General features: G+C 53.1%; 3 protein-coding genes and 3 long non-coding RNA genes across 12 annotated transcripts; 1 reads left to right on the forward strand and 5 right to left on the reverse strand.

The window, feature by feature from the left end:
* Positions 1–148,425: 148,425 nt before the first annotated feature.
* Positions 148,426–169,942, reverse strand: LOC307196153. The gene is made up of 3 exons (XR_013831052.1): positions 169,714–169,942; positions 148,942–149,091; positions 148,426–148,508 (listed from the first exon to the last, which is right to left on the reverse strand). It is a non-coding gene; the product is annotated as an uncharacterized lncRNA (long non-coding RNA).
* Positions 169,943–175,213: 5,271 nt separating this feature from the next.
* On the reverse strand, positions 175,214–179,726 carry SOWAHC (sosondowah ankyrin repeat domain family member C; the record flags this gene model as incomplete). The annotated part of the gene is made up of 1 exon (XM_079941600.1): positions 175,214–179,726. One exon carries the CDS (start codon positions 179,724–179,726, stop codon positions 178,056–178,058), a length of 1,671 nt encoding a protein of 556 aa, XP_079797726.1. The 3' UTR covers positions 175,214–178,055.
* A 320-nt stretch (positions 179,727–180,046) lies between these two features.
* On the forward strand, positions 180,047–233,412 carry SEPTIN10 (septin 10). 3 transcript variants are annotated; one of them, XM_079940575.1, is made up of 11 exons: positions 180,047–180,130; positions 199,731–199,799; positions 203,859–203,979; positions 204,396–204,591; positions 211,580–211,766; positions 215,535–215,696; positions 217,302–217,398; positions 218,825–218,993; positions 225,102–225,234; positions 230,366–230,553; positions 232,396–233,412. In XM_079940575.1, the coding sequence occupies exons 1-11, from the start codon at positions 180,104–180,106 to the stop codon at positions 232,409–232,411; spliced, it is 1,365 nt and encodes a 454-aa protein (XP_079796701.1). In that variant the 5' UTR covers positions 180,047–180,103; the 3' UTR covers positions 232,412–233,412. The 3 variants fall into 3 exon arrangements, with proteins under 3 accessions (XP_079796701.1, XP_079796703.1, XP_079796702.1); XM_079940577.1 differs by lacking the exon at positions 232,396–233,412 and adding an exon at positions 231,016–232,376; XM_079940576.1 differs by lacking the exon at positions 199,731–199,799 and having other exon boundaries at positions 180,112–180,130.
* LOC307195939 lies at positions 225,246–245,415 on the reverse strand. Its single transcript, XR_013830996.1, has 3 exons — positions 244,780–245,415; positions 234,065–234,220; positions 225,246–229,805 (listed from the first exon to the last, which is right to left on the reverse strand). It is a non-coding gene; the product is annotated as an uncharacterized lncRNA (long non-coding RNA).
* A 3,118-nt stretch (positions 245,416–248,533) lies between these two features.
* SH3RF3 (SH3 domain containing ring finger 3) lies at positions 248,534–454,908 on the reverse strand. 5 transcript variants are annotated; one of them, XM_079941603.1, is made up of 10 exons: positions 453,339–454,905; positions 358,177–358,431; positions 337,418–337,513; positions 318,771–319,124; positions 307,765–307,838; positions 297,082–297,252; positions 295,406–295,659; positions 283,384–283,643; positions 255,089–255,420; positions 248,534–250,402 (listed from the first exon to the last, which is right to left on the reverse strand). In XM_079941603.1, the coding sequence occupies exons 1-10, from the start codon at positions 453,858–453,860 to the stop codon at positions 250,234–250,236; spliced, it is 2,487 nt and encodes an 828-aa protein (XP_079797729.1). In that variant the 5' UTR covers positions 453,861–454,905; the 3' UTR covers positions 248,534–250,233. The 5 variants fall into 5 exon arrangements, 3 of the variants coding, with proteins under 3 accessions (XP_079797729.1, XP_079797728.1, XP_079797730.1); XM_079941602.1 differs by lacking the exon at positions 248,534–250,402 and adding an exon at positions 252,159–252,548 and having other exon boundaries at positions 453,339–454,907; XR_013831165.1 differs by lacking the exon at positions 248,534–250,402 and adding an exon at positions 282,832–283,100 and having other exon boundaries at positions 255,307–255,420; positions 453,339–454,906.
* A 9,209-nt stretch (positions 454,909–464,117) lies between these two features.
* On the reverse strand, positions 464,118–487,033 carry LOC307196080. Its single transcript, XR_013831031.1, has 3 exons — positions 486,931–487,033; positions 464,322–464,469; positions 464,118–464,230 (listed from the first exon to the last, which is right to left on the reverse strand). It is a non-coding gene; the product is annotated as an uncharacterized lncRNA (long non-coding RNA).
* Positions 487,034–487,587: the final 554 nt, after the last annotated feature.

Genomic DNA, 487,587 nt, shown 5'->3' on the forward strand with positions numbered 1-487,587 from the left:
CTAAACCTTCCCCGAAGCCGGACCCTCACCCGTCCCCTAATCGTAACCCGTACGCTAACACTACCCCACGCTCTCACACGCACGCTCCCCCTAAAGCGTTGCCGTACCCTCACCTGGACCCTAAACCGTCCCCGTCCCCTAACCCTAACCCTAGCCCGAACCCTAATCCTAACCCTTCCACGAAGCCTGACCCTCACCTGTCCCCTAATCCTAACCCGTACGCTAACACTAACCCGCGCCCTCACACGCACGCTCCCCCTAAAGCGTTGCCGTACCCTCACCTGGACCCTAAACCGTCCACATCCCCTAACCCTAACCCTAGCCCGAACCCTAACCCTAACCCTTCCCCGAAGCCTGACCCTCACCCGTCCCATAATCCTAACCCGTACGCTAACACTAACCCGCGCCCTCACACGCACGCTCCCCCTAAAGCGTTGCCGTACCCTCACCTGGACCCTAAACCGTCCCCGTCACCTAACCCTAACCCTACCCCGAACCCTAAACCTAACCCTTCCCCGAAGCCTGACCCTCACCCGTCCCCTAATCCTAACCCGTACGTTAACACTAACCCGCGCCCTCACACGCACGCTCCCCCTAAAGCGTTGCCGTACCCTCACCTGGACCCTAAACCGTCCCCGTCCCCTAACCCTAACCCTAGCCCGAACCCTAACCCTAACCCTTCCCCGAAGCCTGACACTCACCCGTCCCCTAATCCTAACCCGTACGCTAACACTAACCCGCGCCCTCACACGCACGCTCCCCCTAAAGCGTTGCCGTACCCTCACCTGGACCCTAAACCGTCCCCGTCCCCTAAACCTAACCCTAGCCCGAACCCTAACCCTAACACTTCCCCGAAGCCTGACCCTCACCCGTCCCCTAATCCTAAACCGTATGCTAACACTAACCCGCGCCCTCACACGCACGCTCCACCTAAAGCGTTGCCGTACCCTCACCTGGACTCTAAACCGTCCCCGTCCCCTAACCCTAACCCTAGCCCGAACCCTAACCCTAACCCTTCCCCGAAGCCTGACACTCACCCGTCCCCTAATCCTAACACGTACGCTAACACTAACCCTCGCCCTCACACGCACGCTCCCCTTAAAGCGTTGTGGTACTCTTACCTGGACCCTAAACCGTCCCCATCCCCTAACCCTAACCCTAGCCCGAACCCTAACCCTAAACCTTCCCCAAAGCCTGACCCTCACCCGTCCCCTAATCCTAACCCGTACGCTAACACTAACCCGCGCCCTCACACGCACGCTCCCCCTAAAGGGTTGCCGTACCCTCACCTGGACCCTAAACCGTCCCCGTCACCTAACCCTAACCCTAACCCTAGCCCGAACCCTAACCCTAACCCTTCCCCGAAACCTGACCCTCACCAGTCCCCTAATCCTAACACGTACGCTAACACTATCCCTCGCCCTCACAGGCACGCTCCCCTTAAAGCGTTGCCGTACTCTTACCTGGACCCTAAACCGTCCCCATCCCCTAACACTAACCCTAGCCCGAACCCTAACCCTAACCCTTCCCCAAACCCTGACCCTCACCCGTCCCCTAATCCTAACCTGTACGCTAACACTACCCCGCGCCCTCACACGCACGCTCCCCCTAAAGCGTTGCCGTACCCTCACCTGGACCCTAAACCGTCCCCGTCCCCGTCCCCTAACCCTAACCCTAGCTCAAACCCTAACCCTAACCCTTCCCCGAAGCCTGACCCTCACCCGTCCCCTAATCCTAACCCGTACGCTAACACTAACCCGCGCGCTCACATGCACGCTCCCCCTAAAGCGTTGCCGTACCCTCACCTGGACCCTAAACCGTCCCCGTCCACTTACACTAACCCTAGCCCGAACCCAAACTCTAACTCTTCCCCGAAGCCTGACCCTCACCCGTCCCCTACTCCTAACCCGTACGCTAACACTACCCCACGCCCTCACACGCACGCTCCCCCTAAAGCGTTGCCGTACCCTCACCTGGACCCTAAACCGTCCCCGTCCCCTTACCCTAACCCTAGCCCGAACCCTAACCCTAACCCTTCCCCGAAGCATGACCCTCAACCGTCCCCTAATCCTAACCCGTACGCTAACACTAACCCACGCCCTCACACGCACGCTCCCCCTAAAGCGTTGCCGTACCCTCACCTGGACCCTAAACCGTCCCCGTCCCCTAACCCTAACCCTAGCCCGAACCCTAACCCTAACCCTTCCCCGAAGCCTGACCCTCACCCGTCCCCTAATCCTAACACGTACGCTAACACTAACCCGCGCCCTCACACGCACGCTCCCCCTAAAGCGTTGCCGTACCCTCACCTGGACCCGAAACCGTCCCCGTCCCCTAACCCTAACCCTAGCCCGAACCCTAACCCTAACCCTTCCCCGAAGCCTGACCCTCACCCGTCCCCTAATCCTAACCCGTACACTAACACTAACCCGCGCCCTCACACGCACGCTCCCCCTAAAGCGTTGCCGTACCCTCACCTGGACCCTAAACCGTCCCCGTCCCCTAACCCTAACCCTAGCCCGAACCCTAACCCTAACCCTTCCCCAAAGCCTGACCCTCACCCGTCCCCTAATCCTAACCCGTACGCTAACACTAACCCGCGCCCTCACACGCACGCTCCACCTAAAGCGTTGCCGTACCCTCACCTGGAACCTAAACCGTCCCCGTCCCCTAACCCTAACCCTAGCCCGAACCCTAACCCTAACTCTTCCCCGAAGCCTGACCCTCACCCGTCCCCTAATCCTAACCCGTACGCTAACACTAACCCGCGCCCTCACACGCACGCTCCCCCTAAAGCGTTGCCGTACCCTCACCTGGACCCTAAACCGTCCCCGTCCCCTAACCCTAACCCTAGCCCGAACCCTAACCCTAACCCTTCCCCGAAGCCTGACCCTCACCCGTCCCCTAATCCTAACCCGTACGCTAACACTAACCCGCGCCCTCACACGCACGCTCCACCTAAAGCGTTGCCGTAACCTTACCTGGACTCTAAACCGTCCCCGTCCCCTAACCCTAACCCTAGCCCGAACCCTAACCCTAACACTTCCCCGAAAGCTGACCCTCACCCGTCCCCTAATCCTAACATGTACGCTAACACTAACCCTCGCCCTCACACGCACGCTCCCCTTAAAGCGTTGCCGTACTCTTACCTGGACCCTAAACCGTCCCCATCCCCAACCCTAACCCTAGCCCGAACCCTAACCCTAACCCTTCCCCAAAGCCTGACCCTCACCCGTCCCCTAATCCTAACCCGTACGCTAACACTACCCCGCGCCCTCACACGCACGCTCCCCCTAAAGCGTTGCCGTACCCTCACCTGGACCCTAAACCGTCCCCGTCCCCTAACCCTAACCCTAACCCTAGCCCGAACCCTAACCCTAACGCTTCCCCGAAGCCTGACCCTCACCCGTCCCCTAATCCTAACACGTATGCTAACACTAACCCTCGCCCTCACACGCACGCTCCCCTTAAAGCGTTGCCGTACTCTTACCTGGACCCTAAACCGTCCCCATCCCCTAACACTAACCCTAGCCCGAACCCTAACCCTAACCCTTCCCCAAAGCCTGACCCTCACCCGTCCCCTAATCCTAAACCGTACGCTAACACTACCCCGCGCCCTCACACGCACGCTCCCCCTAAAGCGTTGCCATACCCTCACCTGGACCCTAAACCGTCCCCGTGCCCGTCCCCTAACACTAACCCTAGCCCAAACCCTAACCCTAACCCTTCCCCGAAGCGTGACCCTCACCCGTCCCCTAATCCTAACCCGTACGCTAACACTAACCCGCGCCCTCACACGCACGCTCCCCCTAAAGCGTTGCCGTACCCTCACCTGGACCCGAAACCGTCCCCGTCCCCTAACCCTAACCCTAGCCCGAACCCTAACCCTAACCCTTCCCCGAAGCCTGACCCTCACCCGTCCCCTAATCCTAACACGTACGCTAACACTAACCCGCGCCCTCACACGCACGCTCCCCCTAAAGCGTTGCCGTACCCTCACCTGGAACCTAAGCCGTCCCCGTCCCCTAACCCTAACCCTAGCCCGAACCCTAACCCTAACCCTTCCCCGAAGCCTGACCCTCACCCGTCGCCTAATCCTAACCCGAACGCTAACACTAACCCGCGCCCTCACACGCACGCTCCCCCTAAAGCGTTGCCGTACCCTCACCTGGACCCTAAACCGTCCCCGTCCCCTAACCCTAACCCTAGCCCGAACCCTAACCCTAACCTTTCCCCGAAGCCTGACCTTCACCCGTCCCCTAATCCTAACCCGTACGCTAACACTAACCCGCGCCCTCACACGCACGCTCCCCCTAAAGCGTTGCCGTACCCTCACCTGGACGCTAAACCGTCCCCGTCCCCTAACCCTAACCCTAGCCCGAACCCTAACCCTAACTCTTCCCCGAAGCCTGACCCTCACACGTCCCATAATCCTAAACCGTACGCTAACACTAACCCGCCCCCTCACACGCACGCTCCCCCTAAAGCGTTGCCGTACCCTCGCCTGGACCCTAAACCGTCCCCGTCCCCTAACCCTAACCCTAGCCCGAACCCTAACCCTTCCCCGAAGCCTGACCCTCACCCGTCCCCTAATCCTAACCCGTACGCTAACACCAACCCGCGCCTTCACACGCACGCACCCCCTAAAGCGCTGCCGTACCCTCATCTGGACCCTAAACCTTCCCCGTCCCCTAACCCTAACCCTAGCCCGAACCCTAACCCTAACCCTTCCCCGAAGCCTGACCCTCACCCGTCCCCTAATCCTAACCCGTACGCTAACACTAACCCGCGCCCTCACACGCACGCTCCCCCTAAAGCGTTGCCGTACCCTCACCTGGACCCTAAACCGTCCCCGTCCCTTAACCCTAAACCTAGCCCGAACCCGAACCCTAACCCTTGCCCGAAGCCTGACCCTCACCCGTCCCCTAATCCTAACCCGTACGCTAACACTAACCCGCGCCCTCACACGCACGCTCCCCCTAAAGCATTGCCGTACCCTCACCTGGACCCTAAACCGTCCCCGTCCCCTATCCCTAACCCTAGCCCGAACCCTAACCCTAACCCTTCCCCGAAGCCTGACCCTCACCCGTCCCCTAATCCTAACCCGTACGCTAACACTAACCCGCGCCCTCACACGCACGCTCCCCCTAAAGCATTGCCGAACCCTCACCTGGACCGTAAACCGTCCCCGTCCCCTAACCCTAACCCTAGCCCGAACCCTAACCCTAACCCTTCCCCGAAGCCTGACCCTCACCCGTCCCCTAATCCTAACCCGTACGCTAACACTAACCCGCGCCCTCACACGCACGCTCCCCCTAAAGCGTTGCCGTACCCTCACCTGGACCCTAAACCGTCCCCGTCCCCTAACCCTAACCCTAGCCCAAACCCTAACCCTAACCCTTCCCCGAAGCCTGACCCTCACCCGTCCCCTAATCCTAACCCGTACGCTAACACTAACCCGCGCCCTCACACGCACTCTCCCCCTAAAGCGTTGCCGTACCCTCACGTGGACCCTAAACCGTCCCCGTCCCCTAACCCTAACCCTAGCCCGAACCCTAACCCTAACCCTTCCCCGAAGCCTGACCCTCACCCGTCCCCTAATCCTAACCCGTATGCTAACACTAACCCACGCCCTCACACGCACGCTCCCCCTAAAGCGTTGCCCTACCCTCACCTGGACCCTAAACCGTCCCCGTCCCCTAACCCTAACCCTAGCCCGAACCCGAACCCTAACCCTTCCCCGAAGCCTGACCCTCACCCGTCCCCTAATCCTAACCCGTACGCTAACACTAACCTGCGCCCTCACACGCACGCTCCCCCTAAAGCGTTGCCGTACCCTCACCGGGACCCTAAACCGTCCCCGTCCCCTAACCCTAACCCTAGCCCGAACCCTAACCCTAACCCTTCCCCGAAGCCTGACCCTCACCCATCCCCTAATCCTAACCCGTACGCTAACACTAACCCGCGCCCTCACACGCACGCTCCCCCTAAAGCGTTGCCGTACCCTCACCTGGACCCTAAACCGTCCCCGTCCCCTAACCCTAACTCTAGCCCGAACCCTAACCCTAACCCTTCCCCGAAGCCTGACCCTCACCCGTCCGCTAATTCTAACCCGTACGCTAACACTAACCCGCGCCCTCACACGCACGCTCCCCCTAAAGCATTGCCGTACCCTCACCTGGACCCTAAACCGTCCCCGTCCCCTAACCCTAACCCGAGCCCGAACCCTAACCCTAACCCTTCCCCGAAGCCTGACCCTCACCCGTCCCCTAATCCTAACCCGTACGCTAACACTAACCCGCGCCCTCACACGCACGCTCCCCCTAAAGCATTGCCGTACCCTCACCTGGACCCTAAACCGTCCCCGTCACCTAACCCTAGCCTGAACCCTAACCCTAACCCTTCCCCGAAGCCTGACCCTCACCCGTCCCCTAATCCTAACCCGTACGCTAACACTAACCCGCGCCCTCACACGCACGCTCCCCCTAAAGCGTTGCCGTACCCTCACCTGGACCCTAAACCGTCCCCGTCCCCTAACCCTAACCCTAGCCCGAACCCTAACCCTAACCCTTCCCCGAAGCCTGACCCTCACCCGTCACCTAATCCTAACCCGTACGCTAACACTAACCCGCGCCCTCACACGCACGCTCCCCCTAAAGCGTTGCCGTACCCTCACCTGGACCCTAAACCGTCCCCGTCCCCTAACCCTAACCCTAGCCCGAACCCTAACCCTAACCCTTCCCCGAAGCCTGACCCTCACCCGTCCCCTAATCCTAACCCGTACGCTAACACTAACCCGCGCCCTCACACGCACGCTCCCCCTAAAGCGTTGCCGTACCCTCACCTGGACCCTAAACCGTCCCCGTCCCCTAACCCTAACCCTAGCCCGAACCCTAACCCTAACCCTTCCCCGAAGCCTGACCCTCACCCGTCCCCTAATCCTAACCCGTACGCTAACACTAACCCGCGCCCTCACACGCACGCTCCCCCTAAAGCGTTGCCGTACCCTCACCTGGACCCTAAACCGTCCCCGTCCCCTAACCCTAACCCTAGCCCGAACCCTAACCCTAACCCTTCCCCGCAGCCTGACCCTCACCCGTCCCCTAATCCTAACCCGTACGCTAACACTAAGCCGCGCCCTCACACGCACGCTCCCCCTAAAGCGTTGCCGTACCCTCACCTGGACCCTAAACCGTCCCCGTCCCCTAACCCTAACCCTAGCCCGAACCCTAACCCTAACCCTTCCCCGAAGCCTGACCCTCACCCGTCCCCTAATCCTAACCCGCACGCTAACACTAACCCGCGCCCTCACACGCACGCTCCCCCTAAAGCGTTGCCGTACCCTCACCTGGACCCTAAACCGTCCCCGTCCCCTAACCCTAACCCTAGCCCGAACCCTAACCCTAACCCTTCCCCGAAGCCTGACCCTCACCCGTCCCCTAATCCTAACCCGTACGCTAACACTACCCCGCGCCCTCACACACACGCTCCCCCTAAAGCGTTGCCGTACCCTCACCTGGACCCTAAACCGTCCCCGTCCCCTAACCCTAACCCTAGCCCGAACCCTAACCCTAACCCTTCCCCGAAGCCTGACCCTCACCCGTCCCCTAATCCTAACCCGTACGCTAACACTAACCCGCGCCCTCACACGCACGCTCCCCCTAAAGCGTTGCCGTACCCTCACCTGGACCCTAAACCGTCCCCGTCCCCTAACCCTAACCCTAGCCCGAACCCTAACCCTAACCCTTCCCCGAAGCCTGACACTCACCCGTCCCCTAATCCTAACCCGTACGCTAACACTAACCCGCGCCCTCACACCCACGCTCCCCCTAAACCGTTGCCGTAACCTCACCTGGACCCTAAACCGTCCCCGTCCCCTAACCCTAACCCTAGCCCGAACCCTAACCCTAACCCTTCCCCGAAGCCTGACCCTCACCCGTCCCCTAATCCTAACCCGTACGCTAACACTAACCCGCGCCCTCACACGCACGCTCACCCTAAAGAGTTGCCGTACCCTCACCTGGACCCTAAACTGTCCCCGTCCCCTAACCCTAACCCTAGCCCGAACCCTAACCCTAACCCTTCCCCGAAGCCTGACCCTCACCCGTCCCCTAATCCTAACCCGTAGGCTAACACTAACCCACGCCCTCACACGCACGCTCCCCCTAAAGCGTTGCCGTACCCTCACCTGGACCCTAAACCGTCCCTGTCCCCTAACCCTAACCCTAGCCCGAACCCTAACCCTAACCCTTCCCCGAAGCCTGACCCTCTCGCGTCCCCTAATCCTAACCCGTACGCTAACACTAACCCGCGCCCTCACACGCACGCTCCCCCTAAAGCGTTGCCATACCCTCACCTGCACCCTAAACCGTCCCGGTCCCCTAACCCTAACCCTAGCCCGAACCCTAACCCTAACCCTTCCCCGAAGCCTGACCCTCACCCGTCCCCTAATCCTAACCCGTACGCTAACACTAACCCGCGCCCTCACACGCACGCTCCCCCTAAAGCGTTGCCGTACCCTCACCTGGACCCTAAACCGTCCCCGTCCCCTAACCCTAACCCTAGCCCGAACCCTAACCCTAACCCTTCCCCGAAGCCTGACCCTCACCCGTCCCCTAATCCTAACCCGTACGCTAACACTAACCCGCGCCCTCACACGCACGCTCCCCCTAAAGCGTTGCCGTACCCTCACCTGGACCGTAAACCGTCCCCGTCCCCTAACCCTAACCCTAGCCCGAACCCTAACCCTAACCCTTCCCCGAAGCCTGACCCTCACCCGTCCCCTAATCCTAACCCGTACGCTAACACTAACCCGCAACCTCACACGCACGCTCCCCCTAAAGCGTTGCCGTACCCTCACCTGGACCCTAAACCGTCCCCGTCCCCTAACCCTAACCCTAGCCCAAACCCTAACCCTAACCCTTCCCCGAAGCCTGACCCTCACCCGTCCCCTAATCCTAACCCGTACGCTAACACTAACCCGCGCCCTCACACGCACTCTCCCCCTAAAGCGTTGCCGTACCCTCACCTGGACCCTAAACCGTCCCCGTCCCCTAACCCTAACCCTAGCCCGAACCCTAACCCTAACCCTTCCCCGAAGCCTGACCCTCACCCGTCCCCTAATCCTAACCCGTACGCTAACACTAACCCGCGCCCTCACACCCACGCTCGCCCTAAAGCGTTGCCGTACCCTCACCTGGACCCTAAACCGTCCCCGTCCCCTAACCCTAACCCTAGCCCGAACCCGAACCCTAACCCTTCCCCGAAGCCTGACCCTCACCCGTCCCCTAATCCTAACCCGTACGCTAACACTAACCTGCGCCCTCACACGCACGCTCCCCCTAAAGCGTTGCCGTACCCTCACCGGGACCCTAAACCGTCCCCGTCCCCTAACCCTAACCCTAGCCCGAACCCTAACCCTAACCCTTCCCCGAAGCCTGACCCTCACCCGTCCCCTAATCCTAACCCGTACGCTAACACTAACCCGCGCCCTCACACGCACGCTCCCCCTAAAGCGTTGCCGTACCCTCACCTGGACCCTAAACCGTCCCCGTCCCCTAACCCTAACTCTAGCCCAAACCCTAACCCTAACCCTTCCCCGAAGCCTGACCCTCACCCGTCCCCTAATCCTAACCCGTACGCTAACACTAACCCGCGCCCTCACACGCACGCTCCCCCTAAAGCATTGCCGTACCCTCACCTGGACCCTAAACCGTCCCCGTCCCCTAAACCTAACCCGAGCCCGAACCCTAACCCTAACCCTTCACCGAAGCCTGACCCTCACCCGTCCCCTAATCCTAACCCGTACGCTAACACTAACCCGCGCCCTCACACGCACGCTCCCCCTAAAGCGTTGCCGTACCCTCACCTGGACCCTAAACCGTCCCCGTCACCTAACCCTAGCCTGAACCCTAACCCTAACCCTTCCCCGAAGCCTGACCCTCACCCGTCCCCTAATCCTAACCCGTACGCTAACACTACCCCGCGCCCTCACACACACGCTCCCCCTAAAGCGTTGCCGTACCCTCACCTGGACCCTAAACCGTCCCCGTCCCCTAACCCTAACCCTAGCCCGAACCCTAACCCTAACCCTTCCCCGAAGCCTGACCCTCACCCGTCCCCTAATCCTAACCCGTACGCTAACACTAACCCGCGCCCTCACACGCACGCTCCCCCTAAAGCGTTGCCGTACCCTCACCTGGACCCTAAACCGTCCCCGTCCCCTAACCCTAACTCTAGCCCGAACCCTAACCCTAACCCTTCCCCGAAGCCTGACCCTCACCCGTCCCCTAATCCTAACCCGTACGCTAACACTAACCCGCGCCCTCACACGCACGCTCCCCCTAAAGCATTGCCGTACCCTCACCTGGACCCTAAACCGTCCCCGTCCCCTAACCCTAACCCGAGCCCGAACCCTAACCCTAACCCTTCCCCGAAGCCTGACCCTCACCCGTCCCCTAATCCTAACCCGTACGCTAACACTAACCCGCGGCCTCACACGCACGCTCCCTCTAAAGCGTTGCCGTACCCTCACCTGGACCCTAAACCGTCCCCGTCACCTAACCCTAGCCTGAACCCTAACCCTAACCCTTCCCCGAAGCCTGACCCTCACCCGTCCCTTAATCCTAACCCGTACGCTAACACTACCCCGCGCCCTCACACAAACGCTCCCCCTAAAGCGTTGCCGTACCCTCACCTGGACCCTAAACCGTCCCCGTCCCCTAACCCTAACCCTAGCCCGAACCCTAACCCTAACCCTTCCCCGAAGCCTGACCCTCACCCGTCCCCTAATCCTAACCCGTACGCTAACACTAACCCGCGCCCTCACACGCACGCTCCCCCTAAAGCGTTGCCGTACCCTCACCTGGACCCTAAACCGTCCCCGTCCCCTAACCCTAACCCTAGCCCGAACCCTAACCCTAACCCTTCCCCGAAGCCTGACACTCACCCGTCCCCTAATCCTAACCCGTACGCTAACACTAACCCGCGCCCTCACACCCACGCTCCCCCTAAACCGTTGCCGTAACCTCACCTGGACCCTAAACCGTCCCCGTCCCCGTCCCCTAACCCTAGCCCGAACCCTAACCCTAACCCTTCCCCGAAGCCTGACCCTCACCCGTCCCCTAATCCTAACCCGTACGCTAACACTAACCCGCGCCCTCACACGCACGCTCACCCTAAAGAGTTGCCGTACCCTCACCTGGACCCTAAACTGTCCCCGTCCCCTAACCCTAACCCTAGGCCGAACCCTAACCCTAACCCTTCCCCGAAGCCTGACCCTCACCCGTCCCCTAATCCTAACCCGTAGGCTAACACTAACCCACGCCCTCACACGCACGCTCCCCCTAAAGCGTTGCCGTACCCTCACCTGGACCCTAAACCGTCCCTGTCCCCTAACCCTAACCCTAGCCCGAACACTAACCCTAACCCTTCCCCGAAGCCTGACCCTCTCGCGTCCCCTAATCCTAACCCGTACGCTAACACTAACCCGCGCCCTCACACGCACGCTCCCCCTAAAGCGTTGCCATACCCTCACCTGCACCCTAAACCGTCCCGGTCCCCTAACCCTAACCCTAGCCCGAACCCTAACCCTAACCCTTCCCCGAAGCCTGACCCTCACCCGTCCCCTAATCCTAACCCGTACGCTAACACTAACCCGCGCCCTCACACGCACGCTCCCCCTAAAGCGTTGCCGTACCCTCACCTGGACCCTAAACCGTCCCCGTCCCCTAACCCTAACCCTAGCCCAAACCCTAAGCCTAACCCTTCCCCGAAGCCTGACCCTCACCCGTCCCCTAATCCTAACCCGTACGCTAACACTAACCCGCGCCCTCACACGCACGCTCCCCCTAAAGCATTGCCGAACCCTCACCTGGACCGTAAACCGTCCCCGTCCCCTAACCCTAACCCTAGCCCGAACCCTAACCCTAACCCTTCCCCGAAGCCTGACCCTCACCCGTCCCCTAATCCTAACCCGTACGCTAACACTAACCCGCAACCTCACACGCACGCTCCCCCTAAAGCGTTGCCGTACCCTCACCTGGACCCTAAACCGTCCCCGTCCCCTAACCCTAACCCTAGCCCAAACCCTAACCCTAACCCTTCCCCGAAGCCTGACCCTCACCCGTCCCCTAATCCTAACCCGTACGCTAACACTAACCCGCGCCCTCACACGCACTCTCCCCCTAAAGCGTTGCCGTACCCTCACCTGGACCCTAAACCGTCCCCGTCCCCTAACCCTAACCCTAGCCCGAACCCTAACCCTAACCCTTCCCCGAAGCCTGACCCTCACCCGTCCCCTAATCCTAACCCGTACGCTAACACTAACCCGCGCCCTCACACCCACGCTCGCCCTAAAGCGTTGCCGTACCCTCACCTGGACCCTAAACCGTCCCCGTCCCCTAACCCTAACCCTAGCCCGAACCCAAACCCTAACCCTTCCCCGAAGCCTGACCCTCACCCGTCCCCTAATCCTAACCCGTACGCTAACACTAACCTGCGCCCTCACACGCACGCTCCCCCTAAAGCGTTGCCGTACCCTCACCGGGACCCTAAACCGTCCCCGTCCCCTAACCCTAACCCTAGCCCGAACCCTAACCCTAACCCTTCCCCGAAGCCTGACCCTCACCCGTCCCCTAATCCTAACCCGTACGCTAACACTAACCCGCGCCCTCACACGCACGCTCCCCCTAAAGCGTTGCCGTACCCTCACCTGGACCCTAAACCGTCCCCGTCCCCTAACCCTAACTCTAGCCCGAACCCTAACCCTAACCCTTCCCCGAAGCCTGACCCTCACCCGTCCCCTAATCCTAACCCGTACGCTAACACTAACCCGCGCCCTCACACGCACGCTCCCCCTAAAGCATTGCCGTACCCTCACCTGGACCCTAAACCGTCCCCGTCCCCTAACCCTAACCCGAGCCCGAACCCTAACCCTAACCCTTCACCGAAGCCTGACCCTCACCCGTCCCCTAATCCTAACCCGTACGCTAACACTAACCCGCGCCCTCACACGCACGCTCCCCCTAAAGCGTTGCCGTACCCTCACCTGGACCCTAAACCGTCCCCGTCACCTAACCCTAGCCTGAACCCTAACCCTAACCCTTCCCCGAAGCCTGACCCTCACCCGTCCCCTAATCCTAACCCGTACGCTAACACTACCCCGCGCCCTCACACACACGCTCCCCCTAAAGCGTTGCCGTACCCTCACCTGGACCCTAAACCGTCCCCGTCCCCTAACCCTAACCCTAGCCCGAACCCTAACCCTAACCCTTCCCCGAAGCCTGACCCTCACCCGTCCCCTAATCCTAACCCGTACGCTAACACTAACCCGCGCCCTCACACACACGCTCCCCCTAAAGCGTTGCCGTACCCTCACCTGGACCCTAAACCGTCCCCGTCCCCTAACCCTAACTCTAGCCCGAACCCTAACCCTAACCCTTCCCCGAAGCCTGACCCTCACCCGTCCCCTAATCCTAACCCGTACGCTAACACTAACCCGCGCCCTCACACGCACGCTCCCCCTAAAGCATTGCCGTACCCTCACCTGGACCCTAAACCGTCCCCGTCCCCTAACCCTAACCCGAGCCCGAACCCTAACCCTAACCCTTCCCCGAAGCCTGACCCTCACCCGTCCCCTAATCCTAACCCGTACGCTAACACTAACCCGCGGCCTCACACGCACGCTCCCCCTAAAGCGTTGCCGTACCCTCACCTGGACCCTAAACCGTCCCCGTCACCTAACCCTAGCCTGAACCCTAACCCTAACCCTTCCCCGAAGCCTGACCCTCACCCGTCCCCTAATCCTAACCCGTACGCTAACACTACCCCGCACCCTCACACAAACGCTCCCCCTAAAGCGTTGCCGTACCCTCACCTGGACCCTAAACCGTCCCCGTCCCCTAACCCTAACCCTAGCCCGAACCCTAACCCTAACCCTTCCCCGAAGCCTGACCCTCACCCGTCCCCTAATCCTAACCCGTACGCTAACACTAACCCGCGCCCTCACACGCACGCTCCCCCTAAAGCGTTGCCGTACCCTCACCTGGACCCTAAACCGTCCCCGTCCCCTAACCCTAACCCTAGCCCGAACCCTAACCCTAACCCTTCCCCGAAGCCTGACACTCACCCGTCCCCTAATCCTAACCCGTACGCTAACACTAACCCGCGCCCTCACACCCACGCTCCCCCTAAACCGTTGCCGTAACCTCACCTGGACCCTAAACCGTCCCCGTCCCCGTCCCCTAACCCTAGCCCGAACCCTAACCCTAACCCTTCCCCGAAGCCTGACCCTCACCCGTCCCCTAATCCTAACCCGTACGCTAACACTAACCCGCGCCCTCACACGCACGCTCACCCTAAAGAGTTGCCGTACCCTCACCTGGACCCTAAACTGTCCCCGTCCCCTAACCCTAACCCTAGCCCGAACCCTAACCCTAACCCTTCCCCGAAGCCTGACCCTCACCCGTCCCCTAATCCTAACCCGTAGGCTAACACTAACCCACGCCCTCACACGCACGCTCCCCCTAAAGCGTTGCCGTACCCTCACCTGGACCCTAAACCGTCCCTGTCCCCTAACCCTAACCCTAGCCCGAACCCTAACCCTAACCCTTCCCCGAAGCCTGACCCTCTCGCGTCCCCTAATCCTAACCCGTACGCTAACACTAACCCGCGCCCTCACACGCACGCTCCCCCTAAAGCGTTGCCATACCCTCACCTGCACCCTAAACCGTCCCGGTCCCCTAACCCTAACCCTAGCCCGAACCCTAACCCTAACCCTTCCCCGAAGCCTGACCCTCACCCGTCCCCTAATCCTAACCCGTACGCTAACACTAACCCGCGCCCTCACACGCACGCTCCCCCTAAAGCGTTGCCGTACCCTCACCTGGACCCTAAACCGTCCCCGTCCCCTAACCCTAACCCTAGCCCGAACCCTAAGCCTAACCCTTCCCCGAAGCCTGACCCTCACCCGTCCCCTAATCCTAACCCGTACGCTAACACTAACCCGCGCCCTCACACGCACGCTCCCCCTAAAGCATTGCCGAACCCTCACCTGGACCGTAAACCGTCCCCGTCCCCTAACCCTAACCCTAGCCCGAACCCTAACCCTAACCCTTCCCCGAAGCCTGACCCTCACCCGTCCCCTAATCCTAACCCGTACGCTAACACTAACCCGCAACCTCACACGCACGCTCCCCCTAAAGCGTTGCCGTACCCTCACCTGGACCCTAAACCGTCCCCGTCCCCTAACCCTAACCCTAGCCCAAACCCTAACCCTAACCCTTCCCCGAAGCCTGACCCTCACCCGTCCCCTAATCCTAACCCGTACGCTAACACTAACCCGCGCCCTCACACGCACTCTCCCCCTAAAGCGTTGCCGTACCCTCACCTGGACCCTAAACCGTCCCCGTCCCCTAACCCTAACCCTAGCCCGAACCCTAACCCTAACCCTTCCCCGAAGCCTGACCCTCACCCGTCCCCTAATCCTAACCCGTACGCTAACACTAACCCGCGCCCTCACACCCACGCTCGCCCTAAAGCGTTGCCGTACCCTCACCTGGACCCTAAACCGTCCCCGTCCCCTAACCCTAACCCTAGCCCGAACCCGAACCCTAACCCTTCCCCGAAGCCTGACCCTCACCCGTCCCCTAATCCTAACCCGTACGCTAACACTAACCTGCGCCCTCACACGCACGCTCCCCCTAAAGCGTTGCCGTACCCTCACCGGGACCCTAAACCGTCCCCGTCCCCTAACCCTAACCCTAGCCCGAACCCTAACCCTAACCCTTCCCCGAAGCCTGACCCTCACCCGTCCCCTAATCCTAACCCGTACGCTAACACTAACCCGAGCCCTCACACGCACGCTCCCCCTAAAGCGTTGCCGTACCCTCACCTGGACCCTAAACCGTCCCCGTCCCCTAACCCTAACTCTAGCCCGAACCCTAACCCTAACCCTTCCCCGAAGCCTGACCCTCACCCGTCCCCTAATCCTAACCCGTACGCTAACACTAACCCGCGCCCTCACACGCACGCTCCCCCTAAAGCATTGCCGTACCCTCACCTGGACCCTAAACCGTCCCCGTCCCCTAACCCTAACCCGAGCCCGAACCCTAACCCTAACCCTTCCCCGAAGCCTGACCCTCACCCGTCCCCTAATCCTAACCCGTACGCTAACACTAACCCGCGCCCTCACACGCACGCTCCCCCTAAAGCGTTGCCGTACCCTCACCTGGACCCTAAACCGTCCCCGTCACCTAACCCTAGCCTGAACCCTAACCCTAACCCTTCCCCGAAGCCTGACCCTCACCCGTCCCCTAATCCTAACCCGTACGCTAACACTAACCCGTGCTCTCACACGCACGCTCCCCCTAAAGCGTTGCCGTACCCTCAACTGGACCCTAAACCGTCCCCGTCCCCTAACCCTAACCCTAGCCCGAACCCTAACCCTAACCCTTCCCCGAAGCCTGACCCTCACCCGTCACCTAATCCTAACCCGTACGCTAACACTAACCCGCGCCCTCACACGCACGCTCCCCCTAAAGCGTTGCCGTACCCTCACCTGGACCCTAAACCGTCCCCGTCCCCTAACCCTAACCCTAGCCCGAACCCTAACCCTAACCCTTCCCCGAAGCCTGACCCTCACCCGTCCCCTAATCCTAACCCGTACGCTAACACTAACCCGCGCCCTCACACGCACGCTCCCCCTAAAGCGTTGCCGTACCCTCACCTGGACCCTAAACCGTCCCCGTCCCCTAACCCTAACCCTAGCCCGAACCCTAACCCTAACCCTTCCCCGAAGCCTGGCCCTCACCCGTCCCCTAATCCTAACCCGTACGCTAACACTAACCCGTGCCCTCACACGCACGCTCCCCCTAAAGCGTTGCCGTACCCTCACCTGGACCCTAAACCGTCCCCGTCCCCTAACCCTAACCCTAGCCCGAACCCTAACCCTAACCCTTCCCCGAAGCCTGACCCTCACCCGTCCCCTAATCCTAACCCGTACGCTAACACTAACCCACGCCCTCACATGCATGCTCCACCTAAAGCGTTGCCGCACCCTCACCTGGACCCTAAACCGTCCCCGTCCCCTAATCCTAACCCTAGCCCGAACCCTAACCCTAACCCTTCCCCGAAGCCTGACCCTCACCCGTCCCCTAATCCTAACCCGTACGCTAACACTAACCCGCGCCCTCACACGCATGCTCCCCCTAAAGCGTTGCCGTACCCTCACCTGGACCCTAAACCGTCCCCGTCCCCTAACCCTAACCCTAGCCCGAACCCTAACCCTAACCCTTCCCCGAAGCCTGACCCTCACCCGTCCCCTAATCCTAACCCGTACGCTAACACTAACCCGCGCCCTCACACGCACGCTCCCCCTAAAGCGTTGCCGTACCCTCACCTGGACCCTAAACCGTCCCCGTCCCCTAACCCTAACCCTAGCCCGAACCCTAACCCTAACCCTTCCCCGAAGCCTGACCCTCACCCGTCCCCTAATCCTAACCCGTACGCTAACACTAACCCGCGCCCTCACACGCACGCTCCCCCTAAAGCGTTGCCGTACCCTCACCTGGACCCTAAACCGTCCCCGTCCCCTAACCCTAACCCTAGCCCGAACCCTAACCCTAACCCTTCCCCGAAGCCTGACCCTCACCCGTCCCCTAATCCTAACCCGTACGCTAACACTAACCCGCGCCCTCACACGCACGCTCCCCCTAAAGCGTTGCCGTACCCTCACCTGGACCCTAAACCGTCCCCGTCCCCAACCCTAGCCCGAACCCTAACCCTAACCCTTCCCCGAAGCCTGACCCTCACCCGTCCCCTAATCCTAACCCGTACGCTAACACTAACCCGCGCCCTCACACGCACGCTCCCCCTAAAGCGTTGCCGTACCCTCACCTGGACCCTAAACCGTCCCCGTCCCCTAACCCTAACCCTAGCCCGAACCCTAACCCTAACCCTTCCCCGAAGCCTGACCCTCACCCGTCCCCTAATCCTAACCCGTACGCTAACACTAACCCGCGCCCTCACACGCACGCTCCCCCTAAAGCGTTGCCGTACCCTCACCTGGACCCTAAACCGTCCCCATCCCCTAACCCTAACCCTAGCCCGAACCCTAACCCTAACCCTTCCCCGAAGTCTGACCTTCATCCGTCCCCTAATCCTAACCCGTACGCTAACACTAACCCGCGCCCTCACACGCACGCTCCCCATAAAGCGTTGCCGTACACTCACCTGGACCCTAAACCGTCCCCATCCCCTAACCCTAACCCTAGCCCGAACCCTAACCCTAACCCTTCCCCGAAGCCTGACCCTCACCCGTCCCCTAATCCTAACCCGCACGCTAACACTAACCCGCGCCCTCACACGCACGCTCCCCCTAAAGCGTTGCCGTACCCTCACCTGGACCCTAAATCGTCCCCGTCCCCTAACCCTAACCCTAGCCCGAACCCTAACCCTAACCCTTCCCCAAAGCCTGACCCTCACCCGTCCCCTAATCCTAACCCGTACGCTAACACTAACCCGTGCCCTCACACGCACGCTCCCCCTAAAGCGTTGCCGTACCCTCACCTGGACCCTAAACCGTCCCAGTCCCCTAACCCTAACCCTAGCCCGAACCCTAACCCTAACCCTTCCCCGAAGCCTGACCCTCACCCGTCCCCTAATCCTAACCCGCACGCTAACACTAACCCGCGCCCTCACACGCACGCTCCCCCTAAAGCGTTGCCGTACCCTCACCTGGACCCGAAACCGTCCCCGTCCCCTAACCCTAACCCTAGCCCGAACCCTAACCCTAACCCTTCCCCGTAGCCTGACCCTCACCCGTCCCCTAATCCTAACCCGTACGCTAACACTACCCCGCGCCCTCACATGCACGCTCCCCCTAAAGCGTTGCCGTACCCTCACCTGGACCCTAAACCGTCCCCGTCCCCTAACCCTAACCCTAGCCCGAACCCTAACCCTAACACTTCCCCGAAGCCTGACCCTCACCCGTCCCCTAATCCTAACCCGTACGCTAACACTAACCCACGCCCTCACATGCATGCTCCACCTAAAGCGTTGCCGTACCCTCACCTGGACCCTAAACCGTCCCCGTCCCCAACCCTAGCCCGAACCCTAACCCTAACCCTTCCCCGAAGCCTGACCCTCACCCGTCCCCTAATCCTAACCCGTACGCTAACACTAACCCGCGCCCTCACACGCACGCTCCCCCTAAAGCGTTGCCGTACCCTCACCTGGACCCGAAACCGTCCCCGTCCCCTAACCCTAACCCTAGCCCGAACCCTAACCCTAACCCTTCCCCGAAGCCTGACCCTCACCCGTCCCCTAATCCTAACCCGTACGCTAACACTAACCCGCGCCCTCACACGCACGCTCCCCCTAAAGCGTTGCCGTACCCTCACCTGGACCCTAAACCGTCCCCGTCCCCTAACCCTAACCCTAGCCCGAACCCTAACCCTAACCCTTCCCCGAAGCCTGACCCTCACCCGTCCCCTAATCCTAACCCGTACGCTAACACTAACCCGCACCCTCACACGCACGCTCCCCCTAAAGCGTTGCCGTACCCTCACCTGGACCCTAAACCGTCCCCGTCCCCAACCCTAGCCCGAACCCTAACCCTAACCCTTCCCCGAAGCCTGACCCTCACCCGTCCCCTAATCCTAACCCGTACGCTAACACTAACCCGCGCCCTCACACGCACGCTCCCCCTAAAGCGTTGCCGTACCCTCACCTGGACCCTAAACCGTCCCCGTCCCCAACCCTAGCCCGAACCCTAACCCTAACCCTTCCCCGAAGCCTGACCCTCACCCGTCCCCTAATCCTAACCCGTACGCTAACACTAACCCGCGCCCTCACACGCACGCTCCCCCTAAAGCGTTGCCGTACCCTCACCTGGACCCTAAACCGTCCCCGTCCCCTAACCCTAACCCTAGCCCGAACCCTAACCCTAACCCTTCCCCGAAGCCTGACCCTCACCCGTCCCCTAATCCTAACCCGTACGCTAACACTAACCCGCGCCCTCACACGCACGCTCCCCCTAAAGCGTTGCCGTACCCTCACCTGGACCCTAAACCGTCCCCGTCCCCTAACCCTAACCCTAGCCCGAACCCTAACCCTAACCCTTCCCCGAAGCCTGACCCTCACCCGTCCCCTAATCCTAACCCGTACGCTAACACTAACCCGCGCCCTCACACGCATGCTCCCCCTAAAACGTTACCGTACCCTCACCTGGACCCTAAACCGTCCCCGTCCCCTAACCCTAACTCTAGCCCGAACTCTCACCCTAACCCTTCCCCGAAGCCTGACCCTCACCCGTCCCCTAATCCTAACCCGTACGATAACACTAACCCGCGCCCTCACACGCATGCTCCCCCTAAAGCGTTGCCGTACCCTCACCTGGACCCTAAACCGTCCCCGTCCCCTAACCCTAACCCTAGCCCGAACCCTAACCCTAACCCTTCCCCGAAGCCTGACCCTCACCCGTCCCCTAATCCTAACCCGTACGCTAACACTAACCCGCGCCCTCACACGCACGCTCCCCCTAAAGCGTTGCCGTACCCTCACCTGGACCCTAAACCGTCCCCGTCCCCAACCCTAGCCCGAACCCTAACCCTAACCCTTCCCCGAAGCCTGACCCTCACCCGTCCCCTAATCCTAACCCGTACGCTAACACTAACCCGCGCCCTCACACGCACGCTCACCCTAAAGAGTTGCCGTACCCTCACCTGGACCCTAAACTGTCCCCGTCCCCTAACCCTAACCCTAGGCCGAACCCTAACCCTAACCCTTCCCCGAAGCCTGACCCTCACCCGTCCCCTAATCCTAACCCGTAGGCTAACACTAACCCACGCCCTCACACGCACGCTCCCCCTAAAGCGTTGCCGTACCCTCACCTGGACCCTAAACCGTCCCTGTCCCCTAACCCTAACCCTAGCCCGAACACTAACCCTAACCCTTCCCCGAAGCCTGACCCTCTCGCGTCCCCTAATCCTAACCCGTACGCTAACACTAACCCGCGCCCTCACACGCACGCTCCCCCTAAAGCGTTGCCATACCCTCACCTGCACCCTAAACCGTCCCGGTCCCCTAACCCTAACCCTAGCCCGAACCCTAACCCTAACCCTTCCCCGAAGCCTGACCCTCACCCGTCCCCTAATCCTAACCCGTACGCTAACACTAACCCGCGCCCTCACACGCACGCTCCCCCTAAAGCGTTGCCGTACCCTCACCTGGACCCTAAACCGTCCCCGTCCCCTAACCCTAACCCTAGCCCAAACCCTAAGCCTAACCCTTCCCCGAAGCCTGACCCTCACCCGTCCCCTAATCCTAACCCGTACGCTAACACTAACCCGCGCCCTCACACGCACGCTCCCCCTAAAGCATTGCCGAACCCTCACCTGGACCGTAAACCGTCCCCGTCCCCTAACCCTAACCCTAGCCCGAACCCTAACCCTAACCCTTCCCCGAAGCCTGACCCTCACCCGTCCCCTAATCCTAACCCGTACGCTAACACTAACCCGCAACCTCACACGCACGCTCCCCCTAAAGCGTTGCCGTACCCTCACCTGGACCCTAAACCGTCCCCGTCCCCTAACCCTAACCCTAGCCCAAACCCTAACCCTAACCCTTCCCCGAAGCCTGACCCTCACCCGTCCCCTAATCCTAACCCGTACGCTAACACTAACCCGCGCCCTCACACGCACTCTCCCCCTAAAGCGTTGCCGTACCCTCACCTGGACCCTAAACCGTCCCCGTCCCCTAACCCTAACCCTAGCCCGAACCCTAACCCTAACCCTTCCCCGAAGCCTGACCCTCACCCGTCCCCTAATCCTAACCCGTACGCTAACACTAACCCGCGCCCTCACACCCACGCTCGCCCTAAAGCGTTGCCGTACCCTCACCTGGACCCTAAACCGTCCCCGTCCCCTAACCCTAACCCTAGCCCGAACCCAAACCCTAACCCTTCCCCGAAGCCTGACCCTCACCCGTCCCCTAATCCTAACCCGTACGCTAACACTAACCTGCGCCCTCACACGCACGCTCCCCCTAAAGCGTTGCCGTACCCTCACCGGGACCCTAAACCGTCCCCGTCCCCTAACCCTAACCCTAGCCCGAACCCTAACCCTAACCCTTCCCCGAAGCCTGACCCTCACCCGTCCCCTAATCCTAACCCGTACGCTAACACTAACCCGCGCCCTCACACGCACGCTCCCCCTAAAGCGTTGCCGTACCCTCACCTGGACCCTAAACCGTCCCCGTCCCCTAACCCTAACTCTAGCCCGAACCCTAACCCTAACCCTTCCCCGAAGCCTGACCCTCACCCGTCCCCTAATCCTAACCCGTACGCTAACACTAACCCGCGCCCTCACACGCACGCTCCCCCTAAAGCATTGCCGTACCCTCACCTGGACCCTAAACCGTCCCCGTCCCCTAACCCTAACCCGAGCCCGAACCCTAACCCTAACCCTTCACCGAAGCCTGACCCTCACCCGTCCCCTAATCCTAACCCGTACGCTAACACTAACCCGCGCCCTCACACGCACGCTCCCCCTAAAGCGTTGCCGTACCCTCACCTGGACCCTAAACCGTCCCCGTCACCTAACCCTAGCCTGAACCCTAACCCTAACCCTTCCCCGAAGCCTGACCCTCACCCGTCCCCTAATCCTAACCCGTACGCTAACACTACCCCGCGCCCTCACACACACGCTCCCCCTAAAGCGTTGCCGTACCCTCACCTGGACCCTAAACCGTCCCCGTCCCCTAACCCTAACCCTAGCCCGAACCCTAACCCTAACCCTTCCCCGAAGCCTGACCCTCACCCGTCCCCTAATCCTAACCCGTACGCTAACACTAACCCGCGCCCTCACACGCACGCTCCCCCTAAAGCGTTGCCGTACCCTCACCTGGACCCTAAACCGTCCCCGTCCCCTAACCCTAACTCTAGCCCGAACCCTAACCCTAACCCTTCCCCGAAGCCTGACCCTCACCCGTCCCCTAATCCTAACCCGTACGCTAACACTAACCCGCGCCCTCACACGCACGCTCCCCCTAAAGCATTGCCGTACCCTCACCTGGACCCTAAACCGTCCCCGTCCCCTAACCCTAACCCGAGCCCGAACCCTAACCCTAACCCTTCCCCGAAGCCTGACCCTCACCCGTCCCCTAATCCTAACCCGTACGCTAACACTAACCCGCGGCCTCACACGCACGCTCCCCCTAAAGCGTTGCCGTACCCTCACCTGGACCCTAAACCGTCCCCGTCACCTAACCCTAGCCTGAACCCTAACCCTAACCCTTCCCCGAAGCCTGACCCTCACCCGTCCCCTAATCCTAACCCGTACGCTAACACTACCCCGCACCCTCACACAAACGCTCCCCCTAAAGCGTTGCCGTACCCTCACCTGGACCCTAAACCGTCCCCGTCCCCTAACCCTAACCCTAGCCCGAACCCTAACCCTAACCCTTCCCCGAAGCCTGACCCTCACCCGTCCCCTAATCCTAACCCGTACGCTAACACTAACCCGCGCCCTCACACGCACGCTCCCCCTAAAGCGTTGCCGTACCCTCACCTGGACCCTAAACCGTCCCCGTCCCCTAACCCTAACCCTAGCCCGAACCCTAACCCTAACCCTTCCCCGAAGCCTGACACTCACCCGTCCCCTAATCCTAACCCGTACGCTAACACTAACCCGCGCCCTCACACCCACGCTCCCCCTAAACCGTTGCCGTAACCTCACCTGGACCCTAAACCGTCCCCGTCCCCGTCCCCTAACCCTAGCCCGAACCCTAACCCTAACCCTTCCCCGAAGCCTGACCCTCACCCGTCCCCTAATCCTAACCCGTACGCTAACACTAACCCGCGCCCTCACACGCACGCTCACCCTAAAGAGTTGCCGTACCCTCACCTGGACCCTAAACTGTCCCCGTCCCCTAACCCTAACCCTAGCCCGAACCCTAACCCTAACCCTTCCCCGAAGCCTGACCCTCACCCGTCCCCTAATCCTAACCCGTAGGCTAACACTAACCCACGCCCTCACACGCACGCTCCCCCTAAAGCGTTGCCGTACCCTCACCTGGACCCTAAACCGTCCCTGTCCCCTAACCCTAACCCTAGCCCGAACCCTAACCCTAACCCTTCCCCGAAGCCTGACCCTCTCGCGTCCCCTAATCCTAACCCGTACGCTAACACTAACCCGCGCCCTCACACGCACGCTCCCCCTAAAGCGTTGCCATACCCTCACCTGCACCCTAAACCGTCCCGGTCCCCTAACCCTAACCCTAGCCCGAACCCTAACCCTAACCCTTCCCCGAAGCCTGACCCTCACCCGTCCCCTAATCCTAACCCGTACGCTAACACTAACCCGCGCCCTCACACGCACGCTCCCCCTAAAGCGTTGCCGTACCCTCACCTGGACCCTAAACCGTCCCCGTCCCCTAACCCTAACCCTAGCCCGAACCCTAAGCCTAACCCTTCCCCGAAGCCTGACCCTCACCCGTCCCCTAATCCTAACCCGTACGCTAACACTAACCCGCGCCCTCACACGCACGCTCCCCCTAAAGCATTGCCGAACCCTCACCTGGACCGTAAACCGTCCCCGTCCCCTAACCCTAACCCTAGCCCGAACCCTAACCCTAACCCTTCCCCGAAGCCTGACCCTCACCCGTCCCCTAATCCTAACCCGTACGCTAACACTAACCCGCAACCTCACACGCACGCTCCCCCTAAAGCGTTGCCGTACCCTCACCTGGACCCTAAACCGTCCCCGTCCCCTAACCCTAACCCTAGCCCAAACCCTAACCCTAACCCTTCCCCGAAGCCTGACCCTCACCCGTCCCCTAATCCTAACCCGTACGCTAACACTAACCCGCGCCCTCACACGCACTCTCCCCCTAAAGCGTTGCCGTACCCTCACCTGGACCCTAAACCGTCCCCGTCCCCTAACCCTAACCCTAGCCCGAACCCTAACCCTAACCCTTCCCCGAAGCCTGACCCTCACCCGTCCCCTAATCCTAACCCGTACGCTAACACTAACCCGCGCCCTCACACCCACGCTCGCCCTAAAGCGTTGCCGTACCCTCACCTGGACCCTAAACCGTCCCCGTCCCCTAACCCTAACCCTAGCCCGAACCCGAACCCTAACCCTTCCCCGAAGCCTGACCCTCACCCGTCCCCTAATCCTAACCCGTACGCTAACACTAACCTGCGCCCTCACACGCACGCTCCCCCTAAAGCGTTGCCGTACCCTCACCGGGACCCTAAACCGTCCCCGTCCCCTAACCCTAACCCTAGCCCGAACCCTAACCCTAACCCTTCCCCGAAGCCTGACCCTCACCCGTCCCCTAATCCTAACCCGTACGCTAACACTAACCCGAGCCCTCACACGCACGCTCCCCCTAAAGCGTTGCCGTACCCTCACCTGGACCCTAAACCGTCCCCGTCCCCTAACCCTAACTCTAGCCCGAACCCTAACCCTAACCCTTCCCCGAAGCCTGACCCTCACCCGTCCCCTAATCCTAACCCGTACGCTAACACTAACCCGCGCCCTCACACGCACGCTCCCCCTAAAGCATTGCCGTACCCTCACCTGGACCCTAAACCGTCCCCGTCCCCTAACCCTAACCCGAGCCCGAACCCTAACCCTAACCCTTCCCCGAAGCCTGACCCTCACCCGTCCCCTAATCCTAACCCGTACGCTAACACTAACCCGCGCCCTCACACGCACGCTCCCCCTAAAGCGTTGCCGTACCCTCACCTGGACCCTAAACCGTCCCCGTCACCTAACCCTAGCCTGAACCCTAACCCTAACCCTTCCCCGAAGCCTGACCCTCACCCGTCCCCTAATCCTAACCCGTACGCTAACACTAACCCGTGCTCTCACACGCACGCTCCCCCTAAAGCGTTGCCGTACCCTCAACTGGACCCTAAACCGTCCCCGTCCCCTAACCCTAACCCTAGCCCGAACCCTAACCCTAACCCTTCCCCGAAGCCTGACCCTCACCCGTCACCTAATCCTAACCCGTACGCTAACACTAACCCGCGCCCTCACACGCACGCTCCCCCTAAAGCGTTGCCGTACCCTCACCTGGACCCTAAACCGTCCCCGTCCCCTAACCCTAACCCTAGCCCGAACCCTAACCCTAACCCTTCCCCGAAGCCTGACCCTCACCCGTCCCCTAATCCTAACCCGTACGCTAACACTAACCCGCGCCCTCACACGCACGCTCCCCCTAAAGCGTTGCCGTACCCTCACCTGGACCCTAAACCGTCCCCGTCCCCTAACCCTAACCCTAGCCCGAACCCTAACCCTAACCCTTCCCCGAAGCCTGGCCCTCACCCGTCCCCTAATCCTAACCCGTACGCTAACACTAACCCGTGCCCTCACACGCACGCTCCCCCTAAAGCGTTGCCGTACCCTCACCTGGACCCTAAACCGTCCCCGTCCCCTAACCCTAACCCTAGCCCGAACCCTAACCCTAACCCTTCCCCGAAGCCTGACCCTCACCCGTCCCCTAATCCTAACCCGTACGCTAACACTAACCCACGCCCTCACATGCATGCTCCACCTAAAGCGTTGCCGCACCCTCACCTGGACCCTAAACCGTCCCCGTCCCCTAATCCTAACCCTAGCCCGAACCCTAACCCTAACCCTTCCCCGAAGCCTGACCCTCACCCGTCCCCTAATCCTAACCCGTACGCTAACACTAACCCGCGCCCTCACACGCATGCTCCCCCTAAAGCGTTGCCGTACCCTCACCTGGACCCTAAACCGTCCCCGTCCCCTAACCCTAACCCTAGCCCGAACCCTAACCCTAACCCTTCCCCGAAGCCTGACCCTCACCCGTCCCCTAATCCTAACCCGTACGCTAACACTAACCCGCGCCCTCACACGCACGCTCCCCCTAAAGCGTTGCCGTACCCTCACCTGGACCCTAAACCGTCCCCGTCCCCTAACCCTAACCCTAGCCCGAACCCTAACCCTAACCCTTCCCCGAAGCCTGACCCTCACCCGTCCCCTAATCCTAACCCGTACGCTAACACTAACCCGCGCCCTCACACGCACGCTCCCCCTAAAGCGTTGCCGTACCCTCACCTGGACCCTAAACCGTCCCCGTCCCCTAACCCTAACCCTAGCCCGAACCCTAACCCTAACCCTTCCCCGAAGCCTGACCCTCACCCGTCCCCTAATCCTAACCCGTACGCTAACACTAACCCGCGCCCTCACACGCACGCTCCCCCTAAAGCGTTGCCGTACCCTCACCTGGACCCTAAACCGTCCCCGTCCCCAACCCTAGCCCGAACCCTAACCCTAACCCTTCCCCGAAGCCTGACCCTCACCCGTCCCCTAATCCTAACCCGTACGCTAACACTAACCCGCGCCCTCACACGCACGCTCCCCCTAAAGCGTTGCCGTACCCTCACCTGGACCCTAAACCGTCCCCGTCCCCTAACCCTAACCCTAGCCCGAACCCTAACCCTAACCCTTCCCCGAAGCCTGACCCTCACCCGTCCCCTAATCCTAACCCGTACGCTAACACTAACCCGCGCCCTCACACGCACGCTCCCCCTAAAGCGTTGCCGTACCCTCACCTGGACCCTAAACCGTCCCCATCCCCTAACCCTAACCCTAGCCCGAACCCTAACCCTAACCCTTCCCCGAAGTCTGACCTTCATCCGTCCCCTAATCCTAACCCGTACGCTAACACTAACCCGCGCCCTCACACGCACGCTCCCCATAAAGCGTTGCCGTACACTCACCTGGACCCTAAACCGTCCCCATCCCCTAACCCTAACCCTAGCCCGAACCCTAACCCTAACCCTTCCCCGAAGCCTGACCCTCACCCGTCCCCTAATCCTAACCCGCACGCTAACACTAACCCGCGCCCTCACACGCACGCTCCCCCTAAAGCGTTGCCGTACCCTCACCTGGACCCTAAATCGTCCCCGTCCCCTAACCCTAACCCTAGCCCGAACCCTAACCCTAACCCTTCCCCAAAGCCTGACCCTCACCCGTCCCCTAATCCTAACCCGTACGCTAACACTAACCCGTGCCCTCACACGCACGCTCCCCCTAAAGCGTTGCCGTACCCTCACCTGGACCCTAAACCGTCCCAGTCCCCTAACCCTAACCCTAGCCCGAACCCTAACCCTAACCCTTCCCCGAAGCCTGACCCTCACCCGTCCCCTAATCCTAACCCGCACGCTAACACTAACCCGCGCCCTCACACGCACGCTCCCCCTAAAGCGTTGCCGTACCCTCACCTGGACCCGAAACCGTCCCCGTCCCCTAACCCTAACCCTAGCCCGAACCCTAACCCTAACCCTTCCCCGTAGCCTGACCCTCACCCGTCCCCTAATCCTAACCCGTACGCTAACACTACCCCGCGCCCTCACATGCACGCTCCCCCTAAAGCGTTGCCGTACCCTCACCTGGACCCTAAACCGTCCCCGTCCCCTAACCCTAACCCTAGCCCGAACCCTAACCCTAACACTTCCCCGAAGCCTGACCCTCACCCGTCCCCTAATCCTAACCCGTACGCTAACACTAACCCACGCCCTCACATGCATGCTCCACCTAAAGCGTTGCCGTACCCTCACCTGGACCCTAAACCGTCCCCGTCCCCAACCCTAGCCCGAACCCTAACCCTAACCCTTCCCCGAAGCCTGACCCTCACCCGTCCCCTAATCCTAACCCGTACGCTAACACTAACCCGCGCCCTCACACGCACGCTCCCCCTAAAGCGTTGCCGTACCCTCACCTGGACCCGAAACCGTCCCCGTCCCCTAACCCTAACCCTAGCCCGAACCCTAACCCTAACCCTTCCCCGAAGCCTGACCCTCACCCGTCCCCTAATCCTAACCCGTACGCTAACACTAACCCGCGCCCTCACACGCACGCTCCCCCTAAAGCGTTGCCGTACCCTCACCTGGACCCTAAACCGTCCCCGTCCCCTAACCCTAACCCTAGCCCGAACCCTAACCCTAACCCTTCCCCGAAGCCTGACCCTCACCCGTCCCCTAATCCTAACCCGTACGCTAACACTAACCCGCACCCTCACACGCACGCTCCCCCTAAAGCGTTGCCGTACCCTCACCTGGACCCTAAACCGTCCCCGTCCCCAACCCTAGCCCGAACCCTAACCCTAACCCTTCCCCGAAGCCTGACCCTCACCCGTCCCCTAATCCTAACCCGTACGCTAACACTAACCCGCGCCCTCACACGCACGCTCCCCCTAAAGCGTTGCCGTACCCTCACCTGGACCCTAAACCGTCCCCGTCCCCAACCCTAGCCCGAACCCTAAGCCTAACCCTTCCCCGAAGCCTGACCCTCACCCGTCCCCTAATCCTAACCCGTACGCTAACACTAACCCGCGCCCTCACACGCACGCTCCCCCTAAAGCGTTGCCGTACCCTCACCTGGACCCTAAACCGTCCCCGTCCCCTAACCCTAACCCTAGCCCGAACCCTAACCCTAACCCTTCCCCGAAGCCTGACCCTCACCCGTCCCCTAATCCTAACCCGTACGCTAACACTAACCCGCGCCCTCACACGCACGCTCCCCCTAAAGCGTTGCCGTACCCTCACCTGGACCCTAAACCGTCCCCGTCCCCTAACCCTAACCCTAGCCCGAACCCTAACCCTAACCCTTCCCCGAAGCCTGACCCTCACCCGTCCCCTAATCCTAACCCGTACGCTAACACTAACCCGCGCCCTCACACGCATGCTCCCCCTAAAACGTTACCGTACCCTCACCTGGACCCTAAACCGTCCCCGTCCCCTAACCCTAACTCTAGCCGAACTCTCACCCTAACCCTTCCCCGAAGCCTGACCCTCACCCGTCCCCTAATCCTAACCCGTACGATAACACTAACCCGCGCCCTCACACGCATGCTCCCCCTAAAGCGTTGCCGTACCCTCACCTGGACCCTAAACCGTCCCCGTCCCCTAACCCTAACCCTAGCCCGAACCCTAACCCTAACCCTTCCCCGAAGCCTGACCCTCACCCGTCCCCTAATCCTAACCCGTACGCTAACACTAACCCGCGCCCTCACACGCACGCTCCCCCTAAAGCGTTGCCGTACCCTCACCTGGACCCTAAACCGTCCCCGTCCCCAACCCTAGCCCGAACCCTAACCCTAACCCTTCCCCGAAGCCTGACCCTCACCCGTCCCCTAATCCTAACCCGTACGCTAACACTAACCCGCGCCCTCACACGCACGCTCACCCTAAAGAGTTGCCGTACCCTCACCTGGACCCTAAACTGTCCCCGTCCCCTAACCCTAACCCTAGGCCGAACCCTAACCCTAACCCTTCCCCGAAGCCTGACCCTCACCCGTCCCCTAATCCTAACCCGTAGGCTAACACTAACCCACGCCCTCACACGCACGCTCCCCCTAAAGCGTTGCCGTACCCTCACCTGGACCCTAAACCGTCCCTGTCCCCTAACCCTAACCCTAGCCCGAACACTAACCCTAACCCTTCCCCGAAGCCTGACCCTCTCGCGTCCCCTAATCCTAACCCGTACGCTAACACTAACCCGCGCCCTCACACGCACGCTCCCCCTAAAGCGTTGCCATACCCTCACCTGCACCCTAAACCGTCCCGGTCCCCTAACCCTAACCCTAGCCCGAACCCTAACCCTAACCCTTCCCCGAAGCCTGACCCTCACCCGTCCCCTAATCCTAACCCGTACGCTAACACTAACCCGCGCCCTCACACGCACGCTCCCCCTAAAGCGTTGCCGTACCCTCACCTGGACCCTAAACCGTCCCCGTCCCCTAACCCTAACCCTAGCCCGAACCCTAAGCCTAACCCTTCCCCGAAGCCTGACCCTCACCCGTCCCCTAATCCTAACCCGTACGCTAACACTAACCCGCGCCCTCACACGCACGCTCCCCCTAAAGCATTGCCGAACCCTCACCTGGACCGTAAACCGTCCCCGTCCCCTAACCCTAACCCTAGCCCGAACCCTAACCCTAACCCTTCCCCGAAGCCTGACCCTCACCCGTCCCCTAATCCTAACCCGTACGCTAACACTAACCCGCAACCTCACACGCACGCTCCCCCTAAAGCGTTGCCGTACCCTCACCTGGACCCTAAACCGTCCCCGTCCCCTAACCCTAACCCTAGCCCAAACCCTAACCCTAACCCTTCCCCGAAGCCTGACCCTCACCCGTCCCCTAATCCTAACCCGTACGCTAACACTAACCCGCGCCCTCACACGCACTCTCCCCCTAAAGCGTTGCCGTACCCTCACCTGGACCCTAAACCGTCCCCGTCCCCTAACCCTAACCCTAGCCCGAACCCTAACCCTAACCCTTCCCCGAAGCCTGACCCTCACCCGTCCCCTAATCCTAACCCGTACGCTAACACTAACCCGCGCCCTCACACCCACGCTCGCCCTAAAGCGTTGCCGTACCCTCACCTGGACCCTAAACCGTCCCCGTCCCCTAACCCTAACCCTAGCCCGAACCCAAACCCTAACCCTTCCCCGAAGCCTGACCCTCACCCGTCCCCTAATCCTAACCCGTACGCTAACACTAACCTGCGCCCTCACACGCACGCTCCCCCTAAAGCGTTGCCGTACCCTCACCGGGACCCTAAACCGTCCCCGTCCCCTAACCCTAACCCTAGCCCGAACCCTAACCCTAACCCTTCCCCGAAGCCTGACCCTCACCCGTCCCCTAATCCTAACCCGTACGCTAACACTAACCCGCGCCCTCACACGCACGCTCCCCCTAAAGCGTTGCCGTACCCTCACCTGGACCCTAAACCGTCCCCGTCCCCTAACCCTAACTCTAGCCCGAACCCTAACCCTAACCCTTCCCCGAAGCCTGACCCTCACCCGTCCCCTAATCCTAACCCGTACGCTAACACTAACCCGCGCCCTCACACGCACGCTCCCCCTAAAGCATTGCCGTACCCTCACCTGGACCCTAAACCGTCCCCGTCCCCTAACCCTAACCCGAGCCCGAACCCTAACCCTAACCCTTCACCGAAGCCTGACCCTCACCCGTCCCCTAATCCTAACCCGTACGCTAACACTAACCCGCGCCCTCACACGCACGCTCCCCCTAAAGCGTTGCCGTACCCTCACCTGGACCCTAAACCGTCCCCGTCACCTAACCCTAGCCTGAACCCTAACCCTAACCCTTCCCCGAAGCCTGACCCTCACCCGTCCCCTAATCCTAACCCGTACGCTAACACTACCCCGCGCCCTCACACACACGCTCCCCCTAAAGCGTTGCCGTACCCTCACCTGGACCCTAAACCGTCCCCGTCCCCTAACCCTAACCCTAGCCCGAACCCTAACCCTAACCCTTCCCCGAAGCCTGACCCTCACCCGTCCCCTAATCCTAACCCGTACGCTAACACTAACCCGCGCCCTCACACGCACGCTCCCCCTAAAGCGTTGCCGTACCCTCACCTGGACCCTAAACCGTCCCCGTCCCCTAACCCTAACTCTAGCCCGAACCCTAACCCTAACCCTTCCCCGAAGCCTGACCCTCACCCGTCCCCTAATCCTAAGCCGTACGCTAACACTAACCCGCGCCCTCACACGCACGCTCCCCCTAAAGCATTGCCGTACCCTCACCTGGACCCTAAACCGTCCCCGTCCCCTAACCCTAACCCGAGCCCGAACCCTAACCCTAACCCTTCCCCGAAGCCTGACCCTCACCCGTCCCCTAATCCTAACCCGTACGCTAACACTAACCCGCGGCCTCACACGCACGCTCCCCCTAAAGCGTTGCCGTACCCTCACCTGGACCCTAAACCGTCCCCGTCACCTAACCCTAGCCTGAACCCTAACCCTAACCCTTCCCCGAAGCCTGACCCTCACCCGTCCCCTAATCCTAACCCGTACGCTAACACTACCCCGCACCCTCACACAAACGCTCCCCCTAAAGCGTTGCCGTACCCTCACCTGGACCCTAAACCGTCCCCGTCCCCTAACCCTAACCCTAGCCCGAACCCTAACCCTAACCCTTCCCCGAAGCCTGACCCTCACCCGTCCCCTAATCCTAACCCGTACGCTAACACTAACCCGCGCCCTCACACGCACGCTCCCCCTAAAGCGTTGCCGTACCCTCACCTGGACCCTAAACCGTCCCCGTCCCCTAACCCTAACCCTAGCCCGAACCCTAACCCTAACCCTTCCCCGAAGCCTGACACTCACCCGTCCCCTAATCCTAACCCGTACGCTAACACTAACCCGCGCCCTCACACCCACGCTCCCCTTAAACCGTTGCCGTAACCTCACCTGGACCCTAAACCGTCCCCGTCCCCGTCCCCTAACCCTAGCCCGAACCCTAACCCTAACCCTTCCCCGAAGCCTGACCCTCACCCGTCCCCTAATCCTAACCCGTACGCTAACACTAACCCGCGCCCTCACACGCACGCTCACCCTAAAGAGTTGCCGTACCCTCACCTGGACCCTAAACTGTCCCCGTCCCCTAACCCTAACCCTAGCCCGAACCCTAACCCTAACCCTTCCCCGAAGCCTGACCCTCACCCGTCCCCTAATCCTAACCCGTAGGCTAACACTAACCCACGCCCTCACACGCACGCTCCCCCTAAAGCGTTGCCGTACCCTCACGTGGACCCTAAACCGTCCCTGTCCCCTAACCCTAACCCTAGCCCGAACCCTAACCCTAACCCTTCCCCGAAGCCTGACCCTCTCGCGTCCCCTAATCCTAACCCGTACGCTAACACTAACCCGCGCCCTCACACGCACGCTCCCCCTAAAGCGTTGCCATACCCTCACCTGCACCCTAAACCGTCCCGGTCCCCTAACCCTAACCCTAGCCCGAACCCTAACCCTAACCCTTCCCCGAAGCCTGACCCTCACCCGTCCCCTAATCCTAACCCGTACGCTAACACTAACCCGCGCCCTCACACGCACGCTCCCCCTAAAGCGTTGCCGTACCCTCACCTGGACCCTAAACCGTCCCCGTCCCCTAACCCTAACTCTAGCCCGAACCCTAACCCTAACCCTTCCCCGAAGCCTGACCCTCACCCGTCCCCTAATCCTAACCCGTACGCTAACACTAACCCGCGCCCTCACACGCACGCTCCCCCTAAAGCATTGCCGTACCCTCACCTGGACCCTAAACCGTCCCCGTCCCCTAACCCTAACCCGAGCCCGAACCCTAACCCTAACCCTTCACCGAAGCCTGACCCTCACCCGTCCCCTAATCCTAACCCGTACGCTAACACTAACCCGCGCCCTCACACGCACGCTCCCCCTAAAGCGTTGCCGTACCCTCACCTGGACCCTAAACCGTCCCCGTCACCTAACCCTAGCCTGAACCCTAACCCTAACCCTTCCCCGAAGCCTGACCCTCACCCGTCCCCTAATCCTAACCCGTACGCTAACACTACCCCGCGCCCTCACACACACGCTCCCCCTAAAGCGTTGCCGTACCCTCACCTGGACCCTAAACCGTCCCCGTCCCCTAACCCTAACCCTAGCCCGAACCCTAACCCTAACCCTTCCCCGAAGCCTGACCCTCACCCGTCCCCTAATCCTAACCCGTACGCTAACACTAACCCGCGCCCTCACACGCACGCTCCCCCTAAAGCGTTGCCGTACCCTCACCTGGACCCTAAACCGTCCCCGTCCCCTAACCCTAACTCTAGCCCGAACCCTAACCCTAACCCTTCCCCGAAGCCTGACCCTCACCCGTCCCCTAATCCTAAGCCGTACGCTAACACTAACCCGCGCCCTCACACGCACGCTCCCCCTAAAGCATTGCCGTACCCTCACCTGGACCCTAAACCGTCCCCGTCCCCTAACCCTAACCCGAGCCCGAACCCTAACCCTAACCCTTCCCCGAAGCCTGACCCTCACCCGTCCCCTAATCCTAACCCGTACGCTAACACTAACCCGCGGCCTCACACGCACGCTCCCCCTAAAGCGTTGCCGTACCCTCACCTGGACCCTAAACCGTCCCCGTCACCTAACCCTAGCCTGAACCCTAACCCTAACCCTTCCCCGAAGCCTGACCCTCACCCGTCCCCTAATCCTAACCCGTACGCTAACACTACCCCGCACCCTCACACAAACGCTCCCCCTAAAGCGTTGCCGTACCCTCACCTGGACCCTAAACCGTCCCCGTCCCCTAACCCTAACCCTAGCCCGAACCCTAACCCTAACCCTTCCCCGAAGCCTGACCCTCACCCGTCCCCTAATCCTAACCCGTACGCTAACACTAACCCGCGCCCTCACACGCACGCTCCCCCTAAAGCGTTGCCGTACCCTCACCTGGACCCTAAACCGTCCCCGTCCCCTAACCCTAACCCTAGCCCGAACCCTAACCCTAACCCTTCCCCGAAGCCTGACACTCACCCGTCCCCTAATCCTAACCCGTACGCTAACACTAACCCGCGCCCTCACACCCACGCTCCCCTTAAACCGTTGCCGTAACCTCACCTGGACCCTAAACCGTCCCCGTCCCCGTCCCCTAACCCTAGCCCGAACCCTAACCCTAACCCTTCCCCGAAGCCTGACCCTCACCCGTCCCCTAATCCTAACCCGTACGCTAACACTAACCCGCGCCCTCACACGCACGCTCACCCTAAAGAGTTGCCGTACCCTCACCTGGACCCTAAACTGTCCCCGTCCCCTAACCCTAACCCTAGCCCGAACCCTAACCCTAACCCTTCCCCGAAGCCTGACCCTCACCCGTCCCCTAATCCTAACCCGTAGGCTAACACTAACCCACGCCCTCACACGCACGCTCCCCCTAAAGCGTTGCCGTACCCTCACGTGGACCCTAAACCGTCCCTGTCCCCTAACCCTAACCCTAGCCCGAACCCTAACCCTAACCCTTCCCCGAAGCCTGACCCTCTCGCGTCCCCTAATCCTAACCCGTACGCTAACACTAACCCGCGCCCTCACACGCACGCTCCCCCTAAAGCGTTGCCATACCCTCACCTGCACCCTAAACCGTCCCGGTCCCCTAACCCTAACCCTAGCCCGAACCCTAACCCTAACCCTTCCCCGAAGCCTGACCCTCACCCGTCCCCTAATCCTAACCCGTACGCTAACACTAACCCGCGCCCTCACACGCACGCTCCCCCTAAAGCGTTGCCGTACCCTCACCTGGACCCTAAACCGTCCCCGTCCCCTAACCCTAACCCTAGCCCGAACCCTAAGCCTAACCCTTCCCCGAAGCCTGACCCTCACCCGTCCCCTAATCCTAACCCGTACGCTAACACTAACCCGCGCCCTCACACGCACGCTCCCCCTAAAGCATTGCCGAACCCTCACCTGGACCGTAAACCGTCCCCGTCCCCTAACCCTAACCCTAGCCCGAACCCTAACCCTAACCCTTCCCCGAAGCCTGACCCTCACCCGTCCCCTAATCCTAACCCGTACGCTAACACTAACCCGCAACCTCACACGCACGCTCCCCCTAAAGCGTTGCCGTACCCTCACCTGGACCCTAAACCGTCCCCGTCCCCTAACCCTAACCCTAGCCCAAACCCTAACCCTAACCCTTCCCCGAAGCCTGACCCTCACCCGTCCCCTAATCCTAACCCGTACGCTAACACTAACCCGCGCCCTCACACGCACTCTCCCCCTAAAGCGTTGCCGTACCCTCACCTGGACCCTAAACCGTCCCCGTCCCCTAACCCTAACCCTAGCCCGAACCCTAACCCTAACCCTTCCCCGAAGCCTGACCCTCACCCGTCCCCTAATCCTAACCCGTACGCTAACACTAACCCGCGCCCTCACACCCACGCTCGCCCTAAAGCGTTGCCGTACCCTCACCTGGACCCTAAACCGTCCCCGTCCCCTAACCCTAACCCTAGCCCGAACCCGAACCCTAACCCTTCCCCGAAGCCTGACCCTCACCCGTCCCCTAATCCTAACCCGTACGCTAACACTAACCTGCGCCCTCACACGCACGCTCCCCCTAAAGCGTTGCCGTACCCTCACCGGGACCCTAAACCGTCCCCGTCCCCTAACCCTAACCCTAGCCCGAACCCTAACCCTAACCCTTCCCCGAAGCCTGACCCTCACCCGTCCCCTAATCCTAACCCGTACGCTAACACTAACCCGAGCCCTCACACGCACGCTCCCCCTAAAGCGTTGCCGTACCCTCACCTGGACCCTAAACCGTCCCCGTCCCCTAACCCTAACTCTAGCCCGAACCCTAACCCTAACCCTTCCCCGAAGCCTGACCCTCACCCGTCCCCTAATCCTAACCCGTACGCTAACACTAACCCGCGCCCTCACACGCACGCTCCCCCTAAAGCATTGCCGTACCCTCACCTGGACCCTAAACCGTCCCCGTCCCCTAACCCTAACCCGAGCCCGAACCCTAACCCTAACCCTTCCCCGAAGCCTGACCCTCACCCGTCCCCTAATCCTAACCCGTACGCTAACACTAACCCGCGCCCTCACACGCACGCTCCCCCTAAAGCGTTGCCGTACCCTCACCTGGACCCTAAACCGTCCCCGTCACCTAACCCTAGCCTGAACCCTAACCCTAACCCTTCCCCGAAGCCTGACCCTCACCCGTCCCCTAATCCTAACCCGTACGCTAACACTAACCCGTGCTCTCACACGCACGCTCCCCCTAAAGCGTTGCCGTACCCTCAACTGGACCCTAAACCGTCCCCGTCCCCTAACCCTAACCCTAGCCCGAACCCTAACCCTAACCCTTCCCCGAAGCCTGACCCTCACCCGTCACCTAATCCTAACCCGTACGCTAACACTAACCCGCGCCCTCACACGCACGCTCCCCCTAAAGCGTTGCCGTACCCTCACCTGGACCCTAAACCGTCCCCGTCCCCTAACCCTAACCCTAGCCCGAACCCTAACCCTAACCCTTCCCCGAAGCCTGACCCTCACCCGTCCCCTAATCCTAACCCGTACGCTAACACTAACCCGCGCCCTCACACGCACGCTCCCCCTAAAGCGTTGCCGTACCCTCACCTGGACCCTAAACCGTCCCCGTCCCCTAACCCTAACCCTAGCCCGAACCCTAACCCTAACCCTTCCCCGAAGCCTGGCCCTCACCCGTCCCCTAATCCTAACCCGTACGCTAACACTAACCCGTGCCCTCACACGCACGCTCCCCCTAAAGCGTTGCCGTACCCTCACCTGGACCCTAAACCGTCCCCGTCCCCTAACCCTAACCCTAGCCCGAACCCTAACCCTAACCCTTCCCCGAAGCCTGACCCTCACCCGTCCCCTAATCCTAACCCGTACGCTAACACTAACCCACGCCCTCACATGCATGCTCCACCTAAAGCGTTGCCGCACCCTCACCTGGACCCTAAACCGTCCCCGTCCCCTAATCCTAACCCTAGCCCGAACCCTAACCCTAACCCTTCCCCGAAGCCTGACCCTCACCCGTCCCCTAATCCTAACCCGTACGCTAACACTAACCCGCGCCCTCACACGCATGCTCCCCCTAAAGCGTTGCCGTACCCTCACCTGGACCCTAAACCGTCCCCGTCCCCTAACCCTAACCCTAGCCCGAACCCTAACCCTAACCCTTCCCCGAAGCCTGACCCTCACCCGTCCCCTAATCCTAACCCGTACGCTAACACTAACCCGCGCCCTCACACGCACGCTCCCCCTAAAGCGTTGCCGTACCCTCACCTGGACCCTAAACCGTCCCCGTCCCCTAACCCTAACCCTAGCCCGAACCCTAACCCTAACCCTTCCCCGAAGCCTGACCCTCACCCGTCCCCTAATCCTAACCCGTACGCTAACACTAACCCGCGCCCTCACACGCACGCTCCCCCTAAAGCGTTGCCGTACCCTCACCTGGACCCTAAACCGTCCCCGTCCCCTAACCCTAACCCTAGCCCGAACCCTAACCCTAACCCTTCCCCGAAGCCTGACCCTCACCCGTCCCCTAATCCTAACCCGTACGCTAACACTAACCCGCGCCCTCACACGCACGCTCCCCCTAAAGCGTTGCCGTACCCTCACCTGGACCCTAAACCGTCCCCGTCCCCAACCCTAGCCCGAACCCTAACCCTAACCCTTCCCCGAAGCCTGACCCTCACCCGTCCCCTAATCCTAACCCGTACGCTAACACTAACCCGCGCCCTCACACGCACGCTCCCCCTAAAGCGTTGCCGTACCCTCACCTGGACCCTAAACCGTCCCCGTCCCCTAACCCTAACCCTAGCCCGAACCCTAACCCTAACCCTTCCCCGAAGCCTGACCCTCACCCGTCCCCTAATCCTAACCCGTACGCTAACACTAACCCGCGCCCTCACACGCACGCTCCCCCTAAAGCGTTGCCGTACCCTCACCTGGACCCTAAACCGTCCCCATCCCCTAACCCTAACCCTAGCCCGAACCCTAACCCTAACCCTTCCCCGAAGTCTGACCTTCATCCGTCCCCTAATCCTAACCCGTACGCTAACACTAACCCGCGCCCTCACACGCACGCTCCCCATAAAGCGTTGCCGTACACTCACCTGGACCCTAAACCGTCCCCATCCCCTAACCCTAACCCTAGCCCGAACCCTAACCCTAACCCTTCCCCGAAGCCTGACCCTCACCCGTCCCCTAATCCTAACCCGCACGCTAACACTAACCCGCGCCCTCACACGCACGCTCCCCCTAAAGCGTTGCCGTACCCTCACCTGGACCCTAAATCGTCCCCGTCCCCTAACCCTAACCCTAGCCCGAACCCTAACCCTAACCATTCCCCAAAGCCTGACCCTCACCCGTCCCCTAATCCTAACCCGTACGCTAACACTAACCCGTGCCCTCACACGCACGCTCCCCCTAAAGCGTTGCCGTACCCTCACCTGGACCCTAAACCGTCCCAGTCCCCTAACCCTAACCCTAGCCCGAACCCTAACCCTAACCCTTCCCCGAAGCCTGACCCTCACCCGTCCCCTAATCCTAACCCGCACGCTAACACTAACCCGCGCCCTCACACGCACGCTCCCCCTAAAGCGTTGCCGTACCCTCACCTGGACCCGAAACCGTCCCCGTCCCCTAACCCTAACCCTAGCCCGAACCCTAACCCTAACCCTTCCCCGTAGCCTGACCCTCACCCGTCCCCTAATCCTAACCCGTACGCTAACACTACCCCGCGCCCTCACATGCACGCTCCCCCTAAAGCGTTGCCGTACCCTCACCTGGACCCTAAACCGTCCCCGTCCCCTAACCCTAACCCTAGCCCGAACCCTAACCCTAACACTTCCCCGAAGCCTGACCCTCACCCGTCCCCTAATCCTAACCCGTACGCTAACACTAACCCACGCCCTCACATGCATGCTCCACCTAAAGCGTTGCCGTACCCTCACCTGGACCCTAAACCGTCCCCGTCCCCAACCCTAGCCCGAACCCTAACCCTAACCCTTCCCCGAAGCCTGACCCTCACCCGTCCCCTAATCCTAACCCGTACGCTAACACTAACCCGCGCCCTCACACGCACGCTCCCCCTAAAGCGTTGCCGTACCCTCACCTGGACCCGAAACCGTCCCCGTCCCCTAACCCTAACCCTAGCCCGAACCCTAACCCTAACCCTTCCCCGAAGCCTGACCCTCACCCGTCCCCTAATCCTAACCCGTACGCTAACACTAACCCGCGCCCTCACACGCACGCTCCCCCTAAAGCGTTGCCGTACCCTCACCTGGACCCTAAACCGTCCCCGTCCCCTAACCCTAACCCTAGCCCGAACCCTAACCCTAACCCTTCCCCGAAGCCTGACCCTCACCCGTCCCCTAATCCTAACCCGTACGCTAACACTAACCCGCACCCTCACACGCACGCTCCCCCTAAAGCGTTGCCGTACCCTCACCTGGACCCTAAACCGTCCCCGTCCCCAACCCTAGCCCGAACCCTAACCCTAACCCTTCCCCGAAGCCTGACCCTCACCCGTCCCCTAATCCTAACCCGTACGCTAACACTAACCCGCGCCCTCACACGCACGCTCCCCCTAAAGCGTTGCCGTACCCTCACCTGGACCCTAAACCGTCCCCGTCCCCAACCCTAGCCCGAACCCTAACCCTAACCCTTCCCCGAAGCCTGACCCTCACCCGTCCCCTAATCCTAACCCGTACGCTAACACTAACCCGCGCCCTCACACGCACGCTCCCCCTAAAGCGTTGCCGTACCCTCACCTGGACCCTAAACCGTCCCCGTCCCCTAACCCTAACCCTAGCCCGAACCCTAACCCTAACCCTTCCCCGAAGCCTGACCCTCACCCGTCCCCTAATCCTAACCCGTACGCTAACACTAACCCGCGCCCTCACACGCACGCTCCCCCTAAAGCGTTGCCGTACCCTCACCTGGACCCTAAACCGTCCCCGTCCCCTAACCCTAACCCTAGCCCGAACCCTAACCCTAACCCTTCCCCGAAGCCTGACCCTCACCCGTCCCCTAATCCTAACCCGTACGCTAACACTAACCCGCGCCCTCACACGCATGCTCCCCCTAAAACGTTACCGTACCCTCACCTGGACCCTAAACCGTCCCCGTCCCCTAACCCTAACTCTAGCCCGAACTCTCACCCTAACCCTTCCCCGAAGCCTGACCCTCACCCGTCCCCTAATCCTAACCCGTACGATAACACTAACCCGCGCCCTCACACGCATGCTCCCCCTAAAGCGTTGCCGTACCCTCACCTGGACCCTAAACCGTCCCCGTCCCCTAACCCTAACCCTAGCCCGAACCCTAACCCTAACCCTTCCCCGAAGCCTGACCCTCACCCGTCCCCTAATCCTAACCCGTACGCTAACACTAACCCGCGCCCTCACACGCACGCTCCCCCTAAAGCGTTGCCGTACCCTCACCTGGACCCTAAACCGTCCCCGTCCCCAACCCTAGCCCGAACCCTAACCCTAACCCTTCCCCGAAGCCTGACCCTCACCCGTCCCCTAATCCTAACCCGTACGCTAACACTAACCCGCGCCCTCACACGCACGCTCCCCCTAAAGCGTTGCCGTACCCTCACCTGGACCCTAAACCGTCCCCGTCCCCTAACCCTAACCCTAGCCCGAACCCTAACCCTAACCCTTCCCCGAAGCCTGACCCTCACCCGTCCCCTAATCCTAACCCGTACGCTAACACTAACCCGCGCCCTCACACGCACGCTACCCCTAAAGCGTTGCTGTACCCTCACCTGGACCCTAAACCGTCCCCGTCCCCTAACACTAACCCTAGCCCGAACCCTAACCCTAACCCATCCCCGAAGCCTGACCCTCACCCGTCCCCTAATCCTAACCCGTACGCTAACACTAACCTGCGCCCTCACACCCACGCTCCCCCTAAACCGTTGCCGTACCCTCATCTGGACCCTAAACCGTTCCCGTCCCCTAACCCTAACCCTAGCCCGAACCCTAACCCTTCCCCGAAGCCTGACCCTCACCCGTCCCCTAATCCTAACCCGTACGCTAACACTAACCCGCGCCCTCACACGCACGCTCCCCCTAAAGAGTTGCAGTACCCTCACCTGGACCCTAAACCGTCCCCGTCCCCTAACCCTAACCCTAGCCCGAACCCTAACCCTAACCCTTCCCCGAAGCCTGACCCTCACCCGTCCCCTAATCCTAACCCGTACGCTAACACTAACCCACGCCTTCACACGCACACTCCCCCTAAAGCGTTGCCGTACCCTCACCTGGACCCTAAACCGTCCCCATCCCCTAACCCTAACCCTAGCCCGAACCCTAACCCTAACACTTCCCCGAAGCCTGACCCTCTCCCGTCCCCTAATCCTAACCCGTACGCTAACACTAACCCGCGCCCTCACACGCACGCTCCCCCTAAAGCGTTGCCGTACCCTCACCTGGACCCTAAACCGTCCCCGTCCCCTAACCCTAACCCTAGCCCGAACCCTAACCCTAACCCTTCCCCGAAGCCTGACCCTCACCCGTCCCCTGATCCTAAACCGTACGCTAACACTAACCCGCGCCCTCACACGCATGCTCCCCCTAAAGCGTTGCCGTACCCTCACCTGGACCCTAAACCGTCCCCGTCCCCTAACCCTAACCCTAGCCCGAACCCTAACCCTAACCCTTCCCCGAAGCCTGACCCTCACCCGTCCCCTAATCCTAACCCGTACGCTAACACTAACCCGCGCCCTCACACGCACGCTCCGCCTAAAGCGTTGCCGTACCCTCACCTGGACCCTAAACCGTCCCCGTCCCCTAACCCTAACCCTAGCCCGAACCCTAACCCTAACCCTTCCCCGAAGCCTGACCCTCACCAGTCCCCTAATCCTAAGCCGTACGCTAACACTAACCCGCGCCCTCACACGCACGCTCCCCCTAAAGCGTTGCCGTACCCTCACCTGGACCCTAAACCGTCCCCGTCCCCTAACCCTAACCCTAGCCCGAACCCTAACCCTAACCCTTCCCCGAAGCCTGACCCTCACCCGTCCCCTAATCCTAAGCCGTACGCTAACACTAACCCGCGCCCTCACACGCACGCTCCCCCTAAAGCGTTGCCGTACCCTCACCTGGACCCTAAACCGTCCCCGTCCCCTAAACCTAACCCTAGCCCGAACCCTAACCCTAACCCTTCCCCGAAGCCTGACCCTCACCCGTCCCCTAATCCTAACCCGTACGCTAACACTAACCCGCGCCCTCACACGCACGCTCCCCCTAAAGCGTTGCTGTACCCTCACCTGGACCCTAAACCGTCCCCGTCCCCTAACCCTAACCCTAGCCCGAACCCTTACCCTAACCCTTCCCCGAAGGCTGACCCTCACCCGTCCCCTAATCCTAACCCGCACGCTAACACTAACCCGCGCCCTCACACGCACGCTCCCCCTAAAGCGTTGCCGTACCCTCACCTGGACCCGAAACCGTCCCCGTGCCCTAACCCTAACCCTAGCCCGAACCCTAACCCGAACCCTTCCCCGAAGCCTGACCCTCACCCGTCCCCTAATCCTAACCCGTACGCTAACACTAACCCGTGCCCTCACACGCACGCTCCCCCTAAAGCGTTGCCGTAACCTCACCTGGACCCTAAACCGTCCCCGTCCCCTAACCCTAACCCTAGCCCGAACCCTAACCCTAACCCTTCCCCGAAGCCTGACCCTCACCCGTCCCCTAATCCTAACCCGTATGCTAACACTAACCCGCGCCCTCACACACACGCTCCCCCTAAAGCGTTGCCGTACCCTCACCTGGACCCTAAACCATCCCTGTCCCGTAACCCTAACCCTAGCCCGAACCCTAATCCTAACCCTTCCCCGAAACCTGACCCTCACCCGTCCCCTAATCCTAACCCCTACGCTAACACTAAACCGCGCCCTCACACGCACGCTCCCCCTAAAGCGTTGCCGTACTCTCACCTGGACCCTAAACCGTCCCCGTCCCCTAACCTTAACCCTAGCCCGAACCCTAACCCTAACCCTTCCCCGAAGCCTGACCCTCACCCGTCCCCTAATCCTAACCCGTACGCTAAAACTAACCCGCGCCCTCACACGCACGCTCCCCCTAAAGCGTTGCCGTACCCTCACCTGGACCCTAAACCGTCCCCGTCCCCTTACCCTAACCCTAGCCCGAACCCTAAACCTAACCCTTCCCCGAAGCCTGACCCTCACCCGTCCTATAATCCTAACCCGTACGTTAACACTACCCCGCGCCCTCACACGCACGCTCCCCCTAAAGCGTTGCCGTACCCTCACCTGGACCCTAAACCGTCCCCGTCCCCTAACCCTAACCCTAGCCCGAACCCTAACCCTAACCCTTCCCCGAAGCCTGACCCTCACCCGTCCCCTAATCCTAACCCGTACGCTAACACTAATCCGCGCCCTCACACACACGCTCCCCCTAAAGCGTTGCCGTACCCTCACCTGGACCCTAAACCGTCCCCGTCCCCTAACCCTAACCCTAGCCCGAACCCTAACCCTAACCCTTCCCCGAAGCCTGACCCTCACCCGTCCCCTAATCCTAACCCGTACGCTAACACTAACCCGCGCCCTCACACGCACGCTCCCCCTAAAGCGTTGCTGTACCCTCACCTGGACCCTAAACCGTCCCCGTCCCCTAACCCTAACCCTAGCCCGAACCCTAACCCTAACCCTTCCCCGAATCCTGACCCTCACCCGTCCCCTAATCCTAACCCGCACGCTAACACTAACCCGCGCCCTCACACGCACGCTCCCCCTAAAGCGTTGCCGTACCCTCACCTGAACCCTAAACCGTCCCCGTCCCCTAACCCTAACCCTAGCCCGAACCCTAACCCTAACCCTTCCCCGAAGCCTGACCCTCACCCGTCCCCTAATCCTAACCCGTACGCTAACACTAACCCGTGCCCTCACACGCACGCTCCCCCTAAAGCGTTGCCGTAACCTCACCTGGACCCTAAACCGTCCCCGTCCCCTAACCCTAACCCTAGCCCGAACCCTAACCCTAACCCTTCCCCGAAGCCTGACCCTCAACCGTCCCCTACTCGTAACCCGTATGCTAACACTAACCCGCGCCCTCACAAGCACGCTCCCCCTAAAGCGTTGCCGTACCCTCACCTGGACCCTAAACCATCCCTGTCCCGTAACCCTAACCCTACCCCGAACCCTAATCCTAAACCTTCCCCGAAACCTGACCCTCACCCGTCCCCTAATCCTAACCCGTACGCTAACACTAAACCTCGCCCTCACACGCACGCTCCCCCTAAAGCGTTGCCGTACTCTCACCTGGACCCTAAACCGTCCCCGTCCCCTAACCTTAACCCTAGCCCGAACCCTAACCCTAACCCTTCCCCGAAGCCTGAACCTCACCCGTCCCCTAATCCTAACCCGTACGCTAAAACTAACCCGCGCCCTCACACGCACGCTCCCCCTAAAGTGTTGCCGTACCCTCACCTGGACCCTAAACCGTCCCCGTCCCCTTACCCTAACCCTAGCCCGAACCCTAAACCTAACCCTTCCCCGAAGCCTGACCCTCACCCGTCCTATAATCCTAACCCGTACGTTAACACTACCTCGCGCCCTCACACGCACGCTCCCCCTAAAGCGTTGCCGTACCCTCACCTGGACCCTAAACCGTCCCCGTCACCTAACTCTAAACCTAGCCCGAACCCTAACCCTAACCCTTCCCCGAAGCATGACACTCAACCGTCCCCTAATCCTAACCCGTACGCTAACACTAACCCGCACCCTCACACGCACGCTCCCCCTAAAGCGTTGCCGTACCCTCACCTGGACCCTAAACCGTCCCCGTCCCCTAACCCTAACCCTAGCCCGAACCCTAACCCTAACCCTTCCCCGAAGCCTGACCCTCACCCATCCCCTAATCCTAACCCGTACGCTAACACTAACCCGCGCCCTCACACGCACGCTCCCCCTAAAGTGTTGCCGTACCCTCACCTGCACCCTTAACCTTCCCCGTCCCCTAACCCTAACCCTAGCCCGTACCCTAACACTAACTCTTCCCCGAAGCCTGACCCTCACCCGTCCCCTAATCCTAACCCGTACGCTAACACTAACCCGCGCCCTCACATGCACGCTCTCCCTAAAGCGTTGCCGTACCATCACCTGGACCCTAAACCGTCCCCGTACCCTAACCCTAACCCTAGCCCGAACCCTAACCCTAACCCTTCCCCGAAGCCTGACCCTCACCCGTCCCGTAATCCTAACCCGTACGCTAACACTAACCCGCGCCCTCACACGCACGCTCCCCCTAAAGCGTTGCCGTACCCTCACCTGGACCCTAAACCGTCCCCGTCCCCTAACCCTAACCCTAGCCCGAACCCTAACCCTAACCCTTCGCAAAAGCCTGACCGTCACCCGTCCCCTAATCCTAACCCGTACGCTAACACTAACCCGCGCCCTCACACGCACGCTCCCCCTAAAGCGTTGCCGTACCCTCACCTGGACCCTAAACCGTCCCCGTCCCCTAACCCTAACCCTAGCCCGAACCCTAACCCTAACATTTCCACGAAGCCTGACCCTCACCCGTCCCCTAATCCTAACCCGTACGCTAACACTAACCCGCGCCCTCACATGCACGCTCCCCCTAAAGCGTTGCCGAACCCTCACCTGGACCCTAAACCGTCCCCGTCCCCTAACCCTAACCCTAGCCCGATCCCTACCCCTAACACTTCCCCGAAGCCTGACCCTCACCCGTCCCCTAATCCTAACCCGTACGCTAACACTAACCCGCGCCCTCACACGCACGCTCCCCCTAAAGCGTTGCCGTACCCTCACCTGGACCCTAAACCGTCCCCGTCCCCTTACCCTAACCCTAGCCCGAACCCTAACCCTAACCCTTCCCCGAAGTCTGACCCTCACCCGTCCCCTACTCCTAACCCGTTCGCTAACACTACCCCGCGCCCTCACACGCACGCTCCCCCTAAAGCGTTGCCATACCCTCACCTGGACCCTAAACCGTCCCCGACCCCTAACCCTAACCCTAGCCCGAACCCTAACCCTAACCCTTCCCCGAAGCATGACCCTCAACCGTCCCCTAATCCTAACCCATACGCTAACACTAACCCGCGCCCTCACACGCACGCTCCCCCTAAAGCATTGCCGTACCCTCACCTGGACCCTAAACCGTCCCCGTCCCCTAACCCTAACCCTAGCCCGAACCCTAACCCTAACCCTTCCCCGAAGCCTGACCCTCACCCGTCCCCTAATCCTAACCCGTACGCTAATACTAACCCGCGCCCTCACACGCACGCTCCACCTAAAGCGTTGCCGTACCCTCACATGGAACCTAAGCCGTCCCCGTCCCCTAACCCTAACCCTAGCCCGAACCCTAACCCTAACCCTTCCCCGAAGCCTGACCCTCACCCGTCCCCTAATCCTAACCCGTACGCTAACACTAACCCACGCCCTCACACGCACGCTCCCCCTAAAGCGTTGCCGTACCCTCACCTGGACCCTAAACCGTCCCCGTCATCTAACCCTAACCCTAGCCGGAACCCTAAACCTAACCCTTCCCCGAAGCATGACCCTCAACCGTCCCCTAATCCTAACACATACGCTAACACTAACCCGCGCCCTCACACGCACGCTCCCCCTAAAGCGTTGCCGTACCCTCACCTGGACCCTAAACCGTCCCCGTCCCCTAACCCTAACCCTAGCCCGAACCCTAACCCTAACCCTTCCCCGAAGCCTGACCCTCACCCGTCCCCTAATCCTAACCCGTACGCTAACACTAACCCGCGCCCTCACACGCACGCTCCCCCTAAAGCGTTGCCGTACCCTCACCTGGACCCTAAACCGTCCCCGTACCCTAACCCTAACCCTAGCCAGAACCCTAACCCTAACCCTTCCCCGAAGCCTGACCCTCACCCATTCACTAATCCTAACACGTACGCTAACACTAACCCGCACTCTCACATGCATGCTCCCCCTAAAGCGTTGCCGTACCCTCACCTGGACCCTAAACCGTCCCCATCCCCTAACCCTAACCCTAGCCCGAACCCTAACCCTAACCCTTCCCCGAAGCCTGACCCTCACCCGTCCCCTAATCCTAACCCGTACGCTAACACTAACCCGTGCCCTCACACGCACGCTCCCCCTAAAGCGTTGCCGTAACCTCACCTGGACCCTAAACCGTCCCCGTCCCCTAACCCTAACCCTAGCCCGAACCCTAACCCTAACCCTTCCCCGAAGCCTGACCCTCACCCGTCCCCTAATCCTAACCCGTATGCTAACACTAACCCGCGCCCTCACACACACGCTCCCCCTAAAGCGTTGCCGTACCCTCACCTGGACCCTAAACCATCCCTGTCCCGTAACCCTAACCCTAGCCCGAACCCTAATCCTAACCCTTCCCCGAAACCTGACCCTCACCCGTCCCCTAATCCTAACCCCTACGCTAACACTAAACCGCGCCCTCACACGCACGCTCCCCCTAAAGCGTTGCCGTACTCTCACCTGGACCCTAAACCGTCCCCGTCCCCTAACCTTAACCCTAGCCCGAACCCTAACCCTAACCCTTCCCCGAAGCCTGACCCTCACCCGTCCCCTAATCCTAACCCGTACGCTAAAACTAACCCGCGCCCTCACACGCACGCTCCCCCTAAAGCGTTGCCGTACCCTCACCTGGACCCTAAACCGTCCCCGTCCCCTTACCCTAACCCTAGCCCGAACCCTAAACCTAACCCTTCCCCGAAGCCTGACCCTCACCCGTCCTATAATCCTAACCCGTACGTTAACACTACCCCGCGCCCTCACACGCACGCTCCCCCTAAAGCGTTGCCGTACCCTCACCTGGACCCTAAACCGTCCCCGTCCCCTAACCCTAACCCTAGCCCGAACCCTAACCCTAACCCTTCCCCGAAGCCTGACCCTCACCCGTCCCCTAATCCTAACCCGTACGCTAACACTAATCCGCGCCCTCACACACACGCTCCCCCTAAAGCGTTGCCGTACCCTCACCTGGACCCTAAACCGTCCCCGTCCCCTAACCCTAACCCTAGCCCGAACCCTAACCCTAACCCTTCCCCGAAGCCTGACCCTCACCCGTCCCCTAATCCTAACCCGTACGCTAACACTAACCCGCGCCCTCACACGCACGCTCCCCCTAAAGCGTTGCTGTACCCTCACCTGGACCCTAAACCGTCCCCGTCCCCTAACCCTAACCCTAGCCCGAACCCTAACCCTAACCCTTCCCCGAATCCTGACCCTCACCCGTCCCCTAATCCTAACCCGCACGCTAACACTAACCCGCGCCCTCACACGCACGCTCCCCCTAAAGCGTTGCCGTACCCTCACCTGAACCCTAAACCGTCCCCGTCCCCTAACCCTAACCCTAGCCCGAACCCTAACCCTAACCCTTCCCCGAAGCCTGACCCTCACCCGTCCCCTAATCCTAACCCGTACGCTAACACTAACCCGTGCCCTCACACGCACGCTCCCCCTAAAGCGTTGCCGTAACCTCACCTGGACCCTAAACCGTCCCCGTCCCCTAACCCTAACCCTAGCCCGAACCCTAACCCTAACCCTTCCCCGAAGCCTGACCCTCAACCGTCCCCTACTCGTAACCCGTATGCTAACACTAACCCGCGCCCTCACAAGCACGCTCCCCCTAAAGCGTTGCCGTACCCTCACCTGGACCCTAAACCATCCCTGTCCCGTAACCCTAACCCTACCCCGAACCCTAATCCTAAACCTTCCCCGAAACCTGACCCTCACCCGTCCCCTAATCCTAACCCGTACGCTAACACTAAACCTCGCCCTCACACGCACGCTCCCCCTAAAGCGTTGCCGTACTCTCACCTGGACCCTAAACCGTCCCCGTCCCCTAACCTTAACCCTAGCCCGAACCCTAACCCTAACCCTTCCCCGAAGCCTGAACCTCACCCGTCCCCTAATCCTAACCCGTACGCTAAAACTAACCCGCGCCCTCACACGCACGCTCCCCCTAAAGTGTTGCCGTACCCTCACCTGGACCCTAAACCGTCCCCGTCCCCTTACCCTAACCCTAGCCCGAACCCTAAACCTAACCCTTCCCCGAAGCCTGACCCTCACCCGTCCTATAATCCTAACCCGTACGTTAACACTACCTCGCGCCCTCACACGCACGCTCCCCCTAAAGCGTTGCCGTACCCTCACCTGGACCCTAAACCGTCCCCGTCACCTAACTCTAAACCTAGCCCGAACCCTAACCCTAACCCTTCCCCGAAGCATGACACTCAACCGTCCCCTAATCCTAACCCGTACGCTAACACTAACCCGCACCCTCACACGCACGCTCCCCCTAAAGCGTTGCCGTACCCTCACCTGGACCCTAAACCGTCCCCGTCCCCTAACCCTAACCCTAGCCCGAACCCTAACCCTAACCCTTCCCCGAAGCCTGACCCTCACCCATCCCCTAATCCTAACCCGTACGCTAACACTAACCCGCGCCCTCACACGCACGCTCCCCCTAAAGTGTTGCCGTACCCTCACCTGCACCCTTAACCTTCCCCGTCCCCTAACCCTAACCCTAGCCCGTACCCTAACACTAACTCTTCCCCGAAGCCTGACCCTCACCCGTCCCCTAATCCTAACCCGTACGCTAACACTAACCCGCGCCCTCACATGCACGCTCTCCCTAAAGCGTTGCCGTACCATCACCTGGACCCTAAACCGTCCCCGTACCCTAACCCTAACCCTAGCCCGAACCCTAACCCTAACCCTTCCCCGAAGCCTGACCCTCACCCGTCCCGTAATCCTAACCCGTACGCTAACACTAACCCGCGCCCTCACACGCACGCTCCCCTAAAGCGTTGCCGTACCCTCACCTGGACCCTAAACCGTCCCCGTCCCCTAACCCTAACCCTAGCCCGAACCCTAACCCTAACCCTTCGCAAAAGCCTGACCGTCACCCGTCCCCTAATCCTAACCCGTACGCTAACACTAACCCGCGCCCTCACACGCACGCTCCCCCTAAAGCGTTGCCGTACCCTCACCTGGACCCTAAACCGTCCCCGTCCCCTAACCCTAACCCTAGCCCGAACCCTAACCCTAACATTTCCACGAAGCCTGACCCTCACCCGTCCCCTAATCCTAACCCGTACGCTAACACTAACCCGCGCCCTCACATGCACGCTCCCCCTAAAGCGTTGCCGAACCCTCACCTGGACCCTAAACCGTCCCCGTCCCCTAACCCTAACCCTAGCCCGATCCTACCCCTAACACTTCCCCGAAGCCTGACCCTCACCCGTCCCCTAATCCTAACCCGTACGCTAACACTAACCCGCGCCCTCACACGCACGCTCCCCCTTAAAGCGTTGCCGTACCCTCACCTGGACCCTAAACCGTCCCCGTCCCCTTACCCTAACCCTAGCCCGAACCCTAACCCTAACCCTTCCCCGAAGTCTGACCCTCACCCGTCCCCTACTCCTAACCCGTTCGCTAACACTACCCCGCGCCCTCACACGCACGCTCCCCCTAAAGCGTTGCCATACCCTCACCTGGACCCTAAACCGTCCCCGACCCCTAACCCTAACCCTAGCCCGAACCCTAACCCTAACCCTTCCCCGAAGCATGACCCTCAACCGTCCCCTAATCCTAACCCATACGCTAACACTAACCCGCGCCCTCACACGCACGCTCCCCCTAAAGCATTGCCGTACCCTCACCTGGACCCTAACCGTCCCCGTCCCCTAACCCTAACCCTAGCCCGAACCCTAACCCTAACCCTTCCCCGAAGCCTGACCCTCACCCGTCCCCTAATCCTAACCCGTACGCTAATACTAACCCGCGCCCTCACACGCACGCTCCACCTAAAGCGTTGCCGTACCCTCACATGGAACCTAAGCCGTCCCGTCCCCTAACCCTAACCCTAGCCCGAACCCTAACCCTAACCCTTCCCCGAAGCCTGACCCTCACCCGTCCCCTAATCCTAACCCGTACGCTAACACTAACCCACGCCCTCACACGCACGCTCCCCCTAAAGCGTTGCCGTACCCTCACCTGGACCCTAAACCGTCCCCGTCATCTAACCCTAACCCTAGCCCGAACCCTAAACCTAACCCTTCCCCGAAGCATGACCCTCAACCGTCCCCTAATCCTAACACATACGCTAACACTAACCCGCGCCCTCACACGCACGCTCCCCCTAAAGCGTTGCCGTACCCTCACCTGGACCCTAAACCGTCCCCGTCCCCTAACCCTAACCCTAGCCCGAACCCTAACCCTAACCCTTCCCCGAAGCCTGACCCTCACCCGTCCCTAATCCTAACCCGTACTCTAACACTAACCCGCGCCCTCACACGCACGCTCCCCTAAAGCGTTGCCGTACCCTCACCTGGACCCTAAACCGTCCCCGTACCCTAACCCTAACCCTAGCCAGAACCCTAACCCTAACCCTTCCCCGAAGGCCTGACCCTCACCCATTCACTAATCCTAACACGTACGCTAACACTAACCCGCACTCTCACATGCATGCTCCCCTAAAGCGTTGCCGTACCCTCACCTGGACCCTAAACCGTCCCCATCCCCTAACCCTAACCCTAGCCCGAACCCTAACCCTAACCCTTCCCCGAAGCCTGACCCTCACCCGTCCCCTAATCCTAACCCGTACGCTAACACTAACCCGTGCCCTCACACGCACGCTCCCCCTAAAGCGTTGCCGTAACCTCACCTGGACCCTAAACCGTCCCCGTCCCCTAACCCTAACCCTAGCCCGAACCCTAACCCTAACCCTTCCCCGAAGCCTGACCCTCACCCGTCCCCTAATCCTAACCCGTATGCTAACACTAACCCGCGCCCTCACACGCACGCTCCCCCTAAAGCGTTGCCGTACCCTCACCTGGACCCTAAACCATCCCTGTCCCGTAACCCTAACCCTAGCCCGAACCCTAATCCTAACACTTCCCCGAAACCTGACCCTCACCCGTCCCCTAATCCTAACCCCTACGCTAACACTAAACCGCGCCCTCACACGCACGCTCCCCCTAAAGCGTTGCCGTACTCTCACCTGGACCCTAAACCGTCCCCGTCCCCTAACCTTAACCCTAGCCCGAACCCTAACCCTAAACCTTCCCCGAAGCCTGACCCTCACCCGTCCCCTAATCCTAACCCGTACGCTAAAACTAACCCGCGCCCTCACACGCACGCTCCCCCTAAAGCGTTGCCGTACCCTCACCTGGACCCTAAACCGTCCCCGTCCCCTTACCCTAACCCTAGCCCGAACCCTAAACCTAACCCTTCCCCGAAGCCTGACCCTCACCCGTCCTATAATCCTAACCCGTACGTTAACACTACCCCGCGCCCTCACACGCACGCTCCCCCTAAAGCGTTGCCGTACCCTCACCTGGACCCTAAACCGTCCCCGTCCCCTAACCCTAACCCTAGCCCGAACCCTAACCCTAACCCTTCCCCGAAGCCTGACCCTCACCCGTCCCCTAATCCTAACCCGTACGCTAACACTAATCCGCGCCCTCACACACACGCTCCCCCTAAAGCGTTGCCGTACCCTCACCTGGACCCTAAACCGTCCCCGTCCCCTAACCCTAACCCTAGCCCGAACCCTAACCCTAACCCTTCCCCGAAGCCTGACCCTCACCCGTCCCCTAATCCTAACCCGTACGCTAACACTAACCCGCGCCCTCACACGCACGCTCCCCCTAAAGCGTTGCTGTACCCTCACCTGGACCCTAAACCGTCCCCGTCCCCTAACCCTAACCCTAGCCCGAACCCTAACCCTAACCCTTCCCCGAATCCTGACCCTCACCCGTCCCCTAATCCTAACCCGCACGCTAACACTAACCCGCGCCCTCACACGCACGCTCCCCCTAAAGCGTTGCCGTACCCTCACCTGAACCCTAAACCGTCCCCGTCCCCTAACCCTAACCCTAGCCCGAACCCTAACCCTAACCCTTCCCCGAAGCCTGACCCTCACCCGTCCCCTAATCCTAACCCGTACGCTAACACTAACCCGTGCCCTCACACGCACGCTCCCCCTAAAGCGTTGCCGTAACCTCACCTGGACCCTAAACCGTCCCCGTCCCCTAACCCTAACCCTAGCCCGAACCCTAACCCTAACCCTTCCCCGAAGCCTGACCCTCAACCGTCCCCTACTCGTAACCCGTATGCTAACACTAACCCGCGCCCTCACAAGCACGCTCCCCCTAAAGCGTTGCCGTACCCTCACCTGGACCCTAAACCATCCCTGTCCCGTAACCCTAACCCTACCCCGAACCCTAATCCTAAACCTTCCCCGAAACCTGACCCTCACCCGTCCCCTAATCCTAACCCGTACGCTAACACTAAACCTCGCCCTCACACGCACGCTCCCCCTAAAGCGTTGCCGTACTCTCACCTGGACCCTAAACCGTCCCCGTCCCCTAACCTTAACCCTAGCCCGAACCCTAACCCTAACCCTTCCCCGAAGCCTGAACCTCACCCGTCCCCTAATCCTAACCCGTACGCTAAAACTAACCCGCGCCCTCACACGCACGCTCCCCCTAAAGTGTTGCCGTACCCTCACCTGGACCCTAAACCGTCCCCGTCCCCTTACCCTAACCCTAGCCCGAACCCTAAACCTAACCCTTCCCCGAAGCCTGACCCTCACCCGTCCTATAATCCTAACCCGTACGTTAACACTACCTCGCGCCCTCACACGCACGCTCCCCCTAAAGCGTTGCCGTACCCTCACCTGGACCCTAAACCGTCCCCGTCACCTAACTCTAAACCTAGCCCGAACCCTAACCCTAACCCTTCCCCGAAGCATGACACTCAACCGTCCCCTAATCCTAACCCGTACGCTAACACTAACCCGCACCCTCACACGCACGCTCCCCCTAAAGCGTTGCCGTACCCTCACCTGGACCCTAAACCGTCCCCGTCCCCTAACCCTAACCCTAGCCCGAACCCTAACCCTAACCCTTCCCCGAAGCCTGACCCTCACCCATCCCCTAATCCTAACCCGTACGCTAACACTAACCCGCGCCCTCACACGCACGCTCCCCCTAAAGTGTTGCCGTACCCTCACCTGCACCCTTAACCTTCCCCGTCCCCTAACCCTAACCCTAGCCCGTACCCTAACACTAACTCTTCCCCGAAGCCTGACCCTCACCCGTCCCCTAATCCTAACCCGTACGCTAACACTAACCCGCGCCCTCACATGCACGCTCTCCCTAAAGCGTTGCCGTACCATCACCTGGACCCTAAACCGTCCCCGTACCCTAACCCTAACCCTAGCCCGAACCCTAACCCTAACCCTTCCCCGAAGCCTGACCCTCACCCGTCCCGTAATCCTAACCCGTACGCTAACACTAACCCGCGCCCTCACACGCACGCTCCCCCTAAAGCGTTGCCGTACCCTCACCTGGACCCTAAACCGTCCCCGTCCCCTAACCCTAACCCTAGCCCGAACCCTAACCCTAACCCTTCGCAAAAGCCTGACCGTCACCCGTCCCCTAATCCTAACCCGTACGCTAACACTAACCCGCGCCCTCACACGCACGCTCCCCCTAAAGCGTTGCCGTACCCTCACCTGGACCCTAAACCGTCCCCGTCCCCTAACCCTAACCCTAGCCCGAACCCTAACCCTAACATTTCCACGAAGCCTGACCCTCACCCGTCCCCTAATCCTAACCCGTACGCTAACACTAACCCGCGCCCTCACATGCACGCTCCCCCTAAAGCGTTGCCGAACCCTCACCTGGACCCTAAACCGTCCCCGTCCCCTAACCCTAACCCTAGCCCGATCCCTACCCCTAACACTTCCCCGAAGCCTGACCCTCACCCGTCCCCTAATCCTAACCCGTACGCTAACACTAACCCGCGCCCTCACACGCACGCTCCCCCTAAAGCGTTGCCGTACCCTCACCTGGACCCTAAACCGTCCCCGTCCCCTTACCCTAACCCTAGCCCGAACCCTAACCCTAACCCTTCCCCGAAGTCTGACCCTCACCCGTCCCCTACTCCTAACCCGTTCGCTAACACTACCCCGCGCCCTCACACGCACGCTCCCCCTAAAGCGTTGCCATACCCTCACCTGGACACTAAACCGTCCCCGACCCCTAACCCTAACCCTAGCCCGAACCCTAACCCTAACCCTTCCCCGAAGCATGACCCTCAACCGTCCCCTAATCCTAACCCATACGCTAACACTAACCCGCGCCCTCACACGCACGCTCCCCCTAAAGCATTGCCGTACCCTCACCTGGACCCTAAACCGTCCCCGTCCCCTAACCCTAACCCTAGCCCGAACCCTAACCCTAACCCTTCCCCGAAGCCTGACCCTCACCCGTCCCCTAATCCTAACCCGTACGCTAATACTAACCCGCGCCCTCACACGCACGCTCCACCTAAAGCGTTGCCGTACCCTCACATGGAACCTAAGCCGTCCCCGTCCCCTAACCCTAACCCTAGCCCGAACCCTAACCCTAACCCTTCCCCGAAGCCTGACCCTCACCCGTCCCCTAATCCTAACCCGTACGCTAACACTAACGCACGCCCTCACACGCACGCTCCCCCTAAAGCGTTGCCGTACCCTCACCTGGACCCTAAACCGTCCCCGTCATCTAACCCTAACCCTAGCCCGAACCCTAAACCTAACCCTTCCCCGAAGCATGACCCTCAACCGTCCCCTAATCCTAACACATACGCTAACACTAACCCGCGCCCTCACACGCACGCTCCCCCTAAAGCGTTGCCGTACCCTCACCTGGACCCTAAACCGTCCCCGTCCCCTAACCCTAACCCTAGCCCGAACCCTAACCCTAACCCTTCCCCGAAGCCTGACCCTCACCCGTCCCCTAATCCTAACCCGTACGCTAACACTAACCCGCGCCCTCACACGCACGCTCCCCCTAAAGCGTTGCCGTACCCTCACCTGGACCCTAAACCGTCCCCGTACCCTAACCCTAACCCTAGCCAGAACCCTAACCCTAACCCTTCCCCGAAGCCTGACCCTCACCCATTCACTAATCCTAACACGTACGCTAACACTAACCCGCACTCTCACATGCATGCTCCCCCTAAAGCGTTGCCGTACCCTCACCTGGACCCTAAACCGTCCCCATCCCCTAACCCTAACCCTAGCCCGAACCCTAACCCTAACCCTTCCCCGAAGCCTGACCCTCACCCGTCCCCTAATCCTAACCCGTACGCTAACACTAACCCGCGCCCTCACATGCACGCTCCCCCTAAAGCGTTGCCGTACCCTCACCTGGACCCTAAACCGTCCCCGTCCCCTAACCCTAACCCTAGCCCGAACCCTAACCCTAACCCTTCCCCGAAGCCTGACCCTCACCCGTCCCCTAATCCTAACCCGTACGCTAACACTAACCCGCGCCCTCACACGCACGCTGCCCCTAAAACGTTGCTGTACCCGCACCTGGACCCTAAACCGTCACTGTCCCGTAACCCTAACCCTAGCCCGAACCCTAGCCCTAACACTTCCCCGAAGCGTGACCCTCACCCGTCCCCTAATCCTAACCCGTAAGCTAACACTAACCCGCGCCCTCACAAGCACTCTCCCCTTAAAGCGTTGCCGTACCCTCACCTGGACCCTAAACCGTCCCCGTCCCCTAACCCTAACCCTAGGCCGAACCCTAATGCTAACCCTTCCCCGAAGCCTGACCCTCACCCGTCCCCTAATCCTAACCCGTACGCTAACACTAACCCACGCCCTCACACGCACGCTCCCCCTAAAGCGTTGCCGTACCCTCACCTGGACCCTAAACCGTCCACGACCCCTAACCCTAACCCTTGCCCGAACCCTAACCCTAACCCTTCCCCGAAGCCTGACGCTCACACATCCACTAATCCTAAACCGTACACTAACACTAACCCGCGCCCTCACACCCACGCTCCCCCTAAAGCGTTGCCGTACCCTCACCTGGACCCTAAACCGTCCCCGTCCCCTAACCTTAACCCTAGCCCGAACCCTAAACCTAACCCTTCCCCGAAGCCTGACCCTCACCCGTCCCCTAATCCTAACCCGTACGCTAACACTAACCCGCGCCCTCACACGCACGCTCCCCCTAAAGCGTTGCCGTACCCTCACCTGGACCCTAAACCGTCCCCGTCCACTAACCCTAACCCTATCCCGAACCCTAACCCTAACCCTTCCCCAAAGCCTGACCGTCACCCGTCCCCTAATCCTAACCCGTACGCTAACACTAACCCGCGCCCTCACACGCACGCTCCCCCTAAAGCGTTGCCGTACCCTCACCTGGACCCTAAACCGTCCCCGTCCCCTAACCCTAACCCTAGCCCGTACCCTAACCCTAACCCTTCCCCGAAGCCTGACCCTCACCCGTCCCCTAATCCTAACCCGTACGCTAACACTAACCCGCGCCCTCACACGCACGCTCCCCCTAAAGCGCTGCCGTACCCTCATCTGGACCCTAAACCTTCCCCGTCCCCTAACCCTAACCCTAGCCCGAACCCTAACCCTAACCCTTCCCCGAAGCCTGACCCTCACCCGTCCCCTAATCCTAACCCGTACGCTAACACTAACCCGCGCCCTCACACGCACGCTCCCCCTAAAGCATTGCCGTACCCTCACCTGGACCCTAAACCGTCCCCGTCCCCTATCCCTAACCCTAGCCCGAACCCTAACCCTAACCCTTCCCCGAAGCCTGACCCTCACCCGTCCCCTAATCCTAACCCGTACGCTAACACTAACCCGCGCCCTCACACGCACGCTCCCCCTAAAGCATTGCCGTACCCTCACCTGGACCCTAAACCGTCCCCGTCCCCTAACCCTAACCCTAGCCCGAACCCTAACCCTAACACTTCCCTGAAGCCTGACCCTCACCCGTCCCCTAATCCTAACCCGTACGCTAACACTAACCCGCGCCCTCACACGCACGCTCCACCTAAAGCGTTGCCGTACCCTCACCTGGACCCTAAACCGTCCCCGTCCCCTAACCCTAACCCTAGCCCGAACACTAACCCTAACACTTCCCCGAAGCCTGACCCTCACCCGTCCCCTAATCCTAACCCGTACGCTAACACTAACCCGCGCCCTCACACGCACTCTCCCCCTAAAGCGTTGCCGTACCCTCACCTGGACCCTAAACCGTCCCCGTCCCCTAACCCTAACCCTAGCCCGAACCCTAACCCTAACCCTTCCCCGAAGCCTGACCCTCACCCGTCCCCTAATCCTAACCCGTACGCTAACACTAACCCGCGCCCTCACACACACGCTCCCCCTAAAGCGTTGCCGTACCCTCACCGGGACCCTAAACCATCCCCGTCCCCTAACCCTAACCCTAGCCCGAACCCTAACCCTAACCCTTCCCCGAAGCCTGACCCTCACCCGTCCCCTAATCCTAACCCGTACGCTAACACTAACCCGCGCCCTCACACGCACGCTCCCCCTAAAGCGTTGCCGTACCCTCACCTGGACCCTAAACCGTCCCCGTCCCCTAACCCTAACTCGAGCCCGAACCCTAACCCTAACCCTTCCCCGAAGCCTGACCCTCACCCGTCCCCTAATCCTAACCCGTACGCTAACACTAACCCGCGCCCTCACACACACGCTCCCCCCAAAACATTGCCGTACCCTCACCTGGACCCTAAACCGTCCCCGTCCCCTAACCCTAACCCTAGCCCGAACCCTAACCCTAACCCTTCCCCGAAGCCTGACCCTCACCCGTCCCCTAATCCTAACCCGTACGCTAACACTAACCCGCGCCCTCACACGCACGCTCCCCCTAAAGCGTTGCCGTACCCTCACCTGGACCCTAAACCGTCCCCGTCCCCTAAACCTAGCCTGAACCCTAACCCTAACCCTTCACCGAAGCCTGACCCTCACCCGTCCCCTAATCCTAACCCGTACGCTAACACTAACCCGCGCCCTCACACGCACGCTCCCCCTAAAGCGTTGCCATACCCTCACCTGGACCCTAAACCGTCCCCGTCCCCTAACCCTAACCCTAGCCCGAACCCTAACCCTAACCCTTCCCCGAAGCCTGACCCTCACCCGTCACCTAATCCTAACCCGTACGCTAACACTAACCCGCGCCCTCACACGCACGCTCCCCCTAAAGCGTTGCCGTACCCTCACCTGGACCCTAAACCGTCCCCGTCCCCTAACCCTAACCCTAGCCCGAACCCTAACCCTAACCCTTCCCCGAAGCCTGACCCTCACCCGTCCCCTAATCCTAACCCGTACGCTAACACTAACCCGCGCCCTCACACGCACGCTCCCCCTAAAGCGTTGCCGTACCCTCACCTGGACCCTAAACCGTCCCCGTCCCCTAACCCTAACCCTAGCCCGAACCCTAACCCTAACCCTTCCCCGAAGCCTGACCCTCACCCGTCCCCTAATCCTAACCCGTACGCTAACACTAACCCGCGCCCTCACACACACGCTCCCCCTAAAGCGTTGCCGTACCCTCACCTGGACCCTAAACCGTCCCCGTCCCCTAACCCTAACCCTAGCCCGAACCCTAACCCTAACACTTCCCCGCAGCCTGACCCTCACCCGTCCCCTAATCCTAACCCGTACGCTAACACTAACCCGCGCCCTCACACGCACGCTCCCCCTAAAGCGTTGCCGTACCCTCACCTGGACCCTAAACCGTCCCCGTCCCCTAACCCTAACCCTAGCCCGAACCCTAACCCTAACCCTTCCCCGAAGCCTGACCCTCACCCGTCCCCTAATCCTAACCCGCACGCTAACACTACCCCGCGACCTCACACGCACGCTCCCCCTAAAGCGTTGCCGTACCCTCACCTGGACCCTAAACCGTCCCCGTCCCCTAACCCTAACCCTAGCCCGAACCCTAACCCTAACCCTTCCCCGAAGCCTGACCCTCACCCGTCCCCTAATCCTAACCCGTACGCTAACACTAACCCGCGCCCTCACACGCACGCTCCCCCTAAAGCGTTGCCGTACCCTCACCTGGACCCTAAACCGTCCCCGTCCCCTAACCCTAACCCTAGCCCGAACCCTAACCCTAACCCTTCCCCGAAGCCTGACCCTCACCCGTCCCCTAATCCTAACCCGTACGCTAACACTAACCCGCGCCCTCACACCCACGCTCCCCCTAAACCGTTGCCGTACCCTCACCTGGACCCTAAACCGTCCCCGTCCCCTAACCCTAACCCTAGCCCGAACCCTAACCCTAACCCTTCCCCGAAGCCTGACCCTCACCCGTCCCCTAATCCTAACCCGTACGCTAACACTAACCCGCGCCCTCACACGCACGCTCCCCCTAAAGAGTTGCCGTACCCTCACCTGGACCCTAAACCGTCCCCGTCCCCTAACCCTAACCCTAGCCCGAACCCTAACCCTAACCCTTCCCCGAAGCCTGACCCTCACCCGTCCCCTAATCCTAACCCGTAGGCTAACACTAACCCACGCCCTCACACGCACGCTCCCCCTAAAGCGTTGCCGTACCCTCACCTGGACCCTAAACCGTCCCCGTCCCCTAACCCTAACCCTAGCCCGAACCCTAACCCTAACCCTTCCCCGAAGCCTGACCCTCTCCCGTCCCCTAATCCTAACCCGTACGCTAACACTAACCCGCACCCTCACACGCACGCTCCCCCTAAAGCGTTGCCGTACCCTCACCTGGACCCTATACCGTCCCCGTCACCTAACCCTAACCCTAGCCCGAACCCTAACCCTAGCCCTTCCCCGAAGCCTGACCCTCACCCGTCCCCTAATCCTAACCCGTACGCTAACACTAACCCGCGCCCTCACACGCACGCTCCCCCTAAAGCGTTGCCGTACCCTCACCTGGACCCTAAACCGTCCCCGTCCCCTAACCCTAACCCTTGCCCGAACCCTAACCCTAACCCTTCCCCGAAGCCTGACCCTCACCCGTCCCCTAATCCTAACCCGTACGCTAACACTAACCCGCGCCCTCACACGCACGCTCCCCCTAAAGCGTTGCCGTACCCTCACCTGGACCCTAAACCGTCCCCGTCCCCTAACCCTAACCCTAGCCCGAACCCTAACCCTAACCCTTCCCCGAAGCCTGACCCTCACCCGTCCCCTAATCCTAACCCGTACGCTAACACTAACCCGCGCCCTCACACGCACGCTCCCCCTAAAGCGTTGCCGTACCCTCACCTGGACCCTAAACCGTCCCCGTCCCCTAACCCTAACCCTAGCCCGAACCCTAACCCTAACCCTTCCCCGAAGCCTGACCCTCACCCGTCCCCTAATCCTAACCCGTACGCTAACACTAACCCGCGCCCTCACACGCACGCTCCCCCTAAAGCGTTGCCGTACCCTCACCTGGACCCTAAACCGTCCCCGTCCCCTAATCCTAACCCTAGCCCGAACCCTAACCCTAACCCTTCCCCGAAGCCTGACCCTCACCCGTCCCCTAATCCTAACCCGTACGCTAACACTAACCCGCGCCCTCACACGCACGCTCCCCCTAAAGTGTTGCCGAACCCTCACCTGGACCCTAAACCGTCCCCGTCCCCTAACCCTAACCCTAGCCCGAACCCTAACCCTAACCCTTCCCCGAAGCCTGACCCTCACCCGTCCCCTAATCCTAACCCATACGCTAACACTAACCCGCGCCCTCACACGCACGCTCCCCCTAAAGCGTTGCTGTACCCTCACCTGGACCCTAAACCGTCCCCGTCCCCTAATCCTAACCCTAGCCCGAACCCTTACCCTAACCCTTCCCCGAAGCCTGACCCTCACCCGTCCCCTAATCCTAACCCGCACGCTAACACTAACCCGCGCCCTCACACGCACGCTCCCCCTAAAGCGTTGCCGTACCCTCACCTGGACCCTAAACCGTCCCCGTCCCCTAACCCTAACCCTAGCCCGAACCCTAACCCTAACCCTTCCCCGAAGCCTGACCCTCACCCGTCCCCTAATCCTAACCCGTACGCTAACACTAACCCGTGCCCTCACACGCACGCTCCCCCTAAAGCGTTGCCGTACCCTCACCTGGACCCTAAACCGTCCCAGTCCCCTAACCCTAACCCTAGCCCGAACCCTAACCCTAACCCTTCCCCGAAGCCTGACCCTCACCCGTCCCCTAATCCTAACCCGCACGCTAACACTAACCCGCGCCCTCACACGCACGCTCCCCCTAAAGCGTTGCCATACCCTCACCTGGACCCGAAACCGTCCCCGTCCCCTAACCCTAACCCTAGCCCGAACCCTAACCCTAACCCTTCCCCGAAGCCTGACCCTCACCCGTCCCCTAATCCTAACCCGTACGCTAACACTAACCCGCGCCCTCACACGCACACTCCCCCTAAAGCGTTGTCGTACCCTCACCTGGACCCTAAACCGTCCCCGTCCCCTAACCCTAACCCTAGCCCGAACCCTAACCCTAACCCTTCCCCGAAGCCTGACCCTCACCCGTCCCCTAATCCTAACCCGTACGCTAACACTAACCCGCGCCCTCACACGCACGCTCCCCCTAAAGCGTTGCCGTACCCTCACCTGGACCCTAAACCGTCCCCGTCCCCTAACCCTAACCCTAGCCCGAACCCTAACCCTAACCCTTCCCCGAAGCCTGACCCTCACCCGTCCCCTAATCCTAACCCGTACGCTAACACTAACCCGCGCCCTCACACGCACGCTCCCCCTAAAGCGTTGCCGTACCCTCACCTGGACCCTAAACCGTCCCCGTCCCCTAACCCTAACCCTAGCCCGAACCCTAAACCTAACCCTTCCCCGAAGCCTGACCCTCACCCGTCCCCTAATCCTAACCCGTACGCTAACACTAACCCGCGCCCTCACACGCACGCTCCCCCTAAAGCGTTGCCGTAACCTCACCTGGACCCTAAACCGTCCCCGTCCCCTAACCCTAACCCTAGCCCGAAACCTAACCCTAACCCTTCCCCGAAGCCTGACCCTCACCCGTCCCCTAATCCTAACCCGTACGCTAACACTAACCCGCGCCCTCACACGCATGCTCCCCCTAAAGCGTTGCCGTACCCTCACCTGGACCCTAAACCGACCCCGTCCCCTAACCCTAACTCTAGCCCGAACCCTCACCCTAACACTTCCCCGAAGCCTGACCCTCACCCGTCCCCTAATCCTAACCCGTACGATAACACTAACCCGCGCCCTCACACGCATGCTCCCCCTAAAGCGTTGCCGTACCCTCACCTGGACCCTAAACCGTCCCCGTCCCCTAACCCTAACCCTAGCCCGAACCCTAACCCTAACCCTTCCCCGAAGCCTGACCCTCACCCGTCCCCTAATCCTAACCCGTACGCTAACACTAACCCGCGCCCTCACACGCACGCTCCCCCTAAAGCGTTGCCGTACCCTCACCTGGACCCTAAACCGTCCCCGTCCCCAACCCTAGCCCGAACCCTAACCCTAACCCTTCCCCGAAGCCTGACCCTCACCCGTCCCCTAATCCTAACCCGTACGCTAACACTAACCCGCGCCCTCACACGCACGCTCCCCCTAAAGCGTTGCCGTACCCTCACCTGGACCCTAAACCGTCCCCGTCCCCTAACCCTAACCCTAGCCCGAACCCTAACCCTAACCCTTCCCCGAAGCCTGACCCTCACCCGTCCCCTAATCCTAACCCGCACGCTAACACTAACCCGCGCCCTCACACGCACGCTCCCCCTAAAGCGTTGCCGTACCCTCACCTGGACCCTAAACCGTCCCCGTCCCCTAACCCTAACCCTAGCCCGAACGCTAACCCTAACCCTTCCCCGAAGCCTGACCCTCACCCGTCCCCTAATCCTAACCCGTACGCTAACACTAACCCACGCCCTCACACGCACGCTCCCCCTAAAGCGTTGCCGTACCCTCACCTGGACCCTAAACCGTCCCCGTCCCCTAATCCTAACCCTAGCCCGAACCCTAACCCTAACCCTTCCCCGAAGCCTGACCCTCACCCGTCCCCTAATCCTAACCCGTACGCTAACACTAACCCGCGCCCTCACACGCACGCTCCCCCTAAAGCGTTGCCGAACCCTCACCTGGACCCGAAACCGTCCCCGTCCCCTAACCCTAACCCTAGCCCGAACCCTAACCCTAACCCTTCCCCGAAGCCTGACCCTCACCCGTCCCCTAATCATAACCCGTACGCTAACACTACCCCGCGCCCTCACACGCACGCTCCCCTTAAAGCGTTGCCGTACCCTCACCTGGACCCTAAACCGTCCCCGTCCCCTAACCCTAACCCTAGCCCGAACCCTAACCCTAACCCTTCCCCGAAGCCTGACCCTCACCCGTCCCCTAATCCTAACCCGTACGCTAACACTAACCCGCGCCCTCACACGCACGCTCCCCCTAAAGCGTTGCCGAACCCTCACCTGGACCCGAAACCGTCCCCGTCCCCTAACCCTAACCCTAGCCCGAACCCTAACCCTAACCCTTCCCCGAAGCCTGACCCTCACCCGTCCCCTAATCATAACCCGTACGCTAACACTACCCCGCGCCCTCACACGCACGCTCCCCCTAAAGCGTTGCCGTACCCTCACCTGGACCCTAAACCGTCCCCGTCCCCTAACCCTAACCCTAGCCCGAACCCTAACCCTAACCCTTCCCCGAAGCCTGACCCTCACCCGTCCCCTAATCCTAACCCGTACGCTAACACTAACCCGCGCCCTCACACGCACGCTCCCCCTAAAGCGTTGCCGTACCCTCACCTGGACCCTAAACCGTCCCCGTCCCCTAACCCTAACCCTAGCCCGAAACGTAACCCTAACCCTTCCCCGAAGCCTGACCCTCACCCGTCCCCTAATCCTAACCCGTACGCTAACACTAACCCGCGCCCTCACACGCACGCTCCCCCTAAAGCGTTGCCGTACCCTCACCTGGACCCTAAACCGTCCCCGTCCCCTAACCCTAACCCTAGCCCGAACCCTAACCCTAACCCTTCCCCGAAGCCTGACCCTCACCCGTCCCCTAATCCTAACCCGTACGCTAACACTAACCCGCGCCCTCACACGCACGCTCCCCCTAAAGCGTTGCTGTACCCTCACCTGGACCCGAAACCGTCCCCGTCCCCAACCCTGGCCCGAACCCTAACCCTAACCCTTCCCCGAAGCCTGACCCTCACCCGTCCCCTAATCCTAACCCGTACGCTAACACTAACCCGCGCCCTCACACGCACGCTCCCCCTAAAGCGTTGCCGTACCCTCACCTGGACCCTAAACCGTCCCCGTCCCCTAACCCTAACCCTAGCCCGAACCCTAACCCTAACCCTTCCCCGAAGCCTGACCCTCACCCGTCCCCTAATCCTAACCCGTACGCTAACACTAACCCACGCCCTCACACGCACGCTCCCCCTAAAGCGTTGCCGTACCCTCACCTGGACACTAAACCGTCCCCGTCCCCTAATCCTAACCCTAGCCCGAACCCTAACCCTAACCCTTCCCCGAAGCCTGACCCTCACCCGTCCCCTAATCCTAACCCATACGCTAACACTAACCCGCGCCCTCACACGCACGCTCCCCCTAAACCGTTGCCGTACCCTCACCTGGACCCTAAACCGTCCCCGTCCCCTAACCCTAACCCTAGCCCGAACCCTAACCCTAACCCTTCCCCGAAGCCTGACCCTCACCCGTCCCCTAATCCTAACCCGTACGCTAACACTAACCCACGCCCTCACACGCACGCTCCCCCTAAAGCGTTGCCGTACCCTCACCTGGACACTAAACCGTCCCCGTCCCCTAATCCTAACCCTAGCCCGAACCCTAACCCTAACCCTTCCCCGAAGCCTGACCCTCACCCGTCCCCTAATCCTAACCCGTACGCTAACACTAACCCGCGCCCTCACACCCACGCTCCCCCTAAACCGTTGCCGTACCCTCACCTGGACCCTAAACCGTCCCCGTCCCCTAACCCTAACCCTAGCCCAAACCCTAACCCTAACCCTTCCCCGAAGCCTGACCCTCACCCGTCCCCTAATCCTAACCCGTACGCTAACACTAACCCGCGCCCTCACACGCACGCTCCCCCTAAAGAGTTGCAGTACCCTCACCTGGACCCTAAACCGTCCCCGTCCCCTAACCCTAACCCTAGCCCGAACCCTAACCCTAACCCTTCCCCGAAGCCTGACCCTCACTCGTCCCCTAATCCTAACCCGTAGGCTAACACTAACCCACGCCCTCACACGCACGCTCCCCCTAAAGCGTTGCCGTACCCTCAGCTGGACCCTAAACCGTCCCCGTCCCCTAACCCTAACCCTAGCCCGAACCCTAACCCTAACACTTCCCCGAAGCCTGACCCTCTCCCGTCCCCTAATCCTAACCCGTACGCTAACACTAACCCGCGCCCTCACACGCACGCTCCCCCTAAAGCGTTGCCGTACCCTCACCTGGACCCTAAACCGTCCCCGTCCCCTAACCCTAACCCTAGCCCGAACCCTAACCCTAACCCTTCCCCGAAGCCTGACCCTCACCCGTCCCCTAATCCTAACCCGTACGCTAACACTAACCCGCGCCCTCACACGCACGCTCCCCCTAAAGCGTTGCCGTACCCTCACCTGGACCCTAAACCGTCCCCGTCCCTTAATCCTAACCCTAGCCCGAACCCTAACCCTAACCCTTCCCCGAAGCCTGACCCTCACCCGTCCCCTAATCCTAACCCGTACGCTAACACTAACCCGCGCCCTCACACGCACGCTCCCCCTAAAGCGTTGCCGTACCCTCACCTGGACCCTAAACCGTCCCCGTCCCCTAACCCTAACCCTAGCCCGAACCCTAACCCTAACCCTTCCCCGAAGCCTGACCCTCACCCGTCCCCTAATCCTAACCCGTACGCTAACACTAACCCGCGCCCTCACACCCACGCTCCCCCTAAAGCTTTGCCGTACCCTCACCTGGACCCTAAACCGTCCCCGTCCCCTAACCCTAACCCTAGCCCGAACCCTAACCCTAACCCTTCCCCGAAGCCTGACCCTCACCCGTCCCCTAATCCTAACCCGTACGCTAACACTAACCCGCGCCCTCACACCCACGCTCCCCCTAAAGCTTTGCCGTACCCTCACCTGGACCCTAAACCGTCCCCGTCCCCTAACCCTAACCCTAGCCCGAACCCTAACCCTAACCCTTCCCCGAAGCCTGACCCTCACCCATCCCCTAATCCTTACCCGTACGCTAACACTAAATCTTACCCTTACATGTACGCTATCCCTAAACTGTTGTCGTACCCTAACCTGTACCCTAAACCGTCCCCGTTCCCTAACTGTAACCCTAACCCGAAGCATTACCCTAACACTTACCCTAATCCTAAACGGTACACTAACACTGACCTGTACCCTAACACTTTCGCTCACCCTAAACCATTGTCGCATCCTAAACCATACCCGTTCCCTAATGCTAACCTTAACCCTACCCTAAACCCACTTATAGCACTATAGCTCAGGAAAATTAAAGTAACAAGAAACAACCACCGCAAAGTTTAGGGCTGCTCTGTTTACAAGAGCCTCAACTACGGTACAAATTAAATATCCTTGAAAGAGAGAAATGGATAAAGAAGTTTTCGTACTTACGTACAATGGAATATCACTCAACAATGAAATCAATGTCGTCAGGCCCGTACAAGCATAATGAATGGATTTAGGTACGATGATTCAAAGGAAATAAGTCACACAGAAAAAGAAACTTATCATAAGATATCACTTATAGAGGGAATGTAAACTTGGCTACACATGAACTGAATTACAAAACAGAACAGAGTCTCACATTTAGAAAACAAACTTATGCTTTCTTAAGGGGAATGGTGAGTTGGGGTGCTGCGTAAAACCAGAGATTGAAATGAGCACAGATACTATTCCATAAGCCAAATATATAATAGACAAGATATACTCCTTGCTCAACGAATTAGACTCAACACCACCTATTCACCGCAGAGGAATATATCTGACAATAAGAATATTAAAACCTATGTATCTATATGTCTCTGTAAGAGAATCAAGTGTGTGTAGAGCAGTATACACAGCCGTGAAAAATCAACTAAACCCCATTATTAAAATAAATTTCAAAAACAAAGACAGTGAAGGAGAGAAAGTTCTTAAATAATTCGTTCAGGGCTTGTGATGAAACTTGGAATTACCACATCTACACCCACAGCTGGGTGAGACATAAGGCAGGACATTTGGAGCTGAGAGGATTGGTGAGGTTCGGTGAGCAAATGCAGACCCTTTGAAGTAATACTGTATGCTACCCATTCCCTGGGTCCCAACTCTCCTGGTTTAAGGGATTCTTCCTACAGCTAAAACATGCATGGGAAACCCAGAGGATTGTACACCATGTGATCGGGCAACGTTTCTAAAACCCATCTCATTTTTTGTCCCCTGGTACACGGGTTCGCCATTCCAGACGCTTTACTAAACATCTCCCCACGTGGATAGTCAGTGCCTTAAAACTCCTGTTTGGCACAGTTAGCAATTTCTGCGGAGGTTGAACGGGAATAGGGAGAACCAATGAGAGACTAGCTGTAGGTGTTTGGACGGTCACATTTCACTCTAATTTCCCACCAGGAAGAGGAATTAACAAAAGGCTCAGCGTGCCGTGATGAAACAAGATTAGGGCCTGAAGCAATCCTGCAGTTCTGCGGCCAGCGCACAAGAAAGCGAGTTGAAGAAAGGACCTCAGGGGCACTGTAATTCATAAACCTGCAGAGTTATAAATGACAGCTATCGTCCAAAAATATATTGAGGTAAGGCTGCGAAGAGGACTTGAAAGCATGGCACAATTGCAGGAAATATATTTCAGGAGGTAGATGGAAACTGCATTTAAAGCATATGAAAAGCGGCAGAACTTTGACAATGATGCACTTGGCCAAAAAGGGCGTATGCGTTTTTTTCCTGAATACATGCAGGAAAAAACGCATATGCTCTTTTTGTCCAAATAAGCAAGCCTGCAATGGAGATCTGCACTACAATGAAGTCTCACTTCCCACCGGTCAAAAGGGCCATCTGAAAAAAGTGTAAAAACCAGAAAGGCAGGACAGGCCATGGAGAACTGGGAGCCTTGTTATGCTGATGGGCGGGATGTAAATTGCCAACAGCCACTCTGGAGAAGTGTATGGTGTTTCCTGAAACCTCTAAAAAACAAAGCTACAGAGCCTAGGTTGCTTCCACTTATGGTCCTATAGCTTAGGAAAATTAAAATCAACAAGACACAGCCACCCCAAAGTTTAGGGCTGCTGTGTTTACAAGAACCTCAACTATGGTACAATTTAAATATCCCAGAAAGAGGAAAAGGGATAAAGAAGTTGTGGTACTTATGTACAATGAAATATCACTCAGCAATGAAATCAATATCATCAGGCCCGTAGGAGCATAATGAGTGAATTTAGGTACGATGATTCTAAGGAAATAAGTCACACAGATAAAGAAACTTATCATAAGATATCACTTATAGAGGGAATGTAAACTTGGCTACACATGAACTGAATTACAAAACAGAACAGAGTCTCACATTTAGAAAACAAACATGTTTGCTTAAGGGGAAAGGTGAGTTGGGGTGCTGCATAAATCCAGAGATTGAAATGAGCACAGACACCGTTCCATAAGCCAAATATGGAATAGACAAGACCTACTCCTTGCTCAGCGAAGTGGACTCAACACCCCCTATTCACCGCAGAGGAATATATCTGACTAGTAAGAATCTTAAAATCTATGTATTTATATGTCTCCGTAAGAGAATCAAGTGTGTGTACAGACGCATAAACACAGCAGTGAAAATTAGCTCAACCCCATTATAAAAATAAACTTCAAAAACAAAACAGAAAGACAGTGAAAGAGAGAGAAATTCTTAAATAACTCGTTCAGGCTTGTGATGAAACCTGGATTTACCACATCTACACCCACAGCTGAGTGAGGCATAAGGCTGGACACTTGGGGCTGTGAGGATTGGTGAGGTTCGGTGAGCAAATGCAGACCCTTTGAAGTAGTACTGCGTGCTACCCATTCCATGGGTCCCAACCCTCCAGGTTTAAGGGATTCTTCCTACAGCTAAAACATGCGTGGGAAACCCAGAGGATGGTCCACAGTGTGATCGGGCAAGGTTTCTAAAACGCATCTCATTATTCGTCCTCTGGTACTCGGGTTCGCCATTCCAGACGCTTTACTAACAATCTCCCCACTTGGAGAGTCAGTGCTTGTAACCTCCTGTTTGGCACATCGTTTGGCAGCGATGCACTTGGCCAAAAAGGGCGTATACGTTTTTTCCTGAGTATATTCAGGATAAAATGCATACACACTTTTTGGCCCACCAAGCAAGCGGGAAATTCAAATCTGCACTACAAAGAAGTCTCATCCTAACACGTACACTATCCCTATCCCGCTACCATACCCTAACCTGTACCTGAGACCGTACCCGTTCCCTAACCCTAACCCTTACCCTAAGCTGTACACGAACACTAACCCGTACGCTAACATGTACCCTAACAGTAACACATAGCCATACACTAAACTTTATCCTAACCCTACCCCGTATCCTAACCCTTTCCCTAAACCGTACCATAACCCGTATCCTAATCCTAACCCATCCCCTAACACTAACCCATAACCTAACCCGTACCCTAATCCTAACCCATACACTAACACGTACCCTAACCTTAACCCGTTGTCATACCCTAACCTGCAACCTAATCTGTACCCATTCCCTAACCCTAACCCTTACACTATCCCGTACCATAATCCTAACCTGTACACTAACACTAAACCGTACCCTAACACTTACCCTACTCCTAACCCGTGGTCATACCCTAAACTGTACCCCAAACCATACCCGTCCCCTAACCCTAACTCTAAACCTTACCCTAAACCGTACCCTAATCCTAACCCGTACACTAACACTAAACTGTACCCTAACACGTACCCTAACCCTAACCCTTTGTTGTTCCCTATCCTGTACCCTAAACTCTACCCCTTCCTTAACACTAAACCTAACCCTAACCCGTACCTAACACTAACCCATACACTAAACCTAACCATAACCCTGAACATAAACCGTACCTGAATCCTAACCCATACCCTAACACTAACCCATACCTTAACCCGTACCCTAACACTAAACCATAGCCATACCCTAAACTGTACCCTAACACTAACCCGTACCATAACCATAACCCTAAACCATACTCTAAGCCATACAATAATCCTAACCCGTACCCTAACCCTAAATCTTACCCTAAACCCTAATCCTTACCCTTAGCTTAATTTTGTTTTTTTGTATTTAAAAAAATATTTTCTTGGGTTAAAACAAACTAGCAGAACAACAAAATAGAGGGCTTCGCTGGTGGTGCGGTGGTTAGAATCTGCCTGCTAATGCAGGGGACACAGGTTCGAGCCCTGGTCTGGGAGGATCCCACATGCCATGGAGCAACTAGGCCCATAAGCCACAACCAGTGAGCCCTCGCATCTGGAGCCTGTGCTCTGCAACAAGAGAGGCCGCAATAGTGAGAGGCCCGCGCACCGAGATCAAGAGTGGCCCCCCACTTGCCACAACTAGAGAAAGCCCTCACACGGAAACTCAGACCCAACACAACAAAAATAAATAAATAAATAATAAACTCCTACCCCCCCCAAAAAAAAAGAACAACAAAATAAAACAGAAAGTAACCTGAGTGTCCCTCAAAAAGCTAAGTCTGAAATAGTTGGTACTTCTGTTCTATGGACTGTTATGTAGCCTATAAAAAGTGTGAGAGCTAAATCTGTTTTTCTACAGTGAGAAGCATGATATTCCAGATGTATAGAACACCTGGATAAAATGAGAAATCTACACATTATGCTGGTCGTTTCAGTAAATGGGAAAGGATGGCAAGTGGTAAAATATTATCTTTTCCTTTAATTTTTTAAATTTCACTTGTTACAAAGAACTTCAATTATAATTGTACTTTAAAAAAGTAACAATGGAAATTTAAAAGAAAAAATATATATTGTGTGTTCAGTTACGTTTCATAGAATTATGAAATGTCCACCCTCTGGCCATTACCTGAAAAAACAGCTTTAAAACCTATGCTAATTGTCACTTCATATGAACAAGTCCTGCAGGGCTGTAAAGGAAACCTGCCTTCATCATGTCTTGCGGGAGGTAAAGGCCAAAGTATTTCAAAATGTGGCACATATTTCAAGAAAACCATTTGAAGAACTAAGCTGTAATAACCGTTTGAAAAATAAAAGGACATGCCTGAAAGCTCAATTTCAAAGGATTATGAGACACATGCAAATCCAACCACACAGAGGTATCAGCTCACACCATTCAGAATAACCATCAGGAAAGAAACTACAAACGATCAATGCTGAAGAGGTTGTGGAGAAATGCATACCCTTAATTTGAAGTGGGACGTAACCTGGTAAGAGTCACTAATGGGAACAGGGTGGAGGTGCCTTTAAAAGGTAAACATTGAGCTACTATATGATCCAGCAGGCCCACTCCTGGGCCTATAACATAAGAAGACATAATTGGAAAGACACAGGCAGGCTAATCTGCACTGCAGCAGTATTACAATAGCCAAGACATGGAAGCAACCAAAAGTCCATCAACAGATGAGTGGACAAAGAGGAACTGTTACATGTAGAGATGGAATATTAGCTCGGGAAAAAAATGAAACAATGCCATTTGCAGCACCATAGATGAGTCTAGAGGTAACCATGCAACTTGTAGTAAGTGAGAAAGCGAAAGACACCTAACGTATATCACTTATAGGTGTTACCTGAAAATTGATAACAATGAAGATATTTCCACAGAGAAAGGCAATCACAGATTCATTGAACAAACTTATGGTTCCCCAAATCGAAAGGTGTGAGGATTGGATACATTACGATATTGGGGTTAACATAGATATAGAAACACATGTGAAATATATAATCACCAAAGACCTATGGAATACCAAGAGAAGACCACTCAACATTGTGTCATAACCTACCTGGGAAAAGGTTCCGAAGAAGAATAGATATATGTATGTGTGTGAAAGAACCACATCTTGCACACCTAGAACAACAACAAAAAAAAAACATTGTAATCAAATTTGCTGCGATAAAAATTAAATTAAAAATATGAACAAGAAATAATGAGACATAAACTGAAAGGAATTTTTCCTGGCACATCCCATTCTAATTTTCAACCTAGAACAGGACTTCCATTAAGGCTCTGTTGCCCTGGTAACCAGATTTGGTAAAGGAGAAATGCTGCCGCCTTGTGGCTGTTTCACACAACAGCAGCTTTAAACCAAGAGGTAATGGTCACTTAATATTCAAAATATGTGCAGCACTTTAAAGGACACCGGGCCTCAAAAAATTTCCTGGGGTCGTAATCGACCAGAAAATTCAAAAGACGTCAACATTTCAAGAAAACAATGTCAAGAGGCATATTTTACGCACATTTTGTCTTTTTTTTCTCTTTAAAATAAAAGGGAATTGAAAAATGCGCAACATCAGCAATGAATAAAGCCATGCAAATCCAATTACAGAAATGTTCACCTCACAGCCGTCAGAATGTTCTTCAGCAAAAAGTCTACAAAGAATAAATGCTGAAGGGGTTTCAGAGAACTGTGTACCCTCCAGCTGCTGGGGGGATGTAAACTGGTAAGAGCCAGTAGTGAGAACATAATGGAGGTGCGTTTAAGGGTAAAAATTGAGCTGCCATGTGATCTGGTAGGTCCTTTGATGTGCCTATCACCTGAGCAGAGCAGAATGGAAAAGACACAGGCTGGCAATCCTGCACTGCACGAATATTTAACATAGCCAAGACTTGGAAGAAACCAAAATGTCCATCAACAGAAAAATGCACAAAGAGGAAGTGGTCCATGTAAACAATGGAATATAAGCCATGGAAAACAATGAAACAGTGCCGTTTGCACCACCATATAAGGACCTAGAGATAATCACTCAAATTAAAGAAAGAAAGTGAAAGACAGATATCCTATGACATCACTTCTAGGTGTTACCTAAAAGTTGATACTCACGAACTTATTTCCAAGAGAAGGAAAAGCATGGATTAAGAAAAAAAAATTATGTTTAACCAATGGAAAAGTGTAAGGAATGTGTGAATTAGGATATGAGGGTTAACAGACATGTACTAATACATATGAAATATATAATCACAAAATACCTATGGAATACCAAGAGAGGTCTAGGCAACACTCTGTAATAACCTACACGGTAAAGAATGCAAAGATAAATGACAGATACATTGATATAATGAACCAGATTCTGTACACCTAGGAGAAACAAAATATTTTTATCAAGTTTGCTCTGATAATTAATAAAAATTAAATTTATAAAACAAACAAGAAGTAAGGAGATATAAGCTCTTGGGGATGTGCTCTGGCACATTCCACTCTAATTTGCAGCCTACTAACACGATTTCCAGGAAGGCTCTGCTGCCCAAAAACCCAGAGTTGGAAATGTAGAAATTCTGCTGCCTTGTGGCCGTTTTCCGCAAGAGCGGCGTTAAGCCCACAGCTAATGTTCTCTTAACATTCACAAGGACTCAGGGCTGCAAAGGACACCTGCCCTAAACAACTGTGCTGAGGTAGGGAATGGACGATAAAATTCAAAACTGGCAAATTTTTCAAGACGATAGTATGAAGAGGTAAGTTTGACTCACTCTCTTGTTTAAAAAAAGGAAAATGGGTGAAAGCTCAACGTCAGGAATTATTAGACTCATGCAAATCTAATGTACAAAAAGGTTTCAACTCACACCAGTCGGCTGACCATCAGCAAAAGGTCTACAAACAATAAATTCTGAAGGGGTTTTAGAGAACTGTGTACCCTCTAGCTGCTGGTGAGATGTAACGTGGTAAGAGCCAATAATGAGAACAGAAAGGAGCTACGATTAAAAGTAAAAGTTGAGGTACCATTCGATGCAGCAGTCACACCACTGGGCCTCTCACCTGAGAAGACCAGAATCGAGAAGACGCGGGCTGCAAAAGCTGCACTGCAGCCTTATTCACAATAGCCAAGACAGTGAGGCCACCAAAATGTCCATCAACAGATGTATGGATGAAGAAGAAGTGGTCCACGTTCACAATAGAATATTAGCCATGGAAAACAATGAAACACTGCTATTTGAGGCGCCATAGATGAGCTTGGAGATAATCACAGAATATGAGGTAAGTCAGAAAGCAAAAGACCTATATCCTATGATATCACTTATAGGCGTTATCTAATAACTAACACAAATGAACATATTTCCACAGAGAAAGACACTCACAGACTTAGAAATTAAGTATGCTTATCTAAAAGGAAAGGTGGGCAGAATGGATAAATTAAGATTAACGTTACCATACGTATACAAATACATATAATAAACATATATCAAAAAGACGGACCATATAGCAAGGGAGGTCTACGGAACACTGTAATATTTTACATGGGAAGAGGATCTGAACATGAATAGACATATATATTGTACAAATGAACCAGATTGTGTACATCTGGACAAACAATATCTAATCATTACCCCGATTAAATAAATTTTAAAAACCAAGATGTAATGAGACATAAACTTATGGGCGTTCCTCCTGGCACATTCCATTCTAACTTAAAACCTAGGGCCACGACTTCCAGAAAGGCTCTGCTGCCCTAGTACCCAGATTTGGGAAAGGACAAATGCTGCCTCCTTGTGGCCGTTTCCCACAACAGCAGCTTTAAACCCAGTGCTAATGGTCACTAAATATTCACCAAACTTGCAGTTCTGTAATGACATCTGCCCTCCAAAAAAATCCTGGGGTCGAATATCCACCAAAAATTCAAGAGGACAACCTTCCAAGAAGACAGCTTCAAGAGATATATTGTACTCACACTTGATTTTTAACAGAAAGGAAAAAGGCGTGGAAAATGATGAATTTTAGGAATTTTTAAAGTCATGCCAACCCAAATTACAAAAACCTATCAGGTCACAGCAGTCAGATTGGCCATTAGCAAAAATGCTGCAAACTATAAATGCTGAAGGGATTGTGGAGAAGTTCGTACCCTCGGTTCTAAGGGAGACATGGTAAGAGCCACTAACGAAAACACAATGGAGGTGCTTTGAAAAGGTAAACATTGAGCTACTAGTCAATCAGTCACACCCACTGCTGGGCCTATCACCTGAGAAAATGAGAATCAAAAAGTCACAGGCTGGCAATCTTGCACTCCAGCAATATTTAATATAGCCAACACTTGGAAGCAACGAAAATGTCCCTCAACAGAGCAATGCACCAAGAAGTGGTCCATATACACAATGGAATATTACTCCGATAAAAATATAAATTAAATTTAAAAAACAAACAAAAGTAAGGAGACATCAGCCTTTGGGGGTTTATCCGGGCACATTCCACTCTAATTTATAACCGAGGAAGACCACTGGCCGGAAGCTCTGTTTCCCTAGTACCAGCATGGGGAACAAAGAAAGGCTGCCGCAATCTGGCCGTTACCTGCAAAAGCAGCTTTAAAGCCTGTGCTAATGGTCACTTCATGTGAACAAGTACTGCAGGGCTGTAAATGAAACCTGCCCTCAAAATGTTTTGAGGGAGGTAATGGCCAATAAATTTCAAAATGTAACACATACTTTAGAAAACACTTTGAAGAGCTAAGCTGTAATCACAGTTTGAAAAATAAAAAGGACATGCCTTAAAGCTCAATTTCAAAGGATTGTGAGTCATATGCAAATTCAACCACAAAGAGGTATCAGCTCACACCAGTCAGAATATCCATCAGCAAGAAAACTACAAACAATAAATGCTGAAGCCATAAAAAGAAACAAAATTGAGCTATTTGTAATGAGGTGGATAGACCTAGAGTCTGTCATACAGAGTGAAGTAAGTCAGAAAGAGAGAGACAAATACCGTATGCTAACACATATACATGGAATTTAACAAAAAAAAATATCATGAAGAACCTAGGGGTAAGACAGGAATAAAGACACAGACCTACTAGAGAATGGACTTGAGGATATGGGGAGGGGGAAGGGTAAGCTGGGACAAAGTGAGAGAGAGGCATGGACATATATACACTACCAAACATAAGGTAGATAGCTAGTGGGAAGCAGCAGCATAGCACAGGGAGATCAACTCGGTGCTTTGTGACCGCCTGGAGGGGTGGGATAGGGAGGGTGGGAGGGAGGGAGACGCAAGAGGGAAGTGATATGGGAACATATGTATATGTATAACTGATTCATTTTGTTGTAAAGCACAAGATAGCACACCATTGTAAAGCAATTATACTCCAATAAACATGTTAAAATAAATAAATAAATAAATGCTGAAGGTGTTGTGCAGAAATGCATACCCTCAACTTTAAGTGGGATGTAACCTGGAAAGAGCCACTAATGAGCACAGAATCATGGTGCATTTAAAAGGTAAACCCTGAGATACCATATGATACAGGAGGCCCACTCCTGGGCCTATAACATAAGAAGACAGAATTGTAAAGACACAGGCAGGCAAATGTGCAGTACAGCAGTTTTACAATAGCCAAGACATGGAGGCAACCAAAAAGTCCATCAAGAGGTGAGTAGACAAAGAAGAACTGGTACATGTACTGATGGAATATTAGCTAGGGAAAAAAATGAAACAATGCCATTTGCAGCACCGTAGATGATTCTAGAGGTAATCAGGCAAATTGTACTAAGTCAGACAGCAAAAGACACATATCCTATAATATCACTTATAGGTGTTAGCTAAAAATTGATACCAATGAAGATATTTCCACAGAGAAAGGTAATCACAGATTCATTAAACAAACTTATGGTTCACCAAGTGGAAAGGTGTGAGGACTGGATACATTAGGATATTGGGGTTAACATAGATATAGAAACACATGTGAAATATATAATCACCAAAGACCTACGGAATACCAAGAGAAGACTACTCAACATTGTGTCATAACCTACATGAGAAAACGGTCTGAAGAAGTATAGATACATGTATATGTGTAAAAGAACCACATCTTATACACCTAGAACAAAACATTTTAATCAAATTTGCTCTGATAAAAAATAAAAATTAAAAAAAGAACAAGAAAAAAAAGAGAAAAAAGGGAAAAAAAGAACAAGAAGTAATGAGACATACACTTAAGGGGCTTTTTGCTGGCACATTTCATTCTAGTTTACAACCAGAACACAACTTCCATTAAAGCTCTGTCATCACTAATAAAGCAGCTTTATAAGCAATGTTGAAGGTAGCTTAAAAGAATTCTCACTAATTATTGACGGTAAAAAGAAAACAAACAAAAGTAAAAATCTCACGGCAAAAAGTATACATAGAGTAAGGGTAGTAGATCAAACACTTATTAAACTTCTGTAAAGAATAAAAGACAACAGTAGTATTTTTTTAAAAAAGAGAGGGCCCAAATAAATCAGAAATGAAAGAGATGATGTTACAAGAGCCACCACAGAAATACAAAGTATCCTAAGATACACACAAGGTAACTCAGGGCTCAGACTGGACAGAGCCCAATCTCCATTCCCCTGTACATGACTTACAGGAGGCTCAGGAACTGAGGAGAGGGTCCCTGAGGAGAGGCACAAGATAGAAGATGTTAGGCATTAACATGACTGCATTCATCTTAAACGTGCCTGAACTACATTCACACGAGATGATTTTGTCCTTTATGTACATCAGCACCTCTAGTCGGAACTGCAGATCTTTGGCTTCACCACCTCTATGACAGCATTAGCTTCACCTGCTGTGGACCGTCTCCTATAGGATTTCTAGAACCACAAAGCATCGAAGCTTCACAGGACCCAGAGTCTGTGCGACTCCACTCCGAGTCTCAGAGTCTCAACTGCACTCAGAGACTCAGAGTCTCAACAGAGACTCCACTCTTGGAGGACACACACAAAGTAGTGTGTACATAAGGACCCAGGGGAAGGAGCAGTCACCCCGCAGGTGAATGATCATACCTAGCTGCTAGTTTTAGAGGGTCTCCTGCAGAGGCGGGGTGTGGCTGCGGCTCACCATGGGGACAACGACACTGGCAGCAGAAGTTCTGGGAAATACTCCTTGGCGTGAACTCTCCCAGAGTCCACGATTAGCCCCACCAAGAGCAAGCTAGGCTTCAGTGCTGGGTCACCTCAGTCCAAACAACCAACAGGGAGGGAGCCCAGCCCCATGCATCAGCAGACAAGCGGATTAAACTTTTTATTAAACTTTTATTTAATCCACAGACAAGCAGATTAAAGCTCTGCCCACCAGAGCAACACCCAGCTCTACCCACCACCAGTCCCTCCCATAAGGAAGCTTGCACAAGCCTCTCAGATAGACTCAATCACTGGAGAGCAGACAGCAGAAGCAAGAAGAACTACAATTCTGCAGCCTGTGGAAGGAAAACCACATTCACAGAAAGATAGAGAAAATGAAAAGGCAGAGGACTTTATACCAGATCAAGGAACAAGATAGATCCTCAGAAAAACAACGAAATGAGGTGGGGATAGGTAACCTTCCAGTAAAAGAATTCGGAATAATGATAGTGAAGATGATCCAAGACCTTAGAAAAATAATGGAGGCAAAGATCGAGAAGATGCAAGAAATGCTTAACAAAGACGTAGAAGAATTAAGGAACAAACACCTAGAAGAATTAAAGAACAAACAAACAGAGATGAACAGTACAATAACTGAAATGAAAAATACACTAGAAGGAATCAGTAGCAGAATAACTGTGGCAGAAGAACGGATAAGTGACCTGGAAGACAGAAAGGTGGAAATCACTGCCATGGAACAGAATAAAGAAAAAGAATGAAAATAAATGAAGACACCCTAAGAGACTTCTGGGACAACATTAAATGCAACAACATTCACATTATAGGGGTCCCAGATGGAGAAGAGAGAGAGAAAGGACTCGAGAAAATATTTGAAGAGATTATAGTTGAAAACTTCCCTAGCATGGGAAAAGAAATAGCCACCAAAGTCCACGAAGTGCAGAGAGTCCCAGGCAGGATAAACCAAAGGAGAAAAATGCCGAGACACACAGTAATCAAATTGAAAAAATTAAAGACAAAGAAAAATTATTGAAAGCAACAAGGGAAAAATGACAAATAACATACAATGGAACTCCCATAAGGTTAACAGTTGATTTCTCAGCAGAAAATCTACAAGCCAGAAGGGAGTGGCATGATAAATTTAACGTGATGAAAGGGAAGAACCTACCACCAAGAGTACTCCACCCAGCAAGTATCTCATTCAGATTTGATGGAGAAATCAAAAGCTTTACACACAAGCAAAAGCTAAGAGAATTCAGCACCACCAAACCAGCTCTACAACAAATGCTAAAGGAACTTCTCTAAGTGGGAAACACAAGAGAAGAAAAGGACCCACCAAGACAAACCCATAACAGTTAAGAAAATAATAATAGGAACATACATATCGATAATTACCTTAAACGTGAATGGATTAAATGCTCCAACCAAATGACACAGGCTCACTGAATGGATACAAAAACAAGACCCATATATATGCTGTCTACAAGAGACCCATTTCAGACCTAGGGACACATACAGACTGAAAGTGAGGGGATGGAAAAATATATTCCATGCAAATGAAAATCAAAAGAAAGCTGGAGTGGCAATACTCATATCAGATAAAATAGATTTTAAAATAAAGAATGTTACAAGAGACAAGGAAGGACACTACATAATGATCAAGGGATCAATCCAAGAAGATATAACAATTATAAATATATATGTACCCAACATAGGAACACCTCAATATATAAGGCAACTGCTAACAGCTATAAAAGAGGAAATCAACAGTAACACAATAATAGCAAGGGATTTTAACACCTCACTTACACCAATGGAGATCATCCAGACAGAAAATTAATAAGGAAACACAAGCTTTAAATGACACAATAGACCAGATAGATTTAATGGATATTTATAGGACATTCCATCCGAAAACAGCAGATTACACGTTCTTCTCAATGGCACAAGGAACATTCTCCGGGATAGATCACATCTTGGGTCACAAATAAAGCCTCAGTAAATTTAAGAAAACTGAAATCATATCAAGCAGCTGTTCCGACCACAATGCTATGAGATTAGAAATCAATTACAGGGAAAATAACGTAAAAAACACAAACACATGGAGGCTAAAAATACGTTTCTAAATAACCAAGAGATCACTAAAGGAATAAAAGAGGAAATCAAAAACTACCTAGAGACAAATGACATGATGATCCAAAACCTATGGGATGCAGCAAAAACAGTTCTAAGAGGGAAGTTTATAGCAATAAAAGCCTACCTCAAGAAACCAGAAAAATCTCAAATAAACAATCTAACCTTACACCTAAAGGAACTAGAGAACAAAGAACAAAACCCAAAGTTAATAGAAGGAAAGAAATCATAAAGGTCAGAGCAGAAATAAATAAAATAAAAACAATAGCAAAGATCAATAAAACTAAAAGCTGGTTCTTTGAGAAGATAAACAAAAATGATAAACCTTTAGCCAGACTCGAGTAAAAGAGGGAGAGGACTCAAATCAATAAAATTAGAAATGAAAAAGGAGAAGTTGTAACAGACACCACAGAAATACAAAGCATCCTAAGAGACCTCTACAAGCAACTCTATGCCAATAAAATGGACAACCTGGAAGGAATGGACAAATTCTTAGAAAGGTATAACCTTCCAAGACTGAACCAGGAAGAAATAGAAAATATGAACAGACCAATCACAAGTAATGAAATTGAAACTGTGATTAAAAATCTTCCAACAAACAAAAGTCCAGAACTAGATGGCATCAGAGGTGAATTCTATCAAACATTTAGACAAGAGCTAACACCCAATCTTCTCAAACTCTTCAGAAATTTTCAGGGAACACTCCCAATCTCATTATATGAGGCCACCATCAACCTGATACCAAAACCAGACAAAGATACTACAGAAAAAGAAAATTAGAGACCAATATCACTGATTAATATAGATGTAAAAATCCTCAACAAAATACTAGGAAACAGAATTGAACAACACATTAAAAGGATCATGGACCATGATCAGGTGGGGTTTATCCCAGGGATGCAAGAATTCTTCAATATACAGAAATCAATCAATGTGATACACCATATTAACAAATTGTAGAATAAAAATATGATCATCCCAATAGATGCAGGAAAAGCTTTTGACAAAATTCAACACCCATTTATGATTAAAAGTCTCCAAAGAGTGGGCATAGAGGGAATCTACCTCAACATAATAAAGGCAGTATATGACAAACCCACAGCAAACATCATTCTCAATAGTGAAAAACTAAAAGCATCTCCTCTAAGATCAGGAACAAGACAAGGATGTCCACTCTCACCACTATTACTCAACATAGTTTTGGAAGTCCTAGACACAGCAATCAGAGAAGAAAAAGAAATAAAAGGAATACAAATTGGAAAAGAAGAAGTAAAATTTCACTGTTTGCAAATGACACAATACTACACATACTGAATCCTAAAGATGCCACCAGAAAACTAATGTAACAAATGTAACATCGATAGCTACTGGGAAGCAGCCACATAGCACAGGGAGATCAGCTCGGTGCTTTGTGACCACCTAGAGGGGTGGGATATGGAGGGTGGGAGGGAGATGCAAGAGGGAGGGGATATGGTGATATATGTATATGTATAATTGATTCACTTTGTTATACAGCAGAAACTAACACTCCATTGTAAAGCAATTATACTCCAATAAAGGTGTAAAAGGAAAAAAAAAAAAGAAAGAAAGCCCAGAGATAAAGCTACACACCTATGGTCAACTAATCTATGACAAAGTAGGCAAGACAATACAATGGAGAAAAGACAGTGTCTTCAATCAGTGGTGCTGGGAAAAATGGACAGCTACATGTAAAAGAATGAAATTAGAACACCCCCTAACACCATACACAAAAATAAATTCAAAATGGATTAGAGACCTTAATGTAAGACCGGACAGTATAAAACTCTTAGAGGAAAACATAGGAAGAATACTCTAACATAAATCACAGCAAGATCTTTTTTGATCCACCTCCTAGAGTAATGCCATAAAAAAGAAAACTAAACAAATGGGACTTAATGAAACGTAAAAGCTTTTGCAAAGCAAAGGAAACTACAAACAAGACGAAAAGACAACCCTCAGAATGGGAGAAAATATTTGCAAACGAATCAATGGACAAAGGATTAATCTCCAATATATATAAACAGCTCATGCAGCTCAATATTAAAAAAACAAACAACCCAATACAAAAATGGGCAGAAGACCTAAATAGACATTTCTTCCAATAAGACATAGAGATGGCCAAGAAGCACATGAAAAGCTGCTCAACATCACTAATTATTAGAGAAATGCAAATCAAGACTACAATGATGTATCACCTCACACCAGTTAGAATGGTCATCATCAGAGAATCTACAAACAACAAATGCTGGAGAGGATGTGGAGAAAAGGAACCCTCTTCCACTATTGGTGGGAATGTAAATTGATACAGTCACTATGGAGAACAGTATGGAGGTTCCTTAAAAAACTAAAAATAGAATTACCATATGATCCAGCAATCCACTACTGGGCATATATCCAGAGAAAACCATAAATCAAAAAGACACATTCACCACAATGTTCATTGCAGCACTATTTAAAATAGCCAGGTAATGGAAGCAACCTAAATGCCCACAGACAGAAGAATGGATAAAGATGTGGTACATATATAAAATGGAATATTACTCAGCCATAAAAAGGAATGAAATTGGGTCATTTGTAGAGACATCAATGGATCTAGAGACTGTCATACAGAGTGAAGTCAGAAAGAGAAAAACAAATATTGTATATTAATGCATATATGTGGAACCTAGAAAAATGGTACAGATGAACCGGTTTGCAGAGCAGAAATAGAGACACAGGTGTAGAGAACAAATGTATGGACACCAAGAGGGGAAAGCCGTGGGGAGCTGGCAGTGGGAGGAGTTGGGAGATTGGGATTGACATGTATACATTTATATGTATAAAATAGATAACCAATAAGAACCTGCTGTATAAAAAATAAATAAAATAAAATTTAAAAATAAATAAAATTTTTTAAAAAACAGAAAAAAGTTATTCCCTTCACATACATGTATTTATATGAATGAATTATTTCCATGCTTATATCTATAAGAACAAAAAAGAGGAATAAAATCTACCTTGAACCAAAAAAGAAAAAAAAAAACAGAACCCACCAGTTACACAGATGAAAATCCTATCAGGGCACTTGCTCCAGTGGTAAACAATTCTGAAGTTGGTCAGAGGTGGGGAATCGTCTCGCATGCAGCCAGCAGCCCCCCACCCCGCAAGGAGCGTCCTCATTGCAAGCCTGGGGGACCGAGCCGAGGCGTCTGTGAGTAAACGTGAGCTGAGCCCCAGGCCAGCTGCTGCTGAACTGTTCCCATCCTTCCCAGGTAAAACACCTGAATATGTACAAGGACTTGAAAGCCTACAGGAAGGGCCGTGGAGCCACACCAGCGACAGCACACCAACCGACTTGGTGCCTGCAGGCCAGCCAGGATGGTCCTGGCCCCGGGCACTCTTCTGGAAGCTTTCCATTTCCCTGCCTGAGATACCCGTCCTGTCCAGGCCCGCACTGCTTTTTTCCTTCCTCACCTCTGCCCGGGGAGAAATTCCAGCGGCAGTTACGGGTGACACATCCTCTTCTTTAGCAGGTGGCAGCTTGGCAACTGCTGCAGAAAGTCCAGCAGAGCCCCACTCACACTGGGCCACCCACAAAGCCGTGGCCCCTCACTCCCACCCACCAGCCCAGCCCCGAGACTGCTGATGGGACAGAGAATATGGCGTCAGGCACAGTTGCAGGGGCTCTTGCTGCCTGGAGCGGTGTTTATATTGACCTCAACCCAGGCACACCTGGGGAGGGCTGGCCCGCACGGTCAAGCTGCCCAGGTCAGCCAATCCTCACCCCTCAGGGGCTCACAGTTGCAGCAAATGGACCTTGCTGAACCGGCCAGGTCCAAGGAACAGGTGTGGGCTCCTGAGAGTCAGGATAGACAAGGGGCTGCAGCTCTAGCTTGTTTTCTAATCATTTTATCTGGCCCATGAGTGGGAGACAACTTCAAGAAGACCCTCTCCTAATAAGAGGAACCCAGGAGTCAGGGAGAGGAGGGGTGGTGGGTGGAGACAGAGGCCTTGTGCCCCGGCTGCAGTGGAAGTCTCTGGAAGACCACGTGGAGGGAAGCCACACAGAGTGATGCCCAGGGTCACAGACCTGTCGCAGCTGCTGTTTGTTAGTTCAAGTCCTGCTCTGAGGTGCTCTGTGTCAGCTCTGAGCGACAGGTGAGCTGGGGGTGCTCTGCAATGAGGGCTATGTGCACGGTTCCTGTGTGCCCAGCCCTGCCGGGGTACCTGCCCAGGGGAGCTCTGTATCCTGGGAGGGGCCTGACCACGAGAGCTCCGTGGGCTGCTGGGGACCTGGTAAAGGATGTCAGGACAGTCAGTGAAGCCACCGAGGATATACCTCCAGCTGCTCCTAATTCCTACACCCTACTGGTCATTCTACCAACCACCAGGACATGGTATTCTGTATTAGGCTTAAATGATGCCTTCTTCTGTATTCCATTAGTCCCAGAGTCACAAGAAATTTTGGCTTGTGAGTGGCAGGACTCAACATACAACAAAAACAATACTGTTGGGCCATCCTGCCCCAAGGGTTCAAAAATTCCCACACCATCTTTGGGGAAACGTTAGCTAAACACCTAAAACTTCTACCTCTGCAAAAGGGAACCCTCCTTCAATATGCAGACGACATTCTGATCGCCAGCCCTACTAAGGAGGCCTCTGAACTACCTAGCCAATAAAGGATAGAAGGTGTCGAAGAAAAAGGCTCAAATCTCACAGACTAAGGTGACCTGCCTGGGCTTCATTCTCACAGAAGGTCGGAGAAGCCCATCCCAGGAAAGGGAAGAAGCCATTTGCAGTCTGACCCCTTCTAAAACTTGAAGACAGCTTAGGGGTTCCTGGGGAGGCCGGGGATTGCTGCATCTGGATCCCTAACTACAGTCTAATAGCTGGGTCTCTATATGAAACACTGAAAGGAAAAGATGATGATCCTTTCGAATAGAATCCAGAAGTGGCCTTTCAAGAATGCAAAGAGCAGTCAATTCAGACCCTTGCCCTGGAACTCCCTAATTTAGCTAAACCCTTTGAACTTTACATCCCCATAGAATGTGAATCGCCCTTGGAGTGTTAGTGCAAAAACTGGGACCACTTGAAATGGAACAACGCAAGAATGCCCTCCAGGTAGGATAAACTACGGTCACCAATGGCTTGGCCCGCCGCCCCATCCAGCCAGGATACTGGCAGTATCTAAAAACCTGGAAATCAGCAGCCCGCGAATCCAGCTCCCTCCTAAGGGAAAAGGACCCCACGTGGTGATCCTAACCACCAACCATGCCCTGAAGTTGCAGGGGTCGCTCCGTGGGCACACTGACCTCGCGTGAGGAGGCCCTCCAACTCCAACCTCCAGAGAGACAACCGGGGGCAACGGGCCCCCATGACGACTCGTGTGACCATCACTTGACCTGGAGTTTCTCTCAGAAAACAACAAGAGTGTGCCCCAAAAGAGCAGACTACTGCTTGCAGGACTTACGGCACCCAGAGGGGAGCTAATAAGCTTGGCGGGGGAACCATATATCACGCTGTCACCATAGGAAAGCCTACAGACACCGCGGTGACGGCGGCCAATGAGACCGGCTGGACTCCTGGCTACTTCAAAAGGCCGTTGACTCAGTGACCGTCATGATCCTGGATCACCACCGGCCCTGGAGTGTCTGGGAGTTGAGCGGGCAGGGCTCTGACACCTGGTGCTGTTTGTACGTTAATTCAGGGGCCTAATTGAAGAAAGCACAGACTACTGGTCAGAGCATCTAGGCTGGCAGAAACCGTCAGCCTAAGGCGGCCGAACAAATGTGGGGCGGGGTAAAACCGCCCCCCGCCCCAGCGTCTCTGCGCATCTCTTTCCTGGACACTTAAAGGTCATTAGAATCTATAACACTTCCAATGCCGGCGCTCAGGCGGACGAGCAGTGAGGCAGGAGGCCTGGGGACAATCAACCTCACCTGGAGGCTGCTGGGGAGAAGTTCTGCCCCTCCCCCCGCGTATGAGGACTCCCAACTCAGCACAAAGTAGTTACAGAAGAGGGGTCTGCACCCACAGCGCCCCAAGAATGAGGAATGGGACAAAAGGCAGAGGAGGGGTTTGTCACCGGCAAAGCCCATGAAAAATTCCTGGGAGATAAAAATAGAATCTGGGCAATAAAATAAAGTCTAACATTTTTTTCCTCTGTGCTTTGTCTAATTTCACGTGCTCCTAGGGTTCCGCATGCAGAGGTCCCACAGCCGGCACTTCAGACCCGATTTCCTAATGCAGAATGGCTGGGTCGACACTTCAGCTCCCGGGGCCCCATGCACACTCCGCGACATAGAGCTGCAGCCAACCCGGCCCTCGAGAGCTCCGCCCCCTCCCTCCCGCTGAGGCTGCCGGGGGGGGGGGGGGGGATCCCTACACAGCAGCCCCGCCCACAGCCCGCGGGGGAGCGCACGCTCTCATCTCTCCATTCTCTGGTCAAAATATAAAGTTTCCTTTGCTTCTGAACCAAACTCAGTCTCGATCTGTTGGCCCCAATGACACTGGGCAGGGGGACCCTTGTTGGGGCCCACTCTGGAGGATCAGTAACAGAAATTGAGACTATTGTAACCTCAATGAACAGATGTGTGAGCCAAACTGTAGTTAACATAGAACAGTGTATAAGGCTCGGGTAAAATAAGATGTTTCTAACACTTCCATTTGATATTTCCATCACTTTATTATAAGCAAGTTCAGTGAAAAGGTTTGTCTTATTTGTCAGGTCAATATTAGAGAAACGAAGTGATTTCTTTCCAAGGATGTACATCTAATAATCTTGGTTAAAGCTTCAATCTTGTTTTAAATGCTTTTCCATTGAAAATGATACCTCTCTTTCAGCTCCCCCATTTCTGAGAAGTATAAAATCTTATAATTTATTATTACCAAAGGGGAAAGGTGGGAGGAGAGATAAACTAACAGTTTGGGATTAACACATACACACTGCTATGTATAAAATAGATCATCGGGCTTCCCTGGTGGCACAGTGGTTGAGAGTCCGCCTGCCGATGCAGGGGACACGGGTTCGTGCCCCGGTCCAGGAAGATCCCACATGCCGCGGAGCGGCTGGGCCCGTGAGCCATGGCCGCTGAGCCTGCGCGTCCGGAGCCTGTGCTCCACAATGGGGGAGGCCACAACAGTGAGAGGCCCGCGTACAGCAAAAAAAAAAAAACAAAAAAAAAAACGGAGGTTAAAATAGATCATCAACAAGGAACTACTGTATAGCACAGGGAACTTACACTCAATATTTTGCAATAACCTATAAGGGGAAATAATCTGAAAAAGAATAGATATTTTTATCAACATCATCTATCGACGACAGATAAAATGTAACCTAAGGGAGGCCGAAGGTGAGTTCTTCTGACCCTGAAAACTTCAATCATCTAAAGTTCAGACTCTGCCTACTGCCCAAGGCCCTTAGTGAATACACGTGTAGCCGTAGCTTAAAAATTACCTAGTTTGGGGTTCGGGAAGACACTGATTTGGAAAAATCCCTGGTGTTCTCCTTACATGCACTGGACTCTTCCTACTGCTAAAACATGCCTGTCACACCCAGAGGATGGTACACCATCTGATCGGGAAGAGTTTGGAAAAGGCACCACATCTCCTCATCTCCTGGTGCTCGGGTTCACCCCTCCAGCGTCTTTACTAACAGTCTCCCCACTTGGAGATGTCAGCACTGTCAACATCCTGTTGCGTACAGTTTGGAATTTGTCCAGAGGATGAAGCGGAAGGATGAGGAACAATGAGAGACAAGTCCTAGGTGTTCGGACAGGCACATTTCACTCTAATTTCCAATCAGGAAGACGAACTGACCAAAGGCTAGGATTGCCCACGGAAACAGAATAGGGCTTGAGGAAATCCCGCTGTTTTGTGGCCAGTTCCCAAAAACACAAGTTGAAAAATGGAACTCAGGGGCACTAAAATTCACGAAACTGCAGAGTTGAAAATATCTATCGTCGAAAAATGTCTTGAGGTAAGTCACCTAAAAGGATTTGTAGGCAAGGGAGAATGGCAGGAAAGGGATTTGAAGAGGTAGACAGGACTCGCCATTAAGCACAAGAAAAGGGGCTGAACATCGCCAACGATGCAGTTGGCCACAAAGGGCGTATGCGTTTTTTCTGAATATATTCAAGAAAAGGGCATACACCCTTTTTAGCCAACCGAACAGGTGGGCACTGGAAATCAATACTACAAAAGGTATCACTTCGCATCAGTCAGAAGAGCCATCCTCATAAAGTGTAAACACCAGAAATGCAGGACAGGGCGAGGAGAAAAGGGAGCCCTGTGAGGCTAATAGTGGAAATGTAAATTGCCAACGGCCATTCTGGAGAAGTGTATTGTGTTTACTAAAGCATCTAAAAAATGAGCTACAGAGCATAGGGCACTTGCACTCATGGGCGTATATCTTGGGAAAAACAAAAATCGAGAGGACACAGGCACCCCAATGTTTACCGCCTCTCTGTTTAAAAGATCCTCGACTAGGATATAACTTAAATGTCTCTGGAGGGAAAAAATGGATAGAGATGTGGTACTTATGTAGAGTGGAATATTACTCAGCCTGGAAATCAATGAAATATGGCCAGTTGTAACGACTCCGGAGGAGTTACGTATGATCATTCTAAGTGACATAAGTCAAAAAGAAAAAGACATATCATAAGATATCACTTAAAGATGGAATCAAAAATGGCTACACATGAAATAAATTACAAAACAGAAACATAGTCAAATATGTAGAAAACACACATAAGGCTGCTAAAGGGGAAAGGTGGGGAGGGGTGAGGCATTATCCAGGAGGTTGAAATTAGCAAAGATACCGTTCCAAATACCAAATTGATAATCGACAAGGCCTACACGGTACCTCAAAGAACTGCACTCAGCACACTCAAGTCAGCGGAAAAGAATATATACGACTGGTAAGAATCTGAAAAACAATTTATTGATGTCTCTCTGTACGTGAATCAAGTGGATGTACAGCAGCAAGAAACAGCATTGAAAAGCAGCTGTAACCAATATAATAATAAATAAAAAAATAAAAGACAGTGAGACAGAGAAAAATTCTTACAACTTTTGCTCAGGGGCTGTGATGCAACATGGATTGAACACATCTAGACCCACAGCAGGATGAGACATAAGGCTGGAAATTGTTCACGTTAAGAGAATTAGTGAGGTTGGGCGAGGAAATGCAGACCCTTTAAAGTAATACTGCCTGGTACCCATTCCATGGGTCCCAAATCTGCAGGTTCAAGGGAATCTTCCTACAGCTAAAACATGCATGGGAAACCCAGAGGATGGTACACCGTGTGATCGCAAAAGGTTTCTAAAACGCACCTCATTTTTCCTCTCCTGGTGCTCGGGTTCGCCATTCCAGCCGCTTTACTAACAATCTCCCCACTTGGAGAATCAGCACCTTTAACCTCCTGTTTCGCACAGTTTGCAATTTGTCCGGAGGATGAACGGGAAGAGGGGGAACCAATGAGAGACTAGCTGTAGGTGTTTCGACAGGCACATTTCACTCTAATTTCCCATCAGGAAGAAGAATTAACCAAAGGCTCAGCCTGCCGCCCCGGAACCAGAATAGGGCCTGAAGCAGTCCTGCGGTTTTGGGCTCAGGGTACTAGTAACAGTGTTTGTTTACATAGGCTCTACGCCTTTCACATGGGAGATTTATTTCCTGCCTTTTGGGAGATAGAGAGGAGGGTCCCTCTTGCTCTCTGCATTTCTTAAGTAACTTTAATTCCAAACAATCTGTCCTACAGAGTGAAGTAAGTCAGAAAGAGAAAAACAAATGTCGGATATTAATGCATATATGTGGAATCTAGAAAAATGGTACAGATGAACCTATTTGCAGGGCAGGAATAGAAATGCAGATGTAAAGAGCAGACATGTGGACATGGCGGGGAAGGGGAAGGTGGGATGAATTGGGAGATTAGGTTTGACATAAATACACTACCATGTGTAAAACAGATAGCTAGTGGGAACCAGCTGCATAGCACAGGGAGCTTAGCTCAGTGCTCTGTGATGACCTAGAGGGGTGGGATGGTGGGGTGGGAGGGAGGTCCAAGAGGGAGGAGATATATGTATACCTATACCTGATTCACTTCATTGTACAGCAGAAACTGTAAAGCAGAAATGCTTTACAACATTGTAAAGCAATTATACTCCAGTAAAAAAACAATCACTATGCCATTGTGGCATATTTTGGAGTGGCACTCCCTGAGCGACAGCCATGCACATAGGTTGGAATACATGCATAAATTTCCTTGCACTGTCAGCTGAGCACATTTAGCTCCCAAATGTAAGTTCTTAACACCATCCTCTAATAAAAGGAATCAGAGCTCTTTGAAGAAATGGCTGATGCTAAGACTGAGATGGTAGATATACATGTCAAGATAATCTTGAATCTTTTATCAGAAAGTAAGGAAGTACCAAGAAAAAAAAAACCATAGATGGAGTGAGGAGTGATGTCAAAGGAGACAGGAGCCAATGAGAAGAGGTGTCAACAACCAAATACCCGTAGTGCTGAATTATAACCAAAACCTTAAAGTAACTATCCAGGTGTCCATGCTGGTAAAAATAAACGATGGCATAGGTTTTTTATAAATGGGATTGAACATAAATCTCCTATGCAAGCGAATTCCCAATAATTGGTAGAGACACTTGGCTGTCCACCAGGGAGTGGAGCTAAGCCCGCTCTCCTGAGGTGTGGGCTCCGCAGAGTGACTTCCTCCTGGAAGGTCACTGAAACAAAAGAAGTCTGAGAAACTGTCAGGGCCAAGAAGAGCCTCAGGGGTCATGATGAATAAATGTTATATAATACCCTGGATAGAACCCTGGAACAGAAAAGGGTAGAATGAAGGGAACCCGAATGAAATATGGACTTCAGTTAATAGTAAGGTATCGATATTTATTTATTCATTAATGTCACCATTGTGTAGAAAACTAGGGAGGAGAAGATAAAAGGCAAATAAGAGAAACTATTGCATCAAACTGGAAACCAAGAGGAAATGGGCGATTTCCTAGTGAAAACACACATTAACCAGATGGACCCTAAAATAAATACACACAAACCAATTAGCCATCCAGGGACCTCTCTCCTCTGCTGGTTCTCCTCTCATTACTCTGGGGTTTTCATTCCTGGGACAGGGAAAGAAGAGGGACAGAGCTGTTTGGAAGCTCCCCTAAGATCTGAGCCCACCCAGTATCTTCACCTCCCCAGCCAGGCCCCACCCAGTGAGGGGACCATATGGAGAAAGTCTCCAGAGTATTGATTCTGATGTGGCACCTAAGACTTTTTGATTCCAAGGAAATGGACACACTTACTGAAGCAAAATAATATTATATTTTTTAAATTTTAGAAACAAATTAATACTTGCAAGTGGCAAGTTTAAGAGTGAGTTTGGACCTGGCAGGTCGAGGGGCTCGTACCCTCTCAGTGTGACCTGATCCCTCTCCAACCCTATGTACTGCTAAGTGACTGTGGGGTCCCATGCACAGGCACAGTCTCTCTCACTGCATACGGGGCCTCCAGCAACTCTAGGCTGACACCAACTCAAATCCATTTTACCAGACAGGGTTTCTCCTTCTTTGGGTTCCATGAAAATCACAGCTTTAAATGCCTTTGGTCCAGCTTGGGTCACATTCTCATCCTGGAACCCAACACAGGAACCAGAGGATGGAACTCTGGATTGGCTAGATTTAGATCATCAACCCATCTTCAAGGTGGGTGAAATGTTGGGTCGGCCTTTTGGAGCTGTTTGGACAGAAGGCAGGTAAAAGGGTGTTCCCAAAGGAAAGTGGCAGTGCTGGGCTTGGCCATGAGAACAGATGCTGGGTGGAGGAAAGCAGCAGATTCCCTATCACTGACAGCCCACTGCACAGCTGTTGGATCTGAAGGCCAAGGAAGGAAGGAATCCACTTAGGGTCAGGGCTGCGGCCACCCATCCAGGGCCCTTGCTGTCCTCCCAGGATGACAAGAAGCTCTTCCATTTGCTGTAAAGCAAGGTTGCTGACGGTGGTAAACTCAAGGCTCCTGCTTTGGGAATCAGGTCCCTGAATCTCAGATACAGGCCCAGAATAGCCCGTGTGTCCTCAGAAGAAACAAAGACCTCATTCCTGCCCCTGGAGGGTGGGAGCCCGGGAATCACACCTGCCCCCTGGCCACATCAATCACCCATCTCCAAAGAACAAGTCTGCTCATTTTCCAGTCTCTTCTCTCTCCTTTACAAAGAGCAGAGACCAAATGCTAGGGTGGTAAGGAAACTCTTGCTCAGTGAAGCATGGGGAGGCTCAAGGATTACTTCATACCATGGAATGCAGAGTTGGCTGCCTTTCCAGAGATTCGGGGACCGGGCCCTGGACACACATGACTCTCCAAGACGATGTGTCCTCAGTGTGAAACTGTCAAGTGGGAGGCCCAGCTCCTCCCATATCTTTGATTCTTAATGAGTATGAATGTGAAAACCTTGTTACAACTGGAAGGCCAAAGGATTGCAGGATCACGGTCTGCAGTCTCGTTGCTGTGGCCAGGGTCACAGCAAGTGTTTAGAGGGTACTACGGCTCTTGACAGGCTAAGAGGCTGCGAGGGAGGAGGTCCTCTTCTCAACCGCAGGGATGTAGGGAATTGAAACATCCCAAGAGTGGCTGTTCAGTTGCCCAGCAGCACGGTCAGCTCAGTAGTTGGCCAAGGGGGCTTGACAGGGCCCAGGCTGGCCTGAGCTGGAGAACCACAGATGCCTTCCTGGATGGTTAGAGTCAAGGGCTGCCCTGACTGAGACGTGATTGTCTATTGATGTCCACCCAGATGGGACAAATGTTCCACCAGTGCCCAGTAGGGCCCCACCAGCCTTCAAGAAGGCAGCATCGGGGGACTGGTAGGTCACTCCACCCTGTCCTGTATAAATCCACACGTGTCCACTGAGTGTCCTACGTGTGAGGGCTATGCTGAAACATGGGCTGCCCAGAGAGAGTGGGGTCAGCTCCACCCTTCTCAGATGAGAGGGTGGAGTAAAATTCTGCCTGACCTCTGAGGCCTCACAACCCTTGACTAAGGTTGAGTTGGATTTGAAACAGTCAGTGACCAGAACAGACATTTCATTCTTCTACAGAGCCCGGGACTGAGAGACAGAAAAACAGACATCCAGCTGAACTCTCTGACTCATGTGTGACCCTGGGCAAATCATGTCCATCCAGGAGGCTTCAGGGAAAAGGAGAGGAAAGAGGAGGAAGTGACCAGTGATGCTTAAAGCTCACTCTAACCCTAACACTCAAAACCTAACACCCTAACCTAGAACCCTAATTCCCAACCTCTAACTCTATACCCTAACTACCCTATTCCCAGACCCTGAGACTCTCAACTCTGACCTGTAAAGTCTAAACCCTGACCCTTAGCCTCATTCTAACCCCGTCACCCTGACTCTACAGCTCTGACAGTAACCCTAAACCCTCACCCCAACCCCAGACCTAAACACTAGCCTCAGTCTAGCCCAGACCCATACCCTAGCTCATGCCCTAAGCCATACCATAACCCAAACTAATATCCTATCCCTAACCCTAACCCTTAACCCTTAACTCTAACCCTGCAAGAGAACTTGTAATGGAACCCAAACCCACACACTAAAGTCCAAACCTGAACCCTGAATCCAAACCTTGAACTCTGAAGCCCCTAACTTATAAACCTAACCCTGAACCACAAACCCCTATACCCAACAAGAGTCCTAAGCCTAATGCCCAAACCCTATTCTGAGCCCAAGCCCAAGCCCAAGCTCTGAGCTGAGCCCTGACCCTAGCCACTAGCCTTTAGCCCTTAGCCCTTAACCCCAAGCCCTTCCCCAATCCTGAGACCTGAAACTGAACCAGAACCAGAACATGGAAGCAAAACTAGAAATTAGAAACTAGAAACCAGAAACAGAATCTACGACCATAACCAGATACCAGAAAGTAGAAATCATAACCAAAACTATTAACAATAAATCCTGACCATAACCCTTAACACCAGCCTCAGCCCTAGCCCTAACCTCTAAGCCACTAACACCAACACCAATCTAATCAAATCACACAAATACATCTTAGAAAATGAAAACTACAGACCAGGAATCCCTTCTGAATATAGATGTAAGAATCCTCGACAAAATAATAGCAATATGAGGCCAACAGCACATCCAAAGGATTATGCACCATAAGCAAGGGTCTCTACACCAGAATTCCAGGTTGTTCAACATATCAAAGCCAAGCAATGTAATAGACCACAATAATCATGTGAAGTAAAAACACATGTCATATCAGTTGATGCAGAAAAAGCTGTAAACAAAATCCAATACTAATAGAAACACTGAAGAAAGTAAGAGTAAAAGGAAATTTGTTCAATATGATAAAGAACATTATACAAAACCCACAGCAAACGTCATGCTTGATGTTGAAGAACTAAAGGTTTACTCTTGAAATCAAGAATAAAGCCCTGATGCTGGCTTTCATCACTGTTACTCAATAAGGTACTGGCACCTCTATGCAGAGCAATGAGGAAAGATGGAAAACCAGCCTTCCTTGTTGTGGGTTCCACATCAGCAGATTCAGCCAACTCTGGATAGAAAACAAAACAAAACACAAGTCCAGAAAGTTCCATTAAAAAAACTTGAATTTGCCCCATGCCAGCAATTATTTCCATAGTATTTTTATTTCCTTCACAACTATTTACATGTCTTTTACATTGTAATACGTTTATTATACATAATCTAGAGATGATTTAAACAGTACAGGAAGATGTGCTTAGACTATATGCAAATACTACACCATTTTATATAAAGGACTTAAGCATCCACAGATTTTGGTGTCCACAGGGTGTTCTGGAACCAATCCTCCACAGATACCAAAGAATGATTGTATAAACTCTTAAAACAACCATGGGGATAAATAATCATGACCTTGGATTTAGCAATTTTCTTAGATCTGACCCCAAAACACAAGCAATAAAAAAAAAAATAGATAAATCGGATTTCCTCAAAATTACAAACAGTTGTGTTGGGCTTCCCTGGTGGTGCAGTGGTTGAGAATCTGCCTGCTAATGCAGGGGACACGGGTTCGAGTCCTGGTCTGGGAAGATCCCACATGCCTTGGAGCAACTAGGCCCATGTGCCACAACCACTGAGCCTGCGCGTCTGGAGCCTGTGCTCCTCAACAAGAGAGGCCGCGATAGTGAGAGGCCCGCACACTGCGATGAAGAGTGGCCCCTGCTTGCCACAACTAGAGAAAGTCCTCGCACAGAAATGAAGACCCAACACAGCCAAAAATAAATAAATAAACAAATGTGGGGTTTAAAAAAAAAAGAAAGAAAAAAGAATATTATAAAAACAGTTGTGCACCAAAGATGCTATCCAGAGAGTAAAAAGACAGCCCACAGAATGGAAGAAAATATTTCCACATCATATATCTGATGGGAGTCTTTCCCCATAATATATCAAGCACTTTTACAGTTCATCAACAAAAAGACAAACAGCCCAATTTTTAAAATGCAAAAAGGACTTGAATAGACACTTCTCCAGATAAAACAAACAGTCAACAACACATGAAAAGGTATCAAACATCATTAGTCATGAGGGAAATGCAAATTAATACCATAATGCCATACTCCTTCAAACACACTAGAATGCCTATAATAAAGAAAACTAGAAATAACAAATGTTGGCAACAATGTAGAGAAATTGGAACCCTTACACATTGCTTCTGGAAATGTAAAATGGTACAGCCTATGGGTACAATAGCTTGCGATTTCCTCAAAACAATAAAAATACAATTACCATATGGCTGAACAACTCCACTCTTAGATATATACCACAAAGAATTGAAAACATGTGTCCAAGCAAAAAATTGCACACTAATATTCATAGCAATACTGTTCACAATAGCCAAAAGCTAGAAACAATTCAAATATCCATCAGTGGGTGAAAAGATAAACCAAATGGGGTGTATCCAAAATCTGCCATGTCTTTCTGCCATACAAAATAATAAAGTAAAAAGCTGCGGCCACTGTGGAAAACAACAGGGCAGTTGCCCCTAAAGGGTCGCTCTGTGAGCTGTCTGTCTGCACAAGATTCTTGAGTTTGAATGGGTTGCACGGTGAGACTGGCCCTGGGAGAAAGGCTGAGTTTGGGATAAGCTGGGGGCGGTCCTCCCTGGCAGGAACCGGGGGGCTGGCTGGCTGGCAAAGAGACTCTCAGTTATGATGGTGGCCCATGTCTTCTGCGTCCGCGAGACTGGGGGATGCCAGTGGGTGCCCAGAACATGTTACTGTGGGGAACATATTTTATATACGAAGTAAAGTACATACTGAAAAAATGGAGAATAAAATAAAGGTGGTTGATAGTTGCGGGAGAAGCACTGGTAGTGAGATCCATCCAGGGTCTATAGCTCTAGCTTGTCAACACTGCTCTTATCTCTGGGACTAAGTGGACTAGAAAAGGTGCCTGCTGGGCAGTCATTCTGTGATGCGTCTTTGCTGAGGTCAGCTACTCTTACCAGTGTGTCCCTGCACAATCTTTTGCTTTTATGAGTCTGTGCTTTGGAAACAAGTTGCACGTTTCATGTTCCATAAGCCTCAGGGGTGGAATTTCTGGTATGACAGCTTGTAGCTGCTGAAGAAACATGTTTGCTTGTGCCTCTTTCAAAGGAAGCAGCAAAAGGAAAAAGCTGAAGTGAGGAAAAAGAAAAAGAAAGTTCCCATTTCCACAGCAGGACTTAAATATCCTTTCAAGTATCATCCAACATCCACTCAAAAGTCTTTGTGAAGAAGTACTAGTAATGAAATTAATTAATATTTCAGGCATTTATTCCCCCATTTTGTTTTAGGGCAGCCAGCATTTTGATCAGGTGGCAAATTCTGTGCAATGTCACTGCATCTGCATTAGCCCTCCTGGGCCAGTGTGTGTAACCTGACGGGTGTTTACCAAATGTGAGCGAGGTATCAGGGTCAGGGGAGGAGAGGAAAAGGCAGCACATCCCTGACCTGTCCTGGAACAGCCGCCTCTTTGGCGGCTGGTCTAGTGACAGTCAAGGGGAGGGAACACAGTCCACTGGCACAGGGTCCCAGACTAAGGAATCTCCCCAGTCATCTGGGCACAAGAGCAAAATCAGGCAACCTTGGTAAGAAGGTAACAGCTTTGGGGTTAGGTACACCGCTGAAAACTAGAGAGACTGGATTAGATGATGGATTACATCCCATCAGAACTCTATACCACGACCGCATCAGTTAGTGTCTGGATCCCTGGGATGCCAGATTCTCACAGAACTTGAGTTTAGTGGGGGAACTGCATCATCTCGCTACCTAGAGAGTGACTCTCAGCCCTCGTGGTGCTACAATCACCTGTGGGACTCAGATACCCAGGTCTTACCCCCCAGAGAGATTTGGCTTCCATTTGCTTGGAGCCCAGGCATCATCAGTTTTTAAAAGCTCCTCAGGGCTTCCCTGGTGGCGCAGTGGTTGGGAGTCCGCCTGCCGATGCAGGGGGCGCGGATTTGTGCCCCAGTCCGGGAGGGTCCCACGTGCCGGGAGCGGCTGGGCCCGTGAGCCATGGCCGCTGGGCCTGCGCGTCCGGAGCCTGTGCTCCGCAACGGGAGAGGTCGCAGCAGTGAGAGGTCCGCGTACAGCAAAAAAAAAAAAAAAAAAAAAAAGCTCCTCAAATGATGTGACCAACAAGGGCTTAATTTCCAAAATATACAAACAGCTCATACAACTCAACAACAACAACAAACAACCCAATCAAACATGGGCAGAAGACCTAAATAGACATTTCTCCAAAGAAGACATAGAGATGGGCAACAGGTACATGAAAAGATGCTCAACATTGCTAATTACTAGAGAAATGCAAATCCAAACTATAGTGAGCTACCACCTCACACCAGTCAGAATGGCCATCATCAAAAAATCTACAAACAGTAAATTCTGGAGAGGGTGTGGAGAAAAGGGAACTGTTGGTTGCACTGTTGGTGGGAATGTAAATTGATACAGTCACTATGGAGAACAGTATGGACGTTCCTTAAAAAACTAAAAATAGAGCTACCATATGACCCAGCAACCCCACTCCTGGGAACATATATGGAGAAAAACATGGTTCAAAAGGATACATGCACCCCGATGTTCATTGCAGCTCTATTTACAACAGCCAGGACATGGAAGCAACCTAAATGTCCATCGACAAAGAATGGATAAAGAAGATGTGGTGCAAATATACAATGGAATATTATTCAGCCATTAAAAAGAATGAAATAACGCCATTTGCAGCAACATGGATGGACCTGGAGATTCTCATACTAAGTGAAGTAAGTCAGACAGAGAAAGACAAATATCATACGCTATCATTTATATGTGGAATCTAAAAAAAATGATACAAATGAACTTATTTACAAAACAGAAACAGACTCAGACTGAGAGAAAGAATTTATGGTTACCAGGGGGAAGAGAGGAGAGGGATAGATTGGGAGTTTGGGATTGACTTATACACACTACTATACTTAAAACAGATAACAAACAAGGGCCTACTGTATGGCACAGGGAACTCTGCTCAATATTCTGTAATAACCTAAATGGGAAAAGAATTTGAAAAAGAATAGATACATGTATATGTAGAACTGAATCACTTTGCTGTACACCTGAAACTAACACAACACTGTTAATCAACTATGCTCTAATATATTATAAAATAAAAAATTTTTAAACAAAAATTTAAAAAATATTGTATGTAGATATTCCACCCTCAAGGAGGTGAAGCTTAACTCCCCACTCCTTAAGGATGGACTGCAGAGAGACTTCCTTCCAGTGAAGACAGTGTGGAAAGGGTAGGGGATGGGAGGGTAACTTCACGGTGGAGGAACCTGACAAACACTCTCTTTGGCCAGGTGGTTGAGGTCGATATCAACAGTGATAAGTCATGTTGATAGAATGTACACTTGATACGATATGATGTGATGAAAATGGCACTTTACCTCTGTGGTCTTCCTCCTCAAAACTCAAAATCCACCTTTAATAAAGAGAGAAACATCAGGACTTCCCTGGTGGCGCAGTGGTTAATAATCTGCCTGCCAATGCAGGGTTCGAGCCCTGGTCCAGGAAGATCCCACATGCCGCGGAGCAGCTAAGCCCGTGCACCACAACTACTGAGCCTGTGCTTTACAGCCTGTGAGCCACAACTACTGAGCCCACGAGCCACAACTACTGAGCCACGTGCCACAGCTACTGAAGCCCATGCGCCTAGAGCCCGTGCTCCACAACAAGAGAAGCGACCGCAATCAGAAGCCCGCGCACCACAACCAAGAGTAGCCCCAGCTCACCACAACTAGAGAAAGCCCGCACACAGCAACGAAGACCAAACACAGCCAAAAATAAATAAATAAAATAAATAAATTTATTTTTTAAAAAAGAGAGAAACATCAGATAAATCTCAACTGAGAAACAGTCTCCAAAATACCTGACCAGTATCCTCAAAAGTGTCACCAAGAAGAAGAAATGACTGAGAGAAATTGTCACAGCTCAGAGCAGACTTGGAGTCCTGCCAACTACACAGGAAATTAGGGAGAAAGTAGAGAAATCAAAAAAAAATTATGGACATAGTTAATAATAATATGTCAATATTAGTTCATAAATCATAACAAATGTTAATAGTGTAAGATGTTAATAATAGAGGAAACTGAGTGTGGGATGTATGGGAAATCTCTGTACAATCTTCCTAATTTAACTTTAAATCTAAACTGCTCTGAAAAAAAAAAAAGAAACTGTGTATTGATAAAGGCAAGTCTACCATGGGTTTAGAAAGGACAGTGGCCACCTGCATTCCGTCAAGTACATACCATAAACAAAACCAAACAAAGATTTATGTGAAGTTGTTTATAATGAGTTATTTATTAGTGTGGGAGCCAACTTAATCAGAAAATGGTCGAGTAGATTATGACATAATCACATGGCAGAATATTAGGCAGCATTGAGTTATGTTTTCTACAGATACTTAGTGGCAGAAAATGCTTACAATAAAGAGTCAGAATAAGAGATTGCAAAATTGTGTGTTACTCAATTTTATTTTTTTAATTATTTAAAAATAAAATGTAGACATTGCTCTAGAGAGGTTACCAAATTATGTACATGCAACTGAATTTTACTTAAAACGTGTATCTGTGATATATGTAAATATATAAAACAGTGGCTACCTTTCAGTGGAATGGTTATGGGTAGACATAGCTCTGGCTTTTTATTTTGAGATTTTTCAAATGAGGAAGAAATTTTAAAAGAACAGTATAATGAATACCTATATGGACTTTAACCAGATTCACCACAAGTTAACATTTTGCCATATTTGTGTGCACAGGTGTGTATGTGTGTGCACACATTTTTGTTCCATTATCACATCTAAGAATGTTTAAAATAACCCCATAATAATGGTTACCTATCCATATTCGAAATGCCCCCCCAAACCAACTGCAATTGGTTACTAGGTAATCTTTAATCTTTTTCAATCTAGAAACAATCACTCCACTTTTTCCCCATGACAGTGAAACATTGTCATGGAACAATGACATGACATTTGGAACATTCCAGCCCAGCTGTCTTATAGAATGTAGATTATGGGTGATTACTAACATATTGTTTTCTTTTCATCTCTTTTATAATTTTTTGCCATGAGCACTTTTTTTTCAGAAAATAACAAAAGGTTTAAAAAACTACCTTTTTTTTTGGAATTCGTTAGGTGACACTTAACAGGAGTTGGGTTTGTTACCAAACTTGGGTCTGTTCATCTGTGTGCAGGAAAGCCAGTCTACGGACACTGGGTCGTGATGAAGGAAAGTACAGAGTTTACTGCAGAAGCCAAGCAAGGAGAATGGGCAGGTAATGCTCAAAAGACCCGAACCCCCTGATGGCTTTCAGGGAAGGTTTTTTAAAGCCAGTGTGTGATCTCAGGGCATGTGATCAGCTCGTGCACAATTTTCTGATTGGTGGCTTGTGAGGTAACCAGGTGAGGTCACAGGGGTTAGCGTTAGCAATCCTTAAGCTCCAGCTGGTCTGGGGTCTCCGTGCTGGTGGGTTAACTTCCTCCACCTGGTAGGGGTTTTAGTATCGGCAAAACAGCTCAAGGACATTACTATCTACAGCCCCTGAGGAGGAACTAAAGGTCCTTGACTTTGTTTTATGGCTAAACTATTATTATTTTGTCTTGCTTGACTGCTTTCCTTTGTTTCTGTATTTTTTTTTTCACTTCTCTGGTTAAATTTGCTCTTTGAAACTTGGGGAAGGTCTAGATGGCTAAAGCTTTTCTATAAACAAGAGGCAGGTGACACTGGGGGAAGGCCCTGCAGGACCCCTACAGGGTCCTGCTTGGTTTTAGGTTGGGGAGGGACTGGTGGCAACGGTGGGCAAACAGCTAGGGGTCCACAGATTTCTCTCTGACAGTGAGAATGGATGGTCACAAATCTCCCAACCCAGCTTCAACGGTCCTGTGATCCTGCAGGAGGCTTGGCAAATGGCCTGGAGATCCTGCACGTGTTCTCAAGGTCAACGTGTGGGACCAAGGGTTTGTAATAAATTCTCTCTTCACCATCAGTGGACTTAAGCACGTCAGCAGTGACCACCTCCTCCAGACCCAGGGACGCAGTGAGAAATAAGTGTGGTGACTGTAAAATGTTCTTCTGAACTGGGGTCCTTCTTAGACTGAGAGGGCTGCTATTAATAACTGAGCCGAGAGGACAGTATAAACTGAGGGTGTCTGCAGGAATCAGAGGGGTTGAGGTCCTGCTTTGGAGACACAAAGAAGGGCTTCTCAGAACTGATGCCAAGGAGGTTTTTCTAAGCCCAGACCTAAGTGCCTTCACACAAGGGTGTTCACAGCACTGGTGCCTGGTATGAGATGCCCAGGGCTGTCCTGAGCTACTCTCGATGGGACACCCCAGCTCGGCTTTGCCCCTGCACAGAGATATGGAGAGCCTGGCTTGTCTGAGAGGCTCAAACCAAGAAGTTTTTGTTTGCTTTATTTACACGTGAACATTTAAATATTTTTTTGAACACTTCAAAACCATGAGACCAGAGAGCTTTGCATTTTAGGAGAAAAGGATGATTAAATGGGCAGGGCGGGGAGGGACTTCCCTGGTGGTGCAGTGGTTACGAATCCGCCTGCCAATCCAGGGGATGCGGGTTCGAGCCCTGGTCCGGGAAGATCCCACATGCTGCGGTGCAACTAAGCCCGTGCGCCACAACTACTGAGCCTGTGCTCTAGAGGCCGTGAGCCACAACTACTGAGCCTGTGTGCCACAACTACTGAAGCCCGCGTGCCTCGAGCCCATGCTCCACAACAAGAGAAGCCACTGCAATGAGAAGCCCGTGCACTGCAACAAAGGGTAGCTCCCGCTCGCCGCAACTAGAGAAAAGCTCCCGCGCAGCAACGAAGACCCAAAGCAGCCAGAAATAAAAAATAAATAATAAACATAAATATTTAAAAAAGAAAGAAAAGAAAAAGAAAGACCTGGTTCAGATAAACCTTTAAAAAAAATGGGCAGGGGGACATTCAAATTATTTAACAACCATCATGGCATGGGCGCTGACTGGATGGATACTGGCCAGATGTCCCCCCCTTAGTGGGTGGGCCGTGGGGAGAAGTGGTGTGGGGAGGGTGCTGGAGGGCTCAGGAGCTGCAGCAAGACACCTACCACTATGGATCGTGTCCACATTTCACAATCCACTTGGCCGAGTGGCTGAATGTCAGCCTGGCAAAGGGGCCTGTTCAGGGTAGGTTGCTTTCAAACAGACCCGTGATCTTAGCACTGCTTCTCCTAGGGTCTGTTCAGGAAAAATACTTGAAGGGGTAGCGCTGTGTCACAACTAAATGGGAGCAGACACAAGTCATGGAGGAGAGAAGGGCAGGGAGACCTACCTAGTGGAAGAAAAAGAACAAAGAAAAGAACCACTTGGGTTTTTCCATAAGCAGCTGTGCTACAGCCTCTCAGTGGCTTTAATATATGAACTTAAGTTTAAGTCAGCCCTCCAAACATGTCAACGGTGAGGAAAAACACCAATTTCCTGCACGGGGGTTACTAGGCAATAGATCTAAGGTTAGAAGTGTGCACAGAAATAGATTGCGGGCACTTCCCTGGCGGGCCAGTGGTTAAGACTTCGCCTTCCAATGCAGGGGGTGCGGGTTCGATCCCTGGTCAGGGAGCTAAGATCCCACATGCCTTGGGGCCAAAACACCAAAACATAAAATGGAAGCAATGTTGTAACGAATTCAATAAAGACTTTAAAAATGGTCCACCTAAAAAAAGAAAAGAAAAGAAAGAAAGAAATTGTGATTATGCCACCAAACATGTAGGAGGACCCTGAGGGCACTCTGCTGGGTCGGGGAGGCCACGGGCTCACGGGGCAAATCATGGGGGTCCCTGCCCTTCTTGCCTCACTGGCGATCGCGGGGAGGTGAGAACGGGGCGGGGGGGGGGAATCTTCCGGCACCTCCCTGTCCTTCACAGGCCACGTCCAGTCTGCGAACGACTCCAAATCTGTCTTGCACTGTATTCTCCAATACTCGGTGACAACCCTCTTCAGGTGGCCATGCGGCAGGCGTCCCTACCCCACTGGACGAGGTGGCCTCACTCTGCGCCCCAGTCCTCCCGGGCTCCCTCCGCCGCGGGGCCCCCTCTTGACATGCACCCCCATCCCAACCGCAGACTCCCAGGGGCAGGTCTTGACAGAGTGGGCCAAGAGCAGGTGGGGCAAATGGTGTAGAACAGGCCCGACGGGAGCCGAAGTCAGGGCCCAGGGCTGGTCAGGGCAGCGAGGGACTGCTTTGCGGAGGGCATCCTGGAAACGTGGGGCTGAGGAACCGGCAGTGAGCGGGACTCTGCAGGAAGACAAGACTAGGAAGGTGGAAGTTGGGGGCAGGGACGTGTGTCGAGGCAATGGCCTGAAACAAGGCCCAGGTGTGCTCCTGACCTGTCTGGGAGCGGTCGGTGGGGGGCACGGATGGATGCAGGTAGGCGCCTGGATGCCAAGGCCTTCACTCCCCACTTGGTGACTTGGAAGCGGTCGAGGAACTGCAAGTGTCTGCCTGAGAGGCCCACACATCCCCCCCCCACCTCATCTCCATCCACACCCTCACTCTGAGCCCTTCCCTGGTTCTGCCCTTCTCTTTCCTGCTTAAGCTAAAGCCGGCCTGGCCATGGCTCGGGAGCACCCCTTCCCGTCCCCCGGTCCAGCACAGACGGCCCTGCCACGGCCCTCAGAGAAGGCCCACCACGTCCAGTCACCCGGCACACACCCCCTCCCCTCCCCAGAGCTGTTTCGGAAAGTTCCCGTGGAGACAGCTGACTTCCTTGGCAAGCTACGAAACATCGAAGGTTACCCTAAAACCACCAACATTTGTTCCTGCCTTAGGCAGGGATGGTTTGATTCTCATAACAGAAAACTGTGCGTCACGGATATCTTTTGGGAGTTTTCGGCAATCTGGCTTCTGAACCCCTTTTTCTGTTTGGAGTATCCCCACCACGGGAGCCGAACAAAATCAGATACCACCTTCCCCCTTCCCTTGCCACCAGAGGACGGGCGGCTGAGCTGGGCCAGTCAGATGCTCCCAGCCCAGGTTCTGCATCAAGAGCCAGTGAGGCAAGGAACCAGGATGGGAGGATCCTCTCTGGCGATGGTGCTGACAAAGCAGCAACCCCAGTTCCTGTGGTGGAAGCAGCAGCTGGGGAGGCCCAGCGCCAGCTGCGGGTCACTGGGCCTTTGCTGCTTAAATCAGCCCGTCTGTTCCTGTTGCTCTCATCCAGGAGCATTCCCTGGAGCATATCACTGGACATGGGAGGAAACGCAGCCTGACGCGAAGGAGCTGGAAGGGTATCTGGGAGCCTCCAGGGCTGCGTGCCTCTGCAGGACTCACAGTCCCTGAATCTGCTTCTCTCTGCACATAGACTTTATTCCCTAAAAAATGAAGTTATCTAATTGTAACAACCACATTGGTTAAGCATAAAAAATCCCAGCCATTCAGAGATATATTGAGTCAAAAGTACAGTCCCCAGCATCCTTCCAGCTCCCTCTCCCCAGAGGTGGTGCTGTGAACAATTTGGGGGGAACTTCTAGCTCTTAGTCAGGTCTTTGGAGCAACACACACCTGTATGTGCACATGCCCATCAGGGCGGAGCTTAAGCTGGGCATCCTTCAGGGCAGTCCTGCCCTGCAGTGCCGGGCCAGTCCCTGCTGGGAGAGAAGATGGTGGACAGTGTTCCCTGTGCAGCACCTGTGTCTGTGACCACCTTAGTTACTGGGTGCTCCATCTTCATCACCCCAGGTGCTCCATCATAAAAACAGGATTATAGGCCACATCAGGTGGGAACACGTGCCACGGGGGAGAGCAGAGAAGGGCAGAGGGGGAGTAGCGGTGCTGGAGTGTCAGGGAGGGTGGGTGGTCAGGGCAAGCCTAGTGGAAGACAAGACGGGAACCAAGTCCTAAGGGAGGGAAGCGTCAGCCACGTGGTTTCTGAGCAAGGGCATTCCCAGCAGAGGAACAGCCAGTGCAAAAGCCCCGAGGCAAGGCTGGCGTCTCCAAGGACCAGCAGGGGCCAGTCTATGGAGTGGAAGCCACACTAGAGAAGCCAGAGGGACCTTCCTTCCAGGTAAGACTTGGGCTCCCCATCTGAGGGAATGGGCACCAATACCAGGCATGAGCAGGGGCAGCCTGGCCTAACCTATGTCTGCTGTTCTGAGAACAGACTCTGGGCAGGGACAGGAGGGGCAGCCAGGAGGCCAAAGCGCAGCCCAGGCGAGTGGTGGCAGCAGGTCCCCAGCGAGATGAGCTGGGATATCGGATACGTTCTGAGGAATAGTCTGATAGGCTGGGCGTGGGTCCGAGAAGCAGGCTCCTTGTTGGTGTGTGTATGCGAGCAGTTGGCATTCCCTTTATCCGAGAAGGGGCAGGTGGTCAAGTGGTTCTTTCACAGGGGACTGACAGGATTTCTGTTTTAGAAGTTTGAATTTGACGTGGCCATTAGGTAATTACTCCTAAAACCTTGGTCGGCAGAGCTGCAGGGCTGGTGGTTCTCTTTGCACAGTTCCTAGACCTCCTTGGGGACTGAGACTTCAATTCCTGCCCCCAAATTAAAATTTGGAAAAGCCTGCTGGTTTGGACCAGACTGGCACTGCCTACATCCCAGGGAAAGTCAGGCACAGAAACGTCCCACCCGGTGCCCTGAAGAGCCACCCTGATGAGGTCCGTGCTTCAGAGAATGATGGCCGAGCACAGATGTGAACTGCAGGGGCTGTCACTTCAGAGTCTGAGCCTGGAACGGGGACCTGGAACCACACCCTTGTTCCTGCACAGGTCTGAGCAGGAACAAGCTCCACAGTGACACCGGGGCAGCAGCTGTGGGTCAAACCCTGCTGTCTCGGTGTCTGTCTGGTTACTTTTCTTCCTTCTTATCTGTGGTCCTCACCGCATACACTCCACTTTGCTTTTATCTGCTAATCTGATTGGCAGAAAATGAATGTTGTTTCATTTTGCATTTTCGTAATTCCTAGAGGGGTTTGAGCATCTTATATGAGTAATGAATTATACCAAATTGTTGTTATTTCTTACCGATGTTTTGATGCCCGCTGTATTCTTTTCTCTCTGGAGGACAGTTCTCTGTGCTGTGTAATGCACGGCGTGCAAACGGGCACAACAGCTCAGTTCAATATGGATTGGGTGGCCTTTCTAAGCCCACTTCCAAACGTGTCAGAGAGGCCATCCAGCTCACCTGACAGATCTACTTTCTACCCTGGGGCCAATAACTGCTGGTGAGCAGGGTCAGTCCCTGTGACCCACTGCCCTCAGCTGAGGCAGGTTCCTGATAAAGAGGGATGGTGGGAGAAACGACTGGCAGCTCCATCACACAAGGATGTGCCCTCCGGATAATCCCAGTGATGCATGGTGCTCGCCAGTCCTTACCCCAGAGCGGCCAGTAGGGACTTCACTGCTGGTCCAGTGGTAAAAATCCACCTTCCAATGCAGGGGACGCGGGTTCAATCCCTGGTCGGGGAACTAAGATCCCACATGCCATGGGGCACAATGAGGGAGACTGCGTGCCACAAACTACAGAGCCCATGCGCTGGGGAGCCTGCGCGCCACAACTACAGAGAAGCCCGTGCACCGCAACGAAGATCCTGCATGCCACAACTAAGACCCGACACAGCCAAAAAAAAAATTTTTTTAAGAAAAAAAAAATATATATATATATACACACATATATATATATATATATATACATACACACACAAGTGGCCAGTTATGTGGCTTGGACTTAACCAACAGGTCATTGGGAACCTTCATGTGTTTTTGAGTGGGGGAAAGAATTTTCAAGGTGGGGTTTTAAGCATTTTACTCTGACAGTGTGTTAGATGGAGGGTGGAAGGTTCAGCTGGAAATACGCTCTAACAGCAAACCAGGAGGCAAAGGACAAGTGCCTTTTAGGAAGGAAAACAGACCCCCATCAGATACTGTAAGGCAGAGTCTGCACGAGTTGGACACATCTTGTTAGGTAACGGATGGGAATCAGAAGACACGGTGTTGTTTTATCCACGTTCACACCGAGGCTCAGGGTGCAACAAGAAACGCTAACACCCAAGCCCCAGCATCGCCCACCCTCACTGACTAGTCTCCACCCTGGGGACTCAGCAGGTCCATGTCCAGCCAACCACTCTGAACACCGGGTCCTAGCTAGTCGCTATTTGATTAATATGTAGCCACTTTCGCATCATTTTGGCTCTCTAGTTGTTATTTTTCCACAGCCCCAAAAGCCCTCTCTTCAGAATGACAGATCTTCTGCCCAATCCACTCCTAGCCCTGGCCCCAAACCTCGTCAATGTCGTTGCTGTTTTCTGGCTACAATGATTCTGCTGTTCTGTGGGAGCCTGGGGCGGGGGAGATTGGTAAACATGCTCCCAGGGGGGCAGTGGGCTCCTGAAAGAGCCACACTTCTGCTGTCACACCACAACAGGAGGAGGCACCTTGCCCAGGACGCAGCTATGATAAAAAGCGACTGATGCAGAAGCCAGAGTACGTAGGGCTGACTTAAGGAAAGGTCGAGGGAAACAAACTGGCCATGCACGTCAGCCTAGCACTTTCTGAAACCATGGAGTTGTAAAACCCTCTGAGATAGGATTGAGAGGAAGTCTCACAGGACATTCAGTGTCAGGGGAAGGGAAGGTCAAAGCAGGAGGGAGGGAAGCTCTGAAATGAACTGCCTCTTAGAGCTAAGATAGGGGCTCATCTTACTGCGCTGCTGGAGGTCTGTTATCTCTGTGTGGATGGGGAGAGTCAGGGTTGTGCCGAGGCGGTTTTTGTGCAACCAGGTGGCACGGGACACCTTGGCGTACTGCGTGCACCTTTGGCCAGGACACCAGGTGGGTCAGAGGCAGTTCGGCCCCTGGATACAGACGAGGCCCTGGACCGGCGCCCACTCCCAGCAGGCGCACAGGTGGAGACTGTTGCCTCTCTCACCTCTCCTTTCCTGTCTCCAGCTTTACCTCCGCCTACCCTGAGTTTTCAAAGCCTCCACGCTTGTCCCGAGTTGCACTCCTTTCAACCTCCCACCCAACGGGTATTTCTCCACAGCCTCGTCCGAGGCATCTGTCGTGGGGAAAGCAGCTGACGTCACGTCCAGTAGAGCGTGACCTCTGAGCAGTGGTCCTCCTTCTGGAAGGCACTGTGACAGATGCACAGAAGTCACCTCACAGGACCCTCAGATTAAGCCCTTTAGGTGATTATTTCCTTTACTCCATGGAAGCCACTCAAAGGTGTGACATGAAGTAGCACAGATCACAGCCTTTAGTAAAACAAAAGAATCAGAAGATGCTCAGGGAACAATTGGCCTTGTGACTTCCCAAATGGAGAAGGTCACGCATCTTGGTCAGCACGAGTCAAGCCTCAGAGTTAAGACACTTGTTCTGGCCCCAAAGGCAAACTCCCTGGGAGAGAATCATTTGTTTCACTAATTTGCTTCCAATGAGAAGCTGCAGGGACTTCCCTGGCAGTCCAGTGGTTAAGACTCCACGCTCCCAGTGCAGGGGGCCTGGATTTGATCCCTGGTCAGGGAACTAAGATCCCACATGCATGCCACAACTAAGCTCGCATGCTCTACAGTCTGCATGCCGCACCTAGAGAAATGCGCACGTCGCAACGAAGAGCCTATGTGGCCTAAATAAATAAATAAAAATACATTTTAAATGAGAAGCTGCATCAATGGCATGCGGAGTCCACGGGATCAGGCTGTATGTCCTGGCTGCAGAAGGTGACGGATTTTCCTGGTTTAGCTTCTTCCTGTAGAGCAGGCAGCCATGCTAACCCTGGACCTGGGCCCCTGAGAACTCACCTCCTGCATACGGCTTCCACAGCCTTCCCTCAGCCCCAAAGGCTGGGATCTAAGCCCATCCCCCTGGTTGGTTGCAAAGTTTCTGTTATACGTACACAAAACTCTTCAGCCCGGAGACTCTCCCTAGACTCCCAGTTTTCCTCCTGCGTCACCTTCTGATTTGTTCTCTGCCACTTCTGTAAAGGAGAGGAGTCCTCCAACATCTGCCCTCCAACTGCACCCACCCCCCTTTGGCTCTGATGGGCCTTTCTTTAACTTTCTACTTACTGTGTCCTTATTAGTCATGACTACATTTCAGTATAGAAGGGTTTTATTTTCATGGGATGTACAAACAACAGTTAATCCCTCCAACATCCCCTCTGGATTGTCAAGTACTCACACTAGGTTGCAAGTAAGATAATTATTGTTTTTACTTTGAACTTGAACTTATTACAAAATAGTCTGGACACTGAATGCTATTAAACTTTAAATGCACTTGATATTTTCTTTTGGTGAGAGCTTTGTAAAACAATATAATAGTAACAATTAAAAAAAGTATCCAGAACATCTACCTCCATCCATGAAAGAAATTCCTACTACAGGAATTATCTTCCTGCCATAAAAACTAGAAAACAAACAAAATAAATGAAAGGCTATTTTTAGAGACTGAACAACAGGTGATGCATGAAAGCAATCTCTGAGCAAAGATAAGCCCCACAATTTTCTCAGCTCATTTCCTGGAGGCTGTGTCCAGGCTGCAGCACAGAAAAGGGAACCTAAAGCAATCCCAGAGGACTCGCTGACTTGAAAGAAGAAGATTAGTTTGAGAAGGCCAAGGCAGCTGGACTCTGGGGCAGAGCACTAAAATGAAAGGACCTGCAAAGAAAGAGTGCTTCCGAGATCCGCAGGAGCCCCCTTGAGTCTTTGACTAACTAGTGCATGCATAGAATGAAATCCCATAAGGCATACAAAGAACCACCAGAAGGTAGTAGATGAACACAACTGCTAGAACTCACCCAGGCAGATAGAGACTTCATAGTACACAGGACACTGGGCCGAGTCCTCAGAAGAGTCACACCTTAGTAGTGCAGTTAAAGTAGAAAAGCTACCTCACACCCATGTAAACAAAGCTTTAAAACCAACCCATAAAATCATCTGCAGGAAATTTAACTTCTTGCCAAAACAAGATGCAACACTTTTTAAAGGAAAAAAACAAAATCCAGCATCCAACAATGTAAAATTGGCAATTAATACAAACGGGCAATTAATACAGGCAAATCTCAATCAACACACACAAACCCAGCACCGAAACAGATGGTAGAATTAGCACACAAGAATCTTAAAACAGCTAATATAATTATTGTAAATATTGTCAATGATCTAAAAGAAGACATTATGAGGAGAGAAATGAATGATATATTTAAAAGACATAATGGAATATTTAGAGATGGAAAAGAAAATGTCTAGAATGAATAAGTATATTTTGGGTGAGATTAACAGCAGATTAAACATAGCCAAAAATTTGGTAGAGACATAGCATAGATCCAAAGCAAAGCACAAAGAAAAAAATGACTGAAAGAGTCAAAGGACCATCAATGACCTAACATATGCACAATTGGAGTCCCAGAAGGAGAGAAGTTGGGGGAAGACTAAAAAATATTTGAAGAAATAATGGCCACATTTTTTTCAAATCTGATGGAAACCACAAATCTAGAGATGTGAACTTCAATGAAACCCAAGCAAAAGAAACATAAAGAAAATCCAGGTATGTAAGGTTCTTATACATAAAGCAATATAATATTTGAAGGTTGACTGTGATGAGTTAAAAATGTATATCATAAACTCTAAAACAACCATTATAAAAAAGGTATTGTAAGGTCGGATCTTAACAAACGGCACCACGAAACAGAGGAAAGCTTCAAGTGAGCTTTATTAGGGAGCGCTCCCGGGCGAGGTTCACTGGTCCGAGAGAAAGGGGGCCAGAGAAGTCGCGCCCGGGCAAGGGTTGGGCAAGATTTTATAGGGGAAGAAGGGAAAGGGGTGTGGTGAATCTGGGAGGGCGCAAGGTATTCCTTATTTGGTGGTCTTTTCGGGTATCCTGGGGGACCGTTATTCCCGCCCCTCGAAAGGCGGGAAGGCTGGGCTGGGTTCAAAGTCCCCAGGCCAGTTTCTGCAACTGGGTGGTCCGGAGAATTTCGTTCTGATGCAACCTGTGAATCTGATTGTGTTCCCCTGCCTCAGGCCAGTTGGCCTTACAGGTATAACTAATATACCAATAGTGTAGAAAAACCTTTAACCAGACAGATCAAGAAAACAAAATAAAGAACACACAAATTATCAGTATAGGGAATGATAGAGAAGTTATCCCCACAGATCTTATAGATATTACAAAAATGATAAAGCAATGTCATAAACACCTTTATGCCAATAAGCTCAACAAATTAGATGGCATTACATACTCCTTGAAAAACACAAACTACCAAAGCTCACTCAAGAAAAGGTAGATAAGCTGAATAGCTTTCTATCTAGTTTAAACACTGAATCTGCAGATAAAGACATTGCACCGAGAAAACTTCAGGCCCTAATGGCTTTATTGGTGAAATCTACCAAACATTTTAGGAGGAAATAATGCCAATACTCTGCAAATGCTTCCAGAAAATAGAGGAGCTAATCCTTTCCAAATAATTTTATGAGGTCAATGTTTTGATACCCAAACATTTGATACCAAAACCAAAGATCGTAAAACAAAATTTAAAAGTACAGACCAATAACCCTCATGAAAATATCTGTAAAAATGCTTAACAAAATATTAGAAAATCAAATCAAGCAACATATATAACATGACCAAGTGGCGTTTGTACCAGAAATACAAGGTTGGGCTAACATTCAAAAGTCAATTAATATAATTTACCATATTATCAAACTAAAAAAAGAAAAAAAAACATATATTTAGATGGAGAAAAATTCAAAACATTCAACACGCATTCATGAAAGAAACTCAGCAAATAAGCAGTTGAAGGGAACTTCTTCAACCTGTTAAAGGATATACAAAACAAAAACCTAGAGCTAACATCATATTTAATCATGAAATAATAAATGCTTTCCTCCTGAAATAAGGAGTATGGCAAGGTTGTCTGCTCCCAGTACTTCTCATTAATATTGTACTAAAGGTCCTAGCTAGTGCAATAGGGCAAAGAAAATAAACAACAGATATCCAGATCAGAAAGAAAGAAGTAAATTTGTTTCCATGTGGAAAATTTCAAAGAATCCAGAAAAAAGCTAGTAAAACTACTGAGTTTAGCAAAGTCACAGGATACAAGGTCATTATACAAAAATTATTTACATTTCTATAAACAAGCAGCAAACATTCAGAGGTTTAAGTTCAGGGGAAAAAATACATTTTATATTGGCATAGATAAATACAAAATGCTTATGAATAAAATAAACAAAAGAAGTACAAGTCTTGTATACTGAACACTACAAAATATCACTGAGGGAAAATTTTTAAAGATTTATATAAATGAAGAGGTATACCATATCCATGAATCACAAAACTCACTATTGTTAAGATGTAAATTCTCCCCTAACTGATCTATAGATTCAATATAATTCTAATCAAATCTCAGCAGGTTTTAATTTAATTCTAAAATTCATATGGACGTGCAAAAGACCTAGAATAGTCAAAACAAGTTTAAAAAAGAACATTAGAGAATATTTTACTACTCAGTCTTGAGACTACAAACTAAAGTAGCCTAGACTGGAAATGGCATAAAAATAGACATGTAGATAAATGGAACAGAATAAGAGTCCAGAAATGGGCTCACACATGTTTAATTAATCTTTGATGTAAGGTGACAAGGTGATACAATCGGCGAAAGATCATCTTTTCAACAGTCATGAAAAAATAAGATATCTATAAGGAAACAAAATGAACCTCAACCCTTCACACGTGTAAAAACTTAACTTGAAATCGATCATAGACCTAAATATAGGAGCTAAAAGTATACAATTGCTGAAGAAAATCCAAGAAAAAAAATCTTTATGACCATGAGATGGGAAAGGGTCTTTGCAGAGAGAATACACAAAGCAAGGATCACACTAAAAAATGGACAAATTGCACTTCATCAAAATTAAAACTTTTGGGGACTTCCCTGGTAGTGCAGGGGTTAAGAATCCACCTGCCAATGCAGGGGACACAGGTTCGAGCCCTGGTGCAGGAAGATCTCACATGCTGTGGAGCAACTAAGCCCGTGAGCCACAACTACTGAGCCCGTGCTCTAGAGCTCGTGAGCCACAACTACTAGGCTATAACTACTTGAAGCCTGCGCTCCTAGAGCCCGTGCTCCACATCAAAAGAAGCCACCGCAATGAGAAGCCTGCACACCACAACGAAGAGAAGCCCCCGCTCGCCGCAACTAGAGAAAGCCCACGTGTAGCAATGAAGACCCAATGCAGCCAAAAATAAATATTTTTTAGAAAGATAAATATGTAAGCCTGAGGAAACATTTGCAAAGCATATATCTGATAAAAGACTGGTATCCTGAATATATAAAGAACACTTACAACTCATTAATGAGAAGGCGAACAACTCAAAAAAAATGAAATATTTCCATAGACACTTTGCCAAAGAAGATGGAGAAGTGGCAAATAAGTACATTAAAAGACTTGCATTGGAAAAATGCAAATTAAAACCACAATAAACTACCACGTCACACCCACTGGAACGGTTAAAATTTCAAAGACAGACAATACCGAATGCTGGAAAAGATGGTAAGCAACCAGATCTCTCATACACTGTCGGAGACTAAACATGGTGCAGTGAGCCTAGAAAACACTCTGGCAGTTTCTCACAAAATTAAACATGTGTTTACCTACCGTGATTCTGGCAATCTGATGTTTATGTATTATATTTAACCAAGAGAAATTAAAACATATCATACCAGAAAAAATAACGTTTACAGACATGTTTATAGAAGCTCTATTCAAAATAGCTGAAAGCTGGAAACAATTCAAATGTTCATCAAGTGGTGAATGAATAGAGACTGAGGTACATTCATGCAAAGAAATACTGACTAGCAATAAAAGGCACAAAAAGGACAGATGCAACAACGCAGATAAATCTCAAAGGCATCAAGGTGAGTAAATGAAGCTGTAGTCAAAATGACCATATGCTGGGTAACCCCACATATGTGTGGTTCTGAAGGCTACAACGACAGCCAATCCATGGTTGCCAGGGGCTGTGGATGGGGGAGGGAATTGACAGAAAGGAGCAGGAAGGACCTTTCGGGGTTGATGCAAATATTCCATATTTTAATTATGGTTGTAGTTACACAATTGTATGTGTCTGTTAAAAGTCATCAAGTCATACACTTTAAATGGGTGACGTCGGTTGGATATAAATTATATAACAATAAAATTGATTAAATTTATTCACATCCTCACTATGCTATCACTGTAATACTTTTTTTTTTTTTTTTTTTTTGCGGTACGCGGGCCTCTCACTGTTGTGGCCTCTCCCGTTGCGGAGCACAGGCTCCGGGCGCGCAGGCTCAGCGGCCATGGCTCACGGGCCCAGCCGCTCCGCGGCATGTGGGATCCTCCCGGACCGGGGCACGGACCCGCGTCCCCTGCATCGGCAGGCGGACTCTCAACCACTGCGCCACCAGGGAAGCCCAATACTTTTCATTTTTGCAAATTATCTTCCAAACACAAAAGAATGGCTGAGTGGCACATGATATGGCAGTAGGTTTTAGGTTGGCAAGACCCATAATTTTTAAAAAATAAGTTAAAAGTAATAAATTAAAAAGAAGTTTGTTGTCTAGTTCTGGATATGGTGGAGTAGCTCCAGTCCTTCCAGGTCCTCTGTTTTGTAACTAAAAAACACTGGGCATGACACAACCAAAAAGCATAGGAGGACTCTGAACAGTGGAAAGTAGAGATGGCCTGCCTGGGGACCTCAGCACTTGAGGGGTGACATGCGGGGAAGTTCCCTGGGTTTCCTTATGTGTCCCGTACACACTGGACAAAAAGCTATAGAAGCCTCCAACCTAGAACTAACAACAGTCATCGAAAAAAGAAAACCTTCAGGCAAAGCCTGTTATCCCTAACCAAAGTCTGAGAAAAAGACAGCTTAACAACAGAAAAGAACTTCTGGCAATACCCACTGTACTCCAGCCAAAATTCAATGGAAAACGTCCCTGCCAACTGCAGCTTCAGCAAGACTGAGTAGGAAGCTGGTCTTTCACTCCCCACCGCCAACCCCCCACCTTTGGAAGCAGCAGCAATGCTCTGGTCTCCTTCAGGGTGGTGTCAGCAGTGCTGAGTGGGGCGCTAGGCTTCCATCTTCACCCAGCAGACACAGGTGGCATGCCTATCCCCTTCCAAGGTAGTGTCAGCAGGGCTGAGCGAAGACTTGATAGCTGAAGCGAAAACCACTGATCTCCGCTCCATCTCTCACCTGGAAGAGGCATATGTGGTTTCCCCGGGAGGGTGCAGGCAAGGCTGGTAATGGTGTAGGGACTGGGTGGTTTGAATAACTGAATAAGCTGCCCCTAGTTTTCTGGTTCCTGGCCTTGGGGTGAGCAGGGCAGGGGAGCAGTGGCCTGGACAGTGAGAGTCTATGCAGGAGGGGCTGGGAGTGGGCTCTGAATTGGGTGGTTCGCATATTTATTGTCTCTGGGGATTAGCTGACCTGAGAGGAGCAGTCCCTCCAGGGTCAGCAAGGCCCCAAGATGTCAAAGCATCAAAAACACAGAATAAGGAAGACACGGTTAATACCTGTGGTGCCTCCTTGAGCGGTGCCCTCCGCTGGCTTCCTGGCCTCCTTGCCTGCTGGCTGCACCTCAGCCGCCTGGCAAGCTTCTGCTTTGGGGCCAAGCCTCGGCAGGACAGCTCCTCCCCAGCTCCCTGCAGGGCTCTCTCGGGCCTCCTCGTGCTCTTTGCTCAGATGACACCTTCTCAGTGGGTCTGCTCCGCCCACCCAGTGCTTTAAACTTGCACCCCTGCCCTGGCTCCCAACCCCCTACCCTGCTCTGCTTTTCTCTTTTCTAGCACTTAACACCTTCTTATATGCCCCATGATTTACTTTCTTAAATGTTTACTGTGTTTCTGTCTTCTTGACTACCGTGGGAAGATCTGACATATCCCAAGTGCCCAGAGCAGTGAGTCGCACGCAGTTGGCCCAAACCTGGATGAACGACAGGAGTTAAAGGGCCTTGAAGGACAGACAGAGCCCCTGTGCTGCAGCTCCGGAGGCGAATTAACTCAGGCAGCCACTTCACAGCTTCCAAGAAACCCAGGTTCTGACTTAGGGAAGAAGAAAGGGCAAGGAGCCAGCACAGGGAGAGGGACCCCGTCCCTCCTGAGTTGTAGGCTTTTCTTCCACGTGGCCAGCAGCCTCCAGCTGAGCCAAAAGCAAGAGCAAAACTCAGGGACTTTCCCACAAGGAGAGCCATGAGGTGCTCGGCTTCTATTGTGTGTCTCTCGGTTCTGCTGTCACATTTGTTTTTTACTGACATGTAATTCACGTGCCATAAAGTTCACCCTTCTGAAGTGTGCGGTTCAGTGGCTCTTGGTCTATGCCCAGACTTGTGCACCCACCCCCAGGAAGACACTGCACACCCCTTCACTGGAACCCCCAGCCTCAGGCACCCAGGCTCTCTCTCCATCCCTGTGGATCTGCCTGTTCCGCATGCAAACAGAGGCGGGGCTGTACACCACCTGCCACTGTGCTGGCTTTTTTCTGTGGCCGTATTTGACCAGCACCTGATCCAGAAGAGAAAGGCCACTTTCCCCGGGCAGTAAGCCTTCAGGAGGTGGATTTGGGCTTGAGAGGCGGAAACTGAAAACCGATCACAAACTCTCCAGGACGCTTGAGGTTGGGGGTGGATTTGTAAGTAAGCAAGGGCTCCCGTGCCTGCAGCGCAGAAAGCCGAACGGTGCTGACAGGAGTTTGCAGCAAGGATTTACTAACAGGACACCAACCACAGGAGCGGGAGACAGGCCTCGCTTCCACTCCAGCCTGGTCTCTGAGTTGGGGGTGTTTTAAAGGGGAAGAACAAAGAGGCTGGGATGGCTCATCTTGTGACATTTCTGTGACATTACTTAATCATGGTTTCAGGGCTCAAGATGTCTACGGTGGCTCATGCCTCTGTTAGCTCATCTGGCCCTGGAGAAACAACCTGAGTGCGTATGTTAATGATGATATATCGACAGCAGCAGGTTTTTTTAAATTTATTTATTTGGCTGCGCCGGGTCTTAGTTGCGGCAATCGGGATCTTCATTGCAGCACGTGGGATCTTTAGTTGCGGCATGCAAACTCGTAGTTGTGGCATATGGGATCTAGTTCCCTGAGCAGGGGTCGAACCCGGGCCCCCTGCACTGGGAGTGCAGAGCCTTAGCCACTGGACCACCAGGGAAGTCCCAGCAGTTTTCATTAGTACGATTGTTAGGTACGATCTTATCAACGCCAGCAACCTTAGTCACCTGACCTTGGTTGATTAGTGTTCAGTGAGCACAGGATTGAGGTCAGAGGGGACAAGAAAGGGAATAAAGTTATGGACAGAGAGATTAATCATAAACGCAGTAGGGGAAACTCGGTTTTAGGGGGACTCAGTTCCAGAAATAAGGCTGTGTTCCCCAGGACACCCACCACCGCACAGTTTCACGGTACAGATTTTCCTTGGGGCTGCTCTGGCCCCATCTCCACCCGCCCCCTGACCCAGGGGCAGGGGCAGCGCAGGAAGAGCCACAGGCTGGGACCCGAGACCACTGAGGCAGCCACGAGTCCCACTTCCGGGGCTGGCAGAACTTGGAAAATGCTCCACAAGGATCGCTCCAGACCTGAACTGGTCCCAGTCTAAGGCTCAGTGGCCCTGCCAAGTGTTAGGTCAATTGAGCTTTCCTGCTTTGGTCCAGCTCAGAGCAGAGCCTGGAAACCGGCCCCGCCTGGCGCGGTCCCGCAGGAGCCGCTCAGCTAATTTATGCCCTCGGCAGTGACTGATCACAGGACCGCGCCCCCGGGTGGCTCTCCCCCAGGTTCCCGCGTTTAGGCTGAAAGCACCGTTGTCAGGTGTTGTCTCAGGGAAGTTTCTCTCCCAGTCATCGAGAGCTGGCTGCGGCTGGTTCTGCTGCTGGACAGTGGGTCTGTTTTTCTTTAAACACATCTGCTGGGCTTCTGGCAGAGCTGCTGTAACGCTTAGACCCCAGGCCTCTGCTCGGCAGGACACTGCTGGTGGCTCAGAACATTGTAAAACTTGCAGAACCGGATGCCGTCTGCCCTGGGGAGGGGCCCCGCTCTGGTGCAACCGTCAGGCAAAGAGCGAAGCGAAGGCTGAGCTGGGGAGGGACAGTCGCAAAAGCACTGGTGAGAACCCGCTGGTCGCTGCGTGGGCAGGAAGGAGGAAGGTGGGTGAAGGGAGGAAAGCCAGGCGGGGTGGCACAGCTCCCGCACGGCGCTCACGGCGCGGTCCCGGATGGGTGCCCTGCTGCTGGGGAGCCGCAGGCGGACGCCAGGCGGCCGGGCTTCGGAGGGGCTCAGTCGCCCGCTCGCTGCTTCACCCTTAGCTCATCGCCGGCCTCAAGTGCCGCTGAGGTTCTGTCACCTGCTCCAGGACCTCCCTCAGCTCCATTAGGGTCTTATCGTCGTCACATTTCTCTCCCTCATTAGCCTAATTAGTTCCCGGTCCTGGAGACCGGGAACCAGATGGCCTTTATGTTTACACCCCAATGCGTCCCCGATACAGATTAGGACACTTTATAAATGCTGGTTAAATTGAACGAAATTTTAGGTCAGGGAGAGAGGGTGAATTTTGGGAGTTCAGCTGTCACTTTTTCTTGGGAAAACATTTTATTGTTGTTCACAGACACTTGGCGGTGGGATAACTCTTATAAAAGAGCAGTTTTCATGAGTTAAGTGTAGACGGTCCAGCCCATATGGATCAGATTTCCCTGTAAGTACAAGAACAAACTTTTAGGAATGGAGCAGAGATGGGGGAGGGGGGAAAGAGAGGGCTTTCAGGAGACTGAAGAGGCAGTGCCGCCAGGTCCGGGGTGTGGCTGGATTTTGTCACTGCTAATGAAAAGCAGGTTTGAAAATACGCTACAGCTACTTAAAACTCTCTCCGCGAGTGATTTCCTGCTGACCCTTCCCCTCTTCCGGGCCTGCTGACCCGAGTGCTAGCACTGCAAGGTAAAGATGAACTGCTTACATTTACGTTCCAACCCGTAGTTTTGTCCTAAATGGATTTGAAAAGAAATGTTAGAGACACTTGGACAGAGACACCATTCTCCACAAGACGGAACCAGGGCTTCTTGGAGATGGGGCTGATGCCACGGATGGGTCAAGGAAACGACCAGATGACCCTAAATAGCATGTGCTGCTGAAAGGAAAGGTGAGGAGGGGTAGTCGACCTGAGGGAACCTCTGCAGGGCCAATGGAAGCAGCCAAGTAAGTAGTGATAATTCTGGACTGGGAGCCTGTAACATAAGCATTCTGGAGTCCAAACCAATGTAAACCAACAGCCAAGCAAGTAACTTAAGCGCATGTGCTGAGCCTAAAGGGGGCCGGGCACACAGGCTGCACGTCCTTGGACAGGAGGGGAGGCTGCTTCTACAGGGCAGCCGTTCTGGCCGGTGTGAGGTGATACCTCATTGTAGTTTCGATTTGCATTTCTCTAATGATTAATGATGTTGAGCGTTCTTTCATGTGTTTGTTGGCAGTCTGTGTATCTTCTTTGGAGAAATGTCATTTAGGTCTTCTGCCCATTTTTGGGTTGGGTTGTTTGTTTTTTTGTTATTGAGCTGCATGGGCTGCTTGTAAATTTTGGAGATTATTCCTTTGTCAGTTGCTTCATTTGCAAATATTTTCTCCCATTCTGAGGGTTGTCTTTTGGTCTTGTTTATGGTTTCCTCAAAAAATCTAGAAACAATAAATGCTGGAGAGCGTGTGGAGAAAAGGGAACACTCTTGCACTGTTGGTGGGAATGTAAATTGATACAGCCACTATAGAGAACAGTATGGAGGTTCCTTAAAAAACTAAAAGTAAGAGCTACCATACCACCCAGCAATCCCACTAGTGGGCATATACCCTGGGCATATCATATACCATAATTCAAAAAGAGTCATGTACCACAATGTTCATTGCAGCACTATTTACAATAGCCAGGAGATGGAAACAACCTAAGTGTCCATCATCGGATGAATGGATAAAGAAGATGTGGCACATATATGCAATGGAATATTACTCAGCCATAAAAAGAAATGAAATTGAGTTATTTGTAGTGAGGTGGATGGACCTAGAGTCTGTCATAAAGAGTGAAGTAAGTCAGAAAGAGAAAAACAAATACCGTATGCTAACACATATATATGGAATCTAAAAAAAGAGAAAAAAGAGAAGGTCAAAAGAACCTAGGGGCAAGACGGGAATAAAGATGCAGACCTACTAGAGAATGAACTTGAGGATATGGGGAGGGGGAAGGGTAAGCTGTGACAAAGTGAGAGAGTGGCATGGACATATATACACTACCAAACGTAAGGTAGATAGCTAGTGGGAAGCAGCCGCATAGCACAGGGAGATCAGCTCGGTGCTTTGTGACCGCCTGGAGGGGTGGGATAGGGAGGGTGGGAGGGAGGGAGATGCAAGAGGGAAGAGATATGGGAACATATGTATATGTATAACTGATTCACTTTGTTATAAAGCAGAAACTAACACACCATTGTAAAGCAATTATACTCCAATAAAGATGTTAAAACAAATAAAATAAAATAAATAAATAAAGAGTAGCCATCTGCTGCCAAACACTGAGGAGCCTGTGAGCAATTTTATTCACGCAGGCACAGCCCCGGTACAAGCTCTTTCCTGTTCAAACCAGCAGGTTTCAGGTTAGAAACGAAGCAGGCTTATCGGCATCACAATGGGTGTGTTTACATTTAAGCACCGAAACCGGTTTGCTTAATAAGATTTGCGCTTGATGCTGCGATTGCTCCTAAAAAGCCATTCTCCCTCCTCACAACCGTCCGGAGGTCACTGGTTCAGGGCCTTGACTTGCTCTAGCAAAAATCCAGGGCCCCTGGAACCCTTCTCACAGGCTGCCTCTAACACTGCAAAAGCCCTGAGACAGGCACCCAGTTACCACGGGACTGAGCAAAACGGGCGAAACCATCTAAAAACAAGTATTGAGATGTGAAGGCCAGAGGCTGGGAGACAAGGAAATCCCAAAATTCACAAAATTAACCATGAATCCCTCTAAAAAATTACTCTTCTGTGATATTTCTTCAGGAATTTTAAAACGCCAAATTCCCCCCACGGTTTAGGCCTCCCCGGCCCCAGACCTGATCTGCTCTACAGAGATCCCCCCCCCCCGCCCCCCGCCGCTGGCCAGCACCCGTCACCCCTCTCCCATCCTCCTCCCTCCTTCACCGTCCCTTCCTGGCCCTGGGAACCGTTTCCCCCTGTTCTGTGACCCTGAGGTGACCCTTCCCACAAACAGACCAGAACCCAGCGCCCAGGCGCCTAGCCTGACAGGACCCTGGGACCCATCGACGTGCGACTGCTGATCTCCGGGGTGGGGGAGGGGCGTCCCGCCAGCTGGCCAGCCTGTCGAGCCACAAGGGCTTTCAGGGGTCCCACCCCCACAGCCCGAGCAGAGCGCTATGGGGGCCTGGTAAGTCCAAAAACCCTGCCCGGCTTCTGAAAACTACACGTAACTTGGCGTGGCCTCTACAAAGGCAATGCAGCACTAACCGCCCAAATTCGAAAGAGACGCATCCTGAGGCCCAGGACTTCTCTTCAGTGATTACCCTTCACTGGTGCAGGTACAAAACTATGTCTTAAAAGCTATTCAGCGTGACGTCATCTGCCCTACAGGCTCACCAGGGGTCACCTGGTTGAATAGATCACGTGCCTCTGCACGTGCACCAGCGCACAGCTGTTAGAAAGAAAGCAGCAGGACTAGGTGCGCTGGTACAGAAAAGTCGCAGGGTGTCTGGAAAGTGACGAAAGCAACGTGCTGAGCGTCATGCCGTTAGCGAGAAAAATGTGTTCACAGAAGCCCATAAACACAGGATGTTTCTCGTAGGGTTCCCAAGAAGCCTAGTAGCGGTTGCCTGAGGGAACTAAATGGAAGGAAAAGCTGAGGAGAGAGGGAAACTTTCTTTTCTCTTTCTCCCCAAAACTGTAACTTTACAATTTTGTTCATGTACATACTTACCTATTCAAAAAATTAAAGTATTAAAAATATGTATAGTTTTGTCTCTAATAAAGTTGGGGGAAGGGAAAGGTTACTGAATTTAACCCCGTGGACCTGGCGCTTATCCCGAAGAGACACAGAGAAGAACATGACGTGGTCTCTACTCAGAGGGAAAGGGCCATTGTGGCCCCCAGCAGGGTCCCCCAGGGGTCAGGTCGTGGAAGGAGCCGGAGGGTCCTGGGGGTAGCCCGGCCAGCTCAGCTGGACGCCAGCCAGCTGAGTTCTGCCTCGCAAGCCGTAAATTTGCTCAATCTGCCAGCACTTTGGCAGGACGGTCACCGACTGCAGGGCTCGAGGCCAACAGCCTAACAGGACACAGAGGTGACCAGGTCAATGTTCTGGAAGCGATGTTGACTCTGCAGGTCAGGCTGACACAGAGGAGGGAGGGGCTGCCTGGCCTTGGGCCTGTGAGCTGGTTTCTGACCTTCCCTGGGGCCCTCCCGCATCCCGGCCACCCCACGCCCACCGCACCACCCGTGGCCCTGCCGGCTGTCCGCCCGCTGTCCTCCCCGGCCCCAGCTCACCCCCGCCCCTCCCCTGGCCCAGGCCCTGCACCTGTCACCCCCCCCAGTGGGGCCTGCTCAGCAAGGTGCTTCCCCCTCCAGGCCTCCCAGCTCAGGGGTTTTGTTCTGAGGGTCACACAGCTGGACCTCTAACCACTCCTGGTACCCTTCTCCATCTCAGTCCGCTTTCCCTAACGAGTTATGAGCTCTCTGAGGGCGGGGACGATGTTATTCCACGTTTTAGCAGCCTCCCACTCAGGACTTTTCCAACAATCAAATGACTTCATCTCCCCTTCCTGCTTATCACCATCCGAGTCAGCCTTGGCCATCCTCACCCAGGCCATCCCGTGGGCAACCCTTAAAGGGATACTTAAAGAGAAAGCACTGTTTGCTTCTTATTTAACTAGGAAAATAAAGGAAAGGGTGATCTGTCCTGGTCAAAATCCTTAGAGGCAGTCTGCCAAGGAAATGAGACAACCAGGTCCTCCCGATGACGACCCGCCTCTGACCTACAGGTCGACATCCCACTGGCAGCAACGGCCACCGTCTAGACTGACGGTGAAAATTCCACTCCCACCACACAGCGCCAGAGCTGTTTCTGGGGTGTTGGTTTTTCCTGTCCCCAAGGTCCCATTGTGTGTCCCCATCCCTGCCGTGTCTGCAGATGGCACATAGCCATCCCATGGTCTCAGAGTTAGGAGCGGAGCCCACCTCACTCCCGAGCTGGGGGAGACCTCAGTGCCCCTCCACGCACACACAACCCCACACCAGCCACCTGGGGTCAGGCTTGGTGTGGGCTCACACCACAGTCGGGCCTTCAATGCCCTCTGGTTTTCCTTCCTGAAAGCCTGTGCTTCCCAGTTCCAAATAAAGTGCAAACCCCATCTCGCCATCACCAGCACATGCACACACGCACACATACACACATATGCACGTGTATCACACATATGCACACGCGGAGCACACACACTGGCTCTTCCGGCTGATGAGGAAATGAGGTCATTTTTCTCCAGATCCTGGGTCCACACCTGCCCTAGGTGGCTCTGTGGCAGCTCCCTGTGGACTGCCCACCGCACGGGCATAAGCTGCTCCTGCTCGGCCCTGACAGCAGCCCAGGACAAGAGGCACAGGCCCACCTTCTGTTTCACCCCATCTTTGCTCAGCTTTTGGCTTGAAAGGTTCCGAGGCAGCTTCTGGATCCCCATTCGTATAAATTTCCTGACGTTCGCGTCGTGGTTCTCAGCCCCATCCCACCTTTCAAATTCCCAGTGCCTTTACTTCCCTCCAGACCAATTAAATCAGGATCTCTGGAAGTGGAACTCAGAAACCAGGGGGATTTTGTTTTGTTCTGTTTTCTTCACAGCTACCAAGTGGGTGTAATTTTCAGCCGCTGTAACTGAGAACCACTGCCTGGCAGTAATTAGCTGTGTCAGGTTAGGACGCTCTGGACTGCAAGAAACAGAAGATCCCAGGTCAACAGTTTAAACCCTAAGAAATGTCTTATGTCGTCTAACTACAAGTTCAAAGGTGGAGCAGTTCTGGGGCTGGTTTACCTCCCGGACGCGATGGCATCACCACCTCTGCGCTGGGAGGGTCCGTCTCACCTCATCAGCCTCTGCCCCGATTCCTGGCACTACATCCTCACATGGACAGGTCCATGGGGCTCGGCAGCAAGGGGACGGGGCAGGGGCACGCTGCCTGGGGTATGGAAGTCAACTCACCTCCCTTCTGGAAGTCAACTCTCTGGACTTGTCACGTGCCCTGGCTCTTTTCAGTGATGTCATTAGCTTATCTGAAACTCACTTATATTTTGATCACTCTGGCCTCAGGGAATTCGATCTGGTAACTCTGATTAAGAGCACGCTTCACTGAGCTCCTCCAAGACTGAATTCCAAACTGGGAGGAGATGACAAAATGGATTTAAAGACGCAGTTGGTGGGGGGACAGCTATAGCCCCTCGATTCCGACGGCCACGCTAAGCAGCACCATCCAGGCCCTCGCTGGGGACACACCTGCCGGTTACAAAGTGCGGTTGCCTGCTGGTCCCTTGAGCCCACCTGTGCCTGTCACCCTGCCATCCTGTGAGTCAGCGTACCTCAGCCTCAGCTGCACATCAGAATCATCTGTGGTTGAAAACACACTCATGTCCACCTCCAGAGATTCAGACTTAGCTGGCCTAGAATGCAGTTTGGACGGTGTTATGGGCTGAAGTGTGTCCCCTGAAAATTCATATGTCAAAGCTGACCCCCAGGACCCCAGGATGTGACTGTATTTGGAGATGGAGCCTTTAAAGAGGTGACCAAGTTAAGTGCGGTTTTTAGGGCAGAATGTAATCCGGTAAAACCGGGGTCCTCATACGAGGAGGAGATTAGGACACAGACTCACAGAGGGAGGACCATTTGAAGACGCAGGGAGAGGACGGCCATCTACAAACCGAGGAGAGGGGCCACAGAAGGAACCAACCCGGCCCACACCTTGATCTTGGACTTCCAGCCTCCAGAATCATGAGAAAATCAATTTCTGTTTTTAAGCCACCCAATCTGTGGTACTTTGTTACAGCCTCCCGAGCAGACTGATACAGATGTTAACATTTCTCACTCCCTAAGTGATTCTCACAGGCAGCTGGGTTGAGAGTCAAGTGTTCAAAATGGTGAAGCCTGGGCCCCACCCATGGGTTTACCTGATCAGGTGTGGTAACAGCTCATTAGTGGTTTTGAAGGTCCCCAGGTAACCCCACCCTGCAGGTGACCCCGGATTATTTGGATGCTCATCTGGGCACAAGTCACAGTGACACCAGCACCCAGGAAGGGGAGGGATGGGCCACATTCCCCAAATTCCCCCTGCCTTGGGATTCAGCACAGTTTACTGGGGTGAGTGGGGTTATTTACACTTTACTTCTTAGCTTGGGTTCCTTTCACTAGAATTGCTTTCCTCTTCCTACTAAGATGACATCAATCACCCTGAAAATTAGAATTTTGATTGGGGGAGGAAGAAGAGAGTGCAGAAGTATGAAATAAAAAGAAAAATCACACCTCTCTTCCACCCCAACAGCTCTCCCCAAAGATAATAATAGTTACCACTATCAATAATTAACAATGGGGCTTCCCTGGTGGTGCAGTGGTTGAGAGTCCGCCTGCCGATGCAGGGAACACGGATTCGTGCCCCGGTCCGGGAAGATCCCGCATGCCGCGGAGCGGGTGGGTCTGTGAGCCACGGCGCGGGTGGGCCTGTGAGCCACGGCCTCTGAGCCTGCGCGTCCGGAGCCTGTGCTCCGCAACGGGAGAGGCCACAACAGTGAGAGGCCCGCGTACCGCAAAAAAAAAAACAAAAATAATACTAATAATTAACAATGGTTACCAATATTAATAATTTCTTACATGTCCTTCCAGAAGACGTTTATGTATACACCATCATGACCAGCCTCTAAACTTTTACACAAATGGGATCAAACTATACATGCCCTATTACACTCTACAGACACGTGCGTATACACACATTTGTGGCTATTGTTTTTAACTTAATGGCACACTGCAGCTGAATTCTGCCCTTTGGCTTTTCCATATTCAAGTTTCTCCCACTCAAAATGGATCTTGCAGTCCCCTCACCCACCTCCACCCGCCGCCTCACTTCCCTCAGTTTCCACAGTTTTCACGTTTCTCTAAACCTTCCTTGACTTTCCCCGTGTCCGCTTTTGAGGCTCTTGGGATTAACTGCTTCTTCCCCAGCACTGTGACCAGAACGTTGTAATTATGGTGACTGTGGGATGAATTCCTCAAGGGCAGATGCAGAAAAGAAGAAAGGTGTCTTGGGGAGCTTTCTAGCTCATTCCTTTTAATACTTAAGTGGAATTTGATTTTGCAAAGAAACTACAGACTATTTAATCATTTGCACATTGACAGACACTGAGGTTTATCGTTTCTGCTTTTCTACTGTTGCACCTAGTGCTGCAGTAAACATCCTTAGGCAGGTATTTTGGGTTACGCCATATGGTGACTTCCTCCAAGAGACCTGGGTCAAAGGGTGCGTGTACTTTTACTTTTCATAGATGTTACCAAAATGCCCTCCAATAATGTGTTCCAAGTCACCCTCTCCTGGGGTGTGAGAGTACCTGTCCCTCCAATCACTACCAGCACTGCCGTCCTCACTTCTGGCATATGCTCGTCAGCCTGATGTGTGAAAAACAGTCCCACGGCTGTGATTTGTGTTTCCTTCATTACGATCCTGTAAGAGTCATGTTTTAATGCTGTGCCTTCATTCGCTGCCTGGGTGGGGCTGGCGGGAGGGAGGGTGAAGGAAGACCAGTTTCTGTAAAGGCAGGGATGAAACTGGGAAGACCCCCGCTGCCAGGAGGATGGCTCGCGTTTCCGAAAAGGTGGAAAGTCTTCCCAGGGATGGGCAGTCTCCTGCTGGGCGCCAAGTCCTCCCAGACATGCCTCTGTGCCAAACTGACGCCCACTGTGAGGTCTTCAGTGGGTTCCAGGGAGCCTCCTCAGTCCTCAGACTGCCCGGGGGAGGGGGCTGGCCGACGCCTCTTGCTTCCCTGACCAAGTGCTGCTGAGTTGTCAGGTCAGCCGCAGGAGCACACATGGATGAGACACAGTGGGAGCCGACGGGAGGGTGGCCAGCCCTGGGCAAGGCAGCCGGAGGTTTGAGAAGGAGCCGGGGGGAGAGGAGCCAGACCAGTGGGGCCTCACCTTCCACGGAGGGGCCGGAATTCAGGGATCAGAATCTCTGACGAAGTTCTAGAACCAGCACCCCCGCCCCACCACTGTGAGCCCGGGGCCAGCACACGGCAGGTACACAGTCAGTATTAGCCGAACACAGGACGGACGGGGCCGGGGCAGGGACCACGCACGGTGAAGAGCCCCACTTCTGAGAACCCTGGCCTCTCCCTGGTGGTGGCCAGGCTGGCAGCTGGTCCAAGGGCACGGGTCAAACTGCCTGGATTCCTCACTGCCGCGATTTGGACCAAGTTACAGCTATCTGCCCCGTTTCCCATCTGTAAAAGGCGGATAAGAATAAACCTGACATCATAGGTTAGGGGAAGCAGTAAATCCACTCACTATATAATGTGAAGTGCTTACGTAACAGTCAATCAATGTTCCCATCATACGAGCCTCTGACTGCCCCTCTGACCCCACCCAACCTGCCGGTTCCCTTCTGCAATGGCCCCAGCAAACATCCTCGGGGTCCTCAACCCTCTCCTGGATGGTGGTCAGATCTAGCGAATAACAATGCCGAGCATCCAGCTAAGTCTGAACTTCAGATAAACAGTCTAAGAACATCTCATTCCTACTTCACTAAAATATTATTCGTCGTTTATCTGAAACTCAAGCTTAACCGGGCAGCCTGTATTTTCATGTAGCAACTTCACTGCTGCACACATTGGCAGGACTCCCCTTCTCCTTTTCCCCTGCAGGAAATCGTAAAATCATTACAATATCTTGGACGATTTTCAAAACGTCATCTCACTATTTACAGTAATGTGTTTATTCTTTTCCAAAGAATGTCCTTTGCACCAGAGCACTGTTTCCTAAACTTGTCTGATTGGAAGAAGAGCCTGGGGTCCTGGATCCCGCCCCAGACCAACCGAATCAGAGTCTCCAGGAAACGGCCTTGGGAGGACGTTTTTGGCAAGCGCCTCGGTGATCCTCAGACCCAGGACAGGCAGGTCTGGGGAGCACTGGGAGAAAGGCCATCTCTGCTCAGAGAACAGAAGAGATCATCCCCCCAGGGATGTCTTGTCTCCACCGGGCTTGAGGTGGATGGAAGGAGGAAGGAGGAAGAGCTCCGTGAACCTCTGACGGCCAAACGAACGAAGACGCGTCCCTGGGAAGCAGACCACAGCCATGCAAGCCTCCCCAAGGACACGATGGAGAAGGGCGGGGCCCCCGAGGTCACTCTGGGGCGCCAGGGCCACGCAACCTGGCTGTGACTCTCCAGGTCAGCCTCTATGAGTTCGACAGTTTCTGGGTTTCATCTTTCAAAATCGTCACAGTGAACAGTCCTTGACTTCCCTTCCTCTTTAATGCCACTTGATTTTTCTCCATCTTTGACATTGATCCCTGCTTCCAGCCACACACTTCTTCACAGCCCTGCCTTTCTTTTCTGAGTAAACTTTTATAAGATGTAATACAGGGGCTTCCCTGGTGGCGCAGTGGTTAAGAATCCGCCTGCCAATGCAGGGGACGCGGGTTCGAGCCCTGGTCCAGGAAGATCCCACATGCCGTGGAGCAACTAAGCCCGTGCGCCACATCTACTGAGCCTGTGCTCTAGAGCCCGCAAACCACAACTACTGAGCCTGCATGCCACAACTACTGAAGCCCGCGTGCCTGGGGCCTATGCTCCGCAACAAGAGAAGCCACTGCAATGAGAAGCCCGTGCACCACAACGATGAGTAGCCCCCACTCGCTGCAACTAGAGAAAGCACAAGCTCAGCAACAAAGACCCAACGCAGCCAAAAATAAATAAAATAAATTTTTAAAAAATGTAATACAAATTGCGTAAAGTGCATAAGTAAGCACACAACTAAAGAAAGTTTTCACGAGGTACAGACACATGGACAAGCAGCACAGGATCAAACGCTCAAAAACTCGGAGACCCTCCTGTCTCTCCTTCCCTGTCTTCCGTGCCCCTCGAGGAGACCCCACCTGGCCTGTAACATCACAGGCTTGCCTGTCCCCCTCTCCCCCGTGTCATGCAAACGAGCTCCACGGGGTCCCTGCTGCGTGCATGTCCCAGCACTCGTGCCCGCTCCACCATCAACAGATGCCCCGGGTGCTCCTAGTGTGGTCATTACTAATGTTGCTCTTGCACTTGACTTGGGGTGAACGTATTGAAGGGTGAAGAACGTGCCACTCCGCTTATGTCGCGTTGACATAATGATGGTTTGGAGCTGAGGGCACTTGTGTCAAACGTATACATATACTCAAGACTTTTTAGAAGCTTGCTCTCTGGGTTTCTTCAACCTGAGGTTTATAGAATTAGGTCTGTAAAACTGTTTGGATGCCTTTCAAGGTTACAGTATTCTTCTGTCATAGTTGGCAAAAGTAAGATCCTAGTACTAATACTGTTAAAACTTGTTAATTTACTTTGTTCACAGAACACAGACCATCAGTGCAATGCAAGTAAAAGCATCAAGTAAAAAGCCAGTGAAGGGCTTCCCTGGTGGCGCAGTGGTTGAGAGTCCGCCTGCCGATGCAGGGGACACGGGTTCGTGCCCCTGTCCGGGAAGATCCCACATGCCGCGGAGCGGCTGGGCCCGTGAGCCATGGCCGCTGAGCCTGCGCGTCTGGAGCCTGTGCTCCGCGGCGGGAGAGGCCACAGCAGTGAGAGGCCGCGTACCACAAAAAAAAAAAAAAAAAAAAAAAAAAAAAAAAAGCCAGTGAAAAACAGAAAAAAGAAGAGAGCTGCTAATTAAAGTTCACATAGTTGCATATTTGTGTATATAACTATCAAAAAGGTATTTATTCAGTGCAACAACCTTGGGTATTATTTTATTCACAAATCCATTATAAAATCTAGTTCTTTATACAGTTTTTTACATTACACTTTAAAATAAACGTCTGGAGAACTCTTTAAAACAGGTTTTAAATAATTGTCACTTTGGTAGGTCAAGTGTAGTAAAAGTTGATGAATGAAAAACAACTTTCACAGCGTGTCTTTTAAAGGCCCGTGTCTTCTTAGATTATGCCCAAGTCAGACAATTGGCCCAGTTCCTTAGGGAAGTGAATGTTAGCACCTGTGTGTGACACAGGTCACCCAGCTCCAAATGCAGCTGCGGCTGTCTTCCCAGTCCTACGACGTCTCCCGGAGCCAAATTCAGACTGGTTTCATCTGCTCACAAGTTGGGAGTGGGGAGGAAGGGCTGTGGCTTGCCTCTTGCCCCCGGGGTCAAAGTTTCCAGGCTGACGTCTCCCACTGGCTGGAAACCTTCACAGGTGATTCTCAAACTGTGAACTTTGAAAACTGTAAAATCTGCCTTCACACTCCTGGGCTGTAGGACTTAGTGAAACCTGAATCTGTTTCACTAAGTCAGGATACAAGCAGGGTTAGTCTGATTGAGATGGTGTGGGACGGTTAGATTTGGAAATTTCTCTGGGAAAACCAAGTAACCAGAAGTTTGCTCCAATCAGCTGGTGGAGGCCACCTTTAGGGCCATGCCTCCTCATCTTGAGGTGGGTGGTACAAAGAGTGTAAGCTTTACTTTTTAAAGACAAACACATGCATACGGTTGTCACATGTACCCATGCGTAGATGTCCCACTTTGTGTGCGTAGATGTCTCACTTTGTGTGCGTAGATGTCCCACTTTGGAAGATATGCCACATACATCCGTACATACATACAGTCGATCCTGTTGTTCACAGATTCTGTATTTGTGAATTCACCTGCTCTCCAAAACCAATTTGTAACCCAAAATCAACGCTCACCATGCGTTCATGGGCATTTGTCCACACGCTCAGAGTGGAGAGAAATCTGTCACCTGTCTGCACGTTCCCAGCAGAGGTCAAACAAACAGGGCTCTGCTTTCTGTTTCATGTCACACTGTCAGCAAGTGCCCTTTCTGTGGCCTATTTAGTTTCCACATGTTTTTCACATTTCGTGCTGTTGGAAACGGCCCCAAGCATGCTGCTGGGGTGCTGTCTGGGGCTTCTAAGGGCGGGAAGGCTGGGATGCACTGCAGGGAGAAGATGCACGTGTGGGATGAGTCTCCTTCAGGCCCGAGTCACGGGGCTGTCACTGAGAGTTCAGTGCTAATGAATCAACAATTTATATTCAATAAGGTGTCTGTAAACAGAAGCACAGGGACTTCCCTGGTGGCGCCATGGTTAAGAATCCACCTGCCAATGCAGGGGACATGGGTTTGATCCCTGGTTCAGGAAGATCCCACATGCCACGGAGCAACTAAGCCCGTGCGCCACAGCTACTGATCCTGCACTCTAGAGCCCGCGAGCCACAACTACGGAAGGCCACGTGCCACAACTACTGAAGCCGACACACCTAGAGCCTGTGCTCCGCAACAAGAGAAGCCACCGCAAAGCCTGAGCACCACAACGAAGAGTGGCCCCCGCTCGCCGCGACTAGAGAAAGCCCGCGCGCAGCAATGAAGACCCAATGCAGCCAAAAATTAATTAATTAATTAATTTTTTAAAAAGTGTGAATTAAACTGAAGCACACAAAACAAGGTTATGTGTTGATTCGCTGATGAAAGTGCTGTGTCACGGAACCTGCCCTTGTACTTTCCTTGGGGCGACGAGCCAGTTTCCAGAACAGACCGGCCATGGAGGCTGTGCGGCCGACCAGACTGAGTGTGGGAGGACCTGTCTTTGTCACTCCCGGGTCAGCAAAGGGCGGGCCCTCAGCAGCTGCTGGCTGAGAGCTGAGTGGTGGAAGGTTCCAGGTTTATTCACAGGCTGTGCTCCTACTGTGCGCTGGATCCACCTTGGGGGGTCCCACTCTCGGTGGGTTGCAGCTCCAGAGCTACGGGGCAGCGGGGCTTTCCCTGCACCCACAAGCCCGCAGAGCCCCTTGGGCCCCACTCTGCAGCCTGAGTCCAGGCTCCCTTGGGAGCCCAAAGGAAAGAGGAAAAGGAAAAACCAAGTGTTTACTGTGTCTCCGGCACCAGGGAAATCTGGTCATTCCTTACTACTATTTGACTCATGTGCAACATTTTCGATGCAAATCTTCAAGGAATTTAAGTTCACAGGAAGGTTCTGGATGTTTTCTTCCTGGGCTGCGTAAGCCCATCCAGAAGGCATTTCTGTCCCGGTCCAGGCCAGACCACGTGAGCACTCGGTTCAACTCCAGGCCGGAAGCACACCCGCCACCACGGGTGGGATTTGTCCCTCAGGTAGCGGAAGATAGGCTGTGGGCCCCTGGATGGCCTCCCAGTATCCTCTGACACAGTTAACCCTCTGATGAAGTAGATTCTTGGGTGTGAGTATCTGAGGTCCTCAATACTTTTCACCCTCGGGGTCCTTTAAGAATTATGGATTTTGAGCGGAGACAAAAGGAAAGATCGTACCTATTTTTAAGTGAGACCAAAGAGCTAGTCTTGCCCTAAGAATCGTTTGGTCTGTACGTTCTGAGTGACAGGAGAGTGAGGAACTGTTGCTTGGCAGCGCTGCACACCCCCCCAGAGCCCCTCATCCCCAGCCGCGGTGCATCCCCTGAGGCTGTCCTCTGGTCAGCCGTTCTGTGTCTCTCAGCAGCTGGACTTACTGGGTGCTTACGAGTCCCCCTGCCAGGTTCTGGGGATGCATGGATCGAAAGAGGAGAGCCCAGCCTGGTTTTGGAGGGAGACACAGAAATGAAGGAGCAGCAGTTGCTCTGGTAAGGAAATAAAAGCTCCTTCATCTACACAGCTGACACCAGAGTTCTTCACTGGGAGGAAAGTGACTTTATCTGGGAAAATGACTTGATAAAACTTCTGGGTCAGGATTTGGCGCACAAGGGCATGGAGGCTGCCTGGGGAACAGTCCAGGGGTGGGAGGGAGTTCGTGGAAAAGAGGAGAAGAGACGGGAGGGAGGACAGGGATTCAGCTGAGGAAGTCCTGGCTGAGGCCCAGCTCAAGAGCCATGTGGATTTAAGTGCTTTGCTTTTAAAAGCACTTCCTGTGACCCATAAACCTTCAGGAAACTTTCTGCTGCTCCTGGCAGAATTCGGTTCGCTGTTACCATGGAGAGGACAGGCCTTGACTCTTACATGCTGACATCAGGGCAGAGGTGAAGGATGAGCCACATCTTGGAGAGAAAGAGCAGACCGCGGGGCCAAGGCTGGAAACTGGCTAGGCTTGACCTTGAGACGACCAATTCAGAGAAAGCTCGGGCGGGGCCCGGGTGCAGTCTGAAAGCTGGGTGACGGGACCTGAGTGCTGCATCCAGGTGTTGGGGTGGTGAGGGCCTGCCGTCCTGTGGGCCATCCTGCAGCGCAGGTGAGGGATGAGTCAGGGAAGGTGCCCAGAGGGGCTGCCGCCCAGGAGAGCTCCTGATGGAGGAGTGCGGGTGCCGATGAGAAGGGCGTGCGCAAAGGCCGTCTGCAAAACGGGGTGTTTGCCTCGGAAGACGGAGAATGTGCCGTAAAGGGATGGGGCCCCATTTAGTGAGGAGCAGAGCAGAGGTAGAGAAACTCAGAGCTGACTTCTTAGCTTCTGAAAGACAACTGGCCCCTCTGCTAGGATTCAGATCTCACAGAGAAGATGACAGAGACTGACGCCAAAGAAATGAGGCTGCGTCTCCGCAAGCGCGAGTCCCCAGATGCCCAGAGGGCAGCCTCCACTGTGGGCAGTGAGTCCAGGGCTCACAGGAGAATCAGCCGCCCTGCAAAGGCAGGATGAACACCGAGGGGCGTAAGGCGGTGTGCACGTGCTCGTGTTGGTAAAAGCTTGCCGGCTTCCTTATTTTAGGAGGAAAAATGCTTCCTTTTCTTTCCATAGGAAGGCTCACGACCTCTCCTTTAGCTGGAATTTCCTGAGCCTCTCATGTCACGTCAGTTCTCTGGCTTCTGCTCTGACAAAGGTAATTTCAGGGCTTAGGGCAAAACCGGTGCTTCCTCCCCAGCTGTGCTGAATAGGTAGAAAATTTGTCCTGTTGCGACGACGTTGCAGGGCCCGGACTCCGGGCCGGGTGTGTTGGATGTGCCTGCCCACACCCGCCTGCGGATCCCCTGCTTCGCTGTGAGAACCACAGCTAACCTGCGCTCAGCAGTTACTCACTGAATTGGGCAGGGAGGGCAGGGCAGAGCACGCCCAGTAAGGGGGTTTTGCTGGGGAAGGGCGTCCCGCAAAGGGCCTTGAGATGCTGAGGAAGAGCCTGCCCCGCTTTCACCCGAGCGCCCAGGGCCTCACGGGTGGGAGGAGGAAGGTGGAGGGGGGACAGGGCTGGAAGGGAGACGGAGCGCCATCCGGCGTGGTCCCTCCAGCCTGCCGGAGGTCCTCCAGAGCACTCCGCACAAGAAGCAGGACTCTGACGGTTGTTCCGTGGAGGAACCTCCTCGTTTGTAAATGTTTGTGGAAGGAGAAGCAGCCGTAATCTTCCTCCTCGGCCCCTGTGGTCCCCCTGCCCCGCCCAGACGCCTGCGTTCCCAAAGGAACAAAGCAGCCCGCTCCCAGTGACACGGAAGGGCTGCTGCCTGGAGCCTGACGGGTGCCCGAGGGCCAGCGATCCGCGGGACCGTTTTCCTACACAGCCTTCAAAGCCCTCGCAGAGGCGGGCAGGCTGAGCCCCACGCTGGTGGGCAGACGCTGCAGGACGTACTCGGGTCACGGCTTCGCCACCTCGTCCTTCGAGTTTGAAGGTAGCAGCCATTCTCCAGCATCAGAGGAAATCGGCACTTGAGGGCACTTAAAAATGTCCCTGAAAATGAAGTGTAAACAACCAAGAGCTGAATCAAAATAGAAAATTAAGGGAGGGAGGGGCCACGGTAAAAAGACTGGCAAAGAGGATGACTCCACGGAAACGAAGAGTGAAGACTGTTCCACGGTAGGAAGTGTGGTTTCAGAATAAAACGTAAACCTCGACAGCATAAACCTGGCAAACTCAGGAGGTTGGGAGAGAGGAGGAAAGGACATGCGAGAAGTTGATCTCCTTCTTCAAATCACGGCATTAGCAGATACTATCCAAAGTTATAACAAAGCTATTTTAAAATAAATGCTGGGACTTCCCCGTCAGTCCAGCGGTTAAGACTCCGAGCTTCCAGTGCAGGGGGCGGAGTCCCTGGTCGGGGACCTAGAATCCCTCATCCTCGTGGTGCAGCCAAAGCAAACAGACAGACAAAAGTAACCGTTGCCTATTAACACTTTCCGTAGCCCCTGTCTTAATTCTAGCAGCTTTATTTTAGAAACCAGGAAAGGTGAGGAAAGATCTAGCTGAAATTCAGCAATTCCTTCCATTTTACTTCCATTTTTTTTCTGTTAAATTCAAGTACAGTGACTCAATATTTAATGTTTAAAAGAGGATGTTTGGGGACTTCCCTGGCGGCCCAGTGGTTAAGACTCTGCGCTCCCAATGCAGAGGGCCCAGGTTCGATCCTGGGTCAGGGAACTAGATCCTGCATGCCGCAACTAAGACCTGGTGCAGCCTAATTAATTAATTAATTAAAATAGGATGGTTGCGCTTACCGTCGTGGAGCAGCATTAAGAGAGTGAAAGGTATCTCACCCAGAGCGTGAGGCAGTATCTGCAACATAATCCTAACACGTTAATGAGACACAGGCTGACAACCCAGCAGAAAAACTGGGCAGAAGACTCAGACAGGCGCTTCACAAAACAGACACACAAGCAGGCAATAAATGCACGGAGAGGCACTCAGCCTCATCAGCCTTCAGCAAAATGCAAATTAAAACCACACGAGCTACTGCCTTACTCCCAGAAGAGCTGAAATGAAGAAACGACACCAAGCCACGTCGAGGGCAAACAAGGCTGGGGGTCCTAGAGCCCTCGTGCACTGTCTGTAAAGGTTGAACGGATGCCACTGCCTTGGCAAAGTGGCCTTTCTGACTAAAGTGGAGCGTGCATGCTCCATGACCCAACAACTCCACTCCTGGGAATATCTAACACCAGTGTGCACACACGCGGGCCTCCCTGGCGGTCCAGCGGTTAAGAATCCGCCTTCCAATGCAGGGGAGGTGGGTTTGATCCCTGGTCGGGGAACTAAGATCCCACATGCTATGTATGCGGAAACTAAGCCTGCACGCCACAACTAGAGAAGCCCGCGAGCCACAACGAAGACCCCGTGGGTGACAACTAAGACCCGAAGCAGCCAAAAAATATATATATATATATATTTAAAAAGTGTGTACACACAGGCTGAAACACGGACAGGAATATCTAGAGCAGCATTATTTATAACAGTCCCAAACTGAAATACACAAGTGTCCACGGAAAACTGAATGATTTGTGGAATACAACGGAATACTAGACAGCCATGAAAACCAGCTACAGAGACATATATTGATGTTGATGAATTTCACAAGCATAATTTTTAAAAATTAATTAATTTATTTACTTTTGGCTCGTTGGGTCTTCATTGCTGCATACAGGCTTTCTCTAGCTGCGGCGAGCGGAGGCTACTCTTCGTTGTGGAGCACGGGCTCTAGGTGTGCAGGCTTCAGTAGTTGCGGCTCGTGGGCTCAGTAGTTGTGGCGCATGGGCTTAGTTGCTCCGCAGCATGTGGGATCTTCCCGGACCAGAGATCGAACCCACGTCCCCTGCATTGGCAGGCGGATTCTTAACCACTTCGCCACCAGGGAAGTCCCTCACAAGCATAATTTTGAGCCAAAGAAGCCAGAAACAAAGTAATGCCGAACAAATGATTACTTTTATAAAAAGTTAAAAAGAGGAACTTCCCTGGTGGTCCAGTGGTTAGGACTCTGCGCTTCCACTGCAGGGGGCACGGGTTCGATCCCTGGACAGGAAACTAAGATCCCGCATGCCGTGAGGTGTGGCCAAAAAAAAAAAAAAAAAGTTAAAGAGAAAAGGCAAAACTAAGCTATGATGTTAGAAGTCAGGACAGTGGTACTTAGAGGAAGAAGGAGAGAACAGCGATTAGGAGGACTCTTACGGGGGAAGCAGGAGTGGAGCTCTGTGAATGCTGATTCTATTTCTTGACCTAAGCAGAAGTTACACAGATGTATTCATTTTGTGATAATCTGTTGCATTTACAGTTTTGATTTTTTTCCCTTTTCTGTATGTATGCCATACTTAAAAACAAAGTTTTAAAATAAAATTAAAAATTACAAGTAGGATTGTGGTATCTCATTTTGGTATACTTCATTTTACCTACATTTAAGTATTTACTGAGAGATTTCTGTAAGAATATTCACTAAACATTCATAAAGGTGCTTTCTGGGTGGGGGATTCGGGGTGATTTTAAATTTTGCACTATTGCTTGAATTTCTAAACGCACACATCATTTCTACAGAAATATAACGACGGCATTTTGCTACAAGCAGAGATCTTGCCCAACAAGAAGGATGGGAAAAAACCAAGATGTTATCAGAAGAGGAATAAACGTAACAAGGCCTGCCCAGCACCAGGACAGGATGGTCAGCTCACAGGAAGTGCCCAAGCAGAAGAGAATGAAGGCTCGTCTTTGGGGACTTTTTCGCCTCGTGCTGCCCCCAGCTCTCAATGTGTCTGGGTCCATGACCGTGCTCAGGTCAGCTGCTGCCCAGTGACCCTGGGGAGGTAGCCCAATGTCACAGAGCCTTTCCCCCAAAGCCAAGTGGAAATGGCTCCTGGACAGCCATGTGGACTCCTCAGCGTCATCACAAAGGCTGTTCCCTTCATTCTGGGTGTTCCATCAACCGTTCGAACTTTTGTCTCAAGTGTTCTTGGCCTATATTTGTGGCTCATTTCACTTTTGTTGGTGTAGTTATGCGATTTCTGCAGACATTGTGAGCCACAATTCCATTTTTTTCCTCCCAAGAGAGACGTATTTCAGCACCGCCATTACCGATGTATTTCGTCAGTAGGTTATTTTAAATAACGTTGTCCTTTCAGTATTTACCAGTGAGGCACTTTGTCCATACGCAAGAGCGCCACTCAACACTGGCTCTAAACTAGAACGAAACTCCACAGGGAAAGGGATGCTTTTATCTGTCTTGTTGATTTATCCCCAACTCCCAGGACAAGAACTGGGGCACAGTAGATGCTGAATGAATGAATGAATGAAACACCACCCTGCCTTCAGGTTTCTCCACTATAGGAGGAGATAGACATGCACCTAAGTAAAGAGACACAAGGTAAGGGGTCTGTGCAAAGTGCTGTGAGATCCCAGAAAAGGGGAAAAAATAGGTCTCTGAGGATCAGGAAGGGTTTTGAGCTGGGCTCTCATGAATGAAGCGGATTTTGATAGAATGGGAAAGGTGGAAGCCATTTCAGGTAGAGGGAGGAGCCCAGACCAAGGGGGACAGTACAGGTTCAAGGGAAGGACGTGTTCCTGGTGCAGAAAGGACAGTGGGAGGAGGGGCCGCGGAGAGACGGTGAAGGATTTTGAACCAGGTTCTAAGAAATGTAGGGGGATTCCCTAGGTGGCAGGTGGGAACCACTGAAGGCCTTTGGCCAGAAGAGTGACGTGTTAATACCTGCATTGGAAACGGGCTCTGAGGCAGTCAGGACACTCGTTTGAAAAGAAGAGATTGGAGGCCGGGAGGCCATCGGGAGCTTCTGCAGTAGTTCATGGAGAAGGAGGCGCGCCTGAATCGGGCGGTGGCAGTGGGCGCGAAGGAGGGCAACTCTGAAACGTACAGGCCGGCAGAACAGACTGAACTCAAGACATTTGCTGCGGGAAACGCCTGCGAAAGGCAAAGGTGGGAGAGCCTTGGACAAAGCAGAGGTGATCCCGGTGCAGAGAGAAAAGGAAGACAGGTCTGAGAAGCTTCCGCGGGAGGATGGGGCATCCTCAAGCCAAAGGAGGGGCGGCCGGGCCACTCAGCCACAGGGGGGAAGTGTGGGCTCAGTTCAAACACAGAGACAGGCCCAGCAGGGGTCTTCAGCTGCCGGGGCCGCGGCCAGTCACGCTCCCGAGGAGAAGGTACGAGCTGTGGTTTTCATGGCCACCACTGCACCTGACTTTGTAGTGGGCGTCGGAGAGGAAGGAAGGTAGCAGAAGGGACACTACTGGGGACATTAGTGAGCTTGACCTTGGTCAGATTTAGCCCTCATCCTGGGGGGCATCCGAGGGATGAGAGAGGGAAAGCAGGGTGATGGCAGCTGCCCACGAACCCACATCCCCGCCGACCACGCCCCCGGGGGCTCACCACCCGCCTGCACGCCCAGCCCTCCCTGCAGTCAGGGCAGCCCCGCGACCAGGCACGAGGCAGGGGAACAGAAGCAGAAGTGGGTGCCACCTTCACTCCTTGTGCTCCCTCGTTCCCCTCCCCTCCGCCAGGGCACGGACAGCACAAGTGCCAAGCCGCATGCTGAAGGTGGCAGAGCCTCCTTCAACCCGGGTCCCTGGATGACCGCGGGGAACAAAGCCACTCTGCCTGCCCGGCATGACCAGGGCTGTTTACCTGCTGTGCTCAGGCCGTCCCCATTTTTTATAAATCTATGTATTTCAGCAGATAAGCCAGCCCTAAGTAGCCTAATGAACCCTACCTGGTGCACCGAGCTCCAAGGAAGAGGCCAAAGATGCAGCTGAAGGAACAGATGAGGGCATTCAGGTAGAGCCTGGAAGGAGAGGATGGACACGGTTTCCCGCCTTCTCTGCACCCAGGGCCGGTGGCTGGCAAGGAGTCGGGGAAGGAGAAGGAGGTCTTGGCCCAGATGTCGGGAGGCAGAGCTGCTAGCACTGCTGTTCTTTCAGAAGAGGAAATGGGTCTCTGAGAGCTTAACATCATTTGGGGCAGAACCAGAACAGGCACTCTGCTGCTCGGGCCCTCGACAGTCTGGCCAGCCGGACCCCACCCTTGGCCGCCTGGGTCTGGGGACAGCTTGCTCCCCACTGAGGCTCAGCCCTTTCTGCCTTTCATTTCCTGGGACCAGCCCTGACCCAAGACAAGAGCTGAGCCCCTGCTGCTCCCCCCGTGCCCCCACCTGGCACCCCAGTTCAGCCATCTGTCCACCTGCTTGTGCCTGAGACTCAGCCCCACCCTGGGCCCCCATTCTCATAACTGGGTACCAAGGACAGGCAGACCCATCATTCAGGTGCCCTGGCCCCTCTGCCCCCCTTGTGGTAGAGCTCCCACCATGCCAGGCCGCCTGCATCCCTCTCCCAGCCCCTCCCTCTGTCCAGCCAGCCGGCAGCAAGCCTCTGACCACACTCACAGCTGCCCAAGGATAAGTCGGAAGACACGACTCCGGTACTCGTCACCATTCACTTCTGAAATGGAGCCCAGGCCACTGCATGGCTGTTACACGAGCTTATTTGATTTTATCTAATTGCCTTCTTGGGATATCGCTGATGTCATCGCTCAATATATTTTTTAAAATTTATTTATTTTATTTATTTATTTTTGGCTTCGTTGGTTCTTTGTTGCTACGTGCGGGCTTTCTCTAGTTGCGGCGAGTGGGGGCTACTCATCGTTGCAGTGCGCGGGCTTCTCATTGCGGTGGCTTCTCTTGTTGCGGAGCACGGGCTCTAGGCGTGCGGGCTTCAGTATTTGTGGCACACAGGCTCAGTAGCTGTGGCTCACGGGCTTTAGAGCGCAGACTCAGTAGTTGTGGTGCATGGGCTTAGTTGCTCCACGGCACGTGGGCTCTTCCCGGACCATGGCTCGAACCCGTGTCCCCTGCATTGGCAGGCGGATTCTTAACCACTGTGCCACCAGGGAAGCCCCCATTGCTCAATATTTGAACGGCTTTAATATGATCCTTTCACTGTGACTCAACATTATTCTCAAAGAATCTTAGCACTAGATATCATGGTGTCTGTTTAAATAAGGAGAGAACAGTGCAATCCTGATTTATATTTGTTACAAATGAAATCATTTTATTCAGGAGAGAAAGTGCGAATCAGCTTATACAACATGAATTCTGATTTGTGCTAATTTCAAAGTTATGAATTTGGGTAAGACTTTACGTCAAGTGACTAATGACAAAGGGCTAATCATGCCTTTGGAGACCTCAGTCAACTTGGATTCCCTTCTGAGAGTGCATTCTTCCTCTTCTGTAATACAATGTCATTCTTAGTTATTAAAAGTCGCACACACCAGACATGAAGTTATAACCAATTTAAACATTTATTTCAAGTTGGACATCCCTCTGCACACATGTGTGATGTTCTTTCTATGGAAATATAGAGAAAGAACATAGGTGTGTCCCATTCCACTTAACAAACATCTGTCTGGCATTTGAGATGCAGGGGTGCCTGCATGTCCCCACAGGGCTGGCCATTAACCGTCACCGGGTAGGTGAGGTCTAGCTTTGGGCCATTCATGAGAGCAGGCTATCCAGAGGGTGTTTCTAATTTAGCTGAAATGACTTCTCTCAAATCACATCATGGATTTTCTTGGCCCCAATGTTGAAATAATTGGACCAAAGATCAACCTCAGCCTATGGTTAATTTTTACCATCTGCCTTTTTGTTTCTCCATCGGGGAACTTGATTCCTCCTATGAATCTTCCTACTTTTCTAAATTCTTTCCATTTTCTTAACAGAATCATACACCATGTTTTATCTTTTTCCATCCCCTTCAGACTTTATTCTTCATTCACTAAAATTTGAGCTGAAGAAAACCCAGAAGACTCGCATGACATTAATTAATGCCAGAGTGTAAATGAATTTTACAATTGCTAACTAATGATCACATGAGATACACTTCAGAAATGACTGTATATGTTAGGCACCTGAACAAATGAAGCCGGGCTTCCTTTGGGATTTTACTTTTAAGAAAAGGAATTGAAATTAAAGGAAATAAAGTGGCTCTAACGGACTGTGGACGCTTCACTCGTTCCACACCTGCTCCCCGAGAGGCTCTCTGCTGCGCTTGCTGGGGCAAAGGAAGGTTGGACGCGGCCCCGATAGGAAGGCGTGTGAATGCGTGTACAAGGTGGAGTAGGGTGGATCTATGGAGGCCAGTGACGCCATAGGACTTAGAAGGGCTGTGGGTATCACCTGAGCTACTTTGAAGAGTGGGCTGGCAAGTGGACATGGGTAGGGCTGGAAGGGCATTCCAAATGGAATTATTCACTTTACGGGTGAGGAAACCGAGGTGCAGGGAGGTTAAGCCACCCAAGGCCATGAACTTGAACCATGAGCTATCTGATTCTGAAAACAAGTCTTTTTCCACTCTAGATACACACAACAGTGTATTAGGGGTGTTCTTTTTTCCCTTTCTTAAAAACAATTTATTGATTTATTTATTTTTGGCTGCATTGGGTCTTCATTGCTGCACGTGGGCTTTCTCCAGTTGTGGCGAGCGGGGGCTACTCTTCGTTGCGGTGCACAGGCTTCTCATTGTGGTGGCTTCTCTTGTTGCGGAGCACAGGCCCCAGGCACGTGGGCTTCAGTAGTTGTGGCTCATGGGCTCTAGAGCGCAGGCTCAGTAGTTGTGGTGCACAGGCCTAGCTGCTCTGCAGCATGTGGGATCTTCCCAGACCAGTCGAACCCGTGTCCCCTGCACTGGCAGGCAGATTCCCAACCACTGCGCCACCAGAGGTGTTCTTTTTTCCCCAGGCCAAGACCATGCAAACAGTTCAGGTGAAAGGCAGGGTTTTGTTTTGTTGGCTTTGCTTCTGCTTGCTTGCTTTCGATTTAAATTAAGGCTATGGGGGTCCCTCAGGGAACCCATGCGCGCAGGGTGGGAGGTGGGGTGGGATGTTGGCACCGGTGAAGCCCCGTCTCCTGCCAGTCTCCCCAGCCTCCACCTCTCCTCTTCTCATCCTTCTCATCCTCTCCTTCTTCAGCACCCCAAACGTCCCTAGTAGCTGCAGGGCCGGCCTCATCCTAATTCTCAAACGAGAGCCTTGACTCTATCTGGGCAGAGCCCTTCACTGCCAGCCATTCATAAGCTGCTGCTCCGGTGTCCTCCCAGTTCCAGAGAACTGTGGCTGGAAGCAGTGGGAGTCAGGATGTACGGCTCCCGGCCACTCAGAGGAGTGCGGTGGTACAGAAATGACACAGCTCCAGGGTACAAACCAGAGCCTCCCAGAGAAGTCATACAGCTAGTTCATCATCAAGGACAAATGCTGCACCCCAACACCACGCCACAAACGTATCTGCTCGGGCTTACATGGGTTCCCGGGTGACCCCAGAAGCGGTCCAGGAATTCTGAGATTCAGGAATTCTGTGATTGCTTACCTATTTGAGCTTAAATGTCATCTGTGCTGACTCAAGGTAAAAGGCCAGGGGAAAGCAAGACTTTGGGACATGAAGTAGCTAATATACTTGATAGTTATGGTTGTAACGAGGGTGGTAGTAGTAATGGTGATAGCAATGATGGCTAGGGTAGTGGTGGTAGTAATGGTGGTGATGGTAGGAATGGTGGTTAGGGTAGGAATGGCAGTAGCAATGGTAGTTAGGGTAGTGATGGTGGTAGTAATGGTGGTGATGGTAGTAATGGTGGTTAGGGTAGTGGTGGTAGTAATGGTGGTAATGGTAGTAATGGTGGTTAGGGTAGTAATGGCAGTAGCAATGGTAGTTTGGGTAGTGATGGTGGTAGTAATGGTGGTGATGGTAGTAATGGAGGTAGTAATGGTGGTTAGGGTAGTAATGGCAGTAGCAATGATAGTTAGGGTAGTGATCGTGGTAGTAATGTTGATGATGGTAGCAATGATGGTTAGGGTAGAAGTGAAGAAGGACTGGTTTCTTCATGTTGCACTACAGGGCTCAGGAAGAGAAAAAAGCTAAGCTCAGGGCTTTAAACTCTTGGCTCAAGGCAAGGCCTGGTCAAAGGAACAGAACTCCCATGGAGGCCCTAACAGAATTTCTTATTTTTATGTCACAGGCTGAGGACTAGACCCAAAATCTAGTTGTGCAAGCTTCTGAATCACAAGAGAGTTCCACCTTCAGCCTTGTAAAGTCTCTCATGTTAAGGCTTGGAAATTGTTAGTATGGCACGTAGGACCTCGAGATTGAGATGAGGACATCTGGATGGGTTTGTAAGAGTCTGACAACCTCGTACCCCAGATCCACCGAGACTTCCTTACCAGTAGCAACATGCCTTCCACAGCACCTGAAGCCACTCACCTGAGGTAAGTGTCTTTTAAGGAAATGCCTATTCTCCTGAAGACTTACTTTCACCTCTGCTCATTACTTCCAAACCCATAGTTACAGTCGGACCCATGCATCCTAGGTCTGTTCCCAGATAACTTATAAACCAAAACAACTCAAGATTTTGCTAAGTTTATATCCACAGTCACCTGAGATGGAAAGAAATGTTGCACTGGATAATGCACTGGATAATGGGGACTATTATTCAAGACCCTGGACTTTGTGCGCTGGCTCTAACAATCTGGTTGATTGGTTGACTGAAATGTGGGCCCGACGGTAGTCTACATTTAACAAGAGAGGCCAGAACTTCCCTGGGATAATGTCAAGGAAGGAATCCAAAGATTTAGGAATATGAGAAAGTTGAAAAGAAATTATTTTGTGCAGCCCACCTCCTCACCACCTGACTGTCTCCCAGGAGGACCTGGAGACTCCCTTTATTAAGGCTCTGAGAGATGCTTTGGTGAGTAGAGGACCAGCAGCCTTGAAAAGCCCTGTGCGAATGACAGCGGGAACCTCTGCACTGAAATGGGCTTTCTGACCAGCAGGAATGGCGGGGTCCTGCAGCAATGGGTCCAGCAGACAAATGGGTGCAATTACTGTGATGTGCAAAAGGGGAGAAGACTGTCTGAACTACAGAGATCTGAAATGGAAGGGCACCCGACTAAGGTTACTTCATCCACACAAGCAGAAAAGTTCTAGGTCAGCAGAAGCATGACTGAGTGACCAGAAAAGGAAGTTATTTCTCTTTTGACTCCCAGACCTTTGTCAGCTCACAGGAGCCCCAAACCCTGAGGAAGAGGAGGCCAGGTCCTCTTAGGAAGGAATCTTCAGCACAGTCAGAAATATAATAATCTATGAGTCTTCCTCAGAGCCCTTCCCAAAGGGACCTGAGGTCAGTTACCAGGTGACTGTACATCTAGGAAAGGGAACAACCAGACTTTCGAGGGCTGAGTCAGCACTGAAATACGTCAACGTGAACCTCTGGAAAGCCAAAACACCCCTGTTTCTACCACCCAGCGCAAATCTATTTTATTCTACCAAGAACTGTAATCCATGTTTTTGAGAAACAGCTGGAGGTTTCCTCTTGGGCTTGTCTAGAGACTGAAAAGTTGACCAGGGGACACCAGATCAGCGGGCACTCAAGCTGCCATCATTACTGGGTGCTGTGTGAGCCACCAGGCCACACGGCTGTGCACGCACAGCAGGAATCGTCCAAGTGAAAATGACTTACTTCTTCTGATGCATGAGAGTCGCTTGGGCAGAGGAAGGTTTTGCCACAATGGTAAATAGAACATTTATCATGATGGTAAACAGAACATTCTTTGAATCCAAGAATAGTGGGGTTAGCAGAAGCAGCGCAGGCAGGGAAAGCAAGTCCACAGCCGGAACAGTTGTCTGTTGTAGTGACAAACTGCCGCCCTGTCCATGGAGGAAAGGGGTCCAATGCAACCAACCTACGACCACGTAGTTGGCCCGTCACCACCCCCTCTTGGAAGCAGCGCCCTTTCGGGGAAGAAGCTCTGCCACCAGCAGGCTGGGCGCTCAGCAACAGCAGTGGCCAGACCAGCCTTGGGGAGGGGTTGCCCATACGCACAGGCTTCACCCCTGTCGCTATGACCACTTTGCACGGGGGCCACCGAGCAAGTGGGGGCGTGGGGAGCAACATTCACACACTAACGTCGTCTTGTTCACCTGACTTCTGAAAGCCTCCTCTGTAGTGGATGCCATTGGAAGCTCTCACAGGGGTCACAGACATCATCGTGCTCTGCCCACTCCCCAGGCTCCCTGTCAGAGCCCCCAACCAACCAGCCAAGCCATGAGCCGCCATCTACGAACCAGTGCAGATCCTTACCTCCGGCTCTCTCTCCAGCTGGGCAAGGTGCCCACAGTTCCGTCCACTGGGAAGGTCTCTCTCCACGCTGTCCTCGAGGGAGGCCCTGGAGAGGGTCTGAGTGCAGCCACAGTCCCTTCCGTGCTGGTCCAGCAGGCTGCGCAGAAGCATCTGTAAACCAGACCCAAGCTTTTCTGTCCTCTCATATGGTCATAAGGAGCTTCCACGAGGGCTTGAGTTTGGGTGAGGGAGGGAGGGCAAGGCAGCAGGAGCTGTTATGGGACCCTAACCTCCTGGACCTGCCTGAGCCCGATCTTACAAATGGTTGGTTAAGGAACCAGCTGGGAAGCAAGGCTGGGTGCTGCCCCTGAATGCTTTGCACCAAGGAGGGTATATGTGCTGTTTCTTCCACAGCAGGGTTCACAGGTCCAGGGGTCAGGGTAGAGATGATAGGGACCCTCTCACCACCACCTGGTAAACCATTTCCAGCCTTGAAAACTGGATCCGCAGGCCTAGAGTTCTCGGTTGTCAAGGGGGGGAGTCTTCGTCCGAGGCTGCAACAAGGTGCCACTGACTCACGCTGAGGCCTGGCTACTTGGGGCTCCTCACGCCACTGACCCACCAGGCAGACAGAGGAGGGGACATGCTGAGCTGGCTTTCCCTGGGGATAGGCGGTTGGCCCTAGATCCTGGGGACAAGAGAGGACCAGCTGGGGCGTCCAGGGGTTTAGTGGGTCCTTCTTAATACTTCCACGTCCCAAAGTAAAATCTAAGGGAAAACTACAGGCAGGACCACAGACGCGTCGAACTATTCAGAAGCAAACGTTTGTCATCCCACCAGCTAGAGAATGTCAACCATACGATGGCAAAGGGAACTTGGAATGGGGGGTGAAGAACAAAAAAGTGACCATATCAACCCAGTGACGGTTACAGAAATGAGAACTGTAGTAGTTTTAAAGAGTAAAATATAATGAATAAATAAATATAAAACATAACACGTCAGTAAGTGTTAAAATTACCCATACACACGCACCTATATTTCCGCTTTATCTCTTGCTTATTATTTTAGACAAGGAAAATGGGTGGTACTTAACCCGTGCAGTTCATAGACCACATTTGAAGCCACATCTGGATCTGACAAAGGGGGCTGTGCATCACCAGAGATCCTGGACTTTGAAATAGATCCAGAGATTGCTGAGACTTTGTGTCTCTCCACTTGGCGGGAGAGGGTACATTAAGGAGAGCTATTCCTGGTGGTTGGACCCATGACGTCATCAAACAGGAGTCAAATACAGGCGGATACAAGAGAACTGATGCTGAGCCACAAATGAGTGCCAGCTGTTTGCCGTCTGCTTCCAGGTAGGACTGGACAGTGGGAGGTACTGGCGGGAGATTGGCAGGAGGAGGAGGGAGGCAGGGCCCCTCCCCTCCCCTCCCCTCCCCTCCCCCTCCCCTCCCCTCCCCTCCCTCTCCCCCCTCCCTTCCCCCTCCCCCCTGCTCCTCTGGCTGTGTCTCATGTGTGCTGCAGCTCTGGCTGGGCAGCTCCTCCCCCAGGGCCCCAGCCCCACCAGGCAGCCCCGGTGGCTCCAGCTCACACGGTGGTCCTTGCTCTTGGACACCTGGATTCACCCCCTGTCAGTGTCCTTTCTGCCTTTCCTGAAATGGCTAATGTCTGGGACAGCTTGCCTTCCACCGTGTTCTGCGGGCTTCCTCAGACATTGCTCCAAATTCCCCAGATCAAATTCCCACTGTCAATCTGTGCAGCTTAGGCCGTTTCCTGAGCCTGGCTGCTACCACGTGTGCCGTCACACCACTAGAATGTATAATGAATTTCCATCATCTCCCTGACTTTTGCTTCCCACAAAATCCAACCAAGCACAAATGTTTGTGAATCAACTGAAAAATCAAAGCCACACACAGCAGGGCCCTGCAAGGCACATCCAGAACCGGGACTGTTCTGGGAAGCTTCAGGGAAGCCTTGCCCTAAGAAAAGGACACAACTGTTTTGCAACAAACGGTTGCATGTCATGTCATCATATCAGTGTGACATGCTGTGAGGGCGGGGTCACAGCCCCCACGGGCTGTCCCGCGTCCCCAAGTTCACCTCTGCCCAAGTAAACACGCGAGGGGGGGAATTTCCATAAAGGAAATTTGTGTTCTGGAATTCAGCTCTTAGAAAATGGAGTGTAAAAAAACTTGGAATTTTAGAACAGATAAATGAGGAATTAGTCAGATGCTTTACCAAAAAAGAAAACAAATTATTTTAGGTAAGTATAAAATTCACAATACCTTTAAACACTGAGCCCCTGTGATGCATTTCAAGCACCGTTTTCAGGAACCTGGATCACTAGGACTCTTCTGCTGAGGCAAGGAGACAGGTAAATTACTCCTTTCCAAGCCGTGTCCAAGCTTTCTGTTCCCAGCTTGAAAGAAGCCTCCCTCCGCCGCCCCTTTCTTTTTGGCTGTGCCGCACTGCAGTTTGCAGATCTTATTGCCCCTACCAGGGCTGAAACCCAGGACCGAGGCAGTGAAAGTCCTAACCACTGGACCGCCAGGGAATTCCCATCCCCACCCCCCCTTTTTGAATGCTTAGGTAGTCAGGTGTTTATTTTCTAGTTCTCAACAAAAGCTGTAAGATTTTCAGTTTTTGGTAAGCACTGTCTTACCTTCTTGTTTATGGGGTGAAGGTAGCAGTTAACAAGCATGGTTCTAAGTGAAGCAGCAGAAGCCTATTGGCTCTAATTAGGGTAGAGGCAGGTCCGAGCCAAGGTGACCTGGCCAGGTTACTCTACTCTCAGGTCATCTGGGCGCTGGTTAGGAGTTAGGGGTGTCTACCCCACCACACACCTACTGAATCCGCATTCAACAAGGCTCCCAGGTGATGCACATTCGCGTGGAGCGTGGAGAAGCCCCGCGCTGTGGTGTAGGGGTTCCCACTAAAGTCATGAAACAGAACGGTTGTGCTTGGTGCACAGACTGGAGGTTTGAACCTGCTGGCTGTCCCTGGCAGGTCCCGCAGGGCTCCCCACATACCTGGGGCCTCTTCTGAGACTGGGGTCTCCTCTCCTCCCCAGCCCTGCCAGCACAAGGAGCATCTGTGGCCTCAGAAATGTGAGGTGACACCCATTGTCCTAACTGACTCACCAAATCTGCATCAAGGACTCTTTGACTCTATGTAATAGAAATCGGGACTTCCCTGGCAGTCCAGTGGTTAAGACTCTGTGCTTCCAGTGCAGGGGGCACGGGTTTGATCCCTGGTCGGGGCACTAAGATCCTGCATGCCACGTGGTATGGCCAAAAAAAAAGAAAAAAAAGAAATCCACTTACACCAGCTGAAGGGGGAAAAAAGGACTTGAGCATAAGGACAGGCGAGTAGATCACGCAACTCAAGGCAGCCTCGTGGGGGAATTTCCAGGACCTAGAACGTTGTTCCAAGTCTGCACATCCCGTGTCTTCTGTCTCTGTCTACATGATCAGCCCTAGCTGTCTCCTCACCTCCCCACCATACTCACCTAGAAGGTCTCCTTTCAGACAGAAACTTGGGGGGACCTGGATTTATTTTAATAAGGCACGGTCTCACTCACTAATGGCTTTACACAGAGAAGGAAATCTCTGGCTAAAAGGGTGAGTTTGAGGCATCACCCACTGACCTCGACTGATTGCCCACTCGGCCAATTCATAGACTACCCGCTGCTCTAGGAGAAGGAGCTGAAATTACCGACTAAACTGGTGAGAATTTGCAACGTGAACCCCACCTCCTTCCTCCAATCCGCCTCTAAAGTTCTTTACCTTGGAAGGCTGACCCTGCACTCCTGGCAGTCAAGGTTCAAGAGACAGAGGTCAGGGAATTAAATTCACAGCCCGTTCAGGCACGCACCAGGGAGAAGTTTGCCAACAGACTGAACAGTAACCTTGCTGCTGGCATCTGCAGACATTTGGGGTCCCACTGGCTTGTGAATGTGGCATTGTCCTTTGGGGCCACGGAGTCAGGAAACAAACAAAAGCCGCTCAGTTAGCACTGCACCGCTCTCCCTAGGGGTGGGTGGGGGCCAGCAGCAGCAAAGGACCAAGGGAAAGTTTCCCAAGTGGACAGCTCGATCAGCATGGTTCCTGTTGACTTCCTCTTCTGTTTGTTTTAAGTGACAGGCCTGGGGTTTGGCAGTACGGGGTCCTGTGATCTGAAAATCAAATACTGACAAGCAGCCGGGGAAGCAGACAGGAAACAAGGTCCAGGTTTAGATGACAGCATTGCTTTTTGGAAAGTGGAGTGCTGACCGCAAGCTTACATTCCACCCCAGGCTGCATCCAGACGGCACCGCAGTGACTTCCCAGCGAGAGTTCCCGAAGCCTGTGGGTGTAGAGACACCAGCCAACACAAGGCGCCTGCGGTCTGAATGTGTGCTTGAACGTGTTACTGCAGAAGCCTGATTTTCCTTTTTGCCTCAGATTTCTTAGTGTTCATCTCGGAGATTCTGGAAAATTCTAGCGCTACACAAACTACTTTTCTTTAACCATACTCTCTCCTAGTGAACTTATTCAATCCCCTAGTTTTAATGCTATCGTCTGGCTGATGAGTCCTAAGTGTGTCTCTCCCCTGAGCCCCAGGGCTGGATGTCTGCCTGGGGACCGAGATTTCTAATCCCATCTCAGACTCAGTGTGGCCACAACCAAACTTTGGAGCTCTGCCTACCTCTCCCATCTCCCAGTTTTCTTCAACAAGTTTATGGCCATCCTTCTGGCCGCTGCAGTCCAAAACTGAGGAATCATAATCAATTCCCCCCCGTCGACCGAAACAAATGCACAACCTAAAAGTTGTGAATTAAGTTTTATTTGGCCGACTTCTGAGAACTTAAGCCTGGGATGCAGAGGGCTCTGAGGGGCTTCTCTGTAAAGGCAAGGCAGTGGTGGCTAGGTTTTGGGTGGGGGAACGGAGCCAGGATATATAGGAGTTTTTGCAATAAAAACCAGGTCATCAGAACATCAAAAGATTACTGTTGATGAATTTAGAGCTTTTCTATGTATGGGAAGATGCAAGAGTCTGGGCTCATTGAAATCATTCCTTTGATGTGCACCTTAATGATCTAGGGCCAATATCCTGCTTTTCTCCATCCTGAATCTCCTCAGGGTGCACATCAAGGCGGCTGCAGTGGCTGGTGGCTTGATGGCCACAGCATCCTTTGTTTACTGATACGGCAGGTGACATTCTTCATCTTCACCCCTTTCCTAATACCACTAGAAAACAGCTCTCTACTCCTCCCAAATATACCCCGAATTGATCAATTCTCGCCATCTGGCTGGATAGAAGCAGGGTACAAGGCACCTCTGTCTCCACCTAGACCATATTGTGAAAACTTCCCTTCCTCTCCCTCTCTCACTTTTTTATTTTTACTGTTTTTTGCTTTAAAAAACGTTTTTGTTACAGAAAGTTTTAAACATATAAAAAGCAGAGAGAATAATATAATAAACCTCCTTAAACCTACCACCCAGCTTCAAAAAATCAACATCTTGCACATGTTATTTTTATACTTCTTCCCCACAAACACTGGTACTTTGTTTTGTTTCAGAATATTTTAAAGCAAATCTCTTATATCATGCCTTTCTTCCTATAAATACTGTAGTATGCCTCTGTAACTGATGAAAAGTTTTTAAGAAACATACCCACTATACTATTATCATATGTCACAAAATTAAGTTTTTTTCATATTGTACATATTGTCTTAAGAACCTATTCTTACAATTGCTCTGGTGGAATCAGGATTCAAACAAATTCCACATAGTATATTTGGCTAATCTGTCCCTTAAGTCTCTTTTGTAACCATCCTTCCCTTCCCTTTTTATGCCATTAATTTTGGGAGGACCTGGTCGCTTGTCCTCTGGAGTTTTCCACATTCTGGATTGACTGATGACATCCTCATGATGTCATTTAATTGTTTCACTGTCCCTGCCATTCCCTAACGGGCAGTTAGTGTTACAGGCTCGATGAGATCGGGTTCCATTTTTTGCAGCAGACTATGCGTAAGTGGTGCTGAAAGCCTCCTAGTGCCTCACCCAGGGGTACAGGGTCTACTGCCCCAGTTCTAGTGAAGCTATGGTTGACCTGTGGGTTCAAGTGTCTTACTTAATTTTAAATAGTCTAAAATTCAGAACTCCAAATCAAAATTAATGAAATGGTGCTCTAACTTTACAGATTCTATGGGAATTCTATTTGGGAATCAAAGCCCAGAGCCTACACAGTAGGTGGGATGGGTTGAAGATAAGGGATGGGGTTGAGACCTGGAGGTGAGGCGTCTGAAAACCGCAGGCCACTTGTCTCCCTGCTGGGATCACATACTGAGTGGACACGGTCCTGAGCGGCCAGGTCTGGCCCTCACCCCCCCTCCCCCCACGAAGCAGCCCCTGGCTCCGTGCTGGCCTCCTGGAGCAGGGCCTCTGCTCGAAAGGGGCTGCACCAGGCATCACACTGGCTTTTACTTTCTACTTTAAAGAGAAAATGCCGGCTGCTTCGCAAGGACCGAAAAATCCGGGTCTCACAAGAGTGGAGGCATCAAGAGGCATCCCTCGCATATTTTAGGAAAATGATGAAACGACCTTTTGAGTTCTGAGAGTTTAAGAAAAAGCTGTCAAGAGAGTGCTGGTCAGCGAGAAGTCGGGGATGGCGAGGTGGTAGCTCTGCGTTTAGGAGGGGCTGTGGCAGGGCCGGTGCTCTCAGCCTTCACGTCTTCCTGACCACCCACTGCAGGCTGCACCCCAAAGAAGACAGGTCGATGGGACTCCCCTAAGGACCCCTATTATGAGGGGTATCCTGTGTGCACTAAGAGGGAGGGGCAGGAAGGAAAGGAAGGAGATAGACTGCACTTCGAGGCTATCACCTCCCAAGAGCACGTAAGAGCTTACGCACAACTGGTCTAAAATCAAAGTACAGCCTGTGACTTGCATTCCGAGCTGTGCAGAGGGACATCTGAGTTAATCGCAGCGTGTGCTACCTTGTTAAGTTCCTGTAACAAGCCTATGAGATGGTAGGGATCACTCATCTTTACTTTGCTGATGAGAAAACTGAGGCTCAGAGAAGTAAATCATATTGATCTAAGTCTTACAGCTAGTAATATATTTGATTTCTAAAAATGAATTCTGGGACTTCCCTGGTGGCACTGTGGTTAAAAATTCACCTGCCAATGCAGGGGACACGGGTTCGAGCTCTGGTCCAGGAAGATCCCACATGCCACGGAGCAACTAAGCCCGTGTGCCACAACTACTGAGCCTGCGCTCTAGAGCCCGCAAGCCACAACTACTGAGCCCGTGTGCTGCAACTACTGAAGCCTGAGCACCTAGAGCCTGTGCTCCACAACAAGAGAAGCCACTGCAATGAGAAGCCCGTGCACCACAACAAAGACCCAACACAGCCAAAAATAAATAAATTAAAAAAAAAAAAGAATTCTGTAGCACTGTCCTCTGAAAGACCTAGAAACAATGATAAGCCCAATAGCAGTGAGCACCTTAGAGATCCTTACAGCATTTCTCAACAAAAAACTAGGCTGCCTTAGAGAACTGTCCAATTCCAGGTATGCAGAAGACAGTGTACCAAGGAACTTGGAAGATACTGTCATATTGGGAAAGAAAAGAGTTGTGTCAAAGGTGTTATCAGCCAATATGAGAGCCAATCAAAGGTTAGAAAAACCCTCTCGAGTTAGCTTATAATATGAAAACTAGAGCATAAAAAATAATTTCAGAAGGCAGAAGCCCAGTAAACGTGTTAAAGCTCAGAACTCGTCATGATGTCTTTGTACAGATCACTGGTCGTCTCTGGAAGATGCTAGGAAACCATTTTGTTGTTTGGAAAACCTGCAAATAAAGGGGAAACCCAGGCATGTACCCTTCTTTTCCTATATGAACTATACCTCAGGGTAACCAAATAATTGATGAGAAGAAGTTTCCTTTTATAGGAGTAGACCAGCTAACAATTGAAGAAGGAATGACACAATTAGAAGGTCAACATTTTGGCCCTCTAATGAAATAACGGATCCGGGCAGGCACTGATCTTCCACACCCGCTACATACAAACAACAGCTCTTGTGGGTCTGCTGTTAAAAGTGTTCTTGCCAAAATGGAGCCTGAGTGTGACTCAGCCTTAGATAGGACACCAATTTTCAGGAAATAAGGAGACAGAAGATCATGTTAAATGACACTATGGGGATGCAGTTTGCAAAATCTAGACTGTGGGAGCTCGACAGCAAAGATGGCCCAGTTTCTTCATCAAAAAAAAAAAAATGTTGATGGGTAACTGGGGGAACCTATCAGTTAAAAGAGATTTAAGAGACATAATGAGAATGACTGATTCAAATGCATGAACCTAATTTTTAAAACAACCAAATTATTTAGAAATATGAGAAAATTGGAGAAATTTGAGCACTCTGAGTATTTGATGACATTAAGGAATTCTTGCCAGTACTTTAGGCGTAACAGTATTGCGATTGTGTGTGTGCGCACATGCACACAAACGCGTTTTTTCAATCTTGAGTTTTAGTAAGAATTTAAAAATACAAACATTTCATAGAGGACCAGGAATTTCCAAATTACACATGCCCATGTCCTTCACATTCACACACCCTGGTGACGTGTAACCTGGCAGCACAGTAAGTTCTTTTATTTTTACTATCTGTAGAAAACTGGCAAATTTATATTACAAAATTACCAGATGCAATTTTAGACATTTCAACAATGCTTATGAACACTTTTTTTGATGTCCGGGTTTGCTTCACAATAACATGAGATGGGGAAAGTGGGTAGGTGAATAGATGAAAGACAGTTTCAACAAAACGTTGATAACTGTGGAACTTGGTTTGTGGGGACACTGGGGTTCACATACCTTCCCTTATTTTTAACATTTTCCAAAATGCAAAGTTAACAACATAAAAACCACCCAGAGGGCTTCTCTGGTGGCGCAGTGGTTGAGAGTCCGCCTGCCGATGCAGGGGACACGGGTTCGTGCCCCGGTCCGGTAAGACCCCACATGCCGCGCAGAGCAGCTGGGCCCGTGAGCCATGGCCGCTGAGCCTGCGCGTCCGGAGCCTGTGCTCCGCAATGGGAGAGGCCACAACAGTGAGAGGCCCGCGTACCGCAAAAAAAAAAAAAAGAAAAAAAGGAGATTCGGGCTTTGAAAACACAAGGAATCATATAATTTCTAAGTATTGCTGTGAACCCTCCATTATGCTTGATGCACCCTTTCAGAAAAAAATAGAGGGCAGGAAAAAAGAAAATTCCCAGCCCTTTAAGAGCAGGAAGTTCCTCATTGACACTATGGATAAAATGGACAACTGATGGGAACATGCTGTTAGCACAGGAAACTCACCTAATGCACTGTGGTAACCTAAATCGGAGGGAAGTCCAAAAGGGAGGGGATATCTGTATGTGTACGGCTGATTCATTTTGTTATGCAGTGGAGGCTAACACAACATTGTAAAGCAGTCATACTCCAATAAAAATTAATTTAAAAAAATAAATAGGGACTTCCCTGGTGGCGCAGTGGTTAAGAATCCACCTGCCAACGCAGGTGTCATGGGTTCGAGCCCTGGTCCGGGAAGATCCCACATGCCGCGGAGCAGCTAAGCCCATGCACCACAAGTACTGAGCCTGCGCTCTAGAGCCCATGAGCCACAACTACTGAGCCCACGTGCCTAGAGCCCGTGCTCTGCAACAAGAGAAGCCACCGCAACGAGAAGCCCATGCACCGCAACAAAGAGTAGCCCCTGCTCGCTGCAACTAGAGAAAAGCCCACACGCGGCAATGAAGACCCAACACAGCCAAAAATAAATAAGTAAATAAATTTATATTTTAAAAAAAAAGGCTCAGCCATCAGGCTGGATTTGGCACACACACCCAATAACAACAACAACAACAAAGAGCAGCAAGTTCCCTGGGTTCTCTTTCCCTCTTAACCTTGCACTGTTAGAAAATATAAATGACCTTTTGTAAAAGGCAGGTCAGAGCCTCTAGGTTACAACTGATTCCCTCGCAGAGTTTCCGAAGTAAGATCACTGTTTCACTGAAGGCTGCAGAAAACTCTGGAGAAATGTCTGGTTTTTCCTTCGAGCAGATTTGGCCTAATGCTTATATCCATCACTGAGTACAAATACTCTTTGAATTCAGAAGGTAGAGAACAAGTGCACTTGAAAAAAATCTGAATGAATCCCTACAAAGGGGGAGATGCTGCAGATGAAACCACTTTGACGTGAACGGTCGATGTGACGACAGAAGCATCCTAAGCACTGGGCAACAAGCTCCTCTTTCCAAGAATATTGGCGAGAAAACCCAGGGGTGCTGCGCTAGATTGCTCCGTGTCTGCTGGAAAGGGGTTTGGCCAGCAGCGTCATCTTCTGGGCCCAGGCTCCGTTTGGAACGTGACCGGAGCACCACTGGAGGTGGGAAAAAGTCCCCAGCCTCTATTTACAGCAAGAAACACCATCGCAGAGGGTTGGCAGAAGAAACAGGGAGTCTTACAAGAACATCATCTCAACAATGCAACACCCTAGGCATCTGAACTGTTTCTTAACAGTTTTAGTAGTTTTTAACCGTTTAGTGCTTTTTAGGAGAACCAGTCCTAGTAGCTGAGACCATGCCCTCATAAATGAGCCAGTAAAGGAATCTAACAGACAGCAATAGTGTATTATAACCATCAGTCTTGCCAAGAACTAAATGATTCTTAAGTTCAACTACTCCTAAAAAGCCCTGCCGTGGACCACAGTGAGTCATCAGCTCCACCCTGGCTGGAGTTTACCTGCTTTTGGGAAAGGGATCCTGAAATACTACTACTAAAAAGAAAAGATAATTATGCAATGTGATAGAGGTGCTAATTATCGCTACAATGTATAAATGTATCAAAGTAACATGTTGTACACCTTAAATTTATATGTTATATGTCAAATATATTTCAATTAAAAAAGAAAGTAAAAAATTTTAAAAAGAATCTAAATGAGAATTAAACAAAGGAAACCCTGTTGCTGAGATTCCATTAAAACATTTTTTTATTACTGTGCAAACCTACTATACAGTACATGGGGACTCAGGAATTGATCTGATTAACACATTTGTGAAAGCTAAGTCTAACTGGACTGATTTTTAAACGAGTCAACAGAAGAGGTTGCACAGAAGGCCCAGCCCTGTCACTGTTACCTTTGGCAGGTGGCTTAGCCCCACTCTAGAGGTGCCTTCAAAGCAGGTTCAGAAAAAACAATAACAAAACACTCAGTCCAAGCACACGACTTGCACACCTGGTGGGGAATTTGGAACTTGAGTTTGCATTTATGGGACATAAAAAGGGAAGTTCCAGGGACTATTAAATCTCATGTTTTCAGAGAGCAACCCAGTGTCTTCCCCTTTAAAGGGACTTAACCTGCTTCTAGTGAGTGCTACCAATACTTGAAATGCTTTATCTCAGTTTGAATAATAGTTGAATAATAGTTTTATTGAATAACAGTTTTATTCTGTTACCTTTTTTAAAAAACTGTAAGTTGCAATAAGAGCACAAAGAATTTCCATGCATCTTTTGTCCTGATTCTTCAAATGTTCACATTTTGCCACACCTGCCCTGACCTTCTCTGGCTCTTGCTTTTTTCCCTGAATCATATGAGAGTAAGTTGCAGACGTGATGTCCTTAAGTGCAGATAGTTAGTGTGTATTTCCCAGAAGCAAGGACAGTCTCTTACATAACCACAGAACAAAGACCAAAACCAGGAAACTATCATCACACAATACCATTATAATCTACAGGCCTTATTCAGACTTGGTCAATTTAGCTTAATAATGATACTGAGCAGGGCCCTGTGGGGCTCCTGGGCACAAAGCCTTTCTGTGTCCCCCATTTCTTTTCTTTTCTTTTTTTTTAAATAGTAGGTTTTTTGTTTTTGTTTTTGGCTGTGTTGGGTCTTCATTGCTGCGCGTGGGCTTTCTCTAGTTGTGGTGAGCGGGGGCCTCTCATTGCAGTGGCTTCTTGTTGCAGAGCACGGGCTCTAGGCACGCGGGCTTCATAGTTGCGGCACGTGGGCTCAGTAGTTGTGGCTCGAGGGCTCTAAAACGCAGGCTCAGTAGTTGTGGCACATGGGCTTAGTTGCTCCACGGCATGTGGGATCTTCCCGGACCAGGGCTCGAACCCGTGTCCCCTGCATTGGCAGGCGGATTCTTAACCACTGCGCCACCAGGGAAGGCCCCCCCCCCCATTTCTTTGATCACAGAAAACAGACTTCTTCCAGCCCCCGTGACCTTCCCTGAGTTCCAATGGGCAGATTCAAGCAGTTGTTAATTAGGGGAGGGAAGGGATGTGAGACCAGGGAGAAACAGTCAAGAGCAGCCTTGGGGCAGGGTCCTGTTTCCCCATCAACAGATAGACACAACAATATCTTTGAGCTATTTTGCAGATACTGAAACTCCCTCCAGGTGGGAGAAGTTAACTGTCTGCTGCCCACAAGCATGTAGACCCCAGACCAGTTGGAACCAGAAGGTTGATGATGCCAACTCCCGATTACCTCACCACCAGCCAATCAGAAGAGTGTCCACGAGCAGACCATGCCCTCTTTGAACAATTACTATAAAACTTCTATCTTCTCCAAGGAGGGGGACACATAGTTTTTCAAGGCAGGAGCCCGCTGTGTCCCCCTTTGCCTGGCAAAGTAATAAAGCTCTCCTTTTCTATTTCACCCAAAACTCTCTCCGAGATTTGATTCAGCACCGGTGCACGCTGAAACTGAGCTTTCGGCATCAAAAACGTCCTTTTAGCAAAAGAAAAGCCTGGCTCCTGTGCTGCACTTGCTGTCGTATTTCTTCAGTCTCCTTTAATCTGGAACAGCTCTCAGTCTTTGTCTTCCACAGGCTTCACAGTTTGGAAGACTACACTTCAGTACACTGTAGAAAGTCCCTCCATTTGGGCTGCTCGGCTGTTTCCTAATGACTCCGTTCAGGTCATGCACTTTTGGCAGAGACTTCATAGAAGCCGTGTGTTTTTCTAGTGCAACATATCAGGAGCTGACGTATAATCATTGTTAACAGGAAAACTGTATCTCGGTATGCCCTTCTCAGTGAAATAAGAAACCATAAGAATTCTAAACTATCATCGGATTCGTAATAACTGTAGTACGATTCTTTGATTATGTATCAATTTCCAGTCGTAGGGAGAGTAGAGACTGGGTCTCATCCACGTTTATGACTTAGCAGTAGTGAAGGGCATGACCTCCAGTTGGCACCCACCATGGGAATGAGAACCGCCCGTCTTTCGTTTTGGTTTCCACTGTCTCCCCCCATCTCCGTTTCTTCCTCAGCTCAGACAGGGTCAGAAAGTCCAGTCCAGGTGCAGCTGCCTCTCAGGATGTGCTGTGTGGCTCCACTGGTGAGCAGTGGCTAAAACGTCCTCACCCACCACTTGACAAGGTCGGATCACTGAAAAATAAACGATTAAAATTTGAGGGACTTCCCTGGTGGTCCAGTGGTTGAGACTTTGCCTTCCAGTGCAGGGGATGAGTGTTCGATCCCTGGTCTGGGAGCTGGAATCCCACATGCCTCGGGACCAAGAGATCAAGGCATAAAACAGAAGCAGTACTGTAATAAATTCAATAAAGACTTTAAAAATGGCCCACATCAAAAAAAAAATCTTTAAAATACGATATGCCAAATAGTTATCTCGCTTCTGCTAAACACTGAAGTTGTGTAAAGTGGACTAAAGAACTAGATCACAAACAGTCAAAAACTGTTCTTTTTGCAATTTCAGAAAAACTTAGGATAAAACATCATCAGTTTCAGGATTCTCCATAAACTGGTAATAACATTTAGGCTCTTGCCATAGCCCACGTGCAAGTGGGCGCTGGCACATGACAAAATAAGTAAACGTATCAGCAGTGCAATATTTAACGAGAAAGCGATGATCATGACTGTTTACCAGTGTGAAATAAAATTCATATTTTATGGCAAGACAAGAAAAATTTAAACATAAAAAATTCTTCTCTGCCCTTTGGCCTCCTCTCTCCCCTCACTGAGCATTATGTATCTGCATTAGGCATCCACCAAGGCTCCCCATCAGCTAGAAATACCTGCTCGACCATAAAGAGTAACATTCTCCCAGCATCAACAAGACAACTCCTTAGAAGATAACGCTCCTTCTGGATCTTGTAAGCGCTCACGCGGCCCACCAGGACTGTGCTTAGACCTGGATTATGTAAACTGTCAATGATATGTCACTGGAAGGGAATTCCCTGGAGATCCAGTGGTTAGGACTCTGCATTTTCACTGCAGGCGCCTGGGTTCGATCCCTGGTCGGGAAGATCCTGCAAGCCGCGCGGGTCAGCCAAGTGAAATAAAATAAAATTAAATAAATAAATAAATAAATAATGTCATTTGATGTACAGCCCACTTTCTCAAAAAACTTGACTGTGCCTTGACTTCTAATGGGTGGAAGAATTCTCAGAGCTTTCTGAGATGTTCTTCCCAGATTATAAAATAAATAAAATCTTCCATTTCTTTCCTAGATCGCCTGATTAATTTTTCATGGACACCAGGTTTTTACTTCTTCATGGATACTCATTTGTTGTTGTGACTTTATATTATTTGCAAATAACTAATATTATAGCCATCATCCCCCACCTTCTGGGGCTTACTGTGCTATCAAGACATCAGCTCTCAGCCTAGCTGTCCATTTTCCAGAGATGACCTGTCTTTTCTCTCCGATTTGTTTTAATGTCTTCTCTTTGTTTCATGTTCGTCAGTTTAAGTATGTCTCTAGGCCTGGGTTTTTGTGGTTTGTTGGACTTCCTGGTCAATGACTGGTGTTTTTCCATCAGCTGGGGAAAATTCCCAGCCATTGTTTCTTTAAATATTGCTTCTTCTTTCTCTCTATTCTCTCCTACTGAAATCCTAAATGCATGTATCTTTGATGTCATCCTATCCTTTCTGTGTCTTAACTTCTTTTTTACACTAGAATAAAATCTGTCTCTCTGAGCTATATTCTAGAAAAATTCTTCAAATGTGTCTTCCAGTTGATTGTTTTTCTCTCCTGGTGTAAGGCTGTCCCTTAAGTTTATTTTTTGTTTAAATGTCAATTATTATACATTTTATTTATGAACATTTTAATTCTTTTTCAAGTAATCTTATTCAACTTACAGTCTCTTGTTACTTGTTCACATTTTTGTGCTGACTATTGAGAAGGGACATGAGAAAATCCACGCCCTGAAAAAGCTTACCATGTAGTAGGAAAATAGGCAGGTAGAAAAACTAAATCACAGCATCACAGGGGAAACGCAACAGGGAACACGCAACATATAATATAGCCAGGTCATCAAAAGCTTCTCGGAAAAAGTGACAAACTGCAATCAAAACCACCAGTTAATCCATATTTCTACAATGGCGTTCATATGGTATCAGCTGCTGCACAAACTAGATTTTTAAGAGAATTAAATAGAATCAACTCTCAGCTATAGGAGAAGCACATGTCCGCTGACTCTGAAAATCAGCCAGTCGGTGGGAGTCTAGGAAGCTAGCTGTCTCTTAGGCTGAGTCCGACACCCATTTTCTGTGCTGTTAGGTATCATCCGTTTGCCCCCAGATTCATTCTCTAGCCAAGTTTCCTTTTTAGCCTTGTCTTCACCGCCACCCACCCCTGAGAATCGCTGCAGGAGGTAGAGGAGGGCCGGACAGCAGTGACATGTCCTTCTGGGGGGCAGGCCCGGCGGGGGTGGTGGTGGTGGCGCAGCTTCCCTGGGAGCCTCAGCCTTCCCTGCTGGTTCCCTTCCTCCTGTCTATTCTTTTAAAAATCATTACTTCATTTGAAAGTCTTTCCCAAAATTTTAGCTGAATGTGCCTTGTGACTGCTGCCAGGACCCGCCCCGAGCAGTTCTCCCAAACCGGTTTCCACCGAGCATTAGCACAATAAAAAGGAACGACAGTAAGTTTATGGCAACTTATTAAGATTTTGGAGCCGAAAGGAACTGGAATGGAAAGAAACCCAAAATGGTACCTGTGTACTTCACCTTGGACAGCACGTATTGAAGAGATAACGTGACACCTGTTTCCTCCCACCTGGCTGCTGCCCACACCCAGTTCCAGCCACAGGGGTCAGCGTGGGCCCCACGGTCAGGGCGGCCTGGCCTTTTAAAAAGGCTTTGCTGAAACCCTTCAGGGAGCTCGAGGCTTTTCAGGGCAAGAGCCACCTCGTCTCCTTGTATGGCCTTGCAATAAACCTTTCTCTGCTCCGAACTCTGACGTTTCAATTTGTCTGGCCTCAGTGTACATCGGGCACATGAACTTGCATTAACATCATATGTGGACAGCAAGAACTGGAAGAGATGGTACTGCAATCCGATGATGACCATGAGTCAACAGTTCACACAACCTTCAGAGAACCAGTGCTCTCAGGGTATTTTCAAAATATTTATTTCAAGTGTTTAATCTTGGAAACTTTCCATCCTTATACATCTTTAGCTGTTACCCCACAAGTCTTCCCTGATCCTCCAGATGGAAATGATCTCATCTTCTTGAGAAATAAAATATCGCCCGCCATATCAGTAAAGAAAGGATGTCACAGTCATCAGCAATTGCACCCCTCCAACCATGAGTTGGTGAGCCCTGAGGGGACTCAGGAAGGAAACAGAGAACACCTGCCATCTAGCAGCCATCAGACTGCAGCCACTCTGGTGAGCCTTGAGGAAGCTCGGGATGTGAAAACACAGGATACTGGCCCCAGATAGCTGAGGTGCATATCAAAGGAATGCTTTCAGTGAGCCCAGACTCTTGCAACTTCCCATACAGAGAAAAGCTCTAAATTCATTGAGATATCTGGTTTTCTTTAGTTAACAATAATCTTTTCACGTTCAGGCTACCTGCCCTTTGTTGCAAAACTTTTATATAACCTGGCTCTCCCCTCCCCTCCCTGGAGCAGTTCTCTCAGGGTTACTTGAGATGCTGCCTCCCAGGTCTGAGGTCCTAAGAATATCTGCAGAATTAAACAGAACTCTCAACTTTTAGGTTGTGTAATTTTTTCAGTCAACATTCTAAACCTCAGCGTCACCTTGTCTGTAGAAGCCACACAGATGTTTTTCTTACTCGTTCCTGCACTGCAGCTATTTGGGGGCATGTTCTGCTTCACTTCTGACTGGGTCTCTTAAGGGCAGAGCCTGGGACCTGGATCACTGTTTCCTCAATGGGGGAAGCACACTGCTGCTCTCCTTGTATGAGATCAGAGTGACTTTTAATGAATAAATATCAGCAAATATATATATACACATACACACTTATACAAATATTTTCATACTTAACACTCAAATTGGTACCAAGTGGGATTGAGATTTTAAAATAAATTATTTAGTAAATATTTATAAAGCTAATTTTTATGTTAAGGTAGAGATTTATCATTTTTCAAGCTTGTGGAAATAAGGCCCAGTAAAATAAAAATCAATATGATTTATTTTTCAAAAACTACTTTAGGGCAAGTAATGTTTGTATTTGCTTGTGGCTACTCAGTAGGATTTATAATTAGTAGGACACATAATTGCCAACTTGCTTGCCAAGAACATGAGATTCCTCTAAAGGGAAAGGAATAATGATCTCACTTAAATTTTTTACGGTTTAAAAATATATACTGTTTAAAAGTAGCCTGAATGTACCACCTGAGCTGGACCGCTGTGCAAAGGTAGCATGTCGTCATGTTGGCGAAACGTGTGAAACAGAGAAAGGTATAAAGCAAGCAGACAGACTTTGCTGTATGGCAGCTATTGGCACAACATTGTAAATCGACTATACTTCAATAAGGAAAAAAAAAGAAAATCTATTCCATGTAATTTAAAACAAAATAATTAGCACATTAAAAAAAACGCAGACAGCTTTGGGGAGAAAAGGATGAGTTTAGCAGAAATTATTAGAACACAAACGTGGACATAAGTGAGGGAAGCGTACACGTGTAAACTGATGTGGCCACATTCGGGAAAATAGGAAACACCCTTTTTTAATGGTTAGTGATTAGCTGCCTGTGACAGAAACCAGGAGACGGGACCCCTGCCGTCCCCCGGGCCTCGTGAGTGTTAGGGGGCGACCGCAGGCCGTGCTTTGAGGACCCTCCCAGAAAACCGCCAAACAGAGGGCCATGGGGCCGCCCCGTCTTCACCACCCGGAAGACGGAGAAGCAGGAAGTCAGGCCCCGCCGCCGCCGCACCAGGACCAGCGCTTCACATCACACAGCCGCCCGCGAACAGCAGCACAGCACGAGGCCCCAAACAAAAGCGCGCATCGACATCAACAGGAGAAGAGAGAAACTGTTACAGTCACGCAACTACACAGCAAGGAGAGTAAACAATTACCACCATAAGCGAGAACATGGACGAATCTTACAAATACTGTTGAGCAGAAAAGTCAGACACAAGGAGTACAAAACAGTCAAAATGAATCTTTGCCATCAGAGTCACAGGCCAGGAGAGGGTCGCCCTTGTAAGGAGGGCAGGGACTGGAAGGGGCGTGAGAGGGTTTTCTAGGGCTGGTATCGCCTTGTGTCTCATTCTGGGTGACCCGTTACACAGCTGCTGTGATGAGTTTATTGAAAAGTCATCAGTGTATACATAGAATTGAGTGCTTTCCGTATGCATTTTCTTCACTTCCATACAGAAGTCTGGGTTTTTGCCTCGGCTGTGGATCCAGGCCCGCACTGCCCCAGCCGCGTCCACACCAGGGATGGGTGCCTCCACACGGCTCTAGCATCCCAAGGCTAAGGACCACACCAAGACTCTGCTCCCAGAGGAACCCCACGGCCAGCCTGCCTGTGGGTGACACAGCACTGTAGCCCACACCTCACTTTGATCTCTCTAACCTGAGAGCAGCAGTTTGGAAGCCAGTCTAAGTAAAATTCCCAGATTTGCAGGTCTGACAGGCATAGCTATGAGTGGGAGAGACGTGAGGCTTGGACGGGGCTGCAATGGAGTTGTGTGACCGCCTGCAGACCAGCCCACTCCCCTTCTGCTCCCTGGTGCTCCTGCCGTGGCCTCTTCCGCGCAATCTCGCCGCGTCTCAGGGACAGTCATGCTTTATCACTTAGATTTTTATCGTGAATGAGTTCAGAGAAGCAGCACAGTGAGGGAGAACAGAAGTGCCGTGACACAGAAGACCAAAGAATGCCTGTCTTGTTCTTTTTTCCCTTGTGCAATATTCCAAACATATAGAAAAATATAGTAAATGTCTACCCATCACCCAGCTTTATCATATTTAAACATCTTGCTATGTTTGATTCAGATTTTTTTAAAGAAACAAAACTCCATAGATACAGTTAAGTTTCTCCACTTCGTTCTCCTTTTCCCCAGAGGTAAAGATCAGATTAAATGTGGTATACATTACCCTATGCCTTTTTATGATTTTAGAAAAGGAAGAAAACAGCCTGATTTGGTGAGAAAAGAGGGAAAAAGAACTCCTGCTTTAATTCCACTTGTTATGTGGTCAGTACTTTATTTAGTATTTTAAACCATCCTCACGATATATCATTTGAATCTCAAAACCACTAAGTGTGATGCGCTGTACATACAGCATTTATCACCTCCAATGTATAGATGAACTACTGAAACTCAAAATACATAGGTGCCTAGGTTTAAATGGCAAGTATGGCAGATCAATTTTCCAGTTATAAAGAAATAGTGGTCGCTTTCAAGGACAAAGTAATCTAGGTTTTTCATGAGTCAATTATATCTAAGTAAGTATTTTAAAATACTAAAAGCAATACTAACTGAGGGTGAGATCAACATGAATTGATGAAAAATCTGAATTATAAGATGTGACAAGTGCAATTCATTTCTATTTAGCAAACTCAAACTAGGCTGACAAATGTCTGCTTCAACATAGGTCCTGGGGTTAGCGAACACGTAGCGCGACCTGCAGCTAAGTTTCTGGGGCAGGAGAACAAGCATCCATATCACACGAGTTTCTAATTAAAATGACCTCAAGGTCTAGCCTGGCACTAGTGGCAGAATTAGCCTCGAATGAAAGGCACATGGTGGTGGTTTAAAGTCCCCCTCGCCCCCAGCAACATTTCGCTTAAATACTCCTCTATTCTGTTCACTTGCTCCACAGTTAGTTAAGGGATTAATTGCAACACAGCCCACACCTGAATAAACAGATACCTGTGTTCAAGCAAGAGACGGCAGGAAGTGCGTGGAACCCGCCGCAAGCAGAAGGGTCAGAGTCTATTATCCCCGCCAGGGAGGAAGGAGGAGCTGACCTCCAGGAACATAGGGGAGGTTCCCGCAAAACAGTTTTGTATGATGGGCTGAACCATGGCGTTGTTTTCATCTTAGCCTCAGACCACATCCAGGCCCCCATGGTCTCCTTTGAACACTTTGATGCAAACAGCTGCCACAGTAGGGGATGCAGAGCTTCCCTCCTGGAGCCTGCAGACTGACAGGGGATGCCGAGCCCTGATGGTGCACAGAAAGGCGACCATCATATTTCTGTAGACTTAAACGGGCACAAAGATGACGCAGGAGAAGATGGCCATCCGGTGCTCCCCACCGCAGGCTCTCCTGGGTCCTCTCTCCCTTCTTTCCTCTCCCCACCCCAACCTTACCAATCTTGCTGTGGAGTCTTTTCAGGACGCTAAATTTGTTTGAAGGTGGTTTTCCAGCTTTTTGATCAAGGAATGCACGGTTTTCTAGTGGCGATTAAGGTTTAACGTGTTACCTCTCCTGGAAAGAACTTTGCCAGGAACAGGCATTGGGCAAGGCCTTGGGGAAGATAACCAGGGTGGGATGGCTTTTAAACGGACAACATGGCCTCACACAGACCCCAGACTCACCTCCTAGCAGCTCTCCACCAGCGCCACTCAGCACAGGTCTGAGGAAAAGCAGCTCCAGATGCACCCTTCTTGGAGATCCGAAAGCTGTGGGCAAAGTATAGATGGCGGGAGGGCCAGGCGGCCAGAAGAGCCGTTCATTCCTCAGTCTTTAAACAGCTCCTGAGAGGAAGCACGTTCAGGGTGGCTGGGCGAGACGAAGACACCTGCTTTTGGGAACAGACAGGGTCCAGAAAACCAGGGCCCCGGGAGCGGGGGGCGCGCAGCGGCAAACTGTCAACTGGTCAGGGTTGGGGACGGAGGCAGGGAATGGGCAGCGGCAGGAAGCGACCCCGCTGCCTGCGCATCTCGGAGAAGGGTGCCGGGCCTGGAGAGGGCCTGCTGTGGGCAGCGAAGGGCTGGAAGTGAGACAGGAGACCGGAAGCCGGCGCGGGCGGCGGTGGCGGAAGCCCTGGGGCGGGCGTGCGCACGCCTCCCGCTGCAAGGGCGCCCCGGGGCGGGAAGCCCAATACCAGCTTTTTCTCACTTCTTCAATGTCTGCATTCCATATAACCCAGCAGAAACTGGGTAAATCATTTTAAATCAAGGAGAGAGGGCAGCCTGAATTAAAGAAAAGTCCAATACCCAGAAGTATAGAAGGAACCGTTAGCTGGAGTTACACGGAGATGCAAATGGCGGAGAAATGAGTAGCCTTTACTTTCCGCCCTTTCTTCTTCTAACTGTCCATGAGCATACACTTTTTAAAATATAAAAATAGTAAATAAATTAAAACAAGGCATTTTTATTCATTTGAAGTTCATGCGTAGTTAATTGGGTATCAAAGTTGTAGCGAGTAACATTTTTTAAGAGTAGTTTGCAAGCAATGAGCAAATATCCTTAAAGATTCTGTCCTTGGGACTTCCCTGGTGGCGCAGTGGTTAAGAATCCGCCTGCCAACGCAGGGGGCACCCGTTCGAGCCCTGGTCCGGGAAGATCCCACAGGCTGTGGAGCAACTAAGCCCATGTGCCACAACTACTGAGCCTGCGCTCTAGAGTCCTTGAGCCACAACTACTGAAGCCTGCACTCTAGAGCCCGTGCTCTGCAACATGAGAAGCCACCGCAATAAGAAGCCCGCGCACAGCCAGGAAGAGTAGCCCCAGCTCGCCGCCAGCGTGCAGCAACAAAGACCCAAGGCAGCCAAAAACCTAAATTAATTAATTAAATAAATCTATTTTAAAAAAGAGAGAAAATTAACTTCAAAAAAAAAAAGATTATGTTCTTAAAGACATTCAACCATCTTCAACCATCACCCTTTGTAGTAGAGCAAAGGCAAGCGTCTGCCTATTCCAAAATGAGATTTCAAAATTCGGAATTAGTGGGTTACAAATTTAGAAATTTATGGTAAGGAAAGTGGTTGCCGTGTTGGTGTTTCTCCTCCAGGTCTACCTATAATCCCAGGATTATGCAGAATGGGCCCTTCCACTAGAGCTCAAGTGCTCAGACAAGTCGGTGGAGGTTGGAGAGGAAAGAGAGAAACGTAACCACACACCGCACGTTTTAGCAACTCCACCACTGGGAGCTAAGGAGATGTTCTTTCCCACCACAGATGAATTTTACCCTAGGTGAGATGGAAAGGACCAAACACCCAAAAGTCCAGTTCTATTCTTTTCCTGTGCGGAAACAATATTAAATGTGCAAGTCCAATCTGTCTCGCCCATTCGTGCTTGTCTGCGGTTTGTCTGGTCTCTTCTTCCACAGGGACAGTGCGTTCTCTGCATCACAGGGTGGTAGCATTGCCTTCTGTGCTCCCAGAGAAGTGGCACAGCTCGTGGTCCCCGTGCGGCCTGGCACCCAGCTGCCTGAGTTCAAGGCCAGGCTCTGCTGCCAACTCGCTTTGTGAACTTGGGCAAACAGCCAGTTTCTGCCATGGACTCCTCATCACGAAACGTAGATGCTAGATTTGGGGCGGGGGGAGGTGGGAGAATTAAACAGCTTACTTTTCATAAAGTGCTTAAAACCTTGCCTGGCGTACACAGCCTGCCTCCTGGGAGAACTGACGGTGTTTACAGCCAAAGAACACCCTTGGCCAGCTTTCAATCCCCGCGGTGCTGACTCAGCCTGCAGCAGGGCATGAAACTGCTGACTGCAACTAAGTAACTGCCTGGTGAATGCAAGCTCGTCATGGACTGAAGGTTTGTGTTCCCCAGAATTCGTGCTGAGACCCAAACCCCAAGCTGATGGTGTGAGAAAGTGGGGCCTTTTGGAGGGCTTCATCTAATGACGGGATTAGTGCCCTTACCAGAGACCCTCTGACGCGACAGCGGGAGGACACAGGGAACAGCCGGCCATCTGTGAACCAGGAAGCGGGCCTTCACTGGACACCAAATTTGCCGGGGCCTTGATCTTGTGCCCCCGGCTTCCATGACTGTGAAAAACAAGCTCAACTGGTAACTGTTGTTTACAAGCCACCTAGTCTACGGGATTCTGTTTCAGCAGGCCGAACGGATGAAGACAAAACTTGAAGATCACATTCGTCAATATTGGAAACTTCTGGACAAATGTCAAGGATTCTCAATTATCTTTCTAGAGTATTTAGCTCAAAGTTTCTTAGAGACCCAGAAGAATATTCTAACAGGTGCTTCCAGGTTCTTTGATCAGAGCGGCGTAAAGTTTGGTTTACAAAAAAACAACAAACTTTTACGATCCTACTTTACTATTAAACTTCATTCTAAGTCAGCCAAATTTGGGCTGAAACTTTGGTCAGAGTGGAAGGCCTAGAGCAATGTTTCTCAATACTGCATCAGTCACAGGGGTGCTTTAAAACGATCTGTTTTAGCTTTTCAGGTCCTCATGCAACCCCTGCCCAAATATTTCCAAAGGCTGAGTGTTCTACCTTAAGCGACAGTCCACGGCATGTTCAAAATGATTATTAGAAAGTTCTCTCAGCTGAAATAAACTTCATCTCCCTATTCTCTTGCTTTTTATGGTTTCACAGAATAAGTAGTCATTTGTATGCATGATAATACTTAGAATATTTAAAGCCAGTTAAAGCAGATTCTCCTAGGGATTATGTACTTGAATAAACTTGTAAGGTAAAACTCCTTATAATCAAATTTACTGTTGAAAATCTCTTAAGTTGCTTACAAAGTAAAATCCTAATAAAGCCGATTTTACCTCCAGGATTGGAATAGGTTGTTCCTTGGGCTGGGCTGCAGATGCAGGGGTTGGCTGGCAGTAGAGCCACATTGTAGGAAAAATTCTTACCTTTATTCAGTTGGAATGAATGCATATTGTTGAAATTATCATTGTGATGCAACATTATGAAACATTTCCTTAGTGTTTTCCATTAAAACAAAACACTTATTGTGTACCTTCGACATGCCAGGCATTGTGCCGGTGGGGACACTTGTCATTCATTCCCCGATAAATATGGAAGAGCAGACACTTTATTAGCTGAATGGGGAAGTCACTTCCTGAGACAAAACTGACATTTGAAGAGAAGATTGAGGAGAAAAAAGTTTGGTAACATGAAAGCAGTATACTTCAGAAAAAAGAAATCTGATAGTGTTGCAAACAACTCTGCTGCTATATCTTGAAAAACAGGTTCAGGAAGGGTCACCTTCCAGCCCTCTAATAGTAACTATTTGACTCATCATTGAAGGGACACTGGTTTGCAGCAAATTCCCAAGTACTTTTAGGATTAATTTACAAGAAACTCTAAATAATACCATGTATTTAGCAAAACAAAAAATACTTTCACTAGGAAAAATTAAAGATATCTTCATGGGGGCTCCTCAATGAATCCTTCTAAGATAAGTACTTCTAAGGAAAGAAGTCATTCTAGAAATGGAAACTAGACTTATCTTGTTTTATAAGCTGTCCTAAATTAACAGCAACAACAAAAAGCCCCAGCAGCAATCATAGCAGGATCTTCCTAAGAGGGACCAATGGTGGACAGTTACAGCAAAGATTCACAAGTCCCTCTGCCACCTGCTGAACTTGGTTAAAACAAAGATCAAAGGCAATGAGGAAATAAATTCATTAATGTCCAATGTTTGATAGATATTAAAGGAAATGGAAAAAGGCATTCCCATCTTCCTCAAGCTCCAGGCTGGGAAGGGAGGGTTTATGGTAGCTGGTGTGTGCTTGAGCCATGGGTTTTTAAAATTATTTTAAATTAATTTTTATTGGAGTACAGTTGATTTAGAATGTTGTGTTAGTTTCTGCTTTACAGAAAAGTAAATCAGTTACACTCATATATACATCCATTCTTTTTTAGATTCTTTTCCCATATAGGTCATTACAGAGTACTGAATAGAGTTCCCTGTGCTATACAGTAGGTTCTTATTAGTTATCTATTTTATATATAGTAGTGTGTATATGTCAATCCCAATCTCCCAATTTATCCCCCTCCTTTCCCCTTTGGTAACCATGTTTGTTTCCTACATCTGTGACTCTATTTCTGTTTTGTAAATAAGTTCATTTGTACCCCTCTTTTTAGATTCCACATACAAGGGATATCATATATTTGTCTTTCTCTGTCTGACTTACTTCATTCGGTATGACAATCTCCAGGTCCATCTATGTTGCTGCAAGTGGCACTATTTCATTCTTTTTTACGGCTGAGTAATATTCCATTGTATATATGTACCACATCTTTAACCATTCCTCTGTTGATGGACATTTTGGTTGCCTCCATGTCCTGGCTATTGTAAATAGTGCTGCAATGAACATTGGGGTGTGTGTATTTTTTCAAATTACACTTTTCTCCAGATATACGCCCAGGAGTGGGATTGCTGGGTCATATGGTAATTCTATTTTTAGTTTTTTAAGGAACCTCCATACTGTTCTCCATAGTGGCTGCACCAATTTACCTTCCCACCAACAGTGTAAGAGGGTTCCCTTTGCTCCACACCCTCTCCAGGCATGTATTTGTTTGTAGATTTTTTGATGATGGCCATTCTTCCTGGTGTGAGGTGATATCTCATTGTAGTTTTGATTTGCATTTCTCTAATAATTCGTGATGTTGAGCATCTTTTCATATGCTTTTTGGCCAACTATATGTCTTCTTTGGAGAAATGTCTATTTAGATCTTCCACCTATTTTTTGATTTGTTTGCATGTTTTGGAGATTAATCCCTTGTCGATCCTTTCATTTGAATTTTTTTTTTTTTAAGGTAGTGGTAGAGGTACTACCCTCTCCCCAAGCTGATTCCTCCACTACTGGTGCCCAGCTGCAGCACCTTTGCCAAAATTTGGCAATTCAAAGTGCAGAAAAGATAATGTTGTGGAAAAGCATCAAGTCTTGAGATCTTACTGTCATTGACTTTGTGACCCTTAACAGCAACAACCTTCATTCCCTTATCTGTAAATTAAGGATATATGGCCAGTGATTTAAGGGATAGAAAAAGGATCAAATAGATGCAAACTCCAAAAAGCATTGTGTGAAATGTAAAACCCCAGACAGGTAAAAATATAAAGAACTATAGCGATTTAGACAATTCACAGGAAAAATCTAGTGTGAACGTTTTATTTTGACAAAACAAACTTTACAAATTTTACATTCTAAACTCCCAAAGTTTCACTTATTTGAAAAGTAAGAGACAAGGCATCCTGGACTCCAAGATTTCAGGCATGAATAGACTAGTGCCATATTTTCAAGTTTTATAAGCTAGCTGTACTTTATACACCATAAAAGTGAAGAGAGCTGTGACAAATTCACTAGTGTCCAGTGCACCTGTAAGAAACACACCGACACACCTGGAATTTCTAACCACAGTTTCACATCAACAACCTCTGAGTAACTGACGTGCATATTTCCATTAATGGTAGGCACAACTCCACAAACATCAAATTACACAAATCACTTGCTTTTTATAATCTCGATTTGGAAATTGAAAAAATAAGAGGAACAGAGTTAAGCAGCTGCAAATGCTGCACTTACTGCACACAAGTACATCATGACAAGGAATGCTAAAAGTTCCCCCAGGAATGATTTTTGAAATTTTAAAGTATATTTTATCTGAAAAGTTGAATTCTTTAATGTGAAAAGCAAGTTAAGTATTGACTCCATCCCTAAAGATCTAGCAAGTTACAGATTCTGTGCAATTAGGCACTAACATACACATTTGAGAGATTAACACTGTTCAGTGGAACATGGAGGTGGTTCCGCAGTGTTTTTATGGTTCACTTTGGCTTCACACGTCCTTGAAACCTTAGACTCAGTGAGAAGTTACAACTTATCCCACACTAGATACAGGCAATGTGGTTATGATCCGGAACAGATGACTGCTTTTCACCTTCAAGGAACCTAATTTTGATTTATACAAAATTAGATTTTCACCCACATGTATGGATAAAAGTGCTTCTCAAATGTACATATCCCACTTCCATAATCCTAAAACAAAAGTAAAGGCACACAAATGGACAATGGTTTATATATTTTATGTGAATGTTTTTCGTTAGTCTTTAAACAAAATCAATTGCTGTCTAGAGAGGTGTGACCAACTTGTTACAAATTTCTACAACTTTGGAAATTAAAGATCTAAGAACTCTCTAAACACTGCAGTTCTGTGCAATTCATGTATTGGTTCATTCACTCTGCAATCTGTTAACTCACTCTGTCATCACTATAGGCTGCAATACTTATATTGCAGCAACTATGAGACCAAAAAGGCCAAGGGAGAAGGACGTTTTGGAATTAGTCTCCCACAAGTCGTTTTGAATCTTGTTACAAGTGAATTTAATATGCCTGTGAGCTAAATTAACAATAATTATAAAGACATTCACCCTAACATATTTGAACGAAATATAATTAAGAACCACAGTTAAACGAGTCTTTAATTTTAATGACCGATATTTTTTCACTTATATGTGAAGGGATTCAATAACCAGCAGCATTTAAATATAGAAATAGTCCCATCTATTTTCTTTTCCCTTTTATAAAGTGCTATTTTTAACTGGGTAGATTTACTAGCCAGCTTTCCAATAACTTCATTCCATGTCTCTAATAGATTCAAGGAAACACTGGAAAACTGAAAAGATTGAGTATTTTAAACATTTGCAAAACACTGCTACAAAGTATTGAGACTATGAATGTATTTCATTAGTAAAATAAAAAGTGTACCTTGGGCTTCCCTGGTGGCGCAGTGGTTGAGAGTCCGCCTGCCGATGCAGGGGACACGGGTTCGTGCCCCAGTCCGGGAAGATCCCACATGCCGCGGAGCAGCTGGGCCCGTGAGCCGTGGCCGCTGAGCCTGCGCTCCGCAACGGGAGAGGCCACAGGAGCGAGAGGCCCGCGTTCCGCAAAAGAAAAAAAAAAAGTGTACCTTATGTGAGAATATTAAGTTGATTTAATAATTACTTCACAGAAGCATCAGTTCATTAACATTTATGTCAATTTTTGTTAATAATCTAAACCAGAAACAGTTTCTGTAGGCAATTCAACTCTAAGCACTGTCAAATAGGGTCAGGCCAAGTAGAACCAACGGTTAAATTACCCCCAGAATAAAAACTCAGACAAATTCAGACTTTTGGAAAAGCAAAACAAGTTAGTGAGAATCAGAACCAGAGGTAACATTTACTTAAAAGTACCATAGGTTGCTAAAAAGTGTTTTCTTTAAATAAAAATTTATGTAGTTATTAATAATGTACCTTAATACTAAGTGCAGTGGTATTAGAGATAATTAAGAGGAAACCACACAACAGATTAACTCAAAAGTGAATGTTGCCTATTTCTTTAGTTCAGTGACCAAAGCTGAAATTGCTTTTGAAAAGAGGTGAACACTACTTACAAGTAGGGTACCAAGAGATTTCCAATTGCATTCACATTATTCTCTAATTAGTATTTGTGCATTTCAACTCTGACCTGACCTTCAGTAGCATCTTAAAATCAAATGCAATTAGTAAAAACACAGGGTAGTATGTCGGTTTGTTCACACTTACAAACACTACCAGCTTCATTACAATTTGCATTTCCTGTTGCTCTTGGAAGAGTCGCCACTATTAAAAACAGATAGGAATGTGCAATGCTCCTTACTCTGCATGGTAGCCGGCAATGTTTCAATCAAAGGGACCCTCAGTCATCAACTCTGCACCTGATTTTGATACACTTTCAGTCCTTAGAAACAGGGACTCCAGCGCAGAAGGGTGGCAGGGGGAAAAGAGGCCTAGGTCAAGGTTTGAGGAATCGCTTGGAAATCCACTGCAGCCATACTGCTAAGGAGAATTCCTCCCCATCCTTTCCAACCCCCCGAAGTAAGAATGCAGCATTTAGCTTAAGTCTTTTCTGGTCTCACTTCCTTGTCTACACCTAGTACCCTATTCCTAAGACGACAAACAAGTCTTAGAACGTTCTAAAATCATTTTTACCCAAATACATTGGACTTGGGTCTCAGTTTGAATGAGGATGAGTGGCCTTTAAAAGACCGGTCTTCCTCTTCGTCCTCCCCCTCCTCCAGGGGCTGCTCCAGGTCTCTGAAAGAGGGCGTGGTGTGGATGATCTGGGTTCGGAAGCGGATTTTGTTGAGTCTGGGTTTCATCCGCCCACTAGAGCTGCCCGAGGCTTTGCGACCCGGCTCCTTCGCTTTGCCCGCAGCCAATCCCTCGGCCAGGTGATGGTGATGGTGGTGGTGGTCCCCGCCGTCCTCCAGAGCGTGCGAGAGTCTGCCGGAGATGAGGGTCGAGGGCAGCACCCTCGAGAGCCTCCAGCGCCCTCCCCCGCTGCCCGCCGTGCTCTCGGCTTCGTCCTCGTCCAGGGCGCCCACCAGGGTCCGGATCTCCTCGGCGGTGCTCGGGCTCAGGTACTGCGAAGGCTTCTTGCCGCTGTAGTCGCGCACGTCCACGTCCGCGTCGTAGGCCCCGACCAGCAGCTTCACCACCTCCACGTGCCCGTGCATGGCCGCCAGGTGCAGTGCGGTGTAGCCGCCGCTTGTGCGCGCGTTAATGTTCACCGGCAGCCGGTGCTGGCCCGCGAAGCGCACCAGCAGGGCCAGCAGCTCCTGCCGGCCGTGCTTGGCCGCCCAGTGCAGGCAGGTGAAGCCGGTGATGAAGTCGCGCTTGGCCAGCAGGCCGGGCTCGCAGGCCAGCAGCCCCTCTAGGCTGTCCCAGCGGCCGTCGGCGGCCGACAGCATCCACGCGTGCTCCAGCGGGTCCAGCGTCAGCGCGCCCGCGCCCTCCTCCTCTGCCGCCGCGCCGTCCGCGCCCCCGGGGCCGCGCCGCAGCTGCGGGGAGCTGCCCGCCGCCTCCCGGGGCGCGGGGCGGCCGGGCCGCGGCGCATCGCCAGGCACCTCGGGCCGCGCGCCCTCTTCCGTGGGGCCGCCGCGGGGCCGCCTCCCCGGGGGCGCGCTCGGGGCTTCGTCCGCGGGGTCGCAGGGGTCGGCGGGGTCTGCCGCCGAGTGCCCCGGCTCCCTGAGGCGGCCGCTGGCGCGCTGCTCGGGCGTCCCGCCCAGGGCGCCGCCGACGGGCTGCTCCAGCTCGGCCTGGTCCCGGGCCCCGCACTCCACTGGACCCTCCATCCGTGGCCGCGCACCTGGCCGGCTCCGCACCGACGCGGCCGGCCCCTCCTCAGGCCCCTCGGGCGCCGCAGCGGCCTGACTAGCCGCCACCGCCCCCCGGCCGCGCCCGCGGACACGCCCCCGCCGGACGGACACGCCCACTTCCGGCCTTCTCACTGGCCGCCTTATAGCTCCCGCGGGCCCCGCTCCTGTCCGACCCGCCCCCTTCCAGTCCCCGCGCAGGCCGCAATCAGTGCTCTCCCCGGAGAACACGCCCTGGCTCCACCCACTTCCGGCCCGTGAGCGGTCCGCAATGGCCGCTCCTGCCAGGGGACACGCCCAGACCCTGCCCACTTCCGGCGCCAGCTGCGGCCGCAATCTGTGCTTCAGCCCCGCCCCGGCGGTCGGAAAAGCAGTGTTCGCTTTTCCGCGCGTCTTTCTCCTAGCGTCCCGAGTGTGCTCCATTCCCTCCCCGGCACTAACTGGTGGTTCTCTAAAAGGTCCGGGCACTCCTGTGACAGGCCCGCTTCGCGCGCGCGGCATCTGGGCGCGGTGGAGACGCGCAGCCCGCCCCGCCACCCAGCTCACTGAGGCCGCTGGACCCTTCCTCTCATTTCCCCTCCCCTCCCTCTTGGACCCCTGCCCGCCGCGCCATCCGCCCGGACCCTACGTCACTGAGACCACGGGACCCCTCCCCTCAGCTCCCCTCCTTTCCCGACCGGACCCCGCCCCGCGCCATCCCGCCCGGCCGTCTACGTCACTGAGGGCGCCGGACCCCTCTCCGCCGCTCCTCCCTTTCTCCCTCCCGTCCGCCCCCTCCTGTCCCGTCCCGCCCCCAGCGCCCCTCAGCCGCCGGACGCGCCATTCGGCCGGCTGCAGCCGCATCGCTGGCCCTCCGCCCGCCCAGCCCCGCTCGTACCATGTCTTCCGAGGTGGCGCGGCACCTGGTGAGTCCCCCGCCCCCCCTCCCCGGGACCCCCGCCTTCCTGCCACGGCCCCTCCCGGCGGCCGAGGCTTCGCGGGGCTTCCCGTCTACCCTGAAGTTGAGTCTGAAGCGGGGGCGGTTTCTGTAACGGTCCCGAACGCGCGAGAGCGGGCCGGTGGCGGGCTGGCCCACTGACTCGGCCTCCCAGGCTTATAGAAGCCCCCCATTTTACCCAGTATCGACCTCCTTGGGATTGGAGCCTTTTTCTCCCGCCTTGGCGCCCTTTTCTGTTAAAATAACTGATGTGGCTGATTTGTTCGGTGTTCTCTACCTTTCAAGTCCCTTTTATGCACTGATCTTATTTCAGAGTAAGCCGTGGGATGGTCACAGTTGTGTCCTCGGCCATTCCAAGCTGTTCCTTGCCCTTTTCACTCTCATTCTCTTGTGAGTGCCGTGGAGTTTTCCAGACGCTATAAGTTGTGGAAGGACCACTTGCCTTTTGAAAATTTTGTTTTAATCTCTGATACTACAAATATCAGTGGTCGTAATCCTTGTAAACAAAAACTCTTCGGGGGGGCCACAACAGCGAGAGGCCCGCGTACCGCAAAAAAATAAAAAATAAATAAAAAATAAGGGAATCAAAAAAAAAACTCTTCGGGGGCCTGAGACCAAAAAGTTTGAAAAGTGCTGGTCTAAGCAGTCTCCCAGATTAAAAGTTTAGGTTGTGGGGACCTGAGAGGTTGGGTGATGTTCCCAAGTCACACAGCCCGTTTGTTTGATAGAGCCTGGAGGAGGGTTTTTGTCCTGATTCGGCCCAGGTCTCTTTCCTCTGTGTCCTGTCGTTAGGGAGGTCTCAGCTTTCCTGTCTGGACTGCCTTGTTACCGTTGCTGTGTTTGTGTGCACGTGTGGGTGAGGAAAATGTGTTTTAAACTCTTTGCTTCAGAGTGAAGTTCAGTCTTCAGAATTAAACTTGGGCTGGAGAGAGTTTAATCATTTAATTGATGGTGGATTTCTTGTCAGTTGCTGTGCTTATTTTGCAATAAGTTTACCTTTAATTAAACTTTTTGAGATAATTGTAAATTTTTGTGCAACTGTGAGAAGTAACAGAATTCCCCAGCACCTTTTACCCAGTCTTCCTTAATAATAACATGCTGCCAACCACAGTGAAGAGCACATCCAGGACACTGACTCTGCTGTGTGAGGACGGGGCTCTCCTTCGCCCCAGGGCCCGTCGCTGCCCTTTTGTAGCCACAGCCACTTCCTTTCCACTCCACCTCCTCCTTAGCCCCTAGCAACTACTGCAGTCTGTGATTTCTGTAAGTTTGTCATTTCGAGACTGATATATAATGGGATCGCCCAGTGTGTAACCTTTGGGGATTGGATATTTTTCACTCAGCAGCGTCCTCTGGAGGTTCATTCAGGTGTCGCAAGTATCATTAGTTTGTTCCTTTTAATTGCTGAGTAGTATTCCAGGGGGTGGATATACCACACTTTGAAGGACACCTAGGTTGTTTCCAGTGTTGGGCTGTTATGAATAAAGCTGCTTTAGTAATGTAGCATGAGGAAGGTGTAAGTCGTCAGTTCTCTGGGATTCACATGACAGTTGCATGTTTAGTTTCATAAGAAACTGCCGAACTCTTTCCCAGAGTTTCTGCACCGTTTTTCATTCCCGTCAGCAACGTATGCAAGACCAGTTTTTCCACATCCTCCCCAGCGCTTGGTGTTCCTGTTTTTTTATTTAGACCTTCCGATAGGTATGTAATGATATATTGGGGTTTTAACTTGCATTTTTCTAATGTGCTTGTTTGCCATCTGTATATTCTCCAGTGAAATGTCTCTTCATTTCTTTTGCACATTGTCTAATTGGATTTTTTTTTACTGCTGATTTTAGACCTTTTTAAAATGTATATTCTAGACACCAGTCCTTGCAAATGTTTTTCCTCATTCTTTGTGGGTTTTTTTCATCCTCTTAAAGAATTTTTTGCAGAGCAAACATTTTTAAAAGTTTTGATAACATCCATTTTATCAGTTTTTCGTTATACGGATTGTACCTTTGTGTCAAGTCTAAGAATCCATTGCCTAACTCAAAATACCAAAGGTTTTCTCTAATTTTTTTCCTAACAGTTCTATAGTTTGTTTTACATCTAAACCTATGACCCATTTTGAGTTAATTTTTGTATAAGATACAAGACTTAGGTCAAGGGTCATTTTTGGCTTATGGATGCTCCAGCATTTGTTGAAAAGGCTATCTGTCCTCTCTTGAATTGCTTTTGCACTTTCGTCAAAAATCAGTTGAGCGTGTTTGTGTGGATCTCTTTCTGGGGTCTCTGTTAGCATGCAGTCTTGATTCCTGTAGCTACATAAATAAGTCTTGAAATAGAGTCGACTGATGCTTCTCACTTTATTCTTATATTTCAAAAATTTTTTTGGCTATTCTGGTTTCTTTGCCTTTCATTATAAATTTTAGAATAGTCTTGTCTACCTACAAAGAATTTTGCTGGGATTTTGATAGATATTACATTAAGTCTACATATTAGTTTACGGAGAGGGATTTTTAAACTTACAGATTTCAATTCCTTACTAGTTATCTGGCTATTCACGTTATTTCACATTGGGTGAGTTGTGATGGTGTGTGGTTTTGTGATCCATTCCTTCCAAGTGGTCAAATTTCTGTGTATGGAGTTGTTCATAATATTATCTTATTATCCTTTTGATTTCTTCAGTCTGTAGTGACAGTCCCTGTTTCATTCCTGATATTGGTAATTTGCATCTTCTGCCTTTGTCAGTCTTGCTAGAAGTTTGTCAATTTCATTTATCTTTTCAAAGAACTATTTGTTTCATTGGTTTTTCTCTATTATTTTTATATTTTCAATAAACTGATTACTGATCTTATGTTTATTTCCTTTGCTTGCTTTTGGTTTATTTCGCTCTTCTTTTTCTAAGTTCTTGAGGGGAGACCTTAGATCACTGATTTGAGACTTTTCCTCCTTTCTAATATAGGCACATGGTGTTAATGAATTTCCCTCTCAGCAGGGCTTTAGCTGTGTTCCACAGATTTTAGTATGTTGTATTTTCATTTTCATTCTACCTTTAGTTTTTAAAGAGCTCTGTGTTAAATCTCACTTGAAACTCTTCAGATTTTCAGACCTTTTTTTTTCATAGAAGAGGACATTAAGACTCAAAGATATGTTGTACAACACAGGGGGTATAGCCAGTATTTTGTAATAACTGTAAATGGAAACTGACCTTCAAAGGTTGTATTAAAAAGACTCAGGGAGGTTTAGTGCATGCTCAAGGAATCACAGCTAGTGATGATGAGGTCTGCTTTGGGCCATATTGTGCCTGCCACTGTCTCCACATGTCCCCCATTAGTAATTGCATAAGTTTTATGATTCAAGAGATCTTGACTGTATAGTTATTTATTGCTGACTCTGATAGTGGATCTTGTGATGACGTTGACTACCTTTTCCTGTCTCTTGAGAAACACACTCATAATTTTCTGCTTCTTCAGACTATCCTTACCAAAGCTTTTAAATGGTGTCCAGATCTTTTCAATTTCAAACTGCCTCTGTCATTTCCTGTTTCAGATGCTATACTTTTGAACTCTTATGTTTCTTTTTCAGTTATCATTCAGTGAGGATAATTTTTTTATCTTAGAAGCTTCCCTCATTTGTTTTACTTTCTACCTTGAAGTTGTGACTTTTAATTCTTCTCTTTTATGTCCTGGAGTTAATTACCGTCTCAGTGTTTCTGATCTGGAGAGACATCCCTTCCCACTGGTCCAGCTCCTGTAATCATCATAAGATAGTGAAAGACCGAGTTCCTGGCCCATCTTCTCTGAAGCTTACCCAGAGCACTTTAACCTGTGGCAGTCTGTTGTACTGCTTGTTTGCCACTAGTCATGTGCTTCCTTGCAATACCTCCTAACTTATGTTTTGTATTGTTACTTAACTTTTCACATCAATTAAATTTTAGTGAACCTTGCATTTCCCCCCCACCCCCTAAATTAAATGATCTGTCTTCAGGAAAAGCAACCTGTAATATTCTTTGTATCCTCCGTAGCCATGATTATACGTCTTTGAGGACCGGTGTTGAATATTTTTTATATGGGAAGTATGTTCACCTTGAATCATTTTATTCTTGTTGAATGTTACACACATCAGTTATAAGTTCTTACGGGCAGCTAGGAGCTGTTAGTCTGCATTTATGTTCTAACGAGGCTCCACCTTCCTCCAAGCTTTTGAGGTTTTTCCATGCTGATTTTGATCCTAACACAGTTCCAGACTGTAACTGTTTGTGTTGGTTATTTATTTATTTATTTGGGTGTGTGGGAAAGGAGAAAGAGGGTGTTTTAAATTTTTGTAGTTTACTACAGAATAGACTTACTCTTCTCAAGAATATTTATTATCCCTTTATTTTTTATCTATCTATCTATCTATTTATTTATTTTTGGCTGTGTTGGGTCTTTGTTGCTGCATGCAGGCTTTCTCTAGTTGTGGCGAGCAGGGGCTACTCTTTGTTGCAGTGCACGGGCTTCTTGTTGAGGTGACTTCTCTTGCGGAGCACGGGCTGTAGGTGTACGGGCTCAGTAGTTGTGGCTTACAGGCTCTAGAGCACAGGCTCAGTAGTTCTGGCTCACGGGCTTAGTTGCTCTGTGGCATGTGGGATCTTCCTGGACCAGGACTCAAACCCGTGTCCGCTGCATTGACAAGTGGATTCTTAACCACTGTGCCACCAGGGAAGTCCCTGGCCCTTTATTTTTAACCATACTAAATTAATTTTCTCTGCTTAAGATTTTAAGTATTCCTAGTACAAAATACCTGATTCTCAAGGCTTTTTCAATGAGAATAATTTTTACACTTCCTTTTGATCATATCTGGGAGAAAGTCTGATTTAGATGATGCTTTATTTTAAAATTTTATTTAACACCTTTTACAATTTGTGTCTACCACTGATTTGAAGATCACGGAAATAAGCAGCTCACAGTCTCAATAACAAAACCACAAGATTAAAACTACCATTTTAAATACCTTCAAAACCAATCATGATTTAGTATGCTTAGAATTTTTTATTACTTTTAGTAAATACGCATATTCTGCTCGAGTGTTCTTCCTGTCTTTGAAATTTTGTATTTGGCAGTTACACTTATTTGAAATTAACTACTTTCTTTGTATTTCTCAAAAAGTCCGGAGATTTCTTCATTGAGGATCTAGCTGAAGCAGTTTAGATACAATAGAACTCAAGGTTCCTTACACTATGTGATTCGTTCCAGAACTAGTCATTGTAAAGGTGAACTTTTGTGTGCTAATCTTAAAGTTGTCCAGAATTGTGTTTTGATGGCCCCTTTTTCCTCATTTGTTTTGGTTAATTTAAATAATGCCACAGGGATGTACAAGCTCCCTTTTGGCTATCTGCAGGCTTTCCCTGTCAGAGGCAAATGAAGGTGTGTGGTTAGACTTTTACCAGCTTAGGGAAGCTCTGAGCCCTGGGTTTTCTGGAGCACTTCCAAGGACAGGATAATTTTAGACCATGTGTTTGGAGCATCTGTTTTGAGAAACATTGTGACCATATTCTCTCAGGAGCCATGATTGACTACATTCTAGAATTTTCAGATTTCTTTCAGTCTGCCTTTTCTGACACTAGAAAAATTTAAATTATGGAATAACTAAATTGTTGGGGCAAATTAAAAAAAATGAACCGGGTATTGAGACTACAAAAGGAAGGTAGAGTCAAACAGAGCATGTGAAAGATTTTTGAAATGCAGCCTTTGGGAGAAATGAAGTGGAGGAAAATGAACCTAGGTGTCAGAATTTCACTCCCATTTCTTTGTGTTATGAGGGAAGATGCTTGGAGATGCAAGTAAGTGGAAGTGGCAGCTGTGCCATAATGAACATGGAGGGCTGAGGCTGTGGAACCTCTGTTAGGGGAGAGGGATAAAGATACACCCTCTCAGCCGTGTTCCATTTAAGGCCATCCGGAATCTTTTCCTGTTGAAACAATCCTAAATACTCTGACATCTAGGCCTGAGACAACGGACAGATGGAAATGTAAGCATATGGCAGTTGAGCAGAGGTTGCATGGTAGTCATTTAGTTCACAAAGTATGTGTTTCAGAAATACTTATTAACAGAAGTAGAAATTATATAGGAGGAATAGGGTTGTTTTCTGGGATGTCAGACCTGAGTAAAACAACTGAAGCAAGTATTAAAATTATGACATATGCTGAAAAAATAAAATATGCATCGTGAGGCATAAGAAGGAGTTAAGGTTGGGGGAAAGGAGAAGAGGCAGTTTCTGTTTGAGACGTGTGTGCGGAGGGACCGGGAGGACGGGCTGGCCCTGCAGGTTCCTGCCAGGTGTGATGGGGTCCCCGGCCCCTCCAAGCCAGTTTCAGGCAGCCTGGCGTCACACAACCACAGGGCTTATCAAAGATGAGGTGCAAGAACTGTGGGACGTCTTCTCTGGTTTCCTTTCCCTTTCCTCTGAAGAACCGGATCAAGGTTATCCTGCCCTCTATTCGGACCATGTTTATGGAGACAGTGAGGAGTCCTTTTGTTCTCATTAGACAGTGTGATTGGTATGTGTAGGAAGAGGCCATAAGTAATGAAATGCTAGGTAGAGAGTATATTGATGGATACCATAAATGTTTTGTGAGTGGTCTGTACTCGTTTTTTCATGGACAAATGTAAGTTGTGCACAGTGATATTTTTGCTTAGTTGAGTGTATACTAACTGGACTGTTACTTTGCGTTATTAATTAAGCCAGGATTGCTTGAATGATTTTCAAACATTAAAAGATGTCTTTGTTATAAAGGAGCTTTGTTTTAAGATGAGTTATTAACTGGGACCGTCCTGTATGTGTAAGTGGGAAATTGTCCTCATTGGCAAATTGGTAGCTAGGATGCTCAGTCTTCAGGGCAGTGACTCAGGGCTTCAGAAACAAAGGCATTGAATTCTCCTCACCAAGTCTCCTCTTGTGAAAGTATAACTAGCTTAGGGAAGGTTAGTCAGAGGTCACTTTCCTAACCGCTGGTGAGATCTCGGGAACCGAGAAAGGAGTTTGATTAGCAGTGAAAACAGGTGGGCAGTTGATTTAGGACCAACCTGGGTGAAGAGACTGGAGCGCAGGGCAGCGTGGAGAGAGCTGCGGAGGAAGGTGGGAAATGCTGCATGCAAACGTGGCCTGTTTCAGTCTTTTGTCTAGAGCAGTAATTATCATTTTTCATTATTGCCCTTTCTGGAGAAAAATGAAATTTAAATCAAATTTAGTTAATTAATAACATTTAATTAGTCTTATTAAATTAATTGATCCAATTAATTAAGTTTTCCCTAATGAGAGGAATTCAGTACTAAAGAATAAATTTTTTCAGATAGGGTTGATTGAGCTGTGGAGGTCCACAAACCACTGATTTTTTTTTTTTTTTGGTCCCCCAAGAACCAATTTCTACCACCTTTGTGGTGAGGGGATACCCCCCATTGAGAATGCATGATCTAGAGTTAGTTTTTCTAGGAATAGGGCAACAGGTGTACTTTGTCTGCTGATGGATTTGAAAACTTAGTCTAAGACTGTAAACCGTCTGTACATTATGGGTTAAATAAGGCATTTGTGAACCTACTCAGGACCTTAACTGTAGTGTTGTTTCTATGGAAACTGTATTCTAGATCCAAAAAGCTTACTAAAATGAACTTTTGGAAAATACAACCTATATGTGAGATGGTGATTTGTACTGGTTTTAAATTTATATAAAGAGTGAGGCCTTTTTGCCAAAACTCAATATTGAGCTTAGTATTAAAGGAAGAGATGGCCATGGATCAGCAGAGAAGTAATATTTTAGGCAGGAAGAAGATTCTTCATCTCAGACTCAGCCTGTATACTCAATCTTAAAATATCACGAGATGCCTTTCAATTGTATTTGCCAATCATGAAAAAAATAGCTTTAAAATTTAATGTATATTTTTAAAAAACTAAAGGAAACTTTAACCATTATTTTCAACTTATTTAGATGAATCTTTACTTTTTTAGTGGTCTGGTAATCTCTAAAGATCTTTGCAAACACTAAAGTATTCAAGGTATATTTTTGTCTGGGACACCACTGGGGTAACTGAATGCTCCCCGTGCTAACATGCATTCACTGGGGCAAGTGCTTGACTTGCATTATCACATTTCTCCTCCCGACTCCATGAGCCGAGTACTGTTATCTCCGTTTTGGGGGTTGAGGGTTAACTCTCTCAAAATTTGTTAACAGACTGTCTCTTGTTTTTCTCCTGTTGTGCTGGTGCCTCTTTGGCCCGGGCCCTGGCACATGGCTTTGGCAGTTGCTTAGTGCTCCCGACCTTTGTATCTCTTGCCACCATAAGCAGTTAGCTCCAGCAGCCCTCTTTTTTAAATTTATTTTTATTATTTATTTATTTATTTTTGGTCGCATTGGGTCTTCGTTGCTGCGCGCGGGCTTTCTCTAGTTGCGGTGAGTGGGGGCTTCTCTTCGTTGCGATGCACGGGCTTCTTATTGCAGTGGCTTCTCTTGTTGCAGAGCACGGGCTCCAGGCGTGCAGGCTTCAGTAGTTGCGGCGTGCAGGCTTCGGTAGTTGCGGCATGCAGGCTCAGTAGTTGTGGCTTGCGGGCTCTAGAGCGCAGGCTCAGTAGTTGTGGCACACGGGCTTAGTTGCTCCGCGGCATGTGGGATCTTCCCGGACCAGGGCTCGAACCCGTGTCCTCTGCACTGGCAGGCGGATTCTTAACCACTGCACCACCAGGGAAATCCCAGCAGCCTTCTTAAGCCATACATTTACACTGATGTCATGTTAACCCTTCTCTCTTGTGACCTCGGTCATTGAGACAATTTCTAGGGGCTCTCTGTTTCGGGAAAAGATAGGCTGCTTGTCATATAGTAACAGAGATTCTGTTGTGTGGAAAAGAATTACAATTTACAGTTTCCACATGACTCTGAGAGCCAAAAGAACCTAATACTTAACTGTAATTTGAACAATTGGAGAGACTGTTTTATTCTCATTGCATATTTGCATATTTTGTTGAGTATTTTCTTTTTTATTGCTTCTCACAAATAATCATACATGTATCATCTAAATCATTTAGTTTGTCTGCAGATATTCTGTTTTTGTTAGCTACTGCTTTCCCATGTATTGATTACTTACTTAAAAATTTTTGTTATATCTTTAAGAATTAACTTTTTTATTAAGCTATAATTTATGCACAGTGAAATTTACTTTTTTAGTACAAAGTTTCATGAGTCCTGATGAATACATACAGTCATGTAACCACAACCACAATGAAAAATAGAGAACTGTTCCAGCATCCTCCACCCCACATTCCTTGGTGCTTCTTTGTAGCCCTCCTCCTAGTCTCTATCACTTTTCTGCCCCTATTTGGGCTCAGTAGTTGTGGTTTGCAGGCTCTAGAGCGCAGGCTCAGTAGTTGTGGCGCACAGGCTTAGTTGCTCCGCGGCATGTGGGATCTTCCTGGACCAGGGATTGAACCCGTGCCCCCTGCATTGGCAGGCGGATTCTTAACTACTGCACCACCAGGGAAGCCCGGTAAGTGTGTTTTAACCTTATAAACTGCCAAACTGTTTCTCAAAATGTTTGTGCCAAAATTTGCATTCCCACTAACAATGGTTCTGCATCCTTGCCAGATAGTTTTTTTTTAAGTCATTCTGATGGGTATGTAGTGATACCTTGTGTTTTAATTTACATTTGTCTAATGACTAATGATGTTGAGCCTCTTGTCATGTGCTTATTTGCCATCCCTATATCTTTGATGAAGCATCTGTTCCAATTTTTTCCTGTTTTTTTAAATTGAGTTATTGTCTTTTGAGTTGTACACGTTTTTAAAAATAGATATTTCTGACATAAGTTCTTCATGAGATAAATGATTTACAAATCTTTTATCCAAGTATGTGTCTTGTTTTTTCATTCTCTTAACAGTGTGTTTTGAAGAGCAGAAGTTTTTTAGTTTATTAGGTTCAGTTTATCATTCTTCTCTTGTGGATCATGCTTTGGGTACTGTAGCTAGGAAATCTTTGCCTTCCTCAGACGGAAGCTCCTTGACTGGAGAGGAGGAGCCTCTGTGGGGGACGTAGGGAGGAGGGGACCGGCAGCGGGGGGCTGTGTGTGGAAGCTTCCTGTGGTTCACAGACACCTGGCAGCACAGAGCCCCGAGGGGAGGTGGTCGCCACTCCCCATCATTCGCTCTCATCCTGGAAAGTTCCGGGCTTTGACTCTTACGGGCCTGGCATACTGTATGCTCACCGCCTCTGTTCAGCCATCTCTGAAACGCCTCCTGCCGCAGGGCCTGATGGATCTCCAGCGAGTGACCTGTGTGATCGCGGCCCATTTCAGCCTCCCGCCTCCTCTCCTTCAGTGTCCTGCTCTCCACCCTACTTTAGCCTCACCTTCTAGTGGGGAGCACCTTGACCTTGTCATCATCCATAAGGGCACCCCTGAGATCTCAGTCTGACCACACCTCCCCTCTTCCTGTTCACTCCACCAGCTGCTCCCGGTCCCACGGTTCTCTGATCCCGCCACCTTTCCCTTCCCCTCACATCCTCCATGCCCTCTTGTCCCTTCGTGGCACGTCTCAGCCGCCTCTCTCGCTTCATCGTTCTCCCCCGGCAAACCCACACCGCCTGCAGTCAAGCGGTGCCGGACTCCGCGCCTGCGTCCTCACAGCTGAATGCGATGGGGGAGCATCGTGCTGAGTTGTCTTCCTTCATGTCGTGACCACTCGGCTCAAGAGGCCTTGATGCTGCCGACAGACTGTACTGCATGTTCCTCATTCATTCACCGGCTCATCCTTCTAGGTCGAGGGTTGCCAAACATTTTCTTTAATGGGTCAAATAGTAAACATTTTTGGCTTTGCGAGCCATGTGGTCTCTGTGTACATTGTGTCCTGAAAGCAGCCGCACACGGTCGGTCAAGGAGTGGGGGTGGTACTCGTTCTCTTCCAAAGCTTTCTTCCAGGACTCCATACTTCTCCGGATTTCTTTCACCCTCTTTGACTGTTCCTTCTCAGTCAGTTGGACTGATTACTCCCAGTGCCCCAAACTTGAAGTGTCAGAGTCCCCCCAGGGCTCAGTTCTGGGAGCCCTCTCTTTTCTAAGCACCTTCACTCCCAGGGTGACTCACCTTGTCCCACAGCGCTGAGGACTTGCCATGTATAGATGACGTCACAGTTGTTACCTCCAGTCCGGGTATCTCTGCTCTGTCCACTTGAGCATCCTGCTGCCTACTCAGGACCTTCACTTGAGCGTCCAGCAGGCATCTCCAGTTCAAGGAGAGCCGCCTTCCCTAACCCCTCCTTCTGCGGTCTTCCCAGTTCCAGGAAGGGAAGCTCCCTCCTCCCCGGTGTTCAAGCCCAGAACTTTGGGACCGTTCTCCACATCGCTCCACATTCTACACTGAGCCTTCAGCAAGTTCCGTTGGCTCTGCTGTCGAGGTGGATCCAGAATGTGCCCACATCTCACCTCTTCCACCGCTAACAGACTGCCATGGGTTAATGCAGTAGCCGTGCACCTTGTCTCCTTGCTTCTGCCTTGCCATCCTTCAGTGTCCTCTCAACACAGTAGCTGTAATGAATCTTTTACTACAAAGATAACTCACGTCCCTTTATGCTAAAAGCCCTTCAAAGCCAAGTTCTTCAGTACGCCGTGGGAACCCTGTGAGGTCCGGCACCACTCTGCCTTTCTCTCCCTCTGCTGCTTCGCCTGCTTGCTGTTCCAGGAACCCAGGAGCGCACACAGCTGCCACATCTTTGCAGGGGTCCATTCCCTCTGCCAGGAATGCTCTTCCTCCTGGTGCCCCTTCACCGCTCTGCTCCCTGTGCTCCTTCCGGCCTTCGCTGAGCTGCCGTCTCCCCTGTAACCACCCTGCTCAGAGCGGTGCCCCTGAGCCATGCCTCCGCCTCATTTCCTACCCCCATCCCCCTCTGCTGCCTTATTGTTCTGTGCTGCACTTATTATTCTCTGTTATCACATCAGAGCATGTGTTTTACTTTGATTTTTGCCTTTCTTCCCCTAACTGGAATGGAAGCTCCATAATGACTTCATGTGTTTTCTTCTATTTTATTAAGTTATTCAGCCCCAGGGCCTCGGACAGTTCCTGGAATATAGGAGGCACTCAATTCATATCTGTTAAATAAATGCATTTTTATAGATATTTGAGGAAGACATATTCTTTTTTCTACATTAGTCGTTGTTAAATTCACATAAGTAATAATATATATATATTTTTTTGCGGTACGCGGGCCTCTCGCTGCTGTGGCTTCTCCCATTGCGGAGCACAGCCTCGGGATGCGCAGGCTCAGCGGTCATGGCTCACGGGCCCAGCCGCTCCGCGGCATGCGGGATCTTCCCGGACCGGGGCACGAACCCGTGTCCCCTACATCGGCAGGCGGACTCTCAACCACTGCGCCACCAGGGAAGCCCAAATGATAATATTAATGGATATCAAGAAGAAAAGGAAATATTCATTCTCTTCCCTTTAGAATCAGACTCTATACATGCTTGCTCATATGTATAATTTTTACTTGTAACCATGGTGTCAACAAAATCTTATATTCTTTTCTTGCCAGTTAATATCACATATAATTTCTCTTAATTTTCATAATTATTGCTTCTAATCTTTGTAAAAATATTCCCTGTAGCCAGTATTTCAGTATAGACTCAGTATATGCAACTTCATCCTTCCTTTTGAAGATTTATCTTTTTCTGACTTACAAAAATGGGATAATAACTTCTAAACTGTTACTAGTAATATAGTATTAACTAGTATAGTATTAACTATGTTCTGTGTGAAAAGTAAACCTGACTGGCCTAGTGAGTTGGGCTGGATTTTTAGTGCTCTTATCTATGTGGAAGAGTACAAGTCTTATGGAATCAGGGGACACTTTAAGGCAAATGGGAACTACCACTGTATTTGTTTTTAATAACCCTGTAAAAATTTCCCTAGATTTATTTTACACTTGACTAAAGATGCCAGTGATTAGGTGGAAGCTCCTTGAGGGATCCGGGGCCGTAGGAACCTTAAACTCAAATTTTCTTTCCTGCTAAGCACTGCGGCCTATCAGTTTACCTTTGTCTGAAAGGCGTGGAGGTGCTCCTGGCCTCACTGGGAGGCTGAGGGAATGTCCCACCCTGCTGCCTTCTGCTGTCCTCCTCGCACTTAAACTGAAGCCGCCTTAGGTTACACTGCACTTACTGCAGCTTCCAGCCACGCCAGGGGTGCGCTCATGCTTTTGCACACATTGACTCCTTTACGTCCTTTTCTCCTTCGCTAGGAAAATTCCTATTTCTCCCTCAAGGCTCAGCTCAAGCCTTTCTTGGCAGTGCCATCTCTAACAGTGCAGGCGTCATTTCACCACAAGCCACTCCTGTGCCCTGTCCATAGTTGTATGCATGTCTCCTACCTGTGCTGAAATTCAAACCGCAAAGATATGACTTATTCACCTTTGAGCCTCAATGCCTGGGGTCCTGAAAATGTAGGTCTTTTAGTAAATACTGTGTATATTTGTGGAATAAACGAAAAGCAATGTATATTGATATATTTCTCACTTATTTCTGAGTATTCTTTTCTTCCCCAAATGTTCCTTGTCAATTTTAAGTCCTTTAAACAAGTTTTTCTGCCTTCCCCTGTCCTAAGTAATTGACTTCTCAACTTTGATTGGCTTGTCACCTAGCCTGCCTGGGACATACTACCTCTCCCTGGAATGCAAACCATCTACTTTTCATTTAAATAAGCCTTTCCGTATCAACTAGGTGTGGTTGTGTTCTGTCTTTCCTTAATCCACTTTGTCTGTACTTGCAGTTTCCCATGACTCATCCTTCATTCTCCATCACATCACATACTTTTCCTCATTGCTTGCTCACAGGTCATACATTCTGAGTTGAAAGCGAACTTAGAAGATCAGAGCAGGAACTGGCGCCACAGTTTGCCCGGGTCAGCAGCTGAATCCTTCCCGGGCAGCCCAGCCCATCTTGTTAGACACCTTTTTTTTAGAGACCTTCAGAAGTTTCCCTTTGTTGTGTCAGGTCAGCCTCTCTAGTTCATTCGTGGGTCCTGCTTTTTCCCTTGGGAGATTCATCTCCATGAGACAGACTATAGATGTTTGAATATGCTTTGCTGTCCCCTGATGCTGCAACAGGCCAACAACACTGGGGAAAAGTACCTCACACAGAACTAGAAAGTAATGTTTAGAAGGCTTAAAAGCTTCTGTATAAGACCTGAAGCCATGAGAGAACTCGGAAAAAATTTAGATTCATGTTTTTAAAAAACTTGGAGTGTGGAAAGATTTTCTAAGCCTTACATTTAAGGAAGAACCCATAATAGAAAAGATTGCTCGATTGAGCTCTATGGAAACCAAGAAGATCAGTGACAAATCCAGAAAAGACATTTGTAATACACATGACAAGCATGGAGTTACATCCAACAGCTCTTGTTAATAAGAAACAAAAAAGGAATACCCTAATAGGCAAATGGGAAAACGCGAACTGGTGATGAATGAAAATATACTATGTACTTTTTAGGCCAGTAACCTGAAAAAAAAATGTTCAGAATACCAGAAATCAAATTAAGATTTCAGTTTTTGCCTAACAGATTGACACTTAAAAAATTGTTAACACCTGTATTGATGACTATATAATGAAATGATACTTTATTTTTATACTGATTTTGGAAATGTAAGTTTGGCAATATGTTTATACCTCTGACCAGTAATTACAGTCTAGGGATTTCTTGTGAGAAAACTTATCAGATAGATGTACACAGTGATCGATGGTTATACAGGTGTGTGTGGGGTCCTCAAGGAAGAGCCAGGAGTGTTAGAGATTGACTGGGGAGCGGTGGGGGGGGGGGGCATGGGGCGGGGGAGGGTAACGCCCTAGAGGAGAAAGGGGAGGAAGCAGAATCCACAGAGAGACCCTCAGAGGCCATGCGGATCCAGCAGAGTCTGGGCCAGCCCAGTGTCTGCCAGGGCAGCCTGCGTGGGGCAGAAGAGCCCAGGTCCTGACACCGCACTGCGCTCAGGCCTCGGCTAGGGCTGCCTGGGAAGGCGTGGTGTGGGTCCAGTCCTTCAGGCCCAGCTGCTGGAGGCCATCAGCTCATTGCATCCTGTGTAGCCAGAGGGCAGTTCTTGTTGGAGGGATATCTGTGGGGCACACCATTTGGCTGCCACGGAGGAGTGTTCATGGTAGTGTTATTAAAGTGACACAATTAGAAAGGGTGTTTTTTTTCCTGTAATAAACATAAAATACTCCTTTTCTAATTAAGTGGGGGAAAGTAATTTCAAAATAAGATTGCATTTGTATCTAAAGCAGCTACATACACATTACTGTAAGGGTTTCTTTTGAGTTTAAAATCCCTAACTCTTTTTCATATGAATTACTCTCAAGAATTTTCCCATCTTGATGATCTTCTGAGGCTGCATATGAGACTCTGTAGTTACCCTTTAACTTTTATGTTTATTGGAGATGGTGGTAAAATTGAAGTGATATTTTGATGGAACTTGGCCTACCCTAAGCTGCCCTCGACCAAGACTGTCTTGGAGGGACAGGAGGCCAGCATGTTGCTTCTCGTGACAGTGCCCAGTCTTATTGATTCAGTTGGATTGTTTCTTTTTTTCCCTGGTTGTAATTAGTATCCACTTCCAAAATCAACTTCTGTATAATTTGAATAAGGTAATTTTACTACTTGTTTTTAGGAAAATTTTAGATGAGTATATTAACTTTACTTTTAAAGTTTACTTAAGCTGAAGATTTAATAAAATGATTTTAAATAATGCATCTGTGGAATCTTTCAAAGTATTGTTTTAAGCCAAAGAACGCGGATCTCTTGAAACCCATAAAATAGGCCCAGATAACTATTTTGACCTCTCTGCTCTTCATTCTCTCTTATTTTTTTTTTTTTTTTTTGGCCAAAGAACTCCAAGCAGTACCAGAGGATAATTTGAAAACTGTGGTTCTATTTCTTGGATTAGCTTTACAAAGATAAAAACTGTGGAAAAGTGAAGTTAAAATGAAGCTATTGTAACCCAAGTCATAATTCTGTTCCTCCAAAGCTCATTGTTGTACCTAGAGAAGTGATGAGGCATTACAGAACTGTTTCCAGGAGAGTCAGAAGAGTCGTCAGGAAATCTAGGGTCCTGTTGTGAAAGAATCACCGAATTTTCCCCATAACTGACCGGCAGGAAAAAGGTCACTTACCACCTGTCTCCAAGGGACCCCAGGACAGACTGTGCGCAGCCTCTGTTGCATTGCCTCAAACTGATATTTTGAAGAAGGTGGAGAACCTGATCTTCCCCAAAATGTTCTGGCATTTTTTCTGTGATTCGTTATATACTACAACTTTAAAAAAATTTGTTAGACTTTGCCAGGAGTTAAAAGTACTGTATAAAGTTTTTCTTTCTGGGATGTAGGTGTAGAGATTTAAATACATGTGTGTTTGTGTATATATGACGTATGCTTGTATTTAAAATAAAAGCTACTGACTCTCATCAAAAATGTAGATGGTGATTTTGTTAGTTTCCCTGGTGCCTTGGAATGAGATTTGATTGCCTATTATGAGCTTGTGTTTTCTCTGAGATAAGTTCTTAAGATCAAGGGCCGTGTCTTTTCCTCCTGAGACCCAGTTCCCAGCATAGGATTTACTAAGAAGCTAGTCAGTAGTGGAGCAGACTGGAATTCCACTTCCAGATTTTTTTTTAATTTAGTGTTTGCCACTAGAGGGACTGGATCAACTCTTGTCCCTTTGTTATTTTACCTTCAATAATGTCTTGTTAATTTATTAAAAACTGTTTTCATTCTAAAATGTGTTTTGGAAATTTGACTAGTCAGGTAGTACCAGTGGAAAATACTAAAAATAACTATTTATAATACTTTTATGTGACTCATTTTTACTTCCCGATCAAAATATTTATCCACAGAGATTTTAAGTAAGCTTTTTGGCTGGTGTTCAGAAACACAGGAAATGAATAAACAAAAGTGGGTATTTGATATGAACTTACATAAATGACAGAAATGTAACCTTGGTTTTATTAGTCAAAGTTTAAAGTTTAATCATAAAGGAGTACAAACCCTATCTCATTTTTTCTAAGCAAATTTTACACATCAATGAAACTGCTTCCTAAGCAGCATTTCACAAAAATTTCGATATGCTCTCCATTATATTAAAACCCCAAAACTACTTTCTTAGTATAGTTTTATAAAGATTAATTTTCATTAGAGTTCTGTAGTTGATGAAGTTCAGTTAGACGTGGCGGCACCCGCTCCCATCCCGACGGCAGCGCATGGCCGCGTGAAGGCTCTGTTCGCTTTCCCTCTGGGCCTGCGCGGGGCCCTGAGCCGGAGCTTCGGGGGCGCCTGGGTCCCGACAGCAGGTCCCAGCCCAGGCGGACACTCCAGGCCTCAGCCCACAACTCGTCTGCCCCTGCTCGGCTTCTCGCTTCTTCGTAACTTCGCCAGAGATGATGAGCGTTGTGTTTCCAGCAAACTTTCCCTCACGGTTCACTTTATCCAGATAAGAAATCCGGCCTCCCTTCTGGGGCTCAGGGGTCTTCCCACCTTATGCCGCCTTGCCTGATGCTTGGCCGTCTCTTGGCCCAGCGCAGTGTCACTGTCTTTCCTCTTTTTGTGCGTAGCCGTGACCACTGCTCTCTTTTCCCTCTGCTCTCACTCTTCTGTGCTGGCTCAGAGTGGGGATGTGCTCTCTGGCTCGTGTGACACACTGTGACGGGCTGGGGGGAGTCAGGGAGCTGTGTGTACAGTTAAAACCACACTAGGCCAGTTCTGGTGGGCTCCGTATCATTACGTGCTTTTCACTTTTTAAATGGTAAAAACACAGCCAGTGCTTGTGTGTTCATCCCGAGCCTTGGCTGTGCTCTTATACGGGGCCTCTTCCCACTGGCCAGAGCCACCTGTCACCACAGTGAGCTCAGTTAGTTGGCTGCTCAGAGTTTGGACTTGCTACGTGTCCTGTTAAGTCCCAGGGTCAGTCTTCAAAAGCTTACATTACCCAGAAAGTACCAGAGGAAGGGGGTCGTTAACGTTGTGTAGAACGCAGTCCCGACGTGCCCCGTGTGTCTGTTGGTGTTACCTTCACAGCCCAGGGTGGGGGGGAAGGGGCGGTTTGAGGCGCCAGACATGCCCCTCCCTTGCTGCAGGGTCCAGTCCCCGTCCCACATGTGGGCAAAGCTGTTCACTGCAGTGTAGTTCACTGTATTTAAAGACAGTGCATCCGCATGTTGTGTAGTTTACGGAACAGAGCGCTGTCCTGTAGATGGAGTGAGGCAGCTCACATTCTGCGGAAACAGTCTGCACCAGAGAGGTTTTTTTTTTTAAGAGGGAGTGTTCATTATTTATTTATTAAACAGAGTCACAGATTTATTTATTTTTGGCTGCGTTGGGTCTTCATTGCTGTGCGCAGGCTTTCTCTAGTTGTGGGACGCGGGCTTCTCTTTGTGGTGGCTTCTCTTGTTGCGGAGCACGAGCTCTAGGCCCGTGGGCTCAGTAGTTGTGGCTCGCAGGCTATAGAGCGCAGGCTCAGTAGTTGTGGTGCACGGGCTTCTCATCGCAGTGGCTTTTCTTGTTGCGGATCACGGGCTCTAGGCGCGCGGGCTTCAGTAGTTGTGGCTCGTGGGCTTAGCTGCTCTGCGACATGTGGGATCTTCCTGGACCAGGGCTTGAACCCGTGTCCCCTGCATTGGCTGGCGGATTCTTAACCACTGCACCACCAGGGAAGTCCCCCCACCATAGATTAAATGGAAAGGAAACACCCGCTGCAGAGCATGGGTTATGTGCCATGTCTGTGAGCCAAAGAGACTGCACGTTCCCACCACACGCATCCTCTACCCCCAGGAGGTGGCCTCTGGGGAGAGCACTGCTGAGGTTGCAGGGAATCAGGGGAGGAAGGGAACGTACTTATTCTGCTCTGTGTTCTCATTGGCACCGTTTGCGTTTTTTCTTACTACATCCATGTTCCTGTTACTTTTTAAAAAGGCCACGTTTCCTCCTTGCCTCGCACTGCCCTCCAGAGTAGGGCGGCAGTGCCCTTGAGGCGGTTGCTCGGAAATTAAATTCCCACAGCTTCTCTGGTACTGTCTTCCCCACTCCCTGCATCCAAGTGACTGAGTACTTGGTCTACACTTGGTACAGTAGAACGAACACCAGCTTTGCAGTCAGAGTAGACCTGTGCCTACAGCTTACTGGCTTGTACGGTTTAGGGTGAGTTACTTAACCTTTCAGAATCCTAATCTTCTTGTGCAGGCTGTGGAGTGGTAATGTGTGTAGCTCAGATCTGTCCTGAGGATCAAATAAGAGCACGTACTCCGTGAGCTGGCATGGTGATGGGCATGTGGTAGGGGTTCTATACATGATAATTTTTACATTTTTGTGTGTGTGGGTGTAAGTGCAATAATGTGTATCATGTGTTGACTATCACATATTACTTACCTGTGCAGATATCCTTCCAGCAAGAAAACCACAGTTTTAAACATGAGTCACTTGTGTAGATTACAAGTCAAAGCTTGGTGATAATGACAATATTGGAATTCCTTTTTAATGTAAGTACATTACTTAGATATAGGGTTTTTTGGAGTAATATCTGTGTTTTCTTTTTCAGCTCTTTCAGTCTCACATGGCAACAAAAACAGCACATATGTCCACACAAGTATTTGACAATGAAGAGAAAGTGAGTATATCTTTTAAGTAGACCCACCTTGTACTCTGGATGCCTCTGTGGTTTCAGAATAACTACTGAGAGACCTGAAAGACTTTTGTTCTACTTACCTTGAATATGAATTAACTGTTATGTTGATCCAAGTTAAAAATCAGTGACGAACTGCATCACAGTCGACTGTCCACAGCGTCTCTACCCTGCCTGACGTTAAGCAGATGCAGGTTCCAGCTCTGCCACGGCAGGCAGGGGGAGCCTGACACTGCTGTAGCTGGCGTCCTCACAGACCTTGATGATGACAGGGTGGGACGCCACGGGACGGCCCTGTCAGAGCCTTCCTGAGTGCGAGGTCAGACCCCAGTGCTTCTGAGGGCTTTCTGAGTGCCTGCACAGGAGGGATGTGTTTGGGTAATTTGTATTAAAAGTTATATTTAGAAAGAGGGAGTAAATTTAATTTGGTGAACGAGGTGAGTTGTCGGTGTTTTAAAAGAGAAAACAGTAACTGTGAGCACGGGTCACGAGATCCCTTTCCTTTAGCTCCATGCTCCAGCAGCCTCTGCCTCCCCACACGTGCTGAGGTCCCCCCAGTTCTGACACTTGGTCATCTGGCCACCGAGCTGCCATCATTTTATCTCTGTTCTCTCATTGGTAGTTGTAGTCTGTTCCATCTTTATTTTAGCACCTCGCAGACTTTGAATTACTCTTAATCTGTCTTCTAGCACGTCGCTTTGCTGAAACTACTGTAATTGTTTAGTGACCGATGCACTGAGTGCTCACTGCTCAGTCCTCATTCTCTCCAGCCCCTCTTCTTCATTAAATGATGCTGACCACTCCCACATTTTTGAAAAGATTCTTTTATTTCCATGACATTAAAATCACATGCTTTAGAACCAGGAGGGATTCTATAGGCCATTTAGTTCAACTTTTGTGCTTCCAATAGAAACTCTAACAAATACTGTTCTAATCCTCTTGAACGCTCTCACGGCCAGCTGGGAAGCATAGTGTGTTTCTTCATTCTCTCTTCTTTTTAAATCACAGAGATAACAGGCTTACCTGGTAAAAGGGACTCGAAGGGCACAACTCGTTTGTGGACTAGTTTTCTGTTGCTCCGTAACAAATGGCACGGACTGAGCTGCTTAAAACAGCAGCTGTTGATTAGCGCCCAGCCTGCGGGTCGGGAGCGCCAGGCTGGCTCCCCTGGCTTCTCCACCCAGGCCTCACGTGCAGGAGGTCGGCTGCTGGTTCCCAGCTGGGACCGCACCCCACCCCACCCCCGACCCTTCCACGTTGTCGGCAGAGTTCCGTTCTTTGCTGGCCGGTTGCTGCCAGCTTCTGGAGATTGTTCTTAGGTCCTTGCGACCCATACAGCAAGGGGAACTGGAAAGGCAAGGCCCCTTCATGCTTCAAATTCCTTCCACTCGGAAGTCCTCTGTCCCTTTTAAGGGTCCACCCTGGATAATCTCCCTTTCTAAGGTTAACTGATTTGGGACCGTAATGACATCTGTCAAACCCCTTCACCGCAGCACCTAGATTAGCGTTTGAATAACCAGAAGGTGTGGGTACACCGGTGCCAGCAGTCTTGGGGTCCTCGTGGGAACTCTCTCACCATATACAGTGACAAGCTCGTCTTTCTCACCTACACCTCCAGGTCCACTCCCAACAGTCTGTCACTACTCTTTGAGACATCTTCATCCATGTTCATATATATATGAGAATATATGAAAAGATTTTTTCTTTCTGAAACTGAAATCACAGTGAATAAATCACTGTTTAGATACTTAGCATTTGAGATTTCTCCACGTGTGGAATGTGTCAGTCGTTCAGGATTCCATCGTGTGGATTCACTACAACTTGTTTATCCATTTGCCAGTTGTTGGGCCTTTGCTTGTTTCTTGCCACTTCTGACTGTTTGGAGGAAAGCTGCTACGACCATCTGTGCGTCAGTCCTTGTGTGGATGGGTGCTCTATCTTGGGTGCTGGCAAGCGGGGTCTTTTGGCTGTGTGGTTATGTGTACTTAACTTTATAAGAAACCACTGCCCGCCTTCCAGAGCGGCTGTGCCATTTTGCATGTGCAGCAGCGAACTTATCAGAGTTCCCATCTTTGTTCATCATCTCCAACGCTTGATGTTATCAGCCTTTTAAATTTTTGCCATTTTAGTGGCTGTTCAGGGGTATCTTATTGTAGTTGTGCTTCACATTTTCCTGATACCTGTTAATAATGTTGCGCACTCTTTCATGTGCTCATTGGCTGTTTTGTTATCTTTTTTGTGAAGTGTCTGTTCAAGTGTTTTACCCATTTTTTTTTAAGTGGGTTGTCTTGTTATTGAATCTTACAAAATTCTTTATGTATTCTGAATACAAGTGCTTTGTCATATATATACTATTTTCTCCCAGTCTGTGACTTGCATATTCCTTGATAACTCTAAGTTTTTAATTTTGATTAAGTAGACAAATAGATAAATAATAGATTGTCACAATACCACACTCCTTGGTGATTGTAGCCTCAGATTAGATACTGTAAGTCCTTCAGCTTGTTCTTTTGTACAGTCATTCTAGCTGTTCTAAGTCTTATGCCTTCCCATATGAATTTTACCATCAGCAGTTTGTTACTGTATCGACAGCATATATTTGGGTCTTGCTCTTTTATCCAGTCTGACAATTTCCTTTTAATTGAAAAGTTTAGACCTACACTGTCTAGTATGGTGGCACTAGCCACACGTGGCTATTTAAATTTAAATTAGTTAAAATGAAATAAGATTAAAAAGTTCCTTCCTCGGTTGCATGCGTCACGTGCAGGTGCTCAGTGACGGCATGTGGCTGGTGGCTCCAGTTGGCAGCTCAGCCTTGTCATGGAAGGTCCTGTTGGACAGCTGGCTTAGACCACTTCTGCTTAATTATAGACGCAGCTGGTTTAAGTCTACCCACTGGCCATGTGTGTTCTTTTTTTTTTACGTTTTTTTTTTGAATTTTATTTTATTTTTTTATACAGCAGGTTCTTATTAGTTTCCATTTAATACATATTAGTGTATACATGTCAATCCCAACCTCCCAGTTCATCCCACCACCACTTCCCCCCTTGGTGTCCATACATTTGTGGCCATGTGTTTTCCATTTGTCCCATTTGTTCTTTCATTTTTTTTTCTTTTCCTGCCTCCTTCTGGATTAATGGAGTATTTTTATGATTGCTTACTAGCTAACCCTCTTTGGTCTTTTATTTTTTTAAACAGTAATTGATGTGGGCTTTAACTTATCACTCACTGCCTTCAGTGTTGCAGTACTTCCTGTATAGTGTAGAAACCTTACGACAGTGTAACTACATTCCCCTTCCCATCTTTTGTGCTGTCACAGTCATGCATCCTGCTTCTCCATGTATCATAAATCCTGTAATACACTGTTGTTATTGCTTTAAGCAGTCAATCTATATTTTCAAGAAATTAAAACAAGCAAAAAATTCTCTTACGTTTACCCATATTTTTACCTTTCTGACAGTCTTCATCCTTTTTGTAGATCTGAGTTTCTGTCTGTTGTCATTTTCCTTTCTCTTGGAGAACTTTTAGCATTTCTTGTCGTGTAGCATTTCTGGCCGTGCCATTTCGTAAATGTCATTTGTACATTTAGCAAATGTAACTGTCTTCATTTGCCTTCACCTGTGAGGGGTGTTTTCATTGGATACAGAACTCCGGGCTGTCACTTCTTCTTTGGCGCTTTACTGGTGCTGTTCTGTCGTCTTTTGGTGCGCGTCTTATGTTTTACTTGTCTGTAATACGCCTTCCCACCCCTGGTTGCTTGTAAAGCTTTCTTCATCCAACAGTATTTTCCTGTTTTGGAAAATCAAATATTTTTATGTCATAAGTAGTGCTGGACTCTCATCATAGGAAGATAATAAGAAATATGTGTTTTGAGGGTCTGGACACAGGTTTCTCACAAATTTAACCAGTTGTATCTTGGGGGAGGTATAATGATCAAAAAGTCTTTAATTTTTTTCTGATAAATTATGTTTGTCTCTAATGTGCCTATATCCTGTTTTAGTAAGACTTTAAAAAACTGTTGCCGTTGTTTTTGTTTCCTTTCAGCAAAAAAAAGAAAATCCTCGTTCTTTAGCCATGTCTGGCCATGTTGGTTTTGAGAGTCTGCCTGATCAGCTGGTCAACAGATCAATTCAGCAAGGTTTCTGCTTTAATATTCTCTGCGTGGGTAAGTGCCAAGCCCCCCTAGATTCCTCCTTCCTGTTCCTGTGCTCACTTCCTTCTTGTCATGAGCAGCATAGTGCCCACATTAGCAACTTAAGATCATGATTACAGATTTTTTTCCAGTTATTTAAATTCTATCAGTTTTGGTTTTCTTAGCTCTACTGCTTTAAACTTTTTGTTTGTTCTTTAAACATTTCAGTGCTTTCTTCAGAGTTCTGAGTAACTTAGCACACGTGATTCATTTTTATGCTCTGCTGGTGACTCAGTGGACCAGCCTTAGCATGTATTTATTTCAGGGACAATCCAGCCTTTGAAGTATCTGAAATATTTGGGATCCGTGAAACCATTGTAAGAGTTTACTGTTCTGTTTTTCTTCATCCATCCTGTGCACCTGTGAAGATGTACCTGCATTTCTTTCAGGGGAGACTGGAATTGGAAAATCAACGCTGATTGACACACTATTTAATACGAATTTTGAAGACCATGAATCCTCACATTTTTACCCACATGTTAGGCTTAAAGCACAGACATATGAACTCCAGGAAAGTAACGTTCGATTGAAATTGACCATCGTGAATACAGTGGGATTTGGTGACCAAATAAACAAAGAAGAGAGGTACACGCTTTCCTCTTGTAATAAATAGGTTTTTCTTATTTCAGGATATCTGCCTTCTTGCCCTATGTGCTGTGATTTGATTTCCAACTGTGGAAACCCATGCCTTTCCTCCCAGACTTAAATTTTTTAAATAATTAAGCAATATTTTATTATTGTTAACAAATTGACATTTTTCTATCCAGTTGTCTAATTTCTTTAGAGTAATTTGAATCACATTTTTTAAGTGTGTGTTTCAGCAAAAATAGTTTTAGTTATTTCCTGATATGACAATTTGGTGTATATTAAGTGATTTTAACTAATCTTCAGGCAAGACTTGTCTTGTTGAGGAAAAAAAAAAACAACAAGGCATATATGGCAAATATATAATCGCCAAATCCATGGTGCATGAATTGTTTTGTGAAATTCTAACTAAATTAGCCAGGTACATTATTAAGCATTGCAGGAAAGGTTTGATAATGAAATTTTTATTTGTATTTTATATTAGGTCACTATTTTTGTCATTATTTCTACGGTATTATAATTATTCTTTTTCTTTAAATTTATTTATTTATGTATTTATTTTTATTATTTTGGGGTGGGGGTGCTGTGATGGGTCTTAGTTGAGGTACGCAGGCTCTTCGTTGTGGCGTGCGAGGTTTCTCTCTCTAGTTGTGGTGCGTGGGCTCCAGAGCACGTGAGCTCTGTAGTTTGCAGCACGCGGGTTCTCTCGTTGAGGTGCACGGGCTCAGTAGTTGTGGAGCGCGGGCTCAGTAGTGTGGTGCGCAGGCTTAGTTGCTCTGCGGCCTGTGGGATCTTAGTTCCCAACCAGGGATCGAACCCACCTCCCCTGCATTGGCAGGCGGACTTTACCATTGGACCAGCAGGGAAGCCCCTCCTGTGGTATTACAAAGATTGATTATAGATTCTATATGAAATTTAAACTATAAAAGGAGGAAATAGACTAGGGCAAAGCAATGACTTTTTGTTCTTTCTCCTTTTTGAAAGTTATACATTTTCATTATTAGAGGTAGTTTCCTAGGTCCTAAAAGTTTGCTTTAGAGGGAAAATATGTTGCATCATTGACTGTCTTTATGTGTTAGCCTGTTCAGAACACTTGTGTGTTCTGCTTTAGATTTCAGGAAACAGTTTTGTGGGCTTTCTGGAGGAAGCAGGTCGGTGGAGGAGGCAAAGGCCTTTTCTGTGTAGAAATCACTTACATTTATTCTTAGATATTTGGTAGTTTTGATGATCTTGTAAATGGCATCTCTTACAAATATTTCATTTTCTATTTGGTGTATGGAAATGTAATTGATCTTGCATATAGCCACTTCTGTGAATTCTCTGATTAATTCCAATAACTCGTCTCTAAATTTGTTTAGGTTTTCTATGTATGTAATAGTATAATCTGCAAATAATGGCATATTCCTCCTTTCTAATTCTTTTGTTTCTTCTTTTTAAATAAGTTTTATTGCTGTATAATTTTTTTTTAATTTATTTGTTTTTTATTTTTGGCTGCATTGGGTCTTCATTGCTGCGCATGGGCTTTCTCTAGTTGCAGCGAGCGCGGGCCACTCTTCGTTGCGGTGCGCGGGCTTCTCATTGCAGTAGCTTCTCTTGCCGCGGAGCACGGGCTCTAGAGTGCAGGCTCAGTAGTTGTGGCTCACGGGCTCCAGAGCGCAGGCTCAGTAGTTGTGGCGCACGGGCTTAGTTGCTCCGCAGCATGTGGGATCTTCCCAGATCAGGGATTGAACCCGTGTCCTCTGCATTGGCAGGCGGATTCTTAACCATTGCACCACCAAGGAAGCCCTACTGCTGTATAATTTACATAGAATAATACAATGCATTGTTTGCTTAAGTGTACAATTTAGTTACTTTTGACAAACGTGTAGTTCCTACCCACCACCACGACGGTTATAGGAAATGTCCACAGCCTTGAGGCCCCTCATGTGCCCTACAGCCCACTTCTTCCCCAGGGGCTCCCCCGGGGCGGTGCCTTCTCCTGGGGCGGGTGCTGTGGCTTCTCCCCGGCGCCCTCTGGTGAAGTCTCAGTACTTTGGCCTCCCTGAGCGCCTATCTCTCCTCCGTCCTCAGTGGGTCTGCCAGGCTTTGTGCCCTCTTTTGTGCTGGGCCCCAGAAACTTGTCTGCAGGCAGTGGGGCTGGGAGGCTGTAGACTCGCCTCATTCATCTCCCAGTGATCAGCATTTTTACTGCCTGTTGTCCTGTGTCTGAAACCCCCTTTCCATATATTTTGTCCGGGCTGGGGTGGGGGCGGGGGCGGGGTGTGGATCCAGTTGCTGCTCCTCCAGCATGGCTGAAGACAGTGGTCTTTATTTCCTTTCTCGCATTTTAATACCTGACTGCACTGGGACTGGCAGTACTCCACTAGAGTCAGTGGAGATAGTGGGCATCTTTGCCTTGCCCTGACTCCAAAGGGAAAGCTTCCTTTTTGCCCTGAATTGTGCTGCTTTCTTTTTTTCAGTTAGAATAAGGAAGTTACTTTATACTATTAGTAAGAGTTGTTTTTTTAAAATCATGAATACATATTATTATCAGGTATTTTTTGGATTCTGTGGAAAAGATTGTAATTTTTCTCCTTTAATCTTTAATAAGATGAATTACAGTAACTGACTTTTTATTGGTAAATTAACCTGGCAGTCTTGGATACCATTTGGTATTCTTTTTATATTGTGCTGTATCTGATTTTTTTTTTCCTTTTAGTATTTTTGCATGTTATGTCTATAAGTGAGGTTTTCAACCAGTATCTTATACTTTTTTTTTTTTTTTAAATAAATGTTATGTTAGCCTTCTAAAATGAGTTTGGGGAGTTTTTCACTCTGTTTTTTGGGAAAATGTGTGTAAGATTAGAGCTATTCTTCCCTGGAATGATTGGTGGAACTTGCCAGTAAAACCATCTGGGCCTGGAGTTTTCTGAGAAGATTTTGAGTTATTAATTTTCTTTAATGATTATAGGACAATTTGGAGTTGCTTTTTGACACAGTTTTGAAAAGTTACAATTTTCCAGGAGTCTGTTTCATCCAAATTCCCAAATATATTTACTTAAAGATGTTGATAATATTCTTCTAATATATTTTCATTGTCTTCATCATCCTTTCCTGGTACTGGTTATTTGTGCTTGTTTCTTTTCTCCTTGGTCAGCCTTGACAAAGTGTGGTAAGTTTACTTGGTCTTTTCAAATTTTGGCTTTGTCGATCCTATCAATTTTATACTTACTGTTTTTCCTATTTTATTAATTTCTGCTCTTATATCTGTAATTACTTTTCCTTGGATTTTGATCTAATTTTCTCTGATTTCTCACTGATTCTCAGCCTTATGTATTTAAGATTATAAATTACCCTCTAAGTATGGCTTTACCCACACTTACCCTCTAAGTGTGGCTGCACCCCACACATTTTGATATGTAGTATTGATATTTCCCATTTCCATTAACTTTTTCTTTTCTTTTATCCTGAAGAATAGACGCTTTTATCACTAGGTAGCGACCTCTTCCTCTTTGAGGCTTCTGTGTTGTCAGAGGTCACTTCCTTGCGGAGGCGTGCTCTTCTTTTCCTTCACTCCAGCCTTTGGGTACTCTTGTACTTTAGGTGTGCTTCTGATCAAGCATATGGTTTTCCTTTTTAAAATCCACTGTGACAATATTTATTTTTAATTGTGTGCTTAGTCCATTCACAGGTAATATATTTACTGATATTTTAGGTTTAAATTTACCATCTTATTTTGAGTTTTCTGTTTGTCGCGAGTTTCACATTTCTTTTTCCTTTCTTGCTTGATTTCTATTCTTGTAGCTGTTACCCTAGAAATTACAAACATAATCTCTAACCTAATCAAGGTTTGAGGTTAATTAATATTTGTACTTGTCCTCGATGATACAAATAGACAATAAAATGGAATTTTGAACAGTTAAACTGTTAACCGCCCCCCCACCCCTCCAACTTACCCTGTCATGTTTTCTCTCTCTTCTTCCTAACCACACAAGACAGTATTATTATCATTTTATATAGCCAGTATTTACTACCCTCTTAAACAAAATTTTCTGTTTTACTCTCATACTTGAAATTTTAGTTGGGTATACAATTCTGGGTGGGCATTTTTTTTCTTTCCTCCCACTGAAGATACCATTCCACTGTCTCCTGGCTTCTGTTTTTACTGCTGAGAAGGCAGCTGTGAGTCTGTCTTCCCCTTAAGAGTATCCTCCTTATTTTCCTCCAGTGCTTTTAAGATCTTTGTTTTTGTTGTTCTCCAGTTTTACCGTGATATATCTAGGTTTTATTTATTTATAATTTATCCTGATTGTGATTTGTTTGACTTCTTGAGTCTGAACAGTATCATCAGTTCCTTTAAACAATCTGAGACATCATCTCTTCAGATGCTGTTTCTGCCCCTTCTGAAACGGTGTTAAAATGTATGTTAGACCTTCTCGTTATGTCTTCTGTGTTTATTAATCTCTCTTCCATAGTTTTATCTTTTTTTTCTTCTCTCTATTGTTTTCTGGATAATTAGTTTGGATTTATCCTCCAGTGTACTGATTCTCTCTTTAGCTGTGTCCAATATGCTTTTAAACTAATCCATGAGTTTTTCATTCTGGTTATTATAGTTTTCAAATCTGTACATTCTGTGTGGTTCATATTCATATCTGTAGGATCACTTTTTGTTACTTTACTATTCCCAGCACGTATATTCAAGTTCACCTTTATTTCTATTTCTTTTGTCTCTATTTTGTAACTATATCTTATAATTCCAGTACATTGCAATTTTGCAGTTATTGTAGTGATGTTTGTTTTTTCCTTTGGTTCTTATTCATTGTGCCTTTTGTCCCCTATATGCTTGGTTGTTTGTTTTTTTATTGGCGTTCTCATGATCTTTGAAAAGTTATTTGCGGAGATACTCAGAACAGATTTGGATTTGCTTACATTAGGTCCCTCTGGGTGTTAATACTCAGGATCCTAGTTTCGTGGCTTGAGGTTCTCAGAATCAGAGGCCATGTGTGAACCCGGGCCGTGGATTCCTGCGAGGGCTGACCCCGTGGCCACAAGTTCTTGAGGCTGGTTCTCCCTCTCCGTTTATTTTCCCAACTTCATTTAGCGCCAGGGCAACCTTCCCTCACATCCTTGGGGAGGGGGGAGGAACTGCGGGTTTACTTCTAGCTCACTCCCGCACTGAAGGCGTAGATCTGAGGACCTCAGCCCAGTGTGGGGAGGCAGTCTCCTGTGTGGACCTGGACTTCGCTTTCTTCCTTCTTGTCCCGCAGATCCTTCGGGAGCAAAGCCGAAGAACCGCATTGACAAACTGGCCTCAGGATGAAACTAGCACTGATGCTTTTAGTGCAGGGGCTGGTACACCTTTTCTGTAAAGGCCAGAGAAGTAAATATCTCAAGCTTTGCAGAACCTACGGCCTCTGTCCAAACTACTCTGCTTGTAGTGAAAAAGCAGCCTCAGACTATGAATAACAAAGGAACGTGGCTGGATTTGGCCCATTTACCAAGCCCGCTCTGGTCCTCTGCTCACCTCCCTGTTTCTACTCTCTTCAGTTTTGAGGTGGTTACTTCCTTACCCTTTATGAGTACTTTGAAAAAGGAGGTGGTTTTTGTATTTTAAGCCAGTGCCTTTCATTTCATTGAAGACTGAACCTGCAAGGTACTGGAAACGGAAGCCTAGAGGAAAATACTGTGGAAGAATTTCTAATGTTATTATTATTTATTTAACAAAAAATGTTTATGGTTTTCATTTATGACAGGCATTATGCAAAGCATTCAGATAGAGGAGTGTTTATGGCTATTTATAATTGATCTATTTTAAGTCATTAATAGAAGCTTCTTTGGAAATTTTATGTTAAATATGTACTTACAGATTAATTTTTACTGTTTTATTATTTTGGGGATGGCATCACGTTGGGTCACATTTAGACCAGTTTCCCAAGGATGGTGTCCCCGATAGTACATCTGATGTGGTGAAGGTGTGATGTTGTGTTGTTGTGTGGAGAGCACAGAAGCGTACGGTCCCGTCTCTGTCCCCAGCTGCGTGCCCGTGTGCCTGGGGACAACAGGGGTTCTATGAGTTTGAAAGAAGAAGGTGATGATCCTCGAGGACTGGCAGGGCCAGGCGTTCCGCTGAATGCACATTTATTAGTACTGCAGTTGCACAGTTACTGACTGCTCTGTTTAGGGGCTACAGGTAAGTGTAAAGGTGTCCAGGGAATTTGATAGAGGATCCGTTTGCTGCTTTTTTCACTTGGAAGCCCAGATTTGCCTGATGAGAATAGTTACGCATAGAAAGTTGAGGTTCACAGGCGGTGATTTAGCGTACCAAAATGAAGTGGACCGTTCACAAACTATTGTCTGCAGTGCCTCGTGCTGTGAGCTGCACCCTGAAGGGTGAACAGCCTGGAACAGCTGTGGGGGCAGACGCACCAGGTGGGAGGAGGGTCCAGGCAAGGACTCACGTGTCGGCTGCGACGGGCTTTCCCTTGCTTGTAAGTAAGTAAGGTCATGCCTGCGTCACCAGTTAGGCGCTTCCACGTGGGTGTGCACTTCCTCCTTACTACGTTAATGCTTTCCACGCCTCACGATCCGATTTCAGCAGCAGGGAGTCATGGAATTTGACTTAAGTATCTTTTAAGTTGTTGATACTCGTGCCTTCTCTCAGCAGAATAACATGCCATGTTCAGTTTGGTTGCAATTAGATGCAGCCTGGCAAGTGTGGGAAGCCGTGCCAGAAGGGCTCCAGTGTGTGAATGAGTGTGAGAGGGAATTAGTGTACGATCAGTGTTGTTTCTATAAAATGGTTTAAAGCACAGGTTGTTCTGATGGTTTCAAAGTACTGCCTTTGTACCTGCACGTTTGCACATTGTTTTATTACTTAAGTTATCTGTTTAGCATAGATAGCAACTGTTCAGTGGTGAAAATACAGATCTCAAACTTTAGATTTATGCATATACCTTATTAAGGTATCATGAATATATTGTATTAAATATTTAAATAATTGTTTTTTCAGCTACCAACCAATTGTTGACTACATCGACGCTCAGTTTGAGGCCTATCTCCAAGAAGAGCTGAAAATCAAACGCTCCCTCTTTAACTACCACGACTCTCGCATCCACGTGTGCCTCTACTTCATCTCCCCGACAGGCCACTCTCTGAAGACACTGGATCTCTTGACCATGAAAAGCCTGGACAGCAAGGTGGGTTTGGAAAAGGACCAACCATCGTGCTTCAGTTCATTTTAATAGTTCCAAGTTCATTCACTTGGGAACTATTAAAGTATCTTTATGATATATACATATGTCATAACTCTTATTCTGTGCATTTTAAAATCATTTGATAATTTTCAATTTTAGGATATTTTCCAGAGAAATTCAGTTTGGGAGATGAGATGCAAAGAAAAAGCATTAACATAAAATTTTAGTCCTTTTTTAGTGATTAAATTGCATGCCAGAATATGGGTATTCATTTTCACCTAACTATAGAATTTATTTGACACTAACTTTACTGTATGACATGTTAAGTGAGAAGCAGCTCACTGATGAAGATCAAGGTCTAAAGTCTCACCACATATTACAGTAAATTACATTTTTATTCCAACCGTATCCAGAAAACCTATTTTTGAATTTCTGAGCCAATGAGCTATGTATAAGTTCAGGGAGCTGTAAAATATAGTATCTACAAAGTAAGTCACTTCAGAGTTTTTTTATTTCTTTAAAAGACAGTTAAAGACTACTGTCTTATACTAAAAAAGTCTCCAGGGTTCTCCTGTGACCTCTGATGGTGTGAGGGATGCAGCTCCGTTACCCGGCTGAGCATTTCGTGAGCTAGGACTGGGAAAGCAAGGGCATCTGGCCACTGCTGCTTTCTGTACGGAAGTCGGCGTGGAAGGCACGCAGGCCAGCGGGTGCAGCGTCGGTGCAGAGACGGGCTGGCTTCTGACCAGTGCCACAGTCCCCAGGCTGTGACGGGCCTGGAGGAAGCTGATGTGAGAGTCTGTTCACCTGATCGGATGTTCTGACCATTTAGCCGGTTGTTTTCATAGTTGAGTCTGATACAGGAAACCCATCTTATTCAAGGGACATAAACGCAAGAGCGCACAGCTCTGTCTCAGGCTGCGCTTGTCTGGTGGCGGCAGAGGTGCCTGCAGTACTCGCTCTGCCACCTAATCGCCCCTTGTTCCTGGCAGGTTTCTCCCCTCCGAGCGTCCGTCTCCCTGCCTCTCAAACCAGAACCAGGAGAGTATCTACCTCGAAGGCAGGTGTGAGGGTGGACTAAATCGACAGTGTGTCTTGTTCTTACTACAGGGCTCCACGGCTCCCTCCACGTGGAGAGTTACCTGCTGTGCGGGTGGTGCCACGTCCCCCTCCGCCAGGGCCACTGTCGTGGCTGGGCCAGCCCTCTTGGTTCTTAGGGTCCCAGGATGCACATCAGCAACAAGCCTCAGGGGACTCCGAGGAGCAAGGGTTGTCCCTACGGGTCCTGAGGGCACACAGCACACTCAAGGCCACACGGTGGGGTGGGAGTGGGGGGGAGGGAGGGAGGGGTCGTGAACCTGGGCTCAGCCTCTATCAGGGTCTGAGGGTGAGGCATCTGGGGTTTCACAGGTTCCCCCTTTGGTGGTGACTTTAAAGCACTAGCGTGCAAATTGGGGCTGGCAAGGGAGAGGCAGGTTGCTCCAGGCTCGGCCATCTAGGGTTTCTGAAAGGGGGTCCTCCAGGCAGGGCTGCCCGGTTCCTTACCTGATGGTAGCCAGTAGCTATGTCCGCAGCTGCCGTGGGTTTATTCGAATGGATGTCTTTGAAATAGATGCCTCAGCAAAGGTCAGTTTCAGGCGCATATGCTACAATCAAAAAGCTTAACGTCATGTATGTACACTGGCCTGCTTCTGCTATTAGTAGTGGAATCAATTAGAAGTTACTAACTTGGCATAATTTATTGAATATCTATGTATCAATATTATATGATACCAAAATCAAGAATTTGGCATCAAATTTTTATATACTTTGACTAACTTATCTTCAAAGCTGTTTACCCACAATTGCTGAAAAGTTTATTTCATGGATAGTTGGAAAAATCTTTACCTCCTTTGGAACGTATTTAAGACCAATAAATCCAAATGCACAGAGTAAATCAGTGTGAAATTGGAGAAGAAAATGCATCTAAGAGTAGAAAAGGATTACGATATTTAGTTGCCACTTGCATTCTGAAAATTACATTGATAGCTCACTCTCTGGGCACACATGACTACTTAGCCTGAAGTCTTTCACTAAAAACGAACTAATAACCCAAAAGACCTATAAACCCCTGAATTTGTGGAGATATCACTCTTCGGTGGGGACGTTAATCATACGGAACTAGCGTCGCAGGTCAGTTGGTCTTCAGGACCCCACATCTCTTCCTCTCAGGCCAGTGATAGGACTTTTAAATAATGCTGAGAAAGGGGGACTTCCCTGGTGGCACAGTGGTTAAGAATCCACCTGCCAGTGCAGGGGACACGGGTTAGATCCCTGATATGGGAAGATCCCACGTGCCACGGAGCAACGAAGCCCGTACGCCACAACTACGGAGCCTGCGTTCTAGAGCCCCGCGAGCCACAGCTGCTGAGCCCATGTGCCACAACTACTGAAGCCCATGCACCTAGAGCCTGTGCTCTGCAACAAGAGAAGCCACCGCAATGAGAAGCCCGTGCACTGCAACGAAGAGCAGCCCCCGCTCACCACAACTAGAGAAAGTCAGCGTGCAACAATGAAGACCCAACGCAGCCAAAAATAAAATAAAATTATTTTAAAAAAACAATGCTGAGAAAGTTATTCCTTTGAGTCGTGAACGTTTTTAGTTGGTATTCGTAAAATCTCCTTCTTTCAACATCTGGGTAAGAGTCTGACAATGGGGTGCAGGTCAGATGAAGTCATTGGGAAAAGGGACCTGCTTAAATGAGAGGCAGAAGGAGGCCCTTGGCCTGTTCCATAGGTCTGCTGAGATCAGTCACCCTGATTAATTAGTGCTTAGAGTATTAAGAAATAAAAAATTCTTAATAATTATGCAGTGGATTTCAGCTCACGGCTTACATTTTATTTATTTTGTGTATGATGGAATTGTCAGAGACTGAGAGAAGAAAATGTGAGATTTCTAAACCTGAATTCAGATGAAAGATGAACTTTATAAGAGCTGTGCTTTATTTATGTATGGATGGATGGATGGATGGATGGATGGGTGGATGGCTGCGTTGGGTCTTCGTTGCTGCGCATGGGCTTTCTCTAGTTGCGGTGAGCGGGGGCTACTCTTCGTTGCGGTGCGCGGGCTTCTCATTGCGGTGGCTTCTCTTTTTGTGGGGCATGGGCTCTAGGCCCGAGTTCTCCAGTAGTTGTGGCACGTGGGCTCAGTAATTGTGGCTTGAGGGCTCTATAGCGCAGGCTCAGTAGTTGTGGCGCACGGGCTTAGTTGCTCCGCGGCATGTGGGATCTTCCCGGACCAGGGCTTGAACCCGTGTCCTCTGCATTGGCAGGCGGATTCTTAACCACTGTTGTCACCAGGGAAGTGCCAGAGCTCTGCTTTTTAAAAGCAGTTATTGTAAGGCCAGCATTTGTAGGAGTGGTTGTATACGATTATCTGGTAAAAATGAAGCCAATGATTCTACGTCAGGAGTTGGCAAGCTTTTCCTGTGAAGGGCCAGGTAGTAAGTACTTCAGGCTTCGCAGGTCGTGGGCCTCTGATACAACTACTCACTTCTGCTATTATAGAATGAAAGTGGCCATAGGAAATATGTAATGTGTAATGAATGGGCCTAGCTGTGTTCCAGTAACTCTTTATTTATGTAAACAGGGAGTGAGTGGACTGTAGTTTGCCTGTCCTCTGATCTAGGTCAAGGAAATTTGTCAGGGACTGAGTGGTTTTGAATGCAAAAGCTTCAGGATTAAAAAATAAATCCTCAATCATGAGATTTTGTTTCTCTTTATTCTTAATAGGTGAACATTATACCAGTGATTGCCAAAGCAGATGCAATTTCTAAAACTGAATTACAGAAGTTTAAGATCAAGCTCATGAGTGAATTGGTCAGCAATGGTGTTCAGATATACCAGTTCCCAACAGATGATGAAACTATTGCTAAAGTCAATGCTTCAATGAATGTAAGCTCTTAACTGAATATTATTTCTGTTTTACATATGAAAAAAGTGATTTATAAGTAAGTAACGCTGCTACTAATGTATTTTCACTTCTGTCTTCCAAAACAAGGTGAATTTTGAAAGAGTCCAGTATAGGGAAATGTTTTATTTTCTAGAGTTGGAAAAGTATAATGAGAATATATTTTTGAGCATTTTTCTTTCCTCCCTACTTTCACCTAAATGAAGTGATACATCTGTGAGACCGGGCTTCATCTTTTGTGGAACCATATTTAATTGCCTTAGAAAGATTCCTTTCTGTCCTGTCTTTAAGAACATGAGAAGACATTACGGCCTCCCTCAGAATGCTTTAGGATCCTAAAATCTTTAAGGAGAGCTTTCTAATCTGGTACTGAAGCTCGTTCTCCCTTACAGGGTCACAGGTACATATGAAATATTCACATACTTTTTTAATATTTTAATACAGAATATATTTAGTATATTTTAATTATACATAACTTAATGTGACTGAGGATGACTAAGTTCTTTGTGTTACTTGAGGCTACCAGATTTCTTAAATACTTGGTTATATTTTGACGGATCATGGGTTTTGGAGTCAGACTTTACCATGTGTTCTTGTGGGAATTATTAACCTCCCTGAGACTGTTAACTTATCTATGAAATTGGGTTAATAATACCTGTCTTAAGGGTTGTTGTGAGGATACAGCTTTGTTCACTGCCTGACACAGTGACATTCGGTACCTGTTTGTTCCATTTCTCCCCTTTTTTCTGATTTTTTCATACTTTGTTCATATTAAGATACTTAAATATATAGAAAGCTGACTAGTGTAAAGGGAAGTGATATTAATTTCTGTGTGTTAAATTGTCTTTATATCTAATTTGTTTTTTGTGCCCACCTGGAATAAGTTTTCAGAGGGGTACAATTAAGAGACTAAATATTGTCAATTATTAAATATTAAACATGATACTGTTTACATTAGACTTTTCCCCTACATTAATCCTCAGCTTCAGACAGGACGGTCTACTCACTGCTATTAAATCCAGCTATTGTATCTTTGTTCAAAATCTTCTCCTTACTATGCTAGTTCTTCCTATTCTGCTTGATCCGTCTCCAGTTTGGGTTGTGTCTTCCTGCCCAAAGAGACCTCTCCCTCCTCTAAATTTCTATAACATTTGTATTTAGCATTAGTTTGGGACTTAAATATTATTTTATATTTGTGTTATATATGTAGATATACACTATATATATACACTTTGGTTATATGGGGGGTGTGTGTGTGTGATTTCCTCAACGTTATCTTTGTCTTTTAGGACCAAGATAATAATGAGGGAAATGATACCTGTGCTAGAATTCTGTTTTTGTATTCTTGCAGCAAAATAGGAATACGTGTGGGGCATGCTCAGTAAATAATTCTCTCTCTAGGGCCTGAAGATGACTCTGTAGAACAGTTGGCATACACGTGAACAGCTGTGAACACATATTCACAGGGCACATTTTAAAAGCTGAGGCACAGCAGATCATTTGGCTTTAACACATTTGTTATTTAGTAAATTTTCTCTTCTCTGTTTTTACTGGTATGAGATGTGATTGATGTCCTGGCTCCTTTCCAGGGACACTTGCCGTTTGCTGTGGTAGGAAGTATGGATGAGGTGAAAGTTGGAAATAAGATGGTCAAAGCTCGCCAGTACCCTTGGGGCATCGTACAAGGTAAAGGAGATAAACGAGGATATGTGCGCTGCCTGACAGCCTGAAAGTTGAATTTAATGTGTTCTAGGAGGTGATGCTGATTTGGGGTTATGATTGGCTGTCAGAAGGGTTGGCTCTGTTCTGTTTTAGCCATGTCTGCAGAGGCGCAAGGCACAGCCTCCCTACTTCCTGTCTTAGATCACGTTACCTGCCCAGGTGCACCAGGACGTTCAGAAGGTGGGAGTCACTGGTCGGGTACTTTGAACAAAATTTGAGCATAAATAGTATTGTTTAAACATAGTACGTAAACTAAGTACTAGATAATTCTGTGACACAATAAACCACTTTGTAAATTTATATATTTTTACTCATCAAAGTATTGCCAACTATTTCCCAAACAAACCAGTCAGCCAAGTAATAATTTTTAGCATTTGTCTAACTCTACAATGAGTAAGTAATTAGCACTTGACTGGCTCATTCATTCATGATGCCAACTAATGGGGAATGGATTACCCCTGCTGGTACTGGTTTCCCAGTGCTGCTTTGTGTGTGTGTGTGTGTGTGTGTGTGTGTGTGTGTGTGTGTGTGTGTGTGTGTGTGTGTGTGTGTGTGTGTGTGTGTGTGTGTGTGTGTGTGTGTGTGGTACGTGGGCCTCTCACTGTTGTGGCCTCTCCCATTGCGGAGCACAGGCTCCGGACGCACAGGTTCAGTGGCCATGGCTCACGGGCCCAGCTGCTCCGCGGCATGTGGGATCTTCCCGGACCAGGGCACGAACCTCTGTCCCCTGCATCGGCAGGCAGACTCTCAACCACTGCGCCACGAGGGAAGCCCCAGTGCTGCTTTTTTTAAGTTGACAAATTTTGTAATTAGTGGAAAATATTGACAAAACTTAACATTTTTAATGTATAGAAAATATAAAGGCAATAATTGTACTTAAGACTATTGATCACAGTAACACATGTGACGCAGAATCACAAATGTGGCATGGTGTGACAAGCATTTGATGTTTACAGCAGGCACAGGTGGTGTTCTCGAGTGTGCAGAATTTACCACCTTGAAGTTTTAGTGAAAAAATATTACATACTCTTTTCAGGCGGTATGTGAAACGTCCTAAGGATGGTTTATAAACTGTTAACAAAATACTAGTGAAATGATTGGAGCACATGGTACAGAATAGAATGTATTTCTTTCCTATTATTTCCTGTTTATCCTTGGCTACTAAATTTAAGCAAACCTCTGTTAATCAATATCGCCTATAATTCGGTGTGTGTAATACAAGAATTGCTTCCTTGGTTACTTGTATGAAACAACCATAGCTGTTAATCAGACTGATCATTTCGCTGTTTGGGTTATTTCAAATGTGTTTTCATTTACTCGTCCATTGAACAAATACTAATTATATGTCAGGATTAAACATCGGTGTTGCTGTTTTCTGTTTTCCGGCTAGTGGAAAATGAAAACCACTGCGACTTTGTCAAGCTCCGGGAGATGCTCATTTGTACGAACATGGAGGATCTGCGAGATGAGACGCACACGAGGCATTACGAGCTGTACCGGCGCCGCAAACTGGAGGAGATGGGCCTCACAGACACGGGCCCAGAGAACAAGCCGCTCAGGTGAGCAGCCAGGGAGGGAGGTGGGGTGGGCCTCTCCGTCTGCCCAGGATGACAGAGAGTCTCCCACATCGGGAGGTGGCGCCACCTGCTACGATTAATGACTCTGCTCTCCGTGCCGCCCTCGGAGGTCTTTGTCCTTACCCGACTCAGGGAGTTCGAGTAGAAGGGAGGACACAGGGCAGAAGCCCGGGATTTCAGCGTCCGCTGAAGTGAGTAACCAAAGGAAAAATCTCTCATTACTTGGTTTTATTTTTGTATTTATGTGAAGAAGGTAAAAGAGTATTGATTATTATTTTAAAAACCTGGACTATGAATCATATTAACTACAAAGCTGTTGTTTTTTTATCCTGATGAAAGTTTTGGAATGACTAAACTTAGGAAAATATCTTGTAAAGGAAGCACTAGTTACGGGCCAGCTCTGGTAAAGCGATGATTTTCTCTGCTGAAGAGAAAGCATCTAGCATTGGCTTCCCTTCGTGTTTCCCAGGAGGCTTCACTTCTCGCTCTTTCAAGTCTGTGGGTGGTGAGGGGTCCCCACGTGCCTGAAGGAGACGCGGATCCTGAGTGACAGCAGGCGGGGCGGCCTTGCGTGCTGGAGGAGAGGGATTCAGGTGCCTGGTGGCTCAGTCATCAGTCACCTGTGGAGGACTCAGAAATGCAGGTTCGCAGTTTCCGGGTATGGAGCCGAAGAATCACATTTAAATGAAAATTCCCACTCAGCCCTTCAGCAGACACTTCCTGCTGGTCACTGGCCAGGTGTGCACCGTGGGTGCAGAGAGGAAGATGCTCTTGCCCTGTGTGGTGATCAGGGTCTGGGGGAGTGAGGAGGCCCGGGCAGGAGGCTGCTGTGGGCATCCAAGTACGAGCAGACAGGGGCCTGTGCTGGCGTGGCAGTGGCGGAGGTGGTGAGAAGCATGGCTACCACATGGGACTGGAAGGTGACGTCAGCATGACTCTCTGATGGTCTGGATACGGATGTAAAGGAAAGAGGAAGCCAGGGTGGTAGCTGCAGTTACTGTTTTCCACCTGAGAACCTGGGTGAACGGTGGTGATGTTCATTGTTATGAGCAAGACAGGGGAAGGGGTAGACTTCCTGGTGGGTAACTGAGAAGTTTGGGACATGTTACATTTCAGTTGATTATTAAATCTTCAGGTGAAGACTTAGAGGAGGTTATTTCATAAACGAATCTGGAGCTCGGGGAGAAGTGAAGGCTGAGATGATACTTTGGAGTCAGCAGTGAATAATACTGCATCTAGTGTTCGCAGTGCTCTAGGCTAAGTGCTGGTGAGGTAATACTGAATGAGACTAGTCCTGGCTGTCATGGGGTTTATATTCTCACGGGGAGGGAGGCCAAAACCAAACAACTAATTGCACGATGAATTACGGTTGCGAAATGTGCACAAAAGGAGAGGTGGTGTATCATGGGGGGAGGGCATCTGGATTTAATCTGGAAAGTTAGGGAAGGCCTCCTTGAGGCACTTACTGTTCTGAGCTTTTACTACCTGGGGAAAACAGAGGAGACATATGCAGAGACCTGGAAGGCAGAGAGAGAAAGGCACCTTTAAGTCTCTGCAAGAAGGTCGGAGGAGCAGGGCAGCCTGGTGGGGATTTGGTCTTTGTCCTCGGGGAAAGACACAGAGTTTGAAGCAGTGATACCGATACGGTATTTGCACTTAAAAGATCACTCTTGGCTGCAGTGTGAGGGAGGGGTCGGAGGGTGTGCAGAGGTGCTGAGGAGCTAAGTACCAGCAGCAAGGACAGAACTGGGCGTGTCTGAGAGGCGCCTAGAAGATAACAGTGAAAGAACTTAGTGACTGTTCAGATGCAACGAGGTAAAGGAGCAGAAGATGCCAAAAGAAGACTTCTGCTGGCCTGGATCAGTTCGGCAGGCAGCTGTACCCCTCACAAGGTAGTGTCTCTGGAGGCGCACTGGCTGCTCTGTGGGGCAGGATGGAGGTCGTTAGCTCAGCTGGGACCTGGGGACTTAGAGTTTCCTCTGAAACATCCAAGTGACAGTGTCGCGTAGGCACTTTGGCTGTTTATCTGGAGCTCAGAGGAGAGACGAGAGGGCTGGGCCAAAGGGATGAACTTCAGAGTCACAGACGCTAGGAGGTGGTTAATTGAATACTGCGTATGGGTGAGATGCCTGGAGAGAGAAGTACATTTGGAAAGAAAGGTGCCTTGGAAACAGCCTTGAGTCCGTTGAATGTGTGTCAGCAGAAGAAGCAGACAGAAGCGGTTGAGAAGCCTAGGGTAGAGGAAGGAGGAAACCAGCAGGGTCGTGTCGCGGAAGCCAAGTGAAGAGGGTCTCAAGAAGGAAGGGAGAGGTGGCCGTGTTGAAAGTGAGAGGGTTTTGCTGTGGAAGTACAGCAGTGTGATACAGTCCAGTTGCTCCCTTGACCGCTCTTTGACAATAATGAGGAACACGCCATCTGAGTCAAAAAGGATGGCACAGGCCAGGGCGTGCAGATTTTTTTTTTTTTTTTTTGGCGGTACGCGGGCCTCTCACTGCTGTGGCCTCTCCTGCTGCGGAGCACAGGCTCTGGATGCACAGGCTCAGCGGCCATGGCTCACGGGCACAGCCGCTCCGCGGCATGTGGGATCTTCCCGGACTGGGGCACGAACCCGCGTCCCCTGCATTGGCAGGCGGACTCTCAACCACTGCGCCACCAGGGAAGCCCAGGGCTTGCAGATTTGAAGGGAGAAAACCAGTTTCATTCATGAACAAACCATTTCCAGCCTTCCTTCCAGGAAGGGGGATGTCCAGCAGGCCCAGCTTAGGACACGTGCCCGTGTTCTGGCTGGGTGGGTGTGAGCCTGACTGCCCGTCCCACCAGAATGCATCCCGCGGGAAGAAGTAGCTCTCCAAAGGTAACCAGAATAATAATACAACAGGAGAGAGAGATGGTGGGCGGGCACTCAGAACAGCCGTTTTTTAGCATTTCCTCAGTTTGGGGAGCGTCTGCCCACTGGACAGGTGAAGAATGGAAAACTGGGAAAGGAGGCTCTTCAGTGGAGGCCAGGTTACAGAGTGGGCAGGAGCAGTGGCTGCAGGTTGCTTGCAGAGGACAAGCAAGAAGGCCGGGGGCTCGAGCTCAGTGTGAGGGAGGCCCTGCCCACCTGCCTGGGAGCTGGTGGCCCCCTGCTCTGCCCAGGCCTGCAGTCCTGATGAGATGGGATTCCTTGGGTCAGGCGCAGCAGAATCTTCTCTCCTCTTGGTGCTTTCTCATTTGTGAATAAATTATTTGATAAAATTCCTGTAGTTCTTTATAGCCTGAGGTCTAGGAAGGTTTCACCAGTGTGGTTTTAAGAACTTGTATTCTGTTTTCTTAGGAATCTTCCCATTTAATTTGGGATGTGTACAACAACAGTCACTATAATTTGGTTGGCACGTAAAATCTGTCCCTCAGTATTGTATCTATCAGTAAGAACAGTTAGTTACATGAGCCTGTTAGGCTGCGCTCTGCTCTTTATGGCCCGGCCTTTCTCTCTGCAGCCCCGCAGTGTCTCCATCTCTGTTTCACTTGAACGGTTGTGCTGAGTCATGGTTTGTGTCCCCACATACCCACACCCATCTCATGCTTGTCATGAGGTCCAGGGGGTCGGCATTATGTGTACCCCTGTAGTCTTAATTAACTGATGTTTACTTATTTAAACTTCATGAAACATGCTTTTATCAACCTCAAATCCCCAAGTTATTTTAGATGAACAAAACCAGTCTCGTTTACCATCACTGAAGTGCTCTGGGCCCTCAGAGTCTGGAAGGGAGATTTGTGTGGTATTTTAGAGTTTCTTAAGTGTTTGGCATAATTTTTTGTGTCATAACCTTTGTGTCTTTCTGCACTTGGTCTGTGGTGGACGCTCATCAGGCCTGTGAGAGCTGCACCTGGAGCTCAGGGAGGTCCTGAGTGAGGGGGACGCAGCGGTTTTCCTGATGGGCACGAGCAATCAAGGATGCATTTTCTTCCTCTTTCATTTTCAGCTCTGCCTTCAATCAGTGACGTTTGCAACTAGGGTAGGATGCTGCATTAACTATCACGGCAGCAGGGGAGCTCTTTTTCATTCTCAGATCCATGGCAGTCAACAGTGGTTGCATTAGTTTCACAGCCACTCCTTGCAGGCCCTCTCAGAGTTTCATTACCACCTTTTGAAAGACAGTGCGGTCTCTTTCCTTGCAGTTGGCTCTGTGAGTTTACCTGTCACAGTGGGCGTGTGTGATGGATGCAGAACACGCGGGACCAGTGTTTCCTCTTTACCTCTTGCTGAGGCATCACTGTAGGCGGGATTTATGCTGGTTAGGGTTACAGGCTTTGGAGCACGTCTGATCAAGTTCCAGCCCCAGCTTTGTACTTGCTAACTCTGTCCCTCTGTGCAGGTGACTTTACCTCTCCGAGCATCGTCTTCTTACCTGAAGGACAGTGTTAGTGCTTTGTTCTTCATGGCGCTGCGGGAATTAGTGAGTCCAGACCAGTCCCTGCTGGTAGCAGCTATTCCGCAAGTGTTTGGTCTTTTCTCTTTGCCAGGTGGCTTGATTTTCCTCCTGAACAACTCAAGTGCTTGTGTAAGTAAATTAGTGAGAACTTTTTAAAACTTTGATTTGACATGATTTAGATACATTATTTAAACTAAGTTTGCCACTAAAGGCTATCAGTCCAGTGTAGGACCAGTGAAACGTGGGCGAAGGTGACCTGATCGATTTAGAGGCTTCTTTAAAATAAGACCAAAACAAACACAGAAAAACAAAAAACCTTATAGAAAGTAAAGTGCCTCGAGATTGGAGGCATTTACGTGGTTACCTAGGGCATTCCGTACATTTGTGAACTTTGCTCTTAAAGACAATGTGTAGGATTGTTCCTCCTTGGAGCACATGCTCTGAGTACCACACTCATGCTCAGCTGCAAGTGCTATGGTGTAACATTTCTTCCTTTGTTTTTCCTTAAATTTATACAGTTCTAGCCATGAAAGATTTCTCCAGTTATAAGATTAGTAAAATTCCTGAATTTCATCACATTTTAAATCTATCTAGCTATATTTTTATAAGTAATAGAAATTTCTAACTGTGACACAGCTGGAAAGTGAATCTGTGTTCCCTGTTAAACCTTGGGGATATTCTCCAAGTGAGCTGAAATGGAAGGGCCCTGCATTGCCGGATATAAGGTCTGTGGTTCTTCTGAAATGCCATGAGTAAGACAGGCAGGCACTGGCCGTGGAGTTCCAGGACAGTCCCTGCGCTGCTTGGTTAAACTGGCTCTACTTCCCTGCAGTTTCTATCATTAGGTGAACATCTGTGAAGAAACCGAAACATCTGGAGGGCTCTACTGGATAGCTGGGTTATGGAGATGCTGTTAGGAGAGAGAGGCAGGTGGGGTGTAAGTGCCAGGAAGAGGTATAAACAAAGAGCCATGGAAGTGCTTGGGAGGAACAGTGGATTCCAGCTGGGGAGACTGGAGAAGCGAGGGACAGGACTAGTGAGTAGAGGGAGGGCTGGGAAATGGGCAGTGGCTGGAGCATGAAACGTGTGGCACGTCTTAGGAACAAAGGTTAGGTTGGTACAGCTGAAACCTTAGGGGGATTGGGTCTGTTGGGCCAGATTGTGACGTTTCTTAAGTGCTGCTATCCTGTAGATAATATAACTAATGCAGAGGAAAAAGATAAGGAGATGTCTGTTTTTGGTGGGAAAATCTTAGGAGTGGCAGGAAGGACGAAAGGAAAGAAAGAGGAACTAAAAGCCTAGAGCTCAGCTGGGAGATTATTCCAGTAGCGAAGGCAGAAAAGCACAAAGATCAAGTTGGGCTGAACACGGTGTCTGCAGAAATCAAAACAAGACGGGACTGAAGTGATGTCGGGGTCTTAGGCTGAGCCCGCAGAGCCTGGTGATCGGACGTGGCAATGAGGGGAGGGGAGGAACCAACAGAGGTGGAAGGAGGAATCCATCTGGGGTGAGATGAGCACCTCTGGGAGCACCGGCAAAGCAGGGACCCGCAGACAGATCCGCGCTCCCTGGAGCCACGTGTGCTGTGATGGTCACGGGGCCTAACGCGGACCGAGTGTTCGCAAGTTTGTGATGTAATCTCGCTAATATGAGAGTACCATAAATAATTTTTCAGTCTTCAGGAGACCTACGAAGCCAAAAGACACGAATTTTATGGTGAACGTCAGAGGAAGGAGGAAGAAATGAAGCAGTTGTTTGTGCAGCGTGTGAAGGAGAAAGAAGCCGTATTGAAAGAAGCTGAGAGAGAGGCAAGTGCGCTGGTTTGTTGGGATGTGCACTTATTTGGGGTGTCCTGTTAACCTGGGGATAATTATCTCAAGAATTCCGAGATGGTTTTGAAAACTAGTTGTTCCTTAAAAAGCAGCTGTTGTATTTTAACACATACTCTTTGGATGCAGACTTCCAAAAAAAAGCATAGGCTGGAAACAAAAATTTTTGCCTTTTTGAACAAGGTATCTTCCATTAGAAGTGGTTTATCGAGGACTTGTAAAGAACTAGGTTACTAAGAAGCATTTTAAATACCTTAACCAGGAGCCAGAAGTGTTTTAGCTGTGGCTTGATGAAGCCTTTTCTGAGAGTTTTGAGTCCTTGGGATTGTTGTTTGAAGTAGGTGACTCTGAGAGCTGTTAACTAGCCTTTGAGTTTGAAGTCAGGCTTCCTGGAGGTGGGTGGTCTGGGCAGCCTGGGCGCAAAACCATCCGCAGTGAGTTTGGTTTGCTTCTGGTTCTCCAAGGATCAGTTTTAGTTTTACTTGAGTTAAGGTATTTTCTGTAGACTTTACTGTAATGGCTGCTTTTAAATAAATGGCCACATTTAAGATGAGGGTCAAAAAGGATGAGCTGCAAAAAGGAATCTCTAAGAGAAGACAGAAATGTTAATACAAATGAACTTGCGATGTAAGAGTTCCTGAAGAGTTATTTGTAAAGCAATTTAATGCTACAAATTTATTATTTTAAGTACCCTTATAGTACTTGCTATTTCAATAAACTCTGTAGTAAGTGGTTTTGTAAAATAATCTATCTTGTTTATAATTTGAATTTTGATCTTTATTTTGAAAAAGTTCAAACAATGGGAAAGTGAAAGTACGGGGTACCTGTGTCCCTCCCCACACCTAGATTTAGGATAGACATTTTGCTGTCTTTAGTGTGTGTGTTTCCCTGGTCGTCTGAAAGCTGGTAGTAGACATCACAACACTTTATCACAGGCACTTTCATGCATCTCTGAAGCTCAGGTGCATTTTCCTCCATAACCACAGTACCAGTACTACACCTAAGAACAGGAATAGCATGCCACAGACTCTCCTAATCCCCAGTGCACAATCAAATTTCCCCACTCGTCCCAAGATTGTCTTTTATTGTTGCTTTCTGTTCGGTGGTTTTTTGTTTTTGAACCAGAATTCAATCTTAGGTCTCATATTGCATTTGGGTGTTCTGTTTTGTTCAATCTCTTATTTGAAAACAGTTCCTAGTTTGGAGTTATTTTTATTTATTTAAAAATATTTATTTATTTATTTATTTGTTGGCTGTGTCAGGTCTTAGCTGTGGCACGCAGAATCTTTCGTTGTGGTGCATGCATGGGCTCCTCTCTAGTTGTGGCACACGAGCTCAGTAGTTGTGGCATGCAGGCTTAGTTGCCCCACGCCATGTGGGTTCTTAGTTCCCCGACCAGGGATAGAACCCGCGTTCCCTGCATTGGAAGGCAGATTTTTAACCACTGGACCACCAGGGAAGTCCCTGGAGTTATTTTTAAATACAAATATTGAGGAAGGAGTTGTGATGAGTAGGAAATAGGGTGCTGATTTTTCTTTTGATTAGTAGATGCTTCTCTTGTAAGAGTTCCTCTCTCATACATCATGGTTCTCAGTTTCTCCAGTGAGGAGAGAAGATGTAGAAGTGGTTTATAGTTGAATTTTAATTTTTCAAACCCCACATAAGAATATTTTGCTTAAATGCATATTGTTTAAAAGGAAATTGAAAATTCAGAGTGACCAAATGGTTGAAAGAAAAAGAGAAGTATTATTTGTCAGTAGGTGCTTCATAGATGTTTATTTTTGTGATTCAAGCGGTTTCGTGTTAAGAATATTATATTAAAACTAATGAAGTTAGTTTAAACCAAGTTGTCACAAGAGTTCTAAACTTTTAATTATATAGGTTTAGAAGCAGATTACTGGCCTGTTTCATTAATATTACAATAATATTAGTAAGTTCCCTCATGACCAGTTTCATCCTGCAAGGCTGGTACGTTAGAGTCAGGTCTGGTGCAGGGTATCTGGGGGTCATCTTCACTCGCATAACTCAAGAGCCATCAGTTAGGACTTCCCTGGTGGCGCAGTGGTTAAGAATCCACCTGCCAATGCAGAGGACACAGGTTCGAGCCCTGGTCCAGGAAGATCCCACATGCCACGGAGCAATTAAGCCCATGTGTCACAACTACTGAGCCTGCACTCTAGAACCCGCGAGCCACAATTACTGAGCCCGTGCTCTAGAGCCCACAAGCCACAACTACTGAAGCCCGCAGGCCTAGAGCCCGTGCTCCGCAACAAGAAAAGCCACCACAATGAGAAGCCTGTGCACCGCAATGAAGAGTAGCCCCCACTCACCGCAACTAGAGGAAGCCTGCACAAGGCCACAAAGACCCAACACAGCCAAAAATTTTAAAAAAAATTTAAAAAAGAGCCATCAGTTGAAGGACCAAGGAGGGCCATATAATCTACCGTCAGTGTAAGTGCAGTTTTAGAGGGAAAGGAGGCTTTTTAGTAGTTACACTGGACAATAGGTAGGTGTAAACCAGGTCTCTACTGGGCAAAGTGGGACATTCAAAGCTAGTTACATCAATAAGGTACTGGCAGGTAACCCAAAACGTTACTCAAGTCTGTATTAGATGGCCTTGTTATTAAAATATCCTTGGCAATTCACCTTTTGTATGAATTTGGCGGATTTTCATGTATAGTACAGAGTTAGCTGAAAATGCAGTGAGCGTCAGGTAACTAGAGTAGGCAGATGCACAGGACAGATATCATGTCAGGATACTGTTTGAATGGCATCTTTGTTAACATCATCCTGGATGCACAGCCCTTCCCCACCACAAGAAAAAGTGCACTTTATATTTATCCCTCAGGTGAAGTGCATGACCAACATTAAAATGTTACTACTTCTGAATTTTATATGCAAGTCTGTTTCTTGGTTAGTTGTTCACTTAGTATTTATGCCTCTCCTGTTTCTAAAAGTACTCTAGATAATTTTCAGTAAACAAGTACAGCTGCACTAGAACCTGGACGTGGGGAGTCCAGGATGAGCAGCGAGGTTTGCACTCAGTGCAGCTGAGCCGCAGCGCTGGGTGCTTGTCAGTGACACTTCCGGGGTCTCCAGCCAAGTACAGAGGTCAAAGACACTGACTAGTTTGGCAAGAGAGGAATGTTGTCTCTGGTATTCACTTTTTAAAATGGATACTTTAAAAAGGATCACTGAGCAACAGCATGTATAGTGTCCTTAGAAGCAGGTTTACAAGAGACAGCAGCGTACCACATTGGCCATAGAGGCTTCAGAGCATCCGTGAGTAGTTTAACAGCACGGAAGAACTTGAAAATGTGTCTGAGTTGAAGGCCTTGTAGTGAATATTGGAGCTGTGAGCGAGCGCTTCCTGCAGGTGGAGGAGACTGTCACTGACGAAAGCCATGAACTCCACAGAATGTGAATAAGTCACATGCCCCCTGACCCCTTTCTAAGACGTTTTTCTCTTCATAGTTTTCCTGGAATTTTTAGTCAACCTCATAAATGATATATGAAGTACTCCATAACCTTTCAGGATATTTAAGGATATAAAGTGTGCACCCTCCGTTTAAGTGTCTGTCAGAGATGTATCTCTGTTCACATAACGTAAATCTGCCCTGTGGCCTCTCTTTCCAGGCGTCACCCGCCAGCTGCCCCGCTCCTCTCCCAAATCCACGGGGTGCACGCATGCTCAGAGAGCTGCCAGTCTGTGTATTCATACCACCGATTTATGTTTCTTTTTATAAAGAACATGCTTCCTTCCTTTATAAGGAACCACTTACATAAGCAAATACTAAGGAACTGATCCCTCTGGAAATGACATCCTCAGGAATAAGAGAATCTTCGGGCCTTACTTCATCTGTTTCAACCCTATCCTGTAAACTCTGCCATCAGGGTTGCCGGTTCACTCGCCAGCCCGCTCCGTATCTGGAACATCTGATTTTTATTAGGAAGCAGCGTAGCTCTCTGCTCTCTCTGCCCTCAGCCTCTGATGAATTTCCTCAGTGATCATAAGCCATCTTTTCTGGAAACCAAGTCCTACTTTTTGTATAAATGTTAGGTTGCTGCCCAGAACTGAAAATACTAATTGAAAATTTATCTAACCAGACCAGAGAGCCAAAAACAAAGCTATTTTTTGATGTAGATTCTAGATGTTGTGCTTGTGTTCCTGGCACCACAGCTGATTCGTAAGGAACCTGCTGAAGTCTCTAGATCTTTTTTCAGATAAACAACAATCAAACCAGGGAATTCTCATGTTGTACTGTTATAAACTTTGGCAAAACTCATTTTAATGACTGCACCGAGTGTATTTAGCATAAGTGAATTTTAAAATGTTCTCTCTCTTAGAGACACAGGTATATTTTCCCAATTATGGTGTAAACCCAGCCAGTGCAGCTGACCCTTGAACCACCTGGGTTTGAGCTGCACGGGCCCATTTATACGTGGATGTTTCTCACTCACCGATTCCACAGGACTGCACCGGTGCATCTGTGCTTACGGAGCTGTGACACACGCGAATCTTCAACCAGCGGGGTTTGGCGTCTTCAACCCTGCAAGGTTCAAGGGTCAACTGTATTTTTATGTATAAAACTTTAATCTAAATTCAGGACTTTTTGATTTAGTTTAGATTTCAAGAAGGTGAATGACCGTGGGAAAAACATAACAGATTTTAAGGTTCTTGATTTAAATTGACACTTGCTTTCCAAACAGGTTCACCAGTATAGTCAACAGCTATTTCACTACCACGTAGTAAATTTATTTGGAAAATAAGGGCTTTTTTCCCTCTTTTTGATAACTTGCTTTTGTAATTTGTCCCTCACTTTTATTAAGAATGGATTTTTGAAACTTTATTTGAAGAGGCTTTGTGGGGAAAATGTAGAGCAAAAGAAAAACTCTAAGAGGTCAAACGTTTAAAAAACCGAGGTTTGTGCATGAGGCTGTTTTTATGTTTTGTTCATGCGTTTTTTGCAGGGCAGCTCATTCAGAGTTAAAGTTAGAGCAATTCCACATGTCACTGTGCAGGCCGCGTGAGCAGGGCTGCAGTGGGGAGGTGCCGGGGCATGGGCTGCCCCAGCACGTCCCTCAGCGGGAACCGTACTTCACTTCACAGCTCCAGGCCAAGTTTGAGCACCTGAAGAGAGTACACCAAGAGGAGAAGCTGAGGCTTGAGGAGAAGAGAAGACTTCTGGAAGAAGAAATAATCGCCTTCTCTAAGAAGAAAGCTACCTCCGAGATATACCAAAGCCAGCCCTTTATGACCCCGGGTGGTAACGTGCGGAAGGACAAGGACCGCAAGAAGTAAGCGCCCCCCACCCCGCGCCTGTCTCACTGCCCCGACCTTCAGGGCGCTTCACCCTGTCTCCTTACTCCCATCTGCTCCTGCAGCTAAAGCATCAGTTCCTTGAGAGCAGAGAGCTTGTCCCTCTTGCTGTGCTGATTCCCCAGCAGCTAGAAGGGCACCTGGCACGTCTTCCGTGCTCTGTGCATCCTTGAGTGAAAGTCTGAAGTGAATGAACGAACGAAATAGAAATCTACAACACGTAAGGGTCAGCGACCTTGGGACACTGGCTGCTCCAGGGCACGTCTAGTAACTGCTGACCACCCCTCTCCCCGTTAGTTATGTCACATTTCATGCCTGACAGAGGCTGTATATTGGGGGGAATCATAGACATAATAGTTGATTAAAAAAAGTAATTCTTAGGTTTACTTTTTTAAAACAAATTCTGATAATGATTTTATGAGAATTCTTATTTTAATAAGGGAACCAGGCTATCGATTGGAACTCCTGTGCTTTGATGTCAGAGCTTGTGAAATGAGTGGTGGACGTAAAGATGCAGAGGAAGGTAGAGAGGGCCCCCGTGCATCGGGGCGGCCTTGGTAGCAGGTGGGGGATGGTCCCAAGGCTTGTAGGTCTGGGGTATGTGTTAAAGACAACGTAACCAAAGTCTTAGAAAATAAGGGTTTTTTTCTTCCTTTTTTTCATTTATTTCTCCCGCTTAAATGTCCTCATCACTTTGCTTGTTTGCTCGCTCTGTTGAGCACCCAGCCCCCTCCACGTGGGGAGCTCAGGTTCTCCCGTGCCCCAAAGGGCAGCCCTCAGGTTTATGACCACATCATATTTCAGACTGGTATTTTCAGAATATTGTAAGTCACCACCTTCAAAAAGGTAGGAGAACATAACATCGCCCATGATGATAGCTTTCCATTTTTGAACTATGGAGAAGTAAATCCACACGGTTTTGGGTGCATTTAATTGGCCTCTGGATTTTATGGTTTTGGGGAAGAAGGAATTCTCATGTATGATCTTTTCACATAAGCTCTTCCAGGGAGTGGATCTCTGTTTTGTCCGTTGATGTATCCACCCCCAGAGCCTAGAAAAAATGAATACACTGAAATTCAAAAGGTTAACCACCCTCGTCATCTTTGTCGGGGGGACTGGTTCCAGGATGCCCCGAGGACACCAAAATCCACAGATGCTCAAGTCCCTCATATCCAATGGCACAATTTTCGCAAAGAACCTATGCACATTTTCCTGTACACTTTAAATCATCTACAGATTACTTACAACACCTAATACAACGTAAATAGAATGGAAATGCTAGGTATATAGTTGCCAGCAAGTGGCAAATTCAAGTTTTGTTTTTTGGAACTTTCTGTTATTTTTTCCCAAATATTGTATTTTCGATCCTCAGTCAGGTGAATCCTCAGATGTGGAACCCTCGGATCCATAGGACCGAAGTGTATAAACAGAATTTATAACTTGTTTTCGGTGTGCCTCGAATTAAAGCTGAGGGGTCTTTCACCTCATCATCTCAACTTAGTCCCGTGTTACTAGATTTGGACTCCCCTGACTTTATTCCATACGCGAAAAACCATTTACAATCACCTTGTGGAAGTAAGGTATGGGCTGTTGTTTGCAAAATCAGGGCCAAGCCCATAGTTTGAGAGCTCAGAAAAATTTCCCCTCAAGAAATTTTGGTGTTTGTTTTTTCTTTTCTTTTCCAGAGTCCCATGGCTAGATATCCTATCATATCCTCGATGTACATCTGCTCTTTCTGTAAAAGCTTTGTAAAACCAGTGATTTTTATTCCTATATGGTTTTCTGTTGTACCAATCAAAAGGGTTTTTTTCTCTTTCCAGCTCCAGTTTTATGTAAAACAAAGGTTCCTCATCACAGAAGATCATCACAAGCAAAGTTATTAAACTGTGAGAAATATGCTTTGATTTTCTTGCTGTTTTTATTTGCTGTATCACTTACGCTGTATCACTTACTCTATATCTGGCAAAAGGCCACAGTTGAAGTATGAGGTCAGTACATAAGCCAGACTGGATGACGTTACTCACGCACTGTTAGAAGTTTAAGTTGTTGGTTTGTGATGAACCGAGATCATTTCTCCTGCTGCCCAGTGCTTGCTGTCACTTTGCTGTGACAAGAGTGTCGGTGCCTTTGAAAGTACAGGACTCGTTTATATTGCGGCTCTGATTGCATACATATTCCAAGATGAACCTTTTGTGTAAACTTTTGGGAATATGTTTTAAAACGTATTATGTACCTGAAACTCTAAGCTCAATAGTTCTATAGAACTTTAAAATTTTTCATACAATTATCCAATTGGTAACATGATCGTAAGCTTTTGCATCAAATTACATAATATGTGCTTCAGTGTTGTGGTCCATGGGTTGTTGTGATGAAACAACATGTTTAAAGCAGAAACACTCAGGTAAATAAGCCCTCTTCTGGTGATAAGTACCTTTGGAACTGGGTGTAATATGTTGAAAGCAGAAACACTCAGGTAAATAAGCCCTCTTCTGGTGATAAGTACCTTTGGAACTGGGTGTCTTCACACTGTTTGCATGAGTCTGTATTACATACTTGTTGCAAACTGTCTTCCAGGGAAAATAAATAATAAAGTTGAATCATCTTATTAAAAATATTTCTTAAAAAAGTTACTATGAACATCTGAATATTAAAGATAAAAATTTAGATAATTCGTACTGTAAAGGATATTTGAATTCAGTGCCTCAGTATTTGCAGAATGATTTAATGGCTTCTAACTTTTTCTTAACAGTCATAAGTTTTCATTTTTTGTACTTGAATATTCTAAATGAAACTGATATTTACACCTGACAAATAAAATGTATCTACATCTTCACTAAACTGCATTTAAATGACTGTAACTCTTCTTTTTGCAAACCATGATCTTAAACATCTTACCAGAACTATTTAATTATATGTTTGAGAATAATATGTTTGAGAATTTAATTATATGTTTGAATTATTTTAAGACAGAGGTATATTAGCAGTATTTTTCAGATAACAGAATGTTTTACTTAGCCCATGTCAGATTCTGAGCAGTGTATTTTTTTCATGAATTTGCATTAAGTTGCAAATAAAACCTTTCATTTTGTAGCACAGCTTATCTGGACCAACACTTTAAATTCCATTTTTGCATTTCTGCAGTTTAGTAAAGTAAGTTACAAGCATCACAGAAAAAGCTCTGCACTTTCTTCTCAGGATCAGTAATGCCCAGCCTCTGGAAGGTGGGAGCGGGAGAGTCGGTGAGCCCCTGAGGGCAGGTAGCCTGGCTTCCCAAGCCCGGTCAGTGCTGCAGCGCTGAGCCTTAGCCCAGGAGCTTCGCGGCAAGCTCCGTGATGTGCTGCGAGTGGTGGTTGTTCGTAGCCTGTTACATCAAGCTGTGTATAAACAGCTATCCTGAACTTTCATAAAGTTACTTTTAAATGCCAGAGTGGTTGCTGGCATGTTAAAACAGTTATTCAATTCCTAGTTGAAAAGGTCACGGAAACCTACCTCAGACCCGGAGCTGAACAGAAGGGCCGTCACCTTGGGCTGCTAGTGACTCTGCTGTGAGGAAGACTTGCCACACGTGCACGCCCACAGTGTGAATCCTGAATTCACTTCGTGTATCTGGGATTCCACATAAGATTGTATTTTAGAAGAGTTGCACTGCAAAGAACAAAAATGTTTTTAAACAATTACAGTCCAGGCGGACCTCGGAGATTGTGCGGGCTCGGGTCCAGACCACCCAATGAAGCGAGTATCGAAATAAAGTCAGTCACGTGAATGTTGGCTTCCCCGTGCATATAAAGGTTATGTTTACACTGTGCTTTAGTCTGTCAGGTGTGCGACAGCTTATGTCTAAAGAACAGTGCACATACCTTAGTTAATAATTGCTAAAAAAAGGCTAACCATCCCAAGCCTTCAGCGAGCAGCAAGCCGTGGTAGTAACATTAAGATCACCGATCACAGATCACCGTAACGAATATAATGATGAGGCAGTTTGAAGTACTGTGAGAATTACCAAGACGTGACACAGACACGAAGTGAGCAAATGCTGTTGGAAAAATGGCGCCGATCAGCACAGGATATGCAAATACAGTGAGATCCGCCTGGATAACGCTCAGCTTCTCCTAATGAAGCTTATTAATTCTCCAAGGTCACAGAGTGAGGTATTAGCCACTGGCGCTTAAGTCAAATTTCCCGGGAACAAAATAAAGCTAGACATGTTGTATTTTTTTTCCATAAAGCATGTAAAATAAGAATTGCCTTTCACCGCCAACCATTAATCTTTGTACCGACGACTCTGGATTTGTAAGTTCTTTCGTACAGACGATGACTTCAGCTTCAAGCGCTACCAGGATGAGTACTATCTCCATTTTGAAGATGAACGCATTTTAGGCCCCGTTTTCCCGTTTGGCCGGGAAATGGGAGCACAAACTGATGAGGCCCCTGTGGAGCGGCCTGAGAAGGGCTCCTGCCCCTGGCCGTGGAGCGCAGGGACGCAAGGGGGTGGGTGTGACTGGGCCTTGAAGGACTGAAGCAGCTTCAGAAGCAGGAGGGGAGGAGGGCCACCCAGATACTTGGGACAGCAGGCTCCCGACGAAGCCTGTGCTCCCGGGGGGGGGAGAGGATCAGTGAACAGAGAGGACCGGGAAGACGAGGCAGGGAACAGACAAGGGGTTCATAAGCCTAGCCCAGCGAGCAGGCGGAAGTCTGACTCACAGGCCAGATGCTCACGGAGCAGAGGGAGAGGTGTGTTGCAGGGGAGAAGCCAGGCCAGGGGCAGGCGGACTTGGACTCAAGTCCAGGCCAGGAGTCCTCCTACTGCATGTGCAGGAGGATAACTAGGTCACATTTCAAAAATACTGACACACAAAGGAATACGTTGTGTAAAACCATGAAAATGTCCTGTCGAGCTAGAAATACAGAGGGAACAAAAATTCAAGACTGCAGGGACATGTTAAGTTGGGAGAGTGGGACGCATGCAGTGAGGAGGTTCTTGCATTAACTGGGAAGAGGATAAAAGTCCCGTCAGCCGGGTAACGTGAGACTCAGGAAGGACCACGTACGCGTGGGAACACATGTACCTTTCAAGCCAGCAGAAGGAAAACTGGTCTCATAAATGATAATCCAAAAGGAAGCAAGGACGTAAAGGAAATAAAACAGGTGTGACAGCTAAAAAGCATTTAGTAATATGGTAGATTTAGACCCAAATAAATCAGTAATCACATGCTCTAATTTTTCTAGATAGAAGTTTTTAAAAACCAGCTGTGTCACTTTACAAGAGTGAGCCAAAGCTTTCTGTCCTGATAGGAAAAGGTACATCGTGTACACTGAGCCAAAAGCTGACGTGTAGCTACGTTTTCGGCAAAAGGCAGCGTTAGGGAAGAAGACGGCCCTGCTGGGGGGCGGCCTGGCCTCCGAGGCAGGAGGGCATCTGGCGGCTGGCGCAGGTCCCCAGACCCACGGCGTGAGGGGGCTGCGTGGCCACCGACGTTCGTAAAGCACGTGCAAGTGGCCACGTCAGCAACCTCTTCCTCTCTGTACATTAAGCCTCAGTAAGCCGGTCTTTTTTCTTAAAGGCTGAAAGTTAAAAGGCAAGAGCGGGGAATGAAAAAAGAGTGTCACTACAGATCCTGGGCCATTAAAGTGTATTTGATAAATTAGAAAATACAGAAGTATCAACAGAAAATAATTTAGACAGTTAATTTACTGATATAAGAAATACAAAATTTCTTAATAAAAGACAATTTATAATTAAAATCCCTCTACAGTTTGGGCCACGAATCCTCTCAGGTGTCTCAAGAGGAAAGGCATTTGACCAGCTCTCCCGTGGTAGGTGGGACACTGCCGCCACCCCAGAGATGCCCACGCCCTCGGGCCAGGCGAGTGTGCTTCCTCACCTGGCAGCAGGCTGCAGAGGGCCTGAGACCGGGAGGTGGTCCTGGGTGGTCTCGGGGGGCCCGCTGGAGGGACGTGTGGCCGGCGAAGCAGGGTCGGAGGGGCAGCACTGCTGGTTGTGATGCGGAAGAGTCCCTAAGCCTTGGAACGTGGGCGCTTCCAGGGGCTGGAAACGGCAGACAGGGATTCTCCCCTGGAGGCTCCAGAGGCGCACAGCTGTGCCTGACACTTAGATTTTAGTCCGGTTCTGACTACCAACATCATAAGACAAATTTGTACTGTTTAAAGCCACTACATTAGTGGTAATTTGTTACAGCAGCAATAGGAAACAAATACATTCCCTAAAAATGGATAAAAGAAACATCCCAAATTCATTTTACAAGGCCAACATGGCTTTCATTTCAAAGCCTAATAAAGACATTCTGAGAAAGGACAATTATAGTCTGATCTCATACATAAACAAACATGCAAAAATTCTAAACAAATTACTAACAAACTGAATCCAGGGACATATCTTTTAAAAGGTAGCTCCTCATATCCAGGAAGGCAAAGACGTTTTAACATTAGAAAATTAACCAGTGTAACTCACAGCATGGATATTAAAAGAAAAATCATATGGTCATCCCTGTAGAATCATAAAATACTGTTAAAATTTAGCATCTTTGAGATGTAAAAAAACAAAAGACTCTTAGAATATCAAATAGAAGGAAACGTCCTTAACTTGATAAAGGGTATCTGCAAACAGTAACCAGCGCAGGCATCACACTTACGATGAAACACTGAAAGCACCTTTAAGGTTGGGGGCAAGGAACGCTGGCACAATCGTCCCCTTCCATTAGACATGTCACCGGAGCCGGCAGCCCCCTCAGGAGGCAAAAAATAAAGACAGGCTGGGCCTCAGTCCTCACAGGTGACACGGCTGTATATGCAGCGAGTCCACATGCAGCTGTGGCCAGAGCACTGGGATCAGGAGTCCACAGAGTCGTGGCACAACTGCCCACCGATGATGCAAGGGGGTTGGCTACCGGGCAGGCTCGAGTGTCGAGTGTCTCACTGAGCAAAAAGCAAAGAATCTCAGCTCCGGAAGGTGTGTCCTGGGCTCTGTCCCGCCCGCCCCCTCCGGCCTCAACCACTGCCCTTTTGTTAACTGGCTTGTGCTCAGGCTCTGCTGCCCCCAGGCCTGTCTAACTGTGCTTTGGGGTCAAGGTCAAGGTCCTCCACAAGGCCCACCCACTCTCAGGTGCCTGCACGTGGCCTGTGCCTCAGTGAGGGAGGCCCAAGCAGCCTTTGCTTAAATTCCTGCCTCTGTGGAAACCATCGCTTGTGTGGACAGAGCCACCGCAAGCCGTGGTCACCCATGAGGTCAAAGCCGCGTGGCCCCAAACCTCCAGTTCTCCTGCCCAGGCCCCCGGGAGGAGACAACCACACAAGTAAACCACCCCAGGGCACCGGCCCTGACACGGCGGCCTCAGGTCCCAACGGTGGTGGTTCCAGGTCAGGAGTGGTGACCCGGGAGCCCGGGGGGAGGCCGAGCGCCTGGTCCCTCAAAGCCTTGCCCTGGCTCACTTGGTCGGCACCGTCCTCGGTGCCCTTTCTCCACGTTCATGACGGCTGCCCCGAGGGTCAGCTTCCTCCCCCGAAGTTCTGGAGAAACAAAGTGAAAATGCAGCTGCTGGAGGATGAGTGTCCCTTTACTGCTGACAAAGGCTACTCAGTGTGGGACCCGAGGGGGCTGTGGGACGAAACCCAGTACTAGGGCACTGGCCCTGCTCAGGCAGAACTGCACCCAGACGGCCTGAAGGAAACAGAAACACCTGCTCCGTGACGGTCAAGGGCAGGGCCATGTCCAGCTGCTCCTCCTGGGGTCGCCCACTCCGGCGGCTTCTGAGGCTCCTGGGAGCCCTCCGACACCCCTCGGGCTCCCGTGTGAACTCTGGGGAGCAGGTAGGCGGTGCTGCTGCCCAAGCGGACCGGGAGGAGGGTGAGGCCCAGAGGAGAGCGGCCGGAGTCGGAGGCTGCCCTGCCTCCCGGTGAGGCCAGCCCGGCTGGGGGAGCCCTGGCGTCCGAGTCTTTCCAAGCAAGAGGGAAGCCGTTTGTCCACAACACTTGGCTATGAGCGCCTGGCAGGTCAGCACAGGCTGGTGCCCAGAAAGCGCATCTGCAGCTACTGGGGCGCTGACCTCCGGCATCAGGAAGCCGCTTGGCAGGCCCGGGCGAGACGACGTAAGGAGAAAGCGGCCAGCCTCCGCAGCAGTGCCTGGAGTGCTCGCCGGGGCCGCCGGATTCCTTATTTACCCTCTTTATTCCCCATTTCCCTGCCAAGTCGTTAATCTCAGGGTTTAAGGTGCTACTCCACGTGGGAAAAATACTAGCTTTAAAACGAGATGCTTATAGAAGGAAACATCTTGCAGACTCCAGAGAGTCTGAATGACGGTGTTACCCAGTCCAAGCTCGTCCTGCTCTCCACACGACAGGCCAATAAACTGAGAGGCGAGCTGCTGGGGCAAAGAATAGCGGCTTTATTCGGAAAGCCAGCAGAGCAAGGCGGCGGGCCCGTGGCCCAAAGAACCCTCTTGCTGAGTCAGAATTCAGGCTTTTATACTAAAAGGGGCGGGACTAAAGCCAAGCACTTCCTGGTTCCCGGCAGCCTCCGGAGGGGAGGTGTTAATTTCTCCCTCCTGCTGTCATTCACAGGTGGGCCTGCTCAGGAGGTTTCCTGGGAGCTAAACACAGGTATTTTAGCTGAATGCTCATTACCTGGGAGGCAGGGGTCCCAGAGATGGGCCGTTATGGAGAATTTAAGCTTATAGGCAGCATCCCTTTAGTGATTAACTGGTAACAGGATACAAAGGCTCTTCCCGATTACAAGAGAAACTAGGTTAACAATGAACAAACACATCTTATCAAGAACAATGCAAACCAAGAGACAATATCTTCTCGAATGCTGAATGAAAAAAAGTCAACCTAGAATTCCATGCCAGTGAAAATATCTTTCAAAAATATGGGCAAAATAAAGACATTAAGACAAACAACAGCTGAAAAACTCCACTGCTAGCACACTTCGATTACATAAAATGTTAAAGGAAGTGCTTCAGGCAGAAGAAAAATGAAACCTAAAGGAAATTCAAATCTACACAAAGTAACTGGAAAGAGTAAACACATAACATAAAAGACTGTTTTTCTCCAGTTTAAAAATTGCCTTGGGATTTCCCTGGTGGCACAGTAGTTAAGAATCCACCTGCCAATGCAGGGGACACGGGTTCGAGCCCTGGTCCTGGAAGATCCCGCCTGTCGCAGAGCAACTAAGCCCGCGTGCCACAACTACTGAGCCTGAGAGCCTAGAGCCTGAGCTCCACAACAAGAGAAGCCACTGCAATGAGAAGCACGTGCACCGCAACGAAGAGTAGCCCCCACTCGCCACAATTAGAGAAAGCCAGCACGCAGCAACGAAGACCCAATGCAGCCAATAATAAATAAATAAATTTATTTTTTAAAATTGCTTTAATATTATACTACTATATATAAAACAGATAACCTAAAAGGACCTACTGTATAGCACAGGGAACTATACTCAATATTTTGTAATATAAGGAGAAAGAATCTGAAAAAAATAGATATAATTGTATGTGTAACTGAATCACTTTACTGTACACTTGAAACTAACACAACACTGTAAATCAACTATACTCCAATAAAAAAATTTCTTTTAAATTGCTTTAAGATAATCAACTGTTTAAAGCAAAATCAAAATAAATTGTGGGCCTCTGTAACAGATGATAAGGAGCAGGGCCCTGTGGGCTCCTGGGCACAAAAGCCTGTCTGTGTCCCCCATCCATTTCTTGATTACAGGAAATGGGCTTCATTCAGCCTCCAGGACCTTCCCTTAGTTCCAACGAGCAGGTTCAAACAGTTGCTAATCAGGGAAGCCAGAGGATGCAGAGACCAGGGAGGAGCAGTCAGGAAGCAATAGCGCAGCCTTGGGGCAGGTCCTGGTTCCCCCTCGAGGGATGCACACAACAATATCTTTGAGCTGTTTTGCAGATACTGAAACCCCCTCCAGGTGGTAGAAGTTAACTGTCTGCTGCTCACAAGCACGGAGACCCCAGACCAGTTGGAACCCGAAGGTTGATGATGCCGACTCCCAATTACCTCACCGCCAACCAATCAGAAGAGTGTCCACGAGCTGATCACACCCTCTTTGAACCATTACTATGAAACTCCTCACTACCCTCTGGAAAGGGAGCACAGTTCTTGAGGCCCTGGCCAGCTGTGTTCCCTCTCTGCCTGGCAAAGAATAAAGCTATTCTTTCCCTTCCTCCAAAACTCTGTCTCTGTATTTTTGTTCAGCATTGGTGCACACAGAGCCAAGATTTTCGGCGCAAACATAGAAGTAAAATGTATGAAAACAGTGGCACAAAGGCTGAGGAGGGTAGAATCAGTGTATTCGAATGATAAGTGCTCACAAAATATGTGAAGAGGCATAATGTGTATCTTTAACATTGTGATAACTATCAATGACAACTAAATACACATACTTCAAACTCTAGATCAATCACAAAATTTTAAAACAAAGTATGCCTCGAGTCAAAAAAGGAAATAAAATGGAAACATAAAAAGTACTAAATTAATCCAAAGGAGTCAGGAAAAGAGGGGGAAAAAAGAAATAATGAAAGGATGAAATGACAAAAAAGAGCAAAATTGTAGACTGAAACCCAATCACATTATGTGAATGGTCAAAACACTCCATATTAACAGGCAGAGACTGGCAGGTTGGATTTTACAAGGAAGATACAGCTATCTGAAACACTACTTTAAAGATGAAGACAGACTAAAAGGATAGAAAAAACATATGAGAATAGGAATGAGACAAAAGCTAAAGTGGCAGCGTAACCAAGACAAAGTCAATTCAGAACAAGGAACTGCACCAGGGAGAAAAGGGGCCATTTCTAAACGATAAAGGGGCCAATTCACCACGAGAACCTATCCATCTTACATGTGTTTGCACCTAATAACCGAGTCAAAATACATGACGCAAAAAACCGGTGGAACTAAAGAGACTTGCAGATACCACAGACGTTAAAAGGACAAATCCACCGTTGTAAACGGAAACTTCAACTATGTTCTCTCTGTAACTGACAGAACAAGTCCAAAGAAGATCTATAAAGATATAGAAGGCTTAAGCAACACTATCAATCAATTTGATCTAATTGACACACAGAGATCACAGCCACCCACAGCAGCAGGACACACGTTCTTTTCAAGTGTACGCAGAACATTCACCAACACAGAACATATTCTGGACCATAAAACCAGCCTCAAGAAATTCAAGAGGGCTGCAATTGTATAAAGTATGTTCTCTGACCACAATGGAATTAAACTAGCAATCAACAATGGAAAGATACCTGGGAAATTCCTAAATACTCAGAAATTAAATAACACACTTCTTTTAAAAAAACCCTACAGGCTCTCCAAAAAAAGGCAAATTTACAAAATATTTTTAACTTAATGAACACAAAAACAGACAAAAAATTTTGTGTGATGCAGCTGAAACATGCGGTCGTGTTCTGTGTCGGGCCTTTAAAGAGGTAGGTAAGGCAAATGAGTTCACATGCGTGGGCTCGAATCCAACAGGACTGCTGTCCTTATAAGAGGAGGAGATCAGGACACAGATGCACAGCGGGAGCCACGTGAGGACCCAAGGAGAGAGGCCTCGGGAGGAGCCAGCCCTGCTGACACCTAGATCTCAGACTTCCAGCCTCCAGGGCTGTGGGAAATGAAACATGCTGTTTAAGCCCCCAGGCTGTGATGGCAGCCCACACTCACTAAAGGGCCCCTTCTTCCTGACAATCACTGTTCTGTGGCGCCTGTGTTCCAATGTCCTGTGTCTTGTCTGGTTTTCTAGTTGTGTCAGGCGGAAGGGTAAATCCAATGCTGTTTTTCCATTATGTCCATAGCAGAAGTCAGTTTTGGTCACTCAGCAATGTGCTCCATCCGTGATCCACAGAGAGACGGCCATTCTAGAACGGCAGGTTAGAAGGCAACCCAGTGGAGATGGTAAAAAGAAACACAGGTGTAAGAGGAAGAGTCTCCCAGTGACGGTGGCTTAAACAGACAAACGTTTACTTCTCTCTCCCGTGGGCAGGCCATCCACCACGGCTTGGCTGGTCAGAGCCCCCCCTCCTCCTTCTCTGTTGTCCTGTCTTCGTGGCCGGAGATGGCTTTGGCACATCCACGCCCCAGCTTTGGGAAAGCCGGGAAGAAAGGGGGTCCCCACTCGTGGCCTGGGCTGGCTGCAGGGAAGTTTGGGAAATGCATTTTGCGGGAGGACGGGGGAAGTGGCAGCTGTCAGTGCCCCCCATCCAGGGAGAGAAAGGCAGCCGACCCAGTGGGACGCAGGCGCGAACTCCCCTCCACCCAGGGACGGTGGCCACGCCTGTCTCCACCGCCTCGAGGCTGTGAAGTGGCTGCACAGGGAAGCCCCTGACAGTGGCCTCATGCCTGGCACCGAGAAAGAGGAGAAATGAGCAGCGCTAAGACACTGGGCCCAAAACCAAATGCTGAGGCGTCCCGGGAGCACGGCCTCTGCTGAGTATGACGGACAGGGCTGAGTGGGGTTGCCCAGCTGTTAAACCTAACTTTGCAATCTCAGTTCTGGATCACGTTTCCAAGTCTAACCATCCTGACGAGACCCTCCAGGAGGCCATTAGAACAGCAGGCCCCCGACCCCCGGCGGCTTGTCAGCTGCTACAGGAACAGAGCACAGAAGCTCCCACTTGCCTGGGAGACGCACAAAGGGCCGTGGACTGTGGGGGGGCGCCCACGCAGATGGGTTTCCCGGTCCCCGCCCCGTTTCAAGAAAGAGAGCCCTGCTTTCATCGGCTTTACGAGCTACTCTTCCACAGAAGATTTCATTTGAACAAAGAGTTCTAGCGTTTTAAAAATATAAAATCGAAAGCACTTTTTTTACAATTTTACTTGGCCAATGCAACTTGACCGTTTGTACTAATAGACAATAATTCCAAGGCCTGGAAAGTGACCTAGTCTATAATTGAGGAGAAGCTCGCCTGCCTTGCCAGTCCTGCCCCTTTGTCCTGGGAGTCCCCTGAGTCCCGATCCCTGGGGGCAGCTGTGTCACCACGAATCCTCCCCCAAGCGCCACAGCTGCGACAAGCGAGCGCCTCACAGGACCCTCCGCGCGCGCACCTCGGCAGTTTCGCATTTACTTATGTCACATCCTCCTTTCGAGGAACCCTGGTCGCGCTGGTCGGTCAAACACAATAAACCGCAGGTTTCTGTATATAAGGTTCTACGATTACTCGGGTCGTGCACGAATCTCTTCCCTTGAGGAAACTGTGACCTTGGTTCCGCTGTCTGTCATATCCACCTGCCCCACCAGGCTCTGGGTAATTGACAGATGTGATATTCACGCCCTGCCGCCTTTACCTAAATTACAGCGTGCTCTACTGGCAGAGCCCTGTGGTGTGCCACCAGAGACCTCCCTTCGGATTCACAGGGATCTGACTTGGCCCCACAGATGATTCCGAAGCCTTTGATTAAAATCTAGGTCCTTTGATGAGTTCACCGAAAAAACATGCCTCAGCGATGCGGCAGGCGAACAGCTGCGAAGTCATTCCCAGGATGACTCACGTTTATCAGGGCTCTGATGCATAGTTAAGAGGCGCATTAAAGCGCTGAGTCAGCGGCGCGCGTGGACGTGCCACGGTGCTAATAACTCGGCGGTGCTGCAGAGCCTGCCCCTCTCCCCGCTGTAAGTCAGCGCTCAGGCCACGGGGGCCGAGAAGGGAGAGCGCCCTGGACCCTCCGAGGGCCGCCGCGATACAGCCCGGAGGGTGGGAGGCCGCCGCGTCGGAAACGAGAGTCAGGACCGCAGCTTCCGACGCGAAGCCCGGGAGCACCGACGTCCCGGGACGCGCCCCAGCCGGCCCTCGAAGGCCCGGCCAGGCCTGGGGTGGGGACCGCGGCCGCGGGAGGCTCCGGGTTCTCCCTCCCTCTTCCAGCCCCGCCCCGCCCCGCCCCCAGCTCAGAGGCTGCTGCCCCGCGGCGCCCCCGGGTCCCTGTCAGCCGCGCCACAGGCGGCGGCTGCTCAGCTTCTGACTCACTCCAAACAGGTCATCCGACTTAGACGTGGGAAGCTACGTTTCAGTGAGGCAGCGCTGAGGGACCTCCAGAGACGCCCCGCCCACCGCCCAGGTTCCGCTCCCGCGCACACACGAAGCACATTCCGGTGCCCGTCCCCGTCACACACGCTCACTCCTCCACGTCCCCTTCTCACAAGAACACGCGCGCCGCCCCCGCATCCTCACCTGCTCCTTCATCCACCGGCGTGGAGCGCAGCACTCCCCCGTCTCCCGGGTCAGAGGGCGGAACCCGTGCGCCGACGTGCCGTGCGCCGACGTGCCGTGCGTGGGCCCGTGCGTGAACGTCCCTGTGCGTGGGCTCCGTGTGCCGACGTGCCGTGCGAGGGCCCCGCGTCCACGTGGCACCTCCTGGGGCGCAGGTGCGCCGGGTCCCCTTCCGGGGCATCGCCTGCGTCCCAGCGGCTTGGCGGGCAGAGCAGCGTCCCGTCTGCCGGTCCCGGTGTCGCGTGAACCCCGTTCCGCTGATTACGAAGGCGGCTGCACGTCTTCTCTTATGGGGCCGTCGTGTTTCTTTCTTGGAACCGTCAGGGGAAGAGCTGCTTATTTAGAGAAAAGGGCAGTTTGGTACCAAAAAGTTGAGGCCCTGAGGGTCCTGGAACGGGAGAGTCATTCCAGGAACAACAGAGCAGGGAGGACTGTTTCCCAGCCTAGCCCGAGGCAGAGGTTTCATCCAGGGGGTGGGGTCCCTGGGAAGGAACCTGGCCCCCCCTCAGGTTGGGCCCCGGGCGAGCGCGGGGGGGGCAGGTGGCAGAGCCCGTTGCCGTCCGCACACCCCTGCCCGCCCTCCGCGCCCCCCGGATGCTCCCCTCCAGGGGACCCGCACGCACGCCATTTCCTTGGCCTGTGTTCAGCCCCTGCCGCAGCCGTGCGCACCCCCTCCTCGCGGGGCGGGCGTCCTGCCCGGTGCTTGCTGAGCCGCCCCCTCGGTGGCCCCTCCGCCGCAGCGCGGTGCCGGCACTCACCTCCTCCGTGGGGGCCTCCCGGTCCGCCTGGAGCCTCTTCCTCAGCAGTTCCGGACGCTCCCCATCAGGAGGCCCCTCCCCCTTTGCCCCGCTGGCCCTCCTTCCGTCCCTGTTCAAACAGACCCACTAGCCCTCCCGAAACGGCCCAAGGCCCGGAGGGGTCCCGGGGGTCATTCAGGACCCGACCCGGGTCAGAGGAGCGTCAGCCTTTGGTCCCTTCAGCTTCAGAGCAGGCCCTGGGCACCTCCCCTGCGCGGCTCTCGGCGCTCCGGCCTCCCTGATGTCCTTGCAAGGCCCTGTGGGCACTCTGGGCCCACCCAGGGCACCAGGAGGGTCTCCCTAACTCAGGGTCGGCAGGTTAGCAACCTCAACCCCTCTTTGCCTCGTAACCTGACAGGTTTTCAGGTTTCGGGAGTGGGACACGGGCCGTGGTTCTCAATCTGCAGGGCGCTTGCACACAGCCCCTCCCTGCCGCCCTGCCAGTGCCCCCCCTGCTTTGCCGCCCTGTTATCTCTGCCCTGCCTGGTGCAGGGGCTCCTCACGGACCTCCTCTCCCCTTCCTTACCCAGAATCCCTTTTCTGAACCACACACCCTCCCCTACCCCTTCCAGGCTGAGTCCTGTGACTGGAGGTCTGGCTCCAGGCTTCCCAGGAGGACCGGTGGCTGTGGACGCAGAGCCTGAAAAGGCGCGTCTGTTACGGTCCCTGGAACAGCCCTCGCTCTGCTCTGGGCTTGCGGGGAGGGATGGGGCAGGGTGAGGCCGCGGGCGGGGCAGAGCACTGCCACTGCACACTCCACGGTGTCACCAATCTGTCCTTGCCAATGAAGGGCCGGCTGTGGAACGGCTCCCCTGGGGAAAGGAGACCCGAGTTTCCCCAGGGCCGACGTGTGCCACCTCGTGAGTGTCGGGGACAGAGAAATGACTCCAGCTGCCAAAAGCCGTGGGGCTGAGGTCTCAACAGAGTCCCAGTTCCCTGTGGACAGTGGGATTGTCTCTGCTTCACAGGTGAGTGTCCAGCTGCCCTGACCAGCCTGGACTCGGACGTGGCTCCAGGCCCAGGGGCAGGGGTGTGCCGTGTCCATCCCTGTGGTCAGACTTACCAGGCGGCCTGCGGGTCGTGACGGCACTGCCTCCTCCGGCCCTCAGGCCCGACGCACTGTTTCCACGGAGGGCCTGGCTCAGTGCCCGGCCTTGGGCACGGGTCTCGGGGGTGCACTGAGCGTGAGAACGGGCGCTTCACCTAACGCCCACCTGGCGGAGTGTCTCTGACCCAGCTTGCTGGGGAGTGCGTGAAGGCTTCAGCACTGCAGCACGGGCTGGCCTCCCCTCCCCACCCTGCAGGCGGTGTTACCAGTCTTCCGCTAGTTCACTCCGTCCGTTCACATAGAAGAGGGAAGTAGCTCCGGGCTAAGCTTCCCTCCAGCTCCAGTGACGTGATGGTCAAAGGCTCTGTGGGGGAGGCCCGGCCAGGAGGGCAGCGGGGTCGCCTCCAGGAAACACCCTGACAGGCCTTGGGTCATGTGTGGCCCTCTGCTGGGCCTCCCTCTGTCTGGCTACTGGAGACAGGCCCCCCCCGCCCCCCCCTTTGGAGATAGGCAGCCTCCTGACGCCCCTCCTGCGGGTGGGTTCCAGGCATCCTGCACCCCGTGTTCCAGAGGACAGGCACCCGAGGCCAGACACACAGGCCGGGTAGTGAGTGTGCTGGTCTGGGAGGCCGATTCCAGGCACTCTTGGCCAACAGGACTTGAATGACTACTGACGTGAAGGCTTCCCACAAGCAAGGCAGGGGCATCACCCACAGAAAGCCACTCTGCTTTTCCAGGCAAGCAGAAGCCTGCAGGGGCCCCAGAAGCCACCCAAGCCCCGCGGGCCTGCAGGGGCCCCAGAAGCCACCCAAGCCCCGCGGGCCTGCAGGGGCCCCAGAAGCCACCCAAGCCCCGCGGGCCTGCAGGGGCCCTAGAAGCCACCCAAGCCCCGCGGGCCAGGCTCAACTCTTCCTGCCCAGTGGCAGAATCCCAGCCTGGGCCGGGAGTGGCTGTCTGGTGCCCCCGGTCCCCTCAGCGGCCCGCCACCCTGACACAGACCCCGGGTGGCCCACTCGGAAGCTCCCGGGGGTGGCAGGGCTGTGCGCCCACAGGCTGGCAGAGGGGACGTGGGGGACGCCTGCCGACTCTGCTCCTGCCCGGCCCGGCCCCACCTGACTGCTCCCCCATCCAGACACCAGGCCTCTCCACGTTCAGTTTTATTGAAAGACTCGGAAACACAGGCATCATGGTTTGTCATCAGTCCGTCCCTCCAGAATCACACACTGACGTCTGTGCCTAACAGAAGCAAGGGGTGCATGTGTGTGACTGTGCAAAGTGCCAACAGTTTCCCACCGGAGCCCGGCATTCACTGTGAGGCTGCCATCTCCTGACTCTGTTCCCGTGGCCCTTTGATGGCCCGATGTCCCTGTCACCTCCGTGTCCTGATGTCAGTGCATGTGGCTGAGGACTCTACCCTGCTCCTCAGAGCATGTCGCCTTGGCCCCAAAGGCCACATCACGAGCACGGTGCGTGAGGTCTGGACCTGGGGAATCTGAGGGTATCAGGCAAAGGGTTGGTTCACCTTAGTGCCCAGGACGAGGGCATCCTTCCGGCAGGACGGCCCGGCAGAAGGGTCTGCTTCTTCTCCTGCTCTGTCTGTGGTTCACTGGTCACGAGGGCTGATTTTCTGACCAAGGGTTTGAAAACAGCCCAAAGCACAGGGGTGGTCGTGCGTGTCCATGCTCCCTGCAGCCTGGCCGGCGAGGAGGCCCTGACGCTGGTGGCCCCGGGGAGGCCCCAGCACCCAGCCCTGACTCTGCACAGGAGAGGCTGGCGACAACTTTGCTAAGACACCTGCAGGGGGGCGTGCCCCCTCCACCAGGCGCCAGCCTCTCAGCATCACGTGGGCGGTGCCGGGAGGGGTCTGTGGTGTTGCTTGGTAACTGCCCACGTTTAGAAAGAAGACTTTCCTATCATCTGTGGACGCAGTCGGCTCTGGTTTCACTGGAGAACACGTGTCTCACTCAGCATGTTAATCTGCGCATGTTTTTGGTGGTGACATACTGCAGACACGCACAGGATTTCTGTGCACGGAAAGCAACTAATCTGGCAACGGTGGCAAACGTGCACCTTCTGGCTGCACAGGGCTCCCTGCGTTTAAACCGGATTTTTTTTCCTTTGATTCAGAACAAATTTCTCAACTGTCAATCTGTCGTGTCCTGGAGAGAGGAAGAGCGCTCTTCTCTAGGAGCGACCCGCTGGCGTGGAGCCACCCGGCAGCAACAAGTGGCCAGGTCACACCCCAACACAGGAACTCTGAAGACCGCGTTCCTGCCACGGCCTCATGGCGGGCCGGGGAGTGGGCTTCTGGGTTTTGTTGCAGACATGCCAAAGGCTAGTGTGTTCAGCCTGATTTAACCCTGAGTGGCTTTGCAAAACGAGAGAGGGTTTAGGAACTGACAGGAACGTATTCCTAAGGTGTCTCTCTCACGGGCTCCTCCCGTCGGGGCTTGGGGGAAGGTGGACTCGTGGGTGCCCTTCGTGGACCCCCGACGGGGAAGGTCCCAGGATCAGAGCTGCCCCTCCCCGCCCAGCTCCCTGGACCTGCAAGTCTGCATGACGCCTCAAAGCCCTCGTTATCCTCGTGGCTCTGGTCTCGAGACCAAGGTGCGCACTGAGAGCAGAGCAGTTATTTATTTAAAGAAAAAAAGGAGAAACCGTCACAAGGCAGTCGGTCTGAACGGTGGTAAAAACCGCACGTTTGGACAGTGGAAGTGCCGGCTGTGGTGTCCCCTCTACAGCGCAGAAGGGAAGTCCTGCCTCCTGACCTGGGGTCCACCCTCCTGCTCCTTTACTGCCACCTCTTGTCAGAACATCTCCAGATGCGGCAGGGGCTCTGGAAGGGTGGAAAGACACGGGCTTTTCCTAACTCCCTCCAATGCCCAGGCCCCTCTGGCCCCACGAGCACCGAGGCTGTGAAGACCTGGCTCTCCAGGTTCACATGGTGCCTGTAAAAGTTCTGCCCCTTTGGTGTCGCCCCAGAGATTTTTTCTTTCAAGCTCAACCAAGTCCCGACTAGTTTTACAAAAAGGCAGCACCAGATGTATGAAAAATAGGCAGTGAACGACCTGTTAGACATTTATGAAGTCTAACAGCTTGGCAGTAAAAAGACGTAAGAAAGAAGAAGCACGAGGGAGAGGGGACAGTGGTGGCAAAGCACGAGGCACTGCTGCCACCTCGCCCCGCGGGAGCCACGTGCTGGCCTTGCCTGGACGGGGCAGTTGACGACCCCGGGCCAGGGCACCATGCTGAGGCTCCAGGTGGAGGTGCCTGAGGTATAGCCGGAGACGAGGGTCAGGACCCACGGGACACCCGGAGCCGCCCAAAGGACGCTCTCCAAAGCGCGGGGCCCTGCCCCCCGCTGGCCCCGCCAGCAGATGGCAGAGGAGCGCCCCGGCGGCGTCTGCTCCCTGTCAGAGGACACTGACGGGTGGAAGGCGTGACCTCCTCGCCCCTGGGTCCTGCGCGTGCGGGCGTCCCCGTCAGGTCCCCAGAAGGACCCAGGACCTCGGGCGGCCGCTCCCCTGGGGTCCCTGCACCTCCGTCCCTGGGGGGGCAGCAGTCACGGCCTCAGAAGCTCTCCACGAAGCTGCCGGGGAAGAGGCCGGTGCGGCCGTTCCTCTGCAGGGTCCCCTTGTACCAGCCATCCTCACGCTTCTTGTGCACGAAGACCACGTCCCCTTCCTTCAGCTCGATCTCTGCCTCGCTCTGGGGCGGGTATGACACCACCACGCGGTACCTGGGGAAACAGATACCAGGGGTGAGCCGCCCACCACCTCCCGGGCTCCGGGGCTCCGTCCCTGTTTTCAGACCAACGTGCCATAGATGCACCTGGAGACGTGAGTCTCCGCTGTGCCTCTGCCTGCCGGGCGCCTGAGCTCCGACCAGGAACAGACCCCTGGGCCTCGGCAGCTCCCTGGAGCTGAGACAAAGGCCTGCACCCCACACCTGCCCAGGAAGCCTCAGGGGAGAAGGCTCTGAGGACCAGCCTTGCTCTAAAACGCCCGAGGGCGAGGGCAGACGGCCATGCGCGTCCCTCCCTGCCACCCAGCCCGGCAGAGCTGCCGGCAGCCCCCTCCAGCCGGGGACCCCACAGGGCTCGTGCGTCCCGCTGTCCCCAAGCCCACCACCCTTACGGGGGGCAAGACTGGTCAGGTGAGCTGGGGGCTCCGTGCGCAGATCCTCACTGTGGGTGGTCTCGTGGCCGGCAGGGCCGCCTGTTCTTGCTGCCTGCGAACCCCAGCTCGTAGGCACCACGGACCCCGCGGGCTGGGTGCGGGGGGAGGGGAGGGCGGGGTCAGCAAAAGCCTCCCCATGGACCGGCCGGGCGCCAGGCACGCTCCTCTCCCTCCGCCTCCAGCCCACCATCCACACCGCCCTCCTCCACTGGAAGCACGTTGCTCGGACTAGAGGCAAGCTGGGAAGAGGCTCTGTGTTCCCGTCGCCCCCCCGCAAGCGCACCGGCCCCTCCCGGTCACGGACGCCGGGCCTGCCTGTCCCTGCCGTCTCCGGGCACCGCCCACCACTCCCTTCTCACCAGACCGACCTCAGCCCCACGCTGCGCCCCCGTGTCCTCGGGGCGTGTGGGTCGAAAGGTGGGGCTGCTGGGGGGGTCGCAGGAGCAGCGGCCAGGAGCTCGCACACAGCTGACCCTGTCCCCTGCTCCTGGGCCCAGTCTGGCCAGCACCCCTGCCGTGGGCACTGGCAGAGCAGGAGCGTCTGTGGGCCGGGGAGAGCAGTTCAGGGCGCCCTCAGTCCTCGGCTCCTCGCTCCCAGCCCCACCCTCAGGGCCCGGGTCCTCCTCCGAGTCCCGAAAGGCCCAGGCGGCCTCCCTGGGCCAGAGGTGCAGACTGTGCTCCCCCTTCCCTCTGGCCACCTCCCCATGCTCTCCGAACTGCAGTCTCTCCTGTCCCTCCTCCCTGGCAGCACCTGGCCTGACCCTGTCCCCTGGGGAAGACGCTCAGGTGCAGAAGACCCGGGCCGGCCCTGGGAGCTCGCGAGCCCAGCCCGCTCCAGGCGGTGGAAGCGGGGGGCAGAGAGGAAGCGGGTGGCAAGGCCGCCTGGCCTCCCCAGGTGCCTGCAGCGTGCAGGCCGGGACGGTGGCCACCGCGGTCCCTTTCAGGGAGTGGACGAGGCGAGGAGGGGACGACATCTCCTGCCCTCCCAGCCCCGCGTCCCTGCAGATACCTGGGACACAGCAACGCCCGTGAGATCAGCCAGCACACACAGACTGCAGCTCCCACACCCCGGCGCCCAGGCTGCAGGACTGCCAGGACCAGCACCGCCCCCCCTTCACCTCGGCTTCCTGCCCATCCCCCTCCTCCAAACACCACCCCCTTCCCTCAAGTCCCCAGGAGAGAACGCGTCGAGATCATTCCTCACGCTCCCAACCTAAGTTTTAGCTTTTGCCTCAACTGCCAGATGTGAAACAAGCAACTTTAAAAGTGTAATTTGCTAGAAAAAAATTAATCTGGTGCTTCTGAGCAATCCCGTGATTTAATGAGCCCGGATGGATGATGTGGGCTGAGCGTCTACAAGACCAGCATTCAGTTTTCTGCCCAGATCCTTCCAAGACGCTGAAAGAAACTGATGCTCAGCGGCCCCAAAGGGCCAAGCAAACAGTGACACGATCCTGGCGTCACACGTCAGAGACTGTCCTGAGCGGCTGCGTCAACCACAGCCATCTGCAGACATCAGACTCACGGACCAAAGGCGCAGAATTCGAAGGGAATCCGACCACTGCAGATGCAGTCGCTTTGCCTGTGGGGTTGGGCACATCCTCCGTGTCACCAGAGGGGCCCTTCAGAGCCCCCGTGTCGGTCCCCATGAGGGCGAGTGGTCCGGGGTCGGGGGCTGTGGGCATCACAGTGGTGTCCCTCCAGGACCTTGAAAATGATAAGAATACACCCTGGACACCAAACTCTAAGGTCTACACATGCCTTGGGTCCCTGTGGCGGCTCTGACGGATTCCCACGAACAGTGCCTGACAACGTACACGTCTCATCTGGGGGTTCCGGAAGTCCGATGTCCGACACAGCCTCACGGGGCGAAGTCGAGGGATAGAGGCTCCGGGGCAGGTTGTGTCCCCTCCCCTCCTCCAGCCCCCAGAGGCTGCGGCGTTCCGGTGGAGGCCTCTCCCTCCATCTCAAAGCCAGGACGGCGGGCCCAGCTCCTCATCCACCTGCGAGGACTCCTGAGGTCACACGGGCCGCCGCGGGGCCTGCACGACCTCTCCACTTTAGGGTCAGCTGCTCGGTCCACCTGCTACCTTACCCTTGGTTTGGGGATTAGGGCACAGACGTCTTTGGGAGCCTCCCATGACCCACAATGGATCAAAGCAAGAAACTCTTAAATCCCAACAGAGCCGAACAGCTGAGGCCGGCGAGAGGTGAGGACACACAGACGGGGCGTGTGAACAGGTGGGGAGGCCTGTCAGGCAGTGCGGAGGTGGGGGGACCACGGCCTCCCTGTCGTGTACGTCACGTCACACAGCGTCGTCTCCCATGTCATCTCACGCGTTGTTACGGTTGTTTTTGCCCTTGGCGTTCGCCACGCATTCATCCTTTTCCAGGTATTAATCTAGGTGTTTTGCGGCCATTATAGCCACCAGGCACTATCATCCCCGTGTTGTATGTAGGGGCCGGGACTCAAAAAGCAGACACTCGTCTGGGTGAAATGGCTGTTAAGTGGCAGGTGCTTCTCTTGCTGCAAGATTGTGATGCATGTTGGGGGCGTGGACTGAGCCCAGCCTGCCCTTCATGCACAGCCCCCCTTGGCGGGCCCCCAAACAGGGGCTGGGGTGTGAGTGAGGGTGCGCTCTCCATGCAGGACTCTGGTCACAGCTGCGAGGTCAGTGTGACCCACCGGCCCGAGTCCAGGTGTTTCGGGAGCTGCCCCGGCCTGAAGGTGACGTTGCCATTGTCACGTCCTCAGCTCCGACCTGCTGGGGGCCGGTACATGGGAGTCCTGAGGGCTGCACGGGGTGAGGGCCGCGCTAGGCAGTAGTGGTCACTAAGGAGCTGTGCAGGGTGCTGGGGGCAGGAGGGCGCCCAGGGCCCCGGGTACAATATCCCCAGTTAGGATAGTCAGCTAACAGGAGTAACTCCCTGAACTTCCCAGTTAATCCAGTCAGCTAACGGGAGCAACTCCCTGAACTTCCCAGTTAATCCAGTCAGCTAACAGGAGCAATTCCCTGAACTTCCCAGTTAATCCAGTCAGCTAACGGGAGCAATTCCCTGAACTTCCCAGTTAATCCAGTCAGCTAATGGGAGCAACTCCCTGAACTTCCCAGTTAATCCTAGACTCCCATGATTTCTTTACAACAGGGTCTTTAAGCCCTTTGTGGAGTCTAGAAGTTGAGGATCTGGGAAGGCAGAAACCCAGGGGAAACACGAGAGCAGCTTCGACATGTTTAGGGACCTGTCATTCCCCAGAGCCCCCAACTTTGGGACCCGGAGGAGGGGCCGGGACCCCCATTCAGAAATCACAGGCAGCTGGGTTGGTCCCGTGGCAGAAAGAAGGTTCTGACGTGGGAGAGCTGCCCGAAGGCGGAGGCTCCCTTGGGGAAGGAAGTGGAGGGAGAGAGGAGGGGGTGTGTGGTGTGCACTTGGTGTGTGTGTGTGTGTGTGTGTGTGGTGTACATGGTGGGTGTGTGGTGCGTGTCAGGCCAGACGGAAGGGCTGGCATCGGTCAGTGTGGCCGAGCGGGGGAAGGATCTGCCAGAAATGCCAGGACTGCGCGCTCAGGAGATGCTCCCCTTTTCACCGTTTAGGCAGCTCTCCCAGCAGGAGGGGCACTTAGAAAGGAAAGCGTTTCCTCCCCTGAGCGCCCTTCAGCCCTCTTTGAGGCTCTCTAAGGACCGATGACTCAAACGGGATGGCCCACAAGCAGGACACCAGCCTCTGGCCGCTTGCACCCGAGGCCTCGGGGGACTCAGTTTCCTGACCTGGAAAACTCTATGCTGAACTCTAAGAAATTGTTGTCTTTGGCAAAAAACACGAATACCGGCCATTTCACATGGTGTAACCCTGAAGGCAGTTTGGGGCCAGGTGTCAGAGTGGGCCGAGCCTGGAAGAGCTTCCCCAGGGCGGGGCTCGCTCAGGCCTACGGGGGGCTCAGCCCAGGGTCACTGCGGGTTCCTGCGGGGCAGGGGGTTGCAGGTCCCTCACTCGACTGCTCGCTCTTCGGGCTCAGGACACCATCAGTTCCACCAGATTTCCAGATGGATCCCTTGTAAACACAAACTCAGGACCCAGATGGACTCAGAACGTGAAACACGCTCCCGTTTTATCTGAGCTGATGGGATAGTGAGGGCCGCCTGGCAGGTTGAAACCCCAGAAACCTGCGTCATCCCTGTTCCCCAACGTGGCTCCAGACCTCACAGACCACCACACCCAGGCCCAGGAGGACGCAGGCCCACCCTTACCTCTCTCTGGGCAGCAGCTTGGGCTCGGGGCGGATGGCGGCCGCGGAGAGAGGGGCCTGCCGGGAGGGCGACGGGAAGCTCAGATCCAAGGAGCCCGCCTTCCTGTGCAGCGGCTCCAACCCCAAGGCCCCCTGCATCTCGCCCTCAACGGGGCAGGACCCGGCCCTGCCGTGGACGGACAGTGAGGACACTTCGGGCCCCACCGCGCCCTGGAGGGAGGCATCCGCCGCTGCCCGGGGGTCGTGGGTGGGCGAGGTGGACGGCGGGGAGCGCGACTTCCTCCTGGTGGACGCGCCGGCCAGCAGCTTCAGAAGCCCGGGCTTCTTGTCTTTCTAGAGAGACACACAGAATGGAGTCAAGTGGGTTAGTTCTCCCGGAGGCCCTCGTCGTCAGCGAGGGGGTAGGACCCTGTCAGGAAGCTCTAAACACGGTCCCGTAAAGATGCTCAGAGGAGGAGAACGGCGGAGACGGAAAGCCTTCCCAGCTCCTTCCTTCCCCAGACGTGGCACAGGTGCCAGCACAGACCCGGGCCCGGAGGTGCCGATCCGACAGCAGCCCCGCCATCGCGGGACCACGTTCCAGCCTGGAAACTTCACCTGGAGGTGGGGTGGGGGGCTGGTTATTCCACGACAGCCACCCCCCGCCCCGGGCTCACAGAACCCACGTGTACAGACACGGCCTCATCTGGAGGCCCTGGCAGCACCGCGTGGTCCGTGCCACACAGGGAGCCGAGGTGCGCGTGTGTGCGCACGTGTGAGTGAGCGGTGTGGAGGAGTGTGTGCACGCAGAGAAGCCTCCAGAGCAGCGTGCTCGTCCTGGAATCTAGACAGTGCCGTGGCCTCCTGGGATTTACTTTCTGACGCTGGTGTGGATGAGCCGGCGCGGGGTGTGGCGTGGCACAGGCAGTACACGGGGTCTGGCGCTGAGCTCCCGAGCCGGCGATGGCTGCCACAGAGTCTGCTCTGGGCACGGGGCCCGCCGGACCCTACGGTGGCTGGATGGGGACTCCTCTGCCCCCAAGCTGGGGACAGTTCGTGGTGCTGAAATCCCCTTAAAGTGCATTTAGTAGGGACGTGCATAACCTCAGGGTAAGTCAATAACACTTTAGTATGAACAAATCTGACATTTTTCTCTACTCCCAGCACTGGTACTGATAGGAAGGATGGAAGCTGATGTCCTGCATGCTGTCCACGGCTGGCACGGGCGAGCCCTGGCCTGGAGGGGAGCAGGTGTGCAGGGAACGTGTCACAGGGCAGCCCTCTTCCAACATTCAAGAGAGATCTGTGCGTGGGGCACACTTAGGAGAGCTTCGGTCATTTGGCCACCGGGGGGCGCCATGCAGATGGCTCAGAGGCGTCCCCGTCCTCCAAGTAGTGGGGCTCCTGTGGCCACCATGTGGAGGGAGCGGCTGCCAGGATGACAGTCGCCTAACCTGAGACCAGCAGGAGAGGCACTGGCTCCGGTGGGCCGGTGGTCCCTGGCCCTCAGGGCCTCTGGAAGGGGAGGCACGCCGCAGCCAGACACCCAAATGCTGCTGGGTCTCAGGCAAAAAAGCCACAGGGTCAAATGCGATCCTGAAGTCCAAAACTCTTACAAGTGATTTAACTGTGTGTGTGTATGCATGTGTGTGTGTGTACATATGTGTTCGTGTATGCGTGTGTGTATACGTATGCGTGTATGTGCAAGTGTGTGCGCATGGGTGTGTGTAGTGCGTGTGTGTATACATATGTGTGTGCATACATATGTGTGTGCAAGTACATGTACGTGTGCGCGTGTGTATACATGTGCGTGTATGTATATGTATGATGTGTGTGTATGTATGTGTGCACGTGTGTGTAAGTAAGCACACAGGTGAATAAAACTAAGAGCCACATGATGGGTCCCCAGGGCTGCCAGTGGCCCTGTGGTACCATCCACGACAGGGGGGGCCGTCACCCGACCCGCCTCGTCCCAGGGCTGCCACAGAACACCACGCGGGCAGGGGGCATGGCTCTGACGTCCCGGCGCCCCCGTGTCCAGCCCGGGCCGAGAACGCTGCGGGCACCGGATACGTGCCCCCGAGCGGACGCGATGGAGGTCATGGGCTGGCCGGCGGGGGGCCCTGCGGGTGTCCTTCCTCCTGACGAGCACGTGCCATCAGTGAGCGCCTGCCTCGCGGACCCACAGGAGCCCCGGGAAGGGAGGGCGCAGGAGGCCGGCGGCTGCGGGTCTGGAGCCGGGTGCCCACACGCGGGGGGATTTCCTGTCGGTCCCCGTGGTCAGTCACCACCGGCTGCCCTCCCACTGACCTCGGCGGACGCTGCCCGCCCCAGACGTCCGCGTCCACACACCCCGTGGAGCGGAGCGCGGGCTCGGGGGCCGGTCCAGCCCCTCCGGGCCGCCCTGGTCTGTGGGCGCAGCTGAGGACCCACCGATGGGCCCCTCGCGGGCGGCGCGAGAGGGAGGACGCGTGCTGGGGTGGATCGGGGCCAAAAGCTTATGCTAAAGGAGCACGGGTTTGCTGGGGTTTCCTGGGCCTTTGCAAACCCAGGCGCCGTGGGCAATCGCGCCCTGTTGCTTTTCGGGGCCACCGCTTTCCTCACAGCCCCCCTCCACTCCTGGCTTAAATTCCCCTCCGCTAAGCACGGGTCACTTTCCACCCCAGTGACCCTCTGAACGACCGAGGCTCAGTCATTTCAGCCTTGCTGGGGGACCCCAAACATCTGAACTGTGGGAACACAATGCCCCCTGTCCCCCCACCGGCTGCGGGGGGCGGAGGGCACATCTCCAGAGAAAGGGGCCCTCGCTCCCAGCTGGGCCAGCCCTTCCCCTGCGACGCCCCGGCTCCCTGTGCAGCTGACCGCCCCCACCCTGCCTGCCCCTCCCCTGACACAGCTCACCCCGGCGGGCTGTGCACTGGACGCCGGGAGCCCAGGGCAGCCCCGGTCCAGTCCCGGCTTTGCGTTTGGCTCACCGAGTGTTTAGGATCAGTGCAAGAGCTGGTTTAAACTATTACAGTCCTCACAAAATATGATTCTGTTGCTGTTTTTATGGTGTGTCTGGATATTTTTAAATGTTTGCAAAAAAACCAAGTTTGAACAATCTTTAGCTCCCGATACGTCTCTGCTTGTTCGCTGTTGGCAGGGCCACGCAGCTAACGGGATCTTGGCTCCCCGACCAGGGATTAAACCCGGGCCCGTTGGCAGGGAAGCGTGGGGTCCTAACCACTGGACTGCCAGGGAATTCCCTGCCAATACATTTTTCTTAAATGAGTAAAATCAACTTCACTTCCTGTTAACCCTTGCCTTGCCTTGGGAGAGCCCAGGGACCAGCACAGGGCTCTCGGCTCCAGCTGACACAAAGAACCAACCAGGGAGTTCGATAAAATGTAGATGCGGGGCTCTGCCCTCAAGGGTTCTGATTCAGCAGGTCTGAGATGGTTCTGATCCAGAACCAAGGAAGTGATCAATTAGAAGCTGATGGTCACCTGTGCAACCAGGTAAGTGATTCCAGAAGACGGCAGACAGCTAAGACACAAGGAGGGGCCCAGCGTCGTGGGAAGGTGATCAAAGAAGGAGACTGTGTCCCCTACCTACTAAGTGCCTCAGCCCAGGGCACAGGCATGGGCCTAAAGTCATGCTATGAAGTGCTGGGGTGCACGGGGGTGGAGATTCTGACCCGTGTGTCTGGCTGCCTAGCTGGCTCCCAGGCGAGGCTGCCCTCCCCAGTTGTACATTGGGTGGCAAGGGCCATCGTTTGAGCAGGAGCTCACCAGGCACAGCAGCCACGCCAGGCATAGGAATGGGTGGGAGCCAGGCCTGCAGGCATGAGAAGCTCCGGCTCTCACGCTACACACACACCTGGGTCTGCACTCTGCCTCCCATACAAACAATGTCATTACGTTAGAGAAGGGATTACAGGCGACGTTAGGGAAACAAGCACACCGGCACACACACACACACCCTGAAATAAAGTCACATCCTACTTTAAAAGAGTCATCTGGAAATCTAATATTAAAAAAAGAGATGTTCATTCATTATAGGAAAACTGTAAAACATTTTACAAATAATAAAATGATAGTGTCTGTCCCCAGAGGCCTTGTTTCATAAAATATTAATGCAAAAACTTGGCCAAAGGAAAAAAATTTAAAGCTTAAATTAAGAAGTGTTGCCAGTTAAAAGTCAATTAAAATTATGGAAAATTATCTCTGAAATTAAAGGAAGTCAAAGAGAATAGAATTTGATTTATAAAATGTGACATTTAATTTTTCAGGGAGTCAATTCATTTCATTAAAACGAAGTTAACCTGTAACATGGCCTATGAGTGCCATGTCCTCACCATCATCTCCTCATTATCCTATGGTGATTAGGTGGAGAAATTACAACTAACATCACAGAAATACAAAGGAGTAACAAATTGTTACTATGAACAATTATACGCCAACAAATTCGACAACCTAGAGGGAATGGAAACATACAATCTTCCGAGGCTGAATCATGAATAGAAAAATCTAAATAAACCAAATACCAGTAACAAAACTGAATCAGTAATCAAAAAACTTCCCCCAAACAAAGGTCCAGGTCTAGATGGCTTCACAGGTGAATTCTACCCAAGATTCAGAGAAGACTTATACCCATCCTTCTCAAATTATTCCAGAAAACTAAAGAGGAAGGAAACTCCCAAGCTCATTTTATGAGGCCAGCATTTCCCTGATACCAAAACCCGTCAAAGGCACCACACACACACACACAAAGAAAACTATAGGCCAATATCCTTGATGAATATAGATGCCCAAATCCTCAACAAAATACTAGCAAACTGAATCCAACAATACATTGTAAGGATCATACACCATGTCAAGTGGGATTCATTCCAGGGATGCTAGGATGGTTTAACATATGTATATCCAACAATGTGATACACCACATTAACAAAACAAAGGATAAAAATCATATGATCATCTCAATAAAAGCAGAAAAAGCATTTGACAAAATTCAACATACATTCATGATAAAAAGTCTCAACAAAGTAGATATAGAGGAACATAGCTCAACATAATTAAGGCCACATATGACAAACCCACAGCTAAATCATACTCAATGATGAAAAGCTGAAAGCTTTTCCTCCAAGATCAGGAACAAGACAAGGATGCCCACTATGTTCTTCAACATAGTACTGGAAGTTCTAACTACAGCAATTAGGTAAGAAAAGTAAATAAAAGGCATCTAAACTGGAAAGGAAGAGGTAAAACTGTCACTATTTGCAGATGACATGATACTATATATAGAAAATCCCAAAGACTCCTCCAAGAAACTCTTAGAACTAATAAGTGTATTCAGCAAAGTAGCAGGATACAAAATCAATATACAGAAATCTGTTGCTGATAATGAACTATCAGAGAGACAAACAGAGCAAACAATCCCAGGTATAATTGCATCAAAGGAATAAAATACCCAGGAACAGATTTAACCAAAGAGGTGAAAGACCTGTACTCTGAAAACCATAAGACACTGAGGAAAGTGACGGCAGATGATACAGATAAATGAAAGCTATACTACGTTCATGGAAGAACTAAGGTCATTAAAATGCCCATACTACCCAAATCAGTCTACAGATTAAATGCAATCCCTATCAAAATTCTTATGGCATTTTCCACAGAACTAGAACAAATCCTCAAATTCATAGGGAAACATAAAAGGCCCTGAATAGCCGAAACAATCTTGAGAAAGAAGAACAAAGCTGGAGGTATCACAGTCTCTGATTTCAGGCTATACTACAAAGCGACGGTAGTCAAAACAGTATGTTACTGGCACAAAAACAGCTCCGTAGATCAGTGGGGCAGACTAGAGAGCCCAGAAATAAACCCACACTTATATGGTCAATTAATCTATGACAAAGAAGGCAAGAATATACAGTGGGGAAAAGACAGCCTCTTCAATAAATGGTGCTGGGAAAACTGGACAGCTACATGAAAAAGAATGAAAGTGGACCACCTTCTTACATCATATACAAAAATAAACTCAAAATGGATTAAAGACTTAAATGTGGGACCTGAAACTATAAGACTCCTAAAAACAGAGGCGTATGCTCTTTGACATCAGTCGTAGCAAGATTGTTTTGGACCTGTCACATCAGGCAAGGGAAACAAAAGCAAAAATAAACAAACAGAACTGCATCAAACTAAAAAGCTTTTGCATAGCAAGGGAAACCACCAACAAAATGAAAAGGCAACCTACTGAATGAGAGAAGATATTTGCAAATCATACATTCAATAAGAGGTTGATATCCAAAATATAAAGAACTCATACAACTTAATATTAAAAAAAAACCCAAACAACCCAATAAAAAAATGGGCAAAGGACCTGAATAGACATTTTTTCGAAGAAGACATACAAATGGCCAACAGACATATGAAAAGATGCTCAACATCACTAATCATCAGGGAAATGCAAATCCAAACGAAAATGAGGTGTCATCTCACACCTGTCAGAACGGCTATTATCAAAAAGAAAAGAAATAACAAGTGTTGGTGAGGGTGTAGAGAAAAGGGAACCCTTGTGCGCTGTTTGTGGGAATATAAATTGGTGCAGCCACTGTGGAAACAGTATGGAGGCTCATCAAGTAATTAAAAATAGAACTACCATACGATCCAGCAATTCCACTCTGGGTACTTATCTGAAGAAAACAAAAACAGTAATTAGAAAAAATATATGTACCCCTTGTTCAATGCAGCACTATTTACAATAGTCAAGATATGGAAACAACCTAAGTGCCCACTGATAGATGAATGGATACAGAAGATGTGGCTCATCTATACAATGGACAACAAGGTATATATACACTCAGCCATAAAAAAATGAAATCTCGCCATTTTCGACAACACGGATGGACCTGGAGGGCATTATGCTAAGTGAAGTAAGTCAGACAGAGAAGGACAAATACTGTATGAGTCCATGTGTATGTGGAATCTAAAAGACAAGACCAATGAAGAAATAATCCAAAACAGAAACAGAGTCATAGATACACAGGACAAACTGTTGGTTGCCAGAGGGGAGGGGGTTGGGGGAGGAGAGAAATAGGTAAAGGGGATTAAGAGGTTCAAACCTCCAGCTATAAAATAAGTCACAGGTATGTGATGTACACATAGGAGACGTAGTCAATAGCACTGCAACAACTTTGTATGGTGACGGATGAAAACTGGTCTTCTCGGGGTGAACGTTTCATAATGTGTAAAAATATCAATTCACTATGTGGTATACCTAATATGATATAATATGGTATTTTAATTTTAACTTAGAAAAGTCTAAAGTCCAAAGTAAATATCATCTAAATCAGATGTGGGTGAGCTCGAGCTATGATTCATCCTGAGGCGATTTCCTCTCCAGCTGTGAGCCTGTGACAGCAAGCTAATTACATCCTTCCCAAATGCAAAGGTGAGGGAGGCAGAAAATAGACATGCCCACTCCCAAGGAGAAATGGGAAGACGAGGGAGTGACAGGCCCAAAACGTAGCCAGGCACACTCCACTAGGTCCCAAGCTGCAGAACAATCCTCCTTGGTCAACGCCTCTCCTCCAGGCCCACACCCCCGGCTTCGGTCGGAGGCCACCTCTGAATAGCCTCTGGGGACCTTCATCCCTTTCCCGGTAGAAGAGTGCGTGTTTGCAGCCCAACGGCCCCGTGGTCTGGTCCTGCAGAATCCAAGGGGCCCCACAGCCGTCCTCCCCGCCACCCTGCTTCCTCTGACCCCCGAAGTTCAGGCTGGCAGAGTCCTCGGTGCTTTAATCCCACCTCTGTTCCTGGCTCGGCTGCGACGGCTGGTTAAGTGCATGAGTTGCACCTGTGGTCTCTTTATCAAATGGTGTGGCCACATCCCTGGCATCTCTTCAGAGCACGCCTTCTCATTTTGTGCAATATGGTGAGGCTAAGGGTCTTCCAGATGTCCAAGCTCCGGTCCTTTTTGGTTAACAATCAACTCATGTCTTTCCTCTTGCGTTTAACTGCCAGCCAGCAGGAGGAACCACGCCTCTCCTTCAGTGCTGCTGAGAAATGTCCTCAGCTAAATATCCAACGTGGACCTTCTACAAGACACGAGGGCACGGCTAGGCTGCTTCCTTTGCCACTTTCTAGCCAGGGCTGCCTTCCTTGCCGTTAGCAGCAGCGCGCTACTCCTTCCACCTGGCCGTCCTTCAGCATTCACGCCCCTACCAGAGTCTGTTCACGATCCCTCGCGAAGGACCCTCGCCAGAACTGCCTTTAAGGCCAAACGTCAAGCCTCCCAGCCTCTCTCCGTCGCCTGTTCCAAAGCTGCTTCTGCATTTTCAGGCTTTGTAACAGAAGCCCCTGCCACACTCACGGAACCCAAATCTGTATCGGTTGCCTCAGGCGTCCATAACCAAGTACCACAGCCTGGGCGGCTTCATCCACAAGCTTGTCTTTTCTCGCCGTTCTGGAGGCTGGGGGTGCCAGTGCGGACGGGCCCTTGGTGAGGACCCTCCTGGCCTGCAGACGGTGCCGTCTGTCAGGTGGTCACATGCACTTTCCTCATGACCCATCTAACCCTAATTACCCCCCAAGGGCCCCCCCACACTGGGGCTTCAACTTATGAATTCTGGGGGGACACACACATCCAGTCTGAAAAGGCCACAGTTACCTCAACGAGAGAGAGGACATTCAAGTACAGAGAGACGACAGGGACGGACCCCGGTCTCTGATGCAGAATCCCAGACTCTCTCCGGCCACCTCACCGCCTGTTCCCGTGGCCGCTGGTGCGTGACGCGGAAGCTTTGCTCGTCCTTCACCCTCCAGGCCCTACTCTGCCCCGTGCCCCAGGGCCTTACTCAGTGTTTGCTGAGCCTACCCGGTCCCCAGCCAGCCACCGGAACACAATCACACGTCCAAGGCTGACCCGGCCCCAACTCGCCCTCAGCTCAGGCTGGAGCTCCTTGGACCAAGCCCCACCTTCTCTGCAGAACGCTCTCCTGCCAGCCCTGGGCTCCTGCACCTGCTGTCCACCAGATGCTGGCGGTAACCGCACACATCACCCTCTAACTTATGAGCAGCAGCACCCTGCGTACCCCCATCTGGCCCAGAGATCACCCCATGTTCAATGAGGGTCATGGTGTGGCCTGCACTCGTCACCAGCCCCCACGGCAGGAAGCCTGAGCAATGGACCCTGGGTGCCACCTCGAGATCTAGTTCAGCCGCTCTGGGGCGGCCAGGTCACCTCTCTTGTGACCCCTGGTCCATCAGAGGAGCAAGCGCTGGCATCCCCGACTCCTCAATGTCCCATGGGCCGTCCTGGCCTCCCGCGGGCAGGACTGAGCAGTTCGCACCCTGGGGCCCAGCCCAGCCCGGCCAGCACCCCGAGAGGGCCCTGAACGCGGGATCAGAGTCTGGTCCAGCCTCTGCCGTGTAGCCCCGTGATGCTGTCACTGCGCCCAGGGCAGGACCAGGTACCCTGGGTGGCGTCACAAAGGCCACCACAGGGCAGGCGCCATGGCCGGTGCTCAGCGAAGGTGGGAGGCCTGTGGCCGTGTACGTTCCACAGGGGCCAGAGCCCAGGCCAGGACCCCATGCTGAATGACAGAGGCCACACCGCCTGGCCCTTCTCCTGCCTCCCAGCCGGGTGCCCTTGAACGCGTGCTTGCGTTTCCTGGGCCTCAGTTTCCTCACCTGTGGAGTGGGGGTAACGACGGCACCTGCCCGAGAGAGCTGTCTGGGGACCGGATGAAATAAGACATGTGAGACGTTAGCCTGCTGTCACCAGCACGCTCTCCGTCACCATGGTTACCACACAGCCTTTTGGAGCCTTCTTTCTACAACAGCCAGTCTGCCCAGTGATACACGAGTCTCCGTCCACAGCTACATCTTACTGTTTGGGGAGGAAAGTACCGCTCCTCAGCCCAAGGAACCGCACCAGGACCTTTTCCTCCTAAAGCAGCGGTCCTCACACGTAGTGAGCTTGAAACCACATTTCCCACGTACTACGATGACACACGTGGTGGGACGGACCCTCCCCAGTGCTGTGCTGCAGGGGCCATCAGCAAACCCGGAGCAGGAAGGAGGATGGTCTGAACGTCTGTCCCTACCCAGATGTGTCACGTGCTGGGCCGTGAAGGGCCTCAGGGGTCTGAACCAAGGTGGCTTCTGGGCTCTGTGAAGCCCCTGGATTTGCCAGGCTGGGCATGAGTAGCTTCTCAAAGCAGGCCATGCCCCTCCCCGGTGTTAAGAGGCTGATGGCATAATTCAACTGAGAAAAAAGGAGGTGAAGGGCAGTGGGTGTGCAGGTCTGACCGGCGGAAGGCATGGACGGGGCCGCGGGCCACCTGCACCCAGGACGCTGCCGTGACATCAGCGGGAGCCGGAGGCCAAGGGGACAACAGAGACAACAGGGCGTACTCTGCTCTCAGTCTGAGAGCCCCAAACAGGAGGAAGCTGTGACAGACGAGAACTCAAGGAAAGAGGGAGGTCACATGTCACCCTGGGTGACGTGGCCAAGCGAAGCTTCCAGATGCGGCCACGGTGCTGTCTCTCCTCCCTCGACTGCCTCACGTGGCCCCTCTTGTAGGATCCGCGTCCCTGCCGTGCGCCAGGGCCTGCCATGGCTCCACCCGCACCCAGGGCTTGAAGACACCGCCAGCTCACCCTTGAGCAGAGACCACGGAGGGGACGCACGAGTGTCTGACCAACAGCCGACTGACGTGCCGGCCAGCAGCCAGTGAGTGGCCCGCAGGTGGCTCCGGCCCGGCCGGCACAGCGTCCAGGCCTCCCTCCGCTCAGTCGAAGCCCAGCCCCGGAGCAGAATCATGACAACCCGACGGGGGATGTTCTCCCACACTGAGGTGCAGGAAGTTGTTGCGGCCTCTACGTGAGTTAACTTGAATTTTGTGCTGACTAAACGGCCTGTGTGTGACCTGTCAAACACACACTGCACGCCGGCTTTAATTATGAAAGAAAAGGGTACCCTGACCAGAAGTAAAGAACGTCCATGTTATAATAAAGACTGGGGCTTCCCTGGTGGCACAGTGGTTAGGAATCCGCCTGCCAATGCAGGGGACACGGGTTCAAGCCCTGGTCCAGGAAGATCCCACGTGCCATGGAGCAACTAAGCCCGCGAGCCACAGCTACTGAGCCTGTGCTCTAGAGCCCGCGAGCCACAACTACTGAGCCTCTGCTCTAGAGCCCGCGAGCCACAACTACTGAGCCTGTGCTCTAGAGCCCGCGAGCCACAACTACTGAAGCCTGTGCTCTAGAGCCCGTGCTCCACAATGAGACGCCACCGCAATGAGAAGCCCACGCACCGCAACGAAGAGTAGCCCCCACTCGCCGCAAATAGCGAAAGCCCGCGTGCGGCAACAAAGACCCAACACAGCCAAAAATAAATAAATAAAGTTATAAAAAGAAAAAACAATAAAGATGAAATGCCTCCCTTCCCGGGACGCCAGTGCTGGTCCCCCATCCACGGTAAGCCTCCCTCCCCAGGGGCCAAGGCCACGCTGACTCGGTACGTGCTGGTCTGTTGTTTTTTTCAACCTTGAAGGAAAGCATCCCTGGCCTGATGTTCTTTGTTCTCACGAGACACAAAACTGTGCTGAAAACCCTGCTTCTCCAGGGCAGCTCCTCAGGTTACCTGAGAGGCTGTCTTCTGGGCTAGAGTCCTCAGTCTGGCTCAAGGAAAACTTTCCTATCCCTAGCAGAGACTGTTTATTATTTTCATCACCAAAAGTGAAAGTTGTTCTACACAACTGAGGCTGGGTGTGTGTTACATGGCAGACTTCACGAGATGCCTCCGAGATTCCCCGTCCCAGACCCAGCAGCAGGGTCGGGGTGCTGGCGGCCCTGCCCTCTGACGTGACCTTACCCGGGAGCTTCACAGGCACACGCACACGCCTCGAGCACAGGCACTGTAGTTAACAAGTGCGGGATGGAAAAATGAAAGCACCTCCCAACAGACTTCTTTGGAATAGTTTACAGAAGTACTGGAAACACGTACAAGTAACAGATGAGAAGAATTCCGTGCGGAAGGAAGCCCAGAACTGAACTTCAGCATATTTTTACTGGAAACACGAAGACCTCCAGACAACCTACAGCCAACCAAACCGCAGGGCCCTAAAATCCCAGGTCACACCCCGATGGGGCCTCGGAAACTGGAAGGCCCGCCTTGATTCGGAGGCAGGACGCATTGCCAGACGCCCGGGGACTCCAACCACGCAGGTCTGAGAGCATCAAAGGAGCGGAGCCGGAGCCGCAGGGACAAGTGCGATGCTGAACAAGACTGTCCGCGGCTGCTCTGGGCCACTCCTCGCGCCAGGCGGCTCATCTCCCCTGTGCCTCGGAGCCCCCGCGGCCCTCCCCTCGCTGTCAGGGATGGAGCACGCAGGGGTCTCTCCCTACGGGCCTCTCTCAGCCTTGTAACCGTCCCAGTAGCATCACTGGGGGTGGGCAGAGCAAGCAGGGCCCCTCGGGTGGAGAGGTGTCCTCTGCAGGCCCACCCGGAAGGAGGGTTCCATGGGGCTTGAATCCCATCGTTTCAGTCTCCACCTCCTGCGGGGAGAAGCCCTCAAGGAGGCGGAGGGCAGCCGCCCGCCCGCCACGTGTCCGGTTGGAAGGGGGCCCTCAGCAAGGCGGGCACATTGTGAGGCTGACCCACAGGGCCTCCTGATTCTTTCTGACAGGCAGAGGCTGACGTGCTCTTTGGTGGGAAGGCTGTGCCTTTGTGGAGGAGGAGGGAGCGACTTTCTCTCCTCTGGGTCAGGTCCCAGCAGCCACCACGTGATGTGGGCTTGTGCCCCCCGAGGCACCCCCTTGGGGAAGGATTTCCAGCCTCCCTCAGCCCTTGCACAGCAGAGCCAAGCTTCACACGAAAGGTCAGGGACTTGTGCATTGGGTCTCATTGTCTGAGCCGTTGGAAGAATCCCAGCACCTTGCTTCGGGTTACATTACAGCTGCCAGGGACTTGTCTGAATGTGAGCTCATTTGACCTGCACCCGAGTCCCCAGGGGCTCCAGGCCGGCAGCCTTGGTGTCCCCTGAGGATGTGGCACCTCGGATGCTGGCAGGCCTGGCGTGAGCGAGAGCTGGGCAGGCTTCTCTGCAGTGGGACCTTCTGGAGCCTTCTCTGTGCCAATAAGCTCATCTTTAAATTTAAATTTTATCTTGTAGGAACACGTAACGAGAAATGTCCTCTTTTAGCGAGTTTGTAAGTGACCACGCTGCCTGGTAGACACCGTAGGGGCGTTCACCGTAGGGACAGTCATCGGTGGATCTCTAGAAATAACCCACCTCGCTTCACTGAAGCTTTATCAATGACCTTAAGTTTCAGTAAAGCAAGCCAAGTTCTAATAAGCTGGGTTTTCCTGCAGCAGTTTTTTATTTTTTATTTATTTATTTGTTGGTGGGCCTGGGGCTCTTCTGAAAATGAAGGGAGGGTTCTGACGATTTGGAAAGGTAACATCCACCCAGCCCGGTGCAGGGAGGCCCTGAACACTGCTCACAGCTGCTCTGCACACCGCCGGCTCCCCGCGAGGGTGACCCTGCGGCCAAGAGACGCTCGTGACCACGGGTGGAGATATTTCTGGCTATTGCGGCGGGGGTGACGTGAAGCTGGCATCCTGCAGGTAGAAGCCGGGGCTGCTCCAGGCCCTCCAGTGCGGGACTGCGCGGGCGTCAGGCTCCCTCCCGACAGCGGCCGGGGGCAGATGCTGGCCGATGGCCTTCGGCACCCAGGCCCTCGCATCCCGTGCTCCCCCACCCTTGGTTCTGCGACCTGGGGGCTCAGGTGCTGAATCTGGAGGGTGGGGGCCGGTGGACCCTTGGCATGGGTTTCCTCGGGGGGTGAGGAGGTGAAGAGAGAATGATCCAGGAGCCCTTGCAGAGCCACAGAGAACACTGGAAGGTGCTAGTCTGCTTCTGGGACGCGGGAACGGGGCCAGCTGGGCCGGCTCTGGGAAGGCCGCGGAGCTCTCCGGAGTCGCCCCACCCCGAGCGCTAGGGTCCCCAGGTCTCCAGAGCCATCCACGGCCCTGTCTCCTGCGGCAGCAAAGAAGTATCTGCGGCACTTTGGACAAGGGACAGGGCCAGGCCCCGACGCTGTCCAGGGAGGGCCCCACATCTCCCCTGCCCCCAGCGGGCTGCCTGTGGTTCTGAAGCCGACGACACAGCCCAGTCCCGTTCTGACTGAAATCCCACCCCCAGGCCAGCACGGGCCTTGCTCGCAGTGCCACGTGTCCTGCTCTTGGTTGTGCCCATGTTTTCCATCAACAGGGTGCCACACCCATCGTGGAAACAGCCCCCACCCCGAGCTCTGCTAGGACCTCACCAGGCAGACACCCACGATCAGCTCGTACCCAAGCGACTCCCAGAAAACAGGGGCTTTCTTTCCTCGACCAGCCTGACACACAGCCATCAGACTCACACTTCAGCCCCGTCCTCCTGGCCCGAAAGGGCAGCCACAGACAGTGTGCCCGCACCCACTGCCCCGGGGAGTGGCCGGGGTCCTGTGCTGGTGGGCAAAAAGCACGGACTCTTGGCGGCCGCGGCCCCAGCACCTGCGTCTCTGAACACCCGCGGGATCTGAAAACTGCAGCCCCGCCGGCCCTGCCCTGTCCATCTCAAGTGGGAGCCACACCCCAAAACCAGGGTGATGAGTCCAAACAGAGGCATGGCAGGTTCCCCCGACACCATGGCCCAGTCCAGGACCGCACTTCCCGCATCTCTGTGGACCTTCTGACCCCGAGGGGGGCTGCTCTAGGGTGTGGGGATGTGATCCCCCAGGAGCAAGGGTGGCTGTGTGATGGGGTCGAGCCACACACGTCAGCGGTTAGGAGCGAGGGGACAGAAGGTGCACCCCAAATCGTGTCTCTGTGGCATGAGGATTAATTTATTATGATGATTATATATATAAATATGATTCACTTATGATTCTAAGGCCCAAAAGACTCAGGAAGAGCGTTCCCCTAACTGCCTGAAAGAATGTAGATGGAGGACCTGTTCCAGGAAGGGGGAGTCACCACAGGTAGCTGTAGTAGAAACTGCTGAAACTTCTGTGTCCACGGTTCCTGTCTGGCCCAGCAAACACGCATTCACCACACGTTTGCTTTTCCGTCTCCACGGGAATTGCCTCCCTCCCGCTCTGAGTCCCAAACTCCCATCCCTGACATACTCCTTCGTCTCGAGCTGAGGATGGGATTTAAGGTGAGGGCTTCCACCACTGGGGGAGTTCGTTTTCCTGGGTCTCTCCCATGCGCACGCTTTAAAATTTTTCTTATTTCCTCCTGTTGATCCGTCGCCTGTCAATTTAATTCTCAGATGTGCCAGAAGGACCTGAAGGGAGAGGACAACGTCTTCCCCCCGACAGGAGACACCCCAGGAAAGAGGCGTCGGGGGCTAAGGCGGTGGATGAGCCCCACCGAGAGGGGGGCCCAGGGCTCCCAGACAGGCGTGCTCAGGACTCTCGCAGGGGCAGCCGAGCCGGGGTGCCGGGGGTGGGGGGGCACACACCCCCTTCTCTTCACTGGCACCGCAGTCCCCTATCCCCGCCAGCCCTGTTTGCGCTTGTAGCCCCGACTGGGAGCCGTCTCCTCCCTGGACCTTGGTGAGCATTTCCGGGAGTTCATTTCTCCCTCGCCTGCTGTCCCCTCACACGTGTGCTGCTTTACCTGCCCCCACATGGAGCCCCCCCCCCCCCGCCTTGTATTCATGCTGGTGCAGGTGCCGGCACCTTGTAAGCGGCCTGCGCCCACCCGCAGCTGCCCCCACGGCCAGAGGGAGGGTCTGGCACAGGCAGGGCTCCGTCTCAACCCCAAGCCCCCAGAGGAGCCTGGCTGCAGAACGGCCGGACCGGACCTCTGGGTGGCGCTCATGTCTCCAGGCAAGAAGCCGGCCTCTGGACAACGCAAACTCCCCCAGGGCTGAGACACGGTTAACGGGCTTTGACTCAGTTAAATGAGGGAGGATTAAAGCGCTGAGCTTTCACTTCTTTACAGATTCTTCTGGACTCAGCCCCCGAGAAGCTGCGGCAGCAGGTCCTGTTCCTTTGCCATCTCATCCAATGCCATCATCTTTTCACTGAAGCAGGAAGGCCTGTTACCTCAGTAGAATTTAGAGCGTAACATTAATTTCTTTAAAATGGCTTCGGAGGAGGTCAGGCCAAAAGGCAGAGACGAGAAGCCAGAACAGCCCTCTGGCTCCAGGCTGTGTCCGGGCTGCTTTCGGCTTCGTCCTATAGGACAACCTTGCCTTGAATGTACATTTCCAACAGGCCTCTGCTTGTTTTCTGTAGAACAAATGTGGAGCTATCACAAATTATTAGATTAAATGCAATGCGTTCACATGAAATCTCTGTAAAATCTGGTATCCTTCGGAAAGGGTCTGGAACGGAACATGAAAGATAAACACGTCATTATCTACTCAGGTGTGCCAAGCTCATGTGCTTCTGAATAGTTTTTTAAACAAAACAGATGGGTAGAAATCACCTCATCCAACCAGAAAGGCAGCAGCAGGCCCGTCAGTTCCATACGGGAGGGGTTTTGTCAAGGGGATGCAGGATTTTGGAGGGTCACTTAGGAATCTACGCTATTATTTCCATTAGCCCCGACGGGCAGCCCTGCAAGCTCTCAGGGAGACTGGGATTTCCTTCCTGAACTGTGTGTGCTTCTTCAGACAGGCTGCTTCCAGGAAATGTGAGATGACACCCAGCCTGGGCACCGGCTCGGAGATGCAGGTTCAGAGGCCGCTGCCCGCTGCACGCAGCCCAGACCCGGCTTGGCAGCTCCGCCCTGAAAAGGGCCCTGCCTGGCTTCCATCCGGTCCTAAATTTCTCTAAGGAGCCGCCATCATGACCGCATGCCTGGTTGTCGTTATCACATTAAAACGATTGGGAAAGGATGGAGATTTGGAAGAAGCCGAGGTGTCAGAATCCAGGTGAACTCAGCTCAACCAGGGGCTCGAGGCGGCCCTTCCCTGGGCTGCCGATCTAACCAGGGAGGAAATGGCCCACCTGGGAGACAGGGTCACAGGACTGGAGAGTTGCGGCATCCACTTCACCCTTCTTGAGCAGTCCTAGCAACAGAGGGTGTGGGGAAAGTGTAACTAGAACTGCTCTAGTGCCAAAGGGTGGGGTGAGTTACCCATGGGTTATGGGTTAGTTTATCTTCTACGACTCGACTCTTGGGGCCGTTTCTACTGCCAGCTGCTGGTGGGCGAGTGACCCTGACGCCCAAGGAGACGGGAGGAACCCCCAAGTGAACCGGCAGGACGTGGGGGACTGAGGGGGGAGGAGAAGTGGAGGCCAGACAGGGTCGGCGCCCCTGAGGCCGGGGAGATCAGGAGACGTAGGCAGGAGGGGCCTCCGAGAGGAACAGGACAGGAGAGGAGGGCGATCGCCTGGCCCACTTGAGCCCAGGGAGCCTGCTGGGCTCCCAGGTGAGGTCTGCTGCCCTCTGAGACCAGGGGTGGGGGGCACGCCTGGGCCCCTTCTGTTCCTTGAGCCTAAGCCCCACCCCTGACACCCCCAGGAACTTTTCCAGCCCTGTGGGTCCTGAGTACTGGCCCCACCCACCACCCAAACCTCCTCCTTGCTTAGGCCCCGCCCTCCACAGCCAAGGCCTTCGCCCCCCTCCCCCTTTTTTTTTTCTTTTCCCTCCTCCTCTTTTTTACTATTGTGGTACTGTGGTACCTTCCGGTTGTTGATTCATCTATATTTTTATTTTTATATCCTTTCTAGCATATCTGTTAGTTTCCTAGTCTAATTTTATTTTTTACTTTGTTATTGTTCTTTTTTTCTTTTTTTTTTTTTTTTTGCCGCCCCAGGCAGCTTTTGGGATCTTGGTTCATGAGCTGAGGGTCAGGCGAAGCTCCTGCAGTGGGAGCTCCCAGTCCAAACCACTGGACTAACAGAGAACCTCAGGCCTCAGGGACTATTCATCAGAGTGAGGTCTCACAGAGGTCCTCATCTCAGCATCAAGACCCAGCTCTACCCAACAGCCTACAAACTCCAGTGTTGGAAGCCTCAGGCCAAACAACCAGGAAGGCAGGAACACAATCCCACTCATAAAAAAATAAAAAAGAGACAGCAAAAAACTATGTCACAGATGAAGGACCAAGGTAAAACCTACATGACCAATTAAATGAGGAGGAAATAGGCCACCTACCTGACAAAGAATTCAGAGTAATGATAGTAAAGATGATCCAGAATCCCGGAAATACAATGGAGGCATGGACTGAGAAAATACAAGAAATGTTTAACAAAGATCTAGAACTAAAGAATAAACAAACAGAGATGAACAACACAATAATTGAAGTGAAAAATACACTGGAAGGAATCAATAACAGAATAACTGAGGGAGAAGAACGAATAAGTGAGCTGGAAGAAAGAATGGTGGAAATAACTGCTGAGGAGCAGAATAAAGAAAAAAGAATGAAAAGAATTGAGGACAGTCTCAGAGACCTCTAGGACAACACTAAATGCACCAACACTTGAATTATAGGGGTCCCAGAAAAAGAAGGGAAAAAGAAAGGGTCTGAGAAAATATTTGAAGAGATTATAGCTGAAAACTTCCCTAACATGGGAAAGGAAATAGTCACCCAAGTCCAGGAAGCACAGAAAGTCCCATACAGGATAAACCCTTGGAAAAACACACCAAGACACATACTAATCAAACTAACAAAAATTAAATTCAAAGAAAAAATATTAAAAGCAGCAAGGGAAAAACAAAAAATAACATTCAAAGGAATCCCCATAAGGTTATCAGCTGATTTTTCAGCAGAAACTCTGCAGGCCAGAAGGGAGTGGCAGGATATACTCAAAGTGATGAAAGAGAAAAACCTACAACCAAGATTACTCCACCCAGCAAGGCTCTCATTAAGATTCGACAGAGAAATCAAAAGCTTTTCAGACAAGCAAAAGCTAAGAGAATTCAGCACCACCAAACCAGCTTTACAACAAATGCTAAAGAAACTTCTCTAAGTGGGAAACACAAGAGAAGAAAAAGACCCACAAAAACAAACCCAAAACAGTTAAGAAAATGGTAATAGGAACATACATATCAATAATAACCTTGAATGTAAATGAATTAAATGCCCAACCAAAAGACATAGACTGGCTGAATGGATACAAAAACAAGACCCATATATATGCTGTCTACAAGAGGCCCACCTCAGACCTAGGGACACATACAGACTGAAAGTGAAGGGATGGAAGAAGATATTCCATGCAAATGGAAATCAAAAGAAAGCTGGAGTGGCAGTACTTGTATCAGATAAAATAGACTTTAAAATAAAGACTGTTACAAGAGAGAAGGAGGGACACTACATAATGATCAAAGGATCAATCCAAGAGAAGGTATAACAATTATAAATGTTTATGCACCCAACATAGGAGCACCTCAATACATAAGGCAAATGCTAGCCACCATGAAAGGAGAAATCGACAGTAACACAATAGTAGTAGGGGACTTTAACACCCCACTTACACCAATGGACACATCATCCAAACAGAAAAGAAATAAGGAAACACAAGCTTTAAATGACACAATAGACCAGACAGATTTAATTGATATTAATAGAACATTCCACCCAAAAGTGGCAGGATACACATTCTTCTCAAGTGCACACGGAACATTCTCCAGGACAGATCACATCTTGGGTCACAAATCAAGCCTCGGAAAATTTAAGAAAATTGATATCGTATTAAGCATCTTTTCTGACAACAACGCTATGAGACTGGAAATCAATTACAGGAAAAAAACTATAAAAAACACAAATACATGGAGACTAACCAGTGCACTACTAAATAACCAAGAGATCACTGAAGAAATCAAAGAAGAAATTAAAAAATACATGGAAACAAGTGGCAACAAAAACACGATGATCCAAAACCTATGGGACGCAGCAAAAGCAGTTCTAAGAGGGAAGTTTAGAGCAATTCAACCTCACCTCAAGAAACAAGAAAAATCTCAAAGAAACAATCTAACTGTACACTTAAAACAACTAGAGAAAGAAGAACAAAGAAAACCCAAAGTCAGTAGAAGGAAAGAAATCATAAAGATCAGAGCAGAAATAAATGAAATAGAAATGAAGAAAACAATAGCAAAGATCAATAAAACTAAATGCTGGTTCTTTGAGAAGATAAACAAAATTGATAAACCCTTAGCCAGACTCATCAAGAAAAAAAGGGAGAGGATGCAAATCAATAAAATTCAAAATGAAAAAGGAGAAATCATAACTGACACCACAGAAATACAAAGGATTTGAGACTACTACAAGCAATGCTATGCCAATAAAATGGACAACCACAAAGAAATGGACAAATTCTTGGAAAGGTACAATTTTCCAAGACTGAACCAGGAAGAAATAAAAAATATAAACAGACCTGTCACAAGTAATGAAATTGAAACTGTAATTAAAAATCTTCCAACAAACAAAAGTCCAGGACCAGATGGCTTCACAGGTGAATTCTATCAAACAGTTAGAGAAGAGCTAACACCTATCCTTTTCAAACTCTTCCAAAAAATTGCAGAGGAAGGAACACTCCCAAACTCATTCTACGAGGCCACCCTCACCCTGATACCAAAACCAGAAAAAGATACCACAAAAAAGAAAATTATAGACCAATATCACTGATGAACATAGATGCAAAAATCCTGAACAAAATACTAGCAAACAGAATCCAACAGCACATTAAAAGGATCATACACCACGATCAAGTGGGGTTTAACCCAGGGATGCAAGGATTCTTCGATATATGCAAATCAATCAATGTGATACACCATGTTAACAAATTAAGGAATAAAAACCACATGATCGTCTCCATAGATGCAGAAAAAGCTTTGGACAAAATTCAACACCCATGTATGATAAAAACTCTCCAGAAAATGGGGATAGAGGGAACCTACCTCAACATAATAAAGGCCATATACGACAAACCCACAGCAAGCATCATACTCAATGGTGAAACACCGAAAGCATTTCCACTAAGATCAGGAACAAGACAAGGATGTCCACTCTTGCCACTCTTAAAGATTTGTGCTCAGAAAACTATGAAACACTGATGAAAGAAATCAAAGATGACATAAACAGATGGAGAGATATCCCATGTTCTTGGATTGGAAGAATCAACACTGTGAAAATGACTCTACCACCCAAAGCAACCTACAGATTCAATGCAATCCCTATCACACTACCACTGGCATTCTTCACAGAATTAGAACAAAAACTTTTACAATTCGTGTGGAAACACAAAAGACCCTGAATAGCCAAAGCAATCTTGAGATTGCTGACTCCATTTGCATGAGAGACTGGAAAAAAATCTCCCGTGTCTTTATGAGGACACAGTGATCACGGAAGGCGGCACCAGTGGTGGAATTCCGCACAAGAGAATCCAACCTGAGGTGGGATCACCCGTGGCCCCTCGGACACACTGGACATCCACCTTACACACCACCGGCGAGCTCTCGTGGCTGCCCTGGGTGTCCAGGTGTGAAATCCACCCCCATCCTGATTAGTTACAGTAACTTCTGCCCTCTGGGGAGAGCTACAGAACAGCTATTACAGGTGATTCACAAATTCTTTTCCATTTCTAGAGTTTATTGCTATTTTAAAAATGAATTTTGGTTTATTGTTTTGCAGCAGAAACCCAACTTCTGACTGGAATAGTTTTCTTGGGCACCATCCATCCTTCATGCTAAATGTCAGGTGTGAAACTGACAACTTAAAAAAACCCTTTCTACCCGTGTTTCTTGGTGGACAAATGAAATGGAGCGTCCGGCGAGGAGATGAACATGTACCATTTCACAAACAGAAAGCCAGCTAACCTGGCTTCATCTCGAGTAGCCTACGCGTCTTGATTTGGCGACATTAAGTGTCCTTTTTCTGAAACTGCAAAATCAAATCTCCTTTTAATTTTTCCTTAGAAGCCTTGGGGATACAAGTTTTACATCTGTATCTATCCCACTAGTCTATGGGATCTGGCCTTCAATGAACTGTCACATCCCTAAGAATGATCTCTAATAGTCTTGTCCAAATACCTGTGCGAAGTATGCATGAGATTAACTCACTTCCTGCCTCCAAACCCCGGGGTGGGAGACGCCATCGTGCCATCTTACTGATCGGGAAAGCGCGGCAGGGGGCGCTCGCCGAGTCCCCACGGCAGGCTGCCTCGTCCCAGCCTCACCTCCGTACTCACTCATCCATTTGCGCCTTCTTTCTCCAAATGCAGGTCTCACCTGTCCTGTAGTCGTTATGGCTCCTGCTTCCTCCCCCATCCCCCGCTGCACCCTGCACACCTGGGCACCCAGCAGGAGAAGCTGCCCATCAGGGCCCAGGAGAGGGTGTGGGCCCTCACTGGGCAACAGGGCCTGGCTTTACCCCCAGTGGTTACTAGCTGCCTGACCTTGGACCCTCATGTGCACATCTGTGCCCGGAAGGGCTCACCAGCACCGCACCAAGCTGAGACCCAGAAGTAGCTGGATTGAATCTCAGCCCAGGACAAAGGTCAAGGGGAGTAAAAGGAGAAGTGGGGGTGGCCAGGCCTTCCCGGGAGAGAGCAAAGGAGAAGGTCCCAGGCTGCCTCTGAGCTCTCTGCTGCCCCAGGAGGCCCCGTACCGTCCCACTCAGGGCCTGTGCCCTTGTCACAGGGAGGGACGCTCCAGTGGCATATCCCCTCCACAAAGAAGCTGCCTGTAAAACCTCTGATGTCGCTGTTTTGACAGCTGGGATTCGTGCTTTCAGGATGGGCTCATTTTCTGCCTGAAGATGACTCACCCACCACATGCCGGCTCTCCTCCTCCCACAGAGGGCAGTCCGGCCACAGGGAGTTGAGGGGAAGGCCTGAAGTCGCCGGGGCTCCAGCGGCCCAGGGCATTCAGCAAAGGGCCCTCCGCCCTGCCAGGGCGCCAACCCCAGCGCCGGTGCAGGCTGCCCAGCACGCGTGTCCCCAGGAGGGCGCAGGCTTCCATCGACCACAGCTGACCGGATGACCGCCAGACTTCTCAGCGACTCATTCATGAAGCGGACGGGGTTCCCAAAGCCCTTGAGAACGTGCCACCTGGGCCGTGGGCTCAGCGGAGCTTCACGCGTAATCTGATTCCACTGCAGCCACACCTGAGGTGCAGCACTGATCGCGGGGCTCCCCGTGTCTGGGCCTGCCCTCCCCCAGGAGATCAGCGCGAGGACGGGGCCTGCAGTGGACTCCAGTCCTGGTGCGGTCAGACCCAGCCCACTCCCCCCTGGGTTTAAGGTCTGCAGGACGCCTCCCCACCCCCGCTGGTGATCATGCGGGAAAGCACTGCCTGTCTCAAAGCTGGAAACACGCTGGCAGCGACCGATACGTGGTTACAGAGCGACGGCAGCCCCCTCCCAGTCCACACGATAGAAACAGCACGGGCAACGGCCTGCTTAGTGCGGTGAGGCTCGGCGGGGGAAACAAATTCACAAACCAGCGGTTCTTCGCTTTAGGAAAAGCTGCCTGGTTGTTCTCAAAGCTTCATCTTCAAGATTTCTTCAGATTGCACATTCCTGAGTTTCCACTAAACGTATCATTGTAACCCTCCTATGGTACATACACACACTTCTAATCGGGGGTGTGGTTACTAAGGGCCCTTCCCCCGCACACCCATTTCCACGAGGTCCCGACGGCAGGCAGGCCCGCCCGCTACCGTCCTGGCTGTCAGCCCAAACCCGTCCCCCAGAGACTCAGCCACAAAGGCCACACCTTGTGAGTGGGCTCGGCCGAGCGGTTCACTACTGCGGGCCCCCTACAGCTGCACTCGAGTCGTGCGGAACCGGAAGGCAGACACTCCAGCTCACAGCCCCCTTTCCTGGGCTGACCTCAGGGCCTTCTGCCAGCAGTTACCCTGGACTTGCCACCCCTCAGCTCCTGGACGAGCCAAAAACACCGGAGGTCACGGCCTCATGGGGATGGGGAGGCCACCAAAGTCAGCGCCCTGGATCCCAGACGGCACTGAGACTGGAGTTAGGCTGGCTCCACTGCCAGTGCTCTGGGACCCCAGGCAAGTGGCAGCACCTCTGAGCCTCAGGAGGACCACCCAAAATGAACATTTCAACGCAGACACCTTTAGAGGCTCTTTCCAGTTCCAATGTGCCACTACTTTGCGAAACGGAGACTCGCTCATCCATCAGCAGAAAGTTAACTTTCTCCTGGCCCGTAAAGTAAAGAATTTCCCACAAGTCACAGGAGTGAAACTCTCCTGGCAGCAGTTTTTCTGACACTTGTCAGTCAACAAATGTCACCAGGCCTTCTATGCACTCAGCACCCTCCAGGATCTGCCAGTCAGAGCCCTGAGACTATCTGAAATAAGTTTTAAATCAGGACTGAGCACAAAACAACAGATGCCCCCAAATACGCAGACCCCTCCTGTGTGCTGGACCTGCCGACCTCCTGCTGCGCCTCCTACTCTGTCTAAAAGCACGCTGGTCCAAACCCACTAAGCTGGTTTCATAACGCATGATGGGTGTTTCTAACTTGGGGCCACAAGGAAGACCCTCAGCACGCTGGTGCCACGGAGAGCACGGCCAGAGTCAGGCTCCAGCAGGAGGTCAGCGGGAAGGCGGGGACACAGGGGCGGAGGGTGCGGTGAGGGCCCCTGGTCAGGCCTGGCCCCACCATGCCCCCGCCGGGCAGCCGCGCTGACGTGAGCCGCCTGCCCCCCCCAGTGGCTCTGGGGCTCCCCAACTTCAGGCCACCTCCTCTGGCCTGTGCTCGGGCTACAGCTCCCAGGAGGCCTCCCAGTCCCAAGGCGCCCCTGCTCCCCGGTCTCAGGCCCGTCGACCAGTGCCCAGAGCTCTGCCTGGCCCGGCGCCTGCCGTGTGACAGACAAGCGAGTGGGGAGTGACGTCCAGCTGGCCGGTCAGGAGGGCTCTAGCACCAGATGCTCTCGGCTGCAGGGTGACCACGAGCTGCTTCCACCTTCCTGGGGGCCCAGGACTCCCCTTTCTGGTGAGTTTCCCTGGAGTCACCCCAAGGGATAAGGATCCCCGCCACCTGGTGCTAATGTGCTCATAAAACCTCAAAGACAGGAAACAGCCGCTGAGGGACATGAGAGGTGAAATCTGGTAGTTGTTTCAAGCACAAAATAGATTTTCTAAGTGCAAAAGCGTTAACTGAAATCCTACGGAGCACCTTCTTAAAAGGCTTCCAAGATTTGGTTCCTACTCTGAGATTTCTGGGTGCCACAAAGATGACCCCAAAAGCAGGATCCCTCCTTCAGAAGCACTAGATCCAAGTCCTTCAACGGGAAGATATGACTCCCACCCGCTGCACTTTGCCAAGATGAAACCTCCCTGTCTCCACTCCCGGGGCCTCCCCCACGCCCTGGGGCCTCTAATCTTTCCACCCCTGGGGGCTGGGGGATCCCGCACTGACGGCTGCCCCGAGGGTCTGCTTCAGACTGGCAGCTTCGAAGTACTTGTACTTCCAGGTCTCCTTGGAAGCACCGGCCCCTCCCATCCAGGGCCAACCCAGGCAGACCCATCCCCAAGCAGAACAGATGCCTGGTTGGGCCAAGGGACCCAGGTTCCGGGAGAGTCTGCAGTGCTGGATCAGAACCAGCCCCCCCAGGCCCCCCGCCCACCCCCGGCTCCACACTCCGCCCTGCATTCCCTCAACCCTGTGGGCTGCAGGGCCGTGGTCACGGGCTCACTGCAGCCCCCAGAGCTGCTCTGTGCCAGCGGCCCGGCTGCAGGGCAGGCCCTGCAGGGAGCGGGTGCGACCAGGCCGGGGAGCGGGGGCGGGCGTGCGGGAAGAGCGCTGGGAGAGCAGCTGGGGGGTGCACACGCTGGCTCAGGGCCCTCCTGCCGCACGTGAGTCTCTCTGACCCCCACCCCCCGAGGCTGAGCAGGGCCCACGTGCAGGGCCCGCCTGGAGCAGGGCTGACAGGCCCGACCCCCAGGGGCATAGCTAGCGATGCCCGCCTGCCAGGGACCCCCAGCAGCACCTCCACACGCAGGGCTGCCGCGCTCGGAGGGCCGGATAGGATTTCAGCGGAGCTCGGCACCGGAAACGCAGGCGCTGAGGTTCGGGTCTCTGTGGACGGTGCAGGTGGAGCTCACTGCCTTTTCCTGAGGAAAATTCAGTAACAGAAACAGCCTGGAGAATACTGCCAATTATCTTAAAAAGCCTTTTGCCGTAACTAAACACGTGTGCATCTACGATGGGCTCACCCAGGGACAGATGGGAAGCAGCCCGCTGCGCTCTCAGTGGGTGAAATCTGTGGCTCTGGTCTCAGGGGGCAGGGGCAGCCCAGGGCCCCGCGGGCAGGTCCCTGGCGCCCAGCTTGCCCCGGCTTCCCTCCAACGGCCGCCGCCAACCCTGCTGCCAGAAACGACAGCTGCGGCGCTTTGCACTTCACTCTAAATTGGGAAAAATTCACCTGGGGGTGCAGGAGGGAGAACACCCACAGGCGCCTTTTCACACCACTGCTTCTCGCTGTGTCTGACAGGTGAGAAAAGCAAGCCACACAGACGACGTGCTTGTCTCCCGGCTTTGACGCTGCCGGTCACGGCTGCACCTGCGGACACCTGCCCACTTCCTGCCACCAGATCCAAGTCACCTCTGCCGAGAGCGCGGCGGGAACCCCACACCCCCAGCTCGGCTGGCACGGGCTGCTGCATGGCCGACCCGGAGCCGCCTGAGCTGAGGTGACGCGGCTGTTCCTCGTTAGGCGGGAGCTGCTGGCAGAGCGCGGGCCTCGAGCGAAGCCAAGTGCCCCTAAGAGCGGAGCCAGCGACCACGGAGGAGGGCGGAGGGGTATCATTCCCCACGAGGCCCCCAAACACCCGACCCCGCTCAGGCAGCAGCCCCGTCTCTTTCACAAACTAGAAGGGGGGAACTTGCGGCCAAGAACCAGAACCGGTCACGGAGCTAGCACGGCTCTTCCCTTTCTGAGTCAGAGGTCCCAGGGAGCTTGTCTTCCAGGAAGGTCGTCCAAGGGAGAGGGTGGGACCACCCGCCCTCCTGGGGGGACCCGGCTATGTCTCCCGCCCAGGCAGCGAGGTGGAAAGAGTGGACCACGACGGGTGATCTTCAAGCAGACGTGGACGCAAAACACAGAGCAAGGAGTCCCTTCATGCCCAGCCACCTGCCCGTCTCAGGACGAGGCAGCCGTCAGGGCCGAGACGGAGGCCTCTCCCTCTCCGGGGAGCGTAGGGAGAGCATCCCTCTGGACCAGGGGACAGGCGGTGAGGAAGCCTGAGCCTTTCTGCGAGGTGCCTGGGCCCCGAGAGCACGGGGTGGTGAGGGGTGGATGTGCCTCTGGGGTCCCAGGCAGACAGCCTGAGCCATCTGGATTGGGTACCGTCCCCAAGGGAGAGGAGAGGCTGCCGGCTAGGTCGAGGGGCACACTCTAATCAAAGGCTGGCTTTACAGTGAAAGGTTTGAAAACATCCACAGACCGTGGCAAAGCCAAGAGAGAGAACAAGCCACTTGGAGAGCAAGGCCAATAAAGGGAGTGGCCCCTGCCGGAGACCCAGCCCCCCCCCAGCACAGCCCGGGCAGCGCGGAGGCCTGACCACCCGACACGTCTCATTGGCTTTGAATGTGAAAAAGGTGAAACAGCTCATCAACAACTTTTTTATGCAGATTACGTGTTGAAATGACAATGTTTCTGGATACTGGGTCTAATAGATTATATCAATAAAATGAATTTCATGTTTTATCTTATTTTTAAATTGTTTTAACTTTCAAAAATGTGACTTATTGGAAGATTATAAGTTACATATGTGGCTTGAATTATGGTGGCTTGGTGGCTCACCTGATGTCTAGCTGGTGGCAGCTGAGGCAAGCTGCCTGGACTCGGATTTCGTTCTGAAATCAGCCCCACTTCCTTCGCTGTTAAAGAAGAGCTGAAATGCCGTCCACACCCACTAGGAGGCTGGCCGCCTCCTCTGGCTGCTGCCCCGTGGCCGAGCGGGTTGTGCACTGCACGAGGACAGCACGTCGAGGGGGAAGGCCCTGCTCACGCAGCACGCGAGTAGATCCGTGGATTTGTTCTTAGAGATCCTGGCACTTGGCAGAAGGTGTCTAGGCCCAGCAAAGTGAGTAGTTTACAATGACTTTGCAACAGGAGGAACGAAGCATCTCGAGGGGGCGCTTTTTCTCATGTGTGAGAAAACTAGCTGGGCTCCGGTCATCCCTCCCCGAACTGCGGCCACTGGAGCGCCACCGCTTTGCTGGCTTGGCCTCCCTCTGTGTCACGCGCCTGGTGCCCGCACGCGAGCCTTAATTTACAAAACGGGATAGGCGTCTGGTGCCCAAGAGGGTCAACAACCAGCTGGGCCTGGGCCGCCCAGGGTGGGCCACTTACCCTTTCGCTTCTCCTCTCGTCGGGTCTACCTCCTGCACTGGTGGGGCTGGGTGCCGACCGGCCGCCGGCAGGGCCCGCTCCGGCCTCCCCGTGGAGGTGGACGGCGCTGACGTTAGGAGGAGTGACGGCCGAGGCTGCCGACGAGAGCGGGATGGCTGGCCGGGGGCTGTGCTGTGGGGACCCGATGGCGGGCAGGCTCTGGGCGCGCAGGGGCGACACTGCGGCGGTGGGCCGGCCCTGCACCTGGGCCGGGTGGGCAGCTGGGAGAGAGGAGCGGAGAGAGCAGGGGGAGGTGAGTCTGCAGCCGGCAGCGTGGGGGCCACGGCCCGCCCTCCCGCCCACACCTCTGCTGAGTCTCCAGCCCCAGCCACAGCCGCAGGCGGGGCAAGGAGGCCTCTGGGCAGCCGGCTGCCCCGCCTCACCAGGAGCCGGGAGGCGGCCTCTATGGCTGCCGCAGACGAGGCCCTTCCCAGTTTCTCCGGTCTTTGAACTGGTGTTCTATGCTGTAAGGAACCAGTACGCTCAGGAGGGTTTCAGAACCACCCTGTTCGGCCCTTCGTAGACCTGAAGCCCGTGCAGGAGCCCAGAAGAGGCCCAGGGAGGCCCTGGGCTGCTGGGCTCCGCTGCGCGTGAGAGGACCTCTGTGGACAGCGCCGCCCCGGTCGGCCTCCACCCGCAAGTGGAGCGGCCCAGCCCTCGGCCGCCGCGCCCGCTGCTCCAGCTGGCAGAGTGGGGGCGGTTGTGTGAGGATCCACGGACCGATGGCTCACCGTCGGTGATGGCTCCCCACTCCAGCGTAAGCTCCACGGGTGGGACTTTCGTGACTAATGCACTAACGTGTTCCAAACAACTGGAACAGTGCCTGGCATGTAGTACATGCTTAATAAAATTCGTTCGGAATGAACGAGTCTTTGAGAAAGGAGAACCCTGGCTAAAACATCTCTACAGATTTCCCAGAACTGAACGGCTGGAGAAGAAAACAATACTCCATGAGAGAGAGGCATGGCTCACAGCACAGACTGGTGGCAGGGTCGGAATCCACGGCCCTTTGGTACAATTCACCCTCAACTTCACCCGCCCAGCAGGACCCAGACACACGCGGCCGACCCGTCGCCCTGCTGGGCCTGCTGGTCAGCGACGTCAAAGCAGGCGTGGGCTGCTTGAGGACGAGCGTGGACACGCCGTTACTCCCAGTCTCTGCCCCTCCTCTCCTCTCTATCCCATTGTTTCAGTAGCTCTGGAGCCCCCAGATCCCGCTACCCCACACGGGTCCACTCTGCCTCCCAGGACCAAGGTCCAGTGGTGCTTTAAAGAGAGCAGGTGAATGAGTAAGTGACCTACCTTATCGTCCACTCTGTCCTTGCCTTACTCTCAGGCTATCACTTCCCACTTCATGGATGGAACGAACGCTGGAGATTCCCCCAGCGTCAGGGCAACCTCTGTCCAGACCCAGCCCCTCAGCCTCCAGGGTGCAGGGTCCCACGGGGCGACCCTTCACCCTCACTGACACCTCCCACACCCCGTCTCTCCTGTCCTCGACTCCGCCCCTCCTATAACTGACTAACCCCCTCCTGTCTACCGGCACCTCCTTTCCTGCTGCCTTGACGCCTAGGTGCTCGGAACAGTGTCCACATGGCCCTTCCTTCCTTGTCACTCAACTCTCTGACGGGCCTGTGTTTGGTGTCTGCTTGTCCTCTGAGGCTTCACAGTTACGGCAAGTTCAGGTTTGCATTTGTGGCTGTGATTCCGACTCACACGAGGGCCCATCTTCCGTCTGGGGGACCCCGCCGTGATCATCCTCGAGGATTCTCTCTCCCAGCCTCTGCTCTCTGCTTCTGAAAGTCGTGTTAGAAGTCGTCTGAAGCTCGGCGTCCACCCCGTGTATACTTTCTTCTTGCTTCGCCTCTGCTCCATCTCTGGACTAGCTCCTCTGTGGGGCTTCCGGTGTGGCCAAGTCCATCTCAGCTGTGTCCAGTCCAAAGCGTGTGTCCCCCACAGAGGTTTCGTATTTAAATATATGTTTCCTTTCCAAAGTTTCAAGTTGCTTCTGTCCTATCCAGTGGTTTCTGATTCACATCCATCTACCTGCTGTTTTAATTTTCTTCTTCATAATACTATTTTTTCTTCCTTTTGGTGGGATGGACATTATTCCTTCTTTTTCCTCTTGGAGGAGCTGAAATGTGCCGATTTCAAAGCCTTCTTAGGTTCTCCTGCCCGTTCTTCAGGCTGCTGGCCTCTGTGATGCAGGACTTTCCCACGAACTGAGTGCAGGCTCGCCCTGAGCGTTGAGTGTCTCGCTGCCCTGTTTCCTCTCCTTTATCCCCTCCTGCAGTTTTGTTGCTGCTTCTGCCTGGTCTCTGGGACCTCCCCTCAGAACCAGGTGTAATCGGGTGGCTTGAGTCTGGTCCTGCAGGAAAGGTGAAGATCTAGCCCTCAGGCCAGAGCCAGACTCCAACTCCAGGGGGGGCTCCATTCCCTCCCTCATCCCAGGCAGGGGCTCAGTACTGACCACTCCCAGGAGGGGGCTCAGCCCTTAGACCAGTGCACCTGGCCTGGATCCCTGATGCCCTCCAGAGGCTGCCTGTCCGTGTTCTCCTGCAGGAGGGGAAAGCTGGCCACCACCACCTGCTTCATCCCGGAACCCAGGAGGCCAGCGTATCAACTCTCTTGTGTTCCATTCGTTTACATCCAGAGTATCAAGAACCAACCAACCTCTCTGTGTTCAGAGCAGAGGGGGGTGGGATTTCCACATGAATCACTCTCCCAGGCTTCCAGGAGTCCTCCACTCACTTCTGTCTCCTGAAATACGGTTTCTCACCCCATCGTTCCATCAAATGTATCTGGACAAGATCACTTACGACTCCCCTGTCACCAAACTTAATGGACACTTTTCTGTTTTCAGAAAAAGTATCTATTAATCTAGCCATTTGTCTTCACACCAATATCACACTGATTACTGTGGCTTTTTAATATGTCTTGAAATCAGTGTTAAGCTTTCCAACTTTTTCTTTTCAAGGTTGTTTTGACTATTCTAGGTCCTCTGCATGCCTATATGAATCTGGGAACCAGATTGTCAATTTCTACCAAAAAGTTGGGTGAGATCTTGATTGGTATTCCATGGAAGCTATAGGTCAGTTTTTGGCGAATAAACACCTTAACAATACTGCTTTCTCACTCCTGAATAAAGTATACTTCTCTACTTACTGAAGACTTCTTTCTTTCTTTACTTTGCAATATTTTGGAGTGTTCATTGTGCTGGTCTTACTCATCTTTTGTCAGATTTATTCCTAAGTAATTTATATTTTTGATGCTATTAAAATTGGTATCATTTTTTAAATGTCAATTTCCAATTATTCATTGCTGGTGTAGAGAAACAAAACTGACTTTTGTATATTGATCTTGTATCCTGTAACCTTGCTGAAACTAATTCACTGTCTCTAAAAAAGTCTTTGTCTGTGTCTGAGTGTGTGTGACTGTGGATTCCTTAAGGTTCTCTATGTACAAGTTCACGTCATCTCAGACACAGATGGTCTTCCTCTTTCCTCTCCCATCTCCACACCTCTTCCTCTGCCTTGACTAACTGCTCTGGCTAGAACTTAACAGCACAATGTTGAATAGAACTGGTAAGAATGGACATCCCTAACTGGACCCTGATCCTGGGGAAAGCTTTCAGTTTTGGGGTTTTTCTTAATTAATTTTATGTATTTTTGGCTGTGTTTGGTCTTCGTTGCTGCACCTGGGCTTCCTCTAGTTGCGGCGAGCTGTGGCTTCTCTTGTTGCAGAGCACAGGCTCTAGGTGCGCGGGCTTCAGTAGTTGTGGCGCATGGGCTTAGTTGCTTTGCGGTGGCATGTGGGATCTTCCCAGACCCGGGCTCAAACCGGTGTCCCCTGCATTGGCAGGTGGATTCTTAATCTCTGTGCCACCAGGGAAGTCCCAGCTTTTAGTTTCTCACCATTAAGTCTGAGGTTAGCTGTGGGTTTTCACAGATACCCTTTATCAGGCTGAGAAGCTCACTTCTCTTTTCTCATTTTCTGAGAGTTTTAATGTGTAGACGTGGACAGCGCAGCAAAAAAACTTGAGTCATTTGACGCACGTCTTTGTTCTGAATCCTACTCTAATTTATGTTGGATTTTGTCAAAATTTTTTTCCACATCTACTGAAATGATCATGTTATGTTCATTTTTGAGTTTGTTAATACACTGAATTGTATTGACTGTCAAACATTAATCAAAGCTTAAGTTCCTGGGATAAACTCTACTTGATCAGGATGTATTATCCTTTTTACTTATCGCTGTATTTGACTTGCTAAAATTTTGCTGAGAATTTTTACACCTATGTTTTGAGTGATATTGGTCTGTAGTTTTACTTTTTAATGTCTTTGCCTGGTTTTGTTATGAGGGTAATGCTGGCTTCATAGAAAGAGTCAGGAAGCATTCTCTCTTCTTTTCAATTTTCTGGAAGAGTTTCCCTAGAATTGTTATAATTTCTTCCTTAACCAATAGGTATACTTCATCAATACAGCCACTTAGGCCTGCAGTTTTCTTTGTGAAAGGTTTTAAACTAATTCAATTTCTTTAATAAATAGAGGTCTATCCAGGTTTTTTAGTTCACCTTAAGTTATCAATTTGTGTCTTTTAAGAAATATATCCATTCTAATTTGTTAAGTTTATTGGCATAAAGTTTTTTAAAATAATAATCCCTTATCATTCTGTAGGATCTACAGTGATGTCAGTTTTATTATCCGTGGTATTGATAATTTGTGTATCTCTCTTTATTCTTTATCCAGCTGTCTAGAGGTTTATCAGTTCTTAATCAGTTTGGATCCTGACTCCGTCCATCACCTGTTAGTCAGGCAGCCTCAGGCAGGTCACTTCATACTTCTGAACCTATTTTCTCTTTTGTAAAACAAAGAAAATAGAATCTACCCTGATGGGTTGTTTTTAGTATTTAAGATTGTAGTCTGTGTGCGACGCACACATCTCACTTAGGGGCAACAGCTCAGTATTCACTAATTCAGTGCTCATGGAAACCTTATAGAACACCATAAAACCACAGAGACTGCGAGTAATGGGATCAACTGTGTGGCCTTCTAATTTTAACTGATTTATGGTTTTGTATTTAAAGTATTAAAATCTGTTTTCTGTTCACAGCATATGGTTGGGCCTTGTCTTTTTTTTTCGTAACAAGCTCTGAATTCTCCTTGAGGCTATTCAGATGATTCGTATTTAATGTGATTATTTACATGATTAGGTATAAACCTACATTTCACTACAGGTTTTCTATCTGACCCATGTACTTTGTTCCCGTTCCCCTCTTTTTACACCTTCTTTTGGATTAATGGAAGTTTCTGTGGTTCTATTTGATCGCCTCTGTTAGCCTGTTTGCTGAAACTCTTTGCTTTGACGTTTAGTGGTTGCCCGCGTCTCTAGTTTATGGTCACCTACCTACACGTCCTCACGCAGCACACGAGTAGACAAGACTCCCGACAGTGTGCATGGCGCTTCTGGGGCTCCCCTCCCACCCTCTGTGCATCTGCTACCACATACTTCACTTTTATATACATTTTTAATCCCAAACTGCACTATTTCTATTTTTGTTTAAAGTCAGTTTTATTTTAAAGATTTTTAAATAGTAAGGGAAAAATCGGATGCATTTATCCACGTAGTTACCGTTTCTACTGCTCCTCATTCCTTCGTATAGACCCATTGCCAACTGGTGTCACTTCCCTTCTTCCTAAAGAACGCTGTTCAACATTTTTCATAGTGTGGGTCCATTGGTGATGAAATCTTTTAGCTTTACTGTGTCTGAATGATTCTTTATTTTGCTTTCATTTATGAGAGATTTTGTTTGCTTTTTGGCTGCACTGGGTCTTCGTTACAGCACGCAGGCTTCTCTAGTTGTGGCACACAGGCTTAGCTGCCCCTCGGCGTGTGGGACCTTAGTTCCCCAACCAGGGATCGAACCCCTGTCCCCTGTATTGGAAGGCAGATTCTTAACCACTGGACCACCAGGGAAGTCCCGCTTTCATTTATGAAAGATACTTTTACTGCGTATAGGATCCTAACTTGACAGATTCATTTCTTTCATGATTTATTTAGTTTCCTACTGTCTTCTCACCTGCAGAATTCCTGACAAGAAATCCACCTTCATCCTTATTTTTTCCTACTTCACATGTATTTTTTTCTCTTGCTACCTTTAAGGTTTTCTTCATCACAGATTGTGAACGGTTTGATGATAATTTGCCTTGGTGTAGTTTTCTCCACGTTCCTTGTGCTTGGGATTCGCCAGCTGTCACTGATTTGTGAGTTTATAGTTTTCATCAAATTCAGAACAACTTTGGTCATTATTTCTTCAAATAATTTTTCTGTCCCACCCTTTTCTCCTTTAGTTTGGGGACTCCAGTTAGAAATATATTTGGCCACTTGAAGTTGCCCCATTGCTCACTGATGCTCTTTTAATTTAAAACAATTCTCTTTTATCTCTGTTTCATTTTTCATGGTTTCTATCACTATACCGTCAAGTTTTCACTAATATTTTCTTAGCAACGTCTAACCTGCTGTTAATGCCATCCAGGGTATTCTTGATCTCACACGTGTAGTTATTTCTTAAAGTTTGGTTTTGGTCTTTAAAGTATCTTCCATGTTTCTGCTTACCTTTCTGAGCATAGTGAATGCAATTATAACATCTGTGTTAATATCTTTGTCTGCTAATTCAAACGTCTGTGTCAGTTCTGAGTCAGCTTTCATTGACTGGTTGGTTGATCTCGTTGCGGTGGGGCATGTTTTCCTGCTCCTCCCCACGCCCAGTGCTTCTTTACTGCCATCAGACACAGGTGGGACGGGAGCGGTGCTGCCACTACCAGGCAAGATTCCTCTGCACGGACGGCCCGGTGCCCTGGGAGCCGGCTGGCGGGAACAGGCACCTTCCAGCTGCGTATCTGCAGACACTGAGAGTGAGGACCCTTCCTGTCACCGTGCTCCTGGCTCCGTGCGTTCCTCACACACACCTGCCTATTAGTTCTCAGCGTCCTGGTCCAGGGATGCTCTGTACCCGCTGGGCTTTTCTCTCTGTGCAGATCCCTCCCCACTGGGGCTCGGTCACCCAGACCCTCGTCTCCACACCACCCCTCCAGGGCACCTGCTGGGCACCTTCGCTCCCCTCGCCATGCCAACGCCTGGCCTTCTCTCCAGGCAGTGAGCTGGGATCCTCCTGTTTGTTCTCGTCTATCATGGATCACTGTCCTTAGTTTTCTAGTATCTAGTGTCTCACAAACCACTGTTGTATATATTTGTCTGTTTTTTCAGTTGTTTCTGATGGGAAGGTAAATCCTGACCTCATTACTTTATCTTAGCTGTGAGCAGAAGTCTAGCTTTATCCTTTGGATACAAAAATCTGATCACATCTATTATTTAAAACCCTTCAGGAGCCCTGCTGCCCTCAGGATAAAAGCTGAGGTTCCCTGACACAGGGGAAGAGAGCCGTCCAGCTCTGCTCCCTCCTGCACTGGGCCGCTCAGGTCCTCAGGCCCCGGCCCTTGGCTGGCTCCAGCCCCTCCCACGCTCCACCACTCACCCCTGCACGCTCAGCTCCACCGCTTTAAGACCTAAAGTAAACTTTGCCTCTGCAGAGAACCGTCACCGACACGCAGCTTCTCCTGCCTACCTCCGTCTCAGTCACATCAAATTAGGTCAAGTCACCCCACGTAGAAACCACGGTCTCTCTCCTCTCCCCGCTCCGCCTGCTCATCCCTCTGCTGGACTCCCTTTCTGCTTTGTCGGCCCACATACTTCCTCTCAGTCCTTTAAGAAGCAAGGCAGCATCACCTCTGGAAGACGGTTCACAGGCCCCTCTGCAGCTGCTCCCACTTCCTCCCTGGTCTGAGTGAGGTACCCTCCCACTCCATGCGCCTTAGTACCTGCCAGGCCTCCACCCCAGTGCTTTTCAAATTCCACTGTAAGCGTGTGTTTCCTCGTCCTCCTCTCTGAGTGGGGGCAGAAATGGGTTTCTGGTTCTTCTCTGTATGTCTGGGCCCCAGCAGAGGCCCCGGGTGCCCAGCTCTCCTCCAGTGCTTTTTGCTGATGAGTGAATGGCCGTACAGGGCTCTTACCCCCCGGTGCCATGGCCAGTGCAATCGGGCCTTTGTTCAACTGCCTGACTTTGGCTCGGGCTGAGAACACTGACGAGGGCCGCTCAGGTGCCTGGGCTGGGGTTTGCAGAAATGGGCAATCACTGCAGTGAGCAATCCACTGCCTGTGCTGTCAGCAGTGCGTTCTGCCCTCCAGATGCAGAGTGAAGTGCAGAGTGCCGTGGGAACTCCGTGGCATTTAATTACTGAAGTGACGGGGGGGCCTCCCGTAGCCTGGCTGTGGCAGCGCAAGCACGGGGACAAGCCCTGGGCTGGAACGCGCTGGGGAAGCCGCTAAACCATCCTGCACCTCGCTCTTCCCACACGTAAAATTAAACAGATGGAAGAGCACGCCTGTCACCCGTGGTGGTTACCATGGTGATCGAGGACAGACACGCAGTGTTGTTCTGCCCTGGCCGTGCCAATTTCTTTTATTCTGCTCTCATTCTGTTCCATAAATGAGACGGGCAGGTCACGTTCTGCTTTGAATTGGGGAGGGTGCTGTAACGGCGGGGCACGGAAAGGCCACTGCAGGGCACCTGGTGCAGAGCCAGGGCAGCCGTGCTGGAGGCCCGCCCCAGCCTCTCGGGGTCACCAGGCACAGGGAAATGCGTGAGGTGGGCTGGGTGAGTGGATGAGAGGCTCACAGGCAGAAGGGAGCTGGCTTGGGATGCGGGCTGCCCAGAACCTGCTCGGTGCTCCCAGGGCCTAGGAGACCAGCATCTCGGTGCACGTCTCACCAGCCATGGAGCAGCAGTCAGGGAGTTCCCGGGCTCACTTGATCATTAGGCGCTCAGTGGCTGCATCACAGCAAGAGGCTAAAATAAACACCATCAGCTGCTCTAAGCCAGGGCCAGCTGGAAGGTAGCGGCTGGGGCAAGAGGTCTGGCACAGATAATACTCCTGCAGAGACTCCTTTAGGACACAGACAGCTGGCTCTTCCCCAGGGCCCCGGAGGCCAGCTGCAAGAACAGACCTTACTTTTCATTAATTTAAGCAAAACCCACATATGAAGGACTATAGGCATTTACAGGGTCCCTGGGATGGCAGATCAGTCTTGGAGGCTCTACACCAGGGAAGTGCCAAGCCCACCCATGAGGCTTCCTTGTCACAGATCCCACTGCTGCTTGGGAACACCACCCAGCACGAGGCTGGACACCAGGCACCAGAAGTAGGCCCTGCACCTACGGACGACTGGGCACTGGGCACAGGAAGTCCACCCTGCACCCACGGACGACCAGGCCCTGGGCACAGGAAGTCCACCCTGCACCCACTATGACCGGGCACTGGGCACAGGAAGTCCACCCTGCACCCACGGACGACCAGGCACTGGGCACAGGAAGTCCACCCTGCACCCACTATGACCGGGCACTGGGCACAGGAAGTCCACCCTGTACCCACTACAACCGGGCACTGGGCACAGGAAGTCCACCCTGCACCCACGGACGACCAGGCACTGGGCACAGGAAGTCCACCCTGTACCCACGGATGACCAGGTACTGGGCACAGGAAGTCCACCCTGCACCCACGGACGACCAGGCACTGGGCACAGGAAGTCCACCCTGTACCCACGGACGACCAGGTACTGGGCACAGGAAGTCCACCCTGCACCCACGGACGACCAGGCACTGGGCACAGGAAGTCCACCCTGTACCCACGGATGACCAGGTACTGGGCACAGGAAGTCCACCCTGCACCCACTATGACCGGGCACTGGGCACAGGAAGTCCACCCTGCACCCACTATGACCGGGCACTGGGCACAGGAAGTCCACTCTGCACCCACTATGACCCGGCACTGGGCACAGGAAGTCCACCCTGGTCCCCTGAAAAGCTGGGTGTTTCACCACCACCTTCACCCCCAAAAGGGACCCAGAGGCCCCTCAAGTTTTGTCCTCTGAAAGGAAGCCACATTCAGGATGTCTGTCCAGAGTCCAGGCCGGTGGCAGCACCTCACCCGCCAGGCATGGACGAGCAGCACCGCCCCCACCGTGGCGAGGGGGGATTCACACACGGACGGGAGCCCCACATCTGGAGGCTGGTCCAGGTCAGCCAGGGCCACAGTGGACCAGCGCCCACGACACCCCTCAGAGCCACAGGCCAACCTTCCCCCGTAAGCCAGACCCCTCTGGGCGCCTCTAGGTCAGGGGACGGCACCGGCAAACTGCACTAGCAGCCCTGCCCCTCCCAGCTCTTCCACGTGGCCCCTGTGCCCCCTAATAGCTCATTATTTTGTCCCAGTTCTGCAACCCCAGCCCTGGGGCCAGACCACTGTCACCTCTCACCTGGACAGCAGCACCTCGCCAGTCCCCAAGCCAACTCTTCCTCCTCACTGTGCCCAGGGACGTCTGGTAAAGCGTCACCTCTTGTTCAGAAGCCCTGGGGGTTCCCGCGGCCTGGACTAGAGTTTGGCCCTGACCGCTGGTAATGAATCACATTCGCCTTGCTGACTCCGTGCCCTGCGCGCTCCAGGGCTGTCCTCTGACAGGACGGTACCAGCGGCTGCGCTGAGCACGCGCCACGCCCGCCGGGGGCACGTCCTCGCACACCATCCCGGTAGGAGGGGCCCCAGCGCAGGACCCCCGCTGCCCCCCAGCACTTCAACCCGCCCTGCTTGCTGCCCTCACTGCACCGCTCCATCTGGAGGACAAGGACACTCTTCTCGCACTTCTGTGCCTTTGTTCCCTCCCCCCTGTCTGGGTGCTACAGGCAGCTCTGCCTAGGACCGACCCCTCACCAGCCTCGTCACAGCGCCCGCACACCCCCCCCCCCCCCGCCACTGGCCCCGCCGCCCTAAGGGCCAGTCCCAGGGCTGAGAGCAGGGCTGGCTCTGAAACGCTGGGCTTCCCGCCAGCGCTCAGCAATGCGTCCCGACAATGGGGGGCAGGGGGCGCCCGGACACCCGCCCCCCTCGTGTCCCTTGGCCGCGACTGGGAGGGACTGTGGCCCCACTGTGCTGAGTGTCGTCTGGGCTTCTCACACCAAGGAGATGCTTTCTGGAGACTCCTAGCGGGCCGTCTCTGGCTGGCCAGAGTCTAGAAAACAGTGTACTTTACTGCTCTAAAGAATTTACATTTATTATCCTTTAAGCCTTACTTTGAAAAGAAGAGAGATGATTTCTGAGAATGAGGCTGGGGTGGGAAAAGGAATTCTGTGTCATTTAAGTGAAATTCAGCGGTACATTCTCCTGTCCTGGGTCCCTTGTCACTACATGGTGACAATGTTACTGGTTCTACGTGTCGGAAAGTTACTGGCCTGGCTCCCAGGAGCATCATGTGAGCCACGCTTAGCAGCTCCTCTTAGCTCACTGCCAAGCTTCCAAGCAAGACGTGCTAACCCCTCTTCATGCCTGCACCATCCACCCCACACTTTCCGTCATCTCACGCTACACTGGGAGCGACCTGGGTTCTCCTGAATTCTGGTCAGTCTGCCTATTGGTGAAGCCGCATGAAGGTGAACAGTCGATGACCATCACTCCCTCCAGCCTCAAAGCGTTTCAGGAAGGGACCCTGTGGATCTGTCTCATTACCAGCTCCGTCCTGGGGGTGCTGCCTAATCGGGAGACCCCCTTAGCACCTGGCATTTGGACGTAGGTGACCCACAGCGGCTGACGAAGGTGCCCAGAGGCGCCAAGGTAACCTCACTGGTCCACCCAGTCCTCTGGCTACATGAAGTGTATAAACACCTGTGAATTCTCTACTCCCTTCCAGCGGCCAGAACAGGCTAACATGATTAAGTCAACACATCCCCCAAGATTAGCAGAAGTTCATGATTACGACGGGCCCTTCCATGGACTGCTCGAGATCTGGGCCAAAAGGATGCTCATGACTTCTGACCCTGAGACCACCCTCCTCAAATTTTCCAGCAGAATGAGGCCCGTGGGAGCCTGCCACATACCGGGGGGGCCGGCGCTCCGGGCTTGGCTGGCCGCCGGCTGAACTGAGTGCCGCAGACAACTGCTCAGTGCGGGCGAGACTGCCTGGTGCTGGGCCGGAGCCTGGGCCATGGTGAGGGGGAGGGCCGGCCTCAGGGCCGTGGCCGGGCTACTCAGACTCCCACCGCCTGGGTGAAGCGTTGTGGCCATCCCCTTGGCCAGCGGAGACCCTCCGACCGCGTTATTCCGGGGTGGCCCAGCCCCGCCTACAGGAACCCTGAGGAAGTAAACAGAATGAAGTCAGGGGAGGGCACAGATGCAACCATGCCACACAGGCCACGTGGTCCGGGGACAAATCCTGAAGTACCACCAAGAGGACGCCTGCAGGCATGCGATGCCCAGAGCTCAGGCTGGCAGCAGAGCCCCCTGTACAATGGCATGGTCTCTCGATGCGAATATGTGAGAAACAGCAAGAGAACCCTAAGAAACAGAAATGATGCTAATCAGATATTTTGTTCCAGAGCCACTGCCTTGATTTAGTCTAACAAACAGCTGTGTGTCCCCAACACGTGCAGAAGGAATGGGCTTGGACGCATCTGGCAGGCGGCAGGCGGCAGGAAGCAGGACCCGTCTCCCTCTGGACACAGCTTCCTGGCTCTGGGGCCTCCAGGAAAGGGTGCAGACAAGCCCTGTGCTCCTGACGGACGCCGGGGAACTTGCGGTTTTGCCCATACTTTCCAGATGAAGCCAGTGTCGACAGCCCAGGAACACAAAGGAGCACAGGACCCCGAGACGGGCTCTGATGGTCTGTTCTGCACGTGCCGGCGCTGAGCCGTGCACCAGCTCTCAGCATGTGGGTCTGGGCTGGGAAGCTCCTGGGGTCCGGTTTCAGGGATCAAATGCCTTCCATTTGTCTAAGAGCTGGGAAAACGTCCCTTCTGTCCCCTCAGGATCTCAGTCGTGAAACCCCAGAGCCACACGTGGGGGAGGGCAGGCACTGCTGCCAGGGTCCGGGGCCATGTGGGAGGGCCCCGGGGAAGCAGAGCCTCTGCGGAGCAGCTGTGGGGAGAAGGGCCTCCTCGTCCAGGGCCATGGGGCCATGGGGCTCACAAATGGTGGGCCTTTCCAGGAGGGACCGTGGGTGGCGTGGCTCCCCTCCCCGCTGCTTCAAAGGTGCGAGTCGGTCCGTCGTCAGTGCAGGTTTGGGCATTGTTCAGTTGTCTTCCTGAAGTCTTGTTCCAAAGAGAGCAGAAGCCCGGGGGCGAGCCTCCAGTGGACCTGCGTGTCCTGGGCTGTGAACCAGGGCTGGGTAATCCAGGGTTCCACCCTGCAGTGGATGCTCCCCTCCATGGAAACATCTGACAACCCTGGGTCATCTCTAGCGAATTTTTTAACTTGCTTTTCCGAGGTTATAAAAACTACCAGTAAATTTGTAAAACACAGGAAGTCACAAGGAAGAAAAGAAATTATCACACATAAGGCTCCACTCAGTAATAATGGTTAACTTCTGGGAGTATGTAATCTTGCCTTCACGTGTGTGAATGGCATGTGCTTCTCGCACACACACCCGCTGTACTCACACGTGCACACACGCACACGCATTCACACATGCCCACGTGCCCACGAGGTCCCGCCCTGGAATGCCCGCCCCCGTGTGCAGCTGCCACGCGCGGCTCTGCTCCTCATGGGCACACCTCACCTGGAGACGGGCGTCACGTAGTTCCCCGGGAACACGCCCGAGAGCCCCGTCCGCAGCGCTGTGCCCTTGAACCAGCCATCCCGACACTTCTCCAGCACGCGGTACGTGTCGCCCTTGCGCAGCTCCAGCTCGTCGCTCTTCTGGGGCTTGTAGGCATAGAGCGCCAGGTACCTGCGGCAGGAGAGGCAGGCCGGTGAGGGGGCGCAGCTGGGATCAGCTACCAGGAGCGGCGGGCAGGGAAGGGACCGAGCTCCCCTGGTGACCCAGCAGCCATGGCCCCCATGCCCTGCGCTGAGCCGGCCGGCAGAGCGCACGGCGGCCCCACTACTCGCCCGAGGCCCTGGAGGACCTGCCAGACGAGATGGTGGCGCCAGCTCTCTGGGCCCCTGCTTCATGCTCTTCTCTCTGCTTCACGCCTGACACTCTGGGCAAGAGAAAGCCTTCGGGAAAACGGGGCTGAGCTACGCAGCCCCGGGCTGGGATTTCCTTGTTTCATCTTACCTGCTGCTTACTCATCCATCTAAGCTGGAAGAGACTCAGGGGCCCTTTTAAGGAAAAGGCAGCCCAGTTAGGGACTCCTCAGATCTGTGGCTAATTGAAATCCTGCTTTTCTTTTAAGCCTCTTGGAACAATGCAGTGGTGTGAACCCTGGCCCAGGGCTTGGAAGCTGCGCCCTCAGGCACCAGCTGTAAGTGCTCTGCTACCCTGGGGCTTTGTGGACCCGGTGAGTGTGACCTAACGGGAGAGTGGTCTCAGGCAGATACACTGCTCACGCGATCTGGGCAGGAAAAGTGGCGCGGCTTTCACTCCAACAGGGAACCAGATGCATTTAGAGACATTTGTTTTGGCCGCACCACGCAACGTGTGGGATCGTAGGTCCCCGACTAGAGATCGAACCCGCGCCCCCTGCAATAGAAGCACGGAGTCTTGACCACTGGACCGACAGGGAAGTCCCAAGCTGCATTTTTAAGAAGCGTCGTCTCCTGGGCTGCCTACCAGGATGTGCCTGGTGGGCACCCTGCCCCCCCTCCCCGGGCTGGCTCCTGAAGACAGGAGCTCACCGACCCCCAGAGCACCCTCCTGACCCTGGGGGCCCCTCTTACAAGGTGACGCAGAGATGGGACACAACTCACTGGGGTCAGGCGAGGAGAAGGGAGGCCTCCTGGCTCAGAGGGGCCTTGGGAGGAAGAGGCTAGAACAGGCGGAGACCCCGCAGAGCACAGACGTCCCAGCTGTAAAATTCAGTAAAATGAGATAAACTAAACAAAACCCACGCCACTTGGATGCCCCTGCCCTGCCAGGCGAAGGCCTGGCCTCACCACTACCCTGCTCCCCTGGAGTGAGAGGATGGACTGGGTCTTAGAGACAAATCTGACAAGAGGAAGGACTCGGGCCCTCGGGGAGGGTGAACGAGGCCCCATGGGGAGGACCTCCTTGTCTGGGGTGAAGATTCACGCCAGCCACGTGACACCAGGCGATCAACAAAGAGCTGGTGTCATCCTTCTACTTGCACGTGTGTGCTGCTCGCGGGCCTCTTGGAGGGCGAAGAGGAATCTCTATAAACCAATGTCCCACGAAAACTGCGTTCACACCCAGACTGCCTCACCGGGGGGCAGGATGGGGGAGAGGGTGGGGGGAAGGCCACTGGGCTGGTCCTGGGGGGCTACGAGCCAATAAGGATGAGGCCTGCTCTCAAGGAAACAGAGTGAAACACAGATCTCACTCGTCTGCCTCATTCTGCCCCTCGGTGGTGTGAGAACAGTCTTTCTGATTCTGCTGCCGGTGACCCACAGTGGCCAAGGGGACGCCAAGCTGGGGGACACGTGGGCAAGCGTCATGACTTGGGCAACCTCCCTCGAACCCCTGGTCTGTGGGCTGAAGTCCTGCTGACTGAGGCCCCTCTTCCCAGGCTCCTGTCCCACGGGACTGCAGTGCGGGCGACCTCGAGGAGGGTGTGTGTGGAGAGTGCAGGTTCCCTTCTCCCGTGAGGAGTCCTGGCAGCTTGTCCTTCTGGGGCAGATCTTTTGTCCTCAGCTGGGATCCTGGCAGGTGGCCACCTGCTGCCCTGCGGCCGTGTCCATCTGCTGCTGAGGGAACCCAGGGATCCACCCAGAAGAGGGTGCGTGTGCCTGTCCAGCTGAGGGGACCCAGCAAACTGAGGTGCTCCCGAACACACACGCACACTCCTGCCTCAGGACCTTTGCACCTGCCTCCTCCACCTGGGGGCCCCTCTCCCCTCTCATCTGCCCTCCCCCACAGCATGCTCCCCATGGGGTAGAGGCTTTCATGTCCTGTTCGTGCTCCACCCCAGGGTCTAGAACAGTGTCTGCACCAGGCAGGTGCGCAATCAACATCTATGGAAAGAATAAAATAGGGACTCTGGTTTTGAGACTAAGATCAAGACTGTTGAAGAAAAAGGGGTGCATGTGGTCGTGTGTCCGTGTGCATGTAACGCATCCGCATGTGCACGTGTGCGCATGTGTTCACGTATGTGTGCACGTGTTTCTGTGTATGTATGTACTTGTGTGTGTGTGTGTACGTGTGTGTGCACTGGGAACGGTTTCATCCAGCCCCGAGTTCTGCTGGACAAGCTGGGCTATGAGGATAAGTGGGGGAAGCGGGCTCTGAGTTTCCTCATTTGGGGTCCAAGCACACTGCTGGGACCAGAAGGAGGAGGGGTGCCCTGGGAGGTGCTCCCAGGAGGACAGAAGGAAAGGCAGAGGGGCTGCTCTCCAGAAAGGAAAGGGAAGAAGCGAACAGAAGCAGAGGATGGATGACACAGGTGTGGGTCCACAGGGAGCTAGGTCCAGAGGGAGGTGGGGGGCTGGAGGGACGAGGGGCCCACATGGGAGCTGAAAGGGCGTCTCTTAACAAGGATACCCACCGGCGTGCAGCCCCGGGGGGGTCAGGGTCCCTCCACCAGGGCCTGGCAGGTGGCCTTTTTCTTTGCCCCCACCCACCCTTCCAGCCCCTGGGACTGGGTGACTTCAGGGGCCACCTGCCGTGGAGCTGTGGACACGGGGGCTCCTGCAGGAGGGGGCGCCGTCCCTGCCGGGAGAGGACAGACCCCGGGTGGCGAGCGTGAGGCTCGGGGGTCTCAGCTGCCCAGGGCGGGCCCCCCACCCCCGGCGCAGCGTCCACCAGCACCCACCTCTACGGCGGAGTCAACTCAGGTTTTCAAAGCAAGTGAGTGTCAGAGACCTCGGCAAAGAGCCGACGAGCCGTGTGTGTGTCTGTGATCTGGGGAGCGGCCGTCAGATGACAGAGCAACGTTTCCGGGGACGAGTGATGGTCTCTCAGCATTCTGGGATCCCCGAGCCATTAGGGAACAAGGTCTGTGTTGACTTCTCAGCATCTTCCCATCACACAAGAATGAGCATTCTTCAGACCGTGGGCCTCAAGTCATCTGGATTAAGCCTTTAAATCAGAACAGGCTTCTTTCAAAATCCCACTGGTACTTTAGAGAAACACACCACGGTTCCTGACGAAGTCATAACGGCAGAAAACGGGCAACTGAGGCGAACCTGGCGGAAACCACCAGTCGACTCGACCGGCCTGGACCAACTGTGGGCCCCGCCGCGGCCGGAGCGCCAGCCTCCAGGACCACGGGCTCTGCTGAGGCGCGTCCTGAGCGAGTCTGCAGGCAGACTGGATCTATTTTGCATCCCGCCTCCTCACGTGGGATGCCCAGAGTCTAGCAGGGGGAAGCAGGTTTCCTTCCCAGTTTCAGCTGTTTGTTTCTTGGAGGCATACTGGTTCTGGTGCCCCTCGGGCACTAACCACGTCGGGGAGGGGGGCTTACTTCCAAGGATGCCTTCAGCCCCGGGGGAACGAGGCGCCCTCCTCCTCCAAGTCATCAGAGTCAGAACTCTGCCCTACCTTGTTGATGGGGAGCTGTTGACGGGCAGCTGCGCCCATGGGGCAGCGTGCAGAGCCCCACCCCACCTCGGGTGCCATGGGCCGAGGCAGGACGAGGGTGCAGCGCAGGAAGCTGGCATTAGTCATGGTCTCGCCCAAGCCCCACGTGAGCTCTGAGGCTGGGCTACCCACCCATTTCACAGCTGAGCACACTGAGGCTCAAAAAAGATGGAGAATCTGTGTTTACAAAGCAGCGAGCTGGAGGCAGGTGGTTCCGTGGCCGCAGGGACCTGGCGGGGGTGGGGGGCCCTGTGGGAGGCTGGGGAGAGGCCCGGGCAGGAGAGGCCGGGGAGCGGGGGCTCCACGTGAGGGGCCTGTGCTGAGTGGCACCAGGGCACTAATGCCCTTGCTGTCTTCATCTTTATTTTAAATTCGTTCTCTGAGGAGTAATCCCTCCTCTGGTCTCAATATTTCAAGTTCAGCCTCTCAGTGTGCATGGCTGGGGGGTGTTCACCTGGAACACCTCTGCCCCCCACCTCCCCACGGGCGTTCTCCTGCACTAGGGGCCTGCACACCTGCGTGCAGCTTGCGCTGGGGCGGCGCTGGCCAGGGAACGTGGCATCTGCTTCCCCTGCTGTGACTCAAGAAAACGCCCCGGAGGGACCAGCCGGCTCCCAGCCCGACGCCTGCAGCTCCGCGGTCCCTGCCGTGCGCCGGGTCACCCCGTCCAGGTCCGAGTGCGGCCACAGGGTAGGGTGCATCCTTTGCACCCCTTCCCACCGCACGCCTTCAGCCGCGCCCACCAGCACTGTGTGCTGCCGTCCTGGGAAAGCTGGAGGAGGATCCCTGATCCTCACGGAGCCTGGGGCCCCAGCCGGGCCTGGGTGAAATGCGGGGACCAGGCAGCAGCCGCATGGTTCCCGGCGCCCCACCCTCCCTTTCCACTCCTTCCAAAGGCCTTGAGCTCAGCACAGGCCTCCACGGAGGACGCAGGGGGTCCCACGTCACGTGCAGAGCAGGCCCGGGATTCGCCTCTGTGCGTTCACACACAAGGTTGGTACTGATTTCAGACAGGAGTGGGAGCGTCTGGATCCCAGCGCCTCTTCCCCACAGCCCGGTGGCCGGCAGGGGGCTCTCGGGCCCATCGAAGAGGCGACCCTTCCTCCAGGCAGACGCAGCCCTGTGTGAGGCGGGGGGAGTGTCAGGCCCCTTCCCGGCGCCCTCAGCCGGCAGTGGAGGCCGTGAGCACCGAGCTGGCACCGTGGGAAGAGCTGCCAGCTCACCGTATTACTTGCTCTTTCCTACGTAAGATCTTCACTTGCTGTTAATTGTCCACAGGCTCTAATCAAGCAGCGATGAAAGAACTTTAATGCCGTCATTAACTTCACACCCTTCCACCTCCATATGAGGCCTGCTCGTCTCTTCTGGAGTAAGGAAGGTTCTTTTCCATTCCTCCTGGGAAGAGTCTGCCCCTGCTCTTCTAGCTGCCAGGGCCGCATGGGCTCAGGTCAGCGCGACATGTGCCGCTCGCTGGCTCTCAGTCGGCAGGATCAGCTGAGGAGAGGGTTCAGCACAGGAAGTTCCCGAGCTTGCCTCTTCGCACGGACACAGCAAGTCCACAGCCACATGTGGGACCACCTCCTTGAAAAGGGACCTGAACACTGGCTGAACAGAGCCTCCACCACGAAGGGTAGAAGGACAGCGTGGAGACGGGCAGGGGAAGCAGAGAGACGGACTTGCCCAGGAAAACCCCTCCCCAGCTACCGCAATCCAGTCAGGAGGGACCACAGGGGACGGGTCTCTTCCCTGAGGAGTGAGGGATTCAAGCTCCACACGCAGCCCCCAACCCTAGATCCCGCTCAGAGAGACCAGCCCCCAAAACACCCGGCTTTGAAAACCAACAGAGAATACCCAGGAGGACTACAGAAGCACAGGGAGTGGAAAACCCGCTCTCAGTGGAGTTGAACGTGCAGACTCACTCGACCTAAAAACCAGTGCAAGAATACCAGACTGAACAGCTCACAGCCCACTTACTGACGCTGAAGCAGCTGCCAGAGAGGCGGGAACCAAGTGGGCTGCTCCCTGGGAACTGAGTCTCTGGCGGGAGCCGTATCCGTGATCTCAGGCTACCTTGCTAATGCCGGCTGGTGGGCGCAATTTTGGAATGCTCCATCTAACCTGTTAGTGTCAGTGGGCATGCCCTGATGAAGCGCCGCCCACCCTGCACTTTGGCTAGGCCTCACGGCCAGCTGAGCAATAGCCCTGCCCACCAGTTCCCAGCAGCTGCTGCAGCTGGGCCCACGGACGTTCGGAGGCCAGCCCCACCCACCAGCATGCCTCAGCAGTAGCTGCAGCACCCCCACAACGGGAGGCTGCACACAGCCCACACAGGGGACCCTCGAGTGCCTGACTCTGGTGGCCAGGCAGGATTGCACCTCTGGGCCCACACGACATCTCCTAATAAGGCCACCCCTTCAAGACTGGGAGCTGAAGGAGCTGATTTACCTAATACATAGAGGCAAACACAGAGAGAGTCAGGCAAAACGAGGAGGCAGAAGAATATGTTCCAATTGAAAAAACAAGATGAAACCTCAGAAAAAGAACTAAACAAAATGGAGATAAGCAATCTACCTGATACAGGGTTAAATGTAATGGTCAAAACGATGCTCACCAAACTCAGGAGGAGAATGGACTTAATGGACACATACAGAACATTCCATCCAAAAGCAGCAGAAAACACGCTCTTCTCAAGCATACATGGAACATTCTCCAGGATTAATCACACCAGTTTACAAAACAGGTCTCAATAAATTTAAGAAGGTAGAAATCATATCATGCATCTTCTCTGACCACAATCGTGTGAAACCAGAAATCAATCAAAAGAAAAATTGGGAAAAACATGGAAATTAAACATGAATGGACCATTGACAAAATCAAAGGAGAAATTTAAAAATACGTAGAAACAAATGAAAATACAACCACAATGATCCAAAATCTATGGATCACTGCAAAAGCAGTTCTAAGAGGGAAATTTACAGTGACATGAGCCTACCTCAGGAAGCAAGAAAAATCTCAAATAAATAATCCAACCTTATACTTAAAGGAACTAGAGAAAAGAAGAAAAAACAAAGTCCAATGTTAGTAGAAGAAAGGAAATAATAAACATCAGAGCAGAAATAGATGAAATAGAGACTAAAAAAAAACCAATAGAAATGATCAATGAAACTAAGAGCTGGTTCTTTGAAAAGATAAACAAAATTCTCAAACTTTTAACTAGGCTTATCAAGAAAAAATGAGAACTGGCCCAAACCAATAAAATCAGAAATGAAAAAAGAAGTTACAACTGACACCAAAGAAATAGAAAGGATCATAAGAGACTGCTGAGAACAATTATACGCCAACAACAACCTGGAAGAAATGGAAAAATTTCTAAAAACGTATAATCTTCCAAGACTGAATCATGAAGAAATAGAAAATCTGAATAGACTGATTACTAGTAAGGAGAATAAATTAGTAATCAAAATTCTCCCAAGAAACGAAAGTCCAGGACCAGAGGGCTTCACTGATGAATTCCACAAAATATTCAAAGAAGATTTAATACCTATCCTTTTCAAACTCTTCCAAAAAATTAAAGAGGAGGGTAAACAAACTCATTTTACAAGGTCAACATTACTCTGATAACGAATCCAGATAAGGACACCACAAAAATAGAAAATTACAGGCCAATATCCTTGACAAACATAGATGCAAAAATCTTCAACAAAATATTAGCAAATCGAATTCAAAAATATTGATACATTAAAAGGATCATACACTGTGACCAAGAGGATTTACTCCAAGGATGCAAGTATGGTTTAACATCTGCAAATCAACCAATGTGATACACCATATTAACAAACTGAAGAATAAAAACCACATGATCGTCTCAATAGATACTCAAAACACGTTTGACAAAATTCAACATCCCCTTATGATAAAAAACTATCAACAAAATGGATACAGAGGGAACATATCTCAACATAGTAAGAGCCATATATGATAAGCCCACGTCTAACATCATTCGCCACAGTGAAAAGCTGAAAGCAATTCCTCCAAGATCAGGAACAAGACAAGGATGTCCACTCTTGCCACTTTTATTCAACATAATACTGGAAGACACAGAGAACAGACGTGTGGACACAGGGAGGGGTGGTGGGATGAACTGGGAGATTGGGACTGACCTATGTGCACTGCCATGTGTAAAACAGAGAGCTGGTGGGAACCTGCTGCATAGCGCAGGGAGCTCAGCTTGGTGCTCTGTGGTGACCTAGATGGGTGGCATGGCGGGTGCGGGGGGGGGGGTGGTGGCAGGGAGGTCTAAGAGGGAGAGGATATATGTGTACATAAAGCTGAAATCACTTCATTGTATAGCAGAAACTAACACAACATTGTAAAGCAACTATACCCCAATTCTAAAAAATAAAATAATACTGGAAGTCCTAGTCACAGCAATCTGACAAGAAAAAGAAAAAGAATCTACATTGGAAAGGCAGAAGTAAAACTGCCACTGTTTGCAGATGACATGATATTATACATAGAAAATCCTGAGGATACCACCAAAAAACTGCTAGAACTCATCAGTGAATTTTATAAAGTTGCAGCATATGAAATTAATATACAGAAATCTAGCAACAAACTATCCAAAAGAAAAATGAAGAAAACAATCTCATTTACAACTGCATCAAAAAGAATAAAATATCTAGGAATAAATTTAACCAAGGAGGTGAAAACAGTGAAACCTATAAGACATTGATGAAAGAAACTGAAGAAAACACAAAAAATGGAAAGATATTCTGTGCTCATGGATTAGAAGAATTAGTATTGTTAAAATGTCCATACCCTCCAAGGCAATCTACAGAGTCAGTGCAATCCCTATCAAAATTTCAATGGCATTTTGCATAGAACTAGAACAAATAATTCTAAAATTTGCACGGAATCACAAAGGACATCGAATAGCCAAAGCAATCCTGAGAAAGAAGAACAAAGCTGGAGGTACGGTGTCTCTGACTTCAAACCATACGGCCACAGAACGCACGCGTTAACTTGCCGTAGTCCAGTACGCTCGTGCTGGCCACGGTCCCTGTATGACCACCATGACCGACAGATACATTCCTGCCAAAAGGCTTGTCACCCTTTGAAAGATGTATCTGACTCCCTTCTGTTACCCAAATGAAAATCTCCACCCAAACAGGGACGGCCATGCTCCGGAGGTGAGGCAGAGGGAGTCGGCAGGGGGCTGGGGACCACACTGACCCCCTCATGCCCCAGGGCAGAGCGGGGGCAGGGGGAGAAAGAAGTCCCTCCAAACTCTGCACCAAACTTAAAATCCCTCCGTGATGTGGAAGGTCTGCATGTGGCTGAGGCCTCCAGCATGTGCTGATGACTCTCAGGGAGTGATACTCCTGGAACTGGGTCTCCAAGGCAGAGTGGCGTCCTTGGGTGGCTGACCTGGTGTACAAGAGCAGGGGCTCTGGGCTGCTGCCAGGACCCTCGGCACCCAGGAGGGAGGATCCGGCTCTCTCCGAACAAGTAAGAGTTACTGAGAGCCTGCGTGCCGGGCACCTTGCTGGGGACGCCAAGATGAAACACCCGGGCCTCATGCTTCACGAGCTCTCCTGTCCCGCCTTGCACTTGGGGAACTACAGTAAGGCCTCACCGTCTCCCATGGACCAGGCCTGCTTCCTCAGGTAAAGAGTCCTGCACCCAGTTCTCATGAGCAAGACCCCTGCCCATCCCTCCCCGGGTGCCCCGGCCCCAGGTCTGAGTGAAGGCCGTTGGAACTCATCCAGAGAGCTAGCTGGAAGACGGTGCCTCTGTCCAGTGTTGGTGAGGCCTGAATTTCTGCCTCAAGACATCGAGACACCACTTACTAACCTACGTCCCCTCAGGAAGCTACGCAAAGATAGGTAGGTCCCAATGTCCTTGACTTAGCTGGTTTCGGCAATCACCCAGTCACAGCAGGATGTTCAGGGACTCCTGTCTGCCGCCAGGTAGAGGTAAGCGTCTGGCCTGGGCTCGAAGAAGGTGAACCTGTACCAGCGGATATAACCACCTTCTAGGAATCCTTCTGAAGACTGGCAAACTGCATTTTCAAAAGGCATCGTTCGCTTGAAATCCATTTTGTTCTGCCACTACACAGGTTCCAAGTGTCCCTCTGGCCATACTGGACCTTGGGAACCTCCTACCTTGCCACGTTGTTTCCAAATTCATATTCTCCACCTTAAACGGTCATTCAAGTAACTGAACTCATTGCCACACAACAGAGTAGCCAGCAATGTGATTCTTCAGAACACTCTTTAAATGGCGATTTTAAACGGCACGTCTTTTAGGAGCTGTCATTTAACAAGAGCAGATTCTCTAAACAGACAAGCATCTCACTTCCCAGCAACGGTTCATCTGGCTCGATTTGGGGATGACATGCAGCTGCTGTGCACTGGACGGCAGTGGGCACAGAGCTGCATCTGGGCAGCTGGTGATGTCGGCCGCCCTGGCTGCCCTCTGCCCCACGGGGCCCACCTCCTCAGGGGTCTCTGGGGCCCTTTCTTGGGTGGCCAGTGAAAGTGTCATCAAATATCTGGACACACCCCCCGCCCCCTGCTTGTACCGGATGCCGGGGGGACAGTGATGTTGAACCCACCAGCCTGCTGGCCAGGCGGCCCCGCCAGCAGTCCTGTGAGCTGCACAGAACCAAGCAGGTGACACGCTAGAAAACCCCACGTGGACACGCTAGCGGGGGTGGGGGAGGCGCTGAAGGCTGGGACCCCAAAAACATAAACGGCAGCTCACACGTTGAGGGGCAGCTGGACTTTGGGAGCTGTGCCCTGCTGTTCAGCCACTGGGGTGCATCCGGCCGAGGCGTCCTGGAAACAGACAAGAGGAGACAGTGAGTGGACACAGGCTCCAGGGGTACGGAGCATCCGCGGTGGAGTCTGGGCATCTGGCCCCCTCGGCTGCCTGACTCTGTGGCCTCCACGGCCCGGGTCCCGCTGCCCGGCTTTAGTAGCCGTCCTTCAGTCCAGAGGGGGCCTGGCAGCCAGCGACCCCCGTCCCTCCCGCAGCAGCTCAGGAAACCGCTCAGCCCGCGTCTGGCCCGGACGGTGAGGTGCCGTGTCCATCATGGAAAGAGGCGGTGGGGTGGCCGGCCTTCATTCTCAGGACTCGGATTCATTCCTCCTGTGTCTGGCCGAGAAAATCCCGACAAAACCTTTCATGCTCCAACATGTCAGCTTATTTAGAAACCGTGTCCCCGAAAGCTAAAGAAAATCGGTCCTTTGACAGTGGACGGGGGGCAGCTAGCGGGTGCCAGGATGTAGAGCGCTGCCTCTCCTGCCTGACCCGAGGCGCGCAAAGCGTCAAGGCTCTACCCTGCGGACGACGGAGGGATGGCCGCCTTGTGGGAGGTTCCTGCCAAGTGCCAGGTGCACGGTGAGCTGGGGGAGGGCCGAGCAGCGGGCTCCGGGCTGCAAGATGATGCTGGGCTATCCTTAGGGAACCCCGCAGATCCAGCCTGCCAGGGGCATCGTCCCCCGAGTCCCCTCACCACACACTGGCTCGTGCCGCCCCTGCCCTCCCCAGGTGGCATCCCATCTTTCTGCTCAGGGTACTGGGTGGCCTGGCGAGTTGAACTCTGGTCCCCAAAGTGCACGAGTCATGGCCCTCATGCCTGTGAAGGTGACCTTATTTGGAATCGGGGTCTTTGCAGGGGTAATATGAAGCAAGGATCCTGAGATGAGATCATCCCACGAGACAGAAAAGAACAGAGACACCAGAGGTGAGAAGGTGGTGAGCAGACATGAGGGCGACGCATCTGCAAGCCAAGGAGGTGGGGTGCTGGCGGCCAGCAGATGCTGGAGGGGCCTGGGTGGGGTCTCCAGCAGCCCCATGAGAAGCCGGTCCACCGACAGCTTGATTTTGGACCTCTGGCCTCCAGAGCGCTGAGCAGGCACTGCCTGCCGCTCTGAGCCACCTGGTTTGTTACAGCAGCTCCAGGAAACTAACCCAGATGGGGACACCCAGGGGTACCTCAAAGCTGAGGGAGCTGGGGTGTCCTCCCCTCCTGGAGGCCTCCCACAAGGGCAGGACAGGGACCCCGGAGGAACAGGGACCCAGCAGCCTTGGGCAGAGCCCTCAGGCCCCGGGCAGGTGGGGAAGGTGACCTGTCACCACGTGTGTGTCCTCAGGGCACAAAGAGCACTGAAGCACAAATCGCAGAGAAGCACCTGGAACAGGCCTGGGGTGGCAGGACAACCCACGCAGGACCGACCGCCTCAGGGCCCTCTTGCTGTGCGGGGAGCGTCATTCTTGCCCATCGCTGACCAGCTCCAACCTCGATTCTGGTCTCCGAGGCAGCCTCCCAACCCCGTCCCCCGGGGACCACAGCCCGTCAGCAGCCCCTCAGGCAGACGTCAGAACTGCTTCTCCTCGGCAGGACTCGGAGCTTCTGGTAGACTGAGAATGTGTGACACCCACACGGAACGCCCCCCCCCCCCCCCCAGGCCACTGACGTCCCGAGCGCCTTCCCGCGCACCGAGCTTCTGCACTTGCGGGAGGGACCCAGCTCCTCAGACCTGCCCCTGCGGCTGCCGTGTGGAAGCTGCGGAGCCAGGAAGGCGGGGACGTCCCTTTCTGCCCAGAGACTCCGGGTCTCCTGCTCGTTGGGCACGCCTGCCCCCAGGAAGGGACAGCCCCGCAGCCAGGGAGACAGCACCCAGGCCCACGGCTCCCCTCGAGCAAGTGAGGGGCCCTCCCTGCTCGCTGACAAGGAGCGGGCAGGCGGCATCCGCCGACCACCTGAGCCCAGGCCCGGCTGGGGGCGCAGACACGGCCTGCGATCTCGGGGGTTTCCTTGGGGTGGGGGGACAGGCGTCAGGCAGGTCGTTACAGACACGGGGTCCTGGCAAGAGCAGGGCCGCAGAGCACACGACGGAGGCCGAGGCTGGGTGTGGCCAGAGGGGCTCCCTGAGCACCCAGTGAAGGGAGAAGGAGGAGAAAGCAAGCTTTGCAGGTTGGAAGCAGAGGCTGGAGCACCAGGGGCAGGGGGAGCCCCGGGAGCCCCCCGATCCAGCTGTGGATCCTGGGCGGCACCTGGAGGCCAAAGACACACCTGGTAAGAAGGGCACCAGCCCACGTCTCTGCCGAGGACGTTCAGTCGTGGATCGGCGGTCAGGGTGATGAGAGGGACAGGGGGGTCTGGATGCGCAGGAGGCCGTGGGTAAGGAGGGTAAGAGCAGGGATAACAGCGGCCACCCCCACCCAGAGCTCACCAGGGACCAGGCTCTGCTCTGAGCACTTGGCCGGGAATAACGCATTTACTTCGCAGAAACGCCCGTAGGCAGGTGCTGCTGTCACCACTTCACAAAATGAGGGAACCCAGGCCCAAGGCAGGAGGTGCGCGGCTCACAGTCACCCAGCCGGCCAGTGCCCGGCAGCCCCTGCTGGGGGCTGTGTGCGTCCCCACCACCTCGTCCCCAGGGGAGGCACCAGCGAGTGACCGCGAGCCCAGGGCCCTAACCAGCACGGAGTCACCAGTTCACAGGCCTGCGGCCTCACAGCCAGCAGGGCAGGCGGTCAGTCCTCTCGCTTCTCTCTGACTCTGACGCAGGGGACCCAGGACCGTCTTCCGTCTCTAGTTCCCTGTCCCTTGCCAAGGAAGGCAACGTATTCGCAGGTTCCGGGGATTAGGACGTGCACACGGTGGGCGTTACTCCCCCTCTACCTACACGACTAGTGGGTTCCGGGGCTGAAGGGCGCGAAGAAAGAGGATAAGCGAGTTTCCGGCCTCCGCGACTGGCTAGACAGAGATGCCACGAGAAGGGACGGAGCACGAGACCTGGGGGAGGCCGACCAGGGGCTCAGGGGGGGCACGACCTGGACGTGTACGTTCGCGGGTCAGCACTGGGCTGATGTGCCCTCAGCTCTCAGCGTGCGACCCTGGACGGGTTATGCCATCGAGCCGTGGACTTCTGCCCCGACCACGGTCGAGCGACAGGCACTGGATTTACCCTCCACCCGAACACCTGAATACCAGACAAAACATGAATCCCTGGTTCCCGAGACTTTGGAAATCACGCAGTGAAGACACAGGCCCTGGAGGGATGAGGAGATGGGGCCACCGCGGCCCCCAGCTTCTAGGTTAGCTGGAATATTAGACACAGTAATTTAAAGCTCTGAGCAAGCCCTCAGGAAATGCTGGCATCATTCTTTCTGCAGCCACAGGGGGTGAAGATTCGGCTGCAAGAAAGGGCAGATAGAGGAGATGGCTGACCCGAGACTCCGTCTGCAGACCGACACAGCCCCACACGACCTGGGAGAAGGACCTGCACAGGTGGGTGTGGAGGGCCGGGGGAGCACAGCAAACGGGATGGCGTGAGGAAACTGGACACCTAGGTTTAGCCTGTTTCTGTAAAACGATGGGTGCATTTACATGGGGAAATTTACATACAAATGATAATGCTTTTACTTAGGGAGCTGGGATTTGAGTTCGTATTTTTAAAAATCTGTATGTTCAAATTTTCCATCGTTTTACTATCAGCAGTAGTTTTCCACTACATTTTCAAAGTAAGATACACAGAACGAACGACAGAGTTCGACTACCTGAGGTCTGTTTCAAGATCAAGCTATGGCTGAGGTGACCCCATGTTTACTGGATTCTACACAAGCCGCCTTTGTGGGGGGCCAGGAGGGGACAGGAGAGGACCGTGAGGGGACCCTGATCATGGGCCATTCTGCTGACCAGACGCGGCACTGCTGGCCACAGTGGGGCCGAAGGGCCTTAGCCGGGCGGCAGGGCCCACGCGACTGGCTTGGACGGAGCCAGACCCGTGACCCTGCTCTTGTCAAAGGGCCTCCTGTCCAAATAAGCTCTCCTGAAACAGCCAACCAGCCAAAGGCACCACGTGGGAAGCCCCATGACCCGGCTGGGGGCTGCTGAGTCCCACCGTGCCTGGAAGGTGGCCCGCCGGGGGTCTCTGCACCCTGCTGCCTGCCGGCCACTCGGGCCGTAGTTCAACAGGAGGCGACACGTGCAGAGGAGGCTGGTGCCTGCCTCCAGGGCAGAGGGAGAGGCTGGCCATGGCTGTGGGCCTCCAGACCCCCACCCGTCAACTCCGCGCGACACGTGTTGGGGGCGGCAGGCCTGTGGCGCTCCCCCAGCGCTGGGGCAACGAGGCTGCCCTACAGGAGCCTGGCCGTCACCTGAAACCCGACACACGAAGGCCACAGAGCAAGGAAGTGGGATCTCACGGCCAGACGCTCCCTTAGAGCTGGGTCGGGGGCATGGGAGGCCACACCTGTGACAAGCCTTTCTTCCCAAGGTCAAGGTCGAGATGGAGACCATCTAAAACTCCACCCACTGAGCCCGGGGCTCTGACTTTCCCCCCTGAGCAGTGCGGAGCCCAGATGAAGGCCCTTTGGGACGTTGTGCCCGGTGGTGGGAGCCCGGGCTGTGACTCCCCGGTGGGGCCAGCCATCCTCCTCCGGGTCCCGTCTTCATCTCTGTTCCTGTCGATGGAAGGTGGAGGGGTGTCCCCCGCCGGTAGCTGAGCTGTGAACAGCCGAGGACACAGACCCAGCAGAGCAGGACGCGGCTGCTGAGATGGCGGTCCCTCCAGGAGCCCGGGAGGCAGCTGTGTGCTGACCCTCAGGGGTACCGTGGCACGGGGGGGCCTCCTCTCAGGATTAAGGGCTCGCAAGCACCAGGCGTGGCAGGGGGCTCCAAGTTGTAGCAGTCCAGCCCTGGGAGGACGGCGCTGACCGGAGGCACGGCCACACCCTAACGCACGGCTCCTAGGACACACGGGGTGGGACGGGAAGTCTGTCTGAGGTCGTTCGCAGCGCCAGGTTGTCTCGTGCCCCACGCCCTCTGGCTGCAACGTGGAACAGGCTTCCCGCCAGGACTGGGGCCTGCTTCCTCCCGGCTGAGGGCCCCGAGGCTGATTCTGCTCTGATTTTTAATGGCTTACTTTTTAATGGCTCTGGGCCTTAAGGGATTAGTGAAGGCTTGGCAGGAGAGAGGGAATCGGGCAGGGAGGAAGGAAGGGAGGTGAGGGCTCCAGCTGCTTTTGGACAGAAATAACTGGGACCACAGCCTGGGGACAGACTCTTCCTGCACCCTGGCGACACCCCGCCCCTCCCCCCGGGCCTGGCGCAGCCCCATGCACGCGGGGCCCCGACGACGTGGGAAGGTGGTCCACGGTGATGAGGTGGAATTCCTTTCAGCTGACTCGCAATGGACGCGTGCTGGGGCTCAGCCCAGAAGTCGAGCACAGCCCAACCCGGGGGAGCCACCAACAGTGTGAGGATGCCAGTGGCTCAGTCCTTGGGGTCACTGAGCCCATGGAGTGGGCGACTCCAGTGATCCCTTAGGCCTCGTTCAGCAACAGCCCACAGGCATTGCACAGGAGTCTACGCTGAGCGCCCCCGGACCCTGATTCTAAACCGTCAGGCTGTTAGCAGATGCCAGAGGCTCCACTGCTGCCCTTGCGGGGCCCCTGAGCAGTAGCTGCGAACCAGGCCTTTTATTTCCCACTGGGATTAAAAAAAGGGAACAGGGTCTGCGGGTTGGCAAGCTGCACCCCAGCTCAAAGGGGCTCCAAGTCGCCTTCCTTGACACAGACCAAGACCCCAGGAAGAAACACCTCACTTTAACTTTTAACACGTGTCCAGAAGGCACTGTCATCACCCTAAGAAGGAGCCGCAAAACGGGCGTGTTTTATTCAGCACACGCTACCACTCCATAACACGGGGTGAAAATCAGGCTCTCAGGAACGTGCTTCCCAAAGAAAACTTCAGAGTAAAACGCTTACAGCCTGATTCTTCGCTTGGTTCCAAAAAGAACACCCAACAGCCTGCAGGGCCAGGGGTTTGGGCAGGGAGGACGGTGGGCGGGGCCTGGGCTGGCAGCTCGAGGTCGGAGGCCAAGGAACCTGGAGGAGACGGTCTGTCCTGGAGAGGGAGCCGGTCGCTCTGTGCCGACGGAACGTCCCCGGTTCTGTCCATCAGCCCCAGGAAGCTGGCTGGCCACCTGAGGCAGAGGCCACCAGGAGGCCAAGCTCACCTCAGGTGGCCCGACCGGCCCACAAACTACTGACTCAGCCCTGAGCTTCTGAGTCCAGGTCTGCTCAGCGGTCAACAGACTCCTCCGAGGTCACATCTGGCCGTGCTGTCCCTGCTTCTGTAAATAAGGTTTTCTTGGCACCCAGCTGCTCTTGCCCACGCGGCAGCAGTCCAGCACGCTGAGAAGTCGGCCGACCCACCTGAGGTGTCGTCTGCAGTGAGAGGACAAGCCTCCGGCCTCTGCCCTCGTCCCACGGGGCCAGCAGCGGGGACCAAACGGCCACAGCTGTGCCAAAAGCAAGACAGGCCTCCCCGGGTCATCACGAAGGGGAGCTGACCTGCTCAGTGCAGGGGTGAAAATCGCAAAGCGCTAACGTGTTGGGGGCTGGGGGAAGGCAGTTACAGGCTACTTCTCACCCATCGGGCATCGCGAGGTTCGACTCTGAACCAACAGGTGGAGCCTTTTTCCACTAAGAAGAGTCACAGGCGGGGGGCTTCCCAGGTGGCGCAGTGGTTGAGAGTCCGCCTGCCGATGCAGGGGATGCGGGTTCGTGCCCCGGTCCGGGAAGATCCCACATGCCACGGAGCGGCTGGGCCCGTGAGCCGGCCGCTGAGCCTGCGCGTCCGGAGCCTGTGCTCCGCAGCGGGAGAGGCCACAGCAGTGAGAGGCCTGCGTACCGCAGAAAAAAAAAAAAAAAGTCACAGGCGGTCTCCTCGCTCTGCTTCCCCACACACGAGTCGCCTGCTTGGTGGTCTTTGTTCACAGGAAGGTGCCAGTAGCTAGTGTAGACCACCCCCCACTTCCATGTGTGTCCACAGACGAAAGCATCGTCCCTGGCTTTGCACAAAATGCATGACGTTCACATCCCAATGACCCGTCTCCCGCCTTCAAACAGAAGGTGTCTCCTATGGAGAGGTGGGACTCCAGAGCCCGCAGCCCCATTCAGTGTGTCTGTCCTCCATCCACGTGTCCGCGAGCCCCCGTGTGGAGGGCCCCTGCGGGCACTGAGGGTCCGAGCACAGCTTCCGTCTCGGCCGAGCTCCCAGGCCTCAGGCTAGCGGTGGCCATGGTCGGGCCACGGCTACAGGGCCTGGGTGTGCAGCCGCGCCCATACCGTGGTCCACATGGTGGGCCTGGGAGGGGCAGGGCTGGGCGAGAGGAGCGGGGAGGTGGGGAGGGTCCTGAGCCATGAGCCTCTGCAGCAGGGCCTGAGGAGACATGGAGTCCCACAGGAGGCCTCGCCTCCTTCCAGAGCAGGCCCACCTCCCAGCGGCTGTGCCATTCCACGCACTCCCTGCCCCGAGCGGTGTCCTTGTCGCCTGGTGGGCCGGCTGGTCCCGGGGGCTGGGGTCCAACAAGGGTCCTCCTGCATCTGCCCGGGCTGCTCCTTTAGCCAAGAGCTCGCCAAACGAGAGGGAGGACGGAGGGACCGGCAGCTCACCAGGCCCAGGGGCCCGTCCCTCAGCCGCTGGCGATGGCCGGCGCCCAGCAGTCCCTGCCCTTAACGTCGCAGCAGAACAGACAAGGTCGGCAGCTGACGTGGTGGACGAGAAGCCCGGGCCAGGCGGCCAGTGTTCTCATTCCTGCAGCCAGCAAGTCGGGACAGCACTGCCCACGTCTGCAGGGAAAGCTCTTCTTGTGCAACGTTCTCAAGGATGAGACGGTTTAGTTGTCTCGTGCTTGCTTGGTACTTTTTTTTTTATTTTGCTCCGGACAAGGCACAGAATTACCTTTGTAACTTTCTGAAAATGCTCAACACAAGCCCAGGCTCCCCACGGGCAGTGCGCGCAGGAGCCTGGAGGTGGGCTGACAGCGGGAAGCCCGGCGCGTCGGTGCCCGCACTCCCCGCTTAGACCCTGTCCCGGGCCGACACAAGAAGAGGTGGCGAGAGGGGCTGCAGGCCACCCCACATGCAGGCGGATGCGTTGAAAGACGCCCGGAAGCTTCCGGGAGGGCTCTTCCAATTCACTCCTCAGACGCTAGAGAAATGCTCCCTTTTGATGTTCTCGCTGCTGAATTTCAAACACTCCCCTCCTCACTGATTTTAAAGCATATCTTTCTGATCTCAAGGGCTTCTGTTGGCTTATTTGAAGCTGGCCTGTAAGCCGTGGTCTCTCTGAAGCTGAGAAACACCGAGCCTGGTGAGAGCCTGCTGGGTGCAGGTCCCACCCACGGCCGTCCACAGACGGCGGGCACAGAGACGCCGGTTTCGGCTTCCGTGGGTCACCTCTGCTCTCCGAGGTTGCCGGCCTCTGCGTCGAGCAGTTAAAGCTTACAGACAACACGGAGCGTCCAGGGAAATGGTGCCGTGGGCTGGCCCAAACACCTGGGCTCCCCTGGGTGCCCTGGACCCCACTCCACCCCCATCCCCACTGAGCAGAGCCAGGCTGGAGGACTTGCTTTGGCCACTGAATGTCCCCACGCGGGAGCCTATAGGGGCCAGTGCACTGGCGGCCACATGCCACCCCTGCCACGGCGGTGGGTACACTGCCGCCCGGGACTGGGCCATCGTCCCGGCACAAGGCCGGGTGGTCAGAATTTTAGCGTCCCTGAGTCACGTGGTCTCTTCACAACCACCAGCCCCACTGTTGTGGCCTGAGAACAGCTGGGCAGACGACATGCAAGTCAGCATGTGTGGCTCTGCCCCAGCAAGGCTTCTATCTACCGAACAGGTGGCAGGTGGGCTTGGCCCACGCAGCTGCAGGTGTCGGGGTGAGGGCACAGCGCCCCCCGCCTGTGGCGGACGCGCGGTGTGCGCGGGAAGCAGGCCTGGAGGATTGGGGCTGCCCGTTCCAGGGCATAACCGGCCACACTGCCCGGCCCAGGAGCTCCTTGCACCCCCTGGGGCTTCCCAGGCAGCGAGGGTGGGGGGGCGACCTGGGTCACCTGATGACAGGTCGCTCTGAGCTGTGGGTCAATCACCTCCTTTGACCCCCGACCTCAGCAAGCAGACATCTGGACCCTGAGTGGTGGAGCTGGCCTAGACAGCCTCTTTCCCCGTCCCTCCTGCTAACCCTCCCTGCCCAGCAGCAAGGTGACCGCGGTGCTCCGCTGCTCATGAGGACCTCGGCCGAGCCTGGACTTTTCCGCACGGCAGGGAGGAATGATTCATCAGGGTCGAGTGTGAGCACGGCGGGCATCGGAGGCCCAGCCTGACCTCGCTCCCCTGGGAGCCCTGCTGCCTGTGGTGGACACGTGGCGTGCGGGAGCGAGCTGGCCGCCTCACAGCTGCGCCCTCTCGGCAGCCGGCGGTGTGGGCCCTGAGCCCGTGGGAGCCATCACGGGGGGGGCGTCAAGTGGCATCCCTGGAGCCACGGTGTTTCATGCTCAGACCATTCAGAATGCAGCATGGCTGACTCGGGTCCCATGGCCACCCGAGGAGAGACGGCCGGGTGGGGGTCAGGAGACAGGACACGGCACACAGGGTGGGCGACACCCCGTCCCTGCCCAGGACCTCCAAGTCCAGGGGTTGGGGAGAAGGCCATGAATACCAGCGACAAAAGCAACACAGTCCACGATGGATGCAGGGGAAAGCCCTGCAGGCCAAGGATTAGGTCAGCGGGTGCGAGAGGGCCGCAGGCCTTTCGTGTGCGTGGGCGCGTGTCTGTGCCGCAAGGGGGAGGGGGGGAGGGGCAGGAACAGCCGCGGGGGGAGGGGGAGCCAGGCCAGCACGGGCGCACAGGTGCAGGATCTCTGCGGACGCCACAGGGGAGACCGGTGGAGATGCTGGAAAGACGGCAGGGTGGTGGCCGAAGTCTGAAGGGCTCCTCAGGCCACGCTAAGGTGCTCAGAGCTCCTGGGAGGCAACGGGCACCTCCAGGAGCACCCAGGTGAAGGGCAGCGTTACCGCAGGGCGCGAGGGGCCGCCAGAGGCAGGCAGCTGGAGTCTGAGGATGCAGACCCAGAAGGTGGCGCCGGAGGTGGGGGCAGAGGGGGCGGGGCTGGCCTCTGGGTCCCACCCATGACCACCGACCTACGCTGGCGCCTACCGCTCGCAGCCCTGGTGGCTGGCCCTCAACTCACAGGCGCTCAGCACCACCCTTCCTGCCTCCCGACAGCTGAATTAAACGGGGCCACAGCCAGGTTGCAAACTGCTTCCCTTGAACTCTCACCCTTTCTGACGACGCTCACTAAAGTCCTGAGCCTGGTCACAACTTTCACTTCAAGTGTCACTGCGGGAAAATGGGTCCCAGGGCCCGGTCATCTCATTCGTGGCTCCCACACTTCGCCTCTTGACTGACCGGCCTGTCGTGCGGCAAGCAGGACCAGCGTGGACGCAGCAACAGCCTGGCTCCAGGGCTGCCTGGTCTGGCTGGCTGAGAGCAAGGTGACCCCTTTGCTTCCCTGGTGGACGGAACCAGTGCCCCGTCCCACAGAGGAGGGCTCTGTACACACATGGTCACGTCTGGTTCTGTCCACAGGGAGCACGTCAGCCCGTGTCACGAGATGCTGCAGACACAGCAGCACTAACCCAGACCTTCTCCCGAGTCAGGGGGCTGAGGCGGGCTGGGACGGGACCTCGAGAGGCCGCGTCACGGGCACTTGAGAAGCACCTCACATCCCCCTCGGCTGTCTGAATGCTGGTTGAGACCAAGACACACCTCCCACCAGGGCTTCGGGGGCCCTAGGGCGGGGACCCCAAAAGGCACTGTTGCCTGGTCTCCCTCACACCCACCCAGGGACCAGGGACGGGGAGCAAGCGGAGCCGAAGAGGAAGCCCCGGCCCCAGCGACGTTACCTGGGTGGGTGCACTGCGGGACAGGTGCGCCAGGTCCCCGATCCTGGCCGCGGCCCGTGGGTCGCTGGAGCTGATCAGCACGGGGGCGCTGATCTCCATGGAGCGCCTGTGGCTGGCGGCCTGTGTGGACCTGTGCGTCACGCTGAGCGCCGTGAAGGAGTGTCGCTTCTTGGCATTCTTCTTACTGTCCACACGCCGCTGGAAGGCGCTGACCGCCCCCGTGCTGCCTGAAGTGGGACCTGGGGCCGCGCTGGCCCCCGCACCGGGGTCAGAGGGCATGAAGGTGAGGCAGCCGGACGCTGAGGCCGGGCCCAGCCTGTCCATCTCCATCAGCTGCTTGGCGGCATCGTTGAGCTAAGGAAAGAGGGGAGAGGCAGACGTCAGTGGACAGCAGCCGCACCCCACGTCCAGCCTTTTGCTCGCGCCTCAAAGCCACCAGAGCGTTCAAGCTGCCAGACCCTTCCAACAGCACGTCCAGTACGAACGGTGCGGAGAAAACACAGCGAAGGCCAGGGTGGCACCTGGACATTCTACTGAAAAGGTGTGTTTCCAGGGGCTGCTCCCTTCTCCCCACTTTGGCCGAGTGGGGCTGCCTGGGAAACACCCAGAGGGGGTGCCTAGGGTGGGAGCAGCCCCCATGTGCTCCCCACCTCGTGTACCAGCAGGACGCAGCTTCCCCGGCACGTGGCCACCCTAGGCTGACCAGACTTCCGGTGGAGCGGCCTCAGGCTGCCGGCAGAGCCCTGCCTGCAAGGTTCGGGGAGGGGGCAGAACAAGGGCCCTCCTGGAACAAGACACACCCGTAGACCAGGTGGGGATGGTGGGGTCCAAGGAAAGCATGAGCAGGGACCAGGGCGCGAGCTCAGTGCTGGCGCTGGGTCACCGTCCCAGGTGCCAGTGTGAAGAAGGGTTTGAAGCCTTTGCGGGGCGGGGGCGGTGCTGGAAGGACACACTGGATCCTGACGGGAGCAGGAGAGAAAGTGTGTGCGCCAAGGGAGCCTTCAAGGGCATGAGGTCCCTGCAGGCAGGTGAAGGCCACATGGTGCTGGCTGTGGATCTGCAGGGCGCCTGGTGCAGGCACCGTGCCACGTCCTCCCATCAGCCTGGAGCCGTGGGCCAGGCCAGGAAGGGTCCCTCGGCCCTGCAGGTCCTCCCTTGTATACCGACCGGGGTTTGCGGCTGGCAGCATCTCGATGAGTTAAAACCAAGCAAAAGCAGCAGCGCTGGATTTGCGCAGCGAGAGGGAGGGATGCTGTGTCCAGAGGCCAAGCCGATCACAGGCGCTGGGTGCGCAGCCGCCTTCAGACGGCTCAGGCACAGGCTGTGAGCATTTCCACTACAAACTCCTGTCCTTCACAGGGGTTTGTAAAACTCACTCCAGGCCCCAAACCGCGTGATCTAAGTCCACGCTTAGCCCTGAGACGCTGCCTCCAATCAGGCTCAGCTGCCTCGCTCTGCTTTAAGGCTTTATTCGTTTGCCCCATCAGCAGTGCTGCTCGGAGAGCAAGCCGGTGCCCAACCCCCTCCCTCGCAGCCTTCGGGGGCCCTCTGACCCCCGAGGGCCGGCCTCCTCCACCCCGTGGTGTGCACCCACCTGCAGCGCCAACGGAAGAGCAGAAGCAGGAAGCGCCAGGCATGATGCCTTTGCTTATGGGCACCAGAACCCGGTCTAGACCTGCTTGCATGTGGCAGATTTCTGTACAGAAATAAGGGCACCGACGACGCCCCCGGGCTCAGATGATCCCATTCGTCCCCAAAGCAGCAGCCCAGGGTCCCCGGGGACCCTGCTGCGTCAGTATCAGAAACCGCAATTTCAGAATCAGGAAACCCAGGCACGGACCGGCAGTGTGTGCGCACGCCCAGACCTGGGCAGGCAGGTCACCAGACCACTGGTTCCGTCCAGAGGGCTCTAGACTGAACGGAACCTTTAAAACAGGAGGAAGACTGGGAAGCCAGGCACAGGGGAAGACATCAGGGATAAGAGCAATCGGTGGGACGCGCCCGGCGGTTTTCAAGGAAAACAACGGGGAACAGGTGCGCACGTCCACCGCTCCGCCCTGACCCGGGGGGAGGACTGTGGTCCCCACACGTCCGCACAGGAGCAGCGGGCCGTGACCGCGCCCTGGGGAGCGATGTGTGTCCTCCCTTCCCGGGACTCAGGGGTTGGAGGACAGGGCTCAGACGTAGGGACAGCACGTGTCTCTGAGGCCCGCCGCCCGTTCTGGTCAGATCCAGCTGCACTTCAGTGGGCGCTGCCACCCGGGAGCCTTTCAAGACGCTGATTCTGGCTCAGTGGGCCTGGGGTGGTGCCCATATCTCTGCATTTCTACAGCCCCCAGAGACCCTGCCGCTCGCAGGAGAGCCGGCTTCAGAGTGGAAGCCCCGCCCCGTGAAGCATCCACGTGACCTGGACGGCGGCTCTGCTGGTGCTTCCTTTAATCCACTTCTCCCACCGGGGGGCTGAGGACAGCACAGGTCGTTACGCTGGCAGGCGGCTGTGACTCCTCAGAGCTTCACAAACTCAGCAGCTGGCGAGGAAGGGTCTTCGCCTGCCCGCAGCTCCTGTGAGGAGACACCGCAGGAGCCCCCCTTCGCTGGCAGGGTGGGCAGGCGGCTGATGGGCATCTGGATCAGTGCTTCTTGGGCGTAAAACTCTGCTTTTCACCCACTAAACCGTCTGTGGGGTGGTGAGAATGCAGCCCCAGCTCCCCTCCCCCCCCAAAGGCTGCATCTGGGGCACAGCGGGAGCCCCCGGCACCAAGGCTCTCGACAGCTGGCCGGGCTGGTCGAGCGCAGGCGGCCGCTGATGACCACCACCAAGCACGGGGGACCGAGAGCCGCTGTCCCCCCAAAGGCTCGTGTGGCCCTTGCGCCAACTGAGCAGGTCCCAGGTGCAGGACCACGGCTCACGCCTCTCTTCTCCGTCTCGCTGGACACACCACGGCTCCCCTCACGCACGGCACGGGGGTGCTTATCCAGCCCTGCGGCATCTTCAGGGTAAAGACAACATATCCAGTGAGGTACACCTGTGCTTTTGGCAGCTGGAGGGGCTGGGTTCATTTTGGAGATTCAAATGTGTCTTTAAAAATCAGACCTTTTTTTGGCACGAAAATTAGGTCACGCAAATTCTCACACTGGGAGGCCAGCTACAGCTACCGAGGTTCGGGCGGGGAGGTTCTGTTCCCTCCCTTTTGTTACGAGTGTGTGCCGGTGACCTCGCGGGCCTGCTAGCAGCCCCAGCCTGTGTTTAGCGGGACGGCGAACGCGAGATGTCTGTTAACACCAGGTGCAAGGCTGTCCCCACCCACCGGAGGGTGTGTCCTACACCTGCTGTGGGACAGGCCCCCACGCGGGAGGAGGTTCCCATCCTGCAAGTTAACATTTCACACGGTGGGCAGCAAGGCCGGGGGCCCTGAGGGTGTGGCGGAATCACAGGACAACCGCCCCTGGCTGCCGCCCCACCACCAGCGCAGCCAGCTGCCTCCCCGCCAAGCCCCCGCCGCCCCCCACGTTCCCACTCGAGCCTGCTCTGTCCCCAGGTGCCTGAGGCGACGAACGAGCCTGCAGTTCTGCTGCCAAAGTGCACAGGCGAACTGAGGCCGCCCTCCGGCACCTGAGGTGAAACGAGAAACATCCATCCACCAAGGTCAACGCAGGCCAACACCGGAGCTGCACACAACTGCCTCGTCTTGCGAGAAAAGGCTGATTAGAGGCAAGGATTTGGGGAGAGATGATGTCTAAAAACGGAAGCCGGGAGGGCCAAATGGCATTCACTTCAGCCCCCATCACCCCGGGCTGGACAAAGCCCACCTCTGCCGGCCGCCAGGTGCTCCCCATGAGGGGGGCACCGCCGTCCACCAGCCCGCGTCCCAGCTGTCCTGCCAACGCGACCCTGCTCCGAGGCACCCCCTCCTCCTGGGCTCACCCCGCCTGCGGGAACACGGCCGCCCTCTTCGCCCTGAGCCCCTCCGCAGGGTGCGTCTGAAAGCCGAGGGCCCCGGACTGGATGTTCCAAGGTTCCTGAAGGACCTGTGGTAATTCCCCCTGAAGGTGAACTTAAAGGAGACAAAGGCTGTTTTCCAGCAAAAGAGGGGGGCACAGGGCACCACTGCCTGTGCACACTCTAGGGAACCGAGGGGGGCGAGGTCCCCAGGGGCGCGTGGCTGGGGGCTGCCTGGGCGCTTGCAGGGCACTTCTGACCAAGGTGACCAGTCCCACAGGGCCCTTTTGCCTTCAGGAGGCCACGGAAGTCCTTACTGAGGAAGGAGGGGCCTGCTGACACCTGGGGATGGGACAGGAGGCGGGAGCCCTGGGTGTCCAAGGAGGAATAGCAGGCAGAGGGGCTGGAGAGACACGTGGTTGGGAACGGGTGCCGGGGGTCAGTGGGGCCAGGGCCCGGCTCTCCTCTGTGTGGGCGGAGGGCTTGGAGGACTCCAGCGGGAGGACCCCCTGACTTCTGTCAATTTTCCAACGATGTCATTGGAAAATTCTCACAATTTAATGAAGAAAGCAACAGAAATACTGATGCAGCGACATCCCAAATTCGTTCACAATACATGTAAATTTACACACAGAAAAGAATACAGGAAACAACAGCACGCTCGCAACGTTTCTATTCATTCTCCTCCTACACGTGTTTTTTATTCATATTTACTGGTAGGATTATGGTGACTCTGATTTTCCTCTTCACACTTTTCTGAATTTCCCTGTTTTGAACAACAGCCAGGTGTATCAGGAAGTCATTAAAAACAAAACGTGCAGATTAGGCTGGGACAGCTTCCGACATAGGGTGAGACTTCCGGGGCCGCGGGAGCACCATGTTTTTTCCACTCCGTACAAAGCCTGAAGTGCCGTAAAAGACCTTGCTGCTCCCCAGGTTAGACGCAGTGGCTTTGGGAGCTGCGGTTTCACGGCGGATCTGACAAAGGTTTCCTCCCCGTCGGTGGCTTGGTTAGGAGCCCGGCTGGGGGGTCTCTACAGGGAGCACAGCGCTCATCCTTGGTACCACACTCCCACCCCACAGGGTGTCTGAGAGCTCAGAGGTGGACAAGACCTACCAGCCAAAGCGGGAGGAAGGCTGAGAGAGGTGGGCCCGGGCAGGGCCGGCAACCCTGTCCACCCCCCACCCTGAATGCTCGCCTGTGAATGCTCGGGGGTGGGGCAGGACGCCCCTGTGGGTCTGTCTTCTTAAGCAGGAGGAGCTCAGGCCTGGGGGGTCCCCTCCCTGCTCCCAGCTGGCTCAGGGCAGCAGTTCTAGACAAGGGGGCCAAGCCCTTGGGCGGGAGGCCCAGGTCTACGCTTGAGGGCGAGGCACTAGCGAGCTCCACTGCCTCCGGATCTGACCCATGTTCCTCCACTGAGATTTGTTGGTAATAAAGTTAGCACTTAAATTTCCATCTCTTAGACGTTCATCTTTCTCTCAGCTGGATCTGAGAACAGGGTGTGAAGACTTCTCTGGGGACTTCCCTGGTGGTCCAGTGGTTAGGGCTCTGCAGTTCCACTGCAGGGCCTGGGTCTGATCCCTGGTTGGGGAACTAAGATCCCACAGAAGAAGAAGACTTCTATAACTAAAACCTCAAGGGCAACTCAATAAACTCTCCCCCAAACTTACATGTTTAAGAACATATTAACATAGAAACAGTGTTGCAAATTTAGCAATAAGAAGTCCTAACAGGAACAGATTTCAAACACACATTCATCCCCCTTTAAATACAAAGGTTTACAGAAGCGTGCGTTAACCCCCGGGGATCATTTTTCTGTACCCGGTCTTGAGCCGAGCCTCAGCCATCAGCTCCCGAGTGGGGAGCTGGGCGTCACGGCCCAGCCTTCCGATCTGAATCTGCACCCTCTGCCCGGTGACTGCAGGTGGCCGGTGCAGCCCCCTGAGAGCCCAGGCTGGCTGCTCTGGCCTGGCCCACACGCACGCCGCCACCTTGGCCTTGGCCTCCAGCAGGACTTGAAGCCCGACTGTTACTGAGGAGGCCCCGCCCTGCACAGTTCACAGATCCTCGTTCTCCAAAGTACAGTGTTCCTTCCCTCGGAATGAAATGAGAAACTGTTCCAAATTGGTTTTTAAAGGATCGAAGATTTTCTTCCTTGTCCATACAACAGCCTCAAAGACAATACTCCCGCAGTAAGAATACAATTTTGCGAGGAGACTCGAGGGCCCCTAGTGCCGGACACGCCGTCACAGGAAACGAGGTCCCCACGCGGCCCTCACAGCACCAGTGCCGCTCCACGCCCAGCACCCAGGCCCGAGGAGGGGGAGGCCATCACCCCGCGGCACAGACCAGGAGGCGAGGCTGGCAGGAGCGCGGGGCTGGGCCCCTGGCCGACTCTTTGCCCCGCGCGGCCTGTGGGCTACAGGGAGGAGCCCGGATTTACTCTGAGAGCCAGGGGCCCCCCGGGGGCTGTAGGCAGGAGTGAGGCCCGAGTCACCTTCGTTCAGACTGTCTGGTCCACGTGTGACAACGGACCCTGGGGAGGTGAGACCGGTGGAGGGTAGGCTGGGAGATGGTGACAGATGACAGGGCTGCTCTCAGGGGCCCAAGACCCAGCACAGCTGGAAACTTTTCGTCTAGAAGGTTCTCTCTACATTTGTTTTATGCTATCAACCCCCAGGTAAAGGCAGGGTTAGAAATGAAGGACACGGCTGGGGGGTGGTCAGCAGACAGAGGCCCAAAGGCCGTTCCGTGAGCAGGGAGGGGATGCAGACTCACCCACTTGCGGTGTGTGCAGCAAACTCGAAGCCCCGAGAATGACCAGGCCGGCCTCCCGCGGACCCCACCCCCCACCCCCACTCGCCCGCTGCCCCTCAGCTCCAGGCAGCCCGGGCATCACTGGGCCCGCACCGCAGCTCCTGCCCCTCCCCTCCGGCCCCCGGGGGCTTCTCTGAGCAGGAGAGCTGTAGGGTCCCTGCCGCAGCCTCCCTGCCCCCTTCGAGCCCTGTTTGCACAGAGGATACGCTGCCCTCTAGACTTCATCTTCTCTTCTTCCTTCTCTCGTCCAGCGAGACTGTGGGTTTCAAGACGATTCTCCGCAGGGCCTGGCACACGGCGGCGCTCGATGGAAGAGTGACTGAAGGGCTGAGCGAGTGGAGGGGTGGACGGTGGCCCCCGCTGGCCTGCAAGGCACAGCTCAGACAGGCTGGAAACCTGCTCTTTCAGTCCAGGGCTCAGACGCGCCAATAGACACAGGAACGGCCCCCGAGGGAGACCGCGGAGTCCTCAACGGCTTCACACCATAACTCTTAACTGCTCTGGCTTTGAGGATTTGGAAGAAATAAACGCAACAGAGGACAGCTCTGAGTTCCTCTGAGGAGGCCGGGCAGAGGAGGTGAGGCCAGAGCTAGCCGCTCTTTCTCCCTTTGCAGTAACTGGCGGAGTCGAGGCAGCTGCAGAAGGTGGCGCCCCGAGCACACGCTGGTCTCAGAAGGGTCCGGGTCACCAGCGACTCGCAGCCTCCTTCCAAACAGAAGTGCTAATCAAAGGTAACGGGAGAGACACCACGACGGAGGCCCAGACAGTTAATCTGGGAAGTAATTCGTGGTCAAGTCTTAGAACTACTGGGGGAGCGGCGGCTGGCACTGCAGGGCCATCTCCCCACAAGTGCTCTCTGCTCTGGAGGGAAGGCACCCGGAGGCCCCATGACCCTTTCCAGCTGCGCCATCAGACTCGCTGCTCTGCACTGAACACAGGCCTGAACCTCGGCCAAGGCACACTCTGCGGTCCCTTAGTAACACCCAGAGCCGAATCTCTCCACGGCTAAGTGTGCTTCGTTCACCTTCACCACGGAGGCCCCCCCAGGGGGCAGGCGGAATCCTGCACACCAAGCCTCTCCCCCAACTTATTTCTCAGACACGGGTCCACCAGACCCACTGCGTCAGACTCGGGGCTGGGCCCGGAGCTTTCCAGGGGACTCTGATGCTCACTGAAGTTTCTGAGTAGCTGGCCTGGATGACTCGGTAGGGAAGGTAGGGATGTGGATTCCCAGGAGGGAAGCTGAGTGAAGGCACCTGTCGAAGCCACGGCCGAGGGCAGGGCGGGAGGGTGGGGAGGCCCAGGCAGCCTGCGGGGACACGGAGGCCTGAGGAACCTGTGTCCCCGAGCAGGATGAGGATGAGCGGACGGCGGGTGAGGACACAGAGATTCCGAGTCAAAAAGCGTCCAGTGGAGGGAGCTCAAGTTGGCTGAAAAAAATCCCATCCTGCACGTACTTGGTTTTCTGGGTTATTATTGCCCATGTGAGCGACACGTGATGGGAAGGAAAGCAGCAGCTGGAGCCTGGGCAGAAACGGTCAGACAGAGCACCGCTGGCCGCTGTTCCCCCGGCTGCGCGAACCGAGGCCCCAGGAGAGGCTTGGGCTCAGCGGGCAGCCAGGCCTGGCTCCTTCCAACATCGCCTGCACTTCAGCCGCAGGTTGAGACACTGTCATGCCTGCTTGTCTACTGAAGATGGAAGTCATCTCTGCTTTTTTCTGGGCCCACCTGCAGCTGGATTTCCAGGCTGTGGGCAGGGCTACCACACAGAAGCTCCCAGGGAGGCTGCAGGGGCCGGTTTCACAAGGCCTTGCTAAGTCCCACCATGTGCTTCCAAGAAGACAGGCTGAAGGTGTCCCAGCTGAGACCTCAGAAATGGCTGACGGCTTAGCCCTTACACTTTGACCACTTCTGTGAAACACTGGCCCACAACTCAACAACACTACACAAACCCACTAACTGCCTACTATGTGCAACCACTATGCCAGGACCCAGAAGGGAAAAGAATTGCTACTAGTCTGGCCTCAAAGTGGCTACTTATGTAGTTATGAAGACAGAGACGATGACAGGAAAACTGAGACGTTACATGTCACTCTGTGTACAGTACATTACAAGATGTTAACGTCACAAATTGTTCAAAAAACACTAAAGGGGACTTTCCTGGTGGCGCAGTGGTTGGGAGTTCGCCTGCCAATGCAGGGGATGCGGGTTCGTGCCCCGGTCCGGGAGGATCCCACATGCCGTGGAGCGGCTGGGCCCGTGAGCCATGGCCACTGGGCCTGCGCGTCCGGAGCAACGGGAGAGGCCACAACAGTGAGAGGCCCGCGTACCACACACACACACACAAAAACCACTAAAGGAGGGAGTGATCAGGGAGAGCTGGTCCCTATGCATCTACCTATCTCCGTGGAGGAAAGTCCCAATGATCACACCCCAGCACCCAGATCATGCCTTGGGGTGCAGACCCGGATCCCAGCGGGGCCACCCAAAGGACACTGAAGTCCTGCCCCCCAGGAGCCCCACGGCTCCTCCCCTCCGTCGCCTCCCGGGCTGAGCCTGCCCTCTGGTGACTGAGCGTCGTCTGTTGGGTGAAGCGCATTAAGTCTTCACAAAGGCACAGTCAGCACAAGGAAACAGAAACGCGGGCAGGACTCATATTCAGGTCCGGCGGGATGTCCCTGCCCCCAGATGCCCACTGACGTAGAAGCTCGTGAGAAATAGGTCGTGCAAACGGAAAAACAAAACGGAGCTTCAGGCAAGATCACATCTCCCCCACGTTCTGCAGCAGGAAGCCCTGAGTGGCGTCTCTCCTGTTTCCTTCCTGGGGTTTTGTCGGGTCACCTCTGATGTGGCAGAATCAGGGTGTCCTGAGAGTTACGATCTGGGTGAGGAAGCAGGGGTCACACCTGCTTGGAAGAAACGGAGGAGCCGCCAGCCCACGCCGCCCCCATTGGCCCACCCAGAGCACTGGTCGCAGGACAGTGTTTGGACCTGGTTGTAACCCGTCTCCACAGAGGATGAGGGCCTCAAAGACTTCCACCCAGTCCTCACGTCTGGGCCCTGGGCTGGGGAGACTCAGCATGGGAGAGCCATGGCTGACCTACTGCTTTCCCGTTCTGTCAGAAGTACCTCTTGCATCCTAATTTTATCCTTATTTGTCCCCCCCCCCCCGCAGTTTTACTGAGGTATAACTGACATATAACCTTGTATTAGTTTAAAGGGTACAACATAATGGTGTGTCACCGTTATTTCAAAATTCGAAACCACTGCAGGTTAACAAGAAGGAATAAGAAGGATCATTTTTACCCTCTCACCTGAAATGCTAAAACCAAATTTATGGAACAGTTTTCAGACACGGGACATCAGACAGCTCAGCAGTGAAGCAGCTCATAGACCACAGGACATGGAGTAGAGGACGCAGCTTCGCAGGTGGGGACGGGGATAATCAGCCCCACGTTAGAGGCGCCCTAGTCCTGCCCGTCAAAGGGTAAGACGGAGGCACGAAAGCATCACACTGTTTCTGTATAACTTACATCCCAGGACAAGGCTTGCAAATATTTGTAGGAATACAAAAACATCCAGCACTGGAAAAGCCAAAATTCACACCACTGGCATCCAGTTAAAGATACCAGGCAGGCAGAGAAGCAGGAAACCGCAGCCTCTACGTCAATGGTAGAGATACTCACAGAGGCGAAAGGTCGGCCAGTGGAGCAGAACCAGAAACAGCCCGGAACACAGAGCCCGCAGAGAAGCACGACGCAACATCCCGAGCACCCCGCGTCCGAGAGGCAGGGCAGCGTGCATGTCAGGAGACACAGCGGGGGCACCTTCCGGAGACGAGCCCCGGACACCCAGCCCAGCCGTCCGCGTCGCAGAGGCCCCGTCCACCTGTCCGTCTGCCGTGCGCTTCCCGCCTGCTGCTCCCGCCGAGGCCGTTTCCGCCTCCTTCCACATAGGTGGGGGTGGAGCAGCCTGCGCCAAACCAACCCTCCACGGGGAAGAACACGGAGGTTTCCACAGGTTCCGGGGCCAGGCCCGCCCAACCGCCGGCCACGAGAGAGGCCACGGGACGGGAGGGCTGTGGGAACGGCTGCAGCCACGTGAATCCACCTCGAGCTTCACAGCGAAATGACCACCCGCGGCTGCAAGTCGCTGGTTCTGAACCGTGTCCAGGTGAACTGGTATCGCCGCCTCGTCCGGCATGGGCCTGGGGGTCTGTGTGGCTGCCCAACGAGGGTCCCGTCTCCGTGCCTCCCTTGGAGAGCCTGCCCGGCGGCACACCCTCGCTAACTTCTAACAGCCTGACGGTCACACGACCATCCCTGTGTCGGCGCCAGGACCACTTCAGAGAAGTCGGCAGAGCTGGTTGTTTGTAGGCGGTACAGAATGATGGGAGGAAAGGAAAGGAAGAAAACGTAGCTAGAAGAGGGCCTTCATCCCAGAGAGCCCCTCTGCTCGGAGCTGCGGCCCCCGCTCGCGGGGCTGCTGAGAGCGTGCGGAACGGCCAGCCGGCCCCTCGGCTGCTCTGAGGGCCTCCCCCCTCCTCAGAGGCCTCGGTCCCCTGAGAACGCCAGTGGCCGCAAACCGTCACCCTCTGGGCGTGTGGCGCTGGACCTCCACTCGGGGCTGTGCCTGGCGCCTCACGGGGTCCTCCTGGTGTGCTTTTGGACGGGGCACCGTCCATGCGTGCAGAGGGAGAAACTCGGTGCTGACGCATCACACAGCTCAACGAAGCTCAGGCGGCCTGCAGGTCCAGTCAGGGCAGGAGCAGCATCTTTCCAATCCCCGGGCCCGCATCCCCCAGTGGGAGCAGGAAGTTAGAACCCCACTCCCCTCTCCCACCGCCCACGCTGGGCACGACACGTGGGGTTTCTCGTCCAGGAGCTGCGCCCCCTCAACCAGGGACACCCCTGCAGGTCTATCCACCCGCATCCCAACTAGAACGTAGGGTCTGTGGAGGCGCTGAAGCCGAGTCAGGGCTTGGGCCTCCCGCGTCCATCTGCTTCTCCCCTGAGCTTGGGCGTGGACCTTCCACTAGAAGCCACAGACCCTCCCCAGCCTCCTCCCTGGAAACGTTCTGCCTGCCCCCCGGCCTGAGCTGAAAAACCAAGACAACGGTGAAGAAATAACCAGCAGTTACTGGGGGTGTGGGGCGAACCCAATGCATGAGGGGCAGCTCCAGGCTCTGGGCCTTTGAAACAATACAGACAACTTCAGAGCTGCGTGTTCCCAGAGAAGGTGGCAGCTTCGATACCATATTTAGAGACGGAGGCTCAGAATAATACGCTCTCTTCGTAAATAAAGTCACAAGGAGACGGCGGTGCTACACGTGCAAGAAGGGCCAAGTTCAACATGGTAATTAGCTGAGGCTTCGACAACATCCGCCCTAATTTCCGCACTGAAGACAAGGCCTCTCAAACGGGAAGCAGCTGCCGTTAGCAACCGTACCATTTTGGGCATTACATCCATCCGGCTAAATCAGGTTTCAGTTTTTGCTTCCATCAACTCCCAGCATCTGTAAATAGCATCACTTCAGCAGTCTGCCCTCGCACGTCAACACCATTAGCCGAGGTCGTGGGACCCACCAACAGGCAGAGGCCTGGATCTGGTTCCCCAAGGTCAGAACTCTCTGGACGCGCACTGGCCCTGGGATGAGGCTGCCTCGCTTTCCGGGGCTCGCCCATCCTCCCCCATCTCTGAGTCCGGAAACCCGTGCCTGCAGGTGCGGCAGGGCTAGGAGGCCGGAAGGATGCTGACCCCTGACGTGTGGGGCAGTAGAAGGGGAGGGAGCGGGAGCCAGAGAACAAACCCTCCAGGTGAGTGCGTGGCTCCAGCCGTAGGACACAGGCTCTCAGAAGATGCCACGAGGATGCATCCACCAGCTAGTGGAGGGGTGGCGGGGGCTGGCTCTGGTGGCAGGAGGGAGACAGGATTCCCGTAGCACCACTCGGAGACACCCCGCCCCCACCCTCCAGCCCCTCCCACCGCTGGGCCGGGGCTCTGTCCCATCACTGCCTGCAGCCCCTCCTCTGGGCTCCTCCCAGCCACCACTGCGCCCGCTCCGGGCCACGGAGCCATGCCACAGAGCCATGCCGCGCACCAGGCCTCTGGCAGGTCCACGACTGGCCGACCCCGACCCCGCCCAGCGCCCGCTTCCTCCCTTGGCTCCTGCCCCTCGCACGCCTCAACACCGCCCCCCCGACGCCCCTCCCCGGTGAGTCCCCTGAGTCACCTCCTACGCAGTCTTGAACCCTGTGGTTCTCCACAAATAACCTTCTGCCAAGAGGCTGAGATGAGGACAGCTGGACACAGACCATCAACACCCTGTCCCCTGCACCTCCAGAATCCCCCTTGTCTCCTCTTCCCTCCAAGGGCGGGCCCTCCTCCAAGACCCTCCCCTCCCAGCCCAGCTCCTCCCTGAGGGCAGCTTAGGCTCAGCCCCTCCCTCCCTGGGCCTGGGCTATCGAGACAGAGCTCCAGCTGCACCCGCGGCCCGGTGTGGAGGTGGCAAGACCCACCCAGGTCCTCAGTGCCCAGGGATGCACAGGCCGCCCGCCTGATGGGCCTGGCCCATCAGAGCGGCCTCCACTGCGTTTCGGCCCTAGGTCTCCAGGGTCAGCCAGGGTCACCACGAGGCTCCTCACCCCTACTCAGAGCTTCCCCCCTCTCTGCACCTCTTTTTCCAGATGCTCCTGGCCCCAGACGCGGCTCCCTGGGGTCAGCTCTTCTCAGTAGGGGGCCGGGGTCCCCGGGGAAGCTGCCAGGACGCACTGGCCCTTGTGCTGAGGCCGGGGCAGCCCTGTCTCTCCAGGTGCCCATTACAGTAACTGGTCACAAGGACACGGGCAGCCGAGCCAGCTGGCCTCCAGGAGCCCAGAGCACAAAACGAGGAAACACACCGACATGTCCAAGTTCAATACAGGTGACACCGGACATACAAAGAGGGGGAGAATTCCCACCCAGAAGGCCCCAGCCGGCAGGAGAGCTGATGGCTTCGCAGGCTCAGCCTTCTGGGCCTCCCTCAACCAGCCATCACCCACCTGTCCTTGTGGGCAGGGGGCAGGCTCGCCCACCCAGTGACTCTCAAATGTGCACCCGCTCTGGGCGAGCCGGAATGGAGGCGTGCTCAGGCTCTGTGGACGGACTGGCAGACAAATCATGGTCCCTACACCTGGGGGCCCTGAGCGAGCATGGTAGGGACTGGAGGAAGCCCTTACCCCGAGGGGTCAACCCAGGGGTCTCCTCCAGAAGGCATGGGGGCTCCGGCCACAGTGAGGCTGGGAAGTGAAACAAAGTGTCCTCAGAAGGAGGGAGCCCCGGCCAAGCTCACCATGCGAGGTGGGGCCTCAGGGGAGTGAGCTGTGGAGGGCAGAGCCCAGGGGAGGCGCAGGGCGGGCGCCAGGAAAGTCTGATGAAGGAGATCTGGCGACCGCATCCTCCCTCTGCTTCCAGGCAGCCCGCCTGGGTTCACCCCACTGAAGGCCATGCGGTTTCCTCTTTAGACTGAGCTAGTCTGACAGCTCTCCTGCCTCAGTCTGTACCTCCAAGTCCCCAGAGCCCCGGCTCTGCACAATCCCTGCGTTCTGCAAATCCAAAAACTGGCCGCTAGCCACCTGTCGGGCTGCTGTCACTCTCACAGTCATTTTTTAAGCACCTGCCACGTGCAGTCACTTTGCCAAGCATGAGGGACATTAAGAACGAACACAGGGACCAGGGTCTGAGTGGGAGCCAGTGAAGAGGCTAAGAAAGGACAGGAAGGGGGCTCCGCATGGCTCATTAGGTGAGCAGGAATGCAGGGCTCCCGGCACAGAGACCCCGAGCCTGGAGGGGAGTGGGGAGGCCTGGGTAGCTGGGGTCTCGGTGCAGGGACAGGGACATGGGGGCTCGAGGCACTACACCCTCGAGGCAGCGGAGCCCGGGCTGAGGAAAGGAGGCGGCACAGGGAGGATGAGAGCAACAGAGCTTCCATTACAGTAAGGACACACGCGTGTCAGGGAGCGGGTGTCTGGGCAGGAATTATTCTAAAGAGACACCAGGACGGGGTCTGAGGACCCCCAACCTGCACCCATTCCTGCAGCTGTCCCGTCTACCCTTGGGAGGCAGATCCCACCCACATGCCAAAGGCTCCGGCCCAGTGTCCCCATCCTGCACCTGCGCCTCCGAGCTGGCTGACGCCCACTCAGACGTTTCCCAGGCAGCTGGGTGCTTCCTTTCCTCATCTGCCCTCTTTCGCACGGCGTCTTGGGTGCTTGGGGGACAGGTCATCCCCCCGTTCGGCTGACGAGTAGTGAAGCTCCACGCACGGGGCCCTGGGGGCTGGCGCCTGACCCCAGGCCCTCGAGGCTCAGAGCATGGAAGGGAGGCCCTGCCACGGGTGGGGTTTGTCCTCCGAGGACAGGAGTGACCTGGCCCACTCCGCTCTGTCCTGAGCGACACCCGACGAGCCGGCAGGTGTCCGTGGGCTATGCATTGGTCCCACCGTAGAGATGGCTGCTGGACAGTGCCTGTCCTTGGAACCAAGGGGGATGAAGGACAGGAGGTGGGTTCCAGGACGCAGGAGGAGGAGCTGGGAAGGCAACGAGGAAGGGTCTGGGCCAGGGTCGTGCCGACGGACGAGTGGCCCTCTCCCAGAACCAGCGGCCCAGGCCCCGCTGCGGATGCAGCCAGCAGCTGAGGGGAGAGTGGGTGAGAGGAGGGCCTCTACACTGCGTCGGACATACAGATGCTTCTGGAGACTGGATACCCCCTCAGAAAACAGCATGAGGCCAGGCCAGCTCCGAGAGGTTTAACCGCTTGTCCCCCAGCCCACTCAGCGAGCCCCAGGAAAGAGCCTGCCTGGGATGGGAGCGGGTGCCGCGTCCCCAGAGCAAAGGTCACTCCGGAAACGTCCTCCTTGGGCAGGTGTCACGACTGGACTGCACGCAGGCCCCAGCAGCCTCCCCCCACGACCTTCAAACCACAGCTGCAGGGCTGGAGAAGGCTCCCTGTAATTCAGTCCTGTGAGGGCGTGATTTAAGACAGGGCAACACCCAGGGGGATGACCGCCACCCCAAACTGCCGTTCGCCGACACAGACCCCGCTCCCTCCCGGCCCAGGCCCAAACCTGCAAAGACCCCAGATCCACCCTGTGGCCTCAGATGCCTGCTCATCACCCAGAGGAAGATGGTCTGAACTCTATCACCCGCGCGCGATGCCCTCGAGGCCGCGTGAGGGTAAGCGTCAGCTCAGCGCTTCAAAAGGGAGTGGGTACATAACAGCGAATCAGCCTCAGGAGACACCCGGCCAGGGCCTCCTTCTTCGGTGCCTGCTGAGGTCCTGGGGTCTGTGGCTATTGCCAGGGCCCCTGGGGCAATGGTGCCGGGCCCGGCGCTGTGCCCGGGGAGGTGCGGGACAGGAGCGAGGGCCCTGCTCTGCCTCGGCCCCTGGAGGAGAGCCCAGCCCCCGGCTCAGGGGACCTGGGGGGGCAGGAGGCTGTGATCAGAGCAGAGCAACTGGGAGGGCGGTGGGCACACAGGAGCCCCTACGCCCTTGCTCTGAAGGACCGTCTCCAGGGTCCAGCAGTCGAGCCCCAAGGGCACTGACTCCCAGTTGGCTGAGTGTCTGAGCCACGTGAGCCTCAGGAGGCCCTGCTGACTGGTTTCCAGCCCCGAGCCCACACTCTCGGCCTCTGGGATGATGCCCGAGTCCCTTCCAGAGCAGGGGTGCCAGTGCGCCGGGCTCGGCCTCCCGCAGGGGCACCATTACCTGCCTCAGGTTTCCTACAAAATTTTTTCTTAGTTTCTTAAACTGCATTTTAAAGAGAAGTGCAAAAATGTTAGCTACATCACTTCACAGCTGCACCACCCCACCAGCACCTCCCAGATCAAGCCTCGAAGCCTCTCCACAGCCAGGGCCTCCCTCTCGCTTCTCTGCTCGGTCTCCCCAGGGCACCCCCTTCCATCAGCCGCGGGTGAGGGGGGAGTTCTGCTGCTCCTGAACTTCCTAAAGGGGAAAGTCTTCAGTGCACTCTCTTTTCCACCTTGTTTCTTTAAAAATGTGTCCGTGAGCTGCATCCATGCTTTTAAACGCCCGTCCTTTCACCTTCTCTGGCCCCCCTTGGGAAGTCCCAGCTCCGTGACTCGGCTGAGCTGACTCCGTTTGGGGGCGTTGTCACAGGCCCCTGGGACCTTTCTGTGAGTGGCTCCGTGAGAGTCTGCCTTGGAAGAGGTTCCACTGGCCAAAGATGCCGGGGGGACAGACTCTCCACGTGTGGACAGCACTGTGGGGGTTTCACGCGTCGAGTTCTTGGGTCTGAGGCAGCAGATGCAGAGACCACCTCCCAGAGTTGGAGCAAAGGCACAAGTGAGGCCGGAGGTGCTGTGGGCTGTGGTCCTTGCCGGGGGTGGGGGGCAGAGAGCAGAGCGTGTGTGTGCACATGTGTGCATGAGTGTGCCCCTCGCAAGTGTACCAGTGTGTGTGCGGACTTACTGTTGGGGAGGGTCTGAGAGTCACCGGGGAGCTGCTGCTTCAGAGTACACATAAGAACCGCGGGTTCCGGACATGTAGGGGAAGGGGAGGAAAGGGCCGGAGATGAGGCTGGAAAAGCGGAGGCTAATCAGCGCAGAGAGCCTGGGCCACCCACCCCAGCCAGCGGCCTTCATCTGGCAGGTACCGGAATCCACTGGCCCACAGGGCTCAGCAGGGGCAAAGCTGGCCATGTCCCCTGCATCGTGTGTGGCCCGCCCTGGGCTGGGGGAGCACAGGCTCTGAGCGAGGACGCTGCGGGGAGGGAGTAGGGCCCAGCTGAGAGCCGTCGGCCTGGGATCGCACCCGGCTCTGGGCCCCTGCGGAGTCGGGGGCGGCCCTGCACACAAGGGGTGCGAGAGGCCAGACAGGACTCCTCAGGAGGGTTTGGGGCCCACGCCCCGTGAGCACTGGCTAGAACGACTCCTGGGGGTGAGGCAGTGCGCACAGGCGCAGCGCGGGGTTAGCCTGGGGACGTGCGCATGCGGACGTGTGCTGACAAACAGCAAACACACACACAGACCATAGCGAGCAGGGGCTGAAAGAGCAAAGGCTCTGAACGCTCCTCGCTTGGCCACCGCCCGTAACTTATTCACTGGAAACCCAGAGCATCTTGGTCACAGAAAAGAGGCAGGAAGCCAACCAGCCTCAAATGAGCCCGAGCACCTCCACTCCAGGGTTGGAGCTGATGAGCCGCCCCAAACCCCAAGTCCAGGGAGCCTCAATGTTCCCTTCAGTGGCTGGCAGTGTCCCTGGGGAAGCTGCTTCCTGTGGTGAGCTCTTCTCCCCGGGGTTCTGGGGGCAAGCCCAGCAGAACCTGGAGGGTCTCGGAGAAATGGGGCAGGCCCAGGTTTCCCGTGAGAAGTAGGGAGCCCTGCCTCATTGGCCATGTGGCAAGATGATGGGCTGGGACGGACCACCCCCAAGAGGCAGAGGCACTTCTCACAGCCTCAGGGTTCAATAAAACCCACAAGTTGTCCCCATCTGAACTCCGATTACTGTGGGGTAAACTTCTTCCCCTGAGGAGAGCTCATCTCTGGTCTGGTAAAGCAAACAACAAAGGGAAAGAGAGGGCGTGGGTCTGGGAGCCTGGCCTCACCTCCACGTGCAGGAGGGGTGGGTCTGGGAGCCTGGCCTCACCTCCACGTGCAGGAGGGGTGGGTCTGGGAGCCTGGCCTCACCTCCCTGTGCAGGAGGGGTGAGCGTGGGAGCGCAGCCTCACCTCCACATGCAGGAGGGGTGGATCTGGGAGCGGGGCCTCACCTCCCTGTGCAGGAGGGGTGAGTGTGGGAACGCGGCTTCACCTCCACGTGCAGGAGGGGTGGGTCTGGGAGCCTGGCCTCACCTCCCTGTGCAGGAGGAGTGAGTGTGGGAGCGCGGCCTCACCTCCACGTACAGCAGGGGGAAGATCCCGATCTTGTCTCCCAGCATTCCCTCCGCCCAGTTGTCGTCCACTCTTCTGATTACAGTCAGGACTTCATCCTGGAATCACCCCGTGTAGGCAAAGCACAGGGACACGCACAAAACGGATACAAAAACAGAACCAAGAGACCGGTTAGTGTCACTGCAGCTAAGGAAAGGCTCTACGCGATGACTCATTCTGAGATCGGCGTGAAAAGCGTCCCTCCCACATCTTCACCCAGGATCTCTCTTCCTCTCCCATATTGATTTTAGCAGCAAAGAGCCTCCAGTGGAAGTGTGTGGCAATTTACAATCTAGTGAGCACTTTAAAATTCATGTTCCTAATATGTGCTTATAAATAAAATGGTTTTCAACAAATATAAATTCAACTAAGTATAAAACTTTCTATGTTCCTGCCTCCACCAGAGCACAAAAGATGCCCCAATCCAACTCCATTTATTTAGAGTCGTGGAAGCTCTGAACCCTGTTAAATCCTTGTCGTGCCAGGCAGTAGCAAGGACAGAGGCAGAAGGTGGGCAGACGCGGGAGGAAGGAGGGGCGTGAACAGGGACACAGGCGTGCGGTGGGGGAGGACTCGCCCGGTGCCCCCGGAGGCGCCACGAGCCGCGGGGACAGATGACAAGGGCGGGGGACAGGACGAGGAGCGAGGGGACGACCGGGCGGCAGCAAGCGTCGGGGGGCGTGCTGGTGCCACACGGGGTGCAGTGGGACTGTCCACAGGCCGTCTGCCCAACCGCCGTCCACATCCAAACCGCCTGCCTTTGTCCCCCGGGGCCTGCGTGGACACCGGAGGCCTGCCTGGCACTCAGGAGCTGACAGCCAGAGCAGCCCTGTGGGCCCGGCTGGGTCTGAAAGCACCGCCTGCTTTACCAAGGGGCCTTCGACCCCTTCGTGTGAAGCAGTGATGTGGGGTGTGGGCCCCTGGGGTCAGAGGGACGCTCCATCTGGAGCGTCCTGATGGACTTCCTGACATCACCGGAGAAGCTGCTTCCCCGTGAACGGAGGGGCTGCACAGTTTGGGGAGTTTATCTGGGGCGAAGTGGGACGAGGTGATGGGTGCTGGACGTGCCTCCCAGAGGACATGGGGCAGGAAAGGCAAGACCAGGAGTCTGTACTGGCAGGTCCCCATGCTCCCTTCCAAACCTCCCCTCTCCTAGGGGTTTAGGGGACAGCGCAGGGGCAACCGCACCCCTCCTTCTCCAGGTCCTAACCCCAATTTCCCAGCTTAAACAAGTACCAAATAACAAGGGCTGTGTGACTTCAAAATATTTCTTTTCCCAATTGATACAGTCCAGAAAATGCAACAGACACTGAGGGAATCTCAGGCTTTCCCACGTTTCGGGGTGGCTGGTTCTCCATGGCCGGTGACACCGACAAGGGTTTCCTTGTAGTCAGTGCTCGGCCATCAAGGCGGCGGGCTTTCCTGATAAGCATTAGGGCCAAAGTGGCCGACTGGCTTGAGAAGGGATGAGCAGAGAGGGCACCTTGCTTATCTCACATAGAGTTCATGACCAGGAGGGCCCTGTACCCGTAATAAACTCCACTCAGACCCAGCCAAAGGGTGGCCCCCAAGACCTCGCCAACGGTGCAAAGGAAAAGGTAACCGAAGGCTTCCTACAAGCCAGAGCTTTTGCAAGAGCAAAATAAAAGAAGACATTTAATTTTGTAAAATTAAAAAGAAAAAATACCAGATTAATTTTGGTAAAAAATAAAATACCATAATATCTACACGGTTATTTGAGATTGGTCTAGATATTAGAGCCATAGAAATAAAAGGAAAAAAATAGTAAGTATAAATATTGGGAAGAAAAATCATATGATTTTCTACCTAGAAAAACAGAGTATTAGTTAAAAATTAGAATAAGAATTTGAGAAAGGCTGATAATTTTAAAATAAATACATGAAAATCATTGGGTTTCCCATCTACCAGCAATAACCAGTTAGAAAATGTGATTAAAATTGGCTAATCATTAAAAAAACAGAGTTAATTCTCTAATTCACTGTATACACCGAAATTAATTCCCTAAGTATTAAAGATTTAAATGTTAGAAAAAAACCTTGAATAACCTAGAAGAAAATGTGAATAGATGTTTAATCTTGAGGTGGGGAATGGTCTTAAGAAGTAAATAACAAAGATTTGGTTACAGAAAAATGAAATTCTCTACGTTAAGAACAGCAAGAAAACAAAAAGGGAAATAATCTAGAAAAATACTTGCAGGACAAACTGGAGACTAAGACCTAATATCCTTGCTACATAAGGACGTGAGAGACACAGCAGGAAAGAGAGACACATACTTTAAAAGAAAACCAGGCCAGGGGCAAAAATCAGGCAACTCACAAAAAAGGAAGAAAAGCAAACTGCTGTTAAATACATTTAAAAATGTGATACCTGACTAATATTCAAAAAAAGTACAATTTTAGACAGGAAAATTCCTTCTCCCTTCGTTGGTCTTTGGTGTCTTATCAGATTAGCAGGGATGAACACAAGCCCGCTCGGCGTGTTCAGCACGATGGCTACAAGCACTTTCTCATTTCTGGTGGGGATATACATTTATGGCGGTGGTGTGGCAAGTCCTATCAAACACAAGAAGCTGCATATCCACTAATCTGACAAAAACACTTCTAGAGACTCTTTCAAGAAGATCACAGACATGCAAGAAGATTCAGCTCCGAGTATGTTCATTACAGTGTTTCTTCAACTAGAGAAAAACTAGAGACAACTGCACAGCCAGAGAGGGTTGGTTAGATAAAGTATGGTACATCAACCAATACCATAACCAACTGCAGCCCACTCCAGCCAGCCTGTCCTCCCTAAGGAGGAGGGGAAAGTGGAGATGCACAGGTAGAGCTCACAGCCTGTAGGTACAACTCCTTACACGACGGGGCTCTAATAACAGGGTGAGAGGCTACAGAACATTTCCCCTCCACGTCACTAAAGGCCTATTTACAGCAGTACCTTTAACGTGGTACATTTTATGTCCAAATATCAAAAAGGAACAAAAATTACTAGACATCCTAAAAGGCAAAAAACAGTTTGAAGAGACAGAGCAAGCATCAGAACCAGACTCAGATATGGCAGGAATGTTGGAATTATCAAACAGGGAATTTAAAACAACTATGCTAAGGGCTCTAATACATTTAAGTAGACAGCACGCAAGAACAGGTAGGCAATGCAAACTGAGAGATGGTAAGTCCAAGAAAGAACCAAGAAGAAATGCTGGAGATCAAAACACTGTAACAGAGATAAAGAATTCCTTTTATAAGCTTATTAGTAGATTTAACAGCTGAAGAAAGAATCTCTGAGTTTAAGGATGTCTCAACAGAAACTTCCAAAACCGCAAAGCAAAGAGAACAAAGACTGAAAAAGAAAATAAACAAAAACCCAAAACAGAACAGAATATCCAAAAACTGCAGGATAACTACAAGAGGTGTAATATACACGTAACAGGAATATAGGAAGGAGAAGAAAGAAAAAAAGGAACAAAAGAAATATTTGACACAATAATGACTGAGAATTCTCTACCCTGAAAAATAACTCTTCAATAGTGAGAAAGAAATAAAGACTTTCTGAGACAAACAAAAATTGAGGGAATTTGTTGCCAGGAGACCTGCCTTGCAAGAAATGTTAAAAGAAGTTCTTTAGAGAGAAGAAAAGTTACATAGGTCAAAACCTTGACTCTACATAAACAAAGAACGTTGGAGAAGGAATAAGTAAAGAAAAAATTTAAAAAACAGTTTGTTCAAAATAATAATAGCAACAATGTATCTAATTACATATGCTTATGTACATACCATATATATGTATATCATATATACAAATATATACACTTATGTATGTTTATATATAAGTTAAATGAATAACAGCAATGACAAAAAGGACAGGAGGAAGGAATTAGGATTATTTTGTGATTATAAGGTAACTGCACTACCTGTGAAACAGTAGTTTTATCTGAATGTGGACCTGGATTAGTTGTAAATGCATATTGCAATCTCTAGGGCAACCACAAAAAAAATTTTTTTAAAGGTACAACTGATATGCTAAGACGGGAGAGAAAATGAAATCATTTAAATTACTTAGTTAAAACTGCAAAAGGCCAAAAAAGGATGGAAACCAAAAACAGGAACAAAAATCAAAGAAAACAAATGTGGTAAATATTAATTCAACAATATCAATAATCACTTTGAATAGCAATAGTCTAAATGTACAAATTGAAAGACAGAGATGGTCAGGGTGGATCAAAAAAACAAGACCCTACTGTATGTTATGTACCGGAAACCCATTTTAAATATAAAGAGATATATATAAGGAAAGATATACCACGCTAACACTAATCAAAAGAAAGCAGGAGTAGCTATACTAATTTCAGGAAAAGCAAACTTGAAAGCAAGGAAAGTTATCAGGGATAAAAAGGGGCATTACATAACGATAAAGGTGTCAATTCTCCAGGAAGACAACAATCCTTAACATGCATGCACCTAACAACAGAGTGTCAAAACACGTGAAGCAAAAACTGATAGCTACAAGGAGAAACAGGTGAATCCACTGTTACAGACGGGAGACTTCAATGCCCCACTATCAGAAATGAATGACCCAGCAGGCAGAAAATCAGTAAGGACCAAGCTGAACTCAACACCACCATCAATCAACTGGATATAATTGACATCTATAGACTACTTCATCCAGCAATGGCAAAATACACATTTTCTTTGAGGTCACATGAAACATTCACCAAGATAGACCACATTTCGGGCCATAAAACACACCTTAACAATGCTAAAAGAACAGAAACCATACAATGTCTGCTCTCAGACCACAATAGAATTAAACTAGAAATCAATATCAGAAAGATAATTGGAAAATTCCAAAATACTTGGAATTAACACAATTCTAATAACATTTGGTTCAAAGAAGAAACATCAAGAGAAATCTTAAAATGTTTTCAAACAAATGAAAATAAAAATACAATTTGTCAAAATGTATGGGCTGCAGTGAAAGCAGTGCTTAAAGGTAAATTTATAACACTGAATGCATATATCAGGAAAGAAGAAAGATCTAAAATCAATAAACCGAGCTTCCACCACAGGAAACTAAAAGAGAAGAGCAAGTTAAATCCAAAGTAGGCGGAAGAAAAGAAGAAATAAAAATTAGAGCAGAAATCAATGAAGTTGAAAACATGAAATCAACAGAAAATAATCAACAAAGAGCTGCTTATTTCAAAAGATCAATAAACTCAATTAGCTTCTAACCAGGATAACCAAAAAAAAAGAGACGCAACACAAATTACTAATATTAGTAATGAAAGAGGGGACATTACCACAGATCTCATGGGCATTAAAAGGATAACAAAGAAATATTATGAACAATTCTATGCCCACAAATTTAATAAACAAAATGGACCAATTTCTTTAAAGACGCAATCTGCCAAAACTCACACAAGAAACAGACAATCTGAGTAGGCCTATATCTGTTAAAGAAATTGAATCAATAATTAATAAACTTCCAAAACAGAAAGCACCAGACCCAGATGGGTTCTGAATTCTACCAACATTTAAGGAAGAAATTATGCCAAATTCTCTAACAATTTCTTTCAGAAGACAGAAGCAGGAGGGCTACTTTCTATCTCATTCTGTGAGGCCAGAATTATACTAATACAAACTAGACAAAGACACAGTAGGCAAAGAAAACTAAAATGTCTCCCATGAACATAGCTGCAAAAATCCTCAATAAAATATTAGCAAGTTGAATCCAACAAAGTATAAAAAGAACTATATAGCATGACCAACTAGGATTTATCCCAGATATGCAAGGCTGGTTTAACATTCAAAAATCAATTACTGTAATCCATCACCATCAACAGGCTAAAGAAGAAAAATCACATCCTCACATTAATAGATGCAGAAAAAGCATCTGACAAAATCAAACAATTCATGATTAAAAAAAAGAAAAACCTCTCAGTAAGCTAGAAACAGAGTGACGCTTCCTCCACTTGAAAAGAACGTTCACAAAACCCTTCAGCTAAACATCATACTTAATGGTGAGAAACGTGAAGCTTTTCCTAAGATCAGGAACAGGCAAGGATGTCCCCTCTAACCACAGCCTTTCAATATCATAGTCAAAATCCTAGCAAATGCAATTAAAACAACAAAGGGAAACAAAAGGTATACAGATTGGGAAGAAAGAAACAGAACTGTCTTTGTTTGCAGATTACATGATTGTCTATGTAGAAAATCTGAAAGAATCAACAAAAAACTACAACCAATGAGCAATTATAGCAAGGTTTCAGAATATAAGATTAATATATCAAAGTTAAATATTTTTCTAGTACTAGCAATGAACAAGTGGAATTTGACATTAAAAAATATAATATTGTTTACATTAGCATGTAAAAAAAATGAAACAGGTATACATCTAACAAAATAAGTACAAGAGCTACATGAGGAATATTACAAAACTCTGGTGAAGAACGTCAAAGACGAACCCAGTGGAGAGATGTCCTACGTACATGGGTAGCGAGACCCGATACTGTCACGATGTTCCTCTCAACTTCTGGATTCAATGCAATCCCGATAAAAATCTCAGCAAGCTTTTTTGTGGATGTTGACAAACTGATTCTAAACTTTATATGGAGACGCAAAAGACCCAGAATAGCCAACTCAACACTGACAGAAAAGAATAGAGACTGACGCTATCTGACTTCAAGACTTACTGTAAAGCTACAGTACTGAGGACAGTGTGGGATTGGTGATAGGATATAAAAACAGATCAATGGAACATAATAGAGAGCCCAGAAATAGACCCACATAAATGTAGTCAACTGATCTCTGACAAAGGAGGAAAAGCACTACAATGGAGCAAAGACAGTCTCGTCAACAAATGGTGCCAGAACAACTGGACACCCACCTGTAAAAAGAAATGAATCTAGACACACACCTTACACCCTTCACAAAAATTAAGTCAACATGAATCACAGATCTAAATGTAAAATGCAAATCTATACAACTCTTAGAAGATAGCACAGGAGAAAATCTAGATGACCTTGGGTTTGGTGATGACTTTTGGATACAACATCAAAGACTGGTCCATGAAAGAAAGAATTGATAAGCTGGACTTCATTAAAATTAAAAATTTCTGCTCTGTGAAAGACGCTGTCAAGAGAATAAAAGGACAAGCCACAGACTCGTGAAAATATCTGCAAAAGACACATCTGATAAAGGACTATTATTCAAAATATACAAAGACCTCATAAAACTCAACAATAAGAAAACAAACAATTCGATTTAAAAATGGGCCAAATACCTTAACATACACCTCACTAAAGAAGACATACAGATGGCAATAAGCACATGAAATGATGCTCCACATCGTATGTCATCAGGGAGATGCAAAGTAAAACAACAATGAGATAACACTACATTCTATTAGGACGGTCAAAACGCAGAACAATGACAACACCAAACGCTGGTGAGGATGTGAAGCAACAGGAACCCTCATCACCGCTGGTGGGAATGCAGAATAGCGCAGCCACTTTGGAAGACAGTTCGGTGGTTTCTTACAAAACTAAACACACTCTTACCATACAATCCAGCAATCACATTCCTTGGCATTTACCCGATGGAGTTAAAAACTTACATCCACACAAAAAACCTGCACATGGATGTTCATAGCAACTAAATTTGGAAGCAACAAGATGTCCTTTAGTAGGTTAACGGGTAGATAAACTGTGGTCTATCCAGACAATGGAATATTATTCAGTGCTAAAAAGAAACGAGCTATCAAGCCATGAAAAGCCAGGGAGGAACCTTAAATGCATATGACTAAGTGAAAGAAGCCAGTCTGAAAAGGCTACATAGATTGTGCGATTCCAACTATATGACATTCTGGAAAAGGCAAAACTGTGAAGACAGTAAAAGGAACAGTGGCTGCCAGGAGTTGGGGGGAGGGAGGGCGGAACAGGTGGAGCACAAAGGATTTTAGGGCGGTGAAACTGCTCTGTATACTACACACGTGCATACGTGTCATTACACATTTGCCCAAACCCATAGGATACGTAACCCCAAGGGTGAACAGTAATGTAAACTATGTGCTTTGGGGAATGCAAAGTGTCAATGTGGGTTCATCAGTTGTAACAAATGTCCCATCTGGGGTGGGGGGTGTGGATAACAGGGCGGCTGTGCATGTGCGGGGGGGCACGAGTATCGGGAAATCTTGTACCTTCTGTGCAGTTCAGGCATGAACCCCAAACTCTATTTAAAAAAAATAGCTAAAAGTACCCCAGACTGATGAATGTGAACAGACTATAGCACTCACAAAATATAGGTGCAGTTCACACACGTAACATCGAGAGGAAACAAAGTTGGACACGTGAGTAGGTTCTGCACCATCTGTTTATTGGAAGTTCAAGACAGACATGCTCATCTACGGTGTTAGAAGACACGGAGGGAAGCTGGGGTGCTGGCACCCCACCATTTCCCTCCTGGGTAGTGATTATAGGACATATTCTTTCCAACCACCAAGCTGCATAATTTTGATTAATACGCTTGTTGGTACATGACACTATACTTAGATAAAAAGCTTGTTTTAAGGTCACAGTATTTCCGGCGTGGACAAGCCACGGCACCCCTGAATCCTGCCTGTGGCCCTGATGCACCTCTAAAGGGACGTCACATCCTGAGGAAGCCGACACGAGGTGAGGAGTGTGAAGCACAGCAAACCAGAGGAGGGGGCACCAAGCCTGTGCGGAGGAGGCCAGGAGGGGCCGCGCCTTCACCCTGCACTGAGGATCCCAGCTCACCGCGGGCCACCAGGAGGTCCCGGTGACTGAGAAGCAGACATAGCGCCGAGTAAGGGACAGCTGCCCCCAAAGGAGCCCGCCTCTTAGGCCGGGGAGCTTGTCGTCACCCGAGGGCCACGAGGGGCTGAGCTAGGCCTCCCCCAGCTCAGCAGCACCCCCCGGGCATCACCTAGGTGTCCGGCACCAGGAGGAAAGCACCCCTCACCACGGGAAGCTCGGCACCCCCCCCGCAGGCAAGTGCAGCACGTGGCTCCCGAGCCCAGTCACGTCAAACTGCTCCGGCGAGGCCGCGACACGAGCAGACGCAAATCCAGGCCGGGACCCGAGGACGCGGCAGGACCAGACGCTCCTCTCCAGCTCACGCAGCTTGGGGGGAGGCCGGGCTGTGCAGCGGGCAGCCACGCCCAGAACACCAGCAAGTGACTAACTTCCCGAGGTCGCGGAGGACGGGTTCCCGCCCTCTGCTCTGCCGCTAACCCAGCTCTCACCAGGGACACAAGCTCGGGGGGCGGGGGGGGGGGGCAGCGCTGAGCGCCGGGCAGCACCGCAGAGCCGCCAGCACCAAATGCCGCAGCCCTGCAGTCAACGCCTTCTCCCGCCGTCCACGCGTGACCGGGAGAGCGATGCCTGGATCCCCGTCAGGCCTCGGACGTGCGGTCGTATTTCACAACCCCGGGGCCGGTGCTTTCACAAGGACAAGGACAGGGGAGGCACCTGCTCTGCGGCCTCTTGGGAATGCGGAGAAACACGCCCCCCCCAAACCCTAACTGCATGCGACAGGGCGGGCCCGAGCCGCACGGACGGACGAGCGGGGAGCTCTGCGCTGGGCCGTCGCCGTCCAGGTCCGCACACCCTTCCAGGCCGGGCCGCGGAGTTCGCGTTGCAGGATCTGCTGCCGTACCGTGCCGTCTCTGCCTCGTGCTCAACTCTCCTGTTTCAGGAGGGAAGCAGCCAGAGACGTGGAGCGTGACGGGGCCTGGCTGAGGGCCAGCGAGGCTGTGGACGGACAGTGGGCAGGCTGGCCTGTGCCCTGGGTCCCCAGCGCTGCCCGGCGCGGAGGAGCAAAGGGCCTCTTCCGGACACCACAACGCTCCGAGGGATGGCGGCGGGGCAGACAAGGTCCGGGCCCATCTGGCAGCATGAAGGATTTTCTGGACAAAAGCTGCTCCCATGACATCATTTCACTTTCAGACGCACGACAACTTCACCTACAGTCTCCTCTGCAGTCTCCCTCTCACAGGTGGGGGCCTTCCCTGTGCCGCCTCCCCATCCCCCCGTTTCCAAGCTCTGAGGGACACCAAAGGCCAGGGCCCAGCAGCAGAGCTCCCTTGGAAGTGGGTGGCCTTGGGGTGGTCCCGCGCGACCCTGAACACAGCGTGGTTATGGGAGGAGTGGACCGCCTTCCCTCCCAGGCTCAGTGGGCAACGCACTTGCAAAGGAGTCGGGCACCACCTAAAGGGGCCTTAACTGCATTTCTGATTAACTCACCGAACTCCCCGGTGTTCGTATGTGATTCCTACCGGGGGGGAAAGCCGAGCTGCAAACAGATGGGGCTGTTAGGAAGCCGAGGCCTGAGGCTTTCCCTCCCTGACCTGCCAGGGGGCTGGAGTCTTTTTCCCCCCAGAAGTCCGCAGAGCGTGGCTGGCGGAGTGCACGGTCCTCAACACCACGTCAAAGGTACATCTCACACTCCGAAGGCCTGGCCCAAAGTATCTGGAGAGTTCCCGCAGCAGCTCCGAGTGAAGCAGCCTCTGGGGCCTGACAGTTTCCTAAACGCGCCGTGGGGCAGATCACACGCACGGGACCTGGACACGGGCCGGCTGCCTGCCCTCCCGGGGGCCTCCCTGTGCCTCCGCTCCTCTTACTGCAACCAAGTGGTTTCCAAGAGGCACCGAGGGGCAGACACCAGGATGGCCCTTCTGAAACGTGGCCACGCGGCCTGTCCGCTCAGTGCGGACGCCCGCTCAGCCGGGCCACGGCCGCGGCCACCTCGCGCTGCCCCATCCCTGACAGTCCCTCACTGTCAGCCGCAGACAGAGCGCCGGTTACTCTGGTCCCAGAGAAAAGGGAAAATCCAAAGGAAAGAGCTCACAAACTCCCTGCACCTTCTGCTGCAGACACAGCACAAGACTCCCCCGATGGCTCCGGGGTCCCAGGGGAGGCTCTGAAGGGCCCGGCTGCTGGGCTGTGCCCTCTTTCCTGGCTTGTGCACCGCAGCTGAGCTCCAGACGCTGCTGGGGGCTGGGAGGGCTCCTCCAACCCCGCCTGCCGCCCAGAGAAGGGACAGTCTTCAGAGCCCAACCTGCTCTGAGCCTCTGGGGGGGTTGGTCCCCTTAGGAAAGCCGCCTCCATGGAGGAGCCCGCAGGCTGCTGCCCAGCTGTAGGGCGGGTCTGGGAGCCGCCCAGCCCGAGCAGAATGCAGCACTGCCTGCTCCCTCAGGCTCACCCGCTTTGGTCACTAGGTCCCCGAGTCTTCCAGCCCGGAGAGCATCCCAACTGCCCCTCAGGACAGAGGACATGCAGTGGGTCTGGGCTGCCCACGATGGGCACGGCGGCCTTGACAGAAGGGCTCAGGGGTTCCACACCGCTGGGCAAGCCTCTGCAAGACGCAGCCACTGGGACAATACAGGTACAGGCGACCCGTCCGCAGAGTCTCAGCGGGGGTGTGTGCAGGAGGCCCATCTCCCCCGCCACGAGCGTCCCAGGCCAACACAAAAAGTGACGCGCGTCTGACAGAGCAGGAAGCCAGCGAGGGTGGAAGCCAGAAATGGCTGAGTGCCTATTTTGAGGTTGGTTCCCTAAATGCCTTTGTTCATTGAATCCTATCAACTCCATTTTATCATCAAAAAAGAGACTCAGAGATGAAGTTGATGTCCCCAAATCACCGTATAAAAGTGAAAGTGTCACAATCTGAACCCGTCTCACTCTAGAGTCCAAACCTCAAATACATTTGATTTCTAACCACCTACGTCTGTCCTCCAATCAGAAGAACATAGTTTGGGATTAATGCTAGGTTCATTCACAAAGGAGAGAATCCCCACGTCAGGGACGGACGGTTAAACACTCAGCGGTGTTAAGAGGATCACGTGGAAGGGTCTTGTGGCGACACCAGCAGGAGGGAAGTCTGCCCAAGTCAGGACAGCTGGTGGTGTTTGAAAAGGGCTTTGCCAACTCAAAGCACCCCTCCGGCCGTGCAGGGCTGGGCGGGTGGGAGGGTGTGAGATGAGGACGAGCAGGGGGCTGTCGCGTGCCCACGAGGCCTGTGTCCTCTCCGAGGAGCCTGTGTAGTGATGGTGGGTCTCCAGTCTCTGCTGCAGGGCAGGCGCAGATGGCTCTGAGATGAGACACACGTGGGCTCCTAAGGCCACAGGGCTGAGGCCACACAGGTGATCCCAAGTGCAAGGTCCCTGCACCCAGCAGCCCCTGACCGCAGCCCCTCCCCGTCACGTGGAAGGCACGGCGCACGCGGGCCTCGGGGGACAGCTGGGAGCCACCGGCTGACAGAGCAGGGACGCTGCACTGTCCCCTTTGTCTTTTTATCCGCACATGCCCAGGTTTTTGGAGTGGGACTGCTAAGAAGTTATAAATTGTGCTTTTTATAGCTGCTTTACAAGAAGTAATTATTCATTCTCTTCTTCAATTAAACAAAGACTTTGGTTTTAGAATGACTTTAATTAATGCAATTTTAACAGGACTGTTCAAAAGCTGACAGCAAGGTAAAAATCTTGCTTTGATGCACATTCTTCAAGCCTTTTTAAACCTCATCAATCCCATCACAGTGAAGTTTTTTAAAGGTAAGTTAGCACCATCCGTGGACTTTAGACACCGCTGCTTCCCTTGCTGAGTCCAGAAGGGAACATATCCAAACAACAAAACATTCCCGGGAGGCAAAACCAAGCTGGCCCGGACCATGTGGTCACTTCAGGTGACGAAACAGAGGCTGTGAGAACCAGCATTCCAGGCAGGTGGAGGGAATCCCTCAGCTGCCGTGTGGGGATGCGGAGGCTGGAGGCGTCTCGAGGGGAGAGATGAGAAAGAAGAGGTGCTCGGGCGATGGGGCTGCGCCCTAACCTAAGGCGGGGGGGGCTGCGCCCTAACCTAAGGCGGGGGGGGGGGCTGCGCCCTAACCTAAGGCGGGGGGGCTGCACCCTAACCTAAGGCGGGGGGGGGCTGCACCCTAACCTAAGGCGCAGGGGCTGCGCCCTAACCTAAGGCGGGGGGGCTGCACCCTAACCTAAGGCGCGGGGGCTGCGCCCTAACCTAAGGCGGGGGGGCTGCACCCTAACCTAAGGCGGGGGGGGCTGCGCCCTAACCTAAGGCGGGGGGGGCTGCGCCCTAACCTAAGGCGGGGGGGCTGCACCCTAACCTAAGGCGGGGGGGCTGCACCCTAACCTAAGGCGGGGGGGCTGCGCCCTAAACTTAGGCGCGGGGGCTGCGCCCTAACCTAAGGCGCGGGGGCTGCGCCCTAACCTAAGGCGCGGGGGCTGCGCCCTAACCTAAGGCGGGGGGGCGCCCTAACCTAAGGCGGGGGGGCTGCACCCTAACCTAAGGCGGGGGGGCTGCGCCCTAACCTAAGGCGGGGGGGCTGCGCCCTAACCTAAGGCGGGGGGGCTGCACCCTAACCTAAGGCGGGGGGGCTGCGCCCTAACCTAAGGCGGGGGGGGCTGCACCCTAACCTAAGGCGGGGGGGCTGCACCCTAACCTAAGGCGGGGGGGCTGCGCCCTAACCTAAGGCGGGGGGGCTGCACCCTAACCTAAGGCGGGGGGGCTGCACCCTAACCTAAGGCGGGGGGGCTGCGCCCTAACCTAAGGCGGGGGGGCTGCGCCCTAAGGCGGGGGGGCTGCGCCCTAACCTAAGGCGGGGGGGCTGCACCCTAACCTAAGGCGGGGGGGCTGCGCCCTAACCTAAGGCGGGGGGGGCTGCACCCTAACCTAAGGCGGGGGGGCTGCGCCCTAACCTAAGGCGGGGGGGCTGCACCCTAACCTAAGGCGGGGGGGGCTGCACCCTAACCTAAGGCGGGGGGGCTGCGCCCTAACCTAAGGCGGGGGGGCTGCGCCCTAACCTAAGGCGGGGGGGCTGCACCCTAACCTAAGGCGGGGGGGCTGCGCCCTAAACTTAGGCGGGGGGGGCTGCACCCTAACCTAAGGCGGGGGGGCTGCACCCTAACCTAAGGCGGGGGGGCTGCACCCTAACCTAAGGCGCGGGGGCTGCGCCCTAACCTAAGGCGCGGGGGCTGCGCCCTAACCTAAGGCGGGGGGGCTGCACCCTAACCTAAGGCGGGGGGGCTGCGCCCTAACCTAAGGCGGGGGGGCTGCGCCCTAACCTAAGGCGGGGGGGCTGCGCCCTAACCTAAGGCGGGGGGGCTGCGCCCTAACCTAAGGCGGGGGGGCTGCGCCCTAAACTTAGGCGCGGGGGCTGCACCCTAACCTAAGGCGGGGGGGCTGCACCCTAACCTAAGGCGGGGGGGCTGCACCCTAACCTAAGGCGGGGGGGCTGCGCCCTAAACTTAGGCGCGGGGGCTGCACCCTAACCTAAGGCGGGGGGGCTGCACCCTAACCTAAGGCGCGGGGGCTGCGCCCTAACCTAAGGCGCGGGGGCTGCGCCCTAACCTAAGGCGGGGGGGCTGCGCCCTAACCTAAGGCGGAGGGGCTGCACCCTAACCTAAGGCGGGGGGGCTGCACCCTAACCTAAGGCGGGGGGGCTGCGCCCTAACCTAAGGCGGGGGGGCTGCGCCCTAACCTAAGGCGGGGGGGCTGCGCCCTAAACTTAGGCGCGGGGGCTGCACCCTAACCTAAGGCGGGGGGGCTGCACCCTAACCTAAGGCGGGGGGGCTGCACCCTAACCTAAGGCGGGGGGGCTGCGCCCTAAACTTAGGCGCGGGGGCTGCACCCTAACCTAAGGCGGGGGGGCTGCACCCTAACCTAAGGCGCGGGGGCTGCGCCCTAACCTAAGGCGCGGGGGCTGCGCCCTAACCTAAGGCGGGGGGGCTGCACCCTAACCTAAGGCGGGGGGGCTGCGCCCTAACCTAAGGCGGGGGGGCTGCGCCCTAACCTAAGGCGCGGGGGCTGCGCCCTAACCTAAGGCGGGGGGGCTGCACCCTAACCTAAGGCGGGGGGGCTGCACCCTAACCTAAGGCGCGGGGGCTGCGCCCTAACCTAAGGCGCGGGGGCTGCGCCCTAACCTAAGGCGGGGGGGCTGCGCCCTAACCTAAGGCGGAGGGGCTGCACCCTAACCTAAGGCGGGGGGGCTGCACCCTAACCTAAGGCGGGGGGGCTGCGCCCTAACCTAAGGCGGGGGGGCTGCGCCCTAACCTAAGGCGGGGGGGCTGCGCCCTAACCTAAGGCGGGGGGGCTGCGCCCTAAACTTAGGCGCGGGGGCTGCACCCTAACCTAAGGCGGGGGGGCTGCACCCTAACCTAAGGCGGGGGGGCTGCACCCTAACCTAAGGCGGGGGGGCTGCACCCTAACCTAAGGCGGGGGGGCTGCGCCCTAACCTAAGGCTGGGGGGCTGCACCCTAACCTAAGGCGGGGGGGCTGCGCCCTAACCTAAGGCGCGGGGGCTGCGCCCTAACCTAAGGCGCGGGGGCTGCGCCCTAACCTAAGGCGGGGGGGCTGCACCCTAACCTAAGGCGGGGGGGCTGCGCCCTAACCTAAGGCGGGGGGGCTGCGCCCTAACCTAAGGCGGGGGGGCTGCACCCTAACCTAAGGCGGGGGGGCTGCACCCTAACCTAAGGCGGGGGGGCTGCGCCCTAACCTAAGGCGGGGGGGCTGCACCCTAACCTAAGGCGCGGGGGCTGCGCCCTAACCTAAGGCGGGGGGGCTGCACCCTAACCTAAGGCGGGGGGGCTGCACCCTAACCTAAGGCGGGGGGGCTGCGCCCTAACCTAAGGCGGGGGGGCTGCGCCCTAACCTAAGGCGGGGGGGCTGCGCCCTAACCTAAGGCGGGGGGGCTGCACCCTAACCTAAGGCGCGGGGGCTGCGCCCTAACCTAAGGCGGGGGGGCTGCGCCCTAACCTAAGGCGGGGGGGCTGCGCCCTAACCTAAGGCGGGGGGGCTGCGCCCTAAACTTAGGCGCGGGGGCTGCACCCTAACCTAAGGCGGGGGGGCTGCACCCTAACCTAAGGCGGGGGGGCTGCACCCTAACCTAAGGCGGGGGGGCTGCACCCTAACCTAAGGCGGGGGGGCTGCACCCTAACCTAAGGCGGGGGGGCTGCGCCCTAACCTAAGGCGGGGGGGCTGCACCCTAACCTAAGGCGCGGGGGCTGCGCCCTAACCTAAGGCGCGGGGGCTGCGCCCTAACCTAAGGCGGGGGGCTGCACCCTAACCTAAGGCGGGGGGGCTGCGCCCTAACCTAAGGCGCGGGGGCTGCGCCCTAACCTAAGGCGGGGGGGCTGCGCCCTAACCTAAGGCGCGGGGGCTGCGCCCTAACCTAAGGCGGGGGGGCTGCGCCCTAAACTTAGGCGCGGGGGCTGCACCCTAACCTAAGGCGGGGGGGCTGCACCCTAACCTAAGGCGGGGGGGCTGCACCCTAACCTAAGGCGCGGGGGCTGCGCCCTAACCTAAGGCGGGGGGGCTGCACCCTAACCTAAGGCGGGGGGGGCTGCGCCCTAACCTAAGGCGCGGGGGCTGCGCCCTAACCTAAGGCGGGGGGGCTGCACCCTAACCTAAGGCGGGGGGGCGCCCTAACCTAAGGCGGGGGGCTGCACCCTAACCTAAGGCGGGGGGGCTGCGCCCTAACCTAAGGCGCGGGGGCTGCGCCCTAACCTAAGGCGGGGGGGGCTGCGCCCTAACCTAAGGCGGGGGGGCTGCACCCTAACCTAAGGCGGGGGGGGCTGCGCCCTAACCTAAGGCGCGGGGGCTGCGCCCTAACCTAAGGCGGGGGGGCTGCACCCTAACCTAAGGCGGGGGGGCGCCCTAACCTAAGGCGGGGGGCTGCACCCTAACCTAAGGCGGGGGGGCTGCACCCTAACCTAAGGCGGGGGGGCTGCGCCCTAAACTTAGGCGCGGGGGCTGCACCCTAACCTAAGGCGGGGGGGCTGCACCCTAACCTAAGGCGGGGGGGCTGCACCCTAACCTAAGGCGCGGGGGCTGCGCCCTAACCTAAGGCGGGGGGGCTGCGCCCTAACCTAAGGCGGGGGGGCTGCACCCTAACCTAAGGCGGGGGGGCTGCACCCTAACCTAAGGCGGGGGGCTGCACCCTAACCTAAGGCGGGGGGGCTGCGCCCTAACCTAAGGCGGGGGGGCTGCACCCTAACCTAAGGCGCGGGGGCTGCGCCCTAACCTAAGGCGCGGGGGCTGCGCCCTAACCTAAGGCGGGGGGCTGCACCCTAACCTAAGGCGGGGGGGCTGCGCCCTAACCTAAGGCGCGGGGGCTGCGCCCTAACCTAAGGCGGGGGGGCTGCGCCCTAAACTTAGGCGCGGGGGCTGCACCCTAACCTAAGGCGGGGGGGCTGCACCCTAACCTAAGGCGGGGGGGCTGCGCCCTAACCTAAGGCGGGGGGGCTGCACCCTAACCTAAGGCGCGGGGGCTGCGCCCTAACCTAAGGCGCGGGGGCTGCGCCCTAACCTAAGGCGGGGGGCTGCACCCTAACCTAAGGCGGGGGGGCTGCGCCCTAACCTAAGGCGCGGGGGCTGCGCCCTAACCTAAGGCGGGGGGGCTGCGCCCTAAACTTAGGCGCGGGGGCTGCACCCTAACCTAAGGCGGGGGGGCTGCACCCTAACCTAAGGCGGGGGGGCTGCACCCTAACCTAAGGCGCGGGGGCTGCGCCCTAACCTAAGGCGGGGGGGCTGCACCCTAACCTAAGGCGGGGGGGGCTGCGCCCTAACCTAAGGCGCGGGGGCTGCGCCCTAACCTAAGGCGGGGGGGCTGCACCCTAACCTAAGGCGGGGGCTGCGCCCTAACCTAAGGCGGGGGGCTGCACCCTAACCTAAGGCGGGGGGGCTGCGCCCTAACCTAAGGCGCGGGGGCTGCGCCCTAACCTAAGGCGCGGGGGCTGCGCCCTAACCTAAGGCGGGGGGGCTGCACCCTAACCTAAGGCGCGGGGGCTGCGCCCTAACCTAAGGCGGGGGGGCTGCACCCTAACCTAAGGCGGGGGGGGCTGCGCCCTAACCTAAGGCGCGGGGGCTGCGCCCTAACCTAAGGCGCAGGGGCTGCGCCCTAACCTAAGGCGGGGGGGCTGCACCCTAACCTAAGGCGGGGGGGCTGCACCCTAAACTAAGGCGCGGGGGCTGCGCCCTAACCTAAGGCGCGGGGGCTGCGCCCTAACCTAAGGCGGGGGGGCTGCACCCTAACCTAAGGCGGGGGGGGGGCGCCGGCGAAACGCTTGTGTGAACACAGTGGGGGGTCAAAGCACGGTCTTCACCGGAATCACACCCAGGGGCCTCCAGCCCTGCAGGTTAATCCACAGACAGAAAGCAAGCCCTGGTAGAGCAGCCCGAGGGATGCGTGGCCCAGCAGCTCCCACACCTCCGCTCCCCAAAATGGGCTCAAAGGTCAGGTCCCGGGGAGCCCTGAGGACCACCCACCTCGACAGTGCTGCCCGCACAGCCCAGGGCGCCGGGACCTGCCCACCCCCACCCCCGGCCCGGGACGCAAAGTGGCAGCAGCGCCCACCACAGGACGAGTCTCAGCGAGCCATCCGAGTTCTCACTTCTCCCACGAGGGTGGCTTTAACGTTTCTTTTGAAAACCAAACACTGACCACCTCCTGACCAGATATCCCGCACACCTCCTGGGTGACTCGCACAGCCCGTCACTCTCAGGAACTGTCCCCTGGACTTGCCATTCCTGCCTCTCCCACCCGAAGTCAGGCTCCCCGGATACAGCACAGCTCCCAGTGGGATGAGCAGGCAGGTGCCCCTCTGTCCCCGTCCAGTGGGCTCTGGTCTTCGCCCTGGAGTTGAGAGTCCCAGCAGGCGCTCGCACACGCAGCGGGAGGCCTTCACCAGGAGACGCCGGCTGCTCCGGCCCCGCATGTGTCCGCTGGGGGAGCCTCCCGCCACCAAGGCTGTGAGCAGGGCCCTGTGTCTCTCCCTGTCCCTGTCAGCCCCTAACGGGTCTGCCTCCTTACAAGGCCTCGATCGACCCCGAGGGGTGGCTGGGTCCCTGCTCTCGATCTTGAGTGACGGCACAGAGCACCAGGGCCCAGGGTCTCCCTCAGGGTGGGCTGGGCAGAGGGGCGAGCACGAGGGGCTCTGTCCGCCTGGCCTCACACTCTGCAGCCTGCGTTCCAGCCTCACTCAGGAGGAGAGGGAGCAAGGGAGGGGGAGGCCTGACCCTGCGTCCAGGGAACCTGCAGGGCCAGATGACAACTGGAATTAGCAGCAGAACGCCTTGATAGAAGGAAGAGGGAAGAGTTGAAACCCTGAATGAAAACAGATCATTCGTCGTCAGGCTGAACAACGGAACAAGACATAAACAGCAGCTGCGACAGCCTGCACAGAACAGGCCACTGTGCTCAAGATGGAGCGCACGGTGCTCACAGCCCTGCGAACAGCTCGGCACTGCAGCCAAGCTCTGCTCTGAGCAGAGGACAGAATCACAGTGAGCTGGACGTGCACTCCAAGGTCAGGATCTGAGCTGGAACCCAGTTCTGTGTTGACAACCGCGTGTGGAAAAAGACTGACAGAGACACAGGACACGAGGACGGAGGAGGGCCAGGCCCGTGCCAGCCTCGGGCGAGCGACGCAGCCTCTTAGCGCTGTGCTCTGCTAGGGAGCCGCCGACCAAAGCCACCGTGCCAGCCAGGCACAGTAATAACCACTTGCGTGAGTTCTCTCACAACAGGAGATCATGACGGGAACTCGGAACTAACACGCTACCACCGGCTGGAAGGATCTGGGAGGGATCGAAGGAGGGAGGCGCCGCAAGCCCAGAATAAGCTCTGCCAACCTCCCAGAAACCCTCACGCTGGAATCCATCTTGGCTGAGAGATGTGTGTGCCACCAGGAAGGGCCCTGACGCAGACCAAATACAGGCCGAGAAAGATGACCGGCCAAAGGCAACCCGGGAACAGACCCAATCACCAGGGAACCTGAGACCGCAAGCCACGTGGCGGGGCAGTCCTCCTGGGTCCCTCACCTGCTGCCCTCCTCCCGGGCGCTCCCCCCGCCGTGAAGTCTCCTGTTCCATCAGCACGTGCGTCTCCTCGGACAGTTCATTTCCGAGTGTTAGACAGGAGCCCACTCTTGGGCCCTGGAAGGGGTCCCCCTTCCTACAACAGCTTCAACATCGGGAAGACAGGCTCCCACCTCTCCCCCGGGACCCTGGCGGGCAGTCATGAATGTAATTAATCAATCGATGACGTAACTCGTTACTGCCATCGGGGAGAAGCAGGTGTTCCAGAGTTCCAGGCGCCCCTGCCCTCCCAGCCCTGGGGTGGGAGCAGGTGAGGAAGCCAGGAAGCAGGCACGTTCACGAGGCCTGAGGCCGCCACCTCTGTCCTCTCCACACTGCACCCCCGAGGCCGGCAGGCCAGACACCAGGCCCCTCCACATCTCACCCGCACCCCGGGACGAGCGCACGGGAAACACTACTGGTTTGTCACTAAGCGGGTCCCGTGGCCTCACTGGCCACCTCAAGTGGCCCAAGCACACGCATCCACCTCCTGTGCTCTCCAAGAGGGTGTGACGGGCTGGCCTCTGGGCCCGGCTCCCACTCCCAGGACCTGCAGGGGTCTCTGCCACAGTCTCCCCAGCAAGCCCCCTCCCAGGGCCCATGAGCCCTGGACACACAGTGACTCAGGTAACGAGGGTCCCGCTCCCGTTACCTGCAGACGCCTGTGGGGCTGGGTGCCCTCTCCTTCCACCCGGCAGACCCTCAGGAAGGAGAAACCACTGCTCTCCCCACGGGGAGGCACAGGGAGGGCCCTGCGCTACGCCCAGGCTCCCTGCAGGGGCTGCGGCGGAAGGGCGGCGCTGGAACCCACCTTACCTTGCCGAAGGTCAGACAGTCCTTGTCCTGGTCTCTGTCCTTCATCTCGAAATCATAGAGTGCTTTGCCCTGGGGCGGGGCCTGGGGCAGAGGCCGCACACCCTGGACGTGGCTGGCGGGCAGGAGGCCGTGGTACCAGCGCTCGTCCACCCGGTGCTGCAAGACCATGACGTCCCCCTCGCTGAGCCTGAGGTCCCCGGGCTCCTTCCCCTCGCAGCTGTGCAGGGCTTTGCTGGGGGACGGCTGGGGAAGGCTCTGGAAGCAGAACACAGCGGTTACTCAGCAGCTGCCCACCCGGCCCGTCTGGCACCTGGTCTGAGGGGCCCCCAAGTCTGAAAGCCCAGGTTGGGGAGATACCTCAAGGGAGCAGCCCCCCACCCCAGGAACACGGGGCCAGGCCCTGTGGGACAGGGGGTCTGCAGAGGGTCCCGCGACAGGCCGCGGGCCTCCACGCGGGCTGCCACGCTCCGCATTGGAAGGACGCTGAGGAGGGTGCTGGGAGACCTTCATTCGAGGCGCAGAGAGAGACAGGACCCCTCGCCGGAAGGAGACGGAATCCTGCCGCCCGGGCTCTGGCTCCAGAAAGTTTTACTCACTACTCCGTGCTGACCTGTCATACCCTGGGTGCTATTTCTATCCGCCAGAAATCCGACAACTACCATGCCAGTGTCCCTTCCCTGAACCTCCACGGCAACTCAGAACGTGCATCCAGGGGCTTTTCGAGCTGAGGAGACAGACTTGCAGGACCGTACTGCACCCTCCCACGTCACTGCCTCACAGCCAGGGGCCCAGGCTCGAGGTCCACAAGGGACCCCCAGGGCTGGGAGCTCTAACGAGGGGTTCCAGCCATCACGGACCCCTGCCCCCCACCCGCCACGGCTCCCAGCTTCCTGAGGCCACAGCAGCCTCGTCCACAAGTACAATTTCAAGAGCCTGAGACAAGGATCCTCTTCAGGTCATGGGATGCTCCCACCCTCCTGTCAAAGGTCAGCCAACCCACCCACCTGTCTGACCTGCCATCCGGCCACAAGCAGAGCCCTGGGCTCCCTGCTCTTCAGCAACAAGGGGTCCGGGTTTCTCTCCCCCTTCTCTGCAGCAGCCAAGTTCCGCTCAGCTGAGCAGCCTTGTCAAAGGTAAGCTGCCCGCCAGGAAAAGCACACGGAGCCTCACCTCGTCCCTGTGTCCCCACCCAATGGCTCCCCAACAGAGGCCATGTTTCCTCCCCAGGGCTGCCCGGCCAGGGATCCCTCTGGTGCTTAAATCCACCTACACAGAGGCACGAAGCCCGAAGCTGCTGCATACAAGAGGCTCTCCGAGGAGACACAACAGCACTCAGGCCGGCCTCTGCGCCCATGCCTCCGCAACACCCGGGACGGCAGTGGAGAGAGGATGTGCGGCAGAGGGACACTCGGCCACCACCAGCCAGGGCCACAGCAGCAACAGATGGCTTTCCTGGAAGAACCCAAGCGGGAAAAGCCACAGCCAGCTCTGTGCTGGGGGCACGACGGGCGAGCTCAGGGACAGCGATGGCCAGGAGAGAAAGAGAGCCACGCGACTCCATGGCCAGAGGGCAGCGAGCCCTGCCGGCGGCGCTCCATCAGGACATTCGGTCCCCCCACACACACCGCCCCCCCATCTGGCAACACCTGGAGACATTTCTGGTTGTCATACTGGGAGGTGGGTGCTCAGGACGGGCCCACCCAGAGCTCCTGGCTGAGTGTCCGTCTGAACCCCGCCCCGCCCCTGAGGTTAAATTTCCCAAAAGAAAGGAGCTTCCTCGTCCTAAGTGAACTTTCAGTCCATCACAACTAGAAGCCTTTGTTTTCGCAATGGGCGTGTTTCACCGGTGACCCTGGAGAAGCTGGGACACCCATCACGGTGAGAGGGGTCGGGGGATCTCCTGCTGCCCGGGAGCGTGGGCTCGGCGAGCGCACCCCCCGCATCCTTTCACATCACCCCCCCCCCCCCCCCGGCAAGGGCCACGCGCGCGAGCCGCTCTCACAGCCACAGATGGAGGCCAGCGCGGGGGGGGGGGGGGGGGGGGGGGGGGGGGGGGGCGGTGGTGGTGGTAAATGCGAGCAGAAGGGCGGGACCCACCCTCCACGCCTTTGGGCCCCGCGCCGCCACGCCCTCCAGCACCCCTCCACGCCGCCCCGTGCAGGGGACGCCGAATTTCCACTCGGGCCTGCCCACCACCCCACCGGCCCCGACACAGAGGCCGCGGGCACACACGGAGGGTCAGCGGCAAGGCACCGAGGTGCCGCCCCGGCTCCGGCCCGTGTGGCCCGCACTCCGGACCTTCGGGGGGCTTTGTCCTCCGCCGATTCTGCAGAGCGGGCACGGCCCCCCCCCCCCCCCAGCCGGTCCGCGTGCGGGCCCCGGCCTGCACCAGGTCCCGCACCAGGCTCTGTGCTGCAGGGAGTAAAGCATCCCCCACCCACAAGGTCACGGAAACATGCGACTGAGACAAGCGCACAATGTGTCCCCACGCAGGCGGGCTGAGGACCCACCAAGGGCTGCCCTGTGATATGACCACGAGGCGAGAAGCTGCCTTTAGCTGAGTTTCGTGTTTCAGTGAGATTCAGGAGGCCTAAAGACAGACGTATCTTTCTTTTTCTTCTTCACCTTTTTTTTTTCCTGTTCCCAACTCGGGCCAAGGCTGTCTTCTCAAGTTTCTGCTCCACTCCCTGGTAGCGGATTCGCCCATGTTCCTGGTATTCTGGAAGCTGTTTACGGCCCACATTCGTGGAAATGCTGGGAGTGAAGATGACTGTGCCAGACAGCGGGCGCACTCACACTGGACAGTCCGCACGTGGCCGGGCTTGGGCTCACGCTGATGAGGGTCCCCGGGGACACTGCTGGCGGCGACACGGTCGCCTTCATTCCGTGACACGAAAAGGGCCACCACTACTCGGTGCGCTCCCTTAGGGCCCGGCCCGATCCCAAGTCCACTGAGGCCCGCGGGCGTCAAAAGTGCCGGCAGCTCCCAACAACACCGCTGTGTCCCTGGGCACCGGCTTTTCTAAGTTCCCACAGAACCAGAGAACGCCTGCCGCATTCCGGCCGACACAGCTTCACAACGCTCTGTGTCGACGGCAAGCTCCCCGTTTCTGGTCTGTCTTGGTGACGGTGGCCGCTTTCCGGCCTGTGTCCACCGCAATCTCCGCGTTTCCGGTCAGCGTGTGCGCTGATGGAGACGCAGCGGGAGGAGCCTCTCAGGCACCCTCGTGTCGCAGTCTCTGGGGCGGGGGAGGGGGGTGGCCTCAGATCCTGGCGGCCCAGGCAGTCCGGGCTCAGCTCCTCCCCACGACGGCCCCTCGGAGCCTCCACACGGAGGAGCGCGGAGATGTCCCTGAGCGGCCTGACGGCGAGTGCCCACCTGCACTCCCGCCCCCGACCAAGGGGATGGCACATCGGCTCCACGAAGAGGCGCCTGGTCCCGCGTGGGCGCCAGCCGCAGGGCGGAGGGGACACGCAGATCCAGGAGCGGCGCAAGGCAGGCCGCCCACGCGGGAGGCGAGGCGGACTGGGTTCTCTCCAGCCTCGCGGACCCCGCCCCCCACGCGGGATGACCCGACCCAGGATGACCTCCAAGCCGGCCCTGTGTCTGTGTTGGGTTCCCGCGCGGGAGCGCGAGGGCTGACAGCCAGGTTCCCCGCCCAGGAGCCCCTGCTCCCCATGCACCTTCGCTGCAGGTCCCTGGGGGCTGCCCCGCCCCACTGTCCGCCCGTCCCCGCCCAGGAGGCCTCACGTGCCCCACAGGACTGGCGGCAGACCCTGGGCCGGTGCTGGGCTTTGCTTCCCACGCACCCGCAGGGGGAGGAGTGCTCTGTAACGCCCGGTTCACAACGAAAATCACAGTTCTTCTGACAAGTATGGAAAGGTGAGGTAGGAGGTCAAGGGGAGCAGCGGGCAGCTTCAGAGCCCGAGCCTCCCCTCATCCCAGGGCAGCAGGGCGCCCAGCCACGTGCGGAGCAGGCTCTCCGCTCAGCCCTGGCTCACCCACCAGAGGTCATCAAATCCATCCTCCCGCATTTCCCAGCAACACCAAGAGGCTAAAACTGGTGGTATGTAGGGAGCTTTTTGTCTCTTAATGGAGAAGCCTCTAGGGAGAAGATTCGTAGAGGATGCTAAGGCAAACAAGTGTTCCAGGAGCCTGGACATGGTCCTAGAAAAGGCAGACGCTTCTAAGTATAGAAGATGGCCAATAAGGAGCTCACCTCTCCACCAGAAATACAAGTCAGATGGGTGCAGTGAGGACGGCCCGGCCCAGCACTTGCACACGGCCCGCTCTATATCGCATCGGATGGAAGTCAGATCAGAAAAGGCTAACCCTTGTGTGACACCCTCTCTCCCCTGCTTTGCTTCCAAAGGACCCCCTTTATCCTGACTCACAGTCACTGTCACCCCTTCTTTGTCAGGACCGGCCGCTTTCTCCTGAGCACCTGGGCTGCACCCCTTACAACCCACCGGATCCTCACAGCAGCCCTATGAGGCTGGCCTTTGTTACCGATGCTCTGCAGGCAGGAAGCTGAGGCACGGTGCATTTCAGTAACTTGCCCGGGTCCCAGAGGTGGTGAGGGCACTAGGCGGTCTGCCTCCCAAGCCCAGCGCACACCCGCCACTCACGCTGCCCCTGAGAACAATGCGACCGCTTATCTAGCTGCTACCCCGAGCCACGCACGCCAGGTAACCTGATTACTGCTCACGGGAACCCTTTGAAGTAGGAGTCATAACTACCACTTTTTAAGTGAGAAAAGTTAAGAGGCAAGTCAGCTCCCGGATGTCATGGGGCTGGGTAAGAGGGGGCCGACGCTTAGCTCTTCACCACCACCCACATCGGAGAGAGGGGGACCCCCAACAGAGCCCTGATCCTTCTCTGTTTAGCATGGAAGGAAAAGGAAAGGTGGATCGTTGACCATTAGGCCGGGAGGGTCCACACCTGTGTTTGCATTTATCCAGTTTAGAGAAGAATTGCTCATTTTTCCACTTTCTGGGAAGACATGCCTATACTGCAGGCTGACTGGGAGAAGCTCCTAGTCACATTCTGGACAGTGGTTACCAAAGGAGAGTGTGACGGAGTCCCTGGAGGGGTCTCTTTGGTGGTGTGCATGCCCAGGTGCTCCCCGCGGGGTATGAGGGGCTCCCCCCCAGCCCCAGGACTGCTCTGGCCTCGATCCAGGGATGCTCAGCCAGTCATATGTCCGACACGTTCCACCCGGCCTCCTGCGGGAAGTCCACTCACCAGAACCTGCTTTATGGGGTAAGAGGGGCCTTGCACTAGGATCTCCAACCACCCTGGAAGAAGGCCTGGGTGTCAGGAAGGAAAGCAAAGGCTTCCCATCAGCATCTGTCCTTTTTTCCGGAAGGTTCCTTTTAGGCCCTTATTTCAGCCCACACTAAACACCACATTACCTTTAAATACTTTTTAAAACATCATTGTTTCAATGCTACCAAAAAAAAAAGAGTAATACAGGAAGGTAAGGGGAAAATAAGGTGTTTGTAAATATCCAGGTTTAAAACAAAATAAGTTTCCTTCGGAATCCAGCTCTGAGGGCCAGAAGGGAGGCCCGCGTTAGAGCAGATCCCAGGCCCTGGAGGAGTCTGGGGGTGGCTGTGCATCAACATGTTTAAGGGCCTGGCTCTGCCACATTCGTCTCCTCATGTGCAAAATGGACATCTTAAAGTGCCTCTCTCCCAGGGATCCTGTGAGCCTAAACGAGGGGACATCCCTCTGTCGCTCACACGAGTGCCTGGAAGCAGCAAGTCCGGTGCGTGGTTACATGTTGGTGTCAGAAAGCGAGATGGGACGTGTCCTCCAAACTTGTCCGTATCACACGAACACAAAACGTATACACAGGCGAGCTCTGTGGAAACAAAGACCTTAGCCGATAAATGTAATGAGGACAGTTTTTTTTTCTTTTTTTTTGGCCACACCGCGTGGCATGTGGGATCTTAGTTCTCTAACCGGGGATCGGACCCCGTGCCCCCTGCAGTGGAAGCGTGGTGTCTTAACCACTGGACCATCAGGGAACTCCCCGACATATCACCTTTTGGTATTACGTGGCAGCATCAGTTACAAGACGGAAAGGGGGAAACTTCCTGGTGCAGCTTTGCTCCAAACATATTCTGAGTGCTAGAGAGCCAGCCAGCTTCGTGCTGTCGTGCCCACGGGAAGTCCCTTCTCGCCTTCACGCTCCCGTGTGACTTTAGAGTGAAAGTGGGTAGACCCTGGGCGCCAGTGCCCATTCCTGTGGCGCACCTGCCAGGAAGCAGACGCGGGGAGGTGGCCGCTCCAGCCAGCCAGGCTCGGCTACACTCGCGGCGCAGGGCCCCCTGCCGTGCAGCACTCCCACGCTGATGGGGCAGGGGAGCCAGGCTGCACTTGCCTTCTGCTGGCTGCCGCGCCAAGGCCTGGCTTCACCCTTCTTTCCCCCACGAGAATAGCTCAAAGGAACCCAGCGGTTTCCGATCATTTATTATGCATGGCAGGAAATGCTTCCAAACGTTGGTGAGGACACAATTAACATACCATGTAAAATTCAAGAGCGTGGTATTCCTTGCCACCCACACAGGCACTGAGCCACCGCCTGCTGACCCTGGGAGGCTGTGAGACCCGCTGAGCAGAGAGGCAGACGCTCCCACCTCCTGCCCGGCAGATTAAAGCAGGTCCTGCGCACCGTGGGCGGCCCAGCCGCTTAGCACTGCAGGGAGAGCTGAGAAAGGCAGCCCAGCACCACTGGAGGCACCCGCCTCCGTCCAGCAGGGGCTGAGCCAAGGGAGCCTGGGGCCCCGTGCGCGGGGGCGGGGGGTGGGGGGGTGGGCTGCTGGTGGCCGGCTCTGCCTCGCTCCCACATAGTCTTGGGGGCGGGCAGGGCTCAGCGGCGCCGTCCAGGGGCTTTGTGCTGCTCCTGCTAGAGGAGCTGCCCTTCGTGTGAGCTGAGCTGCAGGCGCAGGGGAACGGGCTCGGCCTTCACGACACCTGCCGCAAGACCAGACTCGGCGCTATAGGGCGTGCGCTCCTGTGAGACAGGGACAGCGCAGCACGGGGGACACGGCAGGTAACTGGCTGTCCCCACCCCAAGCCCAGAGAGGCCACGGGGGCCACAGCGGGCAGGGCACAGGCAGGCCGAGGGGGGCTCCAGGCTGCAGCCCTCTTGGTAAAGAGTCTCTGCTGCTGCTGTTTACAGTCAGCCTCGGCCAAAACACAGGCCAGACCGGAGCGCTCGGAGGGTCGGCAGACATCACACCATCTTCTCGCTGCAGCTGGAAGCAAAGTCACCGTCCTGGACCCGCTGCTGCCCCACAGGCACCCGCAGCTCAGTGTGGACGGCTCAGCCCCAGTCCTGCCCGGGCCCAGATCGCCACGAGGCCGCAGGGAGGGCCGGGGAGCCGCAGTCCCTCCCAGAGTCTTAAGAAAAGACTCTTAAGAACTGTTGTTCATATTCATTCACCTGCTGAGTGTACACTGGCCTCCTAACATGTACCAGACGCAGTTCTAGGAACTGCTTACACGTCAGAAACAAAATAGAAAACGTCTCTGCCCCGTGGGAACACACATTTCAGAAGGGGAGAGAGATATACAAGATAAGCCTTCAGTACCTGCGGCACATTGAAGACAGCGAGCCCTGTGGACCAAGCAGGCCAGCAAGAGGATCGGAGAGTCAGCGAGCACGGGCTTCACGGTTTCAGTCGGAGGGAGAGGCCTTGGAGGGGCCGGGGGAGACCTTGGAGGGGTGTGAAGCCTGCAGCTTCTGGGGACACACTCCAGGCGGGGAGGACGGGCAGCAGGCCTGGTGAGGCCCGCCTTTGAGAAGTCCTCTTTTCACACTCAAGTCGATTTCCTTTCTTCTTTTTTTTTAAAAAAAACGATGGAATTTTTTTTACAATATCTATTTATTTATTTTGGCTGCACTGGGTCTTAGTTACAACACGCAGGATCTTTAGTTGCAGCATGTGGACTTCTTAGCTGTGGTATACAGGCTTTAGGTCCCTGACCAGGGATCGAACCCGGGCAGCCTGCGTTGGGAGCGTGGAGTCTTACCCACTGGACCACCAGGGAAGTCCCTCAAGTCTGTTTCTTTATGAAGCAAAAGGGCAGAGAGAAAAGGGGAGGAAGAGGCAGGAGCGGCTGGGTGGCTGTGACTGATGACAAACTCGGGCTCCCGTGATGGCCAATTCCTGGCCCTTGCTCGGCCCAGCCCCCCGGGGGGCAGGAGGAGGGTGCATGCTCAGTATGGAGAGATCTCAGCGTCATGATTCCCGATGCTTAGGGCAGCGGAGCTCCAGGCGTACAGCATGGCCTTTTGGTTTATCTTCTGTCATCTTGGAAAGAGCACCTTCCTGTGCTCAAGAGAAAAGCTGAGGAGTCCTTTGTAGATTCTGGTCCAAAGTCAACCACAGACACTGAAGATTCCAAATCCCTGGCTTTTCGCATGGGCTTGGGCCACGAGCTGACCCTCGGCACCACCTGTACTCAGCGCGTTTATCGGGGCTCCCATGATAAATGCTGCCCAAGGTGCTAGTGACCAGCGATGAGGGACTCAAAGATCTTTCCAGAGGGTTCCCAGCCCCAACACAGAGCCTGTCCACACACACATACACACACACACACACACACACACACACACACACACACATCTTGATGGGGCTGGGGTGGTGGCATCTGTTGTGCGTCTGTGTGCAGATCTGACGTATCCACCTTGTTCCATCCATCACCCACCCAATTCCTGGCTACTCCTCTGTACAGGTACCGCATGAGGAACCGAGCGTGTTAACAGTGGCAAGGCGGACACGGGCACCCTCTCACAAAGTCTGTGACGAAGACGGAACATTTACTTATATGATAAGACACACAAAGCTTACAGGACTTGAAAAATCTACAGGATGAAAGTCTTGATACTTCTGAGATACGCCAAGATGAGAAAATGAACGACCAAAGTAAGGAAAGAGACAGAGAGAGACATGGCACAAGGCGGAGTCTGCCGTTTCTCTTTAGTTTTACAGTAACATTTGAAATCAAACCCACACCGAGCTGGGCAGGCTGACCGCACACATTCCAATGTGACAGAAGCTGGGCAGAGGATGCTTTCTGGCACTTTCCATCAGGGAAACTCCACAGCCCGGAGCGGGAGGAGACAGCCAGTTGGTACAGGCCACGTGCAGCTCATCACGTACTTGCTTTGAAAATCTTTTAACCATTGCTTCCTCCGGACGAAATTAAACACTTCTTAAGGGCCAAGAACCTTAAGGCATCCCCTTCTCAAGGCCTGGTACAGTGACTGGTAATCCGAGAACCCACTGGACCCAAAGCTGAAGGCTCGCCAGAGAGACCCCTGGACGCCATTCACTGTCACATATCCCTCTTCTTCTGTTTGCGGAGCTCCAGACACCACAAAACCGCCGAAGATGGGAGAGCCGGTGGGGTGGGGGGGGGCGGGCGCTGAGGTGCAGGCTCCTGCGGTGTGTTTTCCCTTCCTCTGCTTTCTCGCGTCCTGGCTGTAAATGAGGCTGAGCGCTGCCCTCATGCAGCCCGGGAAGCTCTGAGCCTCTCTGCCTAAGCTTCCCTGAAGCTGCAGCTGGTGGCAGCCGTGCCCCAGACGCACGGGGAACAGCCACCGTCCCGGGAGGAGCCCGGGGAAGGCAGAGCAGCAGGGGCGGGAGCACGCACGGGTTCTAGTCTTGACCTCTGGGGTCACTGGTTTCTTCTCTCAAGGCAAAGCTCCCAGTGATCTTCACCCACTGGAAAAGTCTTAGTAAAGAGCCCGCCTGCTGATCAACCCCACTGTTTGGGCCTCATGGGGACCTGGCCTCACGGCAAAAGCCTTTTCCCCAAGAGTTACTCTTTCCTCAGAAATCTCCAGATGGATCCACTAAGCTCGGTGGGGGTCTGCCAGTGACTCGGCCTAGAAACTGGGGACTCTGGCGAGCACTGGGTGGGGGTGAAGTAGCAAACAGATGCACAGAGACGCCACTGAGAGCAGAGAACCAGGAGGGAGAGGAGCAGCCTTGGGAAGGAGAGGAGCCTGGCACACAGAGGTGTCTTCCCAGGACGTTTTGTGCCCATGTGAGGCGCCGTCACATTCCTGCCCCCAAAGTTACGTTAGTCTCTCCGGTTCACATGCACAGAGATTTGGGGGCGAGGAGAGCCATGCTGCCAGGCCGCATGATGGTGGGCAGCTGGGAGCCTCATGTGGTGAAGTGTCCCATTCCCAAACCCCATTTCTGGACTTCCTTTCTGTTAGTACCGTGGCAGAGGCACCCTGGACAACCCCCCTCACTGAAACAACTACAGTGTAGATGAAAGAACGCACTGTCTTTGAAATGCATCGCTGGGACTGGAGGCTCACAGCACCACCTCAAAGCGTTCTTGGAAAAAACTAACACAAACAGGTAGGTAAACAAACTGTTCTAATCAGTTTACAAGAAATTCAGGGGATGATGGAACACGACAAACAACAACACAGGATGCAACCAGCAAAGTCAAGAATGGGGGACTCTCTAGGGGCTTCCCTGGTGGCGCAGTGGCTGAGAGTCCGCCTGCCAATGCAGGGGACACGGGTTCGTGCCCCGGTCCGGGAAGATCCCACATGCCGCGAAGCGGCTGGGCCCGTGGGCCATGGCCGCTGAGCCTGTGCGTCCAGAGCCTGTGCTCTGCAACGGGAGAGGCCACAACAGTGAGAGGCCCGCGTACCGCAAAAAAAAAAAAAAGAATGGGGGACTCTCCAGGGCAGATGACCAGGTCTCTTCCACAAATCAATGGCGTGAAGAGGCAGTGGGGACCTTTAGAGGTGACAAGAAATGGGAGAGACATAACCTGTGCCATGTGTGGGCCTTATTTCAGACAAAACCATCATGAAAAGACATTTCAGACACTATCAGGGAAATTGCATATGGACTGGTATCAGGGAGTTATTATTCATTTTGAAAGATGTGATAATGGAACTGTGGTTACTTTTTTTTAAAGACTTCATCTGTCACAGATACACACTGAACTGTTTAGGGGTAAAATAACAGAATTTGGTAATTTGCTTTAAAAGATTCCCCCCTCCAAAAAAAATGTGGAGGGGGATATGAAACAAGATTGGCAAATGTTGATAACACTGGGCACGCAGGGGCCACTGTACCGGACTGTCCGAGATCGTCACTGTATTTGAAAGTATCCATAATTACAGAAGAAGAAACACCTTGCTCAGATTTCAGGAAACGGAGGGTTAAAGCCAGTGGCCAACAGAGGGGCCCTGAGAGGCAAGCACCATGGTGGTTTTCACCACGAGGTTTCTGCTGAACCGTCCTGAGGTTGGCAGCAGGTAGGCCGTGACGCTCAGAGGGGAGTCCACCAAGAGCCCCCCTCGTGGAAGCAAAGATGAGAAGCGTGCTGGCTGCCCTGAGGGCCAAGCACCTCAACTCAGGGCTCGCCAACTGCCTCCACCGAGGTCTGTAAACAGGACGTTGCGTCTAACTTGGGGACTCCAGGAATATAAGGTTGGTTTAATGTAGGACGATTACGCATTTCTCACATTGAAGATTGAAAGGGAAAAACAATGTCATCTCAAAAGTTAAAGAAAAATCATTTGATAAAATTCAAATCTGACTTATGATTTTAAAGTAACCTCTTAGTAAGCTGAGACAGAAGAGAATTTCCTTAACCTGACAAAGGACATCACCAAAGCTCCAACAACTACTATAGTCCTTCACAGGGGATCTCGAGCACATTATCTTTAAGCCTACGAGCCAGCCCAGGATGCTTTTCTAACCCTCCTATCCAGCACTGCACCAGAGATGCTGTCAGACAGACGAGAAGTGATGGAAAGGAAGAAACAAAACTATGCTCATTTGTAGATGACATGACTGTCTATGTAAAAACCCAAAAATACCAGCCAGAAATTATTGGAGTTAGTAAGAGTTTGGAAAGGTTATTGGATACAACCACTAATATGCAAAAGTCACTCGTTTTTCTATACACGGTCAACAAGCAGAGCACGTAAGTTTTAAAAATACTTCGTATTTTTGTTGCTGTTATAAATGGTACTAGGATAAATTTAACAAAAAATGTGCATTCCCTTTATGGAGAGTATTATGAAAGTTTATTGAAAGATGTTAGAGATCACCTAAATAAATGGAAAGGAATACTATGTTTTTGAGTAGGAAGATTCAGAATATTCAGATTACAGAAAAGCTGTAATCTTCTCTCAAACTGGTGCATGGTTCAAATGCACTTCCGATGGAAATCTCAGCAGGATTTTGACAAACTAATTCAAAATTCATGTGGAACAGCAAAGTTCCTTGTCCTGCTAGACATCAAGGCTTTAAGGAAGTTATAGTAATTATAAAAACATAATGGAATCAGGAATAGACAGACGGAGGGGACTGAGCCAGTCCAGAAACAGCACCACACAGAGAGAGGTGACCACGAGCGTGCGCACTCAGACAGCAGGGAAAGGCCAGGCATTTAATAAAGGGTGTTGGCAAAATCGGATTATCCACGTGGGAAAAAAATGGTCCTCTACCTCATACCATATACGAAATTATTTCCAACCAAATTATAGTCTTAAATGTGGAAAGCAAAACTATGAAAGTTTTAGTAACTAATCTAAGGACCTAAGGTAGGAAAAGACTTTTTAAATAAGACACAAAACACTGACCATAAAATGTGTTCAAAAAAACTAAAACTAAGAAAATTTCCCTTCATCACAGGACCCTAAAAAGAAAGGAAAAAGACAATGCACAAGGTGGGAGAAGATATTTACAACACATTTCGGAAGCAAGTATTAGCCCCCAGAACATATAACTGAGTCAGTGGTTAGAGTGCCAGGAGCTGTCCCTGCCCTGCTCGCACCTGCTGGGGTCGGGTGAGGTGTTCCACCTGCCCCTCAGCTTCCTCACCTATGAGACAGGCACCACCATAATAGAAACTACTTCACGGGGAAGGATTAGAACAGTTAGTGTGTCCAAAACTGCTGAGAACAGTGGCAGTAAACACTAGATGAATACGGTCTACCTGTCTTCAAAGAAAAGACGGGTAATTCCAACAGGCATTGAATAAAAGACAAACACAAATGGTGCGTAAGTGCATGAAGGGTTCTCAGCAGCACTGGTCACTGGTTATCAGACATTTGCAAATTAAGGCACACAAGATGCCATTTCAACCCACCAAGTTGGCAAACACTGAAAAGTCTGACAATAGCAAGTGTTGGCAAGGGTGTAAAAACAAGCGTCTGTCTCCACGGCCGGTGGGAGAGAAAGTGGTGCCCCGCAGGCAGGCCCAAGAGCTCGGCCCAGGGGGTCACAAGCAAGAACACACTGCCTCGGGGACATCGAATGCCCAAGGGCTGTAAGGAGAATGACGCGTGACACGTCGATCACGGACGCTCTCCAGTGGAAGCGCTGGACGCCTGACGTGAGGACACGGCGAGTCCTTGCTGGGCAGGAGTAGGTCACAGAGAAACCCACAGCGATTCTGAGCACGGAACGTCCAGTCAACCACCCAGACCCTGTAGAGACACGCGTCCGAGTCCCTGAGTGGCTGCACCCGAAGGAAACGAAGGAAGGACAGCAGGGCCTCCGGTCCTGCGGCTCCGGCTGCGCAGACACACCCTAGCCTGTCCCGCTGTCGGTCTGTAAAGTGTGCGCACGTGAACAGGCTCCCGTGTACCATGTGTCTCGTGACAAAATTGCTGCTAGAAGATGAAGACTTGCATCGCTAACCTAAGCACCACACACGTTTCAACCCTCGGAGCTTTTTGCCAGGAGTGGTTTGGAATGAAGGCCCGGGAGGTTCACGGTGGCATCAGGAGGGGGGCGGGGGGCCGTGGGAACCGCGGGCCGACACACAACACACGGCTGCAGGCCTGGGGCTGTGGGAGGAGCAGGGCGGCACCTGGCCTGGACACTAGGTCAGGGGGTGGGGTAATGGCTGTTACCGGGCAGCAGACTGGGAGTCCGTATAGAAGAGAACCTTCCAGCCGACAGAGCTGAGGAGGGAATGGGCTGCCTGGAGGTGGCGAGTTCCACAGGTGTCTGGGACCCAGGCAGACAGGAAACGGCGCTCTGGGGACTGCTGTAAAGGAGGCTGAGCCGCTGGGGGTGGGGGAGGGGAATCCCAGGAAGTGAACAGGGTAGGGGGTCCCTGAGATCCCCCTCAAACCGGAGATGCTATGATTTCTTGGCTTGCTCTGTGCAGACCGACCCACCCTGACTTCGGCGGTGCCAGCTGTGGGGATGGAGTGAGGCACTGATCTGTACGGAAAACTAGACCAAGCGCTGCTTCCGAGCACAGCGAGGAAGTGTGGCCAGCAGCGCCTGCACTGACCTCCAGGGCCTAGTGAGAGTCATCACACCCTCTGTCAGCCTCCGGGAAAAACAAAACCAAACCACACACACAGTTTAAAACGTCTGTGAATGCAAGCCAAGGCCTGTCCCAGGACAGACTTTCCTTGCCAGGTTCAGTGACTGCACCTTCCTGTAGTAACCATTACATTACTTAGAAGTGGGGGCAGAGAGGATCTGGGGAGGCGACATCTCTCCTGCTGCTTCCAGGAGAAGACGTGTCAACACACGTGCTCACAGAACCACGTGCAGTTCAAACTCGCTGCACGGTGGGGAAGAACCATGCTGTGGAATCAGAAGTAGATTCGGGCGTCTGGACACCCATCCTGTCCTCAGCATCTCCTTTACCACCAGAACGCTTCCACCGCTTCGAGCAAGTCACTCAGGATAAAGGGTCAGCTCTGCCTGCTTAAAATATGACCTTTAAAGAACTTACTGGCACTTTACATACTAGGTTCACAGATCATCAACGTGGTTTTCCTTCCAAGGTACGTGGTGGCTTTAACCTTCATCATTACTTTATTTTAATTTATTTCTTAAAATAAATGTATTTTATTTATTTATTTTTGGCTGTGTTGGGTCTTTGTTACTGCGTGCGGGCTTTTCACTAGTTGTGGCGAGCGGGGGCTACTCTTTGTTGCGATGCGTGGGCTTCTCATTGCGGTGGCTTCTCTTGTTGCGGAGCAGGGCTTCAGTAGTTGTGGCTCGCAGGCTCTAGAGCGCAGGCTCAGTACTTGTGGCACATGGGCTTAGTTGCTCCGCGGCATGTGGGACCTTCCCAGACCAGGGATGGAACCCTTGTCGCCTGCATTGGCAGGCAGATTCTTAACCACTGCACCACCAGGGAAGTCTCCCTTCATTATTATTTTAAAATCTAAAAGATAAACCAAAACCACTTCACACCCACAAGGAGGGCTATAACCATAAAGAGACCATAGTGACCACGGGCACAAAGGTGGAGAAACTGGAACCCTCGTACTTTGCAGGTGGGAATGAAAAATGGTTTGGCCACTTTGAACAACCGTCTGGCAGTTCCTCAAAAGACTCAACTGTTACCACACAATCCAGCAATCTGCTCCTAGATCAATGAGGACGTTCGTCCACACACGACTTGGACAGGAATATGCACAGCGGGACTCGCCACAACTGTCAAATGAGAGCAGCCACGAGCATCAGCATGAACTGGTGAGCATCTCCATGTGACACATTGTTACTCGGCCCTAAAAAGAAGGGGGTGCTGACACATGTGAAAGCAAGATGACGCTGAAAACATTAGGCCAAGTGAAAGCAGTCAGACACAAAAGGCCACATACTGCCTGATTCCATTTACATGAAATGTTAAGAACGGGCAAATCCATAGAGACAGAAGGCAGCTGAGTGGTCCCAGGGGCTGGGGGACAGGCAGAGAGGGAGTGACTGCTACTGGGAGTGGGGCTTCTTTCTGGCATGACGAAAATGTACAGTGGTTAGTGGGATTAGCGGTGCTGGTTGCACGACTCTGTGACTGCACTAAACACCACTTAAAAAGATAACATATAAACTTAAAAACTGAAAGGGTAGCACTCTGAGTGCTTTGGAGACCTACCCTGACAACAACTGTTGACATGTGGAAAGCAGGTCTGCGGTTTAGGCCGGTGTCTCTAGGCCCATCTCTCCTCCGGACTTTCCCGCCGCTGCAGGAGGGCAGCTGCAGGCATCCTCGTGCCCCGCACTCCCTCTGGCTGCTGCTGGGTAGCTCCCGGCCAGGCCCGCATGCAAAACCCCACAGGCGTCCAGGGCACTGGCCCTGGGGCAGAACCACATCCGGGTCGGGTCACACTGGATGCTGCTATGTTGGGGGCTTTAAGTTTATCCCCCGCTACCACCACGTATATTCCTCCTGGGGGCGGTGAGGGGCCACAGATTCCTAGCAGAGAATGCACTTGGGTTGCTGGTTATTTTACATCTCACTGAACTCTCCTTGGGATGACATGTCCTACGTGTGCCCATGTGTGTGCCTGTGTGGCTTTTTTTCTCCCACGTCCCCATTCGTGGAGCACACACTGAGCCCATAGCTGGAGTCTCCCAGCCTCTTCTTCAGGGCATCCTCCCCTGTGTCACCTGCCTTACAGGTACCTGCACCTGGGTCAGCCCTGACTGAACAGCCCTGACTGAACACCCTGCACCTGGGTCAGCCCTGACTGAACACCGACCTGCAGACCAGGACCTGATGAGCCGGAGGGTCCTGATGGCCCTCTGGCCCTCCTTCCCCTTCAGAAACACAGGCCCCGCCTTTCCTTCCAATGCATCCTCCAGGGAAGCCTAGGCCTCTCCCCGGAGCGCGTGCTGGGAGCCCAGCACGGTTGGCAGAGCAGAAGCAGCAAAACAGCTACAAGTTCCCTCCCATCTCTGCTGTAACGTTTCAATGAAACTGCCTCGGGGGCAGGACGATACAGACACAAACACAGTACAAGAAATCCCTCTGTAGCTCTGACAGCCGTGCCCGCAACCCACACTTCGCTTTTCTATGATGTCTGCCTACTCATTAAATCCCAATCTAGCCAGGGAAAAGCCACCTCTTGGCCTCATCTTAACATTACAAGGTCTGAGCATGGAATTTTAATTGATGGCAATAAAGCTGTCTGCCCAGATCCTAACGTGGTGAGCACGCAGACCCCGGAAGCCCGACAGCCGAGGTGGAGAGGGTCCTCATTTAAATTCTTATCTGCGGAAAAACCGAAACCCAGCTGATGGTCCAGTCCTTAATGAACCGGAAATCACTCTCCCAGGCACCCTCTGTGCTCAGTTGACGCACCTCTTCAAAGGTTGTTTCTGCGCTGGACTGTCCTTTCACATCTGACTGGAGGTAACTGCAGATTTATTCATTCAGCAAATCCATTCTTGCAGTAGCTCTCAAAAATCAGCACACACTATTGTAGGGCACAGGCCCCAGCTGTGAGATTATTCACAGCCTTTTTTAGAAATCCAAGCTTGCTTAAGGCTGACAAGGCGGGGGCACGGTGCCTCTTAGCCCAGTGCCCTGGGCTCCCGCCAAACTTTCCTGCCACGCTGCTCCAGGAAGCGCTTCACAGGGCTGGCTGCCCTCGGGCTCGGTGGGCTTACTTGCTTGGGGGTCCCAGGCTGTTAGAAGTCAAGCCAGGTATTCATCTGTCCCCCTCCCCTCCTCTTTCCTTGCTGTGCCTTCCAGTTGTCAAGGTGATTTTTTAAAGACCATCTGCTCCTTGAAATGTGGTATTTGCCTTGGTTCTGAATGGTTAGGACAGATAATCTTCTGAGCTCAGACCTGCAGGAAGTGATCCCAGCTCTATGTCACAGAGGCCTCAAGTCCTGGCCACGCCAGGCTGGGTAAGCAGTGGGAACCCACTGAAGTTTGGTCAGAATTTTGTTTTTTTCCGTTGCTGGTCTCTGGTGTCAGATGTGGACGAGCCCCTCCTTCCACATCTTGCACGTTCGTCCGGGAAGTCAGAAGTAGACCCGCACCCTTCTCCTCTCCGGAAATCTGCCTTTCCTCGAGCTGCACGGCAGGGATCGGGCTGACACTGCTACACATTCATTCATATTTACCAGGTCTCTGCTGCCACGAGACGGCTTATCCAGACAGGCCTCCTAAGTCGGCAAAACTTCATCCTCTGCTGATTGGTCTCACCTCCTGTAATCCACCCAGTCACCGCAGAGTGTTTGTTCAATTTCTATTTCAGTTAAAACGCCACCAACACACTTTCCTTCCTTTGTTAAGTGGAAACAAAGCATAATCTAATTTTTAAAATACTCTAAGCAGATAATCAAGATTCAACAACTACCTGCCCTGACTCAACTCATTTCCACTTCAAATGCTGCTAATCCATGGAGGCTTTGGCAGTGAAGAATGTTCTAGAGGGAGAGGCAATTTGCATGCCACATTTGCTCCACCAATTTACTAAATTAAGTGGCAAGAGAGTGAAGGAACGGCGTTTTGATGAGAACAGTCTAATTAAAAGTGACTCGGAGGATGTGAGGTTTGCTCCTTCACTGCCCGCATAACCTCAGAGGTTGCCCAGAGCAGCAGAGTCCTTGACGGCCGTGCTCCTGGCCCCCCTTCACGACCACGTTTCTGTGATTAATGCTCGTCAGGAGTGACCACGCCTCCTCTCACGGTAGCTGGTCGTTACCCACAGCCTTGTTCTGAGCGCCTGTGAACAACCTTTGATGCTTTACACACGTCTGGTCCTGGTTAAACCCCTGCAAGATGCAACATCATCCTCGTTTTACAGGTTTGTGGCTCAGAAAGGTTAAGGAAGTTGTGCAGGGGCACACAGATGACGGAGCAGGCTAGGGATCTCAGTCGGGGTCCGACCCCACAGCCCACGGCCACTTGTCACGCAAGCCCGGCAGAGCCCCAGCCCCGGAGTTGGATTTTCCTCCAGAAACAGTTCGTTTGCAGGCAGGACGCAGCTCACCCACCTGAATGGACATTTCTCGGGGATTTTACATCGGCGACGTTCCGAGCTCTGCATAAAGAAGAGCGAGAATCCACACCCGTCCTGGTGGCCTCAGAGCAGAGGGCTGGGACGTTCAGATCAGGTTGGGAGGGGCCTCGCTGCCCCTGGACGGCAGGTGTGGATCCCACAGGAGAAGAACCTCCTCTTCACCATGGAAACTGGCCTTCGATTAGGAAATGCCGGGAAGCTCCGACGCGGCGAGGAGGGAGAGTGGGCCGGGCTGCTCTCAGCAGGGGAGAGCCCTGCGCTCCTTGTGGTGCCCTGGCCCTCCGGGGGCCGAGGCACGAGCCAGGGCCTGGGCCTTGCTCTCCAGGGAGGGGGAAGGACCTCTCCTCTTGGTACCCCCTGCCAACCTCCCCAGAGACAGCCATGCAGGCAGGCCAGGCAGGACCAATGATGTCAGGACAACAGTCACCCTCACCCCGAACACGCCCCGGGGCTCACGTCCTTCCCATCCTCGCCAAACCCCACGCGAGGCAGCACGCGCTGTCTTAGTGAAGCCAGGACCGAGTCGAACCTTGGAGATTCCAAGGGGGCAGACGGGCAGAGCTGGAGGGCTCGAGGGGGCCTCGCAGAGCGGGGACAATCCAGACTTGCAAAGATGGGCAGAGGTTTGCCGGGTGGAGCAGGGGGTGCAGCAGAAACCGCTCGACCTCCGGGCACAGGCGGGGCCCAGGGCAGAGCTGTCAGACTGACGCAAGACCACATCAGAGGCTGGTCCTCGGGGCTGAAGGCCTCAGGCATTGTAAACCTCGGCCACGGTCATTCGGATGGTGCAAAACTGCTCATTTTAAAGGAGCCACGCTGGGGCTGCGCTACTTACTTCTGTCGGGTGGAGAGGTTGTGTCGGGCGATCCGACTGCCTGGAACTCCGCGCCATCGGCCAGGGGCTGCTTTCCCCTCCTTCTGGCTGCCCAGGAGGGGAGGCCAACTGAAATCCAAGTCAGCACACAGCCCGCGCCCACCCCAGGGACCTGGTCCCCAGCCAGGCTCAAAGCAGGAGCTCCCTGAAGATTTAAAATGGAAGCTGCTCATGCTGGGGCCTCCAGGGTGACACACCCATCACTGCGGTCGGGGAGAGCCCTGACTCCTAAATGCAAGGCCAATGGACCCCTTCTGCCATCAAGGGGGCCCCAATCTCGCCAGCCAAGGGTTGGCACGCACATGGTTCCCGCCAGAATCTGGTCCTCCTCAGCCTGAGTTTGGACCTGTATGCCCCACATGACAGCCTTTACCCCACAGATTCCAACATACAGAGGTCAGAGGCACTAGGATGTAATCGTTTGGACAGATGTGTGTTCGGGAGCCGCCCTGGTTTGCCGCTCGCACGGCCCCCCGCATCCCGCTCCACACGAGCACGTGCAGGCGCTGCGGAAGGGGCTCAGCGCTTCCGTCTCCCAGGGGCCGTATTGCTGCACAACCTCCGTCTCGGCATCTGCCGAGCGCTTCGCTTTCGCTTCACGTGAGGTCACGCAAGGATTTCCCCTCTCCCTCTCAGTGTCACTGGAATGGGTATTCCGCCTTGGGGGCCTTTTTAGCATCTGAAATCCAGCCTCCTCGTGGTTTAGTGAAGCAGAAGGAGAGTGAGGATGGGGGAACCTCACGGTGAAGGGTCTGCACCCCTCAGATGCAGGCCTCCCTCCCGTTTTTGCTGCAGCTTTGGCAGTGAAGGCGCCAAGCTGCCCAGGTTCATCTCTCCTCTGAGCTGGACTGCAGCTCTGTGGCCCTCGAGAATCTAAGCCCCAGACAGATGGGGGCTCCTCAAGTCCTAGGACTCACCCCCGGCCAGCGCCAGGCCACCACGAAGGCACAAGCAGAGTTACGACCAGTGAAACATTTCTCTCAAAAGGCAGGCACCCCGCTTATTTTAATACTGTGATCTAAAAATAAAGGGAGCTAATATCATGTATCTGAAGTCATTTAAACACGGGTCGGCGCTCTCTTCCCAGCAACAGCAATTCACAGAAAGCCCCGCACCTTGCAAGGGGCGTCGGAGCAGAGCAGGAAAACCTGGCAGAACTCAGTCCCCACTGAGACTGGGCCACGTGCCACAGCGCCTCTGGCCCAGTGAGCTGGGGCTGGAGGGCGGGGGGCACCGCCCAGGACTGGGGCGGCCCTGGGTCTCCTCCCTCTGCCCTTTCTCCCCCCGAATTAACTCCCAGGGCTGGGGGGCAGTCCCAGTGAAGCAAGGTGACCATGGGCCAGACCCTCCATGGGACCCCTGTCAGCTCTGACCGAGAAGCACCGCCAGGAGCCCACGTGGCCAAGAAAGCTCGTCCAAGTAGCTGGTGCAGCTGTGATCTCACGAACCCAACGCCATGAAAACGGAGGAGAAAAACGAAGTCCGCACAGAAACCTGCACACGGATGTTTACAGCAGCCTTATCCTTCATCGCCAAGCATGGAAGCATGTTCGGCAGGGGATGGGTGAACACACTGAGGAGCATCCGGACAACAGTGAGAGACAAGTGAGCCCTCGAGCCCTGAAAACACGCGGAGGAACTTTAACGCATGTTATTAAGTGAAAGAAGCCAGTCTGGAAAGGCTACAGACTGTGTCATTCCAGCTCCGTGACATTCTGGAAAAGGGCAAAGCTGTGGCGACAGTAAAGACTGGCGGTGGCCAGGGGCTGGGGGAGGGAGGGTGAACGGGGAGCACAGGGGAGTTCCAGGGCAGGAGCTACTCTGTATGACGCCCTAACAGTACACAAGGGTCCTTACACGTCTGTCAAAACCCACAGATCCTACAACACTGGAGTGAACCCTATTGTAGACTATGGACTCTGGGTGATGCAGAGGCAGGTTCATCACTCGTAAGAGATGTCCCGCCGGGGGTGGGTAGGTCGATAGTGCAGGTGGGGCAGGGGGCGTATGGGGACTCTGTACCTTCCTCTCAATTCTGCTGTCGAAAAGTAAAGTCTATCTTTTTAAAAAGCAGACGGAATTCCTATGACGCGTGACAAGCTCTCTTCACGTCACAGACTGTGTAAAGGCCACCTGGTCAGTGATGGGCACAGTGACATGCCTACCCGCTGACTCACCTGTGCTGGGCAAGGGGCCAGCGTCTGCAGGAGGGACCCCAGCGCACCGAGCCCCTCAGCAGCTTGGGCCATCTCCCAGCGTCAGCCAGGAAGGGGTGAGCCTCACCCTCCTCCATCGGTCATTCTTCCCGCATACAGCCCCCCGCAGAGCCGAGCGAAGACTGGCTGCTGGGAGGGAGCCCGCACGACCCCCGGCAGGCCCTCACGGTCTGGGAGCCAGCGCGGAACTCGCCTTAGCCACCTGGCCCTCCCTCTCCTTTGAGAGCTCCAAGTCCCTAAATACCAGAAACCTTTGCAATTTGGACAGAAAAACGCTGATACATTCGCATGAAATCTAATTTCAGACCAAAAACCTTCAAACACATCTCAACAGCTCCCCGTTCTCCAGCATGACGAGTGCAGAAGAAGGACAGGCCTTCCTGTCCCACGAGAGCCAGGCAGGGATGAAGAACAGGCCCCAGGGACGGGCGAGACCTGATGGGAGGCCCAAGACAGGGGCTGGACTTTCCTCCTGGGCGGTCCTGCTCGTCGTGGTGACGCTGGCCATGCTTGGAAACACGGTGGGGCTCGTGCTTGACAAGGAGGCCCCGAAGAGCAAATCGTGAGACACAACCACTTAGCACAACACAGCAAAAGCTGCAGCCTGTCCTCACTCGGCCCAGGCGCTGCATCCGCGGGAGCCTTCTGCTGAGGCCACGCTGTGCTGTCACCGTCCAGCCCGGCAGCCGTTCTCTGCACGTGGCTGCTGCTGCCCCACTGGACGCACAGCCTGGGATGAGCGTCGGCGGGGCTACGGACAAGGGCTTCACAAAGACTAACAGTCACCGGGCGGCTCTGGGAGCGTCCTGCCCTGCCGGCTTGGGTCAGGGTCAGGCCCGCTGAGCACGCTTACTGGTGGTCCAAGTCCCCCGCTCACGGACAAAAGTTGAGGCCCGTACAGTTAAAGCCCAGGTTAAACAAAACCAAAACGGTGAAGGAATTTACAGAGTAAGAAACCGGCTGGTGAAGCGTATTCCCTTTAAAAAGATTCACTCAACGATTCACGAAGGAGCAAGTTTGTATTGTGTGTCTAAAGAAATTTACAAACTTATACCAGCCATAAGGGTGACGCAGGGTGACAGACACATGCAAGTTAAGATGCAGACGTTCCTCCTCAGGTGCTGGGATGGTAACAGTGAAAAAGTTAACCGTTTTATTCCTACAGCAGAGGACTCCATTCCTGCAGGGAGGCAAGGCCTACGGACAGGCCACTGAGGGGGGACCTCTCCTGGCTACACCCAAACATCATTACTGCAGTCCTCAGCCTCGAGATGATTAACTGAGGATTTATCAATTTAACCATTTCAGGAAAAAATACATTCTTCTAAACTGTATTCCAAGCCTAGCTTTCTTAAACAGACTGCATGACACAGATGGCCCGCCGACCTCCTGGTCCCCGGCTACACGCCCAGGTCACCTCTGTCCCAGCCCACCTTCAGGTAACGGCTCAGGCTGGCCGCCTCCTGCCCCACACCCACATGGGCCCAGCTGCTCACTGCGCCTTCCCCGCAGCCTCTTCCCTCTCCTGCCGCCTCAGAGAGGAGGGTCCTGGGGCTCCTTCTGGCCACCTTCCTCTCTGCTCCCCCCCACCCCCACCCCCCATCCCACAAAACAATATCCAGACCTCAACTCTCACACAGGCCCCAAAGCCCCTTCCCAGACGTCCTCCAGGACCCCTCTAGGCCCCTAGGACTGCCCTCCTTGGACCCCTCTGCTCCGCTGAGCCCGTCCTGCTCATGCCCACAAGCGCCGGGAAGGCCAGCCCCTCTCCTCGGCCCCTGCTGCCACCGGTGCCAGGGGTGTGGCCCCTCGGTCTCTACGGTAGACCACAGCATCGTTCAGGGCTTAAGGCAAACACCATTGCCTGGGGAAAGCTGTCCCTTCTTTGAGCCAGGAGGACTGATCTCCCTGTCCAGCAAACTCCAGAATATTTCCTTCTCACCCTCCTGTGCACGTTAAGCTTGAGAGGCAGGTCCACACCGGCCAAGCCCGGGTCGTCCCCTCACAACTCTGTGGCCTTGGGCTAAGTCAGGAGCCTCTCAGGGCCTCAGTCTCCTCTTTTGCAGAAGGTGGTGATGGAGACACTGGTCTTCCAGGTTATCTCGAGACCCCCCCGGAGCACCACTCACGGAGGGCACACGGCAAGCACCCAGACGTAAGGACCAGCGACTCACGAACACGCCTTGCAGTCTGACAGTCCGCTGCGGGTGCAGCCCCGGCGGTACATGACCACCCGTATCAACCACAAATGGGTGCGGCCCTGCCCTCCAGATGTTTAGGGTAAGGCCTCGCCCCGCCCCGAGGAGGGTGGGTCCGGACATCAGGCCAGGGTCCAGGATGCCAGTGCAGACGAGGTTCCCCGCCTATTTCCAGGTCCCGCTTGGCTCCTTGGAGGAGGCAACGAACAAGGACACACGTACCTCCCGGGTGGGCTTGAGCTGAGTCCCCCGTCTCCCATCTCTTCTCAACCCTACGGACGGGCCTCCCTGTCACCGTCTCTCCTGCTCCCACTTAAGTGCAGATGGAAACAAAACCCAAGAGCTGTTGGCGGCTCCTCAATAAGGTAAACACAGAATTACCACACAACCCAGCAACTCACGTCTGGGAATATACCCCAAAGAACCGAAAACAGGTGTTCGAGCAAATGCCCACATGAGAAGTCCAGTGCAGCACCGTTCACAGCAGCCCAGAGGCGGGAGCAGCCCCGGTGTCCATCGATGGGTGATGGACACACAAAACATATATACACACATGGAGCATTCGCCTTAAAAAAGAAGGAAATCCGGACGCAGCCTACGACACAGATGCAAGTTGCAAACGTTACGCTGAGTGAGAGGAGCCAGATGCTAAGGACAGATCCCATGTGATTCCCCTTACATGAGCTCCCCAGAGAAGCCGAATTCAGAGACAGAGAGCAGACAGTGGGTACCGGGGCAGGGAAGGGGCATGCAGAGCCACAGCTCAGTGGGTGTGCATTCCCTCCAGGGCGATGGAAGCTCGTGTAACTGTGGCCAGAGAATAGGAAGATCACACCAGAGCTGCGTGTCAAGAACCGGACAAGGTCACCGAATGACGGACCGCCACGTGACTCGCTCATCACCTGAAGTTAGAGCTGTTTCCAAAGTGAAGCCAGAGAAGAAAAACTCAAACACTGCTCGGGTCTGCCTGTCAGAAGGGAGTTTCCAGAGACGCATCTCTAATTGGGTCCCAAGTCACCCCTCAACCACCCACGACTTTCAGCAGGAACCCAAACCAAAGTGAAAACGCACCTGTTCCAAGTGTCACACAGAACAGGGGGCACTGGGTGAAGCCGCAGCATCAGCTCCAACGCCGGCCGGGCACTGCTGAAGCTGCCACAGCAGGTCTTGGATGGCATCTGTTACACTGGATTTGAGGATGAGGGCAGCTTGCCAAAGGAGAGTTCAGTTTGTCACAAGGTCCTCCGGTATATTCGATTTCCAAACGGCCATCTCTCAGCAATGGGAACTAAAGATGAATGTTACTGGTGAACAGGATGCCAGGCGCAGACACTTTTCTATCTCAAGTCAGTATAAGAGACAAATAAAGACGTTGTGCTGGTCACACAGATAGTCGAGAAACACACATCCAAAGTCTCCGGCTTACAAGCTACAAACGCACTGCGATGACCTGGGTGCCCTGATCGTGGCACCTGGTGCCCAGCACACACCCCAGAGCCCCCGCGGCCCCGGCCTGCGTGAGGGGCACACTTAGGACCACACGCGGCTCTGCTGCTGCTCGTCCAGTGGCACCGCCGGCTTCTGCCGCCCGAGCTCTGGTCCTGCCACCGCTGCTGGCGTTTGCTTCCCGAGGACGAGACCCTCCTCCCTCACCCCTTGGCTTCCCATCAATCCCGGCACAGACACCCTCTCCCCCATCCCGCCCACTCCAGCTCAGTCCAGGCCCAGCACCCTCTCCTTCAGGGCCCTGGTGAGTCCGGCCCTGTGTGCACCCTGGGGCCCCTTCTCTAACCCCTCATATCAGGCGGAGCCAGGAACACAGCCTGGCAGACAGAACTCTGCCTCGTTTTTTTTTTAACATTTTTTTTTAAATGATTAAGTTTGTTTATTTATTTATTTATTTTCTTGGCTGTGTTAGGTCTTTGTTTCTATGCGAGGGCTTTTCTCTAGTTGCAGCAAGCGGGGGCCACTCTTCATCGAGGTGCGTGGGCCTCTCTCTATCGCAGCCTCTCCCGTTGCGGAGCACAGGCTCCAGACGCGCAGGTTCAGTAGTTGTGGCTCACGGACCTAATTGCTCCGCGGCGTGTGGGATCTTCCCAGACCAGGGCTCAAACCCGTGTCCCCTGTACTGGCAGGCAGATTCTTAACCACTGTGCCACCAGGGAAGCCCTCTCTGCCTCGTTTTTTTCGTGTTTCAGGGCAGGAAGTTCTGTGCGTTACAAAGTGAAATCTGTATTTCTGTGCTCCTTAAATAATGAAGATATTCATGGGCTCACGAGCGTTCTCCTGCCTGGTGCCCAAATGGAGGTGAAACGCAGGCATGGGGAGCAGCGCTCCGGAGCGGGCAGAGAGCAGAAAGGGCGCCTCACCCGCTTGTGAGATTTCACAGCAAAACGCTGCCACTTCCGCATAAAACCCCGAATTTAAGAGAAAGAACCAGTCGATGGTTAAAACCGGCTGCAGAAGAGGTAAAGAAAACACCACGACTCCGGAGCTAATCCCGCCTGCAGCTCCTCCCCAAGAAAGGGGGTCCCCCCCACCCCCAGACATCACAAGTGTCTGCAGTGCAGCTTCACTGCGGGGACCCGGGTAACTTTCAGAAGAGAAGCACCCACGGCCTGGGAAGTACCCAGGTGCCCAGGCGTCTGGGTGAGTCAGCTAACGGACACCCTGATGCTCCTTTTCTTGGTCACTGCTGACTTGCAGGCGGGACTGAGGCCACCTGGCCCCCAGTGTCCTTGCCTGGGTCTCCCTGTCGCCTCCTGGCCACCCTTGGTCTCTGAGAACCGGTCCCACCAAAGGCCCCCGACGGCACCAGCCAGGGCTGACGGCACAGGGAGGGGCAGCTGACCACTGGCTGGCCAGACCCTAGACCCTACAGGGCCTGATTTAAAACAACAAGCTGCCCAGTGGTGATGGGGACAGGCCGGGTCTGTGCTCTCCAGGACCGTGGCGCCAGTTCTCACGCACTGGAAAGGCGGCCAGTGCAACCGAGAAACTGAATTTTATCTAATTTTAATTATTTTAAATTCCAACCTGAACAGCTTTAAACTGCACCGGGCAGAGCTGCTATCAAGAGCGTGAACCAACACGACGACGGCTGTTCCGAGGGCATGAGAACTCGCGGTAACAGGGCTTTCGAGCCTTGGCCAGCACCACTCACCCCGGATTAGGAGGGAGGAGACTCGGAGCCACGGGACGGGGACATGGTGACAGCCTGGCGACGGCGTGGGAGCCCCGTCCCGTCCTGTGTGCGGCACGAGGGGCTCGGCCTGGACGCTCGGGAGAGAACCAAGCCCCCGGCTACCACGTCTCAGTCCCGAGAACATTTCACTGAAAAGCAGGGGTCCCTCATTTTCGGTGTCAGCAGCCCGTGGGTCTCCACAGAGATCCTGGGGACAGACAGTGTAGCCTGAGCTGGAGGAGAAAAGCCCCGCCCTGAACCACAACAGAGCTCATCCCCACAGACGGGACGCGGCTCTTCTCTCAGGACCACGCTCTCCCAGGTGCGGCTCTGCATTCACAAGACGCGGGCAGGACCTGGATACAGACTCAGAACAGGGACAGGAGGCCGGGAGCTGGAAGGGGCAACACGTTCGCCCCCAAATGCTTAGCAGCTCTTTGGGGTACGCCCTGGACAGACGGAGTCCCAGAAGGAGGACCCAGGATGTGCAAGGATCACTTGCAAACACAGTTCAATCAAGCCCTCTGCTCAATCACCCCCTCCTCCACGGTTACATCCTGGACTGGCCATGGTGAGCAGGCACCTGGGCACAGCAGCATCCAGACCTCCCCCGTGGCAGCCCCTCCCGGGCAGCCGGCCCCAGGCCCTGGCTGTGAGAGCTGGGAGGGCTGCGTGTGCTCACGGCACGCACACACGCATCCTGACCGGTTAGGTGCCTGTGGCCTTCAGACAAACTCAGGGCCTCGAGCAGAATGGCTGGCATCTCCCGAGGACCGAGGCAGCAGCTGTCGGTCAGTGAGCACTCGGGGAGCCGGGCACCCCACACACAGCTTCGCTGCATTCTCAAGTGACACAGGGTTAGCAGGCTGCAATCATCCCCAAGGGGATGGGGGCAGAGCCAGGGCTCTTGTTCCGAGTTCCCAGGAAGGTGGTGGCAGGGCAGTGGGCCCGGGGGGCGCAGCGTCACGCACGAGGCTGAGCCGGAGGCCTCCCAACGGGCGTCCGCTCTCGCCCCTGGACTGCGGTGCTCCCTGCAGGCGGGGGGACCGGATGACGAAGGAGTGGCTCCTGACTCATGTGGACCAGATGCCCTGAGCTGTCCACGTGGAGATGGACACCTGGCGCCGGGCTGCACCCAGGTCCTTACCTAAGGAGGCCTCAGGAGGGCTGACTTCCACCCGGTGGGCACCTGCCCCCGTGCCCACGGCCCTGCTCCCCCCGTCCTCCCCCCACCCCGAGGCGAACTTCCCTTCCTCCTGCATTCGCCTGCTGGCCACACTGAGGGCCGCGGTGCCCCAGCTCCAAACTGCAGAAGAAAAGGCACAGGAGCGAGCCAGGGCCCTGCCGGCTCCGAGCAGCCCCTCTCTGAGAGGCTCTGCACAGCCCGCCTGCCACCCAGCAGTGCTGAATTTCCATGGCAGGCTTTTACTGGAACGTTCAGCCTGGCTGTACATGCTGGGTTTTGTAGGCGTTTTACTCAATAAATAAATTAGTCCGCACTGCAGCCACGTCCTCCATCTGGGGCTGACAGCAGAGCGGAGAGTGAGCAGAGAAAGGCCTTGCTGGAGGATTCTTTTGTATTTCTTATCCCCCTGGTTATGAGAATATTCCAGGCAGGACTGGTTTCAGATTCACCAAGTGCAGGTGTCCTAAAGCCAGGGTGTCCCGTGTCCCCCCCCCCCACCGCCGAGCACCCAGGGGCTCCCAGCCCAGCACCGCTGTCCCCCGCTCCTACCCCTGGGGCCTCCCCTAAGGAGCAGCTTGGGACGGTCCCTCTCTGTCCTGGCACGTGGCCGTGGGTCAGCTCGGGAGGCCGGAGGGCCAGGTGAGAGCAGGCTCCCCTCCAGGGGCCGGTCAGCTCTGCTCACCAGGAGGCAGAGTCTCCCCTCTCCACCTCCCCCACTTTTGTGGGCTTCCTTTCAACTGCTTCAGCAAAGGGCTCCCGAAGGAGGCAGGCAGGAAGCAGCGTCGTCTGTGATTTACAGCACTCACAGGAATGCCGCCAGCGTGAATCAGCAGCAACTCCTCCTGGGGACTGGGCTCCTAGGAGCCGCACCCTGACCCACCTGAGACTCTGCCCCCAAGGACCCTTGTCACCACAGGTGGACGTGTGCCCCGACAGCTCAGCATCCCGGCTGTGTCTCCCGTCTGGACCAGGGGCTCCCTGAGGGCAGAACCCGACTTGTCCCTCTCAGCCACATACTCAGGGCTTGGCACCTGGCACACAGCGGGCGTCCAGGCTACAAGGCTCTGCACGGCGGCAGGAGCGTCGTAACCACCGAGGTAGCGGCTCCTCCCCTCCCCGCTGCGAAGTCCTGCTTCTCACCCATTAGGCCCCTCTTCTGGCCACGCCATCTTCAGGCTCTGGGCCAGGGTTCAGCTGAGGCTGGGTGAGCCAGCACCTCCTCCAGGTAGGCCTCCGAGAGCTGTGCTGCTCACGGTGGGTGAGGCCCCAGACCTGGCGTGGCCCTGCCCCTGCGGCTGCGTCCTCCCCGGCTGAGCCCCGGACCACACAGTGGATGCTCAGACGTTTGCCAGTCACGCACAGGAATCAAGGGTGTTCTAACTACAGCTCTTTGTGCAGAGCGCCTGTCTGCAGAGACGCACCCCAAAGGCTCCAAGGGGCTGTATCTGGCATGCAGGCGCCTCCTTCGAAAAGACAGAAGGAAGGCTTCTGGCCGGAGCCACCCTGTCTCCTGGTGGGGGGATTGAACGAGCGCAGACCACAAACAGCCCCCGCCCGGTGCGCCGGAAGGAAGAGTCCAGTCACTCTCCAGGCAGAAAAGGGCAGGACAAGCAGGGCCACGACACCCGCAGCCGCTGGGCCAGGCGGCCCCGGATGTGGACCACCCAGCTCCGACGACACAGAGCAGCAGAGGCGTGTGGTGCGGAGCAGCAGGACCCCGGGCTGAAAACGCAGCCCTGCGTCCCGCCCGGAGCCGGGCAGGCAGCGCTCCAGCCCCAGGAATTCTGTGCGCTGGTCTCAGGAGGGCGACGGCCAAGCCGGGACGCTAAGGCAGGACACCTACTCTCTGGCAAAACGCACTCCCCCTCTGAGAGGACGCGGCCCCAGGACGACCGAGTCTGGGAAACCGGGCTGAGGAGGAAGGGGCTCCCGGGCTGGCACAGTCTCCCTGCCCTCTGTCCTCTGGTGCCCGCCACATGCGCAGGCAGCGTGTGGGTTAGGGGAGCGAGCCCCCGGGCCCTCTGTCCTTGGCCTGAGCTGGTGACACTCTGAGTGCCCAGACCAGGAGGAGAAGCAGGGCCGGAGCCCCTGCACCTGCCGTGGTGGCCTCGACCGTGGTGGCCTCTGGCTGCCCGTGGGTGGACACGGCCCAGGCCCGCGCGCAGGCTGCAATGCAAACTGGCAGGAAGGAGCAGACTCCGGTCAGCTGTGAGAACCTGCGAGCCCGAGCTGCGGTGCTGGACGTTTCTAAAAGGAGGCTTTTCCTCTGCATCCCCGCTGGGCCAACCAGGAGGCCGCACGGACCGTGGGCACGACAGGGCGGGCGCTGCCTCCGGGAGCGCTGTCCCCAGCCTTGTCCCCACCTGCCCCCCTGGATCACAGCGAGGCCGTCACCGTGGGGCTGACCCGCACCCCCCCACAAAGTGCCCTGCAGTCCCGGCCCAGCCAGACGGGCGGGCGCCCCATCGCACCCTCAGCAAGACAGGTCCTGTCCGCACAGAGCGTGTGGGGAGAAAAGTGGCAGAAGGGAAAAGAAAGAAGTCCAAAACAGAAATGAGGAAAAACGCAACTGGAAACAATGGGATAAAATATTTAAAGTAGAGAAAAATGGGCACAAGCCCGAGTGTCTAATAGGAGACTTGTTACGTGAAGCAGGGAAACGCCACTGATGATCTGTTTCACGGCCATTAAATCTCCCGTTTGAAAAACATTCTAATGAAGTGAAAATAGTCTAAATAGAGGATTAAGTGAAAAGACCAGCATACAAACACGATCCCGATCGTGTCTGGAAACAAACTCGTGTGCAGAACAGCTAAGTATTAACGAGGTTTTCTCTGCATTAGGGAAAAAGGGCAAGTTCTACTTCTTCAGACAGTATTTTTATACATTTACACATCCCACATTTTCTGTAATGAGCATAAATAATGTTTCTAATTAGACGGAAACATTTAAAAATACATATTTTCAGACTGAAAAGACATCAAATACGGCTCAGCTTCTGGCAGCTCCTTGGCGGAGCTGAGATGCAAGAGTCACTCGGAACAGGTGACTTTGCCGAGTTGGGTGCCAGCTCTGGAGCCTGTGCACACACCGGAGGGGCAGCCGCTCGGAGCCAGGGGGCATCTCCCCACCCCGCAGGGGCCGCCTGGGCTCAGCAGTGACCCCCCAGGAGCATCACAGGACAGGAGGGGCCCCCAGGCCCCCTGGACCAGAGCCCCCCCAATGCCCACAGCGCGGCGGTGAGGCCCTTCCCGTCCCGTCCCCGAGCGAACGCACCCTCCACTCGCCTTTGGGCACGTGGGCCTCGTCCAACCACAGCCGGCGGAGGCAGCTGCCCGTAGAACACTGGAAATCAAAACAGTTTCCCTCCCCCTTGAGCATAACGCAGAACCCAGACATTTCTCAGCGTCTTTCCTCCCCTAACAGCCTTCTGTTGCTGCTTTTCTGGCGATCCTTCGCACCATTTTGGCAGCATCTTCAAAGGAATCATGTTAAACGGAGCCTCCCCCTCTACCCCAGACTCAGGACAGCAAGAGTCTCAAACCAGGTTCCATCTAACCCGTTCAGGGACGTCCTGGCCACCTCTCAGGTCGGGGAACCGCGGCCTCCACAGGCACTCGGTGACCCACAAGACTGTGTCAGCTCATCACCTACCGTGCACCCAGCACTGTGCACCCAGCACCCTGCCGGGCCCCCCAGGAAACGGGAAACGGCAACAAGTAAGGAGCCACACACACGGCCCCCATTCTCAGCAAGTTCACCACCTGGCCAAGAGGCAGAAAATACACACAGAAAGAAGGAAGAGAATATTTAAGCCCTAAACCAGGCGAAAAAGACGTTTCAAGCAGTTTGCTAGAGGCTCAGGAGCGCTGGGTTTGCAGGACCCTGAGGTCCCACCCTGAGGCCACAGAGGGCAGGTGAGCGGCAGCAGTGGGCACAGCTGGGCAGCATCTGCGTCCACAACCCCAAGGGGTGGGCGTCAGGGACGAGGAGCCAGGCGGCTGCAAGGAGGGGTCAGGGCTGAGCCGATCCAGAAAGCAATGGGCCATGAGGGGTTCATGCAGGAGACGCTGAGGAAACGGAGGCTGTGCTGGAGGGTGAGGTCAGGAGGCCAGGGCCTCGGGGACGCCAGCGGGGACCCGGGGTGTGCGTGTGCTCCCGTGTGTGCGCGTGCCTGGGGGAAACCTGAGTGTTGTAGGCCTGGACACACCCACTTCTCCCAACGGGTAACGTAATAAACGCTGATTGAGTGGCTGGCGCCACGCATCCGGTTTCTGGAAACAGAAGTTCTCGCTTTGCCGTCCCTGTTTCTCTTTGCTGCCAAAGGGAAAGAGGGACGCAAGGCTCCCCAACAACCTGCAGAGGAAGAAAGGACCTGGCTGCCATGGCGTCTCCGTCCGTGGATCTGAGTCAGAATCTGCACTTTAACAAGCCCCCCGGCACCTCAAGACGAGAAGCTGGATCCAGGTCGTAAAGCCCAAGGCCTGGGATCCCAGGCCTGCGGACGGAACCGGAGGGCAGCTCAGCGGTCACCCAGCTCAACACACCACATGCCGGATGAGCAAACTGGGGTCTGAGAGCACTAACTGGTTTCCCAGGGCTCCCCCTTTTAAGATTTCATTGTCACCCAGTCTTGGGCTAAAAACCCCAAACCATCATTCCCCAACTGCACGTCCTCCCCCAGCACATGTTCCCAGAGTCAAGCACCCACCATTCCTCATCTTCCGTGTTGTCGCGTGAAGTCATGGGGATGGAAATCCGCAGAGCTTCCCGTATGCCTCAAAACCAAGCAGGGAGACATGTGTGCCAGGCGCATACCAGCGCTGCCCCAGGGTCACCGTGGTTACCGAGCTCTGCACTGATTTCCACCACGCCCAAGGCTCAGCCGATGAGACACACGTCATCCAGAAACGGGACTCGAATACAAATGACAACCGCTCTACAGAACAGTACACACAGCTCTTAGGTGAGTAACCCCCTGAAATGGTGGCTTTTAAGGCTCCTTTGTGTAGAAGCAAAGGGTCTGAAATCTGCTCCAGTCGGGAGTAAATAATGAGAAGCCTCCTCTCCAGCCAGTGGCTGGTGACGCGGCATCACTGCCACGCCGTGTGGAGCCGCACCCCAAGTCGTGGGCAGCAGAGAAGGGCCTTTGTTCCCGGGGTACAGACGAAGGACCGGAGAGGGATAGGTAATGATTTCTTTTCATTTGACAGCTTGGCAAATCCCAGTTTGTCTTCATAATGGCAGCTCCTCGGTTATAATTTAACACCTATTCCAAGCACAGTTGACAAACGAATGTTAGTGACAACACAATGCCAGTTTCATCTGCAGCCAGAATGATTTATGTCCTTGACGAGCCCACGACAAGTCTGTCAATCTGGTCACACGGGTGTGCGCTCTGCAGACGGCACCGCCATCTGCCTTCCCGCACGTGCACATAAAGAGTCCTGGAAGCTACTGAGTGCGGGGCAGCTCCCTGGCCACCAGCTACCCCACCGTGTCCTCCATCACAGGCGAGGCTCTGGGCCGGCCACCTCCTGGCCCTCGCGGGCAAGGAAGAAAACAGCAGCAAAGAGCGAAAGGACGTGTCCTCTGGGGACAGCACCTTCCTTGCAAAACTCCCAGTGAGCTGTCAGCAAACGCAGGACCGCCCTGCACAGAAGGGGTCTTTAGCCAAACGACAAACATTCTGTTCTGGGAGGCCCCTGAGTGCTAGTAACGTGGGGCATCTCCGGAGGGAACACACGTCCTGGCTTCATCCCGCTTGCAGAGCTGGCGTATCCACTTTAAAACCCTCCTTCCTGAGGTGGCCGAGGGACGCCGCCGCCACGCTGCATGCTCATGGCCCCAACACGTTAGGAGCTCGGGTGGCCTCTTGCCTCCAGGCCACGCCCCCCCAGGACTCCAACTGGACTCTGCAAAAGCAGTTACTGTTACGAAGGCCGCCCTGATTGTTAACGTCCTCTTCTTATGAGTCCAGGATTCAGGTTCCTCTGCCTTCCCCGGGTTGCACGTGAGGGGTGTCTGGGCTCCCCGAGCCCCTCTTGGAGCCTCATCTTTTGGGCAAACCAGAGACCTCAGGGGCCGGAGACTGACGGGCTGGTATTAAAAGGAGCAAGGGCACGATGGGGCACCGTAGCCAGAGGGGCACAGGGCTGCGCGTGATGGGGCTGCCTACCCTGGTTTGGAGCGTTTATCAGGCAGGTGCGGGAAGCAGAGAGATGGACACACACTGGTGAGAGAAGGGCCCCCGGGTGCACGGGCAGGTCAGGAGCCGCGTCAGGGCAGAGCAGCCCTGCGACCAGCCGCAGTGGGTGAGTACGGCATCCTGGCCAGAAGCACCAGTGGGGGCCCCGTGGGAGAAGGTGGCACAAGCAGACACTGGACACGTCCGACCACAAGCCAGGACGTGGTCCAGACAGCCCAGCCTCCTGGGCTCACACAGGCGGGGGAGAGGCTCTTCAGGGCCAGGGGAGCCCCCGGGAAGGGGGCTCTCAGAGACTCCAGGGCAGCTCAAGATGCCCGAGCACCTGAGGAATGACTCCCGTGTCCTCGATGAGCCACAGAGAGACACGTCCACTTAGCCACGTCTGCAGTCAAGACGGTCTGCAGACCCCGGTGCTGCTCTTCCACCAGGGGGTCGGGAACCGGGGACAGGACGTGATGGCCGGGCAGGTTTGGGGGCCACCGGACCCCACGCAGAGGAGGCAGACGGTCTGCAGACCCCGGTGCTGCTCTTCCACCAGGGGGTCGGGAACTGGGGAAAGGACATGATGGCCGGGCAGGTTTGGGGGCCACCAGACCCCACGCAGAGGAGGTACGGTGGGGCTTTCACGTGACCCCAGCAGAAACCAGTCCCGGGTGACATCAGCACAGTCCCCGACGACATCGTCACATCCTGGGTGACGCCATCCTTCCCAGGTGACATCCATCACAGAGTCCCAAGCGACATCATCGCAGCGCAAGGTGTAACGCAGACATGAGCCCAGGTGTCCTGATTTCAGAACTCGCTCACACATTGCTTTTGCGAATGAGCCACTTTGTGAATCAGCGCCTTTCATTTGTTACAGGGGCACGTGGTTTCCTTCCCTCAAAGGAATTCCCAAGTCTGGGAATAATGCCACGATTGGGTCAGGGCCCCAGATTCTACGTCCAAGCGTCTTCGACCTCGGGAAGTTTACAAAGTCCATAAAAGACCTGAGAGTCCCCCAAGGCAACTCCAACTGGAAAATCTGAAGGTCAAGGAATCACAGCAAAAACGATTTACGATGAACGTCCTGAATTGGTTAGTACACTGTTCTGGCCAACTTCAAAAGAAAATCTTGGTGAATCTGGGCTCGGTTCAAGGGGTGAGACGCAAACATGAAAAACCATGAAGATATTTTATAAAGAGTCTTAGACTTGTCTCCCTCAAAGCCCAGTTTCCTATAACAAGTTGTTTAAGAGGTGCAGCTTGTCCAAGAAAACAAAAATTAATTGGCTTTCAATTTCCAGTTGACCTTGGAAAGGAGAATTAAACCCATTTGCAAAGGAGGAACTAATGTCCAAGTCAGTTTTCCAGACTCTGAGGGTCTGAGTATCCAGACTAAAATCGCCACAAGGAAATAAAAAACTCCATCTGAGCACCGAGAGGGGGTCCAGCTCCAGCGGAGGCCAAGGGACTGGCGTGAGCTTGGGACAGAAGTGGGTGACCGCAGGCAGGGGCCTCACTCTGACCACAGCAGCTCTGCTCACCATCTCGGTCTGAACGCCTCAGGGCAGCAACACGCTGACCTCAGGGACGCAGGGCCCCTACGGGAAGGAACCCGGAGCACACGGCCCAGCCAGGTGACCGGAGCTCTGGGCAGGTGAAACCAGACCCCACCTCTGCTGAGAGCGGCAGATGTCTGCCCAGAGAGACAGGACGGACACAGCCGGGGTCACATCTGGGGTCACTTCCGGGGGTCGCCATCAGGCGGCAGCTCAACAAGAATGACACTCCCCCTCCTTGGAGGCAGCAGTGCCGATTCGGGGGCCGACCCCAGACCCACCCACTCGAGCCTCATCTCGAGTCTGACGTGCTGTCTACACTGCACAAGTCGAACCGCTGCTGCCAGGGGTGCAGACTGCAGTGTGGACAGCGTGTGGCTTCTGCTTACTGCCCCCGCGAGGGTGTCCAGGGCCGCTGCCCACTTCAAGGGCCTGAGGTCGGAGGCTCTGTGTGTCTCTGACCCAGTTTCTGGAGGCTGAGACCCTCGGGGCTGCCACCAAGGACATTCCCAGGTCCCCTCCCGGTACCTGCCCGACAGATTCTGGTAACGTCTTTCTTACTAACTGCATTCTTGGGTTTCCCTCATTCTGCCAGCTCATGCCTGCAACAAGTATTAGGTAGGACAGCTCTCATCTTAAAGACATAGTTCCACACAGCGTAGGGCCCTGTAAATTCAATTTTCAGTCTCACACTTGGCATTTGTTTGGGGGTATTTCCAACGCACCAGGAGGACAGAATGCCTTCATGGGTGGAAACCAGTACTGATGGTTTTGCCTAAAGATTTACCATAGTATTTCTTTTCTTAATACTGCCCGAGGTCTACGTATCATGGCAAATCAGCTGCGTGCCGCTCCGCTGAGCTGGTCCTAAAAGCACCAAGTGCACATCTTCTGGAGAAAGCTTTTGCGTGAGCTTTCTCGTGGCTCGTGTGCGCTTCTGAAATGTTTCACACTCCCCTTACACCTCATCTCCAGCTCAGATGAGAATCCATTGCTTTTCGGTGTGTAAACAGTACACCCTTCAAATAGGAGGAAAACAGAAGCACAGCTAAGGAAGATTTGCTAAATTTTCAGTGCAAGGAAACTATTGTTTCCATCAGCATTCCAGGCAGCCTAGGACCAAAAGAATAAAAAATAACTTACCTACAATTACCCACCCTCAATTCTGAGGATCTGATATAAAATCTGGTGACTACAGATGACAACTCTGTGCTGTATAATTGAAATTTTCAAAGAGGGTAGAACTTCAGTGTTCCCAGCAGAAAAAAAAAGATTAAAATGTGAGAAGATGGACGTGTTAATTAACCAGATGGAGGGAATCCTTAAACTATTTCTTCAATTAAAAAAATATATAGGGGGCTTCCCTGGTGGCGCAGTGGTTGAGGGTCTGCCTGCCGATGCAGGGGACACGGGTTCGTGCCCCGGTCCGGGAGGATCCCACATGCCGCGGAGCGGCTGGGCCCGTGAGCCATGGCCGCTGAGCCTGTGCGTCCGGAGCCTGTGCTCCGCAACGGGAGAGGCCACAACAGTGAGAGGCCCGCGTAACGCAAAAAAAAAAAAAAAAAAAAAAAAAAAAAATATATATATATATATATATATATATATATATAAAAACAAGGACTTCCCTGGTGGTCCAGTGGTTAAGACTCCATGCTCCCAATGCAGGGGGCCCAGGTTCGATTCTTTGTCGGGGAACTAGATCCCGCATGCATGCTGCAACTAAGAGTCTGCATGCCACAACTAAGAAGTTCGCATGCCACAACTAAAAGATCCTGCATGCCGCAACTAAAGATCCTGCATGCAGCAACTGAAGAAGAGATCCCACGTGCCGCAACTAAGACCCAATGTTGCCAAATAAATAAATAAATACTTAGAAAAAAATATATATATATAAACAAAAAAGATGCTCCAAAGATATTGCTTCCAGTCTTTTCCCCCAACACATACACGTAAGGCATTGAACACGGGGAGGATCCCACCACACAAAGAATTTTGTATTTTTTTTTTTTTACTTTATATGTTCCAATATCCTTCCACCCTTTATAATGGCCTCATTATTGGGATGAACTTCTTTACAAATGAATCTTTGTCCTTCTTTTCTTTCCCCACCAGATTCTCAGGCTGGAATTGCCAGATCAAAGCTGATGTGCATCTTTTCCAGATGTAGACAAGTTGCTTTTCGACTTGGGGAAAGACAAACTGGCCTCATTCTCTTCGTCCTCATTGATGTTACCTGATTTTGATTAACTTATGAGACAATGAGGCCTCTCATTCTTAGAGTTTATGACTAAGGTCACTTATTTTAAACACATATTTTCGTAATTCTTCTTCTGATGCTCAATAGAGTCCTTTGGGTCAAAGGAAGGTGAGGGGTGGGTTTGGGGGACGTGGGTTAGGCTGGAGATGGGGAGAGAAGTCCCTGTAAGAGAGGAGGCCAGAGAGGGAGCAGTTCCCATAAAGGCAGTGCCCCCAGAGTCCAGGGGAAGATCTGGCCTGAGAGAGGAGAGTAAACCTCAGAGATCTGAGTGATGGGACATGGGGGAGGTGTGAGCAGCTCACAGCTGGAGACAGCGGGGGAGGCACTCCCACCTGACAGTTGCTGTGTTCCCGTGAAATCACCGCTTGCAGGTTACCTACCTGGGGGGGCTGTCTACCTGGGGAGTCTATCTACCTGGGGGTGCTGTCTACCTGGGGAGGCTGTCTACCTGGGGGTGCTGTCTACCGGGGGGGGCTGTCTACCTGGGGGTGCTGTCTACCTGGGGAGTCTACCTGGGGGTGCTGTCTACCTGGGGGTGCTGTCTACCTGGGGGGGGCTGTCTACCTGGGGAGTCTGTCTACCTGGGGGGGCTGTCTACCTGGGGGGGCTGTCTACCTGGGGAGTCTGTCTACCTGGCGGGGCTGTCTACCTGGGGGGGCTGTCTACCTGGGGAGTCTGTCTACCTGGGGGGGCTGTCTACCTGGGGAGTCTGTCTACCTGCGGGGGCTGTCTACCTGGGGGGGGGCTGCCTTGAGAGGGAGAAGCAACAGTGGCACTAAGAGCTTTTCTGCGGCCACCACAGGATACTCCAGGGGAACCCAGGCCATCACCACTATTAAGTCAGGTCTGGAGGCTCTGCTGCAGAGCTGTCAGTCACAGGCTTAAAGACTCGGTTTTATTTCATCATTATCAACAGAATACATAACACAACTGTAACACATAGAAATGAAATATCTGCTTTAAGGCACCATAATCTACCTGTCAGTCATCTTTTGGCCTTTTCTCCTTGCAGAGGTTTATAAGATTTTTTAAAATATGATGATATCCATGTATGTACCATTTGGTATCCTGTTTCTTTTTAAGAGCCAACACTTTTCTACTGAAAAACCAATTTCAATTGGATACATAACACTGAACTCACTGCATATATGAGAGCTCAGTGATCCCTACGGTATTAATTAATAACATGGAAGCTGTTCTCCACTGTTGGCTATTTTTCACGATACTAAACGAAACCTTTGTGTACATGGTGTTCGGTTCTTGTGTGTTTGCTTTGAGGCTTATTTTCCGGTGGCGGATCCCCAGGGTGGCCACGGGCCCAAGACACGGAGCTTCAAGTGCCCTCAGTCCATCACTCGGGTCCCAGGGGCTGGCTGCCGACCGTGACCACAGCCGCCTCCAGACTCTGCTCTTCCTCACATTCCCGTCCACCTGACAGCTGAGAAACTGCATTTTACTGTTTTTTCAAATGTGCGCCTCTTTAATTTCTTGGACCACACGTTTCTCCACGTTTTCAGATTACCAAGATCAAACGTTTTCCAAAATTAACTATTGTCATTTCCTCTAACATGAATTATTTACTTATGTTCTTTGTTGTTTTACATGATCAGGTTTTTGGTTGTTTTAAACAATCGCTTTTAACGAATTCTCCATATTCATATTCATATTAGGAACATCCACTATCCATATTAGGATGTTCATATTAGGAACATCCACTACCAAAACATGCTCTGTAAATACCTTTCCCAGTGTGTACCTTGTCCTGTAGATTAATAAGATTTTTAACTTGCTTCTAATGTTGTGTGTGGTCAACCTGGCCATGCTGTCTCCCTCCCCAGGTTGGGGACTTGTACCGGGTGCCGACTCTCTTGGTCTCCCTGTAGTCTGGGTCCTTGTGTCTCCCCCTAGGGCCGGCTGGCATGTGTCTGGGGGCTGCTTCTCCCCATCCACCCCACCTCCACTCCAGTCCGGCCGAGTCACCTGGGACGAAAGCACAGGACTCCGAGGGCTTTTAGGATCTGCCAAGCGGCTGCGGTTCTGACCCTGGGTGGGAGTCCCCCTAACTGGGCTGCTCCCCAGGCTCACGAGTCCGTCCGTGTCAGATTCCAGCCACAAACAGGAAACAGCCCCACGGGCGTCAGGACGTCGTAAAATGACATGAGGGGCAGGCAGGCGGCCAGGAGGCCCTTCCCCGCCCCGAGCCTCTAAGGTTTCCTCCATCTCCCCAAGAGCCTCTCCTGGAGCTGCTGTGGGCAGTGCGGGCGCTACTTCTCACAGGGCAGAGCCCTGGTCCTGGCCGTCTTCAACCAGACCTGGCAGAGGGACAGCCAGGGAAGCACAGTGTTCACCCGCAACATGCCCCGCAGGTCTCCCATCTCCTCCCGAGGAAAAGCAGCCCAGGGTCCCGTGCCCGGAGAGGAACAGGTCACACTGACGGTGTGAGCAGGGGTCCCGTCCTCTGGACGGGGAGGAACCTCAGAGGGCGGCAGGGTCTTCACTGGGGGATTTGGGCACTTCCTGGGGCTTCGCCCCGTGACTGCCCAGGGGAGGCCGGTTGTTAAGGGAAGGTCCGAGGCTGTTACCGGGAGCAGCTGTCACTCTCAGAAGGAGATGTCTTTCTTTCTGGCAGAGTCATTACAGCTCAAAAAATGTCCCCAGAACAAGCCACTAATCTCGGGGGGGTTTATGGCTTAGGTGGGATTAATGCAGGTCACAGCATCACAGCAGGTCACACTGAGTCCCACGGCCCTCCAGCCAGGGGCCGCGGCCTCCAGGACCCTTCTCCACGCAGTCTGGTTCTGCAGGCTCCAGAGGGCAGCCAGGACGAGCAGAAGTAGGGGGAGGGGACCCTCAGGTGCAGGTGGACAAGGATAGGGAGGGGCCGCACAGGAAGAGTCACAAACGTCACCAGCAAAGCTCCCCCTTCCCTCAGGGACGCCCGGACTGCAGATCTGCCATATCTGTGGTGCAGACATGCACCTCCCTCTGCTGACACCAAAAGAGCAAAAGCCAATGAGCCACAGCCTCGAGGCCCGAGGCCACAGTGCCGCCCACACCTAGCCAGGGGCCTCGCACCTGTTCCCGCGTCTCCAGGTGACCAGGCAGCCCAGTGTCCCCTACACCTGTCACCCTGCAGGAGCCCGATGTGAATGGTACACACTCACCCGGCTCAGCCACAGAGGAGGGTCAGAGATGATTAGGGTCTCAGACTGGACCCTCAAGGGCCCTTAGAGGTCACGGGGGCGCGGTCAGGGGCTGCGGGAACCACAGTCGTGTTCCTGGTTCCCCAGCTGCACCTGTCCTAGAACCACTGTTTTTTCACTTACAGCATGACGTGCCCTGTGCGCTTCCACCTGAAGAAAGCTCCTCCTCTACAAAGTGCTTGGAGACCACAGGCGACAGCATCTCCGAGGGACCCACCCGCTCTGAAGCACGTCACTCTGTGCTCTGGCTTAAAGCGCTGCCTCTGAGGAGGAGAAATTGGGGCCCAAGGCATCAGGGAGGCTTCCAGACACGCGCCCAAGGGCGGTGAACCGCGGACGAGTGGCAAAAATGCAGCTCAGACACAGGACACGGGCAGAGCCCCTCCGGACTCAGAGGGTGATGGGGCCATGTGGGGATGCCCCTCCTCCCCAGGCACACGTCCTGGGCGGGTCCCCAGGAAGGCAGGTGTGGCCCTGTGGCGCATTCTGGCCAACTAAGGCCGGGCGAGGTGTGTCACCTGGGAGCCAGGGCAGACATGTTTCAGATAAACGGAAGCAGCACCAACAAGGATTTGTGTTTTCCAGCCCAGCGTTTCCCAAAATTGGTTCCAAAAGACACTGGCTCTGCGAGACATCTGTCATCAAATAAATTCAGAAAAACTGTCTACTTTACCTTCCTCCTGAAGGGCCACAAGTTTTGGACACTAAATGTCTTTCAATAAAAAAAGAGCTTCACATTCTTTAACCTAAAGTTTTCCTACATGAATCTGTCCACGGAATGTGCGTTTGACAGCATCCCTGCCAACAGCCTGAGAACCAAAACCCTGGTCGCTTTAGAAATACCAGGAGTAACCAACTAATCACCCCGTAATCGATGCAGAGATTCCAGCCACCTGCTTCAAATAGTCTTAATTTTACCGCATAGCTACTTTGGGAAAAAATCTGGCATTTCTTATAAAGTTAAACACACATTCACCCTACGACCCAGCAATCCTTCTCCAAAACATTTATCCAAGTGAGACGGGAAGTTACATCCACATAAAATCCGTTATGTGAGCGTTGCACTGACTTTATGAATAACTGCTCCAATCTACAAACGCTCAGTTCCCTTGGGTATCAAGTGGACTCAGTGAGATGGGTCCACACAACGGGACCTCAGGCCGCAATGGGAAGAGGCTGGACGATGGGGATTGGCCACACCTGTGCTGGGCCGGGTGCGGGGCTGACTCTGGGCTCCAGGGAGACCCCTTCACCCAATGTTCTGGAAAACGCAAACCACAGGAAGAAACACTGGCCGGTGGTCCCCAGGGGCTGGGGGGGGGGGGTGACAACAAAGAAGCAGATAGAACTTGCAGTTTTATATCTTGATGGGAGCAGAGAGGGGGCAGGTCACTCAACTGCAATTATTTGTCAAAACTCACAGATCTGTAAACCGAAAGTGAGAATCAATAAAGACCCAAAATGAACCTAAATTTAACTTAGGTTCCGGTGTAAAATGAGGGGCCAGATGTGTTCACAGGACCCTGTAAACATCATCAGGGAAATCCAGGCCCAGCTCTGAGCTCCTGGTTTCCATCACTGACATCTCGAGGTAACCCACCTCTGCTCAGCCAGGACGACCCCACGTTTCCCTAAAACACACTTCTGGTTGGTCAACCCCTCCCAACGGGAGGGAAAGGCAGGGTGGAAGGAGAGGGGGACCCACAGCTGCATCATTCGTGACCAGAAGAGAGGCTCACACCGACTGCATGTGAAGAGGCACGAGGCTCCACGCCATGTCACGTCCCTGTCAATCTTCACAAACATCGCACAAGGTGGACACAGACATCCTACCTCCAGACACAAACCAGGGTCCAGAAAAATGGAGCACCTCACCTGGCTACCCAGGTAGTACGGTGGTGAAGCTGTAACTTGAACCTGTATGGACTCTTCTAGCAGCCCTAGTGTTTCCAAGGCTAGAGAATTGATACCTGTAGGGCAGCCACCACACCTCGCGTTGGGGGCTGTGGAGAAACTGGAAGACCTGGCATCCTGGGGGGTGGGAGGTGACGCAGCCACCCTGAGAAACAGTCTGGCTGATCCTCAGATGGCCAAACAGAGGAGAGGCAATTCCATCCTAGGTGTTCGCCCAAGAAAATGAAAGCAGAGCCCACGTAGAAATGTACACACAAATAGTCACAGCAGTGTTACTTATGATAGTCAAACAGTGGAACAATTCAGGCATCTATTATCCTAGTGACCAGGTGGATGAAACGTGTGTACTCACACAGTGGGATGGGACTCAGCAATAAAGGGAGCCGCATTCTGAAGCTGACCGTGGGGAGGGACCACAGCCACCAAACCACACACCTTACGTGGGCAAATTCCATCCCAACAAGGCTGTCTTTAAAAATGGCATATACCCATCCCGGTTTCATGAGTGAGAGGGTGACAACACAATAAATACGTCCCAGTACTCGGTAGCTGCCTTCAGAATGCACGGTAAGATTTAAGTTGGAAGTAGACTAAAAATACTAATTACATCCTTACTTAGGCTAATGTTAAAATTAGTACGTATCCTCTGCCACATGTCGACTCAGAGTAGAGGGAAGGGGCTGGTTCACCGGGAGGGGGAGAAGCAGCCCATCACTGAGTAAGAAACAGCAGAATCCCCAGCAAAACCTACGAACCGATGCTGACGTTCACTCCTGTAGATGTTTCTGCAAAAAGAATTCGAGCTGCACGTTGGAAATGGGGGAGACCCGGTCACCACGAAAAAAGAAAGGCCCACAGGCCACAATGCAGGGGTGCGGGGTGGTGAGGCTGCCCACTGCCCTGACTTCCCCATGATCGGGGGGCATGGGGCTGACTTCTCCCAGGAGCTCTCTGTACCATCAAAAGCTCGTCAGAAGGTCGCCAGGGTGCCGGACTCCACCTGCCCCCACCACTCCTCTCGCTGTGAAAGAAAGAGCAGCAGGTAGAGCAGGAAGAAGACAAGGAGTAACCGCTCCAGTGACAGTGCCTGGAGCCCTCCACACTCGCTCCCAGGAGGTGGCCGAGGGCCGCTGCACTCAGGAGCCTGCCCCTCGGAATGATGCCCTGGGGACCACGCAGGGCCTCTCGCGGTCAGCCCATCTCCTACACGAGTGACCTGCCCTCCTGCCTGAGCCACACGGGACAGGTCCAACCAGTGAATTCCCAGGAGATTTGGAAATGAAAATGGAATTTTCTGTCTCCTTTAAAAATAAGTATGGGGCTTCCCTGGTGGCGTAGTGGTTAAGAATCCACCTGCCAATGCAGGGGACACGGGTTCGAACCCTGGTCCGGGAAGATCCCACATGCCGCAGAGCAGCTAAGCCCATGCATCACAATTACTGAGCCCACATGCCACAACTACCGAAGCCCGTGCACCTAGAGCCCGTGCTCCTCAACAAGAGAAGCCACCACAATGAGAAGCCCGTGCATCGCAACGAAGACCCAACACAGCCAAAACTTAAATAAATAAATAAAAATATAGTTAATGGATAAACAAAATGTGTGGTATGTACATAAAACGGAACACGACTCAGCCCTAGAAGGAGGGAAATCCTGACACCTGCTGCAACAAGGATGAACCTAGAGGCCAGCAGAGCCCAAATCCTGTGTGATCCCACATGTGAGGGGTCCTATACAGATGGGCAGGTCTTATTCTGTATCCGATGCTCTGGCGTCCGCAGCCTTGCTCACCCTGCAGGGACGGCCCTGCCCAGCGCTGCCCAGTCTGGAGTGAGTACATGACAGGCCATGAGAGGGCCTTCCAAACGCAAACCCACCAGCCCCCATCCACACCCCAAACGCCCCCGCCTCCATGGGGCCTCACACTTGGGCCACCCGCCCCTGCCCTCATGACCCGGGGCCAGGACCAGGCAACCTGGGACAGCGCCTGCACCCCAGAGCCAGTGCTGAGCCCACTCCTTCCCTGGAACTACAACGAGGCCCCGGCTCACGCCCCCCCCATCCCCCAGCCCCCGCCCAGCCCTGGTGCTTCCCCGTGTAACCCCCACCTCTTGCTGTGCCCCCTCCTCTGGGGTCTGTGAGCAACAGGCTGTATTCTCAGCCGTCTCTTGATCTGTCGGCCTCACCATGCCTGAGTCATAACAAAACCCATATTAAAGCCCCCAAACAGTCCAGTCCATAGAGATGGAAAGTAGGGTGGGGGGGTCAGAGGCTGGGGAGGGGCGGGGAGGGAGTGTTCAGTGGGGACAGAGCTTCAGTTTCACAAGACAAAAAAGTTCTGGGGATGATGGGAGGATGGTTGCACAACGACGTGAATGGACGTAATGCCACTGGGCTGCACACTTAAAATGGTTAAAATGGTGAATGTGCACACGTGTATTTTACCACAATAAAAACACACAGATAGCCAGAGAAGCAAACAAAAGGAGGCTAGCAGGTGCCCTTGATCTCATGTGATGAGAAGGGCAGTCACCTCTGTCCTCTTCCTCCCAAAGCCCACCCCAATTATGGGAAAAACACCCAACGACCCCAAATGCGGGACAGTCTACAAAACCCCTGACCAGCACCCTTCAAAACTCTCAGGTCATCAAAGACAAGGAGAGTCTGAGACCTGTCACAGCCCAGAGGAGCCTGTGGAGACAGGATGGCTCTGCATGGTGTGATGTGCATCCCGGGTGGGGTCCTGGGACAGAAAGAGGACTTTTAGGAAATTGGAACAGAGCGTGGAGGTTACTTAATAATAATGCACCCAGGGCACCACAGGAGGCAAGGGGTTAGCAAGAGGGGAAGCGGGACGTGGGGCATATGGGATGCAGGCACAGACATCCTCAAGTAAAAAGGGAAGGGTGGAGACAGAACTGGTCCCCAACATCCTCAGGGTAACAGAGGCTCCTCTACCAGGCAGTTTACCACACCTGCTCATTGATGAGACAATGAGAGCCCCAGGGGCACAGACATGCACAGGGTGACACCTGCCAGCAGGCACATCCCCGGGATAGAATTTTGACGGTGTAACAGGCGATCGGCACAACATCTGCCAGACACGGCAGGTGCACAACCCACAGCGTGAAAATCTAACTGGACCGTCTGTACGCATCACGAGAGAACCAGCTTCCACGCCAGACACACAGCGACGCACACGCCCACCCCTGAGCCAGGATGGCCCTGACACAGCATCAGAAGCTCCAGTGCCAGGGCCAGGCCGCCGTCCGCAGAAGCCCCAGAAACCCAGGGCACAGATACAGACCAGGGCTGCGGGCTCACTCCTTCAGGGGAGGGGGCGTCCGGTCCTGCCAGCCGGGGCGGGGGGTCCTCCGAGAAGAAGGGCCGTTGAGCTGGACCTGGACGGGCTTGTAGAATCCTGACAGGGGCACAAGAGCAGACGATGTGGCAGCCGGGGCACAGGAGGGGACACCGGGAGCCAGGGGAGGGCAGTCCTCCACACACAGGTGACCCCCATGCAGTGCCTTCCCCTGGAGACAGGTACAGATGAGGTCAGGGACCAGTCAAGCCAGGACGCCCACAAACAGCCCAGCTTCCCCTAGTGACTGCGTCCACGTCCCAGCGCCTCCACGGCACTTGACCTTGGCTGGCCTTGTGACTCCTTTCACGTACCAGGAGTAAGAGGTGCCTGGACCACCCGCTCACATTCACTCGCCACCCCCTCCTCCCCGACCTTCACCCCAAGGCCTGGGCAGGATCCCCTTGGCTTCCCGAGGGACCCCAGGACCGAAATCTAAGCTGCAGCCACGTGACCAGCTCACACAACCACCAGACGCACCTCGTGCTCTGCAGATATGGCAGAAAAGACAGGAAAGCCTTCCAGGAACAGGACGGAGGCTCACGTCATCCCCTCCCACAGGCGTGACCCTGGAGCCGCCAGTGTCACCTGGAGACCCAGCTCCAGAAGAATCCAGGTCATGAGGGCACCCCTGGGTGGTGACGCTAGCCCCAGGAGACGCCATCGACCCTGGACGGCCCGACACCTGAGCAACTAACACCCTTCTCTCCCTCCTCGTGTGCACTGGTTCAAGTCAGGGTTTCTGTCTCTTGCAACCGTGAGGACCCTGGTCCTATAGCCAAGTATTTCTCTTGCTGGGACAGAAACTCCTTGGTGCATAAACCCCGCCATGAGTGTCTGCGTGTCCCCAGGAGCCAACACCACGCCTTCACACGGGAAACCCCACCAGCACCCAGGACTGAACTGAGTCTCTGAGTGAAGAGAAGCAAGAGGGGAGATGAAGAAAGCAGTGATTCACACAGAAGTGAGGAGGGGCTGAGAGAGCCCCTCCCCGAAGGACAGTAAGAGGTGGAACCGAGGAGGGCCTGGCAGGGGCCGCAGCGGCAGCTGGTTTGCTGGGTGTCTCAGGAGGTGGGGAGGCTTAGCCGCTGCGATGTCTCCCATGCGGCCGGGTCCTTGGTGTCAGTTTCCATAACTACATGTGAGTCAACTGGTGATCACATCTAAACAAGCTTAGTGATCCTCACCTGCCGGCTCTGACATCAGCTGTAAATAAGTAAATAAGATACAAAGGAGCTCATCTCTGCAGACGTTGATAAGAGACCTGGAAGCTGGGTTGTAACCCGGGAGACAGACGACAGCGCCCCCTCGTCCCCCCACCCAGAGATAAGAAAGGGGTTTGGCCTGAGTCGAAAAGGACAAGACCAGTGGGGCACGAGGGTCCAGGGTCAGGCCTGCTTCTCATGGCAAACGACGTTCTAACATCACAACCACATTCCCTGTGCTGGTTCCAACCACAGGAGGTTAGGGCGGGGTCTCTTCAGAAGCAAACCTGAAGCGAAGAAATAAACACGGACGTGAGGTCAAGGACAAGTGCATGGAACTGCTCTCATCCCTGCCTGAATGTTTACAGGAAAGAGGAGCGACCTCCGATCTTCTGAATTCAAGCAGAAAGGGAGCTGAGGTGCCAGTCTGGCTGGTCCTAGAGAGGGGCTTGGGGTGATCCACGTGGGAGACCAGCCTCTGTCCACACCCTGAGCTCTGGCACCAGCCAGGCAGGTGGCTCTCAAGGTCCAGTAGGAGGGTGGTTTGTATAAGAATTGCTGGGAAACTTGTTAAAATACAGGTTTCCTGCCTGGGGAGGGGCCTGGGTGGAGTCCAGAAACCTGCAGTGTGAAACCGTCCTCACTCTTCCGGGTCTGTCCTTCCACTGGGCTGTCCACCACCCGCCCAGCCCGGCCTCCAAGTGCTGTTCTCCTATTAAAATACAGCTCTTCGAAACGTTGGCAGCCACCGAGGGGACGGGGCAGAATCCCAGACTAGAAGGAGCCTTAGAATCTCACCCCACACGCTGGAAACTGAGGCCAGAGGGTCCAGTGGCTTCTCTGCTGACCCCCAGTCCCGCCCACCACCAGAAGGGTGGTAAGAACGTCCGGGCTCGGCCACTACCTTCTTCCAGACCCAGTCTTTCCTGCAAATCCACAAAATTGTTTTCAATATTATTAAAAAATTTTTTCAAAAAGGTAAAACAAAACAAGACTGTGTTATAATTCCCTACCTGTCCGCTCAAGTAGTAGATGTGTCCGCTTCAATTGTAATTGATTAAAATCCAGTTCCTGAAGTCACAGGAGCCACATCTCACGGCTCAGGAGCCACACAGGGCCCGTGGCCAGGGCTGGCCCGGCGCCTGCATCTGCGCTGACATGCTCCCCGCTCCCTTCACACCAGAAGAAACTGCTGCTTAAGCGGATCAGGCTCGGGGGCAATGGAAAGCCTGCAGCCACACCCACAGAGCTCACCTACAACAAGTTCTAGGGCTCCCGTGGCAACACCACGCCAGCCTTGGTTGGCTGTGAAAATCTGACTTTGATGCATCTGAGCAGCTACGCCAGCAAAGCTCACGCCCCACAGCTATGCCTGCCCCACGCCACACTCCTTCCGGGGCTCAGGGGGCTTGGGCCTCGATTCTCTCTGCATAAAACGAGGGGCTGGGCCGGTTCCCGCTCTGAAATTCTGTCCCTTTCTGAGCCAAGCTGGCATTTTAATATTGCTTCTTGCACTAACATGCGTGTGCCTGGAGAGACCACACGTGCACACGGTTACAGGGAACGCAGTCGTGCGGGCGGGTGGGTGGTGAGGGCAGCACGAAGCGGCCGCCACGCTGGGTCCTGCCCACGAGGCCTCTGAAGTGGGCAGCTAAGTGGGTGGCCACGCGTCTCGTCCCCGGAGATCCCACTACAGGTGGTTGAGAGGAAAGGATCCCGACAGCTTCCATCCAGCTGCTGACCCGGAGGCTGACCTGAAATAATTTGGGAACCGAGCTCTTCCAGGACTCAGTCAAAGCCAGCAGCTCCGCAGCTTCTGACGCGTCTCAGGTCTGGGAAGGCACCGCAGCTCAGCCCGGATATGGTACACGGAGCGTCACGGGACGCTGGCCGGCCGAGCAGGGGACACGCTCAGAAGGCTTTGGGGGTGCCATGAAAATAAACTTCCTGCTGATTGGGAAATGTGCGTTATCCACTATGCTCTTTGTTTTGTTCTGTGTTTTAGCAGACAGAAAAGTCTTGAGGCAAATAAATCATCCAGTTTCACAGACACACTGGGATGCCGGCAGCTGCAGCGATGGGCCCAGCTGGTGCTGGGGTTTCGGGAGTGGAGGCCAAGCCACCTCTTCCCCGGCTGCCAGAGCCCCTGCTACACTCGGGCTGCGCACGCCGGCTCACACGTAGCACGCACCCAGCCCCACGCGGGAGCCGCAGCGGGGACAGCGGCCGAGAGCCGACTCCTGCTCAGACCCCAGCAGGCGGTGAGACGGACAGCCCCCCACGGTCGCCGCCTGACGCTGGTCCGGGGCCCGACCAGCTCCTGCCCCCTTCTGTCCCATTTCTCCCCGAGCTCTGGCGGGTCCACATGGGATGTGAGGAGGGCAGAGGGTCCATGCCTATGCAGGCAGATGACTTGACCCGGCTTTGGTTAACCCTGAACGACCATCACGGACCCGCAAGCCGAGAATCTCACGTCAAGAAAGCAGCTGCACATGTTGACTTAAGGTTTTATCTTGAAATTCGTCTCTGTCATAATTCACGCCTTCCTTCTTCTATTTATAACGTACTCATACCTATGCGGCTGCTTAGTGCCCTTTGTCGGAAACAGCTGAGCTTTCTACTGAAGATAATGTTTTTACTGTGGCAAAATATACATAACGTAAAACTGACCATTTTAACCATCTTCAGTCATGGTTCAGTGGCATTAAGTACATCCACACTGTTGTGTAAGCACCACCACTGTTCCAGAACTTTCCATCCTCCCAAACGACTTTGTGCCCCTTAAATGATAACTCCCCTCCCCTTCCCGTATGTCTAGAAACTTCTATCCTACCTTCTGTCTGTATGAATTTGACGACTCTGGGCCTCATACAATATTTGTCCTTTTGTGACTGGTTTATTTCACTCAGCATAATGTCCTCAAGGTTCATCCGTGTTGTATCATGTCTCAGCATTTAGTTCCTTTTTAAGGCTGAGTAATAGCCCACTGTATGGATGGACCACATTTAGCTTATCCATTCGTCCACTGATGGACACTTGGGCTGCTCCACGTTTTAGCTGTTGTAAATAATGTTGCTGTGAACATGGGTGTGCAAATGTCTCTTCAAGTCCCTGCTTTCACACCCTGCATATATACCCAAAAGTGGAATAATGGCTGGATCATATGGTAATTCAATGTTTAATTTTTTGAGGAACCGCTACACTGTTTTCCACAGCAATTGTACCATTTTTCATTCCCACCAACAGTACACAAGGGTTCCGATTTCTCCACATCCTCAACATTTGTTATTTTCTGGGTTTTTGACAGTTGCCATCCTAATGGGTGTGAGGTACTACCTGATTGTAGTTCAATTTGCATTTCCCTAATGATCAGTGATATTGAACATCTTTTCATGTGCTTATTGGCTATTTGTATATCTTCTTTGGAGAGATGTTTACTTAAATTCTTTGCCCATTTTTTAATTGGCTTGTTTGTTTGTTTTTTGTTGAGCTGTAGGAGGTCTTTTTTATACTCAGGATATTATTCCCTTATCAGATATATGATATATGATTTGTAACAGTCCTCCCATTCTGTGGGCTGTCCTTTTACTCTCTTTACAGCGTCCTTTGATGCACGTAAGTTTTTAATTTTGATAAAGTCCAATTTATCTATTTTTTCTTTTTTTGCCTGTGCTTTTGGTGTCATACTTAAAAAATTATTGCCTAATCCAAGATCGTGAAGATTTTCACCTGTGTTTTCTTCTTAGTGTTTTATAAAACTCTTATGTTTCAGTTTAGCTCTTACATTTAGGTGTCTGATCCAGTGTGAGCTAATTTTTGTATATGGTGTGAGGCAAGGGTCTGGCTTCCTTCTTTTGCATGTGGATGTCCAGCTTCCCAAGCACCATTTGTTGAAAAGACTGTCCCTTCCTCACTGAATGGTCTTGTTGAAGATCAATTAACCACACATGTGTGAGTTTACTCCTGGACTTTCCATTCTGGTCCATCCTCTCTTCTTGGGCCAGTACACATACTGTTTTCACTTCTGTAGCCTTGTGATATGTTTTGAAACCTATAAGTGAGTCTTCCAACTTTGTTCTTCTTTTTCAAGATTGTTTTTTGCTATTCAGGATCCCTTGAGAGTCCACATGAATTTTAGGACGGCCTTTTCTATTTCTGTAAAGAAACACCATTGGGATTTTGATAGTGATTGTGTTGAATCTGTAGATCACTTTGGGAAGTACTGTCATCTTAAAAAATATTAAGTTTTCCCATCTATGAACAAACAATGACTTTCCATCTATTTCTCTCAGAAATGTTTTGTAGTTTTCAGTGGGCAAGTCTTTTACTTCCTTGGTTAAATCTACTCTTAAGTATTTTACTCTTTTTGATGCTGTTGTAAATAGGATTGTTTTTCGAATTTCTTTTTTGGGTTGTTCATTGCAAATGTACAGAAATACAACTGAATTTTGAGTGTTGATCTTATACTCTTCAACTTTGCTAAATTCATTTATTAGCTCTAAATCCTTTTTGGTGGTATCTTTAGGGTTTACTGTCATAAGATCATGCCATCTGCAGACATAAATAAATTACTTCTTTCTTTTTGATTTGGATGCCTCATTTCTTTCTCTTGCCTAATTTCTCTGGCTAGAGCTTCCATTACTTTGTTAAATAGAAATGGCTACACTTTCTACTTTGTGATATTAAAATATTCATTATTAAATGATGGTGAGGGACTTCCCTGGTGGCGCAGTGGTTAAGAATCCGCCTGCCAATGCAGGGGACCGGGGTTCGAGCCCCGGTCCGGGAAGATCCCACATGTCATGGAGGAACTAAGCCTGTGCACCACAACTACTGAGCCTGTGCTCTAGAGCCCGTGAGCCACAACTACTGAACCCACATGCCACAACTACTGAAGCCCGGGCACCTAGAGCCCATGCTCCACAACAAGAGAAGTCACCTCAATGAGAAGCCCGTGCACCGCAACGAAGACCCAACACAGCCAAAACTTAAATAAATAAATAAAAATATAGTTAATGGGTAAACAAAATGTGTGGTATGTACATAAAACGGAACACGACTCAGCCCTAGAAAGAGGGAAATCCTGACACCTGCTGCAACAAGGACGAACCTAGAGGCCAGCAGAGCCCAAATCCTGTGTGATCCCACATGTGAGGGGGCCCTGCTCACTGCAACTAGAGAAAGCCTGAGTGAAGCAACAAAGACCCAACGAAGCCAAAAATAAATAAACAAATGATGGTGAAATTTTTTTTAACGTTCTACTTGGTAAAATGAAGAGGTGGAAACTACGAACTTACACAAAATGCTTTGGAAAATGTACTGAACTGAAACCAAATACTGATCAAAACAAAAGTCTGGTAGAAACTGCTGGATGTGCTGGAGAAAGCCCAAGACCCTCTGATCCTCCAGGCAATGGAGCCCCACCCCTGCTATAGGTGAGACTTGGGACGAGGGGTGGGACCCCTCCCAGACTATCAAGTGGACACTGGCTGACAGGAAGTTAGAAACCATCCAAATCCAGGTCAGTTACACGAGGACTTGAGCCTCAAATAGCACCCCAACCAAGAAGGAAGGGTCAGTCCCCATGAAGGGCGTAAAATCAGAAAAGGAAGGAAGAGACGGCAGTCCATGAGCTTAGACGCCAGAGAGAAGGCAGCACTCCACCTGGTTCTGGTGCAGTAAACAGGGTGAAGCTCACGGGGCTCTGAAGAGGTCAGCCCACGGCCCCTCCCCACCCAAAAGGATGACGGCGCCATCACCCCTCACCCGTCCCGCTATCACCGTGCCCACCCTGTTGTGCATGTCACATGCTGAGAAGCATGACCAGGGATGGCAGCAGGGGCAGTGAGAAAGGCTGGGAGACCAGGACGGTGGTGGAAGAGCCCAAGTGAGGCCGGGCGATGAGCGGTTAGAAGAGGCGCAGGTGTGGGGTCAGCTCTGAACAGGCCCGGCTCCCCGCAACCAGCTTCCCGACCTCTGTCTTCTTGCATCCACAGTGGGGCTGCCTCCCAGCCCGTTAGCGCCAACGGAAGTGTCCCAAGGGCAAACTGGGCACACGCGACAGCTCCGAGAACTCTGATGTGACAGTAACATCGCAGGTGGCGAGTGGGGACTGAGCCCTGGACGGATGTCGACGGTGAGTCGAGCCCCCCCTGAGGCCTGGTCACCTCCTCGGTACTTCGCACGGGGCCAGGCTGGCACTCTGTACCCTGCTCGCCATGGGTCAAGAGAGAAGCCCTGGCCTGGAGTCAGAGCCTGGCCCTTGTCCAGCTCTGGGGCTCACCCTGCACCCCGGGGAGGCCCTGCCACCCTGGGCTTAGCTCCTCCGTCTGTAAAGGAGGGATGGGTCTAGACCAGTGGTCCCTGTTCAGGAGGAGGGACAACACACATGACGGCGCCAACACACACGGAAGGGTCCCTGGCCCTTGTCAGAAATGCAGGTTCTGGCGAGGCCCTGCCCAGACCTGTGGCATCAGAAACCCGGGGGTGGGAGTGGGAACAATAGGGGTTCCGGCTCCACAGAGAGGCAGCCCAGGTCGAGAGGTTTGGGGCCTGTTTGCTGAAGGTCCCAGTTCTCTTCCAAAAACAGAGGCTTTTCTCTTAAAGCCACCTCTGCATTTGCTGCCCAGACCATCGGGCGTGACACACCAGCCCTGCTGGGTCCAACCCACGGCCCAGAGGCACAAGCGTTGAGGCCCAGCCCCGCGGCTGGGCCGGTAAAAGGGCCCCGCCTGCCCCACCGCAGGCCAGGCTGGCATTAGCCGCACACAGCGGGGCAGTCACCTGTGTCAACTGCTCTGCCGTGGTTATCTGGTGTTGCAGCCCTGCTCCCCAAAAGGCTTCCTCCTGCTGTTGGTCCATTCCACTCCCCCTTAGGCCTCTGCTCTCGTTCTGTCCACTGATTCTGTCCACCAAACATGCACAATGTGGGAGGTCAGAGTAAACTGCCCTGAGGTGGACATTCTAAAGATGATCAAGGTTTGGGGAAGGCCAAGGTGACTTCCTCTCCCAGTGTGATGGGAATAAGCCCATTTCTCTATCCTGGCCATCAACCTTCAGCTGGACAAAGAAACTGGCAGAGCAGACTAATGACAAGACCAGGGACACCTGGATGCAGCTGGGCCTGGAGGACGGGCAGTGACCCCAGACGAGCAGGCAACATTCTCATGGGAGCCAGGGCTGCCACCTAGCTCTCCGTGTGGTACCCGCAGCCCCAGCTCTGCATCACAGGCGGGGCCACCCGGTTCTCCAAGGACATGCCGTACACTAAAAAAGGAACAAAACGTGCTCAAAGCTTCAAGGAAAGCCAGAATTGTACTGAGTGACTGTTCCCAGAATAGACTACAAAAATGTTTGCAAAAGCAACCCAGCGACGGATGATGGATAAATGAAACATGGTCCATCCACACCACAGAATATTTTTCAGTCTTGAAAAGGAAGGAAATTCTGACACCTGCTACAACACGGATGAGCCTTGAGGACACTGTGCTCAGTGACATAAGCCAGACACAAAAAGACAAATACTATGTGATTCCACTCATGTGACATCCCCAGAGGAATCAACTCCACAGAGACAGAAAGTAGATGGTGGGGCCTGGCGGCTGAGGGAGGGGGTAGGGAGTGAGTGTTTACCGGGGACAGAGCTTCCGTCTGGAAGGACGAGAAGGTTCTGCAGACGACGGTGATGGCTGCACAATGACGCGAATGTGCTTGATGCCACTGAACCCGACACTCAACGATGGTTAAGACGGTAAAATTTATGTTATGTGTGTTTCACCACAATTTCAACTTATATCAAGTTCTAGCAGAGGATCAGGTAGGCGCGTGACTGCACAGCTCTGCCCACCGTCGCCACAGGGGAGGACGCCCACCTGGAGCAGGGGGCCCAGCGAGTCTGCGGCCCAGGCTTGGGCAGCCCCCATGCTGGAGCTCCGCCCCCTCCCCCAGGCTTCAGGGTTCACTTCTGCTCTTTCGCCTCTCAATGGCCCAGCTGGACTGGATGTGAGGCTGTGCTCAGGACATCTGTTCTCCTGGGGCCCAGCTTCCTCCTCTGCTATGTGGGCCTGACCACCTTCGCGCAGAGCACGGCTTCCAGCCCCAGATTCAAGGGGGTGATGGGGCCGGTAAACGGCGTGCCAGCTGGGTCCCTAGAACCACCTTTCCTCCACATTCGGGGCTGAAGCAGCCATGTGGGAAGTTGCTGACACACTTGGCCTGGGATTAACTAGTTGGCGTCTCTCCCCATGGCCACGTAGGATCGTGAAGCCAGAGGCGGGGACGTTAACAAGCCCTGGAAAAGGGGCACGCGGTCACTGGCTTGGACGCCCTGTGACCTCCTGGCCCTGGCAAGGAAGGAGCCGAGAACACATCCCACCCCACACGCGCCCCGGGGTCCCTAACATCCCGTTTCAGAAGAAGGTGCACACGGGGCGAGTTCCAGCTCGCCCTGCATCCTCGAAACAACTGTGCCATGTCTCCCGTGACAGGTACGCAGGGGGACACACAGGGGCCCCAGCATCACAGGCAAGAGCCCACCTCCCAGCCGGTGGGGACCCGGCAGCCAGCGGGGACGGGTCCTCTGGCGAGGCCCTCAGCGGAGGCAGGCTGGCCGCTCCTCAGAGGAAGAGACACACAGGAAAACGGACTCATCTTCCGGCCCCTCCTCCAGGAGGCCTGGGACGATTCCGGGCATCACTACGGCCACTGCAAGCAGCCTGTTCACCACACGTGGAACCCTCCCACGTACCCGCAGGGTTCAGCCCCTCGCCTGGAATCTGGAGCCAGCCGATGCCCAGAGCAAGTGTCAGCGAGTTATGCCTTGAATCCAAGGGCCCTGGTTCAGGCTCCAGGCAGAGGCACAGAAGGGGCCATGACAGAGTCCACTCTGTCCCTTTAACGCCCTCCATGCTGCCGTGCTCTCAGCTCACCCGCCTCTGCTCTCCTAACGCCTGTCCCTGACCCCGAGCAGGGTGGCCAGGCCTCGCTACTTCCTGCCGTATTTCCACCTGTGAATTCCATTAAATCGCTCTTTACAGTACTTCCAGCATCAGTAATAAAGATGGTAAACAAAACCCAGGCTCGGAGCTGGCTGTGTTGGCGGGCACTCCCCACCCCGACCCCGGGCAGTGACCTCGTGTCCCTGGGACCTTGGACCTGGAGTGTGAGCCCCACGGAGACGGCCTTGAGTGCCCAGCACAGGCGTTCAGTAAACGTTCACTGGGCTGTGGGGTTGAACTCGTCCACACTGAAGCTCCCTCTTCTTTTAAATTGCATCAGAATTCCAAAACCGGGGCTGGGTTTGGGGAGTATTCTCCACCGCACACGAGCAAAAGACAGAATTCCAAACCAGAGCAAAATTACCAGAATGCCGGAGACACATGAGGACAGCGGAAACAGCATGTGTCAGTGGTTAAATGGGTCCCCAAAACGTGAGATGTTGTTTAATTCAAAAGAGACAGAAAGAAAATGGATCAAAATCAGTGATTAACCAGAGTAAAGCCGACTTTAGCCACTGACAAAATCACATGTGCAATTCAGCCTCAGCTGAGTCTTACAAGACCTGCTTTATTTCCAAATTCTACGGGCGACACACCAGCTCCTGCGGCAGCTGTTCCCCTCCCACCCTGACCCCCCGGAACAATCACACCTTTATCGTTCACGAAGACAACATCCTAATAACACACAAACTGCATCTTGCTCCTCACGGAAACACTGTTTCACTGTAAAATTCCATGACACGCGTTTGCAAGGCAGATGACTCTGCTGCACGACATTATTACATATATAATTACCTGCATCACAAATATTTTCAAAATCGAAGCTGAGCCTTCATGCTGTCACTTTTTCTTATGCCGTCTCCATAGCAACCTACCTCCCCTCCCCCAGAGACAAGAGAACACAGGAGACATCTTTAAATTGGCATAAATTAGAGACAAATTCTTTATTTAATCAGATACACGGCTTACTCTAATGATTACCATCCCCCAGAATGACCCAGACATAGGAACTGTAGCGTGTCAAACTGAGCCGCTATAAACAGACCTCTCCGTTTACATGGACGATGGTGTAATTATAAGATACGACGCTCAGACCTCCACACCCGGCACCTCGCTCCCTTCTCAGCACACTCAGCCCCCCACCCTTCCCTCCTAATGATCCAGGATGGTTCTGCCCTGGCTCCGAGGGCTCACACACAACCAAACATAGATGACCCTCCTCACCCGAGGCAAGCACGGGGCTAAAGCGGGGTCGGCACACGCAGCGACCACAAAGCCCCTGGGTCAGGACTGTGGTTACAACGCCCCACCGAGCCCAGGGAAGAGCATCTGATGCCGAGGGGGACTGCAGCAGGGGGGCCAGCCCTCTATCCTCACACTTTCAGTCACAAAGTACCTGAGGCTCAGGCAACCTCAGAGTCCAGGTGATGCCCTGAGGGTCCCGACCGCTGCCGGGCCTCCAAACACTTTTTAGAAAGTGAACAGGACCATCTCGGTACTGCACGGAGCTGAGGGAAACACACACCTACTTTTTCTTCTAAGTAAACAAACAACCCACAGCCTGCAGCTGGTTCCCATGGAAACAGGAGGGGAGGCAGAGCATCAGCTGAGGTCCAGGAGTGCTGCTCACACGAGTGTCACCTCCCCAGGTGGGTGCTGGCAAGTCACAGGGAGGACCCCGCCTGGCCCATCCGGGACACCAGCCCTGCCGAACCCAAAGGGAGCTGACCCTGACCCGGGGCCCTCAGCGGCCACCCCCCCCATGAGTGAGGAATGTGCCCCAAAGCTATTTTCACTGTGAGCATAGTCACATACGTTGCTGTATTTTAAAAGTTAAGCTTCCAGGGGCTTCCCTGGTGGTGCAGTGGCTAAGAATCCGCCTGCCAGTGCAGGGGACACGGGTTCAAGCCCTGGTCCGGGAAGATCCCACAGGCCGCGGAGCAACTAAGCCTGTGTGCCACAACTACTGAGCCTGTGCTCTAGAGCCCGTGAGCCACAACTACTGAGCCCACGTGCCACAACTACTGAGTCCGAGTGCCACAATTACTGAAGCCCGTGCACCTAGAGCCTGTGCTCCGCAACAAGAGAAGCCACCACAATGAGAAGCTGGCGCACCGCAACCAAGAGTAGCCCCCGCTCGCCGCGACTAGAGAAAGTCCACGCACAGCAACGAAGACCCAACGCAGCCAAAACAGAAAAATTAATTAATTAATTTAAAAAACTATTTACATTATATTAAAAGTTAAGCTTCCAAAATTATTTACCTGGGACGTGAGAAAGCCTTTGGTTTGGCCCCCACCTCCAGTTCGGAGAACGACACCACTGAAACGACCCACAAACCCAGAACGGGGCTTTTACAGAACAAGGGGCCTGGTGTCATCAGAGGGTTGAGGCCTCAGAGAGCAGGGCTGGGGACACGCCCTGGAGCGGGGTCCCACACAGGGTGTCTCACCCCTGTGGTCTCTCTAGGACGGTGCAGGTGGCCTGACGTTGCAGGGGTGGAGGCCAGGTGTTTACCTGCACAGCTGAGAAGCAGCAGTGCTGTTGAGAAGCCCTGGTCTGGATCAGAGCAACCAGAGCCGCATAATAAGGAAAAGCAATGAATGAACCGTGTTCTAACAAAACGCACAAGAAGATTTTTAAGGGACAAGTGGGAAAATCCCCACTTCCTGGACCAGACGCTCGCCACTGTTCCGATATTGACAACATTAGGAAGTTCTTGCTGGTTCTTAGTGAGCTGATGGTGTTATACGCCCTTGTTCCTCAGAGACGCTGGCTCATCTGGGGCAGAGGGAACAGGACGTCTGCAAAATTAAAGTTTCACTTCATGGTTCATCCAAGGTGGACAGACAGACCGACAGGCTGAGAAGGGAAAGCAATCGTGGCAAAATTAATTGAATCTGAATACAAGTGATGACGACACAGGCCCTCACCAGATTTTTCTTTCATCTTCTCTCCTTGTTTGAAAATGCTCATGGCAGGTTGGGATGAGGTGGAAATTCTGGCCTTTTGTGAACGGTCTTCTGACGTTTTCTTGAACGTAGAATATTCCGATTCTCACATTCAGAACGTCTTCTGAGCACCCACATCGGCACGTTTGAAGGCCATGGGGGTGCCGCTGGAGGATCTGCAGGCTCAGCCCCGCCATACAGTTGGCCAAAGAACCGGACTTGAGGAGGAGGGAGGGGGGAGCAGGGGGGGAGCCTTGTGAGACAGAAACTGCAGGCATCTGGGAGTGCGGGAACCGAGACGGAGGACCTGCTCCACTCGCGGGCGCAGATGGAGACCGTGGGCCTCGGGCGCAGCTGCACCACAGGGAAGAGGAACGGCCACGGGAAGCACGGGAGGCGGCCACGGCCACGCCAGCCACGCAGCGGGAGCCTCACTTCTGAACAGAAGCGGCCAAGGAACCAGACCCCGTCCTCAGTGACGCAAGGATCACGGGGCCACGGCTGACGCTATTAGAGGGCCCGTCACTTCAGGGCAGAGCCAGCAAGGGCTCCTCAGCTGCAGCTTGGTCTGCGCCGTCCACCCAGGAAGCCAATTCCTGACAGCAGTGCGTCTGCTGTGTAGACAGCCACCCCTGCTTTCTTCACCCGCCCTTCCACGCGCTCCCTGACAGACAAGGGCCAGGGATACAGGCCGGGCCCCGCCGTGCTCCAGACCAGAGAAGCCCAGGCCCCCACTTTGCTGGGGGGAGCCCCCATAACAGGTCTACCAGGGAAGCCGTCAGTGTCTCGGGGCACAGGGGCACCAGGCGACCGCAACTGCAGGGCAGGGGTCCGGGCTGCAGACACAGGCCAGAGCGGGGGCTTGGGGCCCCTGAGCAGCCAGGCCACGGGGCCAGAGCAGAGCCAGGAAACGCCAGGAAGGGTGAAAAGGATGATCAGGGTCTGCAGGAAAGGGGGGCTCGGTGCCACGGCCCATGGGGGCCGAGGGGGCTGTGCGGGCTGTGGGAGTCTGTGAGCAAAGGACCCCAACTGCGGGCAGCCCTCCCGCAAAACCCAAACCCCACTGGCCCGTCGGGACCCGCCGGCGTCACCTCTGCAGCCCGGGGTTTGGAGTTCGGGTTTTATTCTGTCCTCCTGTAAACTGGCAACGGCCGTACCCCCAGGGCTGCCTTCAAACAACGTGGAGACAGTATGTATTACCCACCACCTCCCACCCCAGGCAGCTGCCCACAGTCTCCTCAGGGACGATGTCGGCTCTCTCCTCCCGCCCAGGACCTCGGGGCCAGGCTCTGGCCGAGCACCCTGGTCCCACCCACAGATGCCAGACGCACCCCCTGGGCTGTGACCACCGAGCTGTCCCCAGATGTTGACAAAGTCTCAGGGGCCACACACGGGGCCCTGAACTGTGAGGCAGCCCGTCGTGCCCCTCCCCCCCCAGCTCTGAGTTTTATTTTAGACTATTTGTCACCTGGGTGTTTAACCCCTGTCTCTCACTGTCGAGAATGTATTCTTCGGAGCCATAAACTTCACCACCACATACACGATACTGTGGTCTCACGGGGTGAGATCACGGGTGAGTTTTATTTGATTCTTTCATTTACAACCCATGCAGTCAAGTGTCACTCACGGGCCCAGAAGGTCCCGGAAGCGACCGTCCCCTGCATCCGGGAGGGACCTCTGAGGGGGCTGCTTAGGGCTCAGTCCTGTGGGGAGCTGGCCGCACATGGCCTGGCTGCCCCCAAAGCCATGGCGGCTGCTGAGTCCACCCACTGGGAGCTGCCACACTGGACGTGTCCCTGCTCACAGGTCCATCTCCACGACACCCTCACCTCTCCCACCTCCCAGATTCCGAGCTGTGGCTGCCAACCCAGGCCCATCGACGGTCCATGGGACTTAGGGGAAACCAAGCAGGCCCCCTTTGTGCAAAGGGCAGGAAAGAGACTTTTCTCCCTTCTCCTGCAGTCTCCCCCCACCCCCTTCCCCTGCCCAGCACAGTGTTTTTTATGGTATTTCACGCCGGCCTCTGGGTAGGAGGTCCAGGCAGGGTCATCACAGCCTCGAAGACGTCCACCCCCCGGGACTCCGGGGGCGCCCAGCCGGGTGGCAGGACCACATGGGAGCCCAGGCACCACGTCCCAGCAGGCCCACTGTCCCTCGAAAGCACAAATCAAAGACAGACCATTAAGGGTATGAAATCCCAGCTTGGGGGTCCCTGGAGGACCTGCTGCTCTGGCACCTGGGCTCGTGGCCATCTGGGTGCCGAGTCACGTCCACAAACGGGACCCCATTTGCTCCTGGGAGCAGGAGGGCCTGGTCCTCCCCATTACTGAGGACAAGACACAGGGTCCCAGAGATGACGCCTGAGGACAAGGTGCTTGCAGGCAGCAGAGGCAAGATGGAAATGCGCGTTGGTCTGGACCCTCCCTTCCAAAGTGCGCAGTGGACGCTGGGACCCCCAGTGGGGGCGGGAGGCACACAGGGACCCCTGCACGTCCTTCCTGTGCCCATGGATTGTCCACAAGAAAGGGAGACAGCAGGTCCCCCTGCGCAAGGTGGTGGCTAACGGACTCCTGCAGAGCACTCGTGACCAGGACCACAGAAGCCCTGCTGGACAGGGGCTGCCGTGCTCCCCAGCTCTGCGCGCCCGTGTGCAGGAACCCCCAGGGTCGTGTGCCAAAAGTCAGGAGTCAGACTGTGGGCAGAGGTGAGGTCACCCCGCTGAGCCCTGGAGCAAGGGGGCCTGGCAGGGTAGGGGCAGTCCTGCTGGGGACACTCCCACGCACCTAGCACATGCCACCCAGGGTCCATTCCGGTCCCTGCCCAGACCCAGCAGCAGGTTCTGGTGAGCCTGCGATCACGGCATGGCGACGGTCCCGCAGCTGTGAGGCTGGTCCTCCGAGCGTCATCCAGGTTCAGTCCTGTGACCTGGGCTGCCCTCACCCAAGGGCAAAGCCACGGCCTTCCCATCAGGCGGACTAAGCAACCCAGGCAGGCCGACGGCTGCACACCAGGGGTTAAATGACCATGAACACCAGGGCAGGACCCTGGCCACGGCCAAATTGCCAGGGCTGAGGGTGGGGGGGGCCCAGCGTGAGCCGGGGCAGCAGGGGACAGCACCCACAGACCAAGGGCAGCCTCTGCCACGTGCTGCTGGAGGTGGCCTGTGGTGGGCCCAGGGAAGGACCACCTGACACACCTTGAAGGTGCACAGGGATTCCAGGGAGCCAGCTCCACCCTGACTGACCAGCCCATGACCTTGAGTGAGACCCAACCCCTCTCAGCCTCTGAGAGGCTTTGAACAACGTGGCCTGAAGACGCCTAGTGTCCACTGTTAACACACAGGGATTCCCGCTTTTGAAAAGCGCGTGTCTACACATCAGCAAACACAGGTCCCCAGAAGCTTCCGGAAGGCCCACAGATGGACACGTCGCCACCCTTTTCACTGTGGGACGGGTGCTGGCAACAGGGCAAGTCAGCACCCAGAGGAGGGAACAGAGAAACGGTCCCATGACCTGACTTACTCTCTCCCAAAGTCAAGAGGTGACAAAAAGCAGAAGAGTAACTTTAGAAGCCTAACAGCTCACAGCAGGTCCAAAGGCTATTTTAAACACCTTATCAGAGCTCTGAGTCAAGTGAGTAACTAAAAAGCCAAAAATAGCAAATGCTCAGAAAAAGAAAACGCCACAGCAGGGCCATCTGGCACAGTCAGAGCCCGCCTGCGGGGAAAGAGGCATCTTTCCAGAGGGGACCCAAAAACAGCTCCAACGAGAGAGAAATCCACCACATGTGCCAGGTTAGGTGCAAACGGGCACTGAGTCAAGCAGGTCTCCAGAGAACGTGAGGTCCCAAGTAAAACAGCTGGTTCGATGTCAGGCGGGAGGGGGTGGGGATGCCCCGGGGCTGGACACTCGGAATAAGCAGCAGACACTTGCCTGCAGGCCGGGTCGCCTGGACAGGCTGGGGAAGCCCTCCGTCTCCGCGCCTCCCTGACCACCCGCCTGGGCACTGCCTGGCCATCAGCCAGCGGCAGGGAGATGAGCCTGCACCAGGATGGGCCACCAGGGCACAGAGTGGCTGCCCCTGGCGGAGCCTGCACGTGGCACGGGGGGCCCAGCCTGAGCTTAGGAAGGCTTCCTGCGGCTGAGGGGCCGGGGTCCCCACCACGGGTGGGAGCCGGCCCGACGCAGGAGCTCGGGCGTCCTGGGGGCGCTGGTGCGGGTGCAGAGGCCACAGCCCTGTCCACGAACCCAGAGCCCTTGGGGCTTTTACCAGAACATCCTGACACGGAGACCCCGCACACCATGTGCACACAGGCCGAAGAGGCTGCTCTGTAGCCTTCAGAGCTCGTTTACAACCTCCTCTCCTCTGGTGGTACCTGGACTCTACCCGGCCATCACCACTCACTGGCCGGAGGCCTTGGGACACCCTTAGTTTGACCTACTATGTTCCCTTTAATTGCCAGAAAGTTCTCACGTGAGAAAAAGAATGATTTGGGTCTCAAAATGGATGGTGCATACTTATCTTTCTATACAACCATTACAAGCAAATGTAGAGGTGGAAACATCCCAAATGTCCACCGATGGGTGATGGGTAAACATTACCCACACACAGGAATATTATTCAGCCGCTAAAAGGAATGGGGTGCTGACTCCTGACACAAGGGATGAGTCTGGAAAACCTTATTTGAGTGAAATAAGCCAGTCTCAGAAGATCACATACTATATTGCCCCATTCACGTGAAAACCCAGAAAAGGGAAATCCAGAGACAGGAAGTAGACCAGTGGTGGCTCAGGGCTGGGGACGGGAGGGAGCGGGTGATAGAGGATCATTTGGGGGTGATGGAAACTTCCTAATATTCACTGTGTGATGGTCACACTCTTCTCTGAATGGACGAAAAGCCCCTGAACTGTATACTCTGTGTGAATTTTATGGTATGTGAATTCTATCTCAGTAAAACTGTTAAAAGTAAAAAACATAAACATAGGAGGGATGACCAGGGATGTACTTTTCACTCCCCCAGCTTCTCTTCCTGGGGAGCACGAATTGTTTAATCTGATTCCAGTTCTCTTACGGTGAGGCCTCTGGCATGTCCTTTGGGATCCAAAATCCAACTGTTAGGACTATTAAGACATTTTTCTTTGCTATTCCAATCTATAATCTCTGCTTACTCACCTCTGAACCAGGCTAAGTGATTTCTCTCCACATTGACATTTCGGTCGTCAACAGACCTGCATCACAGCTGCCCAGGCTGCGCGGCTCCGGGTCACAGGAGCCGCCATCCCCTCACTCCTTTCATCTGAATTGCCCTGAATTTAACACGGCTGCTGCAGTTGATGTGGCATCTCTTGGAAGAATGTCCTAAATTAAAAATTTATAGGACCAGGACACACGAGTACGTGCTCAGGACCCACACGGTGCCCCGGAGTGTTTCCAGTGTCCGTTCACATCTGTCAAAGTCAGAGCTCATGGGTCCCTGCTCGGACCTCCACCAGGGGCACCTCCCTGGAGCCCCAGGGATGGAAACACGTTTCCAGACTTTGAAGTCAGGCCTTGGAAACTACAGCTGAGGGTAGAAATACCGCTCCACAGCCGGAACGCACGCTTGAACTGACTCCTTCACATTGAGCGATGGGTTCCTCCCGTCCCACTGTGCCCTGCCGTTTCAAGATAAAACCCGACTTGAGGACCACATTGGCAGCTGCAGAAACTACCACATCTGCATACAAGTGACTTCATCCAAACCAGCACAATGTGCACCAGGCTAATGAAAATTAAATCCTAATAATGAAAGTCTTTTTCCCACAGTAATAAATGTCATAAACACTCTACATTTTGAAAATGATGCCTGCTCCAGAAAAGAGATTTTGTAAAACTCCTTCTCCTGTTCTTTGTATCCAAGCAGCTCAAATCACTTTTTGGTAAGCCACGATTTCCCCAAACATCCCCATGAGGCTGGGTGCCAGTGACGGGCCCCCTTTTGGGTACAGACACAGCCAGGCAGAAGCGAAGTCACCTGTGCACCACGCAAGTCAGTGCCACCTTGCAAACGGCCCCCAGGGAACCAGCTCGGGGTGACCGTAAACCAGCCCGTTCTCACCTCCGCCACTGTTTCTGCATGTGGGAAATGAGAGCAAGGAAAACGAGGTCAACGGTTTTCAAGCCATTTCCTCCAAAAGGGCAGCCGGGTCGGAGGAGCTGGGCCCCCTTCACCAACCAGAAAAACACCACTGTCACCCGCTTCCGTTAAGCAGAAAATGTGGAAATGAAGGTTTCCACAAGCCTGGACTGAGTAACCCAAAGTTTGTTCTTTTCTAACCACAGAGAAGCCCCGGCCTAGCCACCGCATCCACCACATGCCTGGAGACCCTGTGACGGAGGCCCAGGCATGGGCATCCTCCAACATCAGGTGGTGAGAAGGGCTCATTATACCTGGAGCATCACCTCCATCTTCTGGATGGCCTTTTCCTCAATTACTGAGGAAAATGACAATTTCCTCAGTTTCTTCATGTAAAAATGTGGGAAAGGCCTGCCCGTCCAGCGATATGACACAGGGACAGTGTCCCACCCAGAGGAGACCCAGAGGGTACCTAGGGGGGGTGTCTCCCCACTGCTAGGCTGCTGAGAATGACCAGATACAGCTCAATGCTGCAGGCGGGGGCTACCCCAAACTCACGAATTCATAGTTGACCCTACTTTCATCTAAACAGGATTCATGGTAGGGATGCAACAGTCAAGAAAACCAAGACCTGACCAGAGACCCTGGGGCCGCTCGAGTCCTCGTGGACCCTCCATGGATCAGCAAACGCCCCCTTTGTCTCACAACCGGCCCTACTGCCCTGTCGGCCAGGAACCCCACCCCCCACCACGTCCCTAAGCGCACACTCTCCCGCCTGACCCTCAAGGGCCATCGTCCTTGCCCCCCGCCCTGCCCCGCACAGGGCGCCCCTACACCTGCCATCTTCCCCATTTCTCTCCAATTGCATCTGCGTATTGTCCACAGCCGCTTTCCTTCGTGCCCACAAAGCTTAAAATATTCCTCAGCTGGTTTTTGCAGAAAAGATGTGCTGATTCCTGCATCAAAGCTATTATTTAAGTTAATTGGCACTATCTCCCCCGCAGTTGATGACTCTCTAAAAATGATTAATTTGAGCCTCAGTCTTGTGTGTCACACCTACTGGTCATCCCATCCTGGGGGCGTCAGGCCATCTGGCTGGAAAAGGAAGAGACACCAGACACAATGAATTTTTTTAAACAGTTTGCAGGTGACTTTAAGTGCGCACGGGCTGTGGAAATAAAACAATAAGACAAACGTGCACCAGTCACACAACATAGTTAGGTGCAAGGGAGGCTGGTAACTTGCTGTCCCTATTAACTGTCTGCTCATCAGTGTCGTGAAATTCCACGGGAGAGGAATCAACATTTTGGAAGTTTACGGCCCATCAGCAGCAACCTATAAAACTAAGATGCTGCTCTGATTGCAATCTGGGGAAAGAGCTTCATGGCAGCTTTTGTTAAAGCTCACATACACAAAACCACCCAATTACAGGAGGATTTAAAGCAACAACAGAGTCCGAGAGCCCTGAGAAGCTTCCCTCCTTCTGAGTCCTTCATCACAACCCGCGGACAGATGGTTCAAGACCCACAACCCCGGCTGCTTCCAGCCTCCTGCAACTGCGTGCAGGGCGTGACCCCCGCCTGACGCCAACCAGGGGTGCACCTGAGACCGCGGCCTGTTCCACCAGCGGCTGGAGGACCTGGACGTGCCCTGCGGGGTACGGGCCTCTCGGGGCTCACAAGAGACGGTCAGAACTGCTGGATGCTGCAGACAAGCAGCCGGGAGTAATGCAAACACAAAAACCGTTTTCTGGGCTTTTAATTTCTACTTTGATTATTTAATAAGACACCAAATTGATACATTTCCAGGATATATATTTGTAATTCACTAGGCAGTCATTTGGTGGGAGTGTATTTAAAATGGAGAGCACTGACGTAAATAAGGACGAGGCTTTTTTATCTCGCTAAATAGAACTCTTCGTGGAGAAACTCCAATCTGGGTGTGATGGTCATTTCTCCGAAGTCGGGGGGTCCAGCACATAACCCCTGCCGGTCGGGCAGTGAGGTGCACGGAGCCTAGCAGTTGGACGCAGAGGCTACAGCCAGGGCTCCCCCAGAGTCAGACCCCACGCCAGGTACCCTCAGGACACCCGAGGCCTCGCCCTCACCAGGGGGCACGTTCACAGTTTTCCGTCTAGAAGAAACTCAACCCTCAGCGAGATCACAGGCTCCTAGAGCCTCGGGTTTCGGCTGGAGCTCGGGGTCCCTGCCCACGTCCCCACTCAGGCCAGGCCCCAGGGAAGCCGGACGCGCTGGGGGGACTGCCTCTTTCCAAAGAAGAAGCCTCTATTCTTCAGACTGAAAAGAGCACTTCAAACGTATTTTCGGATTCTTTTATTATAAACATAAAGTGCTAGAGTAAATGCCAGCTGCTATAAACGCCCAGAAAAGCAAACACTTTCTCCCTTTCAATGGCACTTAAAGGAGCAGCCTGGAAAGTAGGCACGTTTCTATTGTATTCATAGATGTCAATAAATAACCAAATTGTAACGTTTTGCTTCTGCAGTGGTGCCTCTCAGAAAGTCTCAAAAGCCACGCCCATAGCAGCACCGCAGGATGTGCCGATGAAACTCTGCAGCAGAGTGAAGCACTTTGTGAGTAGTCGTCCCCCAGGCAGCCGGGACCGGAGTGGATTCCCCTCCTCACCAAGCAAAGCCGTCTGACTCCCCTCCCGGTGGCCGGCTCCCTGGACACCACGGGTCACATGCCGTCTAGCCCTGATGTGCACGCGTGTGGCCCACGTGTCTCAGTCCCAGGAGGACAGAGGCCCCTTGGAGCCGAGGGGGAGAGAGGACAGAGACAGGCACCCTCCAGACCAGACAGTTGTTCTTTTCTGCTTCCAGATCTTACGGAAGCAAGAGCAAAAGCCAGCAGGTGGCAAGTGGGACCATGAGGCTGGCAGCAGGGACGCCTTCCTGGGCCCAGGGTTCTCCTCTGTCGTCTTCCTGCTCATCAGACCGGGCCCCGCAGGAAGCACACCTCCACCTGCACCGGGTGCGGCCTCCACCCAAGGAGGGGGAACAGAGTGCAGGGGGCCCCATGCCACTGCGATGGACACGTATGCACATACGTTTACGTGGGTGGCCTCAAGCGCAGCCTGAGCTTTTCTACATGTCGTTTTTTAAAGTCTATGGTTGTCTTTCACCCTCTAGAACAAAACCCTAAACGAGTTAAATCAGGATGACGAACTTTTTACATCGGGCAATCATTGTAATTTCAAGTAGTTTTAGAAACCCAACCCAAGATAACAGAAGGTCCACCATAATGACAAAGCAGCGGTGGGTGTGCACAGGGGCAGGGCCCTGTCTCCCCCACCTGGGGGTCTGAGCTCTGTCCCGGGCTGTCCTGTCCACGGCGGGGACCCACTCCAACACCGAGAGACCCGGCTGCCTGGCCTCGGGCTTCTGCATGGCTCAGTACAGTGCCCTGTCCTGGTAAAGCAACTGGCCTTTTCAGATAAGGATTTCAAACAAGTTCACAAAGAACAAACATAACTGCCTTCACTCTTTGCTGAAGCTCTAAGAATCCAACTTTTCACTGATTAAAAAAACGCACACACTTCGAATTTGTCTTACGTGGCATTTCTTTCACATTGATTCAGAAAGAACCATTTACCTGGCAACACATCCTGCCACAGGATTCTGGTCGACACCCAGGAAAGCAATTGCCCTTCAAATCCCCAGGAGCAATCCGGAGAACATTCCACATGCAACGCAGCGTCCACCAGGGTACATAACCCACCCCGGTGACTCAGACCCAAACAAAGGGGATGCGACACTGACACTGACCCGTCGGTCCTGTGTTTTAATCACAGCTACGACCTGGGTGTAATGCTGCCAGGGGCACCTGGAAATAAAGGGAAAGGCAAGCCCCTTCCGTGGCTGACGAGGCCACCATCTCCCGGGACCTGCCTGGGTGCAAACATGGACCTTGGCTGGTGTCCCGCTGGATGCCTCGGTGGGCAAATATGTTCTAGAAGGGGGCACAGCACCCCCCTCGCAAACCCTGACCAACAGCCCCATCCAGCTCGGAGAGAGAACTAGGTGGAGGGGCTGCTGCAGGCGGAGGGAGGGGGGCCCCCCTGAGTGGGCAGCTGGGTGGGACGTGGTCACTTAGAAGGCCGAGCGACCCCGAGCGGAGCCTGGGTGGTGGCAGGGGTGGCAGGACGGTGGGAGACCAGCGCCCCCCACGCCCGCCCTCCGAAACGGCGCAGCAGCACCGGCCACACCTTCTGTGTCCGCCCCATCACTTGTCATTTTGATGGCCAGGATCGGAACCTGCTCGCCGGAAGACGGAAGAGAAAGACCGTTGATAACGGCTGGCCGAGAAGTCCCCCAGAACTCCTAAGGGAGAGGCCACCCTGGAGGGGGACACGGATCTACCCACAGTCGGCCCAGCAGTGCCCTGGGTGGGACACGCGACACCACCTCCGCGGAGACATCAGGTCCCCCGCACAGCATGGGCTCCACACGCACCACGTTGTTAAGCCCGCTCACAACTGCTGCGTGTCCGGTTGTAGACAAGAAAACGGAGGCCTGAAGGGCTGAGGGGCGCGCCCCCAGCCGGTGAGAGAGGAGCAGGGCCGCTGGAGAGCCCACCCCCAGGACGACACCCCGGGGAGAGCAGGCCCTGGGGACAAGACACTGATGGCCTGGGTCCTATGAGCTGTGTGACCTTGGACAGGTAACCTGCCCTCTCTGGGTCCTACCTCCGCATCTGCAACGTGGAAAAACTATTCCTGGCCTGACGGAGCTGCTGTAAGGACCAAATAGCGTGTGTGTGAGGGGGGAGGGGGGGTTACATCGGTTTGGGTTTTGTTGTAGGGGGTTACCTGCACGTTTCAAAATCAAAGAGTTTTCCAGGCCATTACGTTGGCCCCTATTGGGACCTGGACTCAGGACACCGCCTGCTGAGCCAGGAAAGGGGGCCTGAGCGGGAGGCAGCGGGAGGCAGCGGGAGGCAGCAGGAGGCAGCGGGAGCAGCGACTGAGCAAACCAGGGTGGGGGTGGGGGGCAGACAGAGCCAGGCCAAGGTCAGCGGGAAGACAGCTAGAGAGGGAAGCTGGCAGGCGGCACACACCCTCGGCCAGCCTCTCCAGGGGCTCCTGGCCTCCTGGGCCCGGTGTTCAGCTGGGTCCCCATGCGGGGGAACCGCCAACAAACTCCCACCACCCGACGGGTCCGGCTGGGTCTCTTTCTTGCAAGCAAAAGAGTCTTTAAAAAACCAGAACAAGCCAGTTTCTGGTTTGCTTAATAGCCCTGGATCCTTCTTCAGTGATTTCTTCGGCCCCTCAATTTCCCTCCCACGAGGAACTCTTCGAGGGTAGGAAACAGTGTGGCCTAGCCAAGAGGGCCCTGGGCTAGTGGGTAAGTGCCCTGGGGACCTCCAGCTCAGGGACCAGGACTCGGGGAAGTCGCGGACGCAGGATGCTGTGTGCTCACCTGCTGCGGGAGCACTTCAGCCTCAGCCCAAGGAGCTGTGAGTCTCAGGACCACCTTTCTTACGTCATCCCCTTACTCTCTGGCTTCACGCCCAGAGCCAGAGAAGGGAATTAGAACCTGAGTTTCCCCAGAGCCGCGGTGAGACGCTCACCTCCCTGGTCATGACGCCCACAGCCCAGCCCTCCCGCTGCCACCCTGGCCTCCTGCACGCTCCTCCAGCCTCAGAGGACACAAACCCATTTTCCTTACAGACGCTCATCCTGGTTAAAACCACACACACACACACACACACACACACACAAAGTATCTTCAGTCTAAAAGAAAAAGCACATTTCTTTCCTTCAAAACCATACACACACAAAAAGTCAATTTCCATATCTTATGCTGAGAAACCCAAAGTTCTCAGGAGTTTCCGTGAAGTCATCATTTATTTATTAATTCAGTGACTATGTACATATTCATCTCACTGTAACACAATTATTTTTGCTCATTAAACATTTTGTGCTGCCAGAGACACCTATGAAATCTAATAAGCAGCTTCCAGAACTACACAACACGCCAATCAAAAATGTTAATTAGATCTAAGCGAGCAGCACAAGATTTTTAACCCAGCGAATTCCAGGTGGGAGGGAAGGCCGAGCCATCATCGATCTGCCTCACTTGACCAGGGCTTCATTCTGGAAAACACCGTATCTGACTTCAAAGATTTGGGGTCCAAAGCTGACATAATATAGTCGTCCCTGAGTACCCACGGGAATTGGTTCCAGGACCCACGAGGATACCAAAATCCACAAAAGCTCAAGCCCTTTGTATAAAATGGTGCATGTTACCTACGCACATCCTCCGTAGACTTAAAATCATCCCTAGACGACTTACAATCCCTGACACAGTGTAAGTGCTGTGCACACAGTTGCTGGTGCAGCAAATTCAAGTTCTGCTTTTTGGAAATTCCTGTAATTTTTTTTCTTTTTCAAATATTTTCAGTGAGAACCCACAGATATGGAAGGCCAACTTCCATGCCTAGAGAATTGAAACCATCCAAATACAGTGTCTCTAGATCACCTGCTACAGGAGACGCCAGGGGGGCCCAGGGCTCAGGTGGCCCAGACACCTGCCACGGAGCAGGACACAGGACAGAAAGCCACCACGGCCTCCAGCTTCCTCAGCATTCGTCAGGCCCGGGAAAGGCCCTGTGTTAGTTCACATCAGGCCCTTCATATTGGAAGAGAGAACACTGTAAAAGAGCTCGAAAAACCACAGTGACAGGGAGGATAAAAATGTGGTCCTGCGATCCTGAAGAAGTTACAGAACATGACTTTGCAAAGAGGAAACGCACGGGAGGGTGTTTTTGCTCGGCACAGAAGGGAACCTCACCTGGACTGCGGTTACCGTAACAGGACAGATGGGGTTCAGATGTAGGAAGGGAAAGTATCTGGGTTTTAGGATGTGTGCTTGTTTGTTTTGCTTATACCTTAACACAGAAACAGCTTGAATAACTAGAAGAAAATATTTGGGCTGTTAGGTCTGCTGGCTTCCAGAGTACGTTAGATGCTTTGGGAGACAGAAACACAATCAAAGGAGGCTCCTGCTCCCTAAAAACCTGCAGTTCAGGAAGGAAACCCTACCTCAAAGGAGAAGCACGGATTAAACACACAGGCTTACCTGCCTGTGACCCGCGTGCCACCAGGCAGTCAGCCCAACTAAATCCAAAGAACTGCCTCGCCTACTAGGCTCTGCTCCCCTGACATCTGGAATCCACCCGACGATCAAGTGCAAGCGACTCCTGTAAGGTTCCTCTGAGCATTCCTACCCTGAGGCATTCGGAGAGTTTTCAGATTCCTTTAGGAGAGCAGGACCTCAGCGTGGTGGGGACACTCAGGCCTCCCTCCTCCCAGGCCCACCCCACACACCTCAGGACCCCTGTGTGTGCTCTTTATCACTGATTCTAGCCTGGTGGGGTCACATCCCCCCGTGAGAATCTGATGGCCACAGTCCCCAGGGAAACAGAAGCTCCACGAGTAATCACGTACGGTCCCCAGGGTCTCGGGGCTCCCAAGTCCATCCTTGGACCCTCTAAGGAGCCATGGTCCCAAGGTAAGAAACCCCTGCCCCAAATTACTTCATGTCCAATTATTCCTGCCTGGTTGGTGACATTCTTCGGTCCCAGCGCAAGCACCTTTACAGACGTGAACAGAAACCACTCCCCTGGCCCCTTCTGTGCACCAGCCCCAGGCGGCATTCATCTTCCTGCCTAACAACCCTGCCAGGGGGCCACCACTCCTGTGTTCACAGATGAGAAAACAGTCCCCTCATCCCAGCCGCGGGGTTGGTTGTGTCTCACTGATGGACAAGTCCCCGCGCCCAGTAGACAGAGCTTATTGTCTCAAATTTGGGAACACTGGAAAGTAACTGCCCCCAGGTCACACGGCCAGTGGGTGACAAAGCTGGGAGAAGCCTGCTGGCCCAGACCCAGGGGAGGGCTCTCTCCTCTGCCCCTCAGCCTGGCCCTCAGTCATCTTCTCTTCCTTCTTGCACATCTCAGCTAGAACCCAGAGCCTCCCCTGTGATCTTCGACCAGCCTCAACCTGATAACTCCATCCCCACCTCCAGACACCGGGGTCTTTCTCCCCTAAACAGGCATCATCTCTGCCGAGAGCCGTCCAACAATGCCCCTGCTCCCGTAAAATTAGGTTCAGGGCTGAGCCTGGCTTCTGCCTCCGTGACGGCCTGCCTCCTGCCTCCACACCCCTTATGCCTTTTGACCCCGAAATCGTGACTGTGTTGGTCTCCGAAGCACAGCATGCCTTGCAGGTGGCATCCTTCCTACTGGAGAATCTGTCTCCTGACTGTTCACCCGTCCTCTTTCAAGGCCCCTCCATCCAGCCTTCTCTGAAATGACTTCTCAACTAACTGGCTTCCTCTTCTGCACTTCCATATGTTTTATGAACGTCTACAATTACCATTTAACTCAAGCTTTACAAAACAATTACGGTACAGATGGGTCTTCCCCCACTAGGTTGTATACTGGTTATTACCCTTTGAATTCTCAGCACTTAGCACTGTGCCGAGCAAAGAGCTGGGAGCCAGGAATGCAGGTTGACTAAGCGAATTTTCCCAGTATGTCATCCCAAAGCAGGAGAAGAAGGGTCCCAGGCAGAGACAGAGGGTCTCTCGTGCATATAAACAGAGACGATCATGGGGACACCTGCTTGTTCTCTCATGTGCTTCAATATAAGTGATCCTGATAAGTATTACCATAAAATGCTGAAAGAACTCTCAGGAAAAATAAATCAGCACTTATCCCATAAATAATTAAAATGTATGTTAAAAACTAATCTACTGGCATGACAGCTTAAAGCTAGTGGAAAACGAATTCTCTTCTATTAAGATGACACTGTTCAAAACTACTCACTTCCATTTTAAGTTCACCCACCTAGAAAAATCCCCTAGTGGAGGCAGCCATTTTCCTTTTACTGATTCTGGAGACCCTTAAAACTAAGTGTTCTGCTCAGAGCTCCTTTTAAGCCAAAGCAACATCCGAAGACTTCCGACCTGCTGCTCTCTGAGCAATCGCGGGCCTGGCCTCACTAAGGGGAGAATCGCGGGCCTGGCCTCACTAAGGGGAGAATCGCGGGCCTGGCCTCACTAAGGGGAGAATCGCGGGCCTGGCCTCACTAAGGGGAGCTATGCGTGCACCCTGTTTGCGCAAACGAGTGTGCAAGCACCAGCTGGCTCACGGAAGCTGTGAAACTGGCGATGGCCACGAGCTCTGTGTTTACTTCCAGGCTGCTCAACCCCACCAGCACTCGTGTCTCAGTAAGAGAGCCTCTTCTGCTTCTGTGACACAGGATGACGCACAGACCCCTCAGGGAGGCGGCCACTGAGACAGAGCAACACGAAGCTCAGGTCACAACAGGGCGAAGTGATCAAGAACGAGCACCAGGGACATGGTGGGGAAGTACCACCACCCAGGCACCAAACTGGCCTCAGCCCTGACTCTGGAACTGGGATTTGGATCCCACTCTGAGGTGTGAACAGGTCTGGGGCTTCCACGCAACTGACCAGGACCAGGGCCACCAGCGGGGGCTGCCCTTCCTGGGGGCCTCTCAAAGCACGTTGAGTGTGGGCTTTTATTGTCAGACCCAAATATGTGCACAATGTGTATTTCGGAAGGAGGTAGACACAGTCCCCCCTTTTAGGCAACTAGACGGAATCTCCCCACCAGATGACATCAGCTTGAACAAGCCCAAAAGAGAACCCAAAATACATGGGGAGGGAGAACGTTAGCGCCTGTGCTGGTCCCAGCACCTGCTGGGCCCCGCCCTCATGGTCTGCCCGGGCTGCCCCAGGGACTCATTCTACACGGGTCAGGTTCCCACTTTGTCCTCTGAAAGGCCATTAAAACCTCCCACGTCAATTCATGACCACCATCAGGAAAAATCCCGTCTTCCAAATAAACTGCATTTACTAACGCTTCGTCTTCCTGGTCCGTACCACATACATATGCATTTCCCAGTCCAGGCGTCTGCCCCTCTGGACGTGGGCCCCGCTGCCACACCAAGGGGCTTCCCAACGCTGTGTGACACAGAAGAAAGGCCACCGTGCTAGGTCAAGTCTGGCCAGGCTGCTCGCCAGCAGAATGAGTATGGCCCGTGGGCTGCGGTTCGCTGAGCCCTGGTCTTAAACATGCAGCCTTAACAGTAAAGGAAATGAAGAACTCTGGCATTTGTCCAAATTATCTCAAAACAGAATAACCCATCTTCACCTGAAATAGTCACATAATGGACACCTAGGTCAGGGATGGCTTGGCTGGAGGCTGGAAGGGCCAGGGGGCCGGAATGAAAAGGAGAAAACCTGGGCGTGGGCTCTGCCCCCTCTCACCTCAAGTCTGGATCTTTAAGGATCTTTCCAACTCTGCAATTCTGTCATCCTGAAACCTGTGGCACAGTCTGTATTCGATTTCCATGAAGAAAAACAGATTCTAAAACTCTAAAAGATGGCAATTTTAAAAATCTGAATAAAAAAATAATATATGCTCACTGTGGAAACTTAAATAGAACAAAAAACATGGAGAAAAAAGTTAAAATTCCCCTTGAGTCCCACTACCCAGAGATGACCCCACAGGGCCAGCATCTGTGTAGACACACACGTTACATGTGATACACGCATCCACACTGAGATCCACAGCAGGCAACAGCCCTGAACTCACATGTTCATTTGGAAAAGAAATCCTGGCCTCAGCCACGGCCGTCCGCTTCTCTAAAAGACACCAGCTGCAGTTAGGTGCTGGGCCTATGGAACGCAGGGGTCACGTGTGCAATCCACGCGTGGTGCAGCTGGAGCTCCCTGGGCGACCTGCCATCTCATCCCAAGTGCAAGGGGGAGAGGAAGAGCCCACCAGACACAAAGACCCTGCCCTCCGGCTGGGCAGCTGACAGACATTCACGTGACACAGCGGGGGAGGTGGGGAGGGGAAATCACACAACTAAAGGGTGTATCTCTCATCCACCGAGGAGGATAGGGGTTGATATTGCAAGAATGTTTTAATGATTTTAAGTTACAAACGCAGCCTCAGGGGAAGGGAGCCCACCGCAGGCAGGAAGGGCAGTTAGGGTCAGTGCGTGGTGAGCAGAGGCTACTGACCTCTCGGCTGCTTGAGTAAAGCCTAGGGAAGCTGGAGAGGTGTTTTCAGGAACGTGCATGCCCGGCACTGGGGACGGTGGCCTTTCCTGCAGACAGGCGCTCGTGACTCAAGACCCAGTGCCCGAGGACCCTGCACATGGCATGGACAGCCAGCTCCTCATCAGCCCCTCCGGGGCAGAGGTTCCAACGGAGGCAACTGCTCTCCACACCCTCTGCTGCAGGGTCACTTCAATGGAAATGCCTGTGACTGGGAAACGGGAAAGTTGGCTCAAAGCCACCAGAAAAGGAACGGGTTTTGCCAAAACCAAAGGAAGCAGCTACGATTCAGTTCTCTGCACATTCATGTATTTCATGGGAACACAAAATGGGATTTTCACAAACAAATCCACATAAAACACAAATAGAAAGTCTTCAATCTATGAAAGAGACTCAGCCAGGAGCAAGCCGTCCAGCCTCCTCCTCCCAATCTGGAATGTGTTAGGACCTGAAAGGCCATCTGGGGCACAGGGCAGGGGCCTGCGAGGGCACTGGGAGGGGCAGGGCCTCCGGAAGGCATCACCAGGACCAAAGTCCCAGAGGCCCAGACAATGTTTCCAGATGTTGTCTGGAAACGTCTGCCAGACAACAGATGGTAAGGAGGAAACAGCATATCTGTCCTGTGTCCAGATGAACTTACTGTCCCACTTCGGGCTTGAGGGTCCTGACGCTGCCGTGAGCCCAGACGCCAGCATCCTTCTGAGAAGGACAGAAAGAAGGAGCAAAGGCTTGGAGCACAGGGAAGGCAACACACCGCTCCTTTCCTCTGCCCCTGCAGAGTAACTGACAGCAAACCCCATCATTTTGTTCGAAGATGACAAAAACTCTGAATTCCAAGCAGACTGCAGACAAGACACAGACATGACAAAGAAATATAAGAACAGTCAACCAGACAGACACTTGCAACCAATAAAAACCCGGTGAGCTGTTTACACTCTGTAAATAACTCAGAAAAGAAAAGTCGAAAAGCAAGCGGGGCCTCCACGAACCCCCCCCCTCCTCTACCCTCCCCTCACTCAGACCCACCCTGGCTGCAGTCCCACCCGGGCCCAGACTTGCCCAAGCTCCTGGGCTTGGGAAGCCGTCCTGTTCACCTGCGGGCCTCTGAGTCCCCAAGCCCATTGCGCCCTCTGAACCGAGAGGATAACTGCATGTCCCCGCCAGCTCAGAAGTCTGCCCGGGGACTGACCCTGAGTCCCGCTTCATCACCTCCACCGTCATCACCTCCATTACCGTCATGACCTCCATGACCTCTATTACCACCATCACCTCCATCACCTCCATCACCTCCAAAACCTCCATTACCGTCATGACCTCCATGACCTCCATTACTGTCATGACCTCCCTGACCTCCATCACCACCATCACCTCCATCACACCATCATCAAGGGCACCCTCACAGCACAGGTCAGGGGAGCCGTCCTGAGATCCTGGAATCCATCGGGAAGTGCTATGAACTTAGCAAAAGCAGCTCTCCTCCTCCTGGTCACACAGATACATCCTGGCCGTGCTGAACTATCAGAGACAGCATCCAAAGGTGGGCTCTAATCACAGTGAAGCCACAGCTCAGGTCATTAGGTAACTCCTGGCAAGGCTGCTCTGTGGAAAAGGGCTGACCCCTCCCAGGACTCCTCGGCCCAGAGGCGTTGAGAAGCCCAGGGAGGGTCGCCTAAACCCTTCTGTCCCCTCCAGGAGGCGAGGAAGCTGGGGGAGGGGAGCCCTGGAGATGCAGCAGGGGCGCATCAGGGTGCAAAGTCATTTGTGTGCAAAGACCATTCTCACTGTGCATCCTGACACCACACAGCTGCCCCAGGAAGGCGGAGAATCCTTCTCAGGCCAAGAGGAAGGCTAGTCGTGTTGACGGCTGCTCACCAGGTAGTCCTTGATGTCAAAACAGGCCAAGAAAGGCCCTTGCTCCTGGACTGACGGGTCCACGGCCGGAGGGACAGACGCCCGTCCTTGCTGGGGGATCTACATCATCAACTCTCAACTGCAAAGCCCACCCAGGTGGTCTGGACCCACCTGCACAGCTTCGACAGGCTTATCAGTAAGTTACAGACTTAACCAGGAAATCTGGACAGGATTTTGCCTCTTTATTCCAAGTGTGATGAGGGGAATCTACAGCTGAGTGGGTTTTCAGGGCAGAGGTCCCCAGTCCCAGGAGTGACAACAGAGGCACAATAACAGCCTTGGAGGGGCTGCGTCCCTCATAACCCCAAGTGGCCGCAGCAGCCTCCCCGCCCACCTCCTGCCCACCTTCCCCATCAGGTGCACGAGACACAACACTCTCTATGGACACACAAAGCCATGGGGTGCCTGTCCACCCCGACGGAACAGCAACTGCTTGGAGGAGAGGCTGCGCTGAATGATGGGACAGAGCATGAACGACCCAGATTTCCACGGTCACAGCCACCCAAGCCCAACTAAGCAGTCAGCCCAGGCCCGGGACTCTCGGAAATGGGGTCTGTGGGCAGCACAGGACAGGGGCCCAGAGCATGAAGTGGGTCAGAGTGACATATGTGAAGGTCCTCGGTCACCATCACAGCCCCCGAGGTAACATTACAGCAACCTGGAGAATCTATTCAGGGTTCTCATTCCAGCTGATAAGAACATGCTGGGCACCATGACTCGAAGCCCCATCCACCAAAGAGACCGTGGCACCCTCCCAAGTCAGAGCTGCCAATCCTTCCCGGCAGGGAGCAAGCTGAAGGAATATGCAATCCCTGTGTGATTTCAGGGAGAAATCGGCCTTTGTTAACCTTTATTCGGAGATCTTCAAATAGGACAGTATTCAAACTGAAAAACACATGCAGCTGTTATCAATAAATCAGGAGCCACTGGTTTGAACCCATCATCAGGGAAGTTACAACAACCCTTCACACCACTTTTCTTTTTAAAGTTTTTCTTTTTTTTTTTTTGATGTGGACCATTTTTAAAGTCTTTATTGAATTTGTTACAATATTGCTTGCGTTTTATGTTTTGGTTTTTTGGCCGGGAGGCATGTGGGCTTTTAGCTCCTCTGATCAAGGATCGAACCCGCACCCCCTGCACTGGAAGGCGAAGTCCCAACCACTGGACCACCAGGGAAGTCCCCGCATCACTTTTCTGAAAATGTAAAATTCATGCCTTAGGGCTCACACTCAGGGACTCTGCCCTGAATCATGCAAACGTCCTGACACAGACGCCTCGGGGCACTTGCTCCCCTGCGAGATCCCCACGTAGGATGCAGCACGGCCCCGTCAGCACCCAGGCCGGCGGGCCACCAGCAACTGGGAGACACGAAATGCACCCTAGCCTTGATGAGACGGTCTGACCCTCCCACCTACAGCTGCAGAGACCGGTGCCAAGCCCAGTCAGCGATTTCCACAGCTGGTTCCATCTGCAAAGGTAACCGCAAATTAGCCACAGAAGCGGGGAGGACGGCTCACAGCCAGCATTCCCTAAAGTGACAGCAAAGAGGGGAGACCCCTGCTTTCGCCAACATGGGGTACTTCATGCAGGAGCACAACAGGCCCACAGAGCAGCTTAGGGGCCCCCAGGGCGTCCCTGACTCACAGGACAACTCTAACTGCCATGAGTGACCCCCCAGTGACCAAGCACACCTCATCCTTGATGCAGTGAAGGCAGTGAATAAAGAGATGCCAAACCAAACAGTTAAGATAAAGCCCTGCAGTTTGGTAGGGGGAAGGGGGTGTATGCTGCATCAGTTACACAATTTACACACAGTGGCCCGTGCACCATTACACATGCACCGTTACACAGAAGCCACAGCAAAGCTCAACAGTATCATTCAGGATTGAATCACAGACCAGACACTCTGCTTGAAATAAATTGTAAGTAACAAAAGATATGTCCTCAAAGCAAAAGCACAACTTCAAAAGTCTACAATCATTTAAAATAGTCAGTGGGGTGCGGAGCTGCTGTCCCATTGGAGGGGACACCAGGGGACACCCAGGCCCCACCCAGGCCCACTCCAGCCGGAACCGGTAACTGAATTTCCAATGAAATGCTAACTCTTTGTTAAATAATGCCATTTAAAGAGAATGATAGCCCCCACAGCCTGGAATATAAATCTGGTAACATGCCAAGTGGATCAGAAAAAGCAACAGTCCAATTTCCATGCAGTGAATTTTCAAACGCTCCCCTAACCCGGCTGCGCCCCGGACGCCGCCCCGAGGGCACGTCAGCCCCGAGGCCGCACTGCCTGGTCGTCCCTGAGATGAGCTCAGAGTCTCCCACCCCGGCATCACCCCCCACCACGAAGGCCTGCAGGTGACGGAGAAGGGAAGCACCCCTCCCCCACGGTACGCCTGCCGCCGCAGAAAACGGACACCCGGGCAGGCGACAGTTTTGTAACCACTTACCTCTGGGACTCTAGGCCCTCCTCCTACCAACAGCTGGATTTCACTCCATCCCGGGCGGGGTGGTGAGGGGGCAGGACTCCGTGCCCGTCAGGACCCCGAGAACAGCCTGCGGACGAGGAGGCCTGGCGGGAAACCCGCGCTCTCGGGGTTCAGCGGGATCCTCAGCACGCCTTCCTGAAGCCCCCACCGGTCACCGCACTGAGGCCCCCAGAGCCTGTGCTGTCCGCACATCCCGTCACTGCGGCGGCTCCGAGGCTGTCCTGGCGTCGCCCCAGACCCTCCAAAAGCGCATTACGTGGGCACAGATCGCCCGAGGGGTAAAGAGCTCGCGAGACTTCAGCCCCTGACCGAGGGGTAAAGAGCTCGCGAGACTTCAGCCCCTAACCGCGGTGTCTGGAGCTCCACCGCCAACGCCGCCGCCCCCAGCCGGCTCCACGGCCACTGGCGGCCCTTGGAACTGGGCTGAGGTGTGTCGGCGTGTGACACACGCAGCAGGCTCCGCACTGAGCCTGGACAAAGAAGGCAAAGCACCCGTTAACGTTCTGTACTGAGTGATGCTCACGTGCTCACACTTTGGATGAAGTGGGTTAAATAAGACACATTATTAAACCAATTTCATCTGTTGCTTTTTAACTTTTGTAATGTGGCCACTAGAAAATTTTAAATTTCACAGTTGGCCCACATTCTACTCCTACAGACAGTGCTGCCTGGAGTATAAAATTCAGAATCCGAGCCATCAGAAGACTTTATTTGAACACATGGTTAATCCGTTAGCTTTTTGTAAATGTTTCTGAGACATGTAAGTGCAGATGTCCACGGGAAAAATTCTGTATTCCGTCCGTTTCCATGACCACAAATTGTGGAGCCCTGAGGAAATCTGGGCCCGATTTTAACGCTCAGTCCAGGGTGGGAAGCCTCAGATGGACGGCAGAGGCTGCTGCATAAGAAAACTGGACAGGAAGACACTGGCAGAGACCCGGGGTCACGTACCACATTTCCATAATGTTCGTTTCACCGTGTGACTGGAGAGCCCTTCAAACGTACAAAGAGCCCACGGCCAGTCTCCCCAGACTCGGGGCGGTCACCCGTGTCGCGCGGGCCTCTGCGGTGAGCGGCTACCTCCGGCTCCAGCCCTGAGTGACAGCACGCCTCCCTCCCCGCTCTCCACGCCGCCCAGCTCTCCCTCCACATACTCTCCTTACATTCCGCCGGGAAATCCTCCTGCCAGCCAGCCTCTTTGACAATGTAGCAAGCGACAGCAGGGCGTTTTCTGGTTTCTCCCCCAGGTGGGCAGCCTGGTGAGGAGGAAACGATGGGACCTCGGAGGTGACGGGAGAAGGACTTGACCCCCAGCTCACACCTTGCCGTTCCGCCCAAGAAGAGCCCAGAGTCAGCCTGGGTACAGGCCCCACTGCACCCCCAGCTGTGCTGGTTCCTGCACTCCTCTGGGCCTGCAGAGTGGGGGCAGTCACAGTGCCCAGGTCACTGAGCTGTCACAGGGACTGAGTGAATTAATGAGCTGAATGTATTGCTTCTGTACGAAACTCTTTCCTAAAGGAGTTATTTTTAAGCGAACGAATGAGCAGAACAGTGTCAGGCTCCTAAATAAAATGGCTGCAAAAGACCCTCTGTCTCCAGGTCCCCTGTCCAGCTGGTCACCGACCCTCCTTCCAAGACCACGTCTGCTCCAAGCACCTCGGGACCCCAGGCCTCCACGTCCGTGTTCCCTCTCTACCCGGCCGGCTCCCAGGTGGCAGGGCTCCCCAGGCCTCTGCGCTTGTCTGCGAGCTGGGAAGGGCTTCCAGGAGACATCTCCCCAATCCCTCCAAACTTTCCCGGCCTCTGTGGTTTGGGCCGGTACTGCCCAAGGCCGGCGTCCACGCCGCCTGAGGACTCTGACAAGCCAACGCCCGGCTGCACCGGGACCGGGCATGTCAGGACCTCTGGGATGGGCCACGCTGCAGCATTTGGGGGATTTCAACGTGCAGCCCAAGTCCAGGAGCACCGGGCTAACACCGGACCATGGCTGCAATGCTTTCAAGGACGATTTCTTCCATAGGTAAAGACATCCTCTATAGATTGCAAAGAAAGCTCACTGCCTTTTTTTAGCCTAAATTCATCCAATTAGAGGATAAAATACACACATCACAAAACGTCTCCACTGAAGCTGAGCTTGTTCAGCTGCCACTTCACTCGCTCTCTTGGCCGCATCCCCATAATGCCCGCAGCCTAAGCTCCAGGGGGTCAGAGACTGGATGTCAGCCTCTGCAAGGTCACAGGGCCGCGTGGACGCCCAGAGGGGAGGCACAGCCCTCCTCCCCCGGAACACAGGCGGGGGGCACAGAGCAGGCACTCGGGACAGCAACCCGAGCTCCTGTCTCTGCCTGTCCCTGAGGGAGGGAGCCCCGCACCCGTGGTTGGTGAGGCGCTGCGGGAACCCCTGAGCTGAGGGGGTTACAAGTACAGATGACTGTCAACATGAATGCAAACAGCAGCACGCTTAATCAATGACGGAGGCTCTCATTAACCGAGTCCAGGAGCCAAGGCCCAGGGGGACGGGCGGTGCTCCCAACATCCGGCGGAGGCTCTCATTAACCGAGTCCAGGAGCCAAGGGCCAGTGGGACGGACGGTGCTCCCAACGTCCGGCGGAGGCTCTCATTAACCGAGTCCAGGAGCCAAGCCCAGTGGCACGGGCGGTGCTCCCAACGTCCGGTGGAGACGTCGGAACGGTCAGGTGGGCGACGGCCGGGGCAGCGCTCAGCCAGGCCGCTGGGCCCGCTGCCCGCCCCTCCCTCGCCCCGGAGCCCAGAGCACCCGCGGATGGATAAACAGAGAAGGGAGAGAGGAAGGAAGGGCCTGGAGCTGAAGCTGGACAGTGCAGACGGGGTCTCAGACCACAGCTCACCTGGGCTCGGCCTGCTCCGCAAAGAACAAAAACAGGACTGCTTTTCCTTGGTAGAGTCACCAATCAGAGCCATTCCACAGCCTGTCGATTCACCTAAAATAAATGTTTAAACCAGCGAGGTCTCTGACACTGCAAATATCTGAGACTTGAGAGAACACCAGCTGTAACCAGCGCAGCAGCTTCACTTTCGAATACGCCCCCGTTGCGTCCTGTCTCCTAAGTCCTGGGTGTGTGTGTCAGCCTTAGAAATGATCCCTTTCCCGTTTTTAAATGCTGCGGTTTCTGCCCGACTAATGCCATCTTTAATTATACATCATCGAGCACCTTACCGTGATCTAATGGGGTCCATCACTCATCAAAACGGCCCCATGGGCAACCACGGTCCCCAGAGCCAGTTACGCAAACCTCACTCCATTTGTCACAAGTGTCCACCTGCACCTGCAGACACCGGCACACACACCTCGAGCCCCAGCATCTCACCAACTTGTCCAGAAGACACGATCGCACGATGCCAGCTTTCTACCGGCCCCACGTAGCACAGTGACAGCTGGCGACAGTCGGGCCTCCACCCCAGTGGCCGCACGTCCAGGCCCTTCATGCCATGCGCTCTGCCTGGGCCGCACCCAGAAGGCCAGTGCTGCCCGAGTCCCGCGGCAGCTGGTGGTAGAGCCAGAGGGACCCGCGGGGACAGACAGGCTGCAGGCGTGGACAGGCCTTTCCTGTCGCCAGAGGACACAACGGTCCAGCTGCGTGGGCTTTCTCGGCATACGACACATTTCAAGCAAACTAAGGTCAGCAGAGGTCAGCTAGTCCCCAAACTTTCATTCAAAGGGATGAACTGCCCACCAAATTAATGACTGTAAATGTGTAACTTACAAAATGATAATATATATGTATGTTTTCTATATATTAGTATATGTGTGTGTATATATATATATATATGTACACATATCCATTTACATACATTGAAGTGTATTCACTACTGAGTGACAATGAACAGGTGAGGCTCTAATTCTGGACAATTTACCTAAACAGCTGAGGATTAACCTCATAAGAGAAACTCAAGTTACTAAACCAAGTGCCCTAAGGCCTAGAATCAGAAAAATATAACTAGAAAGGCCACTCAGCGGACAATTAAGAATAAATCACTTTTGAAAGAACTGGGAATCGTGACAGCGTGAGACCTCGTACGTACGCCCTCTTGTATAATTGACGCGACATCTTTCTCTGGCCCCTTTGTGGGTCTGTGTTTAGAGTTCCATTTAGGGCAGCAAGATTTTCACTCAACGTGAATCAGATGCGTTGACCAAGCAGCAGGTGGGAAATAACAAACACACAGAGCGTTTCTCTGCTGCGCAAGCAGCACAGCTCACCCCGGGCTGCCCGTGGCGCGTGGACCCAGTCCCGCCTGCAGCGTGCTGTCCGTGCACCTGCTCCCCGAGGGCCCCAGCAGCGGCTCTCTGGACTCACGTCCTGCTAACAAGCCTCCCAGTGGCACCGATAGCTGTGATTCCAAGAAACAGGCATTTCGGCCATTTCTTTCTCCTTCTAAGGAGGTACAGCCAAAACCTCTCTCTTTTGGACAAAAAGAAGACCCACTCTCTGACTCACTCCAGGGTCACCAAGAGTGGAAAAAGGAATAGAAACCAGAAAAAAGGGAGAGCCCAGCCCTCCTGCCCACAGCCAGTGACTCCCCTGGGTGGGTGAGGCTTCCAGTCGCCTCCCCGGCTGGGGACACTGGGAGCAGAGTGAGCTGAAGGGGGCGGTTCGTTACTTTATCCCGAACACCCCAGAGTGTGTGGCTCCAGTGGGAGAGGCAGAATGAGATGAGAGGGACATCCCAAGCTTGGGGAGAAGGGATCGCAAGGAAACATCCATATGCAGACTCTGCGGGTCCCCCAGCCCTTGCCCCCAGGCCCCTCCCCAGGCTCCCAGCCCGACTCTGTTGGGGGTCATCCATTCCGTTACTTATTACAATGAAAACTCAAGGCTCAAGAGTAACACCAGCCCTGCCAGCCCCGCCAGCCCTGCTAGCAGAGGTTCCGAGGTGCTCATGCACAGCCGGGGTTCTCCCGGCTCCTTCTAGATAGGAAGCCGCCAGGCCACAGCCTTGAGGTGCCCAGGCGCCCACACTCTGCTTGGTCAGCACCTTGCAGATGAGGACTCTGCAGCACAGAGGTCACACCGCGCCCAGCACGGGCCCAGGCGCACCTCAAGGCTGTGTGGAGGGGGCATCAGCCTGGCCCCAGGCAGCCCACGTGCACCGAAAACCATCACCTGTCCCGGCTGCCAAGGCCCTGCTCCTGCACAGGGTGCAGACCCAGGGAATGGCGCGGGCCTGACCCTGATGAACTTGCAATGTGCATGGGTGAAAAGACCCAAGACCCCGAAGGCAATCAGGGAATAGGTTCTGGAGCACAGACATTCAATGAGAATGTAGGAAACTGGCTCCGGGAGTGCACAGGGCCCGTGAGTGCCGGGAGGTAAATGGGGGACAGACAGTAAGGGCAGGGCAGCCGGGCGGGGGTGTAAGAAGCAGGACAGACCACGTGTGGATGCTCCTCTAAAGCATCCCAGGGACACAGGAAGGAGGCGTGGACACACCTGCGCTCGACGCTGGAGAAAGTGGTGGTCTGACGTAAGCCAAGGGCAAACGCCCAGCGGGAAGGAAGAGCAGGACAGTTACTGGCCGTGCAGCTGGGGCCCGGGTGGGGCAGGACAGGGACCTAGAACCTGCCCAAAGGGAAGAGTGGAGGGCACCTGTGGCCCAAACGGCATCGCAGGGCGGTCACCCAGCTCGGGGCACAGCAGACTGGGGACAGCGGCACCAGTGGGGAGTTTGGCCGGCAGGGACCCGGCCGGTGTTGCAGAGGCAGAAAGGAAGATGTTAACTGTCCCTCCCGGGAGTCATGATAAAACTTGGTGACGCAGACACAGGTGAAGGGGGAAAATCAAAGACGACCCCAATTCCCAGAAGATGTCAATTCCAGGGCAGGCCCTTCCACTCAGCTCATCAGACAGCCCTGCCGTGAGCACGGGACCAGCCCAGAGGCCCAGGCTCACCTGTCTCCCCGTCCCACCTGTCTCACCCACAGCCCTCAGCTCCAGGCATGAAGGGTGCCGGGAGAGTCTGCCTGACCATGTCCTTTGCCCCACACCCGTCTCTTAGTTCAGAACCTTGTGCCACTTTTCTGCTGTGTCCAGATCCCGGCCTGGCACCTGACAGGCTCCTGGACACGAACATGACTCCGGGCCAGGTGGGCCCCTGGCTGCAGGTGGACACATGTCACTTTTAAAACTTCTTGCCCATTTATATTTTCAGCCTCAAACAAATCCCAAGTTTTCACACTTGCTATTTGAGTTGAAAACCCAAACGTTGGCTTCCAAGCATAAGGTGCTGTCCTGCTTCTCACACTTACCTCATCCAACTTCTCCATCCTACAGATCCTGGGCACAAATGCAGCCCAGGCCCCAGCACCTCAGGCGCAGAGCAAGCCAGGGGTTGAAAAGGTAAAAGTCAAGCTGCTCAGGGAAAATGAACTCTGGTCATTCTAGGACTCCAGGCGGTTTTTATCCAAACTAGTCACCCAGGTCTCATCCTCACAACACTTACTTTAAATCTGACTTACTTTTTATTTAAATCTGTTCCAAATCAAACCTCACGTAACTGCCATAATTTTTTTAGTGGACCGCTTGGCATAAATAGAAGAGATCATTAAAGGAAACGTGTTAACATAAAGCCCATCGCCAGGTGCCAGCAGGGACGTCTGTGGCCACCGCGGCAACCCCGCTGGGAGCAGCAGCGCCCTGTGTGACCTTCCCCCTCTCTGTCACCAGACCAGGTCACACTCCATCAGCGAGATGCCACCTCTGTGCTCACTGGTGGTCTGTTTCCAGGTGGTATTAACAGGGCACAGGCCACGTGCCCCTCCGGTCCTGACACCTCATGCTGCACGAACACACTGGCTTTCGTTACCTTCAGACGGGCTTGGGGAGGGGAAACAGGTGCAATTTTTAGGTCACGTAGAATTGGGAGGATGATTATAAAGAGTTAAGGAATCCCACAGTTTATCCATAAACAGTAGATATTTATGTCTTATGTAGACGTCTCTGGAACACGTGTAGGGACAAGGTGGTGGTACTTCAGCTTTGTGTGTAGGAGAAGTGAACGCAAGGCAGCTGTTGCCGCCGGGACGTCTCCGCTGTTTCAGATGCGCCTCGTGCTGCATTTGCTGGTGAGGTGGCAGGCAAACTGTGCCACTTCCTAGGCCAAAATAATTCTTACCCCAAGTACCTGGTGCTGGCTGTAGTGCCTGGTACATAGTAGGTCCTCAGATATGCATTCAGTGAAGTAGAGAGACATGCATCACCGGCCCATCTGCACGGCTGTGTGACGGCCCCCTGTGCCCCCAGTATTCCCGCCCGGCTCGGCACCGCCCAAAACCCACCCTCCTGTCCCTAGCCCCTCGGCTCCACAACAACTCACACCTGCTTCTGGTGCCGGCGTGTTTCTAGATGTCACTCACTGCTTCTGTTGACCTGAATTCCCGCAGCGAATTCTAATTCACTGAAACTCACATACATTCACGGGAGCAGCGCACACACGTCCCAGAAGTAGAAGAGCCAAGATCCTAGTGTCTTCTGTTTGCAGATGAGCACCGTGGACTCATTCCCACCACAAACACTCGGCAGGCGAGAGAACCAGTGTCACTCATCACCCACACGCCAACGCGGCCAGAGTCCAGCTCAAAGATGCAGCCTGTGAGCAGAATCTGCACGAGCTGCTGCTTCACACACTCTTTTACTCCAACTTTGCTCAGAGGGAGAAGGGAGACATGTCACAGTTCTTAAGCCATTCCCCACAGCTGACACCTCCGACACCCTCGCCTTTCAAGGCGATGTAGGATTCCAACAGGACAGACGTCACGCGTGCATCAAGTTCTTCAAATCCGAAGATCTACCAAGGAAGGCAAATCTGACGAAAACTGACCTTTGTCTCTTCAAGCGCCATAAAGAGCGTTTCTCCCTAACTGAATCCTTGATGTTTTATTTCAAAAACGTACCTTGAAAAAGAGCACGTTAACTGCGAAAATTAAGATTAAATGCAGATTGAACTGAAGCGCACCCTTGAAACAACTGTATAATTGAGCCGCGATCTCGTCCTGCTCTGGCGAGCCTCACACGCTGGATGAGGAACAACACTGTGAGTCCGTCCTGCACACGAGGGAGGTGTAGATGGGCCACCTGTCCTGCAGACGCGCTCGCTGTGCTTCCCTCTCAGCACAGCCCCCACCAGTGTGCCGCACTGAGCAGGATCATGTTCCCGGATGCCTTCCTTAAAACAGATGAGCTTTTGGACTTTTTCTCATTTTAAAGACGCTTATAAGGATCAAGCACGCTACCTCGATAACAAAGATAATACCTGGAAGCAATTTAAAGGTGAAACAGATTCAAGCCCTTGGCTAGACGCTCATCAACACTCAACGATCCAGTCATGGGAACTCAGCAGACTTTGAACCTAGAGGCACAACATGCATCTCTCTCTCTCTCTCTCTCTCTCTCTCTCTCTCTCTCTCTCTCACACACACACACACACACACACACACACACACCCGTAATTTAGGACACTGACCCCACTAGCAGTGAGGTGGGCCTGTGCAGCGCACCTCAGTGGTGATTCGAGGTTTCGAAATGCATGTTAGTGGTGGCACTGAGCCAACGGCCCACAGGGTGCGCTAAGCCTGCACCTGCATTGCCTCTGTCACCCGGTAAAGCAGACAGGTGCCCTCACTCACTGATTAACACACACCCCACCCCGTGCCAGGCCTGGCTGCCCACCAAGTCCCCCACCCTCCATCCTCACAGGACCCTGAGGAGCCCAGGGATCCCTCCCTCGCCTAGTCCGGGATGCTGGTGGGGCGGGGCCGCAGCCTCAGAGGGAGGTGGTCCTGGGTCCCAAAGCCCCCAGAGGTGGGCTGGTCCGGGCTCCGGCCAGATGGCCAAGTCAGGTCTGCTCCCCAACTTGGAGACTGACCACTTGGCCTCTCGGAATGTCACTCGGATGAGATGCCCAAGGCCCCCGCATCTAACCTTGAGACCCCTGGGTGGGGCTGGGGTGACACCAGGATGGTGGCAGAGCAGAAGGATGGATGAGGACGCATCCCTGAGGACAGAACGGAGCCCCGGACAAACCCCAGGCACCCCGGACTCCAGACCTACGGCTGCCAGTGACCTGCCCCCAAAGCCACCGCACTCCCCGGGGACCCCCTCCACCGCACTCCGCACCAGCCCGCCCACAGCAGCCGAGCCAGAAGCAGCTGCAGCCGCGTGCAGAGTGGACCTCAGGGCCCAGGCCCCTTGCTTTCGGACCAGGGTCTCTGATTAACCAGGTTCGTGGTAGGGAGAGGCGTCTAACCAGGAAGCCAGTTAGCCGGTGCGTCCAGAGTTCACCTTTCAAGGTCACCCCAACTCCAGTGCCCCTGAGCGACGGGGTCTCGGAGCTCAGCTTCCCATGTGCTAACTAGCTGCCTCTCTGAGCTGCGGTCGGGAAGCAAGGAGACACACTTACACCGCCCGGCACGCCCTGCACACGGCAGACGCTCCATCAACAGTCACGCATCCCACCGCCCTTCTGAAAACACGTCCCGAAGGACTGGCCGTGCCTCATCTGTCACAAAGGCCGGCGTCTGCCCCGGCGTCACAGAGACCACGGTCACCACTGTCTGCCATCCCGGGAGCTGCCTGGCTTCCGTGAGGCCTCCAGGCCTCTTCTCTGGAGTCCCCGTTACACCCCAGACCAAGCCACAGCCACCCACCCCCACGACGCAGTAATGTCCTAACCCTAACCCTGCACCGGACAGCCAGGGCGTCCACCCTATGGAGGGCTGCCACCTGGCCAGGCACTGCCCAGGCCATCACTCCTGCCCAGGGAGTCTGGATTCCCAAGCATGTTGATGCAAGTGTGCTTACATACTTACATATAAACATAAACTCTAATTAAACAGTATGCAAACCAAAGAAATCTAAGTGCACAAGAAGTCACTCCTTGGAAAACCAAGGTGACTGCTTAGGAAAGACTCAGCAAAGAGAGACAGCTTTAAAACTCACATCAGCAGGAACAAAACCAGAACACACTGAGGGGGGATTATTTAAAATCTGGAAGGTGCTCCACTCAGAATTTTTGGAAAGTCTCTTAGTTCTCAGTCCACTTGAAAGAAACAAATAGGAAATCATAGGTTGTGACTGAAAGACAGGTTAGAAGGCAAAGAACAGTCCAGATCCTGCATCCAAAAAATGGCGAGTTATTATACGTGTGTGTTTGCAAGATAAAATGTCTAATAGACACCATTTGTGTGATTCACTCCACTATCTCATTTCTGGGTCCCAGTCACACTGGCCGAGAGATACACAGGTTTCCAACTTAAACATCCCCAAGTAACTGCAGGCAAACTAAACAGGTTCTGACTCTGTTTCCCATCAGCAAGAGCCTTACCCAAGCCTTCCAGAGGTCTTTGATTGTGATGACGTCCTCCCTTTAACCTTCACAGAACTCTGGCCGACACCTGCCCCGTGCCCACAGGAACCTCCTGAGAGCACAACGGCTTCGGCCCCTAATGCCAGCTCCATCAGGGGACACACCGCCTGGCTCACCCAGGATGGTGCCCGGCCCAGTGCAGGTACGTAGCAAAAGCTGTGTACGCCAAATACAAGGCAAGGGATTCCCACCAAAATAATCACAAAAAATTGGAACTGTCTGATATATTAGAGCCTTATTCAGACACATTAAAAAGTACTCTCTGAATTACTCGGTTGAGAACCTCAAAACCCTCCCGGAAAGACAAGTTGCACTGAAAACCTCCATCAATGTAGTTAGGGTGTTTAAGGGGTCACCTTGCAAAACTGTAAAACAGAACAAAAACAGATTAGGCCAAGAAACTCAGCAATTGCGATGGCAGCGCATTCAAAGAGCTAAGGCGGCTCTGAGTGCCAGCACAGCATGGCAAGCATTTGCTAGCCTTGGGCATCGTAACACGGTGTAAAGGTTCCGGGGCAGCATAATTAACTGATCCCTGATGCCTCGTCTCAGAGGCACAGGTGAAAGCAGAGCTCCGCCCACCAGGCTGGAGGGTCCAGGCAACGCTGGTGAAAGATGTGAGTGAAAGGTGTGGAAAGTGCTTCAGGAACCAAACGGAGTGAGTACATTCCCAGCAGCTACCTGTCACTAAATTAACAAACATTTAAGCGGATACCTGCCGATCTACCCACCCAAAACGTCCACACGTCCCAAAGGAAGGTTGGAGCAGCATCTCAATGGGAAATGGGACTGTCTTATATTTACAGTCACCTACTACTAAGGCATATATGGTACCCATTGATAACGAGTGCCCATCTATTACACAGCACGCGGCAACACCCGGGCCCAGGACTTCATCCAGTGGACAGTCAAGTACCAGAGCCTATTTGGAAGTGATGCTCAGTTGAAGGCTTTGCCGCCACATTCACAGACCTGCTTACAGTGCAGCCCTCTATGCGGGACGTCTGGTTGCCCAAAAAGACTCCCAATGACTATTGAAAATCAGTAGATTAAAGGCTAGATGATACTACAGTCTACAGGGCCACTACTTTTTCTTTCCTCTCTGAAAATCATCAAATGTAATATCGGATTTAATTCAGACTCTTCCTAGGACCCAAGCTTAGTCCCCCTGGTGAGTGGGACCTGGAAGAGAGGACTGGGGGTCACACTGAGATAACACAGGAAAAAAGGAAATGCGTTCCAGAGTCCGCTAGGCTCAGACAGCCCTGGACATAGTCTGTTAGCTGTATGTATGTGTCCCGAGAGAAAGTCAACCAATCATCCCAAAATCCGGGCGACAAAAAATTATTAATTCCCTGGTACTAAGTGTTATGAATAAAAGTTGTAAGTTCAGCTCCTTCACAAACGTCTTTAAATGCCACAAATGCCACGGAGCCCAGGAGCTGCCTCAAGGCCAGTTGTTACCCGCCGCCCTCCTGATCAAACACAACTCACAAAACGTCCCCACTAGAAGCATCATTCCAAAAATCATTTAGTTCTCCGAGCAGGAAGAAGTAACCTGGTTATTTTGCAAATAAAGACCTCTAATTATAATACTTTAGGTAATAACAGCAAGGCAGGAAAGAAAAGTTTGAAAATCTGTAATAAGAACACTTGTAGCTGGATTTAATCACAATTAAAACCAAATAAATTAACATCAACTCCCCTTCAGCAGTGACCCCATTTATAAACATTCCTTGACTATTCTTGACTTGAGAACGGGCATTCTCCCTGAGCCTCCATTTCCCTGATCTATAGGAAAAGTCCAGTGTGGCAAAGTCTGACTTTTAACTCCAAAGCTTAACCCTCAAGGGCTTAAGTTCCTAACCTCAGAGACACTGCAGTGCTGAGAAATTTGGATGGAGAACTTTCCCCTCACCTCAGCACTTCACATTTGGGAAGGATTATTTAAATGGTTTATACACCACCAGATCTTTAAAAGGTCAAAAGTAGAGGGACACGGTTGTGCTTTCTAAAGTGAATGATATTTGCAATAAACCAAGAATCTTTTCAAGCTTTTCTACATTTAAAGAAAATACAAAACATGAGTAGTTCCTTGTTTCTCACTTAAACCAGCAACCCACGGGCTCGCCTCCCTCCAGCAACAGTGCCCAAGGTGGCCGAGGGTGTGAAATGACACACTCTAAGTAGCTCTTGAAACCAAATCACCGGAACCCTCAAGATAAGGTCTTTGAAACAGAAGCAGTCCATGCTGTACAATGTAGCTGCACACACACACACACACACACACACACACACACACACACACACCTCAAATAGCAACCCAGTGGAAACACAATGGGCCTGAGAACCCAGGGGAGGACCAGGGGCCAAGTCCAGAAGGGCTGAGCCAAGCATTCCTGGGCTCCAGGTTAACTTCTCCCCTCCTGCTAAAGGAGCTTGTACTTTGCGTTCTTGCAACCCAGGCACTCAGTTGCCTCTGCCAGGTCCTCCCTGGCCAGACACCAGGCAGGAGGCCCACCATCTTCCCAGCTGCCAGAACCTGGGAAAACACTAGGTGCTAACTTCAGTCCAGGCGGGCGAGGGTGTGGGGAGGGCTGGTCTGGGGGTCCAGGAGAAGAAGGCTGTGTCTGGGGAGATGGAGGGCCCAGCAAAGTTAAAAGGTGGGGAAAGAGGCCCAGCCTTGCGAGGGACTGAAGGGGAGCAGGGGGGCAGGGAGCCTTGCCCGCCTCAGGGAGGGCGGGGGGCTGCCACACACGCACAGGCCACCACAGAGCAAGTGCAAGCGGAAAGGGATTCCAGGGGAGAGGATGGGCTGACGGCAGGTGCCAAAGAGAAGTTCAAAGGGGAGGGGGCGGAGGGGAGCACGTGATGTCCAAGAGTTGCCAAGTAGGACTTGGAAGGTTACACTCACGGAGTCCCTGGAGGGAAGCAAGTCGAGAAAGAAGGCCATCGCGTAGCACCTCTGGTCCCCTGCCCTTCCTCGCCGCCCTCCCCCCACCAACACACTCACACCTCGGCGAAGTGCATACCCACCTTTGCTGGGGGCGCGCTCCTGCTGGCTGCCAGCTCGCGCAGGCTGGCGTTGGCGCTGGTCGCCGCGGGGAGGAGAACCGGGGAGCCAGAGGCGCTGCCCCCAGGACCCGCGAGCGCCGAGGCCGCTCCCGAACCGGGGCCGGGGCCCGGACCAGGACGCGCGGGTGGGCTGCTGCCAGGGCTGGTGCCGGCGCGGGGCCGCTGGCGGATGCCGTCCAGCAGGCGCACCAGCAGGATGTTGGCGGGCAGTTCGTCCACGCCGCAGCCCACGAGGATGCGGCACTCGGGGCAGCGCAGCTCGTGACGCGAGCACACGATGCTCTCCAGGCAGCGGCGGCAGAAGGTGTGCTGGCAGGGCAGCACCTTGGCCGTCGTATCCAGGCGCTCCAGGCACACGGAGCACTCCAGCAGGTCCAGGAGCGACGACTCGTCCATGTCCCCGCCCAGCCTGTCGCCGTCGCCCTCGCTCTGCGCAGCGGCGGCCGCCCTGGACGCGCACAGCCTGGGCGCTCCGAGCAGCATGGGGGCGGCGCCGGCGGCGGCGCGCACCTCTAGGTCCCGGGGCCGTTGCGGAGGCCGCCGCGGGCCGTGGGCGCCAGGGTCGCGCCCGAGCAGCCGCTGGGGAACCGGGCTGCGCTGCGACTTCCTTCTGTGCGGCTGGCAGCGCTAAGTGGTGCCAACCGGCCTGCGTGGCAGGGACCGGAGCTCCGAGCCCCGCGAGCCCCCTCCGGGCCGCCGAGCCCACCCAGTTCTTCGGCGCGAGGCGCCGCCGAATGCGGGCTACACCTGTCCCTCCGCGAGTCCGCCCCGCACGGAATCCAGCGGCGCTGCCTGTCGGGCACAACACCCGGCGGCTCTGCTTTCGCAGCGGCCAGTCCGATGCCGTGAAGGCGGGGGCGCAGCGTGCGCGCTCCCCCGCACCGCCTCTGTGCGCCCTTGGCCTGCCCGCGAGCGGCTGCCCAGCTGGCGCAGCGGGACCCCTCCTCGTCCTCGGCCGCGAGCACGTGCGCGGGGAGCGCGCGGAGGTCACGGTCACTGCGGGGCACGGGGAAGGGGCAGCTGCGCCCTGGAGCTGCCTCCGCCTGGGCGCACGCAGCCACCAGTCCTGCCGTTAGGGCGCTTCCAGGGTCCCCAGGAACTCCGGGGCGCTCTCCCGCGCAGGCCCGGGCCTGTCCCCTCTGGCGCCCGAGCCTCCCTTCGCTCTCCGTGAGCCTCGGAGCGGGATGTTTCCGCCTGACGCCGCCGCGAAGGAAAGTTTGGGCGGCGCTATGCGGACCGCCTCCCTGGGCAGCGCCGGCCAGGAGTCTGGGGACGCAGCCAACACCCGGGCATCCTCCTCGACGACGGCCCGGTCCCCTACCCGGCGGCGCGCGGAAGTGACAGCTCCGGAGCCGGGGTGGGCGCGGGGCGCCGGGCGAAGCGGAGGGGAGGGCGCTGAGGTCCTCCCGGCGACGCGCGTCCAAGACTGCGCCGCTGCCCGCCGGACCCCAGCCTCGCGCAGGGCGCCCCTGGGGACGCGCTCGACCCCCTTCTCGGGAGGCGCAGGCGAGGGGAGACGCGGTCTCCTTCCCGGCGCCCGCCTTCGGGCGCGTCAGAGCGACGCAAGAGCGCACGGAGGCCCGGGGGCCGCGGGGCCGCGGCCGGTGGCACAGATTCCCTGCCGAGCGCTGCCCCCTCGTGGCCGCTCTGGGCCCAGTCCGAGGTCGGCGCAGCCTGGTCCAGGGCAGGACGCTGGACCGTGCACATCTCTGAAAGGGGGCTACAACAGAAGGGCGCGAGGGCCCTACTCCTGGTCGGTCTGGCTGTCTTGCGGTTTGTGAAGCTAAGTGTAGCTTTTTTGACTTTCCAGGAAGAAAGTAATAGTTGTTGAGGCTTCAATGCCACGAACATGCATCTTTTTATTTAATCCTCTAAACGGCCCTGTCGGGTAATTATTTTAACCCCATTTTGCATGTGAGGAAGGTGAGGCTCAGAGTTATGAAATCATTGTGGCTGGATTTTGTTAATGTTTTTGTCTCCAGAACCGAATGCGTGGAAAAGGTCACAGTCCACTATGATACCAGCTCCCTGCAAGCCACATATTTTTACACTGTAATATCCCCAGTGCCTAGGGCAATGCCTGACACATAGTAGGTGTTCAATAAATATTTGTGAATTAATGAAAACACAGCCTCCAAATCCTCGCCTAGTGGCGATTTGAATGCACATCTTAACGTCTGTGTTCCGGGTGTACTGAGTCACACCCTTGGTCCACGAAGTGAGGCTGCCAGTTCATGGAAACTTTGCTCCTGACCTCTGACGGCCGCAGGAGACTTGCCCCACCTGCCTTCCGGGTTCTCCTAATGCGGATTGTGCACGGTTATTCACATCAGCACTGCCAGTGAGAGACGGAGGCATCTCTCCCGTGCTGCCCGGGGACCCAGACCTTGGGCCAGGCCTCCCCTTAGGGGCCACACATGGCCCTCCTTCCACCCTTTGACCCGCACTCAGAATAACAAAGGACCCAGAATGCTTGATCCAAAAGCAGGTGGCATGGACACAGGACTCGGGGAAGCTGGGAGGGGTGGCAGAGAGCAGGGGCTGTCTAGGGTGACGTGCCCTGGCTGCTTTGGGTTTCAAGCAGCAGAAACCAGCTCTAGCAAGGTTTTAAAAGGAACCGAAGAGGTGATGGGAATCAGGACCCCAGGCTAAGAGCTGGGCCAGGGCACTGCAGGTGGGCCCCGGGGTGGGTGGTCTCCTTCCCTCTCTTGTACCAGCTGCCGCTACCTCCCAACCCACATGACAGGAAACATGGTCAAACTCCAGGAGCATTTCGTTCATGGCTTCAGCCACTGACAAAAGACGCTCATCTGACACCGTGGTGGGCTGGACGTTTTAAAGCCCTGCCACCCAGCTTGGCCCAGGTGGTCGCTTTCTGGACCAATGTGTGCTGGCCGCAGGGGGGGACCATCTGAAGCCTGGCGGCACCTCAGGGGTCACCCAGAAGGAGAGGAAAGGGTTCCAGGACCTGTGGCGTGCTGGGCAGAGGGAACCACCCCTGCACTCGGCTTCCCTTGTTACACACAACCAGAGCCACAAAGGGCAAACACGGGGCCACCGAACCTCACCTTTCTCACCTTGGGCCCCTGCCTTCACCCACTCCCGTAGCACAAGTGGGCTGCAGGCCAGGGGGCCCCAGATGCCGGGAGGGCTGCGTGGCAGGGCCAGGGTGGCTGTGCAGGGCCTGGGGGGCTGTGCTGGGCCTTGCAAAGGTGGACGTGGCAGCCCAGCCCCGCCCCACCTTTCTGCTTTTCCAGAGAAGTTGGGGGACCGCTTTTTAGGTGTGTTCTCCTGTGTTCAACGGTCGGCATCAGTTCTCAGAAAAACACCCTATTAGCCAAACAAAGTGAGTGTGGCCCCACTGGCCCCCAGACCCCCAGGTGGCAGTTTCTGGCTGAAGCAGCCACAGGAGGTGAGCTGCAGCATAAAGGAACTTCAGGGTGTGATCTGAATAGCGGAAGCATTGCAAGCACAGGTTTCTATCACTCAGTTAAACTTGCACGTGTTCAGTCAGCCGGTTGTATCCGTCCATGATGGAGAAGCCTGGCTTAGCCGTTCGTATGAGGAGACCTTGGGAACTCAGGCGCCCACAGCACAATGGGCCAACATGAGTGTCAGCGTGGCCGCCTGGGGAGGTGATGGAATCTTAGGATACGTGAGGGGATGTGACGGGGCAGGAATCATCTCACCGCACCTCAGGTTGTCGGACCCCATCGGCAGGATTGTTTCCAATTCTGGGGACCAGATGTTAATGACAGGAGGGAAAAGGATCCAGAGGCCTTGTCCGTGAATTTAGGATGAAGGAATAGAGAGCATCTGCCCAAGGAGGAGACAGCTCGGAGGACACAGGACCCGGCTGCTCAAACTGATGGAGCCTGGGGACCATGGCCCGAGTGTGAGGGTGATTCCAGGAGGTGCCCCCTGGGCAGCCCCGCTGGCTGAAGGTGGCCTGCGGGCGGGAACTGGCCCTGGAATGCCTGACGGCGGTCGCTGCTACCCCAGGTATAAAAGAGGTTGAGCCCAGACCCCTGGCAGGCTGGGTCCTCCCAGGGCAACTGCCTCTGTGGGATGCGGGGCCTTGGAAACAGAGCCTGCCCCTTGGGGTGGGGATTCGCAGGTGACATGGAATGGAGTCCAAGACCAGTCTCTGGGCTTCCCTCAGTCCAGTCAGGTGGGGGCTTGAGTGATTACCTGAATGTGAATTTCTCAAACTGATGGAGTGGGCCATCCAGTTAAAGAAATAAGTCAGCGTTGCCTCAGCTCTGCAGGAAGGACCCTTGCACTCGAGCGAGGCGTCTCCTTGTTGCCCACTGCAGTTTCCATAGCACTGTGACAGAAATATTGCAAATGCTTTCAGGTATTAAAAATAATCCTGCCATTGCCTATGTTTTTGTTCACAGTCTTCAAAAGAATTATAATAGGGGCTTCCCTGGTGGCGCAGTGGTTGAGAATCTGCCTGCCAGTACAGGGGACACGGGTTCGAGCCCTGGTCCGGGAAGATCCCTCATGCCGCGGAGGAACTAGGCCGGTGAGCCACAACTACTGAACCTGCGCGTCTGAAGCCTGTGCCCCGCAACAAGAGAGGCCGCGACAGTGAAAGGCCCGCGCACCACAACGAAGAGTGGCCCCCGCTTGCTGCAACTAGAGAAAGCCCTCGCACAGGAACGAAGACCCAACACAGCCCAAAATAAACAAATAAATAAATTTATTTTATAAAAAAGAATTATAATAGATTCTCCTCCAGTCTGGAGACACAACACACTTTATTTTAGTTTGGCCCCAGATCTCAGAAGATGCTCGAAGCTGTGTGCTCTGCACAGCTATTGGCTAAAGCACTGGGACACGTTTAACCCAATAAAGGAAATCCCTTATTTAAATTACAGTCGAGCAAAATGAATGAAAATTGAATGTAAAGAAAAGCTTCCAGAATAATCGCAGTGTAATTGACATTGAATAATATTTAATATCTGGACTCATGTCTTTGGTAGGAGTACATCTTAAATCATCCAAGGGGAGGTTGTCAATTATAAATAACACTGATGCGTTTTCTAGGAAAATGTGAAATACTTGTGAAAGTTATAGAGCTAATGAAGAATCATCAATCTCAGGAAGAATAACAGAGCCTTTTCTCAGATAAGATAATGTTCACCTCCTTCCAAGGAAAGGCTGGAATTGTGAATATGCCAAGCATTTCCACTCTGAGCTGTGGTGAAACACACAAACCTGGGTAAAATGCGTGTTGAATGCCTGCGTGCGCCTCAGCGGACAGGACACACCGCTCGCTCATGGGCCCCAGAAGAGGAACTGGGGACCCTCCTTGGAAAGCCGGGTCACAGCCTCTGTGTGCCTGGGATGAGGCTTCCCCAAAAAGCCCCATGAAGGCACTAGAGGGGACTCAGATGGACTCACAGACTCCATATCGGGATGTGCACACCCCCCAGCCTCTCACCCGGCCTCCTGCAGCCCGGAGGCTGCGGGCCCTGTGCGGACTCCGCTGGGTCTGGCCTCCATTGGCTTTATCATCAGCCCCTCCCACTTCCCGTAAATGGTACCTATTTCGTCTTCCCCAGGTGCCAGGGCTGGATGTGGACCCTGCCCGCAGGACTACGCATACTTTAAACACTGATTTTTCTGGTTTTTTTGTTTGTTTGTTTGTTTGTTTGCGGTACGCGGGCCTCTCACTGTTGTGGCCTCTCCAGGCTCCGGACGCACAGGCTCCGGACGCGCAGGCTCAGCGGCCATGGCTCACGGGCCCAGCCGCTCCGCGGCATGTGGGATCCTCCCGGACCGGGGCACGAACCCGTGTCCCCTGCATCGGCAGGCGGACTCTCAACCACTGGGCCACCAGGGAAGCCCGATTCCATACAGATTTTAGGGTTGCTTGGTCTCTGTGAAATATGCCATTGGAATTTGGATAGGGAGTGCGTTGGATCTGTAGATTGCTTTAGGCAGTATGGACGTTTAACAATATTAACACTATGACATTCTGAAGTTACGCTGTTACTCACTTGTTTATCAGTCCCTTGTCTGGTTTTCCACAAGATGCTGGGGACTTAGAACACTGCTCAGCAGCATTAAAGATCTAATAAATAATTGTTGGATGAATGCATGAAGCGATGACTCAAGGGAAGAACAGGACTCCCAGAAGCAGAAGTAAAGGTGTGAACAGTGTTGCCAGGTGGATACTATTTACGTTCACCACGTTTCCAAGGCTCTTTCAGGTTTAATCCCCACTGAGCAGAGGGTGAGGCTGTGACCCTGGCTCTGGCACAAGCACGTTGCCCCCGCTTTGATGTTGCAGGTCCCATCACAGCCCTCGGGCCGCTGCCACGAGCATGGCGAGGGGGGAGCCACTCTCCTGGGCACGCGTTGGCAGATCATTGTGTGCTGGCAGCTCGGCTGCGTCCTTTGTTGTTTCGTTCAGAGGAAACGCGATCTCTCCGAAAGACGCACGCCCGAATCAAACGCGCGGGGGTCCTCGGTCCAGGCAGCCTTAGGAACAGCTGGAGGTCCAGGTCCTGGACTCACAATCCCCACCTTGTATCTTTATAATCTGTTTTATTGGGTTTTTCTTTGATTGTTTTCCCTTGGTGTCTGTCTGAGAAAAATCACTCGAGACAGAAAATTCATTAGTACCATCTTGAGTGTATTGCCTGACTTTTAAGCGCAAAGGCTGATGAGTGAGATACGTCAACTGTATGATGCGTCTTAAGGGCCGCCAGTTCCCCCTCTCAAGCACCCGTGTCGGGGCGGCTGGGGGGGGTCGTGGGCAGAAAGGAAGCCCTGAGTTGCGGCAAGGGGTCCCCACCGCTGTGCAGTGTCGGCTGTGGTAACATCAGCAGGCTTTCCTATTTTGCAGAAGGCACCATGTAAAGGCGATAATTTAAAGCTATTCTATGCTGAAAGCACTTTGACACGATGCTACCTGCTCATTCCATCAGTTTGACAGATAAAAAGAAAAACAAATTTTATTCCACCCAGTGGATGAGGAAATGAAATCCCAGAGAGGTGAAGGGATTTGCCCAGAGACACACAGCTCCTATGGCTGAGGTGGGCCCAGATGGGCTCCTGGGCTCCAGGTCCACCACCTGCCCACTCGGCCGCACTGCCCAGGAGACGGGCAGAGGTCATTCAGAAAGCCTTAGGCTCGGAAACTACACAAATCTGTCAGGAAGAATAATAATACCAAATATTTACCAAGTGCTGAGTATGTACCAGACTCTGTTCGTTCCAACCTTGTTGGAACTCTGGAAAGTAGTCAAAGGTCTGCAGCAAGCAAGTGAATGTTCAATCCGGAAAGGGTGACTTAGTGTGTGAGGAGCCTGTCAGACCAGGAGCCGGGGGCCCAGACACTTCCCAGAGCTCTCGGGACAGAGGACAGGCTCCGACTAGGACGCCGCCCAACTTTGCGACGGTGTTGTGTCGGACATCAGGGAACCGCCTTTGCTCCCGTGGTCTGTGGTCGACTCCGCCCACTGCATTCAGCCCCGCAATGGACCAGGACCCCCGAGCCCACGCATCTCAGCTCAGTCTTTGAATCTAAGTTATAGATGTTACATGAATCCTATCAGGTTCCGTTTTATTTATTTAAGCCCCCAGACACCTGTCTTTCACGTGTTTTGAAATTTTGCTTTGTATCCAGCTCATAAACTATCCCTCGCAGATTTGCGTTCTGTCATTTCTAAGGCACCCTGTCTACATCTTCCCTGAAATTATTGATTAAAAAGTGTTAAAGAGAACTGGACCAGTACGGAACTTCCATGGGAGTGCCCCTGGTTCCGCGGGTACATTCATCCATCAATGCACCCCCATGGATGTCTTACACCCAGACGGCTGTGCTCAGGAAAGAAAATTGGTTTATTTTGTCTCAACTTAAATCTGTTTAAAAGTCTACTCCAGAATTTTGCTGAAAACTGACTCATTCCAGAGATCATAACTTCCAAGATTTCTCTTTCCACGTTTAGAACACTGAGCCAGTGCTGACTGGCCAGCCCCGGCCTTCCCTGCCTCCGCCTGTGGTGTAAGGCGCTCCCGTCTCCAGGCTGCGGTGGCATGGACTCTGGGCTGTGAGGTTAATTGGCGGGCTCTTCCCCAGCAGCGAGAGATCACCGGGGCGGGGAGATGCCTTCCGGCTGGAGCCTCAAGGGCCATTCAGTCACCGTCCTGGGCAGAAGGAGGAGGAGGAGGAGGTGCCGGTGGAACACACATCCTCCCTCCCCCGGGGGCCCCGGTCATGCCCGACCCTCGCTCACCAGCTCCCTGCTCCTTGCTCCAGCCAGAAGGGGCTTCTACTTTTTAAAGAGCTTCTGAAACACTTGCTCTGTGTTTCCACTGGAGCAAACTTAGCTCTACCGTATGCTGAAGGAAAAGGCTGCATCGAGAGGACTGGGCCCCTGTCCACACTCTGCCACTTACCAGCCCTTATTCTCTTTCAGCTTCTGTTTCTTTGTGTCTAAAATGGGAATAACAGTAACACCTGCCTTATAGAATTACCATAGGATTAAATGAGATAATGCTTGTAAGCACAGTGCTTGGCACTTAGAACATGTTTCTTTTCTCTTAAGGAGCCCAGAGGGGCACAGCCAGAAACCAACACAACCACCTTGAACGGATGTGATGGCTGGAGCTGGGGCAGCCGTTCCGTAGCCATGCAGCAACAGGCATGAGTACGAGACCAAAACAATCGCTGTTAACGGTTATCACTGAACCCCTGAAACAAAGCCTTAGCTTAGTATTTGGTGAGAAAAAAAATTCCATTTGTTAAAGGCACTAACAATTTTCCGGTTTCTCAGTTACTTGCAGTTACCCCTTTCAGCCAGCCTGCCTAAGTCAAGCCACTAACTAGATGTGATTTGTCATAAGTTAGGAAAGAAAATCGTCTTCATTTAAGACAGCAAGCCGGAGGTTTGTAGTGCATGTGTGGGGCACACGTGTCCCGTGTGTGTACTCAGGTGCCGGCACGAACACTCCAGCCCTTTGCTCCCCAGCCAGGTCTCCGCCTCCTTGCTGGGCAAGATGGCCAGGGAGCCCGCCCTGCACACGAGGAGGGACAGGCGGCAGGTGCTCCTGGAGGGGAAGCTGTGCGGGTCCCGCGTTCTGGCGTCACAAGGGCGCCTGAGCAGGGAAAGGAAGACCCAGGGAGAGGGCAGCCGCTGGGGGGCCCTGGAAGCGCCCGAGGCCCAGCCTGTGATTGGAGGCAGGGTCAAAGCCGGCGAGTGGGTGGCTCGCTCTCCCCGCCCTCCACCCCCGGCCCCCGGGGATGTACAAGTGCAGCTGGGAAACCTACAGGTCCCGCAGGCGCGGCGAGGGGGTCTGTGGCAGCCCCGGGGCGCGGCAGGCCTTCTTGGGTCGGCGCGGGGCGGGGATCTGCACACCCGGCAGATGGACGGAGCAGCGTGGGCGTGCGCTGGGGGGCTCTGCCCGCACAGGTGGTCGCCCTGAGGCCCACGAGCGCGAGAGGCCGCCAGCACTCGCCCGCAGCCCCCCAGCCCCATCCAGACTTGGCTGCGGGCCGCGGAGCTCCTCGGCCAAGCTGGTCACCCAAGAGGGCCGTGTCTCTAAGGGCGGGGCGCTGCCCAGGGCCAGGGCCCCCCTCCTCCAGCCGCGGGGGCCCCTCCGTACGTGGGCCCGAGCCGCCAGCTGAGCGGGGCTGAGGGGCAGCGGTCGGGGTGCTCTGTGTTGACCGGGGGGCCATTACCTGGGCCCGAACACTCAGGAAGACTCACCAGCTGTGCGTCAAAGACGGCGCCCCGCTCTGGGTGCCGCCGAGGGCTGCCCAAGGCCCTGGCAGGGCGGCCGCCTCCGGCGGGTCTGCTTTAAGGGCCCGGAAACGTGTTTGGTGCTGTTACCGAGGCAGAGTGGGGCTCAGGGCCGCGGAGGAAGGACTGGGACCAGTCCTCCCGCATCACCTCTTTACCCAAAAGGCCTGCGTGAGGGGCTTTGCTCCGTCCTCTGAGGCGGGGCAGCAGGCCCAGCGTCAGGCCCCTGCCGGCCCTTCCTCCTGGGGGATGACCGTGGGCTGCGCTCCTGGGGCCCTGACGAGGGAGGGGCCGCCGGCTCGGGACAGCCGGCAAGGCCGCTGGATTGTGAGCGCTCCCGTCTCCGCCCCCTCCCCTCCCCGCCTCATTTGAATCAACCAGAGGGAGGCGGGCCAGGTTCCCGGAACTTCAACCTGTGGGGTGCGGTGCGGGGGTGCGATGGGCACCCACATGTTGAGAATATGGGTTAACCACTTTTCAGTGTCCCCCATTGTATCTCCACACACACATAATAGGACTTGTATCCTTAGCAGAACATTCATGATTTCCAAAGTCACTGTGAATTAAGGGATTTAAAAAATTACTTTGCATTTGTTAGCCGTGACGATGTGCACCTGTGTTTGAAAGATCATTTGACAGGTGTCCAAGCCAAAGAGTTTCCGTCCACACCCGAGGCCAGTGCCTTCCCGCCAAGTCCAGGGGGCTGAGGCTGCGTGTGGACTCCCACCCAGGACAAATGCCAACCTGACAGAGGTGAGAACACGACCAGCAGTGACACGGGAGGTGAAGCAGGCTCCCGGGCTGCACCAGGCACGCAGCCTCCCTTCACACATGACTCACCAGCATCCCTGGAATCGCAGCAATGCTGCAAGGGGGGCCCGGCCTCAGCTTGCGCACGTTCGTGTGTGTACGAGTACACACTCACACAGTCATTCACACGCTCACACCCATCATTACACACTCACACGCACTCACACCCCGGCCCACGTGGCACCTCTCAGGATCCCCGCTGGGGAGGACAGAGTCTCCCACCTGAGTGATTTCCATCCTGCGTGGCTGGAATCAGGGTAATCACATGGGAATTCCGAGCCAAGGCTGCAGAAAAAGACAGGCGGACGGTTAGGAAAAGTCATAAAACGGAGGAAAGTACCAGCAACACACAGAGCTGCCAGAGAACTGGCCTCACCTCAGGAACGAGAAAGTGAGCAGCTGGGTAGTAACTGGACACTGGCGATCCTGCCGGAGTTCACAAATAATGAATCATCGCGTGTGCACCCGAAACTAACATGACGTTATACATCAGTTATACCTCGATAGAACATGAAGCTCATCCCCTGAAAAATAAAATAATATACAGTAAGCAACCCAGTTCTTAAAAATGGGCAAAAGACTCGAACAGACACTTCACAAAAGAAAATAAGCACATGAAAACATGCTCAGTCTCACCGGTCATCATGGAAACGCAAATTAAAACCATCAGGAGACAAGGCTTCACACTCACTGCCACGGCTGAGGTTAGGAAGACGGGCACAGTGAGTGTTACACATTCCCAGGGAAAAAGGGAAATAATGACGCCGCACCTGGGAAGGCAGCCCAGCACTGTCTTATTCAATCAATCATGCACCTGATCTATGAACCAGCCATTCTTCTCCCATTTGTCCAGTAGAAATGGAGACCTCTGTCCTCTCAAATCCTGATAAAGAAAGTTCATAGCAGCTCTGTTCATAATTAGCAAAAAGCTGGAAATAACTCGAAGTTATTTATAGACAAATTGAGGTACGTCCGTACAACAGAGCACTACTTTGCAATAAAAAGAACTATTGAAACTCAAAACACCTACAGTGTACCCCACGAGTATTACATTGTAGAATGAGTAAAACTGGGCCCTGGTGATAGAAACGGGAGTCGGGGGGCCTGCAAGGGCCGGGGGTTCTGGGAGGGGGAGGGGGTCTTGACTGGAGTGGAGGCTACACAGGTGTATGTGTTTGTCCAAACTCATTCAGCTGAACTCTTCAGATCTGTGTGTTTTACTTATGCAGATTATACTTCAATCAAGGAAACAAAGGTATGAGGCAGGGACCAGGGAGTCTGCCCTGGTCCCCTGGGAGGGAGGGACTTCCCTGCCCTTTGAAGCTTGGTAACAGATCAGCTCAATTAAGAGCAGAGGCAGAAAAAGAGGCCAGGACCTCCAGGAGATCTGGTGCTGAGGGGAGAGGGACCTGCCCTGGCGGTCCCGGCAGGATGCCAGACTTTGTGGCCGAGGAGCCCCCTCAGGGCAGCCCGCACGCTTGACCCCGGGCACAAGAATAAAGGGGTCTTCCAGGCGGGGGTGCTGAGACCCCTGCTGGGTGGGACCCAGAACCCAGAGGAAAAGTGGTGTGCCTGGCCCACCTCGCGGGCAGAGACTCCCAGACGCCCGTCTGAGGGCGGACCTGAAGTAGAATGGCGGGTTTGTGCAATCCAAGAGCTCAAGAGCTAAAAACAGCCCTGACCGATACGTCCATGCTTTCCAAACGGATTCTCCCATCAACACTTATTTAGTATTTACGTCATCGTGATTGAAAGGATTTAGCGTCTATTATGTGTCGGGCACCAAGCTGGACACGGAGGTCCAGCAGTAACCGGAATTGATAAATCCTCATGATATGACGGGAGAGAAACACGTAGCTAAATTGTCAGGTGGAGAAAATAAAGCAAGAAGAGAAGATGATGGATTTCGGGGCCGGAAGGGTCCTCTGCATGAGGGAGGGGACGGTCTGGACAGTGGGACAGGCACATCCTGGCCCACTGAGGGGGCGGGAAAGGAGCACAGCGGGCAGAGGGCGGCTGGCGAGGTGCAGATTGAGGATGGAGATTCTGAGCTGAGGACAGACCAAGGCCAAGGCCAGGGCAGATCTGTAAGGCCTGCCTACCTGGCAGCCCAGCCCTTCCCCAGAGCCGAGACCCGGGAGGGCTGCTGTGTCCTCTTTGTGCGTGGGCCGGTCAGCAAGCCCAGCCACGCTCAGTGCGACCACGGCGGAGAAGAGTAGGAACCTGCCCCCCGGCATGGCCGGGGCCGGTCCTCACGGCCTCCTCGGAGGGCCGGCTCTCCGACCTGGCCCCCTGCAGACGGGCTCTGCCCTGGCGTTTCCACCAGCTCGTTGGAAGCTTGGATCGGCTCTGAACAGACAGAAGCTCCCGAGGGACTGGGACTTGGGATGGGCGTGAAGTGAGACGGGTCACCGTCTGCTTCTGGGCAAGAGCAATCTTGGCCTGACCAGGAGCTCCAGGGCCACCGGGGACAGCACAGGGCGAGCCAGGGGTGGCTTTCCAGGGAGCCAGTCCCCGGGCCAGGTGTCAGCCAGACCCCACCTCCCCCTCTTGTTAATGCAGCCAGAGGTCACACCTGGGAGAGGGACTCAGCCCATCTCTGCTGCTCTTGGGCACAAACCGTGAGGCATCTGGGTGGGCACGTGGAGATGCTGTTCCAATAAATTTGGGGAATTTTTGTGTTTTACCATTTTTGCCCCAGAGAACATTCAGAATTAAGAACTGGTTCATTTGCTGCTTCAGAAAATCAGACTATGTTCAGTCAAATCTTACTCCAAAAAAGAAAAATTGTGACTTCCCCAGAGTAAAAACAGTTTAATACGTTGAGCCCATGCTTAAAGCACTAATATAGCCCCTCTCTCCATAAATTACGCCATCTGGGCTTATTTTTATTAAAAGGGATTAAACTTAAGTTTGAAGGACTTTCTGACATTTCTTAGGAAACTGGAGGATTCCTGGAGCAGCAGAAAACCAATGTTAGTGATTCTGGTTCAATACTGTGATTACTGTTAGTGATTAAATTTCACAGCTGAACCAACTCGAGCGAATAAACACATCGCCTTGCCTTCAATTATTCACGCAGTCAGTCACCATTCGTTAAGCACCCATTGACGAGCACGGCAAACCTCTTTAAAAGATGGTCAGGACCCCACAACCAGCAGTGGGGTCCTGACCCAAGGACACACACCTTGCACCCTCCAATGTGGGGAGTAACCACGAGTCAGCCCCGTCCACTTCTCCCTGGAGTTTGTCTCCATTTGTCTCTTGAGCTGTCCAGAAGCAATCCAGAAATTTCAGTTGCCCCCGCCCACCCCCCAAAGAAAAGGAATTTAAAATATCACAAACACGAAGTCTTCCTGAGCAATCCTAATGAGAGCAGACGGACCCTGGTGGCCCAGCCACCTGCTTTCTTTCTTGTATTTGAAAAGCACATTCTTTCCTGTAACTTACCCCTCTCCCTCTTGGGTTAGTATTTCTAAGATTCATATACCAAATATTGATTTGAGCCAAGAAATATTCAGAAAATATTCTAAAACAAACATTCCACATACATTCCTGCGCACTGTGGAGACTGGAGTGGGCCGGCGTAAGGAAGTGGAGAAATCCCCCTCTAGGGAGAGAACTGGGTTGGGGATAAACGTTTCAATCAACTGTTTGTGACCTTGATGGAGGAGGGGGAGATTTAACAGCAAAGCAGAAAAGCACGCCAGAGCCTGGTCTTTCTTCGGAACCGGCCAGGATGGGGCCCGAGGCTGCTTGTGCGACAGTAGCTCAGGGCGGATAAGAGATGCAAAAGGGGAGCAGAGTGGCTTCCTCTACGTCGTCCGGGTTGGGAGCGGAGGGGGCCCACCTCCACTGGCGTGGAGAAGCCCCCTGGGCTCAGAGAGCGGCGTGGGGCAGACTGAGCTGGGGAACAGAGGCGGCTGCAGAGCCTTCTGTGTAAGGCGCCCACCAAGCGACACAGACGGAGGCTCCCTCTGCAGCCAGCGTCCGGATGTGGCGAGGGGAAGCCAGGGTCCCAGACGGAAGGCGCAGGGCACACAGACACACAGCAGAAACCCAGGGCGGGGAGAGCGCAGGGGCCCTTCCCTGCTGCAGTCACGCAGCCTTCAGGGGCCGGGGGGCCTTTGTGGTCATCCTACGTCTGTGCGTGTCCTAAGTATGCAGCAAACTTATAGAGTCTCCTTCCACATTCTTTATAGTTAACACTTTGTTGTCTCTTAAAAAACAGTTAAGAACATCTAGCTAACATGCAATACATAACATGTAAAAAAGACATATTGAGTCCAAGAGACTCATTGAACCCAAAATGATCACGTAGTCAAGCATTAGTTGCCTGCAGAGGGAATGCCAGATACACAGCCCCTCGAAATCCTGGCTTTTAGGCCATGGGTGTATTACCCACACCAGTGCTGTCCAAGGGAAGTAGAAAGGGAGCCACAGCTGTATGGTAGAAAGAAACAGGTAAATTAATTTTAATACTGTTTTATTTAACCCAATGTATCCAAAATATCAATATTATTATTGCAACATATAATCAATTGCAAACAACTGAGATATTTTACAATTTTTTCGTGCTTAGTCTTTGAAATCCAGTGGGTGATCTATGCCTACAGCACATCTCAACTTAGACCAGCCATTTTCAAGGGCCAGAGAGCCACAGGGGCCAGCGGCTGCACAGACACCCAGGCCTATAGCGCACACTTAAACACACACACACACACTCCTAATTTTGTTGTTTATTCTGAGCAAATAAAGAATAGCTCCAAAGAGGGGAAAGCTGAAGTTCTGACGAGGTCTTCCTGGCGACATTTCTGCGCTGGCGTGAGCCATAGATTGTATGTAAAAGGGCCATAAACCTCCGTGTTCCACGAAAGCTCGGCAGAGAAAAGAGGCACCTTCTCAGAATCGAGGGGCCCTTTAGTGCCTGCATGATGACAGTCCCATGGCATTGACGGAAATAAATACGAAAACCAACTTAATCGGATCACAGAGAGCTTCTTAAATCCAAGGAAGAGGGGCTCGGTCGCATCTCTGGTCTCAGATTCTAAGCGAAATGCCCCTAGAAGAGGCCTGGCCCGAGCGTCCCTCGGGTTTTCTCCAGGGTGCCGGGAGGGCTGCTCCAGACAGGACACGCAGAGAAAAGCTCGCTGTCTGTGAACCCGACTGAGACGGTCGGACAGTTGGCTGCTCTGAGGAAAGCACACCCTAAAAATACACCTCAGCGCCCCTCCCAGAGGCATGCTTAGCAGACCTTGGGGGCAAGGGGGCGGCGAGGAGAGGAGGACAGGCTGCCGAGGACGGCTGCACTCTGCCCTTGGTCTCCCTGCACTGCCCCCGCTCCCTGGTTCCAAACATCCCATAATGAACCCACAGTCTCCTAGGAAACCTTTACTTCAAAACACCTTTGTTTGAAATTCTTGCCTTCTTGGGTCCTTCAGGAAAAACGGTTTTCTTTCTTCTCCATCTTATTCACAAAGGGCACATTTCACACTGTAAACAAAACGATTCTTTTAAAAGGAAACAGAGGGGAAGCTGTGCATGGTCCAGAAATGAGGAACGTGACACCGACCTGGTAATGGGATCTCTTCTAACACATAGGAACTGCTCAGGTCCACTGTTTTCGTGGTCCACACACAGGACGATACTCTGTGTGAGGCGGACCTCGCTCCTGCTCTCCATCCACCCAGAGGTGGACCCACAGGAAAAGCTAAGGTGTGAGCACTTGCAGGACGCGGCTGTCAAAGGCCTCAGAGACACCCAGAGACTGGAGAACAGCAGCCTGTAGAGGTTCCTATTCCCCCAAAGATGGGTTCGCTTTTTACAAAAATTAAGAGAAAAATGGAAAAGGAATATAAAAAGTCTCAAAAGAGCAGACACTGGAGGCTGCCCGTGAACGTCCTGCAGTTCCCCGGCCCCGAGGGCAGGACATGTGGTCCTGGGGCCGGAGGCTCAGTGGGCGGCATGGCAGGGCCTCAGCTGCAGCTTCACCGCAAATTAACGCAGAGGGAGACCTGACTCTGAGAGTTCACCCCTGCTCTGAGCTGATGCTCCAGGACAGCATCGGATAATTGCCCAAGACGGGTAAATTTCATCTCCCCACCATGTTATGTTACCTCTTTTGGGAGAGAGTCTGAGCCTAATTTTTAATGCCAAAGATATGACTAAACCCTGAAAAGTTAATAAATTAATCATGCCTAGCAAGAGAGAGCAAAAATATTCTGCAGCAGCTATTATATTTATGGACAAAATTAATGGCCTGAATGCTTAGAAAAATTGCATTACACAGAATTTCTAAGTGTTTTATCAAATTACTTTTTCTTCAGCGTATGCAGATATACTCAGAGACCTATAAAATCCTGTTGCACTTCAGTAGATAGAAACAGCTGAGTGGGACGGTAGCGTGTCCTCAGAAACGACGACAAGAGAGGGGCCATCACCCTCCCACCACCCAGGACCAGGGTCCCGCTGGGCCGAGGAGCTGTTTGTTCATTGTTTGCTGTAACTGGAACACCAAGCTGTCCGGAGAGAGACCAGAGACCGTGGCAGGGCCGCCTCGGGGACGGGGGGCAGAGCAGGGCATCAGGTGCTCAAAGTGAGAGTTTCCTTTTCCTCTCGGGTAGTCAGGAGCCCCGAAGACCGTAGGAAAAGGCCCCTCTGGCTCCAAGGAAAGTCGTGGAGGGGTTTGGGGTCACGGAGGGCCCGTGGCCCTGAGCCTGAGCGGCTCCTCAGGCACCAGCCCCAGCTCACAGAAGCCTCTGGTCAAGACGGGTCTGGAGCACAGCCAGAGCCCCTCCCACAGGGAGGACCAGGACAGGACCAGTGAAGCGGTGATGCTGTCTCTCTCCCATTTGTTCAAGTGGAAATAGCCTATGAGTTTGCTTTGCTTTGTTTTGTCTTGTTTTGGAAAATAAAAAGCTATACATGCTCATAAAATTTTCACCTAATTCAAACACAAACTTAAAAAAAATGTAAAAACAAACACACAAAAATCACCCATGATCTCACCGCCAAAACCAAAAACCAGTTTGGATATTTTGTATCAATGCCTGTGCACAGAGTCACAGACTGAGGCCTGAAGACTCTTAGACTTTTATTTCCTGTAACTGGGTGGGGGGGGGGGGTCCTCCTGTCTGGACCCCCAGTCCCACTGATGTGGGGAGCTTTGGTGGAAGGAAGACGCTTAGATTTCCAATTCCAAACAACAGACTCGTTTTGGGTCGAAAACAGTGTCTTTCAGGTTAACACAATCTCCTCGAAAGTAACTGTTTGGTCAGAGCTTCAGGGTTTCCAGGCCAAGAAAACTGGAAGTTAAAAGTAAACACAAGCACACCCGCACGTGCTGTTTTCAGGCAGCCAGCCTGACCCCATCAGGGGTCACGCGTCAGGGAGGGCGTCCCCCCCCAGAGTCCAGCTGCTTCTGCCCTGTTGTCGAGAGGGACGTCCTACCCACCCTGACCTCGGCCCTCACATCCACGACGCACGTCCTGGCCCAAGTCCAGTCACCTGTGCTGGTGGGACAGCTCTGTTCAGCCCCCAGACTTGGACGTGAAGGCCCTTCCTCCTGGGGGTGGCCATCCTCTTGGCTGCCCTCACGGTAAAGGGGAACAATGAAAAGGAATGATTCCGTGCTCTCAAAACACCGTTCCTGTTGGACACGAAGCGCAGCGCTGGTACCCTTTCTATTTTAACTGCGTACTTTGAACATCACCGGCTCCCTGCCCCCTGCCCCTGGGGCCTGCCCCGCTGTCTCTGCCCCATTAACCGCTCACACTTCCAGGCTGTTTATCAACACCCGCTCCCGGCCCCCCGCCTCTCAGGCATCCCTACTCGAGACCCCCACGCACATCAGAGGTTCCCGCAGGGGGTCTTTCCACTCCTGCCCTCACAGCTCACAGAGCCAGACATTTGGGATAAAACTCAGAGGGAGCGGCCCCCTGTTCACTCATTCCTAACACACTGGGTCCTGCTCAGATGAAGACTTCGGTAGAGTTACTGGTTTGCACAAAAGAAACCACCCTTTCGTGTGACAGAAATACTCTGGGGTGCTTCCCATCAAAACATTACGGGCTTGCTTCCCAGACACAGACTGTGCCTTAACTGCACTCAGAACGCCCAAACGTGGGCTGAACAGACAGGAGTCAAATCCCCTTCTTTCCTCCAGCCCCCGAGCTCCCCCCTGCCCCCTCCCCGACCTCACCCCACACAGACACTTCAAAGGAGGACTTCAGAGAGAAAAGAACTCAACAATCTAACCCTCATTTGTTTAGGTTCCACCACCCTATGGTTTGGTGATGCTGTAAAATTCTAACAGAATGAGTCAGATAAAGACAATTCCACGAATACTGTCTTTTCAATTAAAATTGGCAATTCATCTTATTAATTTTATTTTTTAATTCTGTTCTAATTAAACTATAATGAGAGATAACCCCATGGTTTCTCTCCCCTTAGTAACTTATTTGGGGATGAAATAATTCTGTTTTTCTATTATATAAAGTTCCTTTAAGCACCGTCCCAAGTTTCCTTACTGGAGCGAGGCTGAAGGAAGGGCCTCTTCTGATTCCTCCCCTTCATCATCCTCCCACAGATGAGGCAACAAGCTGTGCGGAGATTCTGCCCCTGAAGCCTGCCCCACCTCCACCCCAGCCTGCCCCAAACCCTGGTTGGGCCACACCACCACGGGACCCCAGGGCCACGTGGCCCCCTGGCAGGAGGAGCCCAGCTCCAGGCTGCCCCCATCCTTCCAATTACTCTAAAATCGCCCCAGCGTGAACCCAGGGAAGCGGTAACTATGGGACGAAGCCCAACTATTTCAGTGTGGTGCTCAGTCTCCACCCTGAGCCTTCCACCTGGATCAAGGGCTCATTCACTTCACCTTCTAATGTCTGTCTTCCAACACCTGGCCAGGTGACATTTGGATAACTGTGCCACGGTGCTTATGAAATCCGTTCATGTCATGAAATCATTGTTTCCACTAACGTGCTCTTAAGCAAACATGGGATTTTGCTGCAATTCAAAGGTAAACTGTCGTGAAGTTTACTCTTGTATTAACTGTTCTTAAAAAATAAAAGTTAGGCACATGAACAATGTAAATAAAATTTCAAGAAACCGCCTCTTAAGTGAATAGATTTCATAAAGTAATTCGGAAAATGAAAGTGGCATACAAATGACTAGTTAGAAGTCATTCCTGGCTATTCGTTAATTCAGGAAGCTGCTGCGCTACCTGCCTCTGGGTAGGCAACGTGTTTCCAGGCCTCCTGCAGATTCCGGGGACAAACTTCACCTTATTTACCTCTGCAGTGGCAGTTCCCAGCTAGGGCCACGGTTAGTCCTCACACATGTTGCACAAAGGTGCCTCGTCTGGATGGAGAAAACCCCACTCATGAGGGTGGCCAGCTGTGCATGGACTGGACTGAAGTCCTCACCCACCCCCTCGTCCAGGAGCCCGTGCGGTTGAACATCGGACATAGCTGGATGTGGGGGCTGTCTTCCTATCACGGGGCCTGGCCGAGCAGAGGTGCTTCATAAGTGTTGGCTGAATTATACAATAAAGTGAATTCCTGTACTCAGTAATATTTATTTAGTATGTGGACCAAAGAATTTAAGGCAGTTATTATGAGTAGTTCCTGATTCTGTATCTGTCTCAAGCACTTGCATACATACAAACAACTATTTTTCATATATGTGTGTAATTATTACATGCAAACAATGCAATAAAACTCATTTCTAAAGTTCATGAAACTCACAGTATTGATAGTATGTGACCATTTGTTAGTAGCATAATCATGAAGTCTCTAAGACAGCACATTTCTCCCCATTCCCACTCCAGGGAAATGTCAGTTACAGTGGGGGCTGTCTTTCCTTCACCAGTAAGTCTTACACTCACTCAAGATGCTGAGTCTGGTTTTAGATGTTTCAGATCCAAAGCTGTGGTAGGCTTTGCAGATGGAAATAACTGGGGGGAGCAAAGGAACTCAAGGAAGAAGTGAAGACGGAAATCAGAGGTGAGAGATGCTCTCCAAGGAGGTGAGAGATGGAACCGAGTGTGGATTAACCCCAGGAGAGCGGAGAGAGAAGGACCGGGAGAGACCCTCCATCCCACCCTCTCCACACGGCCCCCTGTATCTTCCCCTGGGCGGAAGCCACCCCCGGCCTCCAACTCTGTCCCAAAGAGGATGCCCTAAGGTTGGAGCATGACAGAGCTTTCCAAGCTTGAGCGAGCAGGGAAGTCACCTGGAACAGGAAGGTCACCTGGAGTAGGGAGGTCAGTGGGATGGAGGGAGTAGATTAGAAAAGCGTCCAGGAGGTCAAGCTGAAGGTGGGACCACACAGAGCTGTGAGGCTGCCGCACCTGGAGGAGAGCTGAGACAGAGACTCGGCGCAGCTTGGCCAGCCAGGTGGGATTCCCGTCAAAATTAACCCATTCGGGGTTTGCTGCCCACAGTTTCTGAGGCGCATGAGGGCATATCCCTGACAGGTGAAGAGGGAGGGCTGTGGAATTAAACGCCCCCAAGAACATGTAAGCCTCGTAAATTGATGATTCTTCTGCTTTCAGGTAAACTTCAAAACGTTCTCATAGGGACTTCCCTGGCGTCCGGCGGTTAAGGCTCCGTGCTTCCACTGCAGGGGGCACGGGTTCGATCCCTGGTCAGGGGAACTAAGGTCTTGCACGGCGTGTGGCCGCAAAAAAGAAAATGTTCTCATAACTAAAATCCCATTAATGAACTTTGTTAAATATGACACAATGAACTGACAATTTTACATGTTTATACTATGGGATCACATTCCCCATATGCTGAGAGTTTCCACTGATTACAGAGTGATTATTTCTTGGACCACTAACCCCATTTCCCCAAAGCCATGAATAATGGTAGAAATATGAATTTGTCTAATGGAAGAATGAATTTGTTGATTTTTAAACGAAGACATCAATATTCCGCATTTCCAAGTTCAGTGTTCCCCGCCTCTGTTAATTTTTCTGATGCAGTGCAAATAGGTTTTATAAGACTCCTGTGGTTTCCTTTATTAAAAAAGCACACTGATCTGTGCTATAGAGCTGAATGACAATATTACAGGTCATGAAAAAGATTTAGCATTTTGAACATTTGTGCAATTCAAGCTCCCAAGGTCATTCACAGGAGGATCAATTTCAATTACATTTCAATTTACCGCTGACATCATGGGGAGAGGGCGTCACATCGTGAGAAGGGGGCACAGGGAGCTAAGAGCACAGGTGGACGCTCACCTTTGCCCCCTCCCGGCCCTGATCGGAGCCTCCTCTCCACCCAGGTCTGCGTCCCCCTCCCTGGAGAGGGTTCCTTTGTAAGAAGCAGTGTCCAGGGTACAAATCCTGGGCAAACAGGGAGTAAAGAGAAGCCAGACGTTTATTTCTTTATTAGCAGCATGTGTTGGCGTGGCCAAGTTCAGTCACATAAACGCAGAACCTCATTGCTGGGGATAAAATCGGGTGAAGCCCACCTCGTTCACTCTGCCTTTGACCTGGAGCAGCCCGTCTGGTTCTGCGCTGGGGTGGGGAGGGGGTGGGAGGTGGGGTCACACCGCAGGCAGGCTGGCTGCTCACTTAGCATCTCCCCTCCCGCCTCCAGCTGGCAGGAGCCCCGGGCCCAGCACGGGCAGGTGCCCCCCGGACTCAGTCTCTCTGCTTCTCACCTTGCCAGGAGAGAGGCTGCTCCTCTCGTGAAATCTTTAATCAGGATAACGTCGGTATAAAATCCAACCCTTCCCCTGGCGCACGGTGCCCGCTCCCTCCGAGCCCGGCTCAGCCCTCTTGGGTCAGCTCCCCGCTTCTCCCCATGTCCCAGGCACGTGGGGGGCCTCTCCCCGCGGGGCTGCGGCACAGCCCAGCTCCACCCAAACACCTCTCTCCCTTGCCCTGCAAGACTCAGTCCTTTCCTCTCAGAACCATCCAACCCCCTGTATCGGCCAGAGGCCACCTCCTGGGCTCTCTTCCCCGTCTCGGCGGCCTGCCTGTCCCCTGCGTATCACCTAACTCCTCTCTGATATTTCAGGCATCTGTTTGTAAGCCGGGGCCCTCGTCAGGATCTGCACTTTCAGGAAGACATGGTGAACGTTTAAATCATGAATATTTGTTTTCCTGCCTTTTCTGTGCACAGAGCCATGACAAACACGGGCGGCCGGGCTCTCAGGAGGACAGGTCTGGCACCCAGACCACTAGCAGCTCCAGGTCAGAGCATCTCCAGGGAACGGGGAGGGGCTGGGCCAGGACGGGCCTGAGAAGCCAGCTGTCCGGTCCGCTCCATTTCTGCACAGACTCCGAGCTGCCAACTCCACACCACAGACGTAGCTTTGGTCATTTTACTCTGAATAACTTATCACTGCATACCCACGTGGGCATAAAAACATTTTATCCAATACTCATAATTTGAGTAGTAACTCTAATTTGCGCAGCGTCATTTCCTGGAAGGAACTTGGGGGTAAACTCTGTTTGTAGGTTGCCAGAAGGACACTTGCTGGGGAGCTGTTACAATAGATAAAGGTAGGTAATGTCGGGGGTCGGCTCCAGGAAAGGAGCTTCCTGGTTTGGCGTGTTTGGTCCCATGCCACCTTTTCAGACAGCAATTAGACGGCAGGAAACTGTCACCAGCAAACGATAACAATCCCACCCACACAGCCCAGGTGTCCTCCACCCCAGCCTGCTTATCGCCTCCAGAAAGTATATTTCAGTTCCTTGGTTCCTCGATGGCCTTGCCTCTCCTGAGGGTAGACTCCTCCAAGCCGATTCCTCCTGGTGGTACCCAGCACCTCTCGTCGTGCCCGCTTCCCGGGGGTTCTCCGTAGGCATCTGCTGAATGAGTACGTGACAAGTGAACACAGGAGATGCCATTCTGATGGAATGAGTGTGCATGCAGAGTCCCTCCCTGCTCACCCAACAGAAGCCTGGTGTTAGGACACAGAGGTTGAGCACCGATGACCCAGGATGTGGGCAGTTGCACTCGCCGGAAAGTATCCAGTCTGCTGGGAGAGCGTCCCTCCCAACCTGGGCATGTTTCCTACGGGCACAGGAGTCCCACCGACTACGTAGTGGTCCCATCTACGATCATGTGCAGAGGTGGGGTTGCCCTCAGCCCCTCCGCTGGGTCCCAGCCAGGCATCTGTGAACACTCGACGGTCAGGTGGGCGGGGGGACAGGCAGGTTGGGGCTCAGGTGTGAGTGTCCAGCACATCTCCGTTCTGCACAGACCCCGAGACCCATTCCCCCAACCATGCTCTGCAGTCTTGATTTATGTTCTTTTTGTTCTTTTTTTAATGCTATTTTTAACCTTTTGCTGTTGCTGCCTCAGTCTTTCAGGAAAGACAGAAAAATAGAAATCACATATCTTCTGATCTCCAAAGCCTTAAATGATGAAGATAAGCAATAATCTTACTTCTTTCTTTCTCTGAATCAATGAAATTACCCTGTGCCTTCATTTTCATTGGACATGGTGGCATATGGTTTAGATTTTTCAAAGAGAGAAAAAACCTCTTTGGCTTCTACTGCAGCACCCATACTCTGTGCCCATTCTGATATTTCTCCTTTTTACCTCTCTTGCAGTATCAGTGTCATCTCTTTTGGGTAAATTTTAAGTCACCATTTAATTTCCAGTAGAAAAAAAAAAGTTCCACCGAAGAAAATCTTCATCCTCAAACACACGTAAGAAAACGAGCATGCCAGAAAGTCAGAATTATACGCAATAGAAATTCTAGATTAGCCCAGGATGTGTAGTTCCCATTCGTTTTCGTATGTTCCTACATTAAAAATTTTAGTAATTGTAATTTATCACAAACCTTCAGTTTGGGCTCAGCACGGGATGTGTAAAAGGAGCGAATTTCAACACTCAGGGTAAAATTCTCATTTAAACCTTGTCTGTCTGCATAATCGTTGTTGGCAAATAAGTCGGATGAACTGGGTTCTGCCCACCCTCAGAAAGGAGTAGATGCCGCACTCAGGACCCTCACCCAGTCCACACGTTTCTGTTTCCCTCTAAGCTGTTTCTTTTCTCACGTATGAAGTAAGATGCATGTATCTGGGCTGAGGAGACCAGAGGGAAAAGGAGGGGCTGGAAGCCGAGCCTGGAGGGGTCACCCCCGTGTGCGAGTGGGCTGGGGGTAGGAGGGCAGGAGACACTGCCTCCTTCTTAAAGATCACAGAACTTTGGAAAGCACTGACCAACCCTGAAAGGCAGGTCTTTTCAAAATGTTGGTTTCAAATGTCGTCTTCATCCCTCGTTCCACGGGGTGTGTATTTGCCTGGAGTTTCACGGGGTGTGCATGGTTATCTGCAGTTATATGGGGTGTGTGTTAATTGGACTGACTTGGCGTGTGTATGATGATCTGCAGTTGCATGGGGTGTATGGGGGGGCGGGGGACAGGAGTGCACTCCTGGTGACTCTGCCTGCAGCAGCTGTGGGGAGAGGACGGCAGGACCAGGCAGGAGCAGTGAACGGGATTCACAGCTGGATGGAGGGGGCCAGCTCGGTGGGGGCCCTTGGGTGCACACACTTCGATGAATGTGGTTTTAATGCTAACTTAGCTTTCCGGTGTTCCCGTGCCCAAAGGCTCTGGTTGTCCTGAGAGAAGCAAGACACACACCCCCTCCAAAGAAGGGAGTCAATGATTTTACAGATTCCATGGGTGTCTTTGGGCAGGAAGCCAGAGCCAGGCGGGAGGGGAGGTGGGGAGGACCCTCTGCCCGCCGCCCCCTTCCCGAGCCCTGCGTCCAGTGCGGGGAGAGGCCTCTAGATGGTGCAGGTGAGTCTGCGTGCCGAAGGCTCCAGGAGGTGGGCGAACAGTTGGAAGAGTCCCGGGAGCCAGGCAGCAGAGGGAAGTGGGCTGACGGCGCGCGAGGCAGAGCCCGGGCAGCTCTGCCGGCCACCAGCCACTCTACACCTGCTCCCGGGACACGGCCGGTGGCCACCTGGGAACCCGGTGGCCCAGAAGGGACAGAGCCTGGCTTTCTTCACGGACCATCTTCTGCTGGGATTGGAAACGGATCCCCCAGTGGGGTCCAGGTAAGCCTTGTCCTTCCCTCTTGGTTTCCTGAGCTCTTGGGCTGCGGATGAGACAGAGATGTCACTGCCGGAAGACAGCCCGGGTGCATTTTTGAAATGCGTGTCATGTTTGGGTTGCGTTTGAACAAGCTTTCCCCGTTACTGTACGTCTGCGCTACTGGTTCTGAGACCTGAGACTGTTCTCTGTTTTCAGGAAAGCAGCAGAAACCCCATTTGCTCTTGGCTGTGCGTCTGGGGAAGGAGCCATACTCTGTGCTCAGCGGGCTTGGGATCTCGGCTGCTGAGACGACAGGGTCTCCAGGAGCCTGAAAGTTTGCTTCCTGGGGAGGCAAGTGGCGGCTGGGGTCCCACCCAGGGTCCCCTGAGCCACCTTCCCTTTAAGACTGAGGCCGAGGTTATGGCCGCCGTGTTTTCGGGGTGCAGGGGATGGAGAGTGAGTGGGTGAGGAGGCACGTCTGGTGGCTTCAGCTCTCACTTCAGCCAGGAGTTTCCACGCGATGCCCCGACAGATCGGGGCGGCTTGGGTTCCGGCACCAGAGCGGCTGATTCCCCCATCTTCCCGCCGTAAACGCACCTGCTCCGTGGAGGCGGGAGGTGTTAGGGGAGCGGGGACGGTGGTGAGGGTCCAAGAGGGACGTTAAAGCCATGAGGGGTGGAGTGAGTTGATACATCAGCAGAGCGGAAGCCCCGTCCGTCCATCAGGGGAGCATGATGGAGCTGGAGGGACTCGGGATAGGAGGTGACGGCTGACAGACGGGGTGGGCACGGGCTGAGGAAGCCCGGTCCCCCCTGCCCTGAGGTTCTGAAGTCTGAAGTCGCATAGTGCGACACTCTCCAGCTGAGAGCGAAACTGCAGCGAATTCACAATATTTAAGAGGTTAAAAGCCATCCTGAGCTAACGGAGAAAAGGGATCGGTTCGAGCAACAGAAACATTTCCCACCCAACTAACGCGCTGAGACTTCTAAGCCTTAAAACCTTCCGAGGTTCGTCTCAACAGGGTCCACCATAAAGAGAGCAACTCAGCAAAGCCGGGGAATGAGCATTAGTCCCGACGGCTGCCCCGTGTCCCTCGTCACTGGAGGAGAGGATGGGGGCCGTGCCTGGGCTTGGTCAGCTGGGGTCTCTCTGTGCCTAACCTCCCCCCACACCCCGCCAAGTGAGCCAGGCTATGACGAAGGAGAGTTCTCTGACAGCACATTTGGAGGGTAATCCTGGAAGCACATGTCCTTGGGAGGAAAAAGTCAATAAAGTTTCCCTGAAATGTTTGATTTTCACTCTCCGGCTGCGACCCAGCTTCTGAAAGCAAACAGGGTCTTCATGCTGCGGCATATTCGTATTTGTGAAGCTCAGACGTGGGGGGCTCGCCCTCCTCCTTGGGTGTCGCTGTGTCCCGCGCCTCGTGGAGCCCCACCACGCTCAGACCGGGCCTGTCCCGCACGTCATGGGGTGCAAACCCCACTGACTCTTTTAACTGGGGCGCATCCTCCCATCAAAGTTTCTGAGGTCCCAAAGGACCACAGATGAAAGCCCGGTCACCCGAGTCTTCTTTCTGACTTTTGTGGCTTCCAAAAAATGAAGTTCATTCTCAAGGAAATGCCCAGGAACCCAACTTCAAAGACTCAGGTAAACCTGAAATTCAAACACAGGAGCTGGAAACAGGATGGTGCTTTGGAAGCCAGCCGGTGATGAAATGTTCACCCCGCGGTATCCCTCCTGTCCCCCCCGGGTCCTGCCTGCACACCTCCCTGCAGCTCTCCCCCTGGCCCTGGTTTCCTCAACTATCCCCGCGGACACCTGCCTGCTCGTTGCTTTGATGCTGTTCTCGGCTCTGCCTAGGTAACTCCGCCCCCCAAGAGTATCATTAATCAACTTGCATTAAGCTCACTTAGCACATCAGATCAACTAGGAAACGAAGCCCAAGGCTCCACCCTCTGACAGTCTCCCCGTCATAGCCGAGGTTGCTGTCCACAGTGAACTCACATGCACGGGTGGGACTTCTTTCAACCTCAGATTATTTCCCCCGGAATAAAGCAAGGGACGGTGAGCTGACAGCGGGCACTTAGCCCCTGCCCTTCATTACTACGGCACTTCACATGTTCATGCTTATCTTCCCTGCTTTTCAGATAAGGGGATCGGGCCCTAGAAGGGGGAAGGGACTTGCCCGTGGCCACAGCACTGGCGGTGATGCGACACCAGCCGTGGCTGACGAGGGTGGAGCTCCAGGCGACCAGACTCAGGCTGTGTCCCTCGAGGGCAGGAAGGGGAGCTGACACCAGACCCTCAGTTGCTGCCTCTGTGGGGATGAGCAGACAAAGCGCCAGGACCACTCCCCCACCAGGTACAACAGGTAGACCTCAGGTCCGGGGTCGTGTCAGCCTAGACGCCACATGTGTCTCTGGGAGTCTCCCCGACAAAGGTTTGGTGGCAGAGGAAAGCGGGGTGGAAAGGCGGCACTGCTGTTGGTCTACAGAGCAAATGGGTGACTGTGGGTGATTTCAGGAGGTTCAGTCTGATGGACTCGAGCAATGAAGAGAGATTTTCACGGGGCCTTGGGGTTCAGGCCCAGCCTCTGTCAGTGCAGTGAGACTGCACTGCGTTTCTCTTCACTGTCTGTCCCAAGGGCACCAGGCGTTGTCCAGTGTGGGCGCCCCACATGGTCGGAGCTCAGGAGAAGTGTGGCCAGGGTCTCGGGAGCAGGGTGGGCCTCACCCAACAGCGCTCGGGGGGTCCCACCCTCCAAGGCGGCTTTGGTGCCCCCCTCGAGCACATATGTCCGGGTGGTAGGTGGGATCCATCATGTCAGAGAAGGGTCGCCAGCCATTCTCATCACACCATGGGGTCAAGGGCCCAGGAACGGCCAATAGGCAGCAGATCCCATTGGAGCCAGCCCTCTGGGTGCAGAGATGCGGTACCCCAAGCCTGGTGCTCAGGTCATCCGAGGTGGGACAGGCACACGCCAGGACCTGCGGAAATGCCCAGAGCGCTGGTACATGGTTCTCGCAGAGCCAGCTACCAGGAGGCCTTCCTCCATCTCCAGCAGACGGGTCACTGGGTGTGTCCAGTGGGGCGGTGGAGACCAGCCTTCCACGGGGAGATACCCTCGCAGTGAGAAGGTGGCCGTGCCCCCCGGCCAGCTTGGTCCCCCAGACGCTCTCGGGCAGTGAGTCAGGCCGGACCCCTCACTTGGCAGGGAGGCGCCCTGCTGGCGAGTCCCTCTCCCCACGGACTCAGCAGCTCCCGCCCTGCTGCCTTCACCGTGGCCATGAGGGCCCCGTACTCGGAAGCCCAGCTCAGCTGCGGTGTTTCCAGATCTCTCAGGGTCGACATCTTTCAGAGGCTGGATACAGCAACTAAAAGGTGAGCCCAAACACTGAAATAAGACACTAGTCTCCCGAAAATAACAGGGAGAGAATTCTGCCAACAGCACCTTAATCCTGGCATAAAGCACTTTCTCTGGATGTGAAGACAGACACGCGAATCCAGATTGCAAACGCAAACCGAGAGGCCGCCGTGTGACAGCGATCAGGCTAAATCTTCTCTACTGAAATGTCCATGGTGCCGTATTTCCAGCTCCATATTTCTTGAACTTTGTGCCCAGGAGAGAGAAGAGGCAGATTTCATGGTGGGTTTATTGTATGTTTAATGTTCACTCATTCACCCAAGTCTTTTCTGAGCATCTGCTCCATGGTAGGCACTTCCCTGGGACCCGCAGTGGTGGGGAAATGTCCCTACTTTGGGGCACTTGCCTTCTAGTGAGGACAGAAGAGCCACAGTCCAGAGACATGAATGACACTTCAGTAAACCCAGTGCCGGGAAGAAATACGCGGGCGAGCGGAGAAGTACCTGGGTGAGAGTGAGGGGCCTCCTGAGACGTGGAATCTGAGGGGTGGCTGAGGAAAGCCCGGGGCGGGGGGGCCCAAGGCGCCCCACCCCAGCTGGAGGGCAGAGTGGCTGCACCAGAAGGAAGGTGGGGTGAATAGGAGGAGGTGAGAGAGGAGACCAGGGATGGAGTGGGCAGGGCTGGAGGCCATGGTGAGGAATCTGGGCTTCAGTGAGGACAGTGGGAAAAGGCAAACAGTGACTCAGAGCTGCCCGTGTCATTCTGGGACCATCAGTGCCCACAGCAAGACCAGGCGGTATGTTTTGAAATCCACCCCCCCCCCCGCCCCGCCCTAGAATCAGTCTGTAGGAGCTTCTTTCTGAGAGCACTGTGGGGGCTGGAGCAGCAGGATGGCCGCTGGGACTGGCCCTCAGGCAGTAGGAGCAGCTGGGCTTTCCACTCGACATCTGCTCTCTTTGCAATGAATAATGACAGAGGGACCCTTTCTGAGAAAACTTTTAAAGACTGCAACTTGAAACATGCTTACATTTTTAAAAGGCTCAAACTGGAAAGGAAACACTTAAGGTTCTTGTAGAGTCAAACACGGCCTTCCACCCCTTTGCAGCCCTACTAGATACGCCCGCAGTCAGCCCAGAGGCCCTTGTCAGCTCCACTCCCCAAGTCTCACCTGCAGACATGGAAACATACTTCCCAGCACTGGGAGAGAGATGGAGTTGGATGGACAGAACACTGCCCTAATGGTTCAATTCAGAAACCTCCTCTTCCAGGTGAGCTGTTAGGGAACTGAGTTAGGGATCGGTTTAGCACCCAGTTGGCAAGTCAGAGCTGCCAACTGTAGATAGGGTTTTATGGTTTGATTGAGGCCTGTGTTCTTGCCTAACGAACAACACATCTGGCCCAGAAAAACCCTAAGTTTTAAAAATACTGAGGCACACTTTCTTAAATGCACTTCAGGACTCTCAAAGTCCATTTTCTCTAAGATTCAATTGTTAATAATGACTCACAATGGCTGTTCATAAAACTTCCTGCCCGTAGTGAAGAAAACCAATCAGAATGCACCCTTTGGGGCTACGTAGATGCTCCACCCTCTGCAGAAAGCCAGCATCTCCGAGAAGTGCCGCCCACAGCGGGCAGCGGCAGCCGGGTGCAGGGCAGCATCTGTAAATGGCACATTTGCACAGTGTGGTTTTCTCTGATGGGCTCCTTTATGGGAGATAAAATGTCCAATAAGTGTCACTTAAGTTTAGCAGAACCTCTTTTAACGTTTAGCTCATTCTTCGAGCGATTTGGAGAGAGAGAGACCTGTGTGAACACACAGCAGGCATCTGATCTACCCGGTGGCCTCCAGCAGGGCCAGTCCTGTCCCCACGACCCCTGAGGTCCGAGCAAATGCCCTGTTAGCTCTCATTTAAGTTATTTTGCTCCCCATTTTACAGCCGGAGGAAACCAAGGCAGGGATGTCCCCATGACTGGGGACACTCAGTTTTGAGTCAACTCTCAACACCAAGAAAACAAACCTTCCCCCAAATTGCTGCCTGTTAGTATCCAGCCTGAGGTTTCCACATGAAAACCATCGTCCAAACAGACCACACGCAGCTCTCGGTCCTGACTTCTCTCGGTCCTGACCCCTGGCTGGGGCGTGGGGCGACAGTACTTGAGAATGTTACCCTGATGGCTTTCCCAGTTGTTGTTTTGAAGGCAAATGTTTATTTTGTGAAGATTGCAAAAGTCGGAACAGTAGAATGTTGGCCTCTCCTTATGTTTACAGAATCAACAGAATCGAGACATCGAGGAACGTGCGTCCTTGTTCCCTAACGAACCGCCTGTTTGCCTCCTGTGGCATCAATTAAATTAAAGTGGGGCCTCTGGAGATGCAGGCCTCCGTCAGGCCGAGCATCCTTCTGCCTGACTCTGGTTCTCAGCAGTGGCCTGGTCGGTGCATCTGGGGCTGTCCTTCCTGTTTACCTGAAGAACACTCCTCAGGGCTTCACTGGAGGCTTTCTTTACGCTCTGAATTTTGCTCAAGGTTTTGTAAGAGGATCTAAAAGAAATAGAAGGCCTGACCTCTGTTCTCATGGCCCATAGAATGGAAAGGAAGAAGCAGGACAAACAGCCTCACAGTCACACAAACAAGAGGACAGAGTCCTCTGGGGACTGGACAGCAGTGCCCACCACCTGTCGTGCACTTTGTGCCCTCTCTGAGGATGGGGGGCTCCCTCTGGTCTGTAGCAGGTGCCTGGCACACAGTAGGTGCCCAATAAATGTTTACATAAACCAGCCTTTGTGTACACTAATTGCCTTCCAATGTTTTCCTTTCCTTTACTCTGCTTAACAATCCGTGAACTGGGTCACCATCACTCCTCGCAGACACGCAGTGGAGGCTCAGGGGTGAGTGAGGTCCAGGAGCCTGTCCTGCTAAGTGGCGGCACTCCCACGCAGGCCACTTGACCCTGGCGTCCACCCTGGGCTCCTCTAGAGGTCAGGTCTGGGATGGGGGGGTGGCTGCTGCAGATTAGATCGAAGTTTAACTTTATATCATAACCGTTTCAGGGGTGGGGAGGTTTGGAGGGATTTCTAAAGCCCAGATGACGCCGAGTTCCAGGTCCCTTGGCAGGCGCTCCTGCTGGCCGGGCCCCAGAGCCCGGGAGCGTGTGGTTTGGGGTGGGAGGACACGGGGAGCTTGAGCAGAAGGCAGAACCTTCTCTTTCCAGAGCCAGGCAGCCTCCCTGTTCCCAGCGCCAGTGCCAGGATGGCCGGAGACCCAAGACCAGCCAGATCTACTCAACTCCAGAAGCCTCTCCTCCCCTCGGGGGTTGGGCGGGACGTGTCCCGCTGGGGTTGGACCAGAGTGGGCACGGCCGTGGGAGGCAGCAGGGCTTGGGAAATGATGCTGGTGGGGCGGAGAGGGAGGTGGGTGGGAGCACAGCCTGAGCGTCCGCCGGGTGGGGCTGCTCCAGGTGCTGCTCCAGGTGCTGGGGCTGGTAGCCGGGACGGTCATCACTGTAACGACTCCCAGTTCCCCGAGAGAGGACAGTAGTGCCACTCCTGGGATTACTGAGCGGATTCCAGTGCGATGAGGCCAGCAAAGGACCGAGAATGGGGCGGGGGCTCCGTTAGCCCTGTCCGTACTCGGCGTGCCCTCGTGGGCTGAAGTTACTACTGCAGCCGGACCTCTGCTTCTCAATCATAATTTTGCTTTCATTTACCCATGTCCATCTGAGATGTCTGTCTTTCCCCAGAAGGGCCTGTCAATCTGTCCAGGCTCCAGAAAGCCACGGGGACCCTGCAGTGACTGGGTAGGGTCTGCGAGCCCCATGGAGCACGGCGCCTGGCAGGCCAACCCCCGTCCACCCAGTGACACCCTGACCACACTCCAGCCGTGCTGCCTCCTTCCCCCCTCCTCCCCGCCCAACACACACAAGCCGCAGGCGCTGCATCCGCTCTTCCTCCTGCCCTGGGCTCTCACCCAGGATGTCTGTGCCGCCTTCACCCCTCAGGTCACCTTGTCACAGAAACCCTCCCTGGCCACACTCTGTATAAACAGCAGCTCCGACCCCTAAACTCCTGTGTAAGGCCTTGCTCACACAATGTCGTGTAAATGTCCCCGTCTGTGTGTGAGCCCAGACTGGGCCGGCGATCAGCGAGTCTGTGTGCAGATGCGGATCGCAGCAGGGACAGGGGTGGGCACCCTGCCACCGCCAGAGAGGGGGCTTCCTCCTGGGTCCTCAGGGCCACCCGGGGAGGTTTCAGACGTGACTCTCCTGAGCCCCCGGGTCTGTCTGGAATCAGTGAAGCACGGCGGGGAGAGGACGGAACGAGCTGAAGTTAAAGAACAACCAGGAGACGGACCGGCTGGGTTTCAGGCGGAGGGCAAGGGGCAGCGGGTGGCTCCCCAGGCCCACCCCTCGGACCCCACAGCACCGGGCCCCATGTCGCAGGCGCCCAGGGCACACGCACTAACACCGGGCCAGGGAGAGGGTGGCCGCAGCCCTGTGCCCACACCCGCCACCTGTCCGCCGTCGGGAAACGGGGTCAGAATGAGGAAACTCCGCTCAGGGACCAGTCGCTCTCAGGACAAGAGCAGCACTTCTCCCCAAATAGTCCTTGCGCTTACCGTCACTGCCTGAGACCCTCGGGTCCTCTGGTTGTCCGCTCCTGCCTCGTAGCTAGCCTAAGCCCGGATGGGAGGCAGGAGGCCTCCCCGCAGCCCGGCCGCTGACGTCTCCCCGCCGCTGACGTCTGCACGCCGCTGACGTCTGCACGCCGCTGACGTCTCCCCGCCGCTGACGTCTGCACGCCGCTGACGTCTCCCCGCCGCTGACGTCTCCCCGCCCAGGCTCTCTCCCTCCGTCCCTCCCCTTGCTCACGGCGTTTTGGACAAACAGCTTGTCTGAACTGTGCAACCCTGGCCTCGGAATTCTGGTGGGAGGGGTGTCTTACAGTCTCTGTTCCTGGGGTGCTGCAAGTAGGGTGCGTGTGCGTGAAATGCAAAAACAAACAGCTTGGGATGAGGCTGGGGCCAGTCTGGGAAGGTGGGGGGAATGAGGGCCCAGGGCAGCCTCCCGTGGCCCTAGCAAAGAGGGCAGCGGTTTGCCAAACTCAGGCGGCAAGTCTGGCTCTCAGCACCCCAAGCTGGGTGGCACCTTAACCAACAGTCAGAGAGGTCTGTCCTGGGCATGAGTTTGATACTCAGGGAGGAGGCTGAAGCAATGCTGTGGGGATGGGGACAGGAGCCTTCGTATCCCTGGACGGCTCAGCGGCGAGGAGTTGC

This window comes from Stenella coeruleoalba (assembly GCF_951394435.1).
Source record: "Stenella coeruleoalba genome assembly, chromosome: 13".
NCBI lineage: Eukaryota > Metazoa > Chordata > Mammalia > Artiodactyla > Delphinidae > Stenella > Stenella coeruleoalba.

Excerpts from the sequence above, each read along its gene's own strand:
- SEPTIN10 (XM_079940577.1), top strand. The coding sequence starts at position 180,104 with ATGTCTTCCGAGGTGGCGCGGCACCTG. Across the intron at positions 203,980-204,395 it reads CTTTAATATTCTCTGCGTGG|GGGAGACTGGAATTGGAAAA; the intron begins GTAAGTGCCAAG and ends CATTTCTTTCAG. Across the intron at positions 215,697-217,301 it reads AAGTCAATGCTTCAATGAAT|GGACACTTGCCGTTTGCTGT; the intron begins GTAAGCTCTTAA and ends GCTCCTTTCCAG.
- SH3RF3 (XM_079941602.1), bottom strand. The coding sequence starts at position 453,860 with ATGCTGCTCGGAGCGCCCAGGCTGTGCGCGTCCAGGGCGGCCGCCGCT. Across the intron at positions 337,514-358,176 it reads ACTGTCTGACCTTCGGCAAG|GATGAAGTCCTGACTGTAAT; the intron begins GTAAGGTGGGTT and ends GGGTGATTCCAG. Across the intron at positions 283,644-295,405 it reads CCGGAGCGCCGGCCCCCCCG|CTGCCCACCCGGCCCAGGTG; the intron begins GTATGTGGCAGG and ends CCTCTCTCCCAG.